Source organism: Equus quagga, chromosome 16 (assembly GCF_021613505.1).
Source record: "Equus quagga isolate Etosha38 chromosome 16, UCLA_HA_Equagga_1.0, whole genome shotgun sequence".
NCBI lineage: Eukaryota > Metazoa > Chordata > Mammalia > Perissodactyla > Equidae > Equus > Equus quagga.
Window position 1 is genome coordinate 82,136,371 of NC_060282.1, and position 576,716 is coordinate 82,713,086.

Consider the following 576,716-nt stretch of genomic DNA (forward strand, 5'->3'; position numbering starts at 1 on the left):
AGAAATAAATTCCTGTTGTCTCAGCCACTTAGTCTATGCGATTTTGTTATGGCAGACTGAGATGACTAACATGTGTGTATTCATACGTATGTACATATATATATATTCCAAACTTCAGCTTTCACAAGGACACGTACCATCCAAATGCCCAGTACAAATTTAGACTCCTCAGTCTAGGTCCCTTTCTATATCCCTTATCTTGCTCTTTAAGATTCATTATAATTCGTCTTTTCCTGTCCCTGGAAACCTCCTCTCAAGTTAGCCCCACAAAAGAAGAAAAAAAAATTGGATTTTAATAGTAAGTAGTGAGAAATCACTCTACATACTTGGACAGAGATTAAAAAACATAAAGCATGTTCATCTGGCCACTCTGTGTGGAACATCCGAGACAGACCAGAAGATAGAAACCTAGAGGTATATTCAAGTTAAAAATGATGAAGGCTGAAATAGGGTTGTGCCTGTGGAAACACACATGATGTATTGATGTCTTGGAGTCGAACATGCCTGTGGTTACTCCTTGCTTCCCATAATTACTAGCAGTGTTGTGCCCAGTGAGTCTCTTGGTTTCTCTCTGTCTCAGGACCCTCTTCTTAAGACAGGATTAAAAAGCCAAGCTACTTCACGGTTCGTGGTTGGTGTGGGGCTTTTGAAGAGCCAGAACTGATAGTCACTAGGGCCAATATTTGGCAGCCAATTCCCAATGACTAAACTGGATCTGGATCCAGCAGTCATGCAGATTAAAGTAGACGGGTAATGCTGGTTGCCCAGCAAAGTCCACACTGCAATTGGTAGCTACTGTTCCACATAGAAACACGGGGGGAGGTAGGTTCTCACGTTGTTGAAGTTGGTTGATATGGAGAATATGAGAGAAAGAAAGTATAGAAGATTTAAGGTTTGAGATTTGGGCCCTAAATTCAGTTTGAATCTACAGGTGCTATTGAAGTTTTAGAATGTGCCCGCAGAGTTGTAGAAAGAAGTGTAAAATCCTTTTCTCTTGAAGCAAAGGCTCTTTATAACCTCTATGATCTAGCTGAGAATATTAACGTCAGAGTTAAAAATTAGGAATTTGGAGAAATTGTAATATGTCTTCTTGAGATACGAAATGCATTTAAATTTGATATGTTAAATTCCAAGCGATTGAGAGTGTGGTTAAGTATTAGCACGACAAACATGGAAATATCTAGCAGAAATTTAAGATAAAAGAATATGTAAAAAAGCAAAGTAATAGTATCTTAATAGGTGATTTTTTTCTATAAGAAAGACCTCAGCCAAAATGACTTGAAATTGGAGCAAAAGGGCTTTAGGAAAATTTGTGTCTTGTCTGAGCAGATTTCTATTTCTTCTTGGATTAAATAATAGAAAACTGTAATCACACATTGAGTCATGCATCATTACAAAGCGGTGTTTTCTCAGACACATTGCTTCCTAGGTTTCATATTATTTAAATAAGAAAAAATCATTAATAACAGAATATTTGTTTAAAAATCATAATAAAAGTATTAATACATTTTCACAAAAAAGTCTATTATGAAACCACAAATGCTTGATACGTATTTAAAGCATAATTCATTCATTCATTTACTTTCTCTATTATATTTAAGACATTGTGTTAGACTTTTTGCAATGTCTTAATAAAATCTAAGTTCTTCTCTGAAGAATCATCAATCTATTAGTACAAACTTGAATGAGGAAAGGGGAAAATAAAAAGAGACAACAGAAAATAATCCAAAGATGAAATTAGCTTTCAGAATTCAAAAGAAATAATTTAATATTAAGTTAAAAAAGTATCCGAAAGGACCTGTAATTTGAAATTAGTGAAAGTGAACTTCATTATCTCGTGAAAGAGTTGTCTCATCTGTATAGGAAATAAACTAGCAAACAAAATTTAATTAGTTGGTGTGATTGCAAATATCATTGTAGTTATGTATTGTAAAACAGTGGTTTCTGTTGTTTGTATAAGACGAACCTGTATTTTCCTTTGGAAAATTTAAATTCAAAACATTTAAATTAACATTTCCAACCTTGCTTCTATTTTCGTTTTAAAGTTTTCTTCAGAACTGTTTGTGATAGTAATATGCATTTTCCTCTTATCTTTCCAATTTAATAATCAAATACTTGTGCATTTCTGATATGTACATGGGTATATGAGATTTGTCCTGTAACAATGGATGTGAGGTTTATAGACTGTAGATCTCAAAACACTGAGCAGAAGCTATCGGACTGGAGAACCGTGCTTTCATCAACCCGACATGAGGACTGATGCTTGGAAAACTAAAAAAGGCTTTCAAAAATTACTAGTTCAGTAACCTCATTGATTTGTCTACCTGATGATCCATATGAAACAGACACATGAAAAAAGCAATTTGGTTCACTGAAAAGTGTCTTAACCAAATTCACCGGATGTTGGCAATCACTCATTCCCACCCCATCTTATCTCACTGATGAAAGACAAGGGTCCCCTAGCCCCTCAGTTATTCACCAACCAGTCAAACAGCTCTCCACGGAGGCAAGCCCTTTCTGCTCACCATGGCCCTTGCATTTACTGTAATATCTATGCATTTTTCTTCAGTCGTTATGAGAAGAAAATTGGTCACAACCCTTCTGAACGTTTCAGATGTTGATAACACATCCAAATGGGAGCACGTGGTCCCCGTTCCTGTTTCTTCGTTCCTCATTTCTGCTGAGATGTTCACAATTCCTCTGCTGTCTAGTGGCAAAGTCACAGTTACATTTGGTAACTTTTCCTTCCTTAGCTCCAACAGCCAGAAGTGGACTCTTCCCAATCCGTTTACCCTCTGTGGACACTCAGATGCTCTTCCTCTTTCAATTCTTTATTACCTTTCACCTGAGCTACTGAGAGAACCGTGGATACTCTCCATGGAACGGTCTCTTCTGGTTTCACTGGATTTTCATTATTTCATAGAGATCTATGATCCACCTGGAATTAATTTGGGCTGTGATATAAAGCAGAGTTTGAGATTTGCTATTTTCCAGAGGGCTATGAGTCGGTTATCACAATTTATTGAAAAGACTTTCCTTTTCCCATTGGATTCCTGTGTTGTCACTGTAACTAAATGGAATGACTGTATAAACACGAGTCTATTTCTAGTTCCATCAAACTACTTGTCAATGCTTATTTCAATACCACAGTAGGTTGGTGACTAAATTTTGACCACTAACTCTTTGTATTCAGTCTTGAAGACAGGAAGTCCACAAACTATCACTTTTCAAAATTGTGCAGCTGTTTTAGGTCCTTGCAGGTCCACATAAATTTTACGATCAGTTTGTTAAGTTAATAGATGTATACGTAAATAAAAACTTACCAAACTGCATGCTTTAAATGTGCGCAGTTCATTGCACACAATGATGTTCTTAAAATATTGTAGGTTTCCACTCCCAGGAAGATGGAATAGACATACTTTCAAACTCAACAGCAAAACCCAAAAAACCCAATTAGAAAATATGCAAAAGACATGAAGAGACAGTCTACCATAGAAGAGGACATGCAGATGACAGACATGCACATGAAACGATGTTCAACATCTCTAGCCGTTAGGGAAAAGCAATTTAAACCACCATGAGTTATTACCACTATGTATCAGAATGGCTAAAATAAAAAATGGTTACAGTACCAAATACCGGCAAGGATGTGGAAAAACTGGATCACTCATGCAGTGCTGGTGGAAATGTTAAATTGTACGGCCACTCTGGATATCAGCTTAGCAGTTTCACCAAAAACTAAGTCTGTAACTACTGTATGACTTAGCAATTACACTCCTGGGCATTTACCTCTGAGAAATAAAGACTTATGATCACACAAAACATGTACATGAATAATCCTTTTAGCTTTGGTCGTAATAAAGCTAGAAACTGGAAACAACCCAGATGTCCTGCAACAGGTGAATGGTTAAATGAAATGTAGTATGTCCATACCATGGAACACTGCTCAGCAATAAAAAGGACCATCGTGACGTATGCAACACCCTGGATGCAACTCCAAAGAATGCCAAGTGAAAAAAACAGTCTCAAAGGGTTATGTACTCTACGATTTCATTTTTGCAGCATTCTTGATGGAACAAAATCTAGAAATGCAGAACAGATTCATGGTTGCTAGGAGTTGACAAGGAGGTGGAGGTAGTGAAGTAGTCATGTGGCTGCAAAAGGGCAACAGAAGGACTCAATGTCATGTCCTGCTTGTGACATTGTACTACAATTCTGTCAGATGTTACCATTGGGGAGCTAGGGAAAGTATACGTGAGACCTCTCTGTATTGTTTCTTACAACTCCATGTGAATCTGCAAATACCACAAAATAAAAATTTAACATAAAAAAGTTAGGAACATCCCACACACAATGATATTTCACTAATGGATGTGAAATTTGGAAACGCTGCTGCTATAGAGGTCCGGGAATCTCTTCAGTTATCTTATGAATCATGTCTACAGACTCTGCAAACCCCAGAACACAATGTTACTATTTTTGCTTTAACAGTCACATGTCTTTTAAAGAACTTAGCAGGAAAGCACTGACTCTTATATTTACCTGTATAGTCACCATTTCCAGTGCTCTTTTTTTTTTCTTCCTAAAGATCTGAATTCCCCTCTGGTATCATTTCCTTCTACCTGAAGTACTTCCTTTAGTGTATCTCATAGGGCAGATCCTCTGGGGGTTAATTCTCCTGTTTCATTTTTCTTTAACATGAAAATATCTTTATTGCTTCTACATAGTTAAAGGATATTTTCGTGGCATGCAGAACTTTGAGTTGCCAGAATTGCTTTTTGTTCTTATTGTTTGTTTGCTTTTCCATTTCAACACTTAAAATATATCAGCACACTTCTGTTCTCCATTTGTTTCTGATGAGAAGTTAGTGGGCATTGCGCTCCTTTACATAATATGTATTTTTTCTCTGGTTGTTTCAGGATTTCCTCTATATCTTTGGTTATTCAGATGTTTGACTATCATGAGACATACTGTGTTTCTTCAAATTGTAAATTTACATCTTTCACCTAATTAAGGACATTTTCAATTGTGTTTTTTTTCCAGTATTTCTACTCCATGCCTTCTCTCCCCTCCTTCTTGGATTCAATTGCAATATAAAAACCTGTTATTCCACACATTCCTGAGGCTCCATGCATTTTTTCCAAAAACTTTTTTCTCTTTCCTTTGAATTGGATATTTTTTACTGATGTTTTAATCAACTGACTCTTTTCTCTGTAGTCACGCTATGCTGATCATAAGCACATCCAATGATGCTTTTTAGATATTGTATTTTTCAGTTCTAGAAGGTGCATTTGGATCCTTTCTTATAGTTTCTATTTCTTTTACATCATTTAGCATAGTTGTCACAGTTATTTTAAAATCCTTGCCTACTAATTCCAACGCCTATGTACACTCACAGTCGTTCTCTGTTTCTCCCTGTCTTTCCTCCCGAGAAAAGATCATGTTTTCTCACAACATGTCAAATAATTTGGATAGCATCCTGGATATTGTGGACATCATGCTGTGGAGAATTCAGATTCTATAATGCATCTCTGAAGAGAGTGTAACGATAGAAACTTAGTCTCTTTCCTTTTTCTAAGTGTCAACCACTGTTTCTGCTTCTGTTTACGCTGTATGTTTGTTTGTTTTTCACATTTTATTCTGAGTTCCTGATCGTTGTCTGCGGAGTGGTTGCTCTGACAGAAGTTCAGTTGTCCGTTACCACAAGTAGAACCTAGCACCTAGCAAGTTATCACCTTGAGTAAGTAGCTTAACCCCCAGCTTCCTCATGTATGAAATGAGGATGAGCAATAATCTACCTGGAAAATCAGGTATTTTACAAATGTCAGTTTCCATTTTTTTTAACTTATTTTTTTATTTTTATTAGGTGTTTTTTTGAGGAAGATTAGCCCTGAGCTAACATCTGCCACCCATCCTCTTCTTTTTTCTCTTTCCTTTGAATTGGATATTTTTTACTGATGTTTAAATCAACTGCCTCTTTTTGCTGAGGAAGACTGGCCCTGAGCTACATCTGTGCCCATCTTCTTCTATTTTATGTGGGAAACCGCCACAGCATGGCTTGACAAGCAATGCGTAGGTCCACACCTGGGATCTGAACCCATGACCCCTGGGCCACTGAAGTAGAATGTGTGAATTTAACCGCTGTGCAACCAGGTCAGCCTCTGTTAGTCTGAATTTTTATTACACATCCATAAAATCCCAGAAAACCTGGATGGACCACTGTTTCCTCAAATTCTTTTCTCCTCTATAAACTCTCTCACACTGTTCCTTCCACCTATCATATCCTCCTTGCCCCCACCCCCAGAGGCAAACACTTCGCCCACTCTTCTATTACTAAACAATCTTTTTTGAGCACTTCTCTGTTCCAGGGACTTGTTATCATTCGGTTTCCAGCAGTGAATAGGACAGACACAAGTTCTGCCTTCCACACCCACTTCTCTTTAAATGTCACTTGCCAAATGCAAATCTTACCCTTCCACAAAGGTTTTCTTCAACCAGCTGTCACTGATTCCTCCATATCTCCTTAAAATGTAATTTCATCTTGTACTACAGTTATTTTTTAATACCTAAGTCATTCACCCTACATACACACACACACACACAGAGAAAAAAAGACTAACCTCCTTGAAGGAAATGCAATGAGTTCATGATCACATCTAGCAGAGGAGAACATAGTGTCTTATCTACAGCAGAGATTGTATAAATTAAGAAATTGAAATAAAAACAATTGACTCCTCTCATCTTTCTCTTCTCCAAATTACATTATATTAATTTCTTTTCATTTTTCCCAATACAATATTTTAAAAATTATCTCAGATCTTCTCACTTCTCCATCAAGGTTAGAACATCTTGTCCTCCAAGATGTGGAGTCCGTAATAAAAATTAGTCCTCTATTAAAGTCCTGACTTGAGCTGAATATTCCAGTAGTGAGATGATTAATCTCTTGTGCATTGTTACTGCTGTACCATAATTCTATTTTCAAATGCTTAAATATAAAAGCAATATCACAGTGTTATGTTCAACTTGTGTTTTATTCTGATCCTCAGATTTGTATATGTTAGTCTGTGTGGTACTTGGGTTACTACACATATAAGTAGCTAAAATTTTAGAGCTGGTTAAACGTATTTCTGCTCTGTTCTTTGGATCTCCAAGGCAATATTTGTTACCCAAATTTTAAACAGATTTTGGTTATAATTTTGCACTTCCAATTTATGTATAATTTGATGCTACTGTTTGAAAATAGTAGTGGATTTATGGCTTTAGAATTCACTTATTGTCTTATTAAAATAGTGTCTTATAAAGAAACTGAATTAAAGCTGAAGTAGGTGCAAAGATGAATCTTCTGCTGAATGTACGTTTTTGTACAAAGACAATACATAAAGTGATTTTTTTCTGAATAGAAAAGTATAAATCCATAATTATCATTAATAAAACATAGCCTTATTTCATGATTCAAATGATGTACACATCTGTGGTAGCAACATTAGGTAGCATTTTCTAGTAGCCAGTGGGTACTCACCCTATTTCAGTGGTGTGTAAAGGAAACTTATTTTGATGAGGAAAAGTGATATAAACATAAGATATAAATGACCATACTTTCAATCTTTCAAGACATCCTGAAATATTTAACTGAGGATTTCTATGACCTCAGAAGTTAAAATCATGAGTGAAAGGAAGAAATTATTTCTTCCCTGGCCAATTAAATTTCATTTAATGGGGCCTTCAATAGCAATTATTCTCATTCTATCAAATACTTACCAAATAGAAGAATTAAAATGAAACAAATACAGGATTCAAACATGTGCTTGAATTAGAAATAAGACACTCAAAGAAAACAATCTATATTTGTCCCTTTGTCACAATCCAATCTCATTACCAAAGATTTTGGCCTCAAGAAGTAATATCCCAAAGAGGAAAACCAAATTATTACATTTAATAGGAACCAGCTCTAATAGTATGCATTGGTGCAGGGGCGAGCTTAAAATGTCTTCTGCCAATATAAATAAGGCGAGCCAAGTGAGTAGTGCTTATGGAATCTGTTGTGCTTATTGTCATAACACTCCACTTAGCCACGAGTCACAGCGGGTGGTGACCAACTGTCTCTTCCTCCAGAGCTTGACAGAGCCAAACAAGTCAGGTAAACCACTTCTCCAGTTGTATGATAAAGAAGCAATTAAATTTTTGGAAGATTGTTGTGAAATTTTGCTGGCAAAGAGATGTTCCTGAAATGTCTGTAGAAATGTCTGTAAATCACATTTTAGAAAATAACTTCCAACTTCAAATAACGGAGCAATCCAATATTTAAAATTATTCCAGAGCAAGTAAAATTTAAAGTTTAAAAAATATGTTGGAAAGTAAGTCCCCAGTAGTCTGTTTTCCAACTTCTGTTTTAATCACTGGAGATGGTTTAAAGCAAGGCACACCTATGATGGAAATTCCAAAAACAGGAATTAGAAACTTGGACTCCTAATTGTCACTTTCCTTTGTGATGGAGAAATCTGATTAACTCTATAAGGTACAGATAAAATTGCAGACTATAAAATACGCTGAAAAAAATTATATAGACACAAATGTTTTTGAGGTAAAATTCACATGACATAAAGTTAACCATTTTAAAGTGAACAATTCAGCGGCATTTAGTACATTCCATGCTGTGCAACCACGAACTCAATCTAGTCCCGAAATGTTTCCATCACTCCAGAATAAAACCCTGTACTTATTAAGGAGTCATTTGTCAATTGCCTTTCCTCCCTCAGTACCTGGCAATCACCCATCTGCTTTCTTTGTTGATTGATTTACCTATTTACAATTTACAATGTATGATGAATATTTCATATAAATGGAATCATACAACATGCGACACTTTGTGTCCATCTTCTTTCACTTAGCATGATGATTGCAGAGTTCGTCTATCTTGTAGCACATATCAGTACCTCATCCACTTTTGATGTTAATTAATATTCCATTGTATGTATATACCAAAATTTGTTTATCTCTTCATTTGTTGATGGACACTTGGGTTGTTTCTACCTTGTGATTACCATGAATAGCACTGCTATAAACATTTATGTATGAGCTTTTTTAATAGCTATTTTCACTTCTTTTGGATATACACCTAGAAGTGGAATTGCTGGGTCATATGGTAATTATATGTTTTACTTTTTGAGCAACTGCCAAACTACTTTCCCCAGCAGCTGAACAATTTTCCATTCCCACCAGCAATGTACAAGGTTTACAATTTCTTCCCATCGTCTCCAATATTTATTATTTTCCATTTTTAAAGATTATAAATGCAAACTTTTTGCTGTTTGATTCAACAATGTGTACTGAAGAAATAACCTTATAGACAGTTGGTTCTTGTTGGTCATGCCAAACAGCAGTCTAAAAATTTTTATGTACATGGATATTTGTTCTTTCTTACAATATACAATAGAATTTAAGCTTTTTTAAAAAAAGAACAATGTCATTTTGGAATAAAAATGGGAAAATTCCGCAGAGTATCTTTCCTCAACCTTCGTAATTATCTACAAAGCGTTTGGTACCTTCTCACGCCCAGGCATAATGATGACACGTAAAAGAATATAAGTTAAGGAGAATGCTTCCATCCTGCTAAACGCTGTAGTGTAAAAATAAAACAAATTGCCGAAGTTGGTGTTGTCTTTCAGGATTACTCCTTGGAAAAAAATTGAAGTGAATCAGCATTATTCCCCAATGCCTGCCTCCACCCTGTCTTACAGCTCTAATTTTAGGGTCTTTTAACACATGTTGAGCGCCATCATCCTCCATGCCCCTACCACCACAAGGAAATATAAAAGATGAAATTATTTCAGCACAGGTGACCATGGAGGTACAAAGATGAGAAATTCTAAATCAGAAATGCAAAGGATGAAAAATATACAAGTGGAAAGATTCTCTTGCTTGAAACTGCCAAAGTGGGTTTTTAGCATGACCCTATTCACATCCTGACCTGGGGCACGTCAGCTCACTGAGATCCCACTTGGAAGCTGGACTCATGAGCCCTATAAAGAACGTTATAAATCCTATTAAATTGTTTCTAATTGATAATAGCATTATGTAGATCCTCATCTCCAACTCCACACAGTAATCCCATTGAAGAAATGGGGCTACAATTTGGAAAGATATTTTTCGATTTGGAAAGATGCTATAGCACTACGCCAGGTGGATCAAGAAGCTATATAGCACAGGTGAGGTATATGTATCTCAGTTTGGACCATCCAGGCATTCTGTAATTTGGTTCTCTGTGATGACTTTAAAGAAATGTCTATTGAGAGCTCCTTTCTGTCCTCCCCAGTCCTTCTGTCTGCCTCTTAGAATGGCTCCTTTAGCCTTTCAGGATGCTCCTCCAGGCATATTTGATGCTCTTTGAGTCGTATGTAACACTCAATGTCCCCTTCAGGCCCTTCACACATTCTAAGTGGTCCACGATTCCCTAAGAACAGGAGTCTCCCTGTCAGCCATTTCTTTCGGTTGGAAAGATAGTGTTACTAAACCGGAGGGAGGTTGTAGGGAAAAGGCCGTGATAAGAAGGAACCTTAGGAGAGATGATATTGCTGAGTCAAGGGTTTTGACCTTCTTCATGCTTTGTTTAGAGCTTTCCTTAGCTGGAAGATGTTTAGAGATAATCTATCTCTGTGTGTGTTCTCATGAAGGTATGCACCTAAAATATCGAAAAAGGTGGCAACATTTTTATACATAAGTCTTCTCCCAAACAGTTCTGGTGGGGCCAACAGACACGTTACTATTTCTTCTCTCTCCAGTGAATTCAAGTAAAGAACGTGAATTCTGAAAATGTCAAGTACTCTGCCAAGTCACCCAAAATCTCATCTCGCAAACAGATGTAAACTTTGTCTTTTAGCATGGAAATGACACTTTATCCCATTTATTTTACTCTTCTCTACATAGATGACAATGTGCCTATAAATAAAAAATAAACACAATATACCAAAAATCTAAGTCTATTTGAGACTAGTTACAAGAATTTGAATTCAATCCACCTCTGCTATTTGCACAGAGAAATCCCTTGTATTTTCCAAAAGACTGAAACAAAAGAAAACACACATATACAATCATGAAATATTTCAAAAGCAACATGTGATCAAAGGTTGTATAAATTTGACTTACTGTTATAAAATTGAATATTTATGGGAAAATGAGATGTAATACGAGTCAGCTTGCAGTGCTGTCATTGGCGACTTTCACATCACCTGCTCTCCTATTCTTCTGTTCGTAGAGCAGACAAAAGCTCCCATTCACTTGTGTGAATGTAGGGGATGAGTGACTGCAAGGCTCATCGATCACAGTATTTTGAAGATTTATTTTGAAAAGAGGAGTGATAAAGCCTCTGTCATAGGATTTATAAAAAAAGAAGAAGTCAACATCTGAACCTAAGGAGCTATGGCTATTTTGACACCCAGAGCACACACGGGTAAAACACCACCAAGAGAACCATATACCTACTCAAATTGGTATGCCATGGAGTTAGTCAGAAGGACCTTTTAGCAAAGGAATAAATTATCTCCTGAGACCGTGAGTTCCCAAGAAGTGCCCATGTTAAAGCGCAGAGGTTTTATTACCAACTCCCCAGACTTCTTACTCTGAGATGTTGAACTACGAGATCTTGAAGGTTTCTAGCAACTCCGAGAGTCAGTGACTGCGGGAGTCCATTAAGATTAATGACTCAAGATGCTAGAAATACAATTCTTACTGTTTAATTTTTCACCACCCTTCTTAATCACACCAAAGCTGGCTTTCATCCACACAGGTGTACTGAAGCTGCTCTCTTGGCTGACACCGATGATCTTGTTTAAAATTCAGTAGTTACTTCATCCTCCTTGACCTTTCTGATGCATTTGTTACTGCATTTGATCATCCATTCTTCTTGAAACCCACTTCCCTAGACATCCCCGTTAATACACTCTCCTTCTTCTCCTTCGATCTTCAACAATCTTCGACAAGTCCTTCAACAAGTCTAGTTTCTTTCATTAGTTCATCTTCTCGGGCTCCTCCCAGGGATGTGTGGCCCACCAGTGTGTTCATCTTATGTTATGTCTTTTTCTCATTCATTCACACAGCTTCTACTCTGCTGATGTGCTGTCGAATTCCAAAACTTTAAACCCTACCCTGATTCATTGCATGAGTTCTAGCAGTGTATTTCCAGCTTCTTACTAAAAATTTCTACCAGGTTATTCTGCCATGACCTCAAATCCTGCCTACCCTGATGAATCAATAAACAAACCACTTCTCTTTGTTTTCCAACTTCCTGTTCTAGCAGGAGTGTACCACTTATCCAGTGACCCCTGGAGCCATTTTTGTGTCAGGTTTCTTCATGCTCTTCTGTCATGACTTTTTGTTTTAAGGTCTCTTGAGTATTTCTCTCCCTCTTCATTTCCCACTCCCACAATCTTAATCAAACCGTTGTTTCCTGGCAAAGCCTCTATGTTTATGTTTTCACCCCGTGGCTGAGAGAATTTGTTCTCTTCCTACAGGCTCAGTCCTCTTCACTTTTTCTGGAACCAACCCTGGCCTGAGACAGGAGATATATAAGTCTCTGCAGACTCTACTCAGAGATTCTTTCTATTGCATCTTAGGACCCAACTGAACATGGTTGATGACTTACAACCAGATTGGAGAGGATAACTCTTATTGCGAAGATTCAATCTGGCAGTTGAGATGGAGTTTAAAATGTGTGGCACTGTCTAGTATCAGACCAGGCAATGGATTGGGGGTTGGGTATGGACTGTAGAAAATGAGAATGTCAGGAGTTCAATAAAACACCTGGAGCCCAAGGACTCCAAATCAGGTACCAAAAAGCCACTTCTTCACTACTATGATCCAGAGCAGGATTCCAAGGCCCTTGTGGAAGAATGATGAGCACAAGTCCAAGTCGCACTCCTGGGAAGGGGGTACCAGAAGATGAGTGGTTACCTAGAAATAGAAGATACAAATAAGAAGAAAGAAGAAAAACAACTCAGGACAAAACAAGGATCCAGAAAAAAGCCCATACTAAAGAATCAGAGACAAAAGGTAGAAACTGAGACTTAGGAAAGAAGCAGTAACCCAATTTCTAAAATCAATACTTATTAAATATTTACTCTGTGTCAAATACTTTATGTGCGTTATCTCATTTAATTTCTAGACCACCACCCTATGAGTCAGTTACTTTTATTGTCCCCATTAACAGGTGATGAAATGAGACTCAGAATGTTTCCCATACTTTGTTCAAAGAAGCAGATGGGGAACGGGGACCATGGCCTTTCGGACTCCAAAGCCCCATCTCTTAACCATCATGCCATGCATGCTGAGGAATCTTTTCTCACAAGAAGGACATTTCTGGGGTCCTGATGAATGGATGGGCGTAGAGCATCACATCACCTCACAGCTGGGCAAAGGCAGGAGACTGGACGTTAGAATTAGCCTGGCCTTCTTGCTCATCTCTCATAAAAGTGGGATTCTAAGCCTACGTCAGGGGAATAAACCACAGATCAGGGAAGTACATGGTGAATCGTTAAGTCTTGTCAAGGCAGCAGAGCTCAGAGCAGAATTATGTGTTTAATACTTAGATACTCAGCGCACCTCACTCAAAGATTTCCTATTTATTTACTGTTGAGTCAAGAACTCGAAATGGAATAATGTCACACCTGGGCTGAAACTTTGAAGGTGTTAGGTGGAGTGATCAATAATAAAAGGAAAAGCTATATTTGCAATTACACCGAATTTTTCATCAAACAGTATTTGAGCAACAACTACGCATAGGGCACTGGGTTACATAGGTGAATAAGACCTTACTCTCCACTAATAGTTAAGAAGACTGGTATGAGCCTATAAATTACAACCATGGTAGTAAGCGTGAAGAATGGATTGCAAAGTTAAATATGAAGGCTTAGAAGAGTGTTATCCAACCAGGCCGGAGTGGATAGGAGAAGGAAGGCATTCTAGCTACTATTGCTTTGCAACAAGCCACCTCCAACTTAGGAGCATTAAATTAAATAACTACCATTAAATTACACTGATGGATTCTGCAGGTCAGGCATTTAGACAGAATGCAGTGGAGTTGGCTTGATTTTGTTCCATGATATCTTGTGCACAATCTAGGGAGATTTGAAAGGCAGAGGAGTAGCTTCAACTTGAGATTCTTCTTTACACACACACCCAGGTTGGGACTGAAGGCTGAGCTCAGTTGTGACTGTTGACTGGAGCACCTCTACTTGGCCTGGAGTTCTCACAGAGTGGCTTCTGGTTCTGAGAAGGAGTGTCTCAGTCGCGAGCATCTGAAGAGAACCAGGAGGAAGCCTGTGTGGGTTCGAGGAGGACAAATCTGAATATAAAAAGTATCAATCTTATAAAACTGCCCCAGTGTGTCCTCTGGCAACATATGAAGGATGGTCGCCCCTTCTTAGGCCTCCAGTGTCATCCCATTAATGAAACCAGCAAACAGCCATTGATGATTAAGTAGCTAGGAACTAAGTTTTTTTCCTTTTTGCAGTGACTGATTGTAGCCTTTAGCTGTTTAACCCACCTATTGTCAACTGTGCTGCTTGGGCAATATGCTCTCTGACTCCCACTAGGTTCCTATATAACATATCCCTGGAGCCTGGGTCACCATGGTAATGGGGGTGTAAGCTGTTTTTCAGGAATTAGAACTCCTTGTCCACTTCAGGCCAGTTGAGACCACCAGCTCTTCGACTGGGCCCACGCAGATGTCCAATAGGTGACCTTTTGACGTCAAGAGGCTAAAAACTCCACCCTTCTATCATACTAATGCCACCATTTTGTGAACATGGGTCCTATGAAGAGGCATGGAGTCTGACTACGCTTGCACAGATCATCAATGACCTCACCTCTCCTCACCTCCAATCACCTCTCTCCACATTTCAGACCACCTTGCCCCCTATCCCATAAAAATCCCTCAGTCCCTATTTTCCGGGAAGCGAATTTGAGGCTCATGCTCTCACTTCCTCACGTGGCTGCCTTGTGAGTAAACTCTCTCTCTGCTGCAATCTCGTTGTCTCAGTGTTTGGCTTTCTGGGCAGTGGGCAAAAATGAACCTGGTTCAGTAACATTAACAGCCTTCAGCTCAGGCTCATGGTCCAGGATCTCGCCATCAGGTCCAGGCATGGATGACGCTGCTTGGATGTGGTTCCACAGGTTCCTCTCAGTCTGAAGACCAGTGATGTAACAGCCAAGTTTTCTGCCCCCCACACACCAAACATACAACAGTGAGGGAGTCATAGGACACCTGCGATAAACACTCCAATATGGGACCAGCTGCATGATTTGTGGGCTCCAGTGCAAAATCAAAATGCAAGACTTCTTATTCAAATATCATTAAGAATTTTGAGATTGACAGCAGAGAATTAAACTAAGCCCGGGGCTCTTCCAACCATGGGGCCCTTAGTAAATGCACCGCTCACACACCCATGAACCCAGCCCTCCTCCCATTGAGAAAGTGGGAAAAGGGAAGAGAAAAAAGTCACTCGTCTACAGCAATTCTGATACCCAGCCGGTCCAGGTTGCAATTCCTTGTTTGGGGCTCAGACCAACTGCCTGGGGGTGATAGTCCATAGCTCTTGGCTCCTCCCTCTGGTCTCCTTCTACTCTGAATCACTCTTCCTTTTACATGAATGTAGCCTCCGTGCCAGCAGTTTCCAAAGCTTGGTTAGTTTCTCAGATGAGTAGTTTTTTCAGTTTAACTCTTATCTGCAGAGATTTGGGGTTCCAAAACTCTTATTTCATTTTGTACTGCCTCTGTATCTTTTAGTCGAGGAGAATAGAGAATAGAATTCCTTTAAAATTTGGTTTGTTTTTAATATATCAAGTTATATTATATTCCAGTAGGCAAAAGTCACCCTACAAATGTTTCTGAAATAAGCCTTTCTCTACTGTGAGTCCCGGAGAGACTGCTGGGGACAATGCCCTTAAAATTCTTAGAAGCCTGATTACTTAGTTGAGAGGTTATGCAAGGCACATCCTTAAGACCAAGAAGGTCTTTTGTCTTTTATCTATCTCAAAGCATCTATGAACCACCAACTTAAATCTTTCTGAAGTCATAACAGAGGGTTTACAGTCACACCTTTGACCTCATCTATGACCTGCCTGGAGGCCACATTTTCCTGGCTGCATCCTGGGTTTGATCTTCACTCTGAGGCCTTTTCATAGTGGAGAATATTCTGCTTGGGAGAAGGAGGCTAGGAAGCAGTTTTATTATCAAATTCAGCAACTCTTGGATCCTCATAAATTTTCTAATTTTTGTATAAAAATTGAATATTTCCTACCTTACTTCATCTTTATCTCTAACATGATATATGGCTAAAACAAACTAGGTGACTTTAAACAATCTTTTGGGAAATTCCCTTAATCAATTCCATCAGATCCTTAGGTATATTTTCTATTTTCTACTTTATGGCAGGCAACAATTTCACTATATTTTCTTCCAATATATAATAAAGTTCTCCTTTTCTCCGATTTCCAGTAACATTTTTCTACTAGCCTTTAAGCCTCACCAACCAACTTTGGAGGCCTATCATGTGTCTGCTAACTGTCTCCTCCGTGGCCTTGCTGGTCCTCCCACTGCCTAGATGGAAAGTTAAAGCCATGTATTTTAGGATTTTGTTGCAGTGACACCCTATTTCTGATACCAACTTCTGTATCAGTCTGGTTTCAATCGGAAAGTAGAATCACCGTGAGTGACGCTGAATGAGAGACCCAGTGCAGGAACTAAACATTACACATGTTTAGTGTGTAATATTGCTCATGGAAAAGCCTGTGCAAGACTTTTACCTCTGCATTCTGAGCTGGGTCTGAGATGGCTACAGGTCAGCTAGGCCTCAATTCAGGAAAGAAAGATGGGCAGCACAATGACCAATTGGAACCCTCAAGAGCAAAATAAAATCCATGAGAGCAAACTGTACCCCATGAGGAGAAATTGGATCCATTTGTAGCCTCAGTGATGCAGGACACGTGCAGAAGAAGCTGGCATCTTTTGCCACAGAGAGGCACCTGCCCAGGACCAAGAGAAGCTGAAGGAGGGGAGTTGCTAGGAGCTGGTGGAGGTGCAGGACCAGCTGCTGCCCACACCAACAGATGAGCCAGCGACCAATGGCAGGTGTACAGCTGCCACAGCACCTAGCATCCACACAGACCCTCAGAGCCTAAAAATGACCCTGCTTCATTTCTACCTTCCAAATCCAAACACTAACTTCCCTAGTGCTCAATCCCATCTTGGAAAATACAGGAAAGTGACTTCTAGGAACTGTAGTCCAGCTCAATTATATTGACAAAGTGTAGAACTACCACCCAAGTCTTCCTGGGAGACACGTTGTTTGAGTTGGATCTTTAAAAAATGAGAAGGACCTGACCAAATGAAAGTGGAAAAGGCAAAGAAGGTATCATGATCAAAGACACAGATTCAAGGAATAGCACAACAAGCTCAGAGAACAAAGGGCACCAGAATGTGAGCTCAGTAGGAGCAGAGACTGTCCAGTCAGCCTGTGGGCTGGAACAGTATTCCACACTTAGCAGGCGCTCCATAATTGTTTGTTAATTGAACAAAGCGTGTGAGACAGAGAATGACAGAATTCGAAGCAGCAAATTTGACATTGATTGAATCAGGCAGAATTTGTATGTGACTCAAAATAAAACCTTAGACAAAGAGGTGGCCTGCTCACATCTGCACCCAGGTGCCACTCTGGCAGAAGGGTGAATCACAGGCCAGTCTAAAAGCGGGTTAAAGCATGAGGGGGCTTTTTCATCAGCCCAGACAAAAAAAAAAAAACAAAAAAAAAAGGACTTAAACCGAGGCAACAGAGGGAGACTTTGATATTGGCAGGGAAAAGGGTGAGAAAGCTGAGGCTGGAGCTAAGTTTTAACAGAACATTCCAAAGTGCCTTTAATAAAGAATTTTTCCTAGCAACTGTTCAAACATTTCTTGTCACATTTAACGGAAAAAAACAAATCATTTGGACTGTTTATTTCTGAGAAAATTTGTTACATCTAATGCTGACCACGATCTTAATGTTAAACTTTTTCATCTACTTTTTGTGGCTTTTTTTCCTCCCAGTTCTCTTATTTGTAAAACAAAACAGATTCCTTTGTCAGTGAAGCATAGTATATTATATAGGTAGGGTTTTTTTTCTTACACTTGAAATTCATAACTCCTAATGGGCAATCCAGCTGAATTATATTTCCATATGGTTAAAGAAAAAATGACCAGTCATTGAGAAAGATAAAGACATTTTCCAGTCAACCATTAACATCAGAACACATACACCTTGTTTTATTTGGCAATTGGCCTCTGCTTTTTCAACTCCAACGCAATGCTAATTTAATAATACAGAAGACAGTTCAATGACAGGAAGACCATTCTGCCCCACCAGAACAGCGACACAATTTAAAATCGTTTCAATTCTCAGTCAAGAAAGCCAGAAATCCCTTTGGTCGTTGGAGGAAATGGTTTCTGGATCCTCCCTGGCAAAATACAGGAATTCACCCTCCCATCATGCAGCAGGTACGTCAGAGTTCAGCTTCTGTGGCAGTTTCCTCTGAGAACATTTGCAAAGAGAGATGCTGCCTGCGTACTCTCACAGTCTGGAGCAGAAAAGGGATTGTGATAAACTCCAGAAGATGGGATTCTTCATGGTTGTCCTCAGTGTCTTTCCTCCTCTAATTTGACAAAATCAGGGCTCACATTTCAGGCTTCTTGCCTCCCCAAGCAGCAACCACACCAGTAACTTTGTGCAAGCGCAGGTCTCAGTCACAGCCTTGAGCACGTGCATGGTCTTGAATGTGATCACAGATACAGACAGTTAACGAATCAACACTCCTGCATCAATGGATTGCTCTCTGGCTGGTAAATAAATCACATTTGCTTTATTTAATTCTGTCTTCAAAATTGTGCTCAAGACTTCCTTCCACCATGAAGCTTGAATTCATCACTCACATCCAATTATCCAATAAATTCAGCTCTTCACCATTCCCATTGTTCCCCATTATAACCTTTTTAGCCCTAAGAGTATCCATAGACCCCTTTAAAAATGTGTGTGTGCACATATGTGTGCATGTGTGTGTGTGTGTTTCTGCTACCTCTATTTGAAAACACAGGTAGCCACTGCACGGCCATATTAATATATGTTGATGGATAAGTTTTAAAGCACAGATAATGCTCATGTTTGCACAGGTGCATACACTCACCATCGCTGGAAGCTACCTAAGAACAATTGTGAAGATCTGCAAGCTGACAGACAGGTCAATGATTTTCACAGCCCAAGTTGAAGTAGAACAGCCAGGAGAGAGGAAGGGCTCTGGGTCACAGCTACCGGGAAAATCCAGAAGCTTTTGGCAGCTGCCTTGCACCCTCCCATCTTCAAGCTCTGGGCAGCGGTCGTTCCCTGGTGTCTGGATCTGGGCACTGGCATCAGAGTGAGAGGAAGCTTGATACAGGCTCTTTGTCTCTAGTTTAACAAAGCACAGAGATAGGACACAAACTCATGTCCACACGCTCCAGGAAAGCATGCGTGTCCACGGCCGTTCTCAGAGAAAATGAGAGAGCCCAGAGTCCTCAAGAAAACCTCTAAACAGTGAGTAAAGATAAAAATCCCTGTTATGCTCCTGTTCATTTTTATTCCATTTCTGCAGGATAGACAAGAAGCAAAGTGAGAAATTAAGGCTGAGGCTCTTTCCCCAGCATCAGTCATCCGGCTCTCAGCAATTGGAATGTCCAGCAATGCCGCATGACATGTGTTTCCTGTCCTCAGGCAGTAGCAGGACATGCAAAGTAGAAGTGCATAGCATGGAGCAGGCGGTGGAGGAAGAAAGCCTGGATTCCGGCCGGATCCTCCAGGGAACGGGCAGTGAAGCCATCACAGGCGGTGGCTTTGGAACTGAACACTGAGGGTGTAACTGTCTGACTCACGGAGGATGGAGAAAGGGCTCTGGGGACAGTCTGAGGAGAAGCGTAACCGCCTTTGTCTCCTCCACTAAACGCGGTTATCCTCAAAGGTAAACGTCAGGCCTTCTAATTCTTTTTGACTTTCTTAAAGATCCTATAGGACACGAGCAGCATCATAGATAATAAAAGTTCACAAAAACTCACTGCAACAGCATTCAGTGCCACATCACACCCTGAACTCTGTAGTGGCCTCTGGTCTCACAAGAGACAGGAAGTTGCCTGGTAAAAATGCCACCACATATACTTAAAACGGTCATATCTGGAGAAAATTGCTTCTTTTAAGGCTAGAAAATTTGGCCTCATAGACTTCCTATCGTGCCTGGCGAATGTTGCTCGAAGTCAAATCTCACTAACGTATAGAGGCCCTAGTGAACGCTCACACAGCGTCCCAGTGTTTGCAAATTCGAGCCTGAAAGGCAGATGCTCTTAAACTGTGCAATGAAGAAATGTAAGTTTTCCATAACCAATTCTGTGCCGGATCCCGTTGCCATTTACCATGGCTTCACCCTGACCAGTTGGAGCCCCATCTGTTATTTCACACCATCCCTCAGTTGTTAACGTTACAAACGCATTGACTGAAGTCACCTTCAGCTTTGGAAGTGGACTCAGCCTAAATAAGAAAACAGCAGAGCAATAGCCATATGTGTATGTCCAAATGTGCAATATTTGAAGATAAGATATTGCCTGTTCCAGGTTTCTTTCTTACGAGGATAACTTTCCCTTGTATTCCTCTCTAAAATCTGGTCAGAGTGGTGTGGGGAAAACAACAACAAAACAGTTTCATGTTTTATTCAACTATAGAAATTTCCATGTAATTGTCATTTTTTAAAAGTGGAAAAAAAGGAGAAACTTAAGTATATTTTCAGAATTTTCCAGGTTTTCTTGGCTTCTTGATGCTTTAGACAGATTTTCGTCTTTGCTCGAAGACCACTTGTGACCGTATCTATTTTTTAAATTACATGTAAAGTCGCACAAACCTGTTCTGTATTAAAACAGAGAACTGATCTAGGAAAGATGTTGAAAATCGTTTCCACAGTCCACTTTACCGTCCCTCAGCATTGCTGGACCATTAACACTCTCTCCTAACAGAAATCTGAACTGCTCTGGAAACAGAAAAGGAACTTGGAGCATTTGTTTTCATATTTTTTAAAAAATACTTTTCTAGTTTGGTTTGGAGCACAAACAGGCACGGAATAGGGTTCGTGAAGATGGATTTCTTAAAATAAACCTCACAAGAAATGAAACACCTTCCTAAGAATAAGCTGAACTCCTTTATTTGTTTTAGATGCTGACATCAAAGAGCAAAATGATGACCAGAGATAATAATTATTGCAATATTTATCTTAAAAGAATTTTATACGAAGAAGTCCTTTAAACAATGATCTATTGCTACATTTCTGTTTATTCCTGTAATACATTTATAACCTTGTCATAATACGGGGCAAACTTTTCTCTCCAATGTCAGCAAAATAAGTCCTCTTCGATGAGAAGCTGCTGTTCTGCCACTTTGCACACCAGCAACAAGCTCTGTATTTCCTGATGAAATGTTTTGTTTCACTTCATTATACTTTATCCACTAAAAGGGTAATTTCCTTGAATCAAATTCAAAGACTTCTTAAAATATTTTCCTATTTTAACAACTGAACCATGATCATCGATCTGGGCCTCTGTGAATCTAGGATAGTGGCTGTTTCTTAAGAGTTCATCATTTCACAGACGTATCAGGAATTTCTACTGAATTTGTGTCACGCTAGCTCCCATCACGCCAACAAAAATGAAAACAAAACAAAATTTTAAAATACATGATCAATGCTTATGAGGCAAGGATAGTTGGGAAAGGGGACGGTGGGAGAGCTGAAAATACAATGCAGAATCACAGTGTAAATGAGTTTATTCTACGCTCTGTTGTCCAAGGCATATTAACCGATTGGTGGATTAGCAGAGGTCAGGACACAGCAGGATCAGGAATGGGGACGTGTGGTTGGATAATGAGGCAGGACCTTCTGTGAGCTGAAGGATAGATCTGAGTGTGCGTAGGAGATGGCAGGAAGCAGTTCACCACACAGGAGAAAGGATCAGACATCCAGCTCTCCTTCCCCTCCAAATGGAAAAGGGCGGCCTCTTCCTTTTTCAATCACTTAAACCACCAAGGTTTAACTGATGGGCCAACATCTGCTCTAAATAGGAGTTTACTGTACCAGTGATTTCCGAACTCTGTGTGTGTGTGTGTGTGTGTGTGTGTATTTACAATGAGGATGAAAATCATAGCCCACACTTACTCTGGGCTCAGAGACCATGCTAAGAAGTTTCATGTGTACATCAGTTCACCTCATCCTTCCGTCAATCCCAGGAGGAAGACACTGTTAGCATCCCCACTTCACAACTGAGACTTACAGGGTTCAGGGACTTATTCATGACCATTCAGCAAGTAGGGCAACAAGTTGGTGAAGCTAATTTTACCTGTGTACTTAACTACCATACCATTAACTGCCTCCCTGTTTAACTGTGATGTTAATCAATTTTTCATAGAGATAAAATATATTTAAAGACTGAAAATACAGTGAGATTAACTTTGATGATCATTCCAAATTTCATTTGCCCTTAACTGTAACCTTCAGTCAAACTTTGCATTTGAACGGAGGCATTGGGTTGTAACAGACCTTAGCTTCTTAAGCCGACTGTGAGCTTTTTAGTACCCTAAAAGCATAGGAGAAATGAGGGGCCAGAAATGAAATTGCAATGCTTGATTAGGACCAAGTTATAAAAACTCTCGAAACATGTAAAGATATCTGTAATTCTTTCAAAGGGTGTTTCAGAGGCACCCAGTGATTTTAGGCAGCAGAGTAATAGTATAGGGTTATGCTTCAGAAGATCGCAAACAAAAAGAAAGATTGACGTGTGTGTTTACCATCCTCTTATGCCTTATTAAAAAAGTGGGATTAGGGGCTGGCCCCGTGGCCGAGCGGTTAAGTTCGCGAACTCCGCTGCAGGCGGCCCAGTGTTTCATTGGTTCGAATCCTGGGCCTGGACATGGCACTGTTCATCAAACCATGCTGAGGCAGAGTCCCACATGCCACAACTAGAAGGACCCACAACGAAGAATATACAGCTATGTACCTGGGGGCTTTGGGGAGAAAAAGGAAAAAAATAAAATCTTTAAAAAAAAAAAAGCGTATTAAATTTATACACATAAATCACTTGATAGCACAGAGATAGCACAGAGAAAGCCAGAAAGAAGAAATAATAAAATACACAAGAGCTGAGGGAGGTCTCACCTAAATTCCCAGCCGTGGGGTGAAGAGAAGGAAGGTCACAGAGAAATCTTCCTATTCTACTTAATCTTTTGGGTTTTTTTAAGACTTTATTTTTTTCCTTTTTCTCCCCAACACCCCCCAGTACATAGTTGTATATTCTTCATTGTGGGTCCTTCTAGTTGTGGCATGTGGGACGCTGCCTCAGTGTGGTTTGATGACCAGTGCCATGTCCGCGCCCAGGATTCGAACCAATGAAACCCTGGGCTGCCTGCAGCGGAGAGTGAGAACTCAACCACTGGGCCACGGGGCCAGCCCCGTAGTTAATCATGTTGATTCAAGTTTTTGGACTCTCCTCCTTCATTCTTGGGTGTGTTCTGCCTTCCTCTGCTGCTGCTCATCTCCTGGAACAGAGAAGGATGCTGAAGGCGGAGGAGCTGTGCTGGTCTCTCCTCAGTGCTGCTTACGAGGCAACAAGGCTGTGAATTTTTGTTGGATTTTAGTTTCCACACTTTCACAATAAGTAAAGAAACATCCTTAACTCAAAAGGTATCTGCGAGGACTACAGCTACATAAGACACGTGAAAGGAGGTGGAACTTAGGCATTCAACAGTTTGCTTGAGCTGAATCTAATTTATGATAAGGGCCACGCGATTTACCTTGTGGTCAATACAAAACCCTTGTGAACATAAACATATTATATCTGAAGTATTCTTATACATGTGCCCAAAAAAGTATGCTTAGTAAAATTTTTTAAATATGAGGATAATATTAATCACGTAAGCAAAACACTTCTATAAATTCCAAACTCTGGGAATATGGAAAGTTGAAAAGTTTTGTCACTTATTTAAAAATAGCTTGATTTATTCTGAGCCTTGAAAAAGTTAATGTGCTGATTGAAAGTACAAGCTTTAGACCATGATGGGCCTGGTTTCAGTCGTAAAACAGGGACATCAACAGCAATGTTACACGGTTATTGTGAGGATTAGATATACACGCTGTAGTACAGACTATATCAAGAGCTCCGTAAATGTTACTATTTTTAAGTTCCGAGGTTCATATCTATTAAATAAATAAATTTTTCAATAAAACACAAATCAGCTTTTAGACGGATATTTGATAAGCTTTTAAATATTTTTCTAATCTAAAATGATTGGCAGATGACTCCACATAAGGTTGTCTACAGAATGAAAGTACCAATGCTCACATGAATGCATCTTCTGAGGCGGGGTCTCTGTGGAAGGAGCTCCTGCAGCCAGAGTGTCTGTCCACTTTGACACACTCCTAAGGGCTCATATAGAAGCATCACAAAAATAGGTGGGTTACCCTAAAGCTTTGTTGGTTGTACATTTAGGTCATTCTACAGTATTTTCTGAAATGTGAAAAAAGAAAGGCATCATTTTTCAAAAAGAAAAGTATTACGTTCCAAAAATATAAATTCTGTTTCTTTAAAAGAAGATAAGAAACTATACCGTTGATGCAATTCCTACCCTAAGCAGGCCTGTTATCTTCTCCTGCATTCAAACAAATAATCAAATCATTCATTTAAACATTTACAGAAATTTTCCTAAGACAAGAATGGCCCCCAAAACAGCATAGTCATGTCACATGTACTAGGGAATTTTGTTTCAGAAATTCTTCCCCACATGTGAGTTTTGGTGACAAGGGAGTACGATGTCACTGTTAGGCTTTACGTTATCCCACCATAAAGTACAGGAGTATCACCTGGGAACTCATAGTATGCACTTCTGCCAGGAGAACTGACAAAACCCGGGTAAACCTGCATTCCGGGATTGGGGCCCAAGCACGGCTGTGTTTTTTATGCTAGTTTCCCAGGCCATGTCAATGGACAGTGAGAGTAAAGTGCCACTGCTTTACACCGCAGTAGCCTCACGAAAAGACTTAGTATGTTTTATTTCAAATTCTAAACAACTCTAGAGGTTTAAGTTTCCCCACTTGCAATTCTTTCCCCACCCTTGACTCTCACACAGTTTGCTTGCTACCGGCTTGCTGTTGATGGTGGGCATGTTGTGCACCAGACAACAGGATCTGGTGACCCGGCAATGTGGGAGGTGAAAATCCCGTCTTCTCTAAGTTCACCCACCTTGCAATCCAGCACAGGGTTGGTCCCCCACAGGAATGGACGCCATTCTTTATCTACCACATGGGCCAGCAGCCGCTCTGTGAGTCAAATGCCAACTCATGGTTTTCTTTTCTGTTTTTTTCTTATGACTTTTTAAAAAATATACCCATTCTAACCAGTTTGTACATGTAGACACAAACAGAAATAATCACTTAGGTCAATAAAGATTTGTTCCTTCGGTTTTATCATCTTTTCTCTCCAAATTTAACTCCTGTACTTATGTAGGAAGGTCCAAATCGTGTTTTAAAAAACTAGTTGTGGCGTAATGGAAAGAGTGTTGGACTAAGAAATAGAAATCAAAATATTAGTTGCTGGCCTTGTACAAATCACTTGACCCTCTAAATCTCAGTTTCCTCAAATATAAAATGGAAATCAGTGTGTGTCTCCCGGCCATCCACAGGATTGCTGTTAGGAAAAGGTGTTTCTGAACACGTTGTATAAAACACAGGTGACTTCTTGACAGCCTCTTGCTGGAAAACCCTTCAGTGGCTCCCAATAGCCGGTGAGCTGCTCTTAGCCCCCAAGGGTAATACCGGAGGACGGTAAGTTTCCCCACCCCATCTCGGGAGATTTGCATTCTGATTTCCTAGAGATGCGATGAGACCCAGAAATTCACATTTTTTGAAACACACTCAAAGATTTTGAAGATTAACCAGATTCGGACGCCATTCAATTACAGAACATAGAGGTACGTATGGAGTGTGGAGCAGAACAAGCATGGGGCATTATAGAAACTGAAGACCTTTTGCAAAATTCACCCTCACTTCCAGACTCCTCCACTCCCCAACTTCCTACTTTCAGTCACCACTCAGGGTCAGTAAATCTCAGCTGAGATCCAGGGACGTCTAATTTGCAAAAGCATCCCCCATGATTTTAATTACTCCCTCCCTCAGCAGCCAGCATATACACCATTGCTTTAGCATATAATTGTATAATAAAGCTTTATTCCAAAGAGTGTCATTCAAAGTCGTCTATGATATAGCAATAGCCCGCCTTTCCAGGCTTATCTTTCACTACTTGTCCTCACATACTCCACAATCCAACTAAAATCAACTATTTTCCTTGTCCTGAGTGGGTCCTAAACATTCCTATCTATCTGTGCTTGCACATCCCTTCCCATAGATTGCCCCCTTACCTATGCAAGGTCAGATTCAGGTTTTGTAAGTTCGAAGTTCATACAGTTGATGGAGGGAGGGGTTAAAATGGGTCCTTTCTAAGAAAAAGAATATAAAATTAGGTACAACAGGACGATATATTTAGAAGGGGTCAAAACAGGTGAGCGACTCACAAGCTTAAACTCATTAACTTCAGAGGAAATGTACCTTTGACCAGCATTGAAACTGTGCTGACCATTCAAGGCCAGCCACAAAGCTACCTCTCAGTGGCACTTTAACTGATCCTCTCTAATAGTTCCCACAATTTCTTTTAATTTCTTTCTTGTGGAACTTACTATATCCATTCTTATTATAGTTGTCCAAGGTGGTATCACGAAGGATGAACCAGCAATTCTTTTTTCTACAACTCCTTGAACCTTTTAATGGTCCTTTCCACCAGTCCGGGAAACCAGGATGATGCACATTTATGACGAACAGAACGTATTCGACAGCATGTTAGAGATAACCTAGAAAAGATTCTTAGCTTTTTAGTGTAGCCATTCTGATATCTGGACAGCTGGAAATAACTATGCAGAGAAGTGACTACTAAAGAAACACATGCCCTCATTAAATCTAAACTAAATGTTTTTCCAAATCTATCGCCCTTAACAGATTCACTCTCACACGGCTGATAAGACAGGCAGTAATCACCAGTGAGCCGTGCAATGCAATAGAAAGAAAAAAAGTGCAACACCAAATCTTACTCCCAGTCTGTCTTCCAGCTCGTCCTCTGACCTTGCCTTGACCTTCCACCATCTGCACTGCTGTTTGGTCCTCCCAAGATCACAGCTCCCTCTGGCCCCTCCCAGGACCTCCAGCCTGGCTTTACTTTGGTTCTTCAGCTCCAGGTATGCCTCTTACTTCTAAGACACCTCAGGGTTTGGGTTAGTGGAGGGAGCCACAGTCCACGATAATTTACCGTCGTGTCACCAACTCATTTCTTCATCCTTTAAGACCGAGTTCAACTGTCACTGCTTCTTTGGAAAAATAAGTTATCATTTACTTTTATGGTTGATTTTGCTCACATCATTTTTATTCTCGTCCTATTCCAAACTCTACCATTTTTGCTTTCCTTCCTCAGAGAAGATTGGGTCACAGGGTCCCAAGACTGAAGATAACTCTCTTTCCTGAATCTCAAGGGCGTTAAAGCGTTAATCACAAACTCCAATGTCTACACTAGCCAGGAAGTACCTAAATGAGTGAAGGAGTGTCACTGTAGACTTCCACCTGGGAAGCATACACCCAGACTAAACAGTGGTCGCCACACGGGAATGCCGTATCTGCCAGACCGTCCAACTTTCCAAAGGAAGGTAGAATCTGCATTTTAATAGGAAATCGCCTGAATTTTAAACAAAAATTCAAATATATACTAATCAAAGACAAACCTGTAGGCTAATTTTAGCCCACAAATACACCAGTGAGTAACTTTTTCCCTAAAGGCCCAGTGGAGAATTGTGCTGGAAAGAACTGGCCACTGTTAGTAGTAGTCACAGAGGAAAGAATTTACCTAAACTTGGAAAGGAATGTGGGTTGGTTACCCAACAATTGAAATCGCCTCTCCACTCCACTCCCCTGGGCTTTTGTGTCCCCAGCCTGGGAAAAATGTCCTGGAACCCAAGCTTGGCACGGAACACATGTATTAGTGTCCTATTCCTGCTGTAACAAATTACCACAAACATGGTGGCTTATGGCAACACGAATTTATTCTCTCACAGCTCTGGAGGCTGGAAGTCTGAAATTGGAAGTCTGAAATTGGCTTCATTGGGTTGAAGCCAAGGTATTAGTGGGGCTGCTTTCTTCAGAGGTCTAGGGAAGGATTAATTCCCTTGCTTTTTCTCGTTTTTGGAGGCTGCTTGAATTCCTCGGCTCAAGACACCTTCCTGAAATCACTTCAATTCTTGCTTCCATCATCACATCTGCTATGTCCTCCTTTGACCTTCTTGCCACCCTCTTATAAGGACCCTTGTGATGACATCTAGGAACCACCTGCATAAGACAGGGTAATCTCCCCAGCTTGAGGTGCATAACTTAACCACATCTGCAAGTCTCCCGGGTTCCAGGGGTTAGGATGTGGGTATCTTTTCCGAGGCCATCATTCAGCCTACCACAAAGCATCAAACTGCCAAATAAACCATTATGGGGATTTGGACAATGATGGATAATCCTTGTTTCATCTTTTACAGGTAGCAAAGGAGCTTATTCAAGTCTTCTGTGAAGCCTAATGAAAGGACTGGCCACCTAATAACAATCGAAATGGGGTTTTCCTTCAGTGCAGTGGGAGGAGGCCATGAGAGGCATTTAACTTAATTTAAAGTGTGACATTTCTTTGCCTTTCTGGAGTAGAATTCACACCCACCCCACTACCCTGGCTCCCTCACATGGAGTTTTTCCTTCCTCTGCGTTCTTTCAGAACCGTCTCCATCTTCTACGTCCTCTACAGGGTAACTTACTACATTTACTAAAATTGTGTGTTTCTTCGTGTGTCCACAATCTGGACTAAAAGCCTTATTTATTTTTGTATTAACAACCCTTCCTAAGGGCCAAACAAACACATTAAATATTGAACTGAGTGAATACGTAAATAAATAAGATGCAAAAGAACATTCAAAACATGCTCTAAACATGTTGTATTTTTATTTTTCATTTTTGTACTTTACTAAAGAAATAAGTGAAGAGAAAGACTGAAGGGCAGAAAACGATCACTGAAAAGCACTTTTTTTATTTCGCCTTCAAAACCTTCTTCCAGAAGGGTTATTTGAATTTTTACAGATAAGGAAAGTAAGGCTCAGAAATTAAGTAATTTACTGGAGATCATTTAGTGACTAAGCAGTAAAGTTGGATTTAGAGTAATGTCTGATTCTTGAGACGACATTGCATCCTTTCCTATTTATTTAGAGTGTCATTTTTATGTAGAATTTCTTCATCAGTTTTTTTTTTCCTCTAGATTCCTATTGCTTGGTCAAACCATTGTTCTGTTTTTTGAAAATAGTGCATGCTCCTTTTCTCTCTTGTTTTTTTTTCCTTTCCCTCAGCTCCCACTGTCCCTCCAGGGGTAAGGCACAGTTACTTCCCGGGGCCAAGTGGAATCCTGTGGTGCCTCAACACAGGAAAGAAGCTGAGCCTCATCCTTTCCCTGCGCCCCTCCCTGTACAAATGCTGGCAGCTCCAGGCGTGTTTATTCAGGCGAGCTTTTGCACCCCACAGGGGAGAAAACCAGGCTCATTAAATCCTGAATAGTACTTATGATTGCTCGGATAAAAGTTTTTAAAAGAGGATTTATTCTTGAATATTAGAAAAAAATGTATGTACTGGCACCTGAAATCATCTCCTCAGGGGAGTGTTGAAATCCCTATAATTTGAGTTACAAATTTTAGGAAAAGCGCCAAACAGGTAGAAGCTGGCTGAAGCTTGAAATGTATCTATAAATAAGGTCCATCCCCATTTCTGGCGACTTTATAATCTATCCCTTATTTCTGATCCTAAAGTACGTTATTTCAGTGGTCTTCTCAACCGGCGACTCCTGTTATAATTGCAAATAGCTCTTGAATTCCCAGCCCGTTTTCCCACGTGAAGAGGGCAACCTTCCCTGTCATCACACAGAGATGAGACTGAATTCTCACTGAAATGTTCAACGGATATTGTTATAATTACTCCATTTCAAAATACTATGCTTTCCATTATCTTGTGAATAACCATGATGTCAAATGCAGCCCACTGGCTGTCAGAGAGCTACACCGGCAGAATGAATGGACAAAATCAGCCTGGCAACTCTCAGAAATTCTTCACTTTTGACTACTGGAAAGAGTTGGCAGTCAGTAGCAATTATTTCAACAAGATTTTGTTTGGGTTTCCAATATTTATAGTTGCAAATGTCTAAGAATTTTCTGTCTTAAAGCTTCCTTTAAAGTCCTTTTTTTAAAAAAACTTTTTGCCGAGGAAGATTGTCCCTGAGCTAACATCTGTGCCCATCTTCCTCTATTTTGTATGTGGGATGCCACCACAGCATGGCTTGATGAGCAATATGTAGGTCTGCACCCAGGATCCAAACACTGGAACCACTGCGCCACTTTTTAATTGCTTGTTTCATAAGAATCAATATGTTTTGGGGGTACGTCTTTTTCTCTAATATTTTCTTTATACTTTTATAAACATCATTTTGTCTGAATTGAAGATGATTTATTGTAGGTGTAGTTACATTATTTTGGAGTTTTTTCTTCTTCATGTAATTTTTAGATGGCTATTAATTCATCTTCACAAGAAGTGAAGAATTCTCAAACAAGATTGTTTTACTAGAAAGATTCATGGCCTAAATGAAATTAAATAATTAAAAAATCAAAGATTGTGTTTAAATTATATTTTGTTTAATATTATGAGTACTAGTTATTGTTTAATGTTTAACAGACATGTAGCTTATACACAAACAATCCCGGAAATGTTAACATTATATTACAATCTTATTTCTATTATTCTAAAATAATATGTAGTAGTATAACTCTTCACATTAGTTAATATTTGTAAACCTGTTGGTTCAAAAGTGTTCTTCATGCAATTACTGAGCTAATAGACCCTCTGATGATAATCACATTGAGTGAATGTTTTTCCCTCTTTATTTTGAAGTTTCTTCACAACTGTTTCTATACATAAAGTTAGAATTTTTCACAATTTTGCAATAAATATAATTTATGTGGTTGATAGAATTTCACCATATAAAGCACAAAAAAAGATTTCACCCCAAATTACATCTGGAATCTAACCAATATTTGAAAATAAATATCAGATATTAAAAATGAGTGTAAATGGACTATGAGGTCATTGATCAATTTACATTGGTCTTAATATTAATGTTCTTGTGCTTTTAGACGTGTTGTTAGCCCATGCAACCACATTATCAATTATGCACAGGTTCAAGTTCACCAGAAAAATACCACCGAGGTAGGCATTTGGTTATTTGACCTTCCAAAGACTGAAATTAAACTAGAAAAGCAGATTTTGGCCAGAGAGCAGAATATTAAGGCCAAATCCAAAACTTTGTGCGTTGTAAGTTATTCTAGTTAATCAATAAGATGAGGCAGTGAAAATTGAAGTTCTAATGTCTAAAACGATTGCCAAAACATTTAAATGTCTTTACTGCTAAATACCAGAAGTTTCCTCAGCATACAGACAAGCTAATAAATGTGGGGTCCAATCCTTTTTTCGACTTACTGTCTTATCTGAAGCTAGTTATCTCATCGTGATTCATCTCAGCTTCTTTGTGTGTAAAATGGAAATAATGATAATCTATGTCACAGGCTTGCTGTAAGGAGTTAAGACAGGAAAATTCCTGACATATAGCACGGCCCCCTCCACCAAAAGATGTTAGAAATTTGTTGCAGAGTCTAACACTAGCAAATCAAGGAGAAACAACCAAACATTCAAAACCAAAATTTAACCAAAAACAACCAAAGTTCACAATGCAGGCCCTCTTCTGAAGGCTGTGCATATGTTGAATGGTTCAATCCTGAAAGCCATCTTGTAAAGTAGTTTCTATTATTATAATTTTTTCAGATGAGGAAACTGAGGCAGACAGCTATTTAATTGTCCAAGATCAACAGCTAGTGAGTGGAAGAACTGGGTTTTAGATGCAAATTGTGTGACTTTGGGGGTCTGTGCTGTTGACCTCTATGCTGTACCACTCCACAAAGGAAACAAGACCCCTGCTTCCACCCTCCGTGTCCATTATCCATCATCTTCCTTTATTTATGGAGGAAACAATTAGCATCAAGGCAAAGAAAGGACTTGATAGTAATTTTTATGTTTCATACAGCATAGATAAATTGAATATGGCCATGTAAGACTCATTGAAATCTTTTATCCTAGAATCATTCTATTGGCTCAGCCGACTGAAGGTCCAGGGTATCAGGATACTTTTCTAAAAACCTTGTTCAAAACAAATCTTCCCTGTGGAAGTTAGCTTCCAAGAAGATCCCACTGATTCTCACCTTCTCATCCTCATATTCTACTGTGGTCTCGCCTCACAGGGCTGAGGTGTGTAACTTCGAGGATGTGGTGGAAACTGTGGTGTTTGAATTATGAGCATAGGTCATAAAAAATACCGCTACTTCTGCCTCGCTCTCTCTAGGACTATTTGCTCTAAAGGAAAGCTACCATGTTGTGAGAACAGTCAGCCCTTAGAAGAGGCCCCTGTGTCAACTGCCAATACCAACAAGCCAGCCAAAGGAGAGTTATGCTGGAGAGAGATCCTGCAGTCCCAGGCAGACCGTCAATGACAGCCGCCTGGTAGACATTTTTTTTTTTTTTAAGATTGGCACCTGAGCTAACATCTGTTGCCAATCTTCTTTTTTCTTCTTCTTCTTCTTCTCCCCAAATCCCCCCAGTACATAGTTGTATATCCTAGTGGCATGTCGTTCTGACTGTGCTATGTGGGACACCACTTCAGCATAGCCTGAGGAGCGGGGCCATGTCCTCACCCAGACTCCAAACCGGCGAAACCCTGGGTCCCCGAACTAGAGTGCAAACCTAACCACTGAGCTACAGGGCCGGGCCCTGGTGCACATCTTGCCTGCAACTTCACGAGAGACCCCAAGCCAGAGCCACCTTGCTAAGCTTCCCCAGATTTGTGACCCACAGGAACGGTATGAGCTAGTAGATGTTTATTACTACTATAAGCTGCTAAATTTTGGAGTAACATGTTCTGTAACAATAGATAACTAATGCACTCCACTTGATTAAAAAAATAATAATAAGGCCCAGATAAGTTATTGGACCACCAGGAGCTAGCCTCTCCAAAAATAAAATAAATGTGGATCAGGTCTTCATAAAGTCCTTGAAAACCACAACTTATTATGGCTCACAATTCATAATATTGTTGTCTTGTTTTATGGAATTTGCTTATTGGACTTTCTATAATAACGTGGCCTTGATGTAATAAAGAAAGTGACTTGTTTGAATTGCAGAATAATAAGATATTTTATTGGTCTTATTCTGGACACATCATGAGGTTAGTGATGTCACATTTTAGTACAAGCTTAAAAAAGGTAAGCTGGTAAACAAATATTAAGTCAAGTGCTCCCTCTATTTTGCAGCATTTTTTTATAATCTTCTTCAAATTCAACCTACCTCTATGCATTTCAGCTCCCACATCTATAATAATCTAATAAAGATTTATTAGAAGAATATGGAAAAGAGAAACAATTGGGTAACTACGTTACGCGAATGTCCATGTTTCTACCTTGCAGATTCTCCAGCAATTAAAAATGGCCCCTCAGGATGAAAGGTACACAGCGACATCTACTTTTATCTGGTAAAACCAATCGGACCTCACAGCAGTCATTACGAGAAAGAGCATGTGTGTGATTTTGGTCACTGACAGAATGAATTGTGTCCTGGAATTGGCTCCGACTGACTCAGAAGAGCAAATTGTTCAAAATCAGAAATTTTGTGAGAAGTTGTTGAACCACTGCTAACTTCAAACCAGCCATGGCAGGAAATTGGCAAATACTACAACAGATCAGGGCTTGTTTTTTGTCGTTGTGATGGTGGTGGTTTTGTTTTGGTTTGTTTTTTCCCTTTCCAAAAGCCATTTTACCAGCACACCACTGGCTACAACCTGAGCACTGAATTCAAACACTTAAAAAACTAAATGGAAACTTGATCTTGGATTCATATTTTCACAATTTTATAAAAGTCATAGATGACAATTTAGATTCCACTGTTTCTTTATTTTTGCGTTCATAATTCATCTTCTTTGGCCAGTAGATTTTCTGCTTTTCGTTGTGCATTTCTTCAGCTTATCCATGGTATAATAAAGGCAAAAAGTAATTTTTGATCAAAAGAAAAACACTTTAATGCTCAATACGACAGATGTTCAAAGACATCTTGGAGCAAACATCAGTACCAGCTGGATGACCTGTCACCGTGTGCAGATGGGAAATTGCTACTTAATGTTCTCTGTGAGAAGGACAGCATAAAATATTACAGCATTTAAAATTAAATGATGTTTGCATACCCAAATTAGACATCATTTTCAGATGTTCCTCAATTCCTGGATTGTTATTATGTATTCCAGGAATTGTCTAAAAGGAAATAAAAGCAAATTATTTTCCTTGAAATCTTAAAAGTTCATTATTTAGTTACTATAGTTTTCCATATAGTAACATAATTTTATCTTTAAAAGAAAGATGTAAAATATGAATATATGACTAGAATAAAAAAACTTTTTTTAAAAAAAGACTTTATTGATGTATGTAATAAGATTCATTGTTCATTTAATCTGCCACATAGTTTTCTTGAAAATCTTCCCTGATCTGGGTTCTGAAATTCATGAGGCAAAGGATATTATTATTATTCATGGCAAGAAAACTCCGTATTTCAATATTTAGCATTCCATCTTACCACTCTGTATTTCTTATTTATTTTTTCTTCTACCAAGAAGTAAATTCCTAATGATGAGAAAGACTCTTACTGGGAGACAGCAAGTATAACAGGGCACGCAGTAACCTGTGTGAACCAAGTTGTCATCTAAGGTTTGTGCTCTCAGACAGGTTGTTCCAAACTAAGTATGAACCGTGCCCATCAGTTCTTATGCAATACCCACTCGGAAGACCAAGAACAACGAGAAATGGCCAACCTTAATTACCTGGATATGTGATTTATTATCACAAAATAAAGTGATTTACAGAAAATAGTCAATTAATTACTTTGTTAGGAGTTTCCAAATGATTCTGAGCATTCAAAAACGTCCAATCTCTGAATGGTTTTCTGTTATATCAGCACACGAAACGGCATGTAAGGTAGTTTAAAAGTGAATTTGCACACACTTTTAATATGTGGTTAATATGCATTGAGATGTACGTGTAATACATGTGATATGCAGTGAACGTGCATGCACATGAGAACAGAACAGCAGCAAAGCTCCCTTAAGTGAAAGGCATCTGAGAGAAGATTCTGTGTCCAGTGTCCTCGAGTGCCTTCCCCACTCCTTTCTCCCCAGTGCGTTGCACACAGGAGTCTTTCAACAACCGTTTTTTGAAAGAAGGAAACGATAAAGAAACAGTGAATGAAAAGCCATTCAGGGTTTGATTTTTTACCATTAAAAACACACTCCCACACACAAACTATGGATTACAAATTTTCCACAGTATTTCATGTTTTAAAATGCTTTAACTCAAGGAGAGCATCAATGGCCACATTCATAAAGCTGAATAACCAAAAAGTAGTCTGCAGAAAAAAATGACTCATGACGCTGTTCTTCCGTACCATGACTCTGGACAGCATCTTACTAAGGATTCGTTCCACTTACAAGAGAGGCATCTGAAGGACCACGTCTCAGTGCCCTGCCTTCCAGCTACTGTGGGAGGAGATGCTAAACCACTCGTCTGCTGTAAAATCTTATCCTTTGTGGGATGAAAGAAGCCTCAGTGTTGCAACTTGAACAGGGCTTTCTTGTAAAGCCTGTGAAAACACTTTATGTCCTGTAGGAACGGAATCAAAATCTCCTTCGGAGGCCACAGGATGTCATTTTAGTGAACTACAGTGTCTCTTTCAGTGGATTATGCACTGTTTCACCATAGTCCTCAGACGCACAAAGGACGCTGTGTGAGTCAGAGCCCTTGTTTTCTCGTGAACAGATCCAAAGGACTCTGCTCAGCCGAAGCCGGAAGCATTTAGCTTAACCAGCCAGTAGGTCAGCCTGTCAAAATATTTCCACCTCGTGTTTATAATTGGTGACTATATTCAGACATGAAAAGTGAGTCAAAACATGCGGACTGACTTAAGAAGATCAAATTTAAGTCAGAGAACTACAAATTATATAATTTTTAAAAAATTAAGAGTATTTGTTTAGCTCAATCATATTTTGGCAGCACTGATCTGCCTGAGCCACTTCTCTTCCACGCTCGAAGCACCTCTTCAAGCCTCCAAACCCTCACATGGGCCGTCCCTCCACCTGACACGCTCCCCTCTCTTTTGTCACCCTAGCATTCTGTTTATCCATGTTTCTGATAGCATTTGCTCGGGTAAATCTTCATTGGTCAACCTGTTCCCTCTTAAGACACGATCACTTATTTATTTTTAATTAACAAACTTTATTTTCTACAGTGGCTTTAGGTTCACGGCAAAGTTGAGTGGAAAGAACACACAGTTCCGATATACCCCATCCACCTCAGACTCATCCCCTCTCCACTATCAACACACCACACCAGAGGGGACCATTGTTACGATCAATAAGTCCACACGGACATGTCACAGTCACCCAAATCCACAGTTTACATTAGGGTTCAGTCTCGGGGTTCTACATTTTGTGGGTTTTGACAAATATATAATGACGTGTACTCACCACTCTAGTCACATGGAATAGTTTCACGGCCCTAAAATGCCTCCTGTTCATCCCTCCCTATTCCCTAACCCCTGGCGAGCATGGATCTTTTTACTGTCTGTGATTTTACCTTCTCCAGAATGTCATAGAGTTGGAATCGAACAGCATGCAACTTTTTCAGATCGGCTTCTTTCACTTAGTAACACACATTTAAGGTTCCTCCATGTCTTTTCATAGCCTGATAGCTCATTTCTATTTAGCACTGAATAATATTCCATTGTCTGGATGGACCAGTTTATTAATCTATTCACCTACGGAAGGACATCTTGCTTGCTTGCTTCCAAATTTTGGCAGTTAGGAATAAAGCTTCTCTAAACAACACAGTGCTGGTTTTTGTTGCGTATTTATGGGATCAACACATAGATAATGAGTTCCTACTCTCTGGAAAGCTCTGTGGTAGGTAATAGAATCCACATGATATCTGCCACGACACAGGTATGACCCATGAGAAGATCATGAGAAGTATTATTGAGAAGTATGGAACCTTTCATAAATACAGGCATAATAATAATAATGATAACAATAATACGACAACTGTAACATTGGCAGACAGTATGTCCGTGTACCAGACACATTGCTAAGGGCGTGTCAGGTATCACGGCATTCTTAAAACTCATCAAGTCTATTCATAGATTTCCCAGGGAAAGAAAATTTCAAACAGAAGAAATAGATCAACTTTACTAATACTACTGAGAGGTAAAAAATGAAAAAACTGGAAAAGTTTTATTGGATTTTGTAATTGGAAGTTTACTGGCAAACTTTTGAGGAGAGCGTAAATGCAGGGCTGATAACAAAAGACAGGCTGCAGCAGATTTGGAAGTGAAATGGAAACAAGAAAGAATGTGGGAAGGTAACTGCCAAGAATCTCAAAATAATAAGACCAGTAAACATTTATGAAATGCTTACTATTTCCCAGGAACTGTTGCTATATGTCAGATATTATCCCAACTGTTTTACATCTCATAGGAGATTTAATCCTCATGACAAACCTGTAGATAAGTATTATCGTTATCCCCAATTTACAGATGAAAACAACACTGAGGCATAGAGAAGGTGAGTAATTTGCCCTACAAAACACCGTAAGTACCAGCTGAAGCCGGGATATGAATTCAGGCGGTAGGTCGAGAGCCTCACATCCACTTTGCTAGACTACCTCTGGGTTTAAATGAGCATCCTCGTCGAAAATTGCCTACATCACTTCAAGGGCATCCTAATGGAGTCTTATCTTCCAACTCGATTCTAATTCTTTTTCTCACCTTCTAACTTTTCAAATAATTATTTAAGCTATCTCTGTCCCACCCAAGAATTTTCCAAAGCAATTCCATCCTAATTTATTTTAGGCCATCTGTCTGCACTGTATACAGACTACATAAGCTGACAATATTCTTTCTACTAGCACTATGAAAATAGCCGGCACCACTTCCGCTGAAATTATCCGGCAGCAAGGTCCCTTTGGTTTTTGCGAAACAAATATCCTATCGAAAGAATCCAAGTGGGCCCATTTTACAGTGACTGTCTCTCCACAAGAGATTACTGGTGTTTGAATCATGCTTTGTAAACATGAAATCGTGTGGTGTGGTGGTCAGAACAGCAATGACACCTCTTCCTAACTAAGAGACTTCAGACAGATCTCATGCAACTTGACAACTTTCATTTCGATTTTAAAGAAATGCCCCACGCATACTTCACAGGAAGGGCTGTAAATGTTATAAAATGAGAATCACCAAGAACAAGTTCTGCAGCTTTTAGGGGATATTCTATTTACATTAAATTGAATTATGTTAAATGGACTTAAATAAATATGTGCTCTCTCTGCTTTCTACTGAGAGCGTTCATGGGCATTATCTCAATCGATCAATACAACAGCCTGATAAGTTGAGCCCACTGTACGATGAAGATACTGAAGCTCAGAGAAGTGACTTGCTACAACTTGAAGAACTCGAGAGTCCAGGAGCTGGAAGATAATTAACTCTGACGACTCTTACAGTGAACAGCCCCAGAGTGAGATTCTAATGGATTGAAAGTCTCTGAAACCCAAAAGCAGAAACAAACACACTATCTATATCTATACTTGAAACCTTCAATTGTATCACCCTTGAATTCATTATATTTATACAGATTTAATTTTTCTCTATAACTGCATTTCTGTGCCAACTCTGAAAATCCATTCTAAAATATCTGAATAATTCAAACATTTTCCTGTAAATTACACTTCTATAAACTGTACTTATAAAATGTTTTGCAGAAGAAATAGCCCAATTATTTTTTCCTTTCTTGACTACGTACATCTCATAGTGTTTCTTACAATGTGCTGATCCTTCTATGTGTTTAAAATTAATATTAATAAGGCAGTCTCAAATGCACTTTGCAGCTCTACACCCTTAATTGTCAATTTGTCTTCACTTGAAGCCACAAAGGGTTTTTGTTTATTAGCTTTCACGTTCATTATTGGCCATTAAAACAAAATAGATTTTCTTTTATTTAAATAAAGAAGAATTCTGTATTTTGAGGTTTTGTATACTCATTTTATGGCACTCAAATATTTTTCCTTAGTGGGTAATATATTCTGTTTTCTGCTGTTTCTCCTTACTTAAGGAAAGGACTTTCATTACTAAGACAGAGAAAATGTTTACATATGTAATAGAAGTAATAATCATAAAGCTGCCCCAAAACGAAAAAAATTCCACTCAAACGTCTATAAACACTTCATTAATATTACAATTATGAGCAGCTTTTATACCCAGAAAACCATCTAGATAAAAATACAGTCATCTTAATTAGCAACACCACCAATTTTCATTAAAGTTGCATAAAAGAACAAAATCTTTCCTCGTTTCTGATGTAAACAGTTTAGAAGTTATCCTGGGTTTGTAGGAAAATAATAAACCCTGAAGAATTGTTCTCTAAATACTTCTCTCACCTCGCAGCAAGCTTATTCTTAAAAGGTTCTAATTTTTTATTGAATTGTCTGAAGATCTTGAATTATCCAAAGCGCATCTTTTCTTCACTTCTGTTCTTCTGTATCTATGCATTTGAGAGAACTGGTTCATGGTTGCTCTCACCAAAAACGTCAACTCGCCCCCTTCCTGCGTAGCCGCATCCTCTGGGGACGGCCTTCTCACGTTCGTGCATGATTCACCGCAGGACGTTGGGAGAGCACAGCCTAGACTCCGTTCCAAGGAGGGAACTGATTTAACAGGCACTGTCATGATTAAACTTTAAAAGCTCTCTTTAATTATTGAGATCTGGTTGACACTGTTTGGATGAGTTTCACATCGAGCTCTCTGCTATCACAGTAACATACAGTTCTGCTTTCAGGAGAGAATTCTGCATCCTGGGAAGACCCACTGCAAGCCTTTGTAAAAATAGAAAAAGGAATTCTCTGCGGGAGAAAAAAACAGAAAAATATGTCTCCTCTAGAGGAGAGGGGACAATTAGAAAATGGCACCCTCTGAAGTCAAGACCTACGATGAGTAGGATAATTACAAGCTGGACTTCAGTTCCACTCAATCACTCAGGCAGGTGTACAGTGATCAACCTGAACAACTGCACCCTGACTTTCAAAATCATACTGCTTTGTTGCAAATACTTTTCTCAAAACCAGAGAAAGCACGGATTTTGTTGTTCTGAAATATACAATGCTGATTCAAAGTACTCTCTCTCCTTTGTAAAACATTTTCCTTGCGAGCCATCTCCCATTTATGAATAGATTGTCCTTTGAAGTATTATCTGTAAGGTCACGTTTTCCCATGTAAACAATGTTGTATGTCATCATCAGAATTACGGTTCAATTCTAGGTACGATGTCACTCATCGTGTCACCCTGGGCAAGTTCCTTTACATCTGTGGCTGTCCATCTTCTGCAAGAGTGGAATATTAACCACACAGTGTATCTGGAAGGTTAAAGAACAAGGGTGGTGACTGGCTCGTACAGGGTCTGATGGGTGAGGTGGGGACACGGCCAGGTCCTCACATCAGAGGGTCACCTGGGGAGATGGCTTTTCCTTCACACTCTAAGGCTAGAGTCACTTGTCACTCTAACCCTCACATCAGCTTAGGACAATTCTCTGTAATATGCATTTTAGTTCACATCTTCTGAAGCTAGACTCTCAACAGATGGTCTTTATAATTCCCAAGGAGGAGGGCTGAAGCAAAGGAAAGAAAAAGGAGGGGAACAGGAAAAAGAGAAGAGAAGGGAAAGTGAAAACATTTCCTCTTCAATTCTGCTAATAAGAGCCATTGTAGCTATTTTCAAACGTGCAAAAAATTTTTTAAATAGAATTTTTTTCTGTATTTCCTTTTACATCTCTTTCTAACTTATGTCCTTTCCCCTAGCTCTCAAATATCCAGGGTGCTGGTGCCACTTTGAGCCTCCCACCAGGGCATCTCAAAGCAGCGTCTCCCCCAGGGCTGGCCTCACCTCCCGTTCTTCAGAACCATCTCACCCCAACAGAAGCCCCATTCTGTCAAAGGCTTGGTTTCAACTAACTATTACAAAGGAATTCATGTATTGAACCGATTTACAAGAATATAGGAATGGTCCTCCCTTGTGGTTACATTAGCAAGAGGAGAAAGAGGTACACAAAAATATCTTTGATAGACCTTCAGAGACTCATATTACAACAAGGAGGAAAACACAATACAGTGTCAGAGAGAAATTTTGGATGAGGGCAAGGAGAATTGCTGACTCGAATCAAGCCAGGAAATCCACTCCTCCACCCTTAAACACTTTCTGTTTTCAAATTAAATCATCATCATCATCATCATCATCATCATCATCATCATCATCATCATCTATTTCCAAACCTACAGCCCTGTCTTTTCAACACTCTGAGTGTTTGGCTGTTTGTGATATACTGACTCCCATGGAGCAGCCAAGGAGGTTCCAGAGATAAAAGGAAAGATGAACAAGGCCAGAGCCATTCTTATGCCTATTTTGTTTGTAAAGCAGATGTTTATTTACCAAAGAACCTAGCTCTGTTCACAGCTATGTTCAATAACAGCATATTGAGCCCTGATTATGTTGTATGAAACAAAGGCCCCATCTAGCATCTCTGGGTCCAAGGACAGCAAGTAGCATTTCCTTAAGCTGCTTGCTTTATACATTCCTGACTTCTGGAAAACTTAGTGATGCTCCCACCATCATTCTCAGGCCCATTTATATTATTCGCCGGGGGTTTTTGCTGGAAAAAAAGAAACTAAACATCTTGGATATGATGCTCAATTAGTAGAGATGATTCATGAACTTGATAAAGCTACAAAAAGGAATAATTGGCACTATAAAAATATGGTCAGTGGATGTTTTTACTAACCCACACTCAATTGAATTAGTAAATTGGGTTTCAACAGGGATTTCAACTAAAAGGGAAACTGCCGGGATTGAATATTAGCTTAGCAGTTGCTTTCTTAATTTCTTTTCCCTTAAGAACAACTATGCCCAGTGAATTGTCAAAGCCCCATTAATTTGCTGGGCCAAATGTGTGTTTCCAACCATCTAACACGAATATAGCCAATTGGAAAAAAAGAAACAACTTTCAACAGACTGGCATTTTGAGCTAGTGTACAAAGGTGGACAGATGACGGGAATTCATTTAAATTTCCTGGTTCCACATGCATGTTAATGAGGACTCAGGAGCATCCTCTGATACTCACAGCATGTCAATCACATTGGGATTCATTCACTCGATTCCACAAGCAGGGCAGCTTTTCAAGGCTGGGCCACCGAACAGGGGAAGCTTTGTGAAGGCCGGGACTCCTGCGCCGGCCACCTGCTCTTCCCCTCCTTGGCTTCCACATAAGGCACTTTGTTCCAGGGATGCTGGCACATGCTCAACACTGTTTAGGACAAGATTAATACCGGGAACTGACATGGCTTTCCTGGCAGTCTTTGTCTCCTCTTTTCTCTAACACTCTCCACTCACTTCCTGTGACGTCTAATATCACAGCTCAGACAACAGGGGAAAAAAAGCCGCTTTTTCTCTCTTTATGCAACACTTCAGCTCAGAATCTCACAATTACTGAAAATTTCCTCACTTTTGAGATACACATCATAATAAATAAATTATGACAAGATGGACCTGACAGGGAATTTAACAATAAGATGCAAAGAAAATATCCTGAGGCTCATGAGTCTATTTTCGCCCGGCCCCAAATATTCACTCTACTTTATTGCTCTATAAAATGCTAGATTCTTAATTCGGCAGACTGGTCTTTCAATAAAAGAAATATTTCATTGGTTAGACTATTTTAACCTGCAGAAACTCCAGGTGAAATGTTATGCATAATGCAAGGGATCCGTGGGGTTTGACTAGAAGTTATTCTTAGTTTTGAGAGGAGGATCCTATACTATCTAAGCCAGTTCTCCAAGGGCGTAACAAAGTTCTCACTATCAGATGACACAGCTAGATGTAGAGAGTTGAAAAACATCTTACTATTGATTCTCTACCAAAAAAATATATTTAAAAGTCAAGCAAACACAAAGCTGATTGAAAAGAGAGAGAAAGGCAAAACCTCTTAGTGATCATGGCCTCAGTGGGGAAAACGCAGACACCTGTGTTGGGCTCATTTTGGGGGCAGTGAACATAGCTCAGCTCAGAAGCCATAAAGGATGAGAATTGCTTCATTAACAAATAGCTGCAATTCATCTAGCAACTCTGGCTGCTCCTGGGGAGCATTTAAAAAGTCCATATTTTGACCCCTTTCCCAGAAATTCAAATTTAATTGAAATGAGCCATCCTTTGGTGGGACCTAGATATAGATAATTTTAAAACTGCCCCCAGAAGATGCTAACGTTCAGTTATGGTTGAGAACTAAAGATCTAGCCCATTCATTGGGCCTCTGTAGGGACTATTGATAATTTTTTCAATTGATAGATGCTCATTTGTGCAAAATTTCCCAGTCGGAAATTGGTGATAGACGTGTTAATGAGTGAATGAACGAATAGATGTATGAAGGAAGTACTCAGGGAACTATTATTTTGAGAAACACTTAGCAATATATGGCATCCTTCTTAAATTTGCTGCATAAATAAGACAGCATTCTCTGTGCAGATTTAAGGCAGCCAAAAATTTAGGTCATTTGAATTAGAGAACTAATATTCTCGACTTCTCTAAGACATTTATTTCAATGTATAAGTCAAAAACAGGAGTGAATGCAAGTTGTACTGCTCAGGAAATTGCCTTTTCAATCTTGCAATCTTCTTTTTGGTAAAAAGCCTTGATTACGTTATCCTTCCCAAAATACATTTCCACTGCAATATTTCTAGTAGAATTGCCATTTAGGACAGTAGACGTTCAATTCTTTCTCTTCTCCATGGTTGAAATCCTTAAGTTTCACTTCTAATGCAAGTTTCCGTACATATTTTAACAGATTTGTCATTGGACAGAAGTTTATCTATGAGCCAAGAACTAACCCCAAGAGGAAATATGTTCTAATTTATATGGCGAGTTCCTAAATGTTATTTATATTTCTCTGTATGTGTATTGTCCTCTGCTACTCTCCAACAGTAATTTTTAAATTCTTGCATTCTGTATATTCTTTAAAACCATTATCCTTTTAGAGATGCTGGAGATACAGCTGTGAACAACATAGACAAAGGCCTTACCATCAGGAAGCTCACATTCAACTGGAAGAGACAGATGGTTAACAAGCTACCATCAAATGAATAAAAACAATCTAATATAAGACCGTGGGACCCCTTTCTCCCTTGGAATGTCAAATTATTATATTTTCAAGATATACATTCTTTGCTTTTTCAAGACCGTTAAGCAGACTCACTTCACTATGATACTATCCTACTCATTACTTTTTTTTTAATTTCAGGGAGCAGATATTATCTCATCATTCAAAGAGGTTTTTTGTTTGTTTGTTCGTTTTTGTTTTCTTCCTTCCGACAGGATACAATCTGAACAAAACTGGGACTTTTGCAAATCATCGCAACTCTAAGAACCAACAGCTTTATCCTCAGGGGGGGTCTCTCTCTCTCTCTCTCTCTCTCTATCATCTATCTTTTTATATGTCTATCTCTGTTCTCCATGACTGTCCTCATTCAGCAAACCAGTTTTTCTTTGCTTATACTCTAGACAATCCAGCATAGATGTACTGGGTACATATTATCTGCAAAGCACTACACCATGTGCTAAACCAAGCAGACATTGCCCTGCCCACATGGACCTGACGGTTCACAGGGAGAGGCAGTAATCATAAAAACAAACACACATTACCAAAATGTGAAAAGTACCATGAAAGTGGCTATCAGAGACTTTAACAGAGAAAGCTAACTTGGACTGGGCAGTAAGGGATGGACCCTTTAAGAAAGTGCCTTTTGAAAACTGAAGGACGGCTGAGTGGAAGGATGCTCCCAAAGTGGCCAAAGGGGAATAGAGTTTAGTAAATTTGAAGAACTAAAAACTGGGCAGTGAAAAGTGAACCCAAGGGGCAGGCCTGGTGGCTAGTGGTTAAGTTCACATGCTCTGCTTTGGTGGCCTGGGGTTTGCCGGTTCGGACCCCAGGCACGGACCTACGCAAAAATAGAAGAAGATGGGCATGGATGTTAGCTCAGGGCCAATCTTCCTCAACAAAAAAAGGAAGATTGGTGGCAGATGTTAGCTCAGGCTAATCTTCCTCAAAAAAAAAAAAAAGAACCCAAGTGAGTGAGGGTGGCAGCCTGCACCGAGGTTTCAGGGCTGGGCAGGCAAGAGGTCACATGTAGCATGTGCTGAAAAGTTTGGATGTTATTCTGAGCACGATGGAAAGCCTCTACATCATTTTAGGCAAGCAAGTGATCTGAAATAATTTACAAAGATCATTCAGTTAGCTTTGTGGAAAATGGATAGAAAGGAGGTAAAAGTAGAAATTGGAAGCCATTTAGGCTGTTGGAAACTTTTGTTGTCCAGTGGAGAGAAGATGGGAAATTGGCTAAGGTGCTGGCAATAGATAGGGGAAAAAGTAGTCAGATTTGAAATATATTTTGGAAGTAGAATTTACAGGGTTTGCTGATAGTTTGGGCTCAGGAGCAAGAGAAGGGGAGGATGGGAGGATGACCCAGGTTTCTCCTTTGAGCAATCAGACGTATTTACAGTATGGAGAAGATGAAACAGGCTTTAATCATTTCGTTTTGATGCATGTGAAGAGGGCAAGTTCATTACTCTACAGGCAAGGAGATTTAACCCAGTGCAAAGGAAGGTCTGCCTAAGAAATAAGCAGAAATTTACATGGCAAGCGTTTGTTAGGCAAAGGCAGTTCTCTCCTTCTGTCAGGACTTTGCTCCCTCAATTCCTGTTGTTAAGTAGCTCATTCGCTTCATATTTCCTCCTTCTGATTCTTAAGACAGGAAATCTTATTCACCCATCTTACCTTTACAACCTAGATTCTAGGTCAATGGCCAGCCTGTGTTTGGTTTCTCTCACATCTCATGCCCACAGCAAGAGCCACACTCAAGCTTTCATTTAGAAGGGAAGATGCATATCGTTAGGATCAGATGGACAGCTCCAGAAAAGGTCCTTTCTGGCTCTACATCCTATAGCATGATTTAATGTGTCACAAGATAACTTACTTCTACATTCCACTTCCCACTTGCCCAGTTGGAAGGAACACTGATTTTTTCCTCATGGTTAGTAAGAGCCTGGAGGGAAAGTGTGGTCCTTTTCAAATGGTTTCTCACTTAAACCCCAGACCCTGTGAGTCATAGATGCATAGAGCCCCCTGTGACTTCGAAAGTCTGGGGTGGTCAGAAAGTAACAAAGCTTTGTCTTATCGTTCCCTCAGGAGATGACTGGACGGGTGGAGGCTCTGGGGCCCCATCATCCTGTCTGCCAGCCCATATTCAGTATATTTCTTGACATCTGTGAGTGTTTTAGTCTTCCAAACAAGGAGTCATTAAACCAGCTTTGTTTGTGACTGACTCCAAGAATCTCCGATCCTGTATAAATTCAAAAGGCAATGAGAAATGCTCTCACGCTCTTGGTCCAAGGAGTTGTATTAAATGTTTTTGCAATGGATTTCTTGTGAACACCCTTTTTAATGTTAATGATGCGATCTCCTTAGCCCTCTGGGCTTACTTTTTACATTAAGCCACTGTGGAATTGTTCTAAAGAATAATAGGGATTCCAGGCCAGACCACCAAGGCTGGTGGCCATGTTTAAGGATAGGCAAAAAGGACAAATTGGAATTTGCTGGGATTGCTTTTATGTGGGGAATTTATGCTTCGGCTGGGGAGCTGGGTGGAGAACACAGGCAATGAAGCACAGGTGGTGGCCCCAGGGCACGCAGATCCCTGGAGCTTCCTGTTCCTACTTAGACACATCCCCTCTGGATCCTTCCAATAACCCAAAGAATGGTGGAGGACACCAGGTGAGCGGAGGTGGGAGCTGCAATCTGCCTTTACGCCTTCTCAGACTGAGGGCTTAGGGATGGGAGGCCATACCAGGTTTCTATTAAAGGAAATTCTGCTCGCCACTAGTTGCACAGCCTGGCTGCCTCTGCATCAAATTTCTTGCTGTTATATTGGGCATCCCCGAGGTTTCAGGGCATCAGGCTACGCTTGACCTAAAAAATAGAACTCTGAATTGATCAGGGCATTATTTTTCAATGTTTCTAGCATCATGACATACATGGAAAAGGGGTAAGCAATAAAAGACTCTTTAAGAAGGCGGCAACTAGTTTAAGGGATCTAGCAGCTTCCGGCTCTACTTGACCACTCCAAGGCAAGGCGATCAATATCTTGGCACGCTTGAAACCCATTTGTGGCATGCCAGCATTTTGTGGTGCACCACCAAATTAAAACGAATTAAACAAGATAGTAATTTATTTCCCTTAAGAGAAAAGATGGTGGTACAGGGCTTGTATGGCAGCCAGTAATTCAGACCAGTTCTAGCTTGTAGCTTCTGTCCGCTTAACAGTTTCCTTGTCCACATGACCCAAGACAGCTTAGCACCAACTTGTGTTTCAGGAAGCTGGATGAAGGAATGGGGGAAGGAAGGCACACCCCTTCCCTTTTAAGGGCATAGTCTAAAGTCGCATGCATCGCTTCTTCGTACATCACTGCTAAACTTAGTGAAATAGACAGGGAGCCTGGGGAATACAGTCTTTGAGAAAATAGTTTGCTCTTTAGAAGAAATGATATGATGGAAGAGTCATTGGATACTGGAAAACTACTAGTCTTTCTACTCTCTGCCCTGTAATCACCTAAATATCTCTATGTGCATTTCTTTGTACACATAGACATTACTTATCTCCTCTCCAAAAGACACAGTTCCATTATTTCCAGCAAGTTAATGCATTCAGCTCAAACTATAGGATCTTGATTATACACGTCTACCTCCGTGTAGTCCAGGTAGCTTTTTGGGGGGTCTAGTGACCCCTAAATCAAAAAACAAGTTATCTAAACCTTACCTTGACACACGCACACAAAAATAGCTTGTATACAATTGTGGAGTCAGAACAAGATAATGTCCCTAAAAATTACATTCAGAAAAAGACAGAATGGGAAATACACTGCCGTCCCATGTCCATCACAATGATCAAATCCCACCGGCTGGAAATTGCAAGGATGTCTCCGCCTTGGCAGCGAAGTGTGCCCCTGTTGCTCCATCTCACACTCCTGGCTCTGTCCTCTTGGAGGAAGAGCTGTGCACATTGTCCTGCACTTGTCCCTGCATCTTCCCTGGAAAGGTCTTCCTCTCCATTGTCTTCTCTGACCCCATCCGAAGTGAGCAAGGAGAGTTTGCCCTTCTCAGTGGCCTCCCGGCTTCCAGCCGTCTTCCTGCCATTGTTCTGTTGAGGGCACAGGCAGGGCTTGTCACACACCCTCTGGCATCCAGGCTTGAAGTTTCTTTGCCAATGCAACCTTCTAGAAACTTAATAGATTTCTAGTATATTTGCGTCTAACAAATTCCATGTGCATGTAACCTAATTTATTTATATTCTTTCAAGCCTAAAGCCTTTATCTTTTTTATTTACTAGTCTCTCTGCTCATCCCTCTTTCTTAACTCAATAGAGACCACCTTAAAGCAATCTAGATAATAGCTTTAGCTGAGAAAGACAATCTCCTTAATATGGTTTCTGCCACCAGCATAGCTTCCTTTCTCTGGCCTAAAAATCTCAAACTGGAAGTGTTTGGGAAATACGTGAGGGCATGTCACTTGCTATCCTCAGAGCCACCTCATATAAATGGTTTAGTTCAGGGTACATACAAAAGCAGTTTTTGTTTTTTGTTTTAACTTTCAAGGCTCCTTAGTTACCAGCTGCTCAGCCAACTTGGCTTACTGGATGTGCGTAGAGAGGCTGCAGTTCACCCCAGCTGTGCATATTTAAATTTCTCCTTGTAAGCTCGTAGGCAGTGGCCTGAGTTCACTTTTCCTTTGTAGAATTTGTTAAAAGCATCACTACATACCAATGTATATGGCATTGAGGACTTTTTTTTGTTTTCAACTATTTCCCTAGATTTATAGTACCGCTCAGCCTATGTCCGATTTCCAAGATATCATAAGCCACAATTTTACCAAATACTTTTTAGCAACTTTCCAGCTTTTCAGCCAGGAATATTTGTGTCTTCACTGCCTACCTCCTGACAACTTAGCCAATAAATATTACATATTTCAAGATGTGTTATGTCAAGCCATCACTTTCAGGTGCCAAATTTTGTGGTAGTTAGGACATATTTCAGCTGTTTATAACAGAGACTCAAAATAAAAGTCCTTAAATAAGACAGAATGTTATTTCTTTCTTATTAACAATCTGGATCTGGGCTGTCTGGGGCCACTAAAGCAGCTCTGCTTGATGAGAGCACCCAGGGCCCCAAGATCTTTCCAGATTGTTGTTCCACCTTTCCTGGTGGGTTTTCCTTGCCGCCAAAGTATAAGGTGGCTCAACTCTATATGCACATTTCAGAAAACAGCATGGAGAAAGGAGGAAAAAGTCATGATCTCTAAGATCATCACTGCTCATAACTATTTCTTCTCACAGACATCATTGACCAAAATGTAGTAACACAGCCAGAACTACCTATGAGAGATGCTGGGAAATGTAGTAACACAGCCAGAACTACCTACGAGGGATGCTGGGAAATGTAGTTTTGACTAGGAAGTCCTATGCTCCTTGGAATTCTATTCCTATGGAAGAAGAGGAGAATCAAATTGGGATGGAAAATGTCAGTCTCTTTCACAAATTCTTTTGTTTTTAAAGAACCCCTTACAATAGAACAGTTTGTTTTGTTGCCTCTAGTTGAAAAGTATATATACTTAGAGAATCCATGACCTTTAGATATAGAACTTCTGAAAATAGAAAAATGTAGTTGAGGAAATTTTCAGATTACAGTCTTTTTTGTTTCACCAATCATCTCTTAGTAGGTACTGATCAGAAGCTTGAGTTACATGAAGCATCCTTTGAAAAAAAGGTCCTTTTCTTTTCTTTTTTAATATTGATTTATTTTTAATTCTTGCTACCAAATATTTGTTGGATCTTCTAGTATCAAGGAAGTCAAAGGTTTGTCCTGTTTTTAAGACACATAAAAAGCTACCACTATACGTTTTTTCTAAAATTTACTCAGAATATGAATTATAGAAACTATTTGAGAGGCAGAGGACAAATGAGTTTTTCCTGCATATTTGACATATTCATGTAACTTCTGATATTGAAATCTGGAATATTCTGTTATTACTCATTACCTAGTAACTAACACTTAGGCTATTTCACTACAGGAAAAAAAGTAGCTCCTTGTAGCGATTTATAAAATATCACGCCAAACTATTAATTGTTCCGGTTAATACCATTTGGTATATTGCCATAATGTTTATCTGTAAACTAAGAGTTTAAAATTAACTCTTCCCCCAAATCAAGTACATCTTTCATACATCAACCAAGGTCTTGGTGAAATAACAACATTTCTGATATGAGAGGCATAACAATGTTAGAGGGTTGGCCTTTGAAGTTACACAGATTTGAGTTCAGACCTTTAGTTCCACCACTTATCATTGCACATCTCGGGAAAATAATCTTAGAGCGCTAAGGGTTAGTGCTCACATCAATAAAGTTCAGGTACTACTACTACCTACTTTTTGGATTAAAATGATAATTAAAAGAGATTATAAAACATATTTATACCACCTCCAGCATTTGGTAAACATGCAATGCTTAGTTGTAACCCTAATGGGAAGTCCCATATATATTTGCGGGGAGAATGAAACATTTCAAACACAATATTGCATGCAGTGAGCTAGACACAGAGGAATAGGGTAGTTCCCATTTATTCGCGTTTTCGCTTTCTGTGGTAGCATATTGTTGTAATTGTTCTATTTTATTATCAGTTATTATTGTTAATCTCTTACCGTGCCTAATTTATAGATTAAACTTTATCATAGGTATGAATGTATAGGAAAAAACACACTATATATAGGGTTCAGCACTATCTGTAGTTTCAGGCATCCACTGGGGGCCTTGGGAGCTAACCTCCATGGATGAGAGGGGACCACTGTACCTACTGAATGACTCTCTTTATACATAGTTCAAAACCAAACAACACCAATCAGTCAGTGGCGTCAGAAGTTAAGACAGAGGTGACCCTTGCAGTGGGCAGTGACTGGCTGGCTGGCGGGAGCATGAGGGATGCTGCTTAACTTTCTGGTAAGATGCTGATTCTGGATGTGTGTGCTGATTAAAATAGTGTGATAAGTTTGTAAAGGTTCATCAAGCTGTAGTCTTGTGACTTGTGTACTTTTCTATGTATATGTTATACATTAATCAAAAAACCTTTTAAAGACTTTTAACCATAGAAGATAACCACTGACTAGAAATCCTTTCAGTCTGTTATTAGAAACAGCAAGCTGATTTTCTAGCAGAAGAAAAAAACGGTAAGGCAATAAGATTTTTATGTAAAGCATGTATTCTTGAAGACTTTGTATTATTCAAAACCACCTAATCCAAGACTAATTACCTTCTAGAAATAGACACAAACAAGGATTTGTATTATTTTTTTGAAAATTTGATTCATAAAATGAGAATTCATTAATATTTTATATCATACTATTTTAAACTAGCAAAGTCTGAATTAGCATAAAATGCACAGCATTTATAAAGATCAAAATCTCAATAGTAGCTGGAGAAGATTGCATCCTACCCTTCCTTCAGCGTTCTAGGCATCCCTGGTGTCTAACAGATTATTTGGTAAGTATACACTGGAGGGCTGATCTTTGAAGGATTATTGTACGGTAATATTTACAGGGAGGCTGTTCCTCCAGGTATTGTAACACGAAGAGAGAAAAGAGAACACAGAGGATGCTAAACCCAACAGGCAGTTAACTCTCTACAGTTCAAATTTTCTTACGTGTAAGAATCAGTACAAATAATAGCTAATTTTTATCGAGTATCTATTATGTGTTCAGTCACTGATGTAAGGAGCATACACATGTTTTCACTTTTAACTCTCACATTGAATCTGGAAGAGGTATTAATCTTTCCACATCTGAGATGATGACACTGAGACACGGAGAAGGTGAGGGACCCGGCCAAGAACACAGTAGGAGGAGGAGCAGGACTGAGCTGAAGCACCTACATCCAGAGGGAGTGAGCACAGTCTACACAGCTCCACCCCCAGGAAGGACATTCTCCTCAATTCTCACTCCCAGTCTCAAATCACCAAGAACATCATTTCTTTTGGACAAATATGAATTTCTGCGGAGCAGAATGCAAAGTCTGTATGATCTTATAAGATAAAACAAAATCACTCAGAACTTTCAAGCCTTATAAGTGGCTGCTTTATGGTGTCTACAGGTTTCCACTGCTGATATTCCCAAGGAAAATTTTAAGGATCTCTACGTGAACGTATGCTTCTTAATGAAGCAGTTAAGCGAAGACAGCGACAAATGAAAAGCCACTAGAGCGGAATAAGAGGTCGTAAAAGCTGACGAAGTCATCTGTTAAGGATAGAATTTTCCCTTTTATGCATTCAATTGAAAAGAAATTCTATTTTTCAGTTTACGTCTTCTAATTTGCCTTCAATATTTTCAATTCTATGCTACATGGAAAGAAATGCTTGCTTTAAAAATTGATAAACTTGAGGTAAGGATATACCTTTCAAAGGAAGTCTTTCTGATTTAGTCATAAAATATTTCTCCTGAGACTTCAGATAACCTGCCCAATGTTAAATCAATTAACCAATCAACACCACCCATGGTTACTGAACTTTAATGTAGTCGCACCTTTGAAATTGCTGTAGAGCTTTTCTAATTCTGTGTCCCACGGAAAAAAAAAATATCTAATTAACATAAAGTTTAAAATATGAATCAATTGAGCAGCACAAAAAAATCTCAACCCACCTTTTTTTTCCCATTAAGTAGACGAAACAGCTGGTTGACTGGCTGACAACGATTTTTCACTTTTCGGCTGGTTGTTCCAGCTTTGCACAGACAGTGCCTGTAACTAATTGCATTACTAGTTGATATCCCTTGGGTTTCTTCCACCAGCTCCTAGAGCTACAATCTTTTCTCGGAGAGGCTCATTTGCCTACTTCAAATAAAGGAATGTGGTCATTTTCAGTTTAAATTTTCTTTCCCCTGCTACTGTTAATTACTGTTCTTGCTTCTCAAATCTACCAGCTGCTGCCACTACAGTGAATAAACAAATCAGCTTTAAAGATATTTAAGAGAGGTTTTAGCAAGATGTCCTCAGAACGCAGAGGCAGCAGACTGCCTAATACAAATAAGTGGTTCAAATTTTTGGAAATGAAGTTAAGAGTGTTAAACGAATGGAACACGAGGCCATCAGATTGAAGTGGCTCTAAGACCCTGGGAACCTAGGTAAGCAAACCAAAATCCAAGCCAGAGTCAGTGCCCTGGAATCTGAGACAACAAAACTTAAGAACAACCAACCACAAATAGCCGACTAGCCTTTCCCAAGCAAAGCAATCGCTTAAGGTACAGCCAATCAAATCATTTCCTTGCTTTGCCTCCCATCTTCTCCATCCCATCGCTCCTGTGGGTGGAGCCCTCCTGACCACTTTTGGTTTGTTGCTAATTCCAGTCGATGTTTGCTCAAGCTCTTGTAAATTTTAATGTGCCTCAGTTTACCTTTTAATAGGGGAAAATGAGTAATATTCATTGAGATATACCAGCTAAAGAGTTAATTGTGTCATTTTAAAATCTGAAGAGTAGAGTTGATTTTTAGTTCTGAACTCTGCTGAAACTGTATCTTATAATAATGAAAATATTACTTAAAAATGAGAACAATCATAAATTATTACTTATGATGTGAAATAATTTAGATATCTGAAAATGTTCAGGGCTATTTCGCATTTTATAATATTCTACGCACATATTTAGTGGTATATTTAGGGTATTACACATAAGTAACAAATATTAGTAAAAAGGATGCATTTACATTTAATCAAGTGATTTTAAAAGCTTTCCACACTTCGTAAGTCTAATAGCAGCTAAATTAAGTTCTTAGTCTAATTGATGACGAATAAAAGAATAAAAATGGCAAGCAATAGGATATATTGGAGTATATGAGGAAGCCATTTGGTATAAACCTAATTCGGCCTGACCTTGTCTTTCCAAAAGGGCCTGACCGAGGCCGTTGAGCATGCATTGTATATCTGCTTTAGAGATTGCCTATGGCAAGAGCAAAGGCCCTGGAGATAAGGGTGCAACTTCTCTCTCCCTCCCAACGTTGGCATCTCCTTAAAGATTAAGCATCTTTCCTTAGGCTGGGAACTGATTGCAGCACTCATCTGTGACCGCCCAGCCCGAGGCAACAGACCTGCCACCCCGCGGCATTCACTAAGAGAGCAGGCCTATCTGCCATTTCCATCAATCACTGTGCTGACAGAACAGCCTCGTGACTATTGTAAAAGGGACATTTCAATCATATGTGAAACATACTCTTTGAGGGTATGTAACCACTCTGTGTACCCCCACTTCTTTGGAGTGCTGTGTTCCTTTGTGGAAAGACTCTGCCGGGTTATAATCCTAAAATTTAAGCTCAGAATAAACTCACCCAAATTTTCATTTATAGATTGGTTATAGATTATTTTCATCGACATTGAAATAATAGAGATATTATAATGAAATGTATGTTCATCTGTGAAATTTTAAGCAGATTTTGTGTGCTTAAAATATCTTAAAATGATAATTCAATTTTTCTCTATGTGCCTAATTATTAAAAAGAATTTTGTTTTGTACCAAGAGTGATAGACAAAAAGCTAAATTTTGTTGTGCTTTAAAGAATCCTCTCAAAATAAAACTCAAAAAGTCAGTAAACACATTGTGGACCTTTAAAAGTAAAATACCCAGTTATTTTACCATCAGTTTATTCGGGAATAGCAGAGAAATCACAACTGGAGACATGCAAACTACAGCAAGTCTGGAGAACAAAGGAGAAGAGCTTGCTTTTATAGTGGAAAGGAAGAAGTTAGGTGGGGCCTTTGCAACAAAAGTCTATTGGAAGAGAAGAGAGTGGGGGTGGTGACAGCTTCTCACCACTGTGGTCGCTCGGTCGGGGTTTGCCCAGCTGGGTATGAAGCAGCCTCTTCTGCTGGGGATGCAAGGGGCAGGGCTGGTCCTTGGAGAGCTTCCCCTTCAGGCTCCTGGACTCCACTTTAACTGAGCTTTTCTTTATTCATTTTCACAACTTCTTTAAAAATAAGTCGGGACTCTTTGCACAGTTGCTCTCCTCTCAGAACAAAGCCAAGCTGCGGGTACCTTCCTTCCCATTGTTACTGAGGAGGACACTGAAACTGAAGCTTAAGTAGATCCGTAGGGTCTAGAACTCTAAAACAAGAGCCATGGCTGGAATCTGGGCTTTTTGTCTCCACCGCCCGGGCCAGGACCACGTGTCTGTGGCAGGTGCCACCAATTCGCACAGACGTGCACACCAATGTCAGCAGCCTTTGCTCTTCGCTCCTGAGGCCCCAGAACCCTTCTCCACCCAGCGCCTAAAGAAGCCATCACCAATCAGTTGGTGTCGGGAACAACTTAAAACCAGTTTTCCTCCCCTTGTCTGGCATTTACCACTGCAACAGGCTGCCTCTCGAGAAATGATTAAATAGTGGCTGCTTCCCAGATGCTCTGAGGTCTAAAATATAAAAACCCAGATCATCATGTGGCTGATTAATGTTTACAAAGTCTTGTGTGAGCGAATTTTAAATAGATTCTGTTCAGTGCATCAGCTGCTCTCTACGACCACATTCCCGTCTTCGGAAAGCTGCTGTGGGACAGTTCATTAACATGACACAATAAGTTAGTAATTTTGCAAACTAAAGAGTGCTTTAGTACGTTTTAAGTGCTCTGAAATAACGCAGACTGCCGAAGCACGCTTGGGATGCTTGGTTACTTGTCAGTATATGCAACAAAGGAATTGAAAAAGATGTAGGAGGAGGATTGTTAGTTTATTTTAAGGCTTCAAGCAGGATGAGATTAGAAAACAAATGGTGCCCAAAGAAAAGCTCAGCTTGAGCAGATGGGGAGGGGCAGGCAAGTCCTCCTCATGTGCTGGCTTCAGCCATTGTGCTAGATTCTCTGGTCCTTCATGGCATCAGCAAGGGGGAACTGATGGGGCATGAAAGATCAGGTGCAAGTGGTACCCAGTGGAAAGCTCTCCATAATGGGGTGATGTGATTTACTTTAACTATTTGAATGGTTTGTTACTTTCACTGAAACATAGTTTCCTTTATGGGGCACAACTATGTTTCAGTTAGAGCTGATGGATAAATTGTTTTCATATTTTTATTTTTATTTCTTTTTTCTTGGCTCCCCAGATATGTTCTTACCTAAGTCACACTAGTTGAAGGCATCGAAAGAAGGAGGCTAGAAGTCCTCAGATAAGCGACTGAATATCCCAGAAAAATCTGGGTCCTCTTTCAGGCATACCCTTAGGAAGAAACTGACTCAGCGTTATTTAAGAATTCCAAGATTTCTATTTAGATTGAGAAAAAAATAAACATCTTTTTCTTATTCTTGTCCAGTTAGGGTGACTAGAGAGTCCAGGAAATTCAATTAAAAAATTAAAAATAAGGGGCCTGCCCTGTGGTGCAGAGGTTAAGGTTGTACACTCCACTTTGGCAGCCTGGGGTTCGCCGATTTGGATCCAGGGTGCAGACATGGCACCACTTGTCAAGCCATGCTGTGGCAGGTGTCCCACATATAAAGTAGAGGAAGATGGGCATGGATGTTAGCTCAGGGCCAGTCTTCCTCAAAAAAAAAAATTAAAAATTAAAGAAATATCTGGGGTAACAGAAAAAAAAATAAAATTTTGAGTTACATCCATCTAACTTTTGTTTCTTTGAATCCTTCAATTGCTCTCTCTTTATGACTTGAGAAATTCTGCAGGTGCCCCCAGTTGTCCGAATGAAAAGTCAGGTGTGCATAAGTTAAGGATACTTTACCTGAACAAAATGTATGACAAAGCAGCCAGCTGCTGGCTTCGCCTCACACGAATGAAGAATCTGGGCAGCTAAACAAAGCTGCATGTCAATTCTGTGGGCTTCACAGTGGAGACAATGCTGTGACTAAATGTCTGGCTGCTGCTGTTTGTTTGGTGGTTTCCTCTTTCTAATCTTTGGCGAGATGTGACTTGAAGTTTATGGGATTTTTCTCTCTTTTTACAAATCCTTACTACCATGATATGGCAAGAAATGCAAAAGCAACCAGGAGAAATGAGACAAGCATAAATGCAGTGTGACGGTAAGACGGCATGGAGCATTCAGCATCTCTGAAAGTTGCCCTTGTGGCTATCAGCAAATGAAGCTGGACATCTTTAGGATGTGCATGAGCCCACTGTTGGCTTAAAACAATTTTAAGTCCTCTTTATACGCTGAGCTTGGTGCAAGATGAGAATAAACAGTCTATTCCATGACATTGTAAAACTTAGACTTTCTTTCAAACCTTCAGGAAATGGTCCAGGGAGGAGATGCCAACGTTCCATCCGGGAAAGACTAGTTCCTAACGATATTATTTGAGTTATTTTGAGGACAGGGAAAATTACACATGACTAAGTACCAATGTTTGCCTTTGTTTGAATCCTACATCCCTCTGCTGGTTGTCTTTTTCTTCAGAGGCCTGCCTCTCTGCCCTAGGTGCCTGAGGATGAACATGTTCTCTTCACAGGCCAATCCCAGAAGGTCTTTAAAAACTGTAGCTTTACCCAAGGGTCAGTCTGTGCTTTTCTACATTCAAATAATCTTACCAGTGAGTGCTCTCCAGTCTAAGCACAGCGCACCATTCACACTGGCAAATATTTCTGGCTTCTTCTGTCAAACATGAGGCTGTAAGTATTTGGAGCTCTCCTTTTCTTTCATTTGACCAGTAAAATAATTTTGTCCTTTTGTCCAGAAAATGAACATAGGTTTATAGAGACTTCAACTTACACATGTGCACAAAAGCCTGGCTAAAGGTCAGGCAGAAAGAAGCACTATGAGCAAACTCGTGCTTGCGCCCATCAGTTCGTGGCTGCACATAGTCTCACCTCTACCACAAAGGTCAGTCAGGCATTGATGACGAGCCTTTAGACGATCACAGAAATGCCATTCTTTCCACTTGAGTACACTTGCTATCCATAAAATACAGGATAACTATGCACTTTGTAATCCAAGAAATCAACTAATGCTGCATTCAAGATAGACCCCGGGTGACTTTCCATCGTCTCTAGAAAGAGCACCAACGTCTTGGGTTAAGTAAGCCCCTGCCCCACGTCAGGCCCTGACCTCAGCTATCGCTCCCTCATTTCAGTTCCTTCCAACAGCAAACATAGGAGACACATGTTATCATCTCTTCTTTTCCCTGTGAGGAAGAGGAAAACAACCAAGTGGGCAGATACATCTAAATGTGAACCCTGGTTTGTCTAATTCCAAAGCTGCTGGACTGTAACCCTTGGTATGGAGGGTGGGGCGGTCCCTCTAATTTATCTGATGCACTCACTCATCTAAATACGCTAATTTAATCAACAGTGTGCACTCTTGGTTTGTGTTCAGAAATGACAGCTACTGGGACATGCTGTTAATATTTCCACTTAGAACATATGGCATACTCTGATCTAAAACAGTCTAGAAAATCTAAATGTGAACAAATACACTTGAACACTAAGTAGGTAATTTCTCCCTTAGGCAGGCCCGGCAAGAAAAAAACTAATTAAAATTGCTGACCAGTAACTTAATTCCAAGACACTTAACCTAAGGAAAGTGTGCAAAAGAACAGAAAAGGTTTATGAAAGTATAAACTGCAAGTTTTTCTTCTTTTTTAATAATGCCAGGGGCGGAGCTGAAAAGTCTTACAGGTGAGTAATTCTTCATCGACTTAATAAATTTTTCAACTATTAAAGAACGAAAGTTGTGAAGACTGTAGAAATATGAGGTACTACTTAAAATTATATATTAATTTTGGCAAGGAAGGTCTTAAAGATTATGTTGAAACAATAAAACAGTAAATGCATTGCAGTGGTATGGAGTAGTGGGCTGAATTTTTTCTTTAAACACTTTCCTTTTAGGTGTTGTTCAAAAATTTTTAATAGTACTGTTTGAAAAAAAGTTATTGGCATCTAGCCTTCCATATTGCAAATGTCATGTGCAAAATTTAATATGATTTTGCATGTGCCTACAATGTACATTTATTCCATGTAGTCCCGAATAAATAAGATCTTCTAAAAAACATGGGAGAAGTGGAGGCAATGTCTCTTCTATACCATATTCTACCCGCCATCATGGAAGATATACAGCCAAAAACAGTGCAAAAGGGAGTTAAATGCTTAGAGAGGTCACTTGCTCACTTACCAACATGATCTCCCTCTCAGACTTAAAGGAACAAATATACATATTCAAATAAACACATTCTCTATTACGTAAAAAACTTTATATGTAACAGAATATCTAAATCAAACTTTTTCTAAAAAGTTACCTTAAATAAGGCTTTTCTCTTGTTCTGATAGACATATAAAATCACTTATCAACATACTCTACTTGTGATCAGATACACAAAATCCCAAGAAACTCACCAAAAAATCCCAATAGTAAAGGTACACCTGAATTCATTACAAAAGGTTGTTGAAGTCTCCAGGGAAGTCTAAGACCCCAGGCTCTTCCCCAAATTCTGCCTCAGCGTTCTCCTCTATCAGCATCAGCTCTGAAAACTTAGAACTCGACAGTTGGCTCAGTCCTGCCCTCAGATGTGACAGATATGCACGTAATTCTCCACAGCAGCTCCTGCTTTTGTAAAGCCCACCGGAACCTAATTCTTTCCTCTAGCTGTCCTCAACTCTCTACCCTGGAAGTCACTGATCCTCGAACACATTTCAGTGACCACAGAAGGGTTTTAAGAAAGAATCCTTGGCCCCCAGCAGGTTTTCTGAAACCTCAAGAAAACTCATTCTTTCAAATTTCAGAAACGTGGGTCCTGGGGACCTAGTCAGGTCCTTAAGTCCTTGTAAGAACTTCCAGAAATTATGTTTGGGGTTTTCTCCAACTCTGGGGTATCAGTACTTCCTAGGAATCTCATTTCTGGGGAGAGGTCTTCAATCTGTAGCTTTTCCGAGATGGTGTGAAATCAAAGAGCCTACAGTTTGATGAGAGAAACTCCCGGGGCAGATTATGCATTTCCATGGCCTGCTTAAACTTGACCCCTGAACTTAGACCCAATGCTTCACAGCCCTCCGACAGTGCAGGCACAGCCTTGGGAAGCCCCACGATGGCCTCCTTCTCTAATTGCCTGTGTTGTTTCATCCATTCGCCTTGTCTCCGCATACTGAAGAAGTTATCCTTCTGCATCAAAAGAGCTACTTCTTTTGCATCTTCTGTGATTCTGCCCAAAAGTCGGCTCCTCATCCGATTAAGTAGAGTTTGACGACAGTGACCCAGAAATACCTCTGATTGCCATGCCACCTCTCATCAGTTAGATAGCGTGTGAGTTCAAGAACTCCAGAAAGCTTCAACCCATGGGTTCTTATTTAAAGTACACGAATTCATTAATAGATATTATTGCTGCCTGTAACGTATTATCCATCGCAGTGCATGTAAAACCATGGTCATAGTTTGACTCCCTATTTGGACCACTGAGCTCTCCCTACCTGGTCGCCCTTACGTGGATTTTGCAAACATTGTTAATTAAAATTTATTGGACAAGAGAGTGTGAATAAAACCATACAGGCCCACCTTAGTACTGATATTGAGAAAATTTCATTAATGAAGACAATATCACTATTCATCAATCTGAACTTTTTCATTTTATAGTTGGCGTGTCCACTGAAAATAGAAAACATGCATTCTTGTTGTTTAATCTCATGAGTCATGGTATAATATCACTCTTTTCTCAAAAGTGGAACAAATGTGTTCATAAGGATGATCATGACTTTACCACAAAGACCTCTGGCTATGCCTTTACCTCATGTCCCTGTAGATATAAAAACTTGGATGTAAAAAAATCATCAGTGAAACAATTGATGGAATATCCTGTAACAATTTTGGAGTTGAGATGTTTTTGGCCAAAGGGTCTCAACAGGGCAGTGATGCAACAGGCATTCTATTTACATATCACAGCATAGGAGCGTGGATTGACTGTAAAGGTATGTGTGGAGCATGGACCACATGTTCACTTGAGCTTTCTTACGTGTCCTTCAGACTCCACCAAGACTGTGATATACTGAAATATTAGTAATACATACACAAAGAAAATAATGAAATAGCTCCTTGCAATTCAAGAAGAAACACTCAACGTATGTATATATGCTATATATATGGTTGATCCTCATTATTCATATATTTTGTATTTGTGAATTTGCCTCTGCACTAAAGTTTATTTGTAGCCCAACTCTGAAATCAATACTTCTGGTGGCTTTTCAGTCTTTTACAGACATGCAGAGTGAAGAATTCAAGTTGTGCAAAGCACACATTCCCAGCTGAGGTCAAACAAGTTGACATTTTGCTATCTTATTTCAGTTCTTACACTGTAAACAGATGTCTTGTCTACAGCCGTGTTTTTCCCATTGTGTGCTTTTTGTTGGTGATTCTGCTGTTTTAACATGGCCCCCAAGTGTAGTATTAAAGAGCCGTGTGGTGTTCCTAAGTGCAAGAAGGCTGGGATATGACTTATGGACAAAACTTGTTTCTTAGATGAGATTCATTCATGAGTGGGTCACCGTGCTGTTGGCTGTGAGGTCAGTGTCAATGAATCAACAATCTTTGTTCAATAAGGGGTCTTTAAATAGAAACACGCATAAAACAAGTTTGCATCTTGATCAGTTGATGAAAATGTTATCAGAAGCTCAAAGGAACCTAACCCTTTATTTCCTCCACGTGCAATGATTCAGTATTCACGAATTCACTGTTTTTGGTGGCTTACAGAACATAACTACTACAAATAATGAGAATTGACTGTATATGCATATATATGCAGATCCTCATATATACCAGAATGTTAGATCCAGCTTATACAAAAATGAACAAGGCAACACATATTTAATTTGTAGAGATTCTGTTCCTGTTATGTATTCACTGTGATCTTGAAGCTACTTGTCTTAAGAACTTGTCATGGTCATCCTGCTTTTTTTATCAGGTAAGTCATTCCTCATCCTCTCTGTCACTCCTATCTGAAATCAGTCAGTTAGCAACAAACTGTAGATAGGCCACATGCAAATATTTACCTCCGTAAAATGGAAACTATTTTAAGTCTGTAGTTTCATCCTGAGGATAAATAATTAGATAGACCTTGTCTCCTTTCTTCAAAGTACATGTTATTCTCGGTTCTCCTTGAGGCATTAGTTATTCTGTTTATCTTCACAAGAATATGGGGTTTCGATTGGAATAACCAAAATTAGGATCAATGATATCATTGTAATCTCAAAGTAAGTCAGCTGGATAAAGTGCATTGTAAACTGGGCCCTTTCATTCCAAAACTACTCCATCAGGACACACTGAAATTCTTCTATCCTTCTGAATAAGATGGCTTTAGAAAATGTTCAAGGTCCACATGTATCTATTAGACTTCCTGAAGGTAAAAGCCAATGCAATCATTGATTTTGGAAAAACCATGTCATAGATTAGGAATCTAGTCACAATACTTTGGAAACTCATTTTTCAGAGTCTGAAGCATAGCTCACATTGCGAATGAAAAAAGTGTAGCCAGGATCCATCGGAGATTAGGTGGAAGCACAGAATCAATCCCTTTTTTATTGTCTCCATTAGCAGTCTGGAAATAGCCATCTTCCGCTGGGTGAGGGTCAACACGTGCCTGCTGCTGTGCCACACTGACCTTCACACATATCCCTTTGCCTGGTGGCCAGACATCTAGTAAAGGATGGAAAGTCTGATGTCCCAAGCAGAGCATTTATTTGGCATGACCCAGAATGGGAGCAGGTGATCCCCAGGAGTCTTTGATGACAAGGATGTAGACAAAGCGCTCCCACCAGGCCAGCTTCTGCTGAGGAATCTTTGGTCCTTCTTCATTCCTGCCTGGTTGACACGGTGGGGTGGCTGTGGGATAAGGTGGCAAGGAATGGAGCCACATACTATATTTTGAAATATTTTAGTTTCTGTCTTATTTTGAGTAAGAAAGATGAACTTGATGACTCTCAAACCCATTGCTTTTCCTACTTACTTGATGAAAATCTCCTTTATAACTTATACTTGGATATAGCACTGTGTGCTGGTTTCCCCTCACAGAGAGGCATTACACTATCAATGAAACTCAACATTTATATACTCCTTCCCGTCTTGTAAATCAGTCTTAAAAGAAAATATATACTTTTCCTCCATTTTCTAAAGGATGGTAAAGACCAATAAATGGCAACCTCAAAGAAAAAGCACAGTTGATGTCAAGCCTAAAAATCTGTGAAAGAAAACAGACTTGAAATTGCTCCATTTCCTGATGGTGTTATCCATAAGTGAAATGACAGATAGTTTTGTGAGACATCCCATGGTCAAGACCAATTTATACGAGCAGATAATTATGCCTCAACTTTATATAGCAGATTCTTCAAATGCAATAGATACTTAGTTAGCTTTAGAGTGTGGGCTTTCTTTTTTCAGAAAATGATTAATATATATCTATTAATGTCTCATATTGAAACATTCAATATATTAAAACATAAATTTAAATACACATGTTTGTACATAATAGACAATTATCTTACAGCAGGAATATTGCTAAACCCTCTCAAGATCTACCCTTGACCATGAACATCTCATGAGTGAACTGAATATGAAATAATTACCAGAGAAAAAATACAGTATGTCATCAGCATATACAAATGAGAACTCAGTCAGCTGGAAGAAATCTCATTTTTCCCAAACATAAACAAAGATTTCAAATCCCCTCTTTCCAGAAATAAAGCTTAGCCCTTGTCCAATAATGTGCTATGAGCTGAACCAACCCCTCTACGTGGAGCATATATTTAGGGCTGCAGCCACATATGGTCAGAACCTTCCCTTGGTCTTCCTTTGATGTGGTGCATCTCCACATAAAACTGCACACTTGAAAGGTGTGATACAGAATGACTCCTCAAAATTAAGATAGTTTCACTTAAGCCAGTCTAACTGACGTACCTGGATTATTTTATACCTTTCAAACTCAATCAGTTTCCTGATTGGATTCACCTAATTCCTTTCACAAAGAAAACAAAGAAAATGTTAACCTACTAATTGCAGATGTCTTGTGATTCAAAGTTATAATTAAAAAAAATACATCGTGGGCAGAAACAAATTTTGAGCTCTATGTATAGCCATTTGAGATGATGCCTCATTTTACTTATAGAATTCAACAAAGAACTTAGCTTTTTAAAAAATTTCGAATTTACATTATTATAAAGTACACTGAGCTAGACAGCTATGTTCCTCATTTTAGGACAGATTTTTAAGGTTAAAAAAAACTGATTCTAAATGAGGAATGACAATTTTCATGAAAAGGCTAAATTAGGGGCCGGCCCAGTGGTGCAGCGCTTAAGTTCACACCTTCCTCTTCTCAGCGGCCTGGGGTTCGCCAGTTCGGATCCCGGGTGTGGACATGGCAGCGCTTGGCACACCATGCTGTGGTAGGGGTCCCACATATAAAGTAGAGGAAGATGGGCATGGATGTTAGCTCAGGGCCAGGCTTCCTCAGCAAAAAAGAGGAGGACTGGCAATAGTTAGCTCAGGGCTAATCTTCCTTAAAAAAAAAAAAAGAAAGAAACGGCTAAATTAATTGTGATAATTAGTGATCTCTATGACCTGCAATACACATTGAGATGGACTAAAATGAGGAATTAGCAAACATCTTCATGCCCCAGAATCACAACATTTCAGAACTAGAAGATCTTGTGGTGCCTGTTGAATACGTTCTCTGATTTTACAGGTGATAAAGGCACAGGCTATAAGGGCTAAGAGCAAAGATTCAGGACTCACACAGAACTGGCATCAAATCTGATCTGCTGCTTCTTGGCAGGTTTCCCTGGATAAATTACGAAGATTATTAATAGTGTATAATAGCTAACATTTATTAGATACTTACCATGTATCAAGCCCTGTGCTAAGCATGTTGTATGCATACTTCTGTTTAATTCTCACAACTGTGGGAGGTAGGTATTATTATCGTCCTCATTTTATAGAAGAGGAAATGAGGCTTGGTAAATCGGAATAAATTGCTTTAGTTAGTGGAAGCTCTAGTACCAAAACTATATTGGTTTGATACTGAAGACTGTTGTGCTATGTGCTACCCTGTCCCGTACTGTTTCTTTAAATGTTCTGAGCCTCGATTTTCCCACCTTTAATGTTGTGCAACAATAGCTTGTTTGTGAGAATTAAATGAGTAAATATGTGAAAATAGCTGGGAATAGTAAACACAAACTCTCAGTAATTAAAACTCCTATTTCTCAATATCCAACCCAGTGATTTGTTCTTATTGTTAAAAGAGTGTATCATTTGGGCTTCATGTTTATTTCAAGCTAGTTAATATATAATGATAATGAGTTTTATCTGTTGACAAAGGTATAGCCTTCACAACTCTTCTAACTTATCCCATTTCTTAGGGCACATAAAACTAGTTTAAGACAACTTCATATTATTTGAGAAAATGAGATAATTTGAAATATTTAGAGAGCAAAGAAACAACCTGCTCCTGTAAATTGGAAAAATTAGAGTTCAAAGGAATTCGTGTTTCTTGAACGAAATGTGAACAGAAACTTGTTGGGTCTGATTTGTCAATCTTATCTTGTGTTCTGAAGTTGTAATTTGGAATTTTTTTGGTAGGAATTCTCTGACTGATGAAAGCTGGGAAATTAGAGTGTACTAAAGTCTTGTTAGAGTCAATGAACGAAAACACCGCAATCCTCCTCCTCAGTGGTATCCCACAAATAGCTTCCTTCAGACTTGCTTTTTACCAGCCTTTCTCTAGATAATGATGGAGGGACCGAGGAAGAGGCAACATGGCTCAATGAGCTCATCGCGCTCCGGCTGTGTAGGGAATGAATGCTGCTTTCCCACAATCATTTGCAGTGGCGTAGGACAAGGCATTTAACATCTCACAATGAAGTGATATATGAGAAAGTTGTAAAGTGCTGTTCAGCTGAGACTCCTTGTAGCTAATGCTAATCCAATTCTATTCCTTCTGCTCTAAAATGAAGAGTAGGAGTGGGAAGAACTTTGTAAACATAGAGTGACTTACGAATGTATAATTATAAAGCAATGAATTCTGCATTTTTCATTTTCATTTCATAAATGTATTCAGCAAACATTTATTGAGTGCCTAAATGTTTTATGGCATGAATATGTTTCATTTGCATGTCAGAGAATAGGAATCACTGAGCATTTATCCAACGTTTCCCGTAACTCTGGAACTGTTGTGCTATCTCCACCTGGCCTCTGGCCTCAGTTCTCCCTCAGAATTCTCAGAAAACAAGGAATTACTGTTGCACTACTAGCCGCACACTGTGTTCAGCTTTCTACTGCCAATTGTTTCTCATGGACCCATTTTTGATCCATATTTAGAAATGGGCGACTAGGTAGAGTTGTGAAAAAATATTTTTAAAATTACTCTCCGTGAGATTAAAATATTGCAACCATCCAAATAAAATAGGTTTTTAAATAAATTTCCTGAGCTAGTTAGACGATTCCCTGATAAGGATCTAGGAATGGAGAGAAACGACAGGGAATTCTTCTCCTCTGCCTTGAATTTCATTTTGTCGCCTTCCGCTACCAAGACAGAAAATCCACGACAAACCTTCGACCATCTTTTTAAGCAGGCTATCAAAGCTTCCAACACTTTTTTTAAGTTTGGCACTAATCTCAGATCCTTATGACTCTTCCTTTTAGAACTTTCTTTTCATGGCCAGGTTTGCAAAGAATCAGTGTCTTGAGTAAGTGCTTTGCGTGGTTATTGTCAGCAAAGCCCATTAGAGCCAGGGTTTACCTTCTGGGGCAGACTGAAGAACAGGGCGGAAGTGTTCACCTGATCTGAATCGAAAGATCGCTAAGCAATTAGACACAGAGTATTTACGTCCGAGTCAAGCATCTGTCTGAACACGCTTTCTACAAGATGCCATTCGTAATTGAAATCAGAACCACTTAGCTGTAATGCTTTTTTAGGGTCCATTACTAAAGTCATAACACGAATGTCAGTTCGTGAATAAGGCTTTGAAATACAGGAAAGGAGAAGCTGCTTCCTAATTGGCAAAGTTTCGGGGGAGGAAGAACACTGACACATTCACATCCAGAGACTAAAAGTGCAACTGGTCTGTCACTTAGGGCTCTGCAGTCCAAGAAAGTCGCGTCTGCTGACAATGGGCTCGTTAGGACCTCTCTCCCACTGCCAACAGGCACAGGAAAAAAGTGAAATTTTTCTGGCAGTTCCCAATGTTGATGGAAGAATCAAAGTGGCCTTCAATGGGCCCACGGTGAAAGGAGAGCTTTGTTTTGTGTTCCAATAGGCCTGAAAACGGTCATTTTGTAACTCAATAAAGGTGTGTGTTCTAGGAAGTCAGAGGAGCTGTTTGTTCATACATGCGGCTCCAACAGAGGAAGCTGGGTTAAATGTGTCGCTAGAAAATTTATGGTGCGTGCAGGACGCTTCCTGCCTTGAGGTCCCTGAGGGATTCCGCATTAATAGAGAAAAATCAGAGGGAAAAGCCTTCAGTGTGAGCCGCAAAATAGGATGGCTCCAGGAGCTTTGGAATTAATTTGGGGTGAACTTTCTCGAAATGAAATTTACTGTTTCTCCTTGGGACTCCTTCAATGATTCATTTAATGATTTACTGCAAGTCAATCCTCAAAAAAAATCCTGTGGGTGTATATTTATAACCAATCATGTTATTAATACTTTTTGCTAATTGACCTTGACCAGTACACTCCACCTTGGAGGGAGCTGTACACCTTCACTCCTGTGGTACATATTTTTTCTAGGTTGCCACAAAATATTGCCTTACACTGTTTTCCGGTACCTGTCACTATGTCTTTACGTTTTCCTCCTTTTAATAAAAGAGTCATTGATGGTTCAAGAAACCTAGGGGGAAATCTATAGCATCCTAACACGGACGCCTTAGATTGCTGAGACGCAAGGCCTTTCCCTCTGGCTAATCGTCCCCACATCCACATTATTGTGGGAAAGCATTAAAGCTTGTTTTGAATATTTTGCCGAAGGGTTAGAAAATTATTAGTTAAGGATTAAAGTTATCAGGAGAATGCAAAGTTAAATTATTGCAAGATCTAGAGATATTCACCCAATCAATTTCAACTGACTGCACTAATTTATAATGAGAATTATAATTATTCATGTAATTTCCAGCACAGAAAAACTGTATGACTGGTATTTTCAAGCACTTACCAGTCTGTGGATAAAAGATAATGTCAGATTAGCTGTAATGGCTCAGACATTGTCTTGTCTGGGCTCACAGAGAACACTCTTGCTAGATGCCATCAAGGCACCAATGGTATCCTCCAGGTGCTGACACGTGTATCTGTCACCTTTGTCATATTTCTAACGCGGGGGGACAAAGCTGTTCTGTTTTCTGTTGCAAAGTGAAGCCTGCCCCCTCCCCTTCATATGACACCAAATTCGAGGGCTCCAGTGGCAACGCTGCTCGTGACTCTGAATTTTAGTGAAACAGCTTTTCATAAAGACACCTATGACTGCATAATTGAGAATAAACTCATTTTATTTCATACTCATTTTCCACCTTAATTCCTAAAGCGAAGAATCTTAGATGTTTGTTTAAAAAATTTTCAATAACATTAAGTACTGCTTATTTCTTCATGAAGTTGTTAAAACCAACTTAAACGTGTCCCAATTCCCTGTTTAAGAAAATGTTCCTTTCACAATTTTTTCCCAGTAACAGACAACTATATCCTTCCAGCAGCTTGGGCCAGAATCCTTGGAATCACCCTTGACTCAAGTTTTTCTCTCACACCACATCCTAAATGCCAGCAAATTCTCTTGGCTCTCCCCTCAAACTAGATCCAGAATTTGACCACTTTTTTGCCATCTCCACTGCTAACACTCTGCTCCAAGTCATCATCACCACGGCATGGATGATTGCAACAGTGTCCCTTAAGGGGTACCCTTACTTACCTTCTCTGCCTCTCGAATATGGAAGGCGTGATCCTCTTAATATGCAGGTCGAATCTTGTCATTCCTTTGTTTAAAACTTCAATGGATTTCCATCTCACTCAGACCAAATGCTAGAGACTTCTCATGGTCCCATCTCCCCTTCCTCCTCCACAATGCATCTTCTGCCCCTGTATTTCTCACTGTCTCCACGGCACACACACTGGCCGTCTCACCGGTTCTCGCTGGGGCCGAGGTGTCTGCTCACATGGCATTGAGCGTCCCTCTAATCACCCTACATTAATCAGCACACACACGACCAACAGACATCTCTGTCCCATCAACCTGCTTCATAGATTGTACTGGGTTATTACGTCATTCACCAAACGCTTGCTGTGTACCTAGCATGTCCTGGGCACTGTTTTGGTACTAGCAACACAGCAGTCAACAAAAATAGTGAAAAACTCTGTTCTCATGGAGTCTAGATGCTGGTGGAGCTCATGTTTTCCATAGCAGTTATCAAAATGTGACACATTATATATTTACTTATTGGGATTTTAGCTGGGTTTTTTTTTTTTTTTTTTTTTTTTTTTTTTTTTTTTTGGTTTTTGGTTTTCTTCTCATAAGCATGGAGCTCCATGAGAGGAATAGAGAAGAATTTGCTTTCTTCAATGCTAAGTCCTCAGAGCTTGGAATACTGCTAGTCACGGGATAAGTGCTAAATAGGTATTATATGACTACATGAAAAGTGAGTGAATGGATAGACTTCAGCCAAAAATGAGTTCTGTCATCACTTTTGCTACAGATCAAGATTAGAAAGCAGCCAGCTTTCCAGAGCCCAGACAAGCTGGAATTCTCAACCATCATCTGGGTTTGGGGATTTGAATTTAGAGGGTGTTTTTCAATAAATATTAATATCCCAAATATAAACTATATCAATCATGATATTTTTATTCATAAAATTAGCTGATATACGTATTAAGTAACAATCTCCTTAAATGGGCACTCATGCGAGGCTGTTGGAAGAATGAGTTAATAAGAGCTTTCTGGAACGCAAATTTGGCTCTGCACATGTTTCCCCAGAAATTGGGCACCTCAGCATTTGTCTTAAGGAAATAGTAGGAGAAGCCTACAAATTGTGTACAAGAGTCATCAGCGAGGTATTATTATAGCAGTGACAACTTTGAAGTAATATACACATCCAACAAGAAGGACAAATACAAGAGAAAAGTTAAATAAACCATGGTTCGTTCATGTAGTTGGACACTATGCAAGTATTAAAATTATATGCTGCAAGAATATTTAGAGACACTGAAAAATATTCATCATCCAAAGTAGGAGAAAAAGCAACCTGATCTGTGTTCTAATGATCTCACAGGACAAACACGAAAATAGTGATAGTAGTTACATATGGGTGGTGGAAGAATGGATGTTTACAATTTTGGATTATATTTGATGGATTACTTATTTTCTCTGTTACGTTTTTTTTTCTTAAAGATTTTATTTTTTTCCTTTTTCTCCCCAAAGCCCCCCGGTACATAGTTGTATATTCTCCGTTATGGGTCCTTCTAGTTGTGGCATGTGGGACGCCACCTCAGCGTGGCTTGATGAGCAGTGCCATGTCCACACCCAGGATTTGAACCAACGAAACACTGGGTCGCCTGCAGCAGAGCGCGCGAACCTAACCACTCGGCCACGGGGCCAGCCCCTCTGTTACGTTTTTGCATCTCTATTCCTCAGTAAGCATGTGTTATTTTCATAAGAAAAAATGTTGTACAATTACTGAATTTGTGAACTAACTGAAAAAATTTAAATGCCACCTCTTCTTTTGACACCCTATGCAAAAGTAGTACAACTCCATCACCAACCATTATGCCCATCACTTCATCTATTTCAATCTTTCTGCAACATTTACTGCCTCCTGGCATGTTATATAATTGTTAATTCGTATTGCTTTGTCTCCTAACTCACTTCCACTAAATGGAAGCTTCCTCATAGCAGGGATTTTGAATTCTATGTCCATTGCTCTGCCTCGCCTGTTCCTAGAACAGTATTTGGCACTAAGAAGTAGTTAGTAGACATGTGTGGGTTGGATACACAATGAAGGGATGAATCACGTAATGAACAAAGCACTTTCAGTTACGTTACGTCAGGCAAATCCTTTAACTCTGGGCTCAATTTCCTCATACATAAAACAAGGACAATAACAGTCCTATCTGTGACATAATAAAAACTATAGCAGTCTCTGCCCTTGGTTCCTGGCACAGGGCTCCTGAAACCGTCGCAAGTTCCTAAGTGATAAGAGCACTAGGAGCATCTTCTGTTCTAATGAGGTGAGTCTGGGGGGGCTTCTGGGGGGGGGCTGGATGGGGCTGGTCACCAGAAAGACAACACCATGATTAGAAGCTTGGGATTTTCAGCCCCACCCCCCCAATCCAGAGAGGGATGGTGAGCTGGAAATGGAGTTCATAATTGATCATGCCTACCTAAGGAAGCCTCCGTCAAATCCCAAGAGCACCGTTTTGGAGAGCTTCCATGCTGGCGAGCACATCCACACAGGGAGGGTGGTGCGCCCCGACTCCAAGGGGACAGAAGCTCCTGTGCTAGTAGACTAATATCAATGTTTTCTTGGGTTCCGTGAGCCACTCTGGCAGATTCATCCACCCCCCAGGAGCAGGTCATGGAACCTCCCCTCTGTAGTGGGTTGGTCAGAAGCACAAGAGACAACCAGGGCTTGAGACCGACCTCTGAAGGGGGGGGTGGGGAGGGCAGTCTTGTGGGACTGAGCCCTTAACCTGTGGGGTCTGACACCATCTCCGGGTAGACAGTCTCAGAACTGAGTTGAATTGGAGGACACCCAGCTGGTGTCACAGAGAATTGCTTGGCGTGGGGAAAACCCTCCACGCGTTTGGTGATGGGAAGTGTCCTGTGTGAGTGTGGTAGCCGTGTGAAAGTGAAGGAGACACAGAGGAGGGAAAGACCAGGACGTGGAAAACGGGGTGGTTTTATATGCTGTCTCGTAAAAGTATGAATCAAAATGAGAAAATAAACGTGAGGTATGTAATACGGTGCCCAGCACATGGCAACTGCCCTGAAATGTTAGCTGTGCCATTTATTAACTATGGTTTGTCCATTCATGTTTATGGTGTGACCCTGTCTCCTACCTGCTCCCACCTTTGCTGGGTTATGAAAATACTCATGATCAGATGCTTCAGTTAGTTTCACGCTGTCCACAGCTTTTTACAGAACTTTGCAGGTAGTGCATACTATGGGCATTTTTATTATGATAGGTATAAAGTATATTAATTACCTAAATATTTAATTTCCTAATAATGCTTTAGAATCTTCCTGGATAATTTCCTCCATTATCTAATAACTCCAGTGCCTATGGGCACAGTAGAAGACTGAAAGAAATGGCCATTACAATACACGCACGCACACACACCCGGCTCATACAGACCGCTATTTAGACCATATTAAATGGGCAATTATACTGTGGAGAAACAGTGAAAGGCTGCTTTCATGGGTTAGCTGAGCGCTTCCAACCATGATGCAGTGTCTAGTCACCTCCCTGTTCCAGGAGGTCTATATTAGGGACAGATTTCGGCAACTCTCAGCGTGCTGTTGGAAGGGCTGAGAAAATAGATGAGGTTTGAAACGAGAATCATGCCAGGAAAAATAGTGAAAATTGTAGGCCCTAAAGGTACTGCCTGATAAGTTTATTTCAGGCCCCTGGACCAGCTGAAGGCTTTGAGAGCCGGTGCCTGTCTCCTGGCTTCTGGATGGCGGGTGGCCTTGCCTGGCTGACCTGATGAGGTCCCCAATTCCACACTCTCCAGTGCCAGGGCTTGAGCTGTGCACCAAGGCCCTTTTTAAAGGACCGTGTCCTTGATTGTATGACTTTTGTGGGGTATAGTCCAACCTGCTGTTCTAATAAAAGTAAGCATCTTTAGTACCTCTGCTTAGAGATTGCACTGAAACCACAGTCTAGTTCATGCACGAAGCACCCTAGAGTCAGGTGGTGGTTCTACCACGAGCAACACATTGACTCCATGGCTCGCTGGCTACCTCCTCAATGGGAATTTGGTGAACCTGTGCAAAACTCCTTAGTTTACGCCTCCTACAGTCAAGAATGCTGATCAGCCATGGATGTTTTCTTGCGTTTTCATTTTCAGAGACAGCCATAGTCAAGGAGACAAGGAAAGAGCACAAATATTAGATTTTCATTTTGTTGTGATTTTTCTTCCACATCTATTTTATTTTGTATAATATATAGTTCTGCTGACAGAACATATTTTTATTATTTTCATTTAGACTTTTGGTAAAGCTCATAAAAACACCAGTCTGTATTCTTTAGATTTCATTCAAATAGGTTTTCTCGGCGGTTCTGTTTTATTTCTTCTTTCACTTTTCCAACCTTGTTGACAAAGTCCATTCCATCAAAACTAAAAATATGCCATTCAGCACCTGGGACTCATTTTATCTGTTCTTAGCATTATGAGAGAAATTTTAAACTAAATAACATAAAATAGCATTTAACTATATGAGGCCAGCTGTCAAACTAAACTTTATACACTCTACTGATGAAAAGCGAATTTTTATCCAAAGCAAGAGCAGCTGGAACTCGTGTTGTTTTCTTTCTAATAAAGATAAAATCTTATTATAAGCAACTCTGGAGGACACCTGAGTTGCTCTGTTTTGGTAGAATTTTACTAAAAGTAATATGAATCTATAAATCGCATTCTAGTCTGCGCTAATAGAATATGAAAGGGACACATGGAACGTGTTTCAAGCTCGTTTAGAAAGAGAGTCCAATGCACACCCACTTTCCTCTTTTTTCCCTCTGAATGTTTGCTTTCTTGACTGATTTTTTGGTGGTGGTTTGGGGATTTCTTAGACTCTAGGTTGATGGAATACTTGAGTGTGGAGAAACTAGGTGCAGACAGCTGATGCACATGGCAGAGGAAATGAAGAACAAGGGACCCAACCACAGGAGCGGCTCTCCGTCCTTTGCACTATGTAGCCAACCGCGGCATGAAGCCATTGGGTTAGAATGGGGCCTACCATTTAGAAAGGAAATCAGATAAAAGTCAGACTATTCTTTGCAAGGAAGCAATGTAATTAGTTTAACAAAATACTACTGTTTTCATGGGCAATTGGCCAGGACATAGGTCTAATTTGGCTGAATAGAAAGGATTTTGTGCTGATACTGTTGTACTGGTGTTTTCCCTATAGTTTCTCTAGTCTTGCCTGAAAAGCAATACTTTGTTATCTGCTCAGGGCCTCAGAAACAAAGCAGGCAAGTTCTTTGTCAGGTACGTTTATTCACCCAGGAATTGGTGGCCTTTGTGCTGATGCCCAATTTGTTTTCACCACCTTATTCCACAGATGTCAGGGAGAAGAGGAGGGGAAATACCTGTGTGGTCCCTATTCCCGGAACCAGTCTGTTCATCTCTCTATCTCATCAGTTTCCAAGGGGTGTGTAGTGACTTGCCTTCTCTGAACCTGCACACCTGGAGAACTGTGCAGCATAGTGCCTGGTAGCATCTCGATTTGGGTTTACTTATTAAGAGAGGAGATTCTTACATCTGTGTCCCTGTCACTTCTGTTCTCATGCACTCCTCACATTGTTAGGCTAAATAGCCTAAAAGTGTTTGCTTAAAATGGAATCTGCGGAGTGAGTTTCTTGAGAGGAACATACCCCACGGTTTTCGGATTTATTTTTGTTTTTTACCTTCCACTTAATATGTGCCAGATGGTCTTCATGCATGATCTCACTTAAAGCCCACCTAACTCTATTGAAGTGAGGATTATTGTGCCCATTTTAGAGACAGAGAAATTGAGGCTCAGGGAATTCTTGGCCTGCCTAAGGTCTTTCTATCCATAAGTGGCCAAGTCAGGACTAGGAGTGGAAGCCTCAGCTGGGAGATAGGCATGAAGAAAGATAAGGGAGATGTTTTCTTCCTCTGGGTATATGATCCAAAATGGTGACTTTTCAGTATGTTTCAGGTAGTATGTCAACAGGAAGTTTCTTAGGCCCCGAAAGAGATGTCTCAGGAGGTGGTATGAAATAAATTCTTGGAAAATTACGTGCGGGAGACTTGGAGAATGGATGCAAGATGGTGCTTTCTGGTTGTTTTGTTTTAACTTGCCTGCTCATTCATCAGCCAGAGACTTGATGCTTTTCCCAGGTGTGCTCGTCCAGCACCATATTGGATTCAAATCCTGATGTCTCTGTCACAACGTCCCTGCTCTGATCGACTGCATTCTGTCGCTTCCCTAGTTCTCCACTCCAACTGAAGTGTGTCCTTGAGGTCTACTTTTGTGTCTCAGTAGCCACCTGTGACCTCAGGAATTCTAATCCAAAGACTGTGCTGGGAAGAAAGAGTGGATATCAGTTTCTCCTCCACACACAAGTTTTGAGAGGTGTGGTTGGCTGAAAAATGGCCACCCCAAGATACCTCAGACCTGGAAATGTGTTACGTTATATAGCGAAATGACATTTGCAGATGTAATCAAGTTAAGGATCTTTAGATGGGAGAGAGTATCCTTAATTATCTCAGTGGACCACATGATCACAAGAGCCCTTATATGAGGGAGGCAGTAGGGTTAGGCAGTGAAAGAGAGGTGACTATGTTTAAGATGCCGGTTTTGAAGATGGAGGAAGGGGCCATGAGCCAGGGAATGCAGGTGGCGTGGCATCTAGAAGCCCACAAGAGCCAAGAAATGGATTATGCCTTGGAGCCTCCTGAAGGAACCAGCCCTGCTGACACTTTGCTTTTAGGATTTCTGACCTCCCAAACTGTAAGTGAATAAATTTGGTTTTCTTAAACCACTGTTTATGGTACTTTGTCACGGTGGCAACAGGAAACCAATGTAAGCGGCTACTACTAAACAAACTCTCACCTCGCTCTCCTGTGAGCTGATGGAAAGAAAGACAGAAAGCTAGGTTAATCTCATCACAAGTGACATATAATACTAAGAACTGTCAAAAGATCTGAAGTTTTTTTTGATCAATAGATGGAACATACTAGAAATGGTTCAAGGACCTAGGTAGAAGTTAAGAATGTATGACCTTCTGCTTTTCCCCTTTGTTATACTTGAGATCTTGAGTCTTCTCTTTATTGATCTGTAAATGAAGGTAAAACCATGGGCTTGCCCACCTCATAGAAAGGCTGTTTAGCATCATTTGTTGAAGCTTGTAAAATGCTGTGAAGATAATAAACACTAATCTTTATTTAATCAACCAGGCAAGAAGACAATTAAATGAAAGACCAGGAATGTGCCTTGCAGCATAGTATCTGTTGGAATTCTTGTAGCGCAAACCAGCAGAGACCCATATTTAAAATACAATTCCCATAATCTGCCCTATCAAAGTGATAAATTAAGGTTCAGGGCTTCCAATTCCTTGTTTATCTCAACTGCTTAAATTCAATTGCTTTAATTAAAATTGCACTGAGAATGCATTTTCCAATTTAGACTTTCAAAGGCCATTGGGGGTTTTGTTCCATTACATCGTTTTCATGTTATAATCGTTGAAGAATCATCACTTAATTTTCTCAACAGTAAAAAGAAATTTTCCTTCTTAATTTAATAGCTATTGTTTCAACTAACAAGTCGTAAAGCAGGTCACAAAATTGGCAGTTGCTAGGGTCGTGGTGGGTAGAGATATTTTATAACCATTTTAGCTCTGAAATCTGCCGTTCCCTTGTTCTTGAAACATAAATTAACTTTATATTGTAGCAAAAATATATGTTCTATTTCAATAAACAGAGTAGCAAATAGTAACTATACACTGACCAAGTCAATTTAGCATTTCCTTGGAGACCCAAGAAGTAATCTGTATTTTCTTGCATTTTGGGGGTCAGAAGTGAAGAATAGGCTAGCAGCAGAATACCACTGAATCTGGTAACTAGACCCACAGGAATAAATTCGGACGGTTGTTCATATAAGAGTCCTACCCAGACATCTCTTACCATTCACCCTAGATATGGCAAACGACCAAACCAGGGGAACACATTCCACCTCAAGACCACAGCTACCCTCCCTCCCTCTCCTTCCTACCCTCATTCCTTCCTTCCTTTGTTCCTTTGTTCCTTTCCTTTGTATTTTAATATAATTTCAGACTTACAGAAAAATTTCAAGAGTAATATAAGGAACTCCTGTGTATCCTTTATCAAGATTCACAAATTTTTACATTTTGCCCCATGTGCTTTACCATCAATTCTCTCTCTGTTTTGCTCTCTCTCTGAACATTTTGAGAGTTAGGTGGAAACAACATGCCCCTTTACTTCTAAGTGCGTCATTAAGTATTTCCCAAGTAAAATTATATTTTCTTTGACAAATTATCAAAGCCAGGAAATTTAACATTTATGCAAAATGTTTTTCTAATCCATAGCTCACACTGAAATTTTGTCAAATGTCCCAATAAAATACTTCGTAGTTATTATTTTCTTAGTCTGGGATCAGGCATTGCAATTAGTTGTCATGTGTTTTAGTCTCCTTTAATTGGAAGGAGTTTCTCAGCTTTTCTTTGTTTTTCTTGACCTTGACATTATTGAAGAGTGCAGGCCAACTATTTTGTAGAGGATCCTCCACTTTGGGATATTCTGGTGTTTCCTTATCATCAGCTTCAGATTATGTATTTTTGGCAAAAATACTGTGATATTCTTCGCTCTTAGTGCGTCCTATTAGAAGGCACGCAGTGCTTTTCCAATGTTGGCAATGTCAACGTTATCGCTTTGTTATTGTGGTATCCACCAGGTTTCTTCACTCAGGAGTTACTGTTTTCCATTTGTAATTAATAAACAATTTGTGGGGAGGTAACAAGGCTATACGAATACTCTGTACCTCATAAAACTTTAATCCACCAATTTTTGTATTCATTGATGAATCTAACTCCATCTTTCTTTCTGTATTTATTGGCTAGCACCCCACTATAAGGAAGAGTGCTCCCTTCTGTATTCATTTATACATTTATGTCTGTAGAAGCCCATGGATTTTTATTTTAGTCAGTGTGCTATAAATCATTACTGTCTTTTTTTTGGATACTCGGATTCCTCCAGATTTGACTACTTTGACCACTTGAACCCCCTTCAAGACAATTCCTGCTTCCTTTAGACAAGACTTCATCCTTGTTGGAACACTTTCTCACTCTCTGGCATTCCCAGATATTCCAGGTTCTTCTTGTACGTTCTCTGTCTCAGCCCTGGATCAGCCTTCCTCCTAAGGAGCCATGGCTCATTTTAGTGGATAATGGTATTTAGAAACCAAGATTTGTGGGCTATAATTTTGTTCATTACCACCAGCAATTCATTGATTGTAGACCCTCTCAGTCAACAGAGCTAGAATATATGTATGTGTATATACATATACATACCTCTATCTAAAGTATTTTCAGATCTGCCTATCAATATATATTAAAAAGCTTGTATTTGTCCAACCACCCACAGCACATTCTACTCTTTCGAAAGTCGCTCAGCTATCAAGTGAAAGAGTTTGAACTTGACCCCAGGTTTCTCTCACTCTAAAAATCCACTTTCAAAACCACTGAGACTGAGCTTATTGTCCAAGCCTCATCCACACTAGAGGTACAGCCTCCACTCATCTCTCCAATCAATGATGTTACTTGAATGCCCTCATCACTATTCACTCTCTCTTCAGGTAAAGAGATGATTGAGACAAAGGTTACTTTATGTGCTCGCATTTGACAAAGGATTGCAGTTCATGTTATCTTCCAGGTCTAAAAGAGTGGCTCGTTGGGGCTGGCCCCATGGCCTCATGGTTAAGTTGGGCACTCTCTAATTGACAGCCTGGGTTTGGCTCCTGGGCATGGACCTACACCACTTATCAGCAGCCATGCTGTGGGAGTGCCCCACATACAAGGTAGAGGAAGACTGGCACAGATGTTAGCCCAAGGCAAATCTTCCTCAGCCAAAAAAAATGGCTTGCAACGTATTTTTTTTATTCATTTCTTGGCCCTGATGAAAGGCACAGTTCATAGGTTTAGAGCTGAACTTGCTCTCTGGTCTACTTCTAGCAACTCTGAAGTGATATTACAAGGGCATCCTTTTCACCTATATTAATTTGATGACTTCCTCCACTTTCTATAGACCAGATATGTTCTCCTGTAAAATATGAGCTATATAGCCAGAATACATACACAGAACATTGTTTTTTCTGTTTTCATTTCATCTACAACATGCTAGAATTTGTTTTCACACCTGTTTCAAAAAACAGTCACTGGACTAATTGAATGGAGCAGTGTCTGTGGTTTTCTGTTTCTTTAAATCCTGAAAAGACTGAAAATCAGGAGTGAGCAGGAAACATTCATCATAGCTTCTCTCCTAGGCGCGTGCACAATTTGCAGGACTTCCAGAGGTTCTCTGAGGTGCCTGGAATCCTGCTCTCCATGTTGCCCTCATCATGCAAATTATCAGCACACTTCAGGATTTATGTTCCTATTTCAGGAGCCTTCCATAGCTCTCAGCCTTACTTTCTTAGGAGCCTGATACAAGAGTGTATTTGAGTCCAACACTGGCAAAGACTTCTAGGAAAACTCTGGGGAGATAAAGACCACAGTATGGAAAATCCAAGTAGAAATTGATTAAAGAAGGTTGTTAAAGGAAGAAGTTGGCAGTTTTGTTCTCCTCCAGTCCCAAAGCTAGAGCTTTCGTGTATAAACCCTTCCCACCACCACAGTGGGCACCAGAGAAAAGTTGTTCTGACATCCGTGACACAAGATGTCAAAAGTATGGATACTCCTTATTTTTAGCAAAGTCCATAGGATTGAACTATCAATAGCTCTTACTGTTAACATTAATTATAATACTATATAATATTGACAGTGTGGAAATATATGCTAAAATAGTTTCTATTTTACAAGTTTTTGTTCCTGTAATTAAAAGTCTACAAAATACGTGACCCCCCTTTTTAAATACTAATTTGTTTCCCTTTTTTCCCCCTCTGATTGATAGTTTAAAATTATTTTTAAGGAATTTAATTTAAAAATAAGAACAATTCTTGGGACTGGCCTGGTGGTGTAGTGGTTAAGTTCACATGTTCCACTTCAGTGGCCTTGGGTTTGCAGGTTCAGATCCTGGGCACAGACCTATGCACCACTCATCAAGCCATGCTGTGGAGGCGTCCCACATACAAAGTAGATGAATTGGCACAGATGTTAGCTCAGGGACAATCTTTCTCAAGAAAAAATAAATAAATAAGAACAGTTCCTGACTGAGGGTGAGAGTGATCACTTTAGTCATTTTCCTTAATTAGATGTTAGAAATATTCTGCTCCTTTATAGGATATATTAGTTATTTTTCCTTAAAAAGAAATATTTTTGCCACAGGCAAATGAACGATCAGAGTGGATAGAGCCTTGAAAATAATTTCATTAACCGTGGAATGAACAGTAGCATTCAATTTATAAATGTGCTTCACACAAGTGATCTTGAAATGCCTAAACTGCAAAACTCCAGAAGGAAACAATGGGGCAAGAGCATCTGATTGTGAGGCAGGAGAGGTACCAGACTATGACTTCTGCATGGAGAAGAATTTTAGTTGACAGATAACATAGGCATTGTTCTCCTCCAATCCTGAAGCTATAGCCTTTGTATACCAACCATTCCCACCACCACAGTGAGCGACAGAGAAAAAACTGTTCTGATGTCTGACTTGCTGCAGACATCTGCTGAGGTTGTGAATCTGTATCTCAAGCATTCCATGAATGGTAGCATATAAAATAGGAGAAGGATTAGCTATAAACATACAGGCTATATAGGAGGAAACTGTTAACATTTGCAAAAAAAAAAAAGAGAAAAAGGGAGAGAGAGAGATCTTAGAAATTCCAAGATGAGGAAAAGATGATTTGGTTACATCCATCAGGACTACAGAAAGAACCAAAAAATGGATCAGTGGACAATGTCGAAACATAATAATGAAAATGTAAGGGCATCTAGGTAGGACTGCAACAGACCAGTCCTTTAGTCATAGCCAGTCTGGGCAATAGGGTCACTGCTCTAGGCCCCAGCATTCTGAGGAACTCTAGCTGTACTCCTCTTCACAAGGTATGGAGTCCACAGGACTGACGGATGTGCCCATCTGGAGGTGACAGGCCACATGCTCTTGGACCTGGGGCCCTGGAATTCTCTGCCTAAATAACCCTGAACCTGCTTCCAGAGCTCGTGAGGGTCTATTTTTTGAGAGAAGACCATGTCCTCAGGGTATGTAAGGAGTGCCCATCAGCTGGTGGGCTCGTGTAAGGAGCTTGGGAGTGTGGCCCCTCGAGATGCAGCATCGAGCTGGGGGTGGAGAGAGAAATGGGGCAGTCTTGGGCCTGCATTCATGTCCTGGGTCTCCTCCTGCTACCGAAATCTGGGGCAGAAGTCTGAGAATTCTAAATTGAGACTTAACTTCCAAGTTGCTGTGAAGGTGTATTTATGTAGGTAGAAGGAAGAATGCATTTTATCTTGGCTTAGTTTGTAACGTTTAGTAGTTAGATATTTGGTACATAGGCCTCCTTTTGTGTTTTTGGCTCAGAACCCATAAACGTTGGGTTTGGGGTGTGACTAGCAAAATCTGATTTTGAATTTCACCAGTTCGCTAAAGAGAAGAGATGTTTTAGTCTATAGAAGGACAAACTAAAAATCATTTATAATCTGATATATATGTATATGTTTTGGTTTTAGTTTTGAGGTATGATTGATTTGTGTATTTGAATAGTTGCTTAAGTTAACTTTTCGTTAAAACTACATGGTTTTGCAGAAAGGGTTTTGTTCCCTCTCGACTAATTATTTTGTTGTTATTATAAAGTCCTTTACATGTTGCTAAATATGTGTAGGAGAGGAAGACATTTCCTCTAGTCACTCTGGGTTCTTCTGGCTGGAGAATGAATTAAATTCACATGAGACAGAATAACAGGAGAAAATTAAACAAAGCTTTATAACACGTATACATGGGAGAGGCTCAGGCAAGCTGAGCAACTCTCCAAAATGGCTGAAGCCGCCACCTTAAATATCATCTTCAGCTAACGACAAAGGAGAACGTTGGGGGTGGGGGGAATCAGTTATGGGAGGTTATCAGACAAGTACAGTAAACAAGAGTAAGATTATTATGCAGATTTAAGTCCTTGCCTTCCGCATTGATAAGAGTTTCTAGAGATAAGGTCATCCCCCCTTCTTCCTGATACAGACAGGGAGACACCTTTACAGATGGAGAGTTCCCTTACAATGTAAATGTCTCTTAACAAAGGGTTTAATTCTGCTTTTCAGAGTTTCTTTCCTGTCTGCAGTTTTTTAAAAGTAACCATCCCCAAATAATCCTCATGCCAAAGAGATATATCTTGGGGTGGCCAATTCCAGTCCCCCACAAAGGGATACTAGAAACAAAGAATTTAAATGTCAAATGTCATCAAGATAGTGGACCAGATGGCCAGTCCACTCTTACAAAGTGGAAATGAATGAGATCTAGTCCTGCATGACCCTGTCCCTTATGAGCTGTGAGGAAGGAATTTGCCTCTCATGATCTTGAAGTTTTGGAGCTGGAGGTTGATGAGGATGAGGACTGCCCTAGGGAGAGAAGCCCAAGGCATCCTGGCCTACAGACTGATCTGTATCATCCTCTAGGAAGCACAGGATGTCCTGACCTGATCCGATCTGATTCTTACCTAAAGTTATAAGACCACCCAATAACCAGACCCCACCTGCACTGATACCATTTTAACTATTTTTTTCATGATCTTTCCTTTGTCTTGTAAAGAAATTACTCACATACCTATGCCTTATAAATTTAGCTCTAAGCCTCAACACATGGCGGCTCTTATTGCCCATGGGTCCTGTCCCCATGCCCCCATGCTACTCCACGCTATTCTCTGAATAAAGGAGCACTACTGCCAGACCTTGAGAGTCCAAGAAATCCTTCTTTCAACTCCTTGACTCACCTAGCCCGCATCAGAGGTGACTTTGAACAATTGAGTTCATCCGTTTCATTTTACAGGTTAAGGGACTGAGGCCCAGAAAGACATCATTTTACACTAACTGATAATGTCTGCTACACCAAAACAAAAGTAATTTACTTGGACTGAGAGACAGAGAGCTGCTAGTAAGTGCTAGAGTTTTTAAGAAGTGATTTTTAAAAATTTTTTACTCCATAAATGTGTTCTGGTTTTGAGGTTGAATTCGTATCAATTTTCAAGGTTTCCATCACAATGCAGATACCGCTAGGAGAAGGGAAGCTTACTCGTTGTAAGACAAAGTTGGTAGCCGAGATCTTGGAAACTGAACTGAACTGAGAACCCGACAGTCTGACAGGCAGGAAGGGGGGCAGGCTGAGGAGGTGTGCTGGTGAGCGGGCGGCGGCAGCCAGAAAGCTGTGCCCACAGGATGATTCTGCCGAAGGCCAGTCCTAGACGCAGGGGGATGCTACTGGAGAAAAAGTGCCCGGTTGTTGGAACTGCAGCACTGAACATGCTTTGTGGCAAACAGGAAGTAACAAAAATAACTACCTCTCCAACGCAAGCAGCAGATTTAAATAGTGCACAATGAATTTTTCATCTGTCAATTAGATTGCAAACTAGAAAGTCATGGATAACAAGGAGGCCTCCGTATATCACTTCAGGGGACTGTTTAAAGATAGCAGACTGCCGGAAAACAGAAGCAACACAATCAATACTGTGATTAATGGTAGTAATTTCACACAAACATCTGGGCAATTAAATATGTTCTTTAGGAGGTGTTTCTTCTCGTGACTAGTGAAGGAATGAATGAGTTTCAAATCAAACACCAGTGTCAGTACATTGAATCACTCACAGCCACAAACAAATTCGAATTGGAACATTTCCAGCTGTCAAATCTATAAAAAGTCTTCTTTTATTTAGAAGAAAATATACTCTGGGTCACCTCTTCATTCTGCAATCCTTGCTCATTAAATTAAAAGCACACTGACAAATATATACACGCCATTCACTGTCTACTGCATACCCAAACATTGCCTGGGCGTTATGGGAAATGATAGGGCTTTGTTACCTGGCTCCTGCTCCCAGGAGAGTTAAGATTTTTGTTGGGTAAGCAAAGAACATTCTCAGGAAAGAATTAGTAAGCAGTGGCAAATGGCCATGCTTCCAAACCTTGGTCAAACATCAAAAATATATGATGTATTTGTTAAATTTAATTCTGCAAGTCTAAGGTGGAACTCAGGAATCTATCTGGCCACTCAGTGCCTTAAATGTTCATGATAATTAGCTGTCTTTGAGAAAATTTGCAATACAATATTTAAGGAAGTATGATATAAAGTCAATATCTAAAATACATGCTCCAAGAGATGAAACTATTTTACTCCAAGATAGCCCAAATATGAACACCTTATCCATGTTATCACGCAAATAGTCGTTTTTTATGAAAGCTCATCACCTTACTAATCCTCTTATTTTATTCATCTGTAGAATCCTGGAACAGAAAAGAACTAGTAAAACAATCATTTTTATAGATGGAGAACAAAAGAGTGAGGGAGAGGCTGCCTGGTTCCCCAGATTTCGGGGTTTGCTGGACTCCTATCCAGCTTTACTCCCCACATCACACTACTTCTCTCAGTAACATGGTGCTGTTGATAAAATATTTTAGTAGCTTTGCTACTAGCCTAAATACTTCGATATCTAATAACAAGCCAGCTGACAATGTCACATCTCATATCTTTCAGAAAAAGCTTGTTCTTCCACCTAAAGCATCATAATATTTTATAACCAGAAAATTCAAAGCATGGGCAATGCCATCAGTTAAGTAGATATCGATATTAGTTATGAGAAAGCATTGTTGTGAAAAGTGACTACTCTGTTTCTAAAAACTGAGACAATGAAGAATTTCCACCGGCAAATCAGTTACTGTGACTCCAGTTTCGTTCCGTTTAAGCCCCGGACCATCCAGCAAAACTGTTAGCCACCATCTCTGCATCAGTGCAGACTCTTACTTCAGACCGTCTCTCCTTCCAGGCAAAGTGAAGGTTTATTGCTTGAAGAGTTTCTATTCCTTGCTCTCCTTCAGCGCACTCAGGAGTTGGGCAATTGCACTGCAATCGTCCTCTTCTATTGGTGCCAGCATTGCAAGTAGGGTTTAAAATCGCCTGGACACTTTTCCTCCTCAGGCTACTGCTGTGGCTTGAGGGAGGGGTGGCCTGGCAGCAGGCACAGGTAAACTGGGAATGTGCACTACTTTTTCATGCAATGTGTGCATTCAGGACCTGCTGAGACCTCATCCAGGACATACCACTTCCACTTGATGATGGAGTCCAATTGGCATGCTTAATTTTTTTGGCATAGTAGATCAGACATGCAGTTCATAGAAAGTGCCAGCGTCTTGTGGTTGGTGGTTCAATATCTAATAGGGAACAGTAGCAAGTCAAACATTATTTTTCAGAATGAGAAGAGTTACTTGAGGAAACCGGCATGATTCTTGTTCTAGAGCTCCGAAGATTTCTCAGATCACAGATTGCTGTGTGTTGAATCTGCCAAAGATGGTTTTAACATAAGTAGATACCTTGGGCAATGACAGCCAGATAGCAAATTGTTTACACTGTGGACATATACCAATTTCTCCGAGCCCCACTCAAATCTAGCATTCTTAGATTATTGAGTAAATGAGTCGAAGCACCATATCTAAAAGAAGTACATATGCCTCTTTCTTGATGGTGGTGTCTGCAAGGTACAGCAGCTTATTAATAATTATTACTGTTAATTTATAGAGAATATTGTGACATTCCCTAAATAATTAGACACGTAGACATTTCTGTGGATAGGGCAGACCTCCTTGTGACATTCATTTCCTATCTGTCGGCACGCATCAGCATCTCCTAGCTCCTCCTATCCAGGTTCTATCAGGATGCTGTCGCCAGTGTAGTTGGCAAGCAAAGAGTCTATGTAAGGGTAAGATTGATTAATTTCCCCTCAAGCTAAATTATAACACAGATTTGACATAAAATGATGGCAATGTGGTAAAGGTATACTGCTATCCTTGCCAAGTGAGACAACTGAATCTGATATTCTGTAGTAATTGGAACAAATTTTAAAAAATCATCTGTCAGATCAGTAGCCGCAAGTCAAGTGACAGAGGCTGTCCAATTTATTTCAATAAAGGGATCACATCAGGAATACCCATGACAATTTTAAATCATCACCTGATTATCGTTATGATAATCCACCATCATTCTCCAAAACCCACTCATATTTTTCACTGGCTAAAGCAGAGAGTTAAGGGTTATGAATTTTTCAAATCTTTGACAATGGCCCTAATTTTTAGGCATCATTCCTGAGATGTAGTTTTGACTTTGGAGTGAAGCTCTGGGAGATTCCATTGGGTTCTATTTCTTATAATTACCCTTCACTTAGATGGATACCAAAGACTCTACCAGATGCTACACGTAATATTCCAAATTCATCAGGGAAATAACCATAGTATTTGCTGGAATCCTGTTGGGGCTACCTTGAGTCAAAACCTCTCTCCATAAGACAGCTGCCTGGAAGACCAGAGTTGCTCTTAGGTCCCTAGGCATTAGAGTTAGAGCAAAGCCAGTGTTAAAATATCCCTGAGAAGTCTGCATATTTACCTTGCTCTGGAACGTTATTGCCCTGAGAAGTGGCTACAGATCCTTTAGGAACGGTCAAGGGAAAGATTTCTGGCACAATTGTGATAATACTGAAAGGTTCTTCCTCAAGGGTAGCTCGATGCATCTTTTTTATTTCAATAGATGCCGAGTCTCCGATCTGATTCAGGTCTGAGAACTGATTCAGGTCAGCTGAGAAAGTGCCAGCTCTCTAAGGAGGAGCCTCGACTCAGACCTCTGTTTATCGGGCGCATTACTTTTATCAATTCTACAATTCAGGTAGGACTTTATGAGACGCTCTTGTATTTTGGTCTCAGGGACTTTAATGATTAAATAACTATCTCTAAAGATTTACTAATTGTGATGATAACCACATACCCCTTGCCTCTGATGGTCAATTATTGTTACTTGGGCTTTTCTGTGCTTGGACTCTATCACTGAAATAGCCATAGAACCCTCATTGAATGGTGAGCGCTTTTCACCTGTAGTTTCTCTCACCAGCATGTCTGTGCAGCAGCGAACAACTTTAAAGGCTTCTTCCACGGTGGATGATGCTCTTCTTGCTCTCCTCATCACAGGGACGGCCTTCTGGGGCCTCATCTAGGGGTATGGTTGAGTGTAGTTGAGTAAGTTACATGTGATATATCCACCCCAACATTCTACCTCAATAAGTCTTTAAATTCTTCTTCTTTATTACACCAAAGAAGTTTGGGCATCTCATCTCCAACTCTGTGAACCAATGTTGATTCCAGTTTTTCAATATTCTCTGATGCTTGACCTAGCTCATTTGTCACAGACTCTTTAGTAATTAAACCCATACTGGTAAATTAAGCCAATTAAAAAATACATCCTCCCCTTTTAGGTCTAGCCCCTTCAGAATCCATTCCAGTACATGTTCCCCAGAACCTGAATGACATAAAGGAGCTGTATTTTGTAATTTTTGGTATGTGAGCTGTTTCCTCCAATATTTGACATTATAATTAATTCTTCCCCTGGGCACCTTGAATTATAACTCTAGCTTTTAGACTTGGAGACAATTAAATGTGTTAAGAATGAGGCAAGAACTATATTAACTTCTCTTTCAGGAGATAACACCACTGAAGAAGTTACCACAGGGTCTTAACAAGGCACAAACAGTCTTGTCAGGCTGGAAAACAAGAAATTCTCAAGCTCATAGTGGTCTGGGAATCTGGGAGTACTGCGAATCCTACAGATGCCCTCATTTCAACCATTAGAGTTCCATTCCTTCCCAATCCAAAACCGACGCTTCATGTAAGAGATCTAATGAGGCTGTGAATTAATGGACATTTAACTTTGGCAACATGAGGATGTGCAAATGCATCAAATGTGGGTTTTGTTTCTCACTTTCTCAGACTTGTGCCTGCAAAAGCTAAGAAATTCATAGAAAGTCCTTACTTTTCAGTAAATGCCTAAGCCAAGCAAACATGAATTTAACTTATAATTTCTCTCTTTAAGCTTTCATGAGTTCTTAGAAGTAATGCCATCAGCCCATGGTCTTTGATGTCCTCATGTCCGTCATTCAGCTCTGTAGGAACTGAATCCTCTAATGTCTTGCCTTCAATGGTACCTTATTCTTGGTAATGTAGGTGACAATGTAGTTGTCTGTTTTGCCCGCATGTGCTATTAACCATCAAATACATATCCCTTTAAAGTAACAAATTTTTACCATTCATAGTCCATCTAAGACAGATGTATCATCCCTGGTCCTCCTATTCCTCTAAGCTTCTACTGCCAACAAGCCACTGCAGTCAGAAGTCTTAGTTTCACACCCAAGGAAACCACTCTGCCCGACTTCAGCCAAAAACAAATACATTAAAAGGATAGTTGGTAGCTCACAGAATCACAGGTGGGCTGGGAAAAAAAGATTTGGTGGTATCACATCCCTTCATGATCTAGCCCTTGTCTATATCTTTGACCTTTCCTTTCACAACTCCAGTTCATGTACTTTGGACTCTGGTTCTAGAACAACTCATTTTTCCAAACGTGCCATGTTCTCTCACACTTGTATGACTTTCTATAAGCTGTAGCTTTTGCCCAAAATGCTGTTTTCCTTCTGTTCATCTGCTAACCTTCTGCCTTTTTTTTTTTTTCATGTTTTACCTTCTTTATAAAGTCTTCCCTGAAAATCCCAAGTAGAATTTCCATCTGGATTCTGTCATGATCCGGTTGCCCCTATAATATTATAATATTTGTCATATTATATATCATATTTTATGTTATGTTACACTGTGCTATGCTTCATGTGCTATATAATACAACATACTAATTATAATGAGGTTAATAATTTAAGCAAATTTGATTCCTCTACTTAATTTTACAGATCCTACCCTGTCATAGCTAATACTTGAAATGTAGCAAAGATTCAGTTAATATCAAATGAACAAATGAACCAGTGATCTTTTTTTCAGAAAGAGTAATTTATAATTTCACTGCAACACCATTAAATTGTCATATAACATGTTAATGTTACAAGTTTTTCTTAAAAACAATTTCTCTACCAGATCTTAAATCTTACCTATTTCTTCAGGATTCTCACTTTCTGGTAGGGCCATTGACCTAGAGTTGGTTGACATCCTGTCCCAATTTAACTTTACTCACTGTTACTTACCCCACTGAACCTTTCTTGGAAGAATATTTCTCACACTCAATAAAACTAAAAGACCTATCTGCTTATGCTGTCATCATCCAAAAACATTTGACCAAATATCTTCCTAAGGCAAGGGTCAAATGTCCTTGAAAAGAAGCTGCCAAGATTTTCATGGCTCCCCTTTCTCTCTGCCAAGTGAGGGACCCCCAAAGGCTGTAAAAGAAAGGTGAAGAATGGAGCAGAGGAACCAAAGACAAAGGAGGAATATGTTGGGAAGTGAGTGAAGAGAAACACTGATCAAATGAGTGTGACTGATGTCCAGGGGCAGAGCAAAGCAGTCAAGTCACAGTCAGGCACCCCTGTGTCCATGAAAATTCTGGACATGTTGACTACAAATGGTTTCTGTGCTTGAATTTAAACTATTGTTGATGAATACAGTTAAATTATTTAAAACATCATATAATACTAAAATAATGCTGTAACAATCTATAAGCATTCTCCAGTCCTACCCCCATCCCCATAGTCCGCCTCCTCAAAACCTCTTTTGATATTTTTGGCTGCTACTTTCTCTTAATTTCCAACTATGTTAGATGGAGGATTAGGCTGTGTTCCTGTGCCATCTCCTCTGCTTCCTCTCCTCCATCCTCTAAATATTGTTTATTATACTTTTTTGTTAAAGAAAAATTCAATTTTTACATATCATGTCTATAACTACTCAGAACTGAGCACAGAATGGGACTTTTATTATAATAATTATTATTGTTTTTTGGTGAGGAAGATGTGCCCTGAGCTGAAATCTGTGCCAGTCTTCCGCTATTTTGTATGTGGGGTGCCGCCACAGCATGGCTGATGAGTGGCATGTAGGTCTGCATCTGGGATCTGAACCCGTGAACCCTGGGCTGCTGAAGCGGAGTGTGCGAACTTAACCACTACGCCACTTGGCCAGCCTGACTTTTATTATAAATTTTAAAAATTGCTTCTTCAATTGACAATTGCTTTGTTTTTACACTTTCTTCAATTTTACGTGTTGCTAATTCTCCCTACACCTTCCAAATGCCTCTAGGAACAATTTCTCACGAGGTCGATCACATCAAGTCATCTACTGGTTTCATTTGTGTTTATGTAAGAATTATATATATATACACACACACACATACGTATATTCCTAGTACTATGTATGTACCATCTACTGTATATATAGAGTCATCCCTTCTCCTTCTATTTGGGCTAATTGGTCTCTAAGCTTGTTATCTGAGGATTTATTTTTACTGTTATTGTAGGAAATTTCTTTGAAGTTCTCAAGAAATGGACTCTTTATTCCTTGGATCTTATGTGTTCATATTCTTCGTTTCTTCTCCTGTTCTGATGAAGTGCATCCTGCAGGAGCTTCTCAGGTTGGAAAAGACGGCACGACGACAGCAGTCGTTCAGAGGAGAGTCCTTGGGGTGCTCATCTCTGGTGTTGGGGCTCCGGTCTGAACTGGCTGTCCTTCACGCTGGCGCACCACGCCAACCTTGCAAGTGCCCTTTACCACCCTTTGGATAATCCCCTTACTTCTTCCTTCCTTTGTTGGTACTCCTGTTTTTCTGAATTCAGGGTCTCTTTCTTGGCTTTCTCATCATTTACTGGAGCATATCCTCTAGCTGAGAAACGGAACATGGGAAGAAAATTTTTCTGAGACATTGCCTGTCTGTATCCTATCCCACTTTAATTGATATTGCTTGTTTATGGAAATGTAGATTGAAAATTTTTATTCATAATTTTGAAGATATTACTCCGTGACCTTCAAGTTTCCTGTGTCATATTGGAAAGAGGCCACCCTAATTCTTCCTGCTTTATAAGTGAACTTTCCACTTCATCTCTGGAAGCTTGTAGTGTGTTTCCTTTTTCTCCCATGCCCTGAATTTTCACAGTGATATACCTTATTCTGTGTCTATTTTCACCCATTATACTGGACATCCCTGGGCCCTTTCAATCTAGAAACTCATGTCTCTAAATTCTGGGTAATTTTACCAAATTGTCTGATGATCATTTCTCTCTTTCATTTTCTCTGCTTCTTTTCTGGAACTCCAATTACATGAGAATTGCACTTCCTGGACTTGCGCCTCCATCCTCTAATTTTCTCATATTTTGCTCTGGTAACTTTTTCATATCTTCTTCTTTTTGTTGTATTCTCCAAGAGATTTAACTTTGTCCTCCAATCTACTGAGTTTTTAATTACTCCTATCAATTTTTAATTTCTAAGCAAAAGATTAAAAATAATTTTTTCCTCTAAGAGGTAGTCAAGATTGTTTTTCCTCCCTGCATAATGTTTCCTTCCTTCCTGTTGTTTTGTTGGTTTGTTTTGGTCACTGCCTTTCTGTTCGAGCCGTTCTTTAGAAGCCTAGAAATCCTTGGTTGCCTGATCCTGTTTAAGGGGGGGGAACAAAAGACGGACTGGAAACACTGGCTGCATGGGGGGCACTAGTCAACATGAACTTTAATAAAGGGCATTCTTACTGCCTTTTTGGGGGAAACCCTGACTGGGTCGGTCAGATTCAACAAAGAAGAGTGTTCTATTTTCTTCCCTAAAGGAAATAGCAACAACAAATCTCCCTCCAAAACCAGCTGCTGACATTCTGGTGGTGAAGCAGATGAAGAAGTCTGGGACGGTCTCCATGTCAGCATTCAAAACTCAGAAGTTCACTTAATCCTCTGGTTTTGGTATAGAACGCTGGCATTCCCCAGTCCAGAGACTTCTTTGACCCTCTCCACAGAACAAACCTTGAGTTCGTCCAGAGACTAGACTAGGAGGCCTGGACAGGACCTAGGCATTTAGCTGTTTCTTATAAGCAGTTTTCAGTGCTTAATTTAGTCAACTCCATCCACCCCATTTTTACGGGGACTTGTGCCCCTCCCTGAGCCTTCCGCACCCTTGGTGACGTATCTGGGGCTTGTTCTCTCATTGCCCCTGCCAGTTTATGATTTAGTTTCCTTGGGTCTGCTAAGCCAGAGACCAGATGTCCACTTGCTTCCAGCTTCGCAAATGTTGCTATTGTCTCCTCTCTTGTATTCCCTTTTCCTAAGTTTTCAGGAAAAAAAGAAAAGAAAATCCATTTTCTATAGTTTTAGTAGGGCTTTGGAGGAAGTGAAATTATATACCTGTGTGCCTGATCCATCATTTGACCTGAAAGTGCCCTGTGGCTTTTAGACACACGTCATGTGCCAGGTAAACTCTATAAACAGTTCTCAGGTAAAAGCTATTGTATGTGTAAGGGCCCATTGTATGTGTAATAACTGTTCTAAGCAATAAACAATTTTTTATAAAGTACTTTCTTTCTCTGCCCTTGGACTGTTTATCTGTGTCCTCCCTTTTGGCCTTGACTTGGCTCTTTCCTTTGCGAACACCTGCCCTCAATCTCTTAGTTATCTCTCAGACTGAACATGGTGTTTGACATCCTGTCCTTAGACCCAAGGCTAACTCTGCAAGGATCTGGACTGCGTTTCCCTCTGAACAGGCAGAAGGACTCCTGTTTCAAAGTCTTCTCATAACGTCTCCTTTGTAAGGGAATCTGTTCTACCGCCTCATGGTATGAAAATGAATATTTCTTTCATATCTGTGCACACTTTTCAGAAAGTGGGATTTGATTCTTTGAATATTTTAAACCCTGATAACTGCTCTCTATTCACTGGTGCCTTCAAAACACAGGCCTTCCCGCTTAACTCAGCTACTATTGCTGAAGGATTTCCTCTGGTTTAAAAGCCAATTATTAGAAGTAAAAGATGAGTATAAAAAAGATTAGACTAAACTCGAAGCTTTCTTTATGACTTAATGAGAAATATTTAAAGAGCTTTGAAAAAAAGTCAGATCTTGGAAAGAATCAAGGTCAAATGCTTAAAATATTTAATCTTGGAAACAAACGCTTTTAAATATCTTTATTCATAAGATGCCTAGAAAATGGATTACAGAATGTGTACAAAGAGAAATAAAATTTCTGTAATGCCAATTACAGTTAAAAAATGCAATTTAATTTAGTGCAATAAACATTTCTGGAGCTCCTCCATTCAAGGCATGGCATTAGATGCTGCGGGCGGAAAAAGAAAACAAGAAGGATACAGTCTTCAAGGAACTTAGACATTAACAGGAATAACAGAAACAAGTTCACATAAAATTACAGGCTTTGTCTAAAAAGCCGTATAAGAGGATGACCATGTAACTTATTATTAAAACTGGGAGCCTTTTGAAGAGAAGAGGGGAAGGGACAATATTAATAATTGTACTGGCACCATCCTAAGCAAAACAAGAAGCACAGAGATAACAGGAAATTTCGAAGTTGGGGGAAGGTGAGAGAAAGTTGAATTCAAAGTGGAGAGAACTCCATAAGCCAAACTATGGATAAGGGATGGCAAGTATTTGTATGGTTTCAGGTATAAAAATAATACTGGTGAAAAGACTTGAAGAGCAAGTTAAAAATAGGTTTTGGAGAGTCTACTTATAATATCTTTGTTTTTTGTTTTGTTTTGTTTTGTTTTCAGGAAGATTAACCCTGAGCTAACATCTGCTGCCAATCCTCTTTTTGCTGAGGAAGACTGGCCCTGAGCTAACATCTGTGCCCATCTTCCTCTACTTTATATGTGGAATGCCAGCCACAGCATGGCTGGAGGAGCGGTGCATTGGTCCACACCCAGGATCCAAGCCGGTGAACCCCGGGCTGTCAAAGTGGAGAGCGCGAACTTGACCGCTTCACCACTGGGCCAACCCCATAATATCTTTGTTTGCAATAGAGGAGTGATATGATTCAAACCCTAACTTGAGAAGATTATTCTGTCAAGATAGGCTGGAAAAGAGAGAGATTGAGTAAGGCAAGAAGATTGCGGAGGGAAGAAGTCATGAACCCTGAATAGAGCAAGAATGTCAAGGAGAAATCAAACACCAATACTACTGCAGGAGCAGGACCGTAGACCTGGCGATTGTCGAAGGGCGAAATATGAGGCAAAGGGAGGAAGAGAAGGTCAAGAATACTCAGCGTTTTCAAGGATAGGTAGCCAGGAGAATTCAGTGCCATTAATACATTAGATAGTTCAGGAGGAAGTGTGTTTATTTTGAGGGGAGAAAAAGGATGGTGATGAGTTTTATATTTAGTAGATCGAATCTGGGAGACTAAAGAAAAACCCAGATTAATTTCTCCAGCAAGCGGGTTGAAACTGTGAATTTGGATTTCAGAACATGTCACCTCCACAAAGCTGAAGCCACACTTGTGAACAAGGGTCCAGGAGAGAATGCAGGAGAAAGGACATTAAGAACATAGAAGGGAACTTATATAAATTCACAAGAATTAATCTAGAAAGCTAGGCAGGGGAAAAGATCTCTGAACTCTAATGTCTAGAAGCCAACGTTTTAGTGAGGGCTGCCTGGGAAGTAGGTGCTGCACCAGCTCTGAATGGAAGAGGAATGAGTGAGTAGGTCCTACCCTCAAGGCTGTCTAGAAATAGTCTTAACGGCAGAGTAATTTTATCACCATTATCTACTGTTAAGAAGCCAAATAAGATAGGGAATTACAAAGACTAGATTTAGTAATGAATATATCACTCACATTGAAGAAAGAAGTTAAGTGGAGTGGTGAGGAGTTGAACGTAATTACAAGAAGTAAAGAATGAGTGAGTTAAGAAGATGAACGGAGTGAATTATAAATTTTTCTTTCAAGATATAGAGCAATTAACGGGGAGAGAGAGGAGGAGGAGGAGGAGAGAGTAGTGACACATGGGGGTGACTAATCTGAGTGGGTAGCAGAGTGCATCAAACTGGGTTAAAGCTCTGACCATTCAAATACCTTTTATAAAAGAGCTAAAATAGGCAAATATTATCATTCACCCTGATAAATGATATTTATGTTTCTAGAGTGTGCTAGGTGTGTCATTAGGTTCTCAAGCTCCCTCTCTGGATTTTTCTTTCTCTCCACAATATATCAGTCTAATTTGGTCCTTGATTGTGGCAAAAATCATGTAAGATAGGTCATATAACAGTGTATTTTGACATTAGATAAGTAAAAAATTCAGGCATATAAGGAAAATACTCGACTGGGTTAGATTGATACGTCTAGCTTTTTTTTTCTCTTTGATAATAAAAACAAGGGAGATTCATTCTTGGATTCAGCCTGATATTTACGGTGTTACGTTCTTAATAGCCTTATAAAAAGAGAGGTTATCTTTTGTTTAAAAGTCTTCTACAAATAAAAGTAAACCATACAGTTAGTTGGCCAAACCTTATAGCCTTTTGAATGCTGACGTGTTCCAGACGTCCAACAACTCTTATCCCTGAGGCTTCCCTGAACTCTTCGAGATCGAGCTTCAAATTCCCAGAGATTCACTCTAGATGCAGAGTTCAAAGTCTTACCAAAAAAGACTTGTCTACTGTTGACCAGACTGTTACATCTGTGGGATTGTCTTGGTTACTCTGCTTCAGAGGCCCTCTCTGGTGTGTGGATTAAAATTCACAAGATTAATTCTTGGTGCACATGCACCCTGATTTCTGCAGGAGGGAGCACATTTTGCTTCATTCTCAATATGTGTTCCTAATTCTTCCTAAAATTCAGATGAACTTTTGGGACTACTGTTACATATTAGATTTGATTTTCAGGAAACTCTTGGTTCCGCATTTGATTACATGCAACTATCTGATATTTGAAGAAAGACAATTTACTAAAATGTTAAATATGAAAGTGTTTCTCTTTACTCTTGTTTTCTCTCTGTGAGTCAGTTCTGTATCCATGGCCACTCTTTGCTATAGTCCTATCATGAAAAGAAAAAGGCGGGGACAGAAAAATTCCTTAAATGGGATTCTGCTAAAGACTTTTGATATAAAAATGAACTCCTTTGATTAAATTTACCTGGACAGTCGTGACGTACTGACTTTAACAAGAAGTCAAGCTCGACTATCCCGAAAGAAATGTTTACTCTTGTCAAGTGGTGATGAAATTCTAACACGTCCTTTGTTCACGGGGACTTGCCTGAACTGCATGTGACGCAGCAATGGCTCCCTTTCTTGGCCACAGTCCCGTGCTTATAGTTAGTAGTTAAACAACTCTCCAGTTGATGTGGCCAGTTATATATACTTGCTATTTCAGGCAAACACACAGGAGATTTGGGCCGAAAGTACTTAAAAGTTTTCATTCTTCCATATCATATTGCTTAGGAAGACAGAGACAGTGAAGGCTACTGCTATAGATCACAGCCTAAATATACATCGTAAATGTCGGTATATCGTTCATTGAGTAAAACCACAATGTCTATGAACCATTTTTCTGTTCTCTCATTTATTGACAGTCTTTTTTTAATTACAACACAATGAATTGATGGTAAATACAGAAGATGCAATAGTATAAAAAGCCATTTAACCCTTCCCTAGGTTAAGACACTTACAGCAGACAAAAACTGCCCCACCAAAAATCCCCTCCTCGAATGGAAACAAAATAAATATAAATTAATAAATACAAAAGAAATCACTGCACAGCCCTTAACTCCTCGATTGCCATGGCCAGAGCCATGCTGGTGGTTCCAGCTTGTGACATCGGTGTGGTTAAGGTTGCCGCAGCAGTCAAAGGTTACAGCATGTAAACATAAGTACTTCGTGGAAAAGTTCAGTCGTGTTAATGGTCTACAGCGATGAGATTAATAGCGTGACCCCTTGACCTTTAATGACGCAACATTATAAGGAGTTAAAGAGATAGTAGCTTGGTGAGCTGTTACATAGACTAGTCAACCGTTTTATTTAACAATGTGCTCATGAGGCCTTGATTTACTAATAAAAGACAACTTGTGAATAATAAACACTGTTCAATGCATTGATCAATAAAATCAATGAAAAAATTAATTTAAGCACCACAAAATTTTGCCTGATTTTATCTGACAGTCATAATACACTTTAGCACCATTTATTTAGCCTTATCTTTGCACACAAACAAGCTTTGTGTTTGTCAGTAGACGCTATCTGAAAAAATATATATATATGCCAGATTTAAGATGGTATAAATGTATTGAATCCTGTGTGGGCAGAAAACCACTAACAATGTGCAAACTTTAAAACCCATTCAGCAAATAACTGTGTTATTTCTTTCTTTGCTTGCACACAGAAGACTACATATTATCAAAAACTTAATGAAATAGTGTTGAGTATAATGGGAACAATCCAGACACTCAAGGTTAGACTTTAATACTCTCTCCATAAGTGAAAACATCATGGGGAATTAGCATAAAGGTAAAGTATTGTTAGACAACCAAAAGATAATGGCCTAAATATTTAATTTCTTAAGTGTTTCTCTCTGCTTCACAGTTTAATGCTATTTAAATAAAATCTGCATGAATTTTATGCATTAAATTCTTTTAATTTCCCATAACCACAATATAGAAGGAAAAAAGAAGCTATAAAATGTGTATTGTTTACCCAAGAGACAACTTTCCTTTGCAGTTGCTTGCATCTCATTCTGACTCTGAAAGATAAAAGTCTGTGCAATTTCTTTTAATATATATAGTATTTATTTGACAAACTAAATTTATGGGAGCTTTTCCCCTTTATCTAGTAAATATATATATCTATACACACACACACATATATGTGTGTGTATAGATACATATATTATATATACTATATATTTCCAATCTATATTACCAGATAGCTTGTATGGATGGCATAAATGGCATTCATTATCAGACTGATCCACCATTGGGATCAAGATAATGTTAATACAGGTATACAAGTTTTAAAACATCTTGAAGATAGGTTACTATACTGATGGAGCAGGCAATTTTCTCAATGTCAATAATTGTTTCTTTTAAAAAACCATCAATAGACTATGGACTAATTAGATTTTATGTTTTTGTTAAAAAATTAAGTTTATTAAAAGTTATATTAGCGTAAAATTGAACTAGTAAACTCCATTTATTTCCCTCCTATAATATAAAAACAAGATATATTTGTTTAAAATTATATACCTAAAAAAATCTTTTCAAGACTTTTAAGCCTGAAGCAAATTTTTATGGGCGAGTCTCTAAAACCCCTGAAAATAGAGGTCCACAATAGAAATGCTGATGCAGTTAGAACCAACGTAGCAAAGAGCCACCACTATAATACCCCTTATTCTTTTATTCTCTCTCTTTTTAATATATACGTAATTTACACATAAAGGGAAATAGACTAAGGAATCGAGGTTTTAGGCATTCATGTACTTATGACGTACGTTAAACAGAATACCATATTATGGTATTTACTTTCCTGTATAATCATTTAAGAAATACTCTTCAAAAGCAGACTTCCTGGCTGGCTTATCCACAGACAAGAGCGTTCCTCCTCGGCATTTCACTTTTCTCAGGGGAGTGGCTCTAAAAAGTTAGAACCCAATGCAAGAGATTGGGAGGTGTGCGAGATTTACTGAGCCTTAGATTTGCAGAAACTCGTGGAAGAAGACACTGAGAAACAAAGACGCTTTTTTTGGGCACCACATCTGAGGTACAATGCTGCTCAATTTCGGTTTTCACAAAGGGAAGGGAAAATCAAATCTGTAAAAAAAAGGGACAAGGTGGAAATGGAAAGGAATGCAAATATAGGCACAGACTGTGTAACACAATTAGAAATAATATGTCCCTCCCTACCATCTGTACTTTTTGTAACACACAGAAAGCAAACAAATAATTTCAGAATTGGAGGAGCAGAAAAACCAGGCATACAATCACCCTTGTTTTGAAATCATGTTTGTTTGGAAGTAACAAAGTAACTAAGATTGTGAAATTTTGTGTGTATGAACATAAACATGTCAGATACAAAAGAATGAGTGACAAAAAGAATGAAAAACCTAATTTTACCCAGGCAAGAGTACAAACTATAGAGCTGTGAGAAGACAGGCAATAATATGGCCTCTGTGATGATATTTCAGTGGTAGCAAAAACTATGACATTGATTTAAGGATTGAATCATTCATTCAAGAAAAGTATGTTTCACCTTCACAACTGGGTTGTCAACACATAGACAGGGAACAAGTTCAAACTAACCTTACATAAGAGCAAATGAAACATGCATTCTAGTGACTTTTCAAACAGACAGCGCTCACACCAGGCTTTATTTGTCCATATCTCGGCAAGACAGGCCAACGCAGAAACATACAGTCTCATAAGGGGCGGCCAGTATGAGCAGCGCCACGTCCTATCCTAGGAGAAGCATCCTGCCATGCCGTCACATCTCACCAAAGCCTCGTGGGACACGAGGCGTGCATGAAAAGGCTTGTGCCAGAAGTGTTACACCTGGGATCCAGTCTAGCTACAGACATGTCTCTATTTTGAGCGATGTTTTTTCATGAAGAAAAACAAGTGGATAAAATACTCAAGAAACAGCTTTGTGAGCCACAAATTTAATCACTTTATTCATGTTCATCATTCTCTCCTTCTGGTTTTTCTATGTGAAATAAGGGTTAATGACATCTTGCTCTGAAGCTAAGTGACATGATACAATGACCATATCTTCATATTTATTTCAATTGATTTTCTTCTCCCTTCTTAAGGGCATATAAATCCAGCTCTGCAGCAGAGCACATGGCGAAGTTATGGGAATTAGCACAACATCCTAGTTTATATGTATCTGCTCTACACTGTCCAGTGTGCCCTTGAATGTAAGGACACACTGAGTGCAAACGAGTATTAGTCCCCGTCCAATGTTAGTATGAGATAAATTCCAAGACACGTTGCTCTTTAAATTGAAAAGGCATAAAATCTTCATAAGTAAACATCTCTCACAGGTAACTTTTTATACTTATTATGCACTGACCATGAGTTACTGGTTATGCCCTCATTTTTCATAAAGAGCTTTAGTTGTGAGCACATGAGAAGTGCTGTGCTACAGCACTCATGACCATATATCCTTACTTAGTTTAAAGAATTACATTGTTCTAAAAAATGATGCAGCTCGTGTCCAGTTACAAGCTCACAATTGTGTTTAAAAATCAAAGGCTGCTACTTCAGTATTCTACCAGAAAACTAACAGAAATTTTACAGTATCACATCTGTTTTTCACTCAATTTCTGTAAATTTGTCAAATCAGCGTTTGTTTTTTGGCTTTATATACTATTGATTTAAATTTCAAAGTAGACCTATGTATAAAATATTGAAAGAGATATTTGCAATTGGATGTTATTGATCTGACTTGAAATATCTCAGAATCATTTCAAAATTACACCAATGGAAACAAAGGAAAAGTGATTTGAGTAGCATGTGAAAGACAAAGGTTACGATTAGGTGAGACTAGAACACGAAGGCAAATTTTTTGCGACGATGCCAAGTGTTCTGTGTTACACGATCATTGAGGTAAATGTCTATCCTAGGGAAATGGCTTTTCTCAGGAGATTCTAACAGACATTTCTTTCCAACTGAGGTTACTGAACACCTGACTTTGACATTTTTAGCCCAGAAGGCAATGCAGGAGTATCAGATGTGTTTATGCAGGGCAGCATCTAATGACCACTGGCTAATTATATGCATTGATATTTCACATACTCATCTCTAGTGTGAAGGGCTTGAAGCTGCATTTTTCTCTACTATTTTTATACTTGCTAAAGTAAAATTTCCAGTTGTATTAAGGAATGTTGTAGTATATATTTTTTATATTTTACAAAAGACTCATTTTTCCTCTCCCTCCATTTCCATTATATTTAATAAATATAACATCTAGTTTTCATATTTATGGTGTGGTGCTATGCCTAGTTGCTGCTTTCTTTATTACATAAAGTTCTAATTTTTAAAACATAACTGATAAAACTTTTCTGGTGTAGCTACAGTTCCCTCCTCGGCAACGTGGAGCCTGTAATATAGATACAGATGCTCCGGCAGTTATAATCTGTGCTCACAATAAATCAGTATTATGAAGGTGCATGAGATGCAACGGAATGGTGAGACCCTCTACTATTGTCATGAAACCTTTTGTGATATCATATATTGGCTGAGATTGTACTTACAGCTATTTGTAACAACTCATCTGAATTTAACATTTTGCTTTAGACAGCATGCTCCGTTGGACATCTGTGATATTTTGGATCATGCTCTCGAGAGCATCAAAAATTAAACGAACTCTTTGCTATGTTTGCTGAAAAAGATTTCACCACCATCCATGAGGTTGTTTCAGTACATGTTACAATCTCACAGACTCAATACTATCAGAAATCACTACCTTTATTAGTTTCTGGAAGTAATTCCTAAACTCAAAAAAAAAAAGATTTTTCGCACGATTCTTGTGTTAACTCAGTCTGTTTGGTGATAACATCCATTCCCCTTCAGATAGCACAGCGAGTTCAGTCAACAGGAACACACTGGTTATTCTACTGTAAGATCCACAAAGTGGGGGTGTGTATTTGTCCCATCCTAGCTATATCAGCACAATAAGTAGAACTTGAAAGTATTGTAATGCTAGCCCTACGATCCAGCATAGACACATCATCCATGTATTGGAACTACCAGTGAAGTTGGGCAATGTTCTCGTGCACTACATTGCATTTTTTAATCACCCACAGAAAGGGAATAAAAATATGCATACAGTATATGAAACAAACTGTGTGTCAATAGAAAATGATTACAAGCAATCTGACTGGTAAAAGTAACATCTGCTTATTTCTGTAAATCAGTCTCTATCCTTTATTACTTAGTAATTATTTTTTGTAAATTATTACTTAGTAATTTATTACATCTGATTCAGAAAAACCTTGCCCTCTGATTTACAACAGAAGTTGTCTTGGCTAGTATCATATAACGTTCTCTAATTTATCTACATTACCTTTGCAATTGTAAAGCGCATCTGCAGTCACCGGTTCTGATTGCCATGTCAGCAGACACTTTGTTCCGAGATAAATCAATAGTTAAATTCACAACCTCCTTTGAGGTGGATTTACTGCTTTATAGAGAATACAGAACTGATTGGCTATTTCAATACTTCATTCTGTCCAGTTAATAATATATAGAATAACAATATTTGGCTAAAATTATAAACTATATAGTTAATTTATGTAAGGAACATTACTTTGTTTACATGATAGGTTAAAGTAATGAGAAATAAGGAAATGAGAATTTTCTTTTGTGATCACGAATGTGTTTTCATTTGAATTTGGGAAACCCTATGTCTCAACTTTCCATGCTGTTAGCGATGGGATGATGAAAAATATTTGATAGATTGTATGTCTTTATTGATACTGAACTGGCACATTATGTTGTTGACCCCTGGAAATTTATTCCACATTGTTTTTGAGTCACTCTTCTTATGTATAGACCAATTAGTCACTCTCCCTTTCACTATTCCATTAGGATCACGATTTCTTTTCCAAACCCCAAGAGGAAGGGGAGTCGGTTAACCAATACTGGCAAAGTGCCCAGGGTACAATAAACAAACAGAATCCTGGTGTTTGTCATTGTGTTGTACTTAATATTTTCTTATCTCTTGCAGTCTCACAACCTGAAAATTTAAATGTCCTTGTAAAGAGAGAAGCCATATATGCCTTTTCCTATCACATAAATCTCATCTCATATTGAAGTAAATATGATCCAACACTTATTCATGATACTTCCAGAATTCAAGCATAAGGATAGCATTCTTCTCTTCTTAATGCTATGATTATTTTCCAGCCCTTATATACTTATAGTCTTATGATGAATCCAGACATTGTGACAAATGAGTAAAGAGGCAAAACATTGCTTCTTAAGTTTCTCTCTCACTTTAGAGAAAAAAAGAAAATCAATTTTCAATGCAGGTTGATGAAATTCCTCAATGATTTACACATGTCCCAAAATGACATATTTCCTCATTTCTATCTTTAGCAAAATATAATTTCCAGTCATTTTTTTGTCTTGACATCAAGGTCCTAAAAGGATCAAACTCGCCTACAAGCAAACACCGTATAAATGAGCTTACGTACATAGTCCTCCATGCTCAGTAGAAGTGACTAACTCTTTATAATATCAGCATCTTCTAGAATGGAAGCACTGAAGAAAAGCTGCTGGGCTAATTCTGTTCCCCTCCATTGCTTTCTTGGCCCTCACATACATAATCTCCCACATCTTGTCAAAATACAGTCTGCATTGCATAATGTTTTGCTGTGAAGACATTCCTCTTTTTTTAACTGTTCTTTTTTCTTAGCCTTACATTATATACGTTCCGGTTGTAAGAAATAGCAGTCTGCAAGGCTGTGCGGCATGCCACCGATGATTACAAAATATTTTCCCCAACCAAATCATAAACATGTAGTTTAACCGAAAGGCATTCTAATTTCCATGCTATGTTGAGTATAAATATAAATTCAAGGCAGCCAAACTATCCATTTCCAAATAAGAATGTATACCTACACTCATTAAAAATCATCTGGAAACGTGTATTATTAGCAAATGAGTAAGAAATTTTCACTAGTATAAAATTCCTGCTTTATATAAAAGCCACACTGGCCATTCAAGTATTTTGAGGTTTTTTTTCCCCCCTATGGTTTTATATTTGTACTAAAATGATGAATTTAGACTTGAAATTATATTGAAGGAAAATTAAAAGTCACTTCTACGTATAGGGCATTTTTAGAGTGGGCATGTGAAGAGCAGTGTCCATCTGCGGATCCACCATCAACATTCTTTCTCTCTCCACTCTGAGGAAACAGCTCGTGCTTACTAGGTTTTTAGCGAACAATTAACACTCCAACGGAGAAGCAACACCAGACTCCTTCAGTTTGTGCCAGTTTGCAAGTTAAAGGTCAAAGGGCAACAGACATAGAACGGGACCGTTCAAGGAAATTTTTCACAGAAGACAATGTTTAGGTTGTAATGACAGTCAACAGATCAGTAATCAAGTTCAAGGCAAGCTGTTCATTGTTTCAAAAGCTAATCCCCTCAAAAGCTGGCTTTCACACAAAGCCAATGTCTGACTCATGGGGTGCATTCGTTCTGACCATCTCTAGTAAGTTCACAGCCCAGTGGCTGTAAAGCCTTTCACTGCAAGAAGCAGCTCCTAAAAATCAATAGAGGTCTGTCAGTTGCTGACTTTTCTCTAGGAAAAAATTATTGATACAAACCTGCTCTGCAGGTCACATGAAAATGACAACACTGCTTTAGGACAAATCACACGCAACAATGAAATGCTTTGGTGGTCTCTTGGCTCTGTCAGTGATCAATCGGATGGCTAAAGGCCAGAAGCCACAGGAACCCTTTGAGAACTATGATTGACATGCAACAGGTAATGCGCTGGAGGATATTCATGCAATCTCAGAGTCATCATTTTAATTCATTTTTTAAATGGCAATGCCAACTGCATGTACCAAGGCAAATGGAATTTTCATGCAACGGATTTTAAAACAGAAATTCAGTATGTCTAACAACAACAAAAAGAAGACTTTGGATACTGTCATCAGTCATTCAAATAAAATCTCACTCTTACAAGATACTTAATAAAATATCTTTTTATTTGCCAGAGAACTTTTTGGCAAGTAACATCACTTCTGTTATAAATGCATTTCTGTAGTACCGTAAATTCTTTAAAAATTACATTGGGTTATAGGATATCTGTTTTAAAAACCTGAATTCTTGAGCCTGTGCCTGTTTTCACCATTGCCCAGTTCTGTAATTTACCAGAGAGCAAGACTGACCATCCTCAGACTCTGAAAGCTGATCTGATAGTTCTCAAAGGGTTACAGCAATGCATCACTAGTGTCACACACCCTTAAAAAACAACTGCCACTTTAGACGACTTCAGAGACACACTGCTTCTTACTCTTCTTATAGTGAATATTCCTGACAGACCCCTGGGAGGCCTGGGGCAATGGCCTAATACAACTTGGGGACATTATCACAGCGATGCAGGGGGAAGGTGGCAGAAGGGGTTTAGAAACACTCCCAAACAATGAAAAGGTCCTGTTTGAATACAGCTATGAATATAAATGTGATGCAACATTGAGGACATAGCTGAGAACAGCTGTATAAAACGAAAAATGGATGTATTTTTAAGGCTGTTACTATATTGCAGATATTTTGGCCCCTTGTTTGTTGGAAAATGGCTGTCCCGACAGTCTAACGTCCTGCGTGTGTGTTCCAATCTCCCACCTGACAAAAAAACGAAGCGTAGGAGACTATCTGTAGCAGTCAGAGAGCTATCTTCTTTGGAGACAAAGCTGTTTTGGGTCTTCACACTTTCCTGAAAGTTCAACTGTGGGGTTTTTTTTGTTTAACCTTTTTTTCTCTTTGCTCTAAAGCAAAAATTCATGGGTTTTCCGTTTTGCTTTTTTTTTTTACCCCCCTCCCCGCCCCCAAGAAATGGGCTCAGACTTCAGAAGGAAAATAATATTAGAAACCTTTCAGAAGAATCTTTTCTTCTTTTCTCCTCTTCTTTAGTTAATGCTGAAAATTTACTGGGCATTGAGCGTGCAGAGGAAAGGCCTAGAACTGAATGACAAGGAGAGACAGACGACTGAAGAAGGGCAGATACTGTGCATCATGGAAGCGTCCCCACGAGTGTGTTTCCACTCCTGTGCAGGACCAGCAACCCTCTGGGTTTGAAAGGTCAGCCCTGATCCAGGCCGCCAAGCCTGCTCCTAGCTAGGAAACAGCATAACAGCTCTTGTCTTGAATCTCAAGTTACCACAAACTCCTGGAAAAGAAAGACAGGAAAAAGCCCTAGATCACACCCACTCTTGCATAGAGCGCTTACAGTACAGTATGTGGCGGGGTGTCCCTTTCCTCTTGAACTGGAACACAGTGTAAACCAGTACAAGGAGGCATAAGGCCAGGATGCAGGGGATGACAATGGCTATGGCTTTCACAGTGCTGGCTGTGTTGTCCAGTTTGATGACAATGTCTACATCGTCTGGCGGGCTGTGTCCTTCTTTGTCTCTGTCTGTTGGTCCATCACAGCCCATAAAATCCTTGAGGATGGATCTGGGATATCCAGGTTCTACCTTGAGTATCTGGTTGTTGAATTTCCAATACTCCTTTCCTTTGTAGAAATATGTAAAGCCTGCGGGGGAAACACACACAGGAACCACTTATTTGTGAAAGTGTCCATGTACAGAAATTTAATAAAATAGGCTACTCGAAAGATGTATTTTAAGGCCTCTCAATTTTCGTAGGAAGAAGACACCATTCTCAGCTCAGCTGTCTGTTGAGATGGATGTGGCTTCTGTGCTCAAGGAACCGTGCCCTGAGGCCCAAGGAAAGCTCAGCTAAGAAAGAAACGTCCTCTGCAGAGCAGTGTTGAAAGACCCCGCCGTATACACCTACTCCCGCTCTCCATAAGAGAGAGAAGGTTTAGCTCCCTTAGAGGATCCCTGGCAGAGAATCACACATCAGTGTGATGATGTCAAACTACACCGGAAGATGCTGATACAGTGTTACCAACTGCTGCTGCGGGTGAGCACCTGGATGTAAGATACATTGTAGGGAGGCTCCTCTGAAACCCCTCCCCGGAAATTTCTACTCAACTTTGCATGGGAAATAGCTGTGCTCCTCCCAAACAATAGGGGTGCTTTGTCATTTGGACAAAGACAGCTCAACAAATCATAAATCATGAAACGAGAGATGTTTTCCTTTGTCTGCTGAAGATTTTAATGAGAAAATAGGCACTTCTAGTATCTTGTGCGCTAACCTCATTTCTGACTCTAGGTCATGCCCATTTTGCCTCTTCTCCTTTTGTCCTTATCATTTAACTTCCTTATTTACTTAGTTTATGTTAAAATCATGTTAAATTTAACTAGCTGCATTTCATAGAATTTCTAAAGCCATTGTTAATCCTTTTCTTTAATTCTTCCAACTAACATACATTTCCTGGGGGAGGAGGTGGTATGCGCCAGGCTCAAGTCACTAGCATTACACGTGATTTATGGTCCACTATGTTGCGGAAGCAGATAACAGACTTTGCAAGCTTGTCACAATTAAACTACAAATACGTGTATTTTTCTTAGGACTGTTCTCCATAATTTTTTGCTGTTTTTGTTGGGCACAGATTTTTCTTTCTGTCCATCGCTCTTTCATGTCAAGTTTCTTTGTGACTATCTTCCTTGGACTTAATTTCTGCTTTGAGATAAAATTCATGAAACCAAGAAGAAATGTTTTAATGTTAAAATTATGTAAAAACTATATTTTGGGAGCTATTTATTTTGAAAAATATACTTACTTTAGAGTTAATAAGCATTAATGAGGGCTTTCTTTTTCCTATATTGTTGAGTACTTTTTGGAAAGAAGCACTGTGTTAAAAACTCAGCAAATGACATCTTTTAATCTTCATAACCACTCTGTCAGGTGGTTTAATTACCTATACGTTTCAGGCAAAGATGCGAGGCTCAGAAAGAAAATACTATGCCCAAGACCTGGGGAAAGCAGGGTTTAAATCTTGGTCTAGTTCTAGAGGCTGAACACTGAATGATTTTTCTAAGACTGGGTCCTTTAGTGATCTCTTGTCTTTCAACAATCACTCCTTGGCTAAACACCACAGGTTGTGACAGTTGCCACTCCTGAAACACAACAACCTCTGACACCTCTCCAAAAATTTCAGCTTGGATAGACCATCACTTCAGGTCACTGCATTTTGGAAATCATTCTGTTCAATGCCATAAAAATCTGCTGTTGCTTTTAGTTTCGAAGGGCAGTTTTGCAATCAGAGCATCTTGCCAAGTGAAAACAGGTGTACGGAGATTCAGATTTTTCTGCAGGGAGCTGGTATTTGGTCACGCTAATGAAACCCAATGTAATTACTCAACAAGCTTGGATGAAGAAACGTTCAGGGCCTGTCAAGTGGCAGAACATTATATGATCATAGTTGAATAACAGCACTGATCTAGAATTAAACAGACCTTCAAAACACGTGGAAAGACTTCTTACTTATATTTATAACCTGGAAACCAACAGCTGGAAGTGTCCTCATCCTTAATTTTTCATCAAAGCTAATTACTATGAAGCTGCTGGGTATCTCACAAAAGTTCAGAAGTTTCCATTTTCATGTTTATCAGGTGTGTAGGCCAAATTTTATAGTAGCACACTCCGTGCACAGGAGTAGAATTGTAGTTTACTGAATAAACTTGTTAGAGATAAGAACTCTAATAAGTAGGAATTAAAGAACAAAAGCATTGGAAAAAAAGTAGCCTGAAATCTTGGTAATAGAAATCTGCCAAACTTTGATCCCGCAAAATTCATCTCATTCAATAATTTAGGTTTGCTGTTTTTTTCCGTATATGAAATGTCGGTTGAGGAAATGTTTATGAACTCCTATTTTTTTCCTTTTTACGAGTGCCTTTGATGTTATAATCTTGTAGATGCTGTGCTTGTTGAGTACTTCAAATGATTCTAACCTGAATTATTATTTTTTCAGAAATCCTGATAAAGAACTCAGTGAGGTTGTAATGTATTATTTGATGACCTTTTTTCTCTTGTATTTGACTAGGTTATACTGGTGACATACCTATTGCTTAGTCCAAACTGTAATGAGACACTGTCCACAATAGCTTTCTGGTTATAACTTAGTGGATGTTCTGGTTGGCAGTGCGTATGTGTTCTTTCTATTCTCCACTCTTATATGTTTATTAAGAAGGTAATTAATGTTTAATAAATGTGAATGAATAAACTGAATCTTGTGGAAATATTTGTTTGAATCACACTTGTGGATTTTCACAGAGTAAGAGAAGGGGGGAGAATTAATACACCAAATCAAGAGATTTAAGGGTCAAAACTATTTTAACAGGCTAAAAGTGGGGCTGTAATAAAATGCAACAATGTTAAAAGCAGAATCTTGCATTAACCCTAAAATTGCATTTTCTAAGGAGAGAATATAGAATACCTAGGAGGTGGAGTTTGACAGCAATTAACGTGGAAACAATCTGAAGGAGGGCAGATGCAATGATGCTTTACTGCAATTTTAGTGTATGTTAAACTCTCATGTCGTTGCTTAAAACACTGTCGAACAGCGAGTGTTAAGAAGAAATCATTCAACTATATACTGCATGAGTCAGAGATCACCTGGATTATTGTGGTTATTTTCGGGGGCTAAAAGTAAATAGGAAAATAAGAAAATTGTTAGATTAAGATGGTTACAGGGGAAAACCAAGAGGATGATGGCTCCAGAAGCTGCTCTCTGAGAAAGGCTGGGTCTGCCTAGTATGACAAAATGAACAATTCAGCCTGACACGGCAGATCATCAATTACTTTAATGATACAATATAGAAAAAGACTTTTTTAACTTTTTCTCTTTGGAGACAGTGTGCTAGAACACATTCACTGAGACTAGAACGTTCTAGCTCCAAGCCTTAGATATAGAATCCTACCACTTTTATGATCGTAGGTTCCTTAAACTAGCTGATGTTGGTTTCCTCATTTATAAAAAATAATAAATGAGGTAAAGAGGTAATTGTGTTGCACAATTAAATTAGATGAGAAGTTTAAGTAGCACAACTTATTCACGGTAGGCACTCAATAAATGGAACCAAGTATTCATATTTCATTGGGCAAGGTAGCAGAATTAATACCAATAGGTATTACAGGAAGGCATATTCCACCTTGAGGTGAAAAACATCCTTCAAAAATCTATAGCTGAATTTTAAGCTTGTGGACTTTTTTGGTTTTGACAATTACCATTAGGAGAGGATTCTGAGGAAGAAATTCCTACATTGGCGGAAGAGAGGATTGGAGAAAACATTCCAAGGCTCTATCATCTCTGACTTGTGACTATCAAATATCATATGCATGGATTTATCTTTACAGGGAATTACTTTGAGTCTAAATATAAATACAAATGTGTGTTTAATAATTTGAGCTTTCTCTCTTTCATAACAAATGTGAGGAAAGAAATTGTGCAAAATTAGAGTTTAAGGTAAGAAGCCACAAGCATGAGATCTGAGTAGAGAATAGAAAGTGGAGAACTCGCTGTTGGTAGACTATTTAGAACAAGACCTTCCAGACTGGCTCATCTTGCTACTCTCCAGAACAAGGGTTCCAGACAAATAGATCTCCTCCACTTCAGGGAGTGAACTTTTGGAGAACGGAAGGAATAAAATTAAGCTTCAGCAACAATATTTATTGAATGGTCACTCTGTGACTGCCTGCAAAGAGTCTACACTGGAGAGGACAATGTGCATACAAGCTGATCGTTGTAATAGGAGACTTTGAGTGCAAGGGGTAGGGTACCAAAAAAGTATATTCAAGGAAGATTTCCTGAAAGATGAAAAGTGAGCTCAACATTGAAGGATATCAAAGACGGGGCTGGACCAGGTAAGGTCCAGAAGACATGGATTTTTTGAAATTTTATCTGTAGTATTTTGTCATTTGTAAGCACTGATTTTCCCAACATGCTTTGTTTCTCTGTCAGTATTTTACAAAGTTATTCTTTGCTATGTGAAAAGAAAACATTAAATTATGAATATAAGGAAACCATTTTTCTTCTTAGGAAATTTACCCTTGAGCTGAGAAGATGGTGGGAAAGTGCTCAGGGAAATATGCTCGGCATTCTCAGTTCTTTTTTGTACAACACACAAAATTGAGTAAATGTGAACTTTCATAGAGGTGGAAATTGATAGCATTTTGTTAATTATGTTATTATAACAAAAATAATACAATATTTCAATTTAAAAAATTTTACTGTGTTGCTTCATAGTTGTTTAGAAGTAATTTATAAAAGTTACACAGTTCAGAATATACTTTTCAGCACAATTTCACTGATTTATATTGAATGAATATTATTAACTTTTCAGATGGACAAGGATATGAAAAATCATGGGGGCAAGGGGCAACAAGAAGATTTTTTCTGTCATTTTCACATAATTACGATTTATTTCCAGAGAAATGAAATAAAATCTCATATATTAGCCTTGTAAAAAGAAACAGGGAAAATGGAAACAGTCCATATGCTAAGAAATTAAGATTATGTGTATTTTCTCAATCTTTTGAAACAATTATCACTTATTTGAAGTTATTTTTACTACAAAAGTTATGCTCATTTTAGAAAATTAATAAAGACAAGAAATGAAAATGTATTATGAAATTTGCTAGAGTTAATCACTAGTAAGACCTTAGCTTAATTTTCTTTGCATATATTTTTGTATCGTGTGGGATAACCTTTACTGGAGGCAGGTTGGAGCAGTGGTAAGACTTCACGAATCTTAGCTAGAGTTGATTTTATCTGGGTTGGAACACCCTTTAGTCTAAACTCAAGAAGTTACCTTTCCCTAACCCCGAGCTTCTTCCTTGCTGACAGCTCTAATTCTTAGAGGAGAGCTCAGTTTTCTGCCTTCCATGTCATTATCTTTCACATTTTTTTTTTCATTTCTTTGTCCTTTTCATCTGCATCTTCACAGTTTCTCAAGTTTTTTGGCCACATTATTGATTTGATTTTACTGCCTTCATGTGACTGCATTCTGACTTCCTTCATTTTCTTATTGATTTCCTTTTTATCTCAGATGCTTCATCTCCATCTCTCCTCTCCCATGGATTTTTGCTTTTGTCACGTTCAGGCTATATCTTAACTCGGTCCTTTAATTCTCTGAACCAATAGAATATACAAATAACAATAATTCTCAGCCAGTGTTATGACCAGGGCTTCAAGGGCGTGTTGGACTGAATCTGGGATGATGTGGGACATTATCACACAGAAGGTAGTCTATCATTACAGGTAACAATAGTCAAAGCATAGGTGTGTACTTTGACTTTTCTGACTGAAATTCATTCATCCTAGGTCGCAGTTCCTCCAAGTTTATGCACAGCGTAAGGTTTTCTTAAACTCTGGCAATCTGCTGATGGTCCGTCATAGTTTTAATTTTCCCTGTTTCTTCATTAAACATTTTTGCTCTTTACCCTCCCTAGTTGCATTTAATTTTGTTCCTGCAAGTGATTGTTGCATATATATTATAGACTTTTCATGCTACTGCATACCCACACAATGTATTATTTTCTTCTGGTTCCTATTATAAATCATTTGATGGGGTATGTTTTTTCTCTGTATTTCGGAATGATGTCTCTTGCTTTTCCTCTGTTCTGGAATATGGTGTACACATTTTATTTTGAATTATTATTGTTTATACCTATTCCTATTCACTAATCCCTGAGTGAAGAAAGAAATGTTCAGACTTTACATATGCCAACAGAGAGGGGAGTATGGATTATCCATCTCTTGGCTAACGTTCCACTTAGCACCTGCTGAATCCCAAATCCTGGGATGGAGAGCAAGGGATGTGGGCAGCTCTCTGATCTGTTTCTTGTCGTTAAGCAAGCGCATATCCTCTCTAGCCTGACTGTATGGAGCTGGGGTCCTCCTTGCTCCTTGACCCTGTAAGCCAAAGGCATATAGGAAAAACTATCACCCTCAACATGCACATTTACCAGGTGTCTCTGTGCTCAGTGTACACTTACAGCATATCTTCTCTGTGATCGGCTTCTGTCCCATGTATGTTTTTTATTATTATCTTTGCAGGAATTTTAGTAGAAAAATAGGTGAGGTTACTTCAAAGGTATCCACACCCTCCATTTCAAAAAATTAACTTTATTTTTTTCCTATAAACTAAGCTGAGGTTAAGAACATCTGGAACACAATATTAAACATCAATCTAGGAAGGAACGTTTATATAAATATAATATGATATAGCCTTAGTATGGCACTCTGTAATGATTTACTGCACCAAAAGAGTAGATTGCATTATTGAAATATTAATAAACTCATGAAATATAGAAGGCACATGTTGCATACCATTTTCTTTGTGCACAAAGGCTCCCTGAGGAGATTCAGGGATGCCCTTCCAGACTGTGATTGGTTTGGGATAGCCAGGATCCATGGTTTTCATTTCTTCACTATATCTCCAATACCTAAAAAGGGTAAAAAAACAAAACAAAACAAGAAGACATGCATAGGTTGGGAATTATGTATACAAACAGGACTAGCTAACATTCATTAAGTCTTTGCTCTATGCTATGTGTGCACCTGTTCATGATCTACAGAACTGATTTAAATCACCGGAAAGACAAGGGACACAAAGATTTATTCTGTGTCCTTTCCTGTAAGTTAAAAATGGGTATGTTATTGTATATTTACTGTCTGCTAAAATTAATAAAAATGCTAGTTAAGTATATTATGCTGGGTAAGCATATTTACAATTCAAAATGGCATCACCCACCTATGTATAAATCAGAGGTTTTCATGATTCTTTTTAATCTGACTTAGGCAGCAGAACATTTTCTGTGAAACAGTCTTAAGCAGAGTCTTAATTCATTTATTCATTCAACAAATATTTACTGAGTACCTCCTATGTTCCTGCATTATCATAGATGCTAGAGAACAAGCCTGAACCAGACAAACGTGTCACAGCTCTCATCAGTCTTACACTTTACAGATACGCAGGGGTTATAGGTAAAAAACCAATTTATCAATAAATACATACTATGACAGCAGGTGGTAAGATCTGTTAAGAAAACAAGGCAGACAAGGTTATCTGGGAATAGGGGTCAGCCATTCTAAATTAGCTGGCAGAGAGGCCCTCTCTGATAAGCTGACACTTGAGCAGAGAGCAGAAAGAAGGGAGGAGCAACACACGTAGGTTTTTGGGGAAGAAAATTCCAGGTCGAGCAACCAGTTAGTGAAAGTTCCTGTGAAGGAGCTTGGAGTGCGCCAGTGTCCACAGTGAGGACAGGGAGATGAGAACTGAGTCTGCAAGGGGACATGAGGTCAGAGTGGGGACCAGCATCTCAGACTAGATAGGCCCTTGGTTTTCCTCTAAGGGAGATGTGAGGCAAACGTCGATTTTGAGCAGAGGAGCTTCAACATATGGCTTAATTTTGAAAGGAACAGGCTGCTGCTGTGAGTTAAACAGACCAAAGGAGGTAAAGAAGAAGCAGGGCTACCAGTCAGGATGCGACTGCAATGATCCCTGGGCTAGAGCGTCAACTGCAGAGTTGATGATAGTTCAAGGGATTGGAATATTATTTTGAAGAAAAAGCCCAGAGGGCTTAGTAATGGATTGAATGCAAGATGTGAACGTCAGGAATTTGGGGCCTGAACATGTGGAGGAATAATGTCGCCATTCAGTCAAGTAAGGAAGCAGGGAAGGTAAGTTGGGGTGGTGTGAGCGTCTTGAGGTGGTTTTAGGTATGTTAAATTCAGGTGCCCGCTAGATATCAAAGTTGAGTTGTTGATGAGGCAATTGGGCATATGAGCGTAGACTTCAGGGCAAGTCTTGACCGGAGTCCTCAGTGTTCAGACAGAATGACAGATAAAAGCAAAGCTTGCGAAGAGTCAGAACTCTCAGACTCTCACCCCTTCACAGGGCGGCCCTTGGGCCACTTTCACAGAATCACCAGACGTCCATGGATGAATCAGTGACCATCTGTACTTTAGATGACTCATTACTGTCTATATGTTCTAAGAGTCAAACAAAATTATGTCTTGAATGTTCAAAAAGATAGAGAAAATTGGGGTGAAACCATTGGGAATTCACAGTGATATCACCTATTTTCAGTCAGGCATGATGCTTTATGCATTATCTTACTTTAATCACAAGAAACCTATGAGACAGTCATCACTGTCCTAATTTGACAGAAGAGAATTCTTGGAGGACAATGAATGACAGGTAGGTTTACACCCAGTTCTGTCTGATTTCAGAAGTCTCCACTCTTTATTCTGTGCACACCAATTATGTTTCCCAAATTTATTTGACAAACTTTTTTTTCACTAAAAACCTCTTACATCTGCTAAAGCTAGTGTTTCACCAACACATTTTGAGAAGTAATAAATACACTTAATGCATTACTTGGAATTAGGCATTTTAGCTCAAATCGGGAAAAAAAAAAATTCCAGTATTTTCTGGATATTTTCCTGTTCCAGCTCTGTGGAGGATCCTTTATCTACAGAGCTGTGGGATCTTGTGAAAAAGGTTTTGCTATAGGTTCCTAGAAACCTCATGCAAGCAATGTCTGGAATATTAACACTCCCTCCATCTTCAGCGTTTACATGGAAAGCAGAAAGAGATTATTTCAGGAAGTATCCCAGTAAGTAAGCTACAAGGCAGATTTCATCCAGAAAGGGAAGCACACTGTTACAGGTATGTGTCAGATTCTTATCACATAAAAGATGAGAACAGATCTGATGGAGAGATCAGGAGCTTTGTGAGAGGCACCAAGCTGGAATAATGATGACTAGGCCTCTTTTTATGAGGAAGACAAGCAGGCTGACTAGCGCATTGTTCTACCCATTCTGAAGTATATTTTCTTTCACACTTTGTTCATGGAAATATCTGCTTTTAAATTAGTTTCCAATACTGCTTTCTCACACAACACTCTATGATGAATATAGAATGGTTAATGGGGTCAAGAGTGCATGCAAAATCTCAAGATTTCTTCTCTTGAGTAAATATTTCAATGGGATTTACAGTAGTCCTATATGTCGACTTGTCACTGCATTTGACCATAAAGAAAACCTCTCATAGAGAAATTGTCAAATCCATTATTTCATGGATTCTAAGAAACACTTTTTTTTTCACATTTTACATCTCTAAAAATTGAGATGCTCCTTACAATCAACACTGTGTCAAAGTTTACTGGAAAGGGTTTTTCCCTCAATGACAGATTAAATAATGATATATATTACAATAACTGGCATTTTTAGATGACATAAACCATAACTTAAAGTGAGTGCTTAGACTTTGTTAACCTAGAAGTTTGGAATAATTTAAAATCCTAGGGACCCTCTAGGTGATTTAAGAAAGATTACTACGTACTTAGAAACCAGGTTTGTTCCCCAAGAAATAGTCATAGCGATGTTCATGTAAGAATATCTATACTTTATGTAGTGTTTTGTAGTCATAAAGTAAATTTATATCCATACATTATTTTACTTTATTTCGCTAAAATCCCTCAAAGATCTTTTCTATTGTGTATTATAAATGTACTCTATGCTGATGTCTTAATCATAGGTTTAGTATGAATGGTCAGTCAATTCAGTCAATGATGGAGAACTGGGCAGCATATTATTCAAAGATAATGACTAGTCACATTTGCACTTTTTGAATGTTGCAGAGTTGAAACTCAACCCAACGCTCCCTGATTCAGTTTAGTATGGCTTCCTCCATGTTACTGCTAGCAATCCCCCTGACTCAGCATTCTTGTACTAATCCACCTGTCATTCCTACTGCTTTGGTGCTCTCACTCCAATTCTTAATGTTCATTGTGTGAGCATAATTTTCCTTCCTCCCTTTTTCTGTCCCCTCATAGATCCATTTACCCATCACTTTTCTGAGCATCTATATTATGTGTCAGGCACATAAGATTCATTGAGATCACATTTCAGGAAAATATTAATGGAATGCGAATTTTATTATATTCTCTTGTAGGAACATAATTCTGCTATGAATTTGTCCCAATAAAAGCTCTTTTCCCTCTCTTTGCTAGCAGATAATGCAAAAGGAGAATTTGGAATCATTTCACAATCTTTAAGAAACTTAACATAGGCTTGGACCCTCGAGTTATCTGCTGTGTGTCAGCTCTGATGTATATCCAATAAACTTGAATGAGATGAGAATCATCTAACTGCATTCAGAGCTGCTGAACAAAAGGGGCTGAAAGGGGCTGAAGCTAATTCATAAACACAGGTTTGCATTTTGATTTCCAACCTATCAGAACATATTTCAACGTGAACAAAAAAGCTCATCCCACTGATATTTTTTCTCCCTGGAAAATAAGCTTATGGGTCACAGAGAAGTATATTAACATATTCAGATGGAACATTGTGTAAATAAACCATTTCAGGGGGGTTATATTTAGATATTATAATGAAAAAATTTTTGGAATTTTGGGCAGGAAGATCAGCAAATGATAAAGGCTATTATAAATGAATCTTACATTTTTTTCTTCTGATATATCAGTCATCTCTACTATAGAATTCTGACTTTAAATTGCTGATTCTTAGAAGCATTATGAACCAATACTTCAAAATAAATTATGATTAGAAATGAGATTTATTCATCACTTTTTAGACTGGATCATGAGTCACAACCACAAGAGACAAAAGTTGTCCATGTAATAGTACACAACGTCTTCTTAAATTCCTTCTATGCAAAGAAAAACATAGTATAGAAAATTCTGGAATGACATACTCTAATGGGATGTTGATAGATACTGAACTTAAACTGAACGAAAATTGGCTCCAAGGGTTATTTCACACGCCCCAGCCATTTCTTCATCCTACTTTGTCTCATTTCGTGACTCCAGAGTGAAGACTACCTGCTTCTGGTAAATTACTGCAAAACACAGGGCCACTTTTTCTTTCCGTACTCAAATAATCACACCAAATCCCCCTCTTCAGAAGCATTATTTAAAATGCAACAGAATTGACAATATCAATTTTATACTTTGTTGGATAATGTAAAAAATACGTACCTTGAGCAATCACTCATAAACACAACTTAAGATGGAGGAAATAAATGTAGTTTTCCGTTTGACTATTAGTGGTAATAATAATAAAACAAACCAAAGTGGATCTAAATTTTGTCTCTTTTCTTTGAAAATATCTTAAAACCCTCAATGGTTAAGCTTGGAATGAAATATAGCAACAGAGTCTTGGATATATTTGTGAGAAGATGCTGAGAGGTGGTTTAGTAACACAGCATTTTAGAGCTAAATGCTATGAGGATCAGAATGTATCCAAGTATCAAATTATAGTGTATTAAGAAAAGGGCAAGTAGGAATCTGAGGGACTGAGTTCCATGCTGCATGTGAAATACTGAAACTGGAAACTTTAATCTGAATTTACAAATCTGTTTAAAGAACTATCATTTCATCTGCTCTTCTTTAGCTATCTTTAAATTTAGAAGATTTCATGCAGGCCGCAGCTTTTAATATAATTTAATATATCAATTACTCTCAAATGTGTGCCTTCAACCCACCTTTCCACTCAGACGAGAACTCAATGATCCCACTACCTACTTGACTTCTCCAACTGGTGCGTAAACAGGCATCTCAATCTGAATATGGACATTTCAATCTCCTAATCCCTTCCCCCAATAATCCTCCCCAATCTGCTTTGTCTCCAGAAATGGCACCATCTACTCAATTATTTAGGTGAAAAACCTAGAAGTTATCTTTGATTTGCTTTTTCTCACCCCTAAAACCAAAGCCATGAGAAAAACTTGTTATGATTACATTCAAAATGTATCTAGGACCCATCCCTTTGCTCCATCTCCGCGGCTCCCATGTGTCCTCCAGCACTACTCGAACCAATCTCCTTCTTCCACTCTTGAAGACCATTCTTGACACAGAAGCCATAATGAAGCTTATGGATACCCATCAGGGCATGTCACTTTCCTGTTGGAAAGCCTCCAATGCCTTTCCATCGTACTCAGAATAAAATCTGGTCTTTCCCATGGTCTACAGGGCCCCACATAAGTTGGTCTCCACTTACTTGACTGACCTCCTCCCCCACTCACTTGCTATACTCTAGCCACACTGTTTTCTCCGATCTGAACCTTCCAACCTCATTGCTCTTGCACTGGTATTTCATCCACCAACAACACATTGTTCTGAACAGTGTCATGTGGCTGAAACTTCTCCCCACTGGAGTCCCTGCATAAGTGTCCAGTCACCAGGGAGTGACTTCCTCACGAATCTCCCAGCCACTCCTCTGTCACATCATCACCTCGTTTTATCTCTTTGTAGCATTTCCCAGCGTTAAAGTATCAAGGGCCATTTATTTGTTTACTATTGTCTCCCTGTAGTAGAATCTAAGGGCCACGGGGGCAGTAACTTTGTGGTCTTCTCTACTACACCATGTTTATTACCTAGCACATGTCACATAGCATGTGCTCGTTTATTCAAAAAATGAATGAGGACTATGCCATGACTGGTGAAGAAATCTTCAGGAGCCAGGAGTGAGAGCTACTGAAAATTCATCAGCTGTCTCACGTTCATCCTGCCACCTTGGGCATTCGGGTAGAGAAGGATGAACCCCTGGGGCATGTCCTTGAGGGTGTCTAGACTCTGGCAGGACGTGAACAAGACATAGGGCTGACAGACGGCAGCACTTGGACCAAATCTAATTTAAAGCTGTGCTTGTTTGTCTAGCAAATTACATAAATGATTCTGATTCTGAAGGCTTCTCTAGGATACTGCACTTTCCAGCTCATCGCAATCCCCACCAGTCCCCGTTGCCTTTTGCATGACAGCTGTACCGGTACTACGTACAGTATTTGCCTGACTCCTTAAAGCAGTCCAGGTTTTTACACCTGGACTAGATTCTCTCTAAGATTCCTTTCTGATCTGAGCCTTAGAGAAGCAGAAATCTGTTAACACTTTTTTTTTTTTTCTTAAGCAGAAAGATGGCAGAGGGATAAGAGGGAGAAATAAGGAAGGACAAAAAAATTTTCAATATGTTTTCTCTCAAAAATATCCATGGAAAATATATACAATGTTAAAATCGGTAAGTATTGTAAATATACAATGCCTATAAGGAAGAAAGACTCACTAAATTCTTCTACAAAAGTGATACTGAAATTGTTGTTTATATGTTTGAGTTAGTTTAATGTTTTTTCACCTACTTTTAATCTAGAATAAATGTATTGACAAATGTTGTGACTTTGGAATTATATAATTATACAAATACGAAGTAATCTGTTTATAAAACTTCTATAACTCATGAAATCATATATAATATCGCACATGGAAATTAACTGGGATCCTGCTTTAAATATTTTAAAACCTATAAAACCAGTCATTGAAGCAGAACTTAAAATCAAAGTATTTCTATACATTTTATATGCAGTTTCTCAAGGAAATAAATAAACTAAAACTCCTTTTCTCATTTACTAAAGCCTTTATTCTATTATAAATTTGGCATCTAACCTTCACTGATTTCACTGATTTAAGGTGGCCCACATTTAATTTCTAAACTTTAACCTTTCAATATAGTGCTAAATTTTTAGAACGGAAACATTTTAAAAAGTAATATCTGCACGTGTGGGGAAAAAGGTCTATCTGATAATGAAACGGCAGTTTTTATTACCATCTATAAAACCCTCATTAAGACTGTCACATGAAAGCTAAGCTTTCACGTTCTGTGCTGTAGAATTCAACTGTTCCAGTGTCTTCTCAGCGTTTTGTTTCTACCCCTTTCTGCCAAAAAAAAGCCCATACAAAAAAACCCCACACAAGTCTGTATTAAACCTAGCCCTGAAAGAGTGCATTCAAGCAATTAAAACCAGCTGAGGAATTAAACCCGAACAACCTTGAGGGCTGTTATTTTAAAGAATATAAGTCTGCAGATTTATTTTCTTTAGTGGCCACCACTCTGCGACAACCAATTTCTTCATTTTCCTTTCATATTCTACCACACTTACATCTTGTTGAGAGCCATCAACTTTTTGTGGTGATAAATAGTATCTTCTACTTTAATAGAATTTTTGTTTGATGGATCTTTATTGTTTTGTCATTTAGTAACAAACATTTAGCAAACCTTAGTTTCATCACAGTGAATTAAAATTTATGAACATTTTGCTATAGAAGTGCATACAAATCTAATGTACAGAAACTTAGTAACAGAATAAATTTAAAAGTATACATTCTTATCCATGGAGGCAAATTACAGGATCTTTGGGTTCACAGAAAAAGCTCAACATTTGAAATCATTTGCAACTAATTTTAAATTGCAAAATAAACAAAGTTTATATCCTTACTTACTTTTCTCCGAGAGTTGGAGACATTTTGTAGGGTTTATGTTAAGCTAAGATTATAAGGCAAACTCAGTAGTCACTTGTCGGACATTAATGCCTGTTGTTCACACGTGTGTGTGTGTGTGTGTGTGTGTGTGTGTGCACGTGCGCTTTAAATTTACTTGTAAAATGGCATACTTAAGTCCTTTACATACCACTGAAGGTCACTTATGAGCGTCACATTTTGACCCAGGTAGTAATAGTGTAATGAAAATTTGATTTTTCATCTTTATTACTATTTTTACCTAATATTAATTTAAATTAATAAAAAAAACATAGCTTCGATTTATATTTTACTCATCATATCTGTTAAAAAATGGGTAGGGGTGGAACTATGTATACCTGGTAGCTACTGTAAGCCATAAAACTAATAATTCACTTAATTTTTGTAAACCCTGTTAGTAATGTCATAAAAGGAAAAGAAATGAGACAGATAACAGGGAAGGAATACTACACTTCAAGCTAAAAGCATTTAGCCCAGTGATAGTTTGGCTAGTTCATAACACCTATTTGCTGGTACCCAAATAAATAGTGTCCTAAGAAATAAAACTCATGACTAAACTGAAGTTATTTGAAAATGTTCACAATTAACTGTGTGCAAAAATTTAACTTTGAATATGAAAGGAAAAAAAAGCCTGTACTAAAAAGTACATTTTAAATGAAGCAAGTAAAATTAACAGTAATAAAGTAAAAAAAGTAAAATAAAAAAAGAATAAAGTAAAATTACAAGAAAATGCATTACAAGGATGCAGATACACTGCTGACACAGCCTTATAGGCATGTTAAGATTACGGAAAAGACAAAGAATATAGACCTATACACATTCATAAGAAAGGCACATTATTTGGGTATATCAGAGGAAGATTTACCTGGAATATTATTTTAAAATATGTTTAAAAAATACTTTCGATGTCATTAATTCCTGTTTACACCCGCACAATTAGATTCTATCATCAACAGTGCATGCCTAGGACAGACTAGAAATATTGACTTCTCCAGACATTAGTTAACTGCATTCCTAATGTGAAGCGTGCACTGACCTGTCCCCCTTGAAGAAATAGGTTTTCCCAACGTCCTCCCACCAAATGGCTGAGTCAATCCCATGAGGGGGAATTCCGCTTCCGAGAGTAATCAGGTCATGAGGGTAACCAGGTTGAAGAGTCGTGTCCTTGAACACCCAATATTTGTTACCTGTATGAAACAAGCACAAATACAGAATACACTGATTTAACGTCAGAAATCAGAATACACACAATGCATTTAAAATTATTTTACATGAAATAACTCAGTAGCAGTCACATCTGGAATAGCCATGTTATTTTTGAAACAACAACCTTATTTTCAAGAGTGGAGATAATGAGTAACTGTTCAATAACGCAATCAGCATTTGTGAATTGATTTAAGAAACAAAAAAGATCTACAACGTGCCATAAGGAAACAATTCTGAATCAAGGATGGAGGATTCTCCCTCCAGGAATCAGAGGCCGGAGTTTTGCTCAAGGCTCAACCATTCCTGTGTTTTGTGCTTTCCTATTCCCTCATATTGTTTTACTGATGATAACCTCTACTCTATTAAAACACTTCCTCTAGGCTCCTTTCCTCTTATTAAATAAACATTCCCAGTCCCTCTAGTCATAAAGTCTTCCTGCTTTGATCCGATGCCCTCTTCTAGCTGTCACACCGCCTCTCTCTTTAAGAGTGGTAACTGAGGGGAGGAGAACGTAACCCTAACCTTGTTAGGAATTGCTGGAGCACGGTGATACTAAAAAGAAAACAAACTTTAATCAGTTTTATTGCTGTTTTGAAATTATCTGCAGACAACACGGTTCCTCACGCCCTAAGGCCCTGGCCGACCGTGCCCACAGCTCCCCTGTTCCGTATGCCCCTCGAGTAGTCTACAGCCATTCCTCACTCCACTGAAAGCTGATCTAATGCCTATTGTCCACAGAAACCTTAGTCCTGGAGTCACCAATGCCTTCCAAGGAAACAACTCTCCACACTTATCTATCGACACAGTTGCCCACTTAAAGTGCTTTTCTCCCTGAGCTGCCGGAAAACCATTTTTCTTTTGTTATTATTGTTTCTCTTTCTTCTCTCCCTGCTGCTCTCTGGGCAACTTTGACTTTACTCAGTCCTTGGATGCTGACCTTTCCCAGGACTCTGTTCTCTGCCCTCTTCCCTTACTCTAAACCAGGGTGGGGGGAGGCGGGGTCACAAACTCAAATACCAAGGGCCAGGTTAGAGATGGCAGGAGCGAGCGGAGTGGTAGGTATTCAAATATTGAGACACTTCCACAAAAGCCAGTGAACGTCCATTGTCCTAAAGGCCTACCCCCCACCCTCCTTCCTGAGTCCTCTTCCCCTGGTCCTTCTGGATCTTTCTATAATCAGGCAACCTCTTACATCACTAACTCCTCCTGGGGTTAATATCTGACAAAGTAAAACAGTTAATGTCTGACAGTATCCTCCGTACTTTCTGGTTGATAGAAGGCTTTACTTTTTGTTATAATATCTCAGTACTACTCCTAGATGAGCATTATGATAAACTGTAGCATTCGTGTTATACCTAAAGGAATTAAAAAAAATTAAAACAATGTACTTACCTAAAACAACACAACACAAACCAAAAAACACACCTTCAGGCTGGATTTAGTTAGGAGTCTTTAACCAGGAGTAATGTCATTTACTCCAAGAGCTTCTACTGCCATTTGATACCATTTTAAACTAAAACAATATTTACTGAGTACCTTTCGTGTCCCAAGTATCATGTTAGGCACTAAGGATACTAACGGGAACAAGACATACCTGATCGCTACCCTGATCACCCTACATTATAGCGGATTAGGCAGATGAAAACCAAGTGTACAAAAATATAACTGCGGTAATTGGAAAACTAGTGAATGCTATGAAGGAAACATATCAGGGGCTGAGAAAAGAAGACCAAAGGGGAATTTACCTCAAGTGCGATCAGGAAAGCCTCTCTGAAGAAATAACACTTAAGCCAAAATTTAAAGAAAGAGAAGAAGATGCTATCTAAGCAAAGAATGTCAGGAAGAGCATCGCAAGCAAAGAGAGCTTGGTACGATGAAAGAACTGAAAGACCAGGGGAGAGTCGCGAGGAGTAAGAGCCACGCCCTGAAACCTACCTGAGGGATGGGGATCTTACCTTGAGTGCACTGGGGAGCCATTAGAGAGGGTAAATTAGTGGACAGACAGGACTGCTTTATGTTTTCAAAAGATAGTTTTCACTCTTTTGTGGAAAATGGATTATAGAGGAATGAATGGAAATGAGAAGACCTATCAGGGGCCTTCTTCAAGAATTAATTAGTTGAATTATCATCAACAATTTACTTACCCTGCTTTAGTCACTGGAGATATAGGCGTGAACACGAGATAAAAAACAATACGTTAATGTAACAGTGATGGGGTGGGGGTGCTTCTTGGTATCGGACACAGGAAAGATCCCTATATTCAGGCAACATGTGAGTTATGACTTACATAATTCAAAAAAGCCAGCTCAGTGAAGATGGTTTGAAAGAGGAAGCAGGAAGGACAAATGCCCTAATGGGAAGAATCTTGTGAGACAGCTAGAACACAATTTTGTAGGAGTGTATAGTAAGAATAGAGATGAGGATCATGGGGCCTTTGTCAAAATTTGAACTTTATTATAAGTGAAATTGGAAGCTATTGATTGTTAAAGAGTTCTTTGTTAATAGTCTGGAATAAGGTGACCTCAAATGACGGAAAGGAGAAAGTGAAGTTGCAATATACTTCGGAGATGGAATTGATAGGCGTTACTGGTGGGTTGGCTGTAGGGAATAAGACAGAGATGGTGTCAAGGATAATCCTCAAGTTCTGACTTTCGTAAATGAGAGTACAACAGTGTTACATAACAAGACAAAGGAGATGGGGTGGATGTGCCATGAGGGTTCAAGTCAAGACTTTGAGACGTCAGTGAGACATCTAAATGAAGAAGTCAAGGAGGAAACTGGATATGTGAGTTTGAAGATAAGAGTTTGTAAGTCACAAGCATAAATATGGCATTTACTAATTTAGGGTGTGAAGACATTATCCAGGGAAGAGTAAACAGAGAAGAGGAAGAGGAACCCGAACCAGGCTTCCGGAAACATGTAATCCTCGAAGAGATCCCATAAGAGAAGAGGGCGGGGTAGGCAAGTGAGAAGGAGGTAGAAGAGGCAGGGAGGAAGACTAAAGTGAAAGAAAACCTCAGAAGCTCAAAAAGAGAGTGATCATATATGTCTGTCTCTCATCCAAACATCCCTTGAAACCCAAACAGTATATATAGTTACCTACCGGGATTTCCCTCAATGTTGACCCACAAGTTCGAATTTGAGCTCATCCAAGGACCTTTCTTCTTGTGTCCCCTATTTGGGTAGACGGCATGCTAGTCACTCCATGGATCATATCTGAAACCCCCCTGTTCTATTTTTCATATCTGATCGATCATTACATTCAGCTGATTTGATTTCCTAACTCCTTCTTAAGCGTGTCCCCTGCAGTCTACTCTTGTTGTCACTGGTACCAGGAAAGCCTTTCAATCACCCTGCCGAAAGGCAAGTGCCTTGTCCACAAGCTTGAAAGTAGGTCCCATTGTTCTCCAAATCCTCCCTCTATGTTACTACTCCAAGCCTAGGGCCATCAAAATTCTGCAGAGTTATGGAGATATGACTTAAGCATCTGAGCAGAGATGAGCAGAGCCGTCCACATCTCCTTCTTGGGAGCACAACCCAGGGAACACTGACAGACTGTTCCATTCAGTAGGGAAGCCAACTATTTATGACATACCATGAGGCCTGAGCCGCCATGATGGCCTTAGGCAAGCAGACACTACCAGAAGGTAGAAACTGACCAATCAGAGAGAGGGACTGAAAGAGAAAACAGAATGGAGTGGATGCAAAAAGCAAAGTGAAAATAGGAGAGTGGCCAGGAGGCCTATGAGGGAGGTGGCCAATGCAGTCAGATCCTGAGCCGTGTGGGCTCCTGTCACACAGCCACTTCTCAGCTTGATTGCCCTCACTGGGTTTACTTTTCTTTTAACAGAATGAGACTTCTCAGTATAAATTTCTGACCATCACACAAGATATTAGACATGTTTGAGCTCAAGTCTGTTGGCCAAAGTCCCGGCATTTAGCAGTGCACCACGCTGTCTTCCAGCCATGTGCCTAACGAGCAACCCTTTTCTTTCTAGCTCACATTATTGCAATAGCCTCCTTTCTTCTCTCCCTGCCTTCAGTCTCTCTTTCATCTCTCTTCCACAAAGTCACTGAACGGGTCTTTCTAAAATGCATACCTGATTTTACCTCTCTTTTGTTTAAATTTTTCAGTGGTTTCCCACTGCATTTGGGATAAAACCCACACTTATCTATACGTCATTTCAAGGTTCTTCTCAATATGAGTCTCTTACTTCATCTACATTCCATTTACTTTCATTTCTGGAGAATGGGTACGACTCTTTCAAAACTTAGCTTGACATCATTTCTCTGGAAAGCAGTTCCTATCTGAGTAAGGCGGGCCTCTCACGTCGCCAGAGTACCTAGTCTTCACCTTTATCGTATTACTTAGGACACTCTGCTTCAATGAATCACAAGCCTGGCCCCTACTCTAGGCTGTGGGAACATGAGGGCAGACATTGTATCTGATGTCATTTTCCTGTAAGACCTTACATATAACGCCAGGAAAGTAACAGGTGCTTCATAAATGGCTATTGATTCAAAGACCCATGTTGAATATTACACGAATAAGTACATACAAGGTCAAAAATCCAACAGAAGGTGACAATAAAGGCTACATAAATAACATTGTGGGCCTTAGTCTTGAATTTTGCTAAGAGAGCAGGAAAAATAAATTTTACAACCACTAGCAAGTCTGAGAGAATATAAAGGCATGCCCCAGTATTGTGTTGGAAGACCATTTAAGTGATTATATTTAACTGAGTGTTGGGAAATACTATCATAAAAATATACAACTATCCTGAGTCATTGTTTAATCTGAATATTTTATAAAGAAAAAACCACACCCCAAAGACCCAGATCACTTCCTTGCCAGAGTCGGTGAGATGGAAAATCCAGAGAGGGTTTCCCAGCTTGCTCCGTATTTTAGGCATAACTCCATGGCATTTAAAATAGAAAGTCTTAAAACAATAGAAGAAAAAGAAAGTCCTCTTCTGTCAGCCTATACTTCAGTGACTTACTGCATCCTTTCCTTTATCTCACTTTTAATTAGCAAATGGTACAGAGTTTCAACGCCTCCCATGCCAGCTATTTAGAGGAAACCTTTATCAGCTCAGCTCAGTTGGTTGCCCCTTCTTTCAAGCAGGAACACTCGAGTATGCCTTGGAATACTCCTGTTTGCAGTTCCTAAACTCCATTTTTTCCATGAAAATTTCTTCACATTCTTTCCAGGCCTTGATATTCCTGGGCTCACGGATACCCAGGTTCATGTTGCATGAGAAAATGTTCATAGAAACTTAGTTTATACGTTATCCAGGGTGTCTCAAGAGAACATAATGTGTCCAAAAAACAAAAAGAGTTACTGTTCTTCCAGGATATTCTTATTATATAAAAACTATTTTTTTAAATGTGTTTTGGAAATACTTGCCCATACTATTGGTCGAGTGTTTTCCATCAATAAAAGGTAGAACAATCAGCCTTTCACCATTAACGATCAAGACTTTTGCATAAAAGGTGTCAATTAGCCTTTTTTTTCTGTTAGAAATGAACACTGAGGGATTTTGAAAAATGCACTTATAGTCCCTTTAAAAACAAAGCAAAATAGAAAACTCATCAGCAAATATTCTCTAAGGTTGCATGATGGGATCCCAGCAGTTATACATAAAAAAATTAAGAAAAACAACCTCTTGCCTGCTGAGTAATTGTGGCATAGAATTCAAGAAAATAACTCAACAATGATTATAAGTTATACATTTAATTTTGCAAGTGTTTATCAAGGAAATACAATTTTATAATTCCTTGTGTATCCTGATGAGGTAAGATTTTCACATGACAAAGCTGAAGTGACTTTGTTTCTATTTTTTAGATTTTTGAGTAACTATGTGTGATTTATATTCACCTCTTTTCGTTTTTTTTTAACATTGGAGAGGTAGACTTTTAACTACCTTACCATCAGATGGTCTGGTTCTCAAGGAAAATATTGCCTCTTTGGCAGAATGAAGGCGTTTACTGGATTTCATTTGAGGTTGACATATTCTGGAATAAATGGAAAAAACTGGTCCTTACTGACATTGTACTTGGCAGAAGGCAGAGGAAAATATCAACAAGTCTGAGTTAAAGAAAGAGAAGCTTTATAAATAAAAAGAATAACCTCAAAGAATATTTAGAGTTGGAGAGGACTTTACAGATAATGTACTCCAGCAATTCTTCAATGAGATTCATCCATCCATCCATCCATTCAATGTCAGTTTATAAAGAGCCTCATAGCCAGTCAGTGGACTAGGAGCCGTAGACACCCGAAGTAGGAAACCCACAAGGTTCCTGTTCTTGTGGAGCTGATGGACCAGCAGAGGACAGAGACACTAAGCAAATAATCCCATCAAGAATTTTTTTTTTTTTTAAAGATTTTATTTTTCCTTTTTCTCCCCAAAGCCCCCCGGTACATAGTTGTGTATTCTTCGTTGTGGGTTCTTCTAGCTGTGGCATGTGGGACGCCGTCTCAGCGTGGTCCGACGAGCAGTGCCATGTCCGTGCCCAGGATTCGAACTAACGAAACACTGGGCCGCCTGCAGCTGAGCGCGCGAACTTAACCACTCGGCCACGGGGCCAGCCCCTCCCATCAAGAATTTTTAACTTATATGCTTATTCCCATGACTTTTTAAAATTTGCATCAAGAGGACAGTGCCCATTCTGGAGCCTCAGATTCATAGCTGCTTTCCTAACAGCCTTGGACTGACCAGCTGTTGCTAACGGGAGTGCGCTGTATTGTTCAGATGTACTAGATCAGAAAAATGGTTGTGAATCTAGCTTAACACATTTATTCTACAGGCCAAAGAAGTCATGTGCTTAAAACCACACAACCAATTGCTAATAGACTGGGACTACAGTGGAGGTATTTTAATTCAGCGCTCAATTTACTATTCCAAATTGACTCTGAGAACAGAACACGTTTACACTCTGCCTGGCTTTCAGAATTGCTGATGATTTCCTGCTTCCTTCCCCCCCTTTATCAACTAATCACTCCAAATTTATCATTGGAAGTGGTTATTAATTAATCCACTGTGTTCTGCTCATGGCTTGTTCATTGTATTCTCAGTAATCAGATGCCCTTTATAACATTAATTAAAGACGATCAACTGTATTCTTGTCTCCTTAGAGTCCACAAACCTCTACTTATATATTTATATTGTGTATCTTTTACTACAACAGTGGTCAGTAAACTAGGGCCACCAACTGCTGCCTGTTTTTGTAAATAAAATTTTATCGGAACACAGCCACACCTATTCATTTACAGACTGTCTAGTCTGCTTTCCCCCCACGATGACAGAGGCGAGTAGTTATGATAGAAACCATATCATGCCCAAAGCCAAAAGTCTTTACTCTGTGGCATTTTACAGAAAAGATTAGAACATAAATTCCTTAAAGGCTGGATTTTCTTCATATGAAAGAAGCCTGCACTTAGATTACTCAATAACTATCCTTTACGGGGCTGATTTCCGGTCGATATTGATATATTCTTTGAGAACACTTCAAAAATTAAAAAAAAATTGTCATAAAGAATTAATATTTTCTTTATTAGATTCTGTGGCTTAGTGGAGCATTTCAACAGCTCTGAAATCAGATAGAACTACAGGGTGACGGCTCTACCAACTGGTAGCCGTGAGGTCTTGGGGAATTCAACACATCTGAGACTTCCTTTCCTAATTGGCTCATACAATACTAACACCTCTCTCAGAGTTCTGGAAATAATGAGAAATCAGATGTATAACACACCCACACCACACCCAGATCATGGTGCCCAAGAAATGGTACTTATTAAGACAATATTTCACTGATCAAATTTGCTTGCTACCTACTCAAATAAATAACGTCAATAATAAAATGATTAAGTATACAGATCTCTCTGTTAGCATCGATTACTTGGATTAAGTTTTAATTTCTATCTTGTTTATAGGAAGGTTACTCAAGAAATGTGAATAAATGTCCAACTCTGGAGGTTATATGACTTTTTTGTTACCAGCATCTATTTTCCTGGGTTCTACAACATTATCGAGTAAGGGAGAGTTCTGAATACTTATGCAAATGTGCCAACCATCGAGTTGTGCAGCTTAGATCTCCCTGCAGGAAAGAACTGGCCATTGAGCTGAATGCCTTTGGTTTGGTCAACGCCATGCTCTTCTTGTGCAGTCCAGCCAATGACTGAGCATGGTGTGTACTAGATCCTGGCCGTTTCTGCCCCACTGAGACTCCTCTGACAGGCGGTCCTTGCGCTGGAGCTGCTCACTGGGTTCGCCAAGACTCTATCCCATTCACAGCACAGTTGGAGCCTCCCAAGGCCCGTCCTGCCTCCTCCACCATCATCTTTCACAGGTTTCCTTCCCTCCCCATAACTTTATCTCAGTGTCTGCTTCCCAGGGATTCAAACTGACACAGTCAATGAAAGGATATGACAAAAGTTTTTGAAAATGAGGAGAAATTAGATGTACAAGTATTACTGATGGGGAAATATTGTAGTTTGAAGTATTAAAAAAAAGGTATAATAAAAAGATATCAGACTTTTTGAATCCTTGTAATTAGGTAGAGGTGAATTATCAAGGGAGATTTTCAAATATTATACTTTTGGCCACTTGGTTTAGATGATCACTTCACGTCAATGTACCATATAAATATTAATACTAAAATTTGCTGAATATTCATAATTCAAGAAAATAGCACGATTCACATTACAAAACTGTTTTTGCGGGTACCAAGGCCACTGAATGTAAATTCAGTAAATTAATCTCTTGTATGTAAACTAGTCTCTTGTAAGTCTTTAGGCATCAATTTTCCATTACCTCCTATAATCACCACATTCACCTATCCATAGCAAAAGTTCTCTTTTAGGTTATCTGCTGTACTACACAAGAAACAATGTATTTCTGCCTCAAATGAACTTCACGTGCACTCCCTAAACCTTTCAAGAGTGAGGATTTGCAAACAGCATAAAAAAATGGCTGCTTGCCACTATGGAAAACAGTGTGGAGATTTCTCAAAAAATTAAAAGTAGAAATAGCATACAACCCAGCCATCCCACTATGAGGTATTTATCCAAAGAACATGAAATCAACAATTCAAAGAGACTTATGCACTCATATGTTCATTGTAGCATTATTCACAATAGCCAAGACCCGGAAGCAACCCAAGTGCCCATCAATGGATGATTGGATAAAGAAGATGTGGTATATCTATACAATGGAATACTACTCAGCCACACAAGAAGATTAAATTGTCCCATTTGCAACAACACAGATGGACCTTGAGGGTATGATGTTAAGCAAAATAAGCCAGATGGAGAAAGACAAACACCATATAATTTCATTCATATGTGGAAGATAAACAAACACATGGGCAAAGAGAACAGATTGGCAGTTACCAGAGGGGAAGGGGGCTGGAGGCTGGGCATAAGGGATAAAGAGGCACACATGTATGGTGACTGACAAATAGTTATCTACAAGTGAAATTTCACAATGTTATAAACTATTATGACCTCAATAACATAATTTTTAAAAAATTAAAAGAAATGGCTGGTTTATGAGTATTTGAAATAAAGTAATAATGCAAGTCACATAAACCATTTCTTAAGGAAACAGTTCTTTTTCTGCCATCTTCCAGCACCACATATTGTAGACAAATCTTTTTTTTTTTGGGTGAGGAAGATTGGCTCTGAGCTAACATCTGCTGTCAATTCTCCTCCACTTTGTATGTGGGATGCCTCCACAGTATGGCTGATGAGTGGAGTAGGTCTGTGCCTGGGATCTGAAGCCGCGAACCTGGGCCGCCAAAGCAGAATGCATGGAACTTGAACCACTCAGCCACGGGGCAGCCCCTAGACAACTTTTTTTTTTTCCCTTTGAGGAAGATTAGCTCTGGGCTAACTACTGCCAATCCTCCTCTTTTTTGCTGAGGAAGCCTGGCCCTGAGCTAACATCCATGCCCATCTTCCTCTACTTTATATATGGGGACGCCTACCACAGCTTGGCTTGCCAAGTGGTGCCATGTCCACACCTGGGATCCGAATCGGTGAACCCCGGGCAGCTGAGAAGCGGAACGTGTGAATTTCACTGCTGCACCACCGGGCCAGCCCTGACAACCCTTCCTTTTTGATATATGTCTTTTGTACGTCTTCTTACTCCCAAACTTTATTACCCTCCTCTTTTCTGCCTGAGATATTTTAATTCCAATTCAATAAATGGTTTTTGCCTCTTGAAACAAAACTGTTCAAGATCACGACAAGTGCTATGAAAGCTGAGTGACAGCAACAATATGAATTTTGAGACAACTTTTCAAGTCCTTGACTTTGACTGTGACTGATTTTGACAACACTGGGAGCTTCGCTTCAAATTTATTTGCAGATCTTGAAGGAGATTGCACCTGCTCACTTTTCAACATAGCTTTTTAATATTATTATCTCATAACCATTCAGCCTGAACACGACTAGTAATTGAGAACATAAACATCTGGCTTGATAGTGCTTATGAAATGCTACTCTGTGATGCGTGATTTACCTGAGTGAGGTTCAGATAGCTGAGTAGCACAAAGCTGAAGTGCTTTCAGTTGCTGAGGAAAGCATGTTATTTCCCTGAGCGGTGATAGATTTTCTGTTTCTGGGACTCTCTAAGGAAACCAAATTTGAACATAAATAGAGAGGAACGACTCAGTGTTAGCTGCCCGATGTCAAGGAGAGGGATGAGGGATGTGTTCAGACACCACAGCTCTAAACGATGCCAGGTCCACCACGTGACAGTCACACGCACCAAAGCAGGTCCACGGCTGGCTGACACTGAGTGAGACAGGCCTGTGCTTCGTACCTCTGGCCTCACACTCAAATGCAAGCAGCTACCCTGAGCGGCATCTTGATTGGCAAAGGGACACATTAGGTACCGACTTCTTTAAAAAAATGCACACACATCCATACATTCGAGGTTGAAAGAAAAAAATTCCTTAAAATGCTTATCTACTTACTTATACCTTGTTTCATTACACAAAAAATTTGAAGGCTCTTAAAGGAAAAATATTTTATTTTATTTTATTTCTTTTGAGGAAGACTTGCCCTGAGCTCACATCCGTCCCCATCTTCCTCTACTTTGTATGTGGGACGCCTAGCACACCATGGCTTGCCAAGCAGTGCCATGTCTGCACCTGGGATCCGAACCAACGAACCCTGGGCCACCGAAGCGGAACATGTGGACTTAACCACTGCGCCACCGGGGCTAAACCATTAAAGGAAAAATACATGATAACGTGGTAAACATAAATAAAAAATACGACTAGGAAAATTAGAATAGAGAGCCAAAATAGAAAATAGATAAGGAATACAAAATAACGAAAATGAAATTATTCAAAAAACGAGCATCAAAATATCTAACAGTCATTTATAATGTAAATACTTATAAAATACATTACAATCACCGTAAGTAATAATATCTAAGATTAAATTGAAATTATATGTTTTACATATGATATCTTCAGTAAATGAATTAGTTCTATATTAAAACCTAGTTAATTTCTCATTCTGTTATTTTCAATAATACTAGAACTTTGACCAAGAGGAGAGGTTGCTGGAGAACGGGGTATGCGCTATAAGGAGACACTCCCCTTGATGATTACTGGGCTCCAGTAAAGGACTGAAACCAGAATAGTATTAATCCGGATGCTCATAATTAACATGCTATGGAATAATGAAGGAATAAAATTATACTACCCATGGTCACCTGTACATTTAGATTTACAAAATATTTACTCAAACTATTGCAACATAAACTGATGTGCTTAATAAAAGCTTTTTTTTAAAAAAAAGGTTTGTTGTGGTACAATTGATATGCAATAAACAGCACATGTTTAAAGCTCATAATCTTACGTTTTGACATATGTATGTGTCTGTCAAAGTATCAATATAATCAAGATAATGGACATAATCATCATCTGGAAAGGTTTTTCCTGCCCCTTTGTGTTCCCTCCCACAGCTCTCACCATCCAGAGGCAAACACTGAGCAACTCTCTGTCACTATAGACTAGTTTGCCTTTTCTAGAATTTTATATGAATGTAACAACACAGCATGTATTCTTTTTTGTCTGAATTCTTTTACTCAGTATAATTATTTTGACCTTCATCCATGTTGTAATGTGAATCAGTAATTCATCCTTTTTATTGCTGAGTAGTATTCCATTTTATGGGTATACCATAATTTGCTCATCCATCCACCAGTTGAGGATATTTGAATTACTTCTGGTTTTGGGTTATTATAAATGCATCTGCTGTGAATACTCACATAGATGTCTTTGTTTGCATATGATCTCAATTGTCTTGGGAAAATACCTAAGAGTGCAATGGCTGGATCACACAGTAGTTGTATGTTTAACTGTTAAAGGAATTGTCAACACTCAGTATGGTCAGTCTTTGCAATTTTAGCCATTCTAACAAGCAAATAGTACTATCTCGTTGCAGTTTTAATTTGCATTTCCCTAATGACTAATATTGTTAAGCATATTTTTATGTGCTTATTTTCATCCATGTACCATCCCCAGTGAAATTTCTTTTCACATCCTTTACTCATTTTTATTGAGTAGTTAATTTTCTTTATATTGAGTTTTGAGGGTTCCTTATATATTCTGGATACAAATTCTTCATCGTTTATATGATTTGCATATACTGTCTCCCAGTCTATGGCATGTCTTTTTACTCTCTTGAAAGTATCTTTGAAGAGCAGAAATTTTTAATTTTGATGAAGCCAAATTTATCAATTTTTCTTTTATGGATTGTGATTTTGGCATCAAATATGAGAAATTTTTGCCTAAAGCAAAAGCATATATATTTTTCTGTGGTTTTTTTTTTAGTTGTTTTATAGTTATAGTTCTTACATTTAGGTTAGGACCATTTAGAATTAACCTTTGTATTAACAAATTAGCAATATTTGTTTTAATTTCGTATACGGTGCAGGGTATGGTTTAGAGGGTTTTTTTGGCCTATGAATATCCCATGGTTTCAGCACCATTTGTTGAAAAAACTATCTTTTCTCCACTGAATTTCCATTGTATCTTTGTCAAAAGTTACTTTTCCATATATGCTTTTACTCTATTTCTGAACTCTCTATTCTGCTGCAAGGATCTATTTTTTTCTGTCTTTATCACACTGCCACACTGTCTTGATTACTATAGCTTTAAAATAAGACTTGAAGTCAAGCAGTATTTCCAACGTAGTTTTGTCTATACCCATTCTTTTGCATTTGCATATGAATTTTAGAATCAGCTTGACAATTACTAGAAAAAAGCCTGCTGGACTTTTTATTGGGATTGCACTGATTCTACAGATAAACTTGGTGACAGTCGACATTGTGAGCCCTCCAACCCATGAATAAGATGTATGTGTGCATTTATTTTAGTCTTCTTTACTTCACTTAACAATGCTTTGCAGTTTTTAGTGTACAGGACATTCACATATTTTTGGATTGATCCCTAAGTATGTGACATTTTTTGATGCTATTACAAAGGGTTTCTTTTAAAATTTCAATTCTTGATTGTTATTTGCTACTATGTGACGGGAGACAGTTCTCCACAAGTCACTTGTTTTCAGCATGTCTTTTGAGCAGAGGCACGGACTGCCTTTATTCTGGACTATATTTCCAACGATATTTGTGCAGCCACAGTCTTAGGTTATAGAGATAGAGTCTCCCTCCACAGCAAAGAGAAGATTTGTTTACTGTCCAGTATAATAAAGAAAATGTCTCCCTTTGGGGGAAAATTTAAGGAGGCTTACTGCTCATTATAAAAGTTTAGGTTCTCCAAGCTTGTGGTTTCTCTCCTGCAATGTAACTGATTACCTGTGCAGGTGTCACCTGGCCCTCTTCACATGACCCTGTGAGAGTTGGGGCTCAGGGAACTCGTACAAATGGCTATATTCCAGCTGCTGCTTTTGCCTCTGTCTTTTCCTCTGACTCAGGAGTCTCATGTCTTCTGCCAACATCCATGAAAGTGAGGCAGGCTAACTTGTTAGCTTACAAACAGGATAAAATCTCAGACGCCTCACGGTTAGTGAAAATATATGGAAATATAATTACTTTTTGTATAATGGTCTTGTATCCTGCAACCTTGCTAAACTCACTTATCACTTATAGATAATTGATTGACTGCATTTTTTGACAAAGTCATGTTGTCTGTGGATATGGTTTTATTTTATATTTGTTGTCTTCTTACACTAGATAAAACCTCCAGTCCAATGTTGCATAGAATTGGTAAGTGTGGACATCCTTGTCTTGCTCCTGATCTCATGGGGGAGGTCAGAGATTGTGAATTTTACCTCATTGGGTGAATATTTTTGCTTCCTTAGAAATATTCCAGAGCTTTGTCCTAGGACTGTTACTTGGAAACAATTTGATTGCTTCTGGTCTTTGAAGACTTGTTGCGTAGGACTGCATCACTGCTCATTCTAGGAGAGTCATTCCCCACCACTGAGGCCAGACCCTTCTCAGAACTCTATCTGAAGCCCATGGACTGGAGGCTGTGGGAACAAATACTATTAGCCCTGTGTGAGTGTCAGGAACTGTTCTTTCCAATCCTATTGAATGACTCTCCAGTGGTTTCCCTGCACACATATGCTGACCAGTACTCTCTCCCGTACTTTAGGGGGTCCCTCTGCTGGTCTCTGGGTCCTCACTCTGTGCAGCTCTCTTCTCTACATTACCTTGTTCTGTGCACTGTAGCCATCTTGTCCTTTGACTCTCTGCTCTGTCTCCTCATCGGATACGGTGTTCTGAGCACCACCCGGATTCTCCCACCTTGTGCCACAGCCTGGAAACTCTCCCAAGACAGGAAACTGGGGCAAATTCTAGGCTCACTTCTCTTTGTTTTCTGACTCTCAGGGTTCACTGCCCTCTGTCTTCTAATGTCCAGTGTCATGAGAATCATTGTTTTATATACTTTGTCCAATTTTTGGTGGCTTTAGGTGGGAGGATAAATCTAATCCCTGTTATTACATCTTGGCTGGAAGCAGATGCCACTCAATATTTTTTGATACACTATACTTTTACACACCAAAAAGTAATAAATTCTTTAAGAATATAGAATTGATCACATTTATAGAGGACAAGCTGTACATGTTTCCATGTTTTGATAATTTATGTACTGTCAACTCCTGCTGCATATGATGTACATGCACCTATATTATTTTGCCCAAAGTTCAAAAAATTATATAAATTACACCAAAATATGAATTTTTAATTGTATCCAGTGAATTCCCATTCTTCTTAAGATATTTATAAAAGCTCATTTAGATATAACACGTTATGCTTACTTTTCATTTACTAAGACAATATTTATACTTCAAACACATTTACACTTACATTCGAACACACATCTTCAAATTCTTATGCAAGATGAAAGCAAGGATAACAATAGTATGTTTACGAATAATACAGTTAAATAAGTTTATATCCCAACATGGACTTTAGTTAAGTAAGGGGAATAAAAGACAACGCAAGTTAAGTACAAGTATATTATATAATATAGATTAGAAGAAGAGAAAAACATAAAGGAAGATCTCTGTAAAGGGAAAGAGGGGAAAGACAAGGAGGAAGAAATGAAGGCAAAGAAAGCCAAAGGAAAGAGCACCCCAAAGAAGAGTGAGGTTCAAATCCATTAGTAACAATGGTCCAGCAGGGCTGATTTAGGCTGAGACCAACGCGTATCGGCTGTGAATAGAGATTAGGATTTCAACTTTATTCTTCATTCACCCAATAAACCTTGGTTTAGTGTTTACTATATTCTAGGCATTGTTTAAAATAGAAGTCAGCAAACTGCGACCAATGGGCCTATTTTTGTACAGCCCTTGATGTACATTTTTAAAGGTTAAATAAAACAGGGTATGCAATAGAGATGACATGGGCTCCAAAGCGTAAAATATTTGCTATTTGGTCATTACTGAAATGGTCTGTCCACCTCTGGTATAAGATATTGTGGATACAATGGCAAAAAAAAATAAAGGAGGGAAGACCTTGCCCTGATGGGGCTGACAGTCTAGTGGGAAGGACACAGATGAACAATAAATAAGTGAAATATGAAGTTTGCCAGATGGTATGTAGAAAATCAAAGCAGGGAAGGGGGACTGGACTGCTGGAGACAAGACATAGATTGTCTCATGGTCCATAGAGCAAAATGGCCTGACAGACGTAGGATGAGGAATGACCTGATTACCCGGACTGAGAAAGGCCGTAAAGAGATGGTGGCAAGCTGAGACAGTCATTTTGCTTGTGACGGCTGTGGTGAGGGCAGTGAAGGAGGTGTTGGGTCACCCAACGCCCAAGGTTCTTGGGCTCTTAACTCTCCCGCCAGTGGTGAGGTGCACACTTGGGAAGGGGATGGTCTTACTGGGAACATCCAGAGCTTCTGGCTCCGTCTAGATAAGCAATGATGTTTGGAAAAGGGGAGGTGCATGTTCATAGCTGGGTTTGGAGAAGGTTTATCCAAAGGTAGTGTGGAGAGTGAAGCCAGGCACCTGAGGGTTACTGTAAATACTCAATAAGGACATGATCTCCCCTCAGCTTCTTCCCAAGACACACACAGATGAAAAGAAGTTAATCTCGTTAATTTGCTGTTTTCTTGTTTAACCTGAGGGGTGACTCAAGAGTCCCAAGGATCTATGAGCTTGTTTTGCAGAAGAAAAGAGATTGCCTTCAAGGAAGTTACGATCACCAGAGAACCAGCCCCCAGCTGCCACTGATGCCCAGAAGTCTGGTTGCCCAAGGGCTTATCAGGAGGGGAAGAAACATGGATGGATTCCCCTTTGTTTCTCTGAAACTCTTCCTGCCAAACCCCTAGCTCTATAAAACCCCCTGCTTTCTTCTCTTGTTAAGGTGGATTTGAGAGAACCCATTCTCCCTCCTCTTTGTTTTGCAGAATTTGAATAAATTGGCAAAATTTATTCAAGATGCCTTTCTCCATCTCCAAGCACTGATGTCTCAGTGATCGGCTTATTGGGCATCCGGTACACGAATTTGAGATTAAGAGGTTTGGTAGGAAGAGTCACAAGGAGGAAGGAAGGACCACAGCAGGGTCCTTGGAGGGACAAGGTTCTAAGATGAGACATTTCCTGACATGGGCAGTACATCAGAAGAGACTCTTGATAGCATGGCATTCTAGAAGTTGAATAAATATGTGGCCAGAGACAAAGCTGTTTCTGTTGTTAGCATCAAAAACTAAGAAACGCCATCTTGAGCCAACCTGTATTTACCTGTATAGCTTTTATTAAACACAGTTGGTTTCAGCCTTTTACTGAAATGTTTGTTGAGCACCAACCATGCACGCAGCGCTGTTCTAAGCACTAAAACCACAGTGGTGTGCAAAAAAATAGAAACGAGAGCCATCGCTCACGAAATTTACATTCGGATGCTGCAGGTCATTTCAAACCTCCACAAGTGCTGTGTGCAGGTCGGAAGGCTCTGCCTTAAAGCAGGTGGCGCTCTGAGCACGTCCTTTTATGCTGGCCCTTGAAAGATGAAAAGGGGCCAGACGTGGAGGGAGTGAGCAGAGGCGAAGTGAATGCAAGGGAGGCCCTGAGGCAGCAAGAGCTGTGGAACTCTGGCCTGGACTGTGCTGTGTCTCCTCAGGCAACTCTGTCACACAGCACTACTGAGCCTGATGCCACAGGGCCCTGGGACAGCCTGTGAGCCAAGGCTACCATAATACTAACCCTATTTTCCAGATGGAGAAACTGAGACAAAGAGAATGGAATGCCTTGCCCAGTTCATTTGCTAGTAAGTGTTCAAAACTCTCAGCATGACTGGAGAACCATCATGTTCTTAAAACTGACACACTATAGGCCCTCTTTTCTGAAGGAACAATCTGTGAAGATAAAATCAATCCCAGGTCTATATTGTCCTTTTATGTGGGTATTTTGGACTTCACTTAAAATGTCACAAGTGTTTCCCAAACTCTGTGTTTTCATTACTCTCACTGTTACTATGAATTGTGCTAGTTTGAGCCCGAGAATAACTGCTTTTTTTGGTTAAGATCCTGTTTTCTTCCCTCAACCTCTATCCCTGTTTAAGCTTATTTTCATCCTTTAGGCTCCTGGGTAATAGATTCAGTCGTATTCCTTCTGCACTCTAGCTCTCTTCAGCGAAGGCTCAGATACACTCTCACAATTCCCTCAGTCCTCAAACCCCATGTCTCTTCTCCCTGTGTTTCCCTCACACATTTAAGATTTATTGTTTTGAACATCAGCGAGTCTTAGGATGGAGCAGAGGTCCTTGAAGAAGTTCCCTTTGCCAGGTGGCTGCACTTGTACACGTGGGCAGTGAGTATTCGTGCTATTAAAATTTGTCACTCACATAAACAACCAACTTAACAAATTTCATTGGGTGAAATTAACTGGGTAAATTTTTTCTACTCATAAGTTTTCCTTGCCTTTATGAGCAATTTCTTAGTTTCCTGGAAACTATTTAACATAAACTAATTAAATCAAGAACAGTTTAAGAGAGAAGTGAAATAGATTTCATTGCATAAAAAGGGAAGCAACTCTGAATACTCTTTAAAAAAAAAAACCACCAAAACCCTTAGTTCATGGAAAAATAGCTTTTAATTGATTAATTAATTAATTCCATTTATTTTACTTTTTTTGGTGCTTAAAAGCCAAATCTAAAAATTCTAAGAGATCGCAATGTATTCTAAATTTGACTTATACATGAGAGTACCATATGAGAAAACACAAATGAGAGAATTAAAAATTATCTTTGAGTTTTACTTTATTTATATTTGTAGTCAACATATGCGGTCCATTTCACGAAATGAATTAACCTCACTCAACAGGTTTTACTTGTTCATCTGTATGTATGCTGCAGGGCCCAAAATGACCAAAACGCAACAGAGCAAGACATGGGGAACACTCCTTACCTTTAAAGAAGACAAAATTCCCATCACTGTTTTCGTAAACCGCGTCGATACTAGGTGGCAAGCCCCGCCAGAAGTAAGTAATTTGCATGGGGTAGCCGTCCATCACTCGGTTGTTTCTCACGCGCCAAAACCACTGGTCCTGCAAACAAGAGAAAGCGTCACTCAGCAAACACGCAGGATGCAGGATCCGCCGCAACGCCCTGCACAATGGTCCAAGGCTCTGAAACCTGAGCTAGTGTCATTATCGCCGTGCCACATCCAAACGGCCCAAGGAACCGCTAAACAACTTGACCAAATGATCACAATAGTTTTTGTAATGAACTAGGCAATCTCTAATCCACATAGTGTGATTAAAAAGATAATGTAAAAATACTTAATCTCAGCATTTGACATTATCCCCAGGGTTTTCTAGACAGAAAAACAGAGGTAGTACAGACAAGTCCTGCCGGATCTGTGGATTAAGTCAGCTTTCCTGAACACGAGAGCAGTGTATGGACATGTATGCATCTTAGCATTTACAGACATTTGCATGAGCTCTACACCTAAAATGCTGCAGATGAAATAGGGAGGCCAGACCTCCCGGTATGCTGACGTTACACCTATTGTCCCACACAATTAGAAGTACAGTGCTCTTTCACCCTCAAATGTGTCCAGGCTTGGAGGATAAATTATATGGTTACCCTAAATGAACAAAGTTATCTTGAAAAAAAATCAGAGTGGATTCCAACTTGGGTCAATTGCCTCCTCTATATGCTCTCAGAATATGCTGTACTTTGCTAAATCATAGCACAGGTCATTTTATACTGAAAGTGTCTACTATTGTCTCTACTGAATAATGCATGTCTTGCCCCATAGCAGGTATTTATAAATGTTGTTGAATTAATAATTAGCCTACACATAATATGCTTCACCATAAATTTTTATTAATGACAAAAGAACTTCCAAAAAAGGTATCTGATGACATTAAATCGATTTCTATTGAAAATTTCAGAATAATTTAGAGACTATTCAAAGTGTTTTAATATTAGAAAAACTAGGTATATTTCAAAAATTAGTTTCTAATAAATTAAAATTTACTATTTCACTCTATCTCAAACTTCAGTATTTACAAACAATGTTTCACTTGGAAGTTATATATTTGTACTATTTAGATAAGTGCATATCACAAAAATATTTCTGCTTCAATTCTTCTCTGCTGTCCTCTCCCAACTTAGATATTAATAAGTGATTTATTATAGGGCTTTCCCAAGCTTTTGGCTAAGAATAGGCTTGCTTTACTAGATTTCCTAGGATTTGTCAGATTTTCAGATACTCATTCAAGCCCACACAGAACCACACGCACACATACACACAATCTACTGAGGATTCTTGGATTTCAGATGATTTCAGATGATATGATAAAAATGAGCCTTTTTTCCCATCTAAATCAACCCAGATATTATAACTTTCTTAGGAACCTTTGAAAAGTTGTACTTTGTTCCAGTTATCAGGGGCTGTCTTCTCTACTAACCTCAGTTATTTATAAATAAAGGAGGAAGTAGTTTACTTAATGACTCTGAATTCACATCTTATTCTCGCTCTGTCCCTTAACAACTATGTCTCCATAGTCAAGACAGTAGTCACGGAGTTATTACAAACTAACAATTGACGATAGCATGATTACTTTATTAAATATAAAGGATGTTCTGAGGATCTGGCACACAGTAGCATTAAACATGTTGGTTGTAATTATTAAAATTATATTGAAATTACTTATCCTGCTTTTCTTGTTTATAGTTCTATTTACACTTTTGTCTTGTTCCTTATTTCCTCTTCAGATTTCAGCCAAACTGTGGCTCTAGGGCCTGCATCTCTTTCCCAGCGATACCTTATGTTATCACCCTTCTGTTGATAATTTTGAGTACCAGGCAGTCTGAATTAACAAATGTTTTGATTCCCATGCTGGAGATAGATTAAACCGATTTTAAAATACAAAGTTATTTCATGAAAAGATTGATCTAGGAAAATAGATATGGACATGAAGATCGACGGTTTACTGTTAATAGTATGTGAGCAGGTGATATTCTGATAATTTAAAAGAAAAACGGCATTTTTGTCTAGCTAAACAGAGGCTTGTAACTGGTTGTTAAAATTATGCCAATCTCCACACACAATATCCTTAAATTACTGTAATACATATCCTGAAATAATAAATATAAATGACTAAATACCTAGTGAATTCTGATAAAGAAATACCTGACTATGAATATTTACGGAACAATGAAGCTGAAAAATAGAAGAAATCATGTGAAAAATCCTGCAGATTCTAACTTTTCTCAGAGAAGCACTTCACACCGGTACATCTCCCCACCCACTGAGACAGGGCCAGCGGCTCTCTGGTGGGACAGACCTGCTGCGTCTGACGACAGGAACGCAACGTGAACTCGCCAATGATAAAGCAAGAAATGAAAGTTCTGCCTCAAGATAAGCATAGTCAATATGCAAAAATTCAGAAGGAATTGTGGAATCATGGGTGAACCCACGGCTATTTCTCGCAGACAGCAGCCTCGGCAGAGTCATCTAAAAATTGCAGATATTCAGGCTGTGACTTTATTCAATCTGTGCACAACTTCCGGGTTTAGCAGAATGCAAGGGTACAAATAATTTAGCAAGTGTTCTGTCACCAAGGACGTAAACGCACACCATGGTCGCCACAGGTGGCCATTTCAGAAATGGGGCTTGCGACTAATTCACAGAGAGGGGATATTTCAAATGATATTTTGGAATCTGTGCAACTTTTCCTTTGAAGTGACACCTCTGACCACCCCAGCTAAAACCAAAGCCCCTCAGCCCACCCCACCCACCTGCTTTCACCATCCACCCCCGCTGTCTTATCCTCCATGGCACTGACCTGTTCATTCCATTGACCTGTTTACACAACACCTGTTTTATGAATTTGTTGTTCACTCCCCCCTCCACTGGAGTATGAGCTCCAGGAGCCAAGAGGTCTGTCTGTTGTTTGCTGATGGCTCTGTGATGCCTTGCACATAGGAGAAGCTCAGTAGATACTTCTTGAAAGAAAACAAAAGTCAAGAAGGAAAGGGCAAAGTAAAAGTAAGGGATTTTTTTAGAAGCCAGGAGGCCTACAGGAGCCACAAGAACACAAAAATTCTACCCGAACAGGCAGACGTTCAGCACACGTTCCTCCTTCTAGAAAGCTGTGATACATAACAGTCTTTGAACCATGGAGGAAAAAACTATCACCTTTCCAAACAACGTAGGCTTTGCTTTGACCTTTGATATACAGGGAAAGAAAGAGGAGTCAGCTCTACAGAGCCCCACATCGTGGTTTGTGTCTCGCCTCTGGCCTCCTCTTGGCTACAGCCCTTCTGGTGGGGGTGGGAGGGGGTAGGATGCCCGGAGAGTAACAGCAGCCTCATACGTGCCAAGTCAACTTAGGAAAGAAAGCAGTGCTTCAGAATTACCAAACAGGAATTCCCTCTTTAATACCGATATTTCACTTCAGCTACAGGCGTTCTTGGGCTTACATATAGAGTTTTCTTTCCACGTAGCATGGGGACCAGACAGAACATTTTGTTCACAAAGATAACACGCTCCCAGAGCACCACACAGCAGACACCAGGAAGCAGCAACATGCATGAGAAATTCAGCGTGCTTTTTCTCTATTCCCTTTAAAATTCTGGCTTATAACAGACATACTGTTTGCTGAGAATGACACAGAAAAAGTGTCCTCCTGCTGTCTGAGCGTGAAGATGATGACGGTATTGATCTACTATCAGTAGAGGATGCTGTTTTCAGGCCTCTTTTTAAATACCAATCAGTAGAACTCATCTACTCTTACTTCTCTTCTGAAATATAGATTTGTTTCTTTAACCAACAACTTGATGTAATCTATGAACATCTCACGGGTGTAAACCAAACATTTCCAGAAGCACCCGTTGTTCCTCAGCCTCTCCGGCTTGCTGCCTTGGGCTTCCTCTGGTCCTGCCACTTCTGAAATAGCATCTCGGATCTCTTGACTTCCCGCCATCGTCTCTGTCACATCCTACTCTGAGCTGGAGTGCTCCTCCCCGAGATGACTGCAGTGCCTACTCAAACCCACCCACCTGCCTCCTACGGCGTCTAAAATGGAATTCAAACTCGGGCCCCACCTCCTGCCCCTTGTGGCCCCTTGTGGCCTCTCTCGTGTTCATGGCGCTCCAGGTCCCTCAGCTTCCTTTCCATTTCTTGTTAGAGTCGAGCTCTTTTCTTCCTCAAGACTTCTCCCACCGGGTTTGCTCTCCTTTGAATGCTGTTTCTCTTCCTCGTGTTCTTCATCTGATTAACTGTGAACCACCTGTTAGTTCTCAGCCGAAATAGCCTTTCCACAAAAAGGCCTTACCTGCCCTCGCACTGAAATTAGGGGACACTGTGACACTCTTTCATAGTTGTCTGTCGATTCCCTTTGTAGCATTTACACAATCTGTTATTATGTTATTGTTTCTGTGACTTAAATTTTCCCCCCTTGCTTCACTGTGGTCCATGCCCCATAGGGGTGGGCACAGAGTTTCTGCTGAATTATCAGCTTGGAGAACCGTGTCCAGCATGTTGTAGGAGCCCTAAACATACTGAATGGACAAATCTCTGCTTTTTCCATCAAACCACATGGGATGAACAACACACATATACATATGCATCTGAGATTGTTCAAACTAAGGTAACTGCTTAACATGGGTATCAAACTATTTATTAAAATGAAATTCTAATCAAGGGAACTCACTAGCTATTGAAAAAATTAGAAACATATTTATGTCTGTAATACATATTTGTTTACAAGTAGTCGTGTATTGTTTTTGAAGACTTACGATGTGGTATGGAGAGTGGGAAATCTGGCATTTAAAATTAATTTGGTTCTTATGAAAATAAAATCAGACACACAATAATAGGGAAAAGGCAATTTTCTTGAATACTTAAAAGGCAGAGGAAGCAACTGTGGCCTTCTGCTCTAGGGTAGGCCTGTATCTGAGACACGGAGCTGGATGCTCTCCGCCCTGGGCCCAGCCTTGGTAGCAAGACTCACCTGGTCCACAGGTGACTGGAGCTTGTGAGGCAGCTGTGCATGGGTAACCATGTACACCTGTGCAGGAAGTGGGAGCCAGGAGGGAGCTCTGAACCTACGACAGATGCCCAATGTTTCCCATCCCAGGCCACTGCTTTTTTGAAGGGGCAAGAGGAATAGAAGAGAAAGGACGAGGCCAAGACAGCTGCTGGCCATGGTTGGAGTTATGGAGAGGAAAAAATTGCTTTGGTACAACTGCTCTTAAATGGCTACCACGTTCACCATCAGACTACACATTGCCTGGCACACACTTCAAAAGCACAGAGTAAAAGCAAATGATCAGAATTTCTTATAAAATTTAACATTTAAGCAATGTTTAATAATATCATATGCTAGACCCTATTATCTCCCAATCACGTATATAATTACTGAATGTATTGGAATAAAAATTGATAATGAGGAATGGCAATTATTAGGCTAAATTCATTCATTTTTAGTAACATATATTACTGAATCCAGCCAATAAGTTACCTGCTATTTTTTAAAAACTTTTTATATTGAAGTAACTATAGATTCACATTGCAGCTGTCAGAAATAACACAGAGATTCCTTATACTTTGCCCCAAGTTTCCCCAGCAATAACTCTTGCATAACTATGGTGAAATATCAAAACTAGGAAACTGAGATTGATACTATCCACCGACCTTAATAAAATTTCACATGCACCCTCCGTTGTATATTTACGCTAATTTTAATACTGAAAGTGCACCTTCACAATGCAGAGAAAGAGAAATGGCAACTGCCACATTCACCAATTGCTCAATCTTTGCATCAGTCGCTGTGGCAAACTGATATTATATGTCCCCTAAGAGGATGCAACACAGAACAGCTAGGCATCTGGGGTCACAGACCATCCACGAGGCTCCGACACGTAGAAAGCAAACATGTTTAAAGTACAATGTGACTGAGCCTTTAGACTTCTTTCAGTTTTTAGGAAGAAAGGAAGAAGTTAAATGACACTTAATCAAAGACACCCTAGAAGGTGGGATGATCTATAAGACAACTGGCCTGGACTAAGCAAGAAAAAAAAAAACAGTCATAGGGAAAAAAAGCTGGGAAGAACAGTCAGTTAAAAGATCTAAGCAGACAGAACAGCCGAATGCAACGCTTCGACAGCCACTGGATCCTGTAATTGGAGGGGTTTCCTGACATCCGCAACTTTCTTCCAAATGCGTCACTGAACACTTGGGCAGGTATGTTGCATTTGTACACACACACATCTAAAGAAAATATAGGCGAATGCTAACAGCTGTTAAATCTAGATGTTACATGTGCATGTGTTCATTCTCGAGTTTCTCTATTTTTAAAATTTTTCATTAAAAAAACTTTAAAACACATAGTCATTAAAAACACTGGAAAATACATAGCAACCCCTTATGACAAAATATTATTATATTATCTTTGTAGAGATTTGTGATGGCTAAATACTTTTCTGGCTAGCAGATGTAAGATTATTAAGCCTCTATTTTAGCCATTTAAATATTACTATATTTACTTAAATAATTACTATAAATAATGCTGCCACTAATATCTTTGTGCTTTAAAAAGCAAACAAAACTATATTCCGTACCATTTAACTAAGTGTAATATACGCTCCATTCAACAGTAACATATGATTGGAAATATAAAACCACACATTGTAAACCATAAAACGTATTATAAATTCATTAATTTGATTTCACACTAAACTATTGTTTTCAGATTTACTGTTTATACAGAGAATTGTAAAAGGTATTTTAGTATTTAAAGAAAGAGAGTAGCAACATCTATATTTAATTAGCTACATTTCTTTTTCAACATTGGAAAAGAAAAAGTAAAATTATAACTTGGAGAAAAAACTACCAAGGGATCCTTAATAGATGTATCTGGCAAAGATAATGCCATTCTGGGAAGCTTTAATTATCTTATCACAAGAGCTGACACAGACTGGCTTTTGGTATATAAACCTTAGAAGAAAACCTTTTCAAAGCGTCTATTAAAACATACTTTCTCACCGAGACAGTCACGAACGTCTGCAATGATTGTGCAGATGCGATACAGGGCTCATCAACCAAAGATTAACCAGATGTGATTCTGGGAGAAATAATGCAGCAATGCATCTCAATAGGTCAATCACTTTCGATAGTGTTTGCATTTTTGAAAAATGCTCAAAACACAGACTTACTATAATAGGGGAAGAAAATGTCATAGTAACAAATGATTCTTCTAAATCATTTCAAAATTCACAGTCCCAGAATCTCCCTTAACGTCTTTAACTATTTTCAAGGAAGAATCTGTCAGAATTAACATTTGGATTTAGAAATGTAAATTATCTTAATAAATAAAATGTATCTTTATGTTTCAAAGGAAAGGAGAATTGGCATTTTCAGAATATTTTGTTTACTATTTGGACTAAATTTAAGTGAAAACTTTTATAGTTTCCGAACGCTAAAAAAAATCCTTTGTTTTTAGAGTAACTTATATTGAAAAATCTGGACACCAAAGGGTTACATGATATGCCAGATATGGATCACTTTCTTGTTAATTAGTATTTATTAACTCCTGACATAAAGAATACTAATTTTTAAACTTAAAAATTCATAATTATTCATGCATAACATAGAACATAAGTATTTGTGTTTTCATTCCATTCATACACATGACTAATAAATGGTAAACAAATGTGGCTACACCAAGAGTGTGGTTAAGCCCCAGAACAGAATGATCTGGGGAGCAAGTCAAAGATGGATGTGTGTGTGTTGACATTGTTTTCTTTCCAGGTCCTTATATCTTTTTTCCTGTTCTTCTTGCATCTACTCTTGCTCAGGAACACTTTGTGATAGTTGCAATGCAGAAAAGAACAATTTACTAAATAATGCTTCATTGACACATTGCTTTTACGGAAAAGAGCCTCAGCTCTAGATAGATGGCGCCACACAGCACCTGGACGGTTTGCTTTCTTTCCCCTCCTTTGGGATCTGAAGATCATGAATACTGGCAGGGTGATCTAAATTCCAATTCACACATCAGATAATTAAGTGTTGAAAAAGTATAAAAGGTTTCATCTCTCCCACTGCACTAGCAGTTCCGGATTCCAAAAATATGACCTCTTCAAGGGTGTGCATTCAATCTGGAAGGGAGTGGACGCAAACAACTCGTGCGGAAAGGCTGTGTGCAATGCTATTACTGCTGCCTGTACAGAATGGGAACCACCATTTAGTGACCATAACGAGCTGGAAAACAGCGGTGTCCTCAGCCCACCTATCAAGAATTACCATCCCTTTATTTCCGACCTGAACAAAGACGTCTCATTTACAATAAAAACTATGTTCCTGCCGAATAAAGTATAGGGCTATTTTTACTCAGGGTACATAGGGCAGTGTTTTCAATTTAGTTTTTAACTACCCAATCTAAAGTTGTCCCCTCAGTCTTTTTCTATCGACTCATCATGTTTTATTTTCTCCATAATACCTATTGTTCTCTGAAATCCTCCTGTTTATCCGCTCACCTTTCTCTCATCAGAGCTCACACCTCGTCTGCCTTATTCGAACACTGCACCCTCAGCCCTGGAACAATGCCCAGCACTGTGTGTTGAATAAGCGTTAAAGACAGAAAAATAGAGATGGGGAAAGAAAGACACATCAGCAAATCTCTTCCTTGGCCCGGATGTAGGGGGACTGGTTGGTCAATACTCAGCTTACGTGCCCCAACAGAAAGTCTTCCGCACGCCCTCTTTCCTGCCCCTACAGCACCCCACATCTACCAAGGAACTTAGACACTGCATGGAAATTGTCCATTTGCTAGCCTGTTTCTACACTCTATTCTCTTTCCCATGAGCACCATTATCATACTTTGCTTTCTCCTTTTTTTTTTTTTAAGACTCAATTCAGGCTTCACCACCTGCAGGGATAGTGACTCGAAACTATGCCTCCTGTTCCCCAGAGTCTTCTTGCCCTTCAGGTGACCCTTGTGTTTATTCCCATTGGGTCCTGCAGTGAAACACTGGCCAACATGCCACATCATGGCACACTGTGGAGGGTGGGAAAGGCAGCTTTGTCATGGCAGGACACAGGAAGAAGCAAAGGATGAGCCAGAGCTACGGAGTGTTATTTTTTTGGGCTTCCTCTTCAATCAGTCATATTCTTTTCCCCCAGACCTCATTGAACCACCCAAGAGAAAACTCACTGGCTGAAAGAATGTGTAGGGCGGGAGGGCAGGGTGGAGGGGGATGCGCGAGGGGAATGTGCCACAGGGAAACTTTTTTTTTTCTTTCAAAAGGACACAAAGTTACTTGTCAACAAATTAGGTGTTAAAGGCCTATGTGGAATTAGACATTTGTTCCTAAGAGATAAGGGTAGATGGGGCAGAGATTTCCCAAGAAATTACCAGGCAAAAAAGCCCTGAAAGATTCCTGAGAGACTTTTTTTCAGAGTTCAGCAGCAGGTGTTGCCATAACAGGAGAGACTAACCCTCATTACCATCGCCTAATTGCTCTATGCTAATGCGCGCTTGGAAACATTCCTTCCGTTGCCACCGTGTTGCTGAGGTTTATTTACTTAAATGGGGAGTTCAAAAGGTAAGTGCCCTTCCTTAAACTCAGTCTTCAACAAACAACTTGATGTGCAGTGAAAGAGTGATGAAGTTTGAAGGCAGTCCTGAGGGAAGTCAGACCATCTCCATCATTAGCAAAAGGAACACACACACCTGAGCTACTGGCTCACGTCTATCAAGAGGAAAAATTTGGGTTTCACTATCAAGTGAAACAAATATGAGTAAGCACAATTTGCTTACTGTTGAAAAAAAAAAGAGAAACTTCTCCAAAAATAAATAGAAAGGTAAGTTTCCTAATCATTCAGCAATAACGGAACCCTGAACAGCTACTGATGTGGTCCAAGAATTTTTGAAAATTATTCTGAGCAACAAGGAGTCTAACGACGGAAGAGGAAATAAAATTGATATATAAGATGTGACACTTTGTGAAAATATAGAAGTTTAACACAGTAATATTTTTGCCTAAAAGACGTGGTATGTAGCTTTCACTTGGTTGGAAGATTCATAAATTCAGAGGAATTTCAGAGGCTTCTGAGGACGAGGAAGGATGGTGTTCATTGGGCTTTCTTAGAAGAACGTTAAGGGTGTTAAAAGGAAGTTAACACACATCATACCAAAGGAAAGTACAAAACAACCCATGTGCCCATCAGGCTTGGAGGGATGGTGGGCAGGAGAGGACATGTCTTCTTGGGACAAGGGGAATGAGATTTGAAGACGAGGAGAAGTTTAAGAGACACGTGGTGGTGATGGGTGCACCATGAGGGCGGGGTGGTAGTCATGAGGACAGAATGGCAGTTCTAGAAGCAACTGCACACAAAAGTGATATGAAATGGACAGACAGCAGTTTGATGGGGCCTCCAATGCCTAATCAACAAAACAGAATATATAAGAAAACAAGCAGAGAAATGAAGGGCTAAAATGAGGAGGAAATGAAGTAAAAATAAAGGTAGCATTAGAAGGGTCTGACTGGAGCTGTGGAGCATTGTGCTGTGACTCTGGGGCAGATGGTTGTGTGGGGTTAGAGCAGAAAGCACTGGGGATCTCAGGAGGAAGACAGGGCAGAGCCTCCAGAAAGGGCATCTGAGTTAGGAGGAAAAGGAGAAAATACTAAGTAATGGAAATGCCAAGTGAGCAAATCAATATGGCAGATAACAAAGAATAAGCCCACGGAGGTGTTAAAGAGCTTTAAAAAATACGCATCAGAAAAGAAAAGACGACTATGTAAAACATTTAAATAGGTGGGAAAATTCCTCCTAGCTCAATTGAATGTACTTCAAAAGCTTATTTAAAACTTATATATTGGGGGATAGAGTTGAAAGTTCAAGCATAACCAAGAATATGTAACCCGCCTCTATTTCTTCATGAGGATTCAAATTCTCATGGAAGTGAGGAGAGAAAACCAGCTTATTTAGTTGAGCATTTTAATTTTTCTATATGTCTTCTGCTTATATAGAAAGACAAAAAAATTCTCATTTATCTTTTTTTGCAAGGTTTCAGAACTTTTCAACTTTTCTTGATTTTTATCGTGTGGTTAAAAAAGAATTTGCAATTGTAATTAGTTCTGTAGACATCGTGAATATAGATGAAGATCACTTTATGCCACACATCTGCTCCTGAAAAGTTGGTTACTGATTATTGTGTGAAGCAATACTATTCAATTGAACTAAAAGGGATTAATATTTAAAGGAATGATGTTACAGAAAATAATCATTTTCCTTTAATTTTATAAGTATTCTTTCTATCCAAAATTAAATAAAAACCTTTTTGTATTGACACAATGTTTCTTAATGTTAGATATTTATAGCTCAGATATTTTGTATCAAGCCACGTTTTAGACTGATATTTTCTAAAAGGAAAACCAAGTTAGTGGGTTACCTTAGGCATAAAGTGAGTAAATTGGTGATGTGTGGTCTAGCTATCCTAACCTCTGGTGTTCAAATTCATTAGCAAAAAATTGTCAATTATTTGACACCTTAAAAGTTACTTGTATATTACTGATTATAACTAAAAATGTCTCTATAGCATATATTTTTAAATAACTTTAAAAATATGCATTACTTCATTCAATTCCAAAGCTAAAGTTGAAGACTGAAAAAAACATAAAGATGGCTTGGGTAATATTGAAACTGTTACTAGTTTTAATGGTTTGAAAATGTCTCATGTGATCCAGGTTATATAAAACTAACATCATACTAAATACCATTCGCAAGCACATTTATTTGAGCTCAATCTGCCAAACCAGAATAACAAAAGTAATCTATATTGTTCTCCTTCTGTAAAATCTTGAAAATGCCGAAGTCTTTCTTCCTCTTTCCTATCAACCTTGCAAAACATTTTTCACCTGCAGTAACTTCATTTTGGGGCTCAGTGAACGTTATTATTTTCATAGCTGATTTTTGCAGTTTTTTTTTAAGATTAGCAGCAAGCAATCATCATAATTAAACAAAATATTCATTTGTATGATAAAAAAGTTACCTTTTTAAAGTTAATTAAAAAACTTATTTTCTATTGTTAATGACCAATAAATCATACAGATCACGTATTGCTTTGCAATATTTTTATGCTGTCATTCATTCTTGTTAAATGATTTCCTTTTTTTTGATACAACACCAATAATACACACTTTTCCCCCCAGAATGTCCTTACAGATGTTATTCTTCCTCAATCAGATTTTGTCATTGCTATTTCTTCTTAGTCAGAAACAGCGGAAATTATGACTGTGAACACAAAACACATTAAGGGAACAGAGGCTAATACTCTTCAATTTAATAACTTTTTGTCTATTGTTCTGGTTCAGTTCTTCCCTACGTAGAGTGTTGCACCATTACCTCCAAAGCCACAGAGGGGGGGACACTCTATTTCAGCCTGTGTCACAGGAAAAACAAATGAGAAGGTGTGGTGGCAGCAACAGGACTAATTCATTAAAAATATACTGTGTTTAAGATATCCTCTTAACCAATGCATTGCAAATTAAGATATAAAAATCCTATTTTTATCTCTTGTTAAAACTCCAAAGGTGTGGCTTCAGAATTTTAAAGAAGTAATTAGTTTGTATGGTCCAAGACATTGATTTAAAGTTAAGTCTCTAGATCTGCTCTGTCAATATGGGAGCCGTTAGTCACACGTGGCTCTTTACATTTAAATTAACTAAATATAATTTAAAAAATCAGTTCCTCAGGTGCAGTAGCCACATTTCAGGTGCTCAGTAGCCACAGTGACTCGTGGCTCCCACACTGGACAGCACACATATGCGGAGCATTATCATCGTCACAACAAGTGTTATTAACAGGGCTGCTTTAGTCCTTGCTGGATGTTACGACATTTTTTCCCCATCTTGATTTGTTTTAAGGCTTCTGTATTGCTAATAAAATAAATTCCTCAATGCAGCAGTGGTCCAACACTATGGGAAAACGTTGACTGAGATAATCCTAAGGCAGTAGTGTTTCTGTAGCCAATCTGTAGCAGAAACACAAATGTTGCTCAGGATCTTGGACTGTTTCTACAACTCTGCTGGTGCACGCGGTTGAGATGCTAATTGTGGTATCATAGGTGGAGGCGCTGCGACTTGACTTCAACTTCCAGAAGGAAAAAGGACATTTTTTAGCTATGGGTCTAACTGGAATGTTCTTTCCCCGTATCTTTGCATTGCTGGTTCCTTTTGCTATTTAAACTTCAGCTAAAATGTCATGTCTTCTGAAAGACTCTTGACCATGCAACCTCAAGTAGCTCCCTTCCCACCTGTCTCAGTCACTAACGTCTATCATATAACTCTGTTTCATTTTCACCATTGCATTTATTGATGCCTTTACGTTTATGCATTTTTATTTTATTTTTGACTGTCCCCTCCTCCACACAAATAAAGCTCCTTGTAGGAGAAGGGTTTTGTGGTGTTCACTGCAATATCCCAGATCCTAGAAGGCTGCCAGGCAAAGGCAGCCACCTTATAAATATTTATCAAATGAATAAATCAATGGATGCATTGGGAAAGAGATGGAGATTAAACTTATTCATGGTGGAAATATGTTTTTGTGAAATAGAAAGGCATTTTTTTCAAATAAAAATACATTTACTTTTCTCTTCCGATTTGATCTTTGTCATTAATATTCTCTAAACCTTATATCTGAAATGTAGTAACTTCAAAGTCGTTACATATTGTACAGACAATTTACCTTTATAAAAGTTAAATAAGAAGTTAGCCTGTAACAGATGAGATTGGCCATCTGTAGAAGTGACCCACTCAAGAGAAGGTGGGTGTCTCCTGGGCCTGGAGATGCATGCAAATCTATTGAAGAATGACCAGCATATGTAAGTCTCAGGTCCTAAGCATTCTAAAGAAATCCTGTGTAAGTGGACATTTTGAAAATGGGATTTTAACTGCTCATTGTCTGGAAAAGGGGTATAAATAGGCAGATTTTGGTCTAGGGTCTTCACTACTACCCAGGGGAGTGTATGTCCTGAAAACTTAACATATATAGCCATGTACAGTTTCCACTATGTGCTAGCAGTAACGCTGGGAATATCAGGCTATCAAAACATGTTGGCTCCAGGGACACCATTAAGAAGTAGCTTTCTGATTATAATATGGCTTATAATGGAGAATTTTTTTAACATAAATAATTCATATTTTTCTTTGTGATAATTATAATTCTCACTGTAAACTGATGTCATTTTAGCTCATGCATCAGCCAGTCTTTTGTGATGTTGGTTTGTTAACTGAGCTCTTCAGAGCCTGGGGTCCTAGGGCAGCTGCCCCACAAACCCAAGGACCAGACCTCAACTCGCGGTGACGTCCGCTGTGCATAACAGCCAGCTTCCCTCCTGGCCATCTTTAGCAAAAGTAGAATGCAGTTCTGGTTTACACTACCTCAATTTTCTTCTGTAGCCAGATTTTGGCTGTTCTTTGCATTTTTTTACAAATGAAATTTAATACAAAAGTTAAAATAAAACAGTTAAGAAAATAAAATTACTGTTGATATTTTAAAACAACCTCCAAATTGCATTTTAATAGCAGAAGAGACATCATTTTAGGCCTACACTGGACAGATTACAGACGCTGAAGTGTCAGTCTTTGTTTCAGGAGTGTGTGGGGGAGGGTTGAACATGAAATACAACCCTTAAATGGTATTTTTTCCCTTTTATTTTCGTGTATCTACCAGCAATTTCAAAGATGCTATAAATGTCTCATGTTTGAAATGCTTAATTAAAGACATTTAAGAAAACAATCTCTACTTGCTATATCAGAGTCTGCCCCAAACCCACACCGAATTCGCACTTTTATATGAAGTACCATAACATTTATTTAGTATAAGGTGGGTCTGTCTTGGGCCTTGACCAAGGTGGAGTATATTACTGGAAATGACAGAAAGAACTCTTTATTTCATGTATAACATAACCACATACTGTGGGTTCTTGAGGCAGCACGACAGTATATTTTTAATGTAGGATAATTATATTCATTTCTTTTCCCTAAACATGCTTTAACTCTAAAATAACTATTCTATGGTAGTTTCCTCTGTGTAACTCAACAGAATCCTCACAAATAACAGATACCTACTAGATAAGCATAGATTCTACTGACAAATAATATTACTACCAAAATAATTTATTAAGATTATTTCTGTGCTATTAATCTGTACACTAATTTATAAATAAATTAATTATAATTATCTGAAATTATTGACAGTAAGTAGAAGAGTAAAAAAGTATTAACTAATAATATTAAGTGATCTTTTAATTAACATTCCTTTTAATGCTCAATAATATGGGTTATTGCTTTATTTTCAAATTATTGACCAAAATTGAAAAAAATGAGGCAACCAAAAGAAACAGTACATTTCTCCCTCTTGCTGTGTTCTAACTATTCTTTAGTTTATGTAGCACAGATCCAAGGTTAAAAAGATCTCTTTATTTTTATAATTTATAAAAGATTTTACAAAATATTTATGATATTGCAATGCTGAGCTCTCAAGGAAATGAAAGAGGTCAATATTGACCAGCAACGCCTCCCCAGAGAGGTCATGTCTCTGTTTTCCTCCGTCAACACTTCAACAACACAGTTTCAAACTGAAACGTCCACAGTAGGAAAGTCTGTCCATTTTCTTTCCAGGTCTCATGGAAAACGGCCAGGCCCGTGTGCTGCAGCCACAGTTAATAGGTTTTCCTTGGTGTGTTATGCAAAGCCTGTCTGTGCGCCAACATGAAAAAGGCCTTTAAAGGAATGTCAGCAGCTTCAGAAACTGCTTGTCAAAAGGATTCCAGTTTTCTTTCTTTGGCCCTCCTAACCACTTTCAAAGGCTTATTTCATTCCTGGTAGTTTCCATATTATTAATGCATAGGGCTTGCAACTGGAACTCAGGGTGGGCCACATGGTTACAAAATTATAGACAGAGTTGATTAGGTACAAAAATAAAAGAAAGAGCTGCACAGATTTTACCGTACATTAATATTTTACTTCTGGCAATGGTGAGCGGAATGGCGGAAAAGCAGCAATGATTTGTTGAAAGGCATTAAAAAAAGGCTGAGTTAATTTTTCCCTGAAAATTGCCTTAAATTTTTTGCAAGCTTATTGTAATTATCACCATTACAGATAGACTGGAATGTCCAGAGAACTATTTTAAAATTTCTTTTGCCACTAGAAACATAGTAGGCAGAACAGACTAAGACCCTTGGGTCCTAGTTTCCATTCCAGCATCTGGCTTTGGTCTTCTGGGCATCAGGGCGAGTCGTTTACCTCTTCGTGACCTCCGTTCCCCACCCGCCCGAGGAGGCAAGGATGCTTGCGTGGTTCTTTCAGTTTAGGCATGAAGTTGTAGGGAAAACGGGAGGAGCTGACAAGTTTCTAACTCTGATAAAACTGACAAGAAAATTCGCAGGAGTAGCTATCCTATTTACAAATATTTGAAAGATGAACAACGAAAGAAACCCTCTTTATGAATTAGTGAGTACTGTTTGTAGGGTGATTTTCTGCTCTCATAAAATACTCTTCGAAATTGAGTACAGTCCTTACACCTGAATCCATGACTGATTATCTGATGATTCCATGAAAATGTAAGCGTGTCCCAAATGTACCTTCTTGAATAACACTGTCAAGTTATTAGCTGAGGATTCAAAAGACTTCCCAAATCTCTGACGGTCTAGAATTCATTCATTTAATAACAACTATTTTTTACCTCCAAAAGCTAGTTGCTACATCAGGCATTGGAAATAGAGCGGTGAAGTAGAGAGTGGTATAAAAAAGCCACTGTAACTTGTTAGATTTTAAGCACACAACAACATTTATTATTTGTGCCTCACAAGGTTTTGAAACACCAAATAAAGCGATTCTTGAAATATTGCTAAAGGAAAAAAATAGTCAAAATATTGTTTATTTACATTGTTGTACAATATTCATTGTACAGGTGTATAATCTCTTATCCACGATCCTAAAATTCAAATAGCTTGAAAAAAGAAACTTGCTTCTTGAGTCGGGCACAAACTTATTTGGTAGAGAGCCTGATTTGAACTCACAGGACTTTTAGAGACTTTTTACCCTGCTTATTGGGACTATTTATAAATTTCAATGAAGAAATATTAATGAGTGTGATTAAGGCTTGCTCCCCTAGATTCTATGGAGGTATTATGAAGGAAATGTTTAATACATTGAACTATTAATAAAAAAAATTTTAAAAAGTCATACTTGGCCACATCGTGTTAAAATGAAGTCAGCACTTCTGCATCCTTATCTCAAATTCCAACACCATTGGCAATGCCATTTTGAACAAAATTGAGAATTTCATTTCCTCCTTTCTTGTTTCTTCAGAGGATCATTACAATTTTTGTCTTCTGTCTTCTGGTGTTTTAAAAATAAACAAGAAAAGTAGAACTAGTTCAAAAAACACGGAAATGAAGTTACTGGCCTTTTGTCAGAGCCTTTTAGGTCTACACTTTACTGCAGCCTGAGTGTTCTGTCCAGAGACAGCCCCTCTCAGGGAGACTGGTTGGAGCCTTCCTCACAGGCAATGTGGAGCTGATAGGATTCACGACATGTGCAACCCTCACGTGAAGTCATACCCTCTTCCTGCAAGTACCATCTAAATATGGACCTGGGTCAGTGGACATGTTTTCCTTTTTAAAATTTCCCAGCCAGTTGCATTAGAAACATGACAAAACATCCTAACATCATAAATTTTAGCCTTGAAAACACTGGAAGTGATCATTTTTACTATGTTCAGTAGAGCAATCTCACCTCAGTCTCTGACATCTGAGCATACGTCCTCTGCAGCAACAATTTCAGTGTGAGGGAAGACATCACTGAGGCCAACTCTGCCGACCTCACGTCGGTCCTTGTCCCACCTCTGCACTCACGCAAAACAGCCCCTTCACACCATGGTGTTGGAAATATTTGAGGTCACCCCCCACAGCCCTTTTAGCAACCTCTATTGGAAAGTCAGCAATTTTAACTCTTCCTGAGGTGAGTTTTGATATAGTAAACTGGGGAAAATATTTAATGATTTTAGTTTAAGTTTTTACTATTTGAAAGAGAAAAGTAACTTATTTTTAAGTTAAATCAGTATATGATCTATAAGTAAATAAGTTGCCAAGGCTTGTTTCTATGTGGGATTCATGCTACCCAAACATTCTAGTCAAACTATGGGAACAGAAAAAGACTGGGACTCGGGACATAGGAACTCCCCATATGAAAATGAGACTTAATTATAAGGAAATCTACAAATCAGACTGCTAAAGAATTACAAGGCTATGTTCAGATTCCAGGAGGCGTCACTAGCAAAAAAGATGACACATTACAATCCAGTTAATTTTTCAAAAAATGAATTTAAACTGAAGAATGTGGAGCTCTCATTGAGCTTAAGAAATTTGGGGAATTTGGGTATTGTCAAATCCTAGAGTTAGTCAAACTGTGACGTTAAGGGCACAGTCTACTCAAGACTTCTGCCCCCACCTGCAAGAGGGGGTCCAAGCACGAAGTCAGAGGGAAGAGTCCATACAAGGCCACGCGCACTTCTGACAGCAACTGCAAGTACAGGGAGTTCCCAAAACCACTGCAATATTTGCAGGACTCAAAAAACTGACTGAAAACTATTATATTTATGGTTACAGTTTCTTACAGGGAGAGAATACAGATCAAAATTAGCAGAAGGAAGAGATCCATTGAGTAGTATCTGAGAAGCTTCCACTGTCCTCAGATGCATCACCATCCTGGTGTCAATATGTGACAACATCCTCTATCCACAGGGTACTGCCCACCAGGGAAATGCACCTGAGCTTCAGTGTCCGGAGTTTTTATTGGGGCTTCATTTTGTAGGCATGCTTGATTGACTGACTGCACACAGGACGGGATTCAGGATCTAGGCCAACTTATAGCACATAACCCAAAGGCTGCCCAACATGGGCCCTGCTAGCAGATGCGGCATAGATTACTCCACAGAGCCCAGGGCAAAGGCCAACCTGCTTTGGGGCTGAGCCAATTCTTTATAAAACAGCAAGTATTCATTTCAAGGGTCAAGGATGTAATTACAATTAAAACAAACAAAAAAACCAAAAACTGAAACCGAACACTTACTTGGAAATACTTAACACTCTGGCTTTTATGAAAAGGAAAGGAAAGTAGAAGACAACTTTAGCGCCCAAAGTCAACAGGAGCCAGCGCTGGTGTGACACACAGGAAAGCAAATCCAAGTATAACACTATGAAAATTAAATTACCATTATAAAAAGGAAGACCAAAATAAGCAAACAAGACCATAAACTTGTAAAAAAACTACAGCTAAACTTGTGAAAATTTTTAGATGTTGATGAAATTATATGACCATTATTTTTATCTCATCTATCAATAATAAACATGTGGATCCTTTATAATGAATTCTCTACCTTGATCAACATAACATAGTAAAATAAATGTCCCTATGTTATAACATCTATTTTTTCTTAGAAATGTTGAAATAAGGGATATAGCCATAATGAATTATTTTCACAAAGTCTAGCTTACAGAGTAGTTCACAATATCCAATCTCTACATACAAATTCTAAAAAAAATGTAAGAACTAATTTCTTCACTATGGGCAAAAACATTCTTTAAATGAAAGCCAAATAAGGTGAGGAAGGTCGGCAGTATTTAATTAAAATTTTACTTCCCAACTTTGATTTAAAATTTTCAGGTCAACTTTTTCAGGTTTCATATCACTTCTGATAATTATTACTTTGGCAAATTTATTCTCCAGAAACTTCTAGTTTTTAAGACACCTGAGCTTCTAATATAACATATTCTGACAACGAAATTTAAAATTGTAAAACTGACATAATGGTATCACACGTTAAAAAAAGTTCATCCTCAAATTTGTGCCAATGATGATAATGTCTCACATTAGTGCAGCTCTTTGAAACATCTAGACGCCTTCCACATATCTTACCTCATTGTGAGATGGGTTACAAAGCTATTATTATTTGCCTTATCTAATATATGTGAAATTTATAGACCCCAAATGGAAATTCTCCTCAAGTTAACAATATCCTGCACTAACAGCCATGGCTCTTGAATTTTAGTCTAGATTTCTTTTCAGCAGAATATGTTGTATTTCTTACAAAAAACAGTGGACAACTTGGAAGATGCTGTCTCTATTCCAAGGGACTTGAGGATTATGAATGAGGAGGTTGACGTGTCGGTGGCACACGAACGGCCAGCTCTTACGTCACCTCCTTTGAGCTTCAGCTCATGCATACCAGCAGCCTTTGCTCAATGTTCTGACCAGTAACTGCTACAAACTGTACTTTAGAAGTGAAGTGGTGCAGCCTGATGAATGCAGAGACTCAGCGACTGCTCCGGGTGAGATGCGAAAAGCAGTGGTTTCACAACAGCCACACTGCTTCTCCACTAAAATGCTTCCTGTCCTTACACAAAACAGATTAAGAATATGACACTTCTTTCTTTTGAATAAAGTTTTAGTAAATAAGATTTGTACAGAGAAAGGAAAACATTGCAACTTCTTTTTACAGAAATCTCAATATTCTGGTACTTGAAAGACCATCCAGTTCCAGTTAGGACATCTTGTTGCCCAGACTCTCTGATTCCCTTCACAATTTCAGCTCCTGGTGACCTTCAAGGGCAAGCCCTATTTTTTAAAAAAATTCAGTCCTGGCCCTCTGTGATCTGTCCAGCCACTCATTCCTCGTGTTGCAATCCTTAGAGCTGCTCTTTCATCCTGATCCTCAAATGCCTGTTTTGCTAGTCGTCTTCAATCCCACCTTTTAGGAACGGGGTTCTGTCTTGCTCTTATCAGTTCCTCTCTCAGGAGCCAATATTGGCTCAACATTTCTCATCAGGTCTGTCTCCTGCATTCTGTTCCTACCTAGTCACTCCTAGTCAGTTCTGTTGGCCAGCTCACTAATCTGCAGAACACAGCCTCAGGTTCTCAACACAGCAAAGGAGATCCTTTATGAAGCAGTCCCACTGGGGTCTCTCCAGCCTCATTTCTATAGCAAACTTCATTAGCTTCCCATAGCACCACACCCTTCTTCCCTCCAAGCTGGGCTAACTTCATTGTTCTTACAGATGAAGATTACATCTCCTCCCCAAGAAGTCCTTCTCAGTCCACAGGGCTCTCCTGTGGGCTCCCAAGGCACTTTGCACGTTTGCCTATTAGAGCAAATCACAACGCACTGTGATGATCCAGTTAATGATATCTCCTCTGCTGGACTATTACTTTCCCAGGCAAAGAACAGAGAGCAACCTGGCCATCACTTCATTCCCCATGTCTAGCTATTATTTGGTAGCCAGTCGAAACTTAAATGAATTAAAGAATAAAAAGGAATGAATAAAAGAGTACAGTAGTTAGTTTCTGAAGAGAAAGGAATGTTGTCGTAGACTTCTTTGCAATCTCTTTAAGGTCAACCACAGTGCTTTGCACAATACTAACAGTAGTAGTAACAACAACAACTATCACAACAATCATAGCAGTTTCATGAATTACTGGAGCATTTGCTGTGTACCAGTCTCTGTGCTACGTGCCTTAGGCAGCTTACAATTTATCAGTGTTTGCTGGGCTGACAAACTTTGCTGTATGACAGCCCTCACATTGCATAAATTAACAACACTCTCTGGATTAATTGCCAAATATGCTGTCACTTTGCATGATTCTAAAGTATTTCTACAGTAAACCGAATAAATTCTCACCACAGTGCCTACAAAATGGCAGAGCTGTAGATAAACAAAATATTTAGTTAGCTTGACTCACTGGAGGCTGTCCCTCCTCGAGATTAATGCCGGGTGGGCACAGATCCTCTCTAATTGGACATCTTTACTATTCAGGTTAAATCATATAATCAAAACTTGTCACTGTAATTTTGAATAAGGCCATTTTTAGTCACAGTCTAAGGGAAAATTCCAACGAATAATTTAATTGCTTCTGCCTACCTATATTTTTTGAAAATGATATGGCTTCACCATCACTTAATATATTACAACCTTCACAGTTACCAAGCTTCTTTTATGCCATGATATTTTGAGATATTAAACATACATACAACATTATCACAATAGTACACATTTTAAAAATCCACTCACAATTCCATCATTCTAAGATTTGTCTAGCATTATTTTTCTATAATTTCTATGCCTTGTCAACACACACATTTCAAATAATGGAATTTGTGATACAAGAAATTTTATATTTTCTTATTTCATTTGTGTATACATCCTAATCACGTCTTGTTTCATACATTCTCCATAATTAACCTTTCAAATGATCGCATTATATTCCCTGAGTTGATATACTATTGTTTGCTATACCACCACCATATTACTGGATAATTTCTTTCTTTTTTTTTTGAGGAGGATTAGCCCTGAGCTAATTACGGCCAATCCTCTTCCTTTTGCTGAGGAAGACTGGCCCTGAGCTAACATCTGTGCCCATCTTCCTCTACTTTATACGTGGGATGCCTACCACAGCATGGCATGCCAAGTGGTGCCATGTCCACACCCAGGATCCAAACCGGCGAACCCCGGGCTGCGGAGAAGTGGAATGTGCAAACTTAACCGCTGTGCCACCGGGCTGGCCCCCTGGATAATTTCTATTGCTTGCAAATTTTTTTTTCACTGGCAAGAAAGCTGCAGTGAATACCATTGCTCATTCTAGATTTATTTCATTATTTCAGCATGAATTACCATGCATGGGATTACTAATTTGGAAACTATGCACGTTTTCCTCTTGATTGTAAGACACACTAAAGCTGTAGTTTAAACTTGAAATAACTTTTTCAGTCTTACTCATTTGCTCTTGATACTATCCATAGTTTCTTTAAAATAGTCATGTAAATAAACACAATATCATGCTCTGAAACTTTAAAGTAGCATAAGAAGTCCATACAGAAGAATGAACAAAACTGTCAAGGACCTCTTTCACGGAAGTCAAATGCAGAGAACACAGCATGAGAAGTAAAAACATTGCTCATTTAATAAATATTTATTGAATAATGACAATGCGCCAGGTATTGCTAGTTAAGTGTAATTCTATGAGTTTTTTTTATATCAAAAAAATTATTTTTCAATTATATAGTCCAAGTGCTTATTAGAAAAGCTGTATTTCAAGTTTTTACTATGATTTCTGATATATTTCTTAACATTGTTAATAGTTTTAATTTTTTTCTGTTGATTTTCATGGAATCTTTAAGGTAATTGTCACATAATTTGCAAATAATGATAACTCTGGTCTCTACTGTGTTTTAAATATCGATACATGAAAGACTCTCTTGCAAAAGATAAAATAAATAGGTGCTTCTAAGTAATTCTGAAGAGCTGGCTGGACGTTTAAATAACTTCACATAATCTCTAAGGCACAACGATAACCACAGCGCTGCTCACTGGAAGTTTAAAGAGGGAATGGAAAAAATGAAGCCTCATTTTTGCTTTACAGAAATATAGGAGGCCCAAAGTGGCACGGTCACAAATGACAAATATAAACAAAAACACAGAAAAGCGCTATTTTCAAAACTTCTAAAATAAAACAGCCCCTTTTGAAGTGCAGTATAATCTTGGACTAAACTTTGCTTATTAACCTTGCATCGAGGTGAAAGTGCTCGGACTCAGGAATGGTGAATATGAGAGCCTTCTATGTAAAAATCTCAATAAGAAGATACAGATTATGACATACGTGGGACAGGAAAGTGTATATTTTTGACACTGGAAAGATTCAGATGGTTAATAATTTTAGAATAGAAAGATTAATATTGCTATGGAGTGAAAGGGTTTTTCAAATAAGCTCATAATAATACTTTCAAAGAACATTTTTGCATGACTATATACAATTGCCCTATTCATATTACAAATTTACACCAAAATGAAACGGACATGATAAAATATATACACTGTAAGCATATATTAAATGTTCCGTCTTATATTATTAATAAAAATAGTTATACTGGATCCAAAAAGAGGATCCAGATAGATGCTTAAAATGTTTAAAGTCACCCAAACATAAAGAGACTAGAGAGGGGATTGGAAACTCAGCTGGCTATAAATCGTTCTACCGAGCGCTTAAACTTATTCGCCCCAAAGGCTTAAGCAGTCATGAAACGTCAACAGAATTTAAGGATTTCAAGGAATAAATCTTAAACTATAATTGAATACAAATATTTTGAAAACCAATTAACATTGATATCAAAGTGCAGTATTAAACATAATTCGGGTTGCTTCCTAAAATGTTTGCCTAAAATATTTGGAAGACTGTGATTTTGTATTACAAAGAAATTTTAATTAATTCTCTGTTTCCAGTGTCTCGGTGACTGCTCCCTCTGGTCTTCTGTGAATCCATCTCTCATTACAACATACTATTAATATTATCAGGTAATACTTCCTGGCAGTACAGTATTAAGCCAGGACTCAGAGTAATTTTACAGTACCCTGTGCTGGCTAATTTCTCCAAGGGTTTTCTTGTTTGTTAAACACTTTTTGGATTTTTCGGTCAACAGAATACTTTCGATCGTTTCCTTGAGTAAACTGATAGGAACAAGAACAATAATAAACCGTTCCATCCCTTTCCCTTACATCATAAGAATTAGTGCCATTTTCTTTGTTTTTTATTCAGTTAAAAGTTACTTTTGAAAATAATTTCAAACAGCATGGGAATTTGAGTTAATGAATATAATAAGTAACTCAAAATGCTGAGTCTGTCTTGCTACATAATATCGGCCACTTCCTTAGCTTACTATGTACCTATGATGGAATTTATTAGCTAATATATAGATGAGGAAGGTAAGGTCAGAGAGATTTAACAAATACGTATTATCTGCTGTGTTCAGGGCACTGTGCAGTCCAGCAGTAAATAGAGGAATAGTTACAGTCCTCGCCTGGAGCCTATGATAAATGGGATCCCACTCCACGTCTATCGCTAATGTCCAAGAGCTTGAGAATTATCCTGGGCTGATGTAAACAAGAACACACAACTACGCAATAGGAATGAGTCACATCCTTAGGCTGAGAGCTAGGAGAGAATTCTCCCAACTGTAAAAGACAAACCCATTCTTTGGGGTCACAAAAATGGCACAAAGTCTACATAACCCACAATGAACTTTTGTGAATTTCTACCAATATTGTTGTTCCCTTTAGGATACCCAGCCCCATGCTGCTTTGCAAACAGCAGCAGAAATCTGGAAGACATCGGAATATTTGGTGTGGACGTGGAAAGACATGCAAAGCCAGGAGTGCCTGGCAAGTTCAAACAACAGCAGGGAGACAAGTGGGGCTGGAAGTGAGTGAAAATGAGCAGAATAAGAAAGAAGAGCTGAGATCAGAGATGCAGAGCGAAATGGGCTGGTCCTGCAGCCTTGTGGGCAACTGAAAGGACCTTGGCTTTCACTCTGAGTCAGACACTTTAAGAGTTGCAGCAAAGCAGTGGTCTGAGCTGATGCATGCTTTCACAGGGTCATTCTGTAAGAACTGACAACAGGCTGAAGGATGGGGCAAGGGAGGAAGCAGGGAAACCGATCTGGAGTCTATCACAATATGAAGGCGGGATGTGATGGTACCTTTGACCAGAATCGTAGCAGTGGAAGAAGAGAGAACTGGCTAGCTTCTTAATGGATTTTGAAGGCAGGCCAATAGGATTTGGCTCTACTTTTTAGGGTTTATTAACTAAATAAATGGGAAAACGGAGGTGCTCTTATTTTGGACAGAAAGAGAGAAGCAGAAGGAGTAGGTTTGTGAAGGGAGACCAGTAGGTCAGTTTTGAGCATGCTGAATTGGGCCTCTGAGTGGAGTGGTCAAGCAGGAACCTGAATGGTGACTCTCAAGTGCTGCCCATTTCACTCCTCTAAGCCCACACACCTGTGAAAGCAGACCAAAGACGTTTGCCCTGGTGATTCTGACGTTTGGGTTTTCTCCTTATCCTGAACCACGTGCTTGTTAGGAAGTCACCCCCTGGACCCTATGGTTCCTTCTATTATTTTATTATTCCTGTGCTCAACCCAATAACCCCCAAAGAGCCATTATTATTCTGTTTTGCGGGCATGAACTTAAAGGAACCATTTACATGCTGCCCTTGCTCTGGTAAGATTTAAGTACTTTAAGGTAAAAAGTATATTTTCAACTTCTATTAACTCCAAAAGTTCAGTGTCATACATACTGAAAAGGTTCAATATACACTTGAAAAATTGAATAAATATACTGTGTGTATAATGTGATATAGTTAGACAAGCGATGTGAGCAAGGCACACTTCCAGCTTTCAACACAATAGAGTTGAAACAGAGGAATATGCAACAAAGGAAGAAAAACTTCAAAATAAAATAAAATGAATGAGAGGAGTAAATTTCGGTCCACGGGGAGACATTTGGCACAGAATAAGAGACAAACCAACACTAAATACCAAGAAATGATAAGCTACTGAATGGAAGAGGCAAAAAGTTCAATTGTGATCAATTATGAAGAGTTTAGTCACAATATAAAGTCACAAATAAATATTATGTAAATATATTGAGGCAAAATCTTATACCTCTAAACTATCCCTTTCAATAACCATCTCTATTCTTCTTTCTCCCTCTGACTCTCTCTCTTTTGTACAAAAATGTCTTCTTTTATGAAGCAAAACTATCATGTTATAAATGAAATTGGGTCATTCCCTCTACTTACCAGGCTTGGCTACTGGGACACTGTACTTCCAACAGAAGTTAAACGAGTGTTAATGAGGGCAGAATCTGGACAAGTCTGTGCAGAAATAACAGGAACTATGATTTTCCAGTAGAATTAAGCAAGTGGGCATAAGTGAAGACGGTCATGTGTAAGAACAAATAGTTTTGTGATAAACAACGAGACAAGAATTTGGCAAAGAAAAGGAATCAAATGATTTGCGTGTTGATTAAATTTTTTGGGGGGGTAAATGGTGAAATGCTTTTCTTACTCAGAGCCATGAGCTTTGCTCTTCTCCGTTCATTGGGAAGCCCCTCTACTGCACTGCCTTGACCGCTGTTGCATGACGGCTTTGCCTCTTCTGTCTCTAGTGCACAGCACTAGCCTCTTCTTGTTCCATTTGATATAAAGACCTGGTCAGTAGTGAAATAGAACCATCCTTTTTTTTGTGCTAAAAGACCTCCAGGTGCTGGATACAGTTTTTCTTCCCAGCCTCACCTTCAGGAAGAATATAGTTACCACTGCCTTCCTCCATTGGTAATGAAATATTGTGCCAAAACATAGCCTGTACAAGTTTGGCTAATTCTGCTCTCTGCTTTCTTTCATACCACAAAATGACTAAATAGTCAACGTTTTTATCTTGGAGTCCAAAGGAACTTTGAGAGTATTCATTGGAACAATCAGATCTTGCTATTGTCGGCTCAGTCACAGCCGCACGATGCGATACATCCAGCCTACATTCTTCAGAGAACACTCTTAAAGATCACCTTCTCTAAAGGAAGGACAAAGCTTCTTTTGTTCCTGCTATTTTGTTTCCCTGTTCCTTCGGATTCTGTTTTGATTTTCATTTCCTTGCTTTAGGTGATTTATATTCCACAAAGATTATGAAGCTGTATGAAAGGCTTGACTTTCTCATGCATAAAAACAGAATTTTATATATATTTTATACATGGATAATATTTATAATAGATAATATTATGCGTTTAACTTATTTACAGTCTCATATAGAAATGCACATCCAGGTGAACTCACTTTCAGTAAATGAGCATCTGGAAAGCTCACTGACAATCAAACCCCCTAAGAGGAAGCTTGCAACCCATAAGAACTACGCTGAAAGTCCCATTATAAAGAAAAGCTCCTTTCCAATAAGAAAACAGAATTACCTGATGATGTTACCTCTTACTTATTTCTAGGTTTTCTTATTTTTCACCTAAAAGCCACACATATAGAATTTAAGTAAACAATCCTCATGGAACTCTTTGGGCAAGGCTTACAAACTACCAGATGAAATACTTCCAGTAACGTCACATCAGTTGATCACTGTCGTAGAAACATACCAGCTATAGTTTAATTACACAATTATGACATTGAGATCCTGATCCACTAGCTTGAGCACAATGAAGCCCCATGAACCCATCCTTGCTCTGAAGAAGTTCACAATCTAGTTACAGATTACAAAGAGAAACAGCTCGAGAAGACAGAAATGAAAAACATGCTAATTAGACGTACAGAAGAAATATAAAATTCACTAGAAAGAGATTTTGGGTTGAAGAACAGAGAGAGAGATTGGGACACGTGGAAGATGTTGAGGAGACACACAGGAAAAAATGCCCCAGACACTAAAACTAAAGTAAACGAGTGCTGGATGGGGAAGGGTTGAGGAGATAAAGAGGTTTATAATTTGAATAGGCAATTTGTAATGAAGAAAAGTAGGAAATCAAGTTGCATTAGTAAAAGTGAGATCAAATAATGGGTGATTCTAAACTATACTTGAAAGGATAGTCGATAAGGAGCAAACTGTGAAAACTAATGGTGAGTACATGAAAGGAAAATTAAAAAGGCAGGTGCACATGAGAGAGACTGGCAGCAAGTAACTTCAGACAGGAAGACCAGGTGTGGAAAACGGCGTTAACTTGGAGGGCAAGGTCATCCAGACTATGCATGTATAGAGGAGAAGGGAGGAAAAACAGAATTTGGGGGTTCAGTCCTGTGGATGCTTTCACACGTCCTTCCGTGACACGTGTGGAGCTCTGTGTGAGCACGCTCACCACTGTCCACTTTGAAAACTAGAACGTGAGCCCCAGGAAACTAGAGTCTAGCTTGTTTTGTTTACTGCTACCCTGTCAGTGCCCAAAACAGCATCTCCCAGGAGGAGCGCGATAAACATTTCTTGAATATTTACTATTTTAAAATATCACTAAATCCACCTTTCTTTTGAAACTTTCCCTCTTTCAGGTAGCAAAGCTTAGTGTGAAAAGTCTAGATTTTGGAATCAAGAAGACCTGTGTTCAACTACTGACCACTACTGACAAACCTTGTAACTGGCGCTAATGCTATAACTTCTCTGACTCTCAGTTTTCCCACGTGTATCCGTCTTGCAGAGTTATTATCAGGTTTAGACATTAGGGACTTGAAGTGCCCAGCACGCATCCAAGCACATACTACTTAACCAGTGCACAGTAGCCGTTAACCAAGAACAGGCAACACTCCATCATGCTCTATTCACTTTGATCAAATCTTGCCTATTCCTGATTTATATCATTTATCACTTTACACTAGAGTTAACATGTCTATCATCTCTCTCTCAGTGCACCCACTTTTTAGTACACCAAATACCAATTTCCTTAACGTGCCTACAAAATTTCTCAAAATTCAACATCTGCCTTTTTTAGTCAAGTTTTATTGATCTATTCCACCAGACTTCAGTACTGTGTCTTCATGTCAATGCTGTACCTCTCACTCCCGTGTCTTAAAAGTACTGAGGCTCATGTTTGTCTTCACTCCTGCAGTCTGAGCTCCATAAAGAGAGGGGTGTTACCTTCATGTATGTGCCACACATACTCCTTATATGAAAGAGGAAGGGAGTATGAAAATTATGAGATCATGTGGCACAAAGTCCACTAGGTCAATGGACATTAAGAAGAATGGAATGTCTATCAGAAGATATCTTCAGCAAAAATTATTCTTAGAAAGAGAACAGGGACTAGTGAAAAAAGGAAATTAAATTCAGACAGAGTTTAGGAACTCTGTCTTGTAGAGAGTTTTGATTAAGGAATCCAAGGTCACATGAGAGTTTAGAGAAGCAGGCTTTACTTATGTTTTCTATACCCTGTTTTGGTATTAAAAATAGTGGTTCCTGCATTCTACTGGAGAGCTGGTCTCTATACTTTTTATCCATTCCTGATTCCAGGAATCAGTGATCACAGGACCTCATTTTGTCAGTCAAGAGCACTCACTGAGCTCCCATAATGTGCAGAGCAAAAAGGTTGGTGAAAATGATTAAACAAGAAGATACTGGTCTCTCTTGAGATCAGCAACCTAATAAGACAGAAAGGAAGAATGCAAAGAATGTACCCAGAGTCAATTTCACATCATATTCTCAGATAACGGTGACACTTTGGTGATATCACTACGATATCGAAGTATAAAAATGGGATGGTGAAATTCAGCCAAAACAGTGAAAACAAAATTCTGCAATTGTCATTTGATATCTTGTGGAATAAACAAATGATTGCATTTTGTTTTCATTTCAACTAGTTGTTGCAGTCTTAGCCACAACGAGTAATGAGATATATATATATATATATCTCATTATTTATATACATATATAATCTATATATAGAGAGAGAGTAAGCTTTTTTTCCTTACTCCTTGACTATAAATTCATTAATCTACTTAAGTTGAATGGAAGACATCTAATTAAGCATTGCAGGGCATTCATAGAATTCAAAAATCTATTCATGTGTTTGAACAAAAGCATCAATTTTCTTCTGGAAAGTATGATGCTCTTGTGCATATTATATCAAATCCAAAGCTTATTTTCCAATAAGGAAAATAGAGTACTTTGTCTATTAAAAGTTATTTGAAATCTATATTTTTAAAGCATAGCTTCTGGTAGATAGGAAATTCTGTATAAGTAGGACAATACTTCATTATTTATTGATTCATGTCCACCAAAAAAGAGAGCACATTATTTTATTTTTAAATGAATGCTATTGTTAAAATATGGCTATTTTAATAGTCTACTGCCAACAAAAAAAACATATTTTTCATTAATCTTTAATACTGGTTTACAAATATTGAGAGAGAAAATTATTTTTCAGTATTACACTTTATTTACTTTTCAATATTATAAAACTTACTCTGATACATTGTTTACTAGGGTTATTGTCTGAGAACCCAATGGCTATCAAAAGCACATTTAGCAAAACACAAAATTAGTTTTAGATTGTCACCTTTTTCAAAAATAATATAAGTTAGGCAGATACAAATGCCTGCCTAAAGAAAACAACAACAACATGTATCTTTAAAACCAAAACGGTGGCCTCACAGAGGAGATTTAACTGAAATGGCTACCAGCAGACTCCCCGGAAATGATCAATAATTCTCCTAAAAAACAACGCTTTAATGTGGAAGCAAAATTCCAGGGATCTCATAAAGATGTGGGGACCAAAGACAGAATAGCTGCAGAGCGCCTGGAAGCGGCTAAGCTCCCAAGCCAATCATGCCTATTAGTTCCGATTCACGATTTAAATTATACCTTTCTATCTGTTCCTAACAAGCAGCGTTTTCTTACCCTCGCATTTCCAGGCATTTTAGCTTCTGCTGACATAAAAGCATTCCCCAAATAGAATGTTACAGCAACCTTCTGCTAGACATTTAAGCCCACTTGTGCATTTATTGTTTAAGATGCTTTTTTTGAACCGTCCAACTCCAAGAGGTCTGGGAAGGTAGTGTCAGAATGAATGAGAACTTGTTTTCTGAAGCGACCCTGTAGACACTTGATCTGCCATGAAAAAAAAAAAAAAAGCACAGCCTCCTACCTTGAAAACAAACATCTCCCGGCGGAGAATAGCTAGAGTGTTGAAGTTCCCATCGCAGATGTTGGGTCTGGCTCCAGGATAGGAAGGTCTGCCAGTGGGCGGCCGAGGAGGTTTGGGCCTGTCATTCTTCCTGGGGTCGGCCGGAGGAACGGAGCGGTGTGGGGGCACTGTTGGTAGAGGTCTTGTCGGTGGAGGAATCTTGTCAGGTGGACCTTTTGAAAATATGAAGACAGGACTTGCTCACTTACAACTGGGATAGTGCTGGAAAACATGCTACAGGGACAGTCACTCATCAGCGGAGGGCACAGACTCAGTGAGATAAGAGGTCTCTAGGATCGGATATTTTCTGAGAAAACAAGCATCTTACCCAACAAACGATTGCCAAGTCAATCAGAAACTGTCCTTCTCATGTTAAATTCTGGATCCAAGTAACTAGGTTTTCTTTGTTAATTTTTAATGATATTTTTTATAGCTTCACCACAGTCCTTATTGGAAAAGCTACTTTCAAATCCTTTCTGGAAGTAGGTGGTGTATAAATAATAAATAAATGAAAATAAGTACTGGAAACATGCACGTAAGCTTTCACCAAAGTTAATCCTAGACTTTGATAGACAATGATTCTATGCAAATATTTCTAGAAGATAAACATTAACAAGTCAAAAGTTTATTCTACCCTATGTCTCCAACTGTATTTTATAACCTTTTCCTGACTTTCATGATTTTCTTCTAATGAAATGTTCTGACAAATTGCTAGAAGAGCGTTGCATTTGAATACTAAATCTAAAACACCTATTGATCAAAACACCACTAGTAAAATATTAACGTGAAGAAGTATTTCTAAAAACAGATTTCTAAATCAAGCAGCCAAAGTCTACACAAGTAATTTGGTACAGATGTAAAGCATCATTCCTGAAGGGATTTATGTTTTTAAAAAGAAATACAGAGCTGTTCACACTTAATATTGAGATAGGGAAAGAATATTCTCTTGCAGACCTTCAGTCTAGACTACTAATTCATGAGGTCGTGAGAAAGAGGCCCCTCAGTTAACTACTTGGGAGGAATTCTGATGACAGGCACTGAGGCAAAGGGGAGCTCATTCAACACATGAGCTTTTTAGTTTTGCTTTTGAGACATTTCTCTTTTCTCAGTATCCCAAAAATAAAGAGCAGCACAAAGTTGACCTTTTTTTCAAATCTTATTGTAACCCTGAGAGAACGCTTCCTGCCGAGATGTTGAAATTGAAAAACTAATGAATGCAAAACAAATTAGTGAACTTTAACTATGCTATTTAAAAAGGCAAATGGCATCTTCTGGATACTGGATATTAACATACAGATAACACACATTTGTCTTTGTATTATAAAAATGAAAGTTTTCACTTCACTAATTTAGCAAAGCATATTCTCTATACGTAAATTATAAATGTCAAGTTCTTAACAATTATGTGTGGAATAAATGTCTTTATAAAGGTCAATGGTTCTATTGAGGGAGTCAGGATTATGGCAAATATGTATAATAGTCTTTCTCCCTTTTGTCTGAAGTTGCATTCATTGACTGAACTCCATAAATAAAGACAATTTTATTGTAGTAGAAACTTATTTCGAATTATGTGTTAGTACTTTTAGCCGTTTGTTAACTTTTGCTCATGTGTTTGCTAACCTTCATTCTCAGTCAATAAGTACATGCTTTTGAGGTCATTTTGTTATACACATCACACAAGATTATTTTTTTCAACTTCAAAAGTGATTTATCTAGGAACTATCTAACATTAAATATCCTAAATGGAAAGTCAATTGGTCAGTTTTTACCAAAGTCTCAGTATCTTATATGAAAGTCTTGTATTTCTCAGTGTTTTTATTGGGTACATTCATTTATTACATTTTTTACCTGAATTTTAAATACTAAAGTTTATTAGATCTTTACTATAACTGCAGGTTTCAACTGAACTCAATAAGAAAACTTCATCAGTGTACAGACTTTCCCATCATCTGTATATTAAGATATCTGGGACTGTGGCCAACAAAACTTGACTGATAGAAGAGTTTTGCCAAGAGACTAGATTTTTTTCCCCTAGAATTTATCTCTTTCATATATTTACAGCATCTATTTCAAAAAAGAAAACACAGCAGGAATTCTGGACTTTGCTGTAGGGTTAACCAAATAGAAGCGGTGGTAACCTACCATATATCTTCTGGATGCCCTGCAGATCATCATTAGGTAGTTTGAAATTGTCGGTTTCCATGTACTGGTAAAAGGGAGCCATGATGGCCGTGGGGTCATTGGAATGCTCCAGCCCCAGAGCGTGTCCCAGTTCGTGGACTGCTACGAGAAATAAGTCATTTCCTGTGTAAATGAGAAGAAAAGACACGATTGTAACTCATACCCCAGTACAGGATTGAAAAGGAGAACTTGGTGTTATCAAAATTTTAGGAAGAAAAGTCAGAGGAACTCTTTATTTCAGCTATCAGCGTGAGTTTATCATTGGACTTCCTATTGGCCAAATCCAATACGCTATTTTCAAACGAGGGGGAGGGCTGAGGAGGAGGTGATAATAATGAAGACATAGAAATTTAGAAACTGAAAGGGAAGAACAAAGAATAAAAGTTGAAAAGAGAACAGTGCACCAAAAATTGCTACTACTGCTGTTGAAATATCCTTCGGATTAGGAAGCATGGAATAGACAACATCTCACTTTTATAAGCTTCACATTGAACACGATCTTAACAATAACTCAGTAAAAAATACAGGGCAGATACAATCCCGACTTGTACACAGATGAGTAAATTAAAGCACAGAGGAGACAAGTCTTGTCAAGGACAGCAAATCTTTGTATTCACAGAGCTGCAAATAGGACTCTGGTTATTATTATCCTAGACTAAGGCTTTTCTTTATTACTGGCCTAGAATATACGAATACTGTTATGTAAAATGAAAGCCACAGGTTAGCAGTCATAATAACTAGGATTCTAGTTCCAGCTCTCTGAATACAAATTCTAATCAATTCCCAGGTAATCTGAACAAAACATATTTATCTTAGAGTGGCTGCTTCTCACTAAAAATAAAAACACCCCTCCCACCTGTGGCAAACTTGCACAGTATGTCTATCTAGTGCAAACTCTCAGAGACACTTGGTCTGACTGTGCAATCAACTCCGGCTGATGACCTCTCCATGTTGTCCGCTCCTGTGTTGCCACGACTGAACCTATGGGGAAAAGAGCCAGGCCTACTTGTATATTTGTTAATTCCAAGAATGTAGTTGACCCATGAGAGCCGCAAACACTTAGGGCTGTTATACTTCTAAGGGTTATGTTTCTAAGTAAAGAGTTTAACATGATTGAACGTAAAATGTTAAGCTTTACATGGATGACTTGCTCCGAATGCAAATGATCTGAAGGAACTTCTGGAGTGTCATGTTTAGAAAACTCCTTTCTAACCATTTTTGTGACGCACTTGATACTTCCTTTTGATGAGGATTTTTAGGCTGCTTAATTTTAAAACAGTTTATGATGAGGATTTTTAGGCTGGTTACTTTTAAAACTACAGATAAGAAGCAGGCTCCAAGGAGTGGAATTTGTTTGCCCTTTGATCAGAGACAATTGCATTTGTGAAGGAAATCTCCATGCCTCCCTCTCTGCGCCAGGAGGAAGGGGGGATGGCTTTATCTCTGGAAACTCTTAATGGGGAAGGCAAGAACTTAAGTTGTTTACTGTCTGGCAACCTCATGTAACTGACCCCCCCACCCCAAAATCCTCCTTTGTCTTTAGCTGAAGATAATATTTGAGCGGTGACTTCTGCCATTTACTCAATCCGGTTTGATTCTTATCTAAAAGTTGTGGGACCGCCCAATGGCCGGACCCTACCGGCACTGGTACCATTTTAACTTTTTTTCCTTTGTTTTGTAAAGAGATGACTCACATACCTATGCCTTAAATTTAGCCCTAACCCTCAACTCGGGGCAGCAGCAGGAGCTCTGACTGCCCGTGGGTCCTGTCCCCACACACCAGCTCTGCCTGCCCATGGGTCCTGTCCCCATGCTATTCCACACTATTCTCTAAATAAAAGAGCACTACTGCCAGATCTTGAGAGTCTAAGAAATCTTTCTTTCGACTCCTCGGCTCACCGACCCCGCATCATTTCCAGGGAGTTATTTTCTTTTCACACAAAAGCCAGACCCATAACCAACATTTTTTCTAATCTGGAGTACTCTGTCACAGAAAAATGAACAAAACTATGGGGCTGATTCCCCATATGACATCAGCATACCGAAAATGAGCCAAACACATCAGGATCCTACCTCACTCTCAAAGAACAACTGATGAAATACCAGTGTGAAACAAATTAGCCTGATTTAAAAAGAAATAGAATCTCAAAGAGCTTATCTTCTTCTCATAAAATTCTTAAAAGTGAAAATTAAGACACAAAAAGAAAAACAAGATGTATTAGCTTTAATAAAAAAGATATTAATTATTTTTATTAAAAGTTTACTAAGTTTGCTCTGGGCATTCTGAACACTTGATCTGCATTTTCTCATTTAGTTCTTACAATTATCCTATGAGTTAGTCACTATTATGTTCATTTTAAAAATAAGAAAACAAGGCTTGGTGACATTGAATGCAATTTGCAAGGTCACATGGTAAGGTAAACGTACAGACGGAATTCAAACTTCTCTTGGTCTGATTTCAGAGACAATCCTTTTAATTACTATAGGAAATCACACATCTACAAAAGGACTAGCATGCACAGGAGATTACATAACATAGCCATGTGAAAACAATTCATTCATTAAATAATCCATCTTTTATCACACGCCTACTATGAGCCAGGCACTGATCTAGGCTCTGGCAATACAGTAGTGAACAAAACTTACAAAAAATCCTTGACCTCATAGCATTTGCATTCTAATGGGGGAGACTGGAAAGAAACAAGAAAGAAAAGTAAAATATACAGGATGCAACCCAGTGATAAATGGTAAGGGGAAATAATAAGGCAGAGAAAGGATGAGGCCAGAGAGGAAATGGAACACGTGGAATTTTAGATAACGGGAATGGTTTTAGCTTCCAGTCTGACTGCGGTGGGGATCCCTGAAAGGTCTTGAGCAGTGGAGGGGGGTAATCTTACTTACATTTTAACAGGATCACTCTGGCGCTTGCTCTTGAGAATCAAGTGCAGTGGGCAAGGGAGCAGCAAGATTCAATTTCTGCAGTTAGTGGCATAATTTAGGTAAAGATGCTGTGGCCTGGACCACAGTGGGAGTAATGGAGGCAGGCAGAAGCAGTACAATTCCTGGCATATTTTGAAAGGAGAAACACAGAGTTTCTTAAAGGACAAGATAAAGGTGTGAAAAAAGAAAAAGGTCAAAGATAACACCTAGTTTTCTGGCCCCAGAAACTGGAAGAATGAGGTGGCCACTCACTGAGAAGGAGAAAACCATGGGAGGAACTAGTGTTTGGTGTTTTTCTGGTGGGGGTGAGAGGAGGATACTGTTACCAGGAGTTCATTTATTTGAGTGCTAAGTTAGAGATGCCTTTTAAATATTTAATTGGAGATTCAACTCCAGTCAGATATACACACATGGAATTCACGGGCAGTTGCAGGCTGGAAGCATACGTTCCATACAGGTGAGCAGAGACAGGATAAAGCTGGCTTCTGATAGGAACACGGACAGTTCAATCAGAGTAACAGAAATGAGGGTAGCACACAAAATCACAGATTCTGGCAGTGGGTATAAGCAGTGGTGGAAGATTAAAAAAGATCTCTTGTGAGTGCTATAATTTTCTTAGTGAGATAGGAAGGTTCACCAACTGAGAGAATAGTATCTAGGAAAACGGAGAGAGAAGGAAGTATGAAATATTTGGATAGGGGAGTTGTAAAGAGAACGGACTAGGGAAACACAGAATAATTGTCAGGCAGCATTCATGACCATGAATTTAAACTGAGATCAGTTTCACTACGTGGTGTGTCTTTCTTCTCCAGCCTTACTCAGTTGTGTGCATGCAGATACCGAGGTGGCAGTTGACTTCACCAGAGTTTTGGTATCACCAGGTGAATATAAAAAGCAGAGAGAAACATAAGGAAACTTTGGGGATGCATATATATATATATATACATATATATATGTAAGAGAGTGATTTTTTAACTTGCCATGGTATTTATGTCATGTAAGGAAGGAAGCAATAGCATTATGGGATGAGGATAAGGTGATAAGATCAATTTAAGATCTACTCTTAAATTCTGATGTGGTCAAAGGATATTAGGAATCATGATACTAGCAGGAATGAGCTGGAAAAATACTCAGTGGTCACGTAGTATTCAAAATTGAGATTTGTAAGAGCAATGTCAAGGGTATACCCATGGAAGTGAGTCTCAGAGTTAGGAAGGAATATGAAATTGGAGAAGAGATCCAATAACTGAGAGCCTGGAACATTAGAAATATTATCTGCATGAATACGGAGATGGCCAAGAATTAAACCAAGGGTGGTATCGAAGGGAATGGAACTGAACCAGGAGATAAAATCATCAAAGAAGAGAGAGAACGAGCTGAGGATTAGGAGATGGTTACAGCAAGGAGGGACAATGCCTGGAAAGGTCTGACAAAATCAGTCAAAGCTGGAAGTTTGTATGGAGGAGGGTAGAGGAATGATCTTGAAGTGGCATCAAAAAGAACAAAGGGAGGACATGCACCATGACTCCAGCCCTAGTGGTAGAAGGAATATGGAGGAGAAAACAGCCACCAACTTGAAGGAATGGAGAGGAAAGAGTGTAATCAATGGAGAGACCAATTTTAGTTACAAAAAAGAACGTAAAGGGAATATTCTCAAAATAGGTTGATTATTAAGGGGATTTTTCTGATGACTGACTATGATTGCCTTGGAACTTCTCTGGAGTGAAGTGTTTCAGACGACAGGGAAGGGAAGGAAATGGAGACAGAGATGGCAAAGTACAAGTACTTGGGAATTGGAGTCCAAGGGGTGAGGGATGTCTTGTCTTGTGCTTCTTGTGGTAACAGAAATGGATGGAAAAGGGGTCCAATCAAATTGGACCTCAGATCCCATGACATTGGGTATAAGAGACTATTACTACTTAAGAGTATATTTAAGGGAATTAAAGAACATGGCTTAAGGAGAAGACAGAGAGTGAAATCATAGAGGGGAAACAGAGGAAAAAGGTACAGTGGTGGAAAGGACATCTTCCCATAACCACCTTTACTTAAATTTTCGTTGCTTTTCCACTGCCTACAAGATAATTCCACATTCTTCAGCAAGATAACTGAGACCCTTTATACAGAAGTCCTTGGCCTTCCTTTGTAACATTATCTCCCATTTCTTTTCCTTGTGTGACCTTTCCAATCACCGAAAAATTTGCTTATTCAGTCCTTAAGGTCTCTGCATTAACCGTCCTCTCTCTGGAACTGCCGTTCCCTCCCTGGGGTGTTGGGTGGACGTCAAGCAGACTTGATGTGACTGCTCAAACGTTACTTTCTCTATTAATTCTTTCCCTCAAGGGTGCTGTGAACGTGTGCTCTCTTCTTAGGAGCACACAGCTCTTTGTGCATCCTCCTATCACAGAAATTGCATTTTATTGTCATCATCCTTTGGAAAATCTCCCCAAAATACTTTGAATTCTTTAAAGACTAAACTTGTACATAATTTATCTTAGTGTCTCCAGTTCAAAGGCATTGCCTGGCACACAGTAGACAGTTAATCTTTAAATGAGTTGAATGAACAGATCAGTTTCCAGGGAGTGGAGGACTAATTTGAATTTGGGTAGTAAACAACAGAATGTAATTTCCATGTAAATATGGCTCAGAAGTTTTGTTTTTTCCCCCTCAGCTTTATTGAGGTTTGGTTGACAAATAAAATTTTAAGATATTTAAAGTATAAATCGTGGTGATTTGATACATGTATACATTTTGAAAGGATTTTCCTCCCATTAAGTTAATTAACACATCCATCATCTCACCTTTTTTTCCTTTTTTCATGAGAACACAAGTTCTACTCTCTTATCCAATTTCAATTGTACAATATGGTGTTATCAACCACAGTCACGGTGTTGTTCACTAGATCCTCAGATCTCATCTTACAACTGACAGTTTGTGCCATTTCACCAACTTCTCCCTATTTCCCCCTAGAATTTTTTTTTATGATTGTCATGCAAAGAACAGGAATGGAAAGAGACTGAGATGAGATGAAAGAAGAGCTAGGAGGCCACTTACGTGGCTTCAGACAGTGGAACTAAAGTGCCCAACATTGACAGTCACTCAATGGTCAATAAATGTCAGCAAATCTTGTGTTCACAGGTAAGGAAAATAGGACACGGTCCAGAGGAAATTGCTGGGGAATGCAGAACAAGTCTATTTTAGTAACTCCGATGGGAGGAGGAGGCATTAGAATGATTGGAAGGAGTAAGAAGTGAGTGAGATGCTCAGAAGGTCAGGCAGTGGGGAATCAAAAGACACAGGAGTTCAAGCTACTGAACAACAGACTTTTATTTTAAAGATGCCACTTTGAGTGAAAAACCAACGAAACATGGCTATTGGGGATCAAGTAACGAGGATGTTCTAGTCACAGGCAGAAATAAAAAACAGAAAGAGGGAGTTATTTACAAAGACATGTGGGGACTATGAGAGTATTGAGTATGTAAAATAGGCAGAAGACTTCCAGGATTGTGTCTCAGAGGACACTCAGGTGAGAGGAAGGCAGGAAGGGAAGGAGCCTCAGGCATTTTCAGATATCAATCATCTAATACCAGCTCTAGAGAGAATTTTTCTGTGATTTCAAATCAGAGACACCTCTGCTAAGATACAAATCTGATGTCAATGAGACTCATTGTAACCATGAATAACATGCAAAATGGTAGAAGGGCAGGTATATGTTGCTTCTGGGCATGCTCACACTCAGAAAATATGCATAAAGTTTGGCTGGAATGTGCTATCAGCGGGCTAGAAGTAAAAGCAATTTTTCACCAAGAGCAGACCTAATTACAAAACAAAGCTCTCTGGAGCAGCCAAAGGACCAACAAAAAACAAGTCAGTGGAACCAAGAGCAGAAGACTCAAGAGTTGGCGCTCAAGGTCACCAGGAACAGCTACAGTGGCGGCGGAGATCAGCAAGACAACACCACTGATTCAGAAAACACCTCTAGACACTGTTGTCTTCTTTTGTCAAAACAGATACAACTTCTGGGTCAGAAAGTCCCAGTGTGGGCTTACAGGTATTGTGTCTTGTTTTATTCTTCAGAAAAAAAAATCCAACCTGAATAACCTTCCTCCTTGTGGACCATGTCTCCTTCTCCAGAAAAAAAGTACCCTGGCCTTTTTCCTAGATAAACACGTAGGAACTCATTCTTTCCCTCTTGGTCAGATAAATATGGCGTTTAGTTATCCATCAACCTTTTTTGTTGATTATTGAAATTGGATTTTGTTGAATTATTAAAAGCCCTTCAAATCTCTCACAGGAAAATAGTCTTTTAGTCACAAATTTTTTTTTTTTGGCTAGTAAGAAGAATACAAAAAAACCAAAAGGTCAAACAACAACAGCAAAAGTCATCTCATCTCATGTATCTCTGCTCTTCAGATCAATCAAGCTTTTCCTCAGCAGCATTTCCAAGGATGGAGTCACTCCTTGTCTCAGGAATAAGGTAAGGCATTAGAAAAAAATTAACACGATCAGGATATGAACCTATGACCTATTGAATTCGCCACGGCACTTTTAATCAGAAATACTGGCCGAGAGCTCCAACTAATTACCATTTTTCAGATGATTGGCAATAATATAATTAAACCTTACTTGCAGCTTCACAATAGTTTAAGAGGGTAAGTTGTTGAATAAAGTCCTACCTTGTGATTTGAATCCCACTGGGAACAAAGTCGTTGGCACATGATGAGTTTTAGACAATTAAAATGCACCAGACCTCTCTCCTAATGATGAAAAAAACAACTGCTCCTGTAACTTATCATTAATTCACATCATTCAAGGTTCTCAATTGTCATATGCCTTGATCTTATCACCACACAGGCAACAAAGGAGAAATCAGCCTCCTGGTTCTCAACAAAGAAACAGTACTTGCTCCTTTTGCAAGATCTTGTGTGTTGAGTTTGTGGCTTTCCACTCTATCTCTAATCTTCTTTCCTTTGTCTACTCCGATACAATTCCAGAACGCTGAACCGTATACTATGAAAGATAATGCATTATTTATAATTTGCTGGTCACAATCATGTCTTTATATTTTACTCCAAGCCTTTTCCCCTCTATGCGTTTTCATATGCTGTTCCCTCTGCTGACAACATATCTTGAATGTTAAAAGAATGACTATATAATATTTCATACATAAAAATTACTATAAATAATTCTAACACTTAAAATCCTATAAACCTATTCAACTCTAGAATATCACCAGTGCCACTGAATCTATCTCTGGTTTCTCTCTCATCACACCTTCAGCTGCCCCACTTTTTCCAGATGTACTCACTACCCCGAGTTATGAATTTCTCATTCCCTTGCTTATATTTTGATATTTTTATCAAATTTGTATGTTTAAATAAATTATAACTTTATAAAGATGGTATCATTCTATATGTTTGTTGCCTTCTGAAACTTCCCAAAACTCGGCTTTTTTTTCCAATATATATCTTTCCACTTGCCTCTTTGTCAGTCTTCTTATTAATCTTTTAAAACAAAACTCAAAATCACCTCTTCCATGAAGGTTTCTCAACTCCCCAGATAACTTTATTTCCTCTGTGTATCCTTGATCTTTTGCACATAATGGATTGTTACACATATCATAATTGCCCTGACAGCTTCTGATACATAGCAGCTATTAATATTTACTTGTAGGTTAAATGACTGACAGAACAAATTTGAGCAGATTCATAACGTTAAATATTTAAATACGTAAATTTGAAATACCTAAATCCATATCTAGAAACAACATTCAGAAATCACCATCAAATCTTTGATTAGTGAAATTTCTCCAGTGCTTAATAGATAGGATGGGGCTGCTTAAATCTCAGTCCCCGCTGGCTATCCATACAGCTGGCTTTGCCAGTTGAGAAGCTAAAGAGATGTGTGAGAGTCAGCCTCCAAGATGGCCCCAATAACCCCCAGTCCTGGTATTTACACCCATGTTTCCATCAGCTTGCTGTGGCAGAACGTGGTAGAAGTGATGGTATCTGACTTCCACGGTTAGGTTATAAAACACATCATGACTTCCATCTTTGTTCTTTCATACTCTCATTCCCCACCCTGGAGATGTTGGCTGCCATGTTGTGTAAACAGCCCTACGGAGAGGCCCATATGGAGAAGAACTGAGGTTTCCTGCCAACAACCATGTGAATGAGCTTGGAACTTTCTTCTCCAGCCCCTACAGACAACTGCAGGCCCAGTTAATAATTTCACTGCACAGTCACGAGATACCTGGAGCCAGAACCACCCAGCTAAGCTGCTCCTGGATTCCTGACCTTCGGTGCAGTGTGAGCCAATACATGTTTGTTGTTTGACATTGCTAGGTTTTGGGGTGATTTTTACGCAGCAGTAGATCAGTAATATGAGATAGCTCAGCACTCTAAGTGCTCTGCATTTGGTTAGGATTAGGAGATAGGAAGGAAAAAATGAAAAACTTCAGTAGAAAAGGGGTCTACTCTGAATTACTTGTTTGCATAAAAACCCTGAGATGAAATGGGATCTTAAATACGGTCCAGTCCAACTATCTCTACACACACTGACAGGGATGGCAGTAACCCTGTGTCTGAGGGAGAGCCTGTGATGGAAATGTGCAGAGATGGGAACGCCAGCTATTTCCCTGCCTTACGTCTTCTTTCAAATGCCTGGAACCCGGCACCCTGGTTGCCCCTCTGCTGTCACTCTCTGTGCACTTCCCTGAAGAGAGGGCCACTCTCTCGGTGACCAGAAAAACCTGTGGTCCCTGTTAGAGGGCCAGAAAGGTCTATAGACAGGTGTTGAAAAGAACAAGAATGCAATACTGCTTATTGAGCATCTAGCATGAACCAGGATGATTTCATAGAACTTGTCATTGAAACTTGGTAGTCTATGCTTTCTTACTCTCTTCCACTGATAACGCTTGGCTGCCCACACAAGGCAGAGTGGGGATCTGCCCCGTGTCCTGGCTGCCCAGCTCCAGAAGGAAGTCAGAGCTCAGCTGCGCTCTGCACGACAGAAGCTGAGAGAAACTGATCTTGGGCGTTCCCTCACATCCTTTGCTGCCATGTCGACGCTCCCATTGAGCCGCCAGGTCCTCCAGGGCTCGGTGCTCCTCTTGCCTTCCCCCTGCCCACCCTGCCTGTCCTCGACACTACACCTCGGCTTGGCTGCTCCCAAGGGCCTCACGCTTCAGAATAATTCCCTGGCCCCTCGCCCAGATGCTTCCCCCACTTGAGTCAGACATAGTTTGACTATGAAAAAAATTTTTTATTGCATTCATTTATTAGTTGCTTACCATATACGGGCAAATATAATGCAATGAAGTTACGACTATGAATAGCATTTACATGTATGTTGGATAAGTATTGTTTTATTTAATGGAAATCTAATTTACCTTCACATACGCTCAAACCTTTAAAGTGTTTTGTTGTATCCAGCACTATTAATGTTGTCCCAAGACTAGAAGAATTAAAGGAAACAAAAAGTTTTCATAAAGTGCTATAAAAGCAACAGCCAGAAATATCAGTTAATATTCACAGGTACTTTACGTGTATTAGCTCGTCCATGTCTCACCATATTAGTTAACTTTTGTTACTGTCCCCATTTTACGTATTAGGAGATGAAGACTTTGACGGCTTGTGTGATTCAGCCGAAGTTACCCCGTAAGTGGTAGGAACTGATTTAGACTCCCACACAGTCTAGACCCACAACCAGAAGCTTAGTGCACTGAGGAAATGGATTTCTCTACTTTTTTCTTGGCCCTGAACATCTTCTCCAGGCTCCAGACTGCAGATCCCAGAAAACAAGGGCCACCGTGTGAGGCCACCTGTTCAGAGTCGGCTGTGGTAAGAGCTCTTTCCAGGAATCCATAACAAGAGTCTACACCTTTTACCCACTGAATTAATGCCTGACTTAATATTTTAAAATGTACTTCCTCAGGATAATTCTGGCTGTTCAAAAAGTTTTAATCATCTTCATTGCTTCTAATTTTTGATTAAGTCTAAAAGCCTTGTAGCAAAGACAATATTTTCAAAAGAAAAGGACAAAACAGTACCGCTACAATTAGGAGAGCGGTACAGGATGCAGACTTTCATTTTTAAAATTACGTTTCCAAGCTTTTCTTCTGCCATTGAGGAGGGTATGCTGGGAATGCTGGCATTGTCTGTTTGGACGTGGTGAGGTATGAACGCCACTGGGGTACCTATTAAGGCACAAACACTGAGCACTTAAAAGATAAGGAAAACAGCCACCTAGGAGCTCTTCCAAAAATCAGTATTTTCAAAGATACTCTACTACCAACATTTATAGTTTTTAATTAATAAGCACTTTAATAGAATTAAAACAACTTAGGTCTATGCCAGCCAGGTAAAGTGGACACCCTGAGAAAATATTTGGATAAACAACGCCAAAGTACATGTTATATTCCTTCAGGCTACAGTCTGGATATGAAGCATGCTTTTTAGTGAATTAGAAGGTCTTCACTAAATTCAGAAAAGTCTTGCTAAGAAAATCAAGTTTGCATGTGGCTAATTGCACCACGATATGAACAAGGATTTTTTTCCATCTCCTGTTGAGTCTAGCTGGGGGTCTAAGAGCATCCTCAGCTCTGTTCCATGTCATTTATTCGTGTGTGGTCTATCTGCACTATACTTTTCCTCTGGGTGGCTCGAGTTGATGACCAGGGTGATTTTGGAGGCTTAATTCCCTCTCTTAAACTAGAGTAAAAGAGACCATTTTAGTGACCGTTTAAACAAAAATAATCATATAATAAATTGCAAACTCATTTTTCAGCAACTGATTAGAAGTATATGCCCTTTGACAGTCTGCCATCTATAAGCACTATTTATCCAGTCATAATTCTATGTAGGCCTGGTACAGCAATTCTGGTATTGTGTGCTATAATCTTCAGACCAGCAGCAAGTATGTGATACATATTCTTTTAAAAATTACTAATTATCTATTTTGTGCCAGGAACTATTTATAGAATTATTCAACTATTGATAAATAATTTATCTAACATGTAATTGATTCTTTTCTACCGTTTGCCAGACAAAGTTCTAGGGGTCTCTAAAGATAAATTACCCAGGTCATTTGTTTTTAATTGAGGAATCGAGAGTTTAGTTCACCGATTCTGAGCTCTTTGGGACTCACAAGATCCTCAGAAAATCTGAGAAACTATGGAATTCCTCCCAGGAAAAACGAATGCATTAAAACTGTATTACACACGATTGCAAAGTTAGTTTTACTCTGCTTAGGTCCTTTAAGACAAACCAGATTTAAAATCCTAACTGAGCTATTATCTGTATAAAACTTAGTAAACTACCAACCTCTCCGTGATTCAGCTTCTTTATTTGTAAAGTGGGTCCAAAAGCACCTACTTACAAGGCTGTGGGGGGGGGGGAGGTTGTTAAATCATATCATGGCTATAAGACATTTTTCCTAGTACCTAGAACATAGTTCAGTGCTTCAAGAGTGGTGACTAATAATTACTACGGCATTACTGCTACTGTTACTATTCCTTTTCCTCTAATTAATAGACTTTACAAACTTTTGAGTCAGATACTAAATTTCCCCTTTCATATGAGAAGAAACTGAAGTGTAGTTTCTTGGTTCATCCAAGGTCAGAAACCTATGAAGTATTAGAATGGGAATTTACATAACCATTCTGACTTCACCAAAACTAGAGCGCCAACCAGTTAAACATGGTCTCGATGCAAATGTTTGAGTGACAAGGTTGGGAACTATGTTAAGATCAAGCTTTGGAGAGTCTTGAAAGCTAGGTCTAAGAGTTTGCTCATGGCATAGGAGGCAGTAGAGAACTGTGAAAGTTTAATATCAAAATGATGCTGCTGTAGGAAACCTTGGCATCAGTATGCAGCTGTGACTCGGGTGGGGAAGTGGCTGACGGCAGAGAAAGCAGCTGGAAGACCACGTCCGTAGTCAGTTACCGGGTGATGAGGACCTAAACCAAGGCAGTGGAGGAGGGAACAGAAGACAGGAGTCCCTGAGGCTGGACAGGAAAATAACTGAATGATAGAAATAATTTTTTGGAGTTTTGCTATTTCCCATTAAGTTAGAGTTGATGATAACACTTCAACACCAAAATCTATGTAAAAATTGATAGCAATATTGAACCTAGATTTTTATTTTAATTTTTAAAGTACACTAAGTGGTTACGATCTTAAAAGCCATCCATTTAAGACCCTTATATAAATATTTCACATTATTTTCATGTGGCATCTGAAATTGGCTTTTTGCCACAATTTTTTTAGCTTGGCCAGATTAGCAAGAAATGGTAAAAAATATTAGTAAAAGGTTTCATTCACTTGCTTGTGCCAGCATATCTAGATGTAATTCCACATGTACAGGGCGCTATCCTTCAAGCAATTCTTCACTGACATGAGCTTATCCTATAACCAAGTGCGGGAAGGCTGACTGTAATGCTGCTGACCTGGTGCTGCTGATACGAGAGCTGGCTCACAACAGTGACACAGGTGGGTCCTGCTGAGCGAGGGCACTGGGCCTACTGGGATGCAAAGAGGCAGAACCAGAAAAGGAACCAGCTCTGTAGACAGCAGACACAGCTGCAGGCTCAGAGGCAGTCTTCATGAGCAGCCGTGGAGGGACGCCTCTGCTGCTATCAGTGTATCCATCAAAACCCTCACAAACCTGGAAGCCGGTACATGCCTGCACAGGAGAACAGTAATCCACAAAGTAACTAATACCTTTAGTTCATAAAATTCCTGCTTTTTCAGCCTAAATATTTGGGCACCAGAAATGTTTTTGATTTTACATTGGAGATCCCCGTCCCTTCACTTACTAAAGCCCATCGTGAGTGTGTATCCCATGGAAAAGTCGGGAGAGTATTTTTTAGGTTGGGAAAGGAAGCAGCCTGAGGAGTTGGGAGGGGCTGGGGCTCATTTGGGCGCCTGGACAGACTCAGGTAGGGACGTGGTTCATTTCCACTTCCCAAAGGAAAACGAAAATTGGGGAACAGTTAGGTTAAAAGGACCAGCTCTTGAGGTCCAGACTACAGTCCCCCACAGAAGGGGTGTACAGACTCCAACATGAGGGATGTAACAGGGGAAACTGACAGGAATGCAAGTGAAAGATGTCACGGAAAGACCTGAAAAGACTCAGTTGTGAATTGAGTCACCAGGGTGGGTGTGCGTGGCTCTCAGTGGAAACTCGCACAGCAAATTTCTTTGCACCTGGCTATGTTTACATGAGCAGAAGCGACTGCCTTACCTTCACGTATGACTGCTTGTTTCCTGAGAGGCAGGGGCAGATTAAAGAACCACAGAATTTGAAAGTTGTGAGGAAGATAAAATTTTAGTTGTTTTCCGAATTTTGCTTTTTCTAGTTCATTGCCACCTGATAATTCCTTTTAGTCATGTTATAGACCCGACTGTTTGGGTATGAAGAATTTTCTATTTTCAGAAAAAAATAATCCTCTATACCCAAGTACTTGTATAGAGATTTATTAACAAATTTGTTTTTATAAAACATTAGTATATAAATCAAACAACAGCAAATGTAGTAAAGAAGCCATAATGACTTAAAGCCTCATTGAGAACTCCCAATGTTGTTCCCTAATTGAAGGATTTCCCTAGAAAAACCTGTTCTTTTTCCTCCTCATTTTTCTGAGGAAGACTGGCCCTGAGCTAACATCCATGCCCATCTTCCTCTACTTTATATGAGGGACGCCTGCCACAACATGGCTTGTCAAGCGGTGCTACGTCCGCATCCAGGATCCGAACCGGCGAAACCCAAGTCACCGATGGGGAATGTGTGAACTTAATGTCTGTGCCTCCGGGCCGACCCTGAGAAAAACCTGTTCTTGATCAACAAGGTGGGGTTTTTAAAATATTAATTTTTTAAAGGAGGCTTTTCATTTTTTGTTTTTTCTAAAGCAATCTTCCTTTCTCACTCTCCCCCACCTGCCTTTTTTCATGAAGATAATCAATAGTAACACCAGAACAAAACATAAAGACAATTATCAACTTAACAGCTTAACATAATCATCTACTTTTTCAGCAGGCTTCGTATTACATGGTCATGTAACATATATGTGTATGCACACACACACATACAGACATATATACATATATATACATTTATCTATAACTAATATAGCTATTGATGCCAATGATAAAAGTTAAATGCATTTGAATTTCTGCAATTCTCATTTTAGAATAGTGATCGGAGCTCATATTTGTGTTCTAAGGGTAATCAAAGAAATGTACAATTTTATTCATGCAATAAATTATCCCTCATGTGTGAAAAAAACTAAAACGCAGAATCACAAATTTTGTAATTACTTGTGCAGTCAACAATAGTGAGGGTCAGGTGAACTGATCCATCAAAAATATTTCAGTCAAGCAGTGGACTTAAAAACATACATTTACATAGTGCATACAAACAAAGTCACGAGGTTCATGCTTGACCTGGTGTTCACACAGCAGATTTTGAAACATGTTTCTGGGTCTTGCAAAAGGCTGTGGAGGTCACCTAAGTGTCTTCCTTATCTATCTTTTTTGGTGTGTGTGAGGAAGATTGGTCCTGAGCTAACATCTGTGCCAATCCTCCCCTATTTTGTATGTGCGACGCCTCCACAGCATGGCTTGATGAGTGGCGTGTAGGTCCACACCTGGGATCCGAACCTATGAACTCCGGGCCTCCGAAGTGGAGTGCACGAACTTAACCACTTTGCCGCTGGGCCAGGCCCCTTATCTATTTTTTTTAAATTTGCCTTCAGAGTGGTGAAACCAAAGCAGAGGATGAAAAGGAAAGCAAAAATAAAAGGCTATTACTTTTTTTTAAAACAATAGAAATGCTGTTCATCTCGCTGTGATTTATTCAACATATTGTGTAATTAAAACTCATTTTTAATGATTTCAGCATAGGTGTAGCAAAATACTTGTCTCATTTTTATTTAGTAAACAAATATTTGAAAGGCTGGAGTTTTAGCTTAGGAATTGGCAGAATACTCTGTTGGCAATGGGCTTATGAATTTCAAATGCTCTGAAGAATGTTTTCTTTCTAGGATACAAGAGTTGGAAGGAAACCATAACCTTAATGTCTTGACAAATTTGTGTATGTGTGTGTTTTTTGTAAGTAAAGCGATGAATAAAGCACCTATGTTTCATGATTTTTACAGACCCTATGAAAATAAATTCATATAATAACTTCAATGTAGTCCTGGAAATTTCTTCCAGCAGACAGGAAAACTAAAAATGTATTAGAAATATTGACTTTAAAAAAAAGGAAAGGCATGTAAATTCCTGATTTTGAGATTTCTTTTAGTACTAATTACGTTTTTTTATCGAGATTCATAATAGTTTACATCATTGTGAAATTTCAGTTGTACATTATTTCTTGTCTGTTACCATATAAGTGCTCCCCTTCACCCCCTGTGCCCGCCCCCACCCCCCTTCCCCTGGTAACCACTGAACTGTTTTCTTTGTCCATGTGTTTGTTTATATTCCACATATGAGTGAAATCATCTGGTGTTTGTCTTTCTCAGACTGGCTTATTTCACTTAAAGTAATTCCCACCAGGGCCATCGATGTTATTGCAAATGGGATAAATTTGTCTTTTTATGGCTGAGTAGTATTCCATTGTACATATATACCACATCTTATTTATCCAATCATCAGTTGATGGGCACTTGGATTGTTTCCATGTCTTGGCTATTGTGAACAGTGCTGCAATGAACACAGGGCTGCATATGTTACTTTGGATTGTTGATTCCAAGTTGTTTGGGTAGATACCTAGTAGTGGGATAGCTGGGTCATAAGGTAGTTCTACTTTTAGTTTTTTGAGGAATCTCCATACTGTTTTCCATAGTGGCTGCACCAGTTTGCATTCCCACCAGCAGTGTATGAGGGTTCCCTTCTCTCCACACCATCTCTAACATTAGCTATTTTTAGTCTTATTGATTATAGCCATTTTAACAGGCATAAGGCAGTATCTTACTGTAGTTTTGATTTGCATTTCCCTAATGATTAGTGATGTTGAACATCTTTTCATGTGTTTATTGGCCATCTGTATATCTTCTTAGGAAAAGTGTCTGTTCACATCCTCTGCCTAATTTTTGGTCCGGCTGTTTGTTTTTCTGTTGTTCAGTTGTGTGAGTTCCTTATATATTATGGAGATTAACCCTTATCAGATATAAGATTTGCAAAAATTTTCTCCCAATTGGTGGGCTGTCTTTTGGTTTTGATTCTAGTTTGTTTTGCCTTGCAGACGCTCTTTAGTCTGATGAAGTCTCACTTGTTTATTTTTTCTTTTGTTTCCCTTGTCTGAGAAGACATGGTATTCGAAAAGATCCTTTTAAGTTCTGTGTCAAAGAGTATACTGCCTATATTATCTTCCAGGAGTTTTATGGTTTCAGGACTTATCTTCAAGTCTTTGATCCATTTTGAGTTTATTTTTGTGTATGGCGTGAGATAATGGTCTACTTTCATTCTTTTGCATGTGGCTGTCCAGTTTTCCCAACACCATTTATTGAAGAGACTGTCTTTTCTCCATTGTATGTTCTTGGGACTTTTGTTGAACATTAGATGTCCGTAGATGTGCAGTTTTATTTCTGGGCTTTCAGTTTTGTTCCATGGATCCATGTGCCTGTTTTTGTACCAATACCATGCTGTTTTGATCACTATGGCTTTGTAGAACATTTTGAAATCAGGGATTGTGATGCCTCCGGCTATGTTCTTTTTTCTCAGGATTGCCTTAGCAACTCAGGGTCTTTGGTTGCCCCATATGAATTTTAGGATTCTTTGCTCTATTTCCGTGAAGAATGTCATTAGGATTTTGGTTGGGATTACACTGAATCTGTAGATTTCTTTGGGTAGTATGGACATTTTAACTATGTTTATTCTTCCAATCCATGTGCATGGAATCTCTTTCCATCTCTTTATGTCATCATCAATTTCTTTCAGTAATGTCTTATAGTTTTCATTGTATAAGTCCTTTGCCTCCTTAAATTTATTCCTAGGTAATTTATTCTTTTTTTTGCGATTGTAAATGGAATTGTATTCTTGAGTTTTCTTTCTGAAAGTTCATTATCGGAGTACAGAAATGCAACTGATTTTAGTAAGTTGATTTTGTACCCTGCAACTTTACTGTAGTTGTTAATTATTTCTAATAGTTTTGCAATGGATTCTTTGGGGTTTTCTGTATATAAGATCAGGTCTGCAAACAGCAAGAGTTTGTCTTCTTCACTCCCTATTTGGATTCCTTTTATTCCTTTCTCTTCCCTAATTGCTCTGGCCAAAATCTCCAGCACTATGTTGAATAAGAGTGATGATAGTGGGCATCCTTGTCTTGTTCCTGTTCTCAGACGGATGGCGTTCAGCTTTTCCCCATTGAGTCTGATGTTGGCTGTGGGTTTGTCATGTATGGCCTGTATTATGTTGAGGTAATTTCCTTCTATCCCCATTTTGTTAAGAGTTTTTATCATAAATAGCTGTTGGATCTTGTCAAATGCTTTTTCTGCATCTATTGAGATGATCATGTGGTTTTTAGCCCTCATTTTGTTAATGTGGTGTACCACATTGATTGATTTGCAGTTGTTGAACCATCCCTGTGTCCCTGGAATAAATCTCACTTTATCATGATGTATGATCTTTTTGATCTATTGCTGTATTCGGGTTGCCAATATTTTGTTGAGAATTTTCACATCCATCAGTGATATTGGCCTATACTTTTCCTTTTTTGTGCTGTCCTTGTCAGGCTTTGGTATCAGAGTGATGTTGGCCTTGTAGAATATGTTAGGAGGCTTTCCATCTTCCATAGTTTTTTGGAATAGCCTGATAAGGATAGGTTTTAAATTCTCTCTGAAAATTTGGTAGAATTCCCCAGGAAAGCCATCTGGTCCTGGGCTTTTAGTCTTTGGGATGCTTTTGATTACTGTTTCAATCTCTTTCCTTGTGGTCGGTCTATTCAGATTTGCTATTTCTTATTGATTCAGCTTTGAAGGTTGTAAGAGTCTAAGAATTTATCCAGTTCTTCTAGATTGTCCATTTTGTTGGCATATAGTTTTTCATAGTATTCTCTTATAATCCATTGTATTTCTGTAGTACCCGTTTTTATTTCTCCTTTCATTTCTAATTTTATTTATCTGAGCTTTCTCTCTTTTTTTCTTGGTAAGTCTGCCTAGGAGTTTATCAATTTTATTTATCTTCTCAAAGAGCCAGCTCTGCGTTTCATTGATCCTTTCTACTGCCTTTTTTTGTTTCAACAGCATTTATTTCTGCTCTGATTTTTATTATTTCTCTCTTTCTGCTGACTTTGGGCTTTGTTTGTTCTTCTTTTTCTAATTCAATTAGGTGTAGCTTGAGTTTGCTTATTTGGAATTTTTCTTGTTTGTTAAAGTGAGCCTGTATTGCAATGAATTTCCCTCTTAATACAGATTTGTTGCATCCCATATGAGTTGGTATGGTACGATTTCATTTTCACTTGTCTCCAGATATTTTTTGACTTCTACTTTAATTTCTTGAATGATCCATTGCTTGTTCAATAGCATGTTGTTTAGTCTCCACATCTTTGTCCTTTTCTCAGCCATTTTCCTGTAATTAATTTCTAGCTTTAGAGCATTGTGATCAGAAAAGATGCTTGTTATTATTTCAGTCTTCTTAAATTTATTCAGGCTTGCCTTGTTTCCCCTCATATGGTCTATTCTTGAGAATGTTCCACGTGCACTTGAGAAGAATGTGTATTCTGCTGTTTTTGGATGGAGTGTTCTATATACGTCTAGTAAGTCAATCTGGTCTAGCTTTTTATTTAATTCCACTATTACCTTGTTGACTTTCTGTCTTGATAGATCATCAAGATCTATCAAGTCAGAAGTGTCTTGATGTGAATGGAGTGTTGAGGTCCCCTACTATTATTGTGTTATGATTAATGTCTTCTTTTAGGTTTGTTAATAGTTGCTTTATGTCCTTTGGTGCTCCTGTGTTGGGTGCATAGATATTTATAAGTGTTATTTCTTCTTGGTGGAGTGTCCATTTGATCATTATATACTGTCACTCTTTCTCCCTTTTTACCTGTCTTATCTTGAAGTCTACTTTGTCTGATATAAGTATTGTGAACCTGCTTTCTTTTGTTTGCCATTAGCTTGGAGTATCGTCTTCCACCCTTTCACTCTGAGCCTGTGTTTGTCACTGGAGCTGAGATGTATTTCCTGGAGGTAGCATATTGTTGGGTCTTGTTTTTCAATCCATCTTGCTGCCCTGAATCTTTTTATTGGAGAATTCAATCCATTTACATTTAGGGTGATTATAAATACATGAGGGCTTATCACTGCCCTTTCACCTCTTGTTTTCCAGTTCTCCTGCATTTGCTTTGTTTCTCATCCTGTGTGTTTTGCTTTACCCATTGATTTATGTAGTTTTTAAGGATGTGTTTCTTTGTCTTCTCCTTATTTATTATTTGTGCCTCTGTTCTGCTTTTTTGTTTAGTGGTTACCCTGAGGTTTGTATTCAAAATCTCGTGGCTAAGATAGTTCCTTTTCTGATGGTCTCTTATTTCCTTAGACTAAACTGATTCAGTCACTTTCCTCTTTCCCTCCTAAGTTGTTGTTCTCACATCCTATTCCATCTTGTGTTATGAGTTTGTGGTTAAAATGACAAGATTATCTTTGTTTTTGCTGTTTTCCTTCCCTTTGTCTTTAATGCTATACTTGAGTATTTGCTGTCCTGCTCTGATTCTGTCTACCTATTTACCTCCTTACTCTGTGCTTTGTAATCCCTTTCTCTCTCCCTTTTTTTTTTTTTTTTTTTTTTTCAGGTATGAGGGCTTCTTGAGAATTTCTTGTAGGGGGGGTCTTGTGGCTACAAACTCACTTAGCTTATGTTTGTCTGGGAAAGTTTTTGTTTCTCCATCATATCTGAAGGATATTTTCACTGGAACGACTATTCTTGGATTAAAGATTTTGTCCTTCAATGATTTGAATAAGTCATTCGAGTCTCTCCTAGCCTGTAAGTTTTCTGCAGAGAAGTCTGCTGAAAACCCACTGGGGGTTTCTTTGTAGCTTATTTTCTTCTGCCTTGCTGCCCTTAGTATTCTTTCTTTGTCATTGTCTTTTGCCAGTTTCACTATTATATGTCTCACAGTAGATCTTTTCACAATGACATATTTAGGAGATCTTGCAGCCTCTTCTACATGGATTTCCCTCCCCAGGTTTTGGAAGTTCTCTGCTATTATTTCTCTGAAGAAGCTTTCTACTCCATTCTCCTTCTCTTCTCCTTCTGAATACCTATAATTCTTATGTTGCATTTCCTAATTGAGTTGGATATTTCTCTGAGACTTTCTTCATTTCTTTTTAGTCTTAGTTGTCTCTCCTCCTCTATCTGGGATCATGCTGATACACTCCTCTATGGTGTCTGCTCGAGGGTTCAAGGAATCCGTATTTTGTTTTATTTCTTCCATTGTATCTTTCATCTCTAACATTTCTGATTGATTCTTCTGTATAGTTTCAATCTCTTTTGTGAAGTAGCTCCTGAACTCATTGAACTATTTCTCTACATTCTCTTTTACTTCATTGAGTTTTTTGATGATAGCTATTTTTAATTCTTTGTCATTTAGATTACATATTTCTGTGTCCTCAGGACTGATTTCTGGGTACTTGTCATTTTCTCTCTAGTCTAGAGATCTAATATAAAGTTTGATCTTGCTAGAGGGAATGGCTCTGTTTTTTCGCATCCTGGCATTATTTAGTCACAGTTACTGCCCATCACCACTTAGTGGGGTCAAAAGCCACGTATTCTTAGCCCTCTGCCTACAGCCAAGATTCCAGGGGCTGGAGACATGCTGTGCGGGTGGGGGGAGGGGCGCTTTCTTCTGCGTGCTCTCGGGTTTTATCCCTCTGCTCTGTCTAGTCTCCTGGGGTGTTGGCTTGATGAAGTCACCACCTGCGAAAGCTTTCACTCTGGTAGAGGGCTTTCCTCTAGGCTGAAAGGGCCCTCAAGAGTCCTTGATGCTCCCACGAGTGCACATCCTCTCCCCTGTTCCTTCCCTCTCGGAGGCGTCCCTGGGTCCTGTATCACAGTCTTTAAGGGGAGGGAGTGACGATCTCTCTTACCCTGTTCCAACTCTTCCGAGGGGGGCTCCAGCCTCTCTGCCCTCTGTTGCATGGCTTCTTGGGTCTCTCTGACATTTTTTGTCTTGTGTTTGGATGTCCTCTGTTGGAGTATGGATGTTTTTCTCACTGTATATTGGAGGGGAAAGATTTCTGGGAAACTCACTCCACCATGATGCTGACATCACTCCTCTCTTTTAGTACAAATTACCTTTTAATTGCAAAAGATCTAATTAACTGGGAGGTATTTTACTCATTTACTAAAGAGGAATGAAAATTAACATCCATGGAGTACGCACTACGGACCGGAAAGTTAATCCGCACAACAACCCCTTGAGGTGGGTATAACCACCCACAAATAACAGCTGAAGAAACAAAGCTTTGGAGTAAATAACTTAGGAGTTGATAATTAGTACAGGCAAGTTTGTACCCAGGTCTGTTTGAACCCAGTCTTTCTCCTGTGCTGAAGGTGACTCTCAATTAATTCATCACTATACTCACACACACAAGCTTGTCTGGATACACTTCATCCCTAAACCCATGTAAAAGACTTAAGGTAACCTTATGACACAAATGAAAAAGAAGAGATACCACACTGACACCAAAAGGAATATCATTTCCTTCACTGTTTGCTCACAAACTATTAGTTTCCATGAGTTTTAATAACATACATTAAGAATTTATTGTCTTCTGCATGTCCAACCAGTAAGAGATGCCATCCATAAAGAGAAACAAAGGTCTATGAGGAACTTAACTACACTCTACCAGGGAACACCTGCTACCCTATACCACATTAAGTGGTGTCAATAGAACACTACTATCATCACATTATTTCATTACTCAAAATCCTAAAATGGTTTCTTACTAACTACAGTTTGAATGACCCACTATAACTACCCTCCATGATCTGGTTCCCCCTTTCTTATCCAATCCATCTGCCACTGTTTGCCAATACATTGCTTAATTCTTAACAATCACTCTAACGAACTATGTTAACTTTTATCTGTCTCGCTGTCTTCATGCTAATACCTTAAACATAAATTCCATAAAGCATTTACTCCTCTTCTTTCATTGTTCAAAGCTTTAGTAACTGCTTAGTTGTGATCAAACAACCTTGGACAGTCAACGTTAAGAAATGAGAATTGAACTGTATATGAAGGATTTGATTTATTCCATCACAACACTTCTTGCTGCAAGGGATATATCTCCTGTATAGAAGCTTCCCTTTGAAACTACCTCAACTATTTTCACACGCTCCCTCTGGCCTTGTTCTGCTCTGTTTCGTTAGTTATCCTTATAACAGAGTGGTATTTATCAAAGCTACTTTTAGCTGTGGAGAAACACAGATTTTTTTATATTCCACTAAATTATTAATACATCCCTAGTAAAAAAGTGCAAAATTAATGATTTTGTATGTACATAAGAGTAAGTTTTAATACTTAAAAAGCACTGGGAAAAAATCTTTAAAGTATGATTTTTCAGTCATTCTTTCTAAATAACGTCGATGATAATGTTGTTTCAGTTATTCATTCCTGTATAACAAATGACTAGTTTAAAACAAAAGTCACTTATTATCCCACAGTTCCTGTGGGTCAGGAACATGAGGGTGGTTTAACTTGGTTGTTCTGGCTCAAGATCTCTCATGAGTCAGTAGGAAAGCTGCTGGCTGGGCTGTCAAAAGTCTTGCCTAGGGGTGGCTCTGCTCCAAAGTTCAACCAAGCAGTTGTGGGCAGAGCACCGGCTCCTGCTGGCTGTTGGAGGAAGACTGGTGCTCATCACGTGGTCTTCTGATAGGTTTCCTAAGTGTCCCCATGACATGCTATCTGGCTTTCTCCACCGTGACTGATGAGCGAGAAATGGAAGGACTGTCTGAGATGGAAGCTGCAGTCATTTATAACCTAATCTTGGAAGTGATTTCGCATCACTTCTGCATATTCTCTTCATTAGATGTGTGTCATGTTGTCCAGCTCACACAGCTGGAGAGGGGGAAGGGGTTACATGAGGGTACGCTCACCAAAAAGTGAATCATTGGCAGACATTTTGGAGGCTGGCTATTCCAGCATCAATAATAATAGTGAATGCTACCATTTTGCAGCATTTCTAGGTTAGAGATATTGTACCAGATGTTTGAACTCACTACAATAACTATGCAAGGGAGATTCTCCCATATGCATTTTCTCTATGAGGAAACTGGATAGCCAGTATTGTTAAATAAATCACAAGGATTATTACTGGTAACTGGCAGAACTGGGATTCAAATTCAGGTTTATTTGCTTTCAAAGTGAGCAATTTTTCTCCTCTTCAACACTTTGCCTACTTTATTTCCTAAACAACAATAACAAATGATCTAAATGATGATAAAGTTTATTTCATATGCTGTTGTGGGAATTCAAGTTGTTTAAGCATAGAAGAAATAAGAATCGTATAGAATTATCTTACTGTTAACTGTAATAAAGTGCTTCTAAGAGAAAAATGCAACCTTCAAAATCCGCCACTTTTCACTATGACTCAGATACAGAAAAATTATAGGGCAAATCCAACTTGCTAAATTATGAAATGAAATATTTGTGCTCAGAATTGTTCTCCCAAGAATCCTGCAGAAATACAGGGGCTTCTTCATCTTGATCTGTACATCGGGAGTTCGCATGAGCTCTGCTCGGTCACCATTCTTCCTCACAGGCTGGAGAACCAGGCAGTATGTGATAAAAAAGAGCTACCGGTGGTTAAATAGAACTTTACTAAATGAATTATGATATTTGTAGGTTTATGAAGAATATACTATCCATTTAATTCTGACAGGGTGATCCCATCCTCCACATGTTATAACAATGAATAATTTAGAGACTTTCCACTGTATCTTTGGCAAAAATATTATGCAGATTTATTTTCAGATTAGTGAGTCTTAACGTTCAGTAGCCAAATTTTTGGACACACAAAATTAGAGCTGGAAGTAATGATGCAGAATTAAATGCAACACTTGGAATTTGAATTGACAATGTGAGAAATATCGGTACAAAAGTTACTATAGAAATTTCACTATGTTTTTCTGTAATTATCACAGTTCCTATTAAGACAACTATCATATCATCATCTCACATGTTAATTATATTCCTTTTTTGTCATTTTGTATCCTGCTGACCTTCATTTTGTGATATCATCTTTAAGTCAACTACGTCAAAGATAAAAGGAAAGAAAGTGGATTGTGATTCGCCATCAGTATGTGGACCATTAAGCACAGCTGTCTGTTGTACAGAAAATGAAATGCAAAAGCAGAGAAAAGTCAGAGCCTCTTTTGAGGATCAAAAACTTAAAAAAGCAAGACACTACTGAGTAGAAATGTAAAACACTGGTGGAAAAATGTAGATATAAATATATAACTTAAAATTATTTTATAACATATGCTTCTTACTCTGCTAACTAGAAAACTCCAGCAACACGTTACCAATTCTAAAATACCAACCATATGCAATGGATTTCAAAACCCCAGGGTCCCCTCTGGGCCACTAAACTATTACAGACACTCAGCTCTCAGATTCCTAAAAGTGTCTTTCTTCACACTTACATGAGTAAAGAGATTTGTTTTTTATTCCTTTATATTTGAATATTCAATATCCAGGGAAGTTGAATTCATCTTCAAACTTAAGGGTAATCGAATGTCTCAACTAGATCTTCCCAAGAAACCCTATTTTTTACCCAGAGAAGTGCCTGTTTTCTACACATGTCATTTTCTGTTTCTAATCAATGTCCTTCTCATGATAAAGTGGATTCACCTACTACCTTAATTTGATAGCAGTCTTCTGTTTCATGGCCTTTGGTATTGACTATTGGCACAGATTTTTGAAAATATAAATAATTTTTATCCACGTGTCTTCTATCTACTTTCTTAAGTACCTTCTCAACACAACCCAATTAATTAGGGGACATTACACTTTCTAGAGACAATTGCTGTTCCCCTAGTAGCATATTGAATAGAAATGTTCTTTGCATCCACCCTTTATTATTTTAACCTTTATTATTTTCCACCAAATTGTCTGGCTATGTATGTCACCTGCTAATCTATTTTTCTGCCCCACCCCATAAAACACCTGGATCTGACGTCACTGATATACGTAGGTTTATTTTGATGACTTGTCCTAAAATATCATAAGATTGATAGCTATGTGATTTGTTATTTTCCAATCTGTTCATTTCTGGAAAACCATATAAATAGAATTTTCCCTGATAACCTTTTCCATCATAAAAAAAGATGAGAATAATTCTTTCCTTTTTCCATCACGAATTTACTATTTATCTCACAATCATTCCACTGATTCTTTATGCATTCTCTTCCTTTCAACTATTTTAAAGCTGCGATATTGATCTTTTAGTCCCTTACAAGTCCCCAAAGTTTATTTCAGCCAAACCTAATTCCACTACATGCATTTATTCATTAAGCAAACACTTATTGAGTACCAGATTAGGCACATAGACCTGACTCTCAATTAGCTCAGTCTGATGGGGAGACTGATAAATGAACAGAAAAACACAAACAGCTAAATTACGGAGATATCAATTCACTCAATAACCATATGCTTAGCATCCAAACCGTTGCCAGCAGAGTGGCTTCAGAGACCAAAAAGATAGGGATCCACTCACAGTCTAAGATCGCCAAATAGATGTATACACAAGTAAAAGGAAGTCCTATGAGTGCAGCAGGTGCTAAGATAGAAACATGTACAGACTAGTGAAGACTCAATGGGAAAATGAATATTCTATTATGATTTTGTTGTGGGACTGAGTCTTGGGGTTTGAAACTGGAGGTAGGGTGAGCAGTTACGTTCTAATAAAAATGAATATATGAGAAACAATGAGAATATGAACCAAGGCAGAAGTGGCATGGATGGCAACAGTGGTATAGTCTAACAGAGTTTAAACAGTACAACGGATGTGATCAAGTTCATCTGCAGAGTAGCTGAGACAAAAGGCAGACAAACAAACACAAACACAAGGATCCAGGATGGCACCAGGTTTCTGGTCTAGATGATTAGATGGATGTTGATGCATTAACAAATGCAGAGAATACACACCCTGCAGCAGGCTTGGGGACCCAATAAGGCAACTTTTGAATATATCATTTGAGATTCCCATGGGGCAGTGAAATCTGGGTTTGGAGCGCAGAAGAAAAAGTGGCTTAGTATTATCACTTTGACAAGCCTTTCTTACATAAGTAGTTTGAGTCATGTGAGTAAGCAGGCAGGTAGCAAGAATCCAAAAGACACCAAAATAAAATCCATGGTTCCTATTTCGAGGGTGGAAGAGAAGGAATTACGAAGAAGAGGAACCTGGAGTAGTTCAAACAGAACATAGAGCAACTAGGCTACTAGGAAGTTAAAAAGAGCTGGAAGTTTTAAAAGAGCGGAGGTTAAATAAAAGTAGATGTCAAGAAACAAATGATCTAAAAAAGGTTCAGGGATTTGGCAACTCAGAGGAGATGAGGATTCTGAGAGATGGAAGGGAGATTAAGTTGAAAGAGGAGGAGGGAGAAGTTAAGTAGTGGAGACACTGGCCACAGCGGGAGCTTGGCTGTAAGAGGAGAGCACTGCCATATTTTGTGGGTCCCCATGTCTTCCTCAGTTTGGTCACATGAAAATTTTAAAATAAACTTTTTCATTAACGTAAAATAAACATATTACAAAATTGCACAAGTCTGAAATGTACAGCTCAATGGATCACAAATTGAAGAACCCATGCAATTAATCCTCAGATTAAGAAGTAGAAGGTCACTAGCAATCCATCTCCTTGTGGCCCCTCCCTGGTCACTATATCCCCAAAGGAACTGTTATCAGATTTCTATCACCAAAGATTAATTTACCTGTTTTTGAACTTTACATTAAAGAAATCAAACTGTATCTTCTATCCTGTGAATAGCTTTTTAAAAGCAAGCATATTGTGTGATTCATCCATTGCTTTGCATATTGCTCATTTTCATTACTGTATAGTATTCCATTGAATAAATAATACCTAGACTACTCATCTTTTATGTTGTTGATATACATTGGAGTTGTTCTAGTTTGGGGATATTAAAAAAAAGTGCTTTTATGAACATTCTACTACATGTCTTTTTCTACACATCATACCACACCACAAAAACACAATGAAATGCATGTTCATCGGGCATGCATATATTCAGCTTAAATAATAAATAGTTTTCCAAAAAGGTATGTATCAATTTTTCACCTCTTCCAGCACTGGAGGAGGCTCCAATTGTTTCACATTCTCATGAATAATTATTACAGTCAATCTTTTTCTTTGGTGAGGAAGATTTACCCTCAGCTAACATCCAATGCCAATCTTTTTTTTTTTTTCTTGAGGAAGATTAGCCCTGTGCTAACATCTGTGCCAATCTTCCTCTATTTTGTATGTGGGACACTGCCACAGTGTGGCTGATGAGTAGAACAAGTCTGCACCAGGGATCTGAACCTGCAAACCTGGGCAGCCAAGGTGGAGTGTGCAGAACTTTAACCACTGGGCCACGGGGCCGGCTCCCAAGTCAATCTTTTTATTAGCTATTCTGTAGGATGAGTGGTATCTCATTGTGGTTTTAATTTATATTTCCAAGATGACTAATGATGTTGAGCAATTTACATATGTGTATTTGCATATCCCTTTTTGTGAAATGCTTCTTCAAGTGTTTTGCCCATTTTTATGCTGGGTTATCTATTTCTTTTTGACTTGTTGGATTTCAAGATGTACAGGAATGCAAGAAATCTGTGAAGAAGAATATGTATTCCAACAACGTATTCTGCACATGGTTCCTTTACATACAGGTATTACAAATGTCTACCTCAAATAAATAATTTATCTTTTCATACTCTTAATGGTGCTTTCATACTCTTAATGGCACATTAGAGAATGGCACATTCTAACGGCATTTTTCTCAATGGCACTTAATGAACAAATATTCTTAATTATCATGCAGTCCAGTTTATAGTCCATGCTTTTTTAGTGTTTCTTGTTTAAAAATATTTTTTATACATAGTTACAAAATATTTTCCTGTTACATTTCAGAAAAATTAATAGATTTACCTCTCACATTAAAATGTACAGTGTGAGGTTAGGTATTGTCATTTATCTTTTCTATCCATATGGATACCCAGTCGAACTAGCACTGTGCATCAAAAAGTGGTATTTTCTCTGCTATATTGTTGTATAATGATTGTTGTTAAACAAAGGACTATGTTGAGTGGATTATTTCTGGATTCTATCCTGTTTCATTAATAAAGTCCTCTTGCCTATCCTTATGCCAATACATCCCTCTGGTGTTTATGACAGCTTTACTAAAGGGCTTGAAATCTGGTAGTATAAGTCCTTCTCTGGGGCTTTTCCTTCTTCGAAGCTCTTCTTAGATCTTTGCAAATCCATCTGCCTGAAATACTTGAAGATTTATTCTAGTGTGGGCCTGTTATCAACAAATTATCTTGAATTTTCTCTGTCTGGAAATTTGCATTCATTTTTGAAAGATATTTTTGCTGGGTGGAGTTTTAGGTTGGCTATTAATTCCTTTAAACGCGTGAATATTGAGAAGTCAGACGTCAGTACTATTGTTTTTCTCTTAAGGAAATTTGCCCCTGACCTTTTTCACCCCTTCTAACTGCTTTTAAGATTTTCTCTTTACATTTCAGCAGTTTTAATATAATGCGTCTTTGAGTAATTTTCTTTGTGTTTAATCTTATTGGGTTTCTAACATTTCTTTAACCTGAGGTATGATATTTTTTATTTGTTTTGGAAGCTTTCCTGTCATTTTTCTCTTTAAATTATTGATTTTATTCTTTTTCTCTATTTTCACCCTTTCCAGTATCTGAATTTTTATGTCAGATCTTTTTCATTGTGTCCTATTTGCATAGCTCTGTTCTTTTCTCTATTTATTTATTTATTTTGATTCTTGATTTCTCTGTGCTTCAGCCAGGATATTTTCTATTGATCTGTCTTCCCATTCGCACGTCATCTCTTCCCTGTGCCCACTCTTCTATGAAATACATCTGTTGAGGAATTAATTTCAGTTAATGTGTTTTTTTAGTTCAAGTGTTTCCATTTGATCCTTTGTAATAGATTCCATTTAACTGTTGAAATTCCCCCATCTTCTAATCTAGTTCTCGGAAATATAAACCACAGTTATTTTAAAGTCTATGAACGATAATTCCAATATCTGGATCATGTGTGTGTGTGTGTGTGTGTGTTCGTGTGCAGGCACATGTTCACGTTTTTCTCTAGCTCCAATTCTTTGGGTTGCCTAGTAATATTTTAATGAATGCCACTGTATATAAAAAGTCAGGAGATTCTAGCTGGTAGGTACCGAAAATGGGGGCCATCACCTGAATCTAGTCAGCGCCTGAGTGGTCTGATTCACACTCCCTTTAAGACCCTACTCCTCAGGTGTAACTCCTCAGATGTCCCTCTGGACATTTGGTGTTGACCAGAGTCCCTCATCCTTGACAGGTCTTATTCTCGAAGTTTTGTATCCTCATCTCCATGAGCCAACTAAAAACTCTGCTCTGTGCTTCAGTGGCCTTTTGCTTGTCTCTTAGTCTTTTGTCCGCTGCAGTATAGAAATTTGGCAAAAGCCTGAGGGTACAACACACTCTTGGGCCTTACTTCTTGGTGTTTCCATACTCTCAGGAATCCTGGCCCCTCAATTCTGACTTCCTCTATGGCCACAAAGTCCAATTTTTTTGTCTATCTCCATAAAATTTCCAAAAGTTCCTGTGGTTTCTCCGAATCACAACAGTGACTCTCTACCTAAAGTCTCAACCAGAATTCGCAAAATGCCTCAGGATCCCCTAGATGTAGGCTCACCTTTCTCTCTTGGGTTCTTTTTTTACCAAGATCTTCACACTTCAAGTCTTGGATCTCCTGGCAGCTCTCTGATATCTTTAAACACACACACACACACACACACACACACACACGTTATTTTATCTTTCTTTTTTTTAATTCTCAGTGGGAACTGGTCTGCTATAACCTCTGCCATCATAGCCAAGGAATTTAAGTTTGTAAGGTATTCAACCACTCTTTTGACTTTGCTAGTGAGGAATAAAGACATTTTTAAATGCTTCTGATAATTTAAATTCTAAGCATACTTTTTGGGATGTAATTTTTTCCCCCTAAATTATCTCTAGGCTATTTTGGCACCAAATAATAAGTTCTTCAGTTATAGCTGATTGCTCAGATTCTGACATTTTGTACGTCTCATTTGAATTATTTTTCTGTAGATAAATTCCTACACATTCTCATAATAAGCACATCTTCCAATTTTATGCTCAATCACATCTCTGTGTGTTCCCTTGTAGCTTTTCAGATTTATCTCAGCATTTCATTCCTTGACTGGCTTTAGGGCCCTTAAAAAGTCAGGTGCTCCTCAATGCATTCTGTTCTTCCAGTAATTTATGAAATCACAGGTCACAGGACTTCTTCTCAGAGTAACAGTTATTAAACGCTCTTGTCAGACGTGTGGCTATTTCTATATAATGTACTTTACTCTAGGGTATTCTATTTAAATTCTCAGCAGTTCAGATATGTGTATCACGTAAACATGGGTTTAAGACTCTAGTAAAAACCTTTTCAAAAAAAGATGCATCTTTGTTTCTTTCAGCATCTATTCTATTCTTTGTCCACATACTTATGGACTTTCTTTTTGGAAAACATGAGAAAAGCAGAGAATACCCTCCTCATATCTTTTTTTTTATTGTTGTGGTTGAGAAAGATTCACTCTGAGCTACCATCCGTTGCCAACCTTCTCTTGTTGCTTGAAGAAGATTGTCGCTGAGCTAACATGCGTGTCAATCTTCCTCTATTTTGTATGTGGGATGCCGCTACAGCATGGCTGGATGAGCGGCGCTAGGTCTGTGCCTGGGATCTGAAAGCAGCAATCCCAGGCCACTGAAGTGGAGCACACAAACTTAACCATTACGCCACCAGGCTGGTGCCATACCCTCCTCAATATTTTTGATGCAAGCAGAGGGATCAAAGTTAACAGCATTCTGTTGCTGTACATGCTCCTCAATTAATGAGTGAAAGTAAAGTTAAGACTACTAGAAAAACTGGCTTTATTTCCATTAGTAATTTGTGTACATTTTCCCCACTTTTCCGGTATTTATTACATATAAAATATTTCTATATTTCTGTCTTGAATTTTCCAGGTAATTTCCTAAGTATCCTTCTTTGTACACAGTTGTGTTAGTTATTTTATGCTGCATCACTGATCTCCCCAAAATGCAGCGTATTTAAACAACAATAATCATTTATTGTCACTCATGGATTTCGTGGGCCACAAATTTGCAAGAAGCTTTGCTGGGGAGCTGTGCCCTGGGGTCTCCCGTGAGGCTGCAGTTACACGAAGGCTGGATCTGTGTTCTCCTGAAGACACAAACGGGTCTGGAGGGTCCACTTTCAAAGTGGCTCCCTCGCATAACTTGCAAATTGGTGCTGGTTACTGTGGAGGCCCATCTCCACCTGGGTCTCTCCATATGGCCTGGGTCTCTCTGAAATGTGGTGGTCAGGCTCTAAAGGCAAATATCTTGAGAGAGAACGAGAGAAGAAAGAAGGAAAGAGAGGAAGAGATCGCTCCCTCCAAAGAAACTATATCCTTTTTATGACCTGGTCTCAGAAGTCACATAGCATCAATTCCACCACATTCTGTTCACTGGAAATGATTCACTAAATGGCCCATATTCACCAGGAGAAGAATGGGATCCCATGTTTCAAAGGGACATGTGTCAAAGAATTTGTGGACATGCCCTAAAAGCACCACAACAGCTAATTTAGTTAAACTCAAACTGTAATTTATTCAATTATGGAAACCAGGAAGATAAAATTAATCTGGTTTCCACTGTTGCTATAAATACAATTCTACTGAATTAATTTTTTGTAAGATGTTGAATATATCACTAAGTTCTTTACAATATTTTTGTACGATTTTCAAGAGTCTTAATAACCTTACTGAGCGTATTTCATAACATTTTGATTAGAAAGCACTGCTGCCTATAAGAACTCAGAAAACCATTATTTCACATCAAAAAATTTTAAAAAAGAAAATGGATAAAATACTGTCTGCTAAACCATACTCTATGCTGGAAGAAATTAAGAAACATATTCTGCATATTGCAATAGTGTAAATTTTTAAACTTTGAAAAGAAAAAAGGATCTACCATTGAAAAGGGTCAAAGTTAAAACACCAAATATTGGGATCAAATATTAACACTAGTCTCTCAACTTATCAATAACATATTTGTGATGGAACAGAAAAAATGTAATACAACCTTGGGGAAATAACCTGTGCTCGTCAACCTGGTACCTGAGTAAAGGAAGGATACTGCCCATGGACCCTCAAATGGGGGCAGCCTCCTTGTTCTTCCTCCTGAAAGAAGGCAGCTTTGCTCTCTCCCACTTCCTGAAAATGACCAAGTGGGAGAAAGTGAGATACACAATCAACATCCTTTCTATTTAAAGGCCCCTTACAAATTAATGAAAATAATTGAGTAGAATGTTCCAATAGAAACAAAGGTTAGAAATAGCTCATGAACATTCATAAAACACACAGAAATGAATAATATATATGAAAACCTGTCATTCAGTATTAAAAAATATGTAAATGCATGAAATTAAACTTTTATCTATTCAAATTGGTCAAGGTGAAAAATTAGGTGTTACTACAGTTAAACTCAGGTGGGCAGCTTTGGGTGTTGGCACCTGCACGCTGGGCAGCTATCCCACTTGGTAAATGACCTGGGTCCCCCCACCAACTGTTACCCTGGACACCCTGCTCAACCCTGCGTATTTCACCTTCCTCCTCTGTAATCTTGGGATAATAACAGAATCTACATAGTAAAATTGCACTGAGGATTAAATGAAATTTCATCTGTGGCACCTAACAGTGTTTAATGTCCAGTACATACTATAATTATCATTTTTTTAATTATTATTTTTACCATTACTATCATAGTTATTTGTATTTTCGTGGTCAATGGATTGTACATTCTTAATACACTCCTGGTAGGAATGTAAACCGGTTCTGAATTTTTGAAAAATAACCTAATAACATATCAAACTCTTTTTTTAAAAAGTTTACCTTCCTTGGCCAAATAATTACGTGAGTCTGTTCTTAGGAAATAATTAGTCAACAAAAATTTATATACAAATATGTTCATTACAGTGTAACGAATAACGAAAATTGGAAATAACCTAAATTTTGACCACTAGTACAATCTCAATAAATTATATTCAACCCTATGGCAGAATATTATGAAACATTAGACCACTTTGGTGAGTTAGGGAAATAAGGGTCAAATAATATGTAGTGAAAATGTAAATATTCTAAATGATATACAATATAACAACAATTATATCTCTATCTGTCCAGATAAATATCTCTATTTTATCTAGCAACTAATGTATTAGAACAGTAAATCCATCAGACCTTGCAGTGGTTATCTTCAGAAGTACCAAAGATGATTTTAATGATTTTCTTTCTAACTTCTAGTTGTATTAAATTTTGCTCAGAGGATTTATATAGCTTACATGATTAAACATATTACAAACTATATTGCAGTTACTAGAAATGAACAGTTCAACATTAAATCAAAATTTGCTAACAACATCGTAGATATCAGGAAGGAAACTGTTGTTTTGATATTTATTTTGATCCTTACTATGTGCCAGACATGGAAGAGGCTGCACTGACCTGGCTAATATGTTCAAATGGTGGCTGTACCCTCTTTAACCACCAACCTCTCCCGAGATTAAAAATAGAGAAAAAGACTTAGTCAGTTTTAGAGACTGCTCAACATGGCAGAATCGATGTCTCAATTGGTCTATTGTTAACAGACTTGATACAGGCATTGCAAAACCAGCTCCTCTTTATCTGAAGGCAAATAATCATTTTGTTCTTCATCCGTAAGATATGTAGACACACAGATTTGTCAGTGTGAGTACACGCCTATATTGGTACTTTTGAAGAAAAAAGGATTTAATGGGATCTGTTAGGTCAAATCTAAGAAGACCAGAGCAGGAAGCCAACTGCATCATCCTGAAGGGAGCACATCCAGGTAATTCAGTGTCAAGTTTCTAGAAGAATCTGAGCATGAAGTGCGGCAACTCCCCAATTCGTGCCATGGAAATAAAGAGGCTGAAGCCGCTTTAGGAAAATGAAGGAAAGTTCCCTTAATCTGAGATACACTTTTTTTGCACCTTATCATTTAGGATTTACTGAGGTCTGAGTGCATGCACATTTTCTGAGGATAGACTCTTGGGGTCCTGACTAGACATGGACAGAACATTCGACTGGAGGGAGAGGTGTCACGACACTGAACTTCCTCTTGTCGCCCCAACCCCTCTGCCTTGAACTGAAGAGAAAATGTTTAGGAAAGAATGTGCCAGGGTTGAAAATAAATCAGGTTGAGGTAGGTTAGCTTGACTTACATCCCATGAGTTGACAATAAACACAGGTAAAGGGAACTTTTTCCCAATCTTCCTCAAAGATTCCCTCATTTCTCCTGGTGCCTTGGGCCAGCTGACCTCAGGCTGAATTGTGAGGAGTCACCTTGAAGTCCTTCTATACTTGACTACAATGATTATTTTGAATATATTGAGCAAATGAAAAATTTATGATCTATTTGGTCTAGGAATTTATTTTGTAAGATACCTCATCTCTAGTTTGATTTCATTTATTCCATAAAAAGTCATTATGTTCTTCAGATAGTAAAGGAAATATGTTACATATTGTGTGGACCACAAAGTTACCGATAAAAGAGGGCCAAGGTTTACTAGGTGCTGAAATGAGGGCAGGGTCCTGAGGGCTGAGTCATGACGGAGGGCATAAAAGGCAGCCATTTTTTCCCAGAGGCAGGAATTCACAAAGAAACAATGAAAGTCAAAGAAGAGGTAGAAAGGAGAGCTGTGGATATAATTACATAAACTGATTTCAATATTAGTAAATTAAGATGCACGGTTATCTGTTAAAGCTAGGGAATTAGGTTGGAAGTATAAGAAAGTTTAAAGGTTAAAAGTAGAACAATTTTTCAGGGTCACTTTGCTGAGAAACAGCAAGGTACATGCAAAACAGGAAAGTACATGCCCCAGGATGTTTCTATTAGGAATTAATAACACTCATCCAGCGAAAAGTGTTGTGGATAAAATCACTTCTTCAAAAAGAGCTCTAAGTGAAAAGCTTCATTAGGGAAAAAACTTTTATTTTAAATAGGGGTTATTTGCCAGTGGTTTAATATGTAATCATAAAAATATGTTTAATATATCATAAAAATGTACTTTCTTGTCAGCATTTCCTTCTTTGGCACTGTTCTAGATGAATAAATTGGCTAGAACTAAGTGAGTATCAGTTTTCTTGATGCCAAATTCTATCCAAGAGGCATCATTTAATAATAAAATTAAAAGGATCAGGTGGCTGTAAAAAAGAGTAAATCTTGGCAAGTGAAAGGAAAATTCTAACAAAGCACCAATTTTTCTGAGAAAATAGACTGAATGTATTATACACACACACACATTATGAAAACATACTATGAAATAGAAAAAAAATGATAAAATTGGTTTAAAAAGTTAAGATGAAAAAATCAGAGAAAAGAGAATTTAGATTGGATAATTTGTATATACTACAGATGAATATAATGTGGAATAATCTTAAAGTTCCTTTTCATATATGTAAAAATAAACTGAAGTAAACAGGAAATAAGTGATTTCCTGAGAATTCTTAAATGATAATATACTACTGGAGACAACTTTTCCAACTCCGAAATTGAATACCTCAGTGTTTAATGAGAAACAAGTATTTACTTTTCTGCATGAGAAAATTTAAAATTAAATATATCGAAGACACAATTACAGACTCTGATAAGAATTTTTTAAAAACTGTAAATGGTGAGTTTAACAAATTTGAACTAGAATTGCCACAGAGGAGTAATCAAAGGTTCTTGCTCTGGGCTAGGGTGTAATCACCAGAATTTTCATAAAAGTCAAATCTTGCAGGTAAAAAAATAAATTGTTTCTTACATACGCTTATATGTTTTATTTTGTACAATAATCTTATTTTTATAAAATCCACAATTGCCTGTAGAGTGTATTCAAAAATTTTTCCATTTCTAGTACTTTGTAATTTTCTAATACATATTTTGAGTTAAATGATGGTATAGGAAATAATATTGAAGAGAGGCCATATAACTGTTTCAATAGAGAAATTAGCACTGAACAGATCTGTATTCAATGCTTCATGTTTTCCTTTCTGAGATAGCTTATATCCTGCAACCTGAATAAAATGTCCTAAATCATAGCTGTGTTCATTATTCTCTTGTTCAAAGGAGTTTAGTGGATTCCAATGGGCCATGAGCAAAATCGACCTCATTAGCATGCCACTAAATAATTTTAACAAATTGGATAAAACCAACCTTTCTAGTCTTGCCTATTACCACTATTCACTCTTAATTGTCCCATCTTCTAGATTAGTCGTTCTCAACTGAGGGCGATTTTTTTCCCCCCAGTGGATAGTCTGCAAAGGCTGGAGACATTTTTGGTTGGGAAACGTTTTTGATTGTTCACAATTCGAGGCTGCTACTGGCATCTGTGGACAGAAGCAGGGTTGATGGTACAATGCACAGGGAAGCTCTCCCTGCCCAAAGGAGAATTATTTACCCCAATGTCAATAGTCTTGAGGTTGAGAAATCCTCTTCTAGACAAACATGGCCTAATAACGTCACAATTTATGATTTTTTCATGTATTTGTTTTGCCTTAATATTCCCTTCTTCCCACCTCTGTTGAAATTATACTTTTCCTTCAATATATGCAAAACAATATACCCAGCATATATGTGAATCATGAAGCACAATAATGACATGAATCTGAAAAGCCACCATCTCAACTTGAAAATGAAATGCTGCCAACGCCTTCACATCTACTTACATCTTTTGTCCATGTTCCATTCCTCTGCCTCCTTCAGAGCTAATCACTGTCCATAAAATTGTGACATCTTTCCCTTGCTTTGAAAAGCACATTTATATGCCTGTATCTTTTATTGTGGCTTGTTTTTGAACTTAGAACAAATTGTTTCACATTGTATTCAGTCTTCTGCAATTTGCCCTATTCATGCATTCCTGTTTCTAAGAAACATCCATATTGTTGCTTGTAGCAGTAGTAACTATCTCCCTGCCCCTTCATATGCCATTTTTGTAAATAAATAAATAATTATATATCCATTCTCCTAACAAACAGAGACTTACATGGTTCTATGTTATAAATGATGCTGGTATGAAAACACGCTTGTCCACGTCTACTGGTACACAGGAGCAAGACTTTGTTTCGGCTATCAATAAATCTAGATGTGAAATTGTTGAATTATAGCACACGTTCAATTTTACTAGGGTTTTGCCAAACTCTTTTCCAATGGTTTGAATAATTTACACTTGAATTCACCATGTCTAAGTTTTCTGTCTGATTTATAGCCTCACTGATACTTGCTACATTTTGGGTATATATTATAGATTATAGGTAGTGGGATTTTGTTTTTATTTATTTTAGGAACTTTGCTTTTTAAGTGGAAAGTTTAGTCTATTTATATTCATTGTGGTTACTGATATGTTTAGAATTTTTATATTATATTCTGATTTTTATACCATTATTTTTCTTTTCTTGCTTTCTAAAAATTGTAGGTTTTTCTGTCGCAATTTTTTATTTTTTGTTTTTTTTCTACTGTTTCCCCTCTACCACTTATATTATATTCTACTTAGGTTTTATTTTTTTTTGATTGGTTACCCTTGAACATTTACTGTGCCCACTTAACCAGAATATAAGATCAATGCCTTAACCTTACTCTCCAACAATCTAAGAATCTTAGAGTATTTTAATTTTGATATCTCCTTCCTTTGCTTTCAGGTTATTATTGTTCAATAAGCTTCTTCTATCTTTTTTTAATTGCACAGATTATACATTATTATTATTTTATACATGGAACATTTATTACTTTCTTGGATCAAAACTATTTCTTTCCTCTAAGATTCTTCTTCTAGGATTCTTTTCTTTCATCTTGTCCTACATGTCTTATGAATTCTTTCAGAGTTATTAAGTGAATGGTCATTTTTCTCGTTTTTTACCCTTTTTAAATTTTCTACTCATTCTAACTCTTGAAAGACAGTTTTGCTGGATAATTGTAGCTTCACAGTTATTTTCTCCTAGAATTTCAAAATATTACATTGTCTTCTGGATCTCCTTGTACTTTGGGGAGTGTCCCGTCTAGCTGCAGGTGACACGTCTTGTCCACCTGTCGCTTCTGAAATCTTCTCTTTGTCTTTGGTACCCTGCAGTTACTCTAAAGTAAGTGAGTGTGGTGTAATTTATGCTGCTTAGAACACACTGGGCTTCTTCTATCTGTGAATTTATACTTTCATTTCTAGGTAATTATCAACTAGGATACCTTTGGATACTGATTCTTTTCCATTTTCTCAATTCTCTACTTCTGTGACTCCAATTGTATGTATATCAGATCTTTTTTCTATTTTTGTTATCTTTTAATCTTTTTTTCATATGTCCCACCATTTTTACTCTCCATACTGAAATTTGTGGATTTATTTAGATCTATCTCTTTTGCTATTTCTTTCAGCTAATCTTAGTCTGCACTTTAGTTCACCCATTATTCTTATGTTTTACTCTTGCTATCACATTTTTAGGTTTTACTTTCAGCTCTTCTTAGTCTTTTTTCATTGTATCTTGTTGCTTGTTCATCTCCCTGATTCCGTCTTTCCTCTTTATAGATATCATACCTTGAAATTACATATACTTTAAATTAATAAGTGTAATATCTTAAATTCCTGGATGATAATCTAATCTTTTGTTTCTAGCTGACTCACATTCATTATGCTGGGTTTTCTTTTATGTTTAGTGATTTTTGATTGTAAACTTACATGATACTTACATGATACTCATCCATGAAAAAAGTCTGAGAGCCTAAATCCAGCATGCTTCCCTCTAGAGAGGATGTGTATCTGCTCACACTGGGAACTGTGTGCGTATGGCAGGGGTCGGGGCATTAGGAATCTGGGATCACTTTGTCCATATTCAAGTGCTAGTATTTTAATCCACGGTCTTCAGATTCTACCTCCTCACTTCCGCCCTGAACTAAGGCTTGGTCTCTGCTTTTCACATGTTCTGATCACTCAGAATTCTAGTTTCAGTTCATGGTTCTCCTGATCTTTTGGAGATATCCTTGGTAAATGTGATGCCAAAGTATTCAATAAAAATTATGCTTTACTGATTATCTAGTTATTTTTTAGTAGGAAGGATCTTTGGAACACTTAGTTCTCCAGAAGTAGGAATATCAAGAGTGTTCTTTTACAATTTCTCTTATGGCACTTCTCACAGTCAACACTACAAATGCTTGTATTATATCTCTAACCTAGATTGTAAAAAAAAATCTCTTCTTTTAAAATATTATGGATCATTTTTTATATTTATGTAATTTTATATAATGCTCAATCATTCCCTTGGGTCCCTACGATATGAAGTATAGGTTTCTGTCATGTTACTGACTTCAGCATGATCAATGAAACATTTGTTGAAAGGGGAGTTACGAAAATACAGTAATATCAGACCTCTATGCTAATGTCAAATGTTATGTAAATGTTAAATGTTCACCCCCAGTTTTGCTTCTATCTCTATACTATGTTATTACCAAACCACTAGGCAGAATCCCTCAGATGCACATCATTTCTAAAACAAGTATCATTAAGATAGGAATACTTTAAAACCAAAGATATAATTTAATACTAAAAAGAACAAACAGGCCATTAGGATATAAAAGAAGTCTATGTGTATATTATTCCATTGTCTTTCAGTAATTTGCGTAGCAGAGGTAAAAATAAATCAATGATTAGGCTTATTTTTCAGTCCTCTGAGAAGAACTTGTATTATTTTTTCCAGCTTACTGGTTAACAGGATCTTTTTCATTACTTGTGGGATATATATATTCATGGGTCTGATTTTATTAATTTTGCAATGAATGCAGTGGCTCCGTTTGAACTGCAGACTACTGCCTTGTTTTAGAACAAGACGTTTTTGCTATTAAGTGTTTATTTCTTTTGCTTTAATTTTTCCCCTAATTCTCTCCATTGGGAGAATCTACAGTTCTTAAGCTGGAGCTATTTGCCAGGTCTTCCATATCTATCCATGAGTTTCACATCATTTTATCTTTTTACGCTTTTCTAGAAAAGCTTACCCAGGTTTTCTTCCACATGACAGATTCAGTTTTTATAGTAATAATAGGTTTTCTTTTCCTGTTCCATAGAGAGGCTTTATGGGTGTTCTGAGTTGTTTCCAAAATTGTTTTTCTGGTTCACTTGGTAAAATGTTTTCAATAGACTTTTCTCCTGAGTCTTCAAGTAAATATTCCTCTCCCTGATTCTTTGGTATCTTTTTGATGGCATTGTTTTCTTGTTACTAACCAGATAAAACCTTGGGCAAGTTACCAAACTTCTCTGCCTCAATTTCCTTGCAAAATGGAAGTAGTTACACTTCTACTTTATAAGTTTGTTGTGAGGAATAAATGAGTTAAATGCATAAAATGAATTTAAAGTAGCATCTGGGATATACTAAATGCTCAATTAAATTTGCTTACTGATATTACTTTTTTTTTTTTTACTGTTTTCTTCTTTACGCAACTTTGCACGACCCTGATGATGACCAGAGAGGGTTTTTAGTTATGTTTTGATCTCCCTACTTTTCTTTGGCTTCCTGGTCAAATAACCATTGCAATTGAAACTTGGAAAGCAGGCTGATATTCCAGGATCTTAGGTCAATTTCCATTATTTTGGACACATACATCTGGTACAGCATTGCCTAACAGGGGTACGACCTTCTTCTAAGCCCCCAGTCTTGTTCTCGGATGCATTAAATTTACTGCAAATTCCACTGTGGATTGCAACGGAGGCTGTTTCTGCTGCTTCCCTGCTATGTAATCAACAGGGGTGGGAGGAGGTGAGTTGTGGCAACATTTGATTTCAAATGAAGAAGTGAGTTATAAGTTAACGTGAGAACAATTAGTGGATAGTTTCGTTGTGTTTAAACCATAAAGAAATTACTAAAATGACAGTATGGTAGGTTTTGTAATGGCATATTTGTAACTCTGCAAAAAATGATTGCACAAAACTAAGGTAGAAATACATTTTTCGTCTTCCTAATTTGGGCAAGAAAAAACCCCTATCCAATCATTAATTTCAACCAATTAGATTTTTTCAGAAAATTAAAGAAGCTAATTTTCTATACTGATAAATTAATGGCTAAATATGAAACTCCCACTTCATTTTGCCTTGTTGACGACCATCCAGAGTTAAGGATAAATAACCTATACGAAGACAAATAGCAAAAACTTCCTACACATACCACACAAGGAGAGGAGCAACAGAAGCTAAATAATGGTCAATAGGTCAAAATCTGCACTAAGGTAAATTATGGTTAAGCAACTTACCCACAGATGCAGAGTGTATCTAATACTATACTAATATTATTTTTACCTCCCAACACATTGGCGTGGCACACGCTCACGAGTTGCTCATGAAACCCATCCCCTTTCTCCAGCCTTCCCTGTGGTTAAGTGTGGCCACGGGATAGAATCCTAGTTAGTGGAGCTTGAACAGGAACGTTATTTACCACGTGCAGGTCTGGTACATCACACCCTTCTATGAGCAAATCTATCCCAGTTCCCCCAGCTGCTGTCTGGATGTTGATGCCCGAAGCAACTCTGGAAATCACATTTTGAATATGGCTGAGCCTCCATTATCCTGGGTCTCTGACTGAGTGAGTGGAAGTCCCTCTACTCTGTCACATGAGCAGGAAATAAAATTCTACTGTGTTAAGCCATTGAGATTTCTGGTTTTATCTGTCTCACTTATTGAGAGCTCTATATTACGTGCATTTTAATGTTCATGATCCATCTACATACTTCATTAAAACCTATATAATGAAATAGTATTTTGAGTGTGATGACACAAATTCATCTGCTATTCTCCAATTGCACACAAGGATCTAAAAATGAACAACCAAGTAGAGACTGCATGGTAATCATATGAAGCGACAGAACCGAGAGGCTTTGAAAAAGTCAAGACTAGCAACTTTAGGTCACCAATCTGGTGAAATGAAATAAACTCAGTGAAACGAAGTTTATTCCAGGAAGGAAGGAAAAAAGTCACATTTTTAAACACAAACAAAAAACGGCCATGACAGTTTTGAAAGCCAAATAACTTTGAGAGAGAAAGCTCCCCAGTTTTGGTAAAACATGATCGGGTAAGAACTCAGTGGTAGAAAGCTAAAATATTTAGAACCTAAAATCTCAGGAAGTCCTCAGGTTTTTAGGATGGGTTAAGGTCCTTGGCTGCCCCATCAGATCACGTCCTTCCCTTATCTTCAAAAAGCACAGAACAGGTTGATCTGGACAATATTCCCAAAGACTGTAGCACCTGTAGGCCTCGTGATAAATATCCATTCAGCATCTAAGTCTTCCTGTCCTCAAAGATCAGAGGCCAAATCTTGTGGGCCTCTGAGAAATATCATACAGCAGTTACAGCTGCAAAATGAGCAGAAAGGGTGGGAGGTGGCAGACAGCTGGCTCAGGTCTGGGTTTCCTCGGGACAGGTGTTTTCTCACTAGTGCACCAATGACAAGAATCTCTCTTCCAGAAGGTGCACTCGCCCTGGTCGGCCTAAATCACGCCCACTGACTCAAGCATCGCATCCTGAAGACATTTGACTTAAACTAGTTGTGTTGAAAGAATGAGTGGGCTTGGAGGTGGAATTCAACCACTTCACACTTAATGACTGTATTAGTCAGGATTCTTCAGAGAAACAGAACCAATAAAATAAATATAGATTTATGAATAAGAATATATTTATTATAGGAATTGGCTCATGAGGTCATGGAGGTCCTACAATCTGTCATTTGCAAGCTGGAGACCTAGGAAAACCCTTGGCATAACTCAGCGCAAGCCCCGCGGCCTGAGAACCAGGGGCACACGGTGTTAGTCCTGGAGTCCAAAGAACCAGGAGTTCTGACATCCGAGGTCAGGAAAAGAGGGATGTCCCAGCTCAAGAAGAGAGAGAGAACTTGCTGCCTTCGTCTTTTATTCTGGCCCGGCCCTCAACAGATTGGATGACGCCCACCCACATTGGTGAGGGCAGATCTCTTTACTCTGTCTCCTCAATCCAATGGTCATCTCTTCTAGAAGCACCCTCACAGACTCATCCAAAAATAATATTTACCATCTATCTGGGCATCCCTTAGCTCAGTCAAGTTGACCCACAAGACAAACCATCACAACGATGTAATGGAAGTAAGGATTTGACATCTCAGATGAAATTTTTACCATCATTTCTGTCTCCCTGGCCTTTAGACAGAGTCCCATGCCAGCCCTGACCGCCTCCTCATCGCCTTCTTCAGGCCGTGGCCTTTCTGACAATAAGTAGAGACAACGCAACGCAGTACTTTTGTTAACAGAACCGCAGCTACATGGTAAAATATGTCTTCAGAAATTTTCTGTCATAGTTTTACAAAGGTAACCCTTTTGCTGAGAGATTATCAATTTGGAATCCTATTACTGTGCTAGATACACGTCTAATTGGAAAGAACCTTTGTGATAAGTCTGTGTTTACGTTGACGGTGCCATTTTTACTGTAGCCAAGGAAACAAGATGACGATGACGCTCAAAAGGAATCTCAACATTTGCTAAATTTTCCAACTCACATTCAGGCAATGTGCAGTTTTCAAACACCCTACCACTGCAACATTTTCTATTTAGAATTACTATGCACATGTTTTACATATCCATTCCATGAAAAAAAAAACCCTCTAAAAAAAGGCATTATTTTTATTAGGGGTACGTGTGAATGTGTGTGTATGTGTGTGTCCACACGTGGTGGTGTGCATTTATTTATTTTAATATAACTATTGTGCAATTTACTTATTGGGCTTTAGGCTAAGTTTTCGAAAAGTATCATGACTATCAGGAAAATGACAGGAAAGTGGATAACAATGAATTAAGGGTTCCTGGCAGCCTAAGACACTGTTTATCTCCTTTGAGGTAGACAGAATTCAAATTGCCTTCATTAGCTGAGCAATATGCTGTGGAGAATGAGCTAGATACTTATCAAGAGGCTCTTTCATTTGCATTTTTGCTAAATTATCAAGCTGCTCTGTTTTCTTGGTGCTTCAGAGCTGTGAACAGGAGAGAAAGAAAATTTTTCAGGTAGGTAAGCCAGTGGGTATTCAAGGACCAGAATTAAAGAAAAGACAAAGTTTATCAATGACGACGTCAGAATTGTGCCTTGTGCATTTGTGATACAAAAAGACGGTCTCACAGACAGTTAGGACCCAGGACGTACAAATGCATTCATTCTCCCCACATCCACCAGTACCCCAAGCAAAGCCAGAGGCTGTTCTTTTGATAAACGATCAATACTTCAGCTGACACTTCCCTAGCAGCCCTGCTGCTGCTGGTTAAAAGTCTGAATTTCAATTAAGCAGTAAATCTTTACGGTGTTACATCTTGAACAGTCAGTTAATGTCTCCCTAATCCCCTGAAATTCTGAAACACTATTATTTTGCCGAGTCATTTCCTTTAAGATAACTCAAAAGGAAAAATATTCTTAGTTGACTGGTAAAGACAAATTTTCCTCCAAATGAAACACTAAATATTAAATAATTGCTTTGTCTAGGTTTTTAATAATATGCCTATGTGCAAAAGATACTGTCTTTCCACAGCATAAATTGAGATAATCACTATATTAATATATAACTGAGTCAAAAGTCCACTGACTTGATGGTACACCTTTAGCTCATATGTTCCATTTCAGAATTCTTTTCCATGTACACATTCCTTGGAAAACTTCTTAAGTCATACAAAACACCTAAGCATCCATAACACCAATCACACTCAAATCAGCATAAACATTCTCATTTCCTATGTCATCAAATGCCCCTATAGATTTGTTCTTAAAACTTTTTATATATTTTCAAAAAGTATTAGTTGGCACCTAAAAAACCAGCTAATAGAGAATCTTTGTGCAGCTTTCCTGAGTATTTCAATATTTTAAGAGAAAATATAGGCCATTTGATAGGCACCACTTCCTTCATGTAGGATTTTAAAACAATTTTAAATTTATGAGGCCAGAAAGCCAGATTAACAGAACTTCAAAGCTACAGATTTAAAGTAGCCTTAACATCAGATCCATTACTGAATAAATTCAGAATATCAGAAGAAAGTCTTTCCCCCGGAAGCAAACGCAGCTTTGCCTGTGTCGGCAAAATTATGCCATTATACGTGCTCGTCTTCTCAATCATTGAGAATGCAAACAGTTCTTTCATTACTTAAAATAATTCTAACAATTGCCTTGAAGAAGTATGAACTACTTCATCAGAATGTCTCTGTGATTTTGACAAAAATAAAATAAACACATTTTATTTATGTATCAAACCAGCACGGGGCAGCTATGACATTCTCCATGTCTTATTATTAGATGGTCAGGTATACAGTAGGCTAATCGTGCGTGAATAGGAGGCACTTCCACTCACGATGCTCCCAGCCCTGCGATGGGAGATGCAGAGCGACAAGGAGCACATGGGCTGTCACAGCCTTCTGAGCTACTGTCAGTCAGCCAGCCAGGAATTGAATTAAACTCCACGGTTTTTGGCTTTTCACCCCACTACAGTAAAATCTCCCAACATATTTGCCTTTCGTCTCCACATCAGGTCTTAATAATTAAATAATAATATTATAGCCAACATACCCATTAATAACAACTCAAAAGATCATTTTGTTCAATATTAGATATTTTATTTTCTTTTGGAAAACACCGACAGTTATTTATTATATTTTCTTTCTTTGAAAATTGATGTTATTTTAAGTTTAACTGCATCTAATTCATTCTATCCATAGTGCGTTTGAACACTGCGTGTTCTAGATTTTTTATTTTCTATTTTTTTGAGGAAGATTAGCCCTGAGCTAACATCTGCTGCCAATCCTCCTCTTTTTGCTGAGGACGACTGGCCCTGAGCTAACATCGTGCCCATCTTCCTCTACTTTATATGTGGGATGCCTACCACAGCATGGCGTGCCAAGCAGTGCCATGTCCACACCTGGGATCCTAAAAGGCGAACCCCCGGGCCACCGAAGCAGAACGTGCGTACTTAACCGCTGCACCACTGGGCCGACCAAACCCCTCGTGTTCTGAAAATGAGCGGCTGTTAGACTAATCCAGCTAACTAAACCTTCTAATGAACTAGCAAAACTTAATTTGATGGCTGGGCTTAACTCATCAAGGAGGAATTAAGAGTTTTATTAGCTGATTAGTTGTCATTAAAACAATGCACGTTTGTATTTTGGACAACATTCTACTATGGTGAGAAAGAAAAGTAAGTCTGGATTACAAGAACTGGGGAGATGGCTCGGGAATCCTATAGCTCTAGGATCCTACAACACTGTGAATATTTTTAACCATAAAACTGAAATGTGGATTATTGTCCAGGAAGACATGCATGCTTTTTACATCAAGTAACTATTCCTTTAGTTATTGAATTTTTTGTTTTTACATTATTTTTGCATATCAGAATAATTATAAGGATTAGACAACTGATAGATGTGTTTGAACATATTTTCAAGAAAGTGGTTTTTGATAAAAAGAAAGTACAGTACAAAAATAATAAATTACGTAGTTGTGTCAGATTGGGAGACCAAAGAAATGGTTAAGAGATGAAAGAGAAGGGACAAAATTTTGCAGACTAGAAGAGTAATAATAGAAAAGAAAAGAACAAAGAAAAGATACAGTAGAAGCCATCCCACAAATCAGGGTTAAGTTTCAAGTGGAAACACTGGAATAAAGTGTAGTAAAAACAGCAGAATTTGCTTACTGCATGTCCCATGACTTAAATACTATGGAATCTTTTAAGCAACATATTATAGAAAACAAAATTCACTTTAGCCTATTTGTAGAATACAGCATAAAGTTCTAATCTTTAATCAGAAGACCACATGAAAAACTATTATTATCTAATGACCCACACAAATTCTTGTTCTAAATGTTATAAAAAGCCTCACATATTGTTTTATAATTTTAAAAACAGGTTTAAAATTCTGTAAATCAGTAAATCTCTTGGGCATTCCAAAAAGAAAAAGAGAACCATTTACAATGGAAAAAACTATGCACTTACCGTCATGATTAGGATTTCCTAGTGTCCACGGCTCATCTGAGTCAAAATGAGTATCTCCCCCAATTCCCGGTCCAGGGAAATAGGCATGTGCCAAAAACCCTCCCTCTCCATCAAAGGGAGAACTGTCTCCATGAAAACCAGATGCAAAAATGATGGTGATGTCCACATCGCGTTTGCCATTTTCTAAGTCACTGTAGGGAACTTCTTCGAACGTCAGGGGAGTTACATTCTGCCACACGTCAAAGGCACGGCGAATAGCTTTCCGGGTCTCAGGGTCTCCCACTTTTGGTGTTACGTTCTTTATACTGAAATTCAGAATAAAGAATAATCAGTATGGCTTTGTTATACATGATCCTACTTATTACAGATTGACATTACAGATTTTGATCTATTCAGTTGAGTAAAATATTCGAAAAACAGTCATACTAAATAGGAAAGAAATTAATTCCTTCTGTCTCTATAGATAAATTTTGCTACGCTGGGGTTATTTAATTCTCAGCATTGTAGTATTCTTTTACCAAAGCTATACCTTCTCTGCAGAACAGTCAACAGTGGGGTAATTAGATCAATCAGTCACTTCGCCTCCTGAGCAACAACAGAAAGGCAGCTTTGCCAAATGATCAAACAGGTGTAGCGGGTTTGAGCTGAAATAAAACATTCAATTTCTTCCTGGTTACAATTACTTTTAGGGGCACAGCATTGTGTGCACACATGTTACGTCCAGATGATGTCGTCATGCTCTTCTTTATCTAGGAAGACCACTTCTGTAGACACAAAGTTATCTCTTAGTTTTTAAAAAGGTCAACTAATTACAGTTTTTCATGTTCTATTGTTTTCTTATTATATACTTAGTTCTTTGTAGTTAAAATAAGCAATGTGAGTAAATACCTTTTTACTACAAGGATTTCACAATTATATAAATTTAAAGAAGTAACTTGGACATTATTCATTTAATTAGTTTATTTGTCTTGAGGCTAATAATAAATGGATAAAAATTATAAATATTTTTCTCTGTTTAGCACTAATCAGATACTTCTCTTTTCTCAGTTCTTTTTCTACTTTTTCTAAATAGAACAAAAATGAAACATATATGTGTATTTTATATTGTAGTAGTGTAAGTTCATAACATCTTTGTGAAGGCAATGAGTAAATTTCATAGGTGTCATAAATAAGTTCCAGATCCCTTCAAACAATAATATATATCTACGAATCCATGAATCTACACTCAGGAAATATCTTAATACATAAAAGAGATTATAATATGTGGGTGAATATTTATTGCAATGCAATAATAAAAAACAATTAGAAGCTGAGCAACTTACAATAATGGAGTAATAGTTAAATTATAGTGTTTCTACTGCATGTCATAATATAAATAGGACTCAACTATTTTCGCCATTTTAAGATTATTTAGCAGCATGGAAAAGTATTTAAGATATATTTCCCAGTGAAAAAACAATATGCAGATTATATTTAACGCAATTGTACATCAACATAATTATAAATATTAGGCAGGAATCATGCTGAATTAATAATTATGGTGTTAACTGAGTATTTACTATGAGCCAGGCAAGCATTTCACAATATTTTATTTAACCCCTTGAGTAACCCAATAAGATGGGTATTATACCTATTTTAGAGGAATTTAGAGAAAAGTTAGAGTGGCAGAGTTGGTTTTTTCAACCCAAACATTCTGACTGAATAATCTATTGTCTTAAATTCTAAGCTAGACTACACATCTAAAACACGGTTTTCACCATTTTCTAATGAATATTCTGGACCATATTTACATTGACTATTTGATGGTAAATATCATTTATTACATACAAAGAAAATAAGGATTGAAACCAAGTGGAAAGGGAGTGGGGCAGGAGTGTTCCAGGAAGAAGAAAGGGCAAGCAAGAGGCCCTGAGGTGGAGACGTTGGCAAGTTCAGAGAATGGCAAAGTTGCCGGGTGGTCTGAGCAGAGAGAGCAGGCGGGCGTCAGGGTATGAGGTCAGAAAGACAGCAGAAAATCAAACAAGGTCGGGCCCGGTTGGCTGCTGTGAGGAGTTTGCTTTTTGCTCCAAGTGAGAGAGGAAGAATTGGAAGCTCATGAGCAGAGAAGTGACATCTGACTTATGCTTTAAATAAACGATTGAGCCGTTATGTGGAAGATATATCATAGTGGAGCAAGAGGTGACCCGGGGAGACCCATGGGAACTCTCGCAGAAATTCAGGTGACAGATGACAACACTGTGGCCCAGGGGAGCACCCATGGAGACACAGGCACACCTCCCTTCATTGTGCTTCGCTTTATTGCACTCCACAGTTAAGATGTATTTTTTAAATTGAAGTTTTGTGACAACCCTGCTGTAGACCAAGTCTATTGGGGCCATTTTTTCCAACAGCATTTGCTCAGTTCATGTCTCTGTGTCACATTTTGATAATTCTCACAATATGTCTAACTTTTTCATTATTATTATTATTATATTTGTTATGGTGATCTGTGATCAGTGAAGTTTGATGTTACTACTGCAATTGTTCTGAGGTGCCACGAAGTGCGCCCATATGAGATGGTGAACTTAATTGAAAGATGCTGTGTGTATTCTGACTGACTTCTCCACCGACCAGCCGTTCCCCCCCCCCCCCCCCCGCCTTGGGCCTCCCTATCTCTGAGACACAGCAATACTGAAATTGGGCCAATTAATAACCCTACAATGGCCTCTAAGTGTTGGAGTGAAAGGAAGAGTCGCGCATCTCTCACTTTAAATCAAAAGCCATAAATGATTAAGGTTAGTGAGGAAGGCATGTCAAAGCTGAGACAGGTCAAAAGCTGGGCCTCTTGTGTCAGTTAGCCAAGTCGTGAATGTAAAGGAAAAGTTCTTGAGGGAAATTAAAAGTTCCATTCCAGTTGTAACTTTGAATTTTGTCTAAATTAACTTTCCTAGTTGACTTTTATTTTCTTCCCCCTGTATGGGATCTCAGAAGCCTCTCAGGAAAGGGCAAGTATTTCTATGACACACTATTTGAAAGAATGTACTACATAAAGTGTACTCTTCCAGGTACTAGAGACATAGCTGTACATAAGGCTCTGCTCCTGTAGAACTTAGACATTTTAGTCATAAAAGATAAACAACAAAAAAGAACAAAAAAAGACAGAGATGGCGATAAGTGAGGGGTGGGGGACTGAGGTGAGTAGATGATAAATGGGATTTCAGTGACAAAGGGCCACACAGCCTAGCACTGAGTTTCCAACCAGAGGGAACAGTGAGAAGCCCAAACAAACGTGGCTGGTTCAAAGAATGGGATTGCCTGTGAATTGGTGCAAAATGAACGCTGAGGACAGTGGTATGAGATGAAAGAGAACCAGCAGGGGGAGGCCTATATTCTATGAAAGGAAACCATGGGAGAGTTTTAAGTAGAGAAGTATCCTGATATTATCCCAAAGGTCACTGTTTCTGATGAAAAATGAATAAAGGGACAAGAATGAAAGCAGTAAAACATTTCAGGAGTTTAAGCCAGAGAAGATAGAGATAGGTACTAGAGCGGTAATCATGAAGATATGAAGAATTTGTTTCAGTATATGGTTAATGGGAACTGGCGTTGGATTCAGGGTGTGCCGGAGAAATTACTTTCAAATAAAAGATAATCTTACAACAGAGAAAATAGGTGAAATCATATTAGTATGATATGTGTATAAATGCATAATGGTTCTGACAAAAATGAAGCAATAGAATATAATAAAGAATAACAAATGGGCAGTACCATTTGGATGTGAAACACATCACTGTGTTTCTCAAAGTTATGCACTAACTAGCTTCCAAAGTATGCTTAACCATGATATTCGTGATTCATCAATGAATACAAGACAGAGGCGTATGCCTCTAGGTCAGCACTGGATTCTGAACTAGGTGCAAACAAAAACCAACTTAGAAACTTTTATGCCATTGAGAGATGTATTTTCCATTTACTAACAACTGAAATAATAAAGGGTACAGACAGATCATGTGATCTTAAGAGTAAATTAAGACTGTTATCCTTCATATTCTAATGCAAGGTGCACAAAATTAATATGTACACTTGCAAAGCAAAGAGAATACCATAAAATGACTAAAACGAAGGTCATGTTTGAAAAACCTAACAGAGCTAATTTTAAAATGCTTTTACTTTCCCTTTTCTTTTTCTAAACAGAGTAGTAATAGTGAACATACTTTTCATTTCAATAAGATAATTGATTTCATGTTTTGAAGTCTCTGTCATTTTGAGTTTTTTCTTTAGGCCATTGCACGGATTCTTTTAAACTTCCACTTTGATAAATTTTGGAAATTTACCTAAACAAATTAATGTGTTATCTTTAATGACATGCCTTACACAATCTTACATAAAAAAATTGATGAAGTGGCAACTTTTAGACCTCTTTTTACTCGTCAGAACAACTGGTACTGCAGGAAAGATATGCCAATCGACACATGAGGCGAGCATCTCAGTCAGGGCTGTCTAGTTTTAACTTTGTTGAACCCATACCAACTCATTTAGTAACAATTCCACACACTAACAGTGGAGCATTTCCCCTTCAACTTTTTCATAGAGTGATAAACCTTCTTCAAAGTATTATTTTATCTGCAATATGAATGTAAGAACAAAATGAATATTTTATTATCTGGTATCATGTATTAAAAGTTAAAAGAAGCTTGTATTCTGCTTTATAATTCTCAATAGAAACATACGTTTCTAGGGTAATTTTAAAAAATGAGAATTTGACGTTTAGAGAAACTAAATTTTAAGGGGAAGAGACCTTTACTAATGAAACTCTATGGAAGCATGCATGCTTTCTTAATTGATAGCACTGTAAGAATTATTTTGCTTCATTAGTTCCATAAATGTAAAAATATTAAACATTTGTTCAGAATAGAAGTTAAGGGAAATGAGAAACAAGGTCATTGCAATAGGTTTTATCCCCTTCAAATCAAGAAAATTCTATTTAGTTACTCCAGAGACAAACTAAGTATTACCCAACAGCTAATACTACTGTGTAAAGTCAGAAATCTCCAGGATTAACATCATTGGATCCAGACCAATTTATTTAACAAAAATTCTACATATTAATAATGATTATTTCCCCTTAAAATTTTGATAGAGTGATAAATCTTTTTCAAAGGTTTATCTCTAATTTTGAAAGTAAGAGAAACTGAATACTTCGGCATCTAGTTAAGATACCAAAGTCATATAATATACTGATGTCAAAATTAGTTTGGTATGGGACAAGGTTAAATACCCTTTAGTCAACTCAAGAGACAAAAATTAGTTGTTCAGCAAAGCATACTAACCCTTTATGAAACATGATTAGCAACTAAATGGAATTTATTGTAATTGGGAAAGTAGACAATTGCTAAGAATATAATAAAGTAAAAAGAATAAATTGCATAGGTAAATTATTAGCAGATCCATATCTAAAATGTATTATTCTATCAGGAGAGAACTAAATAGACTAATTTATTTTTATTCATATTATGTTCGTTTAGTTGATGTGGCTTCATTGTTTTTTAAGTACAAGAAATGGTCATAGAATAGAGATGGAATATGGAGCCCCCCTAGGAAAGCTTACGTTAAATATCTGGCTATTTCCCAGGAGGCCAGCTTTTCAGGTAAGGCAGACTTTGGTACATGTTACTTTGGGTCTTATTTAAAAAGTGTCTGTTTCTCAGCCTATTGTGTATCCTCTGGACACACTAGTTGAAGTATCTTTCAAGTCAATGGGATCATCAAGTTCCGTGAGCAACCTGGGCTTAGAAAGGATAGGGAGAAATGGTTCTGAGGAGAAACTGATTATTCCTTAGCAACTTCTAGGTTGCTTTTCTTTGCATATATTATGAAAGTAAAATAATAACCACTAGTGTGTGTCCTCAGTAGTCACAGAAGCATTCATTTAAAATCAGGGCTAGCTGGAGGATGAATTTACTGGGAAAACTTATACTAATTAATATAACACAGTATGATCATATTATTTAATATATTATGGATACTTATTAATATAATACAACTTAAAAAACAGATGCATCTGGCAGTTTAAGTACCTATCCCATTGGTCACTTATTACATAATGTATTATTTCAGAGTTTAGATTTTATAGAGAAAAGGAATTAGGCTAAGTCTATTTTATAAAATATTCAGTAAACTTGGGAAAGAAAGATCTATTAAAAACGTTGTTATTCATTAAGTTGCTATTATTGGTTTGAATAAAGTTTAACCAAAGCCTACTAAGAATTCGTTAATTTATTCAACAACTATTTATTGAGACCCAAATACACAACAGGCAGTCTACTAGGTTCTGGGGCACACAAAATGGGTCTCATCTCTGACATAAAGAAGTTCCTGTATGGTCTGGAAATAACACATAATTTACTATTCGGCAATTATTAACCTACATGCCCGTCCCCCACACTAGACGACCTTCTCCATGAGAACGGGGTCTTGCCCAACACATCTCTCGATTGTCAGCGCTGCCATACAATGCTGTTCAATAATCATTTATGCAACAAACACCACCTAATTACCCAAGAAGCAAAATTTGCCAAAAGACACTTGATGGTAAAGATTCAAGTACGAGATGAATAGCCACCAGTCCTTGTATTAAAATTATCACCAGCATGTAAATTATACATCAGCCGGAGTTATACATAACCCTGAGGATACTTGAATGAATCTTCTGGGACAACCTCAGAAGTCCCCATTTCTAGGAATCAAACACTGAGGTCGTTAAAGTGGAAGGCCCAGGAGCCTCGACATTCCCTTTACACAGACTGATTACAGAAGGTTCCTTCCCACACATCTTAAAGATAGGAAGACATCTTAAAGTCACATGACCTAACTTTCCAATTATTTCATGAGCGGTCTCTAATTTCACTGGTAAGTAAATAAATTTCTTGGCTTTTATGCCTCCAATGATGAAGACGACTCATAGGACAGATGACTTAATTTTCCAACAGCTCAAAACATTAGATTTTTCTGAAAGCCTTTAAGTATTTGAGAATAACTGGAAACTTCTCCTGTAAATATCCTTTCCATTATGTTGAGAACCCTTGGCTCTACTCTTGAGCTCTTCCTCACGCAGACGGCTTTCAAGATCTCTTAGCATTCTGACTTCTTTTTTAGGAGTGTACTTAATACGCCAAGAAACAGCTAAAAATGTGTGGCCTGAAGAGAAAAGTACATATCAGGTAAGGTTTGGCCAACAAAGCAAAGAAAAGAATCATCATCACCACTGCTTTGACACTTTGCTTTCTCTCGGTCTAATTTGGTCATTTTAGCTTCTTTTGAGCCACATTATACCATTGGCTCATAATGAGTTTGTGATCAAGTAAAACCGAGAGTCGACCACCGCACTCCAGCTCCTGCCTGCAGTCTGTGATGTCACATTTCAGCTATCCTTTCCAGGAATAATTATTTTTTGAGTTTAAATGTCATATTTTATATTTATTTCTCTAGATACAGTAAGAAAAGTAGTAGCAGATACTTATATAGTACTTACTATACACAAGGCAACTTAACGCCTTACATATATTCATTCTAAAATTTAATATCCATAGCTTTCATTCTCAACTTTCTAAATCTCGTTAGAATACTCTTAACAATTTCTGTGATTTGTCTGGCAAATTAAAAGGAGTTAATACAATAGTTGCTATTTAATAAGCACTAACCATGTTTCAGGCACTAAGCCAAATGTATTTTTCCCCCATTATCTAACTTAGTTTTCTCCCAAGCTTTATGAGATTGGTATTATTGCAATATTTGCTTTGCACACACAGAAAATGAGATTTAGAAGATTAAGTAACTTTTCCTGGTTTTACAGGTAGCAAGGATCAGAGCCAGGATTCAAACCCACATCTTTCTTTTTCCAAAATAAGACTCTTAACCATGTGACGTGCTTATCAATAACCTGGAAGTTTAAAGGGACAGACACTAATTATCTGAATATTCAAAACTGGCTGAGACAAGTGTCAATATAGGGACACAGCACAAATGGAATGGCGATCGGCTCTGAACATATCAGCTCTTCACAGCGTCTTTCATTCTTCTTGAAACGAATGGCATGGTCAGCGCCTAAGGCTGCAGAGGCACTCAACAGGGTACCCTGCCAAGAGTTTGCAAATCAGGTCAGAAAAAGGATAGCACTGGAAATGAAAACAATAAATATCAGTGTACAGAGTTGAGTAAATTCTATAGTTCTAAAGTCGATTATACACTTAATTCAATTAGAGTTTATTAATTTTTTATACGGTATGTAGTAAGAATCTGATTTCATTGTTTTCACATGGATAACCAATGATCACAGAAGGAGCTAATGAGCAAAATAGCCCATGCTTTCTCCACTGATCTTTAAGGTCCACTCTGGCATAAATCACCTTATCCTATGCATGAGTCTACTTCTGTGCTCTCCTGTCTGCACCGCTGGACTGATTGTCTCTGTGCTAATACCACATATTGCCTTAATTAGTATTGATTTAAAGTAAGTCTTTGTATCTAGCAGGTGGGAACGTTTTGATTAATCTTGGGCCTTTCACTATTCCCCAGAGATTTTCAAGTCAGTTGTCAAATTATACAAAATCCTTACTGGGAATTTTGCTAGAATTGCACTGAATTTGGGGAAAAGTTGAATCTTCATTACACTGAGTATTTCTAGTAAGAGCAAAATATATCTCTGCATTTATTTTTGGTGTTCCTTTATGTCTTTCAATAAAGCTTCCTAATTTTCTTCATAAAGGGCTTACACACATAGGCAGATAGAGTTTCTTCTCTCTTACATTTTTGTGTCTATTTTAACGGCACTTTTGTAAAGATTACACTCTTTGTGTGTGTGTGTGGCTGTATACTTTGTATGTTGATTTTGTATTGAAAAGCTGACTACAGACTTCCCGTTTCTGCTCTGATTTGTAAAGAGCCTGGAAGTCCTCGCTCCCAACTTCATAACAAGAAAAAATGCTGAGAAAGCAGAAAGGAACAACTCTTCTTAGCTCCCTCTGAGAACTGCAGTCACAGGCAAACTTCAACCCCCAAAGTGGAGAGAAAGATGAACAGAGAATCACAGCTTATCAGGAGCAAGAGCCCTGATCCCAGGAGGCTGGCAGGGACAATTTAACAGGGGTGCGGACTACTGTAAGAATGGAAATCTCTTGGAGGCCCAGCCTAAGGGGAGGACCGCCACACACTCATGAGTTTTACCTCCAGGTGCCCCACCAGCTTCTCACGGTAAAGACAGGAGACAAACCCCTCCTGCTTCTAGTACAGGGATAGGAAAAGCAACAATTTAGAAATATGCCCAGAGCATTCTGCTCTCGATAATGCAGACTTGCCTTCAAAGATAACTATTTTATCAGAACCTCATCTGATCTAGGTGAAAGGCAGTTACACAATTCAGCCCTCTAGCCTTCCTGTCTTATATAATGGAAGAAAAAATAAGGGCTAAGACACTGTTCTGAGGGTAACAGCCCAGGAAGTCAAGCTCACTTAAAACACTGCGAATTAATCATACGATTACAGACTGCTTCCTCTCTATAACACCTCATACCACACCAATAGGACACAGCACAGTAACGGTCAGCTACAAACGAGAGAGCTGCAAGACGCAAAGTCTATTTAAGAAGGAGTTTCTAGGGAGACTCCAAGACAACAGGGAAGACAAAAACTAGGACACTGGAGGAAACTGAAGCCTCTCACGCCTTCAGCACAGGAAACACTAAACAGCCAAACTTCCAACCAGATAAACATAAAAGCTTATGCTAAAGGCATTACCTCAGTAACTACTACCCAAAATATCATGTCTGGCTTTCAACAAAAAACTAAAAACATGCTAAAAGGCAGAAGAAAACACAGTCTGAAAAGACAAAGGAAGCAGAAGAACCAGACTCAGATATGGCAGAGATTTTTGACCCAGACCAGGAATTTAAATTAACTATGATCAATATCCTAAGGGTTCTAATGGAAGAAGTGGACAAGAAGAAGAGAATACACGGGTAATACAAGCAGAGAGATGAAAACTCCAATAAGGGATCAAAAGGAAATGCTAGAAATCAAAAATACTCTAACAGAAATGAAGAATGTCTCTGATGGGCACATCAACACACTGAACATGGCCAAGGGAAGAATCAGTGAGACCTGAAGCTAGGCCAGTAGAAACTTCCCAAATTGAAAAGCAAAGAGAGGAAAGGATGAAAAACAGAACAGAGGATCCAAGAACTATGGGACATTTACAAAGATGTACCATAACATAATGTAAATATCAGAAGGAGAAGAGAGATAGGAACAGAAGAAACATTTAAATATTAATGGCTGAGAACATTCCAAAATTAATGATAGACACCAAACCACAAATCCAGGAATTTCAGAGAACACAAAACAGGATAAATATCAAAAAAGCTACATCCAGGCATATTATATTCAAACATCAGAAAACCAAAGACAAAGAGAAAACCTTGAAAGAGAACAGACGAAAAAATACCTATCTACAGAGAAACAAAGATACTGATTCCATAGGACTTCTCAAACATAATGCAAGCAAGAAGAAAAAACTGTAACTTTGTGAGGTGCTTAAGGTTAACTAAACTTACTATGGTAATCGTTTCATCATACACACATATCAAATCATTATGTCACATACCTCAAACTAACACAGTTTATATGTCAATTATGTCTCAATAAAATGGTGGGGGTGAGGAGAAGAGAATGGAGTGAAATATTTAAAGTGCCCAAAGAATAAAACCACCAATATAGAATTCTGTATCCAGTGAAAATATCATTCATAGGTGAAGGAGAAAAAAGACTTTCTTAGACAAAGAAAAACAGGGAATTTGTTCCCAGTAGAACTGCCTTACGTGAAATTTTAAAAGAAGTTCTTTAGAGAGAAGGAGATTGCTATAAGTCAGAAATTCAGATCTATTTAAAGAAAAGAAGAGCATTAGGGAAGAAAGAAATAATAGTAAAATAAAATTGTTTATTATTTTAATTGATCTCACAGAGAAAGGTTTGTTTAAAATAATAATAGCAATAATTTATTGGGTGATTATAACATGGATAAGTGAAAAAATGACAGCAATGTTATAAGGGACGATAGGGAGAAATTAGGGACACCGTCTTATAAGGTACCTGCAATACCTGTGAAGTCGTGTAGTGTTATTTGAAAGTAGACTTACGTTATTTGTAAATGTATATTGCAAACTCTGGGGCACCACTGATATAATTTTAAATAAAGTATAATTGATATGCTAATAGAAAATGGAAATACATACAATGCTCAATTAAAACCAGAGAAGGCAGAAAAAGAAAGAAGACAAACAAAACAACAAACAACAAACAACAACAGCAACGAGCAGCAAAGAGTTACAAATATGGCAGATATCAATTCAACTACATCAATAATTACTTTCTATATGAATAGTTTAAATATAACAATGAAAAGACAGGGACCATTAGAGTGGATTAAAACAAAGCAAAACAAAACAAGACCTGATTATAAGTTGTCTATAAGAAATCCACTTTAAATATAAAGACACTGATAGAGTAAAAGTAAAGGGATAAACAAAGATATACTATGCTACACTAATCAAAAGAAAACTGTAATAACTGGAATCATTTCAGACAAAACCTTCTTCAGAGCAAGGAAGACTATCAGGGATAAAGAAGAGCATTACCTAACGATAAAGGTGTCACTTTTCCAAGAAGACACAAGAAACCTTGATATGGATGTGCCTAACAACAGAGCAAGAAAATACATGAAGCAAAAAGTGACAGAACTGCAAGAACTAGACAAAGACACTGTTGTATAGTTGGAGACTTCAACACCCCTCTATCAGCAATTAACAGATCCTGTGGACAGAAAATAGGCAAGGACATATTTGAACTGAACAGCACTATTAATCAACTCGATCTATTTAACATAGGCTCCTTCAGTCAAAAATGCAGAATACTCATTATTCTCAAGCTCACATGGAATATGCACCAAGGACAGCTGGGAAAATCTCAAAGTACTTGGAGATACAACAATATACTTATAATAACACACAGGTCAAAGAAAAAAAATCTCAAGGAATATTTAATATTTTTGAACCAAATCAAAATGCAAATACAAGTTAACAAAATTTGTGGGATGCAATAAAAGCAGTACTTAAAGTATAATTTATAGTATTAATTGCGTATTAGGGGAAAAAGAAAGGTGAAAATTAATCTAGGTTTCCAATATAGGAAATTAGAAAAAGAATAGCAAATGGAAGAAAAATATTGGAGCAGAAATCAATGAAATTGCAAACAGGAAAACAATACAGAAAATTAAAAAATTAAAAGCAACTTTTCCAAAAAGAGCAATATAATTGATAAACCTCTAGCCAGAGTAACCAAGAAAGAAGAAGAGAAGACACAAATTAATAATATCAGTTACGAAGGAGGGCACATCACTATTGACCCCATGGATATTAAAGGTCAATAAAGAATACTATGAACAAGGCTATGGCTGTAAACGCGATGACTTAGATGATGCCATGGACAGAATTGTGCCCCCACCCCCAGTTCATACACTGAGGCCCTAATGCCCAGTGTGACTGTATTTGGAGACAGAGCTTTGAAGAAGATGATTAAGGTTAAATAGAGTCATAAGGATGGGGCTCTAAATTTAGTAGGACTGACATCCTTATAAGAAGAGAAAGAGATACTAAAAATCTCTCTTTCTCTCCACGCGTGCACAGAGGAAAGGACAGATGAGGACACAGTGAGAAGGTGGCCATCTACAAGCCAGGAACAGAGGCCTCACCAGAAACTAACCCTGACAGCACCACAATCTCAGACTTCTGGCCTCCAGAGCCGTGAGAAACTAAATTTCTGTTGTGTAAGCCAGCCAGGCTGTGGTATTTTGTTATGGCAGCCTAGGCAGTCCAATACAGATTTAACGGACAAACTCCTTTGAATGATATGACCTACAAAAACTTACACAAAAAATGGACCAGGACCAGATAGTGGCACTGGTGAAGTCTACTAAACATTTCAGAAAGAAATTCTATCAATTCTCTACAATCTCTTCCAGAAAACACAAACAGGAGGAACACTTCCTAACCCGTTCTATGAGACAAGCATTACCCTACTATGAAAACCAGATAAAGATATTACAAGAATGGGAAACTACATGTCAACATCACTCATAAATAGAGATACAAAAATCCTCAACCAAAAATTAGCAAATCAAACTCAACAATGTATAAAAAGAATTATTCACCATGCCAAAGTGGGATTTATTCCACTCATGAAAGGCTGGTTCAACATTTGCAAATCAATTAATGTAATCCATCACATTAAAAGGTTAAAGAAGAAAAATCATATATTCATATAGATATATGCAGAAAAAGCATTTAAAAAATCCAACACGCATTCATAATAAAAACTTTCAGCAAACAGGAAATAGAGGGAACTTCCTCGACTTGACAAACATCTAGAAAAAAGCCTATAGCTTAACACCATACTTAATGGTGAGGAACTAGATGTTTTTCCCCCAAAGACTGGGAAAAGGCAATGATGTCTGCTCTCAGCACTCCTTTTCAATATTGTACTGAAAGCTGAGCTAATGTAATAAGACAAGAAAAGGAAATAAAATATATACAGATTGGGAAGGGAAAAATACAACCGTCTTTGTTTTCAGGTGACATGATTCTCTATGTAGAAAAAAAGTCAGACACATAGATCAATGAAACAGAATAAAGAGCCCAGAAATTGACCCACACATATAATCGACTGACCTTTGACAAAAGAGTAAAAGCAATGGATAAAGGATGATCTTTTCAACAAGTGGTGCTGGAATAGCTGGACATCCACACGCACAAAAATGAATCTAGACTCTGATTTTACACCTTTCACAAAAACCAACTCGAAATGGATCAAAGACCTAAGTGTAAAAACTATTATACTTTTAGACTATAACATAGGAGAAAATCTAAGTGACCTTAGGTTTGTCAATGATTTTTTTTATACAACGCCAAAAGCATAACAAAGAAAATAATTGATAAGTTGGACTTTATTAAAATTAAGACTTCTGCTTTGCAAAAGACACTGTAAAGAGAATGAAAAGACAAGCCACAGACTGGAAGAATATATCTGAGAACATATCTGATAAAAGACCTGTATCCAAAATATACAAAGAATTCTGAAAATAGCTACTCAATTAAAAGTTAGTCAAAAGATCTAAACAGACCACCCACTAAAGAAGATATACAGATGGCAAATAAACATACAAAAACTTGCTTGGCATCGTATGTCATTAGGGAATTTCAAATTAAAACAAGAATAAGACACCACTGCACGTCTATTAGAACGGTTACAACTGACAACACCAAATGCTGGTGAGACTGTAGCGTAATAGGAACTTTCACTCATTGCTGGTGGTCACACAAAATGGTATAGCCACTTTGAAGATAGTTTGGCAGTTTCTTAAAAGCTAACCACAGTCCTACCATATGCTTAGCAATTATACTCCCAGGTATTTATCCAAATGAGTTGAAAATTTATGTCCACACAAAACCTGCCCATGAATGTTTATACCAGCCTTATTTGCAATTGCCAGAAACTGGAAGCAACCAAGAAGTCTTCAAGTAAATGGGTAAAAAAACTGTGGCACATCTATACAATGGAATAGTATTTAATAATAAAAAGAGATGACCTATCAAGTCACGAAAAGACATGGAGGAACCTTAAATGCACATTGCCAAGTGAAAGGAGGAAGTCTGAAATGGCTGCATAGTGTACAATTCCAACTATACGACGTTCCAGAAAAGGAAAACTATAGAAGCACTAAAACAATCAGTAGTTTCCAGGGGTTTTGTGGGAGGAGAAGGAGGATGAATAGTTGTAACACAAGATATTTAGGGCAGTGAAACTATTCTGTATGACGCTGTAATGCTACATAACATTACGCGTTCATCAAAACCCGTAAAACTGTAACACAAAGATACAGTGTGTGTTTTACAGTGTAAAGTCCTAGTGTAACCTGGACTTTAGTCAGTAATAACATGTCAATTACTGGCTCAGCAATTGTAACAAATATGTCACACTAATGCAAGATCTTAATAATATGAGAAATTATGTGCGTGTGTACATATGTAGGGGGCAGTATACTGGGATTACCTGTATTATCTGCTCAACTTTTCTGTAAACCTAAAATTTCTCTAAAAAAACTAAAATCTACCAATCTTTTTAAAAAGCTGGCTATATTCTTTTATTAGTTCTACAAATTATTCTAAAAGATTATTTATAGTTTATTCTGGGTTTTCTATATAGAAAGTAATATAAACTGTGACTAACGAAAGTTTTCTTTCTTTACATACCTTTATATCTTTTACTTCCTTGCGACTATAAGCAGTTATGCAATGTTGTCGAATAGAAGGAGAGGCAGCAGATATTTTTTGTTGTCGCTGTTGCTCAAGGATTTTTTTCAATACTTCACATTTATTATATGTGAAATATAAAATAAAGCTGTGGTTTCCATTTTAACAAATGCCATTTTTCTGGATAAGGAAGTGTCCTCCTTTGCTTTCATTCCTAGTTATCATAAAATGATGTCAAAGGTCCTTGTATGTATCAAGGTGCTCATACAGAGCTTCTCTTTAACACTCCAGATTACTTTCAAGACAGTTCAGTGTGTCTACACTTGACCTGCAAGCTCACATACTTCCTAAACTTCCTGCCTTCCCTTAACTCTTGGGTTTTATAGATTCTTTCCTTTTGTTTCACCTCTAGATATATTTTAATTTCTTTACTTTAATTTATTAATGTCTCTTATCCAGATTTTTCTTCAATCAGGAGAGTGGTTTACAGCATTTACATTGCCATCTGGCCAGAAAAGGAATTTCTTTCCGTCGTTCTTCACCAAAGTCTAGGAATACTTTTCAAGGTCTATCCAATTTTTCTGCTCAATAAGCACTATTTGCTAACTAATTCACTCATAAAAAGAGGGCTTACTGAATAAGAGACATGGGTATTCCCAGTTATTGGGAAAATACAAACTGTCTTCCATATTAATTTATTGACGTCATACTTGCTTAGCTGTATTTTAGAAGTGTGGATTGCAGAGACGGCAAAACAAGCTTGTGAAGTAAAAAAACTTGTGAACAAATTTAAATGACCGTCAATACCAACTCCATAGGCTTGGCCTAAAACTGCTTCCTCTTAGATTTCTCTTATTTACAGAAATAGTTGAAATAAGTTTCATAAATCAATAATCTAGGAACATGCTATCTGGGAGGATTAGTATAAGAAGACAAAAAAAACAGTGAAAAGTATTCCCCAAACAACCAAGTTCATGTGGCACATTCCAGATATAGAGATAAAAGGTCAATACACTGAGTTCTTAATTTTATCTTTGAGCATATATGAAAGGTTATTCATACAAAGAATAAGAATAATAAATTTCTTTCCTCTATTCATGTATTTCGACAGTGATGGTTCTTTACAACCCACCCTCTCCCTGAGAGCACCCATCTTCTCCCTGGCCTTTGGTCTAACAAGTTCTTTGTCTTCCTGTGGGTCTTAGCTGAAAGGTCATTTCTTTGGGGAGAGCTTCCCTGCTTTTCTAGAGTGGGTTGGATGATCCCGGTGTATATTTCTCTCACATCTTGTTCCTTCCCTTTCGTAACAGGCATCACATTTATATGATTGTTCAACGTCTCCGAATGACTGTAAATTCCATGAGGATAAATGACGCCCCATGTTTTATTTATTGCTATATCCCCAGTGCCTAGCACTGTTCTTTGTTCAAAATGGGACTCTATAAACAGTTGTTCAATGAATTAATGAATAAATATGAACACCTCCATTAGCAGCAACTGTCTCTCCAGGTTGGAAGACACTTGCATCTCTTGGGCATCCTTCATCGAAGACAAAAGAAGAAAGGATGATTCATTTGCATTGTTGCCAAAAAGATAGAAAGTAAAATGGTTGGACTGATACTAAAAGTTAATTAGTAGGTTTGAAGACATTTTGTCTAAATGACAATTATTTGTAGACTTTATTATTTGATTACTTTTTAGATTATGAACACTTGTTAAAGAATGCAATGTGTTAGAACACTCATCTGACAGTCGCTCAGAATACTGGCATTCCTTCAAGAAGCTGGAAGAATTAGTCGACAAAAGAGACCGGTGTTTCAAGGAATGTCTACAAGGCCCTCAAACGGATAACGTATTCTCTCCTCAATTGCAGTTTTTGGTTCCTAATGTTAACATTTTATCACTATAGGTCACCACCTAGTCAACGTGCAAAAGATATCAAAACAAAATGTCAAAATAAACAGTTGTGAAAAAATGGAAGAAACGGTAATGCGTTATTAGTTCTTATACCTGTAAGTGATGTGTTTGTGCTGCCACTTCTGTCCTGTTAATGCATATCGCTTTCGACGAATATTAAATTTCGAGCTACCTCTTGTCTGGTCAGGTACACCACATCGAGGTTTCTTCATCCAGCTGCAAAAAGCAGTATTTTCCAGTTATTTACCAACAACCCTAATCATTAATTTCAAAAGGAAATCAAGTAAGAAGTTAATCTATGACAGTGATAATACAAATGAGAAAACATAAAGGAGAAAACTGTCGATTTTCTTGCAATTTGAATCTAAGTAGAAAGCATATTATTTCCCTGAATGATCAAGAACCAACAGTTTACAACTCAGATCCTTTAGATAATTTTTATCTCTCTATTTCTTTTTGAGCTAACTGGAGACTGAGGTATCCTTAAGCGTCTAACTAGAATCTGCTGTTACCAAGACCTTAACATGACCTTGGACAAGTCATTAATCTCTAGTCTAATTCATAAAATGAGACTTTTTAGAATAAACGTTGACTAAGGTCTCTTCCAGCTTTAGCATCCAACAATTCTTGAAATCTATTAAAGTGACCTTCAATTCCGGGAGTCACAAGGGTACGCGCGACTCTTCCGGCTGACACAGACATACAGTGTTTGTTTAAACGCCATTTGCCTTACTCCACTTTTTTCTACTTTTCACTTAGATCATTACCCCAATTTCCAAGTCACGACCATTTGCTTTGAATCTTTAATAATAACCAAATTCAATGCTTAAGAAATCTATTTCTTTTCTGGATATGAGGTTTAACATATCTATTGAGAAAATGAAATGCTGCTTTTGACTTATTAACTGTTAACACTTATATAGCCACAGTCATCAAACTCCTGTTCGGGAGGGTCTCATTTGTCTGTTGTCACGTTTTCTGTGCAGTTCTGCTTCTTGTCGAAGAACAAAGACTTTCATGATTTTGAGTAGTTTGTCTTTAGAGACTCATAAGATAGCTTTACCGTTCATTGGCCCATTTACTTGAACAATTACAAAGCTAATGCAGAATTTTCATGGTCCTGCATGCTTCAGAAAGAGGAAATGAGAAATGAAACCATTTTTGCTGTATTTTAACAGATATGTGACAATTTCTATACTTTTTAAATGGAAAATAATTGACTGTATATATGACTATCTAAAGATGTCCATTTTGTGAAAATGAATAAAATAGTTTACACGTTACATGGATAAATGAGTTAATCAGCTTTTACAAACACAAGAATAACTTCATGCAACAATGAAATCATGACTTTTGCTTTTTAGGAGAGATGACGCTTTTCCAGTGCATCTTATAAATTTCTCCTTTTTTATTCTGCCCCTAGTAATGAGGTAGACCTTGTAGCTATCAGACTTAACATAGTCCATCCTGGTTTATAGTGCATTGTAGGTTACTTCAGAAAATCACTCTTTCCCTTATTAAAATCTCCAAACCAAATGAGACGTCTTGAAATGCTTACTCCTAGGAGCTATTGAGACCTATGGAATTAAAATCTCTGGAGTTGAGACTGGAGCCCTCTTATTTCCAACTAAGACTCCCATGGCATTCCTAAGCCAGCAAATTTGAGAGATATTTCACTGGACCATAAAACAGTCAAGGGCAGAGGATCTATCCACACACTCCTACTACGTTGGACAACCCCGGCATACAAAAGATATTCATTGACTATGAATTTTTAATGAAATGTTTTAATGAAAAGTCATTACTTTTTATTGTATATTATTGGATCTAGATACATTTAGCTAGCAAATATTAAGCATTAATGGAGGACTTATTAGGATTTAAGTGGCTTTTACATATGAGTATTTCATTAATTATATTCTCAACAAAAATCACAATATTCCTAAGGCAGGTACTTACCCTCACCTCCCTGAAATTACTGAGAGAATAAACAATACATAATTATTAAATTATGAATAAATTTACTTACTGTGGGATGTGGTTACACTTACATTTAGCTAAGAAAAATATTTAAGTAAGCACTCTGGGAGGAGAAATAATTTTGAAATGGATAGTGGGATAAAATTTGACAAAACAGAATTAACTATTATTGGGATGAAATGCATTTTCAATCAGGCTATATTCTCTAAAATTACTTTAATAATCCATAAAATTAAAAGATGAAGGATGCTATTGAAAAAAGTTTAAATTCATTAATACAAATTTCCGTTTTAAGTCATGCATATGTTGAATCTAGTAAAAGTTTTCTCAGTGAAGCATTGCATCTTCCAAAGGATGGGGTTTTTAGAAATAAATATTAGATTCCTGTGCTGAAAACTATCTGCTGAATTCCTTATGTATTTCATGGGCTTTTGCCACTTTATATAATTTTTTCCTTATGTTCCAACTATATGTTCATTTATTTACTTACTCTATCCTGATCCATTCATCCTACAAACTTTTTGAGCTTTTAGAACATGCTGAGAGATATAAAAAAGCGTGTGGATAAACAGATGAACAAGGCAAGGGATCCTTCTTGAGCTCACAGTCTGCAGGTGAGACGGGAATGGTGAACAAAAATCACGACATACTGGGTTAAGTGCCCTCACATGTCCATCTAGATATCCTGTCATCATCTCTAATTTTACACATAATAAAAACAAAATTGTGATTTTCCTTCCCCAAACTTGCACCAGTTCCTCTAATGCCTTAACTTAGCTGGAAATCTGAACAGCTTTCTAAGCCCAAGCCAGGCCCCCAGGTAGCCACTGCGCCTCTCTCCCCACGTCCAGTCAACCACGATGCAGTTTCTCCTGCTCCAAGTTCCTCCTGTGTCTCTCACTCTCACCAGGGCCTCCTTCTCACTCCTCCAGGTAAATCTTCCCAAAGCACAGACGTTTTCTTTGCATGTTCTGAGCATGAAATGCTTCTAAGGAAAGAATCAGATTCAGGCCTGCTTGGTGAGATGTCCCCGGTCCACCTTCTTCCCAAAATCCACGCAGGTTCCTACAGAATCAAACCTCCTTCTGCCTTTGCAGACAGTGACCTCCGTCTGGATACCTTTCCCTCCTTGTTCACACCGAGAATCCTGGTCACCATCATCATTCAACTCACATAGGTGAGTCTACCACCCCAAGACAGCGGGCATTACACTGCGCGCTCCAGTTCATCTATGTCTGTCTCTATCTTCCACCGGCCTGCAAATCAGGCCAGAGAGCCCAGTGCGGGGTCAGAGCCCGGGGAAGTCGCCAATGAGGAAGAAATGAGGGAAGTCTGCACGTCTGTCTTTGCACACCAATCTACCCCACTATCCTACATGATTCCAGAGACTTGGTAACCTACAGCTTGTGCCTTGAACAAAAGCTCACTGCATGGAGGTTGTGCAGAAACTTTTATAAAGAACTAAATCATAAAGTAGATGCCTTAAGCGTAATAAATAAACATATAAACAGGCATAATCTATTATCAACTAATAATTTAATGCAAAAAACCCATAATGAGGGTTGGTCAGATTGAGAGCACTCTAGGTTAACTTCACCAATGTCTGCAACCAGATATTCTGGCTCAGAGGTATTAGCAGGTCATATTTATCAAAATATGGAAAATCCCAAAATATGATCAAAGCATACCATGAGACTGAATATGACGTGTAGTCTCTGAGCTAAACTATGTGACTCCAAACATTTAAATTATTCCATTTCCTAAACAGGTTCTTTCTCCTACAATTTTTGGGTAAACTATATTTATTTTTCAGTGTGTCAACACGCAGCTCACATACCTATGCTTCTCTTCATTTGCTAAGCATTTTAAGTTGACATTTGAAAGCAAACATGGGGAATGGGCACTGGGGGAGGGGTGAGCTACAAGAAAGGCATTTTGTAATTTCAAGGTGTAAATGATGGCACCGCCTCAGTTGTCATAAATACTGATACACAGCATTGATTTAGCTGTTTAGAACCCAGAGCGTTTTTAAATTAGTCGGGCAGATCATTAAGGTCTTCATTTAAATTAACTTAAAAAGGAAAAATATCTAAACTCAGTACTCTTGGGAGGAGTTATATTGTAAAAATTGGGAGAGGGCTCTAGAGCCAGATTGCTGGGGTTCCCAGCCTCGCTCCACCGGCTCACTAGCCTTGTGACACCTGTCAGGCTACTGTTTCTTTCCATTCCTCAGTTTCCCCATCTATAAAATGAAGCAATAATATTACGGAGTTATTGTGAGGATTAAATTAATCACATGAAACAGAACAGTGCCTGGCAGAGAGTAACTGCTACTGTTATTAACTTATAATGATAACAATTACTGTTATTTCACAGATATCAGAAAGTGCTTGTATCAGTGGCAGTGGCAGCAGCAGTGGCAGCAGACAGCAGCATATCAAGGGGTTTCAGTTCACCTTGACCCATATGTTAACATGAAGCACTTTGTTATTCATAACAGGATGTTCCCGGTATTTTGATTAATAAAGATACCCACAGATACACTATTGCCTGTTTTATGTAAATAAAGTAGCCACAAGCTTCTAAATGAGTTTACAGTAATGCTAAGAGCCACCAAGGAAACAGTATCCATTCGCTTCAGTAAAAAAAAAAAAATTTTTAATGAGTTGGGCATTCATGTCAAACATATAGGGCTCCCCACTGCATGACTCCAAGGGGTGCCTTCAAGCTGTAGTACAATGGAAATGCTGCCCTTTGGGTCAGAGCTGTGCCGCACAGTGACCCTGTGTACATATACCTACTTTACCAAGAGAATAAAAATGACTCACAAAAATATATCTTATGCCTTATGAATTAGAAATCTTAGAAAAATGTTCATCAGCGTAATATATTAGGTTTCTACCCTAAAGACTTTTCCAAGTTCTAATGAAAGATAAGAATAATACCTACTATTTATATTTATTTTTATATTTATATTTATGAACATATAAATATACTTTATATTTATATTTATTATATTTATATTTATTTGTTCCAAGAGTTCTTTCCAAAAAATTTTAAATATGCTTTTTTTGTTGTTGTTGTTGAGGAAGATTTGCTTTGAGCTAACATCTATTGCCAATCTTCCTCCTTTTTTTGCTGAGGAAGATTAGCCCTGAGCTAACATTGGTGCCCAGCTTCCTCTATTTTCTATGTGGGTCACCACCACAGCATGGCTGATGAGCAGTCTAGGTCCAGGCCTGGGATCCAAACCCGTGAACTTTAACCACTCAGCCATGGGGCCAGCCCCTAAACATATATATATTTTGTATTACTTTAAAAATCCTTACATTTTGTTTGTATTTATAAAGCCAACCAACAGTTGTGAAGAAGATCTTTTAAATGTAAATTAACTTAGGGCTCAAAATGTAGACAGGCTGGCAGCTCGCTCTGGTCCAGAGATTCATTTTTTATCAATTCATCAGCTGCCAACATGGACACACAAGTTATTCACAAGGCTGAAATTGCAAAGTTAAAGTACTTAAAAACCCAAGCACAGAGAATAAATGTATTAAGCTTCCATGATCTGCAAGGTGAACAAAAGCTCGGTTAGTGTCAGCTCGTGTTTAAGCTTTCAGAGTGGGAATCTGAGGTTCCGCTCGTGTAGTATGGACCATCCGAATGCAGCTCCTAGAACGAGGACTGACCCGCCCTATAAGGTTACAGGGCTTGAGTATCACTGGTATATTCAGCACACATAAAAGATAAACTAAAAAATACTTACTATTAACATTATAAAATCATATCAGACTCATTTTCATTATCGCCTTGTTATCCTTTCTGTCCTTGCTAAATATGTCTTTTTTATGCATAACGTAGATTCCTCCACTTATTAAGGAACTTAAGTGAGCTTGCTTGCAAAAATTAGCTAAGCAAACCGTAATTTAAAAGAACCACTGCAACACAGGATAACAAGCTCATTTTAGATGGGGGGCGGGTAAGTATTTATTACTATCTCTCCAATACCAATGCTAATTAATACAAAAGCAATACAATACGCCATTTAACTTAATACCTAAAATTGTTGCTTGAAAATGAGTAGTTTCTTCAACATAATATAGGGATTACCACAATTGGCATCATTACTTGTAATTACCCAAGAATTATAGATTGAACCCACCAAATATCTCTCTGCCAAAGGAGGATACAATTATTTAATTTAAAAACAACTGATTTGGATAAGAGTCTAAAATTGCATAAAAGTTTATAGCATTCGCAGCAAATGAATCCTAAGCTATTATTTTAATACTGAGGAATAATTTTAGGTCTGTGATTGCCATCCATATTTTATGTAATAAGGCTTAGAGAAAAATTCATACCTTATAATTTGACTAAGCAAAATAACAGAGTGCGATTTCAGCCTGGATTGTCACCACACATGCATTTGAGATTGTGGAAGCACAGACAGTTGCTTGAGTAGCATGATTATAGGATTCCACTCACAAGAACACTACAGTATTTGAGCTGTGCACCCTGCGCAACGATACCTCGAGACTGGGGATGCAGCAGTGGATGAAAACAGCTGGGATGCAAATGAAGCCACAGAGTTTCCAGCATGAGTGACAAAGAAAGTGACACACAGGACAGAGGGAGCGTGGCAGTCCAGGAGGAGAAAATGACGAAGATTTAGCAAAGCTTTGGTGGGTTCACCTAGAAATAACTACCAGGTATAACACTCCCTTTAAAGGGAAAGATCCAATTCCAAAAAACTGAATTAGAGCAAGCTTTTGTTAAAGCAAAACAAAAAACAGGTCGGCTTATATTAAAGACTGCCTATATGTTTTGTTTTTTTTCTTTCTTCTCTCTGTCACTATAATTCACGGAAATCCTACTTCAGCTCCGACACACAGACACAGTCTTTTCTCCTGGTCTGAATCTGAGCCACTGCAGGCCAGAAAAAGACCGAGTCGTCCTCTACACCCTGCATCTTTATGTCGTTCTGCCAGACAACCACCACAAACTCTGCAGACCCCTTTCCACAGGATGGCCTCAAACAATCCTGCACACATTCCTCTTCCATCAGCTCCTGACAGAGACCTTTTCCCAACTATTTTAGGAAATCAGAGCTATTCACCTTGAATCCTTCCAAAACCAGCAGGAGCCCTCAAAACTGGAGGGACACACAGCTGCCACCTTCCATAGAGCTCTACTTTATTAATTTAATATCTGGTAGCAAGCAGATTTAAAGTAATTTGTTTCTCAAGCTCTCAATTTATTGTATTTTGTAAAATTGTGTCATATTTTCTAAGAAAGTGGTTCAGAAGATAACAGCTCCGCATTAGGGAACAAGAAGGCTGTCCAGAATACTTTGTAAAAACGTTGGGACGAACAGCACAATTTAAATGGAATTCTGTACTATACACAGCGATAAAATACAGGACTTGCTGGAGGTTTTGCTTACTAATTTAAAACTATTTTTATTTAGGACAAGAAATTTATTATGACTTAAAATGAACATTTGATAGTCGACTATTCAGAGAGAACTGCAATGACTAGAGGGCAGCAAGTCCAAAATATTCAAATTCTCTTCCCAATATTGATAACAAGTTTCTCACTCCTGCAGAGTGCATTATGCTACTTCTTGACTCTGTTTTCCCAGATGTTGACCAAAATTAATATTTATACGTCTCTCGAAAATGCTAGAAGAGGTAATGTATTTATTTTCTCAAACTGCTTTGACATTTAATCTTCAAGCCTTTATTATATGCTTTCCTGTCTTGATGAAATAGAAACAGTATGACTAATATGCTGTATTAGAAGATAAAATATAATTTTAAAATTATACATTCGTTTAAAATGTAAGAATTAATTATATATGTCTGAGCCCAGATATCTCAGATATTTAAGGTTTAAAAAGAAAAATAAACATGTCATTTCTCGAGGTACACAGCAAGCCATATAGTCTGCCTTTATCCATGGTTTTGCTTTCCACAGTTTCAGCTACTGGAGGTCAACACAGTTCAAAAATATTACGTGGAAAATTCCAGAAAGAAACAATTCATAAGTTGAAAAATGCAGGCCATTCAGAGTAGTGTGAAGAAATCTTCAGCCGTCCTGCCCCATCCTGCTCTATCCTGCCAGGGCCGTGAGTCACCCTTTGTCCAGCGTATCCACACTGATATGCTCCCCTACCCACCGTTAGTCACTTAGTAGCCAACTCTGTTATGAGGTCGACTGTCAGGGTATCGCAGTGCCTGTGTTCAAGTAACGCTTATTTTACTTAATAATGGCCCCAAAGCCAACTTTATTATCAGTTATTGTAGTTAATCTCTTACTGTGTCTAATTTGTAAATTAGACTTTATCATAGGTATAGATGTATAGGAAAAAACACTATGTACAGGGTTAGGTGCTATCCATGGATTCAGGCTTCGCTGGGGGCTTGGAACACATCTCCCGCGGAAAAGGGGGGGGGGGCTCCTGTCTAGTAGAAAGTTCCCCGACTAAACATCAAAAGACCTGGATTCCGCAACTACTCTGCACTTCACTCAGCCTTTGACTTTCAGCTTCTTTATTTGAAAAAGTAGAGAGAGAAACGTATCCTTGTCTTCCTACCATGGGGGGTTGACGTGTGATGATCATATGAGATATTGAAGCAGATTTATTTTGTTGAGTATCAAGGACTCAAATACAAATGATTCTCCTTTGCACTGAAGAAATTAATCACTTCTTCATTTGTTGTCCAGAAATAATAACGCTTTTTATTAATGTCATGAAACTTACGGGGTGCCTGTGGTAAAGCGATTTGTAACTTATTTAGCTGCACAGTTAACTTGAAGATTCTGTGAAGAAGAGACTGTCTTCTGAGTCTGTATGTGCCTCTTTGACAGATAAAATGCCTAATAAAGAGAGATACTGGTTGAATAAATAAATGAACGAATGATTGATGAATCAATCAATAAGATAAATATTACTAAAGAGTATAAGTAAGCCCTTTGTTAATAAAAAATCAAAAGCAGAGACTTTTCAGTGAAAACTGCTCTCTGACTTAACGCATTTAGAGAGCTGTCACTAGTGGGAGATCGGTAAACTGTTACCTGACTCTCTGATACACTTTCCCTCCAAAAAAGAGCCCTGATTTGTGTTGGTTCCCATTTTCCTTGGTGTCAATATTTCTACTTTGGCCAATTTCAAGCAACTGATCTGATGTCACTGAATAGGGAGGAGATGTGCTCAATATCCTCTCCCCAGCCGTACATGCCAGCTCTGACACGTCACCAACTGTGACCCCTATCCTAGTGGCTTCACCTGTACATTTACTTTGATTCTCGTTGTTTGTATTTTTGTTCCTATTTAGAGAATGTGTTGCTAAAGTCAGGTGAGTAAACTTGACTTTGACAATTCTGGGGGGTCCTATTTGCTTTATCTTTTTATAATATAATGACTAAAACCTTAACGATAAGTTGCAGTCTTTGTCCCCCAATCCAGTCCCATTTCCTTCTCCTTTTCCCGTAAACTTACTGACTGACTTTGACAAATTTGATATCTCAGAGGAGTGGAGTTAAAATAGGTCAAATTCCAAAGACAAGTTCATGAGACAAATAAGTCCCTTTGTGGCTGCTGGAGTTCATTGAAAGATTTTCCAGACTATGTAGCTTGGCTCAAGGACCAGGAAAGAAAGGCGTGGCGCCGTTACTTACTCGATGGTGTTTCTGTCCACTTTGCCCGTCATGTTGATGCCGTAGAACTGCTGCATGGCGGCCAGGGCGGACTGCATGGTCTCAGCAGAGCGCAGCACCGACATCCTGGGGTCAGTCGGCGGGAGGTAGCCGTACTTTTGTAACCAAACCTGCAACAACAAGCACAGTTGCTTTCAGATCGACTTCACGCTTTAACAATAATTTTACGGCAACTGATTTATGCCTGTATTAGGTCTTTAAACTTTATTTCCTCTACAAGGGCATACGTTATTTAAGTGTTTGATCTCTTTTCGACACATATTCTGCCGTTTAGGTTATGGCGATGCAATTTCAGTGGTGGTTCTGGATCCATCTAATATACCTACAAAAGCTAACTGAAAAGAAAAAGAGGAATCATTTGTTGCAAGCTTACAGCTGTGACGCACTAGAGTAAATACTGGATAAAATCACAAATAAGATCACCGCTGTCCTCTAGAAACTCAACTTCCCAAAATAAAGGATGGGACTTTGTCAACAATCTGACCCCACTGAGACACCTATGCTGGAAGGAAAATTAAGGTGCACACGCCACGTCTGAAAGTCACTCTGCTAACAACTGACCAGCGACCACAGCTGTGAGGAGAGGCACCATCACATGTACACCAGGTTATTCTGTCATGACATTCTGGGTACAAGGTCCATGCAACTGGTCCATCCAATTGTAGCTAGATGTCTTCAAGGGCACACGACTGGTCTCACGTAAAGAATACTCTTTGTTTTATTTAAGGTGATTCACTTCAATCTAAATAATTAAGTAACCCAACTTTTCACGTAGAGATGAAATGGGGCTATCTTGACTATATTTCACCCTGTCTTTAATAATAATAAAAATATCATGATTTTGATGCTCCTCTTCCCCAGGGAAGAGAGATCTGGGAGGATGGTGAGAGACCGATGTTGAAGAAGAGCTCACACCCCAATCGTGATTACAGCAACAATCCAGAGTCAATAACGGTTAGATTTTAAAAGTGACCCCAAACTCAGGGTATTTCAAGGAAAAAAATCTTCACCAGGAAGCAGACGCTTTCTACTTTTATAATTCTATGCATTCATTTTAAATGCACAATCGTATGTTCAGCTCATATCCCTTCCTGCTGTCCCTTACCTCAATCTTCCTTAGGGCTCTGAGATTTCTTGAAGCGTGGTGAACGACCTGTCGAACTGAGAAAGGCCAAGCAATCCTGCCTCTGGCACAGAACAGAAGCTGTGCTATTTAATGGAAAGTATTAACCAATATGTATTCCCCTCCCTATTTGGGCCTATTCATCATATAAAAGATGATCCTATGAAGTCGTCGTTTTTCCCCAATACCTGATACACTTCCATCATGACCTTACAACTACAACATCAGAGAGTTATTCTCTCAGTGAAAATAAACAGCAAATACAGAAGTTAGATTTCACCAAAAGAAACCAATATTAAATATATCAAAGTCTTAACAAGTGAAACCCATAGTGGAATCTTTTGTGGTATTTCTAAGGAATCGCTTCCCACAAAAGTGCAGCGGTATAAGCACAACCCCTTGAACATAAAATAAAACATTTATTCTAAAACTATTCAAGAGATTAGCCATGCATCACTGTCAGGAAGGTTTATTGCTGAGACTCCATCTAGTAAACTCATCCACCACACGGTGGAAGCACGCCAAGACACGCCTCTCATCTAACCTGCAATGAGCAGGCTGCCAGGGAACGCACATACATTCAGTTACCTAGTCAACAGTGCTGCTGTCTGAAATAGATCCCATTTTTTTCTGAATGAGGGAGACAAGATTTCACTGGCAATATATTATTTACTAGGAAATTCAACACCTGTTGTCATGCAATTTCCCCCAAATTAGAAGATTTCATCTTTATTTTTAACAATATACATGCACGAATATTCTGAAACTGAACTCTCTTTTTCCATAACACTTTGTTTGCATTCATTTCTTACTTGCTCAAGAGCTGACTTGTTGCTAGGTTACTCATGGGTGCTAAGCTACTGGCAATCACATTTATGAGGACAGCAAAGAGAAAAATGTTAATAAACTCCATGATTTATATACAAATAGAAAGACTATAAAATATATAAATTTTAAGTGCATAATGAAAAAAATAGCATGTTCTAAAAAATACGTATTTGATTTATGTCTTAGTCTTTCAAATAAATGAGTTAGAATAATAAAAAAAATGAATCGTTATATTTCTTCAAGTTCTCTTTTATATTATGTCATTTGTCATGGAGGCCTGTTTTTCCAGATGATTGAAAAGTGAGTGACTCTTTTTAATTGTAAAATATCAAGAAAGCTATGAGATCTACCATTTTATGGTCAAAGTTTCTTTTTTTTTTCTGATAAATCAATGTTATTAAGATTCTGGTTCACCTTGAGTTGACCCTTCTTAATGTCATTGTTATTTATTAATCAATAAATGTTCTCTAGCATCATCAAGAATTGACCAAGAATAATTCTCAACTGAAATTTTAATGTATCTTTCCACAGAATAGTGGAAAATGAAGCCTGACTGTATGGGTGTCATGTTAGAGTCTGAAACCAGCAAGCCCTCAATAACATTTCCCATTGAAGAAAAACTGCTGCAGACAAGCTTCCTCCAGGTCAACGTAAAAAGAAAGTATTTACACGTACAATGACGTAAAGTATTAATTTGATCCACCATGCTTCTTTACATTCATAATACTCTAAACAGACACTGCAGATGAAAACAAATACTTGCTTTAATCTCTTAGTCACCAAGGGGGTTTCTTCTTCACGTTTTTGTTTCTGTTTTATGGTACTTCCTTTAAGCTGTTGAGACCACAGAATTCTGAGAGTGATCATTTTTGGTATGACAGAGAACAAAATCGGTACCAAATAGCCCTAAATAATGAGATGCCGCTGCTTCTTGGGGGAGACTAAGTTGGTCAATGTGGTGAAGTGAAACCAGCCCAACACAGGCTGGACTGTACGCTCAGCGTCAATGGTAGAAAACCACCGTGGCCAAGACCTGTAGTGCTTCCTGGACACCGACTCAAGTCACCAGTGAATGAAGGTCAGCCACAAACAGCGAAGGTCAGACACAAAGGCTGGTCCACAACCATCACAGGAGTATAGGAGGCACTGGTACAAGTGGCCTCATCCTATTTCTATTGAATGATTTGATTTATGTTGATGTATTTGATTTATGTTGATTTCATTGTACAAATAGAGCAAGGCAGGTCCCTTAGCACTTTATCATTCTACAGTAGTGACCAAGAGGACATTTGGGAAATTGGGATATGACGGAAGTGACACAGAGGAAAACTTTTCTTTCTCTCTCTCTTTTATTCCTACTAAATTACAAACATAATATCTCATTTGATAAAAAATTAAATTAAATCTACAAAGTAATATTTGAAGGTACACCTTATCCCTCAATGACTACACCATAGACATCCATGATCATATATTGTTATTTGAAATACGTCCCTGATTTCAACGTTGTTTTAAAATATTGCTTCTCCTGGCTGATTGGAAATAAATGTGCCTCCTGAGACTGTTTCTCCCTTGATGTTTTTTCATTGTTCTCAAACGCATATAATAGGCAGTTAAGGAGTAATTTCCTCATGTGTGGATTTGGGGGAAATGACATTGAATCTGTAGGGTTGACTTAAGGATTGAGAATATATAAAGCTGCCAACATAATTCTTGCTCAGTAAGTCATATTATTACTTTATGTTTACTAATTGCTTTGAGCTTTTGAAATTGGTCCTGCCCCAGCTAAGATCTGTCCTTGGAATGGGGAAAGACTGAAAATGCAGGTGAAATCTAAGCAGTCAGAGTTGTGAGGAAAAGACAAAATACACAGGGTAAAGAATCATATGGTGCCTGAAAATTCCTCAAATCTCAAAAGAAAAAGGGTAAGTATGAAAAACTTGGCAAATTGGCTTTTGTTTGTCTTCTTAGCTTTGCTTTATTTTGCTCACTAGATTGACATATGCATTTGAGAGCACTGAAAAAAATATTAAGAAACAAGTAAGTTTCTTTGAGGCACAACTTGGCTCCTTTTATTGTCTGGGACTTAGCCCATCCCATTATCACTAGAACAACCAACCACAGAACCGCAAATGGAGCAATGAAATCTAACCTTGAGGCACACCCCCTGCATCGCTAACACTTTCAGATACCTTGTAGGCAAAACCGACTTCCTGCATTTAGTGATGATTCAGATGGAGGAACAACGCGAAGAGTCCTGTTCTCTGCAGAGCAAGAAGATGCAAAAGCAATAAAAGGCAGACACTTAAATACTAATAAACCCTGCGCCAATAGATAAGGCCTTTCCTAGACTATAGTACAAATAGGGAGCAGCACCACATACAGTTACAGTAAATCCAGGAAGAAAGAATGTCTTTGCCACTAATGTTTCACGTAACCATATTGTGAAAACCCATATTAATTGACTCATCTAACCACACCCATCCATCAGGGTGGCAGCCTGAAAGATGGTTATCAACAACAAGGACAACAAAAAGGAGACATCAGTAGTTCTCATGACTAATCGCAAAGGTAAGCAGAGGACTTTCAGAATATATATTCTTATTGAGTCTCTCAGGCCAGCACGAAAACCCAGAGAAGTAAATTTTTCTCCAGTTGTTGAAGCTAAAGTTTAGCGATGCATTGATAGTAAACGAAACACTACTCATTGACTCAGGTGGATCACAAACTCAAGAACTACATTAAAACTCCCTCACTGCCAGGACCCACAGCGGAGAGAGCACCGTGAAGTGAGGCTCAGACATCCTTCCCAACAAACAAATAAAGAAGTGACTAATAAATGTATTAAGGTGGGAAGCAATGTACTTTAGAAATTATATAAATTATTGGAAGGACAGAAAAGGGAGGGAGGGTTTGGAATTTTACTTAACCTGAAAAAAATCACTTTGTCAGACGACTTCCCCTATTTGTGACCGAGCCAATTATTTCACATATGGTTCATTTCCAGTCCATGTATGGTATGGCCACATTCAAGGTCCATATAACCCAAGATCACAAGATCCAAACTGTGGTACTGAATATGGAAGGAAAACGGCAAGGGTGATAAATATATTTTTATAGCATTGTTTAGTAACTATAATAGCATTTACTCAGTAACTCCATTTACATAATTATATAATTTTTTATTATTTTGGGACATGATTTTTAAAGATTGTTGACTTCTTGTTAAATTTTAACCTATTTACTAACAAAAATATTTAAATCTATACTAGTTAATACACATTTTGATATAATTAACTGACGTGATAAAATGTAACTGAAAGAAGGCATTTTTAATAGTTAAGTTCTCCATGTCATAAAGTCATTTTCCATTTTTCAATATGAGAGTTCTAAATATATTTGTTAAATTCTGTTTATCAACTAAAATTAACAACTAAAATGTGTTCACCCCCTATTTTGTGGTATTATCAGCAGAGTTAGCAAAAGTGTAAGGACATTCTTCCCTGAAATACCGTATATTCACTGGTTATAAAGAATGGCAGAATTTAGGGCCTAAATTTTCTAGTCTGAAAAGTGGCTATAAACATGAATTATAAGTACCTATTAACCAAAAAAGTTAAACTGATGCGGGAGTAGTCATTCAGAATTGGTCAAACTGAAAATTCACAGGATAAGTTAATGAGGCAGAAATTAGCCTTTCAGGTCATTCAAAGATCTAAGTGGGCTCTAAATCACCGTGCCATCCCCACCATGAATGAATCAGTGTATGAAATGGCACGTATAGAATTCAGCTCCTTTAGAATTTTTTTTTTTTTTTTGGAGGAAGATTAGCCCTGAGCTAACTATTGCCAGTCCTCCTCTTTTTTTTGCTGAGGAAGCCTGGCCCTGAGCTAACATCCGTGCCCATGTGCCTCTACTTTATATGTGGGACGCCTACCACAGCATGGTGTGCCAAGCAGTGCCATGTTCGCACCCGGGATCCGAACCAGCGAACCCCAGGCCACTGAGAAGCGGAACATGTGCACTTAACCGCTGCGCCACTGGCCAGTCCCATAAAATCCCTTTAGAATTTTAAGAAGCCATATTTACATGGCTTCTTAAAGGGCCCTGAAACAGTGGGAAGACCGAAAGCTACTCCACTGAGCATCTCAGTGGTCAGGAGACAAACTGCCATTTGGACGAGGAGCAGGAAAACAGCCGGGCCGTTCGTGAAAGCTGTAACAATCATGATGACCACGTATTCACCTTAACACGAAATCGTCTAATTCACGATAGAAACAGAATTTAGGTATAAGAGCTGGGGAGGGGTTTTCCAACCTGCATTAGGGCAAATTCCACTTTGTCCGCATCAGCTATAGGAGCAAAACCCCTCAAACAGTAACGGCTGAGCCCCACTGATCAAAAAAACAAAACAAAAACCGGTAGCCCTTAATCAGGATTCCATCAGACGCTCGTCAGTCAACCGTGTTGGAAAGTTACAGAGTACTACCATACACCATCTCCTTATCTGTTTTTATTGGTTTTTGCTAAGTATACTTTAGATCTTTAAAGATGGATATATAGTGTGCATGCACACACATACACACTGACAAAACAAGACCAAAAAAACTCAAAAGACAAAACTCAATGAACAATAAACAACAGCAGGACATATATATGATTCCACAATCCCCATGTTCCTTAGGTGGACAGAAATAATTACAAAAAAGTAAACTTACATTAATCATTAACATGATCCACTTTACATCGCAATCCCCTCGCAAACCTAAATGGAGTAAAAAAATCCTCCTCAAGTCTGAGCCCATTTACACTCGTCGAGTGAAGGCCTGTGAACTTTCTAAAATGCTTGTACTTGAGCCTGAGTCATGAGGATGATTGACGCAACTTGCCTTTACTTTCTGGGGGCAGACTCAGTCTCACCAACACCAAAAAAGGATGAGGAGGGTAATCTCAATTAGGGTCTTCAGAGTAGGAATGTAAATGTCCCACTGAGGCGTAGGTACAGGCACCAGAGCGTTTTAGATAATGTGCACATCCACAGATTCTTGCTCCGACACTCCCATCTACAAAATGAGAAGAAACAGACTCCATCCTTATTTAATGTGCAGATTGATACTGGGGCCCTCACCTGACAGACCTCACACATCCGTCACCATGTTCCTCCGGGAGTCCCCAGGGGGGAGGTGGACTTCCAGGGTATGGAGGGTTGACAGAGTCACCTTCAACCATTAGCTGGATTCTAGCACTTGACCACATGCTACTACTTTTCCCTCAGGGATTAAATGGATTTATGGATTATATCTCCTTAAAAGTAGACATTTTATAATACTTTGTGATATGATGGGGAGCGACCACGAAAATATTCTGTACCATATAGATGTTGCCTGATTACCTCGCGACAAAGTCTTTAAAAGATTTGCCAAACTTAAGTAAGTTACGCATTTCTTTTACAAAAAGACACAAGCCTTGTCCTTTCCTGCAAAGACAAGTAGCTGCAAAGAGCAGGCTACTCAATAGCTATTTTGAGAGAACGAAAAAAAGAACATTTAATTTGTCCCATCAGGGCAAAAGTGACGTTGTAGCAACGCCGGAGAAAGAAACTGCTTTTGAAAGAAAGGAGTGCCATGTTGAGAGCAATTTAAAGATGCGTGTTTGGAAACGTTTCCATTGTCACACAGGTTTGTCCTCAAGCAGATACAAATACGTCACCTGCTAAAGCTCTCTCATAATTTCCTACTTTAAAATTCCAGCAACAGAATTTTCCACCTGTAAATGAATAATTTCAGTGGGTTTTAAGTCCATTTGTTAAAAATCTGAAGATGCAACATCTTCAGATTAGTTTTGAGGAACAACCGACAGACATCAGGGAGATGGAAATTTACTGTCTGAATTTTACCAAAAACCTTTGCATAACTGATGGACAGAATTAGAAAATGAGGCTCATGACTTGTAATCAGGTAATGATGTAACTTTTTCAGCTGCATTTATGTATTCTGTGAGGTGTCTTTTTTGGCTATGGTAACATTTAAGAAGATTAGAAATAAATGGGTCTCGATGTGCTGCATTTCATAGGGTTAAATCAAGATTTTCAAAATAATGAAGCATAGTCAGTCACAGAACTCTCCAAGAAAGGATAATGATTAATGACAGTTCTAATAAAAGCAAAACAATACAAATACAATTAATAAATAAAACACAAAAAATATTTTTAAATTTAATGTCACCCTAAACTCATGTTAATATCCCATTTTGAGTTACGTTTTATAACATAAATAATGTTTAGTGCATCTGTTCATGAATATAACTATCAAGAAGAGAGGGTTCCTGTTAAAACATTGACTGATGCAGATATGCTATCAAAAGTGGGGACATCACTGATCCAATAGAAACTACTCTATTTTTAAGGGTGAGGCTACTTCCTGAAATTCTCCCCGATGTGAGAGACTTGCTGTCCCTAAGGGATGAGAAGACAGTTTATCAATATCTATGGATTGTATTCTGGCTGTGACAGTTCCCAAGCTCTTTCTTTCTGTCACGCATTATTGAAGCTACTCAAGTCCTGTAGAATGAATCCCTCAGGAAGACTTCCAAGCCATTCAGGATTTGGTCTCAAAGTATGCCCTTGTTACTTTGCTGCATGGAATCTATCCTTTGATCACACTGAAACAGTCCCACCCCAACAGACCTTGATAAGAATAGCAACTGCTACCATTCCTTCAATCCCCTCTAAGTAGTAGGCAACTTATATGCACTATTTCTAATCCTTATAACAAGTCCATGAGTTAAGCACTATTATCTCTGTTTATAAATGACAGAATAAAACCCAGAATGATTAGATACTTTGCCCAAGGAGACACCAGTGTCAGAGGAGAAATCAGAATTCAGAGATCTGACTGACCCCCAGGCTTGACTCTGTCTGTTATTCTGGGCGGCCTCTTAGACACAGAAGAGACCCAGCTGCCTGTCTGCACCCTGGGAAATCCTGGAGACCCATTCACATTCCAAAATGAGAAGGCAGACCATCTGAAAACACATCTACCAGAACCGCAAGTGCTCAGTTTTTATGCAAACAAAACATCCCATTTTATGACGTCATGAAAGGACACAGAGCTGTGGGTGCCTGTGTTCTGGGTGTAACACTGTTACTTCCAGTGGCTTCTCTAAGTGCCGACGCAAAACAGCCTTGCATAGTCCAATTTGCCCAGCCCAATTAGTAGTCTTATAGTCACGTCAGAATGTTTCATTTATGGCCATTTCAGTTTTACAATTAAAAAAGAAAAAACACTGAAACCCTCTTTGCTGGAGACTTCTTACCCTTTCTCCCCACTTCATTAATTCTTTCACAGCACTTTCTTACCATAGCCTTGATGCTGTAGGTCACCGCATCTAGACTTTCTTTGGTTATCTCTTCTAAAATTAATCCCTCAAATACCATCTTTGTGCTGGTAACACACCACTTTAACCCTGACCCTGACCTTGCCCTAATGCCCAGACTCTGCTACCACATTGCTGTTTAAACCAAAAATATAGGAGACATCCTGAATTCTTCTTTTTCTTCATCATTGATATCCAACTCCTCATCACGCCTTAGCTCCAATTTTACCTTGAATGGAAACTCTATTTCTGTTTCCACCCCTTTGTCTAGGGCACCATCATTTCCCACTAGAAATTACAAGATTCGCCAACTGGCCTCTGGATTCTCATATTGCTACCACTCTCCCTCCCCACAGCTAGTGTGAGTTGTATATATATAATTTTTTTGATAAAAATACATAACCTAAAAGTTAACATTTTAACCATTTTCAAGTGTACAATTCAGTGGCATTAAGTTCATTCACATTGTTTTGCATCCATCACCACCACCCATCTCTAGAACTTTTTCATCATTCCGAGTGGAAATTGTACACCCATTAAACACTACCTCCCCATTACCTTTCTCTCTCAGCTGTCGGTAACCACCCTTCTACTTTCTGTCTATGAATTGCACTACTCTACGACCTCGTACGATGGAATCATACAGCATTTGTCCTTTTGCATCTGGTTTATGTCATTTAGGATGTTTTCAATGTTCATCGTTACACCACGGAGCATGTACCATTTTTAAAGCTGAATAATATTCCATTGTATGTAATACCACGTTTTGTTTATCCACTGATTCATCCATGAACATTTGGGTTGTTTCCACCTTTTGATATTGTGAATAATGCTGTTACAAACATTGGTCTACAAATGTCTGTTCAAACCCCTGCTTTCAATTCTTTGGGGTATATATCTGGAAGTGGAAATGCTGGATTTTATGGTAATTCTATGTATAGTTCTTTGAGGAACTGTCTTACTGTTTGCCAGAGGCTTCACCATTTTACATTCCCTCCAGGAAGGAACAAGGGGTCCGACTCCTCCACATCCTCACCAACACTTGTTATTTTCTATTTGTTTTTTATAATAATGATCCTAATGGGTGTAAAGCCATTGTATGAGTTGTCTTTTTAATTGTAGATCAAGGAACATCATTCATTTGTTTGTAGCCCTTCAGCAGTCTCCTAGTGACTTAATGTAAAATTCAAATTTCTCACTGTGACCTTGGAGTCTGTGTGTAGTCACTGTTGAATTTTTAACCTCTCTTCTCTCTTGATAGTCCAGGCACATGATGGTCTTTTCCTCTGTTCCTGGAACAAGCTAAATTCTTTCCTGCCTAGAAGCTCTGCATTTACTTTTCCTATGTATGAAACACAAAAATACATTTCTCCTCATCCTTTAAAATTTAGTTTAAATGAGACTTCTTCAAAGAAGGCTCCCCTGACTCCACTTTGCCACCACCACTAACACCAGGGAGCGCCCGGCTTGAGTCCTTTGCAGTGTTAACCATGATCACCACACGGGAGCTTTGCCTATTTAGGTATTTGTTCTTTATCTTGATATATCTCATTCTGCATGAAGGCATAACACCTAGAGCAGTTCCTGGTCCGTTTTCTGAGCTTGAGTAATAGAAATATGAAGACTAGCTGAGTGGGGAACCCATGCATTAACATCTAATCGATATCACAATTGAAACCATACCAACAATACTTCACTGTTTTCTGCACACTGGGTTCACCACCCTGTTATTCACCCCACACAGACAAGTAGGCCCCAAACAAGGAGTCTAGTACCCCAAATGTGAATAACAAATCTCAATTTATCACGTACATAGCAAAGGTTAGCATCTTCCAGGCACCTCTGGATAAGCTCTAGGAAATGCGGACTAAAGTAAGATACGAGTGACAATTTGGGTCACTGTTGGGAAACAGTGGTTTTTATTTTTGTCTTTTCAGATTCTGCCTTCCACCCACACACCTGGAGATGAAAATCAATGTGGAATTGTTTGTACTGCTTGAAAATTGCTTTCAGGAAACTACTGATATTCAGTATAAACAACACACCAAGAGCTAATATTTATTCAGCCAAGCACTGTGTCAATCTTCTTAATACATTAGCTCATATAATTATCCCAACAAGCCTGTAAGGTTGGTATTATTATCCTCATTTACAGATGAGGAAACAGGTTGAGAAGGGTTAACCAACTGGCTCAGGGCCACAGAGCCAGCCGGTGACACCCAGGGATGCACGTCTCGGGGTGAATCTGAACGGGGTCTTGCTCTAAACAACTGCCAGGCAGTCAAGAAGAGCGAGTCCCTGACAAACCCAGCGTCCATTATATAAGATTAAGGATGATCTACACAGGCCATTCTAGGTCAGAAATCAGCTGTCTTGTTTCACACGGCTGAATCTCATCCGGGAGCAGATGGGCCATTTTGCAGAAAAAAAAATAAAACACAAACAAAAAAACACAAGATAAGCACATGATAAGCATTACCTGTTTGCCCAATGGAACCCATTGCTATCAATTATCAAAGAAAAGAGAGGAGCGAGCAGCTCTCAAAAGGGTGAAAATCATTATAATTCTCTAAAAGTAAAACTTCTATTTCCTTCAAAACAGCATAGTCCTCTGAAGTTGGAGGAGAGCTGATCTCCCACCGTTTCTGATTTCCACCAAATGCTAAGAAAAGAGGTTTGATTTTCCCAATCCATTAGTTTCTGAGATCTTTGAAGCACTAAACTTTAAGGTTAGTTTTGAAGTGGGGAGGAGAGCTAATGGGGGTGGACTCTCCTGCCGTGACTCTGGAAGATGGGGTGAATAGTGGAAGGATACTTAAAAACAACAACAAAACACACAGACTCAACTTTCAGCGCTGGTGCACTCAGAAATCCGCTCTTTCTCTCCAGGGACAATCTTGTGCTTCAAGATCTTGAAAGCATCCTTTGCCCCAGAGAGTGTATATTTCTTGGAAATGTGAAATGTGTTTTTTTTGGAGGAAACAGCACAGTATGAAGGTTGAAAGAGTTTAACATTATAATTATGGTAATTAAAAGATCAAGTGCCTTGTGACAATAAGAATTTTTTTCAAAATAAGACTACCTGTGTTTTAAAAATATATATGCTTTAGGGTTAATGAGTAAAAATTAATTAAAATTTCTCAAAAGTAAGAAGAAATATTCCAGATTCGTCTAAAGAAGAGACAAAAAACAAACCAGAAAACCTCTCTCGTGATGCACTAACTCAACAAATATTTACTGACCACCTATTAAGTACAGGCTCTTGGCTAGACTTTGGGGTCCCAACAGTGACGGATACAGAGGGCGTCTTTGGTCTCATGGAGCTTACAGACTGATGGCTGGGAAGACGAACATTAAATAATCCATCTCCAAATAACTATGTCATTTCAGATTATAACCAGTGCTTTACAGAGAGCATAGAGTGTTGAGAAAAGTCTAACGAAAGGGCCTAATGTGGATTTAGAGGATATGCAGACACACGAACTGATGGTTCAACTGAAACTTGAAATATAGGGAAAAGTTAGAAAAGGAAAGAGAGAAGCTCATTCTCAGGGGATGGACAGGCACAAATGCCCAGTGGCGTAGGTGATGGTTTGAAAACATGTGTACAAATTCCTTGACACTTGTCCCATTGAAAGGAGGAGGCTAATTTCTCCTCCCCTTGGTTATGAGCTGGTCTCAGTACTTGCTTTTGCTTAACAGAGTATGATGGAAGTGCCGTTACCCAACTTTGAAGGCTGTTGGACAAGGTCATATAGCTTCAGCCTGGCTCTCTCTCTTCTGGGAGACTCTTCCTGAGAACACAGCCTCCAAGGTAAGGAAGCCCAGGCCACACACAGAGACCACCCGTAGGTGTTCCCACTGACGGTCTCATCCAAAATCTGTAGTCCCAGCCAATTAGCCAGCATCAGCTGCCGGACAAGCGAGTAACACGCTTTCAGTACTCTGTGAGTACTCACAGAGACAACCTGCCCTTGCTGAGCCTTGCCCAAATTACAGATTTGTGAACAAAGTAAATACTGTTGTTGTAAACCCACAAAGCCTTGGGACAGATTATTTCATAGCGATAGCTGGAACAGCATGAAAGAGCTCTGAGTTTTCAAGGAACTGAAAGAAAGCCACTCTGGTTAAGAGGGAGTGAGTCTAGGAAAGAGCTATATCATCAGATCATGCAACAACTTGTAGGATTTTATATGTGTGAGTGTAATATGGAAAGTAGAGAAGGGTTTTATGCCTTTAAGCGGTATGATCAGATTTTTGTTAGGAAAATATCATTCTGGGAGCTCTTTGGCTAACGAATCGGGGGAACGTGAACACAAATGGCACAGTTAGGAACTGGGTGCAGTTCCCGCGGTAGCTGGGGAGACGGATAAGCACACGAATTCATAGTACATTTGAGAGGTTGACACAACTCTGTAAATTATAAAGTACGCTAAGTTGTTATTATTATTATTATTATTACTATTGCTAGACTATTTAAGCTTCGTGCATACTGTTTTGTGGGCAGAGTGCTAGGCACTAGGACACAAGGCACCACCGAAGCGTTTGCCATCAGGAGTTCACAGTCAAGCTATCAGAGAAAAAGGCAGCTATTCTGATGGAAACTTGAACGGGCACTGCAGGTGCACCCGGACGAGGCACCAAACCTCATGGGACAGAGCTTCGGGGTGACGGGAGGAGAACTTCAACAGAACCCAAACGTATTTCAAGACAGTTAAATCCCGAGTTTATACAAAGGGTCCTCTGTCCCCTTTCCATCTTCAAGGTCACCTCCCTAGACCAGGGGCTCCTTTATTTGTACTTGAACATTGCAACGCTTTCCTGATTGCCTAAGTCATTTCCCAGATCCATATTCTTTCCATTTTGATCTACCCTACTTAGTACTGAAACATTAATTATCCCAAAATATCACTTCCTTTTTTAAACTTTCCTGCTCAAGACACTATGATTGCTATCATTTACTTCCTGCACTGGTTTGAAATTCTTTATCCTTGCATTTAATCAACTCTAAAAGTCCATACATATCTACTTCTGCAAACTCAACTCTGTCTAAAAGTCTATATACTCCCTGGACATTATCCAAACTGGTCTATATACGGGCCACAGAATGTTTCCCAGGCTTCACCCCTGTTCACACTAGCCCCATAGCACTATTGTCCTGCATATACCAAGGTGCCCTGTCTGATCAAGTCCCCATCTTCCTTGAAGACTTTCTATTTCCTTATCTCCTCCTCCAGCCTCCCATTACATTCAGCGTGCAGGCAGCTCACTGGGCACTTCACAAGTCATCACGTGAGGTCACGATACGTGGTGGGTGTGGGGACAGCCTTTGATTCTGGAGGACTCAGGTTCAAGGCTGCATCAGACACCTACGAGTTACCATCTTGAGCAAGGTGCACGGCCTTTGGAAGTCTCAGTTTGTACATCTGTGAAATGGAGGTAACACCATCACTACCTCACAGGATTGTGGTAAGGATTCGATAAAAAACCATCCCTACGAGATTGCTTAGCACAGAGCACAGCACAAAACAGTTCAACAACAGAGAAAAAACAGACGTACATGTTACAATTACTTATATAACATAATTATATTTCCAATATATCTGAAGAAGACCGACAATTTCAGGTAATAGATTGGTTACATTTCTTGACAAAAATAGCTATGATCTGTACACTCGCCAAGAAGAAACCACAAAACAAACAAAAGCTGTTTCTCCATTACACATGCCATAGTGAGGAGCAGCTCACAAGCCTCTCTGGGAGCTCATCCTCATAGGTCCACGTCCTTCGAGCTGCATCCACTCCCTCCTATAAACTCTGGTTCTGACTTGCTGGATTCCTCTCAGCCTCCTGTCTCAGGTCTTGTAATTTATGTCAACAAGATAATACTTTTAGGAGACTAGCTCAAAGTCCAGCACAGGCATCAACGTCAGTTTTTCATCTTTCCTTCTGAGAACATGTCCCTAAGGCATTTATTTTATTTATGTAAATTGACACCTTTCCTTCATTCTACAAATCCATGGATTAGTTCTCCTAATGGATTAAGTGCTACTTACACACATCAACTGAGTCTGCATGCCCTCACCCTTAATTGCCTTCTGTATGGTTACAGGGCAGGTAACCTACATCTTTGTCAGAGTACACTTCCTGGCAATACGAACATCGATATATCAAGATTAACAAAATTATAAGAGCTGTGTTATTTGAGGGCAATAGTGGGACAGAGAGAGGGAGATTAGGAATAAGACAGAGAGAGCAAGAGAGAGAACACAAAAGAGAAGAATGAAACAGCAATGCTGAAGGGACACGGAAGGAAAGAAGCCAATGAAAGAGGCAACGGAGACCCCAGAGAGGCAGCAGGCAGTCAGAGGTGCCATGGAGGCAGAGAGGGGGTCATTCTAGGTCACACCCAACAAGGCTTATAGAACTTAGAAGAGAAACCAAAAACCGGGATTACAAAGTACTGGGCGAGCTGGAGAGCAACAGGCTGATGGGAATGTAAATTTACACAATATGTTGGGAAACAATTTGGAATACATAAAGTCGACGTAAACATCCTTCAACCCTGAAAATCTATTTGTGGGTCTATTCCTCAGAGAAATTCTGCACACATGCACAGGAGACATCCGTACAAATGTTTATAACAGTATTTTTCTAACAGCAAAAAACAAAAAATACAAAAACTAAAAGGAAACCTTCTAACTAGAGAGTAGAATGGATAAATTAACGGTGGCATAATACTTCGGCGGGACACCATATAACGATGGAGAGAAGAGTCTGGCTTTTCTTGATGTCTGGTTGCTTCCTTCCAATATTCTAGGTCTCAGCTCAAACGGTACCTCCTCAGAAAGAAGCCTTATCCAAATCATCCTAAAATAAATAGGTCTGTCCCATTACTTGATATTTGCATAGCCTATTTGATTTCTCTAAAGAATTTCCAAAACAGATATTTCTTTTCCTTAACTTGTCACCTTCTGGACTCTAGCTCCATGAGGGCAGGGACCATGTAGGCCACATGGAGAGCCATTCCTGGCCTGGGGTCGGCACTCAATAAATAATGAATGAACACATGATTACAACAGAGTATTACATACTCATAAGGAAGAGCTGGGTGTGAACAAATGGGAAGGGGTAAAACTAAACGATCAGTAAGCGCAAACACATGCAGGCCCACACTTATGTGCTGTGCTTGCATGTGCAAAGAGACGACGTCTACACAAGAAACCATGAAAAATGTTTAACTCTTATGAGCGGAATTTGTGGGCAAAGGGTTGATCAGAAGACTCCATCTCTGTACTATTTAACTTTGCTAAGCCTTTTTAGATCATAATCTTAGAAAATATAGGAAAATTCAGAGGCAAAATCTGGTGAAAAGCAATTCTTTTTGTGTATAGCATATGATATCCCATATAATTTTCAAAGATTGCTTAAAACAATGCTCTTTAAGTGGATTTCAGGGACCGTGTTTGCATTGATTAAACATAATGAGTTCTGTGTTTCTGCAGCAATTTCATCAGACTTCTAATCCAGTAAACATTATGTTACGATCTTCCACAGACTTTTATATTACTCGTTTGTGTTTAATTTAACGTGTTATTTTGACTTGATAAATACCGCAAATTAAAACTTGAAATGGGTCAACCTTGCAAATCCTAGCTGTTTGAGAATGAGGAAAACTGCTCTGTGAAACAGAATGACATGATTACATTTGTATTCATTTAAAAATATTCCACCTCATTCCATATTTAAGGTTGCTCATAGAAATTTCTTCAACAGGAATAAAATAGAAAACATCAACATTTAGGGGGAAAAGAGTAGACGATAACACAATGCCAGTGTCAAAGTGGATATAGATTACATACACTTAATATCCTGTATAGATGCTGTACACCTGACTCATCTGAATTCCATAAAATTCAGAGCAAAGGCAGAAATATGATCAATTATAAGAACAGTTATAGCAGTCACAGGATTGCTTTAGAAGGAGCACATTTTTTTCCTAGTCCTAATCCTAAATGCTATTTTTCTCACGAGCTTTGTGACCCTATGTCCCTGAGGCTATGTACTAACCTTGTAATTACAGAGCAAAGAAAAGCAGTCTAGAAAAAGAAGTAATCACTTAGAATAATCAACATCAACAATGTACATCCAATGGGCTTCTTCCTTCCCAGTCCTTGACCCCCTCCAAAATGATATTCCTAAAGTTTGAAAATAACCTGCCAGTTTCAATCTCCCTACACTTAGAGAATTCATCTTCTCACGAGGAAAGAAGCTACTGAACCTCTCTGATTCTAAGAAGTGCCTGGCATATTGAGGTTTTTCAATATATGAAGGCTAACAACAACAACAACAACAGTAATAATAATGTCTTCAACCAGCACCTTAGAGAGGATGACTCCTCTATCTGTAACCCCAGACGAGCCCTCTTTCCAGAACTCCAGAAGTGCAGATCACATTTCCTACCAAACTCTACATCTAGATGACTCCATGGCACCTCACGGTCGCCATGTTTAAAACCCAACTTTCATTGCTGCTCATCTGGCTCCCAGTGCAGGCAAAACGTAGCCCTGCCTTATATTATCTATATAGGTAAATAAACCTGGTCAACCAAATTCCAAGTCTGGAAGTTATCTTCCATATATTTTTTTTTTTCTTGTCTCTCTCAACCAATCAACCAGTCCACAGTTCTGATGGATGGTGCCTAATAAATACATCTCAGACCCGTCTTCATCTCTCCATCCTTAGTCTTAGATTAGCACTTCAAAACTGTAAAACTAAAAAATGGTAACAACCTTCTAACATACCTCCTTCCCTCTACTCTTGATTCACCCCCCTATCTAATGTGATCATCTTTAGCCGGAATCTTTCGAACACTTGAAAAAGGGAGGGTAGATTGGGCAGAATTCATTTGCACTCATTCAACGAAGAACCTACCATTCTAATCCTTAAATCTGAAAAGAAACACACAGATAACATATTAGAGACGAGTTCCACGACCGAACAGATGGGAAACTTTAAAGTAAGCAACAGAAACTGAATCTAAGAACATTTCTGAGAAAGGCTAGGTGGTTTAGTTCCATTTTGCCTTTCTACAATGGGTTTTCTATCCCCCTCTGCTTCGTACCCTGGGAGGCTGGCCTCTACCGACTACATCACTGAGGTCTCCTGGCCATTGGACTTCCCAGTTGTGTTGAGCAAACGGGGAACTCTAACAGCAGGGAACAGAGGAGAGGAGGAAGGAGAGGTTGAGACAGGCACGCCCCTTGCACCACCACCCTCACTGCATTTCTCTACAGCTGCACATCTGTTGGGCAGTTATTTTTCCACGACTCCAGATCTTGTCAGACTCTGAAAACTGAATCTCCCCCCTTTGCTCTGAAGTCCTAAGGATAGCAACTATTCCTGCTGATGCTAATCTCAGGGCACGTCGCTATCTCCTGTTGGTTTGCTTATTTGTTGTTAGAGCTATCGAGGAAATTCTGACTCCCAGCCACCCTGTGTGCAGCACAGCAGACCCTGCCCTGTCTTTCTGTGCCATCCTCTCACCTTCCTGTATCACATGATGTTCCACTGCTATTCACAGGGTTTTCATGGCCAATGTTTTCTTTCTAGTCTGTCTCACCTGGAAGCTCTGCTGAAACCCATCCACCAGGGGTGACCCTGCTGGTATCTGAAATACCCGTGGCAGAGCTGTCAGCATCACAGCCACAGCAGCCACCACAGTAAGACAACCAACACTTGGGTGGAGTGGTTCCCTGACTGGGAAATGAACCCAGCCGCGGTGGTGAGAGCGCCAAATCTTAACCACTAGACAAGCAGGGCTGGCTGTGGGTTCCCCTCACTCTCCGTAAGACTCAGGAAACAGTCCCCTAACAAAATTCCTTTTGGCTAAACACTTTAGAGTGTGTCCCCATTTTCCTGCCAGGATCCCAACTAACACATGTGACTAACCCATATACCGAGTCCGGCTTATTCCACGAATAGAAAAAAGCAGCAATATAGAATCATCTATATACTCCATCTTGATTGCCTCTAAGAAAACCATTATATAATCCCACACATGTTCACAAGTATTTGTTATGATCTTACACGCATGTGTGCTACCTGAAAACCATTCCCACAGAATAATGAGTACACACTTTATCACAAAAGATAACATGTAACCTAGAGAGATGCTCTTCCAAGCGTGGTGCACAGATGGGTGCAAAGCCGAAGCCATGACTGTTGCTGACTGATCTGCGACAACATAAAGTACAGAAACTAAGAGCCAGCTTTTAAAAACTATTCGAGCACTGTTACATTATGTAATACTTCTGCATTTTAACAAACCTTCGATACTCTATGGATTAAAAATCAAAAACCTGGTTCATCACCACAGATAGTAGTTTTTAAAATTCTGAAATAATCATAAACTTGTAAAAAAATGGGAGAGACAATACAGAAATTTTAATGTTTCTAAACCACTGAGAATAAGTTACTGTTCCCATTACCCTGAATACTGTATGTCTTGTAAATACGAACATTTTCCTACATAGCTAAATATAACCACCAATATCAGGAAATCAACACTGATATGTTATTATCATTTAATTCTCAGACCCCATTCAAAGTTATCCAGTTGCTTCAATAAGATTTCTAATAGAAAAGGACCCAGTTCTAAGGCACAAGTCACCTGCTGCTGTCCCCTTAGTTTCCAGGCTGGAATATCTCCTCGCCCTTTTTTCACTCTTCTGGTCTTGACGCTGTGGGAGATTACCAGCCAGATATTTTGGAGAATGTCCATTAACTTTGGGTTCCCTATTACTGTCTCAAACATAGATGTGGCTCTGCGTCTTCGTCAGGAATATCTCAAAGTGACGCTGAGTGCATCCATCAGGTGCGGCATTATTTCAGTCTGTCCAGGAAAATGATATTTGCTTTGATCACTTGATTAACCGGTGTCTGTTAGGATTCTCCAGCATAAAGTTATGGGAAATTCTAAAACTATATAACTATCCAGTTCCTCATAAAATTTCAGTTATTTACTTATGAATTTATGTCTGAATAGACTCTTGTCTGGCTATTTTATTCAGTGGATTATAATCTGTTACTATCACTAATTAATTTGATGTTCGAATAATAGGAGGGCCTTCAAGCTATCATCTATGTCCTTGCGAAGTGTTCCCATAATTCTTTAAGTGTTTTTTCGTATTCCAGCAAAATAAGATGTTCTAGGATCATCTTACACTTTCCCAGCCTCAGCCCTGGAATCAGTCATTTCTCTAAGAAGTGGCAGTTTCTTCCAGTAGAGGATGGTATTTGGAAGGTAACATCTGGGGCAAAGACTGTTATTGGATTGGCACTGATCTGGCTGTCTCAGTGGATAAAGCCAGGGGACACACGTATGTATATTCACATAGGTGTGTGTGCATACACACACATATTTACATTCCTATTTATTGCTACATTGCTCTCTCATATATTCACATATATTTGAGTCTATTTAAATTTCTTTCTATATCTGTCTACATACATACTTAAACCATGCTTTAACACAATTATCACTGATATTAATCCACCACAGGGTTCAAACAACTTTTTCTCTTTCTACATTTGTAACACCCTTCTTTGCCAATATGAAAACTAGATTCCATTATCCTTGACATATTCAGTTACATGACCAATCCCTCGGTAACCAATCTCCTGTCTACACTAGCACCAAGCCGGCTCCCCGCCTCCATGCCTCAGATGGTTTGACAAGTTCTAATCTAGAAGCATTCACTTTAAAATCAGAAAAAAATATGGATCCTTACTATCATGTTTCATTTAATTCACATAAAGCAAAAACTAATAGATATGAAAGTATGAGTAAGAAAAAAGTAACATATTTTGCAGATAACTTAATTGTTTATGGGAAAATTCAAAGAAATCGTCTGGCTGAGCCAGTTAGATGCTTAGAGAGACATCCTTCACATCTCAGGAAATGCACACATCTGTATGAACTGGTCTCTGCATCTCCACCTTCCACCCCACACCCCGACCCTGACCCTGGTTCTTGAACATACATGACAAAGCACTGAGAGAAGTTAGGAGACGGGCTATACCATTTACTTTTACTGTTTTGTTTTAATCACATTTTCTATGGCCCACACTATCAAACAAAATATCTTTTGATCTTCTACGCTTATTTAACTGCCTATTTTTAGCAACAAAACAGCCTCTAAGGAAAAAATTGAGTGGGGTATTATATATATATCTCCTTTAGGAGTAGTGGCATGAAATATTAATATTTAAGACACAGTACATTCTTATCCGTTAGTTTAATATTGGGTAGATATGGACCAAAAACGCTGTTGATGCAAATAGGCATCAGTCTATGATGCACAGGAAGCCATAGGAATCTCAACAATCTAAATTAGGACAATTTAAATCCAAAGCAAGAACACCATCAATGGAAAATGTTCACCAAATCTAGAAAACACTGATGGTGCCCTGACATCAGACGTTCTCCCAGAAACTGGAGAGAATGTCCTCGTGCCTGCACACACGCCCAGGAGGGGCACTGAACATCAGTCAGACTGCATAATGTGATACTGAACTGACATCCTGAGTAAACTGCAGAGAAGGAACAATGAGTTCATGGTCGCTACATTGTAGGAAGTCTTAAAAATTATCAAAGTTACATTCTAGTATGGAGTCTTCAGTTGCCAAATCATTCATTAAATCAAACCCTAAGTATTCAGGGAGCACCAACCCTATGTGCAAGGCACTCTGGCACTAGAGCAGATCATAAAAGAGACGAAAATCATGGCCCTCAGGCAGCTCTCACTTTGGCGAGGTGAGAAAGGTAATAATAAATAAATATGATGGTAAAAAGGTAAATATATAGCATATCATACAGAGATAAGAACCACAGGAAAAAATACAAAGCAAGAAAGGAGGATTGGGAAAGGGGAGTTAGTGACAGGATAAGCAAGCACGGCCTCACTGAGAAGACGGCATTTTGAGTAGACTGGAGGAAGGCGAGAGAAGGAGGGGGGCAGATCCAGGCAGGGGCAATAGCAACTGTCTAGGACACAGGTGAGAGGATGAGTAAAGACGGGATAGCAATAGAAGATGAAGTCAGAAACGTTCCAGAGAACCAAGAGACATCAGACCACGCCGGCTGTTTTAAGGACTGTGGCTTTTCCTCGGCATGAGATCATGGACCATTAGAGAGTGATGAGCACAGAAGTGAGAAAACACATAAAAAGCAAAGTGTATGTGGGGCTGGCCTAGTGGCATAGCAGTTAAGTGTACACATTCTGCTTCGGTGGCCAGGGGTTCGGGAGTTCGGATCCCGGGTGTGGACATGGAACTGCTTGGCAAGCCACGCTGTGGTAGGCGTCCCACATATAAAGTAGATGAAGATGGGCACAGATGTTAGCTCAGGGCCAGTCTTCCTCAGCAAAAAGAGGAGGATTGGCAGCAGATGTTAGCTCAGGGCTAATCTTCCTCAAAAAAAAAAATAATTAATTTAAAAAACAAAAGGAAAGTCTATACTTTATTCATCCATAATAATTTTTTTAAAGTAGTCTTTTGAGATGGAATCTTATTCATTTTATGGATTTGTAGAGCCCTCTGGGACACAGAAAAACATAGTTAGAGACACTGGACTATGGGACAAATAGCCACTTAGTGGAATATTTTATACAGTGACAACGTTTCCTGGATTAAACTAAAACCGAACTTCCAAACGTTCTAGGGTTATTTATGAATATCTCAGTGTCTGGCTCTGATCAGCAGACAGTGTCACTTCAAATGCAGAGTTCTGCACTACAAATCGTAGGCTAGCATCCTTAGTGCCATTTTCCTGTTTGAATTAGAAGAGCTCTGAATTCTGAGTTGAATTTTTCAGAAGCAGATACACTCATTTTTGAAAGGAGTCAAAACAGTCTTTCAAAATTGATTGATTGATTGATTGATTTCTGAGGAAGATTGTCCCTGAGCTAACACCTGTGCCAGTCCTTCTCCACTTTGTCCGTGGGATGCCACCACAGCACGGCTGACAAGTGGTGTGGGTCTGCGCCTGGGATCCAAACCCACGAACCTGGGCCTCGCAAGTGGAACGTGTGAACTTAACCACTATGCCACGGAGCCAGACCCCCAATTTTTTTTTTTTTACTTATTATGCAAATTCTCAAGCAGACACAAAAGTAGAGAGAATGGGAAATGAACCTAATGTAGCCACATCACCTTCAACAATTATCAACACATTCCCAATCTTGGATCATCTGTGCTCCCACCCACTCCTCCACCCAGATCATTATCAAGCACATCCAAGACGTCACAAGACACCACTTCACTGATAATTTACTTCAGCACCAACTTTTAACATACACGAATTCCTAAAAATGACAATACCCTTATCACACCTCAAACGTGCACCATAATTTCTTAATATCTTCAAATATCCAGTCAGTTTCCATGTTTCCCCAGTTATTTTATAATTTATTTTTATAGTTTGCTTTCACCAGAATCCAAATAAGCTCTGTGCATCGTGATTAATACATCATATGTCTTTTAGTTCGTAAATTCTCCAAGTTTATCTTTCTTTTTATTCTTTTCTAATCTTCCATTGAAGGAACCAGGTTGTTCTACAGAGACGCTCTCAATCTACTTGTCTTGATTCCGCTGATTTCAAGTTCACGGTGTCGTTTACTCCTAGTCCCTGTGTATCCTGTGAGTTGGCAGTTGGATCCAGAGAACTGTTCACATTCAGATCGTGTGGGTGTGTATTTTTCGGCCAGAATACGTCACAGGTTGTTGTGTACCACCCGTATGTATCTAACCAGCCGTTAATAACTATTGCCCAGGTACATTTATTCATTAGGAGTCGCAGGACCGTTACTTCTTAGAGGCATAATTATCCCCACACGGTGAGGATCAAGGAAACGTGATACCAGCAGAAGGAAGAAGAGTCACTGTGGTGAGGTCAATGTGAGGAGGATGCTATGGACAAATCTGCTTTCAGTGCTTTGTCATATCAAAATGACATCCAATAACTTACGATACTATCTTTTGGCATAAGTACAAAAGAGATACTTAAGATTTCTAGATCAACTTGGCAGACTGAGTTACATGTATATTATGTTGCACCCTTATGAAACTCGACTAAATTAGAAAATAAATAACCCCATAGCAGATTGTCTAAAAGTTGGATGAGAATCAGTCAGGTTCTCAGGACTCCAGTCTGGGTCAGCGGCACCCAGATGCCTGTCCTGGGACCAGGTGAGGATTAGTGTCCGGGGAAATTTAAGCAAACAGCCTCAGCACTGAGGGACAGGAGGTATGGGAGAGACTGGGGCTGAAGCACAGAGACCCGGCCCAGGACTGACTATTGGTGGGGTTAGTTGAGTGACAGTCTGCGCACCAAAGGCACCTGTGCCCTTCCCGACCTCGGCCCAGGTGGGAAGCCAAGAGTATTTTCCTCAGGCTGGAGGACCTCGCAAGAGAAATCAAGTGCCTAAGGAAAGCTCTCTACAAACGGTGAAGGCTGAGGCCAGATTGCTACGTGACTGTGGGCAGTGAAGCCCTCTAGCTGGCAAGCCCGACCTTGAGGTTCCACAAGCTTTTAGGGCCTTAGTCCCACACAGGCACAGACAGCCAAGGGTTGCCAGATACTTGAAGAAAACCTCCGAACTGAGAATTGAAAACAACCAAAAAACATAACGTTAAAAAAAGAAGCACAGAGAAACCAGACACAAAGAAAATAAAATGAAGCAAAACCAAAATGAAACAAAATCCTTATAATTGATATCCTCAGACAGAAGCTGAAAAATAAACAGTAAGAGAAAAATAAAATCCCTTGGAAATAAAATATCATGGCCAAACTACAATAAAATATAATCAGTAGACAGGATGAAGTGAAATAATCTCCCCCAAAAAAGAAGAGTGCAATTGAATGCAAAATAATGGACAATATTAAACGTTGGAGGATAAATTAAAAACTGCTAACACTGATTAATAAAACCCAGAAAGGAGTGAATAAAACAGTAGTTTTACTTATTTTACACACTCCCATCCAATGTGTCTCTGAGACTCACAGGAAGTTAAAGGACTATGAACAAACAATGACTTTAAACAGACACAAATCAGATTATGGATTCTCTTCCATCAAGGCTTTAGGAAGCTTTTCTCTTGTTGTCTTATAAAACGTCCATCTTTTTACATACTTGCTCATTTTTCTTTAGAAGAAAACCATGCTCTTGCTTCATGGTTTTTTTAGTATGTTAATTTGATGAAATAGTTGATAAATCTACTCATGTCAAAATACCATTTTATTACTAGGATGGAGCAATTACAAAATGCACACAGGTGTCTTCTTCCTGCCTCAACCAATCTTTCCAGATGTGCCTGTTCCAGGCAACACCAGGCATTGTAGGGTAAACACACGTGTAAATGACAAAGAACTTCCTTTCACACAGTTTACAATCAAGCAGAGTTCAAACACTTTTATTATTATTATTAATAATCTGCATAAGAAAGAGATTGTTTAATTCTGAGACAATCAGAAAGTGTCTTACTCAACAGAAAACATTTGGTATGGTCTTGAAAAATGAGAGATTTTGAAAGTCAGAGAAAGTGGAGATGAGCCCTGGGAACACAACAAAGGACCAAGGTCCAGGGTTGCACAGGTTTTGGAAGGAAATGTCGTGAAAGAAATTCATCCAAGTGGCTGTGGACCAGAAGGATGAGGGTGAATGAGCCCACACTGTGGGGCCTAGGGAGGATGGTGAAGAAGGTACTATTATGATCTGAATGTTTAAAACGGCTTCAAAACTTTAAAAGACTAGTATTCGCCCTGCGTTTCTAATGGTGGTTTTTACTCATAAGGAAATCGGTCTGTTCTCATTCTGCGCATCAACATCAGGCTATAAACAAACTGAGATCTGCTTTTATCTTTAGTTGCTCTTCAAGACTTTAATATGGGGTTCTGGACATCATCTCGTATGAATCCTATGTCTCACTAGGATTACATAATCATCTAGGACAGACTCAAAATATGGCAATAAAAATAGCCACATATACTACAAATGGATTTTTTTTTTGGTTAATTTTTCTCCATCAATAGTTACCTTTTCCTAATATGCATATGCTTATTGCTTGCAAAAAGGTTTTTATTTAGGCAGTTTATATAAATGATCAATTACGCCATTTCTACATCAAGTTCTTAGAAATAAATTTTGATGATTTCATCCCAAACTACCATTTACTATCTTATTTTGTTCTTCTTTTTAGGATGATCTAAATGAATGGGCCATGCAAGACTGTTGGAAACAACTATTTTGACCTGAAAATAAATCTCTTACTAGGCTTGAACTGAAGAATTTAGCACATAATTTCTAAAATTCAGCACATAATTTCTCAAATTCTAGAACTCTACTTTCTGACGTTAGGCAATTTGTGAAAAGACAACAACAAAAATGAATTCCAAAGTCAAACCTACGTGGTAAATGCTGAATTAAACAAAGCTAAATAGGTTTCTTTCTGAGGGACCTCAGATAGCTAAGAGGAACAGAAAATCAACAAGAGGATTAGACTAGACAGCATTTCCAACCTTTTTGGACCACACTGCCTTTAATTTATGTATTTTTTTCCCTAATACCCATTAACATCTCTGAACACAACGTGAGAGAGTCTCCGGCCTCAAGGATTAGATTAACCTCTGATCTTTTCTGTGATGCTTCCTGAGTGGGGAGTTAAATAAATCCTGACTAACACTTCAAATCATTCATGAGCAAGCACCACCTGTTCAAATATTTGAAACGCTAACTTTCATTTTACACTGAGGTATAAAGGATCTCTTTCAAATAAAAAAATACATTCTGGAACCACGTAATTTACAATTTAACTAAAACATATATAAGATATTTTATGTATTTAAAATGGATAAAAATGTACTGAGAGAGAAAACAGAATACTCACACTAACATTATTTAGTTCAAATCAGAACTCCACATCCCACATGAAATGTTTCCACAGAACAGTAAAAACATATATAAATGGTTGCTTGTCCATCAACCGTTCTTAAAATTCACCCAGTTTATCATTTTATCCAAGTTAAGTAGAATTTATTATCATATTTATTGGAATTTGGGGGTTATGTATAATCCTTAGAGATACACCTTTACAATTACTGAAAATATTTTTGCTTTAATTGTAATGATCTTTCTGCAAGTATAGTGAAATACATGAATACACAAAAATATATAAAAATATGTTAAGTGGAGAGAAAATATAATTAAAAAAATTAATCCTACCTATTAAACTATAGCTATGACGATCATTTCAATGTATTGGCTTTGAATTTTTCCATCTTTGAATATTTGTTGACACATGCATACACCCATGAACACAGAAACATATCCAGAAACCCATACACGCACCTCCCAAAATACACACAAATCTCCACATTTCCACAATCATCCAAACCCATAAACATACCCTCCCCACAACATACATACTAACCCTCATGCTCTCCACCATACACAGCCACACTCCAAACACACACACACAAACACACACAAACATGCACACAAAATTATGATTTGTGCTCATGCTGCATATAGAGTTGTATTCATCTTTCTGATTTAATGTTACATCATAAATATTTTTCTATACCATTAATCCTTTAAAACATGAAGTGTAGTGGTTTCACAAGACTAGTGTGTATAAGTTTACCATCAATTGAACTACCCCAATAGCTGACAATTTAGGCTGTTTCAAATTGGTCATTATCATAAACAAAACTTTAAAAGAAGCTTTATGTGTAGTTCTGATTTTTCTCATGTGAAAATTCCTAGAAATTCTAAGGCAGTATCAGTGCGTGTAAGTATTTTAAGTAATTTGCCATATTGCCTCCCAGAAAAGCTGTGCTCTTTTTCACTTCTCTCATAACCCATGTTTGAGATCCTCCTGTCCACTCTGGATTACAATGGTTTCCATCAATTTCATAGGGAAAATTGCATCCTATTCTTTCCATTTATATTTATTAGATTACTAGGAAGATTGGACTCTGTGTGTGTGTGTACGAATGCAGGAATTGCAGATTCATAGCCTTTGTCCATTTTTCTATTGGTGTGTCCCACATTTTTCTTATGTAAATTTTTTACATTAAAGTTTTGAAAACTTTTTCATGTAAGTTAAATATATTTTCCTCATTAGATATCTGTCTTTCAATTGTGTTCATGGCAAATATATATATTAACATATATATATTTAAAGCTCCTATTTGATTTCAATCCCAACCTTCTAATTGTAGAGGGATCATTCTCAAGTTCTATGGTATTTAATATGTTGCTCCATCAGAAAGCATGCTTTGTTTTTCTGTATTAATAGCATGTGTCAAGTCCAGTTGCTCTCCCATAGGTCGAGTTTCTCACTCCTAACTCTTTCTACACGGAGTGTCCTGCTCTCACAGATCACAGGCTCCTCGGGCTCCTCTCTCTGCCCAGAGGCCAGCTCTGTGCCTCCCTCTCTTGGGGAGGCACCTCTGGGCGCTTCGGCCAGGGTCTCCCCTACTGATTTCCGTCGTGGAGGGCTTCAGTTCTGCGGAGCTCTACCTCCACCCGCACCTGTACAAAACATTCGGGAGAAATGCGTTTCCTGAAACACAGAAAAGCAGGAGACAGTCCAAGGGCCTACTATTACTTTTTTCTTATCTTCTTAGAAATAAACAGGTTAGATGAAAATATTTAAGAACAGTAAAATGATAATTAGAAACTCAATATCCAATTTGCTCTTTTTCCTCTTGCTTCTACCAGCAAACACATAAGAGTCATCTAGAGAGAATAAACAAATCACTCAACTACATTTCATAAGGAAAGTAGACGGACAGGGAAATTAAAATGAATGATGATCAGGTGGAGCCTGTCACATCACAGTTTGCCTGTCAGAGGCAGTTAAATGCCTCGCTTCAGACAATTGATTAACTCTTGAGAGAAAAGGAAAACAATTTAAATTGGTACAATACACACACAGCATAATCAACTCCAAGAGATTAAAAGGATCACATATAAAACATCAGGCTATGTTTTGTAAAGTCATGGTGAATTCTTACTAATATCTCACCAGGGGGGGGAATCTGTATGCTTAAAAGGGATGGAACATTATCACAGAAAGAGTGAGAGATATTTACAACATCAAATTTAAAACTCCCACGAAGAGGTATAGAAAATTATAAATATCAAAACCTGATTCTCTGCACTCTCCCTACCTTGGTCTGTGAGGGTACCCCACCCATGGAGCAGGTCCACTTCCGAGCTGCCAGCTCCTGCATCAGTCTTGCCCCGACCTGAGGAGACTTCCCCAGACTCTGCGTTTGTTCTTTCTAACATCTAAAGCTGGCTGTCTTTTCTACTCCTGCTCAAAGAAATTAAAAGACTCTGCAATCTCTATGGAATAAAATTTAATTTCTGCTCCATGGCCTACCATAGCTTCATAAGTGGACCCTTCATATCTGAAGTACAACCATCACTCTGCTTAACTGAACTTTGAAGAGGAGACTCTCTAAAATATGTAGAAACTTAAAAATAATTGTCTATATTACTTTTAAAATTAACTTTAATAGACAAAGGGTTAATATGTTTAACAGTAAACAGAAAAGCATACAACCACAATTTAGAAATTGGCAATGACTACGCACACAGAATTCCTAGAAGAAATACAAATGAATAATGAACATGAAAATATTCAAACACGACTAATCAAAGAAATGCAAATTAAAACAAAGTACTGTTTTCCCCTACAAACTTAGCAATGATTAAAACATTATAATCATCAATGCTAAAAAGGGAGCACGGAATCAAGCAACCCCATACCCTAATAACGGTATAAATTGGCAGACCATTCTGGAAACAATTTTGGCAAGATGTTTCAAGAGCTTTAATTTATGATCATACTCTTTGATGCACTTAGAACCAGAAAGATATGTTTACATAAAAATTTTCCTGAAGAATTATTTTAATAGATATATCAAAATAACTAAAGATAAGCACTTAAAATGATTAAATACTGCTACCTTTAAATGAGATATTACACAGCCATTGAAATGATTTTTATAAACTCTAATGACAAAGCAAAGCGCTTATGTTAAATGTTAATAGAAAAAATGTAAAGAAAAATATGCATGGTACCAAATACATACAAAAAAATGATTGCCAAAGAAAGGACTAGAAGTACATTTAATAAAATATTATGCGTAGTTCCTTTTCAGTGACTTTATAGGTGATATTTACTTACATATTTATAACATTAAATGGAATAACTTCACTTTGGAGAATCTATCTTAACACCAAAACTATGGGTACCTTGTAGATATACAAAGATGTTCCTTAGGCCCATATTTATAATATCCATCCTTCCCCCATGAGAATGGCCTGAAACAGCCTGCATGTCCAATCAGGAGGCAACTATTAGACTATGGAACATTCCTACTAGGCTACTGTGGAATAAATGAAATTATATTGAAAAGCAAAATTTTATAGCATTGAATTTTTTTATGGAAAACACTACGTAAAATTGAACACTTCAAGAGAATACGAAGACAAGCCACAGACTGGGAGAACATCTGATAAAGGACTGTTATCCAAAATATATAAAGAACTCTTAAAGCAAACAAACAAAAATAATAAATACAGATGAAGATATGGGCCAAAGACCTTAACAGATATCTTACCAAAGAAGATATACAGATGGCAAATGAGCATACGAAAAGACGCTCAGCACCATAAGTCATCAGGGAAATGCAAATTAAAACAAGATACCACGACACACCTATTAGAACGGTCAAAATCCAGAACACAGACACCAATAAATGTAGGTGAGGATGTGGTACAAGAGGAATTCTTATTCAGTGAAGATGGGAATGCAAAATGGTACAGCCGCTTTGGAAGAAAGTTTGGCAATTTCTTATACACTCGACGTACTCTTACCACGTGATCCAGCAATCATGTTCTTTGGCATTTACCCAAAGGAGTTGAAAACTATGTCCACACAAAAACCTGCATATGGATGTTGACAAAAACTTCATTCCCATTTGCCAAAACTTGGAAGCCACCAACGCGCCCTTCAGTAAGTGAATACACAAATAAACTGGTATATTCAGACAATGGGATATTATTCAGCACTAAAAAGAAATGAGCTATCAAGTCATGAAAACACATGGAAGAATCTTAAACACATATTGCTAAGTGAAAGAAGCAATTTGAAAAGGCTACATACTGTATGATTCCAACTCTATGACATTCTGGAAAGAACAAATCTAAGGAGACAGTAGAAAGGTCAGTGGTTGCCAGAGGTTGGGAGAGGGAGGGATGAAGAGGCAGAAAACAGAAGGTTTTTAGGGCAGTGAAAATACTCTGTGTGAGCCTATAGTGATGGATAGATAGCGTACCAAACTTTTGTCCAAACGCATAGGTGGTACAACAAGAAGAGCAAACCTAATGGAAGCTATGGACATTGGGTGACAATGATGTGTCAATGTAGGTTCATCAATTGCAACGAATCTGCCACTCTGGTGGGGGATGTTAACATGAGGAAGCTATGCATGTGAGGGAGCAGATGCTATATGGGAAATCTCTGTTATCTTCCCCTCAATTTTGCTGTGAACCTAAAATTGCTCTAAAAACATTGTCTTAAAGAAAAACTGAATATACAATATGGTTACAACTATGGGAAAACCCAAAGGAAGAAGATAAATAATAAAATCATTAATATAGAAACAATAAGTTCAAAGTGATGTCAAGATTCTATTGCTACTTTCTTCTATTTTGTATATATTGGGAGTTTTCCAGAGTATATATGTATAACTTTTCATATTTAAAAAAAGAGAGATGGTTAAAAGGTATAAACTTTCAGTTATAAGAAAGTTCTGAAAATCTAATATACAGCATGATGACCATAGTTAATAATATTCATTGTATACTTGAAATTTGCTCAAAGAGAAGATCTCAAGTGTTCTCACACACACACAAAATATGGTAACTATGTGAGGTGACGGATTTGTTAATAAGCTTGATTATGGCAATGTTTTCACAGTATATACATGTATCAAATCATCATGTTCCACACCTTAACTATCTACAATTTTTATTTGTCAATTATATCTCAATAAACCTGAAAAACATGTGAATTTAGTTTAACAGCTCTTTAGATGGCCACATTCTGTGAGAACACATATTCTAGAGTAAACTAAAGCACGAGGAAACAACATTGAAACGGAAAAAAACAAAACACAGCAAAGCAAAATAGAGCATGCTCTCAAGTCTCAATCGGGCCAGAAAACATAAAAGAAAAGGATGGTGGTAGGGCAGAAAAGACAAGTCATAACTAGATTACAGAGAAGTCTTAGCCAGGATAAGACATTTGGCTTCTCTTAGGTAAGCAACTGTTCATTTTGTTTAGTTTGGTTTTATTTGCAGAAGAATGACAGGGTCATAGCAATATTTTAGTGACTTTTATCTGTACCAAACACATTAGACTAAAGAATCTTGAAGGCAGTTGGTCAGTTAAGGGGCCAGAGCAATGACCTAATGACCTGGCCATTGTAGGAAAAAAACAGAAGAGTGGGCTTGAGTAAGCTGTAGAGACCGGACTGCTAAATTTAAAGACCAGCTGATGTAGGTAACAAGGGAGATAAAAGTAAGTCTTATGGATGTATCTGTCCAAGTCGGAATGATTTGGAGAATAAATAATGCTGTATTTAAAGAACGTAGGGAAATGAAGTGGAGCAAATGGTAAATTTAGAGAGTAGTTAAGATAGCCACCATATTTCAATTGTTTCTTTGTCTTATTTCTCCCGCTTTGAGACAGTAGTTGTGTCTTTTTATCCTTGTATGAAAGTATCCTGGCAAAATACATACCCTTGTCTCAACAGAAGTAAATACATATTTACAAACAAATGTAATCAACAAGCTAACATTACGTGGAAGCTAAGTGTCACACGCCACAGGTATGCCAATTGGCAATCTTTGTCACCGTTTTGGCGGATCCATAGGACAAGGGTTCGCAAACTCCAGAGTGCCTTAGAATCTCCCAGAGAGCTTCCTAAGCACAGACTGCTGAGCCCCACCCCTGCTTCTGATCAGGAGGTTGGGGTGGGGCCAGGAATGTGCTCTCTAACAAGGTCCCAGGTGGTGCTGATGCTGCTGGTCTGGGGACGAGCCTTGGAGAGCCACTGCCCCAGAACCACGTTACCCTAGGAACAGTGAAGACAAACTATTTAAGTAATTGAGAGTAAATGAATTACAGTCAAGGGCTAACATCTCAAAAGCCAACTCTGGAGCAGGCTACACATGAGACTTTCAATGAGAAGGTAAAATGGCAATTTGAACATGTGACATTTGATTGTTTAGCTGTCAGACACTGAGGGGCAGAGAACCAAGACTCCCGGGCCAAAGTGAACCCAATGCCACTGGACAGTTACTGGAACAAATCACTTTAGTGAGGGGTAGAAATGAAAGCAATAGACAAATAGTTAAAACTAAACTTTCCCTTTACTATATTGATTCCCAGTACATAATAAGTCAATTTATGGGGTGAAAAGTAGAAAGTCAGACTATATATGAGCTACCTAAAGTTTGCGTTTTTTAATAATATTATCAATAATAAAAAAACATTAATATTTTCTAAAAAACTGTGATCATGTTTTATAAAATTACTACTCAGTTTTATAAATGCTGGATAAATAAACTGCACAGTTTTTCTCAGTCACAAATTTGCCACCTGCCTACCTACTATCCATGATGACTGGGAGTGACGTGAAGTTGCATATATTACAAAACCCTACAACTTAGAAATCAAGTCATTCCAAGACATCTAGTCAAAGAACTCAAGCGTTTACTACCTGGCAGATGTAGGAAGTCACATAACATTGCCAGGTCTCAGTACTCTTATTGGTAAATTGGGAATAAAAACTTCCATATTCAAAATATTGCTCAATTGAATTAGGCAATCTATTTGTCGGTGCCCAACATAAAGAAGGACTTCAATAAACATTATTGACCTATTTTGCCTGAAATATCTATAATGCCATCTCGAAACCAGTTACAAAATTCCCTTTTTGTTCCTTCTTTGTACCCATGATGGGTTTGAGGAAACAAAGTGGAATCAGACCAGAAAGACTGAGTAGATTCTGTAATGATTCACTGAAAGAACAGGGGTTCATCCAACTCAAAACTGAGCCATTACTTAACCCAACTAGGTATAAAATTATTAATTCTCTCATCAACATGAGATTTCGAGAGTGTGCTACAGTTTTTTTGATTAGCTTTACATATATCTTCCCCGGAATCAACTAAAAGTAGAATCTAAATTTGTCCAGCATTCCTTTACCTAAGACCCTTAGGCAGAAGCTCAGCGTCAGCACAGGAAAGTTGTAAAGAGCACACTTTCCGCCCAGTCCAGACGTGAAAGTCCAGTGGCAGCAGAAAGAAAACAGTTATTATGTATGTCACATCTAAACCAAGCAGCTCTTTTCTCATGAGAGCCATAGAAGGTCACTGGGAGGCCACCCAAGTGACCAGCTTGAAAATACTGAAGGTTCCAAGGTCTTATACAGCTTAAATAACACCTGTGAAAATAGCTGGCTGGTGCCCTTTCTTCCATAACTAAAAATATCAACTTCACCAAAATTATCCTCACTTCATTTAAAAACATGTTAAAGTTGAAACATGTTCTGTGTTAGGATGTGGCCATTTAAAAAACTTTTTTCCCCAACATATTTTTAAGATGATTAACATACATACGTAATTTTAGATTATAACCTTGAAAATGTCATATTCTGATTCATCTTCTTATCTAAAATATATTAAATCATTCAAGATTCTAACATGAAATAGTGCTAATGATACCTCCTGAGTTAAGATATTTTAAAATCTTGCATTTATTTTGCTGCACAGACATCAAACCATAAAAAGAAGGAATGGGGTGGGGTGGAATCCTCTAGGTTATCATGCATTTACTTCTTGAGCCCTTCTCTATGAGGATCAAAGTTCATATATGGGTGAGTGAAGAAGTGGTCCCCACTGTCAATTTAAACCTTGATGGATATTTAATGCCAATTTGAACTTCTGAAATAGCTTTCATCTCAGATTTCAAAGTGATTTTGTAAGGGACTACGTTCTACTTCTCTAATTGCGTTGAGTAACCATATATTGCAAAGAAAACCATTCCACAGATGGGAAAACTGAAGAAACTTCCAGTTAATCAGGGACCCAGAAACTAGCCAAACAGTTCCCAAGTTCACAGAACCACATTTACTGCATATTAAACAGACTACGCATTTTTGAATTCTCTTTATTACATGTCAGGTCATTTCTCGGGATCTTTCTCTACAGAAATGCCACAGGGCCACTTGAAGAACAGGACCACAGATTGAGTGATCCACACGTGGTTCTGTATTCCGAGACTTGTGTCAGACATGCACAGTCACAGGATATTTTGAAGTGCTCTAAATTTTTCTAGTCTTAAGAGAAAGCACCCAAGTCCCCTGCACATCGAATCTTGAATATATGATTACTTTCCCTGGCAACAGAGCCAACGCAGGGCAGCAAAACCTATCGTGCTCAGTGAAATGAATCAAATACTGTTAATGGAAATAGCAAATGCATGTTCAATATAGGCTGACAATTTCTTTCTGAGCAAGAACTATTTTTAGTATCCAGTAAAGGCAGGGTGGAACAGGCTTGATCATAAGAGAGGCCATTCTTGCTTTCGGTGAATTTAGAATCTAGCCAGAAAAATGACGCATTCACATACACAAAACAGCTTGAGAAAAGGCAGTGATGAGTACAAGCCCACGATATACAACACATGTCCATCCTCTGGATCATCTGGATTAGAGGCATTTGAGAAGGTCCTCCTTCGGGAAGCAATGATGCCTGGGTCAAATTCCCTGCTTTGATCTCTGCATATGTGCCAACAGGCATTCTACGCATTCCTGATAACAGTACCTCATTTTCAGGTTTCATCGCCTTTTTAAAATCCCTAGTTTCTTCTCGCAATGACCTAAACTATACAGTTTTCCTGCCCTCACCTTCCTAAGGCCTAAGTCAGATCATGGTATAACGAATAAGAGAGGTCCAGAGTCCAGGGGATGGAGGTCTGAACGCTTGCTCTGCCATTTATTACATGACTGTAGTGCCTTGCAGCAATTTACCTAACGTCTCTAAGACACAGATTAGTCATCTGTTAAACAGAGAGAATAATGTGCCCACTTTTACATTTTCCATGAGGATTAAATAAAATATGAAAATTCTTAGAATGCTCAGCACATAGTAAGTGTTCAATGAATGTGAGATACTGTTTTAATTATACCCCGTCCTCCACAAGTAAAGGCCTTGAAAGTTGCTTATCAGATACATTATGAGCTCCTAAGCCAGAAATTCAAGCCCCTTCACTTTACGGCGCTGCCCGCTTCCAGATCCCCATAACACTCCCCAGTTGGCGATCCATGTTGCAGCCAAATCAGATGGTGGGCCCTTCTGTACCTTCTCCATGATGTCCCATCCCTCTGCCTTTGGTTAGTTCCTTTGATCAGCCTCAAACGCCCTTCTCATCCCACAATCCCCTTAAGGAGTTCAGTTCCCTGACGGTTAAATCCAAGAGCGGCCTCTTGTAGGTTGTGACTCTGATCCCCCGGCCAGACACGGAGGCCCCTTCCTTTAATGCCAACAGGACATTCTGTCTGGACAGATGAGCACCTTAAACCACCGAGGCTCATTCAGTGCCAGGGGCTGGACTGTTCCCTCCTTTCAATGACCAAAGCTACAGCATATTGTCCGCACAGAGCAAGATGGACATAAACGCTGAATGAATGACAAACAGACTCGACAAAAGAACTGTCAGGACACGACTTCTCCCTAACATGGGAACTTCTCATCTAGCAAAGCTTATTCACATTTCAACAGTTAATGCACAGCATACAAAAGCACTGGGCTTTCCAATACTATTCAATCACTTTACTTGAAAAGTCCCCAAAGCGGGTCTCAAATCTAGTTATTTCATAGCGATGACTCTATTTTATGGCCAAATGTGCAAACTGACATATATTATGTTCAACTTCAAGGAACTAAGTCTAGCCTCTTGAGAATAATATTATTCAGTTAAAGATACCCAACAACAAATGATGAAATCAGTGTTTCATTGAGTGCATGCTATAATAAATCTTTCAGAAACACAGATTTATGCTCATTTTTTAAAGCTGGAAAAAAATCTTAACTCACTTATCCTTAATAGAACAACATAAAGTGGAGTTGCGCTTTTATTACCAAACAGCAGATAGATAACCTAGAAACTCATTTAATTAACCAAATATGTTTATTCACATGAGTCTGTCATCTTGCAGCCCTAACTTCATCTAAAATATAAACTAGAATCTGGAGGATGCCACAGACCTAAAGTGTGATATTCACGTTTTCCTGTGAGTTTAATAAAAGTTAAAGTATTTTGGCAAAAGTGTCATATACTCCGAATCGAGTGAACACAATTACCTTCCTTACCCATCCATCCCAGGAGCTGATTTGGCCTCAGGATGGACTTATCTAAGCTATTCTCGCTTTAATGGCTCAGGGTTCCCAGGGTCTCTCCAGCAATTATTTTAAAATTAATGACTGCTTTCCGGTTTAATGATTTAACGAACTTTTCTTCCTTGACCCTTGTTTTAACTGCAGCAGATCCTTTGTCTCCTTCAAGAGACGTGAGGACAAATACAGCAAACTCAGGGTTAGGCCCCGACCTTTCCTTGCAGACACGATTAGAGCAGAGCCCTTTCAACTCCGATGACTCGGTGAGGCAGACCTGCTGTACATGAGGGCAGCAGAGAAAGGTCAGTGACTAATGGAGGAGAGGTGTCAGGTGGCCTTTGAAAACCCCAAAGTATATACTTCTCTTTATTCCATTTACTTACGCATTGTCTAAATGCCTTTCAGAAAGTAACATCCTAAGTTTACAGCGCTACTCAGGTTACCGTGTGTGCATAAACAAAGCTGGAACCATGGATCAGGTGTTCTCAACCTGTGGCCTCGGGAGAGCCTTCAGGCAGTCCGGCTTCCTTGAAGGATATGAAATTCGTGTCTTTATGTACATTTCTGCCTTTCTTTGGGCACAGAGATTTCACAGCCTCATCAACTTCTTGAAGGATTCTGTATCACCAAAATGTCAAGAATGACTGACACAGAAAAATAAGTTATGTGTTAAAATACAGATTAAATGATGTCCAAATGACTTTTTTAAAAAGTTTTATATATGCTATTTTCAAAACACATAACATCCAAGTCAGGCACCCAGAATACAACTGCCAGCAGATGGGCAGAGGTGTCTTCCAATAACTAGATTTCTGAGCAGGAAGGCAAAGCTTTAACCTAAACCACCAACTTTTACCTTGAAACATGATTTATTGGAAACATAGGAGTTTCATGAAGTGGAAAATCTGTGCATGGAGATGGAAACTGGTGGTGGAAGGCATGCAAAGAGCATGGAAAGCAGAGGAAACAGAACAGGTCAATCAGGGACAGTGGAATGGTGGAGACCACACATTCTGGAGCCTGACAATCTGAAACGGAACCTAAATCTTCCATTTTCTAGTTGGTGGTGTGGCCTCGAAGTATGCATCCCTTTGAGTTTTTATGAGGATTAAATGCAACGTGCTTAGAATGGTGCCCAGAACACAATAACTACTCCTTAATTGTTAACTGCTGGCCACACTAGCTGTGGTGGCAACAATCATGATGGAAGAAGGTCCCACCTAAAAGGTCCCACAAATAGTTAAAACCCACCCAGGACTGAGGCTGTTCACTTGCTCCATCCTTGCTCTAACACACTCTTCAGATCTGGCCACCATGGTTTTCACCTGCTCTAAGACTCACTCTCCAGCTATCCCTCTCAAGATCTCTCACACGATATAATACTTAAGGCAGAATTAGTATCAGTAGTAATAAAAATAAAATCAAACACTGATATTATAGTTCACAGCTCCTGTGATGTAGGCAAGTCAGGCCAGGTTATAAATATCCCCATTTTTACAGATGAAAAATTTATCTCAAGGACTGCTCAAAGTCTTATAAAAATTAATTTTAAATGGGCTTATAAGCATCAGACTACTTGGTAAGTAATAATCTTCCTAAATTTCGGTGTCTCCATTTTACTGACAAGTCCACCTTCCATAACAATTTTTCACAATAATTCTGACAATAGGTGGAGGGACCTTAAACTCTTTTAGCCCCACAATCTTATCGTCTAGACCAAGAAACAAAGCATGGACATCATGTGTGTCACTCAAAGGCATACATCCAGCCAGTAACAGGGCAGACTCACATTTACACTCCTGGGTTCAGCTTTGCTTAATCGTATCTGGGCTGCTGCATGTACACAGGACAAAGTGTTTGGTGAAGAGGCTGAAGTTATTATCGATGACCTCTGTGTGCATCTGTTTGCTGTGAAAGACTGAAAATAGATGCACTGGTACCATAGGCATATCATTCTATTATTATGACCCTTTCATGTCTTAGAAACGATTCGTATACTTATTTCACATATTCGTAACTATAAGTAACATAGGACACGAAAGAGGATGCGACTCACTCTCTCAAAGAAAACCGAGGAAAAGTCAAGGCAAGTTGGCAGAAAGAACATCAGAGCAACATGTACTACCTCCAGCCTCAGAGACAGAAATTAATCCCAGTGCAACGAATTGTTTCAGAGATGGAACATGCTGGACCCATCGCAGGACGGCCATCCCGCCTGTGTCCCTGGATCCCGGATGGGACAACAATCTAGACCATCAGTGTCACCCACAGAGGGAAACCACATGTCAAAGGAGATCATGTGGGACACTTTATTTTTTTGTCTTCCCTCCATCATTTCTCATACCACATGCATGTACTACTTCTGTAATAATTCTGAGGCATGTTTAAAAGTTTATGACATTTCTTTAGCCAGTGAGAAAATACCGTGATAGAAGAAATGAAAATGTCAAAAAAGATTAACATGCTTCTTTTTCTCTTTGTTGGCTTTATTTAATTTTTTAATACAGTCGGCATAAAACAGCTTCAGGTTTTAATTTAGATCATTGTTATTTTTCTAGTAAAATGAACAGTATTTATGATTACCTCACCTCCTTTAACTATTTGAGGTACACTGCCAAAAAGGCAAACTATCGCCTCAGCATTTAGCACATGTTCTCTGAAAACAGTGGAACTTTAAGAGGAAAAAAGAAAGAAAGAGAAAGAAAAAGTACGTAGAGCACTAAAGACAAAAATCCCATGGCTTCCACAGATATAAACAAAACCTTTACAGGATGACTAAACACGAAGAATTTCCTCCAAAGCGTCTACCATTTTTCAAACATCGTCCTTTTGATGAAGAGGACAAATCAGATGATGATCTAGCATGAATCCCTAATAGAAATTATTTTAACGGTAAAAACTTCCACCACCGTTGCATACCCTTTTGTCTGCACGTTTTTTCATTCAGTCGGAGCAAAGTAAAAAATTAACACTGGGCAGAAGAGATTCTAATTTTTTCCCCAAAAATCAAATATGGAAATTATACACTGAATAATATAAAAAAAAACCTAGTCTGCTCTACTTTCATGCATTTTTTTAAAGTATGAGTAAAAAAAAAATGTGGGGGGATTTATTAAGAAATTCCTTCTTTTGCAGAGTTACGATAGGTGGTCTGCATCAAAATCCCCACTTTCAGAACTGCCTGCCTAGAGACTCTGTGTGCACAAGGCTGCGTCAGGCCCATCATGCCAGGAGCTCAGGGTCTCCCTCACCTGTTGACAGGTGTCCGTTATGCACCATTGAATGAGGAGCACAGGAAATAGAAGTGACCCCCAACCTGTATCCTGGGGACGTACAGGTCAACTTATCACTAGCCAGTTGTGATGGTTAATATCGTGTGTCAACCTGGCTAGGCCACAGTACTCAGTTATTTGGTCAAACACTAGCCTGGATGTTGCTGAGAAGGTATTTTTTAGACAAGCTAAACATTTAGATCAGCAGACTTTAAATAAAGAAGATCACCCTCATAACACAGGCAAATCTCATCCAATCAGCTGAAGGCCGTAAGAGAAAACAGACAGTTCTCTCTTGTGAAAGAGAGCAGTCGGCTTCTGGACTGCCTTCTGACCCCAGCTGCAACATGGACTCCTCCCCAGGGGTCCTGCCTACCCTGCAGATTGTGGAGTTGCCCGCCTCCACAGCCACTTGAAGCAATTTCTCAGGATCCTTCTCTCTCGCTCACTCCCCATCTCTGTGAGTGTTCAGTTTGCTGCTCTGCATAATGGAGTAACGATACACACAGGCATACCTCATTTTATTGTGCTGTGCTTTACTGGGCTTTGTAGATACGCATTTTCCACAAATTAAATTTTGTGGCGACCCTATGTCCTGCAAATCTATTGGTGCCATTTTTTCCAACAGTATTTGCTCACTTCGTGTCTCTGGGTCACATTTTGGTGATTCTCACGATATTCCAACTTTTTCATTATTATTAGATTTGTTCGGTGATCTGAGAACAGTGATCTTTGATGTTGCTACTGTGATCGTTTTGGGGCTTGATGAACTGTGCCCATATAAGATGGCAAACTTAATCGACAAATTTTCTATGTGTTCTGACTGCTCTACCAACTGGATGTTCCCCTGTCTCTCTCTCCCTCTCCTGGGGCCTCCCTATTCCCTGAGACACAACAGTATTGAAATTAGGCCAATTAATAACCCTACAGTGGCCTCTAAGTGTTCAAGTGAAAAGAAGAGTCGCATGATTCTCACTTTAAATCAAAAGCTAGAAACGATTAAGCTCAGCGAAGAAGGCATGTTGAAAGCTGAGATAGACTACAAGCTTGGCCTATTGTACCAAAAAGATAGGCAAATTGTGAATGCAAAGGAAAAGTTCTTGAAGGAAATTAAAAGAGCTACTCCAGTGAACACACAGATGATAAGAAAGCAAAGCAGCCTTATTGCTGATACGGAGAAGATTTTAGGGTCCGAATAGAAGATCAAACCAGCATAACATTCCCTTAAGCCAAAACCTAATCCAGAGCAAGGCCCCAACTCTCTTCAATTCTGTGAAGGCTGAGAGACGCAAGGAAGCTGCAGAAGAAAAGTCTGAAGCTGGCAGTGGTTGGTTCATGAGATCTAAGGAAGAAACCATCTGCATAACATAAAAGTGCAAGGGGAAGCAGCAAGTGCCTATGTAGAAGCTGCAGCGAGTTATCCAGAAGATTCAGCTAAGATCATTAATGAAGTTGGCTGCACTAAACAGCATACCTTCAGTGTCGACAAGTCAGCCTTATAGTGGAAGACGATGCCTCTAGGACTTTCATAGCTAGAGAGGAGAAGTCAATGCCTGGCTTCAAAGCTTCAAAGGACAGGCTGACTCTCTCGTTGGAGGTTAATGCAACCGCTGACTTTCTATTGAAGCCAAGGCTCATTTACCATCCTGAAAATCCTAAGACCCGTAAGAACTATGCCAAATCTACTCTGCCTGTGGTCTATAAATGGAACAGCAAAGCCTGGATGACAGCACATCTGTTTACAACATGGTTTACTGGATATTTTAAGCCCATTGTTGAGACCTACTGCTCAGAAAAAAAAGATTCCTTTCAAAATATGACTGCTCATTGACAATGTACCTGGTCACCCAAGAGCTCTGATGGAGATCTACAATGAGATTAATATCGTTTCATACCTGCTAACACAACATCCATTCTGTAGCCCATGGATGAAGGAGTAATTTTGACTTGCAAGACTTATTTAAGAAATACATGTCATAAGGCTCTAGCTGCCATAGAGAGTGATTCCTCTGATGGATCTGGGCAAAGTCAATTGAAAACCTTCTAGAAAGGATTCCCCATTCTAGATGTCATTAAGAATATTTGCGATTCATGGGAAGAGGTCAAAATATCAACATTAACAGGAGTTTGGTAGAAGCTAATTTCAACCCTCATGGATGACTTTGAGGGGTTCAAGACTTCAGTGGAGGAAGTCACTGCAGATGCGGTGGAAACAGCAAGAGAACTAGAATTAGAAGTGGAGCCTGAAGATGTGACTGAGATGCCGCAATCTCATGGTCAAACTTTAACGGATGAGGAGTTGCTCCTTATCTGAGCAAAGAAAGTGGTTTCTTGCGATGGAATCTGCTCCTGGTGAAGATGCTGAGAAGACTGCTGAAATGACAATGAAGGATTTAGAATATTACACAATATTAGTCAATAAAGCGGCAGCAGGGTTTGAGAGGATGGACTTCAATCTTGAAAGAAGCTCTACTCTGGGTAAAATGCTATCAAACAGCTTCAGATGCTGCAGAGAAACTGCCCATGAAAGAGTCAACTCAATACAGCCAACTTCATCGTTGTCTTAAGACATTCTATGTCTTAAGAAATTGCCACAGCCACCCCAGCCTTCAGCAGTCACCACCCTGATCAGTGAGCACCATCAACATCGAGGGAAGACAGTCCACCAGCAAAAAGATGACTCACTGAGGTCTCAGATGATGCTTAGCATTGTTTTAGCAATAAAGTATTTTTTAATTCAGGTATGAACATTGCTTTTTAGAAATAATGCTATTGCACGCTTAACAGACTACAGTATACTGTAAACACAACTTTTATATGCACTGGGAAACACGAAAATTTGTGTGGCTTGTTTTATTGCAATATTCACTTCATTGCAGTGGTCCAGAACCAAACTCACAATATCTCTGAGACATGCCTGTACCTCACAAATTTTTACAGGATTAAAAGAGATAATGTACATACAGTGCTCTGTAAACTATATAAACACTAATTATTAAGAAAGCCTCATTGAAAGGATGTTCTCCTTTTTCTTTATCCTCACCTTATCTTTAATACAGAGGCAGTGTCTAGGAAAGAACGACTAACAAGGGAAAAGGCACTGTAGAGAATTTCAAAATTTATACATATGGGCCCCACCATTAATCTTCACTAACTGAGCACATAGTAGGCACTGGGCATTATAATCAGAAATTAATGTGTGTTTCTCATTTAATATCCAAAAAATCATAGAAATTGTGATAAATTAAAATTCTCATTTTTATATGTGGTCACTGAGTCTTGAAGATGTTAAATAACTCAACCATGATCCGGAAAATAAGAGTATGAGAAAGCAGAACTTCAAATCCAGAGTTTTCGGGCTGTATTTTTAATCAGTGCACAATACTACATTCCAGGAAAAAAATAGTTTAAATTTAAATGATCAGAGGTAAGAAATACATCAAAACAATCCAGTTAAACCAATTAGAATTGCAGCTAAAGCAGCTTGCATCACTGGAGAACTATGCCCAGGAATCAATCATCAATTACAAAAATTGTGAATTACCTACAAACATGGTAATATTGTCATATTTCCTTCTTTTCTAGATTGCCTTTCAATTTCTCCTCCATACTTGTCCTTATTTTAGCATTTTGAATTCTCTGCCTTTAAAGCTGTACCGTGGATGCCTGAACTGGCCCTTCCTGCAGGCGGGATAAGCTGGCATGTGGTGATGTGACTCCGGAGACAGGCGCCATTGCCCATCAAGTCTCTCTCAGCCAGGTCCCGAGCCTGAAATTCCAATATTTTTTTCTCTGCAATTGAAGTAAGCTTTTACAAGTCTGTATGTATATCTACCCTAAAAAATTCTACAAAAATTCTACCACCCTGGTGAACTTTTTTTATTGGAGTGACTTCCTCTCCCTTTGCGCACTAGTATAAAAAACACCGGCAGAGGGGCATTTTCTGGAAGAGGGCAGAAAGGGGACGTGCAGTGGAGAACATCTGTTTTCACTCTCTGCCCCCCTATTCTTGGGACAAGCACAGCTCTGCAAGAAAAGATGCTGACAGACAGATGTTGAGAGCTAGAGACAGAAGTGTCCCTAAGCCAATGAAACTCAAAACTAAGAAAAACAAGACGCAGAATGTCCTCATTTAAGATCACTTAATCGATGGTTAAGACTAGACATCAGAAGAAAGTGGTGACAGAAAAATAATACGAAACAAAAGCATAATCAAGGACTTTTTTTCACACCCCTTTTATCTAAGAGTCATGAGAGGAAAAGGACAGATCAACCTAAAAGGAACCCTTCTTCATGCAAAGGCAAAGTGATTATACTCTCTTTTCTTTCCCATGCTGTCTTTATGAGGTTTTAACTATAGTTTCATCCAATGCAGAGTTAAACATACAATTTTATAATTACTATAATTGGTAAAATAGAGATAGCAAGTAGTGATTCCACTAATGTCCAAGTGTCTCTTTAGTCTTCCTTGAGCCAAAAAGCATGCCAATAATTACAGACAATTTTCAGATCCCAATGTGACAATACACAAATGTCTACTAATTTGAAAATATCTAGAATAAACAGTCTTACACTAATTTCTCTATTTGTGACCTTATAATTTGGTGTTTCCTTACCCCCAACCTGTGCAGATTTTATTACTTCTAATGTTTCTATGGAGAGGTAGTTGTCTGACAAATGGTTAAAACCCTGTGTAAATCCATCAACAGGGAAACACAAACCAATTCTGTTACATCCAGGTGGTGGAATACTACCCGGCAATAAAAAAGGAATGAGGGACTGATACATACAACATGACAAATCTCAAAATGAGATGCTGAATGAAAGAAGCCAGACACAGAATAGCTTATACAGAAACCCTCCATTTACGGAAAACTCAATAAAATGATAACTAATTCACAGTGACAGAAAGAGGTCAGTGGCCACTCCAGGAGCAGGGGACAGGCATACAGAAGGGCTTACAAAACTGCTGTATATGTACATCGAAACTAAAAGTGCATACTTTAAATAAGTGCAATTTATTGTATGGCAGTTATACCTCAATAAAGCCATTTCTAAAAGCTCTGTGTAAAGTAAGTGTGTTGCAATGTACCTTTAAACATCTCCACTGGTTCAAGTGTTCTTTAATTTGTTCACCAGTACTAATGGACAAGATAGGCAGGATGGGAATTCAAAGATAAATGAGTTACTATTACCCTAAGGATCCCAAAATCAAAGCTGGGCAAGAGACATGGAGTTAAACAGCAAAGAATAGTGAAGTTACTACAAATACGATTTTTAAAATAGCTGAGGAAGAAGTAATTATCCTTTTTCTGGAAACACTAGAGAAGGCTGTTTCAAATCATCATTCAAATATCAGCTTCTCGGTGAAGTCTTTCCTGTCCATACTCTTTAAAAGTACAATCCCATTCCTGTCCTAGCTGTGTGTCCCCCATAGCACTTACCATCCGCTCTGTTTGGTACCACACACCTTCACACACATGCATGAAATTAAACTCCACGAGGGCAGTGATTCATCTGTTTTGCTCACTGCTGAGCTGCCATAACTTCTAGGGGAACCAAGTGCACAAAAGGTGAGCAATAAACATTTTTTCCTGAATCAATGTAAATTTGAGTGGACTGAAAATTTACCATGGGGCAGACCCTCGGCTGGCACTGGGGGTTAAACAGCCTATTCAACAGGCATGATTCCCACCATTATGAAAGGTCTGTGTACATGTAGTGAATAATAAAAAATAAAGAAAATACAATCACAACTAAATGGGATTGGACTTGTCAAAGAAAAGCACAGAATAACGGGAATGGCTGCAACTGGGAGACCTCATCTGGGATGATGGAGTCTGGGAAGCTCCCATGGAGGAAGCAACATTCAGCTGAGACCTGGAACGTAGGGAAGATTATCCCCGAGAACGTGGCGAGAGACTGTGCCGTCATGGAGAGAACAGCGTGGGTGGAGGGCCCCAGGCAGACAAGAAGCCAGCACATTTTAGGAACAGAGGGAAAGGAGGACGGCGTGGTGGGAGAGCAGAAAGCAAGGACAGTCGAGACAGGTGAAAATAAAGAGGCAGGAGCAAGATGATGCCTCATGCAGGAAACGTGGAGGATTTTACGCTTTCCCCTCAGACAGCAGGAAGCCACAGGCGTCTTATATTTAAGCAGAGGGTAGCATGATTAAATCTCCTGTGCAAACCGATCCATTTGTGGTGTGGACAAAGAACAGGGAGGAGGTAAGAACCAAGTCTAGAGGACTGAGTATGAGGCTCCCACAGAGAACCAGGAATTGCTCCAGTCTTCGGGATCTTCCGAACTCACTGACACAAAGCTGTTCACAATCTTCCCTTATTAGTGGTTCAATTCCTGTAGCATCAACAGTCACATCTCCATTTCCAGTGTATTTGTACCTTCTCCTTTTTAATGATTAATCCTACCAGAAGTTTGTCTATGTTTATTAGCCTTTCAAAAAGCCAGTGTGTCTTTCTGAATTCACTGTATTATGTTTATTACTGTATGCTTATTTTTCGACTTCATTAATTTATGATCTTATCCTCACTATTTCCTTCTTCCTACATTCTTCGGGTATATTCAGCTGTTTCTTTCTAATTTCTAAATTGGATGCTTAGCAAATGAATTTTGAACTTGATTCTTTCTAATGTACCATTTGTGCTATAAATTTGCTTTTTCTAGCATCATTTCAGCTGCATTCCAAACGGATTGACATATAGTGATTGTGTTTTCATTCACTTTATATTTTACCGTTTCCATGATTATTTCTTCTTTAATCTCTGAGTTGTTTAGAGGTACACTTTTAAGTTTTCAAATGTGGTTTTTCTTACTATTTTTATTTCTTAGTTCCAACTTACCACATTGCCAGAAAATGGGTTCTGCCTGAAACATTTTTAATATGTTGAAGCTAACTTTATAGTTCACCAACGGTTGTTTTAAAATAATTTCCCATATATTCTTGATAAATATGTGCATTTCCCTTGAAAGCAAATGAAATTATGTAAGTAGAGAGTTTAATGTGGTAAAAACAGGAAGAAAAGCCACTCTACCCTTTCTACCATGGAAATGCTTGCTGTTTATCTGAGATTCCTGACACACATGTACTGCCGTCGGCCACACAGAATTATTTACTGCGTCCTTTTTACTCCTTCATACTTTCACAGATTCCCTTTGCTCTTCTTGAACACCTGCCACCACTGCTCCACAACAAACACTGTTCTCGTCTAGCTAGTGTGGAGCAATCTCATAAACAGTCAGCTAACCCATCCACTCCTGCAGAAAGGTTCTGGGCTGGCCCTGGTTGGGCTGTAGCGTCTCTCTTGCGAGCTCCCACCGTGCCCTTCAAGCACCGGGCTCACTTCTGCAGTTATTTTCTCCCCCACTGGACTGCGAACACCCGAGGACAGGGACATCGGAGACACCGCGTGTCTTGGCCTTGGTTTAACGACTCAGATATTGTAGGTGCTCAACAACAAAATAGAGGGGTGGTTTATGAACTTTTCTGTGTTCTCCATTGTAGGTGGGAACCGTGAGGTACCCCTTAACCTGAAATAAGGAAAAACATGACTGCCTTCAGCATGGAAACATCATCCAAATGGCAGTGGGGAGAGCCAGTGTTTAGCATGGATGAGTTACACTCCTTCATTCATCTGTCAGTCAGTCAGTCGGTCATCCATTCATGCTTGTTTATTCAGCATCTACTATGATGTACCAACCACTATTCGCCAGGCACTGTTCTGATTCCCACACAAAAATGCCTGATTGTACGGAGGTTTTATTTAATTCCTAATATATTAACAAATCTGAAGTAAACACTTATTAACAATAGGATTCGCCTGGGAATGAAATTGTTCATACATCCGAACAACACTCGCCAGAGGAGAAGCTGCAAGACTGTGGGGACGCAGTCTCATCATGAGAGAGGTGGACCTTCCTATGTGGGAAGGAGTCATTCTGACCCAGAAGAAACACACCAGAGGGAAAACTACGTTCTTTGCGACATCTCTATACTCAGGACACAGCCTATGAGAACTAGTTTTGCTTCCCAATTTCCCAGCAGGGATTGAGTTTTTTGTTGAAAGGACTGATTTTAAGGAAATACATTAAAAATTCTATGGCCCTTCAGAAAGTGGAAATGCAATCAAAGCTCACCACTGAAAGCACAGAGAATCACAGACTCTCTGCCAGGCTGATGACCAACTGCAGGGCGAGGTAAGACTTCTGTGTGGCACACAGAAAACACCCTTTTTCAATGACATTGCAAGGCACTGACATTTCCTTCAAAACATCAACCTCAATTAAAACATAAAACTTGGGGAAAACGCTTTGCATTTCATAAATATATAATGTCAGAAAAATTATAAACCATAAGCAAAATGTGGTGCATAATATCACCCTAGACGTACAACAGTCAACTCATTTTCAGAAAAAAAATTCTTACCATAAATTAAGAACAGGCATGATTATCCTTACTTTTAAGTTATATTGTAACTCAAGGAGATAATTTTAAATGCACAGAAAAAATTTCATTACTAAGTCCTCTTTTTTGGCAAGATGGATATGCAAAGACACCAAGGGCAATATAATTTACATATTATAGATAAGACTCTCAAAAAGATACATTGGAATCCCTGTTTTTGCTGTGGCCTTAAACATAAAAATTGAAGCATTAATCCAAATTTTACCTGAACAACTAGAAGTATATATACTTTTCAGTTTAAATGAAGTATTAAAGGGCAGGACCAAGAGAGCGACATTGGAGCCTCCTAAATTTCCCTCTTTCCACACTTTCACTGAACACACACAGTTACACAGGGAGTAACAGCCTCGGAGAGAAGTCCAGAAACCAGCTGAATGACTCCTATACATCGGGCAAGCGAGAAAATACACACACCAAAACGGGAAGGAAAGACTGAGACACACTCCTGCCCAAACCCCACCCTGGGCGCAGTGCCCTACATCAGGAGGGAACCCCCAACTCCCAGCGTCTTTCTGAGGAGGGAAGGGTTTGGACCACTCATAAGTGCCCCAACTTTGAAAGCTCTTACCTGAGGGATGGGCCCCCAAAACACGCAGCTCTGAAAGTCCACAGGGCTTGCCTTCCCGAGTCCCACGGTATTACAGCAAACAGAGGCAGTTCCCACCAGGAGCACAAGCATTGGCAGCTTGCCTCGAGGCTCAGCACACAGGGAGCACGCAAAAAGTAGTACCATCACCAAGTCTTTCCCTGGAAGAGCTTTGACTGTAACTTTACAACCTACTGCCTACGGGTCCGGCTTTTAACGAGCATGCATCCACATCTATCTCGTGCTGGCATCATCCTCCTCAGAGTCCACGGGAGCTGGTGGGCACTTCACTGTCTTCTCCCTCAGGCTTGTTCCAACAATAAACCAAGTTGCCAGTATCTCCCTGGAAGGAAACTGCATCTAGTACCCCAACTTTTACAGCTGCCATTCGAGGGATGGGTCCCCAGACCATTGAGCCATGATAGCGAGTGATGCTTGTAGTCATGAGTCACACAGAACTATAACAAATGAAGAAGCAGCTGTTAATGGGCTCACGAGCTCAGGTCACAGCTATACCACCAGGACTCAGTGTAGAGGGAGCAGGCAAAAATGCCCATCTCCCATTTGCTTCCTGGAAGGGGCATGAAGTCAACTGCATATGTGACCAGCTGCTGCCTGAGGGTCTGGCTTCTACTCAGCCTGCATTTAGGTGCTGACTGCAACCCTCCCCTTTAGGACACATGGGTCTTAGCAGACCCTCAACTCTTGGCAGCCAGTGAGAATAAAGATACTGGCTAGGATACTTAGAAAGATTTGAGAAGCAACTAGGAGCCCAGGCTGGGTTTTTTGAGAAGGTTCATCCCCTATATGAGACCAGTCTGTAAAGACTGGAAGAAGTGGTTGTTATAGCCAACACGCAGAAACTAACACAGAGAGTCAAGGAAAATCAAGAAACAAGGGACTATGTTTAAAACAAAAGGACAAGATAAATCTCCAGAAACTGATCTTAATAAAATGGAGATAAGTGATTTACTGAATAGAAAGTTCAAAATAACAGCAATAAAGATGCTCACCAAGGGGAAGAATGCAATACATGAACAAGAGAGAATTTCAATAAAGAGATATAAAGCATAAAAGGGTATAAACAAATCATAGAGCTAAAGAATACAATAACTGGACTCAAATGTTCAACAGAGGGGTTCAACAACAGACTACATCAAGCGGAAGAAAAGATTAACAAACTCCACGACAGGGCAGTGGAATTCCTCCAATCAGAGGAGAAAAAAGAGAAAAGAATAAAAAAGAATAAACATAACTCAAGCGACTTATGGGACGCCACCAAGCCAAACACATATGCATTACAGGGGTCTCATAAGGAAAAGAGAGACAGAAAAGGGCAGAAAGCTTATCTAAAGAAATAACGGCTAATAAATTCCCTAACCTGGGGAGAGAAACAGACATCTAGTTTCAGAAAGCCTAAATAACGGCAAGTAAGATGAATCTAAAGAGACTCACACCATCATAATTAAATTGTCAAAAGTTAAAGTCAAAGAGAGAATTTTAAAAGCAGCAAGAGAAAAAAAACTTGTTATATACGCAGAAACACCCTTGAGACTATGAGGAGATTTTTCAGCAGAAACCTTGCAGGCCAGAAGGCAGTGGGATGATATATTCAAAGTGCTGGAAAAAGAAAAAAAGGACCTGCCAACCAAGAATACTCTTTCTGGGAACACTGTCCTTCAGAATTGAAGGAAAGAGAAAGAATTTCCCAGACAAACAAAAGCTGAAGAAGATTATCACCACTAAACTGACCTTACAGAAAACGTTAAAGGCACTTCTTCAAGCCGAAACGTAAGAAGGCTAATTAGTAACATGAAAACATACGAAAGTATAAAACTCACAAGTAAAGGTAAATATACAGTTTAATTCAGAATACTCTAATATTGTAATGGTGGTGGGTAAATAACTTTGAATAATGTTGTAAAGGTTAAAAGACAAAAGTATTCAAAATAACTATAATAAAAATAACTTGTTAATGATATACACAATAAACATAAATTGTGACATCAAAAACAAAATTTGGGAGGAGAGTATAAAAATGTAAAGCTTTTTAATGCATTTCAAGTTAAGCTGTTATCAACTAGAAGTAGACTGTTATAATTCCAAGACGTTTTTATGGAAGCTTCATGGAAACCACAGGGAAAAAGCCTACACTAGATACACAGAAAATACAAGGAAATCAAAGCATATCACTACCAAAAAAAATCATCAAATCGCAAAGGAAGAGAGAAAGAGAAGAAGAAAATAAACAAATGAACTGGAACACAGCCCCCCAAAAATTAACAAGATGACAACAGGAAGGCCAGAACTACTTTAAATGTAAATGGACTAAATTCTCCAATAAAAAGACATGGAGGAGTTGAATGGATTAAAAAACAACACCCAACTACAGGCTACATAACAAAAGACTCACTTCAGCTTTAAGGACACACAGACCCAAGTGAAGGGAGGGAAAAAGACAGTCCATGCAAAGGGAAACCAAACAAGGCAGGGATAGCTATATTTATATCAGATAAAATAGAATTTAAGACAAAAACTATAGTAAGAGACAAATCCCATTTACAAGAGCATCAAAAAGATTAAAGTACTTAGCAATAAATTGAACCAAGGAGGTGGAGGACCCGTACACCGAAAACTATGAAACAGTGATGAAGGAAATTGAAGTAGACACAACTGAATAGAAAGATCATCTGTGTTCATGGATCAGAAGCATTAATATTGTCAAGATGTCCATACTACCCAAAGCCATTTGCAGATTCAATGCAATGCCTATTGAAATTCAAACAGCATTTTCCACAGAAATTAAAAATAAAAATCCTAAAACTCATATAGAACCACAAAGACCCCAAATAGTCAAAGCAATGTTGAAAAAGAACAAAACTGGAGGAACCATGCTTCCTAATTTCAAATGATATTACAAAACTATAGTAATCAAATCAGTATAGTATTGGCATAAAAACAGACGCATAAACCAAGGGAATAGAATAGAAAGCCCAGAAATAAACCCACGTATATAGGGTCAATTACTCTTCTACAAAGGAAATAAGAATATACAAAGGTGCCAATAAATGGGGAAAGTGCAGTCTCTTCAAGAAGTGGTGCTGGGAAAACTAGATATCCACATACAAAAGAATGAGACTGGATGCCTATCTTACACCATATACAAAAAATAAACTCAAAATGGATTAAAGACAAACATAAGACTTGAAATCATAAACTCGTAGACGAAAGCAGACGTGGTAAGTTCCTTGACATTGCTCTTGTTCATGATTTTGTGGATGTGACACCAAAGCAAAGGCAACAAAAGCAAAAACAATGGCCACTACATCAAACTAAAAATCTTTCGCACAGCAAAGGAAATCATCAGCAAAACGAAAGGGCAACCTATGGAATGGGAGAAAATATTTATGAAACATACATCCGATGAGTTTAATACCCAAAATATACAAAGAACTCACACAACTCAATAGCAAAAACACCCCAAATAATCCAATTAAAAATGGGTAAAGGACCTAAATAGACTTTTTTCCCCAAGGAAGCCATACAAATGGGCAACAGGTACATAAAAAGGTGCTTAGCATCCACAGTCATTAGGGAAATGCAAATCAAAACCACAATGAGATATCATCGCACACTTTCAGATCTCTACTATCAAAAAGACTAGATACAACAATGCCAGCGAGGTTGTGGAGAGAAGGAAGCCCTTGGGCACCATTGGGGGGAATGTGCTGCCACTCTGACAAACAGTATGGAGGTTCCTCATGAAATTAAAAATAGAACTACCAGATGATCCAGCAATCCCACTTGCGGGATTTTATCCAAAAGAAATGAAATCATTATCTTGAAAAGACGTCTGTACTCCCATGTTCACTGCAGCATTATTCACAATAGCCAAGGTATAGAAGCACCCGAAGTGTCTGATAGATGAACAGATAAAGTGTGGTGTGTATATACACAATGGAATATTATTCAGCCTTAGAAAAGAAGGGAATTCTGCCACTTGTGACAACATGAACAGAACTGGAGGGTGTTATGCTAAGTGAAATAACCTGTAGAGAGAAAGACAAATACTGCGTGATACCACTACTATGCAGAACCATAAAAAAAAGTCAAACTCATAGAAACAGAGAGTAGAAAAGCAGTTGCCAGGTGTGGGAGGTGGGGGAAAAAGAGGACAAACTTTCAGTTATAAGATGAATAAGATCTTTGATCCCAACATATAACACGGTGACTATGGTGATAATACTGTATTGTTTAAGTGAAATTTGCTAAGAGAGTAGAACTGAAGTGTTCTTATAAAAAAAAGAAAAAGGTAAATATGTCACTTGATGGATGTGTTAATTACTTCAATTGTGGGAATCTTTTCATACTAAATATATGTATATATGATATATGTATATCAAATCATCACATTGTACATTTTAAATACATTATAATTTTGTTTGTCAATCATACCTCCATGAAGCTGAAAAAAATAAATGAGGTATTAGGAAATACACAATATTTATTTAAGCCACAGTGTACTATATATAATATTTTAGATTTGGATAGAAACACAAAAGAAAGATAGAGAACCACCTCATGTTAAGACCTTCAAATGAGATAATAAAACAGATATATACTCCCCCTAATCGTGACAGGACTAGAACACACAGTCATAGGTAGTAGTATTTAAACATGAAAAAACTAGATTTATCGTTTTGTTCCTTCTCGTTCTTGTTTCCTAACATGTGTGACTTAAATTTTGTAGTAAAAACTCTAGGCAGAATTCCTTGCTGAGTTGTCAAACGGTCAGACATTCACCCTGCCTTATCAACAATACCCTTTCTGGATACTTCCAGACAAAGATTAGAGTGGAAGAGGAGATGTTTTAAGCTAAATAATACTTTGCAATAAAGTTAAGTATATTTTCCTCATGTGGACACAGCAACAAAAAGAATTATGCCCCAAAAGAAGACTCGAAACCAAGCTCTCATAAATTGCAGAGGGCACGGGACCACAAAAATGCACTGCCGTTGAGCTGTCCACGTAACTTCCACTCAGGCCCGGGGAACGCCCAGTCTGAACGCCACAGGCACTGACACAACCGAGGGTTTGAGTCCATTCTAAAGCAAAAACAGTACTCTGAAATTTCAATACAGAGCTTTCTCATGAGCAACACAAGTCACAATAACACAGGCCTTGGGTAGTCAGGGTTTAAATACTGGGACCAGAAGTTTTTGACCTTTCGCCTTCTCCAGGGTAGCTGGTAGACGGCAGTTACTCCTCACATCTCTACATCAGTGAAAAAAATGAGTTGGAGAAGAATGTTATCTGTTAACACTTATTACCTAACTATTCTTTTTTTTTAAAATGGGCTTATATTGACTAGATAGTCATTTGGTTGGACAGTGATGGCAAACCTTCATGTCTGAATGGCCTATAACCTCAGAATCCAAAGGTAAATACACTCGCAAGCTTGTTTTCCTGGATCCTGCCGTCTCAAGAATGTGAGTTCTCGGTCCTTGCAATCAGCCATCATCCTCCTCCCAGCCTCAACTTCAGGCTTAAAGAATGGTGCCCCAAAAGGAAAGTTACAGTTCTCAAGTTTGAACAGAAAGAGAAAAAATATTCCCAAGGTCACACACGTTTGTTGAGGGTTGGTTTTTGGATTCAGTGCCATTAGGAATCATTCTGTTCGGCAAGATTTAGGAAGGCAGCAGATGTACTCTGCTCATACTTCCACCCACATGCGCCCCAGGAAACCTGGATGGAGAGAGTCATCGGAGCCTTGACGCGCCAGGCAGAGTCCACACCTGGTTCTCCCATCACAGCGTCCAAGGATCCATCTGTAAGTACGGGTGACAGCAGCCCTGGCCACTCCTGAGACTCAAGACATTTAATTCCTGTCACATATGTCTTCCTAATTTTATTTCTAGCCAGCATGACTTCACTGGGGAAATGTGGCAGCAGAATTTGGAGGAAGATAGAATAAGAGAGTAAAAGCTTCAAAAGCTGTATTTAGGGCGAGAGTCTTCAAATTTATTATAGAGTTGCATTAAATACTTCCTTTCTGCTGAGGCAGGTAAGTTTTGTTGTTAATAGTTGGAAGACGGCCCAAGCCTTTCCCGAGCTCAGAGCTGTCCAGTAAGCAGGATCTGAGCTACACGTTCCTATAACGTACGGCACCATTGCTGCATCTGGGCAGCTGCTCAAAGAGATGGGTAAGGAATTGCTCTCTGGGTAACAGCCCCGGGGTTGCCTGTTGAAGATAATGTAAAGCTCAGGTTGCTGGAATTTACAGCGAAAGCCATGCCTCTGAGCCAAAGTGTTAACCAAGAAGGGAGAACGAGAGCAAGAGACGGCTGCAATCTAGTATCTTACAAAAGTAAACTCGTTGCCAGAATTGCTTTTTATACAAAGTAAAAATAATGAAAGTTCTTTTTTTAGTTTCCCCAGCGAAAAAACCTAATAAAGAACCTTTACAGTTAAGTTGATGAGATTTCCTTTGCTCAAGGCAACAGTCGGCTACCACCCCCATCGTAGATGCCTGAAGCCGGCATCGCATTCTATCAAGCCAGCTTCTCAAAAGCGAACCTCTGAGCAGACTCTCGTTTCTCGTCTGCACAGTATACCTGCCTCGCCTACTTCAAAAACTGTCATAAACTGGGAAACGTGAAAGTGTAAGATATTGCCATCGTTTCGTGAATTTACAAAAATGTATTGTATTATTTACAGATCTTAAATGTGACTGAAAAGCATTTACAGACCTGAATATAAAACCTCATCAATCTCAAGGGGTGAGGTTCTCAATGTACTTGGGGATGAGTAAGGCCAAAGGGTAAAAACAGGTCCAATTCCCTCTCTATCATTCTCTTCTTTTCCTTTAGACTATCAGAACATTATATCATAGTTACTCTAACAATGACTTTCTTTCTTTCTTTCTTTCTTTTTTTGCTGAGGAAGACTGGCCCTGAGCTAACATCTGAGCTCAGCTCCCTCTATTTTGTATGTGGGATGCCTGCCACAGCACGGCTTGCCAAGCAGTGCCATGTCTGCACTTGGGATCTGAACCAGTGAACCTGGGCCACCAAAGCAGAATGTGCGAATTTAAATGCTATGCCACCAGGCCGGCCCCAATAATGATTTTTTTAGTAACATATATTGAGCATTTTTGATGTACCAGACACAGCTGTAAGTAGCTTATATTCATTAATTTAACTGATCCTAACCACAGCCCTAGGCTATACATTCCAATAAGAAAAAACCAAGACACAGAGAGGTTAAATAACCTGCCAAATGTCACACAGCTGGTAAAAGGCAGACCCAGAGTTTGAACACAAGTAGTGGGACTCAGAGTCTTGGCTCTCGGCTGCTCTGTTACAACATCTCTTTTCATTTCATAACTTTCCTAGACATGAACAAAATTATTTTGGAAGATTTTGAAAATATTTGTGCTATTAGTCAATTATTATCCCTCTACGTCTCAGTAGATATTACTCAGAGTCTCCTCGGGACCCAGGGATTTATGCTCCAAGGGCTGTCAATAACCTCAGGCCACACACGCGTCCTCAGCTCCAGTGACGTACGTCCTCGCTCCCCTCCCTCTGCCCCAACACACAGGAATACGGAGTGTAAGGCCCAGACGCATGTGATTTCACTGTTTTTCTTCCCAGAGTTCTTAATGCAAACTCTTTATTCTTTGTTTGCCATATGTTTTATGTGACCTTTCTCCCTTCAGCCCTGCAGTTTCCTCTTTTGCCAATTATGCCGAACAGGCGTGAGTCTCAATACACAACTGTTAGGAGAGTATTAAAATTCTCCTGGTTAAATATATGTATACACATATATACACATGTTCCCATGGCCCAGTTTTTATCACACAAAGCCCTTCCGTCCCCACATGGGAACCAACAACCACACAAGCTCCTCCTCCCCACTATCAAGAATCTATTAGGAGTCACTATTAAGATGACCTTCGAGGTCCTGAAACTTCAGACAGGCCGGATGTGGCAGCCGCAGGGATGCGCCCTCTGGAGGCAGAGACATCAACAGGCCCAGGACCGAGACAGGTGAGTCAGTCTCTCTCAGGCAGACCCCAGGGAAGGGCAGGAGAAACGAGTTCCCACAGGAATCGCTTCAAAGGAAGAAGGACAGCAGGAACACGATGAGACTTCCTGGACAGACCACAGGAGACACGGCGGCACGAGACAGAGAAAGAGCTGCAAGATACTCAGCAGAGTCCACCAAAACAATGAGGGCACGGCCCCAACAAGCCGGGGAAGCATGCTTTTATCAGATAAGCAACTGGAAAGTTCTGATTTGAAACTCTCATAAGAGGGCATCACTTACGGCTTTTATTTATTTAGTGGGGGGCCCCTCTTTAGGTGGGAGAAACTCAATCAATTTTGGTCAAAAATAGACTGATTACACTCAGGTTTTAATGAAACAGTCTAGATCTAACAGGAGAGACAAAATTCAATCCACCTTTTCTAAGCAGAAAAAGTCCACAGTGACAATACCATCACCTAAAATTACATATTTTGTAGGCAGTTAATTAGCCAACATAAGAGCATCCAGCAATTTGATAAAATAATACCAGTTAAACCTTATTTAAAAGATGGCCTCTCTTGAGTATTTACACCTCCTAGACAATAATGAAGCCAAAATTTTCAAGTCAGTATGATAACCAATGTCTGCACAGTCTAGGAAAAAAATATGCAAAGATCCTGTGGCATGAATTACCTCATGCCGCTGCCCTCAGTCTCTCTGTTCTACCAGATTTCTGCCTCGAATGATACACAGTAAGCAAACGACTTCAGAGTCAGACTACATTTTTAGGGATCTTTTTGAAAGCACATGTAAAAAGCAATCTATTCTCATTCTGACTAAAATAGTGCTTTTATTTGCTTTGCCAAAATCAGAGGGTAAGCTGGCTATTTTCAGTGAGAATATATTTTATGTGTAATGGTATGTCTCATTTTCCTCATGGGCATTATCCTCTTGGAAGGCATGATTGCAAAGCATCATGTGCTATAACATGAATAAATTTTCCAGTGCAAGCCACGCACTTCAGAAAACATCACAGCGTTGCATGACCTATTTTACTCCAGGACCTAGGTGAAGTCTTCTTGCTTTATCTCACTGTGTCAGTGCATTGGTGAGGAAAAAAAGTGAGGAAATTATAAAGAGATCTAGATTTAAAATTGCAGATCATATTTATAAGAATATATTTTGATATTCTAATGTAATATTTTTTGTTCAGTAGACTCATCAAGTTGTACATCAAATGTTTTTATAATTTTATAATTGTTGTAGTCTAAAAGATGAAATCCATCACGTAACTGGGTCATTTGCACTTCAGTAACGTGCGCCTATATACATCTTCTGCAGCAAAACTAAGGGAAAGAGTGTAGGAATGCCTCTGTGCAACAGGCAAAATGAGGAGCAGAGGGGCCAATGTCGTCACTTCTAAGACCAATTGGGCAGCAATCTCATGTCAACTATTAAGACGGTGGAAAAGAAATTTTCAGCTTAGCAGCATATCCTCTGTGTATAAAGTCAATTCCTATAAAAATCTCCCGATTGATAAACACCACACAGCCCAGCTTCCACCTCTAAAGAGAACAGATGCTTATGGGAATGTCTGACACAACCAGAATAGTATTTGTTAAGGAATTGGTAACGGGCTCCAGATTTAAACAACGACAACAAAAAGTATGCTTCTATGCTAGTGTTTAAGGGGAAGAATTTAAGCCTATTATTGTTTAAGGAAAATATATCAGGAAACACATGATTCTATTTAATTAGAGTAATCCTCTATCTCATCCAGTGGTTATTTAAATCCAGCAAATTCAACTATCTGAGGATAATTCCCAAATAAGAAATATGTCAAACATTGTTTCCCAGAAGTCAAAACCAAATTTCAAAAATTTTTGCATTGAATTTCGTTCATCAAATTAAGTCTCGCTCTAAGTGTATTACTCTTTTTGCATGACTCTAAATAGAATGAAATCCCTTTATTTAAACTATTACAGGGTAAAATGGAGAATCAGAGACAGCAGTTCTTCCGATGGCTACAGGAAATAATAATAATAATAACCAGCTAATGAATAATAAAACTATTAAACAGTTCCAAGAATTGCAAAGGCATAATGGGGCACGGCCAATAATATTCACTATGGTTATTTAAAGTCTTCACAAAATGTTTAAAATTCACCCAGAAGACACTGTTTGATGCAGTAGGAAAATTTTTTTACATAATTTTTAGAAGACTTTCAACAAAATTATATTGGAACATTTCAAGTATAAATATTCCACAAGAATATTTCCTACTATAAAGCACTTTTTTTTTTTTTTTGCAGGGGAAGGTTCACCCTAAGCTAACATCTGTGGCCAATCTTCCTTCCTTTTTTTCCTTCATTTGTGCCCCCTCAAAACCCCAGGACACAGTTGTGTATAGTTGTAAGTTCTTCTGGTTCTTCCACATGAGGTGCTGCCACAGCACGGCTACTGACAGATGGGCAGCGTGGTTTCACACCCGGGAACCAAACTCTGGCCACCAAGGCAGAGCGCACCAAACTTTAACCGCTGGGCCATCAGCACTGACTCTATAAAGCACTTGTAGTCTCATCATTTGGAGAATTTTATAAGTCTTTAATTACTGTAAATTGCTATCATTATATTAGTTTTCAGAAACAGACGACAAGGTGCCCAGGGGGTACAAAGGGTGACAGCATCAGGGAAGCACATGACCCTTGAGTCTGCCCTTGGTAGCACTGGCCATGCCTGTGCGTCCTCCCATCGTTCATGGGGAAAGGCTGACAGGCTGGAGAACTCCCCACTGTGCTTCTGAACGAGAACATCTTCCTGCCAACCCAGGAGAGGGCGCACAAAGAAGAGGGAGGTTCATGAGAAGAGGTGGGAATCCCTGGGGTGACTTGAGGAGAGCAGTCCGAAGAGGGGGCCAGTGCTGGGTCAGGGCTGTGGGATGGGCTCCAGGAGACTGGTTGCTCCTTCTCCCCACACTGCCCTGGGTAGGTCACTAGTCAATTCATGGTCAATCCCAGCTGCAGTAATGAAGTCACGGGAGCACAGCACAGAGCAGGAGGACCCAGCTGTCCCCAGGCTGCTCCCACCGCCCTCTCCCACCACCAGGGCCAGGCCTCTGGGTTCTCAAACATGGCAGCACATTGACTTCACCAAGGGAGCTTTGAAAAAACGGAAGCTTGGGCCCCATGCCAGACCTACTGAATTAGAACTGGAGGGGGAGGGGAGAGAGGCACCAAGGCATGGACACTATTAACATCTCCACACCCCCCTCCTACATAAACATGCACACACAACTCCCTGAGGCTGGGAGACACGCGCCGAGGCTGGGTCCTCTGACATCCTCTGGAGATGCCACCCACTTGTAGCACAGCCTTTGTAAACGAGAGACAATGTACAAACCATCTACACCACACGATGCAGAATTAATGCACCCAGGCAGGACAAATATTTAAAAGAAGTATGTTAAATATCAAAGAGACAAGACAGAATTTTGAATATTTGAGCAAGCATAAGAAAATGTAACAAAAAAACAACTGGAGATGTTGGGTGTGCAAAATGTATCTGTGGACATAAACTCAACATATTGGTTGAAGAGTGGAATGTTTCAGGGTGAAGAAGGAATTAGTGAGCGGGGAATATAGATTAAGGAGTGTTCCCAGAAAGCATCAGGAAGGAATAAACGGATAGAAAATGTAAAGGAAAGTTTCAGAGATGTAGAAGATGGGCAGAAGTGAAAAAAGCTAAGGTCTCCATCAATGGCACCGACTCCCACAGGTGCCCCTTCTCCCTCCTTACGGGAGAACCTCCATCCCCCAGCCTCCAGGTTTGAGCACCATGGCGTCCAGTGCTCCCAGCATTTCTACTCTGGGTTTCTGGGGACAGCAACCTCTCACACATCCGCTCATCACAACATACACAGAAGGACTTGACTAGCGTGGGGACAGGAAAAAGGAGCTCTCCTCTAGGCAGAAGTTGGTAAAAGAGTTTCATTGCTGGAGGTGTGCTGCATGTAGTTAAAAATAAACGTTTAGTGTGTTTCCCAATCTCAGTATAGTTAACATTACTATGGCCAATATCCAGGACTTAAAAGAGTATCTTCATCAAATTTAATTTGAAATCCTACTTATCATGATTTTGAGGAAAATCTAGTATTTGATTGCCTGTTTTAAAAAAAAATTGCCTAACACCAACACAACTCATTAAATTATCTGGGGTGGATCAGAGTTCAGATCTCCTCAGCAATCCCCAGAGCCAGCAACCCTCCTCCTAGAGACAATAGTGGACACCAAACTGTAAAAGCAGATAGAATCACAAGATACACAGAAAGAGTCTAGGTTCAAAAGATCTTTTGAAATGTGTGGGGTGGAGGGAGAAAGTAGACAGAAAAGAGTCATATCTGATGGGGACAGAGGTTGATTTAAGGAAAAAGGCAACTTTGGAAGCCAGAGAGGCAAGGATGAGCACCATCAATCCTGGTCAGAAGGAGGCATTCCAGCTGAGTGCTGAGTAACTGCCTTGGACGTGAACTGTTCCCAACTTGCCTGTGGGGCCAGCAGAGGGCTGATGAATGGGTGAACATTAGCAGGGTAGAGACGCAAGAAAAAGGCAGCGAAGACCACTCGGATATCTCAGGGACACTCACATCACATCCCCAGCCTAAAGAAGAGAGACATCTCCCAATCTTGAACGAGAACACCTACCCTTTCTGAATCCTGGGGTATCCTCCCCACTTCAACATCCTTATGTCAAGAGGGACCTTGACTTGGACTGATTTAGGAACAGAAGCCACACTCTATTGACTGACACCTGAGAACAACTTTCCCCCTGGCCAGACCAATACTTCTCCGGAGTGTCATTCTCCCTTCTTCAGCTAACACCTCCTCCACACAGTGGCTTTAAGGAGAAGCAACAAGGCTTGCTTGCAGTTGTACAACCCAGCACCTCTGAGTCAGGGCTGCGAGGGTAGAGAAAAGAAGTATCTATGAGAAAAGGGAGAGAGAGGGTCGACATAAACATGGAACTGTGTCTCTGTCCACCACGGTGTTTGTTTCTAATATTCCAAAGCAACAAAGCTCATGAGGGAGTAGATATTAAGATTTTGTCTGCTTTTCAACATGCACTCAAGTGCTTAAATAAATTAAATATAACGTTCCTCAAGTATTTTACTTCTTCTATCTTGGCACTATTTGTACACATTGACAGTCTAGTAAACATCCATCTTTGTAACCATAGTACCCTCCTTTCTATCGGCTGCTTCCACTATTGCTGCACCATCCAGAAGATGCTCTAGCTGTCGACAACACCTATCCCACTCCTAAGTTATTCCATGTCTTAATATCTTGCCCCCAAATGCTCCATTTCTGCCTCCCAAATTTCTCTTGCATTTTCATGACAACTTCAGAAGTCTTCAAAACTGAATAGCTCCCAAACCAGAAAATTTGCAAAGCTCTGTATAAAGTTCTACTATAGAGAACATATTGCACAAGATTATAATCTTTTTTTTTTTTATTTAGGACTGGGCATAGCTATCATGTCTTTCTTAGTTTTCAATTCCAAGCCCCTGATACAATGCCAGTATATACAGGACACCAAGGAACTCTTCTACTGAAGTGCTAACATTAAGAAAATAAAAATTTCCAAACATTTCATGAGCTTAAATAAAAAATGATAAAAGCTTAAATGTGATACTATCATTGACTTCATTTTGAAAGCGCTTAATCAAATGTGAGCAATTTTAGTTTTCTTTGGCATCAACTTGTTTTTCCTTGGGAAAGCCTAAAGAAAGTTCAACTATTAAATCAGATTGTTTTGTAGAGTAATGAGCAGATGATCAACAATAACCAACTTAATATAAAATATGCAAAAGGTCAGTTGGTAAATAATAAAAATATTCCACCTCTTAAAATTCACATTGAACATATAAGATTGTCATGAAGAGGCCCCTGAAATCTACTGAAGCAGCCCCAGTGTCTGCAATTCTCTGGTGCAGTTTTATACTCCTCCAGCTTTTACGACCCTCTGCGAGTTTCTGGCTTTTCCTCTCGTGCATTGGAACAGCCCCTCTACCACAAAGGCTGTTTCTGCCTCACCATGCTTATTATCTTAATGGACAATTACAGCTCTCCAGCTGATTTCTCAATCACTACAGTTAATAGAAAGATTTTCATTATTGCCTACACTTTCAGCTTTTGAATAGCAAACGCATTTTACTTATTTCTCCTTTGAACTATTTTCCCAGCTTTATAAAAACAAACCAAGACTCTATCTGTCAAACATTAAAAAGGAATAAATAAAGCTCCAAAATGTAATAGCAAGATCTGAGTAAAAATGATGTTGAATAGCATTTTTAATAAGAAAACTTCAGAAACCAGTGTTTTTCTGCTTCCCAACATAGAAAAGGATGACACATAACAAAATTTAACAGAATTGCAGGAATTTAAATTATATTTGATATCGTTTTCCAGAATTTTTCATTACACTCTGAAAACATTTTTAAGTGTATAACAAAAATTAAACGCACTTAAAACTCTCCTCAGAATACCCAGACAAAGCAATATAACCGATTGCTCAGTTGTAACTTTAATTTCCATGAGCGGTATGTACTCCTAGCTTGAGAAATTTAAAGATTTTCAATACTTATTTTCTAAAAATAGGAACCAAGCATTAAATTTTTTTCAAAAGAAGATATATGAAGTAGGAATCACCCCTCAGAGGTCAGTATCAGACATAACTTGCAAGAAGAGCTTCTCTTCATCGAGAATCTACCACGAACAGTTGTCCCCCCTTATCCACGGTTTCACTTTCCGAGGTTTCAGTGACCCTCAGTCAACCCAGGTCTGAAAACATTAAAGGGAAGTTTCCAGAAATAAACAATGCATAAGCTTTAAATTGCGTGCCGTTCCCAGTAGCGTGATGAAATCTCGCACCGTCCTGCTCCGTCCTGCCTGGATGTGACTCATCCTTCTGTTGGCTCCCCAACCATCACGTCGTCAGCTCCTGACGTCCAACCACTGACACCGTCATGGCTCGAGGATCCTCCTTTGGACCCACTGTCAGAAGGTCAACAGCAGCCGAACGCCACCTAACAATGCCTACGTCATTGCCGTCATTTCATCTTGTCTCGCAGGCAGGGCATCTCCTCACATCATCACAAGGAGAAGAGTGAATATAGTTCAGCAAGGTATTTGGAGAGAGAGAGACCACATTGCCATAACTTTTATTACACTATATTGTTATAACTGTTCTATTATTAACTATTGTTGCTAATCTCTTACGTGCCTAATTTGTAAATCAAACTTTATCATAGGTATGTATGTACAGGAAAAACACAGTCCATATAGGGATTGGTACTGTTTGTGGTTTCAGGCATTCACTAGGGGTCTCTGAGTGCAACCCCCATGGATAAGGGAGCACTACGGTACTGGTCAGGTCATGAACATCATCTTTAGGCCTGTAAACATCCAAAACAGGCACAGAGCAGCTAAGTGACGCACTGAGTGTCACACAGCTAATGAATTAACGAGCTGGGATTCAAACCCAAATCTGTCTTCACACCACCTCTTGCTTCCTCTCCTTGGGAATGACTGCACAGAGATTATCTAATACCTTGATTCTGGACGTGAAGGAATTCTCCACTGCTCTCAATACAACTAGCCTTGAATTTCAAAACCAATCATGGCTCTATTGCAAACTTCTAATTCCCAGGCGCTAGGTCAGTTACTGAAACTCTCTGAATAAAAATAGTTGAAAATGATACGCACCGTTGATTTTTATTGGTGATTTAACACATCTATTTCCATGAAAATAATACATGACTAAAAATGCAGGCTTTGTTTTCAACATCTCAAGCTAATATCTATAAACTTAGTAGCTGGTTCAGCTAGCTTCTATTTCCAGGTATTGACAACTTAGAGTTTTGACTTTTACTGTGTTTTCCATTCACCACATTTTTTTTTCCCTAAAGGATACTACAGATTCTTTTCTGGCAACTTTATCTTTCCTGTCGTCTTAAATTAATAATGAATCGCACACACGATTGTTTTCTTATAATACTGTTTGTGTTTTTTTGAATGAATATTGAATATGCTTATACACCAAAAAGCAATTTTCTACAGATATATACCTAAGAGTGGTGTTTCAGGATACATATGTATAAGATCTTCCAGATGCCTACAGTCTCTTGTTCTTGCCATATAAGAGTGGTTTTTAATTCCTGTTCTTTTTTCAGACCGAATGGGCACATCTAAAAAATACGCCATAATCAGGGGGCATTCTCTCCATTTCTGTATCACTCCAGTTCACAATGAAAAACTGACTAACTGTAAAGGGCGAGTCTGTTAAAATTTGGTACATAAAAGGAAAATGCAAATTAGATAACTTGATTTATCTGGTTCAAGCCAAATAGATTGGAAAAAGGCATTTGCTAACTGAGTAGTCGGTTTGAAAAATAAATGAGCACATCTCTGTGAACTAGCTCAGAACACTTGGTAAACAGTAGAAATGAAAATAGCACAGTTCTTTAGGAATACTGTTGCTTCTTGATTAAAACTCTACTTTCTTTCTCTCCATCTACTCCCTCAATTTTAAAATATAGATAGACGTTTTTATTATTTGCAGAGAGGCTGGTTAAACAGCATCCCCAGCATGCATCTGGCACTCATTATTATGATCATCATTAATAACATTTATTTAAATAATACTATGTATTTTTCCAAGCCTTTTATATACATTATCTTATTGAGTTCTCACAACATCCTTCATAAAACGTATATTGTCCAAGAGACAGAACGTAACTCCCGACTCCTTAAGTGTTGGTTGTGCATATCGACTTCTTTCCAAGGACCACAAATACGGGGAGGGGAGAAAAAAGAGTAACCTCACAGTGCAGAACCCTAAAAACACGACCTCAGCCAGATGAGCAAGATGGACGTCCACTGTGCTAAGTCTTGTTGACAGAATATACTCTTCACATAATGTGATGAAAACGGGACTTTTCCTCTGTGGTCTTCCTCTCAAAACCCATAACCCCAATCTAATCGCGAGCAAAACAGACAAATACCAGTTGAAGGACAGTCTACGAAAACATCTGACCAGTACTCCTCAAAACTGTCAAGATCATCAAAAACAAGAAAAATATGAGAAACTGTCATCACAGCAAAGAGGAATCTAAGAAATCTGACAACCAAGCGTAATGTGGTATCCTAGACAGGAACTTGGAACGGAAAAAGGACTCAATAAAACCAAAATAAATCTGAATAAAGTGTGGACTTCAGTTAATAACGGTGTATCGATGTTGGGTCATTAACTGTGACAAATGTACCATCCCAATGTAAGACGTTAATACTAGGGGAAGCTTGTTCTGGGGAATATGAGAACTGTCTGTATTTTCATCACAACTTTTCTATAAATCTAAATCTATTCTAAAATAAAAAATTTATTTAAAAAGGGAAAGAATTCACACACGCATATACACACATAGCCTAAGTTATAGTGATAAAACAGAGCTTCTTTGAGACCCAGGGATCTATCTAGATCACTGATAGAAGCTGAATTTTAACCAAGAAAGGATTTTTAAACCTAAAAGCAAAGCTTTCCTCCAACATAACAGAGTTGCCTCTTGAACAGCATTCCTTGTAAATAAAGACTTGACACATCCATTTGAGTTACAAATAATAGACCCTTATTTGCCAAAAGAAGGGCAAGAAGAGAATGGTTAAAGTTTAGAAATTTTATACACATGCATAAAACACAGAAGACTCCCACACTCATACACACCGACGGATAGTTGGGCAAGAGTCTAACTTTTCCAATAGTAAAGCGCAGTCCTCTTTTGAAAATGGTGGAAACCAATCATTTAGATTCCAATTTCTGCAGTCACGGCCTTAGGGAAACTTTCTGCAGATGCTGCTTTCATTTCCTCCTCCTTCATCTTTTCATTTATCCAGAGGTCATTCTTATCTCTCCTCTTGGTTGAACCTCAAGGTCATCCCAGCTTATCTTCCTAATGTCTCTGCACCTGCTGTTCCCGGTCTTATTAAAACAACTCATCTCCTGTTTTCAGCTTGTGACTTTTCTAGGCAGTATTTTTAACCCATTTATTCTCTCTTCACCAATTCCATCTTGTATAGCCGAATATTTTCTAAGCCAAGCTTATAATCAGTAATGTTCTAAATACTTAAAAAATAAGGTAAAAAACGCTTCTATCATTTTATTCCTCAAAGACAGGCCCTAACAAAGTTACTAAATTTATATTTGTAAAAACAACCTTATTAATTTACAATTAGCCTATGTCTAAGAAGGATCGATCTTTTCAGTAAAATAGACAAATGAGCTAACGGTCTTTCTTTCCAAAATCAAAAGTTGAAGGGTCGAATGGATTTTCCATAACAGCCTCCACTCACTTCTGAATGATCTCAATATGGGGTCATGTGGACTAATGTTTTCTTTTCTCTCTTAAACAAAGCCTTGTCTGGGGCAGGATTCTGACCTCTTTCCCAACCTAGGAAGGGATGTCCCAAGACGTTTAGCATATAATCAACTTGTTACTGAATCTACTCCCAACTTTCACATAGCCGCACTCACAAACCTAAACATTGGCCACTAAACCAGGACAGCCACACACAACAGGAGCAGCCATGAGTCACTGGGGTGGTTACTACTGTAGATCCTCAGGGGCCGGCAGCAATCTGTACCCTCTTGAGTCTTCTCGGACAGCCCAGCGACCCACATCCCTGACCCTGATGCCCATGTCCTTCCAATAGCAACCACTCCACAGACCAGAGAAGAACATCTGGAGAAGCAGTTTCAGGAGCCCCAGGGTGGTGATATGGGAGCAGAGCACAGCAGCAGGGCCCTGGGCATCAGTGTGCCAACATCTTGATGGAAAGGAAAAGCTCCTGTGGGGACGGCCAGTGCCTGGTGAGGTGGGAAGTCAGGGGACACTTGCAGGTACATCAAGCCAGACAGTGACCCAAAAGAATCTATTTCCTTGGTTTCTGAGTTTTGTATTCCCAGCCCCGCCTTTATGCTCACACTTATATCAAAGAAAAAACAGAGCTGGACAGTATTTAAAGGAGTAAAAGCAGATTTTCTTCAGGACTATTGCAACAGCAAAAAGGAAACCTCAGCACAGAACATGGCTCAATTCCAAATGCAGCCTGCACAAGTGGGAATTTGCAGCCAAGGACCAGGGTGGGGGTCAGTGGATGGAAAATTACTAAGAGGAAAGGTCAGGGGCAAAGGGAGTTCTGGATAAATGGACCTAATAGGATTCTTGCTGAAGACAGGCCAGGGTGATCAGATATTACCTGGCGGATGGCAGAGGGTGAAGAATCTGATCAGATACTGAGAGTGATCATATACCCAGGGTGGGGGGATTCTGGTTAAACTGACCTAGAAGGGTTCTTGCTAAAGCTAGTTTCTTACAAAGAAATGCAGATGGACCTATGAGAATAAGGGTCAAGAGCCTGCCTAAAATTTGGTCAAGAAAAGCATCTTTGTCAGTGTCCCTCTTAATTCACAGTAAGAAGAGACTTTGTTCTTTCCTTTGAACAATATAAGTCCATATCTCACGTGGCTGTCTTTTGTTCCTGAAGGACCAGTCAAATCATCCTTGGGACTTGGTAGCAGAGGGTACAGTCGTCCCTCGGTAACCACGAGGGATTTGTTCCAGGAACCCCCCATGGATACCAAAATCTGGGGATGCTCAAGTGCCTTGTACAAACTGAGACAGTACAAAGAATACAGTTGGCCCTCCAAATCCACAGCCACCGCCTCTGTAGATTCAACAAACTCACTCGTAGTTGGTTGACTCTGCGGATGTGAATCATGGATACAGAGGGCTGACTGTCTTTGCTGGATGGTGCTAGCTAGCAGTCAGGCATTTACTGAGGGCAGTTTCTATGAAAATAAAAGAAAAACAATGATTAATAGTTAAAAATCCAGTTTCTGAATCCAGCAGGCAGCCAGTCGAGATGATTTCTAGATATTGGGCTTGAAGTATTATCAGATGGTGGAGTGAGGACAGCACTGGCAATCCACTGGCTTTCCAGTTGGCAGTTTGAATGTCTCTGGTGATGGCATGGGGCGTTCCAATGAATTTTCTGAGTGGCCCACACAACAGCACGCATGAAGTTGGCCCATACGTGATCTGTTCTGGTGATCTCCTTGAAGTTTATATCAACTCATCAAGCTTCAGCTGGCAGAGATTTTGGGAAAGACAGTTTTAGTTCTCAATAACTCCAAGTCAGAAGGGAGAAATACTGGAAACATTAATTTATTTAGAAAGTTGTAGGCCAGACATTAGAGGAAATTAGAAGAATTCAGGATCCAGTCCAGCTTATAGGTAGATAACAAAACCTTAAGACAATGAACAGGACTAGAGTTTAATACCCACAAGGGTATGCTATACTTTTTCATTGAAACATAACTTTTCTCTTTACAATCACTCCCATTTCTTTTTTTTTTTTTTTTTTTTAAAGATTTTATTTTTTCCTTTTTCTCCCCAAAGCCCCCCGGTACATAGTTGTGTATTCTTCGTTGTGGGTTCCTCTAGTTGTGGCATGTGGGACGCTGCCTCAGCGTGGTCTGACGAGCAGTGCCATGTCCGCGCCCAGGATTCGAACCGTCGAAACACTGGGCCGCCTGCAGCGGAGCGCACGAACTTAACCACTCGGCCACGGGGCCAGCCCCACAATCACTCCCATTTCTATCAAAGAAGATCAATTTGCTTCCAAAACACGTCTACTCTCACTGAAGTTGGCCTGATTAAGCACATAAGAGCAGCAGGAATAGTGACTGACCACATCAGTCTTTTGAATTTGCTCAGCTGGAACTTTTGATAAGCAATGTCAGAGTAGACTTTTAAAAGCCTCTCGAGATTAGGAAGCCAAGCCAGCGATAGACTCTCAGACTTCATCTGCAATATCTATACGTTTGAGTGAAGTCCTCTCCTCTTGAGGTCCCCAAAACATCCTGAGGTTCCTGAGCCTGCCCAGAAGTGATCTTCCTTATTAACCTATAAAGCCAGGGACCCTACGAGCAAGATATGGGGTGGTTTTTCAAAGGGGGGCTTCCTTGACTAAATAAAGTCAACTGAAGCTCCTTAAAGCTGTCAGGTTGTATTTGATTACACACATCTTTCTCAAATGGGTCATTCCAGCTAAAGTCTTGGTGATATAACCAACGTTTCCAATTATGTCCTGTTACAAGGAGAACAGACTCTTATGGAATGTATGCAAATAACTATATTGCCATGAAAATAAGGACACTCAAATTTTCCAAATTCTGGAGGGATCAGAAAAGGAGAAAACTATAAACTATGTCTGTTAACAAAGGTATAATTTACCAAATTGCTATAAATTATAGATAGCTTAAGAGAAGAGGGGGAAAAAAAAGTTTCCTTAAATCTGGAAAAAAAAACATTAAAGAACCAGCAAGGAGGTTTTAAACAAAAAGTCATAAAAATTATAATCATCCTCATCGGTTTATTTAGTTCCATGTAATTAATTCTTGGTTTGCTTGATGTTGGGATAGCAGTTTTATGAATCCAGCTTTTCCATTAGAGTTCTGGAAATTCTTACTCAGTTCAGTCATATGATTTTAAGGTTATTAGAAACCTGTACTTGTCGGAGTCCTCTGCATGAATTTCTTCATAGATGGAGCACTTTTGCCGAAGCTTCAGAGTAAAAGAACAACTCTGACACAGCTTCTGTTCCTTACAGACGCTAGCCTCTCACAAACAGCGATGCCTAAGACGCTATCCCAGGCTCTGTTGGTCTGGGATGCTAACCCAGCTTTTAGAACACACTTGGAATCTTAAGAATCAAAATCCGTCCTGACCAGCTTCAAGGAACGTTTGTCCAGAACAATGGTGTAGGGGTCAGACTCACCAGTGGATCCCCAATCAACCAGTCAGCAGCGAAAATTAAGACTTGAAAGGGGTGCCTTTAGGGCCCCAGGTGAGTGGTCCGGGGGTCCAATGACGAATCTGATCCTATCTGAGTCACCGCACCATAACTGTCAAAGAAAAACCAGAGCTGGAGAGTAGTTAAAGCAATAAAACAGATTTATTCAGGACTATTGGAATAGGGGAAAGGAGATCTCAGGAAAGAACCAGGCTTGATGATGAATACAGCACGGCAAGTGGGAATTTATGGCCAAGAAGCGGGGTAGCAGTGAGCGGATGGAAAATTACTAACAGAAACCATCAAGGGTTGGGGGGGTTCTGCCTAAACTAATCTAACAGGATTCTTACCAAGGACAAGCCAGAGTGATCAGAAGTCACTTGAAAGATACTGAAGGATGAGGGACCCAATCAGATATGAAGGTGGGTGGTTCTGGGTAAACTGACTTAGCAACATTCTTGCTAAACCCTTAATTTACAAGGAAGTCACAGATGGGCCTAGGAGAAGGTTCAGGAGTCTGACTAAAGTTTGGTCAAGCAAAGAATCCTTGTCACTTACCCCATCATTTTTTTTTTCCACATTTTTTTCTTTTAAGATTTTATTTTTTTCCTTTTTCTCCCCAAAGCCCCCCAGTATATAGCTGTATATTCTTGGTTGTGGGTCCTTCTAGTTGTGGCATGTGGGACGCTGCCTCAGCGTGGTTTGATGAGCAGTGCCATGTCCGCGCCCAGGATTCGAACCAACAAAACACTGGGCCACCTGCAGTGGAGTGTGCGAACTTAACCACTCGGCCACAGGGCCAGCTCCTACCGCATCATTTTTAAATAATCTTTTTTTGTGAAAAACTCCCTAGGTACTCAGATAGTCCCCCAGGGTTGGTGTGTGGATTAAGCACCTTTTAATCCCCAGGGCATAATAAAGCTTGGGCCAGTGGTAGAACTTTCATAAATGTTGGTCGAATTGTTGAACTCTTTCACGATAGGAACGAAAACGGAAACGTGAAGACCACCCCAGAAAGTGAGTCTATAGAAGAATTACATTTTGGTTTAGTTTCAATTTGTTTGATTGCTGTTAACAACTTGAAAATGACCTGTGGGACTCAAGAACAGAGTAAAACTTAAAGAAGATAGTGATACGAACCTGGCAGATTTCTAAAGATGCTTTTGTTTTTTCCTTGAATAACGTTAGGCTGTTAAAAGATCACGAAAGACTGGAGTTATTGAAAATAGCTACGTCTAAAGTTAAAAATTAAAGAACATTCAATTCGACCATAAACAGGGCCTTTGAGAGGAAGCTGACAATCCTTGGGGACAGCTGTATTTAACCATCATCATTTTGGTTCACTGTTAGAGTATTGTTTAAATCAGACACAAAAACAGAGCCTTTATTTATGTTGTTGACAAATCTCCAACAAGCATCCTTCCTGACATCAAGCCTGTCTCTAGGTGACGGAGATGCTCGTTTCCCTTCAAAGAAGGCCGTTTTCATGAATGAAGGCAAGAGGCAAGATGGGAACAACCTGTCTAGTGGAATGGCCTCTTCCCGTTTTCTGACTGGATTCAGGCTGTCCTCTGCCCCCACAGTGCTGCTTCCCTGAGGCCCCTCTAATGACACGGCAGCTCAAAGGTTGACTGCGGCTGAGCAGCAGCTCAGCTCACGCTGGGTCCTTGAAGGTCGGCCAGGAGCTGCCGGAGTCCAATCCATCATTCAGTGATTCCCAGCAATTCTGACCCGGCACAAAGAACCTGGAAGACTCTCTCGCTGAACCAGCTCGGGAGTTCCAGGGGCAGAAATTGGGGCAGTTGCTTCTATTTGGCCTCAATCTTAAGTTATATTTTCAGAGAAATCCCTTGCAAAAATTTCTGCCAAGGATATTTAATATTCATTGAATATTCTCAAAGGACTCGTTTATGGTTACTCTAACAGAACCAGCATTTTGGAGCTGAAAAGACCTAGGTGTCAACTATTCTGACTCAAAAAAATCTCATTTCAGAGATGAGGAAACTGCGTTGTACAGATTTAGATGACCTGGCCAAGGTTGCACAGCTAAAGCACCTAAGACAGGAGCCAGGCGTCCTGATGGTGAGACAAGTGCTGTTTTTACCACGTTCTTCTTTTGTCCAGTAAACATTTCTGTGCAGAATAATAAAAAAAGAAAATTAAAAGAAGGAAAGGACTTGAAATACAATTTGTTTTCCTCCCTAACTGAAGGGGTCTTAAAGTATTTATGATTAACGAGGATCAACCTTACTTTTAAAATAGATCCAGGGGGCTGGCCCAGTGGTGCAGCGGTTAAGTGCTCACCTTCCGATTTGGTGGCTCGGGGTTCACAGGTTCAGATCCCGGGTGTGGACATGGCACCGTTTGACAAAAAGCCATGCTGTGGTAGGCGTTCCATGTATAAAGTAGAAGAAAGGGCCAGTCTTCCTCAGCAAAAAGAGGAGGATTGGCGGCAGTTAGCTCAGGGCTAATCTTCCTCAAAATAAAATAAAATAAAATAAAATAAAATAAAATAAAATAAAATAAAATAAAATAAAATAAAATAAAATAAAATAAAATAAAATACAATAAAATACTTCCAAAGAACTTGGCGAGTCTTTTCCAAAATTAACAGTGATTGATCCATGGAAAACTTCCCTCCTAGCACGTGAATTCCTTTCTGTGGAAACATGTTTAATCAACCCATCGTGAATGCCTTCCCTTTGCAGGAAAATGTCCTAGATGCCAACTGTAACATGATAGACTTTGGAAGAAATTACATTTTGAACATGCACTTTCTAGCATACACATGAAAACAACTACATATGGCCAATTAAAGAAAATCATTACTTTTTAACTTTAGAAAAATAAACATATGAGATAAGATTTAGATAAATACAAATGGTTTGAACATCCACTACCATCAAAAACTGCTCTGAGCTTCTGCTTCTTTTCTCTTCTTGGAAATCACTAGCATTCTAGAGCTTCACCTTTTCTCGGCTTCTCCCATATCATCCGAGAAATTAGAGCCACTGAGACCAGAGCCAGGGGTCAGCCTGCACAAGGTCATGCCACAAGCTCGCCTTGGCCCCCCTTCTCCTCTGCCCTCTCTGCACATCTGAGTTCCTGGTTTCCTGTCTGGAACTAAGCACCAACTTACACTCAGAGAATGAGCAGGCAATTTCTTTTACAGCCAGTTCTTATGGCTTTTTCTGAGAAGAAAGGCAAACCACTAAAGTAAGCACGTGTATCTCACTTTCTCAACATCTTGCTTTCTTCCCTTCTCCCTTGCCACTCTGTTCCCCCATAATCACCCCGTAACACACACACATACCATCTCTTCACCCTCAGAAGAGCAGCAACACACACTCCCAACTCAGGGTCACTGGTACACAACTTCCCCATCACAAACACAAATGTCCACTCTTCACAACTTGCTTTTCTTGCTGGAAGCTTCTGTTAGGTCATCATAGCCATATGTTGCCTTTTTCTTCCTTTCTTTCTATTCAAACTATTCTGAACATAATAATATGAAAGGTTTCAAAATAAGAACAATAGATTCATTACAATTCTGCTGAATTTCTGTTGTTCTACCCTCAACAAGAAGGACCACTGCTTTCTGTACACCGTCTTTTCTCACCTACTTTTATTTCCAATCCAATAATTTAATGTTCTTAAATTTTATAACAAGTTGTCACTTTGCATCCTTTTAATAGCTCTTCTTCAAACACTTAATAAGGCTGAATTCGATTTTATTTCACTTGATCCAGTTAATCTACTTATAGAAAAGTTGGTTACGTTTAAATTTAAGGACCTACATTCACTCAACAAACACATAAGATAGTGCCTGCTCTTAAAGGGCCCAGAATGTCTTAGGAAGACCGACATGTACATATAATAGTAAATACCTGTGGACAATGCTCTCTAGAAACCTATATGAGGAAAAGAACCAGGAAAGGAGTCACTCCCAACAGTCCAGATTTACTAGAGGTCACATCTATGCCGAATTTTGAAGTATGTGCAAAAAGTGTAGCTAATAGGGAAACAAAAATACAATCAAAGGAAAAGTTAAATATAGTTTATAATTCCTGTTGACTGCCATTGGCATATTTCATGCCCCTAGGAAATACTGAATCTTTCTAGATAGACGAATGCCTCTAAGAGATCTACCATTTACGGGGCTTAATATCTCCAACAGCAGAGCTTGCTCCAATTTTGTTCATAATTCATCACCATGATTTCCCCTGGAACATAAGCTCCATGAGGACAGGGGCTGTTTGCTGTTTCTGTTCCCCAACACACGGGAAGCATCGAGACCCACGCATGGCTCATCATATGCACTGAACAAATATTCGCTAACTGACTCAGTGAACGGACACTCTGGCATTTCCTTTTCAGAAACATCAGTGAGCGCACTCCCTATGGGACACTGGGTCTTGCTCTCCTGCTGGAGGTGAGACAAAGAGAAATATCACCTGAACCTTGTTTAACAAGTTTACAACGAAGCAGAAGACAATATCAGGGTCAGTGAAGGTAGTTCTCAACTTTCCAAAAGAAACATGTTTTCCAGGACTAGCAGGACCGGCTGGCAGTGAGGACGGGCACCTCCCCCAGCTGCCTGGGGCCAGACGGTGGCAGTTCAGTGACATGTCTCTCGCCCGACCTGGTCCCCAGCTCCTGCTTCCCCATCACTTTGTCCAGGCTGCCTGTGTTAACACCTCTGCTGGGTTTACATCACTTCCTTTCTTGCCTCCCTTCAAGAGGAAAGATGATTAAAATGCACCGAGTTCTGCGGTCAGAAGCCTATTCTTAAGACCAGTAGCTAAGACAGGTTTTCAATTTCAAGAACTCTGACTAGCTTCCGAAGTGAGTTTCCAGTGAGTCGGCCATGAAGCCTAACAGCTCCTGTCTAACACACACCAGGTCTCTCCCCGACGTGAAAAATCACGCTGCTGAAGCCCTCATTCTCCTTTTCTAAATCGCCCCTTAAGGGTCCCTCAGTAGACCCTTGTTCTAAAACAAAGGCGATCACTAAAAAAAGCAAGACTAAATAAAACCTTAGATGTAAAAACTATGCCTTCTGAGCAAAACCTTATCCTGTGATTTCTACACCACTTGGTACACAGTGTTCAATAGCTGTTTACAATAAGACAGAAAAGAAAAGGCTTAAACCCCCAAAATATTTTCATTTCTGACCTGGGCAAAGCGAGTCATGTTACCATTCTTCTCCTACCTCAACAACTTAGAAAGTTTGGCATTTCTTTTTATAGAGAGGAGGCACAGTATAAACGTTGGGATACTGCAGAGAAAAGAAAAAAAGGGAGAAGTATCACTGATAGAAAGTAATTTAAAATCAAAATCTTGATTGATTTGATTAAATCAATATTTAATTCCCATTGCCATAACGTGGGTGGGCATCTCATCTCTCACTTAGAACAACAGGATACTTTTGGAACCATCATAAAAGTCCAAAGAATTTCACACTGTGGCTGCGTGAGGACGCACACCTCCCACCTTCCTTTCTTCCTCTCCTCCTTTCACCATCCATCATCTCTGTGTGGTAGACGAAGAAAATGAAGACTCCGAGCACAAAGAGAGTAAGTGCCTTGTCTGGCAGCTACGTTGCCATCGCCCGTGTCTAACTCCAGAGCCAGAATCTTTAGGGAATCACAGACGGATGCTCTCTACACATGGTGTCTATCTAACTAACTGGACACTTTCTACCAAGCCAACGTTACCGCTTTAGGAAGAAATAGGTCAAGCTGAGAAACTGGATGAGTTCTCAATGGAAATGTCTCAAAGAGAATACAGCATAATGATTAGACCAAAATCTCATGAGAGTATTAAACAAGCAAAACAAAAATGAAAATGATAATGTTCATAAACTGGTAAGGATGCAATTTGTATACAACTGAAGGCCTTTTATATCGCTGCCCCCCATCCCTATATTGGCCACCCCTACTGAGGGTAACATCTATCACAATCCAAAATAATAATAGTACTTTGGAGAATGACTCCTCCAAATCCTAAACAAATAATTAAAAATTGCAGAAAAAAATGCAATGTACAGAGAGATCCACCTTATCATTATTTATAATAGAAAAAAAAGAAATTCCAACAATTAGGATTATAGCTATGTTAACAACGGAATGTTGATTCATTAAGTACTATGCAGACATGAAAAAAACTGATTATTATAAGGTTTATTTTAGGGGGAGACAGAAGTACTCATTGTACATGTTGGTTCCCACCCTCAGCTCCAGCCACCACCCAGAGCCCCACCTCACCCATGGATGGCTGTCAGTGAGAACAGAAACAGGCGGACTCGAAGCTGGAGTCCTTCAGAGTCCAGTCATTCTGGGAAACTGATGTAACAAGTCTTAATCTAGTCAGTAGCTAAATTGTTGGTTCCTTGTTCTGCGTCCAAAAAATTTACTTACTGTGGCTCCTAAAGGCATAAATTGTTGGTTTAACTTAGTTGACCAAGTGAAGTGAAAAGCTATGTACCAAAAAAATGTACCACAAGGGAGCAGAAAAAGCAGGCCCACATGACATCACTGAAAAGAACAGACCACTATGAATGCTGGAAGTGATCAAAATTATGTTTCCTTTTTTTCACCTTTGCTCTACTTTTCTATATTTCTATAATACTGTTACGTTACTTTGCAAAGAAAAATCAAAGAGTATCATTTCTTATCTGTATGGTCATTCATATGAAATATTTCTCTCACAAAACACTCATACTTAATGACTGCATGTTTGTTTTTCCAAAATCAAAGTAAGAAGTTAAAACATAATGAAGGTAAAAGATGTATTTTCCTTGCCACTTAAGACATCATCAATTCATCTTACTTTTTCAACAAAAGTTTAATTTTTTTTTCTGATTTCTAGAGTCAATTACTGAAAGTCTCTGACTAGGTTGCTAAGATAAGTACATACTGATATTTTTTCTATTTTGTACAGCCCTAACTAACCGAACATTCATGTTACCAATAAAAACAGGATATCACCTCTCCATAGTCTAACATCTTAAATGACTTCCTCACTTTACAAATAAATCCAAAAGACAGATTTCTACTTCTGCCAAGAAAGAAAGCCAATTAGTCAAGACCAAAACTATTGGGGGGCAAAAAAATCAATATTTCAACCAATGACAGTCATATGAGATTTAGGGAATATAGTATAGATTAAAAATTAGGAAAAAGAGTATGTAAATAAAATATAAATATAGCTACAGGATTGAAATATCCTCACGTTTCACTGATGAATTCTGTGATGCTCCTCAGCTAACAGACACTTTAACAATTGGCTATCAGACTGCAATACATAAGTGCCCTAAATTATTCCCACTTGAACAGCCCTCCTGTTTTAAGTCATATGCAGCTTCCAGTACAGTAATTTTTACGTTAGCGATCTCAGATAACTAATCCACTCAAGCACCATAACGGCTCATTTCAGTCCAGCCTGTCCCAGGCAAGGGAATACACTGCATTTTCAAATGTTGAAAGTATTTAACACTTTTTGTTGAAATATGCCTCAAAAATAGTATAAATCTCTGTGCTTTTTTAAGGACAAAACAGTGATTCTAATTTCATCACTCCCCTAGACCTCAAGGGCATCACTATAAACAATCATTTTACGATGATCTAGTGAAGTCCTTACACACAATGGGTTGGATCTGTGCTGACTTTGGTTATTTAGTTTATTAAAATTAGAAAACATTTAGGAGACAAATATGCCATCTTTGATTAAAATATTATTTCATACAATCTTCACAGTCATATTATCCATCCCAGAAAAACACGTTACTGTACAATGAGCACGCCAGTTTTATGAGGAAAAACACCTCAACAATTTATAACAGCATTCTACCTCTAACGACATTCCCCTGAACTCCTGCCCTGTTGCTCATTTTTTACAACCATACTTGATAATATAATCAATACTTCTCTCTCTCCCTCACTACTGAGGATGTGTGCTCCCCCAGCCACTCAGTTAAAATTCCCTCTCCAACTCAGACTCTACAAACCACCAGGCAAAAGATATCAGGCAACGGAGACCATGAATCATCATCCATAACTAACACCAGAGAAGCACCTCAAAGCTCTCCCCATTAGCTATGTTTCATATATTCCATTTACATCCCATCTATACCTCATATGTCATCGAACCGTCCACAGATGGAAGAACAAGATAGTGAATATTGACTGAGTGTATCCTACACTCTGAGCCCTACACCTAGCACAACACACACATTATATTATTTCATCCCCAAAGCAAATCTGTGAGGTTATAAATAACTTAATATTCAGAAAGAAACCCCCGTCAAGATTACCTAGGCAGTACGCAGTGAGCTCTGAAGGCCATGAGCTCCTAAGACAAAGACCACGTCTCCCTGTTGGTGCATTCGAGCCCAGCACAGAGCCAAAGCAACAGTGTTCCACACCTGGGAACAAGCGACACTGAACTCTGGCCAGCCCAAGACAAAGCTCCACCCTCACCAAAAACAACGACAAACCAATGAAATTACAAAACACACACACTCAGGACTATGAGCGGCAGTGACAGAAACAAGGAGAGCACAACAAACAAAAAGCCGTAAATTTCTTAATAAATAACAACATCTACTTGAATTTAGCTCTACAGAAGACTGCTGTGTGTTCCTCAGGATGGAGCCACACGACAGGCTTAACTGAAGAAACAAAATCATGTTAGCATTTATTAAAATAAGAAAAAATAAGAACTTTTTTAAATACTTCCATTTTGCAGATCATGTCTGGACATTCTTTGAGGCTCAAGGCTTTCCACGAGCTGGGCAAGTCACAGACACCGTCGACCAATGTTCCTCTTCATCAAACTCTAAAGCATTTTTCTAGAACTGCAGCAGAGACAGGCTAAACCACCCACTTCTGTTTCACTGCTTCTGCCTCGATTAGGCAACACTACACACCTTGAGGCTCCTTCTGGAAGAACTGCTCCCCCCCGCAGCAGAATCTGCATCTCAGGTTTGTGGACGTCCATCAATACAGCGCCAGTTAAACAGGCTGTTGGCTCTCTCCCTTTCAGATTTCTGTCTTTCTTTGGGCTTCGCAAGTATTTTAAACTCTTTGTTTCCAAAACCTTCTTTTCAGGTAATTGGCAATTTCGGAGCAAGTTAAAAGTTTTTGAATTCAAGAGGAGGGCTTCTACACCACTATCTTTGCCGCCACACTTCTAGATAAATTACAAATATAGAAAATCAATTCTGAGAATCAGGACTCTCTGCCCCACGCATTATAATAATGTCATTTTCCATTGTCCCAACAAATATGTTCAAAAACAAATATAACACAAGGAAAGAGGCAATTTCCAAAAAAATAACCAAAAAAGCAATTCCATTGTTCTTTTCATTTTAGACATCCAGCTAAACTGACTTCAATTTTCCAAAGACATTTATCCTCTCAAACGTATCACCGCATATATAAACTGTTCTGGCTTATTACTTAAAGCAGGAGTTAAATTACAAGAGACCTGGGGCACAGAGGGCTCTGTGAGGACAAATTTCCCACCCACCCGCGTACCAGTGCGCCAGGGCTGCAGGAAAGAGCACCACAAACAGGGCAGTCGAAACAACAGAAGTGGGTGTCGCATAGTTCTGGAAGCTGGAAGTCCAAAATCAAGGCACCGGCAGGGCCAGCCTGTTCCAGGCCTGCTCCTCAGCCTGCACATGGCTGGCTTCTCCCAGTGCCTCTCCCTATCATTTTCCCTCTACGCACATCTCCGGGTCCACCTTTCCCATTTTTATAAGGACACCCATCATCTTGGATTAGGGCCCACACTCATGATTTCACTTTAACTTGATCACCTCTGTAAAGATTTTATCTCCATGTAGGTCTCATTCTGAGGTACCTGGGGTTAGGATGTCACCATGGAAATTTTGTTCAACCCGTAACACTCCCCAATCAGGAGTTGGTGCTTACAGATCCTCTACAGAATGTGTAATGTGCATGACTGAAATACCTTTCTGCCACACCCTCCCTACCAAAATTATATATATATATGTAATTAAATATCTTTGTCATATATGTGTTTGTACATATATGGATATATCACTTTAGGGCAGACAGAGGGAAGGCAGGCAATAACTATTTAGCAGAAATGATAGTTCATATTTTTGGTTATTTACAAACATTTTGCATGCTTTAGATATTAGAAATATAGATGAGTACACACTAGGAAGGATCACTGTGAACTGAGCACCTCGGTGTCAGGCACATGGAGGTACTTATCTCAATTCTCAGAACAACCCTGTGGGATGGGATTCAGGCCATGGCCAGGCCTGCTGTGCTCAGACCGTCCTGGGCCGTGGACACAGCACATACATAACTGCCAGACCGCTGACTAGTCACCATGGTGTACTGCTCTGTGTGATGGCTCAGCATTATTATATAACATGAGCTGATATAATAGGGTATGTTGCAAAAATGGTGCCCCAAACGCAGATCTTAGATAGTTTATACAAACATATAAAGAAAATCATGCTACAGTTTCAGATACTAGGGCAAGAAAGTCCTGAGGGTTTTCAGTGACTTGGAAGGACATGACCCTGTAGTGGCTTACCATTCCTCCTCCCCAAGTGTGTCTACCATGATGGAATCCAAGAGCTGCCAAACTGAGCTGATCCTATATTCCCATTTGCTTCTACCGAAGTCACTTGCCATAAGCAGTACCTTTTAAGTTTACTACAGAAAAGTTTAATTTGAATATAAGCAATGTACCTGAGCATTCATTCTTACCAGTCCTCAAACTCAGTCCCCAGGTGGACAAAGTCAAGGTAGAAATTATCATTTCCATTTTTCAGATGAAGAGACTGAGTCAAGGAGGGGCAAAATGGCTATACAAGTTCACAAGATCATTAAGTGACCTGGAACATGGTCTCCATTAAGGTCTTTTGTCTCCAAATCCATTCTGGATTCCATATAAGATTTCAAGCATCGAAGACATTATCAAAGCCAGAAACTGCACAAGACACTAAGAATTCAATTTAATGGTGAATAAGGCAGAATCATCTCATCTTTTTTCTTTGAGAAGAGAATATTTGGCTAATTCATGAGTGTAGGAAGATTTATACTTTGGAAGCAAGTAATATAAATCAGAACAAAAAGCTGACAAATGATGTGACATTTTAGACAATTTCTGCATAATCCAAAAGAGTTTGGTGGTGGAGTTTTCCAAAGCAGGTAAAAGCAAATCCACACTGACAACTGGGGTTTTAGGAAGACAAAGAGATGGGGTTGGATGAATCAGAGTCAGAGGGAGTCAGAGGAGTCAGAGGAATCCTGGGTCTGTCACAAACTTGCTCAGCATTCAGGACCACCGTCCTTTACTTTGTAGAATTGCCTTGTTATCTGTAAAATGAGAGCTTGTTCCATTGGTATTTCTGTAAAGGACAATTCTTCATCATGTAGGACAATTCCAAATATCATAAGGCCTTCAGCATCCCTGTCCCCCCAAATTCTAGAGGGGCCCCCATTACCGTGACAAGCAAAAACACTCCTACTCACTTCCAAATTCCCTCCCCAGCCCTCAGTTTGGGAGCCAGTAGACTCCTAAATTCTTAATTTCCCTCCATGTCTCTGATTCTGTCATCGATCACTGTGTTGACATCCACCAGACTAATAGCGCCCAGTTATCAGTGAATATACTACTCTTTGAGTTACTTTCTTCAGTTGAAGAAAAGATGACCATCAAACTGGGATTCAATAACTTTATAAAATCACAAAGTTGTCACAGTTTCGGAGATGACCTCGTATAAATTTACCAGTGTATACAGCAGATGACACGGTGAAGCTGTCACACAGCTACATGAGAAATGGGTCTCCTGCTGTCTTATCCGGGGCTCTTTTTTCCACCCATCGGACACTCCATTTTCCCAAGTTCCCTCCTACGATGGTAAAATCAGCATTTCACAACTTTGAGGACATTTTCTCATAGTAGTACAGTTCCAACTAAATGCTCTCTAAGAGATCACCTACTAAGAGGCTTTTAGAAACATAAAAAGAAAAAAATGGGCCTACCTAAGGTGAGCAACTGTTCGGTTTTCAGTGGGAGGCCGTGGAGCATGAAAAAGGGAGCATGCTGCAAACTTTTTCTAACCAATTTTATCATTAGGATTTCAATAATGTTGAATCAGTGGCAGTTACTTTCAAACAGCCATTTCATGACTCCTAAAAACCTTTGCTTTACACAATTCCTCATATAAACTAGTCACGTTAGTTGAGAATCTAATAACCATTCTAAAATAGTCCCCAAAGTGGGAAGAATACAGGAAACGAACTTGCACACAAAAGGAAGATGCGTGATGAGTGCCAATTTATATGGCACCTGTGGGAAACCAAGACTTCATTCTTACTCACTCCACATTTTGCCACCTGATATCTGCCTATAAATATTAAGAACTTCCATTTGCTTTTACATTGGAGGACCCAGAGAGGAACAGCCAATATGTATATAGAACTGAATGTACCAGAACACACTTTAGAAAGCATGACCATTTGATTCTTCTAAGATGTGGGGCAATCCCTCGCCGTTTTACAGCTGAGAAAACTGAGAGGAGTCCAAAACGTTAAGTCACTCGCCCAAGACACTACTGTGAGTAGTGGCCATGTCTTAGATCTAAATCTTTTCACTTCAGATTTCAAGCACTTTCCTTTAACCAAGACTCTCTCCCATATACTGAGCTTTCTCTGTGCCCTGACAATACCCAAACGACCGGATGACAGAACACCCTTGCACTCATTGACGCGCCTGCCTCCTCACGCCAGACCGTGAGCTTCTGCAGGCTAAGAACCACACCTGCCTTACCTTTACACAGCCAACACAATGCCTGGCACACAACGTGCACTTGATAAATACCCACCAAACGCACAAAGCGAATGTCACCTTGGAGATAGCTGCGAATTTTCCTCTCTGTGTTAAAAATTAAGGGTTTGTTGAATCATCAGATACAGCACAAGGTGAAATGATGCTATTCCTTAACACTGAAAGGAAAATTCATGAGAAAGTTCATGTTATATCATATTCGGTATAGTTAAATTTGTGTCAAAGCTCATCACAGTTTATTAACAAATAAATAAAAAGCTGAAAATATAGAAATTAAGGGGAAAATATTTGGGAAAATTCCATAACTGGTTCTAAAATTCATGCCACTTTCCTATTCAATGACATAACTGCATTATCATATACTAGTGTGAATGAAGAAGCCAAAGTAAAAAAACTGCAGCTTTTAATATAGTGCATATAGAAAAAAGATAGATTTAAAGAAGGCTGCCTGGGGGCCGGCCCAGTGGCACAGTAGTTACGTTTGCACGCTCTGCTTCAGCAGCCCAGGGTTCACCAGTTTGGATCCCCAGTGTGGACATACGCACTGCTTATCAAGTCATGCTGTGGTAGGCGTCCCACATATAAAGTAGAGGAAGATGGGCATGGACGTTAGCTCAGGGCCAGTCTTCCTTAGCAAAAAAAAAAAAAAAAAAAAGTGGAGGATTGGCAGCAGATGTTAGCTCAGGGCTAATCTTCCTCAAAAAAAAAATCAATAAACGAGGCTTCCTCTTATGAAACAGAAAGATCCTGCAAATATACTATGATCTCCAACAAATAACAGGTTTTCCACCAAAAATTAATTAATTCATCTATTCAACAAAGATGCCCATGAACACAAGGAAGAACTTTAAAGAGAGTGTAGTCTAGTTCTGTAAGTTGTGTACCTTTGTTTCCATTTGATTCTTTCCTTCCCCTCAAACAAACCTCAGTAGGAACTCTAGCGCATAAAAGAGAGAAAACAGAGACTGCTCTGGTTTAAAGGGGCTGAGGTGGGAGCCAGAACCACAACAGCTGAGCTTCCTTTCTTCATTGGAAGCCAGCTTCTCCTCAGAAGTCAGAAAATCATGGTCTAGTCTTTCAAGCATCTGGATTTTAAGCAAATGTTTTGCTTTTCCTTCCTGTCCATATGATGGACATCGACATAAATGCATTGTGTTCATTCTCATGTCTTCCCAAAGTCCCCACTCCTTCATTGCTCAATGTTTCTTAACAGTCCCACTTACTATTCTTCCGTCTTCTCTGTTCCCAGTGTGACACTCCAACACAGAAAACACTGAGCATCTGCCACGGGTCTCAGCTGTACGCCCTGCACAAAGGCAGGCTGTTCCTCACGGGACTCTGGGGTGGAGAATCTATGCAGAGTTCCCAAGCGTAAAGACGTAAAGCACTTGGTTGTATGTAACAGGCAACCAGCAACCACCTGTAGACAAGGAAGGGCTCCTTACAGAGTCGGCAGAGCAGACCAAAGAGGAGCAGGCTCGCTGGTGTGAGCCAAGGCATTTTCACATTAGCATTTCAGTGCCTTCATAATTTTTAAACTTCTTTTTCATGGAAAATAGTACTTATCAGTTACCAGTGCACTGTGATAAAATTTACAATTACTCAGGTGTTTCTGTTGGGGCACTGAGAAGATGTGACCAATATTTGATGTGATGGCAACTCGCTGACAGAGTGGTCACTGGGCTTGACCTACAGCAGCTAAGCCCAAGCGGCAGCAGCCCAGTCACAGACACCACAGTGGTCCTGTCACAAAATGCCCTAAGTATCAAACAGTAAAACAGCAAGTGCTCTTCCTGTAGGGAAACACTATCACAGAGCAACCAGAGCGAGCCGCGGCAAAAGTGGACAAGCACCTCGAACCCGTCTCAGGAATGAACTAGGGAGACACAGAGATAAGGAACTACACATTTACTCAGAAACACAAAAATATGATCAAGAAAAACAGTCTGACACTGAGCCCAGGCTGCCGGTCAGCTAGAACGCTCCAGTGAGCCTGACTGACTGATACAACACAAAACATCTTCCATCCAGCTTCATTTACAGCCACTGTCCCAATCAACGCCTTCAAATAATCAATGCTCTGGCAACTAAAGTGTTAACTACATGGAGTCCTGGATCCCGACCCAGCTCTGGGAATGGCATCCACACCGCTGGTCACTGCTGTGCTCTAAGATCTGTTAAAATATCTTAGTATTACTCCCGCTGCAGATCCATTGGAAGCAGAACAGTTTTTAGGTTAAATTCAAAGAAAAATTTGACACAATATGAAGAGTTCATTTCACAAGCCATTCTTCTAAAATGCACATCTGTTTCACACGTTCACTGATTCTAGAGTACCTCACATTAGACTCAGGCATAAAAAGTCTTTACCTCCTGTTTCCTTTATCTAGTTAGAATCAAGCACATAGCACCTCTTAACACTGTCGTTACGGGATTAAACTGATGGACTCATGTTCACATTAGAGTATTCCAACCTTCTGGAATGGCCTACGTTCTTCTCCAGTTTCTTAAGACGAAGGGCAGTATCTTATCACCAGTATCCAGCATGGTGACTCACAGAGGACCTCAATAAGCCATTGTCGAACAAATGCATTACAGTACGATTAAAATGTCATAACTCAAGGGGGAAACTGAAGACCAGACCCACGCAGTCAATAAGACACTTTCAACAAATTTAGGACATCTAATGTTACAATCCCACTTTTAAATTTTCTCCAAAATTTATCAGATCACTTCTGTAAATACCAGGAAGAAAAAGAAGGATGAATGAATAACCTGTGCAGGAACCAGAGAACAGGGTCTGCAATTAGTGTATTCCCACTGCAACCCATACAATATCTTACATACAATTAGAAGCATAATAAGAGAAATGATTTGAAAGTCAATGTATAGTTTACAAAAACATTTATAGATATCACACTGAATATTTACAACAACCTCTTCTGCACATTTTGTAGATAAAGACACTGAGGATCAGAGAAGCTCCTTGCAGAAAGAAAAAGAGATAGAGATTAGGTGGTTATTAAGTTAATAAATGCCTGGCCAAAGCCTATAAAAAGTCTTTGGCACAAAATAAACATCCAAAGGGAACTCCCATTCATTTCACTGGGTGTCAGACAAACTGTCATTTCCTTCGAAATGTTTCCTTAAGACTCTAGACAAGCTAAAGCTCTTCATTCTGTGCCTGCACAGTCAGCTAGTATCTCCTTTAACATTCATCGAACTTGATTATATTTACATAATTAATTGTCTTTCCACCAGAGCTCCTAGAAAGAGTTGGCTTGCTTGAATTAGAAACCAAACAACTTCCAGCTATTTTAGTGACCATCTGAAAGACAAATGAGTAAGTGCATCTCCCGTTTTCCCTCTATACACACCCAGGACCTGGGACAGAACCTGGCGTTTGCTAGATGTATGAATACAAAATGAATGAGAAGAAAGCAAAGGATGCACACTTGATTTGGACTTAGGCTATAGTTCAAATACAAAGAGAGCTGAATATAAAAAGAATGAGGAAAAACACCATACTCTATGGGAGAGTATACCAAGACTATCAAACCAAATGGAGGAAAGAAGTGAACATTTATGTATCACAAAACTGACAGAAAAGAAACAGTGCTTATGGGAAACTTCAACTGCTCGTGACCCACTAGGATTCCAATTTACTATGGAAGAAACTGATGGACTCGACTCCTTTGCGCCATTCTTCCATAACTCAGATTATGGGAGCAAATGTAGGAGCTTCTCTCCATCTGACTCTAAGTAAAATAAAAAATGCCTTGGTGAAGTACATACAAGAGGAATCTTGATAGAAAGTTATGAATACATGAGCTAATGAGTGGCACATCAGATGTTGTCAGCCATCAATTCAGATTTTAGAAAGTCAATTCTCGGGGCCAGCCTCATGGCCAAGTGGTTAAGTTCACGCACTCTGCTTCGGCAGCCCAGGGTTTTGCTGGTTCAGATCCTGGTCACAGGCACAGCACTGCTTGTCATGCCATGTTGAGGTGGCATCCCGCATAGCACAGCCAGAAGGACCTACAACTAAAATACACAACTATGTACTGCAGGGCTTTGGAGAGAAGAAGAAGAAAAAAAAAAGAAAGTCGATTCTCAAAGTTTCAGATAAAAATTTTAGTAAGACCCCACAGACATAAAAACCAAAACGGAAAAGATCTCAAGATTGAGAGTCCCAGATAAAAATCTTGGCCTAAAGTGAGTGGTAAGAGTGGTAGCCACAAAACAAATACAAGGGACCTTGCTAAATAATAGAAAAGTTCATTTAAATACACAGAATTTGTACCTGCGTACTGCATTATGATTATATAAATGGGCGTTGGGTCTAGAGAATGCTGCATCTGGACCAGCTCAGCAACCTAAGAGGTACTTAAGTTCTCATTTTGCTCATGTATAAAATGGAGACAACACCCACCTCATAAAGCTTTATGGAGACCAAACGAGAGCGCACAGAAAAAGCACTGAGCGCAGTTCATGGTGCGTATTAAGCACTCAGTTAACTGTGTGTGTGCTTGCACATACGCATGTGCACGTGTGCGTACAAGTGTGGCGGCTGGCCTCAGATTAGCGGCAGTGTCATCAGTGTTATCTTCATCAGGGCCGTCACGTCAGGAGTAGCATCATCACTATTATTAGCATCACATCACATCACATCACCGAGATCATCACCACTATCCTGAACAACCTTCTGAACCTTCGACAAGGAGAATGTGCTTTTAAGTCACGCCAGAGCAAGAAAAACAACAAAGAAGACACAAAGCTCAGTGCTTGAAATCTACATGCCAAGAGCAGAATGACCTGAATTCTACTTTGTTTCTACTTCTCTATCAACAGACCTAACTCAGGGGGCACTGAAGTGCTGAGACACAAAAGCTGAGCCTAGAACCCACCACAGCTATCTTCAAACCCAGACACGTTATACTCCTGGGAATTATAATTATAATCTATGTCATATATTACATATCTATATGTATAACATAATAATGTAACTATATATAATAAATTGTTCCGGATGGATACATGTACACACATATACAAGGAACAGGAAAGCAGCTGAAACCTAGAGGCGTGCAATTGTGAAACCTGCGTAGAAAAGGTTGGCAGGAGATGAACTTTCAAAACTGCAGACCGTGAGCATTGATCACGAGTGAAATTCTAGCAGAGATGTTTTGGAAGCACGCAGTGAAGGGAGCAGAGGTCAGCACAAGGGAACACATCAGGGATAGTGAATGGGAGCGTAGGCTATCTGACCTCCAGATTTCTTCCCCAGAGACTACAAGAATCAAAATCCTAAGATTCCATAATTCCTGACAAATCAAATCAAACAGAACTCCAGTGGAACTCAGAGCTCATTCTCTGCTACCAGACTGGCGTCAATAAATCATTCCAGAAAAAGGGTGTCTATCTTGCTTTGAACAGCTAAACAGTAAAGAACCTGGGCTTGGAGAGAGATTGGTCCTGAATGCTCTGAGCTGACCCATCTGAGGAACATGCTGTTTTGTTCTGGGCTAGTCTTGCACAGAGTGATATGTAATCCATAAATTGTGACACAGAATGGCACTAATCTACACTCTAGCTACAAACAAATTGAAGAAATTAAATAAGACAAGTACTCGTATACCAACATGTTAGTTTCCTAATTATAATGGTTGAAATCAATTGTAAGTTTTTTCAACATTTTACAGATTTGCAGAGGTTTTCCCTGTGAAATACTCTTTCTTATTCTATATATTTAAATATTCCAATAACATTTAAAATTCCATATAAAATTGTTGCTGAGTGCTTACAAATACTAGAAACTTTTAACAGGCATCTTCAATTCTTCCCCTTAATAATTTAACAGCAAGAAAAAACTCTATAACAAACATTGTTATCTTATTCCTGGAAATAACTCAAAATGTAAAGAGGAGAAGTCATCAAAAAAGACCAGGCAAGAGAGGAAGGTGCATTCAAGAGTAGGAGGAAAGCTAGAAGAGCTTTGGGCCACAGAAAGCAGAAGAAGAAAGTACTTCCAAAGAAACGGAGAAGTTGAGCAAGAAAAAAAAACAGCAAAGAGGTGGCCAGTTGGATTTGGCAACATGGAGATTATTGGAATTCTTCACAAAAATGCGCTTCTGTGAAATGGTAGGAGGAGACATGTGACTGGCTGTCAGAGAGCTGGAGAACGTGGGTTGAGGAAGGGGTGAGAACCCATAGAGACTGTACAGACAGAAAGGAGACACTGATGCTACAAGAGTAGAGGGAATACCAGCAGACAAAAGCCCTTCATAATGTGACAGGACGGGACACAAAGCATCACCGTCATCAAAATCCTCGTGTCATCACCCTTACCTTCATCGTCATCATCATCATCAACATCACTAACCTTGATTAACCCCTTTCTGTGTGCTAGATACTGTTCTAAGGCATTACATGTAAAAACCGTGGATGAACTGATCTGTGAGACAAGTAGCTTTATGGAAAAAGAATAAGGTGTAAAATAATCACTTTGGATAGTGGGAAAGCAAGCATAGCACGGAAGGGCAGTAGAATATTCAGCAGGGTTAAGTGTCTGTTGAGATTCGTGACCATATATCTAAAGTGACACCAATCACTGAATCGGTGTTTTTCTTCAGCAGCGTTGGAGGGCTTCCGTGCAACAAGGAGTCTATGGATAGCTGAGTTCACTCAGTGTCTCACGAGCACAAGGAATGAAGAAACAGAGGAGGAACTTAAGTATTTGTTAGGGCGGGATTATAGTCTTGATTGTTATCCAAACCTGTAGGAGTATGTTCTAACACTCTTCATGGTTGGTTTCTGATGACTTTTCCAATCCTATGTTTTATTTCTCAGCCCCCTCCTATCCTTAAGTCTAAGACACGACCAGCTCCTCCTTTGCCCCTAAAGGAGTCAGCTGTCCTGTCATCCTTAGGCCTCTGCAATACTGCCCCCTTTATTGCCTGCCTCCATCCTCCTTCCTCTCTTCATTTGGCGGACACGTACTTGGTCTTTCAGCCCTCAGTTCTACACGGAGCTCCCTCATAGCTCCTGCAGCCAAGGGCCGGTCTCTGTGCACATCACCAAACTGAGTGTGACCTCCACCTGCTTTACCACAGAAGGTGTCACTCCTCGAGGACAGAGGCTCTGCCTCATTTAGATTTACATCTCCAGTACCCAGTGCCGTTCTCGGCAGAAAGGAGATGCTGGAAAGAAACGTGTTGAATAAATGTATGAAAAACAACCGCTTGAGTGAAACCATGGACCACATGTGAGCTCATGGGCTCCAGCAGACACTCTGCCCAGACAGAAGAGGGAACCTGTGAGCATTCAACTCAACTCTGCGAGAGGACCAACTCCTCCATCTGCGGTCTTCAAGAACAGAAAGAAATTCACATCTGCTGTATCTCCACGTGTCATGTGACAGAAGAATCACACCAAACAAGAGATACTTCAGGCTAGCCTGGACTGAAAGTACACAGCAGAGCCACCAGCATCTCTACCAAGGACATTCCCAAACAAAGCTGAAAAGGCAGATTGAAACATCGTGTCACTAACAAGCATCCTGAACAGGCACACAAAGGCATACTTACTCATCATTTCCCAATTCTCTGATCTACCCTTACAAAGACTATTGCCTTCTAGACAGAGTCACAAAAAGGAGTTAATGACAACAAATATCACTACAGTTAAAGCAACAAGTAGCCAGACAAGATACTGGAGGGGAATTCAAACATCAAAAATTGACAGGAATATGGAAAATTTAGCCCTTTGGTACTATTTCTGTAAAGGAAGTATGAGAATCAAAATTGTAGGCTAATCTTCCAATTTTTTTGTGTGAGCCTAGATAAGGGTCAAAAGGAACAATAGCTAATAATTAAAAACAGTAAGTAAATAGTTATGATAGATATACAAAATAAATAGATATTATTTAGAATAAAAATATTATTTATTAATTGATCAAGAATTATAGAATAAGGCTAAGTAGTTATGGAATGTTCTTCCTTAACATCTTTTAAGATAAAGATAGATTACCCCTGGTTATTGGAAACGGTTTTGAATAATTATTTTAGTTCCAATATAGATTAGCCATGATTTTCAGATTCCCTTTCATCCTCTTCAGTCCTTGCCATATATTACTTAACATCAAAATATCAGGATTGGGTCTAATAAACTGCATCATGAGGGCCTGTTATTAATACTCATCTTTACAGTAACAATCTCAGAGAACGCTGCTCTCCAACATCATAAATAATGCCACTGTGAACATCTAAAAACTACACAGCAGCGTTTATGTTCTTCTCAGGCAAGATCAGAATCTACCCTCACAGTCCTGTGAGCTATGATCTGATGTCCTCATGCCCGACCTTCACAGGGTCAACCAGTAGCACTATTAGTCTTTTTGCAAATAATAGCATTGTAAAGGTGTCACAGATATTCCCATTTTCTAGTTGTCACTGTCAAATCGTATTTTTAAGATCCAGTGCACACAATTTTTTTTAAGGCTAGTATAACTCAGGTCTTTTAACATTTCAAATTAAGCAGTTCAGAAAATTAAAATTACAAGCAAATAAATTTTAAAATTTGCAGAAATGGATAGAGAATCAAACCATCAAGATGATTTTAAGAAACAATGACAGGAGTGTGGTACCCACACTTGACACACACTACAGAAGTATAGCCTACAGTGCAGGAGGTTATGTAGCTTCTAATATTCCTAAAAGTGTAAATGTGTGTGTCTGTATGTGTATAATTGTGTACGTGCGTGCATATGTGTGCTTAAAGGTGTGTGTGCGCGCATGGGCATGGATGTGTTTTAATATTCTGCCAATATTCTGTGGTCTGCTGCATCTTTGGTCTCGAGTGTTACTCATTTCCCTTGGGGATAATTCTGCTGTCTCTACAGAAGCTTAAATAAGATATGAACGTAATTCTCTGTTTCCTGTCTTCAAATGCATTGCTTTGTATTTATGCAAATATTCAGCTCAGTCTCTTGGAAAATTCCAGAGAAGAACTACTAAATAGCTGTGAAGACAAAAATTAGTTACCTTTGATTTAAAAAAAAAAAAATATTCTTTAAATTTCCTTTAAATATGTAGGGATTACAATGCTAAAATCTCTTGCTTCATCAGCCATGTCTTATATCATGAAAGGAAGTGTATAAAATAGTCATTCTGATTCATATGTTTTTACCCAATACTACTTAAGGGTTGGTAATTACCTGTCACTGAAAAGACGTTAACCTTCCCCATCTCTACATTATAAATATGACAACCCCTGTAAGATTCATTAATCACTCTGCATTGGTTAAGATAATTAAATGTTAATTAGGTCAACTTTCATTCTTTCTGCTTCCACGTTTAAAAAGAAGAATATTAAATAATGATTCAGTTAAAGGTACAAATCACAGATATTCAACAGTGATACACTAAACTAAAAGAAATATCTTTATTGTTGGCCAAACATTTTTTCACTTTACAAGATTTTCACCATAAAAGATTTTCCTGTTCTGTGTATTGAATATTAGTAAAGTTGGAACATCTTAATTACACTACACAATTTAAAAGAGGAGTGAAATAAATATGCTTTAGGCAAAAGAACATATGTAACACATATTAACTAACTAGTCTTCAGCCACCAAAGTAAAGCTAAAGATGTTCAACTTTTACATTTTAAGTTTTTATTCCCATTTCAAAACATTTGGCATCTTGACTATGAGCAAAAGCAGTGAAAAGCTCAGCAGCTCAATACTAACTACTTTGGATGTATCTCTCCTATACATTTAATTTGTCACTATGATTAGGGGTATTTTCCTTAAATCCCTTTAATTACGAATATTCTATTTGGGCTATTCAGATGAAGTCCCAAAGCCTCCAGATTTACGTCTACACCCACCCACGTGTGCTGTTAGGATGAAATACATCTAAGCTTTAGGAAGATTCTAATCAAGAGATTCAGGGATGCCTTCCAGCGACAGCAGACTGGAAACAAACAGGTGCCCTCCTCTCACCCCTGATCTGCCAGAGCTGAAATTGTGCTCCAAGCAGATGCCCCGGCTATTGTGAAAATTAATGCTCATCCAGACTTGAAATATAACACATCAGCACCTTTGTGAACCATGGGGTAGTGACGTTTACTTAACTATCACTAAGGAATATGTTATAAAGTAGGCTGCTCTTCAGAGAACAGATTTGACATGGAATGAATTTATGGTCGGCTACCCAGCCTGCACCGTGTGTGAGACCAGTGAGGCATAGAACAATCTTCAACCGTAAGAACAGATTGATATCATCACCATCAGGTCTGAAGCATTCTCAGAATGATGCTTTCATTTTTGTTTCGAAAAACTAAACAAGACAGGTCTGTCCTCCTCACCAGTAGGCAGTCACTCATGCAGTGTATTCAATGCGGTGGTCTCTGAAGGGTATTTATAAGATCTTCTCCAGCACTACTGATTGCACTGAACTCCCAAAAATGGATTGAGCAACTTCAATGAGCAAGGTGCTAGTGCTGGTTACACGTGCCTGAAATTCTACATATGGCAGGCAAAACGACTAAAAATACTTCCAAAAAAAAAAAAGAGAGAAAGAAAGACCAGAAAGGGAAAACACAAATTATCATGAGTGATCCCTTAAATCAGTTCCTCCTCCTGGTCTCATATTTTTTAAACCATCACTACTCCAACACAACGCTGAAGCCTATAATTTTGGCTGTTCTGATATCCTCATTTACTCTGATCCCCCAGGTAACACAGTCGCACAACGTGGGTCTAAAATATGAGATTTGTAATGGATCACGAGAACAGATCCACCGCATGGGAACCGCCACTGTACAGTGGTTGGGTCATAAGCTGTGCAGTGGCCACATTGGGTCCTGAGATACGGGTATTTGGTGCTGCAACATCTCTATGTAGGTTGCTAATTCCCTAGGACTCAGACATGATGGGAAGCCTAAGAGACATAAGACTGGGGGAATCCAACTTAGAAGCCTGAAGGAAGTGACACTACTACTGTGGAATATATGCCAAGGTTCCACCTGAAGAAATGACTCAGGCTCCAAAAGGTACCTCAGTGAAACTCTTCTAGATGGCTCAGAATAAAAAAAGAAGGGAGCATGAAGAGAAGTGAGCACGTAATTTTGAAATTCCACTGTTCTGACCTAAAATGGGAGCTTAGTGGGAGAACCATTTTTGCTATTCAGTGGAAACACAGGATTGTCTTGGAATGGGGAGGTTTTCACACTGTAGAAGGCAATATAAGAAGATTTTACCATGTTCTGCTTGGAATATGATGACTTTACTCTCTGGAGAATATCATATAATCCTAACTGGTGCATTTGCATGGATAATGTAGCCATGAAGGGAAATCCATACAGGGTGAATTAGTGGTCCATTGCCGCACTGTCCCTTACAGCCACCACAAGACACGCATGGCTATTGAACATTTGAAGTGTGTCTAGTGCCACGTTTTAAAATTTAAGAACTGAAGCAATGTACAAAAAATGTAAACTATCTCATTACTAATTTTATTGATTATATGTTGAAATAATATTTTGGATATAATTGTATTAAAGAAGACACATTGAAATCCATATAATCTGTTTATTTTTACACTGTTTAACCTGGCTACGAGAATGATTAAAATCACCTGCATGGCTCACATTATATTTCTACAGGGCAGAGCTGATCCAGTATGTAGCATGGCCAAGGCAGTATTTAAGAGGCTTTTAGAACAATACCAAAGGACATGTTATGGAAGTTCTGAGAGGATGAACTGCCCCCTGCATTGTTGTCATGCAGGAGCGAGGAAGGACCAGCAAGGTTTGTAAAAACCACCTCACACAGGTTGCAAGCAGGACTTTTCCAGAACCTCACTAATTTCTGCCCCAGGAGAGGCCACCCCTTTTTCTCCATAAAAGGGACCACTGCATTTGGTAATCAGGAGGGAAAAACAAAATACAGAGGAGTGGTGGCCAAACACACTTACTATTAGAGGACAAGATGCTTCTCCATATTTCTTCCCAGGGTACCATCAGAAAGGGACTCTAATACGCAACAGAGTCCTCAGTGAGACACAAGGAGGACTCAAGGAGCCATGGAACCTGCAGTAAGAATCATAAAGCCAAGCCAGGACTGAAGGGTTAAAAAAGAGAATGCCCTGTGGCCAGGATGTCAGTGGCAGCAGCGTTAGCAGAAGGTCCCCAAGGGCCAGATGAACCTCAGCAGCTCAGAACCCAGAGGTCTCCCCAGAATTCCCCACTCCTCACCAACACCTCTCACTTCCATGGATCACCTTCAACAACCTGCCCGCGGCTTCGCAGAACCGTGGGAGCCAACAAAAAGCCAGGCTGCATCTGTTTTAAGTGGCATAATCCGTACACATATGGTTTGCTCTGCTTTTTCTTTGTACTTGTCACGTAATTTAACAAAGACATCCCGAAGTTAGTACTACAATATGGTTGTGTTCGCTTACTTCACGCACTTTTTGTTGTCCATATAGGGAATAGACGGTTTCTGAGAAGCATCCTAAAACTGCAACTACATCAGGAAAATTAATTTTTTTGTGTATTTACATGAAAAAAAGGAACAGTACACCTCTGTAGAATAAAGAGAACTCTACCCATGCTGTATCAATCAAGTAAAATAAAATGGCAGAAGATTAAAAATACCAAGATACCATCTCTATATGTTTTTAAAAGGAAGGATTCAGGTCTATCTCTTAAAATGTGAGTTCAGTAGACATTGGAATATTTCATTTAGTTACATATATAGAAAGAAGACAGACAGATTAATATAAAATACTTTTGAGAAAAAAATCTACTGAAATTCAGACTTAAAATGAAATTTGGGGATTTGATGTAATAGAATATTGCTCTATAATAAAACTTTATTCTTCTAAGGAAATGTGGAAGATAATCTCTACTGGGGAGATGGAATAAAATATTAGAACTTCTTTCTATATTGATATTTTCCTATGTCATTCTTTTTTACTTCTATTTTGGGTACGCGTTACTCTACGTATATAATTTATTAATCACCAAGTAAAATATATTGAGGTGTGCTCAAAAGTTTTAATCTTTGAAGTACATAGTCAAAAATTTTGGAAGTCACTATAATAATTAACTGGACGATTAGCATAAATACATGATTTAGGGGCTGGCCCCATGGCCAAGTGGTTAAGTGCGCACGCTCCGCTTCAGTGGGCCAGGGTTTCACCAGTTTGGATCCTGGGCACAGACATGGCACCGCTCATCAAGCCATGCTGAGGTGGCATCCCACATAGCAGAACCAGAAGGACCCACAACTAAAATATACAACTAAGTACTGGGGGCTTTGGGGAAAAGAAGAAGAAGGAGGAAAAACAAAAGAAGAAGATTGGCAACAGGTGTCAGCTCAGGTGCCAATCTTTAAAAAAAATACACGATTTAATAATAAACAGACTAATTTCAAACTGCAGTAAACCAATGTGTTTAATTTATTGAAATATGTACACTAATAAAAATTGGCATTTTAAATTACAAAGATCTTTATATTTTATTAAAATTCACTTTCTGCGTTTCTAACTCTCTGTAGTCCTACAATATCTTACCCAATATTTTAACACAGCACATCACTGTTCTCTTTAAATACCTTCACGTAGTACATACAAAATCAGAAGAAGACAAAGCAATAAAGATGAAATTTCACTCCAAAGAAGGAGTTGAAAGTCATAAACACAGAAAAGCTGAAAGAATTCAAGCCCTTAATCAAAAGACAAGTGTTTGGAATTCCAGAATTTAACTTACTTCCTCTGCTTTATCCATTCATATAGAATTATGAACCATTCTCCTTTCAATTTCCTTTAAGAACATTAGAAAGGAAAAGAAAAACAAATTATACAGATGAGGCTGTTTTCACTAAGAATTCATTGATGCTATGTTAGGATCCATCTTAAATTCATTTAAAGAGTCAAAAGGGAATATAAAAATACTTTATTGGCTCATAGAAAAGAGTAGATGATCAGCACAAGATTTAAGAGAGAGCTCCCAAGGGTAAGAGAGCATCCCCATCTGCTTCCTGGTCCAGACATCAATGGAAGGGTCAGAGGAAGGTGAAAATCATTTTCAAAATGATTCTAATGCAAACTTGATGTAATAAAGGAATAACAATGGCTTTGACCGCCTTGAGAAGGGTACTGAGGCTGTTGAGGCTGCGAATACTGGAATCCAATTAGAACTCCAGCCTAAGACCCAGGCTGGTGAACCTTCTAGTCAATAGTCCTAACCAGGCAGCCCATGGCAGTCACCTGTGGGCCTTCAACTGGGGCACCTTCCAGGCGCCAGAGCCCAGAGATCTGATTCTATACAACCACAGGGAGCCTGACCCGCACCTTGTTGGAAGCATTCCACAAGGATGCCCCAGTCACAGAGTGGAAGCCAGCGCTCTCCCAGACCCACCATGTTTTCTCAAGTCTTTCTATGCTACACCATCAGCCTAGGAAACCCTCCTGGCCTCAAAATGTCTTACTCATTTTTCTGAAAGCATCTCCTGATCATTCCACTGTCCTGATCACCCCACATCCACAAACTGGTTTATATCCCACAGCAGTGTTTTTAAGTTTTGCACAAATCGCTCCTGCCTGTTTTTTGGTAACTAAAATTCTATACATTTTGTTTTAAAGAAATATTAACAGACTTTCGTAAGGAATTAAAATTAATATGAAAACTTCCAGAGTCTTTCTACATGTACACAATGAGTTAAAAAATATAATCAATAGAAAACTACAAATATTTCTTCAATGGACTCTATTGGGTTTCTCAGAGAAATAGTCATACTACAGACAATTAATATTGCATATGCCATCTTTTTTCCTATGTGTGTGTATATATATATATATATATATATATGCCTTTTTCTTCCTCTTTCCTAATTACACTGACTGGAGCTTCCAGAACAATATTAACAATAGTGAGCATGATCTCTTTTAGGTTATTTTCCCCTGAATTAACTAAAAAATGCTTCCATTGAATCATTACGATTCTTGATGCTGGTAGACAAATAGGTTATTAAAAAGGGAGCCAGGTAATTGAATTCTACTAAGGTGCTTTGTTTTGATTGTTTTTTAAAAATAAATAGCTGTGGAAGTTAGTTTGTCAAAGCTTTTTGGCATTCTTTGAAAGGTCCATATGATGTTTCTCCGTAATCTATTAATGCAGTGAATGATATTAATAAACTCCTTATTTTAAAACAACCTTTACATGCCTGGGTTGACTTTCACTTGGTTCCATATATCATTTTTCTTTTTTGAGGAAGATTCACCCTGAGCTAATATCCGCCGCCAATCCTCCTCTTTTTGCTGAGGAAGATTAGCCCTGAGCTAACATCTGAGCCCACCTTCCTCCACTTTATATGTGGCACACCTGCCACAGCATGGCTTGATAAGTGGTGCGTAGGTCACTGTCTGGGATCCCAACTGGTGAACCCCAGGCCGCCCAAGCGGAGCACATGAACTTAACCGCCATGCAACTGGGCTGGCCCCTATCATTCTTTTAACATATTGTTTAATTCAAGATTATTCAAGATCCTTACACTGAAATTTGTGTTGGTAATATTCTATGGCTTTCTTTTTTTCCTACATGAAACATTTTAAGTTAAGTGGTATCTATATGAAATTCGGTTATAAAAGCATTTATTGATCACCTTTAATTACTAAGCATCTCTTATGCATAGTACTCTGGCCCTGGCTCAGCTAGCAATAGATTGTGGGTGAGCTGATGTAGATCATTTATGAGACACTATAAATCCTCCTCTTCAACAGGGTTCCACTGGTTCAATTTAACTGTGGGACTTGAAAGATAGCAGGGGTCAAGATGAGATGGAATTTGATTAAAATTGCGACCAAATTATTGTACAGAAAACCACTGTAGTCATCTTGCTCCTTTGCTTATTTTCTTTCCTTCTAAAAAATTACTAAAGCAGAGTGTTACAATATTTTTCAAAGCATGAAATGGTACTAATGATTCTGTATTTGATCCTTGAATAAATGTTGAAACAATCAGTGATAACTGTCAACAGTGAACGCACAGATTTTCATAAATCATGTCCCAAAGCATCACCCCTGTTCCCACAAACAGTATTTTTTCAGAAAACCTACTTGATGACATCATTAAAATAATACTTTCTTCAACTGTTTTAGTGAAAATAACTTGAAACGGCAACAGGCACTGGCGCTGTGTTATCCAGGGCAGCCCAGTACTGTTAACCCTCAAAATACACCACGCAACATATTATCACACCAATCTAACAGGTTTACAAACGATGCTGCCTATGGACCACAGACACACAGTCATGGGGAGGCAGCTCCTGATAGCTTCTGTCAGCACTGGGCTTTCCCTATCCACATGCTGCACGTTGACTATGTGCATATCTAGCCTATGGTAGCAATAATAATAGCAAAGACCTGTTTAGATGGAAGGATCTGAAAGATCATGCAACTTAATCCTTTCCATTTCCAGCGATGAGACGGACTTTAAGAGAGGAGTTAAACAACTTACCCAATGCCTTGTAAGCCCTGAGCGGTGGAGTCAGTGCTATACGTAGGTCTGCTGACTTCCTAACTCAGGGCTCGCTTTGACTCAACCTGCTGTCTCCTTAGAGCTAAGGTGAACACCAGCACTGTGGCCCACTTCCAGCACTGTGGGAAGTGCTTCTGAGAAGGAGGTGACAGACACGGAGAGGGCCAGAACTCACCGTGTGCACATCCAGCCTCTCTCTACGGCTCAAGCCTTTGCACCAACGCTTCCTAAAATAATTTCACTCCAGCCAACTACAAACTGCTGTAACGCCTTCCTCAAATGCTTCAACCTCCCTCTTCCTAAGACTACTTCCTTTTCTTCTATGCTTTTTTTTCTCTGCCAGAAACACTCTTCCTCCTCCTTGTTTCCCCCTAACTAATTCCTACGCAGCCATGAGGCTACAACTGACATGCTATTTCCTCAAGGCAAACTTCACCGATTCTTGCCAGTATCTACTACGTGGCCCTGTTAACAGGCTCCCACAACGGCTTTATTTTCCCAACAACAGGATTTAGCACAGGTTATTGTTGTTTCTTATTTGTCTGTCTTCCTGATAGACTAAGGTTCCCAGAAGCATGAGGACTGATTTTTTATCTTTCTCACCATTTTACTTTATCTTCAAAGCCTTTTAGACAATAAAATCCAAAGAAGTTACCCCTTGAAAAGTCCTCCATTTTCTCACATATGAAAGATGAGCTATTTCTTCTTCCCAAAACAAATCCCTCTAACCATGTCAGATCCCACCCCTCTCTTGCCTTACTGGGAGATAAAAAATTTCATTATCTCTTCTCTTTATTATGTATGTCATCTCCTCCCTCTCAATTAGTTCCTTCCGGTGGATTTTTAAAAATTTCCTTTTTGTGGTAAAACATACATAACATGCAATTTACCATTTTTAAGTGCACATTTCAGTGGCATTTACATTGTCACCAATCGTCACCACTATCCATCTCCAGAACTTTTTCCAGTGACTTTTAAACATACTCAAGCATCTGCCACTTAAAAACAAAATGTAGTACCATCTGGCGTCTCGTCCTCCTCCAGTGACACCCTTTCTCCTTCTCTGCAAAGCCGACTTTCTCTTCCCATGGCATCTATTTTCTCACCAAGTGCTTACTCCTGCCTCGCTCCAATCAGGATGAGAGTGCCACCAATCTTCCAAGATGGTCTCCATCAGTGAGCAACAGTGGTCCATACCGATGAACTCCAGGAGCTCTTCTCACTTCTCAAAAGCACGCCGAAGTATAACCCATTCTTCCTCCTCAACACATTCCTCCTCTCACTTCCCCAGCCCAGCAGACTCCTGGTTTTCCTCTTGTCCCTCCAGCTGCTGCTTTTCTCCATCTTTTGTAAATTCTTTTGCCTACACCAAGCCATTCAACATAAGAGCCCCTGAGAGACCCCTCTAGGTCCTTTCCTGTCTTCATAACATAATTTCCCCTTCCGGTGACTTTGGTCACTACCTACGCATTTCAGACCCACATATTTATACGTGACCGTCAAGCCATAACTTTTTCTTGAGCTTAAATAAGTACTAAAAATTGCTTTCTTATCATTGCCCACAAGTGTCTCAAACTGCATGTTCCCAATGAAACTCCTAATTCTCCTCTCTGAGCTTGCTCCCTTCCACTGCTCTCCACCTCGGTGAATGTCACTCTCGTTCAATCTGTCACATGAAGCAGACACCTGGAACTCAACATTGATATATCATACTCCTGCAGTCTCCATGCTTTTGATCACCAGTGCTATTTATTAAGCAAAAAAATGGATACATGAATGCATGAATGAATTGTATGACTCTAAGATATTTGTTGAAAAAGCATATTCTTTAATAAATAGTTACTGATTTTATTTCCTAAATTTACCTTTTGAGTCATCATCTTCTTTCCAGCTTCACTGCCACCACCTTAGATCCAGCATCATCTCCCCACTTAGAATCCTGCAACAGCCACCTAACCAGTTTATCTACATCTACTCTGGCTCCGATTTCAATATCCTCGCCACACTGTAATGTAAACTCCAAATTCCCTGCCCACTGAAGACCATGCGAGGGCTTTTCTTGGTCCCAGAACAAAGAGAAAGCCACCTAACAAGCTCGGTGTGGTCTGATCCCCCACCTACATTTCAGCCTTAACTGACTCCAGTTATCAGTCTCTCCCTGAGTTCTGCCTTCCAACCCTTTGCTTTCAGCACTATTCTTTCCTTGTGTATGCCATTCGACATGCCTGGGAAGCTCCCCTACTCTTCTCATATTTTAGATAATGCCTGCCCATTCTTTAGAAAACAGATCAAATGTAACTTGTTAGGAGAAGCCCGTCACAGTTAGATCAAAGCCCACTATTAGTTTTCATACCATCAAGTACCTCTTCTTCATAGCTGCCACCATATTATTATGTTTCTTTTCACTTAATTTATATGTATCCCCTGCTTCAAGCCCTAGACTTGATACAGAGACCACGCCTCCTTTTGCTCACCATTATAGCCCCTTGACCTAAATGAGTACCTGGAATATAATAGGTACTCAATAAATAAATAATGGATAATGGATACATGAATGGATAAATAAATTGTGGGGTCCTAAAATATTTGTTGAAAAAGCACATTCTTTTAACAAATAATTTACTGAGTGCCTATTACATGCTAGGCACTGTCCAAGGCATTAGGCAATAGCTAACATCTATTGATCACTTCCTATGTGTCAGATAAGGTCCCCAAAGCTTTGATTGATCGGGCATTTTTCCATGTTATCATCACAAAAAGACTGAGAGACAGGTACCAGTATTAGTCTTATCTTATAGATAGAGAAACCGTGGTTCAAAGAAGTTCCATGATTTCCTTAAGGTCATTTAAACAACAAGTGAAAGAGTCAGAATAATACCCAGGATGGTCAGATTCCAGAGTCTGACTGAGGCCCTTAAATGAGTGATGGTATGCATACACTTCAAACATAACAATTTAAACAAATGCAGCTGTCGATTTCATGAATGAATCACAGTCCTGAGCTGCCTAAAAGAGAATGTTAGGCACACCACTTTGTCAACACAAACCTAAAGCCTCATTTGGATTTGAGTCACAAATCTGTTGAGTATAAAACAGGGTGATAATGTACCTATTATCGATAAAACACGATATATTTCAGTGGTTAAAACAACTAATGTAACCATTCCAATAGTATCGATGATTCCCTTTAAGTTTGAGCAATTGTACCATGAACGAATCTCTGAAATTTCACGAAACACCATTCTTCCAAGTGCAATTAGATAATAGCAGAAATTAAGAGACACCTTGCAGGACACCACATTTTCTGTTGAAAGGCAATAGTACCAGGTGCTCTATCAGATGACAGCAGGTTGCTGGCATCAAGTATTTGAAACAATGCTGGGCATCCTGAGACCTACTAAACCTCACACAGAAGGTTAAGATACCACTGACGTGTACAGTCCATCATTCCATAATTGATGGACATCCACTGACCAGCCCTCTGCATCTTTAGAGGGCAATGGTGTTGCAACTTAAAATGGCAAACAGTCCATTTTGTTCCTACCCAAAAAAAGGCAAATTTTTTTTTAATATAGAAATTGATGTTGATGAGGATGCAGTAAGACGGAAATTCTCATCTACTCCTGTTGGGAGTATAACTTGGTACAACCTTTCAGGAAAGCAGTGTTCATTTACCAAGAACTTTAAAATGCCTATAGATTGCGACTTAATAGTTCCATATTCTAGGTCTTTAGCTCAAGGAAATAATCAGAGATGTGGACGAAGACGCATGTATTGATTCATTATTCTCTAATGGATTGAGTCATACTCATTTATCCTTTCATTCGACAAATAGTTATTGGACACCTTCTGGAAAAAAAATGAAGGCCAAAAAATCCTGCCCTCAGAGTTAGGAGGATTACATAAGAAACCAGACAATTTCTACTGGTAGGTAAAGAAGAGACAGGGTCCTTCTGGAAGACAGTCTGGGGCTGGGACAGAGAGGTTCAAGCTGATGCCTGACAACAAGCTCGGGTTAGTCAGACAACTGGGAGACAGGCACACGGAGAACACTCTGGTCAGACGCACAGCTCGGGGAGAGAGAGAAGCACCCTGGGGGTGGATCAGAATGGGAAGGAACCACAGAGAAAAGACCAAAAGGAGAATATCATGGGTCATGGGAACATGAGTTACTTTTGTTTTCTTCTTTATCTGTTTCATAGTTGTAAAATTTCTAGGTTGTTCATCAGGAGGAAAAGAAAACATTTTCAAAGCTATTATAAAAGCTAGCAGAATAGAAAATAGTTGTAATAGCATGTGTAGTTGACCCATAAAGCACATCATCAAACAATTCCCGTATCAGAGGACTGTTTTCAGGAAGAAAATAACAGCAATAGATTTCAAAAGCTTGAACAAAATACATGTACATCACACACACACACAGACTCACACAGGAAGTATTTTTGTAATAGTGCTAGTCATTTCATACTAAACAGGGTTTTTTTAGGTCTTAAAAACAGTCATTTCTCATCATTTGCAATAGTTTGCATTCTGTAAAGTCGCCACAAACACTAATTAGCAAATACTGAATCATGGCTCCAAGAGGAAACAGACACACACACACACTCCCCTCATGTAGATTATAAGCTTAAATCCTAAAAACAACTCAGATTGGTAAATTCTACTTTCTTTATTTACAAAAGAGAAAACAAGGTTCAGAAGCATTAAGTGACTTGCCTGAGACCACCCCACTCACAGGCGCCCGAGCTGGGAGGCAAACCCTGCCCACCCGAGCTGAGGCTCCCACACTGTGCTGCGCAGCCCCCACCACCTCCACCCTCTGGTCTGCTCTGCAGGGGAGCGAAACACAGAGTCAGAGCACTGCCTTGCTCAGCCTCAGGTGGGAGTGTGCGTGTCGGCCACACATGCCTTCCACATGTCTGTGAATGGTCGGGAAAATGCCATTGATTGATTTTGAGGTTACACATAAATTATAGCAAGGAGGTAAATTCGCAAATACGGAGTCCACGAATAATGAAAATCGACTCTACAGTGGAAAGACCCACATTATGGATCAGTTCATGTCATCCTACGATATATATTGGAGAGAAAAGAGCTGTGGTGAGTGTGGTACGGCGGAAAGAGCCCTGTCAGCCTGGGGATCTCCATTTAACAGTCATGCTGTAGAGAAAATCTGTAACCTTTTTGAACTGAAACTTCCTCCTCTGTATAATAAAAAGAAGAAAAGGATTATATAATCTCAGAATTTTCTTCTACCTCAAGTCTATGGATCTCCAAAGTTTTCCCATCTTAAATATTTTCTATGTCAAGGGTTTTATCACCTTACAGATGTGTATTGAATTTAGTCATCCAACGACAGTTCAGTAAGCTCTACCTCACTTGCGAGAGATAATTTTTTCAACAGGCATTGGAACCCACAGCTCTCCAAGACAGAAGGCAGACAGGGCAGGCTCAGGATTCCTGACTCATTTCACACGGAATCTAAACACCAATCCCAAACCCATCAAGAACGGTGTTCACCAAATCACGACACCTGACTTGCGCACAACCTTCTGGAACACAAAAGCAGGCACACAAATAACCACAACCTAAGCTGGATACACTTTTTACTCACGTTTTCTTTGCGAACGCACAAGAGGGAAAACTGAAGAGATTACCCACTTCCAATGAGTAAAAACTTGTTTAATCCGACACTTATAAGTAAGGTCAATTTTTAAGGGAAATAGGGACTTATGAATACGTTCTACTACGGATGTGGCTAAGACGTTTTAAAGCCCTCCTTCACCCAGAGGTATTGCTGTATGCCAAAACCAGTAGCGTCTACTAGAAGCTACAAGGAGCCGTAGGCCAACGAGAAAGGTCCTTCCTCCAGTGGAAGACTTTACGCCCTGGACACGGCCCTCAGGGCTGTGGTCTGAGCGCCTCTGCCCACTCCTGCTCTCGCTAGGAGTCAAAGTGAACTCAGCCTGTCAGAGGGAGGAGGCAGAGAGGCACCAACAGTTTCCAGGCTGGGGTGGAGGCTGACTAAAGCTCTCTCTCTAAGTAAGCAGAAAAATACACCTGGAGTGAACAAACCAACAAAAGCTGAAGGCGAGAATCCAAAGTCCAAGGGAAGGAAAGGGCTAGATGCTCCCAGAATATTCATTAGTAACATTTTTTATTTCAAATTAATATTTAGAGTAAATTGATTAAAAATGGAAATATGAGGGAAAATTAACAACACACCCAAATCTATTTTCAATAGACAGTATTTTTTAATGTGAATAACAGTTAACATTTCTTGAGAACTTGGTGTTTACTGGATAATCTTTAATCCCCATATTAGCAGTAGGGGTAAGCATCACTGTCTTGCATGCATGAAGACAGTGAGGCTCAGAAATGCTAAATAACTTCCCTAAAGTTACACACAGCCAGTATTTTGAGGAGCTGTTATTTTTAACTTAGATCTGCCTCCATACAAAGTCCGTTGTGCAATGGACGCTGCCTCCTGAAAACAGTATCTTGAAGGTCAAAATCAATAGTTATTAAGTAAGAATTTTTCTAAAAGAATTATGTGCCTTGTTGAAAAGATTAACATTTAATAAGAAATTATATCTGTAAACTAGATAGATATAGATAGATAGATCTGTAAATTAGATCTGTAAACTAGAAGTTAGCAAATCCTTTGAACCTCTTTTAGTTTAATTGTTACTCTTTTTTTTTTTCAATATTAGTTTACAGCGTCAGTAGTTTTAACTCTTAGTTAATGGCGGGATCATGGAGCCCCTTGAGAAGATGAAGAAAAGACCCTGAGAAAATATCCACATGTGACTGCTGCATTTGACTTCAGAGCGTTCACAGCACCCTGATGTCCATACACCTAACTCCCCAGGGTTCTGTGAAGACCAGGGGAGGAACCCTCAGCCTCGGGGGCAAGTACTCTCCTATCTCAAGCAGTCCGGAAATAATATGGGTGGTTGTGTACCCAAACTCCCAGTTAGGAAAAAGGTTTTAAAAAAATTAATATATGTTAGAAAGTTAAATATGTAACAGTAATCAGATGACTGGAAAAAGTAAATCCATAAATCATAAAAGATCATTGTCTGAGGTCTTAACGAAATAGGTTGTATTTATCACTTGGATAACTAAACAGTTTTCCCTTCACTGGTATTCATAAAGCCTAAATATGGAAATCCATAAACATTATTTAATTTAATCACCATCAAATATCTATAGAAACACTTTGTTGCAAAGATTAACATTTAATAAGAAATTATATTTGCACATTAAAATTAACAAAAACCTATAAACCCCTTTTAGTTTAATTCAAATATTACTCTATTTTCTTTTTTAATCAACACATAGCGACAGCAGTTTTAACTCCTAGTTGATGGCAGGTTTTGAACTTCGTTGAGAATGTGAAGAAACATCTTCTGGAAAATACATGTATGTAACTGCTACATACGACCTCAGGGAGCTCACCATGCCCTGATGTCCATCTACTGACTCTGGAGCTCCACAGACACCCAGCTCTGAAAACTACAAATAACAGACTTTAAAAGTAAATGAAATACCACAGTTGTAGTTTTGGTTATATCATTATCAACACTGAGCACACGATAGATGATTTAAGTAGATAAAAAGAGAATTAGTTAAAACGACCAGGACTAAATAGCTTTCCAGGTTCTGAGAATTCCCCTTCAAGTCCCACTACCTTCTCTCTCTTCACATTTCCCTCACTACCTATCGAGCTGATAGTGATCTACGCTATTCCCCTCCCAAAACTACCCGCTTGTTTTAAAAGCCAGTTCTAAAAGCTGCCGATTGGTGAACGTTTACAGCAGCTTTAAACTGGAAGCGAGCCGTTATCTGATCAAACCCATCATCAGTTAGAACTATGTTCAAGTAACAAAACCCAGTTCAGTCAGCTATTGCTCCTTTTTCCAATCACATTATAATCTAAATGATGAGAATAAATACTTTTTAAAAATTTTAATCCATTGCTTTGAAAAGCAAGCATCAGCCACTTTCTTTGAATTTGAAGAACATATAACAAAGATACACTGGAAATATTTTTAAGAGTATACTCTGTCTTTTTTTTTCCACTCTCATTTAATCCTCAAAACTTTATGAGATAGGCACAATTATCCTATTATCTATAAAACAGGTACCTTTTTTAAATAAAAGCAAAATAAACTTCGGAGTGTTTAAGCTATTTGTCTATGACCACACAGTGTGAGTGAAGCTGGGGTTCAACTTCCGGGCAGTGAATGCTCCTCTCCACCTACTGTCTTACACAAAGCATTCCTCGTCGTTCCAAATCCTATTAGCCAATGTTTGATGAGCAACTACTACTATGTGTCAGAGACTCTTCTAGGCACTTTATAATTTGATAACAAAGAAAGGAAGGGAAAAATAAAGAGCAGTCTGAAGACCATGCTAAAACACTTCAAAACGAGACCAAACATCAGTCCAATTGCTATTTATAGTCATTCAAGGCAGCATAAATGGAAAGTTACTGAAACTGGATATATGCAGATACTTGTGTGCTTTTAATTGATTTTATGTAAAGACGTTTTATAAATCCCAACATTCCATTGACTAAGGAAACCTTATAGCCACATCTATATGTGCACATGTGTGTGCACACACAATAAGCTTTCTTGACAATTCATCTGGGCTCCAGTTACAGGTCCCTATGTCAACATCTGGAATCAAAATCCATCCCAACCATGAGGCTGGATGAATTGAAGAGCAAGCTATGCATGTGGGTGTGTTTTGGTTTGTGCTTCTTTTTGTTGGACCTACCAGTTTCACTGTCAGCAATGAAATCCAGGAGGGAAGCAGACACTTGGGTCTTAATTCCTATTTTCAAGGGATTAGTGTGCAAGTACCCCCTTCATCTTACAAAATTTCATGACATGGAAAATTTTACAAAATTTGAGATGTGACATGAAGGATGCAGGAATCAAACCTCCTCCTAACCCACAGATGAGATTGGTAAGTAACAAGGGCACACACTGCTTCCATATTTCCTCCTGGATTTAAAATTCATCTCCTCTTATTTGGAAGCCATGCTCCACATGGACTTCCAATTTTCCTTCAATAACCAGATACTTGATTTCCTATTCCTAGAATCCAGAATGTAGATTCTCCAAAGACTCAGGAAGGAAAATAGCAGCTGAGCAAAACCCAACACTTTCTACTGGAAATTTCCAGGTAGGAGTAACCCACAAACTAAGAAGCTCAATAAGTTAAAATGGAATGAAAGGGAAAGGAGATAGATACCTATATTTGAACAGAGACCAATACACTCTGTTTTCATATGCTCTTTCAGAGAAAACTTTATACTATAGAGAGCATACAGCTTCAAAGAGCAATCGGAACTAAGTATTTTTTGAGTGATGATCTCAATTTTCCAAAGGGGCTGAGTCTATCAAATAAAGATATTTTCAAATGCTTTTTTTTATTGCCACTCAAATCTTCAAATCTAATAAACATGGTGGTTTCTGGAAAGAATTCAGAAGTGTTCTCCAACCCTTAATTTGTTTTCATGAAACACATGTTGGTTAAAGAAGGTAATTCTGGAAATTGTATAGTAATTTCTTTGGAAATTATGAGTGAAGCACAGATGGTAAGACATTGCTTTTACAGGCTATATTTTTATATGCAGATGATATTATTGTGAACCCTGCACCATACCACTTTTCTCTAACAAGACATGAAACAGCACCATGATAGGTGCATGAGAGGAAAAAACCCAGAAAAATCAAATAAAACTTTAGGCATAATATTTTGCTTGACTGCATTAAAAAGTTTCATAATGGAAATATGTATTATATGTGTGTATATATATACACATATTTTACATTATTCCTAATTACTACTTACGCTTTGACATTAGTCTGGATAAAATACTGAGAAGATGTTTATAATCTAATATCTTTCCCACCTCAAAATTCTGCAGTCTCCATAATTCCACAATCATTTATTTAGCTTCTGCTAATTGACAGGCACTACGATCTCAGGTAGGTGAATAAGAAAATGACTGTACCTTCAAGAATTCTAAAAGGTTTCTGAAATGAAGCGAATAATGATTTAAAGTAGTGGCTTCAACCACATTTACTCCTAACAATACGGGTGGTATCATTTTTCTTTAAAAATGGAGTAAGTTCAAAATAAGTTACTGTCTGTGACTAGGAACAGGAAAATTATTTTAAAATTAAAAATAAATTTCCAGTATGCTTACTGTGAAGAAATAGTATATCATGTTCATCAGACTTGGAATTTCAATAGTTTTAATGTTTCGTAGTTATATTTTTACCAGATTGGCTAAGATAGGACTTTGTCCATAGGACTGGCTCCCACAGAGCTAGACAGATGTCGTGACACTCTACAAGCACACTCGGGGCTCGAAAGTGACCCCCAAGGGTAACCAGGCAGGGAGGTCTGCTAACGGCAATAGAGCGGGCAGGAATACCCTCATCACCAGTGGCTGCTATTAATGGAAGAAAGATTGTAGAGCACTCGAAGGAAGAAGTGTGAATATCTGGACAAGAAGCCCTGTAGAAGTGCTTCTCCCAAACTCACACAGCTTCTCTGGAAGAACCAAGAAGGTCTCTGGGACCTGAGAACAGCTCCTGGGGGTACCAGAGAGAAGAAAGCTGCATGAGTCATTCTGACTAAGCGTGGAGACGACCTCTCTGAGCACGGCCCACTCCAGAGCTACAATGAGTCACCAAAGGTTTGAGGACTTGCCTGTTAGAGAAAAGAAATGATGGGTCGTCTTCCTTAAAGACTCAGTGGTGCTCTGCCAGCAAGGCAAGGGCCTTGGTGTGGTCAGGACAGCGAGCCCAACCCAGCGTGGATATTCTAAGTGCTGGGCAGCGGTTGCCGGAGTGCGCTCTGGTGTCAGACTGTCTGAAACTGGTTCCCAGCGTTCACATTTCTTAGCTGCAAGACTTTAGTCATGAAAGTTTCTCAACTTCTCTGCAACCTCAGTTATCTTATCTGTAAAATGAGCATGGTAATAATATTTTACACACCTCAGAGGGTTCGAAATGGATACGGTGATATACATAACACAATACACACTCAGCACAGTGTCTGGCATATACGCAAAGTGCTCAATAAATACTGGCTACTTTTCAAGGCAATGAAGCCAAATCTACGAAAATGACAATTGGAGAAAAGATACCCAATGCAACCAAAATTGAAATCCTACCATAGGCAAACGAATTCAGTAAGTTCAGCTGGACACAAAGCAAAGATCTAAGCCTGTCCTAAAGGGTAGAGAAAAAAGAAAATGACGAGTAAATAAAGTAAAAATGGTAGCTAAATTATACCCATGCCCCTTCAAAGCGATTAGAAGATGAAGAGGGGAGGAGAGGAAGCCGACAAAAGGTCACCATTGGGAAAACAGAAGAAAAAATATGGTAGGAACACTTTGAAAATATTCAGTTAAAACTCGTAATAGCCTTAAAACATCTCTCCCTCCTCTTCCCCGAACACGCCACGTTAGCAAGAGCGTAAGAAAGCGGATCCATCTAAGTTCAGACTGGGGGGTAGAAAACGTTCTGCTTGTAATTGCCAAATTTACGTGTGGAACAAGAGATGAACCAGAGAATTACAGGCCAATAAACCTGAATTCAATTTAGAGGAAGAAATGGAAAACATGTGGAATCGCTCAGATAACAACCCTTGAGGAAACTCTACAACCGCGCTTCCCAAAGCCAGATCAATGGTTCGGCAGCATTAACATCAGCGGGGGAGAGGGGAGACACTTTCCAAAACGTAGACTCTGAAGTTCTACCTCAGACCCCCAGAAACACACCTTCTGCAGAAGGAGCCAAGGAGGCATCTCCAGACGACTCTGCACACTGAAGTCTGAGACCCACGGCTCCACAGCCCGCAGAGAAGGGGCAGCAAGAGGTGGCCAACAAGAGAACAAACACTGACGAAGACTTTCGAATCCAGCACCGCTCAGTCTACGACCACCTCCATGACGAGCGTTACCTATACAGCTTTGTAAGTGACATCTTACTTCGAATACACATATTACATGAGCACACAGTTTGAAAAATCGACTTGAATTTCAACGCATGATTAGAATTAACTGTACATGGATCTGCTGGCTTTTGGAAACACGGACAACCTATAGGTAAAATTGTCTTAGCTCATTTCTAACACTCTATTTATAGGTTGTAAATTGCTTAGGACAAATCCAAAATTTTTCTTTTTAAGCTTAACCTTTTAAAACCACACACTATGGGGGAAGTGGGGTGGAGACAACCTTCCGTGGGAGAAAAGGTACAATGGACAGAGGAATAAAGTTGAGCGTCTTTGGTGAAAAGCTCAGTCCTGTCTTTCTGAACGCCACAGCACACACACATCTGTTCCCAATTTGAAGGGAGTATACTGCAAACAGATTAGTTCATTGTTTTCAGGGTTGACCTCTTCTGTTCAGAAAGTGGATGGATAAACTCCTGCTTCACGCTTTTGTTTACCCATTTGTATCAATAGGAGTTTAAAGAAAAAGGAAAACAACAAACGTCCTTCAAACTCAAATTCTTCACTTAATGCTAACACCATGCCTCTTGGTCCTATCTCTGGATCCTACCTGGATGCAGGAAGCCGACAAGGGAAGGGTCCTGTAGTCGACGTCCCATTTTCCATCACCCACTTCCTCCTCACCCTCAAAGAAAACTCTATCAAAAGCCCCACCATAGACATTCATTCCTATAACACAACATAAAGTGAGACATTTTGCCGCCCAGTTTTGAAGCTTTCCAGATATTTACCAAAACCTCTTGCCACCTAAGAACCGAATTGTCATTATTTCATCAAATGAGTCAGTTTGAGATGATTTATAACGATATTATTAGACTGTTTGTAATGTATCCTGCCATGATAACTTGGGGGACAAAAACACATTTAGTCAACTGTATCTCAGAAAACAGGTAAGAACCCTTCTGAGACACAGTCATTCCTCTCTAACTTCCTATAAATGAGTCCATGAAGGAGTCTATGAATGACAGCTTATCTCACAAACATCAGAACTTGGAAGTGCACTGCCTGATTTTCTATCCTAGTTTCACGGCTGCGTCCGTTGTCTCTCCAGACTATACACACAGCAAAGGCCCTAACATCCCTTTTGTGTGTCCCAGATCCTAGGCACAAACCAGAAGGCATACTTGTAGACCTAGGCTTATATTTCTTTCCTATTAAAGTGAATATAAATGTCTGCCACGTAGGGAGATGCCAAAAACACTCACATTAAAAACATGAAAGCAATGCACACCACATGCAAGTGGTGTCTCTGGAAAATAGTGGCCAATAGCCTCACAGTATCAACCACCACACTTTTATACAGAAAAAAAATTATGTCCTATTGGGGAAAACTGTGATAGAATTCTATTCTACACTACTCTTCTCTCTCTTAATCATAAAATTCAAACTTTCTATATTGAAATATCATCCAATTATTAGACTTAAATGTAAATTCACTCCCTCAAGCTCCCACTTGAGAGAGAGAAAGAGAAAAGGGGTTGGGGGGGGGGCGGAATAGAGGAGCCTTAGGATCCTCTGAGACTGAGGAAAGGCCATGAAGGGTTTGTCCTTTCAAGAGCCTGACACTGGAGTAAATCTTCTACCAGCTGGTGAAATGCCATCAGACATGAGCACAAAAATCACCTCCAAACAACGGTAGATGAAAGAACAAGAAGAATCACAACGTTCACTATTTTCTACGCTTGTGTTTTAAGATGGAGGAAGTTGAAAGATTAACGTAAGAGGGCGTATCACTTAAATCTCTATTTTCTCATATGAATGCGTTAAAATTTAATAAATCATTTACTCTACCTTGCCGTGAAACCAATAGCACCCTTTATTTTAAACCTAGTCCAACAAAAGACTAGGCAACCTCATAGGTCTCTATCCAATAATTCTAGAACAAAGGACATATATTCTTTCCAGCATCTAATTCTTCCAGGGATAATGTGCAGTGGGGGAAAAGCCCTTTCTCAGCCCACTCCCGCCCCTCAATATCCCTCCTTCTCATCTCCTTTGCGGCCTCACTCCAATTTATAAATGCAATAAGTCTCACACCTAAGACCTAAAAAAGGAGAACTCCTACAGCTTGTGTCTGATCCTCTTCTTTACATTTTCCTGGAAGCAGGAAAACAGTGATCTCCTTTGAATATCACTCTGACTTATTTGCAGCAAAGTTTAAAAATAAGACAAAAATCCAAGATGCATATAAAAAGCTAATTTATTTCCCAAATCACTCAGAAAGCTCCTTCAATATATGCAAGCATACACATGCTGTCTTCTATATCTTTCCTCTACAAACACACATATATATGCGTGGATATGACAATATGTGTATACAGTTAGAAATGTGTTTAATTGTCATGCTACAAATAAACTTAAGGATGAAACAATGATGCTCTTATTTAGTATAAGTGCCTAGAAAAGTGTGACAGGATCATAGCTACAACATAAACATCTTCGCTACCGAGGAAGAAAGCATATCTCCAATACAATTATTTGAGACAAAATGAATTTGCCAAAGTCTGAATGTAGAAGGCATTTGGTGATGTCCTAACATTTTCTCTCTAATCTTTTGCCCTATTAAACCTGTTTTTTAGGAAATACATAAATAATAAATTCATACATCAATATTCAAATGGCTAAAACTTTTTATTGTCACACAAGGTATTTTTGTCAACAGTGGGTAAGAATCCAAATGATAATAAAACAACACTTATCAATGACATACCACAATGGTAATTTCTCTAATTTGACCATGGACAACATGGCAGAAGGCCTGTGACTGTTTATCGACACACTGGAGTCTGAAGCCTTCTTTTTGACTCTAGTTTCTAGATTGTGGTTAAGGTCCTCACACGGAAAAAGAGGAATTGGGAGCAGGGGGCAAACAGCAACAGTCTCAGCACTTTGCTGTCACATCTCAAATAAAACCAGTTGAAGACGTTTCTGGAAAACAAGTTATTTCTTTCTGACCTCTTGAATACAAATATTGAGTAAAGTCCAAAAATGACTGCTTAAACCCAACCTCAAGCCTCTTGGCTTTCTGTTTTTCTCAGTCACACTGGCTCCAAACTCTGCTTCATTTTTCCTAGTTTCTGTCCTTTGTTATACAGAGTCATCTGTGCCTGATGGCCATTCTCACTCCTCCTCCACCAAAACTTCACTCGTGACAATTGACCCCAAATAGGGTACAACTCCACAGTGGAAAACACATCTTAATCCTAACGTGTCCAGAGGAATGGAGGGAAAACGACAGAGAAGAGAAAGGGGAGGAGAAAGAGTCAGGAAGGTAATTGAGCACACATGTGTGGGGCGCAGTCAGAAATGCAGAAGGGGAGGGGAAAATGGAGAAAAGAGATAAAATGGAAGGGGAGGGTAAAGGGAAGAGCAGAAAGGAAAAAAAGAATAAGTCACTTCTGGGGCCAGCCCTGTGGCACAGTGGTTAAGTTCGTGCACTCTGCTTTGGTGGCCTGAGGTTCGCGGGTTCAGATCCCAGGCACAGACCTACACACTGCTCATCAAGCCATGCTGTGGTGGCATCCCACACACAAAACAGAGGAAGATGGGCACAGATGCTACCTCAGGGACAATCTTCCTCACCAAAAAACAAAAAGAAGAATTCAGTTCACCTGTTGTAGACCTCTGTTGTTGAAGTTCTCTCCCACACGTCTTCTCAGTTTTCTGAGGAAACTGCTTCTCCCCCACTCCAACCGTCCAATCGGACTTGGAGCTGCCAATCATGGTTCCCACAAACCACGTCCAGCCACAGGAATATGCAAGTGACCCACATGGGGCTAATCAAACTTTCTTTAGGGTTTTTCACAGAAGAACTGGAAGGATATGCATACTTCTTTTCTCCAAGAAAGGAGATAAAGAAAAACGATTGCCAGCAGATAGGAAACCCACACCACATGGAGAAAGACAGCTTGCAGCAAGAGAGAACAACACCAACCAGCCAAGAGAAGCAGAGACGGGGGAAGAGAGCAGCTGCGAAGCCCTCAGCTTTAGGGCTCGGCACCACGCGGGCCAGACTGGCCAGCCCTCCCCACAGCCTGCGAGCTGCTCCGGCATTCCCCAGTTAGCCTCCCGAGTCGCTCAGCGTAGCTCAAGCTGGCTTTCTGCTGCTAAACCAAGTCTTAAGTAAAACGCCCAAATTCCATCACAAAGTCTATTAACCAACGGATTTTTCATTTTATTCAGGAAACAATTTTTGCCCACATGATACTCATGGAAATACAGTGACAAATAAGTCAGAGATCCAAACTTTAAGGAAACGCCAAGGAAAGATTAAAAGAAAAGAACATTAAAATCAAGGAAAAAATAGAGAATGTTGATAACACCAAGTTTTAATTTCTGGTCATGTTGTGTCCTCACCATCAATCTTAACTTAACGGTAATACACAAAATTCTAGAATTAATTATCCTGGGTAGAGTGACTAGGATTTTAAATATTCTTAAGGTTAATGATTGATAATGGAAAACAAATGGGTCTTTACTTCCCCTACAGTCAGAATAAAAACAATGTGCCTAGTATTACAATAATTTCTTAACATTGCTCTGGAAGAACCAGTCTGTGCAATATCCAAAACAATGAATTAGAGAAAAAAATAGACATAAAATTATCATTACTTATAAATGATATGATCATGTACCCAGACTATTCACAGAATCTACAGAAGGCTTATATGAGACAATAGGATGATTTAATAAGGTGGTCATTTGAAAATTAATGTATAAAAATCAATAGCTCTTTTCTTTAAATAAAAATTGCTTGGTAAATATAGTGAAAGTTCCCATGCTAAATTGTAACAAAAAAGGAAGACACTGACTCCATATCTACAGAAAGCTGCAAAACAGGACTAAAGGGAACAAGCAAGATAGCTTGGTATTCTCCCAGGAAGATTTACATAAATCAGTGGACAAAACTGTATTCAGAAACAGGCTGAAATATACGTGAAAATTAGTATACAACAAAGACGTCACAGATTGAATTATGGTTCCGATTCTTAGCTCCTACATCCACACCTGCCCTGGCCTCATCAGAGACAACCTGTGCATCTGAGCTCCCTAACCTTGGGCCTTTCCATGGAACCAACTCGCCTGACACAAAAGAATGTGGTCAGAACAGTCACCAACGTGCCTTTGATGAGGTGATGACTTCAGAGGCATCACACGTGGCTTCTCGTTCTCTCAGGCTTTTGCCATCACAAGGGAACAGGCTCTAGTATCCTCTGGTTCCAAGAGCACGTGAGATATGCACAGCAGAGCCACCCTTACCAGGCCGCGTGAGCAGAGGCGCCGGGACCACCTGCAGACCCACCAGACCCAGCGGGACTTGTCTGAAGCCATCCCATTCTATAGCAATTACTTCTCCACAAAACCTAAGCGCTACAGAGGAAAAGAGGTAAGTATTACTCAGGATGTGGTGCTGAAGCCCCTGTTAACCAATTTTAGGGAAAATGAGTGAGATTCCAATATCAGTGCCTGCACCAGATATTTTACATAAATCAAAGATTTAAGTAGAAAGAAAAAAGAAGAAAGAAACGAGCATTTTTAAAAAGTTTTGAAATGCTAGAGACTTTTTGAAGCATGATACAAAACTAAAAGCCATAATGTAAATGACGGATCAGAAAAAATAAATTAGCAAAGCCAAAATATATCAACAAATTCATTTTATCATGCATGACAGAGAATAGGTTAATTTTCCTAATATCTAGAGAGCTATTATAAATCAGTAACAAGGATAAAATGAAAAATGGCTGGAAAAGGAAATCCTTGGAATAAAAAAGTATAAATGCATTAAAATATTTTCAAAATGCCAAATACTGCTATTAATTTAAATTTTCATCCATCGGATAAGGAAAAAATTAAAAATACTGGCAGGTACGTGTGGACTCAACCATGCCAAAGCATTGTTGATAAATATTAAATTGATGTATTTTGGGGGTAGCAATTTGGCAGAATCCACCAAAATTGTAAATAAATACAGCCATTAATGCAGCAATTCAATTTCCAAAAATTGTATTTGTTAGATAAATTCACACATACTTAAGATACTGCATTATTGTTTATAACAGAAACAACCTTGAAAATAACCATTCGTCCAGCAATAAGGCTATAGTTAAATAAATTACCATATAAATTCTAATTTACCATACAAGTAGGAGGTTGTTCTAAATGTACTGATAAGAAAAATTTTCCAAACTGTATTGTTATGTTAAAAAATGTATAGAACATCTTAAATAATATATTTCCATAAGAAAGAAGGAAGGAAGTGTGTTGTGTGTGTGTGTCTAGATAATTTTTGGAAGTTACTCAGGTAACAAGAAGAAAAGAAAACCAGGTTTAAAAAAAAAATGAACAGCACCTACAACCTTTGGGTAGATGGTTGTCCTCAACTGACGGACTCAGGAAGTTCTGCGTTCCTCATATGATGCTGCAACAGAATGCTCATGTTCCTGAGAAATGCAAAAGTGAATTAACGGACTGTTTAATATTCAGAGGGCTACACTCCCCTTTAAGGAAGATATACTCCAGATAGACAGCACACGTATCAATGAAAGACTGAAGAAAGTCTTGTGTTTTCCCTGCTCTTATCCTGCCAATCACCAATATGCAGGTGTTCAGCAAGAGAAAATCCACCATACCTTAACATCTCGAGTCAATTCTTCATGCATCTTCAATATTGTGCTTGTTAGAACACTAGACATGATCTAATTTCAATGTAAGTTATTTAAAAGAAACTCAAATTATTATGTTATTATTCACTCCTAGGGTTTGACATGATAATGGATGCAAAAGTTGACAGCATATCAACTTTCTTCTCATCCATGTAGCTAAAGACGAATTGTAATAATTTATGACGTCCAGTGAAATACAAGTAAAACTGTTTTTGCTCTTTCCTGAAAACTGTCTTGGGGAAGTTGCCATTTATTAATAGTAATGACTACAACTGAAGTCACTGAACTAGAACGAGGTTATTTCCCTTTTATATTTTCCCTAGGTATTCTGACACACACCTCTGAAAAAAGTGACCAATTTTACAATTTTTTAATGCCAAGCCAATGGGTATTCAAACATTTTATCCGTGAAATAAGACAGAAAACACTTATTTATACCAGAAATACTGATGTAACATGATGAAGATAACTAGAAAAAAAATCCAGAAGTCCAAGCTGCTCCCTATGTAACCATTAACCACTAAGATAAATGTGACCTTTGGTTATTAGAATTTTTTTTTTCCTGGCTGGTGAGTGGAGTAGGTCTGCACCCGGGATCCAAACCCACCAACATGGGCTGCCAAAGTGGAGCGTGTGGAACTTTAACTACTCGGCCATGGGGCCGGGGCCAGAAATTACATATTTTTAATAAAGTAACTAAATAGATGTAAGATATAGACACCATATTTTCACCCAGTATGGGATAAATGAGTTAAGTGAGAAGACAACTATTGAAATAAATCAGAAAACATCAGTTGAAGTAGAAACTAACACCCATGGATAGGGACAATGTAATCCGCTCACGCTCAGTGCGTATCTACGGAGCTCTCTGCTTTTTGCGTGACAGTGTTAGGCTCATGGAATAAGGTGGTGACCACGGCAAATAGACTCTGTCGCCTCATAAAATAATAATTTACCCTGAGAGACACACATGAATCTACACATAAACCTTGTACAACTGATTATTTGCACATGCATTTAATTTACTCTAATATACCCAATTTAATCATATGCTCCAGGCAAAAAGAGAGGAAAATGATTTAATTCACATCCTTTTCATTTTCTCCCCCAGCACATATGAGTTTGGCCTGCATGGTTCCTGACACAGGAAGACCAAAACTCAAAGGCACAGAGACACAAAAGAAGTTGATACTTGGCTTCTGAGGGTCCATGGGCCAAGCCTCAGCAATTAATAAGCCATTTAACGGATTTTCAGCAGTAATTTTGAGTTAGCTTTTTGTCTTACAGATACACGTCAGTACCTAACTTTGAGGAGAGATAAGACACTCTGTGATTATAATTATAAAAGATACTTAAGAATGAGCAGAGAAGGTTATTGTAAATGCATAATGGACTCATTTTCTGGTGGGGAGAAGAGGAGAATTAGAAAAGGCCAGATGATGTTTGCTGGGCCCTAAGGCACGTGCAGAAGGGTGGGAGGAAGGAAGGGGCCAAGCATTGTGACAAAGACCCTACAGTACGTAGATCCCTGTAGATCCAGGAAGAAAAGAGAAAATGGTACAGCTGCTAGGACAGGAGATCTCAAAGTTTGGTCCAGGAACCTGCAGGGGTCCTAAAACTCTTATAGGAGTGAGCGAGGTCAAAACCATTTTTAAATGATGCTAGTTGCCTCTCACTTACATTTGCTCGCAAGTGACAGTGGCATTTACCAGAGGCCGTATGATGTATAACATTGCAAGTGGGAATGCAGAAACAAATATGAGAATCCAGCTATGCTTTGTTAAGCCAGATATTAAAGGTATTTGGGAAAATGTAAAACAATGTCCTTTATTTTTTATTTTTTTGTAAAATGTATTTGTCATAAAAATATGTTATCTATGCTAAAATAACTTTATTATTGTTATTTTTAAATAAATTTCTAAATAAAACTTTCTCAGGTTTAATTATCTAGAACTGTAAATATAGATGGGTATAAACTACATAATAAAAACTCTTTGAGATTTTCAATAGTTTTTAGACCAGTACAGTGATGTTTAGTTTGAGGACTGCCATATCATAACCTAGGGAACAGGAGATAAACTTTAGCTATGAGGCTAGGGAGAGGGGCGGGGTCTCATACCGGGGCCTTGCAGCCACAGGATACCACAGTATGTCCAGACCAGAGGCACAGAGGCCCACATCAGCACAGTACCCAAGCAGACATGAGTAAGGAAGTTTCAAGATATACGTTACAGGAGAAGAAGCAACTGATTAGAAGCGGTGAGGGAGGGGGGATGTTGGGGGACTGGTGCGCACTCTTGTGACATGAATACCACATGGGAGATGGGGCCAGCACACTCATGGAAAACACGGGGGAGGACAGAGGAAACGTCTGACGTTGGACACACGAAGACTGACGTGCCAGCGAGGGCAAACAGACAGATGAGAATACAGGCTGGAGCTGAGAAGAAGGACGTAAACTAGAGATGAAAACTGGCAGCTGCCTTCATATTGGTATTGTAAGTCATAGGAATTGATAGCAGGGCCCAAATTAACATTATAGAGTAAGACATGACCCAGCACCAAGCCCAGATGTACCTAATATTTAATAGTCAGGAATTTTAATCCCACAGGATGGCATTATAAAGAGGATTGCAACTTCCTTTCCATCTCAATTAGGCTACCACATACATGTAATTATTAGCTGTTTTTACTTATTAGGGTGGTTACTGTGGCCTAAAAATTGGATTATATACTCCATATACTATTTTTTAACAGCTGATATGACTGATGAACAGTCATACGCTGCATAAGGACATTTCAGTCAATGACAGATCCCCCATATACAACCGTGGTCCCATAAGATTAGCACCATAGAGCCTAGGTGTGTGGTGGGCTGTACCATCTAGGTCTGTGTAAGTCACTCTATGACGTTCACACAAGGACGAAATCACTTAAGGACGCATGTCTTAGAAAGTATCCCCATTGCTAAGCGACACATCACTGTACAATAAATTGTACATATTTAACGTACAATTTGATAAGTTTTGACATATACCATGAAACCATCACCACAACCAGGGAAATCAACATACCCAGTGGACATCAAAAGTCTCCCCTGACCTCTTCATAATCCCTCCGTCCCAATTCTCCTACCCTCCTCCCTAGTCTCCAGGCAACACTGATCTGTCTTCTCTTGCTATAGATTAGCTCCCGTTTTCTATAATTTTATGTAAACAGAACATCGCGGTATGTGTTGTTTTTTGTCTGGCTTCATTCAGTCATAATCATTTTAAGACTCATTCATGTTGTAACATGCATCAATCGTTCATCCCTTTTTATTAGTAAGTAGCCTTCCATCGTATGGGCATACCAGCATCTGTTCACGTAGATGTGGACAGACATTTGGGCCGCCTCCTGTTTTTGGACTTCCTTTAACATTGCATGCAGGGCTGGTGTACTGGGGATGAAATCTTTCAGCTTCTATATGCCTGAAAAAAATCTTTACTTTTGCCTTCATTTTTGAAAGATATTTTTACTGTGTATAAAATTCCAAGTTGACGGTCTTATTCTTTTTCTCTTGGCATTTTCAAGATCTTTCTCCAATGTCTTCTTGTTTGCAATATTTCTGACAAGAAATCTGTCATCCTTTCTTTGTTCCTTTATATATAAGGTGTTTTTTCTTCTCTGTCTGCTTTTAAGATTTTCTCTTTATCACTCATTTGAGCAATTTGATTATGGCATGCCTTGGTGTAGTTTTTCCCCATGCTTCTTGTGCTTGGGATTCACTGAGCTTCTTACATCTATGAGTTTACAAATTTTCCACTAAATTAGGAAAAGCTTTAATTGTGACATCTTCAAACACTCTTTCTGCCCCCTCCCCCTTCAGGGACTCAAATTACACATCCCTTAGGCCACCTGACGTTGTCCCATATATCACCGATGTTCTGTGCATTTTTAAATATTCTTTTCTCTGTGTTTAACTCTGGATAACTTCTGTTGCTGATTTCAATTTATTCTTTTTCTCCAGTACTGTTAAATCTGCTATAAATTTCAACTGTATCTTTAATCTCACATATTGTAGTTGTGATCTCCAGAAGTTCAATTTGAGTCTCTTTTCAATATCCTCCACGTCTCAATTTTTTGGTCAAAGAACACAGTCATAATAACTGTTTTAGTATTCTTGTCTGCTAATTCTAACATCCACGTCACTTCTGGATCAGTTTAGATGGACTGAGGTTTCTCCTCATTGCACGGTGTGTGATGTGTTTTCCTGCTTCTTCGAGTCCAGGGTAACTTTCTCACTAGATGCCAGACAGTGTGAATTTTAACTTGTTGGATGCTAGATATTTTTCTATTCCTACGTATCTGATTGAGCTTTGTCGTGTGAGGCAATTAAGTCACTCAGAAAGTGTGACCTTTCCAGGTCTTGCCTTTGGGACTTTTTAGGCAGAAGTGGAGCAGCTTTCAGTCCCGGGCTTCCTTCCCACTACTGGAGAAGATGCTTGAGCACTGTCCACAGCGTCTGTAAATGATGAGGCGTCCAGGCTGGCGGATGCGGACAGGCACTATTCCCAGCCCTGTGTGAGCACCAAGGCGGGTCCCAAGGCTCTCAGCTGAACACCCAAGGGGAACGCTCTGAAGATTCCAGGCATCTTTGCTCGGTGCTGCTCTCTCCTCCCTGGTAGCCTGACCTGTGAATTCCAGCCACCGTGGTCTTCCCATATTCCCAGCTCCATCTCCCTAACTCAAGGAGTCTGCCCGGCTCAGCTCGGGTTTTGCTTTTCCTCTACTATTTCCTGGACACTCACTCAAGGTGGTAAATTGAGACAACAGGAGGGCTCGCCTCATTCATTTCCCATCTCTCCTCAGGAAGGACTGCCCTTCATCACTTGATGTTCAGTGACTTGAAAACCACTGTTTCACACGTTGTCCATTTTTTTGGTTATTCCAGGGGGGAGGGTAAATCACGGGCCTGTTACTCATTTTGACGCACTATCCTTCAGTTCTTTAATCTTACAACAACCCGAGTTGGGCAGCAGTATCTCTGTCTTACACCTGAGAAGACTGGGGCACATGTCAATAACTCGGCTCGCTGAGCTTATGGCGATACAGCGAAGAGTCCTAAGCATTTCTTCCAAAGTTCCTGCACGCAGCCATCACGGTATATTGCTTCTGGAGGGAGCAAGAGATAGCTGAATGGATATTTAACCCTGAGAAATCTTATAAAATCAACTAGACTCTCACCTTTGTAAACTGGTTTAAAAACAGTGCTCCCTCGAAAGGCTACTGAACGAACGGAGCCCTGAAATCTGTACTCAGCAAGGATCTTAAGGATGGAAGACGTTTTGTACGTCCTTTGGTCAACCACTAAGTTGAAGCTTCCATTCCCAACCAACAAAGACAACACCCAGGCACGAGACTTATTCTCACAGTGAGAAGACACTAACTTCTGCGGCCCCTGACCCATCTCAGATGGATCTATCTCAGAGAAACTCTCCTTTATATTATAATTAAAGAAATATATGCTAAATAAAAAAATATGTTTCCTTGTAGCTTCTACCCCACCAATGCAATATATAAAAATAACCAACTCCAGAAGTCACGGAACATGCCGGTCAGCAGCCATGTACAGACACGCTTCCCCAGTGGGGCCCTGGAACACGGATCTGACACGGGTTTTCCTTTATATTTTCTACAATGTTCTGCTCTTTTCATCTTGGAGTGTAATCAGATCTTCCTAAAACCTTCAAAAATCACGATTAATGGTAAACCGCAACATGACAAATAGTTGAGGAATGAGATACTACGATTAATTTAATAGTATATGTAATTTACATAAGTTGCCGATTTCCTAATGAGTAAAAAATTATTATAAAGGGTATTCCACAGGAAAACTACCTTGAGTACCACTTCACCAAACTCGAGTCAACAAATCAAATTGACAGAAGCCTGTTCAGTTTTCGCTCCAGTTGAGACACAAAACCAGGACAGACCCAGCATTTTCATTAGGCATATTAATTCTCCCTTTTCAGTTTGGAATACAAAAAATGTGCGCAGTGGATCACACCGTCCTTACTGGGGGCCTGGAAGTTAATTCTTGCTTGTATTTACTTGGTCCGGAGCCTGGGCTCCACGGTCAGCCTGCCTGCTTTGATGTGGGGCCACTCGCTTCAGAAGAATCAGGGCTATGTGGCTTTGGCAAGTTCCTCAGCTTCCTCGTTTGTAAGAGAGAAAGACAAGGTCTAACTCACAAGGATATGATGCAACACACATGAGTTTATCTATATGAAGAAACAGAGCACCATCGGGCACACAGCAAACGCTCAACCAGTGTCAATTAACACCGGTTTTACTATCATTAAATACAGTGTTCAACAAAATCAATTCTAGGCATTTCCATTTTACTGGTTATTTGGACCTTGTGTCACAAGAATATAACACCAGCAGAGAATTGTGTCTACACTCCAGGCCATTGGCGAGAAAGACAGACTCTCTTCTTTCTTAAGAAGGAGATTGCGTGGCATTGTTGCAACGCTGTCATTACAAAATCTGCGCTACAGACAAACGATAAAGATCACAAATCCACCTTAGGAATGGTCAAAATAGGGCAATGACTGCTTAAGTAACTTGTTCGAGTCACTCATGGGACAAACAGTTTAGCTCGATCCACACGCAGGAGCACGTTACACGAATAGAGAATAACTAGAGAATAAACCAGCAAGTTATACAAAGAGAGCTGCAGAATACTAAAACACTCAGACCTCCAAAGAAGTCTTATCTGTAACCGGGAGTCAGTTTTTGTAAGCGTGTTCTCAATTTCATACATACCATCAAGCAGACATTTGCTTCTGGGAGTTATTTCAATCTATTCTACCTTGAAATGAAAGAGGCTAAGGAGTGGACAGGTGGATTCTCATAAAAGTTTACCCAATTTCCAAGCCTGGGGTCCTGCGATATAACTCAAATACGAAGTCCCTTAAGACCCCAACCGAAAGAAGCAAAGACAATCATGAGAAGGAGCTGCCCACCAACTGTACAAAGAGGGAACGATGCAGAGACATCAGGAACCGAAAACAAGTTCAAGAATCTGATCTCTGTGCACAATGAGCACTATTAACACAGGGCATGAGTTGCTCTGTGAAAGAACTCCTCCACGGACCTCAGCCCGGTCTGCACCAGCTGCAAGCAGAGGCACGGCCGCGTGCCACGGGCATCACCTCAGGTGTACACAATCTGGGGACAGGAAATAAAGTTCATACAAGTGTCCACTTCCCTTAAAAAGGGGCAGTTTATTCCCCCTTAACTTAAGCATGAATGAAACAAATACTGTAACATTCCATTGCAGTGAGCAGTTTCTCTGGTCGTTTGAATACCTCACTCCAAGGACTCTCTCCTGGGACCAGCTATCTGTGGGGCCATGGCTTCCTTCATTTATCCATATTTCACTTAACTGATTAGATTAAAAAACTTTGAAAACATCGGAGCGATGTTTGTGAGTGCCTTATAATATCTGAACTAAATGTGGGCCCACCCCACGCTTTAGTGGCCTCTCTCCACGAGAGGTCATATAATAACCTGCTCAATGGAAAACACATCCGAGGTTCCTATTTAAAGAAAAAACACTGTTTCACACTTTTGTGGCTCATCTCTTATATGTTTTTAAAAAGAGGAACAGGTGAAGCCTGTTAAAGTCGTCTTTCACTGAAAAATATTTACTCAACAAGGTCATATAACAAACAGTAAAAAATAAAATCACTTTAGTCTCAAAAGCTTTAAAAATTGGATTTTTTGCTATGCATAATCTAAAGGGATGATCACATTAAATTTATCCCACCTGTAATCTGTAAAGCTACAATTATTTCATTAGTTACTTCAGTTAAAACGAGAGTACCAAAAGCTCCTCAGAAACTGCGATGTATAATTCCTGACTTATTCCACACCTAAAAGCCAGGGACATATAAAGCAGTCTTGCACTATAACATTCTTTGTCCTAACAACACCCCCAAAATTCCTCTCTCCCCAAAAAGTGCTAATTTCCTCCTTGGTTCATCAAATATGGTACCAAGTGGCTCTCAGGAAACCCAGCTCACATCTTAAATCATGAACTGTGTCTTCACTGATTTCTTTACTCTCTCTCTCATTGGCCATGATTCATTTTAAGACATCTGATTGCACTGGGCGTCCTGGCTCTCAGATCAAGTTCTTCTTCTCCATTGGAGTCCTTAAATAGCTCAATGGCTCCCTCTAGCCTCCTTTCCTATGCTACACCCGCAGGCCACACGGTGGAAGGTTAGGGGCTGCAGTGGGTCCTTCACTCTGTTGGCTAAGCTTCTGCACGTGGCTCATCGAGCAATCCACCCACCCACCCCAAGGATACACGACGCCAAGTGTCTGCGGTGTAGCCCCAAGACAAGAGCGTCCATTCAGAGTGCTAAAGGACAGGAAGCAACAGTCAAATACGGTTTCACGAATAACCTCAAAATCTATAAATAATCCTCCCAAGAAAAAGAAAAAGAGGGCAAAAGAAAAGCGGAGCGTCACACATATTATTACTTAGTATTTTATCCTTTAGCATGGATTATTTTTGCTGTTCACATAAGCTGCATATGTTATAAAAGAAATGCAATCGGATTTTTCACATTCAAAATCAAATGTGTCATGAAGGACAAAAATAACCCTCAAAGAACCATGTGCCAAAATTACTCCCACAATGGACAAAAGGGACATATAGTATAAGCACTTCATGTCACTGTAAAATATGTGGATTTTTTTATAGATAGATTTGAATTTTGAGACCCTTCCTCAAAAAAGTCATATTTTGATCCTATTCCAACTTGCCTTTTTATGATTGAAGTACCACTTGTAGATGATATATATTTTTCAAAATAACATGAAGCCATGTTTTTAACATTGAATTTTTAGTTTGCTACCTTGGCCAAAAATTGATTATAAAATTACATATAATTTGCTGCCAGTGTTTTCACTAGTCAGCAGAAGGCTAGGATTATTTCCAGACTGGAACAACCTGTGTCACCACAGATGATACCAAATGTTAGATTTAAGTTGCACATTCTGCATTTCTTCATGATATGCATTTCAGAAAAAAAAAAAATCTAAACACTCTACCTTTGTGATCTAGTTGCCCCAAAATTTACAGGGTAAATATGTGCGTTTTTCCCCTCTTTGGCTCTATGAATTAAAGCTTGGAGGCTAAATACAATAGAATTTCAAATTTGGAAATGACCTTAGTGACAGGTTAGTTCAATCCTCATCTTTACAGAAGAAGCCACTCGTCCAAGAGCAAAGCCGCGTCAGCTCAAGAACCAAAGGAAAGCTCGCACACCCTGACCTCCGTCCTGGGCTCCATCGCGCTGTCTGCTCACCATCTTCTATTCCCAGTGTTACAGGGACAAGATTGCTATTTTTCAAAAAAACTATTTCTCACTGTAGAAAACACTTTAATATCTTTTTTGGCCCATCCTCTTCCATCTCTTCTTAATTAAATATCTATATAGATATAGATATGTTCTGGATTTGGGGTACAGCCAAGAGCCGGCTGGCCTAAGTCATACCTCCAACCACACTCCTCCTGTGGCTAGGAAGCGCTTGGGCCTTGTGCCAATTAAAATGAACAGGCTCACTGAATCACACCGGCCTGTTTATCTTCCACGGTATTAGAGAAGATGAACAGATTTCAGCAAACTCCGCCTCGGAAAAGAAGGTGTGAGCTGCACTTGACATTCCATGATAGTAACAGATGACAAGACAAAATGTGAAAACCACATTTTGAACTAAACTGTCTAAGAAAAACCCACGGGAAGAAAATGTACTGATGTTAGCTGGGTTGATTTTCAGTACATTACACTTTTCAAAAATGGAAAAGGTATTAAAATAAAATCTTTTTAGACCAGCTGGTATGCCCTAACCTGATAGACTTTTACGTAATTAGATGCTATCAAGCCAACTACCTTTGAATAAGCATTTATTTTTTACTAATAACAATGACATCTAAACAGTATTAAATGTTTAACCATGTGAAGGCATGTTCCTATCATCTATCTGTCTATTTTTCTAATATGATGTAAGTATATTCATTTAATCCCCAAAACAAACCTATGAGGCACGTGCTATTAGCCTCCCTTTTGTACAGATACGTACAGAGGCCCACAGAGATTAATTAACTCGTCCATCATTAACAATAATTAACTTACAAGTAAAAGGCCTGGGACCAGAACCAGCAATCTGGCACCAGAATACATGCTCTTAATCACTACACTACCGCACAAGATAAAAGAATTTGATGGATACAATTACATTCATAGATATTTAAATTGTGATGGAAACTAACATGAAAAATGACTTTCTCAATCTGAAATATACATGCTGAAGGGTCAGAAAGTTCCTGAAGGAGCATTAAGAAATAAATCTTTCTCTTTTGACACTGCATAAATTCAACTAATTGATTCAAATCCTCAATAGATTTTTTTTTTTTGGTCCCAAAATAATTATAATTGCTCATTTACCAAATATCCTGAACAGGTACATTTTGAATAGCTGGGGTAGGTCAGGCAATGAAATAAATTTACATAAAATAATTGATTAATCCAACCTCAGAGAAAAGAATTATACTGCTGAAGTGCATTAAAATTTTCTTATGTTAATAACCTGAAATAGCATAAATAATAAAAAGAAGAAACTTTAGATCTGTCATTTTTAACCTGACTCCAGAGATTAAAAAGCTGTTACTGAACCCAACTGCATCTCTACTTGTTAGGGAAGAAGAGACTGAAAGAGAAAACCCAGGTGTCTAGAGAGGGGTGGACCTGGATGGTGTTCTCTGTGGATTTCTCGTGGGGGCAGTAGGAGACAGCCCACCTCGCTGGTGTGTGTGCACCTGTAAAGGTTTCATGAGTAACCCTGGATCTGGGCAGCCTGACTAGGCAACTCTGAACAGAGAGAGGCAGTGAAGATGAAACACACAGGAGAAGCTGGAGAACCTGAGGACTAATGAGTCTTCTGATCTCCTGGTCATAGTTTTTGGCCCTGATGAGCATTCTGAATGGCCAACATACTTGGGATGTTTTGTAAAGCCTGGAATCTTACAGCAGATAAAAACCTTTATGAATGAGTCACACTGGCCCTGTCATTGACTAGTATAAATTGCCAGAATGGAGAATTATGGGAAGTGTTCAGAAGAGTCCCCTACTCGAGGAGGCTAACCAGATCGTGGTGTCACCATCCTTCCATGAGCAAACAAATAATGCATGTTGATTATTTAAGTAAGTACAACACAAGAGATATGAGAAAAGTGGCCGTTACCTATGACATCTCACAATCTGTAAAATGTGATTGTTTATCTCTGAAATGTGTCACCACCAATTACTGCCAAGTTTATGTGCAGTACAGAGTTACTCCAAGCAAACTCTGACCTTTTAGGTAGATTCAGATAAACCTGACAAATGTGAATAAACACTAAACCAGTTAAAGAAACATATTGCAAGAAAAATGTAGGGAATGGTTACACTCACGATTCACAGTATTTGTCATAAAATGGCCTTTTGAAATCCAGAATCTCTCTTCTTTCTTTAATCAGGAACAACAAAATCAACTTTGGCTTTATCTAGTTTTTTTTTGTCACAAAAAGTAATCCTCTTCTTATGCTGTGATATGTGCATTACTCAGAGTATTACATATTTTTTATTTTACCATTAAATTGGCTTAAAATAATTTTCCTCATTAGAAATGTGTGCTATTGTTTAAAAAATAGTAAAGAATATATTGTTCATATATTTAACACTTGACAAACTATCAACATTGATGATGAAAGTTTTTACTATCGTGAACTATTCTCAGATTTCATGACAAAAATGCTTGCACTGTGCCAAAAAAAAGACACCCAGGATTATGAAAATCCCTACTACAACAATAAAATTATCTTAGAAACAAAATGATTTTCTAGTTTGGAGAGATTAAATCATGACTCTTTGTCAACAATTTGACTTCTTTTGACCAATGAGCACCTCTGACTCACACTGCTGTCCAATGGCAGCCGTCTCTGACTTGCAGTTAATACCAGCAATGTGCCTCCTTTGTACCATGCTGGTTAAATACTGAAAGGCCCACTCCCCCAAAATGAATCCAGCAATGTCCAAAAATCTTTAAACGAATGTATGCTGAAAATCTGGCATTAAAAAGTGTTCTACCTGAACTATTTAAGGAGAGGAATGTACTGAATCTCTTCCATAGCACTACTCCTGGCAGTGTCTGATCCTTTCTCAGCTCTGAGATGTTCCTTTTTGCTTCTTAAAAACAAAAACAACCAAAACGCACTCCTTTTCTGTAACAGGCTTCCATCAGCATATTAAAAAATATCTCCTGTTCTGATAACTGAAAATTCCAGATGTTGATACTCTTAAAACTCAGACAGGAAAGAGTTAACATGAATATTTCTACCTACTTCCAGGGAAAAAGATATAGGCTTTTAAACAGTAAACTTGAAGGATCAAAAGTCTGAGGGTTCCACCAATTGTGACGTTCGGTGAAGAATAAAGCATTGCAATCTCAGTTGTCAGCATAAAAAGCATCTCTCAGAAGCTTCATCCCAACTATAATAACTTGGTGTGCTTGCTAGAAAAAAATTTATGATCATATGAGCTTCATGCATGATTGATACCACTACAGTTTAAGACTGTCCTTGAGAATCAATCAAATAAAGCATTCCCAGTGTATGTTTTGTAAGCAAGAAGGGGAACACAATATAAGTGCCTTTTCTGGAAAAGATATGATGGACTTTTCTTCCCCTTAGTGTTTGCTACCAAAAAGAAACATCCAATAAAAGTGAATCAGGAAGAAATTCATGTCAGAAAATATCCTGTCATCCCATGATCTTTACAATATATTGAATTAACTAGCAGCCACTCTTATGATTAAAAAAAAAAAGATGTTATCATTACACAATTACACATAAAGAAGTATATAAACCCAACTAAGGATATGCTCAAGTGCTTAAATAATACTATTAGGGAATAATACAAACCATGAAACCTAATCTACTCTACATCATTAGAAAATCTCCTTTGTATCAAATAAGGTCTCAGATGGCACATGCCTCTTATCTTTCATAATCAAATATTTGCACTGTGTAATAAATAGGGATGGAATAACTTAAATACTCTAAAAATGAGAAAATAACTCTTTTTTCCATGAACCATTTTTTTTCACATATATCTTGAAGAAGAGATAATGGAAATTCAAAATGAAATCTCTTTTTTAGAAAAATTCTAACTTTTTATTGCATAATAATATCTGATTGAACTGACTGAAGGATTCAGACTATGAAGAAATACAATCAAATTCATATTTAGCCTCAAAAAGGAAACCTGGTAATCATCAAAATACTGGTGGTAACCCAATAATCTTGGAAAGCAAATCTAAGACCTTCCCAGGCAGGCAGCCATCAACCAAGTCTCTCTCTTTCTCTTTAGAGTGAGCAAGATGAAACCTAGCACTGACTTTTAACCACCTCCCCGCACCCCACCTCATCACCATCACCACCACCGCCATCTGAAGCCATGGGCCCTTCTGTTTATAGCATCAAAGACAACAGCCTGCCACTTTCATTCCTTCAGTCTATCAGCCAGTTACTTCATTTCAGCAGTAAATTATGTCTTGACTTAAATGTTAGATACAAAATCCATCTGTGGGATGTAATTCTAAAAGTCCAAATCTGTGATCAAGAGAAATCTGGACTTTCAGCCCCTTCCTGTCTCTCTTTTTATTCAGAAAAACAAAGCTGTATTTTTCAAAGGGTTAAACAGTTCTGGTTTTCAAATTGGGTTTTTCGGGTGTGTAACGTAATCATACTCAACATCTGTAAACTTCCTTAACTCTTTTGATAATGGTTTTACTTTTTCAAATACTTTGTTTCTCTACCAACCATCACTTATCACATGGAGTCCTGAACAGTTTATATAAACACAGTTACATTCAGAATATGCCCTCACACATGGCATTTATTATGCACACTTTGCATATAAATCTGTTACATGAAACATGTTCAAACACTGTGCAACAGGTCGTGCTATTGTGTAAACACACACTGCCAACAAAATGACAGTAAGCTTTGAAGGATCAACAATATAAGACAAAAATCACATTATTCTTCAGAGACTTAATCATAATCCTATTAAGATGTCAGAAAACATAACATCTAATCGAAAGTAAGAGTATTTTACTAAAACCCTCCAACTCTCTTTGTATTCCACCGTGTACATGGTAAACTGTGTTGGAGCCCGGGTGCTTCTACGCCTGCACTGATTTATTGCTCACTGCTGGCTTTAGTGCTGAGGTGATGACAGGAAAAGAACTTTGGCCGAGGTCTGACAAGTCCTTATCCTTAAGTTCCCTCTTGCTGTGTGTCTTTCTGTTCCCAAAGCTATCAAAGTAAAGCAAATGACAGTCTAAAACCTCTCACTTTTGCCATGAGAGTGTGAAATCAAATTAAAAACACACCTCAGAACCATCACATTGGGCCGCGTTTATTTTCAACTGGCTCGGGGGCAGGAGGGAGAAGACACTTGAAAAGAGATGGATTTCATGTCCTCGGTGTAGCCAGATCTAGCTACAGTGTATTAAGTTATGTCTAAATGAGAAAAAGACTGTGCAGTCAAGTGTTTTATCACAAAGTAATGTTATTAAACACATCATGTATTCCCACGCTCGCCTCTAGATTCTTCTGATTTTAACCTCCTTTGTTAGGCACAAAACACGGAGAGAAAGATTTCAGAAACAATACCAAGGCGGCACACGATGCCAAGCAATGAATTCCGTATTTCCTGAGCAGTTTATTCATCATAAACTCAAGCTGATTTATGAAGCCGCACGTCTCCTATATGAAAGCCTCGTCTCTCCCCCGGGGGAAAGGCACGGACCGGCTACGATTGCGCCTTTGAGCGCGCAGCATCGTGCTTTGTGCTGCCGGGATAACGGATTCCCGGTCTCACGCGCATCCATCACCTAAGACACAGGGAAACTCAACATGGGTCTCGTCTCGGCGGCTGGAAGGAAACAATGTGCTGAGAGCCGGCTGCTCCGAGCTACCAGGACGCGAGGAGTGAAGGAAACGTCTCAGGGAGCAGCCCAGGCAAGGGGGGAAGGAAGAAAGCCCTCGTCCTCTTACCTCCACATTGAAATACTGCTCCGTTCCGCAGACGGTAGCACATAAAATCCAAAGCAAGGTTTGCAAGAAAAATATCCCCGAATGATGCACGAGATCCAACCGTCTTCCAGTGCTGAATGTGAGTAAGATCATAGTGAACTGCGCTTCAGTGGACGGACGGGCTCCCCTGCGCGCTCTCCCTCTCCCTCCCTCCCTGGTTGCCTTTCCAAAAAAGTCCTCCGGGTGGGCGAGCAGCCTGCAGGTTCACCCACAGCTGGCGAGGGGGCGGCAGGCCCGCGGGAAGCAGCGGCGGGGGCAGGCTCAGCAGCAGCCCGCGGCCAGCATCCTCGGGGCCGGTGCCCGCGAACGTGGCGCCCAAGTGCCCCGGCGGTTCCGGCTCGGAGCGCCCACCGCGGCCGCCGCCAGCCCGCGCGCCCGCCTCCGCCTCCGCCTCCTGCGCCTCCTCCGCCGCCTGCTCCTGCGGGAAGGGCCTCCGCCGCGGCGCGCCTCTCGCCTCTGCTTCTCCTTCCCTCCTCTCCGCGCGCCCCTCCAGAATGTTCATCCGTAATCTACATAACTCCTCCTTCCCGGGGTCTGCCCGACTCCCGGGAGCTCGGCGCGCGCGCGGACACGCGCACACACATATGCACGCGCACACACATATGCACACACACACACACACACACGTCTGCAAACGAGCACACACACAACCCGAGCTGCGCGCGCGCGCGCGCGCTTCTTAAAGGAGACGGCTCGTAAAGGGGAATCGCGCTCTGGAAGCAGCCAGCGCGCGCTAGGGGCCCTGGATGAGGACCGCGTCTGTGACACACCGCCCACCCCTCATCCCCGAGGCGGGCACCCGGGAACCTGGGCGGCTCCATCTTTTCGTCTCGCCCTCCCCGCGCCGTGTACCTAGAAACAAGTGCGCCCCTCCCCTGCCCGGGACTGGGTGGGGCGCAGGCTGCGGACCCCCGTGTGGGCCGGGCCTGGTCCTGGAGACCGACCGGCGTCCTCAGTCGAGCCGCCGTGCAAGGCCAGGGGGCTCTGGGAATCGGGGGGCAGCGCCGAGGTCATTGTGCTCTGCTTGGGGACTCCGGTCGGTCGCCCGGCTGGCCAAGTTTGGGAAGCCTGAGATGGCAAGTCCCAAGCGTCCGAAACTTTGTTGGGGTCCACCAGCCGAGCCCGCGGCCTCCTGTCTCCCTGAATCCCGCCCTCCGCCTTCCGGGCTCAGGCAGTAGGCACAGGGTTTGGCGGGGTCGGTTCTAGTCCAATAGGGAAGATGCTCTGTCCCGGGGACGCACGTACCTACTGGGACCCAGGAGACATGGTCCTGGTGTGAACAAAACATCAGGCCAGAGTGGGTCGGGGCGCTGGAAGGAACCCGCTGCGGGAGGGGGGAGGGCTGGGGAGAAAGGCAGGGGAGCAGCCTGAGGAGGGGCGGGGGAGCAGCTGCGAGGGCGGGCGCGGGGGCCGCCGCCTGGAGCACCGGGGCGCGGGCGGGGGGCCTCGGGAGGACTCGAGTCAGCGCGTGAGGCCGCGGACGAGGGGGCGGCAGCCACCGGGCCTTGGCAGGTGACGGTTTGGCTGAAAGAGAAAGGGGAAGGGAGGCAGACAGGCTTGTGCTGGGGGCCTGGCCAACAATGTGCTTCTCCTTGGCAGCCAGCAGAGGGGAAGAGGAGCCCGCGGGAAGAACCGCAGGCGAGACGGAGAATGAGGGCCATTCAGGGTGTGACAGCCGCCTCGGCGAGGCTTAGAGGGACTCACCAGGCAGATACGCAGGTCAGCTGGTCGAGCAAAAGTAGGCCTGCAAGACGTCGTGATGGTAAGCACACGGAAAATGTTGAAAGACACTTTGCCCAAAATTGCGTTGGACTGTAATAATTTGTATCCTAAAGAGAAACACAAAAAAGCTGAGGAATGGGACTTTACAGCTAATGCTTTAAAAACTGTAGGAAATAGGAACCCCCCGCCCCCCCGCAAGTCTGATCCAGGACTCTCCGGGGAGCCTGTCCTGTGCACCGCATGTCCTATCCACAAGAGAATTTTGATGACATAAGAAGAAATGCCTTTTAGTGTATGACATATTAAAATCTGCAGAATGTTTCCACGCATAGTATCTCATTTAATTCGCACAACATCCCTGAGGGTTTTGTTTTCATTTCATAGATGGAGAAAATGATGGTGACAAAAGATAACTTTCCAGTGAATGGTTATTCGAGAGGGAGAATTCAGACGTGGATTTTCTGACTCCCGGTTCAGTGCATTTCCTGCCACCCTCCAGTGACTTTCCATATAGAAATCCATTTCTGCTTGTAACAGTTTCATAACCCGAAGTTGGAGATGACTTACATCAAAGACACAATTAGAAGGCAATGTGAAAGCAAGGTCATTGTGTAGAACTGATATGGTGCTGTGTGGCGATATAAAGTAACAAAATGTGGTGGGGAGTAATTGTCAATAAATCAAGAATCGTTTTTTTGTATAGAGTAATCCCTCCTTATCCACATGGAATACATTCTAAGACCACCCGACCCCCCAGGATGCCTGGAACCCAGGATCATACTGAACCCTGTATATACTATGGTTTTTTTCTATACATACATACCTATGATAAAGTTTAATTTATAAATTAGGCACAGTAAGAGATTGACTACAATAACTAATAAAAAAGAACGATTATAACAATATACTGTAATAAAAGTTATGTGAACGTGGTCCATGTGTTTCTCTCAAAATGCCTTATTGTGCTCTGCTCACCCTTCTAGTGATGGCAGGGGACGACACAATGCCTGCGTGAGGAGATGCAGTGAGGTGAGTGAGGTAGGCACGGTGAGGTGGCCCTAGGCTACTGTTGACCTTCTAATCATGTGTCAGAAGGAGGATCATGATGGGGCCATGTCAGTGTCAATGGTTAGATGTCATGCTTCGGGATCCAGCAGAGGGATGACTCGTGTCCTGGACCAGAAGGAACCAGACGGCGCAAGACCTCATCCTGCTACTCGGAAGGGCGTGCAATTTAGAATTTATGGATTGTCTATTTCTGGAACTTTTAATTTAATGTTTTCAGACCACAGTTAGCCAAGAGTAACTGAAACCATGGAAAGCAAAACTGTGGATAAGGGGGGACCACCGTACATTGTATCTAGCAAAGTGCAAAATTACAGATGGAAGAGATACAAGAGAAAACAGCGTCGTTGCATTTCCTGATCCTTGATAGGTGTTGAAGGCAGGGAGGTAAACAATTTTACACAAGATGTACGTGAGAAAACAGTTCTAAATGGTGAAGTCCTTGCTAAATGAGCCGCTCCAGGGAAGTGGAATGCAAGTTAGGTGTGGCTGGGCTGTCATCAAGGAGGGGTCTCTCACTGCCAACAACGCCTTTGTCAAAGAAAACACACCTGGGCTCCAGAAAGAGATGCATTAAAGGAGTGTTTGTGAAGGATATGAGATGGGGAGGGGCTTACAATGAAACATGGAGCTAACTTTTGATCAAGTAGGAAAACAAAGATTGCTAACCCATTTTAGATAGGAATAGGTATCTAGGGAAGATGATCTTCAGAATTATGCATAGGATTGTCCGTGGGGAGAGACTGGGTGCAAAAAGATAGTTAAAACAAGGTTGACGTGCAGCTGTGAGACTTCAAGGGCCTGTTCTAGTGAACTGTCCTTGGAGACCTATGTTTTCAAGGAGCCATTCTAAGGGAAAGAAAAGTAGGAAATCATAAATTCAAAAGATAGTCTCAAATTAGTGATTAGTAATAATGATAATTTTTTACAAACATTTATTAAACTCCTTAGGGAGCGTTCAATGAGCAATGAATGAGTGTTCACGGTTCTAGAGATGCTGACAGAAATAAAATACTGAGACACACAGAACAATCACAGCAATGCTGTAAGGACTCAGGTGATTACATATCCAAGGCACTATAGAGCAGGGTGGAAGAAGTAGTCGATTTTCCCTGAGGTCCTTGGAAAAGTCAGCACAGAAGTAGTGGTTCTCATGGGGTATCTTGAAGAAAGAGGAGACATTTTTGAGGCAGATAAGAAAAGGAAGGATATTGTAGACCTGTGTGCATGGAGGAACAAGCACACGAGATTCGCCTGGAGAACTGCAAATGGTCCATCAGGGCTGGAGGTCAAGGTCAGAGGTTGTGTGGGAGTGCAGAGGTCAGGTCAGGAGGAGTCTTATGTGCCATTTCAGACTTTAGACTCTATCCTAAAGGAATTCTTAGGAGGAGATAATTGAATTTTCCCTATCTTTGTTGTATGTTTGCTAACTCTGTGGAAATAACCACCTTCTAGAAGTTCTCATATTTTTTATTTCATATGTCCTTTTAAGCATTTAATATCTATCTCTGTAGACCTAATGTCTGTGCTAATCCAATAATCCTGATGCAACAGTTCCCCATATGGACTCAGCTGGGCACCTGCAGAAATGTAATCATTTTCTTTGTCAGGTGTGTTTGTTTTTGCATCTCTCATCTGTCGCACAGGCTTATCTTTTAAGGGGCAGGATTATGAAGAAGTTCTTATTCTCATATCTTAGAAATGTTAGCTTCTAAGTTGGTGGTCTTCATAGAGAAAGACTTGTTTTCCTATCCACAGTAAGTTAAAATAGAGAATATCATCCTTCCCTTTAGAGTGTTGATGGAATCTTTCCTCACAACTCTTGTCTCTTGCTCTGCCTGTGCTTTCAGATACTTACTTTCTTCTCACAATTTCACAAAACTCATGAGCAATCTCAGAATTACATATGAATGGAGAGTGGAGAATCTGAAAGAGATTAAAAGAGAATGAGAGAATGAATAACAAAGCAAAGCGAAAGGAATAGTTGCCCTTGGTAGAGGTTAATAGCAATTCAGTAAAAGATGTAGGAGGAGAGATCTGAGGAAGTACATGATATGTGTAACTCTCAAAAGGCAAATGGCAGATACATAAAAGTGAGCAGTTGAGTGGCATGCTGGGATGTGTGAATGATTATAATTGCTGGAACTAGCATTAAAGGTAAATAATATATTACAGCTGTCATTGAACCCGATTTCTTAATAAACTAGAGCCTTAGAAGTGAGTTCTACAGTTTGGAAAGTTACATAAACCTGTTCATCCCTGTATCAGATCAATTTCACTGCTCTCCTCCCTACTTGCATCAGTTGAACGTGCAGTGTTCTTCTAAGTTCCGAGAGTTTGAATTAGTGCTGAGGGATGGCTCTGGGCATGCTCTGGAGCATCTACTAGTAGCAGGGGCATACCTATGTAGAACAGTGGTCTGGAGCCCTGTTATTTCAGGGGTGCTCCCAGGTGGAACCTTAAGCTCTGAGAGCATATCAGAAAGGCTGACTCTGGCTGCACCACGATCCCTCAGTGATTCACACACAGGGTAAAACTGAGAAGTTGCTAGCTGTTATCACTGCCCAGGAAGAGAGTATGATTTTTTGGCTTCCTTCATTGACGTATGCTCTTTTCACTTCCTTCACTAGGAGTCTTTCTCAGGTATTTAGTTTTCTGCTCATTTACTTGTTCATTCACTCTTCCGCTGAACATTCATTAACCATGTAAGATGCCAAGCCATTGAGGACATAAAAAGATAAACATGAGTTAAGAAAGACCACATCAGTTTGGTTAGACCATCTGTCTTAGGACAGATAACAATGAAGTCTTGGACTTTAAGATTGTTTTCACTTGGGTTTACTATCAACACAAACAAAAAACTAGCAGTGCAAAACTTAGAGACAAGATTGTGGCGGGTGAGTGGAAATGGCCTCCAGTGACTCTTGGTTTCTTCATCATGGAGTACCTGAAGTTTGGAGGTCCAAGATGGCTGGGAAGTCTGAGGAACCCACCAGATGAGAGAAGAAAAGGAACAGTGGGTGTACAGCCGTTCATACTGTTTACCTAGGGAGGAGCCTTGTCTGTGCCCATCACCCTAAGAGGCCATTCCCCAACACTGCGATTATGTTCTTCCCAGGGACCTCGGGGTGCTGTGTCACACACCAGGATGTGCAGGAGCTCAGAGTCTGAGTCTGCTCTTCTCTCACTCTGCCATCACCCTCAGAGAGATTCTTCACTTCTAAGTTTTCTCTATGACTTTTCCCCTGGTGATCTTCAGATCTCCAGTCTTAAGCTCAGTCCCATGGTCTAGAATTCATGTCACCACTTTCACCTAAAACTCGGCATGTCTCCAACCATTTCATCACCTTTTCCTTAGGTGGTGTATCCCTTAGTTCCCACATTTCAATCTGGACCACTTTTCCATTAAACCTTGGACACACCTTTGACTCTAACACTAGTTTATGTTCTTTGTTGAATCCGTCACCAGTAGCTGTCACGTCTGTCTGCCCAATACCGCTCTGATTCATGCCTTCACCTGAACTTGGAGTTTACCCCTGTCCCTTATAAATTCATTCTCTTGTCATTTCATGACTAACCGGGTGGCCTCTAACAGGTGGTGCATGAGTATGTTGTTTTTGTGTCCAGTTATTCCTCATGCTGGTCCATTGAAACCTTCTCCCTTAATATTCTTACATGTCATTTTCAACATACGAACATTTCTAAGTTGGAAGGAAGTTTTTAAAGTTCTCCTCTTCAAATTCCTCACTATTCAGAAGAGGAGCCTGAGGCTCAATGAATGAGGTTAAATAAGTCATGTGACTAGTCGACCAAGGTAAAAAATACGTATGTTCCAATTTACAGTTGATTGCTTTTTTTAAAGAAAAAGATTAATTATAAACTACTTTAGACATGAAAGAAAACACAGTGAATAAACAATCCAGTTTAAGAAAGAGTTTCATTGCTGTTTCACCCATACCATATAAATAATTATGATAGGCTCAAATTGGATAGTACTCTGTGGATTCAGACATCATGGTTTAATATGTGGTGACAGATGTCATGAGAAAGGACACATTATTCTGTAGGTTGCTGGTAAAATGGAGAAGAGGAATTGAGAAGTCTTTCAGACACCGCATAGCTTCAAGAAAATCATTATACTTCTGAATTTAATTTTCTTCATCTATAAAATGAGATTTCATACTCTCTGGGTAGTTGTGAAGATTAAATGTGATATTATGTGTGGAAGCTTTCTGTAGATTTTTAAATACTAAACAACTTAGTGGATTATTATAGCATTTGACTCTTGCACCTATACATACAGCAAACGAGCAACAAAGACTTATTGGGACTCTGGTTAACAAGAATTTAAAAAAAAATGAAAAGAAAACAGAAGTAGAAATTTTCAGAGTGAAGATACTATGAGAACATTCCTAATAGATTTTATTGGAGAATAACAAGCACTGTGTGTTTAACTGGCATTAATAGAAATGATAAAGGTTTTCATTTCTTAGCAAAAGAAAAAGGAGCTACAGAATGGCAGTCTTTAACATTGTTATCAAAATATAATTAGTCCCTTTTGAACTATTATGTAGTGTATTAAATGCACTTTTTATTAGTTCATGGGCAAAGAAAAGGAAATGGAAAACAGAATGGAAATTAGATTGGCATTCATAAAAGCCGTAAGATCACAATAAAAATGTATGATGTGGAAGTGAATATTTTATATTAAATTAGAAGTGTCAAATTGGAATCTAAACTTATGCATTTCTGAGAACCTGTTATGAGCTGATTTCCAACAGTAATGAGAAACTAAACATCTAAGTTGAAATATCCTTTTTGTACGTATGAGAACAAAACTACAAGTGAATTAACCTGCATCAGCATAGTCATAATTCGAGAAAAGACTAATAGAAACTACAAGTGAATTAACCTGCGTCAGCATAGTTATAATTCGAGAAAAGACTAATAGAAACTACGAGTGAATTAACCTGCGTCAGCATAGTCATAATTCGAGAAAAGACTAATAGAAAGATGAGAAAAAGATGTTGGATAATCTTGGTTCTCGTACATCTACTGGTTCCATTGCATTCTTCATCATTTTGAAATGATTTAACCTCACTCGTCTTTAATTCTCTAAGTGCTGGAATAGTCAGAATCATTCATATGTTGCTTTTTTTTTAATTTTTAAGAAACTTAATATGATAATGAACTTGACTGTCTACTACATCTTTCACTATCTCACTCACTTTTTCCCCCTTTGTTGAAGAGTAGGGCATTCTGATGGTCTGATAGTCACACGTTTATAAAATCCCCTCAAAAATCCACTTTCCATATCATATATGTTAGAGGTTGTCATTGTTTTATTAATATCTTGGGGATATCTGATTCTGTTTACATTGGGATAGTTGTGTTCCTTGTCATTCACAAGGCCAAAAGTAAGTGACTCATTTGTTGTAGATTATTAAGTAATCAATGTCTGGAAATCTGGAGACATAAGAATTTACAGGTTTCCTCCGCTATCCGAAAGTGGAGCATTCCTGTGAAAGCTTTCCTGAGCTGAAATGGCATAAAGCGAAGAAGGAACTACCACTAATTTATATGGGAAAACTTTTTGAGCATTCTCAGACCCAAAATATAACCTATCAAAACAGATCACGGTGAAGCACAGAGGCTCGCAGACGCGGTCCACAGCGACGGCAGCCTGATGCTGAGATGCTGAGGCTGGTTCCCAGGGGAGGACCGTGGGGGCCACTTCCTCGGATCAGGTGCCCGCTGCCTGACAGCTGACTGCCAAGCACACACTGAACGCTCTTGTAGCTTTTTGCCTTCTTTTCGTAAAAGTGAAAAATCCTCTTTGAATTTCTTTCGGTTAGCAAAAATAGGTATGTACTAATGTATTTCTTTCATAAAAGCCAAGTGATGGAAGGCACTTTTGGAGGGCGGGGGAACTCCTATTTCTTCTTTGAAAACGTGGCTATAGTCTTTTCAAAGGAGCTAACACGTACAGAATGTCTGTTTATAAAATCAAGACGTAAGCATGTGAGTTTAATATAAGAGCATAAATCAGCGTCAGTAAACTCTAACTTGACATTACAGTTAGCACTTAGTTAATTTTTTTGTAAAATACATGACTATTCTCTCTACGATTAGAAGTTACTCATCCAAAGTCTCAAAATGAATTAGAAAAAATTATCTAAATTTTTTTACACCAAAGATTTTCTTCAGCATCAGGTATCATCATATATTTCTAAGTAAAATCATCACCATATTAGCTCAAGGAGTCAGAAAAATATTTTATGCTTTGACATCTACTCTTATAGATATTTTCCATAGGACAACCAAATATGCTATCTACAGATGCAATTTGTCTTACATAAAATAATTCGGGAACAGGAATATGCACGTGATGATGCTTTTGGAATTTTAATTTACCCACATCAAAGGTGCATCTGCATTTATTCATTTTTAATTACTTTTAGTTTCTAAAAATTCTCAGTGCAGTCATTTTAAAGATAACTTTTATTTTCTACCTTTGAAGAATCTCACTCAGACGTTTGTTTTCCCTCGGAAAATAGGATGATGAAGTTAGCTGGACATTGTTTGCATAAAATTTTGCTTAATTTTAAATTTTCATTTAAATTAGATTGAGATCAAACTTCATCGACTGTGAGGCTCAAACGTTAATTAAAAAATCACAGAAACACTTCACTGAGTGGGAAGGAGGGGCGTGCCCGCTCTGTGCTCTCACCCAATGAAAAAAATTCATTTCAGCTGTTCCTAATACGTAGACATTCAGCTTCATCTTGAGGACATCCGGGGGGGCATTTGACTACTTTACAAAGCAAAACATTCAGTGGAAAGCCCAAGTGCATAAGGCCTTTGGAATTTTGATCCACTTGACCATAATTTGTCCATACCAAAATTATAGTTTTTCATGGCTAAAATCGTTTTTTGAATTACTTTTAAATGTGTATAACTTGCTGTCAGCAGAGCCATTCAAGTATCTCCCTTTAAATCTGAAATTTAAAACAAGAACACTCATGATCTGGGGTACTGACCAGGGGCAGCAAGATATATTTGAAATCTGCTTATGAACCTACGATTGGTTTAAACAAAATAATCCATCAATAGAGTTCCCGTAAAATGTTAAATCTCAAGATTTCTGAGAATCCTCTCAACAATGTCCCTAAGTTTTTTTTAATCTAAAAAATTCTGTTATTGGGGCCGGCCCAGTCACGCAGCAGTTAAGTGAACACGTTCCGCTTTGGCGGCCCGTAGTTCGCCGGTTTGGATCCCGGGTGCGGACATGGCACCACTTGTCAAGCCATGCTGTGGTAGGTGTCCCACATATAAAGTAGGGGAAGATGAGCAAGGATGTTAGCCCAGGGCCAGTCTTCCTCAGCAAAAAGAGGAGGATTGGCAGCAGATGTTAGCTCAGGGCTAATCTTCCTCAAAAAAAACCATTCTGTCATCATGTCATAATTATTTAATTATTTATGAACTCTTACTAAACTTCCCTACCAAAATTGAATGTAAAATGTTCTCTATGCAAAGGAAATCTATATTTTCAGAGTATTATATAGTCGTATTTCTTGATCCTCTGTTATTATAATGTAATGGCTTAAGGTTATTAAATTCAATATTTAAACTTTTCTTAGTTTTATTTGTCACTGATATATGTACTTAGATGTACCTTAGCATTAATCAAAATGTAGGACCTTTCTTCCCTCTTAGGATATGAGTCTGTTCTGTAGAGAATAATATTAATACTTTTCTTTAGGAAATATATTATAGACTTTCCTTAATGAGTATTTGGTCCCTATACAGAACCACAAATTTTTTCTCTTTTTTCCTCTTCTGGTAAACACTGTGACCTTTTAGTAAGCAGGAACTAGCGGATATTGGAAACTGCACTGAGGTGAGCGTGTAGAGACCGTTTCTCAGTTCTAGCTCTGTCAGTACACAGCTGATTAAATTTAAGAAGCCTGTCACCATTCTTTGCTCTATATATTCTGTTTGTGAAATGAAGAATTTGAATCGGATAATTTCTGAAGTATCTTAAATTTCTCAAACTCTGTGAATGAATCAATTGATGTTAACTCAAAAGTTATAATCTGTACCTGTCTTGCTAGAAGTCAGATTTTAAAATATTGGACTGGATATGAATATAATTTAACCTAAAATTTTCTCTGATGGTTTAGTAAGTTTCATATGCTGACTTTACTGAGTAAATGAAAGTATTTTTTAGATCACCCTGAATTGAATTCAGAGGACACATGGATTGATGTAAGAGTGAGGTGAGTTTTTATGCCCACATGAGGCTTCTTGATTAAAGCTACTCTGTGCGTGTGTCTGGGGTGTCTGGCTGTGCCTGTGTCCGCGTGGCACGTTTGCTGTCTCTACCACTAGGGGTCATCACAACATGTGCGTCTGCAAGCAGGAAAGCTTTGAAGTCTAGCAATGGTTTTTTTTGAGTAGATGCAACAACGTACAATAATCACTTTTCTTTACAAATTATATAACAAAAGAATTTCTATGAAAAAATAGCTTTTTGTGTTCATATATATGTGAAATTGTTCTACCATAAGAACTACTTTTATGGAAAGAGAAAAAAATGTTTTGTTTCCCATCTCCCATTTAGTTGCTTTGGGTTCAGCATCTGCTTCTCATTGCAAACTTCTCATATTTAGTTTTCCTTCTGTATTATCAGTTGCTCAAGGAAATCAATAAAATTTCCAAGTGTTTTAGAATAAATCAGTATATTGATTGAGTATAAGTGGCTGTTTACCTATTTGTAAATATATATCCATTTTTAATTCCAATAAAATGAATTAGATATACATTGTAATAAGTAGTACTATCTAATATTCAATTATTATAAAAGTGAAAATGGGTAGTTTTATGATGACAAGTATAATATATGTAAATAAAGAATTTTCTCAAGTTGAATTTGGCAATTTCCAATTTTCTTGATGTAAATGTTGCTTACACCTCCTTGATGGAAGACTGACATAGTTTTAACATTCAAAATTATCAAACGATTTTTAACACTGCTTCATTGAAAAACACGTTTATCAGACCTGTAAAAAATACTTAGGTTGAGTTTGCCAAATTCAGCAAATAAAAATACAGGACTCAGAGTTAAATTTGAATTTCAGATAAACAACGAATAATTTTTACTATATCTTGTGCAATATTTTGGAAAGAAACTAAAGAATTATCTGTTGCTTATCTGAAACTCAAATTTGAGTATCTTGTATTTTATATGGCAGCTCTTCTTAGAGTATGAGTAGGTATAATCAGTTAAAGCTATTTCTGAACTATATTTACAGATAAACATATATGTGTGTGTATATATGATATATATGAGATAGAGTTTCATCTCAGTTATCTGTAAGTCAAACTTCAGACTTCCTGAGGGCTAAGAAAGAAGTGCAGTCAGAATTGCAGGAGAACAGGCAAGGGGAGGAAGGAAGATTGGGGAAGGAAGGGAGGGAGAGAGGAAGGGAGAGAAAGTAACAAGGAAGGAAGAAGAAATGACAAGTGTCTCTCGCTTTAATGCTCAGAAATGGGTGTACTTCCTACCACGTGAAAAGCAACACTCATATTAGCAAACAATTGCACAAAACTGAGAATTACATGGGAAAGACTGGGAGAGCAAAAAGAGAAAAAGAGAAGTGATGGAGAGGATAAAAGGAAGTTATGAAGAGGCTAGGTAAGGACAACGGGAGTGGGTGTCTACACCGAAATGGAGGTCCAGTGACTTGATTCCGCTGTGGTCTCTGTGAAGGTGGAATGGGGCAGCTCAGGCTCATCCTCAGGAACTGTCACCAGCATCTGTGTGCCCCACTGAAGCCGTATGATCATCTGGCCAACTCTGGAGAGTACAAATTAGGAAAGTGATGGGAAAACCATTTTTAGTTCAGGTAATCACCAAGAATACAAATCTGTCTTGCCGCAAATCTGCGAATTTCAAGGGTATGACAGAAGATAATGTAATTTGCCTAAAGTCACACAGCAAGTAGCGGAGTAGAGTCAGGGTTCAACCCTATGTTTTACAACAAAAGAGCTACATTTATTTCACTTAGCAAAATTGTCATACCAACCAACAAATTTATTTGGTGAGGAGGGAGAGTCACTCTGGTAGAGATGAGTTAAAACAAATTCAGTGGACGTGTGGCTTGCATGTTAGTTTGTTTATGGAGAACAAGCCCAAGTTAACAATGCTTTAGAATCCAACTGGTGAAAAGGTTAGGGGATATCCTTATTGTGATCTCTTTCTAATGGCAAAAAAAGAAATGTTTTAGTGAAAATACTTAGGAGTGAGTCATGTACAAGGAGATACAAGGAAGCTCTGGGAGGTGTTGGGTGTGTCTGTTACCTTGATAGTGGTGATGGTACATGGTGTCTGCATATGTCCAAACTCACCAAATTGTGCATATTAAATATGTGCACTTCTTTGTGTATCAATTATACCTCAATAAATCTGTTAAAAAATGAATGCACATTTGAAATATTTCCATTTAAAGAAGTACAACAAAATTAGTTATCAATTTTTCTTTTTCTTTCTTTTCTTCTTCTTTTTTTTTTTTTTTGCTGAGGAAGATTATCACTGAGCTAACATCTGTGCCAATCTTCCTCTATTTTGTATATGGGATGCTGCCACAGCATGACCTGACGAGCAATGTGTAGGTCTGTGCCCAGAATCTGAACCCGCAAACCCCAGGCCACAGGAGCGGAGTGTGTGAACTTAACCACTACACCACTGGGCCAGCCCCATCAATTTTTAACCAAAAAAGAAAAAGGAAAATGAGCTTTAAGTGGTGAAAAACAACTACCAACCCATGAAATTGTAGAATTTTGGGCAGTTTATCCCCAGAAGAGTTTGGGAGGAATTGAATGTAGAATGTACAAAATCTTGATGAATTATTGACCATTTGCACATGTACTAATGCTGCAATTAATATGTACCAGCATACGGTCACCTACTTAGAGGATCCTTTTCTAAGCATTTGTCTGAAAGACCTCTCAACCCCATTCTCCTTGCCAGTCACTATCATAAATAATTGTTTTATCTCCATACCTAACCGCCAATTTCCAGCCAAAGAAAGAGATCTAAATTCTATGGGAGCAGGGACGTCCTCTAAATTATTTGCTGCTGTGTCACCAGCACCTGGCATAATGGCTGCTTCAGCAAAGAAGAATGCTAAATGTTTGATGAAAGAATAAATTAATGATATTTATATATACCTATCCAACTCTTGTAAGAAATACAATTTTTGTTTTATGCTCTGAATTTTACCATGGAGTTGTTGTTTCAAGATGGACTCATGGGTTCTATATTCCCTGATTTCTTTTTGTTAAAAAAATCTACCTCCTGCTTTTGAACTTGAATAGCAAGTTGAGTTAGTATAAAATTAATAGATCGCTCTTTCTATCAAGTAATGAAACTCATTGGAGGTTTCTGGGTCTGGTCATGTGCTTATGTATTTTATTTTATTTGCTTTTGATTTTGGAAGCCTGGTGATTATGTTTTGCCCATTTCCCTAGAATGTGTTGTACCTGCTTAATCTGGTAAATTTCAAGGGTGGCACTATTTCAGTAAATTTTGTTCTGTCATATCTTATTTTTGTTTCATTTGTTTTGTTCTCTGTTCAGAAATATGTGCATAATGGATCTCCTTTATCTTCCATCTATAATACTTTTCCTTTAATCATTCTAAACCATTTGTTGCTTTCCATTTTATTTTCCGTGATTTTTTTTCAATTTTTCAAGTCTGTCATTCATACCATTATGATATCCTTTCTCTTCTTTAAATATTCTTCATACAACATTTATTGAGTCATTTTTAATTTTAAACAGATAAGTGAGAATAATTTAAACTATTAATTCCTAAAAAATCTATGAAGCATATTGATGCTGGTCCTTAGAAATTCATCCAAGTTTTCTATCTTTTAAAACTATTTTTCACACTATTACAAGTTAAAATGTCTCAATGTCCTGGATTGTAACATCAAGTAGAATACTGATGAGCAGTACAAGTTTTCATCTAAATGAAAATTTTTTACATTGAAGAGAAAAATATTATTATGTTCCATAAACTTTACATATAGTATCTTAGTTCCATGCAACAGTTATTTAAAAAGAACTTAGTGAGTGCAGATTTTGTGCTTGGCTCAGGGCATCATGAGTAAGACTTGATCTTTATCTTCAAGGAGCATGAAGCCCATTTAAAGAGAGAAGAGACATCCAAGGAGAGCAATGAGATTTCATTTAACTGTTTATTTAGTAGTAGTGTGACTTAGTGCATAGAAAATAAGATCTTATATCAGATAAATGGTAAAGGCACCTGTCTCCTCCTGCATTCACTTGCTGATGTATGTCAGGATCTCTATCTGTGGTACTGATCCAATAAGAGCTAGCTCAGAGTATTTGTACTGGTATAGTCCTGGTAAGAACTAGACAGTCGATTAATGTCTGTCCCTTCTTTCCTTACATGGGAAGTTGTGAGATCCAGTTGGCCAATTGGATCATTAATTGTCGCCATGCCCTGTGGCCCATGTCTCAAGAGCATTCACATTAGGAGGTGACATGCTCTTTTCCAATATCTCTCAAGTCAAAACGCCAAGATGTCTTGGGTGATGCAGAAGATGTCTTGAGTAATATCTTTGGTCTTGACTCTGGCCTCATTATTATCATGCCCCCTAATAATTGCAATATTATTTATAGACAAGAAGCACAGTAGGTTGGTAAGAAGGTAGATATATCTGTCAATCTAACTTTCCCACACATTTCTTAATCCCAAACAAATCTTAGGAAGAGAACTATATTTCTAATCATCTCCTTTTATAGCCGAGACAATTAATTCCAGATAGTTTAAATGAATTGCTCTAGGTTAGACCAGCCACTGTCTTGACTCTTCCTTGATTACTTTTCCCATTAAATCATTTCTATGTCACATTTGGAAACTAGATCCAAAGATTTGGGAAAAATACATGAACATATGTAGAGAGATTATTCTTGCTGATTCTTCAACCATCATGGATTTCTTTTCTCTCTTGCTTTTTCTAGATTGAAATAGTTCTTCAAGTTCGAGAAGACAGAAGCAAAATGAAATTTGAGTAACAAACATTGTCTCTGTTGATAGCTGACATAAAGGAATATTCCCCCTGAACAGTATGACTATTTCTACCCATCCTTGTATTTCTCTTTCTCTGAACATAGCTTTAAAAATCCCAAATCTTTTTTTACTACTGTTTTAGAGTATTTAGTAAACATAACCATATCGTGAGCTTTGTTATCCAGACACCATTATTTCTTTTCATGTTATATTTTTAAAATACTTTCTTGATTATGTGCTTATATGCTGAGCACAACTGTAAAAATAATTAGAAATTTATAAAATGTTTGTGTTGCTAATTAAATCACTACAATAAATCAGAATTTGCTCTCCAAATTGTGCAAAATCTTGTAACAAGAAGTAAATTATTATAAAGTGCCACCTTTGAGGGGCAAAAGCACTGCTCTGTCCATCCAAAATAGTGTTTCGATGTGTCGTTTTTATGAAGCAACTCTCCTCACTCCATATGGACTCTATTAAATCCACACTACAATTAAATATAAGCAGATGTTACCAAATACAGTCCTTGTTAGCTCTCTTCTCTAAAGCATGCTATTACATGGTAAACAGGCATTAATCTATTTCAGACTAGGATTTAAGGCCCTCTGAGTATCAGTAACTGCCTCCTTCTTTCAATGTCACCAGGATATATCAAGCAGGAGCTTGCCAGCTTCTCTTGACGATGTCCAGCTCACAAATAATCCTCCATGATTTGTTTCTGTCCTTTGTTGTTCAACCAGCATTTTAGCACTGCTTCTGAGAACAGACAATGGCTGTGCAACCGTGATATTACTAGCTAACCTGGGGAATGAAAACAAGTATTTGAACTTCAATAAAATATACACACATTGAGGGTTGATTGTGTGATATTAATACATAAATTACAAGAGACAGTCACCCATTCACTTAAATTCTGTAGATAATCACACCAAACTGATATGGGAAGCATTTGTTCATCAGGAAATATATTCTTTTTTCGTGAGGAAGATCGGCCCTGAGCTAACATCTTTTGCCAATCTTCCTCTTTTTGCTGAGGAAGATTGTCACTCAACTAACATCTGGCCAATCTTTCTCTTTTTCGTATGTGGGATGCTGCTACAGCATGGCTTGATGAGTGGAGTAAGTCCACACCAGGGATCTGAACCCATGAATCCTGGGCCATTGAAGTGGAGCATGAGAACTTAACCACTATACTACCAGGCTGGTCCTGGGAAAGACATTCTTAATTTCAACTCCTAAAAGAGTCTGTGACAATTTTTATGGAAATTATGAGTTATGTTTAGTGATGATGTCATGTTACTGTTGCCGTTAGGAGATGATTTCGGTGGGTCTCCCATACGTCTCATGATGAGGCACTGGCCGCCCTTTGTTCTCGGCTCTCTTTTCACAGGGGTTTGCATAGCAATCAGACTTGGAAGGCACAGTGTCTCCTTCTGAAGCAGAGTGGGCTTGCTTGCTGCTCAGGGTAAGACAGTGATTCCTACAGGAGCAAAGGGCAGACATGCTTGCTCCCTATTGTAGAAGATTCAAGTTCCCTAAGCTAAGGGTTCTTCTCCTGAAGCCCACTACGTTTGCAGGGGTCATCTGGCCCTCTTCATGTCTCCCTGGGAGAAGTGGGATTCACGTAATGTAGGCGAAAATTTGGATATTCTGGCTACTGCTACTGTCGTGAGAGGTAAAGTCCTTTGTCTCTGATTCAGAAGACTTACGTCACCTTCATGCACGCACGAAACTTTGTCTGTGTTTCATGGTGGGCTAACTTATCACCTTGCAAGCTAGGTAAAAATCTCAGACCCTTCTCCATTCTTGAAAGATGTTTTGGCAATGAAGATGAGAAGCTGACAGAGACGAGGAGTTTGGAAGGAGAATGAGAGCCATGCAGGCTGATGGAATTTAAGAGAAAGCCATGGGAATTGGTAATGAACACACTGATCAAATTGTACGGTCAACCAGGAAATAAGTGGTTCTTGACTTTATCGCCTGTTAATGAGAAGAGATTGGGGAGTGGTTGCTTGATGACCACTAGAAGTAGGTTCAGAGACAGCTGTCTGAACAGTGTGCTGTAGTTGCTGATTCTCCTCTAGCTGGGAATGGGTCGGGAGGAGGGAGAATGAAGGGGGCAGTTTCTCACAATTTGTCCACCCACTGTAACAACGAGTGCTGAGATGAGTCCTGGAAGGGCAAAAGGAGTTCTACTTTCCTTCACACAACAGTCACAGAGATGAGCACCTACACTAACATGGAAAGAGGAGAATTCACAAGAGATAGGGGCAGAAACCAGATGAATCTTTACAAATTTGGCTACTTCATTTCAGAGAAGAGGAGAAGGGCATGCCATGCTCTTTAAGGAAGAGTGGAAAGAACTGAGCTGTCTTCCAGCTCAGCCCCTCTTGGAGTCTGTTATGCCAATTTTAGATCCGTTCAAAGATGACAATAAAAGATCTGAGGGTTTTTTTGTTAATGGGTCCTGGATGCTATAAGGCAGCTTTGATCATCTGGGGAGAATTCCCTGAGAGAAATACTCTTATGGGAAACCATAGATTAGGCTCTGACTAGAATTGAGGCTCTTGCTGCTCCAGATCATTTACAATGCTGACCAAGGTGATCCACTGGAGAGTGAGAAACTGACCCCCACAATTTAGATGAATTCTTGTGATCAAGTGCAGCATCTCCTGAAGCCAGAAGAAAATGCACCTTCTTGTTGGTGTGCAGCCCCTCTCTCCCTCTGTCCCCACAGATTGCTGGCCTCCCTCCGTGCCAACGTCAGCTGCTTTAAAGAGAAAGCCTATGAAGGATGGCATGTAGTCCTTCTTGTCTCTAAGAAGAACCAAAGCCACGCATCCAAGGATATTGGGCAACTTTGGGGAGGGGAGAATCACATAATTTATGGCTCTCCTGGATAGAATGACCCTAGTCACCATCATATCTGGTCCCATAAGAGGAGAGGGTACCCAAGTTCCGCCTGTAAGTTTTAGGCAGCGTTCATAGCGGAGAAGGAAAACTAACTCATCATGTGGGTGGGGTCCATTGAGCCAACTCAAAGTACTGTTGTTGTGGCTTCTGTTGCTGACTGTACAATCAATTGTATTGATGTTTTACATGCTGGCAGTGTGAATGCTCGTAGGTACCAAATTCCCCTAATTAAGAAAAGCCTCTTATACCAATAAGCAATGCTAATACTTTCGAGCCACACTGCCCTAATACCCCATGTGAGCTGTAAGTGCCAGTGCTGTTGATTTTGTCATTGGAGCCTCTGACCATGAAAAGCAGCCTCCACAGCACGGCATCTCTTGGGGGTTTTTGGTCATGTCATCCCTGAGGTGGTGACCAGGTAAACCCCTTTTGTAAAGCTGCTACGGGCTTGCCACTGGAGCTCTTATTGAAACCAAATCCCTGAACCATGGAGATGTGTGACTCTCCACGCTGACATTCCCGTTTTGAGGTGGGTCAGCTCAAACTCAACAAACCAGGTGGGGAGGGCCACCAAGCCTCCCTTGTTAGGTGGAAACTGTGTATCCAATAACGCAGCAGGCAGGGCCCCAGCAGCATTGTAGCCTTATAGGAAAAAATGGCAGGTATAATTTTGGGGAAAACATTATCCCGCATCTATCTCTGAAAGCAAAAGTGGCTTGATAGAGTCCTTGATTCACAGAGATTCCCCTCAATTCCTGAGCCTGGGTCACTGATGTTTTGACTGAGCTATAATTCGATGGTGTTCTGGACTGAACTATTAGGTAAAACTGATGGTGTCCACTGACATTCAGCACCAGCTGTGTGGAAGTGGAAATAGGCCAATGGTCTTCTCTCAACGGGCAAAACTCAGGGATGTTTCCATAGCTCGGGCCAGTACTCTGCTTGATGAATCCTGTCACCATTTTACTGCCTCTTGGGCTTTTGTCAATGGCCTAGAGGTTCAGTCTGCTACATAAATCGCGGTTGCTGATCAAATTGCCTGGATCACACTCACAGATGAGGAAGGTGAGGACCACGATGAGTCCAACTAAACTCCAGCAGTTGCGTGAGACTTTGTTGCCCAGATCGCCAACCTTGCTGCCTAGATCCATCATTCTGCTGGACACAGCAATGTGTCCTCCATCATAGAGTGGGTACAACTTGGAGGACTCTGTGTCTCTAAAGTTGGGCACTTCTGTCAATGAATGAAAGAGACCACCATCATGCATTCTGAGCAATAGGGAAGAATTTCTATTTAAAATTTAGAGAGAAAAATGTTTTTCCTGCCCAACGCACGGAAGTCCATAAGCTCCTGGTCTTGCACCTGTGAGACTCATTTCGCAGAGATTTGCAGAGTTTGGAAGATGCAGCTAGACTCCTTGCTCTGCCATTTACCGGCTATAGTCCCTTAAGCAAATAAAAAGCTCCTAGAGAGTCAGTGTTCTTTTTAAAAAGGGAGGAAATGGGGTAGTTTTGAATATCAAAGAAACACCACTTGTGAAAGTGCTTTCTAACTGCAAAGCACTCTACAAATATTAGTTATTTTTCTAATATTTCTGTACTTTTATGCTGTAGGAATAGAGACCAAGCAACATAAATACAGCTCACCGTCTATACATTAAAGAGAAACAAAAATTACAGAAAACAGACTGTGATTTTAAAGCATTTGTCACATTAGCCGTAATACAATACCCAATGCACCTGGGCTGAGCAGGAGATGGGAACTTGGGTGGAGTACACAACAGCCTGGAAGGAAGGAAGATTCAAGAAGAAGAGAATGGAAACCAGGACAAAGAATTGCACGTTACACCAAGACTACACAGTAGCTAACTATACATTACAGTATTTGTAGTTTGGGTTATTTATTTTTATACTAGCACTTAACATTTAATAAAGTATATACTGTTTATCAAATAATATGGATCCAAACACTTCAACTAATCATCAAATATACTGCTATATCAAAAGAATCCTTTAAATATTGTTTAAGAAAACAACCTGAACTTTTTCAGTGTAACAGAGGTTAGTAATATCCACCCAGGTTCCGCACTGGGAAGACCAGGTGAGAAGTATCTGCATATTTCATTGCAGTTTACTTAGCCTGGCATCTCTCTTTCTTTTGAAACTACAGCAATGACATATTTAACTTGTAATTCGCAGTGCCTTCAACTTTTTCTTAGGTCTTTGCACAAACCTAGGTGCAGCTTATTTATATTTATGCAAAATGTTCTATCTATCTTCTTAACCTGATTACCTTCTATTTATCTTTACGGAATTTCATCTTGATTTTATAAACTTTATGCCAACTTATTTAGGAAATCATATTTGAGCTTCTATTGTTTATATTTGCAACTTTAATCAATGAACTTAAAAAATAATAACCCTGGACTTTGATTTAAAACGTCTAACCTTTAAAATTCCAATTCATCCTCAAAATCCATAAGTTAAAATGCCACCCATTTCCCAGTAGACACAATATAAATCTTTTCAGTGAATATCATTGTGCTACAACGCAAGGCAAAGTGCTTTTTTGTAAAGAATCATGAGTTAATATAAAATATGTAAAGGTTAATTCCAAAAAATGTACAAACAAAACAAAGGAGAACATAGGACACGTCACAAAAAATGCAAAATGGACTATAAGGATTTGGGTAAGAAAATAAAAGAGCTAAAAGAGTTATCCAAATTAAAATGAAAATATAACAATAATGATAAGAATTAGCATAATAGAAGAAGAACAAAATAAAGAGGAGGAAGCGGAGGAGAAGAGCCAAGATTTATAGAACGCTTATGCTCCAAAATCAAGTACTCTGTAATTTGATTAGTATTACAATATCCATTTTGTAAATGACACTACTTCTGATCAAGAGAATGGCATGATGAGAACTACCTCTCACAAAAATTACTCCAACAACATAGAATCCAAATAAAAAATGAGGAAACACTGAAAATATAAATGTCAGTAGGAGCACAACAGTAATCCGGGTGCTACCTGCTGCCCGACATGGGGAAGCTGTTTTCTCACATACTTTTTTTAGTTTATTGGCATAGCAGACTAGTTCCTGTGGCAGTTCGGTTCGTGGATGGCTGTGGAAGACCAACAGAATAGTTCTAAGCCCGTCTCTTCCACACCCCGTGTCCACCTCTACACCCCCACTGTCATTTTCCTGATTTAGGCCTTCAGTACTATCCCCTTAAATTCCACAGGCTCTTCTAGCAGACTCTTCTGATAGCCCTGCCAGCCTCATCCTTGTATTAATCATTCCCACACAGACACCAGAATTATCTTTTCAGGATGAAAATCCCAAGGTTTACTTGTCTTTTCCACCTACTTGTCAACAAGCTCTTTGAGGGCAAAAATAATATCTGGCATTTAGTAACTTGTGTGCTGGTAAATCAGCGCTCCTGGAAAAAAAAAAAAATCCCAGCCATATAACATTTGCCCGCTACGGTGTTGTAAATACTCCCACCCCAGCCATGTTCAAAATGCCAATGACACAGAGACATGTGAAGAGCTGCACCCCACCAGCTTTATGAGGCTCATAGCGCAGTTTCAGGTCCTTAGTAGGCACTTGATGAATGTTTCTTGAACGCAATACTGTTTAATTATTTGTGTTAATGTATGCAAGCATAAGGAAAACTAGGGACGACTAACTAAATAGTTAATGCAGCCTCCCAAAAATATCGTGAACAAGATGCATTTATCTAGTTAATTAGGGAAAAAAAGGGATCTTAGATGGGGATATGCATGTATTAATAATTTGGTGTTTAAATACTGCTCTTAGGATGGAAATTAAGTAGAACCTTGCTGAGAAGTCTAGAAAATAAAAGTTAATTGAATTACTTTATGATAATTACTCTGCACAGTGAGAATTGTGGGGCAGTAGGTAAGCTTTGTAAAATAAATTGGATGAGATTGAGCATGTATAAAATTGTCCTTTCCTGGACACAGCAATTTTGGTAGCTAAAAGGTATTCAAAGCACACAGCATTAGATCTGAGAACAGTAAACCCTTACCAGTAAACACATCATACAACACATAATAAAGAAGAAATGTTGGAAGATCATCTGCATTAAGAATTTAAGGTAGCAAAGCTAGAAAGCTGTGTTGGAAAGCTGTAATTGCAAGATAATCAGGATGGATATGCATTGGCAAATTATCCCCACCCACAAATCTTTCGAAGTCTGATTTCTCATCCATATGGTCCCGCCCCACCTCACTCATTCAATGCCAAAGTGTGCTAATCAGAAGTATGTGTCTCTCTAGTTGTGTTGGGATGGAGAATCACTGAGAAGTATACATATTTTATGACACTATATTGTGTTGCTGTCTCTGGTATGCAGCTATGCAGAAATTGTTCTCGTGTGGGTCAATAGATGCTACTCAAACTCCCAACAGAAGGTAGACAGGAAGTGGTTGTGAGTGGGAGCTGGAGGGACTGGGGGCAGGAGAGGGCATTGTGCCAGGTGCAGGAGGAGACCACAGTTAGGGACCTCATCCAAGGTCCAGGTGGGCTGACCTTGCCCATGGGACCTACAAGAGCAAAAGCAACCAGCCAAAGTTTGAGTACAGTCCTAAAAACTTGCTTTGCCTCTTCTAAGCACTTCCTTTTAGCTTGCTTCTGATGGAAACTATGTTCACAAAAATAGGTATATACTTACATTTACTTTTCATAATAGCAAAGAAATGCATAAATCTTAGGAGAAAATAAATAATTTCTGACACATAGCATTAATCATTATTAATATCATTTTAAAATATGAGCATTCTATCCTTTTAGCCAAGCTTCAGAAGGCAGCTTTAAGAGTTACACTGGGTATGATGCCAACAGCAGTTACAAAGACATGAGCATCACAGCACCGAGTGGTTCCTGAGGATGACACGTAACCTGTCCTAGACCTTTACATATGATTTAAGGTGACATAATTACTTATCATACAATTGTTTTTGGAAAATAACTTACGGCTTGCCTTTGATCGTTACAGCATCTTGGAGAACGCTATTTCAAATGCGTTTCATGTTCATGCAGGAGGGAGCAGTGTAGACCTGGCCTCTTAAAGCAGAGGTCATGAGCACTCTCCATAAGAATGTTAGATGTTGGAATGGCCTTATAAAGAGCTGTTTAGAAAAACTTTCCTATTTCTGCTCATGATTATTTTCTTTTATTCTTGTGAAGAGGGACCAGTCAGTCAATAGCACCTATTACCTGACACCACATTATCAACTCATTTATCAGTTAGCTCTTCCAATTGACTCTGCCTCACCTAAGAGAAATAAAAGAAATATATTGAATATGTTACTTTATTTGAAGCATTATAGAAAAACTACCTACATTCTAGAGAGGAAATTGAGGAAGAATTTGGTGAAAGGATGTTTAACAGTTTTCTTAGGATTAAACAGAATGAAAATCCTGGAATATCAGCAACATACGACCAGATGAAAGTGTAAATTATGTCTGGTGAAGAAGCAAAGGGGGATCTTTTCATTTATAGGTAATTAACTTATTAAATTACCTTGACTTTAATAGATTTTATTTTAGAAGAACAGAATGGTTGAGGCACAGCTCCGCTTTGGTGCAAGATAGACACAGTCAGCAGAGTTTGAAAATGCAGTGATATGGGAGGCCTACAGGGCTGGTTATGTGCCTCTTTCTATATATTCTCCTTGTTTAATAAACATACACAGATCCTCCATCCAATTCTTATAGTCTCCCACAATTAAAGTTTTCACTCTTCTAATTTTCTCGTAGGTTTTACTCCATCTCAACGTTTCTCAAAACTTGATCCTCCTACTTAAATCAAAATGCAAACTCATCTCCCCACCACAGAGCACCCACATCAGATTGCTGGGGGTGGTCCAGATATTGGCACTTCTAACAAGCACCTGCTGTGATGCTTATGTACATCTGAGTTTTAGAGTCACTGCTACTCATCTTTGGATGAGGCGGCAGGGCCATTAGCACGGATGGCAATGCCCTCCACTTTGTGAGTTAGCATTGACCTGAGAATAAGCCACAATAACAAGAAAGGAGGCCAAAATAGAAAGAGTATGAGTTGGACTCAGCTCAAAGTGAACGACTGTAGAGTCTGGCAGGATCGAGACAGCCTGGGAGACCCCTGGGTTCCCAAATGTTAACGATCGCCCCTCATCTTCTTTGACTCTGAATAAAGGATGAAGCAATAAAAACAGGTGAAGACACACTTTTTTTCTTAAATGTGATCAAGACATTTTATAAATTTAACAGAAATTGTGTTTAGTATAAATGCTACGAATTGTGTGAAATTTCCCAAAGTTCACTGAATTTTTTTTTGCTTTTATAAATGATAATTGGAACAGATTGGAAAGCAGTTCGTGCCCTTTGAGTTACAGTAACTACCTGAGAGGAGAGACCTATAGAAAGGGAAGAAGGCAACAGAGGAGGAAGATAGAAAAGAAGGAAGGAAGAGAAGAGAAAAGGAAATGGGAAAACTTCATCTTCATGAAGCAAAACATCTTTTTTTCAGATGTTATCTCATTAGTTTTTCCTTATATTACACGGATCTTCCTTTCACCAAATTTCATTGCTTTAATCTCAAAAGGGCTTCTTGGTCAAGTCCCTTTCTTTAAGCTTTCAGATGACAAAGAGTCATCATATACATTAATTCATGTGCTGTGGTTCTTTATTAGATGTTGAGTTACATTAACTCAAACTATTTCATCTAAATCTTATGGGCATAGGCTAATTGCTTAATTCTAAGGCTGATCTAACTGTCGTATTTAATTATAGATTGTTTCGAGCTATGTCAAAGTTCTGTTGAGTATCTAAACTGCCTTTTTGTTTGTTGATTTAAGCAGAAATTGTCTCTTTAAAGAAGATTTTAGTTTATAATTTTTGTTTAAAAATAACATTTGGCAAGCAGCCCCCCTAATACAGCCTCTCCTGATTTCTCATGAAAATTCCCAGGAAGACACTGCAAAAGACCCATAAAATCTCACACATCCAGCTGAGGAAGGGGGAAGAGAATCTATCCATTGACAGAATCTGGTAGGAATTGGAGAAAAAGTGTTCTTACTGTGTGTCCCTTTGGTGAAACACAACAGCTGAGAGAATATTAAAAGTCACTTGACCCTTGACCAGGGCTGGCCCTGTGGCAGAGTGGTTAAGTACACATGTTTCACTTCGGTGGCCTGGGGTTCACAGTTTCGGATCCCCGGCGCGGACCTAGCACCACCCACCAAGCCATGCTGAGGTGGCATCCCACACGAAAAAGAGGGAGATGGGCATGAATGTTAGGTCAGTGACAATCTCCCTCACACACACACACACACACACAAAAGTCACTTGACCCTGCCCCCACTAACTGTCCCCTGGCCCCAAAACCCAGTTTGTAAAGAAAGATTCGGTAGGCTTCCCTCCTGGGGAAGGGCTGCTTTCTGAGATAGCAGGAACATCGTGTCCTTTCTCTACTTCATTGGCTCACACAGAGTCTGCTCAGAAAGTCCCTGAGAAGGAGATAAGGGTCATGGCTGGCAGCACTTTGCCTTCCAGAGCTTGTGGCCCACAAGTGAAGGACTATGGAAGCCCCACAGAGGGGCGGGAATTCAGTAGTAGTGGGTAAGCACCTAAATCAATCAGACGACAACAATGCAACTTGGGATGGAAGTTGCACATGAGGAAGCTTTTAGCAAGCCATTCATTTCCCAGCATCTGGCATGTATTTAAGTTCGGTTCTGCTGAGCTCAAGCAGAACCATCCCTTACCCACAAAGATGGGTCTCTGACATGTTGTACAGATGAAGTTAATGATAAATCTACACCTCCTGCGAAGACACAGAACATTATGGTGACAATGTGGAACTTCACCTCAGTGGATGCTGTGACCCCGGAAAACAGAGGTGGTCAAAGAAGTCCGCCCTCACCCCTCTTTCTTTGTGTTTCAGAAACATCTCATGGCGAGGAAGCTCCTCCCCATGTGGCTTAGCCGGGACTCAAAGATGCCCCCCTTCTTCACCCGCGACAAGGCCAGACACAGACTCTAAATTCCCTTCTTTGCTCACAAACGATTTTCTGAACTGCTTGCCACATGATCAGTGGGAACAAAATGCTTGTTAACCAGACTTTGGTTAAACTTCTTCCTTTCTCTGAAGACCCTGAGCTCCGACTCACCCTCAGCCTGAGCTCACGTTGCAGCCTCTCCTTGAGAGCCGAGGAGAGGCGAGCATCGGGGTAAGACATCCTCTGAGCTACATCCAGTCATGCCACCCTTTCATCCCACTCCCCACACCTGGCTCCTTCCAGCCTTGTTCACTCCTCCCTATGAAAGAGAAGCCCTTTGCCTCTCCCTGGAGGACCCTGAAGAGCTCACAGTAGCAATGTTCTCTCTATTTCAACAGTTATCTTCTCCCTTTTGCCATAGTCCCATTCTTGTCCTGTTGGAATAAACCCTTCAAAGTCTCTCCTATAAAGAAAAATAAATAAACACATAAAAGTAAAGTCTAGGTTTGTTGTATATTTGACAAAGGATCCTCCTAAACTCCATTCATGTGTGTCCCTGGAATTTTCTTTGGGGGCCTGTCATGTTTCAAAACTGCACATATGCTCTTCTTTCTAAGGTGATGGAGTCCCCTCACTCCGTCTAGCATTAATGATCCTTCACACATCCTTTTAGAAGTCACTTCCTTCAGGAACATGTCCCTGACCTCTTCAGCCCTGTGCTCCCATGACCACCATGTTCAAAATTCTGTTCAACTGCTGTACTTTCACACCAAGCTATAGGTTCTTTGAGGAACAGATGACTTGTTCTCCCAACACCTAATATAGGGAGAAACATATAGTAGATGTTCAATAGATGTTTGTTGAATTAATAATTTTTACAAAATCAGAAGGAAATTTGCCATGCCTATCCTTTCTTTACACCCCAATAATTTTACAAAATGGGGAGTAGTCTAAAAATGGCATTGATACTTCCCACAGTGTGTCCTGATTGGTTAAGAAAATGCCTTCCTGCCCCAAGAGGCAGACGGGGAGAAACTAAGGGCCCCCCTATGTTCCATTGGGCTGGTGGTTTTGCTTTTTTCTGGGCACCTAATACTCTTGGGAGACTCAAATTAATTTTTCAATTCCATTCCATCTGCCTTCTCAGTGGTGAAAACTTCCCCAACTGGTGATAGTGTGCAAATCATCCCTGAATTGTTGGTGTTGTTGAGAGTTTCCATCATTATTCTGTGCTTTCTATGCATATTTCAGCAGAAAGTTAGCAGAGGTTGTATAGACACCACTGGCTGGAGGATACTTTAAACCACGAACCTAATTAGAGGAAATTGAGAGACGACTTACTTGCAAGACTTGGAGGTTAGTTCTCGGAGTAAGGATTCTTTTCCTCCCTCTCTCCACTCTGCTTTGATTCCCTTGCCAGCCTCCTCTATCCTCATCACAAATAGTTCTAATAAGGAGGTTTACCAGGAAAGGGGGGAGATGGGAGCCCAGTTGCACCTGGCAAGGGCCTAACGCAAGTGAAATGATGTCAGGCTATGTTATCATATACCAACTCCGAGAAATCAGTACTAGTATCTGGACCAGTGAGAGTCCTAGCATAAAACATATTGCACAAATTAGGGTAATTGGGTCAACCATTTATAAGGTCACAGCGTAGAAAGCCATAAGGGCAGTTCATAATGCAGGGCTAGTAATGCTGGAGTCCCCGAATACGCCTAGGTGTGAAGGAAGAAACCAAAGGAGCAGTTACCAGAACCCAGAAACAGAGAGCCGTGTATAGAAGGTTACCTGACAGGAATTAAAGACGTCAGTAGAGGAATGTAGTGTTAAAACCTCCAGTTGAGGCACACAACGAGCCTGCAACAGCCCCACAGAGAGGGTTCAGCAAAAGGGAATAAATACCCCAGACTCACTCTTCTCTATTCCACCAGTCCTCTGCCGACGTTCCCCACTGACACCCCACACAGAATAGAGCGGGCAGGGAGCCCGTTGTTGTAGTCCGAATTGATCAAGGGATCGGCAGACAATGGCCTGTGGGACAAAGCCAGCTTGCTACCTGTTTTTGTCTGGCCTGCAAGCTAAGAATGAGTTTCACAGTTTTCAAGAGTTGAAGAAAAGTCAAAAGAAAAATATTTGGTGACATAAAAATCATATGATCTTCAAATTTCGGTGTCCACAGGTAGAGTTTTATTAGAACGCAGCCATGCTCATTTGTTCACATACTGTGTGTGACTGCATCTGTGCTAAAAGGACAGCATTGAATCATCGCAGCTGAGGCCATATGTGATGCTCTTGTAACTTTTCATGGCTGCTCAGAGCATCGCTGTCACGGGACACAGTCAAACTCGACAGGAATGTGAACACCACATGTATATTGTATTGTGCTATTTTATTATTTATTTACTATCTGTGCATACTCATGCCAAACTAGAAAAAAAGAGGAAAGTGGACTTTAAATGCCATGCTTTTTATTTATTTATTTTTTTGGTGAGGAAGATTGGCCCTGAGCTAACATCTGTTGCAAATCCTTCTCTTTTTGCTGAGGAAGATTGGACCTGAGCTAACATCTGTTGCCAATCCTCCTCCTTTTGCTGAAGAAGATTGGCCCTGAGCTAACATCCATGCCCATTTCCCCTACTTTATGTGGGATGCCACCACAGCGTGGCTTGATGAGCCATGTGTAGGTCTGTGCCTGGGATCTGAACCTGCAAACCCCAGGCCGCCAAAGTGGAGCACACAAACTTACCCACTTGGCCACGGGGCTGGCCCTTAAATGTCATGTTTTCAGGCAGAGCGAGGAGTAAGTTATCTTGCTAGAGAATCAGATGACAAAGATTGTGTTTATTATTCATTGATGTTATAACTGAGCTAAAGGAGACAATATCCATTGATGTCAACGTAAGCATTCATGACAAAATTCCCAACTCACAAGAAAGAGACAGAAAATTAGAAAAATTTAGATGGGATATTTAATAATGGCAAAATTTCTTCATAAAAACAAAAACTGAAAATGAAGCTGGAATCAAATTAAGTTTCTGAGTGGCTTATTTGTAAATCAAGCAAGGAAAACCATTTACTGGTGGTGAATTAATTAAATTATGTTTGATTGCAATGGACAAAAGTATCCAGAAAAAATAAACTTGTTTAAGACGACTAGATTTTTGGTGAGAACAAGTCTTCAAAGATTTGAGACCTTGGGTAACACAGCAATAGTCAATTAAGAAAACATAGTGATCGATTTCAAGTGATTTACTGTAGCTCTTGATGAGTCAACAGATGATATCGGTACTGCTCAGATCCTACATCTGAATATATGCCAAGCTTGCAGTGATTAAAGAATCGACCCATATGAATATTCTCTGTGGATAGGCAAGAAGACTTTCAAAGAAGTTAAGAAAACATGAATTCAGCACACCCTGAAGTGGAATTTGTTTAGATGTATTACAATGAATGCTGATAAAAATCTATGTGTAGTAGAAAAAGGAAAAGTTGGGTAAAGTTACAAAACTTGTGGGAACGTAATGTGACTAAGGACTATGGATATTCATTGTGATATTCACACAGGTACTTCCTGGAAAACGTCGATCTCTATTGCTTGTAACGGTTGTGAATATGACATTCATTTCCTCTTATTGACTTAACTATTGTCAGTTGTGTCAAGCTGCTTCACTTTCCACGACGTCAAAAGTTAGAACAAGAAGTGAGATCTTCATTCCCATACAAATTTGTAGTGAATATATTTCCTGGGCTCAAACTACAGGTCTGACTGTTTTTTGGGTCTTAATGCAAGTGTAAAGGAAATTTTCAGTTATCAAAATCCATTTTTACTGTATAATTGAGGAGCTTCCATGTAATCTTCAAGTTGAAGGGATTAATCTGCAGTATGACACATAAAAAGGTGGATATCAAGAGGGGAATCTAATAGAATTCTATAAATGACCTTCTATGATGAATACATTCAATTAAAATTATAAGCTTGTGGATTGATTCAATATTTAACAGTACTTATTTGTGTGGAAAGAGATTTTCTAAGATGAAATATGTAGAATCTTATTACATAGTAGCACTAAACACTAAATTCCGACCTCTGTTCAGCAAACTGTTATCCAGAAAAAGTGGTGAGATCAAAGTTTATTTCTCATTTGGACTGTGATTTCAACTTTTTCATGGATTTTCTGATTGTTCTCTCTCCTTTTGAATTCTGCACCTTTATCCTTTCTTTCAGGTTTTCCAAGTTTCTGTTTTGACATCAGTTCTGTCATAACTCCTAATTTTTCCTAAAGTCTTCTCCCATGGCTGCCAACCATTTTCTCCTCTTATCCAGCTGGAGTTTTTGCCCCTAGTCTTGCAGCCCTGCTGTAGAGGACTGACTCCAAGAGAAGTCGGGTCTCTCAGCCTTTTCCCCACCCCATGCTCTACATCCACAAACCTTGTTTTTCTGGACTATTCACTCAGTGTATTCCTAAGACAGGGTCATGGCAGATAACACTTATGGGTCTGAAAAGATCTGTTTTGTCTTCACACTTGGTGACATTTTTGGCTGGGTATAGAAATACAAACTGAAAAGTTTCTTTTCATTACTGTGATGGTTTTTCTCCACAATCTTTTAACTTTTAGTTTAACAAGACTGTTATCATTCAAATCCTCATTTACCAATGGATATCTTGTATAATTTCTTTTCTTTTTTTTTTTTAGTGGTGTTCTCTTTGGCCCAAGAATTATTTATTTATTTATTTTTATTGAGGTAAGATTGGTTTATAACATTATATAAATTTCAGGTGTACATCATTATATTTCAATCTCTGTGCAGACTCCATCATGTTCACCACTCAAAGACTAGTTACCATCTGTCACTATCCACATGTGCCCTTTCAATCCTTTCGTCTTTCTCCTCTTCCCCTCGTAACCACCAATCCAATCCCTCTTTCTACATGTTTTTTTTGTTGTTGTTGTTTTTATCAACATATTATGAGTGAAATCACATACTATTCGACTTTCTCTGACTTATTTTGCTTAGCATAATACCCTCAAGTCCATTCATATTGTTGTATACGCCATACACAAAAATTAACTCAAAATGGATTAACGACTTGAATGTAAGACCTGAAAACACAAAACATCTAGAAGAAAACCTAAGCAGTACACTCTTTTACATCGATCTTAGTGGTATCTTTTTGAATGCCATGTCTGACCAGGCAAGGGAAACAAAAGAAAAAATAAACAAAGGGGTCTACATCAAACTAGAAAGCTTCTGCACAGGAAAGGAAGCCATCAACAAAATGAAAAGACAACCTAACAATTGGGAGAAGATATTTGCAAATCATAGCTCTGATAAGGGGATAATATGCAAAATGTATAGAGAACACATACAACCTAACAACAGAAAAACAGACAACTGAATTAAAAAGTGGGCAAAGAATCTAAACAAACATTTTTCCAAAGAACACATACAAATGGCCAACAAGCACACAAAAAGATGTTCAACATCACTCATCATTAGGGAAATGATTTATTTTTCAATCTAGAATTTTTCACAACTTTTAAATTCTTCGAATGCTGGTATTTTATAGTCATAGGTCTAGGTATGGGTCTCTTCTTTCATTCTATTAGGACCCTCTAGATCCTCTCAGTGATGAAATTCTGGCTTCCTTGTCTCCACTAATTTCCCTTCTCTTAAATAGTCAAATATGTTGATACTTTACATCTTTTTTTCGTTTTTAATAATTATATTTACCAGCTATTTGTATTTTTGTTCCATGTTTTTGGAGAGTCCTTCAAAATTATCTTCCTTTTGTTGTAGCTTTATTTTTAAATTTGCAATTATATGTTTACTTTCTTAGAACTTTTTCTTGTCTCTAATAACTCCAATCAAATCTCTCTAAGAATACAACTGCAAGTGATGCTTAATTGTTAATATTTTTGGATTTCTCTGGGATGTTCTTTTATATTTGCCATGGCTTTTCTTCTTTATGTTAATTGTTGAGTGTTGGACTCAACAATTGTTGAGTCCAATTCTTGGACCCAATTGTTGAGCGTTGGATTTTCTATTCATATCCTAAACTAAGGCAGTAAAGAAGACCTCTATGTACTAAGGTAAACACATCCAACTGGCTTTTGTTTTAAGGTATTAGGATGAGGTCCCACCCATTACCCTGGAAAACTCTTAAATGCCAAAAAAGAATGAAATTTTATTCCGGTATGATAAAACTCACAGTGTCAGCTTTAACTTTACAGATAATTTGTATAATTTCCATAGACAATAAAGCTCTGATATCTTTGCTTAGGCTTGAGTGGCTGGCTGAAACCCTTTCTGTATCTACATAGGATATAGAGGAGAGGAATGAGTGAATTAACTGTTCCATATATACACCTTCAATTAACACCTTTGCTTTCAGCTGCGAATGTCTGACTCTCCCTTTGCTGAACTCCTGCTTGGCATAGCTCTCTCTCTGAACGCAGCCACGTTGGTGTATATTGTAGACTGTGACTTCCTCTGTTCTTCCTAATCAATCCACAACAGCGATTTCCTTTTGGTTTCTCAGACACTTGTCAAAAAATGTGTTCAGTGGTGGCATATCCACATGTTCTCTTTGTTTTAATTCCTTCTACATATTTTTAATGGAGTATTGAGAATGAAGAGAGAAAATGAGACTTGTGTCTCAGTCTGCCATTTTGAAATGGAAACACATTCAGCAAACATTTATTGAGCACCTATTGCGTGACAGCACTTTGCCATATTTTCATGTATAGAACAAAAATGGTCTTTAAACATAAAAGTTTTACCTTCTAGTGGCAATGACAATCAATAAATAGTTACAATATAATTAAAAATTATGATGAGTAACATGAAGAGAAAGCACAGTATCCTGATCAACTCTATTTGAGATTTGATGGTCAGGAAAAAGAACCCCACTGAGTAGAAAGCAATTAATCCCAGCCTTAAAAGATAAGAAGTAGTTGTGTGTGGAGAAAGAGGGTAGAATATTACAGGCAAAAAGATCTCTATTTGAAAAGGCCTTTGTATAGTAGAAGTGAGTGACTGAAAGAAAGCCAAAGAAGCCTGTGAATGAGCAGGTAGCAAACCAAGAAGAGTTTAGAGACAAAAGCAGAGGCCAAATTATTTAGGGCATTGTAGACCTGGAAGACTGCAGAATTTATATTCTTTGACATGTTTTATTCAAGTATATGAAACAATTTATGTTTTAAGAAGATCATTTTGTTTTTCTGAGAATAGTTTGGAAAGAAAAGGTGGGACATAAGGATAAATGTCAGGAGCTCATCTCAGGAGTTCAGACGGGAGATGTTGGTGGCCTGAGCTAAGATGATGGCAGAAGAGAAAAGAAAGAGATTTAATTACTGAGACTTAACAAAGATTTGGTTATAAGGGTAAGAAAAGAGAAGAATCCAGACGACTCTTGAATTATTTACTACAAAACTGATTGTCTTGTGTAATTTTTATTGAGATGGGGGTGACTGGGGAAGAAAAGAATGAAGAATTTAATTTTGGACTCATTACGTTTAAGACACCAGTAAAACATTCAAATGCAAATGCTAAGACAGGAATGTGAGACTGAGAATTTACATTTTGTTCTATTAGTACATATGTGAGGATGAAAACCATGTGACTGGATGAGGACAAAGAAGAAAGGGGCGAGAAGAAGAAACAGAACCTGGTTCTCAGGTCGGCTAGAGGCAGAGGAGGCAGCGAGGAAGACTGAGAAATAATATAATCAAGAAGGCACAGAAAAAAAGCCAGGAAATTCTGAAATCAATCATGAAAGTGAAGAAAAAATAGTGTTTAAAGAAGGAAGCTTTCAATGAAAGGCAGAGCAGCATGCATTAGATATGTTGATTTTGACAATGGCAATTTCAGAAAAGCCAAGTTGATTGGAGTATTTTGAAGAGTAAATGAGAGACAAGAAAGTGGTTGGAAAAAAGCATATATAGAAGATTATTGTAAGAATTTTAGATAAAAAGGAGACCAGAAAGCAACTGAATGGACATATGAGGTAAAGGAGGGTTTTATTTATTTGGTTATTTGTTTGATGATAAGATGAAAGACGTTACATCTTATTATGCAAAGCTTCCCATCTAAGTGCTCAGGCCTACGGTTGCACCATAATGTTCCAGATGGCCTGAGAGAGGGGGAGTCATTGCCTCAGTACATGAACAGTCTCACCAGTTTTATCCAGTGTGACTTAAAATTATCATAAATTTATATGTGTGACACGACATGAAACATTGTTAAGTAGCGACTTTTGGCATACGGAAATCATCCAGTAGAGAGAGAGAGATGGAGATGGAGGGAGAGAGAGAGAGAAAGAGAGAGAAAGCTTAATGATGCAGCAAGAGAGAAAATAACCAAAGAGGCAAAGTCATTTAGAAGGCATTATAGATAGAATGATTCATTGTTGCCAAGAGAAAGAAAATTTCGCCCATTTTTTCGGTAAAAAAGGAAATGAGTTCCTGGCAAATGCAGGTAGGTTTGTAGATTTGATCATAAGAAGATGATGGGCATCTTTTGGAATGATTTCCATTGTCTATGTAAAATCTAAGGCAAGATTATAATATAGCAGTGGGGAAGAAAAATATAGGGCATTGGAAAGGCAAGGAAGAGATGTGGGATAGCTGCTGCGAAGAGAAAGAACCACATTACTCGGTAAGACAGGTGTATGCCTATTTGTGATGATACTTTTTGCTGAACTATTCTGATCAAAGAAGAGGCACTATCCTTACATATAGTTATATAGCTAATTGTATATATTGCTTAAACCTGGAATATAAACTCCTGGAGCCCAGCACTGCTTGTCTCCCTTAGGGCTTCATCACTGATACTATGTGCAAAGCAAGCACACAACACGTATTTCCTGAATAAATGAATGAACAACAATCTGACTCCTACCAAAGGATTTCAGGGGACCAGGAGATTGTTCAATGAACTGCAACCTTGCTTCAGAAGGAAAAGTAATCCTTTGTCCGATTACTTATCATCTCCTCCATCTTTTCTGTCTCTATTTTTTTACTCTCATCTAAATAAAATAAAACCCTGGAGCCATCATTTCCAGCCAAACCCTTTTAAAAAATATTGCTCCCTAATGTAAAGGTTGACTTTCAGCCAGAATGCCTATAACTGATTTAATTGGACAAATATTAGAATGAATTAAAATTTTAATCATAAATCGTCCAAGTAGGAATTATCTTTCTAGCATAATACTTCAATCCCGGATAGTCTTTTCACGCAGAATGCCAAAGTCAGCTCTTTTCCATGAATCCTCTACTATCAGAGGTAAGCTAGGGCTTTTGCTTGATTGACTCCACTTTCTTTTCTGCTTCAAGGAAACCTGTTGTGCCTGTTGGCATATTTACTGCTGCCCTTGCAGATATATGAACTGTCCCAAGCATAACGTGACCACAGATGGTAGAAAGCTCGCTTCAATCAATCTCTTGCTGTGTTCCTGGAACTGCCACCGGCAGCCCTGCTTCAGGGCTGGTCATCAGTGCCCAGCCGGCTCACGCTGGTGCTACAGGGCACTCATCGATTTAATTTTAACAGAGAATAATGGAGCATCTTCATCTTGCAGTTTTTAAGAGAGTAAATATTTGTCTCGCACTGCTCTCCAGCTGTTTCAAGGATGACTGTGCCGCCTGAGCTAAGGGATTTCACTGTATGGGAACTTTCTGTTTAAAACAAGGAGGCAGATGATGTGAAATGCTTTGATCTTCCCCAAGTGACTATCGAGTCATTTCGCACAGTCGTCTGCTTCCTTAGACTAACAGAAAAGGAGCAGGGCTTGTTATCCTAACCAAATGCATATCATCCTCCTTCACTCCTGGGGAACCGACCGAGGGTTTGTTTTCCAGTCTCATGTGGAAAGTGCTGTCCCATCACCCGGTTTAGGTTTTAACGCAGAGCACTGCCTTTTATCTCCACAATCTAACACCTGTTTGTGAAACAGAACTACAGTCTGGGGAGAGATTGCATCCTCTGCAAGCTGCAGGGTCAAGGCAGCATGTCCAGCTGGTCTTGGGGCCTTGGGGAGAACGTCAGGGAAGGAGGAGAGAAAATACACTGTAACACATGGCAAAGGAGCCATCTGATCAGATCAGATCCGCCTCTGTATCTTGATAGATCATAGAGGCAGGGTGAAAAGCGGCCTTGCATTGTTGCCCAACTCTAAAACAATGAACTGTATGAACCCTTTTTGCAAATATGGAAAATTAGATCTGCTCTTATACAAACGTAACAAGTGTACACATTCTTCTCTTCTGTCAAATTAATAAAAATATTCTGAAATATGACCTTCAAATATTACATTAACTGACAAAATTACCTATAAGAGATTCTTCCTGCTCATCAGAAATCTGTTCATGGGCCAGCCCTGCTGGTTTCCAGTGTGGACCTACACTACTCGTTGGCAGCCATGCTCTGGTGGTGGCTCACATACAAAACAGAGGAAGATTGGCAACAGATGTTAGCTGAGGGCAAATCTTTCTCAGCAAAAACAAAACAAAACAAAAAACAGTTTGTATTATAAAATTTCCAGAAATAGACTCAGCAATTCCCAAATGTTGCCTCAATTTATTCTTCATTCTAATTTAATTTCACAACTTTTACTATTTTTTACGACTTTTGCCAATCGATGGAATCAAAATAATGTATAAAAAATCCAAACAACTTAACAAACACAAGATTTCCTTCATGTGGGCCTTCAGATACCATCTAACATTAAGAGAATATACTGAAAGTTGGGTCAAAATCTCAACAGATGAAAGCATCTTTGCTCCCATCAGGGACTATACCTTACAGCCTCATGGGCGGTTATAGCTTCACCATGTGTCCAAAAGTACAATAAAAATCCCTCGACACGCTCCAGTCATATTAACACCAATGGTCGATCAATTGAACGATTATGTGTTGTAGCTAGATTTATGCAGAAAGCTGGATTATATTTGATATTAACTAATTAATAAATGTATCAATATCCCTATTGAGAAATAAAGGAAAAATCATTCAAATAACTAAAAAACAATATAAAATTATGCTGATTATATAATTCATGTATAGTATATATATGATTATACATATGATATATAATTTGTATTGCTCTGTACTTATTAATTCTAATTTTAGAGTATTTCAGATGCCACTGACAAATGCATCTTTTGTAGAATTTTCAGATACTGCTGTCAAGTACGTTTTTTGTTTTTTTTTACAGTATGAAGTTATGTGCTAATTCATAACTTGTATGAAAAGAATTAGCCAGTATCTTCTTATTATACTTGAGTCAGGACCTGAAACAAAATCTGTTTGACCCAAAAGTCTGCAAAGTTATTTTGTCTCAACACTATTCAATTATCAGTGTATTAGCACCTTTGGAGGAAATTCAGAAGAAGAGTTTATGTGAATATTTTTTGATTGTGGAAAGTATAAAGGATAATTTCAGGAGGACCTCAATCATTTCTGCCTGGAAGATAAAAGAGCATTTTACTAATTCTGCTTGATATTAAAATGCAATTCTGTGGCTCAGCACCACACAACACTTTCTATCACATGATGCCAAGGGGCCACATCTATTTGGAGTGCTTCAAGCTAAAGTACTTATGTAAGCCATATTACTGACACAGTTGGAGTGCCTTAGGCACAGGAAAAATGCTCAGAAGAGAATCGACATTGCTCTCTTGTTGAAAAATCTGGACTCTTGCAATTGCTATGATGAGAAGAGAATAGAGAGAAACACATAATCTAATAAAAATGTCATATAAAAAGCATGAGCTGTCCACAAGAATGAATGAGGTACCATGGAAATGAGACCCTTGTAGGTCGTTGAAGTCACTGTTTCACAGAGGAAGATTAAGGAATTTTCTCTGGAAGATAAAATCTATCCTTTATATTTTATCCTTCATATGATTAAATAACGTTTTTTTTTCTTTCTTTCTTTTTTTTTTTTTGAGGAAGATTAGCCCTGAGCTAACTACTGCCAGTCCTCCTCTTCTTGCTGAGGAAGACTGGCTCTGAGCTAACATCCGTGCCCATCTTCCTCTGGTTTATATGTGGGACGCCTACCACAGCATGGCTGCCAAGCAGTGCCATGTCCGCATCCGGGATCCGAACCAGCGAACTCCGGGCCGCCAAGAAGCGGAACGTGCGAACTTAACCGCTGCGCCACCGGGCCAGCCCCTGATTAAATAACGTTTTGAATAATTTCTGTTGGAATTGGGATGGTGATGTCTACCATTGCTTCCTGTGGAAGATTGAGTGTTCCCAGGAGATAGAAACATTCTTCCTTCCCCCGTGAAATGGGAAAAACCCAGTCAGTACAAAGCAATAACCAAGATCCTCATTGCTACAATCATCTTTAGTGAGAATGTGTAAGGAACAAATCTACCGAAAATATTTCACTTTCACTGGACAAAGGTCGAGGAGTATCTCTGACTTGTGAGTGGAAGTGGTGGGATCCAGCTGAGTGTAGAGGCTGGGACCTTGAGCCTTGGGGCCAGACTGTCAGGGTTTAAATTCTACTCTGCCTCTTAATAGCTGGGTAATCTTCGTAAAATCACTGTATTTCTTTGTGTATCATTTTGGTTTTACAAAATATTAACTATATACTCTTGTTTGATTGGAAGGAATTTATATATTAAAAAGTTTAAACTATGGCATGGTAGGTAACAAGCACTCAAATATTTTCTGGCAGTAGTAGTGACGTTATTAACCACGGGAATAAAAATGAATTTGTTTCCATATAGTATGCCAGGCACTGAATGCATTTGGTGCTTTACATATTGTTTACTCACCAAATATCACTTTAATGAAAGGTATTATCTTCATTTTCAGACTAAAAGATTAAGAAACAGTGATTAAGAAAATGTTCTCAAGTTCAGGTAGTCTGGGAATTCTGGGATCCAAATTCGAATCTGCCTAGTGTTAAGACTAGAATGTTCAGCACTGGCCCAGAGTGTCTTCTTTGATGCGATCCTGCGTGAGCTGGAAAAGACCACCGGGTCTCATATCAGGAGACACGGCTCATTTATTCACACATGGATGTTCTACTTCCTCTGAAGATAATATATTCCTTAAAATAGAACTTGCTCATTGAGGAAGTGAATTAATGACAGTATCATTTTTAGGAAACTGTTAAACTATTGCTATGATTTAAGTGGTGTCAGAAAGAATGACAGGCAGTATCTGTCTATCCCATATCTGTCTTGAGAACATCTGACTACAAGGAGGAGGAAGTGCCGTGAGGTGAGCATACCCATATCTACACCTCTGCACCATCAAAGGGCAGGGACCAAAAATAACAGCTTGCCGGATAATAAAGGCAAGAATAAATGCCAAAATTTGTACGTAAAATATCATTGACAAGGATAGTGTGCAATAAAAAAATAAAAACATGATTATAGGTACTTATTTGACTGTGAGCTCCTTAAGGGCAGGGATTTTTTCTGGTCCGTTCTCCCCAACACTACCTCACTGACGTGCCCTTGCACTGCACCTCTGGACAGTTCCATCAACCTACTGCTTCTAGCCTGCGTAATTCCTGTTACAACAGAAGACCAGTTCCCGGTCCCATTTAAGGTCAGTCCCTCCATCTGTGTCCTGAATTCCATTCCCATCAATTCTTCTCAAGGAAATTGCTTCCGCAATTATGCTTTTTCTCTCCTGCATCAGCAAGTTCTTTTTCTTTCTCTGCTGGATCATTTCAATTGGCAGGCAGCATAACTTAATATGATCCTTCTTTAAAAAAATTCCTCAGATAGCCTCACATTCCTTCTGGTCATTGCCCCATGTTGCTATTCCTCTTTCATGCAGAACTCTCATAAAAGAGTTGTCTATTTTCATTATTCTTTCCCTTTCCTAACTTCCCATTCTCTCCTCAAGCCACTCCAGTGAGCCTTTTCTCTTTGCAAGTCTGATGAAAAAGCTCTTTTCAAGGTTACGAATGATCACATCTGGTGGTGAATTCATAGCTCTATTTTACTTGACTTTTAGCAGCATTTGACATAAGTGTTCTTTCTTGAAACACACACTTTCCCTGCCTTCAAGGATCCCTGAGATGCCTGATTTCCTTCCTACTTCCTTAATCTTTTCTCAAAGTCTCCTTTTGGGGCTCATCTTCTACTAGACATGTAAACATCATGGTGCACCATACATTCTCCTCTCCTACGTGCTCTCTCTAATGAGACTATCTCATCAAGTCTCATGGCTTTATTTACAACCTATGCATAGATGACACTCAAATTGACTTTTTTCCTGGAACTCACTGCCGAGTTCCAAAATTTTCACATTTAAAATGGTATAAACTACTTTTCCAAGTCTTCTTCATATTAATAAATGCATCATTCTATTGAACCATTTGTTTATTCCTAAAATCTACGTCATTGTTGATTCCTTACCTCCCCTCGCATGACACGCTCAATCCATCAGTAAATCTCCTTGGCTCTACCTCCAAAATGTTTCTGCAATCCAACCACTTCTCCGTTAAACCCAAACCCACAACACCATCGTCCTTCATCTAGACTATTGCAATAGTATCCTAGCAGTCTCTTCACCTCCATTCTTGCCTCGTTATATTTCACCAATCACACAGCAGTCAGACTCTTCTTCCAAAAGCACAAATCAGATGATATTATTCTACTGCTCCAACTCTCCGATGGCTCTGCCTTATCCTTGGAGAAAAGCGGAAAGCTCTTTATTGTGTGTCCTTTACTGTGTGACCTTCAAGGCCACACATGGCCAGGTGCCTGGGTCCCTCCTAACCAGTCTTGGGACCATTTGCTCACTGTGCCTTTCTTCTCAAATACAAGCTTGTTTCCACTTTAGCGTTTATTTTATGCCTGAAATTCCCTTTTCCATTCCTTTAAACGACTAACTTCTCCAAGTAGGTCATTCCTCTGAGCATACTACCCACTCAGAACCTCTTCCTGATGCTCTGTTCTAAGCTCACCCTGTCACTTTCAATGGTATCACCTCGTCTCATTTTGTTCTTAGCATTTATCACTGTCTGAAATTTGTCTCTTTGGTTGCTCATCCATTTATTTATGTGTGTCTTTACCTATCATCTGTATCATCCTGATCCCCAGCCACTGGAATACGAGACTTATGATAGTGAAGATCTTGTTTCATTTATTCATCACTGTATTCAGTGGACAACTCTTGATTCTTTGCAAACTTTGGGGTAGAAAGATAATAAAGGGGAAATTATGAAGGGTAAAATAAAGATAGACCATCATTTCTACTGAGGAAAATAATAGCCACGTAATTATGTTAAACTGAAAACTCTCAGGATGTGTGCACATTTTTTTTTTTTTTTGCAAACGGATGAATGCATGATCCAAATCTATCAATGCTGGGTCATTGTGATGAGATCGAGGAGCTTTAAATACAAAAAAAAAAACAAGTTAATGGGAAAAAGAGATTGCCAGAAGCACACAAAGTATAAAGCATAGACGAGATAGATGGAGCCTAGAAATATTCTTCTCTTTGCCGCTGTCTTTCTCTTTTAGAAAATAGTCTTCTGACATCATTTGATCCTACTTTAGTTATTTTTTTCCTTTAGCTTTTTAGGTCTCAGTTATTGTCATCATCATCATCATCCACAGAAGAGATAATATTTGTCGAATTCTTACTAAATTTTAAAATTCCACTAGATTTAAAATCCAGGTAAAAAGACATTAGTATATTTAGTTTACCATTATGTTCTTGCTAAATAACCCAGATCTTAGGACCTAATCCATCTCAAAATGCTCCAGGGACCCTGTCTGGCACTTCGTTGTGCTGCGTCCTACACCTCATACAAACAATGTACCTTTAGCTTCTATTGTTTTTTCTTTTACTGAGGTTAAGTATGCCAAGGAAACAGAAGCATAAAGAAGTTAATTTGCTCAACAAAAATGACATGCTTATAAATAAAACGGTTGGGACTCCAATCGAGTTTGTGTGATTCCAATGACTCATGCTTTTAATCACTAGCCCAATAATTCTCAAATTTCAGGGTACAAAAGGATTACCTGGATTACTTCTTATAAAAGCAAATTCTCATTGCTCAGCTCAGATATTCCATTCAGAGATTCTCGGGTGAGGTCCATGAATCTGTACGTTGGACAACTTTACAGTGATCCCATTACAGGAGGCAAGAGGTCCACTCTTTTGTAATAACAGTGTAATAACTTACACTATCTCAGGGACTTAGATATTTTGTAGGCATTTAATAATGCTCACGAAATAGGAAATAATTAATTTGAAAGAGTGGAATATTCTGACAAAGCCATTTTTATAAATTCAAATATCTATCACGCATTCTCTCAAATATCCTCATATTACATATGAAATCCCCAAATATTATATGTACTATAGCAGGAACACTACAATCAATCCTTCAAGAACATTACTTTTCTCATAAAAATCACATACTTCCTTTTTAAACAATTACAATAAAGTCTTATGAACCACACGACCTCAGAAATTGACTGCAAGCCTCAGTAACAGCGCACTGATTAAGTCTTCCCACGTAATCTTAAAAGGGAGCTTACATTCCTGTTTTGGTGCCCTTTAAATCAAATAATGGAGATGATTCAGGTTTCCTATGCAGCCAGCATGATTTTTATTCATGAAAGTATCCAAAACCCTCGGTTATGTTCACGTTTTCTGGCATTGCCTTTATTTGACCTAGTAGAAGACCTCATCGCTGATCTGTAAAAGTTTTCATTCTTGGAAACGTATAACCGTTAATAATAAATAAGGATATGGCACATGTGAATATAATTTAGATTGAGATTGGTATTTTAGGCATTTGCCCACTGAAAAAGAAAGCTAGTTATCAATGTTTAATTTTTTCCACATAAAGTCAGAGATCATGATCAAAGTTTAAAATCTTTTATGATTATGTTGACAGATGATGGAAAATCTACATATTATCTATTTAGGATCTGTGTAAGATAGAAGTAGACTCATTCATTAAAATAATGGTCAAAGTAAGAAAAAAAAAAACCCAAAATAGAAGTTAACTCAGAGAGCAAAGGTATAAAAGAGGCTTCCAAAAATAGACAAAAGAAATAAATAAAAGAAGACAAGAATGCAATCATGCTGTTTATAAATATCTTTATGTTAACAAGCACACAGGGATCAAACATAAGGAAACGGCTTTGCATTGCTCAAGGAGAGAATTCATATTCGTATTCATAGTATGTTAATTGAAAAGATATCTTATTACATATAAGCAAACTTCCCTTCTCCTTGCTGTTTTTGTATTTGTTATAAAGATAAACATATCATAAACACAGCAGGAAAAAAAATGTCCTCTAATTTTCCATTCCTGAGGAGAAGCCATCTGTAATTTTTTAAAATACAGATCAGCTAATAAACAAATATTAGCTAAGAATCAAACGTGCTGTGTTCATCATATTAAAAAAAAAGACACAATATAAACATATTTCCTATTGTCCAATAGGTTAAAGATTAGTTGAAGCACTTTGATTTGTAGATTTTATGTTCTAATAAACTAAGGGTAAAATGGGAAATAAAGGCAATTACATTCTAGGAAGAAAGGATATATGTGTCAGTTAGATTAGGAATGACTTCATGGAGAAGATGACACAAATTGAATCTTGAAAGATGGATTACTTTGAAAGATGAGGGACAGGAAACTCAAAGTGAAGCAGAAACATGAGTGAAGTCACAGAAGAAGAATGTACAGTGGATATGCAGGCAAGGAGGATTAGCTACACTGGTAAAAGTTGAGAGTTTAGGAAAATACAAGTAAGCTTCAAAGACGGAGAGGGTCACATTCTAGAGGGTTCTGATTGTCAGTCTGAGGATGTAGGAGGGTCATAGATACTATGGGATTTTGAGGCTAGAAGTGACGTTTTGAAAGTACGACGTGAAAACGTTAGTGTGGTAACACCATGGAAGAGGAGAGCAGCCAGAACACTTGGAGAAGTCAAAATTCCAGATGCAGTAGCGATCAGAGTGGAAAGAAAGGAGAAACATGATCTTTTGATGTTACTGAAGATATTTTGGAACATACCCTAAGGTGGCCTGAAACCTTGGACACTGGCCACATAAAGACTCTTTTAGATTTCATAGGAATAGAGGATACTTATAGATGATAATTGTTCTTAAGAAAGTAACCAACATCTCTGAAGCCTTCTCCTGGGAGACACACTGCAAGTCTTTAACCAAGATTAATGAGAAATAGCCACTAATTCTTTCATTTAGGTATCTTGCCTTCTTTATCTTCAGATATGTAAATTCTCAAAAGTAGTTTAGGAAAAAATATATACATTTTTCATCCCTACAGTCAAAAAAAATAGTTGAAATAAACGTCACAGTAATTCAAGATTTTCTACTCCAAGCAGATAATAACAAGAGATTGAACATCCTCTTCTTGGCTGAAGATCATCTATAAATCCTAGGTCACTTCCCTTTGATCTACTGCAATCGCAGAGAAGGCAATTCTACTTCTGTGGCCTGGGGCCTTTGACGATGAAACGTTCTCCCGAGGCAGAGATGAGAAGAGTGGGAGTAACATTGAGACCTTGATGGACATTGCACTGACTGGGATTAAAAGCATGTGAACCCTTGAGAGGTCTGCCACTTGGTGTACTGAATTTTTATCTCATTAGGAAAACGTGATCTGGGCTGGCCAAGTGGCATAGTGGTTAAGTTAGTGCCCTCCGCTTCAGCAACCCAGGGTTCACCAGTTTGGATCCTGGGAGTGGACCTACACTTTGCTCATCAAGCCATGCTGTGGTGGGATCCCACAAAGAAGAACTAGAATGATTTACAACTAGGAAATACAACTATGTGCTGGGGCTTTGGGGAGAGAAAGAAAGAAAAAAAGAAAAGAGGAAGATTGGTAACAGATGTTAGCTCAGAGCCAATTTAAAAAAAAAAAGGAAATGTGATCATAGTCTGGCCCAGACTGGGCAGGCATGCACAAGTTTGGCGGACCCCAAAACACCTTGTAAATGAAAGTTTTAAAAAAGAATTAGTTACAAAATTAGAATACTAAAAAGACGTGATATTTCAGGTCTGAGCAGCTGGGGGAAAAGTAGAGACATCAGGAGAAAGAATAGATTTTGAATTGATACAAATAAGTTCATTCTGGAAATTTTGAATGAGAGATAAAGGGGAATATCAACATATTAAGGTATAGGAAGAATTTAAGAGATATGAGCTGGATGTCAACAGAGAGACACTGAGATGAAAATACTGAAGTTATCTGCATAGAGGTTAAAATCATATGGCTGGATTAAGAGAGAATTTGGAGAAAGAATAGTAAAGACCCAAAGACTAAGCCTTGATGATTTTCCACATTTGGAAGTTTGAAAAAAGCTATTGTTAAGAGAAAAGGGTAGGCAAACCTGGAAGGCAAGAGGAGAATGAAAAACAAATTTACTAAAGTCCGATAGGTAAATATTTATCATTTATTGATCAAATTATAATCAACATTCTCTTTACAATCTTCCAAAACTTTTAGGAAGCAATACTGATACTTAATGGTAACACAAAGACATAGTAGTTATACATAATTATATTACAGAGTGATGTGTGTATGAACATGTAGTGAAAATGAATTTGTAAAGCAAGTATCACTATTCCTTTTATAATCTTTAAATGCTCAAAATGTGCTTCTAGGGGTACAGGACTCTCATCAGTCTGTGAAGTAATTTGTCCCAGTCTGTTTCTTTTCTTTTTTTCTTTTAAAGATTGACACCTGAGCTAACAACTGTTGCGAATCTTTTTTTTTCCTGATTTTGTCTCCCCAAATCCCCCCAATTCATAGCTGTATATTTCAGTTGTGGGTCCTTCTAGTTGTGGCATGTGGGACATTGCCTCACTGTGGCCTGATGAGCGGTGCCATGTCTGCGCCCAGGATCCGAACCAGCGAAACCCTGGGCTGCCGAAGTGGAGCGCGGGAACTTAACCACTCGGCCACAGGGCCAGCCCTCCCAGTCTGTTTCTTGCACATCACTGTCAATAGTGGAAATCACAGGTATGATTCATTTTTGTCATGGTCTCAAGGTTACCAGGAAGATATGGTACAAAATTCTATTGCATCCCCACAATGTTAAGTTCCATGGCGTGATGTCTGGACATCTGGTTGGTCTCTGTTTCCACAGAAGGCAAAATTTTAAACAGAATGCCCAATCTCGCACCCTAGAAGTTTCATTAAAAACCTCCGAATTGTGAGGAAGTGAGGCAGAGCCCCAATATCCTGGAAAATGAAGTTGTCTGTGACATTCTGTAGGATGAGAAAAATTATATTTATTCAATCTAGATACATGCTTCTGGTCACTGTGTTTTCAGCAAAATGTATAATCCTAAGACTCTTGAGTTTCATAAGGCACAAAAGAAGATACTACGTTTTGGAGAATCTGTAATTTATTCAAACACAGACTGGCTTTCTGTTCCTCATAAAGTGACATGATGTAATTGACTTCTGCAAAAAGGAAATTTAACCCTGTAATTGAATAGGATGTGACCTTAAAAGTATTTTGATTGTCTATACGATTCTGAAAATTCCAGTAGAAATATCCTTTGGTCTTTTCTATCTCTGTCAAGGCCTGACATAGGTGTTGTCCACAAGACATCAACTTCAGCCACTCAGGAAACTGCACCAGACAGTCAGCTGAAGGATGTCCAGCTCACAGTATACATTCCTTGTAGATTTTTGTGGGACCTCTTTGAATGCTGACACAAATTTGACTCACAGTTCCCTCAGAGACACCAGAGCATCCTCCGATGGGACTTCGTCATCTCTTTCATCTCTTTGTACCAATGGCAAATGATGTTTCGTTCTGGAGAAAGTTTTTAATTTTTTTTCCATTTCGTCGTACGTAAAATGATCCTTAAAAGAAAAAAGAGCCTTGCACTAAGTTGTAAAACTAACTCCAGCAATTCCAACAAACAAAACTAAGAAAATATATTGATAGCTTGGTAATTTGGTGTGTACTAACGTTCACATTTATTTGCATATGTAATAAGTTTTCAAAATGTTCATTATTTTAGAATGACCCACATTTGACTCTCCTAGCACCATATAAAGTAAATTCAGAAGTAGCCCAGAAGAGACAAGTCTAAATTTGAGTGACGTGTTATAGATATATGTGAAATTTAATGAATCTTAGATGTATTTCACAAAAAATGTATTCATATCATGTTTAGTTATAGAAATATCTTAGTGGATATGGGTTACATTTTAATGTATGCTTTTAGTCAAAGTAAGGTTATTTTTCATAATACTCTAAATTTCTTGATCCAGTAATCCTCAGCAAACTAGGAGTCATCTAACGTCACACAAAGAGAAATCTCATAATTTGCCAGCTCATCCTCACAGATGAGATGAGTACACCGTGCAAAGAAGAGTTCCTCATCTCCACCTCTTCTGTGCCTGCCTAGCCGAACTACCTTCTAAAACTGCCAACTGGAAGAAGGAGAAGAAGTTCCTGCTTGATTAATATGCCCATGTCTACTATCTACCTTTTAGAGGCTAGTAAGAGAGTCAGTACAAAAAGGACAATTTCATTATTCCATTTCACAGAAATATAAAGTGGTCCTGGTGATGTTAAATAACTTTACAGGATCTGCTATGGTCTGAATGTTAGTGTCCTTCCACCAAATTCATAAGTTGAAATCATACCCCAAAAGGTGATGGCATTAGTAGGTGGGACCTTTGCAGGTGATTAGATGCGGAGGATGGAGCCCATGTGAATGGGATTAGTGTCATTTTTAAAAGAGACCCCACAGATCTCCCCGGTCCCTTCCACCATGGCCCTTCCACCATTGGCGGATACAATGAGAAGTCTGTGACCTGGACAAGAGCACTCACCCTGATCTTAAACTTCTGGCCTCCGGAACTTCAAGAAATAAATAGCTGTTATTTATAAGCCACCCAATCTGTGGTATGTTACTATAGGAGCCTGAATAGACTAAGACAGTCACATAGCAAATTTAATTTTGTCGATATCAGAGGCCAACCATGAGTGAAAGCCTGGGTGAGTGTAACCTGAGGATACTCACAGACAAAGACCTAGACAATATTAGTTTCAAATTTGACGCTCGTATGCCCAAAGTTAGAGTCTAAGAATAGGTTTTCAAAAAATATTACAGAGGAATGACGATAAATACCTTATACATAAAACAAGACCACAAAATAAGGAGGAAAAAAAATCCTTAAAAATTTTCTGCCCTTTCATTTTCCAAAGTGATCACAGCTGTAAGTCTGTGAGTACAAAGGAGTCAGCAATTGCTGTCTCAATTTTTGTTTATTTGTTTTCTAAATGGCAAAAAAGTATTTGCTAGAATCATAATGGCAGGTATTGACATCCTCTGAATTAATCATTTTATTCCCACACAGCCAGAAGTAAAATTATGGTCTTTTATTGCCATATGTCTACTCATCAACCATAAAATAAGATTTTTCTTTCCAAAACACTTCAATACAGCACTCTCCTGATACAAATGATAATTTCTATAATGAAACCTAGGCATTCTTGAAAAAAACTTTACTTTTTGACAAATCAGACGCTAAAAATATCAGGGATTATGGGAAAAATAGACACATGCCGATCATTCAAAACGTACCCAACTTTGTAACCAGAGCCCAAATGAAATAATTTAAATACTAACTTAAAATATTAACACCGTTCCACAGACATGAGGATTCCTAATAAATAAAGCAGTGGTCCAGTGGCGTCAGCATCACCTGCAAAGTTCTTAGAAATTCGCAGCCTCAGGTCCGCTGGATCCCTGGCCTACGAATCAGAAACTGCGGGGCCGGCGGAGCCATCTGTGTTTATCGAATTGACGGTAGAGCGATTTAAGGTCAGCGAATCTGTCACACACTATGAAAACATTTCATCTTTCAGAGTAAGACAGAGGTAAAGTTGCTAGCTGGCAATAAAATAAGAAAGTGATGGAGGTTGTTAAAAAGGACCACATGTGCTGAATGGCTCCGTACGACCGGCTTCCTGAGACCAGCGCCCCGTGAGGGTGGGCCAGGCCGAGCGACCCGCTTCTGATGGAGAGAGGGCAGAGGAGTGTCGGGACATCAGTGTGAGGTCAGCTCTGTCCCGCTTCTCCCTCGTTCTTTCATCTCCTCTCTGCTGAGCTGCCTGCACGGGGGTCAGCAACCAGGGAGCAACCGGGCCCTCGGCCCAGAGCTCGGGAGGACCTGAAACCTGCCAGCAGCCGCGAGAGTGAGCTTAGAAATGAGCCATCCCCTGGCTGAGCCTTGAGGTGACCACAGCCTTGCGAGACACCCTCCGGCCCAGGACCCGGCTAAGGGGTACCGTATTCCTGGCCCAAGGAAACTGTTAAAAATTTAACAAAGGTTACTGTTTTAAGAGACAGAGTTGTTGGGAGTAATTTCTGATATAATCCGAGGGGAAGACCTGTGGTTAGTGAGCCTGCTGTGCCGAGCGTCCTTCTCTGTAGCTTACATTAGTGTGCTTTGTCTTCAGTGCTCTTATCTGGTAAATAAAACACTAAAAGCACAGGGGGCAAAGATCACAAATGATCTTACACAACCTCACATCTTATTGACATCGCCCCACATGTGCAGATTTGTGTGAACTCACTGACTTCACAGCAATGTCATTTTAGACTGAGTCTGCTTTACCAGAAGTAGCAATGTCCTTCTTAAGAACAACCATAAGTAGGGGCCAGCCCATGGTGCACTGGTTAAGTGAGAGAGTTCTGCTTCCACAGCCCGGGGTTTTCGCTGGCCCGGATCCCGGGTGCGGACATGGCACCTCTTGGCACGCCATGCTGTGGTAGGTGTCCCAAACATAAAGTAGAGGAAGATGGGCATGGATGTTAGCTCGGGGCCAGTCTTCCTCAGCAAAAAGAGGAGGATTGGCAGCAGATGTTAGCTCAGAGCTAATCTTCCTTGGAAAAAAACCACTATAAGCTCAATGAGCACTTTTCAGATTTCTGAGGTTTAATCCACTCCTTATGATTCCTTTAAGGATTACAGAATGGGTGTGACAGGATAGAGGCAAATTCTTCTTTGGCCCCGTATTCTCTCCTTTTCTGCCCTCGTGGAAAGAAATTCTTTAGCAGAACATTAGGAAAAGCTTTTAGCACAGCAATACATTGAAAAAGAATGACTGCTCACAGCAGGAGCTGCGGGAGCTGCTTTCCTCCGGCCAGAGGACGTCGACGTTTCAAGCTGCTTCTCTTGCTCAGCCGAATCTATTTGTTTCTTTCCAGAAGGGAGAAGAGATGATATCCAGGTCTGAGTCAGGGTGGGGAAAATGCAGGCGGAGGGGAGAGACCTGGGTAAGGTGGCAGTAGTGAAACGGGGGTGGGAGAATAAAAGAGATTCCTAGATACGTTTCAAGAAGGATTCTACCAACAGAGATGGGATTTGACGGGAAGAGCAGGGAATATTTTGTATCACATCTTGGATGCTGTGTGTGTTCATCATCAGTGGTTAAATGACATATTGTTTTATTTCTTATAATGACTCAATATCTTCACAGCTTTCCAGGCACAGTGAACACACCAAAGAGTGATAGATATATCATGTATTTGCATTATTTCTCATTCACTCTTTCCCATGTCAAGTTGTAAATGCATTTATATGGCCCGTTTAAATGAGACGGTGTATGTAAAGTATTCTGAGAGTGCTCAAATACTGAGTGCTCCACAAGCATGAATGAATAATTCTGCCATTTAATTTTAGGATTTAAAGATATGACTACAGCAATTCAATAAATTTCAATTAATCAGCATCCGTCTGAATAAACCAGATTTGTTTTTAATCTACAAGTCACTCTGACTGAAATAAGCCAAGGACAGGAAATTACTTTATATTTTCTCCTAGGTGAATCTGAAACTAAGGGAGTCCCTGCCCTGGACATGATTCTTCAGGAATACAGACATGTGGTAACAGCTCCAACGCTCAGTCGGGCAGCAAGGAGAACCCTTGGACTCAGTTGGTCTCTCTTTAGCTCAATCACATTTATTAAGTACCTTCTGTAAGCTGAGCATCATGACAGAAACCGAGAAAGAGAGGAAGGCAAAAATGACAGAAGTAGCCTCTGACACCTTGAAGCTAAGTCTGGAGAAGTCTTAGACCGTAACAAACGAGCACAGGTCCTTCAAAAATAGGAGGGACTCACAAAATGCAAGACGTGGGTGACTAAGTCGCTCAACAGATGGCTGCAAGTCAAGGTATCTCAAAAACACACCCATGACAGTGTGTCAAAATGAGCAATCTTCAGGGCCAGCCTGACGTCACAGTGGTTAAGTTCGTGCACTCTACTTCAGCTGCCTGGGGTTCTTGGGCCTGGATCTCAGGTGTGGCCCTACACACTGCTCATCAAGCCATGCTGCAGTGGAGTCCCACGCACAAAAAATAGAGGAAGATTGGCACTGATGTTAGCTCGGGGCCAATCTTCCTCACCAGAAAAAACACAAAAATAAGCAATCTTCCCAAATCATTGAATAGGCATCTGCTGCCTTAACTGTGATGGAATCTCAGACAATGAGGAAGCACTTTCACTCCTCTTTTTGGAAAGAATCAAATGGAGGTACCCAAGGGATCAAATGGGAAGGCTTCTCCAGAGCAACTGGAGCAGAGCTGACCATCTTTTCTATTACTCTGGGAAGTCTCAGTTTCATCCCCAGCTTTTGCTTAACAACCTCTGGCTGCCTTTGGCCTCCTTCTTATTCTGTTGGTGCATCCTTGGGCAACCAAAGGCTCACATCTCATCAGCTTTCTGAATCTCCAAGTCCGAATCTCACCATGACCATCACCTGCCTCCACCTCCTACCACACGACCACGCAGGTCTCTAGGGAATTGACGAGACCGTGGCTAAGGGCTCAGCTTCAAATAGGACAGTTTGTCTCCACTGCTAATAAACTATTTTTAGAGCAGATTCTGCGTGTCAATATAGATTCAGTTTAATTATCCTATCTTCCACTAGCATTATTCCATAGCAGGATCAATGATACCTAGGGAGGAAAAAAGCATCCCAGGCACTCAAAAATGGAGAAATAGATTATTTTCAGTTCATTTAAAGTATTGCCTATGGCCAGGAACTAGACTATCCTGAATAATAATTTTAATAACAGATTAAAATCAAAGTGTTTTTCTGGCTTATCTACTATTCTCTCAGTCCCCTCAGCTATTCAGCTAATCAAAGTTAATGGACTAATATGAAATTAATGTGGGGATCATGTTTTAAGTCGTGAATCGGTTCCAATAGATTTTAATGTAATAACTTAATCAGTTTTATTAGACTAATTTTTTAAAAAAGATTGGAAAACCATGTAATATCTTGCAGTATAAGCAGAGTCGGCATTAATTTAGATGTGTGCGGTGAAGCTTATATTGAGGATAGATAATAGATATTAATAAATTCAGAAAACACGGTGACTAACACTAGTTCTCTCTCAGTGAGGTACTTGTCACTTTATTGACTACAACCAATATTCAAAGTATGAAGTTTGAGGTTTTCTTTAAGAAATAAAAATAAAAATGTCCCTATATAGTACTTATCTTTTTAAATAAAAAGCTTAAATAAAAACTAGAAAATTTAATTTAAAAATAAAGCATTTTTTTCCCGGAACGTTAACCCTAAGCAATCACCACTCATAATAGCCCTTATTTAAAATAACTAAATAACTCTTGGCTTATATGCTAAATTAAAGGCAAAAGATTTTCCACCATTTTTAGCAGAAATACATTGTAAGATCAACAATAAGTTCAACAAACACTTGTTAAAACCCCACTGTCTCTTTCAAACGTTGGGATAGACGCGTAATGTCTACTTGGCTCATGAAACCAGCTCCTTATTTTAGAATATAAATCCTGCATGTGAGGAAGCAACGTAAAGTCTTAGCTTTTAAAAAGTGACTTAGGGGGCCGGCCTAGTGGTCAAGTTCACATGTTTTGCTTCAGTGGCTCAGGGTCCACAGGTTTGGGCCAGGGAGTAGGTGTAAGGCTGCTCGTGAAGCCCCGCTGTGGTGGCGTCTCACATAAAATAGAGGAAGATTGGTAACAGGTGTTAGCTCAGGGCCAATCATCTCCACAAAAAAAGAAAAATAAGGTGACTTAGGAAATTAATTAAGTTCTGTTTTTTAATTTATGTCAATCTACCTGATCTAAATGTTAACACTTCAATTATAAACAGAGCTCTCCATTTGCCAGGAAGAGTGATGAGAAAATGGGATAAATGTTATTGTGATTCTTATAATAAAGATGTTATTCACAGCCCTTTAAAACACAGGTTATATCTTGTAGTAGCAAAACAAACTTAAAAGCAGACATTCAGACGGTTTTGACTGTCAAAACCCTACAGGATGCTTGTGAACTATGCTTTTAAAATTGGCCAAGACCACAGAGCCGACACTTTCATTGACTGCCTCACTTGTGATAACTTGCTCCATTGCTTGACCCCTTATTACTCCTTTTATGCTTCCCAGGACTCCAGGATTGTCCCCCTAATGACTTTACATCTTCTAAAGCTGTGAGTAAAGAGCACTTATCATTCCTCGTGAAGATACCCTCAAACAGCCTTCTTATTTGTAGATTTAATAGTTGAATTAATCTCTAACCTCGGCTGTGTTTGTTCTGTATTCCTTATGTTTTCAGTATCAGAGAGAGTATCTCTTGTCACTTTTAAGGAAGAATGTAGTTTTAAAAGGAAAAAGGACCTTTGACATAGTCACTGCCAGAGTCAAACTCGTGCACGGGCTGCCTCTGACACTCACAGAAGTTGAAGAAGAAATAGGCCTTTCCCATCCAAACCGTCTGTTTCTTGTTAAGTTTCGGCCTCTTCGTCTCCTTTTTGTTTATGCCCCTGAAGTTTCTGCTTGGAAGCTATTGATGTGTTGGTGAGAGTAAAAACTTGCTTTAAGCACTCATCATACAAATTAAATTTTAAGTAAAAGCAATTGGTATTGCTGCTGAGTAAGTGCTTCCTGTGGATTGCTCAGACACTCTGCAAAATTGCCTCCTGACCTCCTCCCTGGGCCAGAGATGCAGGGCCTGACAGCCAACAGCATCCATCACAGGCGACATTTATAGTGGAGAGTGCTGTGCAGCCGTGCCAGAAGCACACAGCAACTGAAACAGGCTATTTGGGATGAGATGATACATTAAATTACACGCTGCACTTTCTACTGAAAAACGAGCATCCTAGAGAAATAAAACACTCTTGAAAACCAAACTGGAAAAAAAATTTGAAAGTAGCAAAGTACTTTTATGTTGATAACGGAGTATGTAAAAACGCATAAAGGTGGCAAACGCACATTTACGAAACATAAAACGCACCCCTTCTTTTAATTCTCAGTTTGGTGCTGTGATAGATGTAGTGTCATCTCCACTTCATAGATGAGGAAATTGGAGCTTAGAAAGATTAAGTGATTTGTCTGAATTCAAGCAGCTCTTAAAAAGGATTCACATGTATATAACATGCACATATTCAGCCCATAACTTGTCTCTTTATTATCATGTTTTACTTGACAAAGAGTATTGCTTAGTTCCAAAGAATCTTGGTTATGAGTTATTTCCGGGCAGAGAAAGTGGCTGAACCAATGGTGCAATTTCAAGGCTGTCGGGAAAGATCCTCATTCTCCAAAGCACCCGTTATTTGCGGATCTACAGCTAGAGATTCAATGCGAATAACGCAGGATAGATATAGAGTAACATAGTTCTTGGACTTGACTGTGAAACTTTGAACCTGAAGCTGACCTGATGATTAAATGAGTTCTACTCTATCAGCCTACCCACCATGGGTCTAGGGCCGAGAGAGATAGTATCTTGCAAAAGCTCACTTATAATTCTAATCTCTGACTTAGGTAGAGATAGTCTTTTAAATTTCAAGTTCTTGTCTTCATTTTATACCGTTTTGCCTTTCTTATCAATAATTTATAAAATTGTGGTGTCAGGTGTTAATAGCTTGAGACTTTGGTAAATTCATTAATACTAAGATCTTTTTAGTCCTGACCTGGGAGTCTAGTAACAGTCATTACGAGAGACACAATGAAGTAAAGTTATTGATATATGAACAAGTAAAAACAGGTTGGCTAGAATAATTCTTTAATCTAAACTACTCATTCTCAGAACTGAGTCACAGGGAAAAGTTATGACGTGAATTTTAGAGCCGCACTTACACCTGTATTTGAGCTTTCAGTAATGGAAAACGAAAATATTCAGAGATTGGGACATTATTACATATAATCCATTTCCTTTGGATCTTTACTCAAAATATTTTTAGAGTTGATTTTTGTTTATTTTTACTCCCCAAAGAGGATTCAGATTAAGTTATCCAACTTTTTTTATTCCGCTAGCTAGGTTTCTGATGTTTAGAGATGCCTATTAAAGATGTGACAATGGAAAATATAATTGTCCAAATTCAGCTCTTTGGAAATCAAATGTGTGGCTTAGAAGAAGTGTTCTGTGAGTGTGGCCGTGTAATCATGGCTGAGCCTCTCTTCCAACTTCCCCTCTACCGAAGAGCACTGGTGGAGTTTGCAGTGGAGACTCACATTTACATCTGAGAACTCTAGGATTTGGGGGGGGGGGGGGCGGGGAATGCCATTCCCTGTATCTCTAGGCATGAGCCAAGGAAAGTGTAGAGAAAAGGACACACGTGTTTGCTCACTGTGTGTAGCATCTTCCCACTACAGCACCCCAGAGAAGGTGGGCCTGGCAGAAGGTAGGCCTATGGGTTCACTGTTCCTGGGGAGAACTGCTTCTGAGTCGTGCAGCTGCAAAGAGTTAACCATAGGTAATCATAGAGCAGATCCCTCCTCCGTAGCCCTCAAAAACAGAATGACAATTACCTAGCTCATTTGCTACAGACCAAAGTGGTTAAAATCTGCCACGTCATCCTGAATGGTTATGACTCAGCTCTGTCAAGAAGACTTGAGTTTTTTTCAGGTGAGGGAGACTGGGCCTGAGCTAACATCTGTTGCCAATCTTCCCCTTTTTGCTCGAGGAAGAGTGTTGCTGAGCTGACACCTGTGCCAATCTTCCTCTGTTTTGTATATGGATCACCACGACAGCATGGCTTGATGAGCAGTGTGTAGGTGCACACCTGGGATGGAACCACAAACCTCAGGCTGCCGAAGTGGAGCATGTAAACCTAACCACTATGTCACTGGCTGGTCCCAATGAGATCTGGTTTTTAATGATGCAATAGAATTACCAAATCATGGATGGCTAACAATGAATTGATTATAGCGTACTTCAGGAAACTCAGTAAACTGAGGGGGAAAGGTCAATATAAATACTTAGAATTAGTCACTCCTGGCGTGGTAAAACCAACGAAAGAATCAAAAGATAATTTAAGTAATGAGAATCTCAAAGGAATTGGAAAAAAAACCTCTCTGAATTGAAAAGTATGATTTCCAAATTTTAAAATTTAGAAGAATTCCAGTTCCAGTGATTCAGTGGGATAGGTATGAAGGGCTTGAAAACCCCGCCACCACATGCCCTAGAAATGCTGGAGACAATGTTAACGCATAACTAAACCTGCAAAGAAAAAACAAGGTGTTAAATCTTCGGACTCTCACACTCTATGATCCAGCAAGATGCATGTTAGGCATATATTAATTCAGGAAAGGACTGTCAATCAGTGTTAAAGCCTTTGTGATTACTTTTTCTTTTTCTTTTTTTAAAATCATTTTATACCAGTATAGCTGTTAAATTCCTACTTCGTTCTCTTGCTTATGCAGTGCTCGACTAATTGGCTGACATGGTCTCTGAACTTTCTCTTTGTTTATGGTCTTTTTAAATACCACAAAACATGTTCCTGTAAAATACTTTTGAAGACAAAACTTGCTTCTATTCCAGGGCTGGCCCCGTGGCCGAGTGGTTAAGTTCGCGCACTCCGCAGCAGGCGGCCCAGTGTTTTGTTGGTTCGAATCCTGGGCGTGGACATGGCACTGCTCATCAGACCACGCTGAGGCAGCGTCCCACATGCCACAACTAGAAGAACCCACAACGAAGAATACACAACTATGTACCGGGGGGCTTTGGGGAGAAAAAGGAAAAAATAAAATCTTTAAAAAAAAAAAGAAAAAAACTTGCTTCTATTACAAATTTGAGTAAGAAATCTCTGAAAATGCTCTCACGAAGAAGATAGAATGCATTTAAAGCCAATATATAATAATGCACAAAATAATGTTAATTTTCATATTATTTTGGCAATTTTAGCTGACAGGATTTAATCTTTTTAATAGCAGACTATTTATTTAAATTATGCTGTTCAGATATCATTGGTGTTTGAATATTTCCAGTATGTAAGGTTAAATAAGTATTAACCCAGGACAAGAATTTCCTTAATGTTTTTGATCTCCAAATTCAAATTAGAAGCTTCAATCTTATAAAATCTATGTCTTCACTGGCTCCCTGGCCAAAGTTCCATTTTAGAATGGTTGAAAACCAAGACAGAAAACTCAGAATCTCTAGGATGACAGGTCTTTAAACTTGTTTGTGAGCAGTGGCCTTGGCCTGAGGGAGGAGAAAAGTAGAGGATAAAGCAGAAGAAACATTTCAAACTTCTAGTCATGCTTTCCCCCCAGGCATAGCCTTGAGACAACAAGAGCTACTCAAAGCTCTTGCTCAAATGTCCTCAGGAACAAAATTAGGACAGTGCAGAAACTCTGTGCTTGAGAGGACTTGAGGGAAACAGCGACTACCTTGTCTTGGGCGGCTATGTCCCTCTTCTTGCCCTCTACACACTCGGGGCTGGTGAGTTAACATGTAGGATTGTTTTCTAACACCTGGGGTGAGGGGGTGTACAAATATCCCATTACAAAGGGGATGTTAGAAAGCATGGAGCCCTGCCCCGAGGACTTTTTGGCAGGGTAACAGAGAGGGACTGTGGCTTTCTAGAGCCAATGTCACGTGAACATACAACCCATCCATTGACCAACCCCTGAACTGTTTGGGGCTAACTTTTTTTCTTTTGAGGAAGATTAGCCCTGAGCTAACATCTGCCACCAGTCCTCCTCTTTTTGCTGAGGAAGACTGGCCCTGAGCTAACATCCATGTCCATGTTCCTCTACTTTATATGTGGGACGCCTACCACAGCATGGCTTGCCAAGTGGTGCCATGTCCACACCTGGGATCCAAACTGGCGAACCCCTGGCCACCAAACCGGAACGTGCACACTTAACTGCTTCACCATGGGGCCAGCCCCATGGGGGCTCACTTGGAGCAGCCCTCACCTTTCACAGTCCTGTCAGAGTAGCTGATACTCCCAGGAGAAAATGAGCTTGTAGGCCAACCAAACAAGACAGTTGAAGAGCAAATTTTATCAAAAAGATACACACACAAAGATTTCCAGATTCTATCAGCAGTATAAATATTATAGCATAAATTTAAAACTGGAAAATTTTAAATTAGCTTTAAAAACTACTAAAAGACATGACAGAAGATATTACCAGTGTAAAATATGAGGGAGAAACCATAAATAAAACTGAAATATGAGATATGAAACATATATATATATAGTAGTTGAAATACTGTTGGTGTGAAACCTCAGGGGCTTGCTGGGTGAAATCTGAAACTAGACCCTGTACTTGGAGGGCGGGGAGAGACCAAAGAAAGAGGCAGCTGCTCCAGACTGGTAGGTGGCAGGCTTAAGGGGCAAGGGAATTTAGCCAGCAGGCTTGTCTTGAGCAGCCACAAGACGAGTGGCTCTCAGACCTGCCCAGAAGAATCTTAAAAGTTTCTACGGTGGCCTTAACTGGGTTCAGTTATGCATCCTGTGTAGACGGTCTCAACAATGCATCGCTCTCTCCAGGCTGAGTCCTTGAAAATGGCTCCAACTGTGGGAACAATGGCAGAACGAACATTTCAAGGACAGGGAGGAGTGAGACACCCCTGATCCCCGGGTCCACTCGCAAGGTAAGCTGGCGGGCAGTGACCTCCTCCAATAAACACACAATTCATGCCGAGAAGAAATAGAAAAGATTAGTAGACCTCTACCTGTTTAAAAAATTGAATCCGTAATTAAAAATTTTTCCATAAAGAAATATCCAGACTCAGATGACTTTACTAGTAGCTCTATCAAACATTTAAGAAACTGTACTAATCTTAAACTTTCAGAAAACAGAGAAAAAAGAAGACTTTCTAATTCATTTTATGAGGAAAGGATAGCTGTGACACCAAAATCTGACTTTGATATTATACTTAGTGATGAAATTTGAATGGTTTCCCCCCAAGATTAGAAAGAAGGCAAGAAATGTCTGCATACACCATTTCTATTCTGCTTTGTCCCACAGGTTCTCGCTGAAGCAAAAAGGGGAGAGAGAGACAAAATAGGTGTAGTTTGTAAAGAAAAAAGCAAAACTGCTTGTTTACAAATGATACGATTGCCTAAACAGAAAATCCCATGGAATCTACCCAAAAAAATCACTAGAACTAAAAAGTCAATGTATCGTGGTCTCAGTACACAAGATCCATACACAAAAATCAGTACATTTCTTTATATTAGCAACAAACAATTAGAAAAGAAGTTTCAAAAATTTGTTTACAGTAACATTTAAAACACAAAATATTTAGGATTAAATGAACAAAATTTGTGCAAGATCTTACCCTGAGAGATATATCACATTCATGGATTAGATGACAATATTTTTAAGATGTCCGTTTTCTTGATAGTGATCATTTCAATGTAATCACCATCAAAATCTTTGTGAGCTTACCTGTAGAAATTGACCCACTGATTCTCGAGTGTTGACACCCTTTTGATAGTCTCTCTTAAAGTCTAACTCTGTGGCCCTCAATTCTTCTCTTGGGCATTTATCCAGGAGAAGTGAAAACATATGTCCACAAACAGCTTTATGACACGTTCATTGCATCTTTGTCCCCAAATACCCAAAGTTTCAAATGTCGGTTATCTATTTATTGCCTCTTGGCTCCAAATTCATCCTTTTAGACTAATCTGTGTAAAAACATCCGAGCCCTTTAAATATTTCTGCTTGTTCCAGCTGACGCTGAAGTCCATCCAGTAGAAAGCACTGGGGAGGCACTGCAGGAGAAAAGACAGTTTTAATCCCTAATTCCAGCGGGTTTGCTCACGGGCTGCCTGAGGGTCTCCAGCACAGGGTTCCTGTGGCGTTCATCCGCGGGCAGCCTTCAGCTTCCCCCAACACTCACCCTAGGTGGCTTTGGAGCAGACTGCCTCTGTGACATCCCTCCCTGGGAACAGCTTTCCCCATCACCCTAGAGGTCAGGTGTCCAGCAAATTTTGAAGGGTATATTCTAGCACGTCCAGGTGGCATGACACCATGACGACTTCCCTGCCATTTGGTAAGCCTTGGCCATGCCTTTCTCAACAAGGTCTGGTTATCTGCCCAAGGAGGTGTCCTCCCTGGACGCTCGATCACAGGTCTAGGGGACCGGGTGCTCCTTATGACGGCTGCTTCCATATTCTTTAGAGCTCTCTGTATTTCTTACCAGCCAGTTCTTTGCTAGTCTAATATCCTTTTAGAGTTAATCATTCTTTTTCAGGTTACATTTTTAAAAATTTTATTGAGATATAATTGACACACAGCACTGTGTAAATTTAAGGTGTACAGCATAATGAATTGACTTACATATGTTGTGAAATGACGAGCACAGTAAGTTAATATCCATCATGAAGAGTTAGAAATTCTTAATATTAAATATTCTCTGTTCCAATCACTACGTGGCTTCTCTCTTTTTATTGGACCTAGTCTGTTTCAGTCCGCCCATAGGAGGATGGATAAACAAATGGGAGTATATTGATACGAGGGACTGCTGCTCGGTAGTAAAGCTACAACCTGCTGATACACACAACTGCAAAAACAAATACAAAAACATTATGTTGAGAAAAATAAGCCAGATACAGAAGAACACATGCCGCGTGATTCCATTTCCCTGACGTTCTGTACACGCAAAACTTGCTTCCTGCTGTAGAAATCAAAATTCTGCTGGTACTTGTGTCCACTGGGTTGGCTGTGCAGAGGCACAAAGGAACTCCTTCAGTGGATGAGAACATGTTTTCTTTATTGTGATGATGTTTTATATGGAAATGTATATTTGCCCAAACTCATCAAACTGAACTCTCAAAATGTGTGCATTTTACTCAAGAAAAAAAGTACTGGGAAGAAAATCTATAGATGACTTTTAGTAATAGCATGACAGTCTGCAATTGTGACTGGATATGACTAATATTCAAAAGTCAGTTATGACTAAACATTAGGAAGTAAATAACATAAAATACAATTACCATAGCATCTCAACTAGGGAAAAGAACCTAAGAAAGAGGTATAGCATCTCCACAGTGAAATGCATAAACTTCATTAAGAACTATTTTTAACAAAAACTAAATAAATGAGGTAAAATCTGTTTATACATAGGAACACAATATTTTAACAATATTACATTTTCCCAAATTGTTACTCGGATCCGTAGAAAATCCAAATAAAATCTAGAAAGTTTTGCATAAAATTTTATGTGGAAGGTTATATTTTCCAAGAATGGCATCGCAATGTTTCTGATCCCATATGCTTTTCAGACTCTTCCACACTTTCATTAAGTTATGAAGTTTATTTCCTCTCCCTTTAAAAACTAATAGCCCTCTCTGATTGTCTCAATAAATGGAATGCAGCTGAGTGGTGGTGCGTGTTTTCTGAGACTACTTGATAAAGCACAAAGGCTCCCGCCTGCTCCTCTCTCTCTCTTTCAGGATCCTATCCACTCTGTTGTGAGGAAGCCCAGCCACATGCACAGGCCGTGTGCAGGTGATCTCGCTGAGAGCCCCCACCGCAGCCCCAGCCAACAGCACCAACCTGCAAGACACGTGAGTGAACACCCCAGATGATTCCAGGTTCCCTTTTCACACTGCATCAGGTGACACTGATGAGCTGAGAAAAGCTGTCACTTCACCAGCCACCAATTCGTAAATTCAGGAACAGAACTAATGTTTTTTTGTTTTAAACTTCTAATTGTTGGAGTGTTTGTTATGCAGCAAATTATGAGAACATGTGATAAGAACAAAGTTCCAAGAAAACCCGGGAACTTAAGCAGAGAAGGGGATTTGCCCTATTGGGTGTTGGGGCTCCTAATGAACCTGTAACGACTAAGAGCGTGGTGTTTGTGTGGCACTAGCAAAAGTGCCCAGTGGAATGTGGTAGAGAGCCCAGAAACAGACCAATGAGCTTTAATATAAAACAGAGTAGCTTGTCGAGTTAGGGGAAAAAGAGGAACTGTTTAATAAATGGAGCTGGAATAATACAGTCACACAAATGCAAAAGGATGAATTTGGATTCCTCTCTCACACAAACTCACCTTCAGATGGATTAAAGATTTAAACACTAAAAAATAAATAAAGAAAGAAAAACCCTCAAAATTCTTAGTAGATAATAAAGGTGAAAAAATTTTTAAATCTTGGATTAGGGAAAGTTTTCATAAAGAAAATGTAAAATGTATTGACTAAAAAGATTAATCTTTCCATAGTGAAACTAATAGCTTTTGTTCATCAAAACAATCTCACAAATGATAAGAAAATTTGCAAACTGAGGGATTGAGAGAAAATATTTGCAATACTATATCAACACTACCAATACTGTATCATTCCTTTCACCGGTAAAGTTAAAAAGTCTGACAATACCTAGGTTGAATGATGTGGATCTGATTCTTATTCCTGAAGGGAGTGTAAATTGGTGCAACTTTTCAGAACATAGTTGAATGATTACATGCTCTGATCACGCTGTTGCACTTTAATACAAACGTGAGAAATTCTAGCTCAGGTCCAACCAGAGGAGGGAGAAGACGTGGGCAAGAACGTCAACGGCAGCGACACTCACAAATGCCACATGTCCATGTCCACCAAACTGTCCATGAGTGTAACAAATCAATAAATGGGTATTTCCATAGAATGTAATGCACGGGAGTTAAAATGCATAAATTACTGCAAACTCAACATTACAGATGAATCAGTGATATTGGATTTTTAGAAGTCCCCAGAAGACCATATAAAACATACCTGTTTTATAAATTTAAAAACAACCAAGCAATTTATAAATTTAAATTTCTATATTTAAAAGTGATCCAAATAACACATGTACTAGTTGTTTTAAAATTTTTATAATGCACTTATACTTTCCAGGAATGCATATAGACATAAGGAAGAACACAGACTCCAAAATAACCCTTACCATAGGTGGGAGAAGGCAGAGGGATGAAAGGATCAAATAACAACATGGAGGTTGTTGCCATGTCCCCAGTTTTGTGCATCAGATGGTTTTCAAAACCAACCAGCAAATAAACAAGCAAGCAAACTGTGCATGGATCAATCGTGAGAGTGTGTCATAAATCTGAAATTGTGTTCAATTCTGTGCATCTGAGATTCATTGAAGAAAACTAAATGTATAAAACATATTTCTTCATTCAGAATCTTTATTCTAGTGAATAGTTGTTAAAATGAAAATTTAAGTAATGATTTTGAGTAACTCAGGCCATCTCAGTTCTGTTTTTAAGGAGTTATTTTGTATGGCTCTTCTCTATCCTGGTGTGCCCCAGGGTTTGATCTTTGCAGTCATACATTCTCTCTGATTATTCTCATCTACACAAAAATACCTCCTAATTTGCTACTTCCAACCTAAACCTGTTTTCCATGTTCCAGAGTCTAGCCTTCTTCTTTTTTTTTTTTTTAAGAAAGATTAGCCCTGAGCTAACTGCTGCCAATCCTTCTCTTTTTGGTGAGGAAGACTGGCCCTGAGCTAACATCTGTGCCCATCTTCCTCTACTTTGTATGTGGGACGCCTACCACAGCATGGCTTTGCCAAGAGGTGCCATGGCTGCACCCGGGATCCGAACCAGCGAACCCCAGGCTGCGAAAGTGGAATGTGTGCACTTAACCGCTGCCCCACCGGGCTGGCCCCTAGCCTTCTTTATACAACTGTATGATAGAGTCCACATTGAGATAGCTCATGTTCTTTCTCAGAGGGCATAGACTTGTAGTTGATATTTTTCACTGATATGTCCCCAAGCTCTGCCACAGTGCCTGACAGACAGCAGGAGTTGAATAAATATTTGCTGAATGAATGGATATCTCAAACTCAGCAATCAAAGTCATCTCATTATATTCCTTACACACTCATTTTTCTCTTCCTCCTTTACTCTTCATATCCTTTATTCTATGAATGGAACCACATCCACCAGAAATCCAGACATCCCTTTGCCAACTCCTCCCATTTATTTCAATTTCTAGCTATCTTTCACACACATCCTCTCTTCTCCAAATTCACTGCTACTGCCTTCATTCAGGTTTTTGTCACTTCTCATGTGGATGATGCCAAGACTTCCAATTGGTTTTACAGCCTCAACTCACCTACTTCAACTTGCATCCCATTCTCTTCCCCAAATCATTAATACATTTGAGGTCTCCAATGGTAAATGAGAATGAGATAGATGCTAAAATATTGCACGTTTCCTATATAATAGGGGAAGACATTGCCCTTGGGGGTGCCTAAGACATTTCAAAAAGCTTTAAAAATATATTTTAAAACTGTAAGTCTGAAGCTGGGTACCTGAGAATTATTGTAAATACTCAATAAGAACATGATTACCCTTTGACCTTGTTCCCAACACAGACACAGATGAAAATTAATCTTGTCAATTTTCTGTTTACTTGTTTAACCTGAGAGGTGACTCAAGGGTCACAGGGATTTATGCGTTTTTTGCAGAAGAAAAGGATGGCTTCAAGGAAGTTACTATCACCAGATAGCCAGCCCCTAGCTGCCATTGATGCCCAGAAGTCTGGTTGTCCAATGGCTTATCTGGAGTGAAAGAAACATGGATTCCCCTTTATTTCTCTGAAACTCCTCTTACCAAGCCCCTTACCTCTATAAAACCCCCTGCTTTCTTCTTTTGTGAAGGTCGATTTGAGAGAACCTATTCTCCTGTCTTCTCATTTTGAACAATGCAAACAAACCTTTCTCCATCTCCAAGCACCGACATCTTGGTGACTGGCTTATTATGCATCAGGCACACAAACTTGAGATTAAGTGGTTTGGGATCAAGTTCACAATGTCTCCCAATTCAATGTCTCTTCTAAAAAATATGTTGAGTGGGGAAGTGGATGGGCAAAGCAAGAGGGGAGGGATCTTGTTCCTTTGAAATTCAAATTGAGACATGTCTAGGTTTCGTGTTTTCTTATGCAAAACATCAGAAATCCTAAATGAAAGATTTTATTTACCAGATGAAGAAAATATATATTATTCACTATTCTGATTTGACTATACTCACAAGTGACTGACACCAACTTAAGCAAAAGTGCACATAGTGGGGACAACAAAAGAAAGAAGAAATAGTACATCTTTAAAAAGCCATGAAGTCTATCGCACCATATAAAAATTCCTCCAAACCTTACTAATAATTGTGAAAATTGTAAGTTTGGAAAATTATCTTCTGGCAAACTGGTTTAACAAAATTGAACTAGAGCCAAATTAACCACAATGGGGTCAACTTACCTCAAGGATTCTCTTATCAGAGATAATACGTTTTTCTTGATGGATAAGACAGACAGAGTAGGTCTTGTTAGTTGCGGTCAAATGCAACCCCATAAATATGGTGTTTCACTGCAATTAGTTGTGAAAGCAAGACTGACCATTCACCACTGGTCCTCTTTAAGATTATGCTGGAAAATTAAAATAGAGACCTACTTAAAAGTCGTATGCCTGTTTGAGGAATTAAATATACCTATAATAAATATCTGTTGTCTGTATGGTTATTGATATCATTACTCAATTTTTTTTCCTTAACATTCTTTAATGATCCCTTTTAACTTCAGTATTATAACTAGATTCCTTCCAAAGATTTGCAAGACCTGAGAGATTTGACCTCTATTCATATGTGCAGTGTTCATTTTCGTTATTCCCTCTTATACGTTAACTTTCACTTATGCTGAATTATTTGAGGGTTTCTGTGCTGGTCATGCTTCGATGATTTTTTTGATGTGTGTCCTGAGTCTGCAATAATTCTTCCGCTCCTTCTATCTGCTTTTCCTCAAGACTCAGTTCAGACATTCCACATCTTCATGATAAACCCCTGCAGCAGAGCATTAGTGCTCCATCCACATTTCTGGTTCTTTGCATGAATCTTACAGCTTTTGTGTACTCTGCTTCTAACTGCACTTGTGATTTTCTTTAAAACTCTGGTCTTAGGCAATAGGGAGCAGGAGATCCTGGGGCTTACATCATTCATAGCCAATGACTGCCTGCTGTGAAAAGCCACCCCCCTTGCCTCCAGTTGGGACAAACTGAGGGGGAATTTATGCTCTAGTGATGCACTGTTCAACATGGTGGCATCCAGACCTGTGATGGGTGAGCCTTGACACATGGCTAATTTGAACTGTGATGTGCTTTAAGTGTAAAATACACATCAGATTTCAAAATATACAAAATGCAAAACATCATAATAGTTTTTCTTGATCATGTGTTGAAATATTATTTTACAAATATTTTATTAAAATTTAATATCACAATTATTTCTCATGTTCCTGTTTACTTTTCTATTGTGCATACTAAAAATTTTAAATTATGTACGTGGTTTACATTGCGTTTCTACTGGACAATGTTTCTCTAGAGCCTCTCCCAGCCACAGTCGGGTCCAGTGTGGGATTTTGCCTGAATCACATGCTTTCTTGGATCTTTCCCCTGTTGACGCAAAATAACCAAGAACCATTCTATAGACAAGAGAGATAAGGCGAGTTTCACTTGAGCCAGGGTGAGACTTATACTCCAGGAAGACAGTTTCCACAAAGGAAGAAAGAGTTCTGGAGAAGCATGGTTTTCAGTACATCTTATACCTTTTTAGGAGAAAGAACATACATTAAACACCCAAGATACACATTCTTCACAGTTGCAAAGAGGTATTCAGTTGCAAATTAGGTCAATGTGACCCTGATGTTGGGGAAGGGACTAATATGGGCATTACCAATAGGGCGTAGGAGGGGAAGTATGTATCCTTATCTTAAGAGAGTGCATTCTTTACTTTAATGGTAATGTATGTTTGCTAGGCCATAAATCAGGCTTCTTCAGTTCAAGCTGAATCAGTTTTGAACCCAAATAGTTACCCCATATACCTCAACATGTGAAAATCTTTTAGCCCTTCCCTCTTTCTTCCGTTGCTCCATTTCTACTTTCTCCTGGGAACATGACCTTAGCAAATCACTCTTACCTGAACACCATCTCAGTCTCAGTTGCCTCTGGGGAGCCAGACCTGTGTCGTAAGGAATTTGGCCTTGCCCAAGGAGAGACCTGGACTTTGTTCCAGTTCTTCAGAGTTAACCTCTAAATTTTCCTAGATTAGGAGTATCTTTGTAATTCATGGTGGGTCCCTGAGACCACACCTGAGAGTTTATGCTAATAAGGTGACTCAGGGTTGAGCCCACTATACCGAGTAGTCTTGGGGTAGGAGCTTGTCATACCACAAAGGTCCACTGTGTAATTTAGATTAGGACTTTGAGTCAGAAGATATCAGCTGACTTATAGACTTAGTTTACCCAGTGGTTCATGCCTGTGTAATAAAGTCCCGACAATAGCTCTGGATGCCAAAGATTTGATGAACTTCCTGGGCTGGCGATATGCTATGTGCATTGTTACACACAATGCTGGTGTGTAATGTGTCCTGAGGCCAACAGAAGCTTCACATTGAAATATTCCAGGCTCTGCCCTATGCATCTCTTTTCTTGGCTGATTTTAATGTATTCTTTTTCCATAATAAGTGTAACCATGAGTACAATAAGTTTTCATGAATTCTGTGAGTTTGTTTAGTGAATTATCAAGGGCGGTTTTAGGAAACCCCAAAACTTGCAGTTGGTGTTGTTACCACCCAGGAGGGTCATCTGTCCACTGCAAAGCATGCCAGTAGTCAAGAGGCAAGGTGGTAGGAGAGAAAGAGTTTTATTACAGCTTGCTAGCAAGGGGGAAGATGGCTGACTAATGTCTGAAAGAACCGTCTTACAGAACAAAGACCACAGGCCAGTCATATATGGGGCTCATCTCCAGGGGGAGTAGACGTCTGGTAATCCTGATAATCTTTCATTTTACTGGGTATCCATCAGAGATGGGAGCAGTGCCATATACCCTGATCTTTCAGTTGTCATTGATGATGGCTATCACATAGACTCTCTGCCCAGGGTCATCACATTCCTAAGGGACTCAAAAGAACAAAGTTATCCACTTATCACAGCTGGGAGGGGCCATAGAATCTGCAGAGCATGTACATGTCCTGGGGGGTGCAGATCCAGCTGGGTTAGTTAATCAGAGGTCATTCAAAGTTAAGATATGGTTTCTTTTCTACAGTATGGCTTCCCTTGTGTCAACCTTGGGCTGAGTGGGTATCAGTGTCAGAAATCAGAGTGGTTTTGTGTGGGCTCTTCCCTCCAACTTTGTAGTTGGACTCTAATTCCTTGCAGTTGGGTACAGAAGTCTTGGGCAGACTTTGCAGGCTGGGGGATGTAACCTCACACTTTGGCCAACTCCACATAAGACCTAAATCAACACCTCTCCTCCTCATTGGTTAGGAAAGCCTCTTCTGTGCTGGCAATGTACTTGGTGCACATTTTTATGACAGTACTTAATCATTAGTGTTACCATTAATTCTATTAGTACCTGGGTATTAAATTTAGATGTGGGATAGCTAAGGGCGGCAACCCTGTCTAAAACTTCTCTGTATAACCATTGCCTAGTGTGGCCATGGTAGCCCCTCAAAAAAGTTTGTTGGACAAGTTATTGCTTATCAATCTTTTTATGTCCTTTTCAACTCCTTTGCCCCCTTGTCCTTCTATAATATTCATTTGGCAGAATTCCATTTAAGCTTGGAACTTACTCTCTGCCTTTGTTCTCTTACAACCAGACTACAAAGGGCTACTGGGAAAATCATGCAGCCAGGAGGATTGTACTAAAATTCTTATGACGGACTTCAGTTGAGCCATCATCACAATTTTCATTCCTGATAGATTTCTCTAGACGGATCATTTTTACTCTCCTCAGTCTATGTCCAGGTTCAGTCTTCCTTCTGACTTCTGACTGTCCTTAGTCCCTGGCCTCTTCAGCATGACTGTGTTCCTACTTCGGAAATAGAAACCATCAGGCAAATAGTCCTTCAGTTTCCCGTTATCAAATTTTCAAATCTCTTGCCTCTGGTGTTTTCCTTATCTTGCCTCTTATTGAAACCTAGAACTACTTTGCTCATCTTAGATCAGTTTTGCTCTAGATGCAACTTCCTAAATGCTCAGAAATATGTACTCTTGATTAATTGCTTCTCCTAGATTTTACAAGTCATTAGGCATATTCAAGTCTCTGCACCTTAAAACAGAAATTCTGTCTCGATCCTTTTTTATCTTTCTAACCAAATTCATGGGGGTAAAAAAATCTTAATTCATGGGCTCCAATTTCTCACCCCTCTCAGTCATTAACCCTAAGCTAGATTCGATCCCATTATTTCATCAATTCTATTTTCATTAGGGTCACTAAGGACCCCCAGTGGACTTTCTTTTAGCAATCTGATATGTTACCTCTCAGCTACACTGAACACAGTTGATCACTTTCTCCTTGAAACAAGTTATTTCCTTCAATTCCATCACCCCACATTCACTTGGTTTATAGCCATAACTTCTCTGGCTGCTGCTATCTCTTCCTCTACACAAACATTAAGTATTGAAGTTTGTGAGGACTTGGTTATAAATTTTTTTATTTCTCAATTATTATTTCCCTGGGTAAATACATCTACTCCCTTATTAGCTATTACCAATTCATCTGCCAAATTATATTCCAACTCAGTTTACATTTGCATGACATTCTCTTTTTAATTCCTGATCCAAATATCCAACTACTTACATAGTCACTTAAAATTCAGTGCTCCTGGTCTTTGATACTTGCTAGATAATGAACCAAAGAAAAAGATAACATCTGTCTTTGTTAGATATTTTATTGAGGTCATATTGGTTTCAGATGTATGTTATTATATATCAGTTTCTGTATAGACTTTATCATGCTCACCACCAGTAGTCTAGTTTTTATTAGTCACCATACATATGGACTCCTTTACCCCTTTCACCCACCCCTCACCAACCCCTTTTCCTCAGGTAACCACTAATCTATTCTCATGATCCATGGACTTGTTGATCTTCCATGTATGAGTCAAATCAGATGGTTTGTCTCTGTATGGCTTGTTATGCTTAACACAATACCCTCGAGGTCCATCCATGTTGTTGCAAATGGGACTATTTTATCTTTTTATGGCTGAGTAGTATTCCATTGTATAGATATACACATCTTCTTTATCCATTCACCAATCAATGGGCACTAAGGTTGCTTCTATGTCTTGGCTATTGTGAATAATGCTGCAATGAAATAGGAGTGCATAAACTGTTTGTATTGTTGATTTCAAGATCTTTGGACAGATACTCAGTAGTGGGATAGCTAGATCATATGGTATTTCTATTTTTAATTTTTTGAGGAATCTCCATACCATTTTCCACAGGGGCTGCACCAGTTTGCATTCCCACCAGCAGTGTATGAGGGTTCCCTTGTCTCCACATCCTCTCTAACATTTGTTTTTTGTCTTGGTGATTATAGACATTCTAACAGGTGTGAGGTGATTATCTAATTATAGTTTTGATTTGCATTTCCCTAATAATTAAGGACACATCTTTTCATGTGCTTGTTGGCCGTCTGTGTATCTTCTTTGGAAAAATGTCTGTTCATATCTTCTGCCCATTTTTTGATCAGGTTTTTGTGTTGTTGTTGAGTTGTATGAGTTCTTTATATTTTGGAGATTAACCCCTTGTTGGATATATGATTTGCAAATATTTTCTCTCAATTGGTGGGCTGTCTTTTTGCTTTGACCATGCTTTCCTTTGCCTTGCAGAAGCTTTTTAGTCTGATATAGCCCTATTTGTTTATTTTCTCTTTTGTTCCCCTTGCCCAAGTAGATATGGTATTCAAAAAGATGCTGCTAAAACTAATGTCAGAGTGTACTGACCATACTTTCTTCTAGAAGTTTTATGGTTTCATGTCTTACCTTCAAGTCTTTAATCAATTTTGAGTTAATTTTTGTGTGTGGTGTAAGATAATGGTCTACTTTCATTCTTTTGCATGTGGCTGTCCATTTTCCCAGAACCATTTATCGAAGAGACTTTCCTTTCTCCATTGTATGTTCTTGGCCCCCTTGTTGAAGATTAGCTGCCCATAGATGTGTGGGTTAATTTCTGGGCTCTTGATTCTGTTCCATTTATCTGTGTGTCTGTTTTTTTGCCAGTATCATGCTGTTTCAGTTACTATAGCTTTGTAGTATATTTTGAAGTCAGGGATTGTGATGCCTCCAGTTTTGTTCTTTTTTATCAGGATTGCTTTGGCTATTCAGAGTCTTTTGTTGTTCCACATAAATTTTAGGATTTGTTGTTCTATTTCCTTGAAGAATGTCATTGGGGTTCTGCTTGGAACTGCATTGAATCTGTAGATTGCTTTAGTTAATATGGACATTTTAACTATGTTTATTCTTCCCATCCATGAGTGTGGAATGTCTTTCCATTTCTTTAGGTTGTCTTCAATTTTTTTCAATAATGTCTTTTAGTTTTCATTGTATAGGTCTTCCCCTCCTTGGGTAAGTTTATTCCTAGATATTTTATTCATTTTGTTGTGATTGTAAATGGGATTGTATCCTTGAGTTGTCTTTCTGCTAGTTCATTATTAGTGTGGAAATGCTGCTGAATTTTGTAAGTTAATTTTGTACCCTGCAACTTTGCTGTAGTTGTTGGTTATTTCTTACAGTTTTCTGGTGGATTCTTCAGGGTTTTCTCTATATAGGATCACTTCATCCACAAAGAGTGAGAGTTTCAATTCTTCCTTTCCAATCTGAATGCCTTTTATTTCTTTTATTTGCCTAATTGTTCTGGCCAAAACCTCCAGTACTATGTTGAATAGGAGAGGTGAGAGTGGGCACTCTTGTCTTGTTCCTGTTCTCAGAGGCACAGCTTTCAGTTTTGCACATTAAGTATGATGTTGGCTGTGGGTTTGTCATTTATAGCATTTATGACATTGAGGTACTTTTCTTCTATACTCATTTTATGCAGAGTTTTTATCATAAATGCATGTTGGATCTTGTCAAATGCTTTCTCTGCATCTATTGAGATGATTGTGTGATTTTTATTCCTCATTTTGTTAATTTGGTGTATCACGTTGATTGATTTGTGGATGCTGGACCATCCCTGCATCCCCAGGATAAATCTCACTTAATCACGGTGTATGATCCTTTGAAGATATTTCTGTTTTTGGCTTGCCAATATTTTGCTGAGAATTTTTGCATCTATGTTCATCAGCAACATTGGCCTGTAATTTTCCTTCTTTGTGCTGTCCTTGTCTGGTTTTGGTCTCATGGTGATGTTGGCCTCATAGAATGAGTTATAAAGCATTTCATCTTCTTCAATTTTTTGGAATAATTTGAGGAGGATAGGCATTAAATCTTCTTTGAATGTTTGGTAGAATTCTCCAGAGAAGCCATCTCGTCCTGGACTTTTGTTTTTTGGGAGGTTTTTTATTACTGTTTTAATCTCTTTACTTGTGATTGGTCTGTTCAGATTCTCTATTTCTTCTTGATTCACTTTTGGGAGGTTGTATGAGTCTAAGAATTTATCCATTTCTTCTATATTATCCAATTTGTTGGCATATAGCTTTTCATAGTATTGTCTTATAATCCTTTGTATTTCTGTAGTAGCTGTTGTAATTTCTACTGTTCCATTTTTAATTTTATTTATTTGAGCCTTCTCTCTTTCGTTCATAGTAAGTCTGGCTAAGAGTTTGTCAATTTTGTTTATCATCTTCTCAAAGAACCACCTCTTAGTTTCACTGATTCTTTCTATTTTTTTTTTTTTTAGTCTCTATTTCCTTTATTTCTTCTCTAATTTTTATTATTTCTCTCCTGCTGACTTTTAGGTTTGTTTGTTCTTCTGCTTCTAGTTCTGTTAGGTGTAGTTTAAGATTACTGATTTAAGATTTTTATTATTTGTTGAGGTGGGCCTGTATTGCTATAAATTTCCCCCTTAGAACTGCTTTTGCTGCATCTCATAAGAGTTGGTATGTTGTGTTTTCATTTGCATTTGTCTCCCGGTATTTTCTTATTTCTCTTTTGATTTCTTCATTGATCCAATGGTTATTCAGTAATATGTTGTTTAATCTCCACATATTTGTGACTTTCCCAGTCTTTTTCTTGTAGCTGATTCTAGTTTCATAGCATTGTGGTTGGAAAAGATGCTTGATATGGTTTCAATCTTCTTAAATTTATTGAGGCTTGCCTTCTTTCCCAACATATGGTCTATCTTTGAGAGTGTTCCATGTGCACTGGAGAAGAAGGTGTATTTTGCTGTTTTTAGATGGAATGTTCTATATATATCTATTAAGTCCATCTGGTCTATTATTTCATTTAATTCTAGTATTTCCTTGTTGACTTTCTGTCTGGATGATCTATCCATTGATGTAAGCGGGGTGTTGAGGACCCTACTATTATTGTGTTGGTGTCAATTTCTCCCTTTAGGTCTGTTAATAGTACCTTCATATACTTTGGTGCTCCTGTGATAGATGCATATATATTCATAAGTGTTATGTCCTTTTGGTGGAATGTCCCTTTTATCATTATATACTGCCCCTATTTGTCTCTCTTTATCTTTTTTATCTTGATGTTTACTTTGTCTGACATAAGTGTGACAACACCTGCTTTCTTTTGCTTGCCTTTAGCTTGGAGTATCACCTTCCATCCCTTCAATCTGAACCTCTGTTTATCATTGGAGCTGAGATGTGTTTCCTAGAGGCAGCATATTGTTGGGCCTTGTTTTTTAATCCATGCTGCCACTCTGTGACTTTTGGCTAGAGAATTCAATCCATTTATATTTAAAGTGTTTGTTGATATATAAGGACTGCATACTGCCATTCTTATCTCTTGTTTTCTGGTTATTCTATAGTTCCATTGTTTCTTTTCCCTCATATTTCTGACAGCCATTTCAGTTTGGTGGTTTTCTGTGAGAGTTTCCCCTTTATATATGATTCATGACTCTGCTCTGATTTTTTGTTTGGCAGTTACTATGAGGTTCTTACAGAAGATCTCATAGGTGAGATGGTCCATTTTCTGCCAATCTCTTATTTCCATTAGCTTAAGCTGGTTCCATTCTTTTCTTCTTCCCCTTCTAAGTTATTGTTAGAAATTATTCTGTTTTGTGTTGTCAGTTTGTGACTAAATTGGATTGTTTATAGTTAATTTTGATGTTTTCCTTTCCTTTATCTTTTATGTTATATGTTTACTAACCTATTCTGATATAGAGCTGAAATTTCCTGATTCTGTCTATTTAGCTCCTTGCCCAAGGTTTTGTAAACCCTTCCTTTTTATTTTCAGATGGGAGGGCTCCTTTCAACATCTCTTGTAAGGCAGGCCTAGTGGTGATGTGCTCCCTCAGCTTTTGTTTATCGGGAAAGCTTTTATTTCTCCATCATATCTGAAGGATAGTTTCACTGGATGGACTATTCTTGGCTGAAAGTTTTTGTATTTTCAATATATCATTCCATTCTGTCCTACCCTGTAAGGTTTCTGCTGAGAAATCTACTGGAAGCCTGATAGGAGTTCCTTTGTAGGTTATTTTCTTCTGCCTTTCTGCCCTTTAATGTTTTTTCTTAGTTATTGACTTTTGCCAGTTTTACTATTATATGCCTTGGAGTAGGTCTTTTTGCCTTGATGTAATTAGGAATTCTATTGAATTCATGTACTTGTAAATCCAGTTCTTTGCCCAAGTTTGGAAAGTTCTCAGCTATTATTTCTTTGAACAAGCTCTCTGCTCCTTTCTCCCTCTCCTCTTGCTCTGGAATACCTATAATCCTTATGTTACTTTTCCTAATTGAGTCAGATATTACTCAAAGAATTTCTTCATTTTATTTACATCTTAGTTCTCTCTCCTCCTCCACCTGAAGTGTTTCTAAATTTCTATCCTCTAAATCGGTAATTCTATCCTCCAAAAATTGGCTGTGTTTTTTATGGTTTCTAGATTATTTTTTTATCTCATTAATTGTACTCTTCATCTCCAGAATTTCTTTTTCTTTTTCTTTTCCATAGTTTTAGTCTCCTTGGTGAAGTATTCCTTCTGCTCATTAATTTTAATCCTGAGCTCATTGAACTGTCTTTCTGAGTTTTCTTGTATCTCACTGAGTTTCTTTATGACAGCTATTTTGAATTCTCTGTCATTTAGATTGTAAATTTCTGTGATTTCAGGATTGGCTTCTGGAGACTTGTCATTTTCCTTCTGCTCTGAAGTGTTACTATAGTTCTTCATGGTGTTTGATGACGTGATCCTTTGCCATCACATTTGTGGTAGTATCAGTTTCCATCTGCCACTGCTGGGGTGGGGACAGGAGCTGTGTTTTCTGACCCTGCTCCATCTGCTGGAAGTTATGCCAGTATGGCTGCTTTGCTTTTGCACAGCCTGGTCACAGCTGTTTGGCTGGTCACAAATGCATGTGCAAGTGGGGCCTCTGTGCTCCATGGCAGGTTGCTCTCGAGTGGGTGGGACCACTACACTCAGCAGGGGACTGGCTGAGCTGATGCCCTAGGTGGGAGGGGAGGGGTGGTTTCCTTCGCATGCAGTCTGGCTCTGCACTTGCCTGCAGCTCTGCTGCACTTTATGGGTGGGGCTCGCTCACGGGGGCTGAGCCACTGACACTCAGTGGGAAGCGTTCCCACAGGTGGGGCCACTGCAGCATGGTGGGTGCTCCTTCGGGCCAGGCCACCATTCGAGAAGTGTTTGCATGCAGGCTGGGCCACCTCTGCCCCCTCTTACAGTCACGCCAGCCACCATGAGGACCCGTGACCTGGATCACAGTCACTGGGGAGGGGGACACAGTTCTACTGCTGCCCAGGGATCCAGTCCACCCACCTTCAGAAGTGTGGCCATGTGGGTCTCTCAGGAGTCCTGTTGTGCCATGGAGGGAACCCTCTCTTGGTTAATGAATCTCTATTTAGTTGTAACTTAGACGAGAGACAAAGGGAACAACTCACTCTGCCACGATGCTGATGTCAGTCCACAACATCTCTCTTTTTAAACTTTGAATACTGGCACAGAATACGATTTCTGAAATAATGGAAGATACATGGTAGACAAATAATAATTGACCTAATTAAAAGAATGAGTCAATGTTAATAAAGAATTAATAAACTTTCAAAAATAAATAAGTGGTTTTTTTTAATTTTTTGGTTAAAAAACACTTGTTCAACATTCACTAACGCAACTAAAAATCCATTTATTAGAGGACTATTTTCTTAACTTCTAAATATGTAAATCAGGTGGGGAATATTAACAGTGTTTGATGACATTTTCAATTTCTTTGTATTTTTTGGAAAGACTGGTCCTTGGACTGGTTCGTATAATACATCTATGCCCAGAAGGAAATGATGACTTTGCTAAAGGATCCTAATGAGGATATTAGCTAAGGTCTATGTGCCATCACCATTCTAAGCACATTATGAAATTTGTCATATTTAACTCTCACAGGAATTCTATGAGGAAGATATTATTATTGTGATGTAGCTATTTTCAGCCATTTCTTTATCTCCATGTGAGAGCTCCTCCAGTGGAGACTTCTGTAAACACATTTTGGCTGTTTGTCAGATTTCACACAAATTTAAAATGTTCCTGGCTGAAAAGATTTGATCCTCATCATAAAGCCCCATTTGCAATGTACAGAAATGGTTAGTGTTTGTACTCCTTGAATCCTAAGTATGAGTAAAATGCAGAATTCACTTTGAAATGAAAAAATTGCAAAGTCTGGCAACTCATGAATAAAACTAAGGTGAAATGGAAATAAAAAAACAAGAACTAGGGCTCAGCCAAATGCCTTGTTTTCTGTTTGCTTTTGAAAAAGATGAATAGAAAAGTACCGCTTCCACCCATTGCACAGGAACCTGCATATGTTGCTTTGCACGTACAAAAGTAAGACTGTGGCACAGGGAAGTTTTAAAAGCACGAGAATAAAAACAAATTCCAAGAGAGGAGAAATAATGTCATAAATGCTCAACTATACTAAGTGACCTTTACAAAGTACCCTGTGTATAATTCTTCTCCAGAGGAAATGACATTAAAATTTTGAGTATGTTCCTTGAATTACATGTTCAATGTCATTTAAAGAGTTCAAGGTGTTTTGCATAGGACTTAATTTTCTAAATAACCACAGATAAAAATGAATCTAACTGGTTGATAATAAAGGTCATAAACAATATGAAATTGGGCAGAATATTTTAGGATAGTTTTAGATTTACAGAAACCTTGCAAAAATTATAGAGTTCCAATATACCCACTCCAGTTTCTCTACTGTTAACGTCTTACATAGTATATTTGTCACAACTAATAAACCAATATTGATGCATAATTATTAACTATAGACCATACTTTATTCGTATTTCTTCAGTTCTTTCATAACGTCCTTTCTTTTTCTGTTCCAGCATCCCATGCAGGATACCCAATTATATATGGCCATCACATCTTGTTAGGCTTCTGTAGACTGTGGCAGTTTCTCAGGTTATCCTTCTTTTCAATGACCTGAAACTTCTGAGGTGTGCTCCTGGGTATTTTATAATCTTTCAGCTCAGGTTTGTGTGATGTCGTTCTCATGGTTCCACAGGTTTTATAAGTTTTGAGGAAGAAGACTACAGAGGGAATGTGCCATTTCCCTCACCTCATATCAAGGGTACACAGTATCAACACGACTTGTCACTCTTGAAGTTAATCTCAATAGCCTGGCTGAAGTAGTGTTTTTTAGCTTCCTCTACTCTAACGTTACTCTTTTTCCCCATTTTCATGCTGTACTTTTTGGAAAGAAATAACTCTATTCCCCTTAAGAGAGGGCTTCACATAGTTAAGTGCATTGTTTTGAGGGCGGAAGTATCTACACAAGTTATTTGGAATTCCTCCATATGGGAGATTTGTCCATTCTCTGCCATTTACTATTTATTTAATCATTTATTTATTTGTGTATGTATTCATTAATAATATACATCTTGGGTTATAATTTAACACTACATTATTTATTTTGTTGCTCAAACTGTTCCAGCTTTGGCAAAAGGGAGCTTTTTCTCAGCGTGTCACTTTGACTCACCCCCATTTGTGTGAGTGTGTATGTGCGGTTTAGCATGTCCTCACTTTCTGATACTATGAGATACTCCAGCCTCATCTAGGATATTCCACGCTCTGGCCATAGAATCAGCAGTTTCTCCAAGGAAATCTGATTGTTTTTGCCAAAGAAATGGTATCTGAAACCAAGATCTGGGTACTGGCTGTGCTTGTTGTTACTGGGGCACTAATCTGTCTTTATGGTCTGGTTAAAGGTATTGGTACTATTAAGCAGAAAATCATACCACCAATTTTCTAAAAAAAATCAACAAACCACATATGGCATGAATTTTTTGTCTCATAAAATTACAAGGACTGCAAATGGTGTTATTAAAGTAATATAGGCAAGAAGAACAGAGAACAATACTGTAAAACATAGTTTTATATTTCACTGTTTCTTTTCAGAAAATTTTTTAGAATTCATGGATCTTTATGAAAAGAACTAATATACACTTCTACAATGATTGTTAGGTGCCCCCAGAGAATATAGCCCAGGAAACAAATCTGTCCATAAATTGTTAAGTATTGGAGTACATATGACCTACAAGAGCTTTTTATTAAGAAGATGTAAGATGCTGTTGTATAGCCAATGATGAATTATATTTGAAGAAACAAGACATACACAATAGCGATAAAAAATAAACAATGCATCAGATATTGTCAAATGATTAGATGGTGGGTCAACTTGAAACTATTTTGTAGTTACAAATTTAAATAAAGAATGTGTACACTAAGGATGGGCTGTCTGTTTGGATAAAACTTAAGAAAATCTGGTTCTCCCATGAAGCTACTTCAGAAGAACCCTTGTGACTTAGCCTTGTGGTTCTTAAAGTACGGTCTGGGAACTCTTGTTTGTTCTGGAGACCTTTTCAAGAGATCCACAATATCAAAACCATTTTCATAATAATACTAAGATGCTTCTTGTCTTTTTCACTTTTATCCTCTCGAGAGTTGCTGTGGAGTTCTCTGGAGGCCACTTTACCTTATGATGACACAGCTGCTCGGATATCTGATGGTATGTGGCCTTGTATATTTGTGCACTTTAATAATTCCTCAGTTTTAGCTACTATGGTGTCAATTAAAATAAATAAAACTTGGGGGAGGGTTCTCAATATTTTTAAGGAAACTGCTGGATGAGACTAATCTCTAGAAATTAAAGTATAGATTTAAGAATGGAAGATGAGTGGCAGTGCAGAGCGATGAGACACAATTAAATACTTAGGATTCTGGAAAATAGGCCAAAACTTTATAAAAGATGACTTTTTTTAAATAGGGTATTCCAAACTGAGGAGAATTGGAGATAGAGAAAGAGAGAGAGCACCAGTAATTACTAACATTTGAAATGACTGAGCAACTGTCACCTCAGATCCTTTAAACGTCAAAGTAGTAGATAATATTTAGACATAATGGCAATAAATCCAATAACTTGGGTTAAATGGACAAATTTCTTAAAATACACAACATATCCCAATGGGCACACACACAATAAAAAATTCAAAATAGCCCTATATCTATCAAAGTGATTGAATTTGTTAAGAAAAATCTCTGAATAAAGACACTTCCAGGTCCAGATGGTTTCACAGGTGAATTCTGTTAGCAAACACTTAAGGAAGAAATAATGCCAAACTGACACAAACTCTTTCAAAAAATAGAGGAGGAACGACAGTTTCCCAGCGTGTTTCAGGAAGTCAACATAAGTCTGATACCAAATCTGACAAAAACATTATCGGAAAAAATGCTAGGCTAATATCAAGACACAAAAATCCTTAAAACAACTGGCAAACCAAGTGCAGCAATACATAAGAAGGGGGGTCATCAAGAGTAGAGAGGCGCTTCCCTTTGGGAATAGTCACCTGGCCACAGGCGATGCCCCGGTGGCTGATCCTGTAGCTGAGACCTTGTGCCACGTTTGTAAATCCGTGTGTGTTGAACTCGAGGATGTCTAGTCTTGATATCCTCCTGACCTAGCAGTTGACACTTATTTTATCCATAGAAATAGATTTCAGAAGAAGCACATTTGAATATCGGCTGTATCCACAATGCACAATGAGATGATTAAGAACGTACAATTGTTTTGATTGAAAAGATTTTCCTCTTCACTTATAAGACTTGGAGTAAAATCAAATTTTCTTGGTTATATGCCTTTGGAAATGTGGTTAAGAATTTATAAATTGATAGCCACATCTTTGATTTTTACATTTATAGCAATGTGAGTTTAAGGAACGAGTAATATTTTGGCCCACTTGTGTTAAAGCAACTCTCCTGCTTTATGAGTTGGGCGTTGGGAGGGTGGCAGCCTCTGACCTTTCTGACTTTCCTTTCCCAGTGTTGAACTTCTGACCTGTGACCGAGCTGATGGAGGGTGTTTGGAGTCAGTATTCTTGATCTGAGGTGCCTGGGATAGAATTTTCACCCTACAAGTTGGGCTGGGTGGTGGAAGGGACTCCTCAACCATGCAAAACTTAACTTGTGCATCGTGGAGCTTGGCTGGTGAGAAATATTAGCAGCTTTTCCCTCCTGGAGAGATAATGAGCCCTTGACTGGGAGCTGGGGCACAAGGGAGCCCCATCTTCTTGTCCACATCCACCAGGAGTGGTTTCTATCATGCTGAGCTGGGGGTGGGGAGGGGGAAGTGAGTCATTGCTCAGATGCCTTAGACTCTTACTGTTCTTACTGAGATTTAGTAGATTTTCTTGAGTGTTTCTTCATTAACTGTCTTCCCTTAGGAAAATTTCCAAAGGATTTTTTACTTTTTTAAATAATTTTCACAGTTTTGCTGGGGGTTGGGTCTATGGAGGCCCTCACACTACCAGTCCTGTCTCATAATCTCCTATACTCTTGAATGATTTCTCGATTTAAGCTTTCTTTCTCCCAAAATTTAACATTGGTCTCTTGTTTCTAATCCTGAAAGTTGCAATGAGTTAAGAAACCAATTTGGGACTGCTACTTTCTCTTTTGTATGTGAACTTTTCTGTTATCTGGATGCTTATAAATTCCTTTCTTTTCCTTGAAATGTATTAACTTTGCCGAATGTAAGGGCGATCATTGCACAGTATATATATTGAACAAGATGTGTCACTTTCTTTCTTTCTTTCAAAAATTGCATGTTCCTATTGATTTATATTTCAATATGGAGAATTATTATTTTATTTCAGTCATCCTTTTATTGAATAACTGCCATATGCTTGGCATTGTGTAGGTAATTTCTCCGAGTGATAGTGCTATGAGAAAACGATATTAGAGTGGGGTAAAAATGCTACTCTAGAGAGGGAAAATACGAGACAATGTTAGGAGGTGATGGTATTCTTGTGGAGGGATAAAGGATAAGTAACAAGCCATTCACACCACAAGGCAAGTCATATTCTAAGTCAAGAGAATAACGAATGCACAGGGTCTGGGTCAAGAAAAGATTGGAGTATATTAAAGCAGAGGGAAGGCTGGTATGGCTGGGCACACTGATCTAGGGGAAAAGAGGCATAAAGAGATGTAGAAGGGTAGTCTGGGGTAATTGTTTAGGATGTGTTGGCAAACTACAGCCCACAGGCCAAATCTGGCCTGATTTGTATGTCTGTGAGTTAAGAATTTTTTTTTATATTTTCAAATTGTTGGGGAAGAATAAAAAGAATAATATGATATGAAAATTACATGAATTTCAAATTTCAGTGTCATCAACGAAATTTTACTGGAACACAGCCATGCTCATCTGTTTACACATTGCCTGTGGCTGCTCTTGGGCTACAATGGCACGGCCATAGAGACTGCAAAGCTTAAATTTTTCCTCTTTGGCTCTTTACAGAAAATGATTTGCTGCCCCTTCATTTAGGGCACTCTCAGGTCCATAGGGAGAGTGGATTTAATGTTAAATTTGATGGGAAATTTTTGAGGCTTTTAAGCAGGGAAACAGCAATCTGATTTGCTCATGTGCAAAATGGATTACAGTTGGGCAAATTGGAGAAAGGAGGTGCAGGGAGACTAATTAGGGACTAATGCAGTAAGGCAGTCATCCAAGTGAGGGATGATAGTGACTTATGCAAAGGATGTGGAAGGGGAGCCGCATGGAAGCAGACAGAGAGATCTCAGATGTGCAGGAGATAGAACCCTTGAGACTGAAGATAGACTCAGTGTAGGAAGAGGAGAGAATGGGAGGAATCACAAATGAACCTTGATTTGGGTTAGAGTAACCAAGGGAATAGTGGCACCATTTATTTAGGTGAGGAACGTTGGCCCTGAGCTAACATCTGTTGCCAATCTACCTCTTTCTTTTTTTTTCCTCCCCAAAGCTCCAGCACATAGTTGCATATCCCAATTAATTGTACATCCTTCTATTTCTTCCACATGGGGTGCTGCCACAGCATGACTTGATAATTGGTGTGTAGGTCAGTGCCCAAGAGCTGAACCCGTGAACTCTGGGCTGATGAAATGGAGCACGGGAACTTAACCACTATACGCCCAGGCAGGTCCCGACACCATCTATTTATTAACAGGAGACAGCTGGGAGAGGGCCTGGTTTGTTCCGAGGAGTAAAGAGAAACCAAGAGTTTTGATCCGGACATATGTGCATAAGGCCTTGAGGCGGAAATATGAGGTAGGCAGTTGTGTTATGTTAGCTTGTAAGGGAATAATTTGGGCTTGAGACATGAATATTTGAGCTAGAAATTGTATTTAAATCCTCAGAATAGATGAGCTCATCTACGAAGAGAGGGGAAACAGAAGACAAGGCTCAGGATCAGCTCTTGAAGTAAGTCAAACTGGGGAGCAGGCCAATCCTCAAGGCACTATCTCCAATGGCCAGTTTACCAAATTCATTCGTTCCTTGTAGTTATTCAAGTTTAGTTGACTGATTTTGGTTTGCCTTGCATTCATCACTGCATTTTAAGGAATGTTTGCTTTTTCCTGCCCCATCTTCCGGCTGCTCTAGTCAGAATCTAAGGGGCAGGGTGAGGGGAGACAGAAAGCGCCTCACAAGCCCGGGCAGTGAGAGATAAATAGACTCCCCTCCAGAAGGGAAAGGGTGCCCTTGGGGTAAATCCATTTCAGCCTAGATGCAAGGATGGGAAGAGCTCAAATAAAAGTTGTGGATCTAAAGGAGTTTGCTGGCTCAGACACACAGTACCTGAGGGCTGCAGGGAAAGACAGGGAAGGTTAGGGGAATATGTCAGATTAAAGGATGTACAGACTGATTGATAACGGAAGTCCTGGTGAGAGTGGATATCGAGGGGACCTGAGGCTTCTGACCCTTCCAGAAGTAAACATGGATGCCAGCTGACCTTGCCAGAAGTAAACATGGACACCAGCATCCATCCTGACTAGTCAGGTAAGGGTGTGGCTTATTCAACCTATGTTAATAAGTAGCTTGGTTAAAAGGGTCTCCTTATAATTGGCTATCTGGAAGGGACTGCTCTGTCCTTTGGGTCTCAAGAGCGTGGCCATTTGGGAGTAGTAATGCTATTTAAAAAGCATAAAAAATGGAGTGTTCTCCCTGTTTCTCACAACGCTTCGGTAGAGTTGGTCTTGGTGGTGGGGGTCATTTTTTGCTTGTTGTATCCTTTTCCTGATTTTAAAAACTATGTCTTGGCATAGGCCTCATGCTTTTTCCTTTCTGTTTATTACCCATTTCTGAAATGGGATGTGGAACTAAGCCAGGGCAATCAGCAATTCCAATTTGTAAATCTAGAGTAAAATTATTTCTAAACAATCTCCCATAATTATTGGCATTTCCTCCTTCAGAAAAAAATCAGTGAGTGAATACCCATGGGCCAGACTCTCCTTGTAGTTGCTTCTGCTCACCTGATTCTAGCCAGCAGCTGCCTGGGCAATGGCTCCTCCTTTGGCCCCTTTACCCAGCTTTTTCCTTTAGTTCTTGACAAATAAATGGAAAGCAATGGGATATTGGAGTATATGAGGAAGCCATTTGGTGTAAACCTAATTTGGCCTGACCTTGTTTTTTCAAAAGGGCCTGACATGGCCATTGAGCATGCATTATATATATGCTTTAAGCATTTGCTATGGTAAGAACAAATGCCCTTAAAATAAAGATGTAGCTTCCCCCCACATTGGCATTTCCTTAAGGATAAGCATCTTTCCCTAGACTAGGAGCTGATTGCTGTGCTCACCTGTGACCACTCAGCTCACCTGTGACCACCCAGCTTGAGACAACAGACCTGCCACCCTGCTGTGTTCACTGAGACAGCAAACCTACTACCTGCCATGTCCACCAATCGCTCTTCCAACAAAACAGTCTCTTGACTATTGTAAAAGAGACATTTCAATCATACGTGAAACATGCTCTTTGAGGGTATATAACCACTCTGTACACCCCACTTCTTTGGTGCCCTTCCCTCCTTGGGGAAGGAAGGCCCTTGGCTAAGCTAGCCCTCAGATCTAGCCTAGAATAAACTCACCCCAATTTTGGTTTCTAGACTGGTTATGGATTATTTGCATCGACACTTCTCCAGGTCAGGAGGATGGACTGTAGGAAGTGGAGAGAGCATATATGACATTTCTCCTTTAGCCTTGTGCCTCTGCGGCTGGATCTGGGTCTTTTCAAGGATGTCCTTGGCTTCTCCTGCAATGTAACCATTCCCTCAGAATCATTATTCCAAGTAGGGAGCATTCCTTGCACTTTTCTCTTACTCTTGATGAAATCTGTCCCTTAAATGAGGTCCAGGGAGGTATTTGTTAGAGGCAAGACTGCCAGTGCCTCCTGTACTCTGTATCTACAGCATCTGATATTTTTCCCAACATTCTCCTAATCTGGTCCAAGGTTGGCAGAGTTTAAAAGACTTTTTTCATAGTTTTTGATTTGGCGACAAGAATCCTTCCACATTCTTATCTTTTTGGATACTTTTATTGTATTTGGTGGGTTGAATTAGTGTGTAGACTGAAAATACCCTAACATGCCATCTGGTACCAGGGATTCTAACAGTAGAAGGCAGTATAAGCTAACAGCCAAGAAGGAAAATTCTGGAGACAGACTGGTGGAGTGTGAATCATGGCTTCAACTCATTAACTGTGCAGCCTCAGAAATCAACTTACATAATCTTTCTTTGCCTCAGTTTCTTTTTATCTGTACAACAGGGATAAAAAGAATATCTGCATTATAATATTGTTGCTGATTGAATAAGTATACATAAAGCATTTAGAACAGCACCTGGCATATGAGAAGCGCCATATCATTGTAAAGTATTATACTATTATTGCTATTGTAATAATTACTAGACTTCAAAATTAATTCTATAGTGAGACCTCCTGTCTTTAGTTGCATACTTTGGGTGATTGTTTCGGTTTGTCTAAATGGACTATGGCCTCTTCAAGGGCGAGTGACCGTATCTTATTCCCCTTTCTACTTCCCATAGCACTTGCTATAATGTGTTTCATATGGTTGGCAATCCGCAAATATTTGTTGTTTTAAAGTGAATTGAGAGTCTATGACAGCTTAAGTTTGTTGAAAATCTGATCATACATTTTTTAAGAGGTCCGAGCCTCCTTAATCTACAGAGCTGGTCACTCTGCTCACTTAGCGTTTTGAAACTAAAGACATAGGAAGAAATATACAGGTACAATGAAATTGAAAATCAGTAGCCCTGCGTTTTCTCTTTGATGTTGACTGAGTATAAAATATGCATCACAGCTGTAAACTTTAAAGCCTAACCATAATTGTTTGCCAACATTTTTTTATAAAAGAAAAAGGGTTTCTCTCTCTCTTTTTTTTACTTCTTGTTAGAAGTGGTTTCACAGAGATTTGTCAGTTAGGAAATCATCAGATAAAGTAAAAATGAGTTAATTATATCATTTTTGTTCTAAAAGAATTAGCTTTCAGCCAATTTCAGATTGGCTTTCCTTGTGCCCTAAAAAAAAAATCAAATAACCCGTCCAGTAAACATATATTCCATCAATTCTCAGGCACATTTCAAGGTCAAATGTTTCTTAATAGATAAGGCATTGGATTTGAAACCTTGAAAATCTTATAAAAGCAGCTTTTGAAATCATTCTTGCTGCTTATCTACAAGTCATGACTGTTTTCCTCTGAAATGGAACTTTGTTAGAGCCAAACAAAGGGGCTTCATTTTGCTGACCACTTCAGAACAATTTGATTTATGCACGAATAATATGAGAGTTACAGATATCATTCTGAAGTCTGAGTGTGAGAATGTGTTAACTTTTTGCTTGTAGAAAGACATTTATATGTTGTTGTGGTTGAACTGTGTCCACTGAAGTCTTATATATTGAAGTCCTAGCCCCCTGGTACCTCAGAATGTGACCTTCTTTGGAAGTGGGGTCATTACAGATGCAATTGCTTAAGATGAGGTCACACTGGAGTCTGGTACACTCATTAAAATGGGAAATTTGGACAAAGACACGCACAGACAAGAACACTATGTGAAGACTGAAGTCATGCTGCCACAAACCGGGGAACTACCAACAGCCAGGAGAGTGGCCTGGGACAGACCCTTCCTCAGGTCCTTCAGGGGGAGGATGGCCTTGCCACACCTTGATCTGGAACCTCAAGACTCCAGAATTGCGAAACTATAAATTTCTGCTGTTTTGAGCCACTTGGTTTGTGGTATTTTGTTATGACAACCTTAGTAAACCAATACACATGGGACATGTAACTACACAGTTAACTTTGTGTAATACGCATTACATGTTATATAGGCAAAAACCACTGCTGATGGGATCCTGAAACACTAGCAGTTTGTTATCAAGTGCACTCAACTCTGAGTGGCAGGTCAGCAGTCCAAGTCTTGCCACCCCTCTGCCAAAGCCCCACTTGACCTTCGGGACAGGATGTACTCTTGCTACCCCTATGGCTGCTTGAGAACGTAAGCTCTCTCTCGTAGCTTCCCCTTAGAGCATTTTGCTGTGTGTTGTGTTTCTTTAAGTTTGTGCTAGATTGCTTTTCTTCTTTGGGAAATATAGCATGAGAATGTTTTTAAGGAATAAAAGCAACAATTCTCCCATTGTGTTTCATATTTAAGAGGCCCTCAAATCTATTCTCACAATCTGAGGCTGTGTCCAGAAAAAGATGTATGTACCTCAAATCTGCGTAATCTAATTATTTTCCCATCATAGAAAGTGAACATATATATATATTCATCAATAATTATCATGTACATGGTAACTCTATTTCTTTTTTGTATAGTTATCATAAAACCTTGGGAAGTATTAGTTTTAATAAAAAGTCCCAACAATGTTTCTATATCATAGAGTGGTTGTTGAATACAATAGGCCTATTTGAATGGGTTTCCACATTTGAAAGGTATGTTTCACTTTGCCTCTTTAACCACTATAGTTCACAGGATCATTCATTTTGAGCTATATTTGCATACATCTGGTGTCTTGTTATTTCACATTTTTTTGTTTTTATTTTTTTTCACTTGAGCAAGATTGTCACTGAGCTAACATCTGTGCCCATATCTTCCTCTATTTTGCATGTGGGACACTGCCACAGCATGGCTTGATGAGTGGTGTGCAGGTCTGCACCTGGGATCCGAACCCGCAAACCCTTGGCTACAGAGCGGCATGTGTGAACTTAACCATTACACCACTGGGCCGGCAGCTTGTTATTTCATGTTTTGAATGCTCAAGAGACAAAGTGTAAAATTGAGAAGTAAAGTAAAAAAGAAAATCTTTTTCTTGTAGTGGGACCAACCATCACTGAGTTCTGGGAGAATCAATTCTGCCCAGTGGGTGGCCACTCAGTGAACATTTTGCTGACTAATTGCAGTGACAGGCATGCTCTGGAATTTGTTAAGAGGAGGAACTGTGCTGACATACTTCATGGGGGACTGTGGAGAAGACTAGAAGGGGTCATGGGGTTAGAAAAGTTGGGTTATTCAAAAGCGCATGGGGGTAGGTATGCAGGGTGAGGTGTGGAATGATGGTGAAAAGGACCAGGACGTTTAACAGTCATGACAGAACTGATCAATGTTTTTTTCATTTTGGTTCTCATCTAGACTGATGGATATTACAAAACGTGATTCTGGAAATGCAATAAATGGTTTTGTTACTGGCACACGGGTGCTTGTTGTTCCCTTGGATGGAAATCGAGAGAGACAACAGACAGGAGTAGAAGATAAAAGTTTATTAGCTTGCGTAATAGGGAGGCACAAGGCAGCCGGTGCAGAAAGGAAAGAGGCAGGTGGCTGGCTCGTTAGGGAGTGGGATTGTGGGGCTTTTATTATCAAAGGCTGGGGAGGAGGGCCTGTCATGGCATGTGGGGGGGGTTATGCTTGCACCTGGGCTGTCACGTAGCATGCTACTACATGCGACACTTGTGGGGTTAGCATGCTAGCTCTCCACCCCTGTCTGTGATCTTTGCTAAGCTAATGGGACCGGGGTCACCTTCAGTGGACTCCTGGGTGCCAGGGTGCACGCGTAAACCCAGGAATGTCCTGAAACTGGGGAACATGGATCTTGGTGTCCTCTATCTGATTCTCCCAGCCTGGCAATTGGGCCTTGCCAATGGCCCTGTCTCATTAGGCTGGTTCCCGTCTCAGTTTTAGATATTACGAACATTATCTGTTCCACACATATTATGGATGCAATGGTGCTATGTGGAGAAGACTAGAACAGGTCTTGGAGTTAGAAAAGTTAGGTTATTCAAAAATTCAAATGAAGTTTTATTCTGATCAGGTATATAAGTAAAATAACACACGCATGTTGATCATGGCTATTGTGACCACTTTAACTACAAATTATCTCTAGCTATGGAGTAAAAAGGCAGTACCCATTCTAAAATTCCAGAAAAACTTAAGAAAGTGCAATTTTAATTTATAATCTTCCTCCATCTTCTGAGCCATTTTGTCCAGAGCTGCTAAGCAAAATAGAATTGACTAATTTGAGGTTCTGTTCTAGATTTCCCCCACTTGGTAAACATTCTGAGACACTCCACAATGACTAACATTATTGATAGCAAAACTGTAACAATTCAGGTTTAGGCATTTATAGCTTAATTGATTAATTGAGCTAATTCTTGGCAAAGATGTTTCTAACTAGATTTGGCAAAGTTTCTATAAAATATCTAATTTACTCTTCTCATCATTTTGTTAATTGATATGAAAAACAGGGATTTATCTGTTTTTCTACTGGTTTATCTATGAAATGCATAATTATCTGTGGGATAACTGAGAATTGGATATTGTATAATAAAATACTTATTATTGAATCATTTACATTTCAAAAGTGTTTGTCTGAAACAAATAGTTCTTCATAAGCCTGAATTCTTCTTTTTTCTGTTCTGCCATTTGTTTTTCCTTTCTGTGTTGTCTCTTCCTTATCTTTCACTTCCTTCCCCTCCTCTGGTTTACCATGTTTATTTTCCTATTGTGTGGTAAGTGTTATGTAAATAGCCATAGAATGAAGCTGGTTTCTTCTGATGCCAGTTCACAGTCTTGAAAGTCTTGGAAAGTGTTCTCTCTCAAAGGAAATGATTTTCTTTTAAAAGTAGTGACAATTCTGAGACAGAGATTTCCCCGAGGAGACTGGAACATTTAAACATTTCCTTTAGCTTATAATTGTCCATCCATGCACAAGAATTGCTGTGCTCTTCCTTGACCCCCTTTCACATTGAATTTTGGAAGTAGTTGAACAGTCTAGCATTTAATTCTTACAAATTTGCGAAAGTGCAAGCTGTGCACAGCCTGCATGCAACGATTACTTTTTAGCTGCTTAACACGGCCTCATTTTGAAGATTTTTTTTTCTTAAATAATGGTAATGAATCATTTCCTAAATTAAACTTAGGTATTTCAAAATGATTCCACAAAAAAATTGCTTAAGGTCATCATTCTGATGGTGCTTCCATTACTAAGATGTAAGCTTTAGAGATTTTTCTATCAGTTTGATCTCATTTCTTTTCACACATGCTTTCACAACACTTCACAATATGATTCCTAGCGGAAGAAACAAAGACACTTATATTAAGTTTTTCCATGTGTCCTTTTCAGTGTTCAAAATTCATATTTCATTTCATAGCAATCTTCTAAAATTAAAAATATACTGATCTGCTTCAAGATATTATAACGCATCTTTTATGTTGTATGATACTTTTTACAAATTGAAAAGGATTATTTTCCTTTCACATATGTGAATATTTAATATGACCAAGTTGATAAATTAAAAGTCATCCTCAGTGAAAGATTTTCTATTCACAATTTAGAGCAATTGAAATTTATCATTCTTTTACAATATATGTTTTATTTTTAGTAGCACATTTTTAAGATAAGCTATTATTCATTGTAATGAGCCAGTAAGTCATTTTCTTCAACGTGGTGTTCACAAAGAGTTTTGCAATTTAATTGGCTGGACACAAATACAGTGTTTATGTTAGAGGGCCGTGGAATTGCTTTTGAACTCCTGGCCATTACGAATTCTATTCAAGAGTCACAGATCACACAATCTTACAGCAAGGAAACAAAAACAAAAACAAATTTTGAGAGCAATATATTAAATCTCACTTTATAGAGGGCCTAAAATTAATGGGCTTTAATGATGAACAATTAATTTTTGTTACCTTCAAGCTGAGAACCCAGTTTTCTGATCTCCCTTGCCTCATTCCACCTTTTCCTCCTAGGATTGTGCATGTTCAAATACAAAACCAAAAGGCACAATCTCTCAAATAACAAAATTCGCTTTTAGATCTTGCTCCACTGAAATCCCTATTTTAATAACAGATTTCTTTCTACTTTTTTCCCTTTTGTACCCTCATTTAGTCCTCCCAAAATGATGGCAATTGTTATCCTATTGTCTTATGAAATTATATCATAAAATAGTGATCACTTAATGTAATTTTGATAAAATAAAGCTTTCTGAAAAAAACAATTTCTGTGAACCAGGACTGTGTAAAGGACAAGACATGGTATATGAAGGATCCAGTTTGATTTTTTATCACATTTATATAGGTATAATTAGTATACAATAAGCCAGATATTTGCAGTGTACAATTCAATAACTTGTGACATATGCATTAACCCAGGAAACCATCACCACGATCAAGATAATGAACACACTTGTCTCTTCCATAACATTGTTTGTGCTTCTTGACAGTCCTGTCCCTCTGCATCCTTATTTTTCTTGAAACAACTGATCTGCTTTCTGTCACAATAGATGAGTTTGCATTTCTACAATTTTCTATAACCAGAATCGTACAATATGTACTCTTTTTTTCGTTTGTCTTCTTTTACTCTACAAAATTCTTTTTAGATTCATCCGTGTTATTGCATTTATCTATAGTTCATTCTTTGTATTGTTGAATAGTATTCCATGGTATGGAAATACTATATTTATCCATTTTCCAGTTGATGGACATCCCTCCAAATGTCCCGGTTTTGGGCTATTAAAAATAAAGCTGCTAAAATATCCATGTACAAGTCTTTGTATGAATATATGCTCTCATTTCTCTTGGATAAATACCAATGAGTAGAATAGGGTTACATGGAAGCTGTATGATTAACTTTTAAAAATATTCTTTGTTTTCCAAATTGGTTGTGCCATTTTACATTCCCACCAGCAGTGTATAAGAGGACTCGTTTCCCCATATCATTGGCAAATTGTTATAGTCAAGCTTTTAAAATTCATTCATTCTAATAGATGTGTAGTAGGGTCATTGTAATTTTAATTTGCATTTCCCTAATGACTAATGATGTTGAGCATCTTTCCCATGATTATTTAGCATCTGTATATCCTCTTCGGTGAGGTGTCTATTAAAATTTCGGGCCATTTTTAAAATTAGATTGCTGTTTTGTTATGATTAAGTTTTGAGAATTCTTTATATATTCTGCATAAAAGTTCTTTACCAGATATGTGATTTGCAAATATTTCCTTCCAGTTTATTTCCTTTTTAATTGTCTTAACAGTTATTTTGAAGAGCAGTAGTTTTTTGTTTTGATGAAGTCCAACTTACCAATTTTTTTTTAATGGACCATGCATTTGGTGTCTCACCTAAGAAATTTTTACTTAAACTAATGTCACAAAGATTTTCTTCAATATTTTCTTCTAAAATGTTTATAATTTCATGTTTATATTTAGACCTATATTCCATTTTGAGTGGATTTTTGTTTATGGTGCATGGCATGGTTCAAAGTTCTATTTTTTTTTTTAATGTTGATATATAATTGTTCCAACTCCATTTGTTGATAAGATTATCCTTTCTCTGTGGAATTTCTGTTGCAACTTTGTTGAAAATTAGTTGTCCTTATATACATGGATGTATTTCAGGATTCTCTATTCTGTTCCATCAATCTATTTCTCTATCTATTTTGCCAATTTTATACTCTCTTGGTCGTTGTAGCTTTGTAATATACATTTAAATTAGGTAGTGTTAATCCCCTGAATTTGTTCTAATTTTCCAAGGTAATTTTATAATATTCTAGGTTATATGCAATTTCAAGTGAATTTTAGAATTAGCTAGTATTTCCTACCAAAAAAACCCCCAGAAAAACTAGAAACCATCAGAATTTCTGCATAGATGATCATGTCATCTGTGAATAAAGACACTTTTACTTTACTATTTCCAACTTGGATATCTTTTATGTATTTATTTTTTTTATTGCACCATTGAACTGCCTAGAGCCTTTAGTAAAACGTTGAATAGAATTTATGAGAGCAGAATTTTGGATGCTATTTACCAAGTTGAAAAAATTCCTTTCTATTCCTCATTTAATGAGATTTTTTTTTTAAATAGGAATGGAGTTGAATTTTATCAAATACTTTATATATAGCTAGATTATCATATGATATTCTCTGTTACCATGATGAATTATATTAATTGATTTTTACATGTTAAACCAACCATGCATAAACCCCACTCACTTGTGAGTTTCTCCCTCTGGGTATTAGGACAAGGTGCTATTCTCTGCTCCTGCATGCTCCACACATTGCTGCTTCTCATCTCTCTGGCTGTTCTTTCCTTGGTCTTGGGGCATGTTCCTTGCCCACATGCACTAATCAGTATTCAGCTGAGTCCTTGAGGTAGAGCCTCTGGACAGTCCTGGGCTGCTTCTCTGCAGATCTTCCCTTTTCAGCACCCTGGCCTGGGAAGTCTTCTCATCTTGTCTCTCTGGACTTGGAGTTCCATCTCTCAACTCAGAAACACTGCCCGGGTTCCTTCTCCCAGCGTCATGACTTGGAAACTTCCTCTAGGCCATAAGTAGGAGCAATCACAGGAATCTCCTCATCTGTCTGTTGTAATCCAAGGATCGCTAACTCCATTGCCTGAGGTCCAATGCCTTGAGTATGACTGTTTCATTTGCTGGTCCATCTTTCAATTGTGCTAGCTGCCGGGTGCATCTTGTCCTTGTTACTCCATCTCGACAGGAAGCTGAACAAGGATTCCTCTTCTCTCTCTTTCTTGAGAGCAAAACTACTGTTGTCTAAAGAACCAAATTTGAAACAAATAAATTTAAAAAGGCCTAATAATTTGCTTTTCTTGGCATTTTTTAAAGCTTTAAACCCTGTTTCCCTTGGTTTTTAGTCAGTGTATAATGAAACAACTTTCTTTGTCTATACTCAATTCTTTTTCCCAATGCTTGACTTGGGACATACAGACTCAGCTGCTCTTCTCCCGGACACTTTTTTCTCTATTTGTGCAACATTTTATAACCTTTTGAGTGGTACTGTCAAAAGGTTATGTATGGGCAGAAATTTAGTACATGACAAAGGCAGCATTTCAAAATGGGAGGGGGAAGAATTTTTCAGTAGGGAGTATGTGGCAAGTTATCCATCAAATTTTTGAACTCCAAACTTTCACCAAACGTGTATGAGATTTTATATTTTTCTGCATCCTTTTCAGTATTGGATATTATTATTTTAATGTTTTTAAAACTAAATAGTGAAAATAATATGCCTCTTTAATTATACTTGGAATTTTTCTGAATAAAACTGTAACAACTTTTGATATGTGTTAAAATGTGTTCTTAGTGAAAAAACAAAAGAAACTGAAAGAAAGATTTTGATTTTTTATAACCAAAGTGACATAGATTAGAGAAGAAAAAAGTATGAACCAGAGTAACTTTTCCCCAAGACCAAACATATGTACTTTTACTTGGGAGCGTGGGGAGCCGGGGGACAGTCACAGGGGAAGATCTCAGTGGAACTAAACCAGCTCAACCCACAGCAAGAATGATGAACATCCCGAGATGCCCAGCTGTCACTGGAGGCTGCATCATGCATCGTCTGTGTTGAGCATCTGGTCTGATCATCTCAGTAGGGTCCAGGAAAACTTTCTGTTAATGGTATAGGAGCATCAACTATCGACTAGTGTGTCTTCTGAAATTTTGTTTGGTGCTCATACAGCTTAGCCTAAGGGAAATCTTCCTTGTAATGTCTCAGGGCACTAACAAGCCTCTTTAGAGACACAGCGGGTCCTTGAACCTCTGTGGGGTGATAGTTGTGTGGAAAAAATGTCCTCCACATCCACACCCAGGTAACACTAAAGGCAATTAGCTGTTGATCACTCTCAGTTGGAGCAATGATACAACACACACTCCCTAACAGAAAAATTCTTCCCCCTCCCAATTTGAAATGCTGCCTATACTAAATCATGTACTAAATTTCTGCTCAGATGTAATTATTTTCCCTTAATTTTCTGTTACTATACAATAAATACAATTTCAGTTACTATAGTAGATTGTGTTTAATATCTTATAGAACAATAAACTATTATACTTATTAATTTTCTTATGAATTTTTCTAGGTTATTAATGTTAATTTATCAAGATATCAAGACCCCTTTAAAATAGTTAACATTTTGGTTGAGAATACATTAAATATGTCAATAATATTTCTTTTATATGCCTCAAGAAAGTTTTATGATTTGATTCACATACATTAATATTTTTATAAAGTTTAAGCTTGTAATTTCATAGTTCTTCTGCAAACTATTTCTATTAATAGTGAAATCCCAATTTTTCTCCATTTAATTTTCTCATATCTTGTAGACTTTAGCTGACATTTTTAAAAATCTAGTATCTTTTCACCTTTTATATACTCGCATTGGTTGTGTAATTTTTATTTGACTTCAGTTTTCTAGGTATTCGTTCATATTATTTGTAAGTAATCATGATTTGACTGTTCCTTTCTGGCATTTGTTTCCCTTATCCCATTTTTTTCTTAATTATGTTGACCGGAACGTCCAGAATGATACAAAGTAAGAGCAATAACAATAAGTATCCTTTCCTTCTTTTCTCTAAAATAGGAATGATTCAGCATTTTATGCAATATTTGTTGGTGGTTTCTAACAAATATTCTCTGCCAATCTAGGGCAGTTTTGTAACATTAATTTCTATTACTTTTTATGTTAAATGAGTCTTCTTTTTAACAGATGATAGTCACTTCATGTTAGCAAAGTTATTTGGATTACTTGATGCCTTTCTTAGTATTTTTGTTTCTATTTTCTGTTTAGTGTCTCTGATGCATTCTTTCCATTCCATATGCTTGTTATATTCTTATCTAGTAAGATAATTGTTTTACAAATTTCTTTGTATCAGTCTCTTCTCTCTCACCTTCTTGAAAAAAAATTCTACACAGAGTGTTTTCTTTAAAATTTCTTTTATGAGCTTTTATTCATCATTCCTTCTAGAACTTCATTAGTTCCTTCGGCAGATTGATGTTAAGTAGCTGCCGTGACAGCCACGGAGGGGTGCTGTTCAGATCTTATTTAGGGAAGAACATGGACTGTGCTTGAGTGACAGCCTGTGGCGGATCGGAATCAGCTGGGAGCTGAGGCAGCATGCTCCCTAGGCAGCCCCCTACTGAAACTGAGCATCATGGGGATGCTAGGACCCGGCTACTTACACCAATGTGGGCCTCCTATTTTAGGAAATCTTCCCTCTGAAGCTCCTGGTCAATGAGCTCAAAATATTCTCAGATATGCCTTGCAGTCTGAGGCTTTCCCTGCTCAAACATGCTTCTCTCTTCCCTTTCCTTGCCCAGGCATCAGGTCTGCATCACCTTCTGAAGGATTTCTCTGCCCAATTCTACTTCCTCTCCATTACGCCTTTCACTGGCTTAATGCCTAAACAATCAGTTGCACTTCTAACTCCATCTCAACTGACACACACACTCTGTGCTAGATGCTAGGCTTAGAGTAATATCTCTTACTCTCATGTTTCTTACAGTTTAGTGGAGCAGATACTCACAAGCTAGTAATCACAAGACAATGATAAGACTGCAGTCATAGCCTACCAGAAGTAACAAAGGCTTTAGACGTGGATGGCCTGCCAGATCTAGCAGTGTAAACTTGGGCACTTTTCTTGGCCTCATTCAACCACTATGTCTTCATTTATAAAATGGGAATAGTAGTTTATTCGTAAGGTTATTGTGAAGTTTGCATCACATCACATATGTTAGTGTCTAGCATATAGTAACTACTTAGCTCAGGCATTGACTATTGTAACTAGGCTCCTAAGAGGCCACCTCCCTAACTCCCCATCACTGAACTGTGATAGGTACCATGTGCATATCTTTATATTTGCCCTTTTAATTGTTCTTATAATGGGAGTCTGTTTCCCTCGTTGGTCTGGCCATCAATGTATCCATAATAAATATGAGTGGTCATCTCTCAGTAAATATTTACCTACTGAATGGACAAATCATCATTCAAAATGTTCAAAAATGAACATATTTGTTTTCTTCCCTAACTTTCTTGGGCCCCATATCACTATGCATCTGCCTAGAGGAAACGCCCTCTGAACATATCAATATGCATTACCATGAAAACTACACAGAAAATATTTGCAAACTTATCGCTAAGCTCACGTCTTATTGCACTGTAGTGACTGTTATTCAGGCCACTCAGATTCCTTTTTAATTACAGATTCTGAGCCCATACGTCATTACCAATTTTCACTTTTATGTATTTATTACTGTACTCTTGATGCTAACTACATAATAGAAATTTGTGGCAAATGGGAACAAAGATGAACTTACGAACGTATTATCAATGTGTCAAAGTCATGGGTAAAAAATGAATTTCATTGTAGCTGCCATTTGATATTTAAAAAAAATCAAACAGTTCTGTGTAAAATTAACACTTATCAAGTCAATGTGCTTGCAATTTATTAGTCAACAGAAAGTAAAATGGTAAGTTTGGAGAATCTTGAGAAAGTAGTAATGTCCAATGACTTAGACACAATTGCTTCCAGTAACATTTTCTCCAAAATTGAGTGAAGTTTGAAGGTACTCACCTATTTCTTAAAATCCTAGAAAAAATATCTCAATAGAAAATAATTTCTAAAAGAATGTAGGGGTGAAGCAATTTATATTTCTATCCTTGAATAGACCTTTATTGGGTTTAATACCATTTAGTGTGTGCCATATAAATTTTAGTTTGTCATTCTGCTTTGATACTGTTTGCTGTGAGGGAACTTTTTACATTTCACAGAAATGTGAGCTTTTGGCAGGATGTGGCAGTACTTCACCAAAAGGTCATTGAATATATTTTTTCAATGGAATTCCTATTTTCCCAAGAGAAATTGCAACTCAAATTAACCTCCTTGCTTGGTACAAGGAGATTAAAAAACTACTTGTTCATCGAATTAAATTTATGTTTTACTTGATCTCTATGGGAGGAAGTTAAATCTAACACACACAAAAAAGGATTTAGGAAACTCAGATTGTCTTGGGTGTAATCATTATATTGGATAAAATGTAATAGACTAAATTTTGTTTACAAAAATATTTGTTTAAATTAACTAGTAAGAAAATGAGTCAGATATCATTTTGTGGATGAGAAAGATGAAAAGATGCTTTCGGCTTCTGAAATAGGTTATGTATTTTACATTTCTTACCACTTAATGTTGGTTTCACCATTATTAAGGAAATAAATAAATTTCCTCCAAAATTTTTTATGTGACGACAAGCATACACTGTGTAATGATGTCCCATTCGTTATTGATGCCTTAGATCACCATTTGCCTCATAAATTATTTCCTTAAAAATGTAGATAGAACAGAACAGAGGTGTGGGTGATTTTTTTCTCCCTACTTTTTCTCTGACGTGTCTCGGTCTATACGCGAGCTCAGCGCGCCACGTGCTGCCTATGCTCGGCCTACGTGCAGGATTGCCACGGTGCGCACGTCTCAGTTATCCAGGGCTCTATCGCACTGATTTGTTGAGTGTAATTTGAGACTTAAATATTTTACCCTTATTTGGCATACGGTGGCCATTCTCTCCATATTTTTCTGGTTACATTTCTCTCGTTTCTTTCTGGGATTGTAATTCCATGTATATTCTCTTTTTATTATGTCCCACATGTCTCTCATGTATATATTTTTCCAGCTCTGTGCTTTGGATAATTTTGTTGACCTGTATTTCAATTTAATGTTCTTCTATTTTGCTTTGTCTAATAGGCTATTAGAGTTCTTAATTTTATTTTTTCTATAATTCATTCCAAAATTTTTCATTGGATTCCCATTCTCTATTCTAATTCTATGAGAAGTTCACTTCACTATCCATATTTTTCTTTTGTCTTGAACCTATAAATTATATCTCTTTTTGATTTCTTCCATAGTAACTCCAATATTTTGAATGCCTGTGCGTCTTTCCCCTAATCTGTTTGTTTTGCTTCATGTTTATCAGATATATTGTCTAGGCTATTTGGATAGCTGGGGCTGAATGTGAAACACGGTGTATAAAAGATGCTATTGTTTTCTGCCACTTTAGAGGTTTTGAGTTGCCTCAACTAGACATAAAGTTTGGGAAATAGTCATCTTAATTACACTAAGATCTACTTTGGGATAAGCCTGGATGGCAATGTGTTAAGATTTTGTTTGCTCTTTCCCCTAGGTTTTGGGTGTACAGTTAACATCATAGTCTAGGTGAAGAGTAAATGTTTCTCCTCTATGACAGGGTTTCTCAACTTGAGCACTACTGGTGTTCTGAGTCAGATAATTCTTCGTGTGTTGGGCTGTCCTGTGTCTGTAGGATGTTCAGTAGGCTCTCGGCCTCTGTCCCCTAGATGCCAGTTGTGCCCCCATTTCCCTAATTTGTATCAACCAAAACAGCCTCTGCAGTTCTCAAATATCTCCTGGGATTTGTAGCAGAATGAACCCTGGTTGATAATCGCTGCTCAGTACTCCTTTTTAATTGTACCAAAAGTTCTAACTAGTGCAGTAAGCTCAATAAGGCAAGAGAGAGAAGCATGTAGTTTGGAAAGTGACAGAAACAGATATAGATACTGTATACTGACGGGGGCCTGGAAACCAGGACCCCTCAGTATCCAGGAGAATACTCAGTGCCAAGACCTTGGTTTCTAAATCTCATTCTCCAGTAAAAGGAATCAATGATACTTGGAGAAATGACTATTTCACTGTTGGGGAAGAGAAAGACCAAGATGAAACTGAACCATCTTATGGTGCCAGAAGGAATGGAAGAGCTGAAAAATTAAATGATAGAGACATGTCAGAAGGATACAGGACTCAATTAGAAGGAGCTCCCAATGGCCACATCTGAGATAGTAATGGATTAAAATACACAGAATAAAATAAATATCTATGAGTACATGTCAATGTATATGTAACTAAAAAATGAACAGTTCGAGAGAAAGAAAAGTTCCTCTTTATAATAAAAGTCCAATTAATAACTGTGGGAAAATAATGGAAAAAGAAAATCACCATTTGGCTGACAATTCACTAATATCTATTGCAAGCAAGAATCATTAAGAGGTGCTAAAATTAATGAAGTATGGGGAGACGCAAGATATTTAAGTAGTCTCAAAATATATTCCTGCAACATACTTATTAACTACATGGGAAAAAATAGTAATTTTACAATGGAGATGAGGGAAACAATAGGACATGAGAAATAATTGAAGAAATAACGGTCAAAAACTTCCCATATTTTGTCAAAGACATAAATATACAAATTTAAGAAGTTCAGCAAACCCAGGAAAGGATATAATTAAAATAAAACCACATATGGATACAGCATAATTGAGCCGCTGAAAACCAGAGATAAAGAAAAAATCTTTGAAGCAAAGAAAAATGGCGCATTACATAATACAGAAATGATTATTGAAAGTCTACATATTTCTCATCAGAAACCTCAAAAAAGATGATGGCAGATTTTTAGAAAGCTTGGAAAAATAAAACTCTGCCAATATATACAGCAAATATATGTTTAAGGAATAAAGTAAAAGTTAAAAAAATATATTTAGGTAATAAAAATGAAGAAAATTTGTTACCATATGACCTCCTCTATAATAAATTGTAAAAGAATTTCTTCAGAATGAAAGGTCAATTACAGGCAAGGATGCTTCCTTTCAAACATCCTTTGAACATTGAACTGAAGATCTTTGCCATTATGGCAAGGCAAACAGACAAAATGTGTACAGATTGGAAAAGGAGAAGTAAAACTGTAATTTGATTTCAGATAATATTTTCTACTTAGCAAATCAAAAAAATCCACAAAAAATGACTGTAACTAATATGTCAATTTATGGAAGTTGAGGATGTAAGGTCAGTATGCAAAAATCAATTGCACTCTTATTTACTAATAATAAAAAATGAGGGGCCGGCCTGGTGGCGCGGTGGTTAAGTTCGCACGTTCCTCTTCTGGGTGGCCCGGGGTTCGCTGGTTCGGATCTCGGGTGTGGACATGGCACTGTTTGGGAAAAGCCATGCTGTGGCAGGCATCCCATGTATAAAGTAGAGGAAGATGGGCATGGGTGTTAGCTCAGGGCCAGTCTTCATCAGCAAAAAGAGGAGGATTGGCAGTAGTTAGGGCTAATCTGCAACAACAACAACAACAAAAAATTATAAAACCAGTTTCATCTACAATGTCACCCCAAATCATATACTACTAATAAGAAATTTAATAAGAGGTATCTAAGACCTCTACACTGAAAATTGCAAATCACTGCTCACAGAAATTAAAAATCTAGAGAAATGGAGCAATTAACTATGTTCACGGATTGGAAGATCCAATTATCTTCAAATTAATCTATAGATATTAATAACATTCTAGCAGTCTTTTTAGTAGAAATCAACATGGTGATTCTTAAATTTTTATGAAATTCCAGAGACTTTGAGTAAGGAGAACAATTTTTTAAAATGTAGAATAATCAAGATCATTTGGAATTGACAAAAAGATAGACATCTGAAACAGATCAGGGAACAGAATAAGGAGTCCAGAAATAGTCCCATATACATTTAGCCACTTGATTTTTCACAAAAGTGCCAATCTCATTCAATTGGAAAAAAAAGTCTTTGCAACAAATGATGCTGAAACAAGTTGATATCTGTATGGATCTGCACATTGAAACTTACCTCAGACCAAAGCTACCCAAAATGGATAATAGTCTTGAATGGAAAATCCCAAACTGTGAAACTTCTAGGAGGAAACAGAAAAACAATCTCCGTCACATTGAGGTATGGAAACATTTCTTAAATTGCATGCAGAAAGCACAAACCATAAGATATTGGTAAATTGGGCTTTATCAGAATCAAAAACATTTGCCCTAAGAACAATACTGTTGCAAAAAAGAAAAGGCACCAGTGGGGAGAAAATTTTTGTAACATATGTAACATACATGGAACTTGTGTCTAGAATTTATAAAGAATTCCTGTAACTTAAGAAGATGACAAACAAATTTTCAAAATAGAAAATTCACAAAAGAAAGTGATACATATGTCAATGCACACACGAAAAATTGCTTAAACTCTGTCACTAGAGAAATACAAATGGAGACCATAATTAAATACCACTATACATCCATTAGAAAGGCTAAAGCTCTTAAAAAAAATGACTGACATTACCAAGTGTAGACAAGGATGTGCCAGCATGATACTTTAGTTGCTTAAAATACTTAAATATCTTCCCATCACTTTTAGGATAAAATTCTAATATGGTAGGCAAATCAGTTTGCCTTTGGCTCTGGCCAGCTATTACTCTGCATACACAGTCACCTTCAGTTGAAGTACTCTTTCTTGTCTCCATACCTGGGCAATCTTCTCTCTGCTACTGTCTCCACTCCTATTTTTATCTACCTAAAGTAATCCTCAAGGCTTAATTTAAGTATGAGCTCCTCTGGAAATCCTCCTCCATGGAGAGTTAAAAAGTCTCCTCTCTGGGCTACTCTAGCCCTGTTACAATCTCTCTCACTTTTTCAGTCGTTGCATTATCACGTTTCTATATATTGGACTAAGAACAAACATTGAGGCTTAGACAATCATGAAGGTTCAAGAGGCAATCAGGAGCTTGGGCTAGGCTTGTTGACAAGGTTCATCTCCTCCGCGAGGCCAGTCTGTTACCACTGGGAGAGGTGGCTGTTTTGCCCAGTGCTCAGAAACCAGCACAGAGAGTCAAGGAAATTAAGAAACAAAGGCATATGTTCCAAACAAAAGGACAAGATAAGTCTCTAGAAACAAGCCTTAATGAAACAGAGATAAGTAAGTTACCTGCTAGAGAGTTCAAAATAATGGTTATAAAGATGCTCACTGAGGTCAGGAGAACAATGCATGAACAAAACATTTCACCAAAGAGACAGAAAATATAAAAAAAGTGCCAAACAGAAATTATAGAGCTGAAGAATACAGTAATTGAACTGAAAAATTCGATTGAGGGCTTTAACAGCAGACTAGATGAAGCGGAAGAAAAGATCAGCAAGCTCAGACAGGGCAGTGGAAGTCTTCCACTAAGGAGCAAAAAGGAAAAAGTATAAAGAGTGAAGATAGCTTAAGGGACTAAAGGGACACCATCAAGTGGACCAGTATACACATTATAGGGGCCCCAGAAGGAGAAGAGAGAAAGGGGCAGAAAGCTTATGTGAAGAAATAATGGCTGAAAACTTCCCTAACCTGGGGACAGAAACAGACATCCAGATCCAGTAAGCCCAAAAAGCACCAAATAGGAAGGATCTAAAAAGTCCCACACCAAGATACATTATAATTACATTGTCAAAAGTTACAGACAAAGAGAGACCGTCAGAAGCAGCAAGAGAAAAGAAACTTGCTACATACAAGGGAGCTCCCTTAAGACGTCAGCCAATTTTTCAGCAGAAACCTTGCAAACCAGAAGGGAGAGGCATGATATATTCAAAGCGCCAAAAGGAAGAGAACTTCCAAACAAGAATGTTCTACCTGGCAAAGTTGTTCTTCAGCACTGAAGGAGAGGTGAAGAGTTTCCCTGACAAGCAAGAACTGGAGTCCATCACCACTGGACAGGCCTCACAAGAAATCTTCAAGGGAGTTATTTAAGCTGAAATGAAAGGACGCTAATTAGTAACATGGAAACATATGGAAGTATGAACCTCATGGGTAAAGCTGAAGAACTCTGGTGAATATATTCCATTTTCACCTTTACAGACCACCTTTGCATTAAAGATTTAAAAATTATCCCTTGTTTCATTGAGGTCTCTGTTCATACGTCACTTTATCAAAGAGAATTTTGTGACCATTAATTGAAAATAGTGCTCTTTCTCACCCTGTGACCCATTGTTTTATACTCTTTTCTTAACCCATTTTATATTACATATTTATTGGCTCATTTCTTATTGCTTGTCACTCAACAAAATATATGTTTCCTGAAAGTGGGCACATTGTTCACTGCAGGATTCCTAGTACCATAAATAGTGGCTGATCTGAAAAAGATGTGCAACAAATTTTACTGAATGAAAGAACGACATGAGATATTTTGCCCTGAAAGAATTGAAGGTGAGAAGTTCAGACCTCACTGCCTAACTACATAGAGGAAAAGGGATTTTGGGCAGGGTAAAATTATCCATGCTCATTAGATTTATGTAAAGAAAAATTCCTTAATTTTACTCTAGGGCTTACATTCACTCAACTTCAATTTCTCCGCCTGTAATAAAGCAATAAGAATACGTACTAGAGATATTCTAAAGCCCATCCTTGACCCTTGAATTTTGCCCAAATCTTCTTTGGTGTTAGCTACAGATGTGACCTTTAGAAGGATGAGTAATTGTATGTCTGTTTAAGTACATCTCTGCTGTTTCAGAACTTAGGGTAATGCTTATCGATGAGTGTGTGGCCATTTTATCAATCACCATTACAATGTTAGTGTTATAGATATTGTGTGATATTTGGGTTTATTGCTAATATCTGGATATTCACTATCAAAAACAAGTATTTTAGTTGTAACTCCAAGAGAAAAAGAACCTTACCTTGTTAGGTGTTTTATATGTTGAAATTTATTAATCTAATTTGGTTTTACAAGAAAAAAATGTTAAAATAATTCTTAACAATTGTGAAGAAGCTTAAAATAATTAACTAAATAGGAAAATAGATTGAGAGTTAATGCAAACATTAAGAACATGTGTTAGAGCTTTAGAAAAATACATCTTTTAAAATATACAAATGCTTAGAAAAATTTTAATGAGAGAATAATATTAGGTTATATCATAGTTAATAATTGTAGAATTACGTAGTGTCGGCTAATTGTAATGTTAAATAAAATAAACTTTAAGAATTCTATTTTATTTTTAGTTGTGTAATTCCATTTAGGCCACTAGAATTTAAAAAAAAAATAAATTTGTAATTTTAAATTCCTTTCTTCCAGTGTAGTTAAATTAAAAGTACAATATCAATTTCTTGCAAATGGAAAACTTCAAAACCATGTTAAATGATTTCCACGATAAATCATCTTTGATCCAGCATGTGAATCCATCTTTGATTCATTACATCCTAATGAAAATGTAAAGATTTATGGAGAGTGGCAAAGAGAGTTAAAGAAAAATTAAGTACCCAGAAAATAAATTGTTCCTGGACCAATCATAGCTGAAAATGTATTTTTATTATGTACATGTGTTGTGTCTATTGTAAATTCAGGAACAAACTAGCAGCTGACAGTGCAAAGAAACTGTTGTTTCTACAATATAAGTTCATACCTCTAAAACTTGGCCATTAAAATATTTTAGTTAATAAATTATAATAATTATTGTCTGCAGAAGATTTCAGGTTTATTCTTATGTTAGCTTTATTCCATAAGTAGAATTTAGTCTTTCCTTCCATCAAGTGTTATTGATTTTCATACCCAGCTATTCAGTATTTGGCTAAAATTACTACTTATGCTAGGTTTAAAGATTACTTTGTTGGTTGCCTGGCAAGTACACAGGTAAGATAACTAAGTTTGATGTTCCAATTTGGGGAACATGGAAGTTTTTAAGATTCAAATAAAGTCATTTCTTTTACCTTCATTGTCTGTTCTAAAGTAACAATGAAGAATCTATTTCCTAATTCTTGCTACTTATGTTTGCATATATGGTAATCTTTCATGTTTCCAAAAAGAATAATTAAAAAGACACATTCTTTTCAATGAACTTTAGTTCAAAGAGTCGTTAAAAGTTCTCTTAGAAAAATGAACTCTGAATCTTTGCTTTAAATTGGCATGTGTACAGTACAAGTTTGCAAAATATGCCTTTCATGAAAATAATTTCATTCATAAACTGAAGAATCTAAAATTCCATTAGTTTTATCAATTCATGTTGGAGTAGACTATATATGTGATATATAACCTATATTTTTTCATTTTAGCAAAAAAGGACTTATTTAAGAAAAAGAGAGTACTAGTAAAAACAAGTAGGGAATAAATATTCTCAGAAAAGTTATATTTTTGTTAGTTTTGTACTTAAAATCATGGAAGAATGATATCAATGCATATTTTTGAATTTTCTAAATCTTTTTCAAGAAGTATTCATTATTATATTTAAAAATAAAAACAATTTAAAAAGAATATTATCAGTATATGAAAAAGAAATGATGTCTATACTATGTCAATCTTTGTACTTTCTTAATAAGACAAAGCTAAGGGTGTATTCAGAATGTTAAAGCGTTTCATATGGTATCCAAAAGAATGAAAGAATGTGCTCACCGGGCATTTTCAGCAGTTCTCCAATGCTCTTCCTTAAAAAGAAAGCTCTACTCTTGCTTAACTTTTTCATACAATATAACATCCTGTTAACATAATGTGTTGAAATGTTAAAATCTTGTGTGTACATTATATTTTAAGTAAATAATTTGCAGTTTTCAGGTATACCATCTGGAAAAGGACGTCTGCAAGCTTTAGGGTGATTGTTGTGGGTTTTTGCCAAAAATTCCTTTTATGGACAGTGGCTCCTTGACATGCCACAGAACATTCTGTGTTCTATGAAATTACCCTTCTGTATCATTACTTAAAGAAATGAGGAAATTGAACAAGATTCTGCTTTATCACCCATGTTTGGAACAAATGAAAATGAGTGATACAATAAAATGCATTTTCTCTCAGTGGGAAGGCAGTGATCCCCTGTTACTGGGTCCTTCAAAAGAATAATGCTGTTGGTTGGAGATGTATCTCAAATTTATTCTCTCCTGCCCAAGATTTATGTTTACTGACCATCAGAAAAAGCCAGCCACATAAGTAGGTAAAACTATTGCCTTGTCTTTACAGATTTTAATTGGATAAATTTGCTGTAGCAACGTAGTCTACCAATTGATAAAGAGAACTACAGTGTCAACACTGGTGAGAATTTTAAGTGGTGTAATACAAATAACGTTCCTTTTTCTGGTAGAACAAAATCCTGAGCATTTGCTATGAATTCAGTCTATTGCTCTGAAATGAATTATTATATTCTATATAGTACCGTAGGTGGAATTGTGTTCAATAAATGTTTTCTTATAATGAGAATTATGAAGCTTACACCAGTATAAAATAACACACAGAGGGATAAACTTCTGCATGGCATATTGTGGCAAATGTTAATCCTCCTAATCATAGAGCTTATTGGTAAGGACTCAATTCAGACACAATTTTTGCAGGTACTAGTGTAATCTCAGAATGAATGGGTACATAAAATTGCAAATCCTGGGAGCATACTCTGTCGTTTCCGGTTTGCTCTGCAACAGTCTTCCCCAGATTGTCATGCTGTAGGTAATTTGCCCGTTAGTTCCCTTAGGAAAAAGGAAGGAGTTCTGAATTTGCCACGCCTTCATCCATGTCGTAGTTCAAGGCTTTTCGCGTCAAGAGCACAAAATGTGGTATACTTCCTCAGAACGTCTAATAACTTTATTATAAAAATGCCTAAAGTGTCAGGTTTAAAGGACAATATTAGTCAGTAAATATTTCTCTACTTTGATGGAATATTAAGTGAAGTTTCAAAAGGACTGGTGAGAAGTCAGTTCTACATCTTTACAAATAAATATATTTTAAGCTTCTTGGAGCAGACATGAAAGTCAAAGAATAAGATAACTTTAGTATAAAAATGTGGTGATAAGACAGAACTCAGGTCAATTCTGTAATTTTGATTCAGTCTCTCATACGTAGATGAGGTGTACATATTCTGAATGAGATATTCTGAATGATAATACTTAGAGAAGGAGAAAAAGCAACTCCAATTTAGAGTTGGAAAAATTGCACACATACTCATAACCCTAAATTAAGATTCATGCTGTCCTGTTAGAGCTCATGAATATAGGTAGAAATCTTTGACTGCAAAACTAGTTTTGTCTGAGTCATATTTTTTGCTATATTTATGTTAGGCTAGTACATACCTGGTGAAGAGCTTTCCATCTAGAGTACTTCATCACACGAGCTACCATACTTGTCTGTACTCTGTTTGACTCTGTCAGTCCGTTAAAACTTATTTGATCACAATTATAAAATTGGTGGTATGGGGACACGTTAGGTATCTCTGTTCTTCCCCAGCCCCACACAATAATAAGGATGTAATTATGGTTTGTGATAACCTCATAGTGGTTTAATTATTGGGTGATCCAAGAACTCTGCTCTCACAAAGGGTTGTTCTCTCTGTCATATAATTTTTGGAAGAAATGCTTCCTTATAATATTTAACTATGAATCATGAAGAGACAAAAGAATTTAATAAAATCACTATGGTCCAAATATGTTCTTGGATGCGCTTGCATGAAATAGACAGGACTTAAAGATAGTGAGGTGTATAAATCCTTCCAGTAGCTTGTTTTCCTTATTTTGATAGATTTCCTATCATTTAAATGTGTTTTTATTTAGCTTAAGAGTGTCAGTGATTTTAAACGTATTATATCATTTAAAAATTTGGATAAGTTTTAATCACTCTTGTTAGAAAACACTATACATTCTTTTATTTAATAAGAAAAATGCCCAATAGAAGAATTTGAGAACTTAGTTTCCATCTTTGATGTAACAACTTGTTACGATTTTTATAGCTATTTCTAAAGGAGAGATAATTGGCTCTGCCATGGAACAAAACAACAATGAGGTGAAAAAGAAAGGTCTGAAAAAAGTGACACACACAATTAAATTCAAGACATAAATGTAGTGATGGTGAAGAAATTGAACAAAATCAGATGCAGGCAGGTAGCTGAGCTCATCTATCAGCAAACCAAATTTCTTTTATTTAAGATGAAGAAAATGAAAATGCAGCCTTACTGAATGAGATAATTATGCTGCTAGATTATTATCAGATTTTTTGACAATTCCGTTATAACTGCTAAAAACATCAAAATAATTGTAAAGTTAAGTTTCTTGATTTTTGACATATGAGATCTTATGAGATCAACTTTTCAATTATACACCAGACACACATGTCATAAGACAGTAATCAGGACGATATTATGATGCTTAAAAAGCACCCCTGAAAGAGTAGCCAGGGTATGACCACAAATAATTTAAAAACTAATAAATTCCCCTCACAGTAGGAACTTTACTAAACACAAAAGCACTCTGTTTTAGAAAGATAATTTTATACCATTAATGAGTTCAGAAAGTATACTCATGAGAATTATAAAGCCAACTTTATATAGCTTGAAATAGTATTTCAGTTTTCTAGATTGTGAATTCCATTTACACCTTACTAGAAAACTAGTTTATTTGTGGAATACAACATAATGGGCAATAGATATGGTCATATAATGATGTACACCTGAAATAAATATAATGCTATAAACCAATGTTACCTCAATTAAAAAAACTCATTAAAGATGTTCACTTAGGAAAAAAAGGATTTGTTATTTAAGTGAAGGATCAAACAATAAAGTTGAGTAAGTACTTTTAGAGCATTTTCTGCTGTTTCGGCTGTATTGTGATGATGTGGTAAGAGAAGACAATTATTTTATTGCTGCATTAAAATGATGTTCTCCCTTTTTCATTATTAGAGCACATTTAGTCTCTGTATAAAATAAAATTTTATTTCCCATCCTAATTTAATTAGGTGAAATAGAAAATAGCTCTCAAGAAGTGAGTCTTGCTGAATACAAGTTGTAAAACTTCTAGATTTTTAACAGTTACCAGAAATTAGTGCTGTACTTGCATTTCACCAACACCTAATTTGCAGAAAATTAAAGGCAATACTTTGAGCACAACAAGAACTTCTCTCTGTTAAAGAAGCATGAAATATGCTTCTCTCTGAAGTTAAATATCAAGTTGTCAAATGCCCAATACTGAAACACGTTTTTGGAAGGTGAAACCCATGACTTAATCATTACAGTTAAGAGTTAAATTTTACCTGCATTCCCCTCCTTTAACACTGGTAGTGTCTGTTTTGATGAGGATTGTTGGTTGGGGTAAATGTCAATCAAGGCAAGGTGGAGCAGTGACGTTATTCATTTCCCTCTCAGGAAATAAAAATAATAAAATTCTTAGAATAGAAACTTTGTGTTTATTACCATGATATTTTGCAAATTATCTGGTTAATTACTAAATTTTAAATTCATTATTGTGACAAAGTTTCATAATTGTTTTCTTTATGATAACTGAGTTCAAATAATTGAAAATTTTCATGTTCATAAGAAGTTCACATGTACTTTCCCAGAAAATACCATTCTGTTTCTATGTTAAATTGTTCAAAGAATGACCACACATATTTCTTTCCTCTTCAGAAATTTCTCCTTACTTCACATAGCAAATCAAATCCTCAGATTAGTTGATCATGTATTACATGATATCAAATGAAGAATATATAATAGAAATGATATTCCTGCCTTTACTGTGAATGCTGACAAACATTGAATCTTGATGACTGAAGACAAGATAATGAGTATATATCTTTAAAGCCAAGGGACAATAATTCTAGAGCAGGATGCTCATAGTTTTGCCCCAAGGCACTGAAATTTAAAAGCAAAAACAACTTTAAATAGTTATTTTGAAAAATTTAATCCAATTAGAAAAAAAACAGTGAGCAAGTATAGTAAACAAAGATCTCTTCCTTTTGGTATTGTATTTTGCTTAACACATTTTTCTGCTGTATTCATGTGCTTTTGTGGTGCCACCTCTATTATTTGCATTGATGGGGACTATATAAATATAATGCTCAATTTTTAGATAGATAATATAAGCATTGGATTGGATAGACTACATATATTTGTGTAAGTATATATATTTGTAGATAATATATTAACAAAACTGGTACATCTTCTTAAGATATAATGATAGTAATAATAACTAATAATGCTAGAAATAATGTTTGTAGCAAATAATATGTTTAATGTTCCCCATGACTCCATGAGGCAGGTGATATTTTAATTCCCATTTTATAAATGAGGCAACTGAGGCAGAAAAAGCCTAAGAAATATGTCAAGGTCACATAGCTGGGAAGTGGTAGAGAGAGAGGTTATGTAAATAGTGTAACAGATAAGGAATGGTTTAAAATGATGACCTTGGCTGACATGAAAGAAGAATCAAACAGAGAGAATAGGTTCTCTCAATGGTAAGTGTCTGTCAAAGATGCAAGCTACTTCATAAGAAGGATGATGGTACAGGTTCTCAGCCTAATCGTATTTCTTAAATTCATGCTCTGTGAATTTTATGCTTTTACATGAACACTGCATCTTATTCAATAAATAAAAGTGATATCAAGCAAGGCTTTGTAGTAATGTCCATTGTAGAAAATTTAGAAAACTTCTGAAAGCTTAAGGAAGTAAATTTAAAAACTGCTGTGCAACCTCGTAGACACCCATTGTTAAATTGCAGCATGTTTTATTTATAATTTTCACTCCTCATATATATTTTTAAATTTTTTTAGAAATTTATATGTAACTACTAATTTCTTAAATATATATTTTTGTAACAATCTAAGCTATTACTGAAAGTTGCCTTTTTTCTTTGCTGTAAGTATTGCAAAACAGTTGGATGTCGGTTTCTGGAGATAAAGAGAGGGCAGGTTTAGGTTTTGAAGTTTTTGGCAGGCAGTTGGCATTTGAAACCATAACAGTAGATTGAGATTTCTTAGGGAAAATATACAGAGAGATAAAAGAAGAAAGCAAAAGAAAGAATTCTAGAGAGACACTAGCACAGAAGAAGCTATGACAGTGGAAAAGTTTTCATGATGACTGAGATAAAGAGACTTTGAACATGAGAAAAATCAAGAGAGGGTCACCAAGTCAGGGAGAGGTAAGTAATTTAATGACAAAGGATCAAAAGTATCAAAGGCTGCAGAGAAGACAGACTAACAAAGGGACCACAAAGTATCCATTGAACTTACCAACCTATCAAGAAAAATTTCAATATAGTGGGACTTAGGGAATGGGGATAAAGGTGGAAACTGTAGGAGGCTGGGAGATGAGAAAGTAGATAAAGCAAATGAACCTCATGTGAAACAGAGTGGACATAGAGACAGCAGGAAGATATTTGTAATGGGTGACACGGCCATTGGTTTATCAATCCATCGATATTTTTAACTAGTCTATTATGAACTCCAGGAAATTCTGTATACATAATCATTATCCCAATTAAACTAACAAAAGAGCAAAGACAAGAATAGAAATAATTGTTATCGAAACAATTTTATTTTTCCATATATCTACTACACATTTAAATTTCAGCTAATATATTTGAAGTCTCTGAATATTTTCTGGTTAGGAAATTTCCATCAATTATTATTAGGTTGAATGATACATGATATTTCATTTAAAATCATAACTAGTAAAACACATATTTATTTCCCTATCTTTAATGGAGTCTAACTTGAATGGAGGAAAACATACTTTATCCTGTTAGAATTGCTCTGTAATTCTGTGCTCTAGCTTTTGGCAAAAACAAAGAGAAGCTGGTTGAAAGCCTATGATTATAGGAGTTTTATAAGGACAAATCATAATTTGAAGCTATTAGGCCCTTTCATCTTGATAATTAGCGGATATTTAATGCTTTGTGAACATTTCCAAATTAATCATTAATTAGTCCATTTTTGTAAGTCAGGTCAATCTTATTATGTATTTTGTCGTAAGGAAAAAAATGTGCAAAGGCGAGATGAGAAGCCTTTCTTAGACCCCATAAGTAGCGACAACTTGTTGGGAGTATTCAATATGGAAGAATAGAATAGTAGTGAAGGCTGTGAAAGAAATTTAAATGTGCTTCCTCCTTGTTGCAGTTTGGGACAATTTTGAAGAGTTTGAGGTTTCTTAATCAGCTTAGAATATTGTGAGTGAAAGGTTATCTCTCTTCATAAGAACTATAAACCACATATTGGGAGCATTTTTGTGCAGGGCTGTAATAGCCAACAGTGGGCTGTAGAAACAGACTTTCGAGAGTTGAGGAAGGAGAATTCATTTGATTATTACAGAGACAACGCCAGGGCAAGAATATAGTGTGAAGTGCAGAAAGAAGAGAGGAAATGCTTCAGCGCGGCTGGGGGGTTGTTGACAGACAGCTGAAATCCATGCCGTGTGGGAGACTGACTCAGTACAGAGCGTGCTACTTGAGTCACTGTCTAAAAAAGAAAACGAAAACAAACAAAGTGATTGTAAGATATATAGTTATTTCATTTATTTCTTTTCGCATCCCTGTACTCAGTCAGTGATAACACCCAGGCCCTCAGGTATCCAGATCAATAAACCCCCTTCTCAGGCACATAAAATATCAGCCCATATGTTAATTGCTCTGGTTTTAAGTAACCTCCTTAATTTTGGAGCACAAATCTTTCTTCTTGTGAACTTGATTCCGTCCTTAAAATATTTGAAAAAACGTGTATTTCATCCAGACTTTCTAGGTGCCACTAGGAGAAGGTCTTCAGGTTTTGTCAGCCTTCCATACAGATTTCTGCAACCAGAAGTGAGTGAATAATTTCCAAAGACAATAGATATATTTTTATAATTACATAAGTATCTGTGCTCTATTCTATTTATACTATCTAGCTGTTTCAATTCCTTATTTTTGAAAATTCAGAATGTTTCCAATTTTTAACTATTATGAAAAAAGCTATGGTGAACACCTGGATATTGCAAACTACTAAGAACTTTTCCTTTGAGGGATCTGAGGCCACCTGGTAAGCGACCTGGAAACATATTTTTCTTGTCCCAATAAAACAAGAAATTGGCAGAGTGTTACCATTGTTCTTCTAGAAAGGCATGCCAAGATCTGGGTGCTATTTTCAAGCAATAGGCCACGTAATTGCAGAGAGGCAGGAGAATTTATATGACTCTGTGTTGCTTATAAACCATCTCTGCTTGATTTCTTGATGTGTTCAACTATTCTATTTATAGAAAAACTAGGGGAATTTTTACTTATCATTTTCCAAAATAAGTATTTTCTTTTCAAGTTTAGATCAAAAGTCATCAGTTTTTGTTTATCCTCTGAGTTATTTTCAAGTTAAACCCTATAGCACGTTTCTCAATTCCAGTTCCTATTCATATGTTCACCTACATTGCTTCTGTGAGTGTTTCTTCAATTTTATCTATCAGTTTTGATTACTTGATTCATTCAGTGTTTTTACTATAGGAAAAATATATCAAGATGGAAGTGTTTTATACCTGCAATATCAAAGTCTGAAATTGTTTACTTTTTGGCTTAAATTACATGATAGGACATCATTCTCTGAACAGCGGTTGTTAACATAAATTCAGTCATACTAATTCAGTTTTAATATTAAGTTTAATGGATTTATGCTTTGTATTCTGACTTATTTTAATGACAGTCTATGCCACAATACCATTGCTCTCTATGCTCAGATCGCAAAAGTACTAAATTCTTACTAAGTGCTATTTGCTTGATTTCCAACTATATATAGACAGACGTCATGTACACATTTACACATATTTACTCCTCCAGTGACTCTCTGAGTCATTTATTCTCTTCCCTTTTCTTAGGGTTCTGCCTGATTTTATCTCTTCTTCTTTAATAACCAGTAGAAGAGAGCCACCTCATAATAAACTTCTCTTGAACCAGGTGAGAAAGTCCCATTTCAGTATAGTGATTTAGATTTTGGTCTAGATCTGCAGGTGAGACCAAGGTAGCTGTTTTTTTTTCAAAAGGTCCACATGGATCAGAATCACTTGAAACTGGAAACTTTGTGGGCCCGGGAATCTTCATTTTCAATAAGAAACACAAATGATTCTTTACACACTAAGATTTGAGCACCAGCATGATGGGTGTTTTCATCTCAGGCTTATGATCCTGTCATGTTACCCACCTATATGGACTAAATGTCATTTAATGATTTTTTAGCTACATGCCTGTTGTGAGTTTGGTACCATTATGGGATGATTCTGTATAATATTTGTTCATATCTTGCTGCAGAAGTGTAGACATAGTTCCAGAATTTATTTTGAACGAGGCTGCAAATCAGCAATTTCCGACTTAGTTCTCCAGAGCCTGAGGGGTCTGTGGAGGTGCCCATGGGTGGGCGCTGGGGAGAGGGAGCTGAGGACGGCAGGGGACCATCACAGCTGGTACTTCACGTCCTCTAGCCCTCATCCAGAGAAAGCAGTTCTGTTTTGATCTATTTTATAAGTTTAAATACTTCTTCTATGTTTTATACTCCATATAAGAATTCTTTTGGAAACAGTGTTGTGCTGTTAAAGAGAAAAAAGTTTGAAACCCATGGAAAGCCACCCTACTTCACTTTTACATCTATAAATGCTGTCTTTTTGGAAGACACAAAATGTGTTGATTGAATAATTGGTACCAGCAAATGCCACCTGAGCAGAGCTCGCCACTGCATTTACTATTTCTGGGCATGTTTAGTTCCATCCCTGTTTTCATTTTGCTAATCAGAACAAGTGCATTGAAATCGCCATGGCAAGCACAAGTTCCCAGACATGAATATGACTATTGGGAGTGTGTTAAGATCTTTAGAGATGCTTTCTCATGTGTTATTAAAGGTTGCGCTGCAGATTCTCTCTCTGTAGAATTTCTGTTTTTAATTTTTTAAATTAGAGTAGTGTATTTTTCTTTTGCAAGGTGATATTTATTCTTTGAAATTTTAGCAAACTGCTGATAGGCTAATCTTACAACACAGAGACAAGGGTTAAATCCTTCATATCAATCCTTCCATATTTTTTGATATTTACACAAATATACAATTTTTTTATTATGTGTGTGCTTCATAAAAAATATTTCATATATTTCCTATTATTTATTTCCTGAAAACAATGAATATATTTTCTAAACCCACGTTTTATAGAAGATATTTTTGTTTATTTTTTTTTTTGAGGAAGACTGGCCCTGAGCTAACATCCATGCCTATCTTCTTCTACTTTATACGTGGGACCCCTACCACAGCATGGCTTTTGCCAAGCAGTGCCATGTCCGCACCAGGGATCCGAACCAGCGAACCCCGGGCCCCTGAGAATCAGAACGTGAGAACTTAACCAATGCACCACCGGGCTGGCCCCTGTTTATATATATTTTAAATAAAAATACCGCCATCACTAAATAAAAATATCATCATGTCTCTTTAAGACATACTTTGCTATTTAGCATGAGTATCTTTCTATGTCAATCAATTTTCATTTAGCACATAATTTTTAGTGGCTCCATTAACTCCCATTGCATGGATGTGTCTTGATTTATTTAGATATTTATATTTCATTTGAAACTCAGATTGTTCCCATTGCTTCACTATTATAAATATTTCTTCGATATACATCCATTTAGTATAGATTTACAAATACTATCTTAAAATATTTTTCTTAAAGTGGAATCATCAGGTTAAAAGCTATGCAAGGGTTTTATGACTTTTGGTATACCTCCTCAATTTCACCCTAGAATGTTTGTATGTCTGCACTCTCGCTAGCAAAGAATGTTATTAAGGTAGGCCTGGATTCCTAATAAAAAAATGATAAACGTGGTTAAAATTTTAAGGGTAAATGATTTATGGTATTTTATACAAAGGTTATTTGGTACAACCTACCCTGATAAATGTAAGGTGACCTTTTAGAAAGAAATATCAATGTGTTTTTTGGTATTTAAGTAAAATCATTTTCATTTTCTTTTCTTTCCTTCCTTCCTTCCTCCCTCCCTCCCTCCCTCCCTCCCTCCCTTCCTGTGCTTTGTTACCTGCAATGCAGAGCAAAGAGTTGTTTTTAATTAGATTTCAACGTTATTTCTAATTGACAAATATAAATAATTGGAAAAAGCATTGTGGTATATGTATGGCAGAAAAATATACCATTCCAAAAAGCAATTCCTTTCTACCACTTAATTACCTTTCTCTCTTTCTAAATAGTCCTAGGTGTGAAAATACTTCTTGTAAACTTGGAGTTGTGCCCCTTAAAATTCAAGTTGGTAAACTATCTTGCTGTGATAAGAATCCTTGAGCTATCTCGTTATTAATTGGACAAGGTACAAGGAAATTCTCTGATGGGAACAAAGGTATTTGTATAGGTTTTAACCTAAATATGTGGAAACTATCGTAGAGAGGCTATCCTTAGAATTGTAATTCTGAGTAAGTTTCTTACCTGGTTGTCACTGTGCCAGAATTTTCATCAGTAAAGAATAGTCGCTTCCTATTGCTTAACTTGACATTCTTTAAGTAGGTAACATTAAACCAGCAATACTGTTGTAGTTGATTTTGTTTTTGTCTAGTGTTTATTGTCTTTAGGTCATAGTGGATACAAAAAGGACATTTTATATAGTACATATGATATGTTAACCATCCATCAGACACAAGCAATCTTTATTACACATAAAAAGCCTTTTTACATCAGTTTTAATGGTTTTAAGTATGAAATATTTCAAATATAAAGAAAATACTATCTTATCATCAATACTTACAAGGCTATTCCTCTGTTCTTTTATCAGGGGTGTGATCTAGAATAAAATTGCCCTGTTGATTTAGGAAAGAGAGCTAATACAGGAATCAGGAAAAATGAAATGTTCACATTGCACTAATAGGCTGTGATTGACAAATTTTGAAAAACAGGAGGAAAGCTTTCCATTGTGAGAAAACGTATTTAACTGCATTTTTTACCTCATCACAAATAGTGACAAGAATATATAAGTATGTGTATGCGTGCTTACTTATGTATGTATAACTAAGAAGAATAATTTGGAATCACTTATATTAAGATTCCTGTCTTGGTAGAGATTAAATAGAAATCTCCCTTTTGACTAAGTCTGGAGACCCCCAAGTGTGCAAATCAATGGCAAACTGGAATAGACCTACTTGTTTAGAGTGGTCACTTGAATGGTCTCTCTTAATTATGCAAAAGTAAGTTGAAAAACACTCATTTTCTCAGGGTAGGAGTACAATAACATACACATGTGTATGTGTGTATGTGCACACGTATTTTTTAGTCACTCGGCACAAGCTTCCTCACCCCGTCTTGTGATCACAGGGGAGGCTGCGCACACATCTGAGAGGGACCAATCCTCTTCCCTCTTCTGTTTGAGAGGTCTTTTGAGGTCTATCAGAGTGGAATCGAATGACAGTGATTCCCTGGAAATAAAATAAGACTCAGAGATCTAGGAAGGAGTCTAAGAACCTGTGAGTGGGGGAGGGGGTCGAGGGAGATGGTGTGGTGGTCGTGAGCTTCTTTCCTCACTCCAAGTGACTGTTCCACTTTGGTACAGAGTATGCTCTTTGGGGAAAAGTGATTGACTTGACTAAAGAAGAGCTGAAAGAGTGATAAATCAGAGCACAAGTGTGAGACATGTCAGATTTGTGAGGATGAGTCTTCAGGAGGAATTCCGTGTGGCAGAGGGAAGAGTGTCTATATTTGACTGAATAGTTTATGGTGCAGCCACGTGAGAACTAAGCCCCTCGGGTTGGGGCTCCTGGATATTAAAAATGGTGGAAAAACCTCAAGAGTGAGATAACGGACTTCCTGATAAAACATGTGGATGCTCATGACTGTATTTGAGAAGTTGATCACACACTGGTTATGAAGGAAAAAAAGGAAGAATATTATAATTAGTGGGTGATGGATTAATAACAACTGCTAAATAAAGGTTACCATATGAATAACATTACTTGGGAAATAATGAGAGATCTGGCATTTAGAATCTATCAGCACATCTGACAAGTCTCTTTTCATCAATGTCCTTGACACATACAGTCAGTCTCCACAAAGTCAACGTGTTTCAATGTTAAATTCATTTATTGAAGCAGCATTTCTTATGAGAATAGGCATATTCACCATTGCTTGTGAGTCTCATGTCACTGAGATATTCAACAAGGTCATTCAAAAGAACCCACTTTCTTTTTGGTTTTGTTGGCATTCTTAGAGCTCACTGCTCACCCTTTTTTCTCATTAATTGTGGAAAAACAGAATATATACTTGAGTCTTGAGGTATTATATGGTGAATAAGCTCCCCTCAGCACCAAAAAAAAAAAAAAATGCTGTATATCCTAAATTGTCCTTATAATTCTAGGTTTAATTTGAAAATTCAGAGGCAGTTCTCTAAGTTTAAAGGCAAATGGTGTAGGTTTTCATTAAAACAAAAGAAAAAGACAGAGAAAATGCATAAATTCAAAGCAATTCTTTAAAACTGGTTTGGAGTTTCATAGAAAATCTGACTGAAAGATCAAGGCTATGTTTCACAGATTCAGAATGTATAGGATCAGATAAGGCATAAAATACAGGGATTAGGTAGGATCCTGCATGCAAGGAAGGCTTAATATCAAGAGACATCAGCATATTGCATCACATCAATAAATTCAGAGTGAAATCAAGGTTATAGCAATAGATGCCAAGAAGACATTTGGTAAGTACAATATTGCTTCTAAATTAAAACCAAAAATCTAAGTGAAATAGTAAAAAAGTCGCTTCCTTAGTATAGTTAGAGAGATTCATTTCAAAACAATAGCTAGTAAGGTGACCAGAATATGCCACCCCAAAATGTGCCTCTTTGGTTTATGGATTATTTTGAACAAAAGGCCATTGAAAACCAGCAGGAAAAGCTCTAAAAGGAGGGCACAAGTTTCCCTTTTGTAAAGAAAATTTATAGGGAAATTTACATTTGTGGAAGGTCTCTCCCTCTTCAGTACCAGGAAAAGAGGACTCAACATCTCTTACCAATGGAGAGGGCACAGACCAAAGTCTGCACAGCAGACCTTAATACACAACTCTTATTTATCACACTGTTCCTGTCTCCAGTCATCTTCCCACAACTTGCTTGCCCCCCAGGAGCCCCCACACACTTTTCCTTTGTTTTAGCCTAGGATTATATAGAAACCCAAGTTTCAAGCATCCCTTTGAGTTCCTCATCTCTGGGTACTTCTGTGTATAACAGTGATGCACATGCTCATGACTTGCTGGTTTTCTCTTGTTATCTGTCTTTCCCCTGTCTAGTTCACAGGGTCCTTGGAGAACTACGATGGGTTGAGGAAGAGATCTTTTCTTTCCCCACATTAATACCTTAATTACTAGTGAAACACTAGGCATACCACCATTACGACTGAGAATAACAAGGACATTTACATTCTGCACAGTGATTGACTTTGCTCTGGAAACATTCTCTAATGTAACGCACACACAAGGAAGAGGGGCAAATATCGTAAACAAAAATTAAAATGATTTCAACTCCATGTGTTTAAAAGTAGAGAATCTTTGGAAAATACTAGGACTACTAAAAGTACTGGGTAAAATGAACGATATAAAGAATTCAATAGCTTCCCCTAATACCACCGAGAACAATTTAGAAAATATGATGGACAAACACGATTGCATATAATATCTTAAAAAGAACTGTTCAGTGTCTATGTAGATCTAAAAATTGAAATGACTGGCATAAATGAGGACTTGGCATCTTTCTGCCTTTATAGTTCTCGAAGGGAAGATTCAATAATTCTAAGAAGTCAACTCCTATCTGGTTTTTATTTTTAATGCAATTGCAATCAAAGTAAAACCACATTTTACTCAGCAAGCGATTCAAAAATGTTCTTTTAGAATGAAATAGAAATGAGAATAGCTAAGTCATAAACATTTTCCTCCAAATATCAAAACTAATATAAAACTAAAAGAATAAAACATTGTGGTACTGGCACAGAAATAGGTGCTTGGAACAGAGTGAGGAGTCTAGCAAACAACTGCAAGACATATAAAAACTTTAGTTTATCTGAAAACATCATTTCAAATCGGTGCAAGAAATGATGTGCTAATCTGTTAGTGTTATGACAAGTACTTGGAAATAGAGTTTAGAACAGCATCTCACACCATAGACCAACATAATTTCTAGATTTAGAAATACTTGTAACAAATTGCATCTTAAAAACAACAGCAATAGGGGCCTGCCTGGTGGTGCAGTGGTGAAGTTCACATGCTCTGCTGCCATGGCCTGGGGTTCATAGGTTCAGATCCTGGGCGCAGACCCAGCACCACTCACCAAGCCACACTATGGCAGCATCCCACATAAAATGGAGGAAGATGGGCACAAATGTTAGCTCAGGGACGATCTTCCTCACACACACACAAAATAAAATAAATTTTAAAAATCAACAGAAATATATAAAAATAAATATCTCATAGTAGACGAAGCCTTTTAAATTGTACAATAAAAAATTTTAAAAACAACACATTACAGGGAAACTTAGATGCTGCTAGCATTTATCAGATAGCATAAATGAAAGAAAGTAGGAAAATAAATACCAATGAAAACAACTGGAATATACATGAGAGATAAAAGGTCAACTATGCTGAACACCGAACACAGAAAAATGGTCAAAGGACGCAAATGGGCAATTGATTTTCATTTTAAATAAAATATAATTTTCCATGAAATATTTGGACAATAATGTTTAACCTCCTTAGAAATGAAAGAAATTCGCATAATATAGCAATGCTGTGGCCTTGCTCACTTGATTGTTCTCCTTCTTTTCTTTCATAAGGGGATTCCAATGTGAACTCAAGATGCTTTCCCCCTAAGCATGTACAGCTCTCTCCCCCTGAATGACATTGCAAAAATAACGTACTAAATGGTTGAGAGCTTATCTTCAAGGATGACAATGCCTTCACCAATCCCTGAATTATGTTCCTTTCAATGAGTATGTGAAACCCCTAAAGCATTCTACTGTAATATGGCTTATATTTTACAGTTTTACCAGGAAGTAAGTGATATTTTTAAATGTCTTGCCAAAATTGTTTGCCAAAATAAAAATTAGGCAGAATACTATTCTTGTTAACTTAAAAAAAACCAACATTTCTGCATCCTAGTTAAAATGGAAGCTTTTTGTTGCCATATATCCAGAGATTTCAGTACCTTGCTGATTTTGGCTCTTTCTGGTTGTACTCAGCAATGCTAACTGTGCCCTCTGGTGTTGTAGACAGTAATTCAGAGCGTGTTATGCAGAAAGCTGGGAGTGGCTAGGAGGATATCCAGACCTGTCTGCAGGGTCAGACACGGTGGCAGCACACTCTCTACTGCCGTTCCCAGACCAGTGCTCCTCCACTCTTCTACTAAAAACCCACTTACATTGATGCCCACATCATTCAGCTACAGTCTGCTCTCCATCCTCAACATCATAGGAATCCTGGTTTCTTACCTACACTCGTTGGGAACTTTGGCACCAGACTCTCTACCTCATCCTCCTTTTGACTCAATATGTGCACCATTTGTTTAACTTACTGGACTCTCAGATCTTAGTGTTCACGTTTTCAGAGACCTCCCTTTTGCTTTCTTGGAGTGTCTTTCCTGACAACATTCTGAGCCTTGTCATCATCAGCATTACTTTGTCTCTGAAGTCAGATGATTTCTTATCTCAGGAAAACATCCTATCTTGCCTAATCCCTCTTTAAATTTTTCCACTTTATCTGTCTAGACACCTCTCCTTTCTCTCTCCTCATCTCCTTCTATCTATGTTCATCATCATTTTAGTGTGCCTAACCCTGCATTAACCCAAGATCAAGGTAGCTTTCTCCATTCCTAGGCTTGAGTTGTTGAGCAGAACTGAGGAAAATTATGAAATGTGCATTGGTGTTCATGTCAATTGGGTTCCTAGTTGAAAATACCGGAACCCAGCTCTGAGTGACTGAAACAGTACAGGAATACACGAAAGGATATTGAGTGGATCACTTAATCTCCAGGAAGACCTTAATTCTTGGCCGTAAAAAATGTTCAAAGTCATGCTGTAGACCCAGTCCTGTGAAGACAAATGTTACTTCAGCTGGCTCAGATAAAACCACAGGCACCACTAACACCATGGATGCTGAACAATTAACCATGCTGTCAAAACCCTTGTCACTACTGTCTTTGTAAACTAGGTATAGCAATGGATTTCTAGAAGAAAATTGAGCTACAAATTCTGAATCATTCAGAAGATGTGGATTAAATCATAATAAGCATATTTTTTAATTTTTAAATTTTGTTTAATTTTATTTTTTTTGAGAAAGATTAGCCCTGAGCTAACATCCATGCCCATATTCCTCTATTGTATATGTGGGACACCCGCCACAGCATAGCTTGACAAGTGGTGCCATGTCAGCACCCGGGATCTGAACCAGCGAACCCCAAGCGACCAAAGGGGAATGTGCGAACTTAACTGCTGCACCACCAGGCTGGCCTCATAATAAGCATATTTTTAAAAACTTCTGAGAATTCAAGAAAGAAAGCATTACCCTCAAGATCCACCCATCCCCTCAAATCAAACAAAAACAAAGATTCATCTGAAACCATTGAAACAAGCCCATGAGGAGAAGATGGTACTGCCTTTGAGGCAAATTCAGATTAATCTAGAGCTTTAGGATGAAAGGTGGTCTCCCTGGGGACCACAACGGGGGCCTGAGCCTCAGCGCCACACATACTGTATTATATGATGTAACATAAAACATTGTAGGATACGTTTAGAAGCCATTAGGAGTAATAAATGATTGCTCATTTTCCCTCCATCCACTTTAAGAAATGTAACATCACCAAAAATTTTGAAGCCCCTTGTATGACCCTCCACAATCCCACCCTCTCTCTCCCCTCACTTTCTTGCTGAGCTTCGAGCCTGTTGATTTCGGCTTCCAAATGTCCCACAGTCTGACCACTTCTTCATCCCCACTGCTACTTCTCACTCCAGGTTTCAATCATCTGTATCAATCCACTGTATCAGGAGCCTAAAACCTGGTCTTTCCATGTCCACCAGGGCCCCACTCCAGTCCATTCTTAACGCTGCTGAGTGACCTTTTCCAAAAACTGAAATGTATCTATATTGTTTTCCTTTTAAAAGTCTTCAGTGGCTCCCTCTTGCCTTTTTAATCAAGTTAAAACTCCTCATTGTGGCTTACAGGTTTACAAAGCCCTTCCTTTATTCCCTGGCTCCATCTCATGTCCAGTATCATCTCTGTAGGGTTCCAGCTTAGATAGTATTCCCCTTGGGAGCCTGTTCTGGGTGTTTATTGTTTATCGGCTTCTCAGCATCCATTTTACCATCCTTGACAGGACTGAAATATTCCTCCCTCTCAGTTCATGTGCTATTTTTGGGGTGAGGCCCATGACTCAGCCCTGGGTCATCCAGAATATCTCACTACCCTGGCCCTCATGATTGTTTATGATGAACAGAGGACCCAAGCCAGTCCAATCAGAGCATATGGCACGCTCTGCTGGAGCTGTCTGACTTCAGCTGGGCTCCATGTGATGCAGCAAGCCTGAAGACCTGGGATGGTCATGTGCAGCTAAGCCCAGAGTCGACTATAAATGATTCATGCCTCTTCTGTAGATATTCCATGTACATGAGCTAACGTATTTCTTTTTGCTTTAATATGTTGGAATTGGGTTCTCTGTCACTGGAATAGAAAGATTAATGACAGAGTCCTGCCCCAGTTTTGCTGGAGTGTATCATCCAGGGCTGTTCTCTGTTCTGAAGACCCTCCACTCTGCCCGTGTCAAAGCAGTTGTCACACTTGCTGACTTCTCTGCTGGCTCCTCTTCTTGCTCACTCTTTTCCAACCACACTGGCCTCCTTGCTGTTCCTTCAACAGGGGAGGCTGCAGCACTTCTGGCCCTTTGTAATTCTTTTCCTTTTCCCGGAGAAACAAATATACGTTTGCCAAATAACCACATCATTTATTCTCTCCATCCTACAGGCTGTTTCTCAATGTGACATTCTCACAGAGGCCTTTTGTGACCATTCTATTAAAAATCACAAATATTTCTGAACTCTTATAAGCTTTATTTTTTGTCTCCTTAACACTTGCAACCATTTAACATACTATAAATATTTACTTATTTGTCAAATTATTACTCATCTTTTTCCCAACACACATTTAATGATGACGGTGGTTTTGCCCATTTGGTTTGTTGGTGTGATGTTGCCTCAAAGAGTGTCTCACGCATTATAGACACTCAATACATATTTTTGAAGAAATGAGTATAATGTTTGAGCATCAATGATGTGTCAGGTGCTGTTTTAGATTCTAGGTATATGTAAATAAATGTTATTGGCATTGCTCTTTTATAGACAATTTATAGCTTAAAAGGAGAAATAGTAAAAAAAAAAAATTACTAATTTTATTTTAAGCTCTCTAAGGTCAAGAGGACTGTCTTTTTCATCATTTATCAGCTGCACCTAGAAGACAACTGGGAATTAGACACAGATTTTTTTAAATGGTTGAATGAATGAATATTCTTCTTGTCAAATCTTGATCTAGCTCATCTGGATGACCAGATACTTGGGTAACCTGGACAAGCTAGGATAATTGAATTCTCATTTCCAAAACTGCAACCATGCAAATGCCTTCCTCATTAGAGAAATGTCAGGCCAAGACAATGAGACCAGGCATATGCAAAATCTTAGTCATAAAATAGTATACAAACAAAATATCATTCCTGTTGTTACTCCTGCCTGTTAAATAAGATTCTGTTAGAGCTTACTGTAACTATTTGAGGTAATACAAGCTTTCAGTTGAGAAAACAACCTTATTATATTAAAACAGACATTGGGATACTATTTATTAAAACGAGAGTTTCATGTAACTTGTATTTTTTTGTTAATTATCCTGATCACAATTCTTAGTATTTAATACCTTCCAAAAGCATTACTCAGCTATAAAGAAAATTTAACTCCTTTTAGCTCCTTTAAACTTTTGAACAAAATTCACAGACTTGAAACACGTGCAGTTAACCGCCTATCAGTATTTACCAAAAACTCTGTTGATAATGTCTTGTTGGCTTCATGTTTTCTTAACCTGTAAACTAAATTACATTTATCTCATTTAAACTAGCTAAGAAAAAGCTAGTTTGTAATTTAAAAACAAGATATTTTTCATCTCATATACAAGGGATATTTTACCCTAGATATTATAAATATCCTCAACAAGAATATTATAAAAATCATTCTTTATCACATTATCATAGTGAGTATACATTTTATTATCTCTTTCATGAGAAAATAGTAACTGAATCATAATATGCTATTATTTGATTACCTTACCTTCATCCTATTTCCTCTTAAGTTGACTTGATAAACTGAATTACTGATTGTTTTAATCTAAAAAAAAAAATCTATTCTCATTTATAATTCTGCTCGGCCTCTCCTCACACTTGACACTATTTATAACTCTCTTTTTTGTGTGAAAGAAGAGTGCTTTTTGCCCCAAATGCAACCTTTGCACTGCTTTAAATTTTATAAATTTTGAATTGCTTTATGTTAACGGATATACCTGGGAGGGGCTGGCAATGAGAGCCAACTACTTGCCGATGGATTCATCCAATCAGATTGGTTTCCTAGCTAAGAAACACCACATATGGAATAAGAGTTTGGTTCACATTAAAGAGGAAGTAATGGACAATGGGCTGGACGAAGGGAATACTTGCATATTCTACTGTGGATTTAGTTGCGTTAAATTGTGGTTGTTGGCTCACTTACTAGTCTGTGAGTTTTAGATGAGTGAGTCTGACATAGTGCCTAATGCACAGTAGATGCTGACTAAAATTTTGTTGAATAAAATTAATCATCTCTGCTCTAATATTTTAGTATTCTAGTCTTTACTGCCACAGTTGCAGGACTGACAATATTCAAGTGTGTTGTGAAGATATTTTATATACATGAACAGTGTAGCAGAAACTGTATTTTTAGGCTATTTGCCATTAGGTGACTTGTACCCACTGAGAAATAAACTAGGCAACAATTTTGGAGGCCAAATGAGATGCATTAGGCTCTTAACAACAGGAAGAAACCTCACATGGATAAACTTTCTGATGAACTTAAAATAAGTACAAGATAATTTGCTGTGGGAACTTGGAAACTTGCAACATCAGGAGAGGAGTTTCTAGGTTCTCATCTGGCCAAACACAGGCACCTCAGTCACTGGGAACATTGCTCCAGTGGACAAGGAGTTCTGCAATCAAGGTACCAGCCCAGGAAACTCAAAGGAACTGCGTACACCTGCTAAAGGTTCAAATGTGATGATAGTGGAGCAACCAATTCAGCAGCTGTTCCTGTATGATCTGAGCCTGGGAGCTTCAGTGTCTTTACTTAAAAAAAAAAATAATACTAAGTCTTAAAAGAATTTTGACAGTATCAAATAAGGTACATGGGGAATAACCTTATAAACTGTAGAGGGTTTTTGTTTTCGTTTTTGGTGTTGTTAGGAAAGGCAATCCAACAGGAATTGTCAATGACTTTGGAACTATTATGAGGTATTGTTAAAATTTTTTCTTTTGCTTACTTTACAGAATGTATGCATATATTTTCCAATTTGTTCAAATGCTTGGCTGAAACCTGAGCCTACAAAATATTCCTTTTGCACGTTGAAATACCTAGTAATATGTCTTGTGACACAGAACTCCAACATCTTCAGTCCTTCTCAGACACTGTTGTGACTCATGCATTATGCAGGCTGCTGACATAGTTCCAACCTTAAAGCTGTGTTGGTCAGTCAGTGCCAGCCACTGGTGCGTCTTCATTTTCCAATATCCTTGTCATCTTCTTAGTCATCTTGAATGGAAGCTCTTGTCCTGAGATTACCTAGACAGGTCTTTAAATTCTTACCAAATCTGGTTAGGTCATCAGGGCCTAGGTTTTATCCACTACAGAACACAAAGAATCAATCATGTTTCTTTTCATGTTCATATTTGGATCTTTCTCTTAATATCACAAACTCTGCTATTTATGTGGATGTTTAACACTAATTTCAATGGTCATTATGATATATTTTTAAGAGCAGAATAAAATAAATCCTTTAGTATCAAATTATTTTCCATTGTTTCACAGAATTCTCATAAAAGTCTTGTAATGTTATATGCTGCTATTTCCTTGAAAATACATCTGCCATTTTGAAGATAAAATTCAGTATTATTGTAGGGTTTTTAACTACATTTCATACTATGGATTTCAAGTGAAATTTGCTTTCCTGGACAGCTGCCTGCTTTCTTTAAACATCCTGGATGTTAAGATTCACGCCAGCATTTGGTTAAGTATTAGCTCCAACATTTGCTAGCTGTGTGACCTTATGGGTAGTTACTTGAAATCTCTGTGCCTCAGTTTTCTTTTCTTTTTTTCTTTTGAGGAAGATTAGACCTGAGCTAACATCTGCCACCAATCCTCCTCTTTTTGCTGAGGAAGACTGGCCCTGAGCGAACATGCATGCCCATCTTCCTCTACTTTATATGTGGGACACCTACCATGGCATGGTTTGACAAGCCGTGCCATGTCTGCACCTGGGATCCAAACTGGTGAACCCCAGGCCACTGAAGCAGAACATGAGAACTTAACCACTATACCACCGGTCTGGCCACTGTGCCTCAGTTTTCTTTACAAGAGAACAAGGCTAATAATAATACCTACTGTCTTAGTCCTTTTGAGCTGCTATAACAAAATACCAAAGACTGGGTGACTTGTAAACACAGACACTTATTTCTCAGTTCTGGAGGTTGGGAGCCCAGGATCAAGGCCACAGCACAGTCGTATTCTAGTGAGGGCACTCTTGCGTGTTCACAGACACCATCTTTTCTCTGGATCCTTATGTGGTGGAAGGAGTGAGGGATCTCTGTGGGGTCTCTTTTATAGGAATGCTAATTTTGCTCATGAGAGCTCCAACCTCATGACTAAGCACCTCCCAAGGCCCCACCTCCTAGCTCCATCACCTTGGGCATAAGGATTTTAACACATAAATTTCAGGAGGACACAAGCACTTAGACTGTAGTGCCTACTTCATAGGGCTTATTCATGAATGAGCATCAAAGTGCTAATAATATAAAGAAATTAACTAATGTATTATTATTATTATTGCCACCATCACTATCATTATTGTCCATTCTTACTTTGATGATAGTTCAAGGCATGCTCTGGAATTTATTCTTATCAGTAATTTCTGAAAAAATAAAAATGACTCAGAACTTTTAAGCTCTTTTTCTGGGATTATGGCTTTTACTTGAGTCATGATTTCTGGTCTCAAAACCCTTATAAATCAAGCAGATTAATGATAATCAAAGACTCCTCAACAGCGAGTACCCACCACTTACTGAAAATTGAGTTAATGTTCAGTTTCATGAATATCAAGATTCTTTTTTGGACAAAAAAGATAAGAGAGAAATAAGGGGGATTTTAATGTCCTCCTCAGACCCATTAACACCAGAAGAAGAGTCTCATTCAACACTGTCCTGCCTGGTACACTACACCGGCAGGTGAGCATGGAAGGAAGCTGCAGATCAGGCTGACCCCTGTATCGTCCTGAGGCATCTCCTGCTCAGGGAAATGATAGATAGTAATGAGAACAGCAAACAGATAATGGTCTCAAGAATGGAAAAGGTAATTGACAGAAGAGATAGCCCTGGAAAGGGAGATTGGCAATCCACTGACAATGTGGGAAGAGAAACCTAATTATAGGAGAAACACGAGAGCTTAAATTTGGAGTATTTCAGACTTGTGGCTCATTTTGCACAGAAGGGCACTGTGGGAAATATACAGATAACAAGGTATCGATCACCAGTTTGGCCTCTCAACATACACTTCCAGCTCATGGGACAGGTGCTCCTCAGCAGCTTCAGTTTTGAAACAGTATTAAATCCCTTCGTTTCCCCATGTGCAGGGTACAGAGAGATGCGTGTAGACAGCTGGAACACTGCTAGACATGCGGCAAAAACTTTGGCAAAACCTAGCCTGATTCATGGCTTCTCTGAATTCCTGAATTTTCCCTCCTAACCCCTTCGAGAACATGTGGCATTTCCAGAGAGAAGGACTCTATCACACACATGATGGGGGCACAGATAAAGGACTTCTGGAATAGTAGTGTCAAGATTGGTGGGCATTTTAAAAAAACTTTTAAATAAGGTATAACAATATTAATCAGAAAAGTTTAAAATCTATTAGGGTACTGCTTGATGAATGTCATGAAGTTAAGGTGCTTGCTTATCTTGAACCCGAATCAAGAAGTTGAACATTATCCAGAAATGCCCTCCAGGGTCCTTTTAGTCATTTCACTTCCAAAGTGAACCATTATCCTGACTTCTAACAGCATATGCTGGCTTTGCCTGTTTCTGAACTTTAGATACATGAGTTCGTATAGAATGTACTTAGTGTCTGGCTTTGTCACCTCAAGTTATATTTGTGAAATTCCTCAGTGTTGTTACATGTATTAGGATTTGTTTATTCTTATTGCTTTATAGTATTCTACTCATGGGCATTTGAGTTGTTCCCAATTTATGGCTAATATTACAAATAGTTCTATTACGAACGCTATTGTACATGTCTTTAGTGAGAATATTTACACATTTCTGTTGGGTATAGAATATAGTATTGGAGTTACTGAGCATGCATATGATCATCTTTTGTAAATACTGCCAGTTTTCCGAAGTGTTTGTCTCAATTTACATTCCAAATAGCACTGTATTATGGTTCCTGTTCCATGTTCTTGAAAAAATGTATTATTGCTTATCTTTTTCATGTTGGTTTTTCTAGTGAGTTATGTATTGGTATCACATTGTGGTTTTATTTTTACAATTTTGATAACTTATAAAGATGAACATCTTTTCATAACTCTACTGGCATTTGAAAATATTTTTTGTGACGTGCCTTTGCAAATTCAGTTTTATCCGCTGGGGCTCTCTTGCTTTGTTATTGATTTGTATGCACTCATATATTCTGGATACAGTCATTTGTTGGAAATAAGAGTTGCAAATAACTTTGATAAGTCCATAGCTTGCCTTTGAACTCCATTAACAATGTCTTTTTAAGGAAGATTTAATGAATATTAAAAGTTCTTAACCGTAGTCTTCTTTATCAAATTTTCCCTTTATGGCATAGCGCATTTTAAGAAATCTTTGCCTGTCTGAAGTTTAAGGAGATAGTTTCCTGTATTTTCTTCCAAAAGCTTTATTGTTACAACTTTCTCATTTAGATCTGCAGCTCATCTGGAATTGATATTTGTGTATAGTGTGAGTTAGGAGTCAAGACTCATTTTTTGAAAATCTAACTGGATATCTGATGTACTAGATGTGATTTGTTGGAAAGGCCACCATTTACTCCCCGCGTTGGACATAGCCGACATCTCTCTTACACTCTGATGCCATCACACTTTCAACCATTGTTTACATAATCAATGCTCATGTTTTTTAACTCATTCAAAAACTAATTATCAAGTGCCATCTATGTTCCAGTCTAGTCACTCTTCTGGGTGCTGGAAATAAAATATTGAACAACTGATAACAATCTTTGCTCTTGTGGAACTTACATTTTCGCAAATATAGACAGAAATAGTGAAATTATCATGTTACCTGGTAGTAAGTGGTAGTAAGTGATACACAGAAAAAATAACCAAGAGGGAGGCTCTCGTGCATCAGCAATTGGGGGAGAATATTGCAATTCTAAACAAGATGTTACAGGACGTTTTTCCCAGGGAAGGGGAAATGAGAGCAAAGACTTGCACAAGGAGAGGGAACAAAGTGCTTCAGGCAGAGGAAGCCGAGAGCAATGTTCTCCGTGAGGTGAAAGCACGTGTGATGGGGAGGTAGGGGGTGACTGGTGGCCCCAGAAAAAATCTGTCCACGTCCTAATCCCCAGGACCTATGACTCGGACCTTATTTGGAAAAAGCTTCTTTGTAGCTGTGATTCAGTTAAGGAACTTGAGCTGAGATAGTATTGAATTATCCAGTGGAGCTTAAATCCAATGAAACAAAGACAGAGGGGAAGGTCATGTGGAGGGGGAGGCAGAGATTGGACCTCGCAGCCACAAACCCGTAAACCTGGAGACACCTAGAGTTGGATGGGTAAGAAAGGGGTCTGTCCTGAGCCTTTGGAGGGGCACCTGCTGCCCACACTGTGGTCTCAGGCTTCCCGTCTCCAGAGCTCTGAAAGAATGGAGTTTTGTGTTTTAAGCCACCAAGTTTCTGGCAATTAGTTACAGCAGCCCTGGTAGATGAGCACGTATGGGAGGTTGGCGTAAGATCACAGAGGCTGTGCGCCTGCGTCGTGGAGACCTGGCTGGGTAGAGAGGTGATCAGAAAGATGATGAGGAGCCAGACAGGCAGAGGCTAACAAGCTGGTATGGACTTTGGATTTTATTGCAAGTGAGTTGGAAAGTCGGTTGGTATGCATTTCTTTTAACACCAACATTGAGGTACAATCAACACACAAAGAAATACACATGTTTAACCTGTGCAGTTTGATTATTTTAGACAAATGCATGCACCCATGACACCATCACCACAATCAAGGCAACAGGCAAAACCAACACTCCCAAAGTTTCCTTGTGTTCCTTTGTTTTTGTTTTTTTGTGGTAAGAACACTTAACTTGAGGGACCAGCCCCCTGGCGTAGTGGTTAAGTCCAGTGTGTTCTGCTTTGTTGGCCCGGGGTCCATGGATTTGGATCCCAGGCACAGACCTATGCCACTTGTCAGCCACATTGTGGTGGTGACCCACATTTGAAATAGAGGAAGATTGGAACAGATGTTAGCTCAGGGACAATCTTCCTCAAGCAAAGAAAGAGGAAGATTAGCAACAGATATTAGCTCAGAGCTAATCTTCCTCTCCAGAAAAAAAAAAAAAAGAATACTTAACCTGACATCTACCCTCTTAACAAATTTCGAAGTGCACAATGCTGTATGTTAACTATAAGGCCCATGTTGTACAGCAGATCTCTAGAATTTACTCACTCAGCATAACAGAAACTTTATACCCATTGAAAAACAATGCCATGTTTCCCCAAACCAGGCCCCGGGCCACCACCATTGTATTCTCTGCTTCCATGAGTTTGACTACTTTAGATACCTCATATAAGTGGAATTGTGCAGCAATTGTCCTTCTGTGACTGGCTTATTTCACTCAGCATAATGTCCTCCCGGTGCATCCACGTTGGCACAAAAGGTGGAATTTCCTTTTTCTTTAAAGATGAATAAAATTCCATTTTTTATATTTATATATATATATATATATATATATATATGTATATGTATGTGTATACACACTACCTTTTCTCTATCCATCAACTGTCTATGAAGACTTGGGTTCTCTTATCTTGACTATTGTGAACAATGCTGCAATGAACATGGGAGTACAGCTATCTCTTCGAGATCTGAATTTAAATTATTTTGTATATATACCAAAAGTGGGATTGCTGGGTCATAGGGTAGTTCTATTTTTAATTTTTTGTGGGACCTTCGTTCTGTTTCCCACAGTGGCTACATCATTTTATATTCCCATCAACAGTATATAAAAGTTCCAATTTCTCTAAATCCTTTCTAATACTTGTTATCTTTTTGGGGGGGGGGGGTGCAAAGCTATCCTAACAACAGGAGGCGATGTCTCATTGTGGTTTTGATTTGCATTTCCCTGATAACTAGTGATGTTGAACATCTTTTAATATACCTGTTGGTCATTTGAATGTCTTTGGAGAAAATGTCTGTTCAACTTGTCTATTTTTTTAATCAGGTTATTTTTTTTCTTGCCATTGAGTTGTAGGAGCTCCTTATATATTTTGGAAAATAAATCCTTATCGGATATACACTTTGCAAATATTTTCTCTTTTTTTCATAGGTTGCCTTCTCACTCTGTTAATTGTTTCCTTTGCTGTGCAGCTTTTTAGTTTGATGCAATCCCACTTGTCTATTTTTGCTTTTGTTGCCTATGCTTTTAGGTTTTCATCCAAGAAATCATTGCCAAGGCTAATATAAAGAAGATTTTCCCCAATGTTTTCTTTGAGGATTTTTCCAGTTCCAGGTCTCATGTTTAAGTCTTTAATCCATTTTGAGTTGGTTTTTGTGTATGGAGTGAGATAGAGGTCCAATTTCATTCTTTGGCACGTGGTCACCCAGTTTACACAGCACCATTTGTTGAAGAGATTATCTTTCCCTATTGTACATTCTTGGAACCCTTGTCAAAAAAATGTGTATGTGTGGATTTACTTTTTGGCTCACTATTCTGTGCCATTTGTCTATATATCTGTCTTTATGCTAGTACATAGTACCATACTGTTTTAATGACTGTAGCTGTATAATATGTTTTTAAACCAGAAAATGTGATGCCTCCAGTTTTGTTCTTGTTTCTAAAAATCACTTTGGTTACACTAGATCTTTTGTGGCTCCATACACATTTAAGGATGTTTTATCAACCTTTGTAAAAAATGCCATGAAGATTTTCATGGGGACTGCATCGGATCTGTAGATCACTTTGTGTAGTATGGACATTTTAACAATACTAAATCTTCTGATCCATTAACACAACATGGCTCTCTATTTATTTGTCTCCTTTAGTTTCTTTCATCAACGTTTTGGAGTTTTCAGAGTACAGCAAAATACAACATAATTATGTTTTGGTCAATGACAGACTGCATATACGATGGTGGGACCATAAGATTATAATGGAGTTGAAAAATTCCTATCGCCTAGTGACGCCATAGCCACTGTAACGTCATAGTGCGATGCATTACTCACGTGTTTGTGTGATGCTGGTGTAAATAAACCTACAGTGTGGCCAGTTGTATAAACGTATAGCACGGGGTCTGGCAAGGTGGCACAGCAGTTAAGTTCATGTGTTTCACTTTGGCAGCCTGAAGTTCACAGGTTCGGATCCTTGGTGGGGACCCATCCACTGCTTATCAAGCCAAGCTGTGGCAGGCGTCCAACATATAAAGTGGAGGAAGATGGGCACAGATGTTAGCTCATGGCAAGTCTTCCTCAACAAAAAGAGGATGATTGGCAGCAGATGTTAGTTCAGGGCTAATCTTCCTCAAGAAAAAAAACAAGTATAGCACATAAAATTATGTACATAGTACTTGGTAATGAAAGTAAATGACTATGTTACTGGCTTATGTATTCACTATGTGATACTTTTTATTGTTATTTTAGGGTGTACTCTTTACACTTATATAGAAAAAGTTTACCGTAAAGCAGTGTGCCATGTTACACTGACAGCAGCCTCACACACCTTGTGTTTACCATCTCTTGATTGCATCATTCTCTCTTGTGCTTGATTTAATCTTGTGTTATTTTGTTTATTATGGCCCCTAAGCATCCAAAATCCACTGCTAATGTTGCCAGTGAGAGTCACATCAAGTGATTGACCTGGAAACAAAACAAAAAGTGATTAAAGACTATGAAGGTGGAAAATCAGTGATGGTTATTGCTCGCCAGTCAGGCATGTCCCATTCCACCACACATATGCTCTTGAAAAACAAGAACAAAGTGATGGAAGCTGTTAAAGCATCTGCTTCATCGTAGGCAGTGAGACTAACAAAAATTCAAGAAGAGCCTATGTCAGACATGCAGAAACTTCTAGTGACCTGGACTGAAGACAAGAAACAGAAGCACATCCGTCTCAGCACCATGATGATCAAGGCCAAAGCAAGACTTTGTTTGTGATGATGACGGAAAAGGCTGGACCCAACTCCGATGTTGAATTTACTGCTCGCTCTGGGTGGTTTAAAAGATTCAAGAATCTTTATTCATTACATAATGTGAAAGTGAGGGGTGAGGCTGTGGGTGTTGATGTGAAGGCAGCTTAAGAATTTTTGGAAACTCTAGATAAGCTGCTTGTGGAGGAAAATTACTTGCCAGAGCAAATATTCAATATGAATGAAACCTCCCTATTCTGGAAACAGATGCCTGAAAGGACTTTCATCCATAAGGAGGCCACATCAATGCCAGGTTTCAAGTCTTTTAAGGATAGGATAACAGTCTCGTTTGGGGACAATGCTGTAGACACAAACAAAATGGAAGCCCTTTGTGATTTGCTACAGTGAGAACCCCAGGACTTTCAAGCATATCAATGAGCACACACTGCCAGTGCACTACAGGAGCAATAAGCTGCGTCATGGATGACTCAGCTCCTCTTCCAGGATGCCCACCCGAATTGCCACGCCAGCAAAATGGAGAAGTACTCTTTAGAGAATAAGACCTTTTGAGATTTTGCCTATTGTTGATAATGCTCCCAGACATTCTTCATTATTGGTGACCTTCATCCCAATAGCAAAGTGGTGTTTCTCCCTGCAAACATCCCCTGTTTGATCCAACCAATGGTTGAAGGAGTTATAGCAGCTTTTAAGGCCTACGACCTGAGTCTTTCCCATACTATTGCTGCAACCGAGAAGACACTGATGTAATTCTGGAAGGATTACAACATCTGTGACTGCATCACAACCTTGCTTGGGTTTGGGGTGATGTCACCAAGGAGCATATGAATCGCATCTGGAAGAAGACACTCAAGAGGTTTGTCCATGACTCTAAAGGATTTGCCAAGGTTGAGGAGGCTGCAAAAATAAACAAGGCTGTGGCTGAGATGGCAAACAACTTTCACCTGGGTGTGGATAAGGACGCTGGTGAGGAGCTCCTGCAGGTGGTTCCTGAGGAGTTGACTGATGAGGAGTTGTTGGAACCAAAGCAGGAACACATGGCTGAAGAAGAGGCAAGAGAGAAGGAAATGGCAGGAAAAGAAAAAGAAGAACCCCAAGAAAATTCACAGTGAAGCTTTAGAAGAATCTTTTGCAGGCCCCAACAAGCTCCTTAAAAAGTTTGAAAACATGGACCCCAACACCAAAAGGTTTTCCTTAATAGAGAGGAATGTTCATGGTGCATTGTGTGCTTACAAGCAAATCTATGATGGAAAAAAGAAGCAAACCAAGCAAACCACCATGGACATATTTCTGAAAAGAGTGACCCATTCTCAAGAAGAGCCTCAGGCAGGTCCCTCAGGACGTGTTCCAGAAGAAGGCACTGTTATCATAGGCGATGAAGGCTCCATGCATCTTATTTCCCTGAAGACCTCCCAGTGGGACAGATGTGGAGGTGGAAGACAGTGGTATTGATTATCCTGACTCCGTGTAGGTCCAGGTTAATGTGTGTTTGTGGCTTAGTTTTTAACAAAAAAAATGTAAGAAGCAAAAAAAAAAAAAAATTAAAATTTTAAAATAGAGAAAGCTTATAGAATAAGGATATAGAGAAAGAAAATATTTTTGTACAGCTGTACAATGTGTGTTTTTTTTCTTTTTTTTAAAGCAGAGCTGTAGTTTATTATTTTTTTTTTAAAGATTGGCACCTAGGCTAACATCTGTTGCCGATCTTCTTTTTTTTTCTTTTCTTCTTCTTTTCTTCTTCTTCTCCTCAAAGCCCTCCGGTACATAGTTGTATATTCTAGTTGTGAGTGCTTCTGGTTGTGCTATGTGGGAGGCTGCCTCAGCATGGCCTCATGTGCAGTGCCATGTCTGCGCCCAGGATCTGAACCAGAGTAACCTGCAGCGCCAAAGCGGAGCGCACAAACTTAACCACGTGGCCATGGGGCCGGCCCCATGTGTTTGTATTTTAAGCTAGGTGGCGTTGTTACGAAAGTGTCAAAAAGTTTAAAAAAATTAAAAACTTTATAAAGTAAAAAAGTTATAGTAAGCTAAGGTTAATTTATTATTGAAGAAAGGAAAATACTTTTAAAATAAATTTAGTGTAGCCAAAGTGTACAGTGTTTATAAAGTCAACAGTTAGATACAGTGATGTCCTAGGCCTTCAGGTTCACTCACTACTCACTCACTGACTCACCCAGAGCAACTTCCAGTCCTTTAGGCTCCATTCATGGTAAGTGCCCTATACAAGTGTACTATTTTTTATCTTTTATACCGTATTTTTACTGTACCTGTTCTATGTTTAGATATGTTTAGATACGTCAATACAATTGCCTACAGTATTCAGACAGTAACATACTGTACAGGTTTGTAGCCCAGGAGCAAGAGGCTATATCATACAGCCTGGGTGTGCAGCAGGCTATGCCATCTAGGTTTGTGCAAGTCACTCTATGACGTTCACATGAGGAACAATCGCCTAACGACACGTTTCTCAGAATATATCCCCATCGTTAAGCAATGCATGTCTGTAAAAGGCTTTCACCTCATTGAGTAAGTTTATTCCTAAGTATTTCATTAATTTTGATGCTATTGTAAGTTGGACTGCTTTCTTAATTTCCTTTACAGTTGTATCTTTGTTTGCGTATAGAAATACAACTGAATTTTGTATGTTGATTTTGTGTTCTGCAACTTCGCTAAATCATTTATTAGTTTTAACAGGTTTTTTGTGGACTGTTTAGGATTTCTACAAAGAAGATCCTATCATTTGCAAACAGATAATTTTACTGCATCCTTTCTGATTTTGATTTCTTTTCTTATTCTTATGTAATTTACTTGGCTAAGACTTCCAGCACTATGTACAATAGATGTGATAAGACTTGGCATCCTTGTCTTGTTCCTTATCTTAGAGGAAAGCTTTCAATTTTTCACTGTTGAGTATGATGTTAGCTGTGGGTTTTCATATACTGCATTTATTATTATGAGTTTCATTCCTTCTGTAACTAGTTTTTTGAGTGTTTTTATCAGGAAACTGTGTTGAATATTGCCAAATGCTCTTTCTGAATGCATTGAGATGGTCATATGACTTTTGTCCTTCATCCTGTTAGTGTGGTATATCACGTTTACTGACTTGCTTATGTTGAACAATTGTTGCCTCTCAGAGCTAGATCCCACTATGTAATAGTGTATGATTCTTTTAATGTGCTGTTGAATTTGGTTTACTAGTATTTTTTTTTTGAGGATTTTTGCATCTATGTTCATCAAAGATATTGGCCTGTAATTTTCTTTTCTTGTAGTGTCCTTGTCTTCCTTTAATATCAGAATAACATTGACCTCATAAAATAAGTTTGGGGATGTTCCCTCCTCTTCAGTCTTTTGGAAGAATTTGAAAAGAATTGGCGTTAATTCTGCTTTGTTTGGCGGAATTCACCAGCACAACCAACTTGCCCTGGGTGTTTATTTGTTGAGATGTTTTTCATTACTGATTCAATCTCTAGTCTGTTCAAATTTTCTATTTCTTCCTGATTCAGTCTTTGTAGATTATATGTTTTAGGAACTTGTCAATTTCTTCTAGGCTTTTCAATTTTTTTGGTGTATAATTGCTCGTAAAAGTCTCATACGATACTTTTCATTTTTGTGGCATCAGTTCTAATGTCTAATTTTTCTTTTCTGATTTTATTGAGTTTTCTCTTTTTTTTCTTAGTCTAGGTAGACATTTATCAGTTTGTTGATATTTTCAAAATAACCAACTCTCGGTTTTGTTGATTTTTTTCTGTTTGTTTTCCTAGTCTCTATTTTATTTATCCCTGCTCTAATCTTTATTATTTCCTTCTTTCTGATATTTTTGAGCTTATCTTGTCCTTATTTTGCTAGTTCTTTGATGTATAAAATTGCATTGCTTTTTCGAGATCTTTCTTCCTTTTATTATAGGGGTTTATTGCTACAAACCTCCCTCTTAGTACTGCTTTTGTTGCATCCCCAAATTTTTCTATGGTCCATATTAATTTTCAATTGACACATTTGTTATTTAGGAGTGTATTATTTAATTTCCACATATTTTTAAATTTTCCTAGTTTTATTATTGATTTCTAGTTTCATAACATTGTGGTAGGAAGAGATACTTTGTATGATTTCAATGTTCTTAAATTTGTTAAGACCTGTTTTGTGACCTGATATGATCTATCCTGGAGAATATTCTGTGTGCTTGAGAAAAATGTACATTTTGTTATTGGGCGAAATGATTTGCATGTTTGTTACATCCGTTTTGTCTGTTGTGTTGTTTATGTCCTGCTTCCTCATTGATTTTCAATCTAGGTGTTCCATCCACTGTTGAAAGTGGATTATGAAGCCTCCTACCAATCTCATATTGCTATTTCTGTCTTCAGTTCTGTTAATAATGATTTTGTGTATCTAACCACTCTTAAGTTGGATACATATATGTTTATAATTGTTATTTTTTCCTTATGAACGGATCCTTTAATTGTTACCTAATTTTCTTCATTGTCCCATGTGATAAGTTTTTACCTAAATTCTATTTTTCCTGATATAAGTATAGCTACCCTGCTCTCTTTTGTTTACCCTTTGCATGGAATATCTTCTTTTATCCTTCACTTTCAACCCATGTGTGTGACTAAACTAAAGTGGCCTCCTGTGGGCAGCATGTAGTTGGGTCTCCATCCACTATCCATTCATTTACTCCATGTCTTTTGATTGGCGTTCTTTAATTCATTTACATTTAAAATAATTATTCATAGGGAAACACTATTGTCATTTTGTTCATTGGTTTTTGTCTGGTTTTTAGTTCTTTTGTTCAAATTTTCCTCCCTAGCTGTTTACTTTTGTCTTTTGTTGATTTTTTGTTGTGATAATCTTTGATTCCTTTCTCTTTTTCTTTTGAGGACCTTCTGTATGTATTGTTTTGTGGTTACCATGAAGCTTCCATAAGTATCATATTTTTTACCATCCATTTTAAACTGATAACATACAAAAACTCCGCACTTATACTTCTAGTCCCTCATACTTGTTATTTTTGTCACAATTTGTATCATTGCCTTTTGGAAACTTATTAGTGAGTTTTTTAGTTATAGTTAGTTTCAATATTTTTGTCTTTTAATTTTTATACTAAAATTAAAAGTGATTTACACCCCACCGTTACAGTATTCTGTACTTATTTGTATATTACCTTTACCAGTGAGTTTTATGATTTCACGTCCTTTCGTCTTGCTGGTTTGTGTCCTTTCGTTTCAACTTGAAGGCCTCCCTTTGGCATTTCTTGTAATGCAGGTCCTGTGGTAACAAACTCCTTCTGCTTTTGTTTGTCTGGAGGAGAATTTACCTCTACTTCATTTACGAGGAATGGTTTTGTGGGAGATAGCATTCCTGGTTGGTAGTTTTTTTTCTTTCAGCACTTTGAAGAGAGCATTCCATTCCCTTCTGACATGTAAGTGTTTGCTTAGAAAACCCACTGATGGTTATAAAGCCTCTTTGGATGCGATGAGTCACCTTTTTCTTGTTGCTTTCAAAATTCTCCCTTTGTCTTTCAATTTTGACAATTTAATCATACTGTGCCTTGGTGTAGACTTCTTTGGATCCATCATATTAGGTTTCTTTTGGCTTTATAAATATGGATGTCCATTTCCCTTCCCAGATTTGAGATATTTTCAGCCGTTATTTCTTTAAATAATTTTTCTGCCTCTTTCTCTCTTTTCTGCTTCTGGGAGTCCCAAGAGGCATATATTAGTTCATTTATTTATATTCCATAAGCCTGCAGGCTCTCTTCACTTCTTTCATTTTGCTGGAGTTCACTGATTCTCTCTTCTTCTTTACTAAATCTATTGTTCAAGCTCTCTATTGAACTTTTTAGTTCAGTTGTTGTACTCTTCCGCTCCAGAATTTCTGTTTGTTTCTTTTTCACAGTTTCTCTCTCTCTCTGTTGATATTCCCATTTTCCACATGTATCATTTCTTGATTTTGTTGAGTTGTCTATGTGTGTTCTCTTGTAGCTTACTGAGCTTCTTTTAGATGATTATTTTGAATTCTTTTTCAGTGAATTTATTTAGGGTTGTTTGCTGAAGATTTATTTTGTCCCTTTTGTAGTATCATATTTCCCAGATTCTTCATGTCCCTTGTGGTTTTGCATTGGTCCGCACATTTGAAGAAGCAGCCACTTCTTCAAGTCTTTTTGGACTGGTTTTGATTGGGAAAGACTTTCACCAATCAGCCCAGCTAGAGATTCTGGGAACCTCTCACACATTTTCTGTGGGTGTGCACAATCCATCTCCTTGCTACAGGAGGAGTTTCAAGGTCGTGTGCACTTTCCCAATCCCACAGAGCCATGGAGGCTGCCTTAAACCTCCCACCCCTTTTCTCTAGAGCAGCGGACATAAATGTGGGACATGGAGGGCAAGTTACATTTCTCTCCTTTCCTCTTGAAGGAGAAGGTACTGTGTTTTATGCCTTCTTCCTATTCCACAGATCTGTGCCACCTTCTGAGAGCCACCTGCCCCTTTTCCCTAGGACAGTACACTGAAATCCCAGGACATTGGATACAAGCTCCACTTCTCCCCCTCCCCACTGAAGGAGGAGCCTCAGCATTGTGTGCCTCCTCTCAGTCCCACAGTGTCAGCATGACTGCTGAGGGCTGCTTACCCCTTTTCCTTGAGGGGGAGGGCACTGGAGTTCTGGCAACCTGGGTGCAGGCTCCACTTCTCTCCTTTCCTCCTTCAGGAGGAGTCTCAGGATTGTGCAACTGTTTTGCCCTTTGTAATACCCTTGTGTCTTGATGCTTAAAGCATCCTAGCCTACTTCTTTTTAAGAATAAAACCTGCTATACATTTTTTGCTGCTTATTCATTGACCATTTCCAGACCTTAAGAATCTACAAAATCCTGTTGATGACTTGTCCCCCACTTCTTCATGCTCTATTTTTCTTATCTTACCTCTGAAATTTTTCTGCTTAGGTTGTCATATCTATGGCTTAAACTTCTGAGCCCTACCCTTCCTTGTCCTTGTTGGAGTTTGAATTACTCTCTAACTCCATGGAGATCTTAAAGTATCCTCTTCAGCCTCAGAAGTTTTCTGAGATATCTCATAAATTTTCATTTTGTAATATCGTAAGCGAACTAAATTGCAGTAGCATCTCTGAACTTTAGTGCTATTTCACAGTCTATAATAAGATCAACCTATTCTAATTTGAAATATAACACCAGATCCATGGTTTTCTAACAGCAAGATGGTACCATCTGGCACACTATTAGTGCAAGACACTGAGGTTTTATGTGACATGCATATCATTGGGATATATACAAGTTTTCATCCAAAAACTGACATTTGCTATGATTAGTTTGTCAACTTACTATAACTCATTATAATAATAGAAAAATATTATGGCATTTCAAAAATGCAAATAATATGACGAGTGTCATTTTCTTAATGAGAATTAGTTACACCACATCTAGAAGTCATTGATATTCCCAGGGGATCCATGAAAAGATCAAGAGCAACTAGAAAACTATTGTCTGCAAAATTAACATCATAGTCATATTGTCTAGCAGTAAGATAAAAAAAAAAAAGAGTACATTTTCTGTCATTTTTTTGAAAGTTTTAAGAATTGCCTTCAAAACCAGTGAATGAGTGTGACATTATCTTCAATTCGAAGTCATAATATGTTCATCAACTTTTTCTTTCCAATTTTCTCATGTTTCTTGTGCTTCACTTTTTCAGAGTCTGAGCTGTGCCTATTTAATAGTTGTTTGCTTCAAACATTAGATCTTCAGTGTTTGATTTTTCCTTAGAGTCCTGAAATAGTTGTGACTTACTGAAGTTCCCCATTTCATCTTGATTTATTTGGTTTCAAATATGATCTTTGGAAAATGCTAAAGATCAAGAGAAAGTATGTCAGAAGGAGAAAAGCCTAAAATAAAAAAAATTCTAGCAAGTGGTTTTATAAAGATATAATATTTTTGAGTTTTTTGGAAGAAAGCATTATTTTTCTGTGCATAAATTATTTCAAAAATATGGTACTGAAATAACCCACAGTCTGTTTTTTTCCAGAATGCTAAGAAAATAACCAGAAGTGAAAGTTGATATTTTCACTTTTCTGTGTAAGCTATTTTTTTCCACGTAACTCTGATCCATACAGATAGTATATCAGGAAAATATTGGGAATTTTGTTAGAGTAGCAGATAAACTCAGCTTATAAATCCATAGTCTTTTTTTCTGCCTATATTCATATGTAAAAGTAAAAAGAATTAGAATGTAAAAAAAGAAAAAAAGAAATGCTTGTTGTAATATTTTAGTTTGGTGCTCATTTCTAGAAAATGATAGATGTTATTAAGCTTTGTGTATTTAAAGTTTCTAGTCAGCTATCTGGATGACACAGTAGAAAAAGTTATTAGATTCATTTTGGAGACTACGTCATCTACTGACCTCATGTTTTCCTGAGCTCTTGTGAGTTTATGTATTGGTCATTTCCTTGCCCCTAAGGATTTGTTGTAAGAGGTAGGTTTAGAGAAAAAAATTTTATAGAAAGAGAGCTAAATGCATATATGGACAGCTCAAAGCTAAAATATATCCTTGTCTCTTTATATACCAGCATGTCTTGAACCTTCAGGTTTGACATTCTTTTCCTGCTACATAAGATTAACATATTGGCCCAAATTTTTATCAAGGAAAAGCAAAAGTATTACATATTAAATATTTCTGAGGTTATCTGTCTTCTTTCTTTATTAATTTTTTTTCTGTGTAGGAAAAGAGAATAATCAAAACAGAAAATTAGTAAGTGTTGATGTGTAATATCACAGAATTGAGACGATAATGGAATGGTAATTAACATTTCTCTTTCTACATGAATACTATGTATACACTATAAAACATACTTTTAGAGTTAGAAGGCTTAGTAAAATGCCAATTATTTTTTATTTCAATACTAACTATAGAATGAAAAATATTATGAGTATTTTCAATGTAACATGGCTAATGACAAAAACCCTAGGTAAAAGAAAGAAAGAACCAGCATAGATGTAACATGGATCTTCCCCAGGAGAGAAGATGGAACAATTTCCTTTTGCTTTTTCTCTTAAAACACCGTGATTTTACCCAACAAATTTTGTTAGCACCCCTTTCTGTTGCAACTGGTGTGATGAACATACTTTTTTCCCAAGTTCACAGCTCTGCAATATCTCCCCTTTGTATTAAACTTTAAAGTCCTTGAGGAAATTACAATCCGTGTGTCTCCTTTCATTGTCTCTAATTTAGCAAATAACATTTCTAGAGTTGAACAGAGTTAAATACTTTCCTGCTCAACTTGCTGCCCACGGGATGACTTACTCCAACCTCTGTGAGACCCTTCTAATCATAAGATCAAAATGAGTTTGTAAACTTTGGGGGGTACGTATTTTGTCTTCCTAAAAAGTGCACGACAAAGTGACTGACATACAGTGATCATTGAATAAGTACTCACTAAGTAGACAGGTTTCTGGATTAGCCATCAGGCGGCTGCAATTGTTAGAAATATCCAGTGTGTTCACTGTGTTCAGGATCACATATTGGATCAGCGCTTGTCATAATTAATATCATATAAGTCACTTTCTTTTAAGTTATATCTCTCATCATCTCATTTCTTTTTAAAGGATTTCCACATGATATGCTTTCAATCCTGTCCCTCAGCAGAATGTCTGTAGGTAGGTCTCATCCGGAAGCCCATTGACTCTGAACAGTTTCTACATATTTGTTGCCGTCTTTTAGTAGTCCTCAAGCTCTTCTCCATCCTCTGTGGGACCCTATCAAGGCAGCTCTTGCTTGCAATATCTTCTTCCACTTCTTCTCTAGGAAAGTCCTTCTATCTTATCATATTCTGTGACAGGGAATATACTATCTCCTGCTAACTAGAATGATAACATAATCACATGAACTAAACTATCCTGATGTGATACATAATAGACCACTGTAAGCAAAGTAGACCTCACATGTCTGCACCTAGTCCTTAAGGAGTAAGCCCAATGACGCAATTTCAGGGGCTACGGTAGGTGATGGAGGAAATAAGTTTAGTCAGAGATTATTTCAAGGAACAGCTGCTAACTTAAGCAATTGTGAAATTTCATTGCCTCCATTATGCAAACAAGACATATGATCTATAACTCAAGTAGAGAGTTAATGAAAATGTCCCCAACCCCATCACTCTTAGACTCGCAGCATCCTTTCTTTCCTCCCAACATCCCACTTTCCATTTTGAAAGACCAGCACTGTTCCTGCTATCATCCCTCACTTGGCAATAAGACACCTCATTTAATGTTTGACAAAACCCTAACACTGTACTACTGACAGTACATCAGCAACAATAATTATAGGTAAAATTTATTAAGCACTTAGTATGTGCTTGGCACTGCTCTAAATTCTAGTATACGTATTTCATCAATCTTCACAAAAATCCTATTTGTGAAGTATGCATTATTATTTACATATTTTATAGCTATCTTACACAGGAAACTGAAACATAGATTAATTATGCTACTTGTCACATCTGCTCATTATATAAGCATATTTTATATGCTTATATAATGAGCAACCTATGTATTTAATGATTACACAAATAGAACTGGGTTCCAGGAAATAATGCTTTAAAACCCCTGCTGTACCCTATACAATTCTGCTAATTTAGAGCACCAGATCACTGAGACTACAAAATTTAGAAGCAGGAGTTAAATCAGATGGGTTATTGACACGATTCCTTTGATAGTCCGTGTATTCTTAGGAATTACATGTTTTATAATAACAATGACAATTTTCCAAATGTAGTCTTTGACCCTTCACTTTTTTCCAAGCTGTATTAGCTTTCTGCTGGCTTCCCTGTCTTTATTAAATGTTCTGGATCTTATGGTTTTAGCTTCACTTTCACTCTCATTAGCACAATCAAATCATTGCTTGATTCTTGGGTCTTTAAAGTCTTCCTGGTCAGCGCCTCTCTCATTCCTTGTAGAAGGCATTATAGCCCTATTCTCAATTTGCTCAATAATCCTCACTCTGTCCTCATGCTCCTCCCAGTAGACAAACATGTGTCATTATACAGATATTGCAGAAGCTCTCAGGTACAGATGACCTTGACTTCTCTTCCACTCTACTCCCCAATAAACTCCACTGCATCATTGCTCATTTTTACCTCTGATCTCATAGGAAATGGTAAGGCTCTTCCTCAATCAAGATTATGTCTTCAGCCTGTCCCTTGAACTCATTCCCTTCCTCATGATCGTATTTTTTTCAATTTCCCTCCTTCTTCAGTCATATTCAAAAATCTCCCTCCCTGCCATGTTTTTCTTTTCTGCCATATTAAATTGCATAGAAAACAACTCTCGTTCCATCCCACATCACCATTGACTCTTCCCTTCTTGCCTTCTTAGCTAAGCATCTTGAAATTGTAGATCACTTTATTCTTTCCACTTCCTTGCCTCCCATGAGCCTTTTACTGTGTGGAGAATTTGGCTTCTAACTTTACCTCTTAATGGGAACGGCTGTTTCTAAGGTTGCTATTATCTTCTACTTGCTGAAGCCACTGGTTACTTTTCAGTTTTTGTCTACTTGACATCTCTGCTGCATTTGACTGTTGAGAAATCTGTTCTTGAAATTCCTCTTTTACTTTCTTGGTCAACATAAGCGTAATGCTCGTATTTTTGAAATGTCTCATTAGATTACATCACCAGCTTCTCTTCCTCAGTCAACTCTTAAGACACAATATTTCCTTGTTACCATCCTTAACTCTCTTCTCACTTAGTGTCCTTGGATACATTTATTTGTATCCATGATATCATCTAAATATATATGTGATTATTCTCAAATATTTTTTGTGATAAAAATTCATTTATCCAACCTACTTTAGGTATCTGAATCTGGATATACCTATGCACTTCAAATGTTTATAATACCTTTATATATTTCTTTCTTAAGTATTATACTATTCCACCTTCCACATGAAAAGAGAAAACTCTACTTAGCACTGTGCTTGATGCACTATAAGAAATTATTACCTGGAAGTTGTTTTACTTATTACACCCATAGCAGCATCTGTCTCCCGTGTTTCTGTCTGATGACACCTACAGTTCCACATGGGAAACCATGCCATTTAAGCATCTTTATCTTGCTCTTTCACGGCAGACTTTTACTCATTTCCTTTAAGACTTTGCTTAACTTTCACCTGTTTCATGGCACCTGTATTAAGATTCTATAACTACCATAACAAATTACTACAAAGTTAGTGGCTTAAATAACAAGAATTTACCATCTAACAGTTCTGTCGGTCAGAAATCTGACACTGGTCTCCCCGGGCTAACGTCAAGGCGTTGGTGGCTGCGTTTCTTTCTGGAGGCTCTGGGAAAGACCTGTTTTCTTGCTCATTTGAGTTGTTGGTAGAATTCATTCCCATGCAGTCATGGAGGTGAGTTCTCAATTTCCTTGTTGGCTGTCATCTGAGGTCTGCTTGTAGCTCCCAGAGACCTCTGTCTAGTCCATGTTTGTAGCCCCTATATCTTAGAAACAGCAATGAGGCATCAAATCTATCTCATCCTATCATCTCTCTGACTCAGCCCAGAAAGGTTCTTCACTCCCAACGACTCATTAGAGTGATCAGATTGGGCTCACCCTGACAAGCAAGGAAAATCTCCTGATCCTTGAGGTTCTACCCTTAGTCACCTTTGGAAGTTCTCTTTTCCCATGTGAAGGAACGTAGTCACAGATGCCAGGAGTTAGGGCAAGGACATCTTTGGGGGGGTCCATTATTCTGCCTACCGTAGTCTGCCCTCTAGTTCCCAAAGCTTTATACCCACCTCAAATATATTTACCTCATCCTGAAGTCACCTAAGGTCTTAACCCATGATATCACCAACTCAAGGTCCAAAATCTCCTCTAAGTCATATTAGCTCAAAAATTCCAAACCTCATCGTGTATATCATACAAATTTAGTTTGGTGAAGCTCTGGTTCTAATTGGAGCACAATTAATCTTCATCTGTGGCCCTGTGAAACTAAAGAAACCAGGTATTCACTCCCCAGTGATGAGACAGGCATAGGATAACATTTATGGACATCCCGGTTCAAAAAGGGAGAAAATGGAAAGAAGAAAGGAGTTATAGTCCCAAGCAATTCCAAAATACATTCAAGCAAACTCCACTGGGTAACAAGCCGTGGGGATAATTTTCTATGGTTTCTGGGTCTGCCCTTTGGGCTCACAGATCCACCCTCTGAGCTATCCTTCCTTTATCATGACAGGTACCATGTATTTTCAGTGAATTAGTTATCAGCCTGTCTCCTGTTTGTAGAATTCTGGGATTCTGACACTCTTTTTTTCTTTAAATTCTCTCTGTCTCAGTCCACTCCAGGTGCACTTCTGCTGATGTAACAGTTTCAAGAACTTAGTGGATTTCCTGTGTATATCCCGTGTATTCACTCCACTGGCCAAGAGATTGGTCCACAGATCTTTCCCAGATAATCCCCTTCCTATTTTTGGCTTTCTCTGAGATCTCTGAGAGACAAATTTTAAGCTTCCAAGACACTCTCTTATTTGATTGAAGAGATCTGAGTCACACCTTCAGTCTCTTCAAAGAAACTTTTCTGTTGCTGAATACTCTGATCTTTCGAGGCACTAGTAAAAGGTTGTATAGCCACACTCTCAAGTTTTTCTCTAAGGTACGCTTTCCAGATAGTGAATCTCTTAATTTTAGAGTCTTTGGCCTTCTGGATAGGCTGAAAACTTCCTAAGTTTTCATCTTGTTTTCTTTTTGTTTGATAATTATTCCCTCATCTTATCTTTCTCCTTTCACATTTTGTTTTAAGCAGTAAGAAGAAACCAGGCTGCACCTTCAACACTTTTCTTGGAAATTTCCTCACCTCTAGCACTCACTATGTTTCTACGTTTACATCTCCCATTAGACTGTGAGCTCCCTGTGAACAGACAAGTCCCAGAAATCTTTGTGTTTCCAGCACATATCATTGCTTAATAAACACTTTTAATAGAACCCTCTTTAATAAACACTTGTTAATTAAACGAATGCAAATAATTTATTCAACAACCTCTTCTCCACTTCCATTCTCTCATTGGCTATAATAATAGGCAAATGTTTCAATTGTGGGTAGTTTTAAGCATGATCTCTCTAATTGGAGAGGTAATTATAAATATGATGAACTTGAAGTTACAATCAAAACAGTCTATATAATTGTTTTATTCAACTGATGTAAATGTGTGTGAAAATTGAAATTCCTTTCCTTGAAAATGCTACATATTCACTTTAAACAAACCTTTAGATCTATACAACCATATTGTGCTGCCTCCACATTAAATGATGGATTTCTAAATAGGGTTATTCTTTTTTTAACATCATTTTAAAAAGAATTTCAATATTCAAAACAGAATAGGAAAAGTAGACAATGAAGCAGCTTTGGTCAGTTGAATTATCCTTTTTTTCACTATAAAATAAAACTTTCTTTGTAACAATTCTCTGAGACTCTTTTATCCCTCAGATGATGATTTCTATATAACATGTAGAACGAAGTCATCTTGTTAAAGGTAATTGTGCCATTTTTAACGATATAACTTCTAAAACACTAGCACTAAATTTTTGCATGTAATATATGTTTTATATGTAAAAGTCATAACTGTTCAGAAAGACTAATGTTGATATTTATTAACTTGAGTGCTAAGGAAAAAAATCATATAAACATAAATCTCTTCCAAAATTCTTTAAGCCACTGAACTGCTGACTATCTGGACAGAGGAGCCACGTGACTCAACAAAATTAATAGCTTATGAGACATGTAAGATAATTTAGCACATACCTACCTAACAGCAAATAATGCAATCAGATTTTTGTTGCATTTAAAAATTTTCCTTCCTATCAACTCATTTGATATGTACAACTGTTAGAGATGGAGTTTTAAATACAGTCTTCATTTAAAATAAATTTTCTTTACCTCAAAGTAGAAAGACAAAATTATTAAAATGAACTATCATAAAGCTTTCATTTTCAGTAATACAATCTTTGCAATACATTAACGCTAATTTTATGCACAATCCTGGATTATAATTTTATATTTACTATTAAGACTTTATTTATTTGAAAATGTTATGCATGTGTTCACATAAAAGAATAGTATTTTAGATATTTCAGATATACAAAGTAAATACATTTTAAGTAAAAGTAGTTTTCAGGTTATTTATGACAGTATCAGAATATAGTGTCATTTGCTTGGTTTGTTCAATGTAAAATATATTGTATGTTCTATGGACAATCTTTCTGTTAATCAACTAAGCTAATGATGTTTGATGTTTGCACAGCGTTAAGGCATGAATAACGGTGATTATTAAGTGGTTATAATATGAGCTGAATCCAACAGAATGAAATAAATAAAACTAATAGAAAAACTTATGGGGGACAAAAGGATTTAACCTTTCCTTAGAAACAGTTGAATGTAGAGAATTAAAAAAGAATATCTACATTAAAAAGGACGTCTTTTCTGCTACTGAATGTGCTTCTCGGTTCAGAGGGGGTGGCATTACATCCTACATCCCAGCTCTGGCGCAATCTGTTCCTGACAGGACCATCCATCTGTTTAGCCCGAACAACCCTGCGGTTGCTTGTGTGCTTATGCACAGATGTAAGTAGGAGGTTGACTACAGGTTTTCTGACTTACACTTGAATCCAAGCTAATGTGACACATTTGCAAGCAGAGCTGCACATGTTCTGGTCTAATTGGGAAATCTCTCCTTTGACTTTCAGGGTAGCACAGAAGCAGAGACTCTGAGTCTAAACAGACCCAGATTCTGAACAGACCTGACACTGCTGGGAGGAGGCTGGAGATGTGGTAAGGGACCAGAGGCTGGCAGGAAGCAGCTGGCCTCCTTTGCACATTCTCCCTTCAGCACTGATGGGAGGTGGAGGCCTTGGGAAGGGTCTGTGGACTCTCAATGATCCAAAACGTCCTAAAGGTACAAAGTAATTAGGGCCCACTTTGTTCCCATAGCTGCGATAGACACGCTCCTAACATTCCTGCGATGCTCTAGCTGTTTTCACTTGATATTTTTGGATCCTAGAATTATTTGCACAGTAGGAATGGTATTTTTTGGTTGGAAAATTGAAATGTCTGGGGCACAAATCAGACACTGGACTTCATTCACACTCCTCCTCCAGATCTTAGCCAAGACACCCTATAAGCTATGTTGGATATCGCACAATGTTTATAAGTGCAAAGTGTACCGAACATGTGTTAAGCACTTAAAAACTCTGCGAGTGTGGAGTGGCACGCCAGCCTGCTTTATACTAGAGCATTCTGCCTCCCAAAATGTTTGGACTGCTGGTGGTAACTGCGTTACAAGTGAAAACTGGGCTCCTCAGTTCTCAGAATACTTGCTGTGATCCAAGCATATCCCGTCTCCACATCTTTGCCCATGCTTCTTTCTCTGTACCTTATACCTTCTTAGGCTGTTTAAATAGTGTTAAGTTTCAGCTCAAATGTCCTCTACTCCAGGAAGCCTTCCAGGATCCTCTCAGTTGATATTAATCATTTACCACCTCTGTACTCCACAGCACTTTGTTTTTATTTGTTAATGTCGGGCATCCAACCTGAATCCTGCCATTCCTGTATATTTGTATTTTCCAGTAGACTCTGATATCATATTTCTGTTTGTGTGACTCTATTTCTTAGTAAAGGATCTTCAATACGGTATGATCTCTATAAATGCTGATGGGGATGAATTTTAGATATTCAAGAAATGCAAGTTCCAGTAAAGCTTTTGTGTAACTGTATTCAGGGAGTTCAGTTTCAAAAACAAGTAGAGCTCTTACAATTCTTATGAAACTTACATTTGATTACCCCTTGATAGTTTAAAAATACTTCTATAAGAAATATGTATGTGCAAATGCAAGAGTCCACTAAAAAACAAAAAAAGAGCTGCTAACGCTAGGGTGAGTGATGTGCGATGTGACCGGGGAAGGAAACAGCAAGTAGAAATCATCTAAGAAAGGGAGGAATATTGTTTTTCAGGGAGTACTCAGAATATAACTTGCTCTCTTCCTGACGAATATCTGGAAAATCTCAGGGAGAGAAGGAGAGAGATCTTACAATAGCAAAGAGGAGACAGTGTTCCCGTTTCGATCGACCTTAACAAGCATTCCTGAGGGTACGTTAGAGGGGAACTGCACTTCAGAGGTCTCTGCATTGTAACGGTGGTGTGAAGTAACAAGGAACAACAAAATGGAGCACTTATTTCCAAATCATCTTCTGCAAAGTAAGCTCGAAGGGTTCATGAGATATGCTTCAGCATTTCCCCAGGGAAAGGGAGACAAAAGGGTATATTTCCAGGTCTCTCTCTCTCTCTCTCTCACACACACACCTCTCTACTTCAAACTTGGCAGATCTAAGTATGTTGGTTTCCTCCTTAAAATATATTTGAAGAAATAATTCCTAGACTAAAACGCACAATTTTGAAAGCCACGGACCTAAGGGCAATAGAAATAAAATTAACAAATTCTTAAGTAATTCAAAGAATTGTTGTAGCTTTCTAGAAAGCAAAGCTCAGGCAAAGATGAACACTCTGAAGCTTTATTAGGGAGAATGTTGAGGGAAATAAAAGGAAAGCGAAACTAGGAAAGATGCAAAAGAACGAGAATTGTGACTCTTGCTTCACAAGGAGCCACAAAGAGACACAGCAGGTCCCTGAGGGGGTTACCATTTGTTTGCTTTGATCCTGGAAGATATGCGGAAGAGCAAAAGGTGTGAGAATTCACCTGCTCTCTCTCTCCCTTCACATGTATTTTATTTATTAACTTTCATCCCACAGGGAGCTTACTCACTGTACCTCCAGGTTGCACCATGTGGTCCCTTGGTGACCACTCAGAAACGTGGTACCCATGCCCACAGTGGGCATTTTTTAATTGAACGATGATTGATGTAATATTACATTAGTTTCAGGTGTACAATATAATGACTGGAAAGTTATATACAGTTGACCCTCTGTGTTCTTGGGTTCTGCATCTGTGGATTCAACAATCACAGATCAACAGGTGTCTGTACTGAACATGTACAGGCATTTTTTCCCTGCCATTATTCCCTAAATATTATAGTATAACAACTATTTACATAGCATTTACATTGTATTAGGTGTTATAGGTTACCTATAGGTGATTTAAAGTGTATTAGAGGATGTGGGTAGGTTATATGCAAATACTACACCATTTTATATAAGGGATTCAAGCATCTGCAGGTTTTGGTATCTGTGGGGGTCCGGGAACCAATCCCCTGTGGATATTGAGGGATAACTATATATTGCAAAATGATCACCACAATTAATCCAGTTATTTTCCATCATCCTACATAATTACAAAATTTTTTTCTCATGATAAGAACTTTAAATATCCACTCTTCTATGCAATATGCAATACAGTATCATTAACTATAGTCACTATGCTGTACATTACATCCCCACGACTTATTCATTTTATAGCTGGACATTTACACCTTTGGCCCCCTTTACCCATTTCATCCACCCCCACCTCAGGCAACCACCAATCTGTTCTCTATATCTGTGAGCTCATTTTGTTTTGTTTTTGTTTTTAGAATGAGTTCATATGGTATTTATCTTTTCCTGTCTGACTTATTCACTTAGGATAATGCCCACAACATCCATTCATCTTGTCACAAAGGGCAAGATTTCCTTCTTTATATGGCTGAATAATATTCCCTTGTAAATCTATGTGACGTTTCTTTATCCATTCACTCATTGATGGCATTTGGGTTGTTTCCATGTCTTGGCTATTGTGAATAGTGCTGCAATGAATGAACATGAGGGTGCATATATCTTTTTGAATTAGTGTTTTCATTTTCTTTGGGTAAATACACAGAAATGAAATTGCTGGATCATATGGTAGTTCAATTCTTAATTTGTTGATGAACTTTGATAATGTGTCCCATAGTGGCTGCACCAATTTACATTCCCACCAACAGTGCACAAGGGTTCCGTTTTCACCATATCCTCACCAACAATTATTTCTTGTCTTTTTGATAATTGCCAGTCTAACAGATGTGAGGTGATATCTCATTGTGGTTTTGATTTGTATTTCTCTGATGATTAGTGAAGTTGATGTTGGGCACCTCTCCATGTACTGTTGGCCAAATGTGTGTCTTCTTTGGGAAAAATGTCTCTTAAGATCCTCTGCCCATTTTTCAATTGAATTATTATTATATTATTTGCTATTGAGTATGAGTTCTTTATATATTTTGGATATTAACACTTTATCAGATATATGATTTGCAAATATTTTCTCCCATTCAGTAGGTTGCCTTTTCATTTTGTTGACGGTTTCCTTTGCTATGCAGAAGCTTCTTAGTTTGATGGGGGTCCCACTTGTTTATTTTGTTTTTGTTGACTTTGCTTTGGTGTCAGATCCAAAAAAGTCATCACCAAGATTGATGTCAAGGAATTTACCACCTATGTTTTATTCTAGGAGTTTTATGATTTCAGGTCACACGTTCAAGTTTTTAATCCATTTTGAGTTCATTTTTGTGTATTCATTTTGTTGTAAGATAGTGGTCTACTTTCATTCTTTTGCATGTGGCTGTCCAGTTTTCCCAAAACCTTTTATTCAAGAGACTGTCCTTTCCCCATTGTGTATTCTTGGCTCCTATGTGATAAATTAATTGACCATTTATGTGTGGGTTTATTTGTGTGCTCTCTTTTCTGTTCCATTGATCTATGTGAAGTTTTTATGCCAATACCATACTATTTTGATTACTATTGTTTTAAATGAAAGAGTGTGATGCCTTCAGCTTTATTCTTCTTTCTCAACATTGTTTTCGCTATTTGGGGTCTTTTGTGGTTCCATATAAACTTTAGGATTGTTTGTTCTACATCTGTGGAAAATGCCACTGGAATTTTGAAAAGGATTACATTGAATCTATAGATTGCCTTAGGTAGTATGGACATTTTAGCAGTATTAATTGTTACAATCCATGAGCACAGGGTATTTTCCCTGGCATTTCTTCCAAGCCTAGAAGTGATGAGGCAATGCAGCAAAAGTGGAGCTTCAACCAAGAGATATAGAGAAGAAGGCAGTTAAGGGAATTTGAGAAGGAGCACAAAGATCTGTTCCAGTGCAAGTATCATTTTTAAGAATCCTTGAATTCTGGATGAATAGTTTTATTTGAATAAACGTCAATCAGCACAAAACTTATACTGGCATTATATGGATAGATGTTGTAGAAGGAGTACAGATAAAGAAAAAAGCACAATAAAAAACATGGTAGTACAAGAATAATACATTAAATGGGAGTGGGAAAAATTTAGCTCTTCTGAAGTACAGAAAGCATTATTCTTAGTTATATGCTCATTTTATTGAATAGTATCTAGGAAAAAGATAAGCATTTAAACTGTTTTATGAATTGCTAAGGTTCGTATAAGGCTAGCACAAAGGCATTGTTTTAGCCATTTCTGTCTGGGGATTACCTAATAAAGATCTTCTTGAAGAGAGAGTAATCTTTGATACTGAAACAAGATTTAGCAATGTACCAAGCTGTGAGCCAAGTGATTCAGGTACGAATAGCTCATAACTCTTACCACTAGTTTTGAAGCTCTATATGATTATGATAGTTTATGCAGAAATACGCCTATCTACTCATCTCACTCCCATGTATTTGGTCTAACACATGGTAGCTATTAATGGTGTAAAGACAAGTTAGCATGAATCCAACTCCCAATTCTTTCATTTTGAGGGTGCTACTTAGCTTTTCTGAACTACAGGGTTTCCTGTTTTGTTTTGTTCTGCATCAGTAAAATGGTGGTTTGGAATACCTCAAGCACAGCGTTGTAGAAAATAACTTCATAAAGAATCTATACTAGTGTTCTATCACAGTGTTTAATGGACAATAAGTATTTCACTTTAAAATTAGTAAGTGCCCTTGTCATCCTCATTTTTATAACTATTTTTATACTCAGGCTACATATTTACTATTCTGTATATAGTTAATTCCAAGTGGAAGTTATATTCTTCTCAACTAATAAGTTATATTGTCCTTGTAAAATGATGGGAAATAAAAAGCAAATTACCAGCTACTGTTTAGGAGGAATTTCTGAACTGGATGGATCCAAATAATATTTATAATCACAAATATTGTGCTCCTGGTGCCTGCTGCTCAGTTACTAATGTTTGACATTGACTAGAGACTGAACAAAGTCTCTTTGGTCATGCACGCTTCATTTTCACATAAGTCATGTATCGTAATTCTTACAAGGTTATAGGAAGCGGGTGGGCCAGTGACTGTAACTTCCTTTTAACAGAGAACTGGGACTCAGAGAGACTATGATGTGAATTATGTCTTTAAGCTACTTCTTGGCAAACTCAGATTTCAAAATCAGTGTTTGGAGCTCACAGTATAGTTCACTTAATCACAAGACTCAAGTGCAGAATGTAATAGATTTAAATGTGAAATATAACTAGCCAGCATTTTTGGAATTATTGGGCAGTTGTTATTCTTGACGCAGAAAATAAAGGAGCACTCCTTTGCAACACTGGAGTTGGAGAACCAGAATTCTACACTGTTAAGTATTAAATGAAGGGCCTATTTTGACCTGCTGTTTTATGGACTAGTATAGAGAGGTAATTAAAAGTAAAATTTTACTGTAGGTAAACTCTTCAGCGATCCAAAGAAACATCTTATAAACTAGTTCTTCAAAGTCAGTAAATTAAATTCCGGTATAATGATGTATCTGATTCCTCATTCAGACTCCATCAAATTAAGCCCTAAATGAAGGCAGACAGATTTGGCCCCGGCTATGGATTCAATATCATTTCTTACAAAAGGAGTGAAAAACAAAACAACCTAGCAAATTCAGCAATATAACAATTTAGCATAACTATATCTTTATTCCTGGTTTGGCTCTGACCTTAAACTCCAGTTAAGTTAGTTTCCCTATTTTTACTAAATCATTTCAATCAATATTTGTAGTGAATCTATCCTCTGACAAATTTTCTGCTGGGTTCTGATACCTGTCACTAAATTCCAAAACTTTCTTCTTGCTAGGCCTTCATGGGTGAAGGACTCCTTCCCCTGAATTCTGGTTCCTAAAACTTTCTTCCAGAGTTTAGATATATATAGCTAAATTGTTCCATTTAGATACAATTGGTATTTTAGATACCTTGCTAATTTAGATATAATTGTTAAAACTGCTAAATATGGCCCCATTGCTGTCTGAATCTACCAGTCTGCTGGCATGCCTGCCCTTGGCATTGATTAATGAACTTCCTTGACTTTGGTGATCTATTTACCTGAGCAATTAAATTATCTTCTGCCATACTTATCTGATATTACACAAAAGTTTTGAATATATTGCAGTCTCTTTTTATATACTTCAGTTGACAGTTTGTCAGAGCTGAATTAGCTGGGCAAATCTGGGCTTAATAAAAATAAAGTTAGGGGTGTATGTAGCTGGTTTTGCAGCTGTACCAGAGTGATTTGCTAAATAGATACCCTGAAGGGAAGGGGATGTAGAAGACGTGTTTAACAAATGTGTGCTTAACTCAAAGAATAATAGCTGTATTAAATGATGACAGTAAATATAAAATTCTTAATAGGTTATGATGGGCATTACTAATACTTTTTTGAAGGGAAATCTATAGCCTTAAGTAGTAAAATAATTTAGAAAGAAAGAACAAAAATAATAGTAATCTCTTCACTAGAAATGTTTAAACAGATGGCTATGTGTCAGGAATCTAGTAGAAAACACTCCTCTATAGGGAAGGAGACCAGCCAGGATGACCTCTCAGGTGCCTTCCATCAGTCAGATCCTTTGAGTCTATAATTCACGGGAGCCTCATACCAGCCATATATGGAACAGTCTTGGAGTCATTAGCATAGTGGCACTAGAACATGTGTTCCTCTTACCATCCCATCTGTTTTCCTATTGCAATTATTTTTATTTATCTGCATACAGAAAGTCAAATGATCTATCTGAAGGGCAGTCAACTCACTGATACCAAAAATGGAAAATGCCAGATACTGTTCCCAGTACACAAATGGAATTCACTTTGAATAAAAAACAGAACACACAGAACCATAAAAGTAAAAGACTGTACTACGATAGGAGATATTTTTTCAACCCATCATATTCTTACTCAAGTGTGCTTTCTTAGTCATCTTATTTCTAGTAAGATAAATGCACTGAGTATAGAAGTCTTGAATGTGGAAAATATTTTTATAAAGGGGCATGCTATACCAGACATTGAAAAATGCAATAAAAAAATTAAAAATTAGGAGATGACTGAATTAATGATATATACATGGTGAGAAAATGAAATGAACTACCCGGTAAGGGTCAAATGCCACTGGCTGTGATTCTCTTGGCAGTAGACATATTGGACAACCATCTAGTTGCTTCCACTTGCCCTGGGGAGAATTCCAACTGAGGGCCATTTCCTCAGTGGCCACACAGCTTTTCCAGTAATGCTGAATCTTCACAGCCACAGAGAGATACTGCATTTTCATCAGGAAGCGAGGGTAAGAATATGGAAATCACCTGGGAAATTCTGATCAAAGATGTTTCCGATCAATCCACCAAAGTGGTCTTCATTTTCACCATCTTCTGAAGCCTGGGTCCTTCTAGGAATTTCAACTAATGTTTTCTTTCAGAAGGTGGGTGTATTGGAATCTAACAAGTCTCCCCAACTAACTTTTTGGAAGAGATTCCTTCAGAGAAATCTCTTCAGAAAAAAATCTTAGCAATAAACACTTTGAAAATGAGCAAAAACTATTTTCCTTATCAGGCTGTCAATATTTTCCACGTCTGTCATCTCTGATCCATGCAAACTAATGTAACAAGTACCCATTCAGGCTTGCTCACCATTTCCCTACCTGTACTTCCCACCTGGATTTTCTCACCTACTATACTCCAAAACCCTTCTATTTTGAACAAACTCTTCTATATCTTTGGGATCTAAACAATTTCCTTCATCCTTTGCCTTAACCAAGATGCAGTTCTCTCTCATGAGTACCACTAGCTCTGCCTTCTAGAGTGGAAATGAGTCAGTCTCCCACTCTAATATACCACAGGGCCATGGAGAATTACTGGTATTGCTGGCATTAAATCAACATCGTTTTTCTTCCTAATTTGAAGAGTACCCCTTTATTGAGATTCATGAAATACAGCTTTAGTGAATTCTAAAACTTCTTTTCCTGTCATGTCTAGTCTCCTGATTCTCATTTTTCCATGTACTGGAGAGGGAACTGAGTCTTCACTTACAAACTCCCTGATGCCGATTCATACTGTCATCAGGGAAACTGTTCATCCATGTGGGGAACGTCCACTGTCAGAGCTGTGAAGGCCTACTCAAGCTCAAGGCTAGCCCCAGACTCTATTTCAACAGTCTACTTCATAGACATACCTTGGAACTCAGGAGCACCAGGGACTCTTCCATTTTTTCTCTCTTAATCTCTAAAATCAAAAATAGATGCATTTCTCCAGCTGACTTATCAAATCATATGCAGCTGAATACTGCTTGAGGAAACAATAACAGCTTATAAAGTGGTGACAACACCAATTCGTCATCTCAAATCTACTTTAGCCATCACTGTCCCTGACTCTGGGTAATCAAATATTTTCTGAAGTTTTGGCTAGCTTCCTCTCTCACTCTCCAAAGTATTTATTCCAAACCTTGTCAAATTCTCCATTGCTCTACTCAACTGTCCTACTTCTCGCCTTAGCATGCCCTGGCATAAGACTGTATGAGAAACACTGATACTTTCAAGAGTAAAAATTATTCAGTTTTCTAAAGTGAGAAGCTTTAGAAAAGGGATCCCACCAGAATTCAAGGAATGCTCACCTGAGGAAATTCTGGCCTGTGCCCAAAGGATATGGTAGGCAGGAAGTCATGACAAGAGTCATGCATGACTGGAGTATGATTTACGTGGGACCATCTGGCAGCAGAAGAGGTTGGATGTGAATACAGCACATTTCGACTTGATGTTTTCACCATACACACCCTTCACAAAGATAAATATTATCCTTTTGGACTTCCAGCTATCCTTATGAGTAAAGTAAATTTATACAGATGCAAAGAATATTGAATTAACAGCATGGGCATTTTAGTAACAGGGAACATTGGGGGATGTCAGGACAAAAATTTATCAGTTTACAAAGAGAAAGGGAAGGAAAAAAGGGAGGTAATTTAGCAGTTATATTATCTGAAGGCATTTCAGAGTAGTTATTCATTTTAAAGGTCAGTTTGCAGACTTACTTTGTAAATGGAACAAATTAAGAAAATGAGAGGCTGAGAGGAGATTACAAGCTGAATGTTAGCACAGGGCTCCTGCCAGCAGGGTGTTGATGGGACTTTGAATAGAAAGGGATTAGGGAGTGATTTTTCAGCTGTTAAATGGTAGCAGAGCAGGTGAACGTGAAAGCTTCTGTGCTTTGGAACAGGGCTTCATGAATACCTTTTTTTAATGCTTAATTATTTCTCCTTTTGTTAATTCTCTGTTACCAAGGCCTGCACTGCTATTTAGTAATTCCTTTTAATAAGGCTTCTCAAAGCAACTTTTAAATTGTATTCCATTTGAAATGAAAATAATTGACTACATGAAAGAATTAGGAAACACTGTATTAGAACCACGTGTTTCAGCACAATCGTTTTGTTCCTTTTCTGCTTTCAAAGTGTATTGCTTCATGTAAAGAAATGAAAGAAAATAAAGCTGACAGAAAAGCAATAAATTAGCCAGGTTATTTTAATATGTGATAGTTAACAAAATTATTTTGTGACAGTAAGATCAAAAAATAGTTTGATCAATTGATGAAATAAAGAGCACTGTGCAATGTGATACGTGTCAGGAAAGAAGGGTCATCCAGACATGTTGCTGTTACTGAGCATCTTAGAAGCTAGCGAAAAGAGGTTTATTCACCTGAGTACATTTTTAACTAAAATGGCACTAGCTGGATTTGCAGTAGCATGTCTTGCCCACTCTCTCTATCAATGACAAAAAAGGTGTAATATTTAAGAAAGCTTAAAATAAATTAGTGCTCTTATTTTTCATATAGTTTAGTAGACATCTGTTATTTCGTCTGTCCAGCATTCATTCATCTTCCTGCTAGTAAGGGCACTCCAGTCTTTCTTGAGGATCCAGATCTCATCCACTGTTGGTCCATGAGGTTCAGGTGACATTGGTTGCAGGGACCATTGCAGGATCCAGGCCTGGCTAATTAGAATATTTCATTCTTTTAGCCATTGTTATTGGATCAAACATGGGTGGAAGATACCATTACGAGATTCAGAATTTATGAGATTCGATTTATGGGCTGACATAGTATAAGCAGCAAGATCTAGCCATGCCTGAAATTAGAAAATATAAACCAAATGTTTACTTCTTTGTGTAAGCCAGTTTGAGCTGAGTTGCCGTTCTTTCTATAAGGAAGTCACTGAACCAATACAGACGACTTCATGGAGAAATCCCCGATAGACTATGGCGTTTTAAACCTTCATACTCTCAAAGGAGAAAGGCCCCTTATTCTCATCTATTTCTCCCATGACGTTCTTTCTTGGTTCTGACTATAAAAGAATACACGGGGTGATGGCTACTTCCCTTTATAATATATTACCTATGAAGTTGAATAATATTTAGTAAGAAGAGAATATCTCAACCAAACAGATCACTTGGTGCAATTAATCTGTGCTTATTGTAATGTTAGTCTCAATCCCCTTCTCCCACTCCAAGCTTTATTTACTTCATTTACTTACCAACATGATTCAAATATAATCAAAACTCTCAAGAGCAATTACACCAGATGCATGTCCCATCATATTGCAAAATCTATCAAATCATTTCTACGGTTGCATTAAATGAAGTATAGAAACACTTATCTTTGCTCATGATTGAACTGTAAAAAATGTCAATTAATGATATGCAACATGGAACGAACTACAGAATGAAACCACAGGTAATTGTCTTAGTATGTATAAGCAAAGAAATTAGACAAAGAAACGAATAAACAAACAAAATTGTAACGTCTGTAAGACAGTTGAGAATAGAACCCAATATTGTTGACCAAAGTCAAGTCATTAGAGGGTTTCACCTTAATGAGGTATCTGAAATGAATCTTAAATATCCAATTATTAACTTAAGTCATGACAAAGAGAAACAGGAGAACATAGGGCCTACAATGAAAATGACTTAAAATACTTGAGTGATTTCTTAATCTATTCTTAAACCTCTCTGATAACCTGGGAGAAATGGAAATTGATCTCTTCTTCGAATAAAGCTCTATCTTCAGACAAGGCTTAAATGATTTTCCACAAGATGTAAACTGGTGAAAAGAAACCTTTTCAAAAAGGCCACTCAGCCTGCACTGTGTCTTTCTTCAAACAGTTGGAGGAAGACCCTGTGCTGTATTTCCATTAAAACGTGCTTGACAGACAGTAAGCTCCCTACTAAGTCCTTAACTTAGCAGTTGAACTTTTGGAATCAGACCTCAAGTCCTCCTCCCATATGGACACATCCTTTTCCTTCAACTGTATTATCACCATCATGATGCCGTCATTAGTAATAGGATTTAATTTTACAACAGGCATTAATATTAATCTAAGTCGTATTAAATATGACATTCTCCTTATTCAGTTCAATTAAATGATGCTGTAAACTTATTGGCCCTGTCTGTTACTACGTAGATTTAAAACAAATAACGAAAAGAAAGAAACTTTTACTTTTTTAGTTTTTTTCGAGTGGTGTAATAAAGTAAATATAATACAGTATATATGCTTCAGTAGAAAATGGAATAGGTAATGTTTACAAGCTAGGATTCTGACTCCCTGAGCTCTGAATCCTGCCTGTAACTTTGGACAAATTACTTGATGCCTGTTAATCTTATATCCCTCACCTGCAAAATGGAAACAATAAATATTAGTATTTACCTGGTTTAATGACATAATCTACCCAAAGAATTTAGCAAAGTGTCAGATGTTAGAAAGGATTAATAATAATAAAAATAACAATAATATTCTTTAGGCTATTTCATTTCAATGAATGGAAGATGTTCATAAATGTCTTGACAGGTTGACTTTGGGTCTTACTCTCCTTAAAGTTTTTGTTTTGTTTCTTAAAAAAAAATAAGCTCTGAAATCATCAGTCTTTAATTTCTTTCCTTCTTTTTGTTTTCTCCATGAATCTAAACTTAGCAATAGAGGCAGGTCGACTTTCTATGTAAAAACAGAAATATAAGGTGGACTCTGTCCCCTTTTTGTGTATAAAAAGTTCTTTTGTGAAGAGCAGTAAACAAATGTTCTCCATCGTCTCAGAATGCCATAAAGTGTAGGTTGGACTAAAGTACCTGATGAATACCGTGCTGGAGAGTGCAGGAAAATATTCAAGATTAGACGATTTTCCAGGTATTAAAATGGACCCTGTGGTACCTGCCTGAGGTCAGGGCGACAGGAAAGGACAAAGACCCACATCTTCTCTCTGACTGTGTGACTAATGGGAGCTCTTTCTGTTAGTGTGTTCCAATATGCGTGAGCTCCTGACGGCTACATGTGGCAATACCTTAGTCTCATATGTTTCTTCAGCATGTTTTCGTGTGATATTATGGTTCCATAATACTTGCAGTAATAGTTTTAGAGCATAAAACATAGTTATTTATTTACTTCTCTATGTAGTTCACATTGAATTACAATATTCTTGAGGACAGGGTATGATGGTTTGTTTTACTGCTTTTATTTAATAAAATGCTGAGCATTTTATTATTTTTTAGTCCAGATTTAGTAAGGTATAATTTACATACCAGAAAACCCAACCATTTAAATTGTACAATTCAGCGTATTCACAGTGTTGTGCAACTATCATCACTCTCTGATTCCAGAATATTTTCATCATCCCAGAAACAAACCGCATACCCTTTAGCAGCCACTCCCTTCTTCCTTCTCCCCTCAGCTTCTGGCAACCACCAATCTACTTTCTGTATCTGTAGATTTGCCTATTCTGGTCATTTCATATAACTGGAATAATATGACGTGGGCTTTTTTGTGACTTGCTTCTTTCACTTAGCATAATGCTTTCAAGGTTTATCGATGTTGTAGCACATATTAGTATTTCATTCCCTTTTATGGCCAAATAATATTCCATTATATAGATATACCATATTTTGTTTATCCATTCTTCAGTTGATGCACATTTGGGTTGTTTCAACTTTTCAGCTATCATGAATAACACTGGCATGAATATTCATGTACAAATTTTTCTGCGGATATATGTTTTAATTTCTCTTTGGTATAATACCTAGGAGTGGAATTGCTGAGTCATATAGTAATTCTATGTTTAACATTTTGAGGAACTGTCAGACTGGTTTCCAAAATGGTCGCACCATTTTACAATCCCTCCAGCAATGTATGAGAGCTCCAATTTCTCCACATTCTCACCAACACTTACTGCTGTCTGTCTGGATTATAGTCGTCCTGGTCAGTATGAGGTGGGATCACACTGTGGTTTTAATTTCCATTCCCCTAATGACTAAAATTTTTGAACATCTTTTCATGTGTTTATTGGCCATTTGTATATCTTCTTCAGAGAAATGTCTATTCATATCCTTTGCCTATTTTTAAATTGTGTTGTCATTTTATTGTTGAGTTGTAACAGTTCTTTATATATTTTGGATATAAGTCCCTTATCCAATATTTGATTTGCAAATATTTTCTCCAAATTTGTAGGTGCCCCAAGCATTTGACAATAAGCATACAACAGATGTGTAATAATTATTTTTTTAATTGATGCTCAATACACCCCCTATTCAGTAAGGAATTCACAAGCCAACATAAACCCATGGCAACTATGGCAGTGCTGTTTATTTGCTTCCTAAGAGCCATTCTATGTTTTCTTCTCTGAAATTCAGAAAACTACAACTTTTAATGGGCACATACCTTCCTTCCAAAAAGAAACATTTCCAGCTTCCCTGGCAATAACTACTTGACTAACATCTCATTAAGATATGAACGAAAATACCATGTGTGACTTCTAGGGGAAGTCACATGATATGGTATACCCTCCTCCACCCTGCCTGGAATGCAATTAAGATAGTTGGAACTCTGGCAGCCTCCTTATGCCACATGAGTCAAAGCCACAGTCTAGAGTTTACAGAGAGATGAACTAGAAGGCAGCCTGCTTCCTGATGTCTTCATGGAAATACCAAGACAGTCTGCAAAGCTTACTTCAGACTTCTTTCACGTCAAAAGGAAAGAAATTCTAGTCATATTTAAGCCACTGTTTTGGGGAGTCTTTATTACTTTTATAACTGAGTCAGCATCTGAGAAAGTGTATCCAATACTATCCTCTTTTATTTCTGATATTTGAGCCTTTGACTAGCTAAAAGGTTAAGTAACGAAAGGGCAGGTTTTACTGATTTTACTCAAAGTACAAGACTTTTCGTATACTTCTTCATTTAGTCCTTGATGGGTGGCCGCACACTGTATTTAGTTTTGTATTGATTCTTCTGTGCCTGAAGTGAAACCTTGTCTATTGAAGAGTAAAGAGGTGGTGGGGAGGGAGTAAAACGAGAAAGAGAATGAGAAAGCTTTCGTCAGGTGAATTAAGATAAAATGAAGCCCAATTTTCTTATCTTAAAAGGTCTCCCAAAATAAAAAAATGGTCTCTGACAGTAAGTTTTAGTTTAACAAGGTACAAAAATCAATATCACATCTAAGCTTGAAAATTGGGGCAACATGAGGGATTTGAGTCTTTTCCTCTGTGTTAATGTAATCAAGACTTTCTTCTGCTGCTGCACTTTGATACAAATGAAATTCACTTTTATATCCTTACCATATGTTGTACTTTGGTACTCTAAGAATTAAGACTTCAATGCGTCTGTCGTATTAATGGCTTGAAACCCATTTGCCAAACTGCAAGGAGCATTGATTGCATCTCTATTTCAAGTTAGAGATGGACAATAAATATGAACACCATCCCGAACATGTTAGATATATATTAATTGTCAGAAAAAAACTTAAAGATATATTATTTGCTTTTAATGTTGATGGACTTTTTGTAATTAATTCAAGAACTATTTCTTGAGTGCCTATATAAACTGGGCACTGAGCGCTTCAGACAACAGACGATGTTGCTGTCCTATAAAGAATGCCTGGCTTATATTCTCTTGAGTGAATTTTTTTAACTTTTCATCTGGAAATAATTAGAGAGTCACAGGAAGCTACAAGGAAACATACAGAGAGGTTCCAGGCATCCTTCACCAGCCTTCCCCAATGTTAACGTCTTGCATAACCACGGGACAACATCAGGACCAGAAAACTGACATTGGTACAGTCCACAGAACTTCATATTTCACAGGCTAGGCATACACTGATTAACCTGAGTCTGTGTATGCCATAGACTGAAGGATTGTGACCCCTCAAAATTCATATGTTGAAACCTAATCTCCAAGGTGGTGGTGGTTGGAGGTATGGCCTTTGGTAGGTGATTAGATGATTAGGAATAGAACTGGTTGGTAGAGACCCCAAAGAACCCTCTTGCCCCTTCTGGTGAAGGGGCAAAAAGAGAGTGTCTGTGAACCACGAAACACACTCTCACTAGACACCGAATCTGCAGGTGCCTGGATCTTGGACTTCCTAGCCTCCAGAGATGTGACAAATAAATTTGTGTTGTTTAAGCCACCCAATCTATGGTGTTTTTGTTATAGCAGCCAAAATGGACATAGACAATGTGTATATTTCTTTGAAATTTTGTCACATATGTAGCTCATCATAACCACTGCCCTAATCAAGACGTAGACTGTGCCATAGCCACAAGCTTCCTTTGCTCTACCCGATAACAGCTGCTCCATTGACCCGCATCCTCACCCTGGGACCACCAGCCTGTTTTCCATTTCTATAATTTTGTCAGTTCAAGAAAACTATATAAATGGAGTCATACAGTGTGCAGCCACTCGGCACTGGCTTTTCCCGCTCAGCATGACCGCCTTCAGGTTCATCCAAGTAGCTTTACGTATCAAGAGTCTATTCTTGTTGTGTGCCAGCCTCAGTCTGTGGATAACTAGTGTTGTGGCTGCTCTGGCCCTTGTGGTTCTCATTGTCATCCACTATCTCTAAAACACAGGAGCCTGAAGGAGCTGGGGGTCTAGCTCCTTATCTACCCTGTGGCTGGCCTTGTGTTTTTTTGGGATTAGCTGTCTTTGAAATGGATGCCTATACAATCAAAGTTGAAGTCAGGCACTTAGATTACAAAAAAGAAAAGCTACTGTCAGGGCTCCCACTGCAGCTCTTTTTATTGCTGAGTAGTATTCCACAATTCGGATGAACTGCAATTTATATAACCACTCATGGACATCTGAGTTTTTTCCAATTTGGGCTATTACACATAGGAACATTCATCTACAAGTTTCTGCGTGGGCCTAAGTTTCATTTTTCTAGGATAAATGCCCAAGAGTGTAGCTGCTGGGTCTTATGTTAGGATCATTTTTGTTTTAAAATAAACTGACAAACTACTTTCCAGAGGGGCTGTACCACTTTACACTCTCACCAGCAATGTATGAGTGATCAACTTTTTCTGCTTTGCCAGCATTTGGAGTTGTCTCAAGCTTTTTATTTTAGCCATTCTGATAAGTATGTATTGATGTCTCATTTTGGTTTTAATTTACATTTCCCTGATGGCTGATGACAATGATATAGAACTTTTTTCCCCAGCGTTATTGAGATATTATTGACATATATGTAAGCTTAAGGCATAGAACATGATGATTTGATAAGTGTGTACATTGTGAAATGATTTCACAACAAGGTTAGCCAACACTTCCATCCCTTCACATAATTTCCATTTTTCTGTGGTGATAACATTTAAGATCCAATCTCTTAACAACTTTCAAGTATATAACATAGCACCGTTAATTATAGTCAGCATGCTGTACATCAGATTCCCTGACTTTATTAATCTTGTAGCTGGAAGTTTGTGTGCTTTGACCAGCATCACCCCGTTTTCCCCAACCCCCAGCCCCTGTCAACCACCATTTTACTTTCTATTCTATGAGTGCTCCTCTTTTAGGTTACACATTTAAGTGAGAACATACAGTGTTTGTCTTTCTCACTGTGACATTTCATTTAGCACAATGTCCTTGAGTTCCATCCATGTTGTTGCAAAAGGTAGGATATCACTCTTCTTTATGGCAGAATAATATTTCTTTGTATGGATATACCACATTTTCTTTATCTGTTTGTCCATTGATGGATACTTGGGTTGCTTCCAGATCTTGACTGTTGTGAATAATGCTGCAATGAACACGGGAGTACAGACATCTCTTCAAGATCCTGATTCAATTATTTTAGATATATTCCAGGAGTGGGATTGCTGGATCATTTAGTAGTTCTATTCTTAATTTTTTGAGGAACATCCACGTTTTCCATAGTGGCTGTACCAATTTACAGTCCCACCAAAAGTATATGAAGGTTTCAATTTCTCCACCTCCTCTCTAACACTTACTTTTATTTTTATTTTTTAATAAAAGCCATCCTAACAATGTGAGGTGATATCTCATTGTAATTTTGATTTGCATTACCTTGATAATTAGTGATGTTGAGCATCTTTTCATATACCTATTGACAATGTGAATGTTTTTGGGGAAATGTCTGTTCAAGTCCTTTGCTCAAATTTAATCAGGTGGTTTGTTCTTTTTTTGGAGAGTTCCTTATATTTTGTGGAAATTAACCCCTTATCAGATATATGGTTTGAAAATATTTTCTCCCATTCTGTAGGTTGCCTCTTCCTTCTGTTGATTGTTTCCTTTGCTGTGCATAAGCTTTTTAGTTTGTTGTAGTCCCACTTGTCGATTCTTGCTTTCATTGCCCGTGCCTTTTGCGTCATATCAAAGAAATTATTGCTAGGACCAATGTTAAGAAAATTTTCCTTATGTTTTCTTCAAGGAGTTTTGTAGTTTTGGGTCTTATGTTTAAGGCTTTAATCCATTTTGAGTAGATTTTTGTGTTCATATAAGGTAAGAGTCTAGTTTCCCCTTTTTGCATCTGAATATCCAGTTTTGCCAACACAATTTCTTGAAGAGATGATCCTTCCCCCCGGTATATTCTTGGCACCCTTGTCAAAGATCAGTTAACCATATACGTGTGGGTTTAATTATAGGCTCTCCATTCTGTTCCATTCATCTCTTTTTCTGTCTTCATGCCAGTACCATGCTATTTTAGATACTGTAGCTTTAGGAAATATTTAGAAAGTGTGATACTTCCAGCTTTGTTCTTCAAGATTGCTTGGGCTATTCTGGGTCTTTTGTGGTTTCCTATGAATTTTAGGATGTTTCTCTATTCCTGCAAAAAATCCATTGAGATTTTTATGGGAATTAAATTGAATTGTAGATTACTTTGGGGTAATATGGACATTTTAACAAAATTAAGTCTTCTACTCTAAACATAGGGGTTTCTTTCCATTTATTTGTGTCTCCTTTAATTTCTTTCATCACTGTTTTGTTGTTCAAGTCTTTGAAGTCCTTTGTTAGGTTTATTCTTAAGTATTTTATTCTTCTTGGTGACATTGTAAATGACACTGTTTTCTTAGTTTCTTTTTTAAATTGTTCTTTGTTAGTTTACAGAAACAATTGATTTTGTATTTTGATTTTACATCTTGCAACTTTACTGAATTTATCAGTTCTATAGGGTTTTTGTGTGTGTGTGTGTGTGTGGAGTCTTTAGAGTTTTTAAATACAAGATCATGCCACCTGCAGAGAAAATTTTGCTTCTTCCTTTCCAAGTTAGATTCCTATATTTCTAGGACTTCCAATATTGTGTTGAATAGAAGTGGTGAGAGTGGGTATCCTTGTCCTGTTTCTGATCTTGGAGGAAATACTTTCAACTTTTAACTGTTCAGTATGATGCTAGCTGTGGGCTTGATATATCTTGAGACAAAGCTAATATTCTCTAGTTTTATGTGTGCTTCGTTTATTCTTTCATTCAATAAATAGGTATTTGAACAGCCACAAAGTGCCAGATACTGTGAGGACCTGGTGAACATGTTCGTGCAACCTACAGATAATAGAAATAGTTTTCAAAATATAATTCGAACAATATTTTTAAACAAATTTAAATGGAATATATCACTTGGTGGTAAGTTATCTCATTTGTTTGATCTTTAAACTATATACTTTTGGGAACATTTCTGGGTTTTATATTTAATTACTTAGGCTGTATTTCCACGTCTCTATATAGTCTCTCACATCTTAGAGTGTGAGAAGGCTTACAGTCAAGAAATTTATTTTATTTTATTTTATGTAAAGTTGCTCAAATTTACTGGGTCACTAACTTGCCTTTAGAACAATCAAATCATGTATTCACAGAATGTATTGTTTACAACACTTCAGTCAATATGGTAAATGTTTATATATGTATTCATTTTCATATATTTGTCATGTAAAGTGTGATAATTCTAGAATATAAACAGCTCTAATTTGCTGAGTATACATTATGTGCCAGGGACTATGCCAAGTACTTTTAAAATAAAATATCGATAAATGCTCATACTCATTTTATATCATAAATTCTCTTACGATTCCACTCTAAAGTTGTTGGAACTGTAGCTCAGAAGGTTAGGCTAGGTGATTAAAGTTGCACAGCTCATAAATTTAAACTTAAACCGAGGCAATCTGACTCTAGAACAAGTATAGTTAAGAAGATGTGAAAGATGAAAGATCTGGGTTAATCTTAGATAGAAAATATATAATATTGCGAGATTAAAAAAAACCTAAATGCCTTTCTTCCATGTTGAAGCAATTCCTGTATCTAAACAAAAGTTTTGCAGTGAGAATCATCAAATCCATTTTCTGAATATAAAATCATATTCCAGAATACAACAAAAATCAGAGGCTTTTTATAGAAACTAGGAAAAATGCTTGAGATGAAAAAGAAACCAGCAATGAGAAAGGCAATTGATACATGCCAGGGAAGATAAAGGAAAAGTTTAAGACAGACTGAGGGGCAGGCATAAGCATCTGTATATATAATATACAGAGATGGCAAAAAATTAGGAAGAATCTTTGTGGAAAAAAACGGGCTATGTTCTTACATACCAATAAGGAACAAGTGAAATTTGAAATTAAAACCCCAATACTATTTATGTTAGCATCCCAAAATGAAATACTTAGATATAGATTTAACAAAATATGTACAAGCTCTATTTGAGTAAAACTACAAAACTCTGATGAACAAAATCAAAGAAGAAATAAATAAACGGAGAGATGTTCCATGTTCATGTATAGGATGACCCAATATTATCAAGATGTCAGTTCTTGCCAACTCAGTCTATAGATTCAATGCAACCCCAACCAAAACCCCAGCAACTTATTTCATGAATATAGGCAAACTTCTTCTAAAGTTTATATGGACAGGCAAAATATCCAGAATATCCAACTCAATATTGAAGGAGAAGGACAAAGTTGGAAGACTGGTGCTACCCAACTTCAAGATCCAATATAAAACTACAGTAATTAAGACAGTGTAGTACCAGCAAAGAGCAGACAAATAGATGAGTGGAACAGAATAAGGAACCCAGAAATAGACAAAATAAATATAGACAACTGATCCTTGACAAAGATGCAAAGACAATATGGGAGGAAAGAGAGTATTTTCATCCAGTGGTGCCAGAACAACTGGACATCCACATGCAATAAAATGAATGTAGACAAAAACCTACACCCTTTGTAAAAATTAACTCAAAGTGGATCACAGACCTAAATGTAAAATGCAGAACTACCAAACTCCTAGAAGACAACAGGAGTAAGCCTAGGGTATGGCAACGATTTTGAGATACAACACCAAAGGCACGATGCATGAAAGAAATCAGTGACAAGCTGAACTTCATTGAGATTAAAAACTTCTGCTCTCTCTGTGAAGGACAAGGTCAAAAGAATGAGAAGACGAACCATAGATTGGGAGAAAATATCTGCAAAATATACGTCTGATAAAGGACTGTAATCTAAAATATACAAAGAACTTTTAAAATTTTACAATAATGAGACAACTTAATTAAACAATGGGCCAAAGATCTGAACAGACACCTTGTCAAAGATATACAGATGGCAAATAAGCAGACGAAAAGATGCTCTGCATCACATGTCATCAGAGAAATGCAAATTAAAACAATGAGCTACTACTATATTCCTATGAGAATGGCCTGAATCTGGAACATTGACAACAGCAAATGCTGGTGAGGATGGGAAACAACAGAACTTTTATTCATTGCTGGTGGAGATGCCAAACGGTGCAGCTACTTGCAAGACAGTTTGGTGGCTTTTTACGAAACTACATGTATTCTTGCCGTACAATTCCGCAGTCATACTCCTTGGTATTTACTCAAGGGAGTTGAAAGTTTCTCTACACAAAAACCTACATACAGTGTTTATAGCAGCTTTATTCCTAATTGTCAAAACTTGGGAGAAACCAAGATGTCTTGTATGTGAATGGATAAGTAAACTATTGTACATCCAGACAACGGAATATTATTCAGCACTAAAAACAAATGAGCTGTCAAGCCATGAAAAGACGTGGAGAAAAATGTGTATTATTAAGTGAAAGAAGCCAATCTCAAAAGGCTACCTACCATATGATTTCAACTATATGATATTTTGGAAAAGGTAAAAGCATGGAGACAATAAAAAAAGTGTGGTACCAGCAGTTGAGGGTGGGAGAGTCATGAATAGGCAGAGTACAGAGGATTTTTAGGTCAGTGGAGATGGTGGATACATGTCATTATATTTGTCCAAGCCCCTAGAATGTACAACACCAAGAGTGAAATGTAATGTAAACTATGGACTTTGGGTGATTATTATGTTTCTATGTATGTTCATCAATGGTAACAAGTGTACTACTCTGGAGGGAGATATTAACAGTGGCAGAGGCTATGCATGTGTCAGGGCAGGGGGTATGCGGGAAATCTCTCTGCCTCCCCTTCAGTTTTGTTGTGAACTGGAAACTGCTTTAAAAAATTGTATTAATAAATTATTTTTTAAAAATGGATTATGTAAAACTTGAATATTTACAAAAAATGAAAAATAAGAACATTCAAAAATAGTGTCTCCTAAAAAGACCAAAAATAAGAGATCTAACTGGAAAAACTTTACTATTAACAGCAGCATAGCCGCCTTGCACAACTTCTGCCGGCATCTTTCCACCCGCAGCTGTGCAATGTGGTGGAATCAAAAGCTTTTAGCACCTGAAAAAATAACATAGTTGAGGGTATAAGTTTTACTACAAGAATCAAATAATTCAAAAGGAAAATAAATTGCTAGTTATATATAAAGTAACAAAAGAAAACATACAATATATAGAAGAGAAAGTTGTGCTAGCTGTAAGGAAAAGATACGTATTGGTTTGGAAATCTCAAAAAAGACTATTATAGAAATTATATGTAGTGAAATGTCAAGAAAGATCAAACTGTGATTATGGGGTTAAAATAGGAGAAGATAATAATAAGTACAGGAAAGATGAGTGTGGATAGAAACATTGTTATATGCACTTAGATGAATTGTTCAACAAATATTTTTTAAAAGCCTGAATTAAATCCAGTGTGAGATGATACAAGTGGAACATGGTTTGTTCAAATACAGAGGAGGAATGAAGAATATTTACTAATTTTGCCCAGATTCCCTTGCAGAAAATTAATGACATTTCAAACCGAAAGTGAGAGAAGCCTTAAGAGAAATAATTGTCCGCAGAAGTTCTAGAACTAGGAGCAAAAGGTACCAACTATTGAATAAAATGATTAAGTAGAAAGATTTTTCTTTATTCCAGGAAACTAGATGATTCTGTGATGATATACTCGTGACCTGCAGCAGAAAGTCAATGCAAATCAATATGCAGTGTTCTGTGTCTTAGGTGACTTCCCATATTTGGCTTATGGTACTTCATTTTTTCTCATTTTCATTAAGTATTTATGTGAAGTCTCAGGCTTACTAAAGAGATTGAACGGGTTGGAATCATAAAATACAGTTTTGCCAAGTTTCTCTGACTTAACATTTTAAAGAATCTCTCTATGTGAGAATAAGCATTTCTGACTTATCCAAAGCACTGTGTTCCGGCGTTGGGCAGGAAACAAGGACTGTAGCATCGGGGCTATGCATAGGTTAAAGCAGAGCGTCGGCAGAAGTTGGTGAGAGCAGACTTGCTGTGAGAGGTGACACGATGTCCCCTCCATCAATCCTTTTAGGTCTGGCCCCTGTGTATTTTCCATCGTGTGAAACTTATTTGAAATCATATCTGTTCCCTCAACTTGCCCAAAGGCCTCAAGGGAAGTCATCACTCTTTTATTTATGTCTGTATCCAGAATCTCTAAAATAGCATTGAAAGAGTATCTGAATTAAGCAGACTTAACCGGATGATTCTGAGGGAGACTGGAGCGCCCCTGTTCTGGATAGACACTTTTCCCAGAAGATGACAGAATTAAGCCGCTCAGGCAAGGAGATGGAAGATTCTGTCCTACTGTCTCAGAAATAGTGTCACCCAGAGTCTTCTGTGACCTGGGGAGGAGATCGCTCTGCTGGAGCTACCGCTCATCTGAGAACTTTCATTCTTAAGCCTTCGGCTTACTCTGTCAGCTCAGGCCTTGCTCCTAAATACTTTAGTTTTATGAAAGTGATTTTCCACCTTTTATCTTTGCAAAACTCTGTAAACAGCCAGGGAGTTTTCACCCCATATGAGATTTCCATCACTGTGTTGGAAGGGAAGACCTCGTCTTCTGAAAGCTGGTTTTCTTAATAAGGGTGCTGTGACTTTCAGGGCTGTGGGAGCTGGTCAGAGGGGTCCACTGGAAGTTCTGACTTTCTGGAGCCACAGATGAGTTTGACCCCAGCCTAGAACTTGATAATAAAATACATTCCTTTATTATTTTCATAATGTTAATAGGCCTGTGGAAAACTGCATGAACTTTGTTCTTAAGTGTACAATGCTGTTTACTACAATTGCGTAAATCAAAGTCCATTTATTTCTATTTGAAAGGTCACGCATTTCTTTCAATGCCTGCATCCAAAAACACATTTTAAAGTAGTTTAGTGGGTGATTAGAGAATAAATACGTAACAGATGAGTTAAAATGAATATATGATTATTTTATTTACTCCTTTGGAGAATGAATATTGCTACTTACTGTACAAGCAGTTCTTGAGTATCTAACGTTTACCCAGTACTATAAAATTTCTCCTTAAAAATTGTTGGTGAGACAGAGATGAATCACCTGGAATGGCTTAGAAATGTTTTTCTGTCACCAAATCTTAATAAAAAAAAGTCTAAGCATATTTTGTAAAAATAAACATATTTACAAACTTGCTGTCTTTTATTAAACTCTTCACATACAGGTTAAAACAAAATCTCAAATTTTCATAAGCCTTACAAGTTTGTTTTAACAGAGTTTTCACAACACCCTCCCCCCTCAACTGACTGGTCCCAAATCAGGGACCACCTACGTACCCCTTCACTGTCTTCTCTCTTCGATTATCATGCATAAGCATGATCTTCACAAGATCTTTGCTCTCTGTGAATTTCTTACAAACCACCTTGTTTCAGTAGGACTAAATGCAGCTACTGCATTAACCACATAATGCCAAAATTGTATATATTTTTTGTGCTTCGTTTTTCTTTCTTTCTTTATATTTCAGATTCCACATTTGAGAGAGACCGTACAGTATTTGTCTTTTTCTGACTTATTTCGCTTAGCATAATGCCCTCAGGGTCCATCCATGTTGTCACAATTGGCAAGATTTCATTCTTTTTACAGCTGAGTAATACTCCAGCATGTGTGTAAAAATTATATATATATATATATATATATATATGCCACAATTTCTTTATCCATTCATCCATCAATGGACACTTAGGTAGTTTCCACGTTGGCTATTGTAAATACTGCTGAAATGAATATAGGGGTGCATATATATTTTGAAGTTAGTGTTTTCATTTTTTTCAGATAAATACCCAGAACTAAAATTGCTGGATCATAAGGTAGTTCTATTTTTAATTTTTTGAGGGAAGTCCACATTGTTTTTTATAGTGGCTACATCAATTTAGATCCCTACCAACAGTGCTTGAGAGTTCCCTGTCCTCCACATCCTCGCCAACATTTGTTATTGCTAGTCTTTTTGATAATACCCACTCTAATAGGTGATTATAATAAATATACACTTTTGTGTATTTGATTATAATTTCTTGCCAGAAAGATGAGGGAAATACCAATATTGGATCAATGAGCAAAAGACATGTATGTTCCTTTATAATGTAAATTTGGGTAGATGAGTATTTCTTGTATTTTAAAAGAAGAATTCCATTATAAAGTCGATGATCGCCTGCCCAATGCAACTATTTTGTGTTTGATTTTATTATTTTTTTCTAAACATTTCTGTTTCTTATAATGAAAATAACTCCTGCTTGGTCCGGAAATCTGCCACTAGTCTTTAATGAATCATTTAGTTGCTGTGTGATCCACTTTTCATCTCTATAGATCAGGGATGTGGGTGAGATCAATTCCAAATACCAGCTCAAATTCTTCGATCATTCTGAGGTTATTGCATGTGGGATGCTATCCTAGGCAGAATGTTGAGAATTTCTACTACACAGTGTCAGCCTGGAACAGTGGGCTCACTCCCACTGGGCACCCTGGGAGGAAACACACAGATTGTGCATCTGAATTTGTCCCTAACAGAAAAGAGACTGTGGTGTTTACTCATCAACTCTGTCCCTTGTTGGTTGAGGATTTCCTTGGGGTGGAGAGAAGCTAACCACTCCTGCATTTCTAGGTAGCACTGTACGTGAGTTAAGTTGCCTTCTAATCATTTGGAAAAAGCCTTGAGACAGCAAAGCAGGCGATTCAGCTGTGCATGTTTGAGGAGGAATATAGGAAATAAGAGATGTGATGAAGGACATACAGATGCCGTTTACATTGCTTGATTAACCAGTCAATATCTGAAAGTCTAGTGTACAAGTCACCTGTAATCCTTTATTCTGCCAAGACAAAGGAAAGAATTGCTGTTATCTAGATGGTCCAAGTAGCCTTGGAAAGAGGAAAACAGCCTTCATGAAGAGGTGCAAAAATAACAGTGTGTTCAGCAAAATATAGAGAAGTGGATGGTATGAACTGGAGCGCTAGGGGGCAGTCAGGAGAATGACAAAGGAATCCCGCAGGTGGGGAACTGGAAGTGGTGGTCAATGAGCTGGGCTGTAAGTAATAAGTCAGAGTTATCCAGCCAAGGAGAAGGGTGAGGATGTTCTGGTTGAATGGCACGGCATTGATAAAAACAAAAGGACGACTGCAACATGTCGAGTGCAGAGAATTACAAGCAGGTCAGTACTTCTGGTACATCAAGAATTGAGAAGAGACTAATAGGAGAAAGGAATCACGGCCTCGTGGGTGTTTGTGGGTCATGGTACAGGACTAGGGCATCAACTTTTAGGTGATTTTCTATGCTCGTTCATTTTCCATTTCCTAATGATTTCACTAAAACTTTTCTTAAAATATCTTGCAGAGTTTTGAACTGCCACTCTCAGTGGAAAATTTTCCTACTTTACTTAAAAATGTATCTGCATGGATACTCCCTCTTTCTTAAAAGCTTTTTTTCTCTCTTAGCTTTGTAGTCATAACATCCTTATCAGAAAGGAGGTAAACAATCTGAGAGAGCGGGCCAAATTCATCTACTCCAACCTCACACGTGGAGGTCTTGGCAGAGGTAGCTTCTTAACAAAGGTGGACAAGATCAGAGCTCTGAAAGCTTGTTGGGGAGGGAGGAGTGAGTCCGTGAGTGAAATTGTGATTTGTCAGCATTCCTTTCATTTGGGTGTTCAGTTCAGAAATCTAGGAGTAATCCTAGACTCTACCCTCTTCCTCCCTCCCCTCAAGGTATCAATTGCCAAAACTCGCTGAAACCACCTCCCCAAAACCCACTCCTCCTGCAGTAGCCTCAGGAGGGGCTGAGACTCTCTCAGAGTCTCTCTCTGAGATTATAGAGCAAAGCTTCTCATCTTGTCCACTTTCCTCTCCCATCCACTCTCCACCTGCTGCCGGAGGGATTGTTCCTAAAACTGTGACTTCATGGACTCTGTTCCTTTCCAGCTCCAGCATTACCAAACTATTTGTCATTCTCTGAGTGTAGCCTGATTTCCTGTCCGTGTATTTGCACCTGAGGCTCCCTCTGTCTGGCCACCTTGACTTGCTTGCCTATTTGGGATCACTTTTACTGCAATTTTTTTTTTTAAATTCCTATTTCCCTTCTCATTCACAACATAGTTATTCTTCTTTTTTCCCCCAGTCTTTTAAGTTTTTATGAGTATATTTGTCCCATCTTGTTACAATTATTGATTTACATGCCACTTGATTGTGAGTTATTACATCCCCATTGTTTGGCATGTAGTAATTGATATTGATAAAGGTACACTGAAATGACTTCAAGCCCTTTTGCCTCTGTGACCACATTCATCTCCAGTATTTCCAGCAGGTTGCCAAAATCCAGGCAGCTGGATTGACTCCTGTTACAAGAACTTGCTTTGAACTGAGTCAGAGCACACAGTACTCTTTCTACTTAAAACGTCCTTCCATCACTTCTCCACCCAGCCAAATCCTCCTCAGGCTTTACAGTCCACATTAAATGTCATCTCCTGGGTGAAATTTAAGTGCTCTGAGTTTCTACTATGCATCACGGTACCTCGTAGCAAGTTGTTAATAATAGTGACGGGGGCCAGTGCTCATCATGTTGTAACATTTCTCAGACTCCCTTGCGGGTAGGATGGGGCACAGTGCCTAGTTTTGGCTAACAATCCGTGACCAGATGTAATGTGGGTCACTTCCAGCCAAGTCGATTAAAAGCTCTTGTGCCTCCTACAATCTCCCCATCATGTCAGGACCATGGAAGGCATGTTCAGACGGTTGTATTACAGGATGGAGGCAGTTGAAGTTCTTCTGTAAGTGGAAAGTTGCTACCAAGTAGCTTAGAACTTTGTATAAGATATTCTCAAGCATCAATTATCACTATGCACATTTATTATTAAAAAAAGTGATTGCATCAATGAACTTTAGAAATATGAACAAAGAGTGAGATCAAAACTTGATATCAAACTGGACTTTGAAATAGATGACGTTCTGTATCGCAATTGTGGCTGAGGTGGTTGACATGTTTTTTGCATTATTAAAAATATAGTGGTTGATATTTAAAAGTTCATTAAGTATTAAACCCCACATTAATAAATTAACAATCCAGACCCCCTATATTCCTTTAAGGACAATGTATGGTTGTTGTTTTTTCATTGTTTCATCTGTTCATTTTAAAGGTTAGCATTTAAACAAGGGTGAAGTCAAAAATTATAAATAATGCATGATGGAAATTTATAGCGTTGTGCAAAGGATGTGCAACAGTTACAGGGATAGTTAATCAGGTTACTACAGTTTAAGAACAGTTGTATTGGTTAGTTTAATTATTTATGTGAGCACAGCATAAGAAATGGTGTTTAATTAATTCACATTTCTACTTCGCTGTATTTCAAAATGCCCTACACAAGTGAAGTGCAGCGATCTGAAGTCCTTGGGAAATTTTAGTTCATGCAGATGTTCTCTGTTAAGATTGCATTTCCTATTACGGAAACTTATGTATTTTAAAGGTCACCTTTACTTAAAGCATGAGTTGAAAATGTTGCATAAAATCTACCAAATGGAGAGAATTATATATGCAGAAAAATATTAACATAAGGACGAGAAAGTAATAGTCATTTTAGGAGACATACCCAGGTGGAAGAAATCCATCGTGGTAAGAAGGCAGTCTTGCTTGCTACCATGCTGATATAAATCCAAAATATTTTATCATGATTGTCTAAGTTGCTCGCAGGCATTTTGGATATAAACGAGAGAAAAAAATAATGTATCAAAGAACTTTAAATTACATTTCTAAGTATCAAGAAAATAAATTTAGATCTTTTGTTCTTTTGAAGCATCACCCATGACTAATAATTTTAATATAAAATGAGCCTTCTTTGTAATATAAAGGAGTAAATATTTCCAAAATACAAATACACAGTTATGTTACTGTATCCATGGTTGGTAAATCACCAGTCTTGTAAACGGAATAAAGTCAAAAACATTCTCAGTATGCCTTTTTCTATCAGCATGACTATTGTGCTCAACCAAATGGTGTGAGCTAGCTTTGCTGGAGGCTAGAAGACTTATTAAAATCAGTTGGGAAGCTGGTACTCAAAAACAGGAGGAAATGTCAGCACCGAGGGGTTTCAGGGTTGTGCTTTGATGTCTTCATATGTTCCCTCCCAAAATAGTTAGAAACAACTTTACTATAATTCCTTATTATAGATCACACCCTTTGTTTAGAATTTTATTAGCAGAATCTAGTACTTATAACAACTTTATGGAGTAGGCACTATTATTATTTCCATTTTGAGGACAAGAAAAATGAAGTTTAATCTGAACCCAGGTCAGCCCGATCACAGTTATACTGTTAATGGCAACACTACACTGTTTCATGGCCCCCCAGCAGCTATCGAGTCTGACTAATACGTTGTGTCTGTTAAGACTACAAGCTTAGGTTTTATTTAAAGAAGTAAACAAACCCCCTGATTGTTAGGCTTTTCCTAACACTCATCTGATACCTAAATCATGAGTCTTTTGAGGAACTTTAGCATCCTTAGTGAGCCACGGGATGCTGAAGAGTTGTTATTTTACATCAACCCACAAGGGAGGGACTATCATTATTCTAGTTTTGCAGATAATTAAAATGAGACTCAGAGAGGTTAAATGATTTACCTACGGTCACAAAGCAAGCAAATTTGGGGGCTAGAATTCACAAGCGCTTTGCCTGATGTAATGGGGTTTATCCTGTACCACAATTTTCCAGGATTTGGAAAGTTTTGTAATGAAGCCAACTAAATATGACAATAAATATAAGCCTAAATATGACACTAAGCGTGAAGGATTTGACAAAAATATGTTTTTAACTTTGATATAGATATAACTTTCCCAGTGTCTTGGGAACTTTCAATATTATCCCTAGACAGGACAGCAGACGTCACACTGTTGGTTGGTCTTAGTGCCTGCAATTTCTATATAGCTGCCTATTTCTTGCTACTAAGGTGTACAACCTTGGGGCTCAGTAGAAACTTGTACCATGAACTCCTTGGCCCAAATATAATTTCTTTAGGCAAGTCCAGAACAAAATTGCAGCACCTCCTTATATGTATATCATATCATATCCATACTCATAAAAAAGTCCCTCTGAAAATTTGGAATATTATCTTGGAGATTATTTTGTGTTTTAAGAGTTGGCCATCCTAATAAAAATGGTGATTTTATTTGTTATTGTTCACTTAAGGGACAAAATGTTTGTAAGCCTTTAAAACACACCACTTAACTTTCCTATGCTCCACACTATCTCAAAATAACCTTTTTTTGGATGAATAGAATCAGTTTTCATTTCACTCCACAAGCTCAAGTCCTTGAAAAATAATCAATCAGATAGTTTAGTACAAATGTGTCTTTTCTCTCTTTGTGAACTCCTAAAGATGAATTTTTTTTCTCCCCTGCTAACAGTCATGTTATTTGACTTTTTTGATGATGAAAAAAATGAGATAATCACATGACACATCTGGCACGAGTTTTACTTCATCAGCTGTCCAGGCTTTATAGAGGACAATTTTTGTCCTTTGCTCCCCTTTCCTTTCATCTGTCCTACACTTCCATCCTGACTCTTCTCTTGTTTTCTGATTTTGGGCTTATAATCAATGTAGCGAATAATGTGATTAATTAAAAAAGTGAAAAAAGAAAGAGGGGATAATATATGCTATTCTTTTGTGTCTTGTAGTTATAACGGGTGGTCCGCAGGCCGTGTATTCATAGTATAACTAATATCAAGTAACAATGGCAAGAATAAAAGCACAACACTTGGAATTCCAATTAATTTTTTCTAGAGAATTCTGGAAAATATGTAAGGTATTATATGTGTTTCATGATGTAATTCTTTTTTTCCCCAATTTTACTGAGATGTAATTGACATACAACACTATATAAGTTTAGCGTGTGTAGTATAATGATTTGACTTACCTCTATTGTGAAATGATTGCCACAATAACTTTAGTTAATATCTGTCATCTCATATAGACACAAAATAAAAGAAAAAAATTATGCTTTTCCTTGTAATTAGCACTCTTGGGGTCTACTCTCTTAACAACTCTCCTCCATATCGCACGGCAGTACTAAGTGCAGTCATCATGCTGTACGTTACGTCCCTATTTACTTAGTTATCTTAAACTGGATGTTTGTACCCTTGACCTCTTTCATCCAATTCCTCCTCCCCCGACCCAACTCCTGCCTCTGTTAACCACAAATATAATCTCGTTTTCTATGAGTTTTTGGGATTTTTAAAATATTTTTCATAAAAGTGAGATCTGTGTCTGACGCTTCACTTAGCATAATGCCTTCAAAGTCCATCCATGTTGTCACAAACGGCAGAATTTCTTTGTTTTTTATGGCTGAAAAATGTTCCATTATGTGTGTGTGTAAATGTATATATATGTTAAATATATATATACATACATATCCCACAACTTCTTTATCCATTCACCCACTGTTGGACATAGGTTGTCTCCACATCTTGGCTGTTGTAAATAATGCTGCCAGGATCAGGGGGTCCACATGTCTCGTCAACATACTGTTTTTGTTTCCTTTTGATGTATTTCCAGAAGTGAGATTCCTGGGTCATATGGCATTTCTATTTTTAACTTTTTGAGGAAACTCCATACTGTTTTCCATAGTGGCTGCACCGTTTTACACTCTCACCAACAGTGCACAGCGGTTCCCTTTTCTCCATATTCTTGTTTGCCATCGCTTGTCTTTTTGGTGCTAGCCATTCTAACGAGCATGAGGCAATATCTCACTGCAGTTTTGACTTGCGTTTCCCTGATGACTGGTGATCTTGAACACCTTTTCATGTACCTGTTGGCCATTCGTATATCTTCTTTGGACAAATGTATATCTAGGACTGTGTCAATTTTTTAGTTGGATTATTTAGTTTTTTGCTATTGAGTTGTACGAGTTCCCTGTATATTTTGAATATTAACCCCTTTTCAGATATATGGTTTGCAAATATTTTTTTTCCATTCCATAGGTCGTCTTTTCATTTTCTTGATTGCTTCTTTTTCTGTGCAAAAGCTTTTCAGTTTGAAGTAGTCCCATGTGTTTATCTTTATTTTGTTGCTTGTGACTTAGGTGTCATATCCAAAAAATCATTGCCAAGACCAATGTCAAGGAGGTTTTTCCTCTGTTTTCTTCTAGGAGGTTTATGGTTTCAGGTCTTACATTTAAGTCTTTAATCCATTTTAAGTTTTGTAAGAGGTGTAAGACAGGGATCTAGTTTCATTGTTTCACATGTGGATTTCAAATTTTCCCAGCACCGTTTGTTAAAGAGATTGTCTTTTCTTCCTTGAATATTCTTAGCTCTCTTGTCAAATGTTAGTTGATCAAGATCTAACAGGTTTTTGATGGAGTCTTTAAGATCTTATGTATATAAAATCACGTTATGTACAAATAGCGACAATTTTATTTCTTTTTTTCAATTACGATCCCGTTTATTTCTGTTTTTCTGCCTAACTGCTTTGGCTGGGACTTCCAGTACTATGTTGAAAGGATTGGTGAGAGTGACCACCCTTGTCTTACTTCTGATATTGGAAGGAAAAGTTTCATCCTTTCACCTTTGAGTCTGATGTTAGCTCTGGGCTTATCATACATGGCCTTTATCATTCTGTTCCTTCTGTACCAAATTTCTTAAGTGTTTTATCATTAAAAGATGTTGAATTTTGTCAAATGTTTTTTCTGCCTCCACTGAGATAATCATATAATTTTTTCTTTCATTCTATGAAAGTGATGTATCACATTTATTTGCATATATTGAACCATCCTTGCATTCCAGGGATAAATCCCACTACATTATGGTGAATGATCTCATTAATGTGCTGCTGGATTGGGTCTGCTAGTATTTTATTGAGAATTTTTGCATCTATATTTATAAGGGGTATTGGCTTGTAGTTTTATTTTCTGATTGTGTCCTTTTCTGGCTTTGGTATCAGAGCAATGCTGGCCTCATAAAACGAGTTCCAGAGTGTTGCCTCATTTCCAATTTTTTGGAAGAGTTTGAGAATGATTGACATTAATTCTTCTTTAAATATTTGGTAAAATTTGCCAGGAACCCATCTGGTCCTGGAATTTTCTTCATTGGGAATCTTATGCATTTCTGTGGTATCACCTGTAATGGATTTTTTTTTCTCATTTATAATTTTGTTGATTTGGGTCCTTTCTCTTTTTCCATTGGTTAGTGTAACTAAAGATTTGTCAATTTCATTTATCTTTTCAAAGAACCAACTCTTAGTTTTGTTAATCTCTTCTATTGTTTTTCTGCTTTCTATGCATTTATTTCTGCTGTAATACTTAGTATTTCTTTCCTTCTGCTAACTTTGGGCTCAGTTTGTTCTTTTTCTAGTTCCTTAGAGCATAAAGGTAGGTTGTTTATTTGAGATTTTTCTTGTTTCTTAACGTTACACATTATTTCTTTGAACTTCCCTTTTAAAACTTCTTGTGCTACATCCCATAAGTTTTGGTATGTTATATTTCCATTTTTGTTTGTCTCAAGATACTTTTTTATTTCTCCATTAGTTTCTTTGATCCATCAGTTTTTGTTGACAGTGTTAAGTTTTATGTATTCACGAATTTTTCAGTTTTCCTCCTCTTATTCATTTCTAGTTTCCTGCCATTGTGATCAGAGAAGATGCTTGATATGATTTTAATCTTCTTGAATTTGTTAAGACTTATTTTGTGGCCTAACATAACATATGGTCTACCCTAGAAAATGTTCCACGTGCACTTGAGAAGCATGTGTATTTTGCTTTTGACAGATAGAATGCTCTTTATGTGTCTTAGGTCCATTTGGTCTATAGTATAGTTCAGTTTTGCTATTTCCTTATTGATTCTCCATCTGGATGATCTATTCATTGTTAAGAGGAGGATATCAAAGTCCCCAAATATTATTATTTTGCTGTTTATTTCTCCTTTAGCTCTGTTAATTTTTGCTTTACATATTTAGGTGTTCCAATATTGGGTGTATAAATATTTACAATTGTTATTACTTCTTGATGTATTGACACCTTTACCATTATATAATGATAGTGTTTATCTCTTTTTACAATTTTAGTTTAAAGTCGATTTTTTCTGATATAAATATAGCTATCCCTGTTATTTTGGTTATCATTTCCTTGAAATACTTTTTTCTGTCCCTTCACTCTCAGTCTATGTGTCTCTAAGGTCAAAGTGAGTCTCTTGTAGGCAGCATATCATTGGGTCTTATTTTATGATCCATACACCCATTCCACATTTTTTTATTGCAAAATTTAATCCTTTTACATTTAAGGGAATTATTGATAGGTAAGGACTTACTATTGTCATTTTGTTCATTATTTTCTGGCTGTTTTGTAGACCCACTGTTCTTTGTTTCTTACCTTTCTGTCTTTTTTGTGCTTTGATGTCTTTTGATATCAGTGTGCTTTGACTTCATCACATTCTTTTTTGTAATTACTACAGGTTTTTCCCCTGTTACCATGAGGCTCACATAAAGTATCTTAAATTATAATGTCCTATTTTATGCTGATAGCAACTTAAATTTGATAGCATTCTAAATTCTACACTTTTACTTATCCTCCCCCTCATAATTTATGTTATTGACATTACAGTTTACATACTTTTTTATATGGTGTAACCAATTACAGATTATTGTAGCTATGGTTATTTTTACCGTATTTGTTTTTGATCTTTTCAACTAGGATTGTATATAAATTATTCACCTCCATTACTGTATTACAGAATGTAATTTTGACTATATATTTACCATACCAGTGAGTTTTATGCTACTTTCTTATGTTTGTATAATGTTAATTATAAAAATTTTTATAATTTATAAACTTTAAAAACTTTTACTTCCACTCAAAGAACTCCCTTTAGCATTTCTTATAAGACAGTCTAATGGTGATAAACTCCCTCAGCTCTCATTGTTTGGGAAAGTCTTTAGCTCTTCTTCATTTCTGAAGGACAGCTTTGCTGGATATAGAATTCTTCGTTGATAGTTTTTTCTGTAAATATTTTGAATATGTCATCCTATTCTCTCCTGGCCTGGAAAATTTCTTTGCGAAATCTCTCAATAATGTTATGGGGGTTCCTTTGTATGTAACTTCTCTCTTTTCTCTTGCTACTTTCAGAAATCTTTCTTTGTCTTCGACTTTTGAGACTTTAATTAGAATGTGTCTCAGTGTCGCTCTGTTTAGGCTCAACGTATTCTGGGTCCTTTGGGCCTCATTCATCTGGATGTCCATTTCTACCCACAGGTTTCTGAAAGTTTCAGCTATCATTGCTTTAAATTTTCTTTCTGTGTCCTTCTCTTTCTCTTCTCCTTCTGGACTTCCCACAATGTGGATGCTGTTTCTTTTGATTGTATGTTATGTGTCTCTGAGACATCTTACGCTTTTTATTTTTGCCTCTCTGACCGAATAATTTCAAATATCCTGCCTTCTAGATCACTGATTCTTTCTCCTGAATTGTCAAGTCTCCTTTTGAAGCTCTTTGTTGAATTCTTCAGGTCAGTCATTGTATTTTTCAGCTCTAGGATTTCTGCTTGTTTGTTTGTTTTGATGCTTTATATTTCTTTGTTGAACTTCTCATTTTGTTCACACATTGTTTTCCTAATTTTGTTTAGTCATCTGCGTGTCCTTCTGGTTCACTAAACTTCCTTATGAGGACTATTCTGAACTTTTTGTCTGACCATTCATGGATTTTGCTTTCTCTAGAATCTGTTATTACAGCTCTATTAATTTCCTTTAGTGGTGTCATGTTTACCTGACTTTCATGATCCTTGACTCCTTACATTGACTTCTGTACATTAGAATAAGCTGTCTCCTCTTCCAGACTTTGCAGGTTCACTTTGGCAGAGACAGTTCATAACCAATCAGCTCAATTTGGGTTTCTGGACATGTCTGCTGGTAACTTCCTTGAGCAGGTGGCACTTGCTATCAGGGTCTGTTTTGGGAAAAGGCCACTGCCTGAGCTCTGAGGTCAGGGGGAGGGTGCTGTTGGCTAGCAACAGTTGGATGTTGACTTGGTTCCCTGTCTAAGTAAGGCTGGAGAATGGGCTCTGCATTTTCCTGACTTCTCTGGTCAGGATTCCTGGAGAGCTGGGAATATTACTATATTCAGCAGTAGATGGCTCTGTAAATTAGTTTCCCTGCCCTGGTGAGGCAGCAGCACAGGCTCAGCATGGGCTGCAGAGCTCACTGTTTGGGAACCTGAATTAGGCAAGACTGTGCACCGAATTCCTTCACCAGATGAGGCCACTGGTTTTGCTCTGCAGACAGAGAGCCACAAGGCTGTGCTTTCTGTTCAAGTGCCGCTGTGAGCAGGGCTGTTAGGTGGGCTACACAGCTTCCCATGTGCGCTTGTTAGGATCCCTGGTCAAGTGGCCAAGGAATGGGAAAGGGCAAGGGGCAGGGCTATGAATTAGTTTTCCTGCCAAGCCAAAGTGGGAGAACCAGGCCAAATCCAGCAAGGCTCTTTGTTTGAGGTATTAACTCAAGCTGACCCATACCCTCAAGTTTCCTAGCCAAACAGGGCCAATGACTGTGCTCTGCAGATGATGAGCTCTGCCTGTCACACTCTACTTGAGTGTTGTTGGGCAACACAGCATCCAGGCATTCTGGTCAGCCTTTCTGGTCAGATGGGGCTGACAGCTACCCTCAGCAGTGGATTAGGCTATTACTCAGCTCTCCTGCTTGGGAGAGACTGTAGGACCAGCTCCAACCATCCACAGCTGATCCATATCAGGCTTTCTGGTCAGAAGGGTCCAGGAGCTACACTCTGCAGTGTGTCAGGCAATGACTCAGTTCCCCTCCCTGGGCAGGGCACGCCTGGTTGCAGGGATGGCAAAGCGCTTTGTTTGAAAACCTGAGTCAGGCAGACCTGTACCCTGCTGAGTTCCTTAGTGAGACTTACCACTGTCTTGGCTTTGCAGATGAATAAAGCCACTGTTTGGGACTACTCCTTGGGTGCTGCAGGTTGTAACTCAATCTGCCAATGTCCAACGGGTGGTTGTTGCAAGACACTCCTCCCTTCTCTGCCACAATCAGATTACCAGTGGTCAAGCCCTGTAGAGTTCTCCACAATCCCAGTGCAGGGGAGACTGGAGTAGAGGCTTGCAGGAAGTGACCCACAATGATGGAGGAGCTGGATGTCTACCCTGGTCTCTCTTTTCCCACTGGATGTACTGTGGGCTCAGAGGAGACCCCTTAGCATGGTGCTGGGCTGGCCTGGGAGAGGGATAATGTGGTCAGCATGTGGTTGCCTCTCTTACCCATCTGGTGTGGTCTGTGTTGGTCTCTGTGGTGCAGGAGAGTGTTTCAGCCTCTCCCTTGTGTTCTAGAATTCTCTCAGTGGTGCTTGTCCATGAATAGTTAATTGTTCCCCTCATGAGGGGGAGCAAAGTCAGAAATGACCTATGTTGCCATCTTGGTGATGTCACTTTCCTCTCATGATATAATTCTGATGAATATCTCTCGGCAGTTTCTACTTCCTGTTGGGGTTTAAGAAGCCTACCTAAATGGAACTGTGCTGAATGATATTCACTAAGCCTAAAGGGCAGGGGAGAGAGCCTGTATTAGCACATATTCCTTTTCCTATTGTGTCTTTGGAAGATCTGAAAACTTAAATTTTTCTCATTTACATTTTATCAGCAATAGATTGGATCCTCATCCAATGATTTTTTTGTATCCTACATTCCATTTTCTGACTGAATTTTGAGCCATGATTTTCAACAGTGAGATTTTATTCTCTATTTGATATGTGTTAATTATATAGGTTTTGAATCTTATTTATTGATGTCATTTCTAAGATATGTATATTATTCAAAGATGTCGTTCACGTCCAGATTCAACCTAGGGCTTTTTCAAGGGTGGGAGCTTTGTATTATGAGATAGTAAAAGCCCACAAGAAAATGAGTCTACCAACTAAGACCCTGGAAGGGACCCACATTTCTACACTGGAGGTAACGTTTGCATTTTCCTGATTATTTTTCCCGCCTCATCTAATAACGTGCTACTTACAAAATATGGACAGTTGTGGATATTGAAAGAGGAAGTTGAATAGCAAAGGCTTAGGGCAAATGGAAAAAAGACATCACTTATATAAAGTGTTATCAAGGTTTACCTTTTTGCATTGGATTTGAGACACCGTATCATCTGTTACTATAATAAGGGTCAGTGAATTTTCCTTATAATCTGAGAGCCATGGTGTTCTCTGTTCTCTCTTCATTAGCTCAGGATTCTAGTCAGGTTAGGTCTCCACAGAAGATGCGGTATTAGAAATGGTGGGTGGATGGAAATGATCCTGGTAGTGGTAATGTTTTTTCTTCCATTTCTTTGGCCCTCTTTAGTGAGGTCTCCTGCTGTTACCACCACAAAAAAAGGCTTCTGATAGTATCATACTCTCTGAAAATGCTCCTGGTGCTCGTGAAAACTAATACATCTTCCAGTGCAGTTCGGGGGCACCACTATTCTGTTATTAATTGCCAGAATCAATGACAATGACACTGATGCTTTCCTATGTCAAACACAATTTTGCCAAGGTGTTATATTAAAGCCCTTAGGTTTGCACCAAGAGTGTTGACTTATGCTGTTACTAAAACCATTAAAAACCCCTCACTTTTTCCAGATGAAGAAATTGAAGCTTAGGCATTTAAATTTCTTGTCACTGGTCACATGTCTGTTAGTGTTAACACCAGCTCTAGGTCTTTGTAGCTCCACTTTGGACTAAATCTAGGCTCCCAAATGCCATATATTTAGCCCATAACTTTCTATATTTTTAAGAATCACCTACATTTAGTTTTTGTCTTAGTTTCCCAAACTCCCTCTCCTCTGCACACCTCAATTGTAATTGACTTGCAGACAGAACTAGATCAATAACTCCTGGAAACTATAACCTCAACCTACCCATGTTAACAAGCTCTTCCCTTCTCATCCACAACTGCAGGTGGTGATAGATGTGTAGCTCAATTGACTGTTTTTATATCCTGGGCTTAAATTCATAATGGAACTGTCCGTCAATAAGACAGTATTTGTGGTCAC

At 38.5% G+C, this 576,716-nt stretch overlaps 1 protein-coding gene across 1 annotated transcript; it reads right to left on the bottom strand.

Moving 5' to 3' along the window:
• Positions 1 to 96,860: 96,860 nt before the first annotated feature.
• Positions 96,861 to 386,174, bottom strand: MMP16 (matrix metallopeptidase 16). Its single transcript, XM_046642690.1, has 10 exons — positions 385,724 to 386,174; positions 250,286 to 250,434; positions 240,722 to 240,844; positions 223,377 to 223,681; positions 175,102 to 175,263; positions 172,921 to 173,132; positions 141,360 to 141,498; positions 122,290 to 122,440; positions 113,251 to 113,366; positions 96,861 to 106,545 (listed from the first exon to the last, which is right to left on the bottom strand). The coding sequence occupies exons 1-10, from the start codon at positions 385,853 to 385,855 to the stop codon at positions 106,211 to 106,213; spliced, it is 1,824 nt and encodes a 607-aa protein (XP_046498646.1). The 5' UTR covers positions 385,856 to 386,174; the 3' UTR covers positions 96,861 to 106,210.
• Between the last annotated feature and the right edge of the window lie 190,542 nt (positions 386,175 to 576,716).

Coding starts and splice junctions, on each gene's coding strand:
- MMP16 (XM_046642690.1), bottom strand. CDS start 385,855: ATGATCTTACTCACATTCAGCACTGGAAGACGGTTGGATCTCGTGCAT. Junction 175,264..223,376: donor AGGAAATCCTAATCATGACG/GTAAGTGCATAG, acceptor TCATTTACACAG/GAAATGACTTATTTCTCGTA. Junction 106,546..113,250: donor CTTTGTGCACAAAGAAAATG/GTATGCAACATG, acceptor TTTCCCCCGCAG/GCTTTACATATTTCTACAAA.